The sequence below is a fragment of the Balaenoptera borealis genome (genome assembly GCF_965194805.1).
Source record: "Balaenoptera borealis genome assembly, chromosome: 19".
Taxonomy (NCBI): domain Eukaryota; kingdom Metazoa; phylum Chordata; class Mammalia; order Artiodactyla; family Balaenopteridae; genus Balaenoptera; species Balaenoptera borealis.
Genome location: NC_138878.1, coordinates 32,755,472 through 33,332,187, shown reverse-complemented (window position 1 = coordinate 33,332,187; position 576,716 = coordinate 32,755,472). Strand labels below are relative to the sequence as shown.

At 45.4% G+C, this 576,716-nt stretch overlaps 6 protein-coding genes, 5 long non-coding RNA genes and 1 pseudogene across 43 annotated transcripts in view; 8 read left to right on the top strand and 4 right to left on the bottom strand.

Annotated features, from left to right (window-relative positions):
• The window catches only part of ZNF423 (zinc finger protein 423), a 321,385-nt gene extending 273,671 nt beyond the window's left edge, over nt 1-47,714 (bottom strand). The window contains exon 1 of the mRNA XM_082366606.1: nt 46,249-47,714. Within this exon, the coding sequence (XP_082222732.1) occupies nt 46,249-46,288 (40 nt within the window). The 5' untranslated portion in view covers nt 46,289-47,714. The remainder of the gene's footprint in view (nt 1-46,248) is intronic.
• Nucleotides 47,715-150,701: 102,987 nt separating this feature from the next.
• On the bottom strand, nt 150,702-560,328 carry LOC309616285. Its single transcript, XR_014237414.1, has 2 exons — nt 549,417-560,328; nt 150,702-162,361 (listed from the first exon to the last, which is right to left on the bottom strand). It is a non-coding gene; the product is annotated as an uncharacterized lncRNA (long non-coding RNA).
• On the top strand, nt 201,810-217,098 carry CNEP1R1 (CTD nuclear envelope phosphatase 1 regulatory subunit 1). Its single transcript, XM_082366689.1, has 6 exons — nt 201,810-201,962; nt 203,060-203,131; nt 205,461-205,534; nt 208,783-208,892; nt 209,015-209,069; nt 215,729-217,098. The coding sequence occupies exons 1-6, from the start codon at nt 201,938-201,940 to the stop codon at nt 215,768-215,770; spliced, it is 378 nt and encodes a 125-aa protein (XP_082222815.1). The 5' UTR covers nt 201,810-201,937; the 3' UTR covers nt 215,771-217,098.
• Nucleotides 228,394-264,093, top strand: HEATR3 (HEAT repeat containing 3). 7 transcript variants are annotated; one of them, XM_082366660.1, is made up of 16 exons: nt 228,394-228,716; nt 228,860-229,032; nt 230,928-231,015; nt 231,662-231,714; nt 232,930-233,037; nt 235,259-235,368; nt 237,634-237,774; nt 239,290-239,567; nt 244,145-244,235; nt 244,342-244,499; nt 245,521-245,603; nt 247,026-247,162; nt 251,797-251,885; nt 256,491-256,634; nt 260,094-260,176; nt 263,322-264,093. In XM_082366660.1, the coding sequence occupies exons 1-15, from the start codon at nt 228,582-228,584 to the stop codon at nt 260,145-260,147; spliced, it is 1,842 nt and encodes a 613-aa protein (XP_082222786.1). In that variant the 5' UTR covers nt 228,394-228,581; the 3' UTR covers nt 260,148-260,176; nt 263,322-264,093. The 7 variants fall into 7 exon arrangements, with proteins under 7 accessions (XP_082222786.1, XP_082222788.1, XP_082222785.1 ...); XM_082366657.1 differs by having other exon boundaries at nt 228,395-228,716; nt 260,000-260,176; XM_082366662.1 differs by lacking the exon at nt 256,491-256,634.
• TENT4B (terminal nucleotidyltransferase 4B) lies at nt 294,706-358,170 on the top strand. 4 transcript variants are annotated; one of them, XM_082366654.1, is made up of 12 exons: nt 294,710-295,776; nt 341,676-341,799; nt 343,509-343,555; nt 344,980-345,100; nt 346,512-346,619; nt 349,239-349,367; nt 350,120-350,333; nt 351,864-351,990; nt 352,092-352,195; nt 352,432-352,478; nt 354,180-354,344; nt 355,532-358,170. In XM_082366654.1, exons 1-12 carry the CDS (start codon nt 295,151-295,153, stop codon nt 355,706-355,708), a joined length of 1,989 nt encoding a protein of 662 aa, XP_082222780.1. In that variant the 5' UTR covers nt 294,710-295,150; the 3' UTR covers nt 355,709-358,170. The 4 variants fall into 4 exon arrangements, with proteins under 4 accessions (XP_082222782.1, XP_082222781.1, XP_082222780.1 ...); XM_082366653.1 differs by having other exon boundaries at nt 294,711-295,776; nt 352,291-352,478; XM_082366656.1 differs by lacking the exon at nt 354,180-354,344 and having other exon boundaries at nt 294,706-295,776.
• On the bottom strand, nt 324,672-332,241 carry LOC309617335 (large ribosomal subunit protein eL21 pseudogene; annotated as a pseudogene). The gene has a single exon. The product of its transcript is annotated as a large ribosomal subunit protein eL21 pseudogene (transcript).
• Nucleotides 332,287-335,102, top strand: LOC309616277. Its single transcript, XR_014237407.1, has 2 exons — nt 332,287-332,681; nt 333,059-335,102. It is a non-coding gene; the product is annotated as an uncharacterized lncRNA (long non-coding RNA).
• ADCY7 (adenylate cyclase 7) lies at nt 370,654-430,042 on the top strand. Of its 6 annotated transcripts, none has more exons than XM_082366619.1 (27): nt 370,654-370,846; nt 400,909-400,949; nt 403,766-404,203; nt 405,528-405,731; nt 406,845-406,994; nt 407,953-408,102; nt 408,421-408,569; nt 409,609-409,720; nt 413,053-413,180; nt 414,581-414,739; nt 414,943-415,075; nt 418,216-418,407; nt 418,803-418,837; nt 419,359-419,442; nt 419,586-419,658; nt 420,917-421,014; nt 422,271-422,355; nt 422,751-422,876; nt 423,727-423,825; nt 424,853-425,046; nt 425,958-426,045; nt 426,429-426,584; nt 427,282-427,428; nt 428,015-428,119; nt 428,498-428,612; nt 429,222-429,346; nt 429,548-430,042. In XM_082366619.1, the coding sequence occupies exons 3-27, from the start codon at nt 404,033-404,035 to the stop codon at nt 429,692-429,694; spliced, it is 3,225 nt and encodes a 1,074-aa protein (XP_082222745.1). In that variant the 5' UTR covers nt 370,654-370,846; nt 400,909-400,949; nt 403,766-404,032; the 3' UTR covers nt 429,695-430,042. The 6 variants fall into 6 exon arrangements, with proteins under 6 accessions (XP_082222745.1, XP_082222740.1, XP_082222741.1 ...); XM_082366614.1 differs by having other exon boundaries at nt 370,656-370,846; nt 406,845-407,006; XM_082366615.1 differs by lacking the exon at nt 370,654-370,846 and adding an exon at nt 371,536-371,623 and having other exon boundaries at nt 406,845-407,006.
• Nucleotides 430,538-471,896, bottom strand: BRD7 (bromodomain containing 7). Of its 13 annotated transcripts, XM_082366645.1 has the most exons (19): nt 471,617-471,896; nt 470,961-471,169; nt 458,551-458,680; nt 458,146-458,203; nt 455,336-455,480; nt 454,619-454,705; nt 451,463-451,573; nt 446,825-447,009; nt 445,681-445,804; nt 444,946-445,021; nt 442,354-442,584; nt 441,483-441,618; nt 439,249-439,360; nt 437,243-437,299; nt 434,766-434,880; nt 434,326-434,469; nt 433,968-434,111; nt 433,592-433,656; nt 430,538-430,825 (listed from the first exon to the last, which is right to left on the bottom strand). In XM_082366645.1, the coding sequence occupies exons 1-18, from the start codon at nt 471,663-471,665 to the stop codon at nt 433,601-433,603; spliced, it is 2,169 nt and encodes a 722-aa protein (XP_082222771.1). In that variant the 5' UTR covers nt 471,666-471,896; the 3' UTR covers nt 430,538-430,825; nt 433,592-433,600. The 13 variants fall into 13 exon arrangements, with proteins under 13 accessions (XP_082222771.1, XP_082222766.1, XP_082222772.1 ...); XM_082366640.1 differs by lacking the exon at nt 430,538-430,825 and having other exon boundaries at nt 433,419-433,656; XM_082366646.1 differs by lacking the exon at nt 430,538-430,825 and having other exon boundaries at nt 433,419-433,656; nt 434,766-434,877; nt 471,617-471,895.
• Nucleotides 458,694-468,412, top strand: LOC309616286. Its single transcript, XR_014237415.1, has 2 exons — nt 458,694-460,463; nt 460,779-468,412. It is a non-coding gene; the product is annotated as an uncharacterized lncRNA (long non-coding RNA).
• Nucleotides 472,054-531,910, top strand: LOC309616272. 6 transcript variants are annotated; one of them, XR_014237395.1, is made up of 6 exons: nt 472,096-472,409; nt 495,248-495,337; nt 495,927-496,117; nt 519,501-519,618; nt 519,969-520,115; nt 531,465-531,910. It is a non-coding gene; the product is annotated as an uncharacterized lncRNA (long non-coding RNA). The 6 variants fall into 6 exon arrangements; XR_014237398.1 differs by lacking the exons at nt 519,501-519,618; nt 519,969-520,115; nt 531,465-531,910 and adding exons at nt 500,481-500,687; nt 500,872-500,886 and having other exon boundaries at nt 472,054-472,409; XR_014237393.1 differs by lacking the exons at nt 519,501-519,618; nt 519,969-520,115 and adding an exon at nt 500,481-500,687 and having other exon boundaries at nt 472,055-472,409.
• LOC309616283 lies at nt 540,640-546,832 on the top strand. Its single transcript, XR_014237412.1, has 2 exons — nt 540,640-542,843; nt 544,272-546,832. It is a non-coding gene; the product is annotated as an uncharacterized lncRNA (long non-coding RNA).
• Nucleotides 560,329-576,716: the final 16,388 nt, after the last annotated feature.

Here is a 576,716-nt window from a genome sequence, read left to right as displayed (position 1 = left end):
CCAGAAAGGGCCAGGGGGACAGCAAAGGACGCAGCAAAGGATGAAGGCAAGCGGCCTGCAGCCCCCAGGCCCCGAGGCCGGCACAGAGCCCTGGAAAAAGGCTCCTGGCTGGGTAGAGGGTATACTGAGCCCTTCCTACCCGCAACCGCATCTGTCTCATCCCACAGTCCTGAGAGGCCCAACACTTGCCAGATGTGGCCGCCCATGGGGACCGAGTTCATTTTCCTCCCGTCCTGTGATAATACTTGGCTGTGTTTATTTAACTTTCTGCTTTGGATGGAGGAGAGATGGGCCAGGAAAATCAGTTTGGCTCCCTTGGATCAAAACATAGCAGCCCACACATCATGCGAGGACACCCACACACAGAAGCTCCCCCTGCCCCACCCGAAAAAGCACATCTGGCCCACTGCTGGCAGGGGCCGGCCTGGACCCTCAGGCGGCTGCTCCGTGCAACTCAGGGTAGGCTGAACTGTTGCACACGCCCCACGTGCCCTGCCGGGGCCAGGCTCCTCGCAGTATCCCAAGCAGCTCTCTCAACCAGGCCGAGAAGCTCAGAGAGCTTTCAGGTGACACAAGGTGCAGCTCGTGGGGAGTGGAACCAAAATTCACAGCCAGGTCTCCCTGCCCCCAGACCCTGAGGAAGGTGAGAGAAGGATGGATGGCAGGAAGAAAGGAACGTCCATGAGAAAGGCTCCCGAGGCCCCAGGTCTCCATCCTGCACCTGCGCGTACAGCTGTGACTACTTCTCCTGGCTCTGCACGCGCCCTGGCTTCTGGGTGGGAAAGGGGGCCCTCTTGGTGGGTTCATACAGCCAGAGAGAACCATCCATGCTCCCTGTTCTTGTGGACTAATTTCAGTGCCTCTACCAAGGCCCATGGCCCCCGAAGCATGCTCCCAAGGCGGGCAATAAGGTCCAGGAGTCTGGAGCGGGACTGGCCACCAGGGCCTCATAGCAGGACAAACACGGGAGCTCCCCCACTGCCCGTCAGGCAGGCTCAGCCATCCAGCTGGCAGGACCCGGCCGGCCCTTCACTCGGGCCCCATCTCACATTCGCCCGCAGCCCGCAGCCCAACCCCTTCTCTTCCACTCCCGGCTCCGTCCCTCGCTGAGAGAGGCACCCACAGGTCCAAACCCTGCCCCGGTCCCACCCCCTTCCCTACCCCCTCGTTGACCCTGGGGATATACACCCTGAAGGCCCGGTCGACCCCGGGGGAAACATACACGGGAAGAGTCCCACGGATGCCCAGGGCAGCCTGGGGCCACTCGGGCAGGGGGAGTCCTGGGGACCTGCAGAGTAGTCTGGAAGCGGGGCACACCCCCTTGCTCGCGGGCTCCTCGCCCCACTATGGACGGCCACCGAGGGGCCTCTACAGCACAGAGCTCAGCCCGAGGGCCCCTGGTCCTGCCCTGCCACACCCAGCTCTCTGGTCTAGGTGCCTCGGTTTCCATTCTTATTCATGCTTCTGCAAGGAAGCTCATCGCTGTATTTGGCCTGTGAGGTCTCCCCATCGGGAAACTCCAGTAGCTGAGACCACAGGGTTGGTAATCGGGCGGACCCTGGCTCCGAGGCCTGGCTCTACCACTAACGAGCTGGGGTAGAACCCAGCAGTGGTTTACGGCTGTTCTCGGCTTTCTCACAGGTCAAATGGGGTGATACGAATATCAAGCCCTCAGAGGTACTGCAAGGCAATGACATGACACAGGAGGATGCAGAGCATGGCATCAGATGTTCAGTAAAAGCCCAATAGATGGTGCCCACCAAGGGGCAGGGGTGGTGGTGGTCTTAGCTTAAGAGACCTCTCCACAAACAAAGCCGTGGCGTTCGCATGGAGCTTTACTGCATTCGACACACCTTCACACCCTGAAGGAATCACATTTTCTTCTTGAGGGTGTTGGGTCAGGATGGGCAACCCCATGTGTCACATGTCACAGAGGAGAAAGCTGAGGCCCAGGGAGTGGAGAGCCTGTGGGTCACACGCGGCTGTCCCGCCCAGCCCGGACTCCAAGGCTGGGCTCTTTCCAGGGACCTGCCAGAGCGCCCTTGCTGTTAGCATTGCCCACTGCGTTAGTCACTGCCGATCACACACTCCGGTTTGGGGGTGTGGAGGAAAAGGCAGCGCCCCGAGAAGCTAATGCAGCCGGCACTTCCCTACTGGAATGGAGAATGGAGCAGTGGTCATTTCAACGGTCCCCCGGGCCCCTCTTCAGACCTGGAGGCCCCAGAGCACCCCCAGGACAGGGAAATCACCCTGAAGCCCAGCCCGGCCCTGCCAAAGAGATGAACGTACCCAGGCCAGATGGGCACCGAAAGACCTGAGGGCCAGGCAAAAACAGAAGCCTGCAGCCCCTCTTCCCAATATTCCAGCCCAGGGAGCTCCCCATGGGAGCCGAGGTCAAGACTCCAACTTACCTGCCCATGACGGATGCTTGAGCTCCTAACAGAAGACGGTGCCAGTTCTCCACGTGGCCCGGTACCCACCAACAGACCCCCACACCCGCCCTGCAGCCCCTCCTCATTAGGTTAAAAAGAGTTCTCTGGAAACCAGATGCTCTGGAAAGGCATCTGGGCCAGGCACAAACCCCACGATAGGCACCCCACCCCCAAACCTTCTGAGAGGCGGGCAGTGTAATTGAAAGAGCCCAGACGTGGAACCCAGCAGGCCTAGGTGTAGGTCCTGCACCTCTGACTCAGCGTACACATCTGTAAAATGGGAGAAATACCAGCCCCTACTCATCGTCAGACAGTTATAAGCACGATAAACTCAGTATAAGGCTTAAAAGCACCCAGAAGCCCACTGAAGACCCGTGATAGGTAGAGAGCAGAATATCATCAGGGCGTTCCAGGTGCCAGGCACAAGGCTAAGCACTTTGGGGGCAATCGTTTGTTTAATCCTCATAGCCCCCTTATCCTGTTTCCCATGAGAAAACCGAGGCTTAAGCATCGTAAATGACTTGCCCAAGGTCACACAGCTGCAGATTAGGAAAGCCAGCCGCCCAGCTCTGTCTCCAGAGACAGCACACCGCTGCTATTCCAATCATCGCCACTCTTGCAGTCGTGCTGTCACCTTCAGAACAACCTTCAGAGTCCTCTGTCTGCATCCAGGGCCTGCCACCAGCCGGCCCCAGTCCCTCTGCCCCTGAAGACCCTTCCCTAGCTTATGCATCCATGCTCCAGCCCATGCATCCACATGGCCTCCTGCTCCCATCACCTAAAATGCCCCCCTCCACGTTGGAGGCCCCACCTGACCTCTACTATCCAAGAGGCCTTTCCAGACCCCTGGGTAAATAGACCCCCCTCCTCCCTCCACACCTCCTCCTCTGGTCCCCCCAGTTCTCTCTCACCGCACTCAGCTGGGGTACTTGAGCTGCCCTAGGTTGTGAGCTCCTCCAAGCCAGGGCCCCATCCTGCCTCCTTCTCTGTCCTCACCCCCAGCCAGGGCCTTGCCTCGGCAGGCAATCACTACCAGCTGGTTAAAGTGAAGTCACCCCAAGCCCTTGGCTTTTTACCCTTTTTAACTCCCCAGATTGTAGGGGAAAAAAATTTAAAGACACGTGGGCGTACAAAGAAAAATAAAACTGTCCCAGGATGCTCCTCCTTGCAAATGTTGCAGGTATTCTGGGGCGGCTGGCCTTATGGAACACTTCCTATGCATTACATTTCCCTTTTTTTTTTAATAGAAGTGGAACCCCAGTTGTGTCCTCACAGCCTTCGGCTGTGCAAGGTGGCTCTGGAAAGCCAGCTGCAAGAAGTCCACGGGCCCACGGGGAGGTGGTCAAAGAGGGGCGCCAGGGTAATGGGGGGTCTCAAAACCACATCTTAGGAGGGAAAGTGAAGGAAGAGACACTGTTCAGCCCAGAGGGGCAAGCGCAGGGGGACCCCAGAGCCGTCTTCAGGCATCTGAAGCGCAGTCACAGGTAAGAGGGACAGAGCTTGCTATGTGGTCTCAAGGGGTCAAACCAGGACCAACCAGTAGAAGTCACTACAGGGAGATTTCAAGAAGGAACAGATAGGATTCTTTCAGCAGAGGCTACGAGGGAAGGTCTGCTCAGGAGGTAGTGAGGCCACTGGCATGGGAGGGGGTCAAGCAGATAGAGAGACCCCTGGGGAATTTAAGGCTCAGATAGGAGAGGAGGTTAGAGATGACCTTGACCAGCTTTTCTAGACAAGGATCTCAAATGGCCACAGGGGGACCAGAGGTGACTACTGGGGGGCGGGGGGAGAGTTGGGTTGTGAATGACCCACCTCCCAGCCAATCAAAGCTGCCACCCAGAGTATGCTCAGTGGGTCAGATCTTCTGGCTTTCCTGGGAAGGCCAGAGATCTGAATGTTTATATGAATCACTGCAATTTTCAAACAGGCCCAATAAACTTCTCACAGGCCAGAGAGCATCCTTGCACTGCATGCTGGAGACCCCTGGTCTAACAAGGAACTCACAGGGCACATGAGGCAGTTGAAAGGAAGGGGCCTGGAAGAGCAGCCGTCCCCAGAGGAACAGAATGGGTTAAGGCACGGTTTGGCTCTCTGCTCCACTCCAGGACTGCAGCTGGCCTCCTAGCTCTGTCAGCTGCCCAGCCCCCGCCCAACCTGCCTGCCTTAGCCACCCAGCCTGGAACCCCAGATCTGGGAACAGGACAGCTGCCCTGGGGCCGGCTGGCCACAGCCAGCCAGGGAGAGATTCCGTTCCCCAGGCCCCGCTGAGAACCATTTGTTCATTTGGGATGGATGCCACAGGGGCAGCGGACCTCTGTCCCCGCTCTCCTCTCCCTCTTCCCCTGCGCCTCCTAGCCTGAGAGCAGGGAGAAGACCTCCCTGTGGCACAATCATTGAAACTGTGACCAGCATGACTGTTCACTGAGCATGAACACCAAGGACTGGACCGGGTGTTTAACACACAGCGGGCTCATATAATCCTCACAGTGACCCTTCGGGGGAGTTTTTAACCATCCTCACTTCACAAGTGAGGAAACCTATGCTCAGAGAGGTCAAAACACTCATCCACGGTCACACAGCCAACAAGTGGCAGAGCTAGGATTCAAACCGGGCTTATTGGACGCTCTAAAACCCCACGCCACACCACTGGGTCAGAGGGTCCTGGCTCCCACGTATCCACGTACCCCCTCCACCTGGTGATGCTCTACAGGGTCCAAGTACCCAGTGCCTGACTGGGAGAGGACAGAGCCAGTGTACTGGTATAGACTGGGACGTACTAGGCTAAGATGTTGAGCCAATTCCCTCAGTTTCCCTGCCTGTCCTATGGGGGCTTCCAGACCAGATGACCAATGTCTCATAGGAAATGGGTGGGGGGGGGGCGGCCCGCTGGGGTTAAGGGCAGCAGCTGGAGGAGACAAGGCCCCCGGGGGTAACCTCAGGCTTGTCCCATCATCACTCCTGGAATTGAGCACCCCGGTGATTCTGATGTCTCCCCAAGTCAAGGGCCTTGGTTCCAGCACAAGACTCTTTATCCAAAGCAATAATACCTGGGAAATCTCAAGTTGGATGGGCTGGTTTAGTTTTTTCAAAAACACATTAAGGGTTTCCCTGGTGGCGCAGTGGTTGAGAATCCGCCTGCCAATGCAGGGCACACGGGTTCGAGCCCTGGTCTGGGAAGATCCCACATGCCGCGGAGCGACTAGGCCCGTGAGCCACAACTACTGAGCCTGCGCTTCTGGAGCCTGTGCTCCGCAACAAGAGAGGCCGCGAGAGTGAGAGGCCCGCGCACCGCGATGAAGAGTGGCCCCCACTTGCTGCAACTAGAGAAAGCCCTCGCACAGAAACGAAGACCCAACACAGCCATAAATAAATAAATAAATAAATAAATAAATAATTTTTAAAAAAACACATTAAAATAAATACACAGGTATTCAAACCTAAAATGTCCATGTGAGGATGCCCGTTACCCTTGGTGCCCAAGGGGGCATGGGGGCAGGGGACAGGCTCCAGGGAGCTGGCCAGGTTGCTTCTTGATCTGATGCTGGTTACACAGATATGCTCACATCATGAAACTTCAGTGAGCTGAACACTTATGACTGGTATGTGAAACTTTAACAATAAAAAGCTAACTTAAAAAGCATTGAGGAAGCACTAAATTAACTGATTTGGAATCGCATCTAACAGACTGGAAAGTGAGAAAAGTTGAGGAGCGGTATAGTGTGCTTCTATTTGCATAGAGGAGGAGAGAGAAAATACATACATTGCTCACATGTGTGCACATACATGGAACTGCTCCTGAACTAGACACAAGAACCTAGTAACATGAGTGGCCTCCAAGGAGGGGAAGTGGGTGGCTTGGGGTGTATTTAACTTTGTGCCTTGTGCATTCATTAACAATTAATTTTTTTTCATGTTTATATGTATTCTACTTAAAGTCCCCTGCCACACCACCGGGGGTACCCAGATGCACTTTGGGAAGCAATGCCGTGTCATCCCCTCTTGGTCACCTCCCCAGGTCTGGCCCTGCTAGGCTGTGGGACTTTGGGGAAACTCCTGTCCTTCTTGGCTCCTCTGTCCCTTTGTGCACTGCTACACGGGGTCTCCCCCAGGGGCCCTCCCATCCTGATGTCCTAGATGTCATGACTGGGTGAATCCGACCCCATGACCCAAAGCCAGCCTAATGGGCAACCGCCTACTCCGCCCTCAGCCCACCCTGACCCTGACCCCGGACCGCTAGACCTTCCAAGACAGCAGGACAACCTACCAGGGCCACATGAAGTCAGGCAGGGTGTGGCCCACTAGGTACCTACTGCCCCAGCCTCTAATTCAGCATGCTTCTTATGCCCTAAGCAGCCATCTCTCACCCACTTGGACCTCGATGGACTGTCAGTCAAAATGCCCTGCCTTCCCCTGGGACACAGCCAGGCTAGATGCTCAGATCTGCTCAGAGACGGATCCTTGAGCAAAACAACACTGGACATAGAGCCAGCGGAGGTTCTTTGACTGCAGGGGCAGTTCCCTGAAGAGAACAGCCATCCCATCTTGCTCTGCTGATCTCCGAGGCTCCCCTGCCTGGGTCCTGTTTCTCCTTCTGTTCATTCCCCTTATCCTCCCATTAAACTCCCTTCCGACCTGAGCTGTCCAGAGTTCATTTCTGTCATGTGCAGCCACTGAACCCTGATGCACAGGAAAGCAGCACAGTAGCTGAGATCATCGGGATGGTCCCACCAACGTCCCCCACCCAGAAACCCACCCCCAGAAAGCCCAAGCGCTCCCCAGACAGGAACCAGGGGTCCACACGCCTCCTACGCACCTAAGCAACTTGGAAAGTCCAGCGCAGACCCCACTTGGGCTTCCCCGGGAGAAGCTGAAGGAAGCAAGCAAATACCTCCGCACTCAAGGACGTCAGCAGGGTTAGCTGAAGCCCCACCACCTCCTCCTGGAAAGCCCAGAGGACGCAGGACGCAACACTACCGGCAAAAGTGTGAGGCTGTGCCCATGGTCTAGCTGAGGGCTGCCAGGGGCCGAGATCTGGGGCAGAGAGGGCCCTGGGCCATGGTCACAGCCTGACCCTCAGCAGCTGTGGGACCTCGGGCCAGCCTCGTAACCCAGCCCTTTGAAGCGCCACCTGTAACCTGGACGTGACTAATCTGCCTCCCCAGGGTGTAAACGAAGGGCCCAGCATGTCCTGAGCCCTGCTAAGTTATATTTAAATTCTGCCAACCATGGTGCAGGGTCTGGAGGGCAAACAAGGACAGAGGCATGATTCCCTCTCTCGGGTGGGCAGCCTAAGGTTCAGGCAGGAAACATGAGTGGTCCTGAGTACTACCAAAGCCTCCTTCCAAACCTCCATGTTTCTCCTAAACAACCGAATTAACTGGCTTGGCTATACAATTTGATCCAGACAGTTTTGTAAGCCGATATCATAAAAAATTAAAAAATTTTTAAATAAACACACACACACACAAAGAGCTCACAGACTGACAGGCTCAGTACCCCATTTCTCCACCCCCTTTGAACCCAGGAGCATGGGCCAAGACGGGGCTCTGACGGAGCGAGGCATAGTGTGTGATCAGGAAGCCAGGAGAAGGCCAGACTTCCCTGGGAGTGTGGATGGCCAGGGAGAGGGATGGGGCAGGAGGGGGCTGGGTCTCTTACGAAGCAGCCACAGAGCAGTGGTCTCCATTCTGCAGCTGGGCATCTCTCCTTCACAGGTACAGAACGCCCCCTCCCCAGCCAACGCAGGTAGAGCAGCGCGCTGTCAGGGCCTCAGGGTCTGGAATGAAACAAACCCAGGCCCACAGCTGGGTGACCTTTGGCAAGTTATCCAACCTCTCTTAACCTCAGTTTCCTCATCTGCAAGACGGGGGAAGAGCACCTACCTTGGTGGGAGAACAACGTTGCTTAGTAAAGGTAGCCATTATTATTTTTCTTAAATTAATTTTTATTGGAGTACAGTTGATTTACAATGTTGTGTTAGTTTCTGCTGTATGGCAAAGTGAATCAGTTATATCAATACATATACATATATCCACTTTTTTTAGATTCTTTTCCCATAGAGGTATTATTAATAAAACTATTATTAACCCTTCCCTGCCCTGACACCTCTGACCACTCCTGGAAAAAAAAAAAAAATAAGAAGCCCCTGGGCAACAACTGGACAAAGACAGATCCTGATACGGAGTCAGAACAGGAAGTACTCTGGGAGTTTCCCAACCTTTGTTAAGCAATGGAGCTCCCTGACCTTTCCACGAGAAGGCTAATGCATAACCTTAATTCATAAAAGAGGAAAGAGAACTGGGGGCCCAGCACCCCACTTCTCAGCCTCTGTCTGGCCAGTTCATCCAGGAACAGTGGGAAACCACTGATCCAGTCTAATGTCCCACTGGACAGATGGGGAAGCTAAGGCACAGAGAGATGGTGTAACTGGGGCAAAGTCACACAGCAAATAGGAAGCAGGGCTGGACCAGGAGCTGTCATTGCCACAGCTCATTTAACCCTTAGAGTGCTGGCACTGCTTGAGGCCTCCAGGGCCAAACAGGTAACAGAGAGGGATGAAGAGGGCTCATTGTGATACAACAGGGGGCAGTGGGAACTGTGGCCTTCTACAGCACACGCGACCTTGTGGAAACGCGCAGAGCCAGCCAACCCCTGCTGTGCAGAAACCAGAGCCAGTGCTGCCAGATCTTTTGATGACTTTGAAGAAATACTCTAAATCTGGATTTTTGTAAAACTTTCCTGAATTTTAAGTGTTACATTCTAATTCCAAACAAATTTTAAACCTGAGCAGCCAATAAAACAAAATATTCTGGCCCTGGATGTGGTCCTTGGATAACCAGTTTGCAACCTCCATTCCAGTATTTCAGCGTAGGTCCTGAGTATGTTTTTTGACATTGAGTCAAATGACATGAGAGGACTTCCCTGGTGGCGCAGTGGTTAAGAATCCACCTGCCAATGCAGGGGACACGGGTTCGATCCCTGGTCCGGGAAGATCCCACATGCCGCGGAGCAACTAAGCCTGTGCGCCACAGTTACTGAGACTGCGCTCTAGAGCCCGTGCACCACAACTACGGAAGCCCGCGCACCGAGAGCCCGTGCTCCAGAACAAGAGAAGCCACCGCAATAAGTCCGTGCACTGCAACGAGGAGTAGCCCCTGCTCACCACAACTAGAGAAAGCCCACGCGCAGCAATGAAGACCCAACGTAGCCAAAAAGAAAATAAATAAATAAATTTTTTAAAAAATAAAAAAATTTTTAAAAGATAGCTTATCCATGATACTGCTGGGAATTGATTTTCACATTCCTTAAAAAAAAAAAAAATGACATGAGAGGTGCTTGAAAGGTATCTTCCCCTACAAATCAATGTCATACCCAGGTGGCTAAAATTCTACCATTAGCTATTCATTCCTTTGAGTCAACAGTGCTTTCCCAGGATATTCTTTTAAAGAAGATTCCAAACAGTTCATTGTAAATGTCTTTGTCTAGAGGAGAGACCTGAGCAACATTTCAGTCCTGGAAAAACAGAAATTAGTAATAACCACAACAATAATAAAAAACAACAACAGCAATAACTAACCCAAACTGAGCAATAACTATGCTTGAGGCACTCTCCCAAGTGCTGGGGGACACAGTTGTCTGGAAAGGTTTCTGAGAGGGAAGAAAAGCACATGTGTATTTTAGATAAGAAGCTGCTAAGGTCCCCCCAAAATACCATCCCCTCGCTGAGATCAGACACTTGGTGTCTTTCCAAAAGAGAAGCATCCACCACATTTGTGATCTCGAAATAAGTCTGGCATCTTCCAGGGACAAAACTTTCAGCTGCCAAATAGCTGGGGCTCGGCTAAGGCTCCAGCCACCTGACGTTCTCTGCGGGGAGGGTGCATGGAGTCCCGGCAGTGGGGAGGGGAGGGCAGAGGGAGGCAGGGGAAAGTTTATCTCGACACTTTTCCCTAAAATGCTGATCTTAGGTCTAGACAACAGAAAAGATGCTGCTAAAATTACTACGAAGTCTTTCCCCCAAAGGCATTTGGTTACATCTGATTTTAAAACACTTGCAGAAAGTCCACTCTCTTGGCCCATCCTGGGCCTCCAGATGAGGGCTCTGGTAGGAGCCTCCAAGATTACCAACTCAATAAAGAGAGGCGGAGGCCTGGAGAGGATTTCCCAGGAGGCAGAGCAGGAACTGGAACGTGGATCCCCGACCCCGAACCAGGGTGTGGGCCCCAGAGCCACAGGGACCACCACGTGCCTTAGCCTGAATGAGAAGAGCTGGGTAGAGCCATGCTGGCAGGGAAGGGGATTCTCAGGCTGAGCTATGACCCTGGTGGTAGGAGAACTGGGGAAAGAGTAGTTCAAGAACAAGAGAAAATAAGTTTAAAAGAAGACCACCAGGGGACTTCCCTGGTGGCGCAGTGGTTGAGAATCCGCCTGCCAATGCAGGGGACAAGGGTTCAAACCCTAGTCCAGGAGGATCCCACATGCCACGGAGCAACTAAGCCCACGCACCACAACTACTGAGCCTGCGCTCTAGACCCCGAGAGCCACAACTACTGAAGCCCGCGCACCCTAGAGCCCGTGCTCCGCAACAAGAGAAGCCAAGGCAATGAGAAGCCCACGCACCGCAAAGAAGAGTAGCCTCCGCTCACTGCAACTAGAGAAAGCCCGCGAGCAGCAACAAAGAACCAACACAGCAAAAGAAAAGAAGGCCACCAGGCCATCCACTTATCCCAGTGGTTGTTATCTGCACATGAAGTTTTAACCCAACTGTCCTCTAACCCTGTTAGATAAGTACGTAGCAAAGCATGGTTATCTCCATTTTTATCAAGGTTCAGAGAGGTTAAGACACTAGTCCAGGATCACACACCCGGTAGTACCAGCTGTTCTATCTGCCAACCTCTCTAACCTCAGTTCACAAACCTCCCTTCTCTGTGCTCCAACACACTGGCCTTTCCTGAGTTCATCAAATGTGGCAAGCCCTCCTGGGGGTGATGAATTGTACACCACTATCAACATCACTAACACCCTCCCACATGCCAGGCCCACCATCTCCACCAAGTTACTCATAGTTCACTCTCAGCTCTATCATCCCTTTTCCTGGGAAGCTTTCTATTAATTTGAAGTCCAATTCCGCTACTCCTTGACATACCCTCCCCTGAGTCGCATTATAGCATCATATCCACAGCCACCTTCCCTCTACAGCAAGGTTGCATAAAAGTCACCTGGAGGCACTGTTAAAACTCAGAGTCTTGGGCTCCACTCACAGAGATTTCTGATTCAGCAGGTCTGGGGTGGGGCCTGGGAGTCTGCATTTCTAACAAGTTCCCAGGTGATGTTGCTGCTTATCCTGTGCTATCCAGTCCAGAAGCCACAAGCCTCGAGTGGCTATTTAAATTAAAATTAATTAAAATTAAATAAAATTAAAAACAGTAGTTCTTCAGTCATACTAGGCACATTTCAGGTGCGCAATAGCCACACGTGGCTCATGGCTACCATACCGGACAGCACAGACCTAGAACATTTCTTTCAAAAGTCCTGTTGCACAGTGCTGGTCTAGACACCAAAGGGCAGGTACTGTTGTTAATCATAGGCTCATCTGTGTGAGTATTTGATTACTGGTATCTCTTCCATAAGACTGCATTCCACAGAGGACAGGGCCTAATATTGGATGAAGGCGTGGATGGATGATGGATGGATGGTGAGGACTCTGGAAGGGGGCAGGGACCCGCCCCCCAGTGGCCTAACCCCACTCTGGCGGGCAGGCTACATCAGCTGATGGAACGGCGAAGCTTTACACTTCACCACCCCGACTGTCCTGCTAGAGCATACGCCCTCCACTCAATCCCATAGCCCGTGTCCCTAAATATGAGCAGCAGAGGACGGTCCCCCAGGTGCCAAATAACCATGCTTAACTGAGAGCAAAGCTGTACTGGAAAAGAAAGCCAGCTCTTAGCTGCCCTGACTATTTTGAGTTCTTCGATGCCTAGCAAACAAGCGCCAACAATCTGCCTTTAATAGCCCCAGTTCTGAGTGTCTTCAAGACATTTCTTTCCAACTAAGTAACCCAAATAAATTTAGCGACTTTTTTTATAAGGAGAAATAATTAAAGAACAGATGGTGTTGCTTACTTTGAAATTTTTGCTCTAAAATAGATTTTGTGGGCACCTTGGTTGGAGTTCAACTCCCCCCGCTTCATCCGTGTGTCAGAAAAGGAGATCAGCTCACTAATTACCTGGCTGTCTTTTCTCTACAAGATCCCAATTTAAGAATCTCGTTTCATTCTAAGAAAATTAATTCAAAATGCCAAATAATTTAAAAATGTATTAAGATTCCCCTTAGACTAGAAAGAGGAAAGGAGCTTTCATTTGTCTGCTAAAAATCACCTTGGGTAGTCGGAGTGAAGTTTAGCCCTTAAGACTTGATCCCCAGAATTGAGATTTTGGCAGAGCTATTGGTTTCATACGTCCACAAAATGTTTCATTTAAAATATATGTGCTTTTATATTGGTCTCTGACCATTTCTATGCCATGGTCTCTAACCGCTCCACGCAATTTCCCAACCCTTGGAGTCTTGTTCTCCTCGGAAGCTAGACTCTTTTATTTGCATTGGAGGTAACCTATTTCCAACATGCCAAAACCTGTTCACTTTCAAAGCCACTTTTGGAGACTTTATAGCCTGAAATGGAATAAAATTTAAATTTAATAAAATTTGAGACCCGAACCAAAAAAAAAAAAAAAAAAAATGAACTGGTTTAAAAGCCAGCTACCCAGACGTTGAGGAAAATATTCTGAGAAAGCCCCACAGGGCGGAGGGGGAGAAAACCAGACCATCGTTAGCCTGCCAAATGTCATTTGGGGCTGATTTTAGAGGAGAACCAGAGCTGGGGATGCAATGCAATTATTTAAATCCAGAAAGAAAAATGTTTGCTCCGAAATTTGGCACCAGCTGACTGCCTCTGATTCTTCTCGTTTTCAACCAAGTCCACGCACGGGTGGGGAAGTTTCCAGCCAGAAGGGCATACCGGACAAGGCTGTTACACCTGGCCTGGACGTGCAGCTTGCAAGCTGCAAGTTCCTGGCATTTTTTTATCGGATGAACTGAGTTTCGCACTAAAGCATTGTGGGGTAGCGAATCACATTTTTCTTTAACTCACAGGTTGTAACAAGAGGGGATTTTCTCCCTTCCTTTGTTTCTCTCCGTCTCTGCCTTTGTCCCTGGCTGGCAGCCCCCCTCTGCCCCTAGCCGCGCGCTCTCTCTTTCCCTCCCCCTGGCTGCCAGTGTGTGAAGCCCTCGTCTGGCTGTCACTCAGGCCCCTTTGTGGGCTCCACAGGCCTCAGGGTATTACAACCTCCCACAGCCCCAGGCCCTCCGCAGCCTCGGAGGCTGTGCTCAAAAGACACGCTGCGCTCAAAAGCCGCCGGCTGGCCAGGAGTTTGCTTTGACACCCACAGAAGGGCTCCGGAGGATGCACCAAATGCCCTCGGATGGTTTCCTCCCTACCCCGGAGATGGTTCCGTGGAGAAAACCAATCGGCACCACGTCCCTGTCCTATTAGGGGGGAGAGCTGGGAAAGAAGAGCAAGACAGAGCGCTCCAGCACTCCCTGGCTGGCGAGCTGATAAATTAATTCCAACAAGAGTGTGGCAGAAACTCTGGGGTGGGGGGCCAGCACCCGATACACAGAATCATGGGTGCATTTGGGCTGAAAGGTCACTCGTTGGTCTAGGTCATCCCTGCAGGAATTTTTGAAGACAAGTTAGTTCAGGCCAAGAGGCTGCTGCTGCCTCATCTTCTCTCCTGCTCGGCCCCCTGCTAGGTCAGAAGGGATGAGACCCACACTGTTAGTGAGCACAGCTTTTCTAGCACCTTCCATCTCCCTGCTTCCCTTGCTCCCACCCCTCAGCCCAAAGCTCTCCCCTGCTCTCCTTTCTTCTCAGCTATCCACGTCTTTCTTCTTCGTTTAGAGGGTCAGAGCCTTCCTTCTCCAGGAAGTTTGCCTGGGAGAATAACAGCAGGATTGTTTGCTGCAGGCTAGTAAGCCTGTTCCATCTCACGGCCTCCTCAAAGCAACCTTCCTAGATGAGATACTACTGCTATCCCCATTTAGCAAATGAGAAAACTGAGGCTCAGATGGGTTAAATGACTTGCCCAGCTAGACAGCTGCAGAGCCAGGATTTAACTGTTTCTCCAGAAACGTGAATGGATCCTCAATCCCTCTGGATGACCGACACTGTGGACCCTCTGCCAGCAAGGCCTTGCCCTGGGGTGTGGCCCAGAAGAGGGGATTGGCAGCACTGAGTCACCCCCACTCTCTCATCAGACCACCCTGGTGACTAATGACTCGGCAAAGCAGAGAGGCCCCCGTGGGGGACGAGGTCTGCGATCGACCTTGAACTTAAGAGGCTCCAAGCTCTGACCAGCATCACTAATGGGCCGGGAGTAACCTGAGCCAGCCCTTGGATGGAAGCTCCGGGCACCATGGCTGGCTGGCTGGCCTGCCGGCGGCTGGCAACACTACCTAGATAAGAGCCTGACTTCTCCATTTCACGGGGCCTCTGTTCAGCGCTACCTTTTCTCATACAACAAAGCAGCTCCCGTTTATCAAGCGCTGACTGAGTGCCAGCGCTCTGCTAAGCACTTTACACACATTATCTTGTTTAATCTTCACTGCTGTGCAGAAAAACTGTGTTAATGCGGCATTCTAGGCAAGGAAACTGAGGCTCAGGAAGGACAAGGGCACACGGCTAATGAGCCCAGAGCTGGTATTTGAAAAGTCCTACGTTCTTCGCCACAGTCCCGTGCTACCTTTGGAAGGAGATTATGGCTGATTTGTTATCTTCCTTTCATTTTAATATATTTTCACAGCACACTGCATCATGCCAAAAGGGAAAAAAAGTTGTAACTTGATAGGAAGAGAAGAGGGGGAGGAAAAAAAAAGGTTTGGAAGAGTGTTAATATTTTATTTGATGGGAAAACTTCACACACACATGTACAAGCACATGTGCATACATGTACCCATACAGACACACACACAGGCACAATAGCCTTAATCTGCTGTTTATTTGGGATTCCGTGATTGTCAAAAATTAAAAATTTCAAACGCTCATTTTTCTCCTCTAGGGTGTAGATCATCAGTTTCAAACTGCGCAAAAGGACCCAGACACAAATTCTTCCCTATCATGCTTCTAAGCTACCCAAGAGGCTTCTGAGCCCACAGCGAGGCACCATAGCCCTGGCCCAACATTATACAGGCTCCTTCACGTGTTTCTTCAGAGCCCTAGCATTGGTCCTGGAGGTGGAGATTAGAGCCCCCCTTTCCCAGATGAGGACCCTGAGCCTCCCAGGGGGTGAGGACCATGCCCACTCTCACTCAGCTTACAGGTGGCAGAGCCAGGTTCCCAACTCAGGTCCACCTGCCTCCAAAGCACTTCTAACCTGCTTCCAACGTCCACTCATTCCAGTCCTAAAGGAGGGCGGCTGCTGGGTGGTCCTGGGATCATCTGCAGAGATGTCCACCCAGCACTCGAGTGACGGGAGAGCATCACTGAAGTCCTCAGCCCTGGTCAGATTTCAGGGAGGCAGGAGCCCTGGGCTGGGAGACCTGGGCTCAAGGATAAACCTAGGAGGCTCACTTCCCCTCTCCGAGCCTTCCTAGTCATCAGATCTTAATTTTCCTACAGAACAGGAGCTTTTCTGGGTCTCCTACACAGAAGGAAACCTGACCCCTTGCTCTCTCTCCCTGGACCCCATCTCTCCAGCAGACACCGAGATGCCTAGAAAAGGACCACGTTCTAGGTGCCCTGTAGCAGAGGCCATGAAACTCCGCCAGGCAGGCACCCTCACCCACCAGCAGCTGCCCCCCTCCTGGATGGAAAAGAAACTCATGGGCGGGTTTTTAAGCCTCGAAATAAAGTTTAAGTATTACGTGGAAATTACTAAACAAATCAAATCACTGTTAAGTGGATGTCATGGGCTTCCTCTAGACAATACGTTTAATGAAGATTATTGTCCTCTTGGTTATAGTTTTAGATTTGCATTTTATTATCAGAGAACCACTTACGCATTACTCTAGGATTTTCATTAGGTAAATAAATTTTTATGTGGATTTCATTATATTCCCTTGGCTGAAATCCTGGTCACTTAACAGCAGGAATGCTGCTTTGACATCCTGTGTGTCAATCAGGATGTAACTGTTTCCTCTGGTTGTTGAAAGTACTTTTTAAAAAATCTGGTGTTGATGGCAAAAGGAAAAGGGACAGGGTCAGAACTCAGGGTAGAGTCTGTGTCCAAGTTCTTTCACTGAAACATACACACACAACTAAAAAGGAATTTTCTGTTTAAAGAGATATGTGTATGTGTCAAGATATATATATATATATATATATATATATATATGATATATATAAACTTCATATTAAAGTGTTTTATACATAAAATATATATATATCTCATATACAATATTTTTCTGGTGTCTTCTTCACCCTGCTTTGGCCTGTCCAACACGAACTGCTGCTATAGCACAGAGGCAAACAGGACTGAGGTGTAGACCAGTCCTGGAGAAATGAAGTTGAAAGAAACAAGCTTGGGAGAAGGCAGGAAGGAAGACAGTGGGGGTAGACATTCCTGGAACCGCAGCCATCAGCAGGAAAAAAAATCTTTTCTAAGAAGTCTAATATGAAGCAATTAAGCTAATTGGAATCTAGATTGTACCGGGTGCCTCCGGAAACTTGAGACCAGGGGAATCTCCTTGCTGGAAAAAAAAAAAAAAAAATCACACCACTATATGAATGAATGAGGGAGTGAATGAATGAAGAGGTTAAAAACTGACCTTAACATCCAGGTCTCATCCAGCCGGCCCTTGAGACATAGGGGCCTCCAGGTTTTCCTTTTCTAAGGCCCAACAGGGTTTTAGAAGAATTTGCTAATAATAAAAACTCAGCTTATTAAAAAGGGTCGCCACGTGCCAGGGACTGGGCTGAACTGATGTGCATGATGGCATCCACCTCTGGTCCATCCAGCCCAAAGGACCAAGAGAGAACCTTCCAAGATGCCTTTCCTGAAAGTACAGCAGACAGGCAAACATCTCGAAGTGGCCCAGGGAAGAACAGCAAGCAGGGGCCACACAGCAAGCCTGAGGGAGGGTGGACGAGTCAGGCTTCTTGCTATGAGGATGCCCCGAATACCTTCACGTGGGTTTTCACGAGGACGGCCTTGTGGCATCTTGAACCTTAACTCCTGCCCAGAATCGGGATTCAAATGTTGAGGTCCCATTATCAGCTCTGATTATCTGTGTGATTTGGGGAAAGCCAGTAACTTCCCTGATTCTCAGTTTCTTGTCAGTGAAAATAACGGCACCAACTTCATAGAGGTATTTTGAGATTAAAAGAAAATTGACACAGACTGAAAGAAAATATTTGCAAATCATATATCCAGGCTATATGGAGAACTCTGAAAATTCAACAACAAAAAAACAAACAGTCCAATTCAAAAATGGGTAAAGGACGTCAACAGACATTTCTTCTAAGAAGACCTACAAATGGCCAATAGGCACGTGAAAAGATGCTCAACATCACTTATCATTAGGGAAATGTAAATCAAAACTACAATGAGATACTACCTCATACAATAGGATGACCACTATCCAAAAAAAAAAAAAAACAGAAAATAACAAGTGTTGGTAAGGATGTGGAGAAATTGGAACTCTTGTGCACTGTCGGTGGGAATATGAAACGGTGCAGCCACTGTAGAAAATGGTATAGCCATTCTCAAGAAATTAAAAGTAGAATTACTATGTGATCCAGCAGTTCCACTTCTGGGTATATATTCAAAAGAATAGATAGCAGGGTCCTAAAGAGATACTCATACAGCCATGTTTATAGCAGCATTATTCACAATAGCCAAGAGATGGAAACAACCTAGCATGTATCGACAGATGAATGGATAAACAAAACATGGTACAACTATACAGTGGACTATTATTCAGCCTTTAAAAGGAAAGCAATTCTGCAATATGCTACAGCATGGATGAACCTTGAGGACATTATGCTAAAGACAAATACTGTATGGTTCCATTTTTATACGAGGTACCTAGGTCAAATCCATTGAGACAGAAAGGAAAATGGTAGTTACCAGGGGCTGGGAGGAGGAGGGAGGTGGGGGTTATTGTTTAATGGGTAGAGAGTTTCAGTTTCAAAAGATGAAAGAGTTACGGAGATGGATGGTGGTGATGGCTGCACAACAATATGAATGCACCTATTACCTTGAACCGTACACTCAAAAATGGTTAAAATAGTAAGTTTTATGTTATGTGTTTTTACCACAGTAAAAACATTGGAAAAAATAAGAGAAGTGAACAAAGACTACTTATGTCTAGTGCCACTGAATGTTGTCTACACAAAACCATCGGCCCTCGAAAGGCACCCTTTGCAACAATTTTTTCAGCTGTTGAAAACCACCTAAAACTGGGCTTCCCTGGTGGCGCAGTGGTTAAGAACCCGCTTGCCAATGCAGGGGACATGGGTTCGAGCCCTGGTCAGGGAAGATCCTACATGCCGCGGAGCAACTAATCCCGTGCGCCACTACTGAGCCTGTGCTCTAGAGCCCGTGAGCCACAACTACTGAGCCCGCGAGCCACAACTACTGAAGCCTGTGCATCTAGAGCCCGTGCTCTGCAACAAGAGAAGCCACCACAATGAGAAGCCCGCGCACCGCAACGAAGAGTAGCCCCCACTCTCTGCAACTAGAGAAAGCCCGCATGCAGCAATGAAGACCCAATGCAGCCTAAAATAAATAAATAAAATAAGTAAATTTATTAAAAAAAAAAAAAAAAAACCCACCTAAAACTACCTGCACTCCAATTTCAAGTTTTTTAAGGGCACAGCAAAACCTCCTTAATCTTCAATCCCAAAACTAGTCACCTGTGATACTCAAGCAGGGGCTTGACTGAGCATTTCTCAATGACCTTCACAAAGGCTGGGAGGAAAGAAGCTAAAGGACGTGATAAAATGAGGAGGACTGAAGTGAGGGTCTCCCAAATGAAACAGTGGCCCCCTGCAGGGGGACTTTGAGGGAATTTTATTTTCTTCTCTATATTTTTGTGTATTATTCATGCCATCTGCGATTGAGCAAGTGTTGCAAAATGCTGAAGTCTTTTCCATCCTATGAACTAAAGGAAATAGGCAAGGAAATAGGAGAGGACAAGCATCTCAGAAGCATCTTCGTGCATATAATAAAAGACATGATTACATTTCCCCACCCTCCAATCAGCTGCCTGAAGTCATCACTCACATCTCCCCATCACCTGCTCAGCCCCAGGCACACGGGCCTTCTCACCTTCCTTGGACATCAGGACACTCTACTGTGCAGGGCCTTTGCACGTGCTGTTCCTGCTGCCTGGAGAGTCATATCACCTCCTTCACGTCTTCATTCACAGTCGCCTCCTCAGGGAAGCCTTCCGTGACCCAATCTAAAACTGCACCTGCCCAGCCGGGCTCCCGGCCTCTCCCCCTTCATTGTTTCCCTGAGCCCTGATCACTAACACACCACACACTGTGCGCCCACGTACCATGTACACTGCCTCCCCGCCACCAACAAAAACTAGAGGTGGGCTGCAGGGGGGCACGGATGTCGACATTTTATTGGCTGCCGCACCCAGAGCCCTACTCCGGCACCATCAGGTGCTCAGCAATAATAGATTAGAGGAGTGAGTGAATGAATGAAGGTTGACTTTAAATTATTCTTACCTACTTATTAAAGCAGCCCCAAGACTCTCTTTTGTCCACACTTTCTTAGTAACCCTAGTACAAACTGCTGAAAGAGCTTGACTCTTCTCTGATTCAGACTTTTCACTAATTCAGAGTGGCCTCCTGCCCACAGACTTTAATAAGCGCACCACGAGATGGCCCATCTCCAGGGTCCTGACCCCACATTCCAAGTCCGGGGCATATTTCTTGAAGAGCATTTATCACTCAATCAAGCCACCCACCCTGCCAACACTGCTGAACACCACTTACAAGAGGCTCGGCCATCACTGCTTCAAATCTCACTTGTCCTCAAATATCTCCTGTTTATCTTGGGAACGGTCTACATGAATAGTCCGTTTGTTGGAAGAACATAATATTTTCCTTGGCTTTTAGGCAACAGTCTGGCAAATGAGCTTTCCCCGTGTAACTTTCTGACGGCTTTATGCGAGCAGTTAATTAGAATTATACAGACATGTTTAGATAGGTTTAAATGAAGCATAGTTCGAGTTTGTGAAAATATATATAATTACTCACACCGACACTTCCCACTGAAAAAGCAAAGGCAACATAGGCAAGATCCCTAAAAGCAACAGCAGGCACTAGGAAAGCCCCCACCAGCTTCAATGGCTCCACTTTGGGGGCCTTGGGGAGACCAAGCCCTGGCGGGGGACCTGCAGCCCCACCACCTAACACTTTCCTCATCAGGCTCAAAGTGCAGCCAATGTGTTCCCAAAAGGGTCCCTGGGGTGGGCGCCAGGACCCAGGCGAGGCTCGCATGGACACGTGTACACAAGCTGCGTCCCGCCCACGCACGGGAGCAAGGCTATGATTTGTCACACAACCAGCTATGGAGAAGAGGTCTGCAGACCCAGGGAGCTTCTTTCTCTGCCCTGCGGGAGACACCTCAGCACTGAGCAACGTCTTTGGTAGCCTGAGGACCTAAATAAGGGAGAGCTTCGAGGCGGGCTCGCCTAATCTGGTTCCGTCCATCTTCCAGCTGAATCCCCCATCCCACCTGTGCCCCGGCTCACCTCAGTGTTACCCAACCTGGCCAGGGCTTGCCCTTTTCTCTCCCCCTGCCCAGTCCCATGGTGACAGTGTGGCAGTGTCCACATCATGTGGATGTGTCCCAGAATCCACTTCATCTGACCCCTGTCAACAGTCAACCTGACTATTCGGGTCAAAGAATTCCTCAAAATTCCTCAGATTCCTTGTCTTTAAACTTCAAAGAACTACAGCCAACCTTCTTCACCTTTGTGTTGTCCAAAATAACCAGCTGGCTCCCATGCCAGCCTTAACGATTTAGCATCAGCAAAACTGATAACTGAATGGCTTTCCCAGGAAGAGGATGGGCTTGACAGCCAACCCCCATCCCCCACAAAGGGGTCGACCCCGCTGTTTCACGGGCAGAGGGAGTTCCCAGCCATGAAAAAGAAATGTTCTTGGGGCAAAGCGACTGGGCACGTGTGGGCAAGGGTCAGATCCAGACATCCAGACGTGCATCCATGCTGCCTGCTGGTTTCAGCCACTAGGCCAACCAGCCACACAGGCTGGCCCATAGCTCCATCCTCGGCCTGCCCCCCCACAGGCTCTCCACTGTGTGACCCACCTCCAGATTCAGATGTTTCCACAGAACCAGCCCTTGGAGAAGCCCTCCCTGCCAGCAATCCCGTCACTGTGAAGAGAAAAGCATCCACAGACTCATGGAGATATTTTGTCCCTCCTCTTCCTCAAAGAGCCAAGAACACAGGAAGGAATCTGGGGCCCAGGGGAGAGGGAGAGAGAAGCAGATGAGGCAGAGGAAAGAGACAAGGAATTCAGGTAGGTCCTCCATTCAGTGCATATTTACTAAATGTCTGCTCCATGCCACGCATTTGCTGAATCCCTCCTCCTCCCCTCTCATCTTTCTTGGAAAGCCTAGGGATACAGGAGTGGACAAGTCGAACCCGGTCCCTGTCCAGGTAGAGCTGAGAGTCCAGTACAGAAGGAAGACTGTAAACAAGTAAACACATAAATAAACTCCTACTGAGAATAACTAACATGACGTTAAAAAAAAATAGAGACCAATAATAGCAGTGGGCCCACTTTGGGGGAAAAGTAGGCAGGAAAGGTGACATTGAGCTGAGTCCAGAAGGATGAGAAGGAGCCAGCCAGGCAGGAAAGTGGGGAGAGTGATTCCGTCAGAGGGAAAGACGGACAAAGGAATGGTGTAGTCCTAGAAAAAGAAGCGAGGAAAGAGGGACTAGGAAGATTAGGATATGGGAGAGGGCCATAATGAGACGAGGGAGGTGTTTCAGAACCTTGTGTGGAAAGAGATACAGGCACTGGCACAGGCCTCCTAGAGCCTGCCTATCCCCAGACAGCACTAGGTATCTCCCCAGCATCCATTTCTTTCTTGCTGACCAAACTTAAAATTTGTTAATATCCCCAGAAGCCACTAAATCTAAGGAAAGCTGGGGCTCTCTAGAGCCCCAGGAATGATGCTCCATACCCTAGCCTGTGTTGGTCTAGGATGTGCAGGGGAGGCCATTCTCACCAATGAGACACAAGGGAGGGACCAGAGGGCCATTTAGGAAAGGCATCCTTCCTCTGAAGACAGACCCGTGTAAGGAAGCTTCTCTCTCCTGGTTTTGGGACACTGATGTGTGGGGATGTGATGTCTGGCACCACAGCAGCCATTTCTTCACCATGAGGAGACAAAGCTGAGGGCAAGAGCCAATGTGTTAAGTAGGACAGAGCATAAAGATGGAAGGCACCTGAGTTGCTGCTGATGGTGTTGACTGCCTCACTAAGTACTCTGAAGCCACACTCCCTCCAGACTTCTTGTCCTATGAGATATTACATCCCCTTATGCTTGTCTTGAACTTGGATTTCATGTCTTCCATCCCAACTGATAGGATCCCTTGTCAGCCAGCCAGTTCTATTAAAACTGGATGTCTGGCCTAGCTGCTTGCTCTTCCTCTTTCCAGAAGACCATTTAGGTTTTTCCGTGCCACTCCCTGCCCCAACCAGTCAGAGGTGCAATCCTCTCTCTAGGGGAAATTCACAACCTCAGGATCTTAGAGAAAAATTCTATCCAGAGCAGTGAAATGTTCAAAAAATAGATCATAAAGATCAGGGGAGGGAGAAAAGGGGAGAAGGCATTATGCTTAACGACACTGTCCAATAATAGTTAAAAAAAAAGAACCTCACCATGCCTGAGTTCGTGTTCCTGCTCTAATCAGTAGAGGTTACAGGTCACAATGAAATCTTTCCTAGGTCATTTTATCTTTGTAATACTCCTAGGAGGTAGGGACATTTTCCCTATTTTATAGTTGGAGAAACTATATATATATAGAGAGAGAGAGAGAGAGAGACAGAGACAGAGAGAGAATGGGCTCTAGTGCCAGGAGGCCTGTGTTCAAATCCTGACTCCTCCTTTCACCAGCTGTGTGACCTTGGGCCTCAGAGCCTCAGTTTCCTCATCTATAAAATGGGGATAACATAACTGCTTCTTAGAGCTGCTGTGAGGATAACATGAGACACTATATAAAGGACACCAGAGCCCTGAGTATAGTTTCCAACCAGGCTGTACATGATGAAGGCCTGGAGGCACACTGGAATTTACAGGAGCTATTTTCATAAGCAGTGCTCAAGATACCCAGGCTGGGACTTCCTTGGTGGCACAGTGGTTAAGAATCCGCCTGCCAATGCAGGGGACACAGGTTAGAGCCCTGGTCTGGGAAGTCCCACAGGCCGCAGAGCAACTAAGACTGTGCGTCACAACTACTGAGCCTGCGCTCTAGAGCCCGCAAGCTACAACTACTGCAGCCCATGCGCCTAGAGCCCGTGCTCTGCAAGAAGAGAAGCCACCGCAATGAGGAGCCCGCTCACCGCAACGAAGACCCAACGTAGCCAAACACTAATTAATTAATTAATTAAAGATTGGGGAAAAAAAAGATACCCAGGTTATGGGACAGAGCTCTGCAGAGTGAAGAAGTTGCTGGCGTTAATCAGTTTCACTCACTTTCTTTGTTACTTCTGACTTTTCCTCCTACAATGTGGAGGAGGGTCCAGAAAAGCCACCAAACATCTGAGGGCTCTGCTGCCAAGGCCAGGTCATCGGGGGGTGTGGGGCAGGCACCATTCCTTAGCTCTAAATCCAACTCCAGCCCAGATCCTTTGTCAAACTATTTGCAACTATACAGGTATTATTCTGGGCCCACCCAACACAAGTAGATTTAAAATATATTAGAATCAGATAAAAAGTCATTCGGGCCAAGCCTGCTGACCAAGCTGGGCAATGCTGCTTGAGTCTGAAAAACAGAGTGAGATCATGAAACACCTGTCTTCCGGGGGCAGTAGGCTCTAAAGGGAGCCACTGAGGAGGAGTCCGGGAATGTTCTGAGCGAAGGCAAGCTCCTAGGAATAAGGACTGTGACCTCCCAAAGTGACTCCTTTTCCAGATCTCTGCCCCTGGCCAATATGGACATCAGGAGGCCTGGAACCCAGAGCCCCTGGGGCAGAGCCAGGGGGCCCAGGGGAAGCTCCTCAAATAGGCAGAGCCTGAGCAGACATCTCCTAACAGATCAGCAGGGACCCAGAGGGCGTCCCAGTGAAACACTGAGCCTCAAGCTTGCAGGACACTGGGTAAACAGACCCACTGAAATCAGGATCCCAAGTCCCCCAGGACCGGCAGGCACATAAGTGGGCGACTTGCGCAGAGGGGCCATGATGAATATATCCCCCCTGCTGGAGCAGCCTCCGCCCCTCACCACCAGGATTGTCACCAGGCAGGACGATGGGCCTAGCAGTCCCAATTCTGCCCATTTGTTACGAGAGAGAAGCAAGAAATCTGAATGAATGCTTCTGTGAAATCTCCACATTTTTAAATGTTGGTTTATTTCTTTTAAACACAGCACAACCCAATCAAAACATATCTGTGGGCAACACTGGGCCTCGGGCCACCAGTTTGCAACCTTAATCAAAAAGGCTGAAAGAGTAACATAAAGGAGTAGATACTGGAGTCTGGAGATTTCCTTATGCTCACCTCGGCCCTCCCCGGGCCCGAGCCCCTGACCTGAATGGGGTCCACAAGCTCCACCCACCAGACAATACCCACAGCCCTGGAAACACCTTTCCACAAAGAAAATCTTCCGCACTTGGCTCTTCCTGGAGCCTGAGTTTCCTCCCCGAACTGGATGGATGGATTTCCATGTGGGAAGAAAGACCTGCGCATGCACCCAGCTCCAGACCCCAGTATTTATACAGTTTCATAAACTGCAAGCGATTATTTTGTTTCATAAGAACAATCACTATGCAAATGAAACCTCCAGCTAATACAAACAGGGCTGTTAAATTCACTTGCCAATGTTTATGAAAAGAAACTCGGTGCAGCCCTGACCAAGTTTGCTAAGAAAATCTTTAATCACAAGATACATTTAAGTGAGGAAATTAGGCAAATAAGAAAAGATGTCCTGACTTGCTCCCAGAGCCCCACCACTACCACCCACTCCCTCCTCTATTCAGCAAGACAATGAAATGAAAAGGTTTCCAGAGGACGGACAGATGTCAAGACTCAAGGAGGAAAAGACAGAGACAGAAATTAGAGAAGCACGGTTCCCAAATTCGAAGAGCACCCTCAGGGTCTGCCCCCCGTTTTTTACATTTGTTTTTGGGCAGGGCTGTGGGAAGGGAGAATGGGAGAGCGTGCAGGGGGTTCCACGGGGCTGGGCTGGTGGTCACGCGGGGCGGGCATGCGGAATTTCCCGCTGGCTCATGGCTCCTACAGTTGGCAGTACTGGAAGCCAGGACACGTCCTGTGCTCGGGAGTGATCACACGTGGGGCCAGGCCCCTGGACCACAGAACTAGGACTCAGGATGGAGTGAGTTCCCAGTTGGCGGGGCATCCTGGGGCTTTGGCTTCCTGCAGCCTGTTGCAGGGCAGGGGGACCCATGCAACACCCGAGCAGGATAGAGTGATGGGGGGACTCAGGCAGGACCCCTGGCGGAGGATCTCAAGTCCTTAGACAGCCATGCGATAGTCCAGGAAGAGTTAACAGCCCCAGTATCAGGACGGATTCTAGAATGTTAGGGCAATGAAAATTCATCTCATCAGCCTGTGTGACTTCAAGCAAGTTACTTTCCCTTTCTGTGCCACAGTTGCCTTATCTTTAAAATAGAGATTAGGAAAGCATGCCTCACGACATCATTGTGACAATACCATGAGATGATAAATATAAAATGCTTAGCTGAGTCCTTGGAACATAGTAAATGCTCAGTAAAGGTTAGCTATCTGGTCTAAATCCTTCGTCCCATAGATAAGGCCCTGAGAAGGTTGGTGGATTTCTCCAACTCACACAAATCAACAGCAGACATGGAACTTGACCCCAGCTCCAGTCTCCCCAGCAGAGATTTAGAAGAATGGGTGGAGGCTAGGGCCTGGCCCTGCCCCACGTCCCCTCAGGGAAGTGCGCTCGGCCAGGAGACAGTGGTAGGAGGGACCTCTGGAGCAGCGGCTCCCTGGGGCTGGGGGAAACCAGAGCCTGGCCCTGGCAGGGCCTCCCAGGGGCCCGGGCAGGGGCAGCTGTCCAGAACTGTCTGTCCACGGAGGGGGCAGGGAGGCTGCCACTCGGAGCACACCGTGTGCCAGTCCCTGGGGCCGGGCCGGCTCAGCCTGCTGGCTCCATCCAGAGCCCGCCCCAAGGGATGCTGGGGGAGGCATCCAGGATCAGAGCCTCCGGCTGCACACTCCCCTCCCCCAGCAACAGGGGACTAAAGTGGGTCAAGGAGGAAGGAGGGGGCCCAGGAGGACTGGGGGAGGGGCCCGAGGAACTCGGAAGGCACCCAGAGGGAGGGGACCAGGGGAGGATGCCTGCAAAAGCAAAACCATGTGTGCGGTGGGCCTTGGGGGGCCAGGGCAGAGCTGCCAAGGACCTGGGGGCTCTCAAAATCACCTCAAAGTTAACTCCAAGGGGCCTTAGCCCAGGCTCCTGCCCCCAGAGGTCTTTGCCTTTCTGCTACCCATTGGCCTCGAGGGCTCTGTTTTCCCCCAACCCCTCAGCTTCTTCCAGAGCCCCACCTCCCCACCAGCCCGCAGCCAAGGGGTCTGTGAGGCGCCCTCTCAGCCAGCTCCAACCCCCTCCCTGGCTCAGAGCAGAAGGTGGGCCCAGCTTGGCGCAGCGGTCCAGCCAGGAGGTGCAGCCTGGGGAAAAGCAATCTAGTTGACCCCATCCTGGGCCTGACCTCAGCAGGACTGTGGCGTTACCAGGTCAAGTCAGGCCCCAGTCACCAGGGAGAACAGAGTGGGCCTCACAACCTCGCAGGGGTGTCCTTGGGGAGCCCGGTGCAAAATGAAAGGGAGGGAGGCAGGAAATGCCAAACAGGGCTGGTCCCAGCTCGGAGGGGAAGCCAGGCTTCAGGCTCCTCAGAGGTAGGGGCTGGGGGAACACAGCTCGACCTTGGGAAACACGGACTCTAGTCGGCCTCCACCCCTGGCTGGCCCTGGCCCAATCATCGGCTTCTCTCCCAGCTCCTCCACCCTGCATGGCCCAAAAAAAAAAAGGAAACAACCACCCAGGCAACTCGATATGGTCCAGAAACCTCCAGGGTCCCTGGGTTCCAGGAAGCCTGCGCAGGAGGGGGTGGAGGGCAGCGAATGCAGAGGGTCGGTGCCCAGGGAGAGGGACTTCAGGAGGGAGGGGAAGAGCTGCTGCTCCTGGGCCTCTTGGCCAAGACGGCAGTCAGCTGAAAGGGCTGCCTGGAAACCCAGCCCTGGAGGGGCTCCTGCCCTGGGTTCAAACCCAAGCTTCAGGGAAAATGTTGGTGGGCAGGAAGATGCAGGCTCACAGGCCACGTCCTGGGCTTAAGGGGCAGTTTGAGTGGAAACAGAGAGAGAGGCCCAGAGGACAGGGCCCTTTAAATCTTTGAGTTCCCTCCGCAAGGCCACCCACCCCAAACCACCACATCCAAGATTCCTGGGCTGAGCCAGCTGGACTCTTGGGGCCTGGGGGTAGGGTGGGGGACAGTAGAAGGGAGGACTCCCCACCCTAAATGCATCAAGGAAGCACCTCCCACCTAGCAGAACAGAGGGGCTGGCCGGGCTGTGCAGTTCCTAAGAAACCAGGAAGCAGGTACAGCTCTGTCCGCCAGCCACCCCGAATATCCCAAGGGCCTGGCCTCATCTTCCCACCCTAGCCTATGCAAGCTGCTTCTCCCCCAGTTGAACTTGAGGAGTAGGCCCAGGCAGGCAGGAGAAGGGGAGGGGAGTGGGGGAGTGTGGACTTGGCCACCGGCTGGGTCCTCATGGGGAACGTGGTGTTACCAGCCTCAGAGTTCATCACTGTTTATGGGTCTGTCTCCCAGCCTGCCTCCTGGGGGAGGGGAGGCCGTCTGTCTACTAGGAGTACAGAAGGTGGCTCTGGGAGTGACTTGGGCAGGCACATGGTGTCAGGCAGCCTGGTTGTGACATGTGACCTTGGACCTCAGGCTGACCCTCGACGCTTCCTCACCTGCAGGATGGCAAATGTATGGTACCAGCCTCACAGGGCTGTTGAGGGGATTCATGAGAAAATATGTATAAAGCACTCAGCAAGCACCAAGCCTCAATAAATATTATCCCCTCCTGCCATCCCTGTGGCCCGGGCCAAACCTTTGTCCACAGAGCAGAGCAGACTTGGAACTCTCCTAACAAAATGACAAAATGAACAGAGAGGTCTGAGGATAGGCCAAGTCTTACCCAAAGCTCAGACCCGGAACCTACAACAAGCCTTGAGCTCCCAGGGCAAGCCTGAGCAATGGGTATTTTGAGGCAATGGAGACACGAAATTCAGAATAAAGCCCATTCTGATACCCAGTTCAGACAGAACTGTGGATACAGTAGGTGCTTGAGGGCAGCTGTCTTCTCACTGGCCTGACTGGAGGTCAGAGGGATGGGGATAGCTCAGGGATTTGGGTGCCAGTGACGGGGCATCAGGGCCTACCCTCCACCTCCAACCCTAACGGTGTGCAGAGAAAGCCCTAGGCCCTAGTGAGCCAAGGCCTGGGGGTCAGGACCCCTGTCTATGGGACATGGGGACCTTGGAAATGAGGAGCTTAACAAGCGGACACCAACTCTGCTACGTATGTGCAGTGTGAGCCAAGGCCAGGCTGTGGGCTTCTCTGGATCGCCCTTTCTCATCTGGAAAATGAGGAGGGAACCCCCCAACCTACTCCCTGGGTACTTGGAGGTGCCCGTGAGAACCTCTGGAACCACTCTCTGCGCTCAGAGGTTGTGCAAACCTCCAGGGTTTTCAAGTTTAAGGTCCAGGGGCCTGCCCCAGGACTCCCCAGAAAGGACCTGCGGGCCACCCCACCTGCACGTTAGTGTAGCAGTTCACTCTTTATTGTCAGGCTCGCTACCCTGCCCGCAACTAAACTTCAAGCTCCGTGAAGGCAGGGACGCAGCTCTTTTCATTTGTCACCGTGCACCCAGCAATGAGATCTAGCACAGAATCAGAAATATGCATCCAGGGAATGAACGAAGTCAGGAAGTATCCATTCAGTGAATGAATGAGTGAGTGAATTTTAAGTCGCAAACCCAGAATCACTAGATCTGTTTGTAAATCTTCTGTCTGTAATTTCTTGAACATATACAGGTACAAATAAACTCAGAATTGCACTCCCACGCCCATAATCCCCATACATGTGCGCCTGGGCGCCAGGCAGGGGCAAAGCGCGACTCAGGGGTCAGAGCGCCTGCGTTCAAATCCTGTCTGGCCCCAGCTGTGAGACATTGAGCAATTCGTTTTGCCACCGTGTGCCTCAGTTTCCTCCTCTGTGAAACGGGGATGATCACAGTCCTACCTCATAGGGCTGCTGTGAAGCTTAAATGTGAAGTGCTCAAAAGCAATCGAGGACATTTACTTTGTATTTGTATCCACTCAGAGATCGGCCCTACTGCGGTCAACTGCCCTCCCCCAGCCCCGCCCCAAAGCTGCGGGCTAATCAGCGCTCCAGTCGGCATGGCATCGGGCTACCCTCCCAAGGCGCACATCTGGCCAGCGGGGTCCGCAGCCCACCCACCGGCCGGCACCCGGCTGTGGGCTAGACGCAGCCGCCGCCTCCTGCCCACCCCCGGCCCCCGCCCCCCGGCTCTGGGCCGGGGACTCAGGAGTTCTGGGGGCGCCAGCTGGGCCTGGCCAGCCCCAGACTCCGAGGGGCGGGCGGCGAGGCGGCCCGCGGTGCAGAACAAGCCCCGGCCCCACCCGGGCAGCGCAAGCGAGCGCCGCAGCCCGAGCCTTCCCAGCCAGCCCCCCGCCGCGGCCGCTTTGTGCCCAAACCTGGGCCTGAGTTATTGCGCCGCAGCCATGGAGCCCTCCCGGGCGGGGGGCGGCCCGACGCGTTCCCAGGACAGCCGCCTCAAAGGGGTCCTGGGGCCGCCCCGCGGGGCGGGCAGACGAGGGCCCGGGGAGGGGCCGCGTTCCCAAGCGCCCGGCCGGCTGGCCTGGCTCGCTGGGCGGGACGGGCCCCGAGGTCCCTCCCCCATGCCCCCTCCCCATCTGTTCTCCCGCCGCTTCCCCAACCCCGGATCTCCCGGATGGCCTCGCCCTCTCCCACTGACCTTGACCTCTTCCCCCTTCCCCACCACTTCTCCGTTCCCCTTCCCTCATCTCCCGGGACCCAGATCACACCGGGCAACTCTGCAGACAAACCCCAGGAGGGTCCTTGAGGCCCCCAAATCCCACCTCCCGTCCTAGAAGTCTCTGCACTCCCCACCCCATCAGCCTCGGGTCACAGCCCTGGCTTGGAAAAGCGCTGGATTCTGGGCTGGGCCTCTGAGGGAATGGGCTGTGGGAGCCTCCTGGCCTCATTTTCCCATCTGTCAGATGGGGATGGGAATGTGGATCCGGTGCCAGGCACTGGGGACCCGGCAGTGAGCGGGACAGGCAGGGGCTCTGCCAGGTGGTGCTCGGAAGCCACCCTTGCTCAGAAAGAGCCCCATCAGACTGACTCACCACCCGGAGAAGCATCTCTCTGCGCCCTGACTGTGCTATAGAAACCACAGAGGGCTGAGCCAGTGGTGTGTACTCCCAGCTGAGAAGGCAGAGGCCCAGGGAAGGACCCCCACCTCCCACATAGCCCAGCCCCTCCAAAGCACCAACTGCAAAGGATTCCAGCCCGCAGCTCCCCTCATGACCAACCCCCCATCACCCTGGACTTAAGTGTCACATCCCAGATGGCCCGGGCTTCCCCACCACTCCCTGCCTATCCCAGGACCTGCTTTGTTTCCCAGAAATTATGTTATTGACTCATGTACTTGTAGATGGCCTCTCTCCACCACTAGAATAAACTTCTGTCTGTTCACTGTTGTGGCCTCAGCACCTCAAAGAGTGCCTGGCACATAGTAGGTGCTCAATAAACATGTGTGAGGGCTTCCCTGGTGGCGCAGTGGTTGGGAGTCCACCTGCCAATGCAGGGGACATGGGTTCAAGCCCTGGCCCAGGCAGATCCCACATGCCGCGGAGCAACTGGGCCCATGCACCACAACTACCGAAACCCGCGTGCCGTGCTCCGCAATAAGAGAAGCCACTGCAATGGGAAGCCCACGCACCGCAACGAAGACCCAACGCAGCCAAAAATAAAAATAAATAAAATAAATTTATTTTAAAAAAATTAAAAAATAAACATGTGTGAGATGAATAAATAAACATATGAATGAATGAGCAAACCAGTAATGATAGTAGACCTTCAAAGCCTAGAAACCTAAACTGTACCCAGGTCATAGGATTCCCTGACAAGTGATCAAGTAAGTTTGAAAATCAGAAACTATTAACAGGTCTGAGAGAATCCCATATTAGCATTTGAAAGACTCTGAGAAGCCCTGAAAGTTTTAAAAACTTGTAACTCTGTTTAACACAGTGGTTGCCAAATGTGTTTGGCCACAGAAAATATTTTTTATTCTTTTGGTGGAACATCAACGAAATCCTGGAATACATTTTGGGAAACAAGAATATAAACTTATTTCTCACCCTCACAGCCATGACTTTACAGATGTCAACTGACTCTTAGCACGGAGAAAGGACTTGCTTCTTTGTTTTAGCAAAGTCAAGTCTAGCATAGTGCTTGGTGTGTAGTAGGTGCTCCAAAATTATCTCAATGAATGGATATAAACTAAATTCACAAACAAAGTCTACCACCCGTGTGTATTTTCTCTACCCCCCTACTGATGGTCTGAATCATGCAAGCAATGACAAGAGCCTCTTCCCCATGGAGGCTGGCGCTCACACGTGTACATCCGTGCACATGCACACATGCATGCATACATGCGCACACGTAGACGAACTCGAGCTCATACACACATGCACAGACTCACATATGTATGCACACCGGCACACATACACACACATTCACAGCCATCTGGGGCATACGCCAGCCCACACAATCCCCTTCCCTGTGCCTGGCCAGTGCGCCCCCCTTTAGAAAGATAGCTGTCCTTGGTGAGGTGGGGAGAATGAGAGATGCAGAAACTTCATTCACAACCTGGGCCTGGGGTGGGGGGGTAGGGTGATCCCAGCAGGTGACAGATTGAAAGCTAGGTTTTTCCCAAGCATTTTCCTCTGGCACTGCATTCAAAGCACAAATGTACAGGTGAGAGAGCGAGAGAGAGAAGGGCAAAGTTAAGCTGCTCCAGAGTGTGAGCAGCCCAGCCCTCCGATTGCCGGTTCAGTTTTACAAAGCTCTTTCTCACACCTCTCCTGGGAGGGGAGCCCCCATTTCATAGAACGTGAAGCTGAGGCTCACCGGTAACATGATGAGGAAGTGGGTGGGTAAGAAGTGGGAGTCCAGGTCTGCCTGCTCAGAATCCCCCCCACACCCCCCCCCCACAGCTTGGGGGGGTCCAGGATGTTCCCAAGGCAGACCCTGGCCAGGGTCAGTGGCAGCAGCAAGATCCCCCCAACTCATCTTTGCCCTGCCCCCAGGCACAATTCTGCCACAAGGTCATCATATGACCTTGGACATCTGATTTGCCCTTCTGGGAAAGTCTGACCATTCACATGACAAGGGAGTTCAGCTAAGAATTCTCTAAGATCTGTTATTTCTTGTGGAAAAAAAAAAGTCTAAGGCCCCCACCTGAGCAGTGAGAAGTGAGTGTCAAGATGAGATGAGATGAGATACTGCCTGAAAAATGCACAGTCCAGTGCCTGCATACAGGGGGAGCTCATTAAATGTTAGCTGCTCTGGGTGTTGTGATTCTATCTTTCTGGACAGAATCAAACATTACCCAGATCAAACATTACCCCTTCTTCCAGGCCTTGCCTGATTCCCCCTATCAAGGGAACCCCTCCAACCTCTCTCAGCCTTCAACCTGCACCTCTATCTTGGGCCCTGTGGTTAGGGTTGTATGTCCTCTCCAGACTGTGGGCTTCCTGAGGGCATGGCCTCCATTTGGTTCATCTCTACATCCTCCTTGGAGCCCAGGCAAAGATACTCACCTGGGTAAGATATTCAGGATATGGATGGATGGATGGAAAGGAAAGAAAGGGAAGGGAGAAGAGGGGAGGGAGAAGAGGGGAAGGGAGAGGAGGATGGAAGAATGACGGATGGATGGATGGATAGATGATGAATGACAGATGGATGGATAGATGATGAACGGAGGACGGATGATGGATGGATGATAGATGGGTGAATGGATGGATGATGCGGATAGAAGGAAGAAGAGCATGACTAAAGGACTCGTTGAGGGAAAGTACTGCCCAAACCCCCAAGCTCCACATTCAGACTGCAGTTCAGTTCCCCTTTCTAAAGAAGAAATAAAAATGTTCTATAAAGATAAGAAAAATGGTCAACCTCACTAGCAATCAGGAAAGTACAAATTAAAACAATGAGCTGGGGCTTCCCTGGTGGCGCAGTGGTTGAGAATCTGCCTGCCAATGCAGGGGACACGGGTTCGAGCCCTGGTCTGGGAGGATCCCACATGCCGCGGAGCAACTGGGCCCGTGAGCCACAACTATTGAGCCTGCGTGTCTGGAGCCTGTGCTCTGCAACAAGAGAGGCCGCGATAGTGAGAGGCCCGCGCATCGCGATGAAGAGGGGCCCCCGGTTGCCACAACTAGAGAAAGCCCTCGCACAGAAACGAAGACCCAACACAGCCAAAAATAAATAATAAATAAATAATAATAAATAAATTTTAAAAAATAATAATAATTTTTTTAAAAAATAGCATTTCGTTAAAAAAAAAAAAACAATGAGCTATTTCTTGCCTGCCAGATTGGCAAAAAGGAAAAGGGGGGAAAGAAGGAGAAGGAGGAGGAAAAGGAGAAGAAAAGAAAAGAGGAATACATCATGTGGGCAAGGATTATGAGAAACATGCATTCACACACTATTACTGAAGGTACACCCTCTGTGCAGGGCAATTTGGAAATATCCTTCAAATTTTATGTGTCTACCCTTTGACCTAATAACTCCGCTTCTAGGAATCTAGCCTAAGAGACACAAAGATTTATAAACAAGGATGCTCCCTGCATCCTTGTGTGTAACAGTGAATAACTAAATGTCCATCAATAGAGGACTGTGTATAAATGCTGGTACACCCATGCTACAGCATTATGGTTATTGAAGTGTAGTCGTCTGTAACACTAACATGATGATGTCTCCTACACTAATGGTTCTTAACCCTGCACAGTCAAAGTACCACGGAAGCTTTAAAAAAAAAAAAACTGACCTAGGGCCCCATCCTCAAAGAGTTTGGATCATTTGGTCCATGGTGGGGCCCAGGTAATGTTATTTCTTTAAGTGCTAAGATGATACTAATGTGTAACCAAGATGGTAAACAATGTTTTGTGAAAATAGCAAATAAGAGAAAGTGTAGTCAAGCACTAGATGGTATTATCTAGGTTTAAAATTATGTATGCATAGGTGTCTATACATATGTTTTTGTGTAAATCCACCACAGAAGAGGTCTGGGAGGAAAATAACTGCGGATAACAGTGCTCGTCTCTGGGGGAGAAGGGGGAGAGATTAAATTATTTTTTAAGATGTGTAAATCGTTTTTTTTAAGATGCGGATATGGACAGCCCAAAAGGAGAACACAGATGGGTGGGGAGCAGGACAAACCTCCTGTGCCTTCACTTGTGACCCTCTCTCCTAGCCCAGAGTCCAGGCACTCCTCCAGCCCCTGGAGAGAGCATGAGCTTCTCTGTTATCTTTTTGGGCCCCTTGGGCTGTTAGAGGTAAAGGGAATGGCTATTGAGCCAGGCTCTGGAGTTGGACAAGCCCTGGGCTAATCCCAGCTCTGCACCCTCCAGCCATGTGACTTTGGGCAAGGTACTTCTGGGCCTCAGTTTGTGCATCCATGAAACTGAGGCCCAGAAGATAAGTCAGAGAGCTGTTGTGAGAACTGATGGGGGGACAGGTGGGAGGAGCTGAAGGCAGGGCCTGGCATAGGTGAGCGCTTGGTCACTAACCCTCTATATCCTCCCCGCAATCAGGGCCGGCCATGATGGTGACTCTGGATGGGCATATGTAGGACCTGGACATTCTCCGCCCACGTTGCCCCTGGATTAGAGGAGCACCAGCGGGCTTGCTCCAAGGATGCTTGGCAAAGGCCACCAGGGGCACCTCAGGCTGAACTGTCAGACACGTGAAAAGATACCGACATCACAGTCAAGCCCTTGACATGTTTTCTCTTATCCAATGTTCCCCTCAATCCTCAAAAGGGCCGTGGGAGCCAGGGAGGATCCAGCTGCCCTGCTGGCGGATCCCCCACATCTGCCACTTCCAAGTTCTTGCTCTGCGGACCCGTCACTTTAAAAAGTATCTTGAAAATATCTGACAATATCTTTCTAGTCTGTATTATTTTAAAGCCAAAGCATCTTGTGCTTTCCCATTCCTATGTTCCAGGAATTAACATCTTAAAACCATCTAAGACAGATAGCCAACCCAACCAGTTCCATCCCATTTCATAGACAGGAAAACCGAGGCCCACAGTGGGAGCTGTCCTGCCCAAGATCACAGAGCATGCTTCCTCCAAACCGCAACCCTCCCCTTCCAGAGAAATAAATCAATGTTGACTCAGACCTTCAGTGAGTAGGGTGTCTTTCTTTTTTACACTGAGTTTTATTTTATTGGCAGTTTTCCCCACCAACCATCCCATTTTTCTCCTTCCTGCTTGCTTCTCCCAACCCATCCCTCACTCCTAGTGCTATTGAAGGGCAAACCATCCCTGAAAGATGCAGAAGGTCCTGAAGGCTGCTTAATGGAGGCTGGACTGCAGAGTCCTGGCCAGCACCAACCAAGCTGGGTCAAGTATGTCCACTTTGAAGCCCCCTCGGGATTGTGGCAGGAAGGGGTGAGAGGAAGGGCCTTTAGTCAATTAAAAGTTCTGTTTTACTTAAAGTTAGTATGAAAATCTCATATTGCTTTTATCATTTGAAAACAATGTTTTACAATCCAGCACAATACGTGGCACGGTAGCTTCAATAAACTAGCTACGATCTCATAGCAGAGAGTACTACACACACCCCTGCCCCTATCTGGGCTGAGGATAAAGGGGGAGAATGGGTGCAAAGCATCACAACCCCAAGGGGCATGAGGGCTCCCAGTCCTCCAGAGAGAGCATGTCCCACCTCCTGAACAGAATAGAGACTGGGGGAGGGGAAGGGGGGCAGGAGAGACCACCAGAGAGTGACTTGGTCAGCTATGAGCCCAAGTCACCCATAAAGATGATCGGTGCTCCCTATCAATTCACCCACTCACTCACTGACTCATTCATCTAGGAATTCATCCAGTCATTAACCAATCATTTGTTCACTATTCACTCATTCACTTGTCCACCCATTCATTTATTCCCTCAACAGTTTACACACTTACTCATTCACCTACCAAATCCTTTTTAAACACAAGGACCCAGAAGCCCAAGTCAAGGTCATCTGCGAATGAGAGTGGCGTCCTGGAAGCCCACCAGGCTGACTGCATCCTATATAAAGAAACCCTCCCCCTGGGCAAGTAAAGCAAGGCCAGTTTTGCCAACTCTCAACAGGGCTGCTCTGGGGACTGGAGATTTGAGTTACTCCCCGTTGCCCCAGGAGACAGACCCAGAACCAATGCACCTAAATTACGGGAGGCAGACGGCAGCTTCACAGAAAGAAGAACACGTGAAATTCAAACTGAAAATGCACAGGTGTGCCATAGAGGTCGTGAGCTCCCTGAGACAGAAAGTGTGTGAGTCCAGGCTGGATGGAAATAAGGATGCCATAAACACACTCCAAGAAGTCTGAAGGAAGTGGCCTCCAAGGTTTCTCTTCAACATGGGATTTTCAGGATCCTGAGAAGTTCAAAGGCAAAAATAGTAGAGTCCTCCCAACATGTGTGCCAGGCCCCTAGCTGGTCCCTCTCTCCCTGAGGGGACAGGGCACATGCAGAGATGTCGCGGGCACTGAGAACACATGCTCTGCTCACGGCTCCCCAGAGAACCCAGCGCTCTCTGCAGCCTCCATCCCAGGCGACAGGAGCCTGCCCCCTCTTTCCATCCCCCTGCCCTGGGAGCCTGCTCTCCTCCCTTACCCTCTCCCTGGGGACTCTCTGGAGCTGGTGACTGTCTTTCCCCTCCCCAAGTTCAGACCTGCAGCCCCATGGGGCTAGGGACAAAGCAATATCTCAGGTTCAGGAACCAGAAATATGCTATATGTTGCTGGTGGCCATGAGGTCCTGCAGCCCCCAGGCCAAGGGGGTACACCCAGCCAGGATGTGACAGCCACTACCATCCCAGCTCCCTTATCCAGCCATGCCCTGCTCCCGAACCAAGCCCAGATGGCCATCACTCTGTCTCAGGCAGGTAAAATTCAGTGCAACAGGAGTTAGGTGGACAGTATGTTTTATTTAATTAGGATCAACAGAAGAGATAAACCTCACAGCAGGATAGGGAATGACAACGCTGCAAAAAATAATTCATGCCCAGGTAACGAAAGGGCAAATTTCAATTTCAGAAAAAAACCGGGGAAGAATAAGGTAACTGGCACCTCCAAGGAGAAGAGTATAAGCATCTGCAGCACCCAGACCTGCGGGCCAGAGGTGGTGGGCAAGCTGCGACTGGAAATCAAGGCAACAAAGTGGCCATTTCACAACAGCTGTCCCTCCCCTTCCCCATCCCAGACAAACCAGCCTGAAGTGTGCAGGGCTGGGTAAGTCAGAGGGGCTATCTGGGTCCTGGCAGGGCAACCTCACACCTGCCAGTCTCAGTCGCCAGAGGAACGGTGCCCCCAAGGAGAGAGAACAAGTGTTCTCATCCTGAGAGTGGCCACCAGATCACTCAACAGCTCCTAAGCACCCCTCCTGCCCAGCCCCCAGCCCACCAGCCCTGATGGAGCCCTAATCTGCCCTGCCCGGGCTTCGGGCACTCCAGTCTCCCCTCTCTCACCAGAGCAGGGAAAAAAGCATCACCAGCTCTCCAAGTCACTTCATCTTCGGAGCCTCTGTTTCTCATCTCTCCCTGGAAAATGCAGGCCTTGCACTGGATGGCCTCCTCCGAGGATGATGGGTTAAGACCACGCCCAACCCACCACCACCTGGGCGTTGGCTAAAAATGAAAGTCCACGGTGGTGACGGTTGCACAACTATGCGAACTTCCTCAATGCCACTGAACCGGACGCTTAAAAATGGTTAAGATGGTAAATTTTACATTATGTATACCTTACCTCAATTTTTTTAAAGGGGAAAAAAAATGAGTTCTGAACCCCTCCCCAGACCAGCTGGGTGAGTATCTCTAGCATCTGGACCCAGGAATCCGCAATTTTAACCAGCTTTACTCCAGGTGAAGGTAACGAACCCAGCGCCGAGGATCCTCTAACCTGTAGGAATCCACTCTCTTCCCAAACCAAGGTTCCCTCACCTTTTCCAGCATAAAGCCTTGAATCATCTCAATAAATATCTCTTGCACGAATGAGTATGCAAATTAACGAATTCTCCAGGTTTCATAGCCCCAGGAAATATTTTTATTTACCATGCTCTCCCTCCAAAACGAATGCTCCCGCCACCTCAGACAGCACAACTGGTACAGCCGATGCTCTCATCTCCCAACCCCGGCCTCAGGTAGCGTCAGCCCAACACCCCCATTAGCTGCGAGAGGGAAATTACTGTTAAATTAGTGAGCCCATCTACAGAGCCCCATTTTATATCCCAATTCAGAAGATGACATGAACATCTGCTTTCACTTCAAGACATTAATTTTCAATTATTGGAGAAAAACAAAATTAGTCCTGACAAATTGCTGGCGAACACGGGCTCTTGTCTGGCAGTTCATAATAACAACTTTGGGGGCCCACAATTAGTGTCCTCGGCCGGAGTTTCCTGAAGCGTCCTTGTCATCTGGAGTCAGTGGCAGCAGTCTCCTTGCCCCGAGTTCTGTCCGCTCTCAGGTGGTTGCCTCTTTGGCAGCCAGGTTCAGAGAACTAAGGAATTTCTGGTTTTCTCTTCCTGGAGAAGGCAGGGATGGAGGGGGAGGGGCGTAAATAAAAACATCCACCCTGACCATTTTCAGTTTTGGACATTTCAAGCTTGCCTCCCCTTAGGTAGCAGGATTTCACACACTTAAGACGGGAATGAAAATCACTCCTGAGTTCAAGGGCACCCAGTAAAGGTACCTTGGAGAGCCTTATAATTTCGCATTGGCCGTCTGCAGTGGGAGAAGGGTGGGTTACAAGGTCCTCTTACGAGACTCTTCTATCCCTACCATGACGTCATCCAGGATTCTAAGTCTAAAACTCACCAGGCCTGGCCTCTGAGATCAGAATACTTACAAATCTTCTGCAGCAAAGAACTATTTGCTGGGGGTACCATCAACCCAGAAACTTGGTTCAGCCCGGGGTCAGGAAAAAAAAGAAAGAAAACCTGGAATTTGCCAACCTTAAGGACCCCAAATCCAGAGCAACCCACTTGATAAGAGATTATCAACACCGTAATCTCATTTGATGGGTTTTTTATGTGTCTTGGCTGTTGTAGTCACTATATCAATAAGAAGTCACTGAAATGTGAATGAGCAGAAAAATTCAGAGATAATGATGTAGCAGTCTTTGAATCTGACTTGCCACGATTGAAACCAGAGTGTTTGCCTAGCTAACACGTTCTGACTCTTAGGGGGCAGAGGGGGTGGTCACCAGAGGGAAGCAGGTCAAAAAGAGAGAGAGAAAGAAAACAAAACAACAACAACAACAACAAAGGAAAATTATATCTTTAAGAAGAGAATGAAAAGACATTGCTAGTTCCAAAGTCAACTTGTAACTGAGCTCTGACATTGTGTAATTGACTTTGCAAGTAGAACAACAGCAATGTAACAAAGAAAATGTCAGTGTTTTCACAGCACTAATCTATAACACTGGGAGGCCCTCCCGCTGTCAGCCAGGGCTGACAATACAATAGCTTTCAAAGGGATATTACCATCATGCTTTTATTCCTGACAGCAATCAAGACAAAGAGAATCCTTTTCACAAGACATTAAAAATCAAACCTTTGTAAAAGAAGATAGGTAAAACAGCGTTCTCCTTAAAGACAGCCACACGGAGCAATCAGCTAATTGGCGCTCCTTGAAAGAGGTAAAGTATTTTTATTTACTGAGTGTACAACCCCAATCGTTGGCTGCCACCGATCCCCGGCAGGTAAGCGATGTATCAAAAGTTTCCGCCAGCATTTCCCCCGCTCCACTCCACCCTACCTCTCCCACAGTCAGAGGGAGCTGACGGCGCCGAAAACTTCAATCGGGATATAACCAATCCAGGCTTAATTAGTCCATTTTGGGTGCAAAACTACTCTGATTACCGACTAACATGCAGGAATTTGCAGAAACTGTCAAATTCACTAACCAAGGTGTATCAAGGTCTTCCCCAGCTACCCACAGTAACGGGGAGCCCACAAACAGTTTTCAAGGCATTCTGTTGTAATTACCCTGGACCCTCAGATAAGAAAGGAACCCTGATATCTATTGCAAACATTTTCGAGATGTGAAGATAATATTCTTTGCAAATACCAGTGTACCATGGACGATGTCCAGGAAAGGTAAGTCCATTTTAACCTCGGGCAAACAAAGAGTTAACTAAACCCACCCATCCACCTCCGTTAAAAAAAAAAAAAAAAAAAGATAGGGCCAAGAGAAAAGCTGGCCTTCCTCTGCTTGCTTACCATCAAGACAGTTTTAGATGCCTGCATGTCAGAAGTTAGTGACGCTTACAGAAACCTGCAGGTCCAGGAGCAGGGAGTTAAGAGGTGCTAACGTTTGCGACCTACCCTCTCTCCAAGCCACTGAAGTCACATAGCCCACCAGCTGCCAAGGGGTCCAAGATACCATGTCCCCACACCTCTTCAGGGCTTGACAGAGCTACTGTGGTCTAGGTGACCCCAGGCCTCTAGGAGGGGGAGAGAGAACTAACTCCATTTCTGGCAAGAGGTCCCTCTGGAACTCGGAGCCAAGGTGTTTTGTGACTTTTCCCTCTGGTACCTAACAGACCATCTGCCGAAAATACGCAAGTGAGTCCCGTCACTCAAAGACAGAAATGTTACTCTATACACATGTGCAGAAGAGGATGTTTTTACTTTTCAGACAGAACTGGACACCGTTGTTTATTTTTAAACAGTATCTGAAAAACAGGTGCTGTTCATTTTACTGCAAAATGGGCTGAAATTTTAAAAGAAGAGGGAACTGGCCCCAACACTGCCTTGAAAAATCCATTCTCCTACCACCACCTCCTAAACCAGCCTTGTTCCAAGAGCCAGGTGGCCCGTCTCCATCGGTGGCAGGTTTCTTTCGTTTACACATCCAAATGAACAGTTAAGAGAAATCAATGCATCTAATTGCCAGACTATTAAATCCTACATCAGGGGAAGAATTCCACAGCCACCAGCTTAAGAGTTGGCTACCGATATAGCAATTATTGCAACTTTCTATTAGACTGAACCAGACCTGCAGTTTTAGTCTCCAGCTAGGAACGCTGTATCAGATGCTGCACTCCGCTTTCCTCCTCCTCCTCCTGCTCCCCCTCCCCCCCTCCCCCTCCCCCTCCTCTGTTAACATGCTGTAGCAGGCCATAACAGTGCCAGGATGGTTCTACGCAATTACTTCATGACTGTAAAGTCACCAGCATTTTGCACCTTTCGTGCGATGCACACTCAGCACCTTTTGGTTAAACGTTTAGCAGGGTCCTCCTGTCCAAGACACATAGTTATCTTATTGCTTATTAAGTTTTTGCAAGGAAACAAGTGGAAGAATCTAAACAGTAATTACTAGACATAAAGGATGTTTTCTAGAGTGAGACAGGTCCTCCCAAAGCTGGGAGTTGGTGACTTAATTGAGGAAGGGGGGATTAAATGTTAGGATTAAATGTTAGCTGCCCCAATCCACATAGAAAGCTAAAGAACCTATAAAGGATTTGTTTTGCCCTTCCTACAAGATCATGTACATTTAGCCAAACAAATCTGGACAATTTACACCTGTATGTGGTCTCAGCTGAATCAAGAAACCTGTAACCTCAGAATGCCTCTTTTTATTACAACTCAATTATTTCCATGGAAACACGAGCAGTGGCGAACTACACTGTTTCCAAGTCCCTAGACCACCAAATTTATAAGATGGACTTTGGAGGAGCTATGGGCTGACAGGAGAGGAAGACAGAGAAGGGGAGGGGAGCACAGAAAAGTCACTGGGGGTACTTTTGGAATGTTGTGGTTGGCGGGTCCATGGACACAGCCTGAGTGCTAATTAACATTAAGAAGTGTAATTAACAGGCAGTTGCTGGATGGAGGAAATCAACAGTATTACCAATTATTCAAAAGTTTTAAGCTGAGCCTGGGAAAAAAGATGTATTAATTTTCCACATAAATGGAGAGGCTGTTTTGTGGATCTGAGGAGGCAGTGTGGGTAAAGGGAGTAGGTTAACAAACCACCTGATATCATCGGCCAAAATAACATCAGTGAGATGTGATGGGAACAACCCCGGAGAATGAGGCCGAGATTATCAAAGGGAACAAATCATCTCACAACAGCCACACCACACCACCAGGAAACAGAAAGGGAGAGGATGGTGTCGGGAGGGAGAAATCGGTCAGAAAATGTGACTTTTGTAACACTGATATTTTTTTTGGTGTGTGTGGTTCTTTTTTTTTTAAATCACAAGGCTTCTGACAACCAACGAGGCTATCCTCCCCGCTGCCCTACTGCCTAGCACCCTTCCCTATTTGTTGGGTGTCCTCCCTGGGAGCTGGGTTTTCCAGAGAAAGACAAACATCCAGAGGGGACAAGTGACCCCACTCCAGAAGGGAGGTTGTGTCTGTGAGTGGGAAGTGAGACGCCCCCACTAAGACCTGTCATGCCCTGCTTTCAAATCACACTTTCTAAGCATCCATTAGAAATTGTTACACTTCTGTCTTTCCTTCCTGCTCTGGGCTTTCACATTTGCTAGATCAATTACGAACTATACAGCCAAGCAACTTCCACAGCATATAATGTGCGGACTGGGGAAGTCCACAATGCCTCTACGTTAGCCCTGACACACAGCAGTGGAGGCAAAATAAAATAAAATAAAATTTAAAAGGTACCACTGTTCCTTAAGAAGCATCTTTAAAGGTGAAGACCTTGTCATTTTAAACACTTGGTACGGAGCTGTCCACACTCAAGCACACACTTGAGTATTGCTTGAGAAGGGGGGGAGGGGAGGCAGTTCTTGAAAAGCAATAAATCCATCACCTGCTGTAACTCTTATCTATTCAAATTATCTTCTCTCTTAATTCCTCCCCCATAAGTGGGGGCATCTCCACCCTGTTCACCCCAGTAAACTGAATAAATGGCAAAATGGTGAGAGACAAGGGCTGGAGCTGCTTTTGGAAAATGCAAAGAATCGCGAGAAGAAACAGAGGATCTCACACTCCAAGGGCCGAAAGGCGCTGTGTGGTTGATATTTACAACGCTTCTCAAAATGCCTACACTAGTCTTGTTCCCAGTTTGCTGTCTTCCCCCCATCAATTAGCTTGAATTCTCTGCTATACATGTACATATACACATTGAGAGAGAGAGAGACATTCATTAAAAATCATGTCCAAGCTCATTCCATGAAAGGTTGAAGACTGATTCTTGAGTCTTTCTCAGAGATACACAGAGTGGTTTTAGAATTAGGTTCCAGCAACTCTGAAACACCCACCCATCTGTTCCCGGCAAATTGCTCTACCTTTGCTTTCTGTGCCTCGCCTTCTAAAATAAAGAGGTATGGAGGCATGGGTTCAGGTTAGAGGTAGGTAAGCTCTGCATCTTCCTCTATGAAAAATCCGCTTCTATACGTAGATTTAACTCAAAATCAACTGCCCAAGTTAGATAAAACAGTTTTTCCAACCAGAGACTCCAATTGTACATTTTCCTCTGGGCCACCTTAAGTGGCCCTTGAAGGAGTGAGCAGTGAACCAGGGAAAGAGAAAAGAAATCAAATATTATTTCAAACCGAGAACCCTTCTATTCAGCAAAAGGACAAACATCTAGCGTTTTCCTATCCCCTTATTGAGGTCTCCATTTTGGTTTCAACCAGAACACCCTCTAGACCCTCCAGTTCTGTGGAATAGGTCAGGCTATCCAGGACCGGGATGCCTGCCAGGGTGAGGGGAACAAGACCAACTTATCTCAAGGAAAAAGAGGAAAGGGAGCAGGCGGGCTGCTGAGTTTGGACTGAGTTGGTCCGCTTCTAAGATGACAGGGAGAATCTCTGTTGAGCCGAGTGCCCGCGATCTCCTGGGGCTTTGGAAGGAAAGCAATGGCGGGTGTCTCAAGACCCTCCTTGCCAGATGCAGTCCCAGCCATTCCAGCCAGGAGCAAGGCTGGCAGGAAGGGAGCAGGGGCCCCTGCGCCTTCCCGCGCAGGCCTCCAGGAAATGAACTTTTCAGAGCAGAACTGGGCTCGGGCCAGAGGTCATCAAGGGAATTGGGAGAGGACAAGGGCCTCGGGACTTTTGGCTCCAGAGACATAGCGGCTCTCATCCTGTCCCTCCTCTGTCATCTCCCAGCGCGGGGGAGGGGGGAGGCCGGGCACCCACCCGGGGGGGACTGCAATGGGGACAAAGCAGCAGACGAGGCCAGGAGAGGGCAGCGGGTGGGGAGAGAAGGACAGGGGAGGGGCTCAGTTGCCTTCATGCGGCATCTCCCCGGGGCCTCTGCTCTCCAGGGGCCCGCTCAGGCCGCGGGCGCTCGGTAGAAATAGAATGCGAGGCAAGGACAAGAAGAGGGGGATGTGGCGCGGTGTGTCCTCACAAACGTGTGCACTCCGGGGACCCGAAACGGGAAGCCGGCCTAGGTGACGAGGGTGTGGGTGCCCGGGGTCGGGTCGCGGGAGCTCTCCGCGGAGGGGCGCGCAAGGCAGCCGCTGCGCTCCCCTGGGGACCCGCGTCCCGCCGGCGCTGCGCAGACAATGAACTCCTGACGGAGGCTCCCGGCCCGGTTGGCCTCGGTGGAGGAGGCAGGAAGTGTGGGGGCCCGTGCCGGGAGGGCGGCCTGGGCAGGGGGCGGGGAGGGGGCGCCCGGCGGCCAGGGCCGGGGCCCGAGGCGCGCGCAAGCAACGCCCGCCGCCCTCGGCGTCCCGGGGCGACAAGGCGTGGACCGAGGAAAGGCGGCAAGGCCCGGGGCCCAGCAAGAGCGGCCTCGGAGCTACCGGCCTCCTGGGCGCCCGTCCTCACCGCCTCTTCCTTCCTCCCGCCGCCCGCCCGCCGCCGCCGCCGAGATTCGCAATCCCCGCCAAGTCGGGCCCGCACCCCTTGATTGGCCACGTGGGCCCGGGGCCCGCAAAGAGGGAGCAGCGAGGGCCCCTCAGCGGCGCCCCCAGGCCAGGGTCCCCCGCGGGCGGCGGCGCCAGGCCCGGAGAGGGTCCGGGCGGGTACGGTGTCCGCGGCGTGCCCCCTCCACCTCCACTGCCTCCGCCTCCGGCTCGCGGCTTCCTCCTCCCCCTCCTCTTCCTCCTCCTCCGCCTCCGCCTCCTCCGCCTCCTCCTCCTCCTCTCCGCTCGCTCGCTTGGGTCCCAGGCCGCCCGCCCGCTCGCCGGTCCCTCCTCCCTCGCTCCCTCCCTCCTCGCTCGCTCGCTCGCGCCTCCGCCGGGCCTCGCTCGCTCACCTTTCACCGAGCGCGGCTTCGCCTGCTTCCGCCTGGACATGTCCGGGGCTCCCGGCGCTTCGTCGCCCTCCGCGGCCGGCTCCCCCCGCCGCCCCCCGCCGCTCCGGGCTACCCTTCTCCCCCTTCTCCTCCTCCTGCCTCTCGGAAACTTTTTTTTTTGCAGCCGGGTCGGCAGCTGTGGGGAGCGGATCGCAGGTCCGGGGCGGCCTCCCTTGGGGGGGCGGCCCGGGCCGGCCGAGGCCGCTCCGGGGCGGGGGGAGGCCCGGGGGGCGCGCCGGGGCCCTGCCTGTTGCAATGCGGCAGCCGGGGGCTCTCGGTCCCAGCGGCGGTCCCAGCGGCGCGGGGAGTCCGGAGGCCACTCGGCCGAGCCGAGTTATGCAAAAAAAAAAAAAAAAAAAAAAAAGCCGCCCCCCTCCTCCTCCCCACCCCCCGCCGGCCCCCGGCCCCTGCGGCCCCCTCCCTCCCTCCCTCCCCCACCCCACCGCCACCCTCACCCTCCTCCTCCTTCTCCTCCTCCGCCCCTTGCCGGATTTTTGTGCAAAGTTTGCAGGCGTCCGGCTACGCAACCCGGTGCGGAGCTCACAATGAACCCATCTGAGGAGGGGGGACGGGGCTGGAGTCGAGGGGGTCTCGGGGGGGAGGAGACCGGGAGGCGGTCGGGAGCGCGGAAGCTCAGCACCCCTCGAAAAAAAAAAAAAAGCTTTCAAATTATCCCCTGCCGCACAAAAAATAATAATAAATATTAATGGTTTTTAAATGCCCAAACGCCTGGTTTGGAAATTATGATGGATGGGGAAGGGTATCCCTCAACTCAGCCTACTTGGGGGGCTCGAAACGGCCGCGGCAGCTCGGAAGCCGCAGCTCGGGGCCCCTGGCTCACGCCCCCTTCTCTGGCTCTCGGCTCCGTCCGGTGCCGGCCCCCCGGAGGAGGAAGGGGCGCGCGGGGGCGCTCAGGCGGCGGCGGGCAGGCGCGCCCGTGCCCCGGGCATCGCTCAACCCGTGCGCCGGGCCGCCGCTGCCTGCCCTCGGGCTACGGTGCTCAGCGCACGGCGCGCAGCGGATCCCCAGGCCGGTGCCAATTCGCCGGCCCCGCTAGCTGCCTCCATGGGCCAGGGGCTCGGAGAGGGGGGAGGCGGCGGCCGCGGCGGCGGAGGAGGAGGACGAGCAGGCGGCGGCCGGGCTCCCGTCCTCCCGGGCAGCGGCGGCGGCGGCTGCGCCCCGGCTCCTCCGCGCTCCAGCCGGCGCCGGCCCGCCCGCCAGCCTCCCTTGCGCCCCTGTCTTCTTTGTGGTCGCTGGCTCTCCTCCTCCCGATCCGGCTGCTGGGGCTGCACTGCAGAGACACATAATAAAGCCAGGCTTGGCTGCAAATGTAGCCGGGTCCCAGCAGGAGGATGTGAGGAGCGGAGTCCCGGCGGGGGAGCGCTCTGATCCCGTGGGGCGCCCCGCACTGCTCCGGCTCGGATCAGACGGAGAGAGGGCCAACAGCACCGAGCGATGGACAGCGCTGGAAATACAGCTCCGGCCGCCCGCAAAACCCGGACCACGGCGGCAGGCACGGCGCGGGCGCGGGCACCGCACCCGCACGCGGGGCCCCGATTCCGGCGCTGACGGCCCCGGGGACGGGAGGAGGGAACAGACACAGGGCCCACGCGTACTGTCAAGCTCACCAAGGTACATTTGCATCACAAACTGCAAAAAGTGAGGGGATTGGGGGGAGGGGGACAAACTGCGGTGAATTGCCCGGGCACTGCCACCTCCGCAAATTATGCCCCACACATATGCATATCCCTGAACCTGGGTTTTCCCTCTCGGATTCTGCCCAGCGGTCCGTGTTTGAAGACCATTCCTGCCCCACATCCAGAAACTCTTCCACGTCTGGGCTAAATCTGTTCGCCCCCAACACCTGAATCTGTGGGGTTCCCGCGCCTGGTTGCACGCTTCTTAGCTAAGACTATAAAAGAAACACCCTAGCCCCAAAATATTGCAGTAGCACCACCTCCCCCCACGACTGACATATAAACCAGCTCCTACTTGACACAAAGTTTTGCCCCAGCCACCAGGGGGCGCCTCGGGTCCTTGCAGCGCTTGAACCAGTTGAGGCTTGGGTCTCGGAGCCGGCAGGCGAAGGGCTCAGACTTAGGAAAACTCTTCCCCAGGCGGCTCCCCTAAACAGTTCCTTTGCCTCCCCATCCCCCACCAGCTGCAGGAGGCCAGGTCCAGAGTGGGGAAAAGGACCCGACATCGCCCGCCCACCCCTCCCTTCCCTGGGCAAGTGGCGCCACCTTGGGCCGGCTAGCCCCAGAGCTGGGAGAGCGGAGCGGGTGCGCGGCGCGGCGCTGGGGGTTATCAATCTCACGGATCGATAAGTTGCCACTTGGACAGGGGAGGGCTGTGTCCCCTCGGAGACGAGTTACCCAGGGCAACCTTTCACGGAAAAACCTGCTGCCCGCCGAGAGACGCGCCGGGGCCGGCCGGGCAACGGCGCCCGCCCCAAGAAGGGCGCCTGCGCCCCGCCGTTTCCCAGCCCGCCCGCCAGCCCGGCCCGCGCCCCCCTCGGCTAGCTTCGCGGTCCCACTCGGCCCTGCTCGCCTCTCCGGGCCTCCGAGTTCCGACCCCGTGCTGGGCTGATAGCAGAGGTAGATGCCACCTCCGCCCCCGGCCGCCCCCCACCACCACCCGCCGCGGCTGGGGAGCAGGGATAGGCCTTGAGGCAGGGTCCGGGGAGAAGACCAAGCTAGCGCTCTCAAGGCCGTCTCCGAAGTAGAGTCGGGAGACCAGCGAAACGCGCCGCCGCCGAGGCATACACCCTGCCACCTGGAGACCAAGAGCGAGTATCCCTAGAGGAGCCAGGACTAGGACAGAGACTTCCTCTAACTGGGACTCAGGCCCTGAGAGCCGCCTCCTCCCCCCATTAGGGCTGCCACCCCCCGGGTCACCGCCCTCCCCAGCTCCCGCGTCCGAGAGGATCCAACGTCTCGGCCTTCCCGGAGGGAAATGGGAGCCGCCTCCCGCAGCTCAGGGATAGCCGGGGTGAGGATGAGAAGGGGTGCCAAGGACCAAAGCGAGGGCAGAGGCCGCAAGGCACCTGGGAAGGAGCCAGGAAGGAGGGGCCGAATCAGCAGCTCCCCACCCCCGCCGGCGCCTGGGATCGCGGCCCGCGGAGAGAGGCTGACAGGCGGCAGATGGCACACGCTGGGGGAGGGGGGCGATTGGCCTCGGCTCCGGGGTGCCCCCGCCGCGGGCTGCCTCTCCTAGGGGGAGGGGGCGGAGAACAGACCCCGGCTCGCCCTCCCAGGCTCTCTGGGGGGCTGGAGACTGCGGATCGGGCCCAGCCGGGAGCCGGGAGAGAAAGGGGGCGGACAAAAGGAGCACGGTGGGGAAGGGGTTGCTGGAGGATAGGAGGGGTCACCGGGCCGGAGGGCTGGTTGGAGACCCGCAGCGCTGCCCTTTCTCCACCCTTGGGAACTGCGGAAGGCCCAGAGGCCAGAGGAGGGGGTAACAGGATGGGGGGCAGGCGATAGTCTATCCACAAGGGAACTAATCCACAAGGGCTGGGGGTCCGGGAGAAGGGCACAAAGTTTTTTGGACCCCGTCCCGAGTGTCGCCGTCGTACACGTTCGCGTCCCAACGCCCCCCTTCCCCCCCACCCCCACCAAAGACCTGGCTGCCCGTCTCCCAGTTCTGTGGCAGTCAGGGTGCGGAGGGAGCTCGACCTCGTCCCTGCCTCGGCCCGGCCAGCTTTCTCAGAAGCTTGTTTCATTTTTAACTCCTTCCAGAAATATGCTGTTTTAAGGAAAATTCCAGAGCAGCAAAAATCCGGTAGCTCCTACTGAAAGGGTCTCAAGGGGCACTGGGTGAGGGCAGGGCTAGCTGCCTGCCGCGTGGGCTTTGCTTGTCACCAGCCTGGCGACCTGAGACCAGAAAAAGGACATTTTCAGGTGATGCTTTGTATCCCACCTGCCTACTTCCGGCAGGGGATCCAAGAGTCTGGGTCCCTCCCGCCATGAGAGAGTCCCCCGGTGGCCTCTTCTTCCTCATCTGCAAAGGGGACAGCTGCTCCTGCCCTACCCAGAGGAGAGGCTGGGAAAACCCTTTGTAAATTGTAGAGAGCCACCATCATAAATGCAAGAGAAATTACAAGTTAATGTTTTTGAAAGCAAATAAGACCTTGCTCACATAAATGGGCATCTTCCTTTCGAGTCACAACTTCACTGGAGAGCAGGGCACCTCTCACGTAAGGTGTTGCCTTTTCCCATCATATTCTGCTTGCTCCTAATGATGTATATCCCCAGACACACAGCAAGTGAGGTTCCTTTGAGTTTCAGAAAGAAGCAGGCGTCATCCAGAGCTGTCCGGTGCTGTAGGTGGCAGATAACAAGGTAGGACAATGAAGTAAAGTGAGATAGGGTTCCTTTTGTGACCTCTAAACTAGTATCCCCGAAAAGTCTCGAGAGTTGTTCAAGAGGTGCTTTACAGGAAGTGACCACATGACCGTCTTCTCCCCTGACACGTGCACACACACACTTACTTTAAATGACACTTGAATATATACAATTTGGAATTTGTGATCTTTGTTTACCGTTTTAATAACTTGAGAGTCACACTCTCCACTGGGGAAATTTGCATCAGCTTATAAGAAACAGTCATTTCAGGGAGGGAAGATGAACCCCCAATTTCCCCCCAGGAAATAAGTTCATTCCTTTGTTATTTGTTTATTCAACCTTCATTTATTCATTGTGTGCCTACTGTGTGCCCAAACTGAGGGGAAGACAATGAACAAGAAGGACCACAGTCCCTCCTTGCTGGGGCTTGTTCTCTGGTGGGGAGGCTGACTTTTAATAAATGGCCACATAAATAATTATTTAATTACCATTTTGAACAATCCTGAGAAGGAAAAGTATAGTGTAAATGAGGCCAAACAACAGAGGGTCACAGTGGTGGTCTGGCTGAGCGCCTGAAGGAGGAGGAAAGAATCGGGGAAGAGGACAAAGAACAGAGTTCCTGGCGAGGTGAACAGTGTGCGGAAAGGGCCTGAGGTGGAAAGGAGCTGGGTGATTCCGAGGGGAAGTTGTCACAGTTCCGAGCAAAGGGCCCAAGGAGGTCACCAGGCTTAGAAGCCAATCTGATCCATCTCCCAGTCCAGCCTCCCTCATTGCCTCACTGGAGAACCTCGAGAAGGGACTCTGTGAGTCCAATTTCTCATCTGCAAAATGGGAACGCAGAAAACATGCATCTCATGGGGTTGTCCTGAGGATTCCACGTTAGTTAAGCGCTGCCGGTCTGGCCCAGAGCAAGGCCACGAGGCCTGACAGCCATTATCAGACCTTCACTTCCTTCCTTCCTGTCTCTCCCTTTCACCACCCTTCAAGGTCAAAAGTATTTCTAGAGGGAGATGCCAATCACACAATTGCAAATCCCCTCCTTGCACTGACAAGTCCCTCCTTCCCTGGGCTGCTGCTTTCTAGAAGTTTTCTAGCAGCTTTAGGTCTATTGAGAAGGCTCTGTGTTCGAGAGGACTTGATTTTTCCTTTTGCTCTTTTGCGTTTTTGTTTTCTTGTAATGATCCATCTAGTGGTGGAATCCAGGTTTTCCTGGGCACTCCTGTCCTGGGGGTACTCAGGAAGCAATGGCTGTGCCCTGTGGTTGAACCTGTCAGGAGATAACTGGCCACCACCCACCATCCAGGTCTTCCCGCCTCCACATAGGTCTTTGCAGCATTGAGGATTCCTTTCCTATGGCTTGGTCTTGAAACTCCTGAGACTTCAGAACAGGGTAAGTCAAGATAGAAGAGGGTCCCTTTCTCTGCTCGTAGTTCTCAGCCTGGTGTTTTGGGGAGGGAAATCCCTACAGATGCTCCTGCAATTCCCCAAGGGTCCCATGACCGCAACTCAAAGAGGCCAGCGGCAGGCCCAGACATCTGCGTCCCTGGAGCTGTGGGAGTACAGTGCCAAAAACAATAAGTCGGGTGTGGGAACCTCCTTGTCTTCTCCAGTTTCTGTTCAGCTGGGAAAGCCATTTCTATTTTATCATCATTATTATAATTATTTAATTCTTCAAGCATCAGCAGTCTTTGCAGGGAACACCCACAAGGCAGCAAAGAAACCAACTTGGCAGGAGGGTCCCGGGGGACTCACACCCTCAGAAAGCTTGAAACTCCTGACCTGGCCCTGAGACCTCCACCCAGTCCACCTCCGGGTGCCCCAGGGTGCAGCACACACAGACCTGGGGTCACTCTTAAAATGCTTCTTTTACAATGTTTGAAAGAAAAAAGCAAGCCAGTGTATAATGAATGTGATAGATGCCCAGTTTTCTAAGCTTGAACTAGGAATGGTCATATCAGGCAGGGGCACATTTCGGAACTGGTCACAAGGCCTTTGGCCATCGGTAGCTCCAATGGCCACCAATGTTTTGCTAATTAGCAAACAGGATATCCAAAAAAAGTGATAGATTTAGAAATGGGCACTCACTGGTGGAATTAAAGGCATTTAAGGTACAGTTGAGCAAAATGATCTAGAGACACTCCCCACCTTGCCTGCTCAGGGAGTGTAAATCTGGTGAGGCTGGGGTAACCTGTCCCTTAGGGCAAGCCCCTTCCCACCACCACCCCCAGGCTCTGTCCCTTCAGGGTCCTGTGTCCAGCCATCAGGTATGATTTCTGACTGCATGGTGCCCAGCAGAGGACACAGAATCCTGCCTGGCAATGTGATGGGGCTTGTCCGGAGTGTATCTCTCACATGGGAAGTGGTCAGATATCCTTAAAGGACAGAATGCCGGAGCTTCGTTGACCTGACAAAACTGGTTGTAGGACCTGTTTTGTCCTTGGGGTGATCCTGCTTTCACAACTTTCAGTGTGAGGCAGAATTTGGCCAGAGACTTGCCTTCACCATCACCTGGTAGAGAGGTTAGGCGGGAATAGCAAACACTTACCCACCTCCAACCTCTTTTGTGACCACAATTATTTACCAAAAAGACCTAAGAGTGTGCAGGACCAAACTCACTAAGATAATTTTGCCCAAAAAAAAAAGTGATATTAGGTTGTTACCTGTGCACATACCCTTTCCCCTCCCATTCCCCCACCATCATGAACAGAAGCTACAAGGCCTAAGAGAAACGCCATGAAGATTTATTTCAGAAGAGCATGGCATGTGGGGTCCCTGTGCTGGCACATACAGTCGAGGACCCAACGCCCACAGGCAGGTAAGCGGGAAGTGAGGTCATCTGGGCTAAGCCTGCCCTGCTCCGCATTACATCTCTGGTGCCCTGCAGATGCTCAGAACTTAGTCAGAGCATCGGGAGAAAAACTGTCAATCTGTGCCGCATACAGAGGAGGTGCCCACTACACCTCTGTGCAATCAGCCATTTTCACATGGTTCATATGGTGGACAACAGAGGCCAACTGGTAAAAACCTTTGCCTACCCAGCTAGGTCGAAAGCTATTTCAGGGCAAAGCCCCAGGTTTTGACAAGTATCCCCTTCACGCCACAGTGCCCACTTCATGCCCAGTGAATGGTGGTGACTGGAGAAGCAAGCTGACCCAAGAAGCCAGAGACAGACTCGAGACAGACTGGGCCACCGCAGAACACAGAGGCCGGTCTCAGGGAAAAGGGCTCAGCCTCTCAAGCCAGACAGGCCTTGATTTGAATCCCAGGGCAAAGCAACCTCATTTATAAAATGAGGTGAATAATGCCAATGGCATAGGCGGTTGGGAGCCATAGGGTAATCTCGCCGTTGACTTGCCTCAGTCATGTGTGTAGGGCATGAAATGAGCAATGCTGTCACATGCCTGACACACAGCACTTGGGACACAGTAGATGCTTGATAAATGTGATGTTTTGATTGTGGTCCTTCAGTGAGTGGTATGGCTGTGACCCTGCTGAGGGGTGGGATGACAGGGAGGAGAGCCCATTGGCAAGGCCCAGCGAAGGCAAGAAAAGAGAGCTGGTCAGGCAGCTTCCCTGAGAGGGGCTCTCTTTTATCTGCCAGTTCCCTGGACTCATTACCAGGTCCTTCCATACTGTACGTGCTTAATAAACGTCAGCTATTGTTAATATTCATAGGCAAAGCACACACAACAGCCACTCAATAAGTTTAGGTTCTCTGAGTGGCCTCAGACGAACCCTCTCTCTGCCTCAGTCTCCCCATTTGTGAAATCTCTCTGGTTCTCTGACTAAATGAAGAAGCAGATCTGGGTTTACTCCCATCCTCTGGCCCCACCAGCACCAGGCCAGCCATCGAAGCCAGAGGGAGCAGAGGAAATTCAGGTGAAAGGGCACCAACGAGAGGTGGTGGGTCTTAGGCTGGGAACAGAGGGAGGCCGGGCTCAGACCCCAGCGGACCAAGCCTGGGGTAGTATTTCCCAGAGCCTGCTGCTGCCTCCTCTGAGTGCCCCTGGCCCCATCCTGGTCATGCACATTGGGACATGCCAGGGCCTGGCTTCCCAGGGGCCAGAGGGAGCTCCCGCAGGGGACTTCAAAAGCCCAAATGCCTTTCAGAAAGGAACTAAAACTTTCTGCTTAACCAAAGCCTCCACAGGAGAAGAACAGCCTAGCCCTTTTCTTTTTAAGTCTATTTTCCAGCCGGCTGGCCTGGTCATTCTCTTTTTTTCCTATTATAAACGGTCCCAGCTGCAACACACAGGGAAAAAAAACCATCTCCCAGGCCTGGACAGGGGCCGGTCGCAGCCGCAGCCGCCTGGCTGGCCTCCTGCGGCAGACAAAGGCGGCTCCAGCCTCCGGCACCCACTGGGAGAGGCCCTGGAGCCCCTGTCCAGAGCCAAGGCCACAGCAGGAGCAAGGGGAGGATTCGGGAAGTTTCTGCCAGCACTCCAAACCTTCTCCTGCCCCGGGGAGCAGAGCTGCCATCCAGCCAAGCCAAGGACTTCTGAAGAGCCTGTTTGTTAGGGCAGAAAATGAAAGATCAGACTCCCCGTTATAACGGCCACAGGATTCAGGGCTTCAGACCTGGAAGGGCCCTATGAGATGATCTAGTCCAACCACCCGGCTGGAAAGATGGGGAAAGTGATGTCTGGGGGGACTTACCCAAGGTCACATTGCCAACTAACGGCAGAGCCAACTCTTGAAGCCAAGGCTCCCAATTCCACTATTAGGTAGCAAAGAAATGTTCCGGGGGTGCAGGGGTGGGGGGGTGTCAGGAGAGGGACCTTAATATCCTGAGGTTGCCAGATGGGGTGGGGATGTCCTTTCTTTTAGTAATAAGTCAGACTGACCTGGGACAACCCAAAAACAGACAACCTGCTTTGGACTCTGCACTCCCCTGCCTCCCAGCAAGTTATTTCATTTCTCTGTGCCTCTGTTTCCTCATCTGTGAAACAATGGAGTTATGCTGGTACCTACCTTGTAGGGCTGCTGTGAGAATTAAATGAGCCAGTATGTAAAGCACTTAGGAGAGTACTCAAAAAAGTTATCTGCTTACCTGTAAATGTAAAGATTTGTTTTCTTCACCGACCCAACAAAAATGTATTTGCAACCTCTGGGGTCTACTCTGTGACAGGCTCTGGACCAGATGCTGGGGATCCAGCTGGGCAAGGCAGACAGGTCTCTGGCCTACTGGAACTTCCAGTCAAGGGGAGTTAAGAAGACTGATCATTGTGGGCTGTCTAGCCCAGTGCCTGATGCAGCACAACCCAGTTCCTCAGTTCTCCCAGTGGGCATGTAGCAGATGTCACAAACCGTTGTCTCCAGAGCAAAACTGACCAAGCAGATGAGGCCAGGAGACTGGAGAACCCAAAGGGGCTCCAAGGAGAACACCCTTGCAAAGAGGTGAGAAGCTGCCACGCAGCTTTTTGTGCCCTAATGTTGACAGCGAGTTTTAAGTATTCTAATTATGTTTTTAAGTGGGATTGGGCCCCAGGTGGATAGTTAGCGACCTCCCCAGCCTGGTGGGGCTCAGAAGAGCCCGGGCCCCCTGCTGCCTGCCTGGGGTACCACGGAGGCAGAGGTGGTACACAAGCAAGAGGGAGCCCTGGTCCCATACCCTTAGCTCATGCTCCATCCCGGGGTGGGGCCCTGGAGCCCGCAGCGCTCAGCTCCCCACCTCCTCACCACGGCCCGTGCATAACCTGCCTCCCGGGACGGGTTGGGGCGCCAACCCACCTTCAAAAATCCAACAGACCTGCAAACAAACTGTCCTCCTCCTTTGCCCTCCAAACCCCAAGGATTTCCCAGAAACTCGGCCTCACGTCGAAGGAGTGGGGCAGTGGGGGGCGCAGAACCACGCTCCCCTCGGCCTGAGGCAGGAATAAGCTCCTCCTCTTCCGCACCTTTCTCCCCAGTGCCCCATCCCCAAGGCCCAGCCCGACATCCTGCAGAGAGCTCTTCCTACAGCGCCTAAGCTCATGCCCATGGGCTGTGATTATCTCCATTTTACAAGTGAGAACAGAGGCTCCCAGAGGCTGTGTCACTCACTGGTCTAAGGTCACATGGACCTTCAGGGATGGAGCCAGGATGGAAATTAAGGTGGACGTCCCTCCAAAGCTGGAAATTTTCCCCCACCCAGTCAGTTAATTTCAGTTTCTACACCTTGCCTGAAGCATAGTGTTGATGTATTGATTTTAGATTGATGGTTTAAAAAGACATAGATAGGCAGATATAGAGATAAAGATGGTATTTGGGAACCCCAGACAATTGTATCAGGTGTCAAGTTTGTGGAGAGGGATATCCTTCCCCCAAATCTCCATCAACTCCCAAATTCTTTTGTTTTAATTTCTAATTTTTAACTAGGGAAGATTTCAAACAAGCAGAAAATAATATAGCAGATACCCATAGGCCCCAATACTTGTTAAAAATTTACCACATTTGGGGGTGGGGTGGGCTGTCTTTGATAGGGACAAGTGATGTTTTTTCAATCTTGCTCAAATGTAGCTTCAAGTCAAATGTCCTAGGTACCCTCTACCCTCTGCAACTAGACCCAAGCCCCTCCTATTTAAAAATGCTGCTACATGGTCAAGGGGGCTCCCTGGGTAACCAGCAGGGCTGGACAAGCTTCCAATATATAGGTATTTCCACTTCAGGAGCGAAGCTCCAGGGGCTTTAACTGAAATATTGTATCTTGAACACTTCAATCACCTTTTGACCCTGGGGGAAGGGCCTCGTGAACAGGCAGTGGAGGTGGCAAGGGTTGCATTTTACAGGGATGCCATCTGAAGCTCAAGGCCAAAGTTCTGCCCTCTTCTTTCCCCTCCCTGGCCCTGCCTCCCTGTTTACATGCTGCTTTCCTTGGAAGAGTGGGTGCAGAAAGGAAGGGGTGCTTTCAGAGGGAGGGGTTGCGAAGCCAAAGCTCCTGGTAAGAGGGAAGGAGCCAGCCTGTGCCCACCTCCCGGGGTGAGGGCTGCAGGGCCCTGGGTGGTCAGCTACCCTGCCCGCTCCACAGGGGCCACCGGGTGCTTGTTGGGCCCCTGCAGAGAGTGAGCAGAGACAGCCAGTAGGGCATCTGGGAGTTGAAAGGGAGGGATCTTAGGTCACCTTGGGGATGACAGGCATCGAATCAGGCAGGTTTGTATCTCCAGGCATGATGCAGGGCTCACCTGTCATGGAAGCCCGTCCACCAGGTCAGGTGGTAGACGCTGGCTCTTGTACTTAGGTGTCTTTCAACATCCAGAAACATGCACAGGAAACACACACACCTTTTGGGGACCTTCCTCATGCAAATGTATCTGTCAAGCTAATCCCAAGGTTTGGGGAAATCTAAAGCCAGAAATGCTGTGTCTCTTCTTGGGCAGGTCCTTGGCCTCACTTGGGCTTTCAGCAAAGTCACAGAATAGAAGCAGTGAGATAATAACAACAACAACAACAGCAGTATATTTGGTTTTGTTTAATGTCTGTCTTTTCCACTAGATTAGAAGCTCCGTGAGGACAGGGAACTTTTGTATCTCATTAGCTGCCTGTCCCCAATGCCTAAGGCAAGCCTAGAACAGCCTAGCCGCTAAAATAATTACTTTTTGGAAAGAATGCAATTTTACCCTCCCAGAAGTAGGGAATGGATGTGTGGGGTGGGTAGACAGTTGTTCTCACTCCCTGACCAGCTCAATTTTTAGCCAGTTTCCCAACAATGAAGGATGTCCCATCTTATCTCTCTTCTGAAGCTCTGTTCAAACCCCTGAACATCCCATCCCCCAGACAGAATTAACTGCCCAGTTTGCAGCTGGGGATAATGTTACTATTACATGATCTTTCTCTATTTTTGAAAGACTGAATAAAGAAGCACTATAATTGAAACTACAGGAATGCAGAAAGAAAATTACCCACAGACCCACCCAAGATTAAAGCAATGTTTCCCTTTGTCTGTGACATTAGCTTCTCATTGCCCATGTACAAATTTGCTCTCACAGATTTACAATAGTATCCCACATAAACATTAGGTCACATATTTTCCGTCAACATTATGCAGTGCATACCCTCCTGGTTTTGCTGTTAACCAAGTTAACTTCTCTTTCTTATCTATCTCTTTCCCAGTCCCCACTTCCAAAGATGGCTGGTGTGTAGCCTTCCAGAAGGATTCTCCATGTTCACAGGTCATATACAAGCAAAAAGTACTTAAACGGGAAGGGGCAGGGCTGGTATTAGTGTTAAAAGGTGCATCACATTATAGACATTGGACATTTGTGCACCTCTGGCTCTCCTTACTTGACCATATATCATGGAAGCACTCCAGGGCACTTAGGATAAAGCCTTTTTCATGGTCACGTAATATCATATGTGTAGACGTATCACAATTTGACCTTTCCTCTTGGAGGTAAATGTTTCCAGGTTTTTATCACTTCAAAAAACATTTCCATAAGTATCCTTGTATATTTATCCTTAGGTCCCAGGATGGAATCTCAGGAGTATGGTTGCTGGACAGAGGCTATGTTTTCTGTTTTATTTTGTTTACATTTTAATATATATTGCCAAATTTCTTTTCCCTCAAAACTGTAACAACTCGGGCTTCCCTGGTGGCGCAGTGGTTGAGAATCCGCCTGCCAACGCAGGGGACACGGGTTCAAGCCCTGGTCTGGGAAGATCCCACATGCCGCGGAGCAACTGGGCCCATGAGCCACAACTACTGAGCCTGCGTGCCTGGAGCCTGTGCTCCACAACAAGAGAGGCCACGACAGTGAGAGGCCCGTGCACCGCGAAGAAGAGTGGCCCCCGCTCCCCGCAACTAGAGAAAGCCCTCGCACAGAAACGAAGACCCAACACAGCCAAAAAAAAAAAAAAAAACTGTAACAACTCACGTTTCCACCAACTACATAGGAGCCTGCCTCCCCTCTCCAACCCCTTATCAACCAAAACAAAGTGACATCACCCATTTTTTAAAAAAATATTTATTTATTTGTTTGTTTGGCTGCGCCGGGTCCTAGTCGCTGCTTGCAGGATCTTTAGTTGCGGCATGTGGGATCTAGTTCCCTGACCAGGTATCAAATCTGAGCCCCCTCCATTGGGAGCATGGAGTCTTAGCCACTGAACCACCAGGGAAGTCCCCACCCATTTTTAATTTTGCTCATCTTATGGGCATAAAAAGGCATTTCATGTGGCTCTCATTTGCATTTTTCTAGACCAGGAGTCAAATTTCTTTTTCTAGACCAGATACAAACTTCTTTACATGTGTTTTTTGGCTTTTTCGGTTTCCTCTTCTGTGACATGTCTGGTTGTATCCTTACCCTTTTCGAGGGGCCCTGTGATCATGCACGTATCTCAGTGCATCATAATTATTTATGTTCCAGAATGCTGTGAGCTCCACCGGGGAAGGCCTGTATCTTATTCTTGGCAACATCTCCAGCACCTAGCACACAGTAGGACTTCAGAAAACACTGAGTGAAGGAAGGAGCCTCTACCAGCCCTGGGAGACTGCATTATGCAGCCCTCAGGCCCAGTCACCTGGGCAGCCTGGTGTGTCCTCCTGACAGGAGGACCTGTGCAGGTTCTCACACTGGGCTATTTGTTTATTTCTCTCAGCTCACTGTCACAGGAACTTTTCACCTGGAATTTTTTCTTTTTCCTGCTTTGGGTCTCAGTTGTGGAGCGCGGGCTTCTCTCTAGATGCAGCGTGCGGGCTCAGTTGCGGTGCGCGGTCTTAGCTGTCCCAAGGCATGTGGGATCTTAGTTCCCCGACCAGGGATCGAACTCCCTGTCCCCTGCATGGGAAGGCGGATTCTTAACCACTGGACCACCAGGGAAGTCCCTCACCTGGACTTTTGAAGAGCTTCTTGGCAAAGCCAAGTGGAATCACATCCTAAACGCTCCCAAAGAGCAGAGGGTCTTGGCTGCCTCCTTTCTCCTCCTTCCCCCAGGGGACGAAGGTCCATCCCCCCACACAACTCCTTTGCAATGGAGTGCGTGGCCTAGGAGTGTCAAGTTCTTCTCCTGCAGGAAGCCATTCTCACACTCCTGCCTGCTGTGAGTGAGTGGGTCAGAGGAGGAGGGAAGGTATGGGGACCCACCCCAGAGATGACCCCAAGTTGCCTTTCTCTGGGGGTGGGGGGCGGGGGCCTGCTCACATGGTTTGGCTGAATAAAAAGAGCCCACTTGAACCAGGTATGTGAGTGCCTTACCTCAAGTAAGGCTTACGTGGGCAGCAGGTTTTTTTCCCAGCAGCCAGTCTGATTCCTTGGTTCCCCTCTGAGAAGCAGGGTGGTGGAGGGGACAACTGCCTCTTCTGATCTCCAAAGGAACATCTGCTTAAATTACTCTGGACCCCCATGTCAAGTTTAGGAATGTTGGAGCCCCACCGCACCATTGCCTAGGGCCATACTCATTCATGTAACGTATAGGGCACCTATTATGTTCCAATCACTAGGGAAACACTAATGATCAAACAGGTAAAAATCCCTGCACCTGTGGCGCTGACATTGTCACAACTACTTAGCTACTTTGTAGTGTGAAAGCAGCCCTAGACAATATGAAAATGAATGGGCGTGGCTGTGTTCCAATAAAATTCTATTTATGGACACTGAAATTTGTATCCCATATAATTTTCAAGCATCCTGAAATATTAGTCTTCTTTTGTCCCCCCTCACCACCACCAACATTTTAAAATGTACAAACCATTCTGAACTCGAGGGAGGGCCATGTAAAAACAGGTGGTGCCATCCCCTGTTCTAGATAATAAAAACTGAAACTCACACAGCCCATATATGTGGCAGGAGTGTTCTAATGCTTATGTAAATTAACTCATTTCATCCTCATGATAACCCTGGAAGATATGTCACTGCCATTGGCTCCACTTTACAGAGAAAGAAAGAGGCACACGGAAGCGGGTAAGTTGTACAATTGCAGGGTCAGGATTTGAATCCAGAATCCAAAGTGTATGCCCTTCTACACTATTCTATACCTCCGCCTGCAAACCCCCAACAAATATACAGTTGTCTTTGTACCTACTATGCATACAAAGAAAGGTGTAGCCACTAAATGTACAATAAAGGAATTTCAAACTCCAAACTTTATGAGACAGGTGTTAGCATCCCCACTTGGAGGGGGTGTCCTTGCCTTGAGGGCCCTCACTCTGCTCCCTTTGCTATCAGCTTCTTCTCTTTGCCCACCTTCCCCTCCAAATACCCTCCAATGGCACTGCTCCTCAGCCTTCCCCACATACTGGCCACGTTTCAACTTGAATTTCACAGCCAGAGTGACGCTGGCATCATTTCCCATATACTTGAGGGGGTAAGATTCAGCGTTAAACAGCCACAGGAGAGAGACAGACTGGGGAGCTTGGGGTCCCAAGAAAGCCTTTTGGGGGGGAGGGATATGAAGGGCTGGGGGGATGGGGTGGACCTCAAAAAGAACCTTTTCCTCAATGCAAGGAAACCTCAGTCTACCTCCACTCCCAACAGAAAGAGCCTCTGCCACCAGGTCTTTAAGGAGGAGGGGGAAGCAGGTGAGTATTCCGTGACTCCCACAGCGTAGGGGAGATGCTTCTGGCATTAAACAAAGCCTTTTTATATTTAAACTACCAGCCCAGGGTCTTCAGAAAAGTTTCCCCAAGTGTCACTGAGGGTGTGTGCACAAAAAATTATACACCGGTGTATAAACACAGTGGGATGCAGAAACACGTGTGCACGTGAAAACACCCTAGCTAGGTCTAGACACGGCCACGACCGCCACGAGCCACTTGCCCCTCGGCGCCACAGCGCCCGGGCAGCACACTTCGCGGGCTTTTGCGCGCCGGGGGCAGGGCCGGCCGGGGGAGTAGGTTCCACCAGGAATTCCAGAGCCACGGGTGGTGGGAGGAGGAGGAAGCCGCCGCAGTAGGGGTTGAGGCGGGGAGGCGGGGAGGCGGGGAGAGGGGGGGCGCCCGTGAGCTGGGAGAGCAGGGCGCGGGGCTAGGGGGCCGGGGTGGGTAGAGGTCGCGGGGGAGGGGCGGGAGAGCGAGGCCCCGGCCCCCCACTGAGGGGCCGCCCAGCTGGCGGGGTGGGGGAGGGAGGACCTGGCGGCGGGAGGCCGGGGCCAGATCCCAGGGTCGAGGGGCCAGCGCAGCGGGAGGGAGGTGGGCGGGGGCGGGAGGGGGCTGAGCGGGGGGAGGGGAGAGGCCTGGGTGCGGCCTGGCCCGCGAGGGGCGGGGACGGCTGCCCAGGGTCGTTGGGAAGAGCGGCCCGGAGACCCGCCTCCAGGGCAGGCGGCTGGAGATGCGGGGAGCGAGGACCAACGGTCAGTGCGCTGGTCGGGCGCCCCCCGCCGCCGGGCCCTGGGCGGTGACTCCGCAGGCCCTTGGGTTCCTTTCTCTCTTCCTGGGGTCGGAGAAACCAACCAATCGAGAGCACGCTGGCCAGGTTCGCTGGGGCTGCGAGGCTCGTCAGCCCCGGGCCTCATTAGCCTGGAGACTTGTGTACGGTTTTTTGTTTGTTTTAATGTGAGTCTGGGAGTCTGGTCCCTTTACTTTAGGGGAGCAAAGAAGTGCGAAAGTCGAGCCCTAGTTAAAAAAGAGCTCGGAAAAGCCTGATTAGAGTTTGGTCTCGGAGAGAATCTTTGTCAACTCCTGGCACACCCTGACTATAAACGTAACCCTTCTCTCTGTTGCTTACCTATCAGTCCAGCCCCTGCCGGCATCTCCCACCCTAATCTTGGGAGTCAGATGCGCTTAGGTCCTGGGTTCCAAACAAGCTCTGTTCCTCCCAGCCTGTGTCTCTCTGAGGGAGTCATACTACCTGACCCTCAGTTCCCTCACCAGTCAAATGGGCCGATTATACTTATTCTCTAAAACTGCCTGAGGATTCCTTAGGGCAGTGCCTGCCCTCCACACACATGGAAGTTTTGATTTGAGTCGGTCCATGCCCCACCCCCAAATCCGTTTGGAGTGAATCTTTGGCATTTGCAATGAAAAGAGAGCCTTGGCCAACACATTGCTCAAGAAAGTAGGTGGGGCTTCCCTGGTGGCACAGTGGTTAAGAATCCGCCTGCCAATGCGGGGGACACGGGTTCGAGCCCTGGTCCGGGAAGATCCCACATGCAGCGGAGCAACTACGCCCGTGCATCACAACTACTGAACCTGCGCTCTAGAGCCCGCAAGCCACAACTACTGAGCCTGCGTGCCACAGCTACTGAAGCCCGCGCGCCTAGAGAAGCCACCGCAGTGAGAAGCCCGTGCACCGCTCGCGGTTGTGCAAATAGTAGCCCCCTCTCGCCACAACTAGAGAAAGCCCGCGTGCAGCAACGAAGACCCAACGCAGCCAAAAATAAATAAATAAATTTATTTTTAAAAAAAAGAAAGTAGGTAATGCCGAGCTCCGGGAACCTCTCCCCAGACTCCACAGCTGGCCAGAGGTGGAGCTGGGACCCTTGTCCCACAACCTCCAACCCTGGGCAGTTTTCCATTGTCTCAGTTTTGAAAGCAGATGGACTTGTTTTCCAAGGCCAGATTCAAGCTACTAAGTCAAAAGCAGCTACCAATTGCTTTTTCACCTTAATTCACTGCACACCATTTATGTGCCAAGACCTTTCCACAAATGAATCCTTCCTGCATTGTCCACAAGTCCCATTGGTCAGATCTGTACGAGGAGGCTCAGTGGTGATGTGATGTAACTTACCCAAGTCACCCCGCCCATCCACGGTACAGACAGGATTCAGCCCTTCACCTGGTGCCTTGTGTTCACCAGGGTGCCCCACCCGAGACCTTAAATCAGAATCTCTTGGGACTTCCCTTGTGGTCCAGTGGTTAAGACGTCGCCTTCTAACGCGGGGGATTGCGGGTTCGATCCTTGGTCAGGGAGCTAAGATCCCACATGCCTTGCGGCCAAAACAACCAAAACATAAAACAGAAGCAATATTGTAACAAATTCAATAAAGACTTTAAAAATGGTTCACATAAAAAAAAAATCTTAAAAAACAAGAAAAGAATCTCTAGAGGGAGTGGGGGCGGGGTGGGGCGGGGCGGGGCTGGGCGGGGCGGTGTGGGCCTGAGCTTTTTCCTAATCCGCAGGTGATTTTAGTGTGTAACCCATATGAGAACCACAGCACTAAATGTCAGGAAATTCTCCAGTCCAAAGCTAGCAAGCAAGGATCCCTGGCATGTTTTCTTTGGCCCTACAGCGTTTTATAAAATTTTGAATTCTTTGCTAGCAGGTAAAAATCAGGAAATTTCACACCAAAATCCAGATTTTTTTACTCCTTCAATAGTTGGAAAATCACACCACATAGATGTATTTACACAAGGTAGCCTCCTACAGTTGACTGGAGCAGAGACAGTGTGGAGCTGCTTTAGGGCTGGCACAGGCCACCAGTTCATCAGGGCCCCATCCACTCCACCACACCGGCTATGTTCCTTATCTGACTTCGCTCGTTGCACAAATGGGGAAACTGATGTCAGAGGGGCAGAGGATTGTCCAGATACCCACAGGTCAGGTTCAAGGGATGGAACTGGGACTGGGAAGAAACCAGTTCTCCCAGCTTTCAGTCCTGTGCTCATCTCTGACCCTACACAACTGTCTTGGAGTCATTTTAAGAGGAGGTCACTCTGCGTGTGGAAGACACCCCTTAACCCCTGGGAAGCAGGAGGCATGCATCTGTACATCAGCCTGGGAAGGCCCTGCTCCCAGCCAACCCCTCAGCCTCTGCTGCTGGGTGCCCATTTCGTGACCCAGAAGCTTGCAGGACTGTGTAACTCAGAGGCTCCAGCAAATGAGTCCACATCTACATAGATAATTTAAATATTCTGATAATTACAGGTGGGTACATTATGAGCTGGATCCAGCTACCTGTTGGGAGCTTTCAGGGGTCCGAGTGGAAATCCATAAGTGGAAGGTAATGTTCTGGGGTGGGAGCTGGGTCAGACCTGGAGGAAACAGAGGCCTAGGTGAAGATGGACAGTCTGATTCACGTTCTCAGCCGCTTAGAATGAGGGAGTAGGCAGAGGTCTCCTCTCCCATCCTACAAAAGGGCAAACTGAGGCTGGAACTGACTTAGAAAGCAGCAGGTGAGAGCTGGGAGACACCTTGGGACCTGAACACATTCAGGGGCGGCAGATGAGTTTCGTCTCACGCGCCGTCTGTGATTGATTGGTACTGTTCCCCGGGGCATGGGGTCTCCATGTGGGCCCATCAGGAAAGAGGGCCAAGATCTATGGGTATGTCTGCCCCTGGCTGGGTATGGGGAAAGGGTCAGGGAGATGATAGAAGTGTTTTAAGCTAACAGGATATGCCAAGACCTGCAGGGCCCGTAGAGAGTAGCATGCATAAGCTGTTGGGGACCAGATTGCACAGGCCATGGGGCCGGTTAAGAAGCTTCCGTTCATCAAACCCCTTTAAAGGATTTTAGAGGGAAATGACCAACTGAGGCCAGAGAGCTCTCTCACGCAGTCTTCCAGAAAGGCCAAGACCCGTGAAGAGGCTGTCCCAGCTCTTCAGGCCAAAGATGATGCTGCTAAGGCAAGGGCAGGGTGGGCAAGGAGACCCAGAGACGCCCCCTCACCACAGCACAGGCCAGATTAGAGATCTGTGGGTGGTCTTCTGGGAGTCATGTCTTCCATCTTTGCAGGTCAGCCTGGGAGCTGCTTAACCCTTTCTTGGTCCCCAGCTCTCTTTCAAGGAAAAATAAAGACACAGCACTCAGGATGCCCAAGGCTCAGGATGCCCAAGGCCAATGTGGGTAAGGAGGCAAGAAGCACACGAGGAACACTCTGGCCTGTTTCAGTCTGTGGTCTAGGGAACCCTGTCCCCCCCTTGCAGGCCTTAGTGGGTGGAAGGCTGGCTGTGGGCCCTCCAAGCAGGCTAGATTTGCTGAATTTTCTCATCTCTACCATAAACCACTGAACTCAGAGCAGAGGTTACAGTTAGGCCCTGCAAAAGGATGCAGGAAATGTGGTCTGGACCACCCCTTACCAGGTGAAGAGATAGATCAAGTTCACCTCTTGAGTTTCTGGACACAAGTCTCTCCAGCGAGGGCCGCAGATCCCCTGATAGGGCCCTTGAAGCCCTCCTCGTCCTGCTGGTCTCTGAGCTCGCAGGCCTGTGAGCTCAGGGAGCAGCTGGCAGAGACCCCTGGCTGGTACAGGCATTGCGGGCTGCTGGTACCGGCCAATGCCCAGGACAGCAGACCACTCAGGGTCAAGAGGCTCTGTCCCCTCCCGGGACCCCGGACACAGTCTCACCTCCTTCTGGGGGTGCCTGGTATGGGGAACCAGGGGATGGGATGTGGGGCTATAGGAAGAGCAGGGCTCTCCTCCCGGTCCTTCTGCTTCCCAGCTGCGTGTCCTTCGGCAAGTTGCTCTCCTCTCGGGTCGTTACTTCCCCTGCCCCGCCCACTGCACAGGGCCGCAGTGAGGACCAGGAGCCCAGAGACTGAGACCTTAGGCTGCGTGCAACTTGAGTCTGGTTCCCAAATATCCGCAGAGGCCTGTGTTCAGAGCTGGGATGCTCCAGCACACGAGATAAGGCCCAGCCCCAAAGACAGACTCAGTGTGGCAGGGGAGGTAGACCCCAAACAGATGGTTTTCGTAGTGTGGCAAGACTAACTTCCGGTAGTGTGGCCAACTGAGTCGCAGAGGTGGCCGTTGTGCTCTCTGGGCTGCAGGGGGTAGTAGAGTTCGCTCAGGGTCAGCTTCGTCTGAATTCGAATCTTCGCCCCACCACTTGCTAGCTGTGCAACCTTGGGCAAGTTACTTCACCTCTCAGAACCTCCATTTTCACATCTGTAAAATGAGAAGAACAACAATAGCCAACATTTTGTGAGCACCAACTATGTTCCTGGAACTGGTCTAAATCATTCCTTAAAACCACCCTTGGATGTAGGTACTATTCCAACACCAGTGGACAGACAAGGAAACGAAAGCCCAGAGAGGCAAAGCGAGTCACGTGAGGTCACACAGCTGGTAGGTGGCAGAGCCAGGCTGCTCCAACAAGGTCCCTGATCTCTACCTTCCGGGTTAGTGAGGAATAAGAGTGACGACACATGGGTCAGGCTTGGCACCGTGCCCGGCACACCGTAAGCTCACCACAGTGTGTGTTCATTGCTGTGAATGCTGTGATGGTAGGTACATTAGTTTGCTAGGGCTGCCGTAACAAAGTACCATAGACTGCATGGTTTAAACAACAGAACTTTAGTTTCTCACAGTTCCGGAGGCTAGAAATCTAAGATCAAGGTGTCGGCAGGGTTGGTTGCTTCTGAGATGTCTCCTTGGATTGTAGATGGCTGTCTTCTTCATGTATCTTCACCTCATCTTCCCTCTGCATGTGTCTGTGTCCAAATTTCCTTTTTTATTATGACATCTTTTTAACTGAATTACCTCTATAAGACCCCATCTCCAAGTACAGTCACTTTCTGAGGTCCTGGGGGTTAGGACTTCAACATATGAAATTTGAGGGGACCCAATTCAGCCCATCCCAGTAGGACATATGGTGGCCCGTCACCATGGCAGCGGCAGAGAAGGAACAGGCTGGAGGAGAGATGGTCGCTGCCCAGATGGACCCTGGCCCTGTCAGTCTGGCTGTCAGCTCCCCAGAGCCCTGGTCAGTGGTAGGAGGGCCAGGGCAGGCTTGGGCCCTGGACACAGTGTCAGGGGTTGCTCCTTGAGGATGGAGCCTACAGGGTAGGGCCCCCTCCCTCAGGCTTCACACACACAGCCCCTCACATGGAAGTTGGTGCCCCAGCACTGCGGACGGGGCAGGTCTACAGACCCTGCCCTGATGAGGGCGTCATCTCCAGGGCCAGAAAGGACATCTGGGCCCCAATTACCACCTGGGCAGCTCACCAGTCCTCCCTCCTCCTGCCCAGATGCACCACAGACCAACAACATGCTCACAGGCCAGGAAGCTTCTTCCAGCTCTCGCTCCTCCTCAGGAAGGCTTTCTTAAACTTCCTGGGGAATCATGCCTGCAATAAACAGTGACAACGAACAAAGATCCCTTAACCTCACTCCGGGATTCAGGACTTTTCAGCATTATCTGGCCTTGCACTTGGCTGGGCTAGGCCAGGCCTGGACCGTGGGCTGAGTGCAGCCCCAGGTGTCAGCCTTAATGCCTTTGGGAGGCAAATCCTGAAGCCACGACCACAGCCAGGTCTGTGTTCATTCTGGGTGAGGGGGCTTCCCACCGGCTGTCAGCTGCCCCCTCTTCTCCAAAGATGTCCCCTCCTCTCCAGCTCACTGTCACCACTCTAGTGCCGGCCACCATCTCTCTCACCTGAACAGCTAGCTCCCCTCCTAGGTGGTCTCCTACTTTGTTCCCCGCCAATCCACGAGCCACAAAACAGCCAGAGCTGCCTTCTCGTACATAAAGCTGATGATTATCAACTTAAATGCAGTTAGGAAAGTCCAGCTCGTTCCTGACCGGATGTTGACCCTGGCCTCCTTCTCCCCGCCAGGCCTTTGCCCTTGCCCTTCTCTGCCTAGAATGCTGGGCGCTAAGCATGCCCTCACTCGCTGTCAGCCCCCTCGGGCTCCCACGAGCCCCGCCTTCTCCAAGGGCTTTGAACTTCTCTGTTTTCTGAGGTCCCGCTGCATGGCCGACCCTGGGCCGGCATGCCCACCCTCCCAGCATCCTCTGCAGCTAGGGCTGGGGTCTGTGTGGCTCAGGTGGTGGAGAATGCCTGCCTCTTGCATTCACCTTAGGACTGCAAAGAACTAGGGAATAATTTGTTCTGCCCGGATATCTCTGAGCTCCAGGACCTCCCATCTCCCAGCTGCCCCTGTGACCTTGGGAATATTTCAGCCAGAGCCTGGTGGCTGAGCTCGGGGCAGGGGACAGGGGAGTGGACACTCTGCCAGGGTTCCACCTGCTCTGATAGACTCAGTCTGCCCCAGCTGCCCCTGGACACCCTACAGCCTCGCTGGCCTCAGACATACCTTCCAAATGGGCTTGGGTCAAGGTCACCTGTATCAGTTTCCTACAGTTGCTGTAACAAATCACCACAAACTTAGTGGCTTAAAACAACAAATATGTATTATCTTACAGACTTGGAGGTCAGAGTCTGAAATGGGGTAAAATCATTTGGGTGAAATCAAGGTGTTAACAGGGCTGTGCTTCTGAAAGCTCTAAGGAAGAACCTGTTTCCTTGTCTTTTACCTGCATTCCTTGGCTTGTGGCCCCTTCTTCCATCTTCAGATCCAGCAACATAACATCTTCAAATTTCTGACTACACCCACTTCTCCTGCCTCCCTCTTCCACTTTCAGGGACCCTTGTGATTGTATTGGGCCCACCCTGATAACCAAGGATAATCTCTTTATTTTAAGGTCAGCTGATAGCAATCTTAATTCCATCTGCAAACTTAATTCCCCCCTGCCATCTTATGTACCATCTTCACAGATTCCAGGTATTCGACATGAACAGTTTTTTTTTTTTTTTTTTTTTTTAGAGTTGGGGAGAGTGCATTATTCTGCCTACCACAGGGAAGGGCATCATGGCCCAATGAGAGAAAACGCAGAGGTGGCAGTTCAGCAAGCTGGCCCTGGAGGCAACCACCTGGGTTCAAGCTCACCGCTTACCAGCCAAGTGACCTTGGGCAAGTCACTTCACTTTTCTGAACCTGAGTCTCCTCATCCAAATGCGGGATGATGTGATACCTCTACACAGTGGGGTACTACTCAGCAACGAAAAGGAATGGACTATCAGTACACACAGCAAGCTGGATGAATAACAAAATTATTACGAGTGAATGAAACCAGATCAAAAAAGTACATACTGCATGATTTTGTATAACATTCCAGAAAATGCAGGGGCTTCCCTGGTGGTCCAGTAGCTAAGACTCCACGCTCCCAAAGCAGGGGGCCTGGGTCTGATCCCTGGTTAGGGAACTAGATCCCACATGCCACAACTAAGAGTTCGCATGCCAGGACTTCCCAGTGGTCCAGTGGTTAAGAATCCACCTTCCAATACAGGGGTTGCGGGTTCGATCTCTGGTTGGGGAACTAAGATCCCACATGCCTCAGGGCAACTCAGCCCGCACACTCTAGAGCCCACGCACCACAACTAGAGAGCCTGAGTGCTGCAACTACTGAGCCCACGTGCTCTGGTGCCACAGCTAGAGGGAAGCTCACGCACTGCAACGAAAGATCCCATGTGTGGCAACTAAGACCCGATGCAGCCAAATAAAAAAGAAAATAATTAATTAATTAAAAAAAAAGAAAATGCAAACTAATGTAGTGACAGAAAGCAGTTCAGTGGCTACTTGTGGACAGAAGGAACCGGGGAAGGGCAGGAGGAAGGAATTACAAGGGGGCACAAGGACACATTTGGGAGAGATGACTATGTTCCCTGTCTTGTTTGTGTTGATGTATGTGTGTGTGTCAAAATATCAAATTATATACTTTAAAAGGTATAATTTATTGTATGTCAATTATACCTCAATAAAGCTGTTAAAGTGGGAGATGATTACAGTCTCTCCCCATAGTGTACTCGGGTTGAGTAAATGAATTAATTCACGAAAAACCATAGGACAACCCCTGGCACATAGTAAGTACTCAAAAAGCCTTTGCCAGGGCTTCCTGGTGACGCAGTGATTAAGAATCAGCCTGCCAATGCAGGGGACACAGGTTCGAGCCCTGTCTGGGAAGATCCCACGTGCCACGGAGCAACTAAGCCCGTGAGCCACAACTACTGAGCCTGCATGCCACAACTACTGAAACCCGCGTGCCTAGAGCCCATGCTCTGCAACAAGAGAAGCCACCGCAATGAGAAGCCCGCGCACCACAACGAAGAGTAGCCCCCGCTCGCTGCAACTAGAGAAAGCCCACACGCAGCAACAAAGACCCAACACAGCCAAAAATAAATAAATGAAAAATAATGATATGCATACATTAAAAAAAAGCCTTAGCCAGCATCATCACTAATGTTGTTGTCATGGTTAAACAGCAGTGCTTTTCCACCCTGGCTGCCTGTTAGAATCACCTGGAAAGTATTTTTTAAAGCACCAATACCTGGGCCTCCCCTGCACAGAGTGTGATTCAGCTGACCTGGGGTGGGACCTGTGGCTGGACATTTTTAAAGCTCCCCAGGTGATTATATAAGATTTGAATAAGTCAGGATTTCTCTTCACTATACCAATATTTAACCAGTCCCACAATGTGGAAATTATGCCAATATCTTCCAGATAGTTCTGCCATGCAGGTCAACTCCTGTGGAGAAAGAGTTCTGGCCTCATTCATTCATTCATTCAGCAAATGTAACCCACTACATTGTACAGCCCTGGCCAGATGCTGGGGAGATAAATGTGGACCTAAGTTCCTGCCCTCCAGGTTGCCTGGTCTAATGATAGAGATGGATGAGAAAACAGATTCACACAGAGAGGAAAGGGCAGGGAGGAATCAGAGAAGCCTTCACAGAGAAGACGACATTTTTTTTCAGGGTCCTGAAGAATGTGCAGGAGTTTGCCAAGGGGAAAAGAAGAGCATTATGTGTGTATTGGTTATCTATTGCTGTGTAATAAATTATGCCAAAATTTAGCAGCTTAAAACAACCATTTTATTATGTTCATAGCCAGTAGGTTGGGAATTCAGATACGGCAGAGTGTCTCTGCTCCCCAGTGTCTGGGGCCTCAGCTGGAAAACTTGAGGCTGGAGCAACTCAGAGTGGGGGGTGGAAATTGTCTGAAGCCTCATTTATGCACATGTCTGGCACTGGACCAGGATGACTCAAAGACTAGGGCTGCCAGCCAGAGTGCCTGCACGTGGCCTGTCTACGCAGTTTGGGCTTCCTCACATCATGGCCACCTCAGGGTAGTCAGACTCGAAGATCAGGGCTCTAATAATGAGTATTCTTTTGGAAAAGATAGAAGCTGCACCACCTTGTATAACCCAGCCTCAGGAGTCACAAACCATCACTCCCACTTCATTCTACTGGTTGAAACAATCTTAAATCGACCCAGGTTCAAGGGGAGGAGCCATGGACCCTGGGTCTTGATGGCAAGGCATGTTTTAAAACTGCTCCGGTGGGGCTTCCCTGGTGGTGCAATCGTTAAGAATCCGCCTGCCAGTGCAGGGGACACGGGTTCGATCCATGGCCCAGGTGGATCCCACATGCCGCGGAGCAACTGAGCCCATGCGTCACAATTGCTGAGCCCCTGCGCCCAGAGCCCATGCTCTACAACAAGAGAAGCCACTGCAATGAGAAGCCCACGCACAGTAAAGAAGGGTAGCCCCCACTCGCCGCAACTAGAGAGAGCCTGCGCGCAGCAACGAAGATCCAAAGCAGCCAAAAAAAAAAAAATTAATTAATTAAAAAAAAAAAAACTGCTCCGGTGTGTTCGGGGAGTAATAATAATGACGATGATGATGGTAATACCTTATAGACATATTGAGCAGTCATGATGCTCCAAGGACCATTCCAAATTCTCTTCATGCATTAACTCAGAGTCCCCCCCCCCACCCCAAGGCATATCATTACCCATGTTTTCCAGGTGGAGAAACTTGTGCAAAGTCAGAGAGTTGACAAGTAGGAGAGCTGCGATGTGAAGGCAGGCAGACTGGCTATAGTGCTCAAGCACTAACCACTACGCACACTGCCCCCCATCAGCAGAAGCAGTGTGGCTGGACCTGTGGTGCCTGTAGGGAGAGGCTGGAGCTGAATCTGGAGAAGAGGAGGCGCCAGAGCTTGCAGGCCCTTGCCAGACACATAGAAGGGTCTGGGGTTCATCCCAAGAATAGTGGGGAACCATTGAAGGGTCTTAAGCAGGAAAATAACATGACGAGATCTATGTCACAGAATGGTCCCTCCAGAGACTGATAGAGGATGGATTGGAGGAGGTAAAGCCACAGATGGGAGATGAATCAGCAAGTTGGTACAAGGGGTCCGATGAAGGCTGTGTGGGGAGAACAGGGAATGGTTGCAAGGAGAAGTCAATAAGTGTCAGTCCTTGGGATGTTCCACAGCCATTCAATACCATGATTTTGAAGACTATGAAACAACTTGGAAAAATTCTTACAATAAGCAATTTTAAGTTTAGTTTAAAACAAAGGGAATTCAAAATCATATAAGAATATGACCTCCGATTGTTTTAAGGGTACCTGTCTACTGTGCTATTGACTCTCCATTTGCCCCCCTCTACGTACACTCTTCACCCTTCTCCTCCCTTTAAATCCTGGGTCTAACAACTACAGCCTGTGTCACCACAGCTTCCCACCCGCTGATTTCCTGTGGTTCAGTCAATGGGGGGCACCAGGGGAAATCAGAGGGTGGGAGAAGAGGAGGCCAGGGTGTTTATTTCTCTGGCTCCCTCTCTGTCTCTCTATGGTTCTGGCAGTGGCTCAGTTGAAGGCCACAGCTCCTGGCAGCCCTCCTCCCACTGCTCCGGCACTTGGTGGGTCCTGGCAACACCACTCCTTCCCCCACCTGATAATACAGCTGTACACAGAGAAAAGCCTGCATGAAAATGCCCCAAATTGTAAGATTATTTTGGTGGTAGGATTGGAGGTGTTTTCCCTTCTTTCTACTTTTCTATATTTTCTTAATTGTTTGCGGTAAACCGGCATTAACTTTTATAATTAAAAACAAAAAACAACTTGTTAACCAATGGGATTTGAGGCTAGTCAGATGTCGAAAGGACAGATGTGGCAAGAAAGTATCTGCAGTGATTTTAAAATATGTCCGTTAGCCCTTTGACATTCCTCCCTCCAAATGGTGGAGGCTAGCTCCCTCCCTTTGAGTGCAGGTTGTCCTTAGAGGCTTGCTTCCGATGAATCAAATATGGTAAAAGGGATGGTGTATGTCTAGGTCATAAAAGGCATCACAGCTGTCTCCTTGCTCTCTCTTGGAACACTGGCTCTGGAGGAATCCAGTTGTCATGTCATGCAGACACTCAAGCAGGCTTCTGGAGAGATCCACAAGTGAGGAACTGAGGCCTCCTGCCAACAGCCATGTGTGTGAGCACCTTGGAAGCAAACCCTCCAGCTCCAGTCAAACCTTCAGGTGACTGCAGTCCTGTCCAGCATCTTGATTGCAACCCCAAAATATGTGTGAGATGGTAAATGTTTATTGTGTTAATGGTGCTAAATTTTAGGGTGATCTGTTACACAGCACTAGATAACTAATACAGCATTAGGACGGTTCCCTGGATTCCAGTTTGGCTATTAGAAGAGATGAGACACAAGCTAGGGAGCTGTCACAGGGGAAGAGAGTAGTCTCCATTTGGGAGATGTTGAGCTTGGGGGTCCTGGGTGGAGGTAGCCCATGTGCACCAGGCATAAAGTTTTGGGAGGAAGATCTAGATAGAGGAGAGATCTAGAATCATCAGCAGAGGAGGAAGTGAAAGAAGAAACTTCAGGAGTGGGAAGATGACCCAAGAAGAATGTGTAGAGTGAAAATGGTAGAGAGCTAGGTTGGGGCCAAGGGGAAGACCACCATGGGAGGGGTGTCCCGAGTGGGGAGTCTGAGGAGGGGCCATCAGAGAGGTGGGAGGAGACCAGGGGAGAAAGCAGTGTTTGGAAGGCCAAGAAAGAGGGAGAGCTTTCCAAGGCCACAGGAAACCGGATGAGGACTGTGATGGAGCCCCTTGGCGTGGCTAGGTGCCCTCGGCAACCTTGCCAGGAGGGAGAGGTTTTCTGGCTTCAGTCCCGAGTCCCTCCAGCTGAGGGTTTCCACATTCCTGCAAAGGTTGGGAACAGCACAGCCCCATCCTGGCCAAGCTTGTTTGCTCAAGTCCTCCAAGCTTGAGACACCAGTCACCAAGAGCTGGTGGGAGGGGGACCCTCATGTCTGCGGCTCCAGCTCCTAGGGCTTACTCTGCTGAGCGTGGGTGGGTTTTTTTTTCGTTCCTTTTGAATACTTGGTTTCCCCCTTCTTCCTCCACTCTCCTGTCAGGAGACCAAAGTGCATACACTTGACAGAAACACACTCAAGTCTGTATTTTCAGACTGGGGAGGTTCCTCTTAAGATCCTGTGTCTTCTCAAGTAATTTCAGTGGCAGCAGCTTCAAGGCGAGGAAAAGACTCCTTAAACACCCTACACAGCGTCCATGTGGGACTCACTCCGCTTCCCCAGGTTCTCAAAGCCCAATTTAATCCAAGCTTATTAACACGTAACATTTTAATTTGCCTTTTCAATATGCTCTGCACTGTATAAGCGTAACAAATTTAATAACATCAGAAGTAAGGATTTTGTATGTTAATTACAATGTTTCCATTTCTTTGAGAAGCTCTATCCAGTTGGGGTAACCCCTGTGGAAAACAGACCTCTGGAAATCGAGGCAATTTCTGGTCCTCTCCCCAACCGACCCCCATCGCAATTGCTGTATTGAAAGCAATCAAAAAGGATAAATGGGTTTCCCAGGCATGGAAAATTAGCTGAAATCGAATGTTTTCCAGTGTCTTAGGTTGTGTTCCTCCAGACGCAGAGGCTGAGACAAGGGTTCTGGTGTAAGTTGTTTACTTGGGAGGTGGTCTCAGGAAGTACCTGTGGAAGAGGAGGTGTCGATGGGGAGGGGATAGCAACTAGCAAAGGGTGTGTTTATCAAGCCTGTTACCACTGAGGGCAACTGAGGCTCAGTCTTGCTGGAGAGCCCTGGAAGCCAGCGTGGACCATGCACCACCTCAGAATTATCCTACCCGAGGTCCGAGGGGGATGGGGCATTTATCTACCAACTCTGTCAGTCATTGGGTGAAAGCTATTCCCAGAGGCTATTACTTTTCTGGCACTTCCAGTCTGCAGTGTGGGTGGCAAAATGGGCTCAAGTGCCCAGAGGAAGCCAGCAGGCAAAGGAACGCCGGGGCTGGCAGCTGGAGGTCAGGCCGAGAACACACTGAAGGGGTAAGGGTGAGGGAACATGGGCAGGGGCAGGCGGTGATGATATAAGCAGGCTCCAGGGGCCCAGGAGGTACCCCAAGTCTCAGCACAAGTTGGTGGGAATGTGAGTTCCAGGATTGTGCGGGTTGTTGAGGGAACACAGCTCTGGCTTCTCCTGGCCCCCAGACCTATAGCAACCAGCAAACAATTTTGAGCATCTCTAAGGCACCGGGCACTGGCTAGGCCTGGAGACTCAGCAATGGATGAAGCTTGGATTTGTCCTGTAAATGCACACAGTGTTGCCCAGAGTAGCTTGTGAACCCCTGGTGGCAGGCAGCATCACTTCAGGTGGTCCCAGACACACTTTTCTTTTTTTTTTTTTTAATTTATTTATTTTATTATTTCTTTGGCTGTGTTGGGTCTTAGCTGCAGCACACAGGATCTTCGTTGCGGCATGTGGGCTCTTCGTTGCAGCACGTGGGCTTCTCTCTAGTTGTGGCATGCAGTCTCCAGAGCGTGCGGGCTCAGTAGTTGCGGCACACGGGCTTAGTTGCCCCGTGGCACGTGGGATCTCAGTTCCGCGACCAGGGATCGAACCTGCGCCCCCTGCATTGGGAGCGTGGAGTCTTAGCCACTGGACCACCAGGGAAGTCCCCACTTTTATTTTCTTATTTTGTTAGTTACAGATTTATTTCATAGGTATTCAAAGCAAAGTTTACCATCCAACTCTTGCTTTCATGGATATTATTGCTTAGGACATAGTCGAGTTTAAAAAGTAAGCCAGCCCAAATGTCCATCAACAGATAAATGGGTAAGCAAATGTCGTATATACATACAGTGGAGTAGTAGTTGGTCATAAAAAAGTTAAATTATGACACATGCTACAATATGGACGAACCCTGAAAACATACTAAGTGAAACAAGCCAGACACAGAACAAATATTATATGATGCCATTTATATGAGGTTCCTAGAATAGGGAAGTTCACAGAGACAGAAAGCAGAATAGAAGTTACCAGGGGCAGGGGGAGAGGGGCATTGGGAATTACTGCTTAATGGGTACAGAATTTCAGTTTGGGATGATGGAAACGTTCTGGAGGTGGATGGTGGTGATGTTTGCACAACTGAATGCCACTGAATTGCACACTTAAAATGGCTTCAAATAGTAAATTTTGTTACATATATTTTACCACAGTTTGTAAAAACTGAGCTGATTAAAACGTTGATTTAAATTAAAATATCATGGAAGTAATAGCACACCCTGAATCCACTGGTGACAGAGGGAGATTGAGAAACTGTCAGGTGTGTTTAGGGGAAAAGAGACAGGTTGCTGGGCCTGGAAGCAGAGCCAGGAAGTTTGCCAAGGGGAGGAAGGGAGGAAAGACATTCCAGGTGGGAGGGGTGTGGCAGGCAGTGAGAAGAACTGGGTGAGACTGAGGAGGCGAAGCTAAGCTGGCCCCCGCACCTCCTGGTCATGAGCTGTTTTAGTTTGGGTCCCGCTCCCACCCCCCCAAGGAGATTCCAAGATGAGGATTCCAGGGCAGGTAGATTATTTAGGAGGCAATGCCAAGAAGCACTTAAAGGAGTGGGGAAGTGAGGCAGGGAAGAGACAGCAGCCTCTAAAGGATGCGTTATTGTGCCGGTGACCACTGGGGGCACCTGCTGGGGCCTCTGGGAGGCAGCTGGAATGCTGGTCCTTCTACCTGAGAGTCCAGGAGGCTGGCCGCGCACTGCTGCCGGGAGTGCGACCATCGTATTCCTACCTGCTGGCCAGGCACCCTGAGGCACTCAGTAAATATCCATCAAATAAATGAATGAAACACCCACATACAAGGCATGCACTGTGTGCCCAGCACTGAAACAAGAGCTTTATGAGCATTCTCTCATTCAATCTCACAATCACCCTAGGAGACAGGGCTTCTTACTTATTTTTTTTCAACAGGATTGCTATTATTATCCCAATTTTACAGATGAAGCAACTGAGGCTTGGGCTAAGTAACTTGCTGCAGCAGACACTTGGGTATTCCACCCATATCTCGCCGTATAACTTCAGTGCCTGAAGGTTCGACTTCCAACGGCCAGCACCTCCATCTCTTTGCCTGAGGTCACCTACACTGACTCTGCCAGGCACAAGGTGGACCTGAGTGCTGCAGAGTTGGTGCCCCTAGGAGCCGCCCTCAACCAATGGTGATGAGAGTCAGTGTATAAATACCCCAGCTCCACCCCTCTCGGGCACACGCTGTCCACTGATTCCCAGGGTGCCTCAGAGGGGATGAGTGCGAGTTGCTCAAAAGCCCACTCTTTATTGGCTTCTTCCCCTTCCCTGCCTCATCTCCGCCCTCCCCTCCTGTGCTCGCTAAATAAACATTTGCACGCCAGCCCTTGCCTCTGAGTCTGCTTCTGACTGAGCAGGTCTTCAGTGTCAGATTCAAAGACAGGAGTGCCCTACTCAGCAACCACACTTCTCACCTCGATGCTGCCCTGAGTCCATTAATGCCCCTCAGGTTTCTCCAGCCAGAAGCTTGCAGGGCTGGCTGACATCTCCATCCAGCCTCGTGAATGCAGAAGCCAGAGTTTTAAGCAAACGTAAAGGGGCTCTTTGTTACTCTACCCCTATTTTCCCAGAGCCTTTGGAAAAACGAAGGCTTGGCCTATCCCTCACCTTTTCCAACCTTCTCCCTCTCCAGCTATTTCTCTGCCTCTCACCAGATCTAATCTGAGATTTCCCCTTTAGAATTCGCAACCCATAACTGAAGAGAGATGGGACCATCCTGGTCATGGTCTGGAGTCTGGGATGAGATGTTGCCCCAAGTGCATCCCTCAGTGAGGATTATTTTTTTTAATAAATTAATTTATTTATTTTATTTATTTATTTTTGGCTGCGTTGGGTCTTCGTTGCTGTGCGCGGGCTTTCTCTAGTTGCGGTGAGCGGGGGCTACTCTTCGTTGCGGTGCGTGGGCTTCTCACTGAGGTGGCTTCTCTTGTTGCGGAGCCTGGGCTCTAGGCACATGGGCTTCAGTAGTTGTGGCTCACAGGCTCTAGAGCACAGGCTCAGTAGTTGTGGTCCATGGGCTTAGTTCCTCCGCGTCATGTGGGATCTTCCCGGACCAGGGATTGAACCCATGTCCCCTGCATTGGCAGGTGGATTCTTAACCACTGAGCCACCAGGGAAGTCCCCCTCAGAGAAGATTATTACTGGTGAGAATAAAGATCGTAGCAGCAAGCTTCCATCTCACTGGGTGCTGGCCCAGCTAAGTGCCCCCTTTCCACTCTGGGGGGGCGTGGGGAGATCAGCCTATATGCTGCCTTCACTGGGCCTTGCTCCGGGGGTGGGGCCCATCGTGCACCCACTCACCAGCTGCCAGACCTTGGCCTGACCTTCTCCAGCCAGAGGTGAACTCTTGTTCCTTCTTGCTCCTCACATTCTGGAACCTTCTTTTTGGTAATTGCCTTGGCCCCTCTTCTAACCCTACAATGGCCACAAATGGTAAATTAAAATGCACGGTGAACCCCAGTTGCAAACAATTCCACAGGTGGCACTTTTGTTACCTTAAAGACTGAAGTGGAAACCCAAGCCTTGCTCCGAGCACCTAGAGAAACTCCAGGTTCCCAGGGAGTCCCCCAACGCATCCTCCACCCCAACAGGTCTCCCCCAAACCTCTTGCCCCCCAAACTGTTCTCCTTGTAGCCTCCAGAACAATGCTCTCCAAAGGCAGAGCTGATCACATCAGTCCCCCACTAAACCTTTCCAGTGGCTCCTCTGTTGCTTAGAATAAAAGTCAACTTGCACCCACAGACAGCCTGGCCCAGCATGACGGGGCCCTGCTGACCTCGGCTGGCAGCCGCCCTCTGACCCTCCGGCCACCCGCCTGCTCCTGGAACTCCTCCGCCACTTCCTGCCTTGGGGACTGTGCCCTTGCGTGGGACCCCAGTGTACCCATGCCGTTTCATATTCCCACACCTCATCACTTGCTGTCAAATCATTCTGATTCACTGTCACCCCTGCCCTTATCACTTTCGGAAGACGTTTCATTTGTCTGTTATTCACCTGCCCACACTGGCTGTTGATTTCTTGAGATCAGGGACCCTGTCCCCTTGTTCAGAACTGTACCCCTGGCTCCTGGCACCTGCCTGGCCCAGGAGGTGCTCAGTAAGCCTGTACTGAGTGAATGACCCGGTGATTGGACTCCATGTGGTGAGACCACCGAGAGGAGGTGGGAGAAGCAGAGGAAAGAGCTGCGGGCGGGGGGCGGAGGCTCCCTTCTTCCGCTTGGAAATCCAAATAACCACACGTGTGTTTAGGAGGCGCTGTAAGGTATTCCTGGAGGGTCCTTCTGCCATCTGTAGCTACTTGCATATTTCATTTTCCACCCAGGCCCCTCAGGGCCCAGGGGAGGCCCCACCCTCCAAGAGTGCGGGGAAAGCGGGGGCCTGGCAACCGGGTCCAGGAGCACCAGCTCCTCGGGGTTTTCTCCAGGCTTCTCTAGGTCCCCAGAGCCTTTGGTGGCCTCTGCTCAGCAACCTGGGCCCCGGCCTGGGAGGGAACAGGTCCCTGAGCGAAAGGACTGGAAAGAGAGGCTCCGGGGTCAGGGGCCCTCCTGGGAAAGGGCCCTGAGCGGCGTGTAACCACGCCCACGTTTGCTTGGGAGTTGCCAGGCTCCCATCACCCACAGCCCCCTCCCTGGGCCTGCACCCATGGGAGACAGAGCCCAGAGAAGCAGCAGGCCAAGTCCTCCGAGGAAGCCTCCTGCCACTGGAAAGTTGCTTGGAAAAGTTTGCCAATGCTCTCACTCTCCCCTAGGTGTGCTCTGGGCCCCCTGCTGCTCCGGGGAACACAGGGACATGGGTCCCAGGAGGCCTAATGCCTGGCTGGCCTCACTCTTTCCGAGGTGGGTTCCCAGAGCTGGGAGCTCATGGAGAGTCAGACTCTGGGCCCAAGAGACCTCAGATCTCACCGGTTCCAGGCCCTGCTTTCCAGCTTGACCACATCTAACCTGCCCAGAACAGTGTTTTATCATCTATAGTCAAGAAGTGCTTTCTTAAGTCTGACTGCTCTCTCTCCTGCTTTCATGTAAAAGCATATTCTGAGAACGCGGCATCTAAAGGAAGGATCATAAAGACCAGACATTTGAAGACCCAGCATTTGGAGGAAAGGAAGTATCAGGAGACTGGGAAGGAGCTGTCTTCTTCCTTTCTCATCTTTCTACTTGAGCAAGACTGAGCAGGAAGTGTGAGGCCCAAGAGCTTGGGCTCCGAAGTCAAATAGACATGGGTACCAGTGCCACTCTGCTCCTTGCCCTGTGACTTCCGGAAGGGGCAAGAGCTCTCTGAACCTACTGGCCCACATCTCTAACGCAGGTGGGGTCTATGTACCCACCTCACGGGTAGGATTACCGGAGACGAGGCACGACCATTGAGCCTAGCGCCGGCTGCCGTTACCACCACCGTTAGCACATCGCGCGGAGCGTGTTGGGGACAAGCCTCCCGCGGTCTCCTCCTCTGGACTTGCAGACCCTGAATGTCCATGTTCTGCCCTGTTAGATGGGAAGGTGTGGAGCCTGAGGTGAGAATGTGCATCAGCCCTCTCTCCTCCTCCCCCACGTGGCGGGTGCTTATTCATTCAACAAACACCACTGCAGGCAGCCTGTGTCCAAGATGCCAAGGCTGGGAGCCATGCCCACTGGCAAGTGGCTCACAGCCAAGGGAGCCACCAGCAAGTCACCAGGTCATCGTGTGAGTAACACTAAGAAGGGAGTACTGGTGAGGGGAGGGGGCTGCCTGCAGGAGCCTAGTGAGGTGGGGTCAGGGAGGAGGAGATGTGGAGCTGAGTCTGGGGATCAGAGAGAACCTCACTAGATCAGGGAGGAGCCCTAGGCTCCAGGACCCCAGTGGCTTCTGTCCCAAGGCCCACTTTTTTATGTCATTTATTTATTTCATTATGTACTATCTTACTTAATTTTTAAAACTGGTATGGCTTATGGTCACATGACCCCATCTTCGTTGTACAGCTCAGTGAATTTTACACACATTTACACCCATGTAACAACCTCCCAGGTGTAGACATAGGACACCTCTAGCACCCAGCAGGCCCCTCGTGCTACTCCTGGTCTGTGACTCCAGCCTAAGGTCCTGGTTCTGATTTCTGTCACCACCTGTGATGAAAGCCGCCTTCTATAACATGTATTTTGGGGTTTTTTTAAATTTTTTGTTTTCCCTTTTTTTTGGTCGCGCTGTGCGGCTTGCAGGATCTCAGTTTCCCGACCAGGGATCGAACCCTGGCCACAGGGTGAAAACACCGAACCCTAACCATTAGACCACCAAGGAACTACCTATAATATGTATTTTGTAACACCCCTTTTACTCTCCTAAAATTAAATCCACAGGTAAGCGCTAACCTAAATTAAGGTGAAAAATAAAGTGTAACATAAGCATATGTATTTATAGTAAAACAGCCAAGTACAGTGGTGCAGGATGCAAATGTTCCTGTAGGAATATCCCAGATATAAACCTTCCCAAGGGGACACTTAGGTCCTGGAGAACTACGCCCTAGATTGTCAGAGCTCCAGGGACCTGAAACACTCAACCAACTCCCCCTGGGGTCAGAAGGAACTCCAAGCAGGACATATCCAAAGTCACAGAGTTGGTTACTGGCAGAGCCAGGGCGGAACCAGGGTCTGAGGGATGGTGTCACGCAGGGTTCAACAGCATGAGCTGCAGAGTCAGACATGAGATTTCAATCCTCAGACAGTTTAGTTGTCTCCCTGATGACAGAGGAGCTTACACGGGTTAGATGAGATAATACACACAGAGTGCTCAAGATTAGCACAGATACTCACATTCGTTCATCTGACAGATATTCACTGTGTACTTACTATGTTCCAGGCACTGGGCTGGGTATGGGAGGGGACAAGGAGGGAAAATCTTCAGGAAGCTTACACTCTGGTGGAGGAGACATAATACATACACAAGAAAGCTGTGGATGGTGAAATATGATAAGCAGATATTAACATAAGAAGTAATCTAGGGTTTCATAGATGGAGGGGCTCAAGGAAGTCCTCTCTGAGGGGGAGGCACATGCGCTGAGACAGGATGGGACGTTACCAAGGGGAAAATGGGAGTAAACGGCATTCTAGGCGGAGTGGCAGCAAGTGCAAAGGCCCTGAGACAGGAACTGGCTTGAGTCCTAGGAAAGGAAAGATGGTATAGAGAGCAAGAATGTTAGGATATGAAGTTGGCCAGGAACATATCGAGTCAGATCGTGCAGGGCCTTGCAGAATTATATTCAGGTGGCAAGGGAAGCCTGTAGAAGGTTTTAACCAGAGATATAGCATAATCTGATCTACATTTTTTTTTAACATCTTTATTGGAGTATAATTGCTTTACAATGGTGTGTGTTTCTGCTTTATAACAAAGTGAATCAGCTATTGATCTACATTTTTTAATGTAAATCTTACCCGCTGCTGCTGTGTGGAGAAAAGATTGAGGGGGCAAGAGTGAAAGGAAGGAAACCAGTGAGGAGGCCACTGTGGGTGTGCAGGACAAAGGCACTGGAGGTTTGAGTCTGGGAGGTGGTGGGCGGACAGAAGTGGACTGATGGAGGCCGCACATAACTCGATCAACAGCAGGGTGATCAATATTTCCATCCAGTGCTCTTCCTGTTGTGCATTCAACAAACATTATCCTAGTGCATTTCAATACTGCCTTGCTTATTCCATGCAATCATTATTTACTCGGGACCTACTGTGTGCAAGCCTCAGCACTACACTGAGCCGAAAGGAGGTGGCAGAGGCCCCTTCCACCCAGCCTGCTAGCAGAAACCAAAGCAGCGGAGCCCCAGGTCCAGGGCGGCTATGATTCCTAGCCTCTCCTCTGCCTGCAGCTTTCTCATTTTGCGGCTGAGCTTCCGCCTCTGTTACACCATAGGGCTCCCGCAAACCACTACCACCACCTCCTCCAGAAGTCCCTCCAATCAGCAGTTCACGGTCCATCTGCCTCCAGCCCAGCAGGGATGCCACAGGACACACTGCTTCCTCCACGGCCACCAGGCCTCTATCTACCCTCTTGGCAGTGGCCTGGGAGGGGCTGCGGGCCTCCTTCCTCTTGGGCAGACCAGGGCCAACATCTTGGCCTGAGCACTTTTTTTTTTTGCTCATGCCACGCAGCATGCGGGATCTTAGTTCCCTGACCAGGGAATAAACCCGTGCCCCCTGCAGTGGAAACATGGAGTCTTGACCACTGGACCGCTGAGCACTCTTAATAAAACAAGTACAGTAGCTGTTGTGGAATTTCTGGTAGAGTAGAGCAGACTCGTCAGAGAGGCAGCAGGCACGCCCCGCCCCCGCTCCTTCCAGCTCACGGCCCCTGCATCTGTAATAATGGTAGCACCCCGTCAACTGCTGCATCTGTAATAAGAGTAGCACCCCACCGACTGCACACGCAGTCTATGCCACCCACTTAACTTTCACAGCTCTGAGACGTTGGGCCCCACTGTCTCCATTTTACAGATGGGGAAGTAAAGGCCAGGAGTCACACAATCACTTGTCAGAAGAGACCTGGGCTTACACTGCCCCCATGTGGACGTCCAGTTCTCCTCTGGCCTCAACCATCAACAGTCCCTCCCTGGGTGTTGTTCCAGACTCTGGTTCCACAAGAGGACCCTGACTCTTTGGATGCCACCTCCCTTTCCACATGCCTCCCCACCACAGTGTGCTGGACAGAACCTGTGCCAATCACTCATCCCCACACACACATCACACATCTGTGGAGCAACGCCCCTCAGTCCAGCCGCAAACGCAGCTTCACAATCCATCTAGAATTCCACCACTTACCCCGACTCTGTCCCCCCGCTCAGCTGCCATCCCCTCTCACCTGGGTTATGGCCGTGGCCTCCCAAGTGTCTCCCAGTTTCTGCCCTTGACCTGTACTGTCTAGAACAGTGCTGTCCAATAGAAATAGAATATGAGCCATGTATGGAGTTTTACCTTTTCTCGTAGCCACATTTTAAAAACTAAAAAGAAATGGATTAAATTGTAATAATAGATATTTTAAACACATATATCCAAAGTATTATCATTTCAATTTGTAATCAGTGTTTTAAAATAGTTAATGAGACAGTTTCTCTCTTTCATAGTAAGTCTTCACCGTCCGGTGTGTACGTACACATGCAGCACATCTCGAATCAGACTGGCCACGTTTTAAGCACTCGACCGCCACGTGGCCAGTGGCTTCACTGGTGGACAGCAGCTGTATTCTTAATACAGCAGTCAGGGCAGTCCTTTAAAAAGTAGGCCAGTGCGCACTGCTCCTCTGCTGGCAGGCCCACGGTAGCACCCACTTCTCAGAGTCAATTCAAAGTCCTTGGAAGGGTGAGCAGCCCTGCGCAGCGCCCCTTCCTCCACGACCTCCCCCAGGGCCCTTGCACTCACTCTTTTTCTTCTACTTGGAACACTTCCACCCAGACAGCTTCGTGGCTTGCTTCCCGGCCTCCTTCAAATCTTTGCTCACCTGCCACATTCTCAAGGAGGCCTGCCCCCACCCTCTCCTTCCTGTCTCATCTCGCATCCCAAATTAGTTTTTCTCCAAAGCACTTATTGCCTTCTAATATACTGCATGGTGTTCTTATTTATCGTGTTCATTATCTCTGTCTCCCTTGTTAAAATGTCAGCCCAAGGAAGGAAGGACTTTTTGTCTGTTTTGCTCACAGCTCTATGTGCGCAGATCTTGGCACATGGTAGGTACTCAACTAATAGTGTTTGGTTGGATGGATGGATGGACGGATACAGATCAGCTACATGCCAGGCAGCTGGAGTGGGTGGAAAGCCATTATTCGCATAGCCCTGCAACCCGGGAGAACTGGTCAGCCTCTTGCTTCCTCTTGCTGCAGCAGGCCCTCCAGCTCTGCCGGGCACAGTGGCCACCTTTCCTGGAGGACCCCAGATGCAACAAGAGGGGCCACAGGGGTGGGTTGCTGCCTGGGCCACCCTCTGGAAGTTTATTTCCTCAGGGCATTTTCTTGTGGTCTGGGAGGTTTTAAAATAGCCCGTGATTTAAAAACAGAAAATCTCCCAGTCTGCTCAATTAATGCTCACAGCTCATTGTTTGTAATTGCACATAAAATTTTATAACAGGAAATTACAAGAATCCTCTTTGAAGACTTCCCCCAAGGAACGGACTTGGGAAGAAAAATCCCATTTCTGCTTTCAAGGGATGGGTCCTATTAGCAGAGCTCTGCAACCTTCCCAAGAGATGAGCTTATGGGGACAGAGGGGTGGTGTAGAGAGAGCAGGAGCCTTGGGGCAGGATCCTGGCTCTGTGGATGAAGCAGCGGCCCGCAGGGCTAAGCACTCCCCACCGTCATCCTCAGCTCAGCCCTCTGGTGTACAAAAGAGGGTACCCATATTTTAGATCAGAAAACTGAGGCTCAGAGGGATTCTGACCTGGGCCTGCCACAGGGAGGCCGTGCAGCCTTTGCCTCCCACCCACAACAACACAACTGAAGAGGACGAAGTGTCTCCTAGTGGGCCTGCATAGAGTCACAGAGACCAACTGGCAGGAATAAAGAAAGACCACGTCCATTGGCTCCCAGACCACCCCTGCAGGACACAGCAATTAAACACTGTTTCTAAACACTGTGATCACCTTCCGAAGAGCACAGTTGCATCGTGTGTTTTTTTTGAATGTGTTAAAAGCATTAGTTTGTTCAGTGCACAACTTTTAAATACACCACAATTTTAAAAAGCCTACTTGGGCATTTTCTACTTGTTTTCATCTATCTGGAGACTCAAAAACAACAGTGCCTGCATCTCTTGAGACTCGCGGAGGATCCAGGTGCAGAGTCTGAGCCCGAGCAGACTCCTGGGTCCACAGACACTTGCTGTGGCCCAGGCCCCACTCTGAGTCTCAGTTTCCCGATCTCAGCTCTGACATGCTCAGATTCTCGCTGCTGCCATGAGGATGCTATGGGGGTGATGAAAGGGGACACCCCAGGCCTCACCTGGAGCCCACCCAGCCAATGATACCCCCTGCCCCGTGGCCTCTCCTCACAGGGTCTTACCAGTGCTGTCTGTGCACTGGTGGGCTTGTGAATCATCCTACATATGGATGCTTTGGGCCACCCTGTAACCAGCAGACATTTCCGCAGCCTCAGAACAAGCAGCCAGGCCTCACCCCCATCTGACACTGCAGCGGGCAGCTGTGCCAGCCCCCCCTCCCCTTCTGCTGTGCCTCTCTCTCAGAGAACCTCCTTCCCAGCACCCTTCCTCTCGAAAGTCTCCTCTGGGTCAGACACCTGGATACGTCACTTTTCACTCATTCTTTAAATCATTATTGAGCACCTACTAAGTGCAGACTATGAGGGTACAGCAGTGAACAGGTTAGGTCTCTGCCCTCATGGAGCTTAACTGCTAGGGGTAATATACACAAAAGCAGAATAAGCAAACAAGCTGATTCTAGAGGGACATGAGTGCTATGTAAACAGGGTCACAAGTGACCAGGGAGGCTACTTGGAGGAGGTGACTAAGAGCTGGAGAATAAGAAGGAAGGAGAACTATGAAGACCTGGGGCAGAAGCAGCAGAGCAAAGGCCCTGGGGCAGGGTCACTGAGCTTCTGGGAGGACTTACAGGGGTTTGAGCTTGTAGCTCCTGCTTTTGATGTGGTAGAGGGATAGAAAGGAGTGTGACGTGGGAAGGGGAGAGGGTGCAGATGAGGTGAGGCCTTGTACGCAGCCATTGTTTATCCAAGGTTTTAGGTTGTTTCACTACAAAACTCATCATCCGGGCAGACCAAGGAAGGGGCAATCAGAGAGGGCCAAAGGGCACTGGTGAAGTTGGGTTTTGGAGCCAGCTAGACGTGGGTTCAAATCCAGTCTCTGTCTACCAACCAGCCAAATGGCACAAGTTACCAAACTCTCTGTGCCTCAGTTTGCTCATCTGTAAAATAGGAGCAGAGCCCACATCATAGGCTCTCACTGAAAGTATGCCTCACGGGGAGGGTTGAGTGGCCTCCAGAGACTGGCTTGGGCTACTTATACTCCTTCTCCAAGTTCCCCCAGCTCTGAGTCACTGCAGTTTCAGAGCAGAGAAGCGGAATGGTAAGACAAAGGAGTTGGGACTTGAAGACAGAGGCTGCAAACTCATGGCCCTGCAGGTCTTTGCAGGGAACTGAGTGATGACGCAGCCCGCTACACCCCTTCCCACCACTGCCCTCTTTACAAAGAGGTACTCCTACCACAAAAAAAAAAAGCGTGCCCTTTCCCTCTTGAAATCTGCTCTCTGTCCTTCTAACTTTATTTCATTAGTCACAAGAAGAGATATTTCACTTTCCCACTAACTCCATTCTAAGCAAAACGACAGTGCAAACCCAATTATAAATGGCAACTAACAGTTGGCTTCCAGGCCAGAGAGGCAATAGGGAACAGTAGGGTCTGCAGCAAACTGGGGTATGCGCCTCTATCTTGAAAGGCCAGTGGCTACTTCTTGATTCCAGCCAATCAATGCCAACAAAAGCGCAAGGTGAGGTAACAAGATGGTCTGATCTTCCAATAGAAGATGTCCTGAATGCATGGGAAATCTCCCAATTTCTTAATGTTGGCAGCCAATTCAGACGTTTTACAGTTATTGCTCGGGCCAAAGAAAACACATCTGTAGGCAGGATTGGGCCAGCATGCCACCCTAAGCAAGTGGGGCAGACATACTGTTCCAGGGCATAGAAAGGTGAGTTCCCTGGGGCCTCCCGGGGAAGACTCAGGATGGAAACCAAGGGTCAAGGCAGAGAATATAGCTGGTGAGATGGGGTGCTGGGAGATGGGAACCAGCTGAGCAAAGGCCTGGTGGCCAGACCGTATCTTTTGTGGCCAGGGCTAGATAGCTGGCCATCGGTGTGGCTGGGACGGTGACTGACAGCCCAGAACTGGCTCCAAAGATAGGCCCAGGAATCCAGGATGTACTCTGCTGAGCTTTTGCCTTCCCTGGGAGGGTTCCTAAATCTTTAGGTTTTAGGAGAAACAGCCTCATAGACTTCTGCTAAATCCTTAGCCATGCCCCTCCTTCCTCCACCAGAAATTCAGGCACCCCCTTCCCTCTGGTAATCTCCATAGCTCACTCATAAATTATGAGCGCCTTCATTTGCATGTCAGAAGCTCGGCCAAGAAATTAGATAAAATTGATCCGCCACAATTTATTCTCTCTATTTTTCCAAGAAATGGCCTCCCTCCCATGTTTTATTCATGGAGACACCCAGCTCTCTCTTTTATCTCCAACCCTCAGTAACATTTTCAATTTACTCAATTTATAGCTGCAAGATGCCCTTGGGCGGGGCAGGAGGGAGGCCACCCAGAATGGGCCGCAGCACTCCAGGCGGCTCACACAGCACCCGGGTCGTCACCGCCAGGCAGGCGCTCAAGCGAGACGGAAGGTGGTTCCATCAAGATCTCAGCCCAGCCTTGGGCTCAGGAGAAAGGCTCCTGGGGGCAACCGGCAGAGACGGCTCTGAACACTAATGAGGGGCCTCTGCTCCGAGGTGAGCCGAGGGGGCCCAGGGCCGGCTGAATGGGGAGGAGCTTCCGACAGCTGCTCTTGCCTGGGAGAGGTGGGACCGCCTTTGGCCTGACACAGGGGTCGTCTGCTGGGGAGAGAGACACGCCTGTCTCTGTCAGTGCCCCCCTGCCTCCACATGCTGGAGACGTCGTCTCAAACAAAGGAGAAGTTGAAAAAGGATATTTTCACATCTTCCGTCTCTCCTTTAGAGCACAGGGTTTCTGGAAGGCATGCGGGTATGGTTTGCTTTTTCATTTCAGAGCCACTTTCCTCCCTGAGAGGCACAAGTTCTAGTGAGTTCACCTCTACCCGGGTGGTTTCTGCAGTGTCAGTTTGCTGTCCGCACAGAGACATTGGAAACCTGTCCAGCGACCCACCTGGGTCCTCCTCTCTAAGCAGAGGTTGTTAACTCAAATGCCTGCCATGGCCATGCAGATATTGTGTGTGGTGTGAGGCAACAGGGCTTGGTGGGGACTGTGGCAAACAGGAGAAGGGTTCTTTCTAGAGGGACAGCTGCTTCTCTAACCAACTGCTGCCACAACCAGCTGAAGCAGGTCTGGTGTTGCCAGAGCTTCAAATGCTTCAAGAGACTCCAAAATTCCAGACCATATGTGAATTCTCCTAAGTTTCAACAATGGCATTTTTTTTCTTTTTAAATACTCTGTTGCCAAAACAACTAATAACTATGAGAGCCATTTCAGCTGTGGTCCACCATCCACTCTAGACTGTTGGCTCCTGAGGGGTAAAGACCATGTCTTATTTATCTCTTTATGGCACAACCCAGCCCTTTGCCTGGCATACTCTATCTGCCCAATATACAATATACTCAGTCATAAAAAGAAATGAAATTGAGTTATTTGTAGTGAGGTGGATGGACCTAGAGTCTGTCACACAGAGTGAAGTAAGTCAGAAAGAGAAAAACAAATATCGTATGCTAACACATATATATGGAATCTAAAAAAAAAAAGGTTCTGATGAACACAGGGGCAGGACAGGAATAAAGACGCAGACGTAGAGAATGGACTTGAGGATATGGAGAGGGTGAAGGGTAAGCTGGGACGAAGTGAGAGAGTTGCATTGACATATATACACTACCAAATGTAAAATAGCTAGTGCGAAGCAGCTGCATAGCACAGGGAGATCAGCTCGGTGCTTTGTGACCACCTAGACGGGCGGGATAGGGAGGGTAGGAGGGAGACGCAAGAGGAAGCGGATGTGGGGATATATGTATCCGTATAGTTGATTCACTCTGTTATACAGCAGAAACTAACACAACATTATAAAGCAATTATACTCCAATAAAGATGTTAAAAAAAAAAATTAAGTGTTGACCTAAGATGTAGATTGAACTCCTTGTGGCAGAAGCTGCCCTTTACTATCTCCAACATCCACTCTTCCTTCCCTCTTTGAAGTTATCAAACCTTGATTTTTAGCTGATCATATTGTTGCCTGGCATAAAAGATGCAATTCTCAGCTTCCCTTGCAGTCAGGGACTATGTTCCAATGAGAAGTGAGTAACTGTTGAGTGGGACTTCTGGGAAGGCAGTTTAAAGGGAACTGACAAAGCTGAGAGCAGCCCTTTTTTGCTCTTCTGCATTTCTGCCTTCCTGTGATCCTGGTCATGATGGTTGGAGCTCTGGCAGCCATCTTGGGCCATGCACTGTTCTTGAGGATAGAAGCCAATGCTGAGGTTGGTGGGACACAAAAGAGAAGGAACTTGGATCAGTGATGGTGATAGAGCTGCTTACCACCCTGGGCTAGCTACATCTGGACTTGTCTTATAAGACAGAAATAAGCTTTATCTTCCTTAAGCCACTATTATTTTGAGGTTTTCTATTATATACAGCTGAACCTAATCCTAGCTTATGTACCCTCTTCCAAGGCATGATTGTTCAGTACCATGTTTACCATTCCCCATCCGGGGAAAGAAGGGGAGATTCATTAGATTTACCCTTTTCAAGTAAATCCATCGAATGGGCTGAAGCGAAGGAGACTAAGGACTGTTTGTCCGGGAACCTTCTGGGTTCTTTGTTCACAGGAGGCCCAGGGAAGCCACTGTCTTTGGTGGGAATGCTAGGGTGACCTTGACTGACTGTTGATCAGCCTGGTGTGATTTAGATATGTACCTACATGGGGGAAGGGGGATGCACCAAATGGCTCTGGATGGTCCAGATTTGATACAAATGGAAGGACAGTTGTCGAAGGAGACTGTCTTCATATGTGGTGTTCCCCCAAGGCCTAGGACAGAAGCCATTGCATGGATCCCTTTCCCCAATGGGATAATCAGTGTCCCCAGAGGAAACTGGGCCAGTTTTCCAGAGTCTGACCCTTCTCCCAGACACACTCAGGGCTGCGGGCAGTGCTTCAGAAGAACTGCCCCAGGGGCTTCCCTGGTGGCGCAGTGGTTGGGAGTCTGCCTGCCAGTGCAGGGGACACGGGTTCGAGCCCTGGTCTGGGAGGATCCCACATGCCGCGGAGCAACTAAGCCCGTGAGCCACAACTGCCGAGCCTGCGCATCTGGATCCTGTGCTCCGCAACGGGAGAGGCCCACGCACCGCGGTGAAGAGTGGCCCCCGCTCGCCGCAACTAGAGAGAGCCCTCGCACAGAAACGAAGACCCAATGCAGCCAAAAATAAATAAATAAATAAATAAATAAATAAATTTATAAAAAAAAGAAGAACTGCCCCAAGATGCAGCACAGAGCCTGTGTTTCTCTCTCCATTCCCTGCTGGGCTCTGTGCATGATAAAGCTCCCAGTGGCCTGGGACTGGAGAGCAGGAGGCTTCAATCACATGCTCTGAAATACAGCAAAGGCCCACAAAGGCATTGCGAAAGAGGCTCAGACCCAGAGTCTGAGGGTCCTGCCCAGGTCTCAGCTCCACCACTTTCTAGCTGAGTGATCTTGGGCTTGTTAGTGATTTTGGCTGCAAGTAACAGAAGACACAATCCAAAATGGCTTACATGATGAGAACTTTTTTTCCTTGAATAACCAAAAGGTAGGGCAGATCCAGGCTTGGTTATTTCAGCCACTCAACCACATCATAAAGGAGCAGATTCCTTTCATCTTTCTGCCCTGCTATCTGCAATAGATTGGAACAGTGGCCCCATTCTTTACCCCATCATCCATTCCCTCTGCCCTGTGACTTTGCAGTGCCCACACCCCCAGAGGATTCACAGGCTCTGACCCCTTTGACCCTGGGCTCAGCCATGTGGTTTTATTTTATTTTTTAAATTTATTTATTTTATTTATTTTTGGCTGCATTGGGTCTTCGTTGCTGTGCGCAGGCTTTCTCTAGTTGTGGAGAGCGGGGGCTACTCTTTGTGGCGGTGCGCGGGCTTCTCATTCTGGTGGCTTCTTTTGTCGTGGAGCACAGGCTCTAGAGCGCAGGCTCAGTAGTTGTGGCGCACGGGCTTAGTTGCTCCGTGGCATGTGGGATCCTCCCAGACCAGGGCTCGAACCCGTGTCCCCTGCATTGGCAAGCAGATTCTTAACCACTGTGCCACCAGGGAAGCCCCATGTGGTTTGTTTTGATTTATGTGATGTTAACCCAAGGATGCAGGCAGAGGCTTATAATGGGCATGCACCCGGGGCTTGTCCTTTGCACTTCTGCCGTCACCTGAGAACCTGTCAGAGGATGATGGGGCAGATCTGAGCCAGACTAGATGAGCCGACTCCAGTCAAATGAGCAATAAATGCTTCTTGCTGAATGCCTTTAAGGTTTTGAGGTTTTTTGTTGTTGTTGTTGTTATGTAGCATTGTTGTGGCCAAAGATAACTGATACACGTCTTCAGCACACTGACTCTTAGACTGACTCTCTTCATGGCTCCAATGGCTACCAGTTCTAGAAATTACATGTAGCCAACAATGACCAGATGCAGAAACGTAAAAGGGAGTATCCCTAACTTGGGTCATTTTACCAAAGTAAGGACAACCTCCCCACCAGCCCCCAGCAGACTTCTCAGCCAGCAGTGCATTTCATGCCCACACGTCCCCAGTAAGAGGAGGAGATCAATATGGTTTGGTCAGTCAAAAATCACCCCCTGGGCTGTGGAATAGCCCATTTCTCCTGGAAGGAAGAGGACAAGAAAAATGAGGGTGGGGAATTCCCTGGCAGTCCAGCAGTTAGGACTCTGCGCTTCCACTGCAGGGGGCACAGGTTTGATCTCCGGTCGGGGAACTAAGATCCTGCAAGACCAGCATGACGTGGCCAAAAAAAAAAAGAAAAGAAAAATGGGGGTGAAGAAGGGTATGGTGTGTGATGGGTGGACATGGCTGTGGGGCAGGCAACCAACCATCTCCCACACTCAGCTCCCCCATCTGTCAAGTGGAAACGATTCTTTCCACTTCCCCCAGTGAAATGAGAAAGTACAGAAAACAACATAGCAGATATTACGATTGTGTGACTGTAATACAAATAGCCTATATGTCTATCAAATATTAGTCATATCCCCTGAAAGAGGCCTCCACTGGATCCTAAGGGGGACTAGAAACCGTACTAGACTCTCTGCCCAGCTCTCCCCCAGTCCCCAGTGGTGAGGGCTCTTGTCTGGTGACCATCTGGCTGAGCTGGGGTCTGTTGCAGTTTGTTCAGCAGGACCCATGGGGTAAGGCCACACCCCCGCCAGCCAGGCCGCTCTCCTTTGACCAGACCCACCTCACTGTCAATCATCCGCAGAAGAGGCAGGGCCCAGGGAGGCACCAGGAACAGCCTGGCCTTGGCTGGTTGGGACAGGGCCACAGCTGGGGGAAGAGGGTAGTGCCTGTTCCCGAAGAGGGGGCAGTGGTGGGGGGAGCCCTTATGAACCAAGCACTCTCCTCGGCTATCTATGACATCAAGAGGTTCCAAAGGAGAGGGAATCTCAGGGCACAACAGGCTCTTTAGGGTCTAGCAGCCCTGACCCACTCTCCCTCCAGTGTGGACTCTTGGGAATCTAGAAGTTTCTTCACTCAGGGTGCTGGCAGAGAGTCCTCATAGATGTTCCTCCAGGCTAAAGGCTGGATCTCTGTAAAACTCATTTTTGTATGTGGTTCAGCTCACACCACAGACTGGTGCAAAATAAAGTTTGGGCTGTGTAAGAAGATTCGTGAATAAAGTCAGCAAAGCCAAACCCTGAAACCATTGTTACAGGTCCCGGTCTCCCCAACCCCTGGCCCCAACCTCCCCTTCACTGTGGTTTAAGTCAGGGACAAAAGCATAGACTTTTCAGGCTAAGAGGGCTGTTTTGCAGGTCCCTGACCTAACACCTGAGTCTACCTGGTGCTTTCCGCTCTCCAGGCACTTGCACTCACGGACCGACACTGTGTGCTGCGCTCAGATATCCGCGGGTGGGGACGGCCCCACAGAGCACGGAGCATCCACACAATGGATTTTTTTTTTCAGTAAGTAATAGCTGCTGTTATTATTATTATTCACAGTATAGTGTAAGGTTCCCCTTCCTCTCCTCCCAGCTCTCAAGGATTTGTCTCTGTTTCTTCGTCCTCTCCGATCCACCTTGCCCCTTCCTTTCACCCCCCAGATCACACCTTTTCCGTGCCACCCGCTAGCCCCGCCTTGGCACCTTCGAAGGGCAGGAAGCTCATGGTGTAGTTTTGTGGGGTGGTGGCCAAACGTGTTTGGGGGCACGCACCAAAAAAGGAGGAAACCACTCTCTAGGAACGGACATTGAAAAGCTCCAAGGTGTACGGCTAACAGGAAAAAAAAGCCAAGCCCAGAACAGCGCGTACGCGCATGCGTGTGCGTGCAAGGACCGCCTCTGGAAGGACACGCTCAAGCAGCTGAGCGGCTGCCTCTGGGGAGAGGAAAGGAAGAGCGGGGGTCCTAGGGCAGGAAGGAAACTTACACTGTATCTTAGAGCTTTTTGTACTGTTCGAAATTTTTTGTCGTGTGAAGTTTTTCCCTGTTTAAAACAGATTCATATTTAAAGTGTTTTAACTACCCCTCCCCCGATCTCATTTAACCCTCCCTGTGGGTAGGTGTAGTTACCCCCACTTCAAAGAAGGCTGAGTCCCAGAGAGGCAGAGGGACTGGACCATGGTCCCTGGAAGATTCCAGCCAGGCCTGGACCAGCACCAGCCTCCTCGCTGTCGATCCGGAAGGGATTCCAGAGTCAGCACGGCAGTTACCTCGAGGGTGAGACCCTCTCTGGCTGGCTTCCCCGACTGCCAGCAGCCTGGCCCGCAGGCGCCCTCCAGTCTGGGCATGCGGGGCTGTGATGCTGAGCCGGAGACACTGGAGCCCCTAGGAGGCTCCACATCAGACCTTACTGACGGGGCGCAGCGGCGAGGAGGCCTCTCAACCTCTCCACCAACCCTGTTCCCAGCGCAGCGCATTGCTTGTAAAATACGTTCTTAAAACGCCTGTCGTATTTTATCTGATGTTTAAAATTGATTTTCTATTTGGACGACACACTGTGTGAGCCGGCTGCTCGACGATGTCCTTATCAACCACAGACTCCAGCCTGACACATCACCCACGTGTGGACACTGGGAGCAGGCCCAGACGCAGGGTTCCAGGAAGCCTCCAAACCTGGTGAGAGTGTGGGGCTGGGGAGCTGCCCAGAGGGTTTTCTAAATGCTCACGGCGGCTGCTGGAACGTTGAAACATTCATGCAAGACAGGCAACGCAAAGCCCTAGAAGAAAACAAATCCGAACACATGTTGAGCAGCTGCAAGCTGGGGTTTACACTTGGTGTTGTCACTGTGTCACCTCCTTTACTTTGCGTTAACAGCCGGTGAGGTCGGGCTTTAATGTATTTCTTTTGATTACCAGAATGTGTCTCCCTGAAACGGGGACAAGTCACGTGGTGGTTGAGGGGGATAGTGGGGGGGGAGGGGCGGGACATCGTGGAGTGACAAGGGGGATAAGGGAGATGGACTCTCGTGGGAACTCACTGGTTTCTTCAACAAATATTTGGTGGGAGTCTATGATGCGTCGACACCACTCTGGGTGCTGTGGATGCAACAGAGAACAAAATGGAGAAAAAAAAAATCTGCCCTGAGGCACTGGGCACTTTAAACAAAGTGATCAAAGGAGGCTTCAGCAAGGAGGTACCATCAGATCTGAAGGACAAAGGAGCCGAACCTGGAAGGACCAGGGGTATGAAGAGTGGGGATGGGGTGACCCAAGGCAGTATTGGCCCCAAGTCACAGCAAAAATTGTTGCCATCCTGGGATTGGCTGCCCTGGGTCAGGTGCCCACCCCTGGTCCAGTCAGCAGTGTCCAGGGATCATGTGGCATCTGGGCGGAGCTGATTCATTGGGAGGGGCTGTGGGTCCACCCCCCAACCCAGCCAAGAAATAGCAACTTTATTTTACAGTTAAGAACCCTCCAAGGGCTTAAATCCCAGACTTCCCTGTCGAATATGGCCCACAGAAACATTTTGTTTGCCTTGTTAGTGTGTTGTTTTAATTGAGCCAATTCTTAAAATAGGAAATCTTCTATAACAACTCAGATTTTTAAAAATCTTCTTGAAAACGATCATCAGATCTGAAAACTCTGGCACCTCGTCCTTCTGCCAGGTACCAGTGGGCTGGAGTAACCAGCCCTTCAGGTGGGGCTCTCCCTACTCCACACAAGGGGACTCATTTATGCTGCTGCCTGGCCCCTGTGGCCATTTGATTGCAACATTGATCTAACGGTTCGTCCAGGGTCACAGAGGGGCTGGCGGGAGCCAGGCAGGGCCTCCTAAGTCCAGGGGCGCTGCCTTGCTGCTGTTGCCTGCAACTGCTCCCCATTAGCTCTGGCAGCCAGTCCAAGGGTGCCCTGCCTCTGTCCTGCCACCAAAGGACTCCCTGAGCAGACAGCAGAAGGGTGGGCTCCCAGGGGCTCTGCTCTCCCACCTCTGCTGGTGACACGTCATTCTCGCTGCCTTAGAGTTGCTCTGAGTCCTTCCCATGAGCCACTAACATTTATTTTTTCAAAAGATTTTCCTGAGCAGAAAGGATGAGAACTCCAGGGATAAGCTTGGGTTTGGGAAGCAGGGCTATGATTATTCCTCTTGGTGTCCCCCAAGTGTGAGCACTGTGTGTGGCTCAAAGGACCCATCTGAATGGTGACTGAGTGATGGACCAAATGCTGCACGCCAAGTCCCAAGGCCTCACAGAGGGACCCGGGCCTTGTCCTGAAGGGACACATTTCCCTCTGGCCAGTGGGCTTCCGGCGAGAGGCTAGAGGTGCGGGTTCAGGGGGATGGTGGGGCCGGGGCCTCTGCCTTCCCAGGCAGGTGGGCTGAGGGATGGGGTTTGAGGAGGGTGGAGTCTGAGAAGCAGAGCCTCATCGTCCAGGCAGGCTCTGGACTACTGACCATGGCTGCTCCCTGCCTGGGAATTTGCAGGCAGCCAGATCAGCTCAGTTCCTGCAGGAGGCCCTAGATCTGTGATAAATGAGGAAGGTTCATTTCCAGGGAGGGAAAGGAGCAAGTCACGGGCAGGTGGGAGGCCTCAGGCAAAGTTCAGATGCCTGTCTGCATGCCCTTGGCTTTAGAACCAAGCCCCACCTTCAGCATGTCTCTCCTTGAGGGAGCAGATGCCATGGGCTCATAGCTGCCCCCTCATTCCTTCCTGCCTGCCTTTTCTGAGCACCTACTGTGTGCTCAGCATTTGCTGAGCACCTACTGTGTGCCTGGCACTGAGCTGGGCTGCAGAGCTCAGAAGGTAGCCTGTGACCAGTAGTGACACAAACTGATGATACGATTTACGACAGCACAGAGCTGGGGGACGGGACTGACGGTCCTGGTGGTCAGGGAAGGCCTCGCGGAAGAAGACACACATTGAAGCTGACGTTTGAAGGATGGAGAGTAGTTGGCCGCACACAATAGAGGAAGGTCCAGGCAGAGGCAGAGCAAAGCACGATGGTCCAAAGGTAAGCCAAGGGTTCAAGAGACTGGCAGCGCGTGGCAGGGAAGACCGGGGAAGCAGGTGACCGTAGGCAGGAAAAGGTGGGCGGGGCTTCCCAGAGGCAGGTAAAGACCTGGACTCTGTCCTGAGGCAGCGGGGTCATGCAAAGACTTTAAGCAGGGGGATTTGGTGGGACTTGTGCTGGGAGAAGACAATTCTGCTGCAGAGGGAGGACAAGGTGGCGTCGGGACACTCGGTGCAGAAACAGGTCCAGGACTCTGACGTCTGTGCCACCGCCTGGGGCAGCATGTGCCCACACTCCCTCACAGCTCCAGCAACAAAGTGAGGCCTGTCCCAGCGGGTGACTCTGCGTGGTGAGGTTTTTCTTAATTCTGCTGTGAAAATCCATCTTCACCCCAGGAAATCAAGTGCCCTTCAAAGGCCCAAGCTGGAGTTCGCCTTAATCTGGGCAGACACAATCCCGCGGCTGCATGTCCAGCTTGTGTCACTTTAAAATTCTCTTTGCTTGAGCCATGTGAGAGCCGGGGCTGCTGGGCTCAGAGAATCCACAAAGGACCCAATCTGGGCAGGGACTGAGGTCCGGGAAGCTGGCCGCCGGGCCCAAGGAGAACCCACCACGGAAGGCCGGCCCACGAGGAAAACCTAGCACACCGCCGGCCCTCGGCATCCTGCTGACCACCAGCACGAGTGGCGGCGACCGTGGAGCAGCGGGCCGGGTGTCAGGGAGTGGGAGGGGGCACCCCCGTCGCCCAGCACTGCCCGCCTGGAGCCACGATACACAGGGCCTTTCGGAGGTCTGCCTCTGTGCCTTCCACACAGGGCAGTGTGGGGCTCTGGAGGTTTCTGAGGCCTGAAGGGTTTCCATGAGCAGCGGTCAGGCCTAGGGGTGGCTTAAACCCACCCCAAATCTCCCTCCAGCCACCCCAAGTAAACACACAATCAGGTAAAGATGGTGTGTCTGTTTTTCAGCTGCAAGACAAGCCCCCAGCCCCAAATCCCAGCCAGACTGCCACCCCCGAGCTGTGCTGGCTGTCCCTGCTCGGTGACCTGATGCCAGGTTGGGCTGGGGTGCTCGGAGCCAGACCACACCTGAAGCTTTCAGGGAGCCGGGCCCAGCCTGTGAGGCCCAGCGTGTCCCAGGGTGGCTGCCCGGCACCTCCGACCCCTCCCGCCTTCCTCCTCACAGAACCGCTGTGTCCCGGCTTCACAGGTCGCAGTCTGCCCCCTTCTGGCAGCTGGAGATTCTCAGGAAGACACCGGCTGGCAGAAACTCCGGCGCAGATGATGGGGGTGAAGGTGCCAGGCTGAACCCGCCTTGGCATGGCCTCCTGGGTGCCCCTCCCAAGCCCTGACTGAGGTGGGCCCAGCCTCCCTTCCACAACAAGGGCCTCAAATGCATGCCTTTGACCTTCCCTCCAAATGGCATTATGCAAGGGTCACACGAACAGGATGGAAAGGAGTGACATTCTCCATCTTGAAACTTGTGTCCCGTTACCAGGCCAGGCTACCTTCAGTGACCTATAAATTAAATTTGAAAAAGTAAAATGCTAATTACCCTGCCATAGTTAAATTTCACTGTTGTGTGTGCATTGGGAGCATTTGTTTGTTGTATCTTCATGTTAAGTATACAACAATGGTAGAAATTTGTTTTAATGCTTCTTCACTTTTTAACATATGGAAGGTTCAGAACTGGAAATGGCCTGGCCTTGCACACCACCCAGGACCAGATACCAACTGAGATACGAGGATGGAGGGCCTTCATCTCAGGGAGGTCTGGAGCCTGGCACAGGTTCTGAGTTGCCTCTGCATTCTCAGATACAGCAGAGCCTAAAAGCTAAGACCAAGGGCTCTGGGGTCAGCAGATCTGGGCTCTAGTGCAGCCTTCTCCACTGACCAGCTGTGAGGCACTGGGCAAGTGACTTCACCTCACTGTGCCTCCATTTCCTCATCTGTAAAATGGGGTTAATAACGCTGCCTTCCCCATCTAGTTGCAGAGCGGATTAAGTGAGATTGCACACGTATAGTATGTAGCCCAGTGAACAAGGGCCTGTTTTAGCCCCACCTGCTGGCCTCAGGAGTTGCTTTCACTGACACTCCAGGGCCCAGCTCATGATCTTCCTGCCATGGGTAGAGGCAGCTGGAGCTCAAAGAGGCCTAAGCAAATCACTGAATAACTGCAGTGCCATCATGCCTTCCTTTATTTTTGGACTCCAAGTCCAGGGCTCTTTCCTTGTCCCAAGCCTGCCCGTGTCCAGATTTCCAGGTGATTGGTCTCCTGTTGGGCTGCTTTCCTTTTTCCATTCGGTTCACTGAGCACCTGGCAAGTGGCAGGCAGGATGCCAGAGCCTGCAGGGGAGGGAGGGCCAGACTGGGCTCCAGCTCCCCCGGGACTCTCATTCTCTTGGAGGAGACAGACGGATGCCCAAGCAGCTGTATAACGGGTAGGTGCTGGTCAGTGCTACCACAGGACAGGGCTGCAGGCAGGCAACGGGGCTCAGAGGGATTTACAAGTCAGCCCCAGGTATGAGTGTTAGGGAGTTAGAAGGGAGTTCGGAGGGAGGCTTGTGTTCTAGGAAAGAGTGAAAGGCATAGTCCCAGATTCTTTCCTCAGAGTCTGGAGTCCAGAACGAGGTCTGCTGCATACAGCCCTCTGCAATGTTCTTAGAGGATGTCTGTTTAGGCTCTTTCACTTCTAAGTGACAAACACCACTCAAACTGGATTAAATATAAATGGGGATTTATTGGCTTATGTCACTGGAAATGCCAGGGCATGGCTGCTTCCAGTACAGTATGACTCAGAGCCTCAGACAACCATATCACACCCCACTTTCTCTCCCACTTCCTGTCTGTGCTCTCCTCTGTAGTGCCTTCATTGCAGGCAGGCTCCCCAGCCCCTCCCCCAGGTGCCTCCCTCCCAATCCCAGCTCCAGGATGACACCCTGAGTTTGGCAACCCCACTAGAAAGGGCATGCCTCTAGGGGTCCAAGGACGTTCTAGCAAAAGTCCTGAGGAGGACTCTCATTGGACCAGCTGGAGACCCAGGCCCATCCTTGAACCAATTACAGAGGCCAAGCCAGTGGGATTGCTGATTGGTCAAGCCAGTCACGTGACCACCTCTGCTGCCCTAGGCTTGAGAAGTCTGTTCCTTGGGCTGAGAGTTGGGAAAGGATAGCTCTTCCAAGGGATATCAAGACACTGTGAGCCAAAGATCACCCCAGGTGAAAACAACAGGTGTCTACTGCAAAAATGGATGTTTTGGATAGCCTCAGGTGTTTTGGGGGGAGGGTTTTTTGCCTGTTTTGTGTCTGGAAGCTGCTATTTTATGCCAAACAAACACAGAGAAAAGGTACTAGCACCAGTCTGCAGGCCTGTGGACTGGAGAATCCTATGGGCCCTGCCCTGGCTGCTAGGAAAAGACCCAGAGTGGAGAGGAGCTGCCACTGCTGACTCTCCAGTCCCAGAACACCAGTCCTTTGCCTCAAGAAGATCTGGGGCAGCCCTGACACCCACAGCTCCCCAGACAGCCAAGGTCTTAGCTCCCAGTACCCTACCCCTGGCAACCTGTGACCACCAAGCCCCAACATAGATACATCTTCTATTCCAAGAAGCAGTTCAAGGTGCATTGTGTTTCTAAGAAAAAGAATGACCTAAGGTGCATATTTTCTTCCAAGATATCTTAAGTATATTGAACTAGGACATGTTTCACAAATATCGTGCACTTCCATGGGGGTGATGGGTCTTTCCCTCCTCAGACCCTCCTCTCCCAACAGTATTTCTCAATAGGTAGATGAGAGCTTAGGAGCAAAGTAGGGTATAATTTTTAAAAAGTGATTGTTCTGATTGTCTATGTGGAAAACCAAAAGAATTGACAAGGAAAAAAAAAAACTCCTGGAACTAATAAGCAATTATAACAAGGTTGTAGGATATAGGGTTAATATACAAGCCAATTGCTTTCCTCTATACCAGCAATGAACAAGTGGAATTTGAAATTAAAAACACAATACCATTTACGTTAGCAACTCCCCCCAAAAGAAATACTTTGATATGAATCTAACACAATATGTATAAAATCTATAGAGGAAATCTATAAAAACTGTGATGAGAGAAATCAAAGAAGAACTAAATAAATGGGGAGACATTCTGTGTTCATAGACAGAAAGACTAAAATTGTCCAGATGTCAGTTCTTCCCAATTTGGTCTGCATATTCAATACAATCCCAATCAAATCCCAGGAAGAAATTTTGTGGATATCAACAAACTGATCCTAAAGTTTATACGAAGAGGCAAAAGACCCAGAATAGCCAACTCAGTATCAAAGGAAGAAGAATAAAATTGGAGGACGGACACTACTCAACTTGAAGATGTACTATAAAGCAATAGTAACAGTGTGGTACTTGCAAAAGAATAGACAAATAGATCAATGGAACAGAATAGAGAGCCCAGAAATGTACCCACATAAATATAGTCAACTGAGCTTTGATGAAGGAGCAATACAGTGAAGAAAAGACAGTCTTTTCAACAAATGGTTCTGGAACAACTGGATATCCACATGCAAAAAAAAAAAAAAAAAAAAAGAATTGAGATACAGATCTTTCTTAAACCCTTCACAAAGATTAACTCAAAATGAATCACAGACTTAAATGTAAAATGCAAAACTATAAAACTTCTAGAAGAAAACATAGGAGAAAATCTTGATGACCTTAGGTATGGTGATGACTTTTTAGATACAACACCAAAGGTACAATTCATGAAAGAAATAATTCATAAACTGAATTTCATTAAAATTAAAAACTTCTGCTCTGCAAAAGACAATGTCAAGAGAATGAAAAAACAAGCCACAGAGTGAGAGAAATATTTACAAAAGACACAGCTGATAAAGGACTGTTATCCAATATGTACCAAGAACTCTTAAATCTCAAAAACAAGAAAATAAACAACTCAGTTAAAAAATGGGCCAAAGACCTTAACAGACACCTCAGTAAAGAAAATATACAGGGCTTCCCTGGTGGCGCAGTGGTTGAGAATCTGCCTGCCAATGCAGGGGACACGGGTTCGAGCCCTGGTCTGGGAAGATCCCACATGCCGCGGAGCAACTGGGACCGTGAGCCACAACTACTGAGCCTGCGCATCTGGAGCCTGTGCTCTGCAACAAGAGAGGCTGCGATAGTGAGAGGCCCGCGCACCGCGATGAAGAGTGGCCCCCGCACAGAAATGAAGACCCAACACAGCCAAAAATAAATAAATAAATAAATAAAGTAGCTATAACAAAACAAAAAAACCTCATTAAAAAAAAAGAAAATATGCAAATGGGAAATAAATATATGAAAAGATGTCTATCATACTTCCTCATTTTAAACTGTGTTACAAAGCTACAGTAATCAAAACAGTATGGTACTGGCATAAAAGCAGACATATAGACCAATGGAACAGACTCAAGAGCCCCAAAATAAATCCATGCATATACTAATATTTGACAAAGGAACCAAGACTACTCAATGGAAAAAGGATAGTCTCTTCAATAAATAAGGTTGAGACTGGATAGTCACATGCAAAAGAATGAAATCAGACCCATGTATTACACCCCTTACAAAAAATTAACTCAAAATGGATTAAAGACTTGTAAGACTATGTAAGACCTAAAATCATAAAATTCCTAGAAGGAAACATAGAGAAAAAACTCCTTGACATTGGTCTTGGCAATGATTTTTTGGACACGACAGCAAAAGCAAAGACAATGAAAGCAAAAACAAACAAGTGGAACAACATCAAACTAAAAAGCTTCCGCCCAGCAAAAGAAACAATCAATGGAATGAAAAGGCAAACTATGGAATGGGCATAAATATTTGCAAATCATATCTGCAACCCCATGTTCACTGCAGCATTATTCACAATAACCAAAACATGAAAACAACCTAAGTGTCTATCAATGGATAAACGGATAAAGAAAATGTGATATAGATGAATTTTTCCACATATATCAGAATATTCCATATGCATAATGGAATATTACTCTGCCATAAAAAATGAAGGAAAAACCTGCCATTTGCAACAATATGGATGACCCTTGAGGGTATTATGCTAAGTGAAATAAGTCAGAGAAAGACAAGTACTGTATGATGTCACTTATACAGACATACTTCAGAGATATTGCACGTTTCATTCCAGACCACCACAATAAACTGAATATTACAATAACACAAGTCACAGGAATGTTTTGGTTTCCCAGTACATATAAAAATTATGTTTACACTCTACTGTAGTGTAGTAAGTGTGCAATAATAGCATGAAGTCTTAAAAAAGTACATACCTTAATTTAAAAGTACTTTATTGCTAAAAAATACTTACCATCACCTGAGCCTTCCACAAATCATAGTAGTAATATCAAAGATCACTGATCACAGATCACCATATCAAATATAATAATAATGAAAAAGTTTGAAATACTGCGAGAATTACCAATATGTGACACAGATACACTGAGTAAACGCTTTTGGAAAAATGGCACTGATTGCTTGATGCAGGGTTGCCACAGACCTTCAATTCGTAAAAAATGCAATATCTGCAAAGGGCAGTAAAGTGAAGCACAATAAAATGAGGTGTGCCTGTATGTGGAATCTAAAAAAACCAAACTTACAGAAAGAGAGAGTAGACTGGTGATTGCCAGGGCCTGGGGGTTGGGGGGAAAGGGAGAGACATTTGTCAAAGGGTACAAACTTCCAGTTATAAGATGAATAAGTTCTGGGGATCTGATGTATTGCATGGTGACTATAATTAACCATATTGTAATATATACTTGAAAGTTGCTAAGAGAGTAGATCTTAAATGTTCTCAACACACAGACACACACTCACACCAAGGTAACTATGTGAGGTGATGAATTTGTCAACTGACCTTACTGTGGTAACCATTTCACAGTATATACATATATCAAATCATCACCTTAAACGTACACAATGTTATCGGTCAATTATGTCTCAATAAAGCAGGAAAAAAATAAAAGATGCTCTACATCATATGTCATCAGGAAAATGAGAAATAAACCAATGAGGTACCACAGCACACTGGTTAGAATGGCCAAAACACTGTGGAGCAACAGGAACTCTCATTCATTGCTGGTGGGGATGCAAAATGGTACAGCCACTTTGGAAGACAGTTTGGTGTCATCTTACGAAACTAAACATACTCTTACCATACTATCCAGCAATAACGCTCCTTGGTATTTATCAAAGGAATTGAAAACTCTTCTCCACAATCTAAAACAACAACAACAAAAATGGTACTGATGAACCTAGGGGCAGGGCAGGAATAAAGACGCAGACATAGAGAATGGACTTGAGGACACGGGGTGGGAGGGGGAAGCTGGGGCGAAGTGAGAGTAGCATCGACATATATACACTACCAAATGTAAAACAGTTGGCTAGTGGGAAGCAGCAGCATAGCACAGGGAGATCAGCTTGGTGCTTTGTGATGACCTAGAGACGTGGGATAGGGAGGGTGGGAGGGAGGCTCAAGAGGGAGGGGATATGGGGATATATGTATGCATATGGCTGATTCACTTTGTTGTACAACAGAAACTAACACAGTATTGTGAAGCAATTATACTTCAATAAAGATCTATTACTAAAAAAAAAAAAAAAACACACATGGATGTTCATGGCAGTTCTATTCATATTTGCCCAAACTTGAAGCAACCAAGATGTCCTTCAGCAGGTAAATGAATAAATCACTATCCAGACAATGGAATATTATTTAGCACTAATAAGAAATGAGCTATCAAGACATGAAAAGACATGAAGGAAACTTAATGCATATTACTAGGTGAAAGAGGCCAGTCCGAAAAGGCTACATACATACTGTATGATTCCAACAATACGACATTCTAGAAAAGGCAAAACTATGGAGACAATAAAAGGATGAGGGGGTGCAGGGAGGGAGGTATGAATAGGCATAGCACAGGTGATCTTTAGGGCAGTGAAACTATCCTGGATGACACTATAATGGTGGATACATGTTGTTACACATTTGTCCAAACTCGTATAATATACAACACCAAGAGTGAACTGTAATGTAAACTCTGGACCTTGGATGATAATTGTGTCAATATAGGTTCATCACTTGTAACAAATGTACCACTCTGGTTCAGAATTTTGAGAGGGGGGAGGCTGTATTACATGGGAGCAAGTGGTATATGGGAAATGTACCTCCTACTCAATTTTGCTATGAACCTAAAACTGCCTGGAAACTTAAAGTCTATTAAACAACAACAGCAGTCATTTGTGTTACCTGTCATGGTTCTGGAGCTTGACTGGGCTCCACTAGGCAATTCTCACTCAGGGTCTCCAACACGGAGATGGGGACTGGGGCTGGAGTCACCTCCAAGGCTTCCACACTCACGTGTGACGCCTTAGGTTCGCTGGGACCTCAGCAGGGGCCGTCAGCCCACACATCTCCACGTGGCCTCTCCACGTGCCCTGGGCTTCCTTGAAGCATGGCGGCTGTGTTCTAAGGGCAAATATGCCAGACGGGGAGGGAGGAAGAAGGAGAGGAGGGGAGCTGGCGGAAGTTTCGTGACCTACCTCCAGAAGGCATGGAGGGTGTCAAGGTCATATTACGAGAGAACACATAGGATGGGAGACAGTCATGACTCTCTTTAGAAAATACAATCTGCCCCACTGACCTGCCTTCTGGTGTGGCTGAGGCCAAGGTGCCAGCTGGGACGTGGTTACGGGTTTGTTTCCCATTCTCCTCCTGGGAACTGTGCACCTCCTGTCTACCTGACGCTGGCCCAGGTGCTTCAGGCCATTAGCCCTGCTCCCCAGGAACTCCCCAAGGAGAGCAGGATGAATTCCCCTTTTCCAGATACGAAAACTAGAGCTTGCCCTGGGTCTCAGAGGTTGGGACTGTTTGCTGCAGAGGAAAGCTGGGCCCCTGAGCCCGAGGCCACGCCCTCCTCTAACTGCTGGGCCACTCTCTGCCTCGCCTGCCCACGTGACCATGGTGCCAGCCACCCACACGACCCCTTGTTCCCCTGCCACCTCCCTGGTGCTGCCTCCCCTGGCCCATGTGACCCCTTCAGCCTTCCTTGGGCTCCCCGATGTCCCCGCTCCGTCTCCATCCAGGGCCTGGTACCCTCAGGCCCTCGCTCAGAGCTGGGGAGCAGCGCCCAGGCTTATTTATGGTCCAGCACTCCCTCTCAGGTCAAGTGCGGGCCTGTGCTGTGCCTCAGCCCTCGTGCGGAGGCCCCACGGTCCCCTCGCCACAGTCAGCTGCTAGGTCCTCCCAAAAGCTCCTCCGCCCATGACAGCAGGTCGCCAGGCCCATGACACGTGGTAAACCTGCGGTAGCCATCCGCACGCGGCCACATCCTCATGCCGGACTAACTTCAGGGGACGAGGACATGCCTCGTCTCCTCCCACATCCCCTGGCACACAGGTGCACTCATCTACTGAATGAGTGGGTGAATGAATGAACAGACAAGGTCTTAAGAGTAGAGCCGATCCATCCGTCAAGGGGACTAAGAGTTACTGCCACTCCCAGCCACACCTCCCACAGGTTGCTCCCAGCTGTGCCCAAACCTGCCGGCTGCTTTCTTCAAGGCTTACAATTGCGGACTTGGTGGAGCTGCCCGCCGCCCCTCCCCGGCTTGCCAACCCCACCCGTGTCCACCCCACCCCCAGTTCTCGTCCCCACTTGGCCACAGCGCAGCCACATGCTGATCAAGTCACCTCGCAGCTAGGATTTTTAAAGTTAGTGTTTGTTCCTCAGGCATGCATAGACTGAGTACTTTAAAATATAAAAAGAAAGAAGAAAAGACGACAGAATGAAATTTATCCATATGGCTCTGAGATAATTACTATGAACGTTTCTGTATATTTTCTTTCAGCATTTTTCAAAGCATACATATTTAACACAGTTGAAACCACCCTGCATATGTACATTGTAACCTATTTTTTCAAATCATTCGAGCATAAATCCTATCATTTTCTCCATAAATTTAATTTTAACATATGTTTTAGTGGTTGTATAATATTCTATTTTTATGAATAAGCCACAATTTAAGCCATCCTTCCAGAGCTGATCATTTGTTTGCTTCTCACTTCTTCACGTGATGCTGTGAGGAGGTCATGGGCTTCAACAGTCTTTGCCCGCCCAGCATTCACCCTTCTTTTGGCAGAAGCATCCCAAGTATCCCCAGGGAGCCCCTCCTGCCTCACAGTGTGGTCCAGGCGGAGATGGCCTTATTCTCCAGCACCGGGAGAGGGCGTGTGACCAAGGTTCAACCAATCAGCTTCTTCCATCCCTCTGGCAATAGGGATGGGGTCCAGGACAGGCATGTGGCCCTCTCAGAGCCAGAGACTCAATTCTAGGACAGATGTGACCTCTTGTGAAGAGAGAGGCCTTCTGGTCCTGTCCACTGGTGTCCTGGTAGGTTAAGATGAAAGCTTGGAGCTGCCGGTATGTATCTTGCCACCAAGAGAAGAGCAAACAGCAGCACGTGATCCCTGAATCCATCTATGCCTAACGCTGGGCTCCTTGACTTTTTATGTCACGTGAGCTAATAAATTCTCATGTTTACTTCAGTCAGTTTGAGTTGGGTTTCTGACCTTAAGTCCTATTACCGATTTATCAGAGACATTTTCTTTTTTTTTTTTTTTTCAGAAACGTTTTCATCCACACTGCAAATCCTTCGTTTCCTTAAGAGATGGACCCAAAAGTGGAAATTGTGGATCAAAGCAGAATGTTTTTAAAGCTGCTAATATGTACCGATAGGAAGTCTATGACTATTGATCCTCCCTTACCAGGTAGGGAGAGATGCCACACTGTGCTCCCAGCATGCCCCCTGCGTGTTTGGAAACAACCAGGCTGAACACTGCTGCTGAAAGAGGCTTCGGCAAAAAACTCAGTGTCCAACTGCCCAGCGTGCCGGTGATGATGCAGACACGTGGGGCTGGGAGAGGAGGGACCAGGCAGCCCTGGAGGCTGCTTCCAGGTGGATGTTGAAGCAATGCCTGGATCATGAGTAGAGTAAGGGAGACCTGAAAGGCAGGCAGTGTCGGTACCAGGAAGTGACAGTCCCCAGAAGCCACTCAGCAAGTCACTCTGTGCTACAATCACAAATTGCAGCCTTCCAACATGGTTATTTCTCCTCCACTAAGCCCTCTTGCTCGAGTTTTTGGAGTGGCCCAGAATCCTTCTCTCCCTGGATTTGAGAGCCTAAGATGAATTCTCAGTGAGCAAGGACATTTATTTCTAGGGAAATTCTAGATGCAGTAGTCATTCAGCCAAATTCATCCTGAAGGAGAGGATGCCAGGAAATGTTGAAAAGTGATTCAGGATCATCAGAACTATCCACACGAGCCAGAGGAGGGCTGAGCCTGCCCGCTTCTCTGCCTATTTTGAAAAGAAAAGCCTGGGACGTGGGATGCCTGCCGCTCCCCCAGGCCCGTGGCTGGCAGCAGGGGGCTTCTTCCTGCTGTATCGCCATTCAGCAGGTGCCTGTCGGTTATGTAACTGCACTCCTCCCTCAAAGGACAGGCCACGAGCCCGGCAAAACCCCTTTGCTGGTTACTGTTTGCCCCCTGCACACACCAGCCTGCTCTGTGCCGGGGGTGAACACACTGCACCCCCCGGATTTCCAACCGCCCAGCCGTCATTCCTGGGTGGTGCGATGTGGAGCAGACACGTTGGGCCTGGGTGGAGGCCGGGGCCACTCTCGGTTCTGGCAGGGGCTGCCTCCCTCTGTCGAAGGCCACAGCTCCCAGCGACCCCGCTCCCATGGCTCCCGCTTACCCTGAGCTCCGCTAACTCTACTGCCTCTCCGGGTCCCTCCAGGTCCAGCGGCGGCAACAGCTTTGCGTTGTTCACAATCCCCAAGCACCTCACCATGCTTTGTGGGGTTCTCACATCTCTGGAATGAGTCCCTTCATTAGACTCTCTTCAGTTAAAACCCTTTGAATGTGCCGTGTGTGTCCTGACATCAAAACAGCTCAAACGGGGGCTTCCCTGGTGGCGCAGTGGTTGAGAATCTGCCTGCCAAAGCAGGGGACACGGGTTCGAGCCCTGGTCTGGGAAGATCCCACATGCCGCGGAGCATCTGGGCCCGTGAGCCACAATTACTGAGCCTGCGCATCTGGAGCCTGTGCTCTGCAACAAGAGAGGCCATGATAGCGAGAGGCCCGCGCACCGCGATGAAGAGTGGCCCCCACTCGCCGCAACTAGAGAAAGCCCTAGCACAGAAACGAAGACCCAACATAGCAATCAATCAATCAATCAATAAATAAATAAATAAATAAAAATCTTTTAAAAAAAAACAGCTCAAACGTTCCAGAGTTCTAACATGCAGAACTTGACGTCTTAGAGATGATGTAATCCTTTCTCATGGTTCAGATGGGAAAACTGAGAACCAGAGGAAAAGGGACTGTCCCACAATCACACAGGGTAGTTTACAGGCAAAGCCAAAGTGAGACATGAACCCACCCCCCAGGGTCCTCCTGTTCATGGCACCAGAGTCACACTGCGGGGTTTCCAGTTCGGTTACTTATTAGCTGTGTGATCTTGCCCAAGTGACCTAACCTCTCTGAGGTGATAACATGTACCCACGTCAGAAGGCAATTGGGATGATTAAATAAAATGATATACATGAGCACTTAATGCGGTTTATACACATGACTAGGAGCTGTCATTGTCTTAGGAGCTTGGTATTGAGGTCTGTCGGTGGCAGGGTGAGAATGACTGGCATGGGGTGCCCCTCTTGGCAATGAAACTGGCCACTTAAAAAACAAATAGGGAATTCCCTTGGGGGTCCAGTGGTTAGGATTCGGTACTTTCACTGCCAGGGCCCGGGTTCAATCCCCGGTCGAGGAACTAAGATCCAGCGAGCCTCCTGGTGAGGCCAAAACAAAAAACAAACCAAAAAACAAATAGACAAACAAAACAATGGAGACACATAAACCAGGCAGCTTGCTGCTGAGAAAGAACAGCACGGGCTCGGAGAAGGCCCTTCCTCTTCTCTTCTCTTCCTGGATCTGTCCGTGACTATGAACTCCGCGAGGTCCGGGACCACTGTCCTAGCAATACCCACGTCTCCTGGCTGAAGAGTGACTCCACGTATGCATGCTAGCTCCTCTTTCTGAAGATACAACTCGGAAATGTGTATATTTAAAAGCCTTTAAAAGTGAGCACCCCCCGCAACCCCAGCTTTAGGAATTTATTACGAGGAGATAACCAGCAAGAGCACAAGACTGGAGAAAACGCACAGGCTTATAGTGGGATACTGCACAGCCACTAAGGAGAGTGACTGGATCCATATTCATTCATGTGCAGAGTGACTTGTTAAGTGAAAAAGGAGATGATGAAGTAATAGCAAGCACTTGCTATGTGCCAGGGGCTAGTCTAAGCTCTTTACCCAGAGTGATTTATTTCATTTTTTATTACAACTTTACTTTTACTGTCCTCATTTTGTAGATGAGGAGACCGAGGCAAGGAGAGCTAAGGTCTTGGCAAGGCCACAGAACTGGTTAAGTGGTGGAACAGGACTCAGAACCCAGGCAGTGTGGCTCCAAAGTCCGTGTTCTTACCGGCTTCCCAATGCAAATGACATGATACCATCCACAGCAAAGCAGAAAGGAACTTTAAAGGACAGTCGCCCAGCTATTCACATTGATTATGGGACTGGAGATTAAGCTTTAATTTGCCACGTGAATGACACTTACTAAATCTATCTCTTCTTATTTTGGTGCTTACAAAATATACATTCTCTTTGATTGACTCAAGAATTCTATGTCTCAGAATTTATCCTCAGTAAATTATAAAAGAGATGCCAGCAAAGACGCATGAGTAAAAATGTGTATCACAAGATACTATAATAACAGAAAATTAAAGCCAAAGTAAATGTCCAGCAAGGGATTGGTTCAGTAAAATATGCTATCTACATATGGTAAAGGAATAAAGATCGACGTTGCGAGACATTTATGCTCTACTGAGGAGTGACAGAAACAGTAAGCCACATTTGTAAAGTGAAGCCATAAATGTGCACAGGGAAAGTGTGAAAGGAGACGTAAGAGGCAAAGGCGGCCGCCTCAGGGTCTGAAATCGTGCGTTTTTTATTTGTGATCTTTCTGAATCTTCCAGGTTTTCTGCCTTGAGTGTATATTACTCCTATACTAGTAAAAACCTGTTATTTTTATAAAACGGTTGTCACTCTTACCCTGCTCAGGTATCGGATCTGAGACAACAGAATCCCCGGGGGTTACAGGGCCCTTCATTGTGATTCTTAGGAGAGATGATGCAGGGTTCTACTAGCAAAAAAAACTCCCATTAAATTAATCTCTACCTAACAGTCAGCCTCTGCCAGAGGAATATGAGGAAACAGTCCAGATGCAGAGAGCAGCTAAGGTGCCTTCTTAAGGGAGTAGCCTGAAGCCCCTCCTGCGGCCACCGGCAGCACGCCAGCCAGGCGGCCCCTCTCTAGTCCGGCAGACAGTGCGGGGAGTGCAAAAGGTCAATCAAATAAGGATGCGCAATTCAAACATTTACTTTTCAAACGTCTTCAGAAAGTTTATCATACACAAACAAGCACAGGAGAGAAAAGAGGGTTCAAGTTCAAGCCAATTCATTTGCCCAGCGGCCCCAGGGAACACAAGCATCATAGAGTGAGTCGACCACAGAGGCCGAGGGGGTGGTTCCCTTTGGCGGCCAAATAGCCTGGCTGGCAGGGCAGGTTCAGAGGCTTTGGGGGGTTGGCTATGAAAAGTACTATGGAATAAGTATAACCAGAGACATCACAAGAAAAGTTACGATGCCAAGTGAGCACAAGAGTAGCCTACACTGGGGAAATAATTCAAGGAAAATTTCAATGTTTCCAGAACAGTCCATAAGCAACTCATGCAATGTACTTCAACAAATACTCCGACGATTCAGCCAAGAGAGGCAGGCATTAAGGAAAACTCCAAAAGAGTGTGCCAGCAATGCTTCTTTGGAATCCTAATTGACAGTTCTGATTTTTTTTTTTCTTTTACAAAACATTTTCCCATAAGGGAAGAAAATAACCCTCAATCTCAGTCTTGAGCAGAGAAATCAGGAAATGTTAATTGAGCATCTAGTATACACGTGACAGAATGCCAGACAATCACTCAGAGCAGCAAATCTCCTAGCTCCTTAGGACATATGATCAAGGCTATCGAGGGAAGAGAGTTCAAAGGCTCCTTGGCTTAGACAAAATCATGTGACAAGTGTCCATTAGGCACCTGTTGGGTTCCAGGCAGAAAAAGGCGGACAGCACAGTCCTGTCAGCTGGGGGCTCATAGTCTGCCAGGGAGACAGACATGTGGACCCTTGATGGCATCGATGAGATAAATGCTGTCACCGAGGGCATTCCAGGAACTACAGAAACTAGGGAGGTAATGTCACCTTGGGCAAAGTCTGAGAAAGCCTCCAAGTGGATAGGACATTGAGTTGTGTCTGAAGAGGCGAAGAGGAATTCAGTGGGTACACTGAGGACTGAGGGTGTGGGGGTCAGGGAGGAAGCTGTAGCACAGGACTCACATGGACAGAGGTTAAGACCTGCGGCTAGAGAGATGAACACGAGCCTGAGCATGGAGGTCCCTGGAAGCTGGACTTAGGAGTATAACTTTGGCCCCTGGCTCAGGGCTTCTCAAAGCTGCAAACTCACGCACGCGCGCACACACACACACACACACACACACACACACACAGAATGAGAAACACACCACATGCACAGTTAAAACCCTATCACTTTGGTTGTTCTGTCACCATAGCAAACCAAACAGAAATGCAGGCACTGGAATCACCCAACAGGATCAGTTAAAAGTAGTGATCCAGATAATCCAGTATAAGCTTACATTAAAAATGTCTTGAAGCTTATCATTAAAACTGAAACACAAGATCAAAAGATCCTTGTAGAACTCGTCACTTTGAAACAATTTTGAAGACTCCCAGGGGTCTGTGTCCCTAATTTGAAAAACACTCCTGTGGGCAATGCAAGGTTTTAAGTGTATATTTGGGGTAGGGGGAGCACAAGGGTGACTGAATTAGATTTACACCGTCTGCAGAACACTAAGTCAGGGTTATAGAAAAATGACACTGATAGGAGTCAGGAGGACTTGGAGTGAGGGCGCCAGTGAAGGGATAACTCTAGCAGTGATGCAGGCCTGCGAGGCAGTAAGGATGGGGAAGAGAGGCTGCACTTCCTGGACGTCCTCTGCGCTCAAGGCCAGGAGCTCCATGCTTTGGAGACTCTGAGGAGAGTGGGTCCCCGCCCTCCTACAACTTGGGAGTCTAGTTGGAGACCTAAGACATGCCGCTCACCAAATTAAAGATTTAATAAATCATTCCAAAAAACAACTTAAATGTCCATCAGTGAGCAAATGGATAAAGAAAATGTGGTATATACATACATATTTTTTTCCCTTAAAAAAGCAGGAAATCTTGCCATTTGCTACCACGTGCATGAACTTGCTAAGTGAAGTTAAGTCAGACACAGAAGAATATGTGCTATATGATCCCACTTATATGAGAAACCTAAAATAGTCAAACTCACAGAAGCAGAAAGTAGAATGGCAGTCACCAGGGGCTGGGGGGAGGGGGAATCGGGGAGGTGTTGGTCAAAAGGTACATCATTTCACTTGTGCAAGATGAATAATTCCTGAAGATCTACTGTACAGCATAGTGTCTGTAGTTAACACTGTATTGTATACTTAAAAATTTTTAAGAGAGTAGATCTTATGTTTAATGTTCATATCAAAAGAAAAAAAAGAGGGAAGGAGGAAACTTCTAGAGCGATGGATAAGTTCAGAGAATTGCATATGGTGATCATTTCATGGGTGTACACTTACCTTCAAACTCCTTAAGACATATACATTAAATATATACAGCTTTTTTGTAAGACAGTCATACCTCAATACACACACACACACACACACACACACACAAATAAATAAATGAATAAATAAATAAAAACAAAAAGTAAAAAGCCCATCAGAAAAAGTAGGATTCTATTAAGGGGAGAGGTAGTCCAGATGACGAACCCACTCCCCATGGGAAAGGCTTCGAGGCAAGTTAGAACTTAAGACTTGAAAGCTTGGAGAATTGAAGCAAGAGGAAAACACCATCCGTGGGATGTGGTGGAAACCAAAGGAATGAGTCCTGCTTGGCAAGGCAAGGGGCTCCCAATGGTGGGAGCAGAGGCCACAGCGAGGCTGGCACAACCCCTGCCAGCTCACAAACCCCTGCCCTGGCCTCTTCCACCACCAGGGTCCAAGAGACAATGACATTCTGGATCCTGTATAGACTTTCCAAATTTCAGTCATTCATATAAAACTGTCACCATTTTTGTCAGTTCCTTGTATTTACTATCATTTACTTCCTATTTTTCTTTAAATTGATTCACTTGTTCATTTCAAATAAACTTATTTTAAAGGGAAACTTTGCATGACCACAAATGGAGAACCAGTGTCACTCATTTTAAAAGGAAAGTAACTGGAAAACTAAAGATAGAACTCAAATTGAAGGGTCTTCTACGAAACAATAGGCCTATGCTCTTTAAAAGGAAAGGAACCCAAAGAGACATGATAACTAAATGCATTGTGTGACCCTGAACTGGATCCTAGATTGGGGAAAAGTTGCTGTAAGGATGATACTGGGCCAAAATACATATACACAGATAATAGCATTGTATCCATATTACATTTTCTGATTTTGACAATTTCACTCTGGTTAAGAGAATAAATTCCTTATTCTTAGGCGGTGAGTGCGGCAATATCTAGGTATGAAGGGCACTTACTCTCAAATGGCTAAATTTAAAAAAAAGAATTCAGACATACATAGTGTATATATTAATTATACACAGAGTGAGAGAGACAAAGTAAATGAGACAAAATGTCAATGACAGGTGAATGTGCATGAAAGTTATATGGGAATCTTATTTATTTACTTACTTACTTATTTGGCTGCGCCAGGTCTTAGTTGTAGCATGCGGGATCTTCATTGCCGCGTGTGGGATCCTTTAGTTGCAGCATGTGAACTCTTAGTTGCAGCATGCAGGATCTAGTTCCCTAACCAGGGATCGAACCCGGGCCCCCTGCTTTGGGAGCGTGGAGTCTTAGCCACTGGACCACTAGGGAAGTCCCAGGGAATTTGTTGTAATCTTATTTTTCTGTAGGTTGAAATTTTTCAAACTAGAACTATTACAGAAGACATACATCATTGTGTTTGGAACTACAACCTGGCAAGCATGGGGGAGGTGCTCAGCAAATGTTTGCTGCTGGATGAACTATTATAAATGTCCATCTACAGAGGAATGGATAAAGATGTGGTACATATATACAATGGAATATTAGCCATAAAAAAGAACGAAATAATGCCATTTGCAGCAACATGGATGACCTAGAGATTATCATACTAAGTGAAGGTAAGCCAGACAGAGAAAGACAAATTTCGTATGATATTGCTTATATGTGAAATCTTAAAAAATGGTACAAATGAACTTATCTACAAAACAGAAATAGAATTACAGATGTAGAAAACAAACTCGTGGTTACCAGGGGGTAAGTGGAGGGGGGCGCGGATAAAATGGAAGACTGGGATTGACATATACACAGTACTATATATAAAACAAATAACTAACAAGGACCTACTGTATAGCACAGGAAACTCTACTCAATACTCTGTAAGGGCCTATATGCGAAAAGAATCTAAAAAAGAGTGGATATATGTATAGGTATAATAGATTCACTTTGCTGTACACCTGAAACCAACACAACACTGTAAATCAACTATACTCCAATAAAAATTTTTAAAAGAAGAGCAAATTCTAGAAGAACATTAAAAAGAAAAAGTGTGTCCACATGCCCCCTACAAACACCAGTGGTCTACACACCGTACTGGGGAAACCACCGTGTCAAAGGAAGAGTGAGCTGAGAGGAACAATTCACAAAGATGAGCCACAGGGGAGTGTGGGAAGCATCATGCAGGGCCATCGCAGGCCAAAAGGGCGTTTCGATGCCCACACCTTCCAGCAAAGACAGAAGTGCAGCCCACAGGGACTCCTGCCCCGGGTGACTGCAGAGGGGAAAGAGCTGTAAGAAAGGAGTTGTGCAGAAGGCTTGCCATTCGCAGTGCAGCAGAGGGTGTGGAGAAGGAATGCTGCTGTTCTTTTCTTCTTACTAACACCAACATTCCAACCCAAGTCATGGCCGAAGACAGAATGATCCTAAGTGATCACAGCTCTAATGGAAAGGAACTGCGGCTCTGGGTGGGAGAAGCACGAACAAGCTTTCGCAACAAGACAAGAGGGATGCGAGCACCCAAGCAGGAGTACCTGGACGAAGCCGATGTGGGCTCCCACCTCTTCCCACCCTGAAGGAGAATCTTTGGAGAGATTCAAGCTTCTCCTGTCAATTCCTGACCTGTAATCCACGGTAACTCACTGATCTAATAATGACCACCACCATCACTGTTTGTGAGACTGACCATGATTTTATTACAGTAAGAAACAAAACTGCTAATTACAGCAGTGAGATGCCTTCCGTTACACGTGTCATGACTTCAGAGAGGCAAACGAGAAATAATACACACTTAGAAATTATAGAATACAGTCCTGAGTTAAAGTTCTTTCTCATGTTGTATCAACTCCTTCTAACCACGCGGGAATGGGGTGAGGTTAATCTGATTTGCAAGAACAGGATATTGAGTGGAGAGCTGATGCAACTTGCCCAAGGTCACTCTGGAAACATCCACGTGGTCCTGACTCCAAGGCAGGCTCATTCCACCTCTTGAGCTGCCCAGTGGACTGACGGATGGAGCCAATCTAAGGGTTTTCTAAGATAGAAGCCGGAGCTCTCCCACCGCATCAGTGAAGGGAGCAGACACGGGAGTTTGTACAGGGAGAACGGCTGCACGTTTAACGAGGCGGAAGGAAGCCAGTCGCTGCCGCACCTGTCCTCCCAGCATTCACAAAGCAGCACAGTGCCGTCTACTGGGTGCCCTGCTGTAAAACCTCCAGAGACTCAAGGACGTCACAGTTCACCTTGGTTTGTCACCAGCCCTCCCCTGGGACAGGGTTCTGAGGCCAGGAGAAGCTGTCCCTCCTCTGAATGCAGAAATCAGCACGAGGTCTGGGGCGATGAGACTCTGAGGATGGGTCTAATATGTAGTTTTTCTCAATTCGGAAAAGCAACCTCCTCCACTACCTTTGAAGGTTTCTTTCTTTCCTCTGGCTGGATCCTGAATAACAAATACTTCCCATCTAAGAGATACTTGGTTGTAAGGAAAGAGCATGACATTTTATGGTTAGAGGAGAGAAACAGAGAAGACTCTGAATAGGAGAGATCACTTCTGAAAAGTCAGTGTTTTCAAATGACATGGAAGCAACTGGCTATGAAGGTGGGAACAAGCAGAACTGCCCACTTGTCCACTGTAATTTAGGAACTGTCTCGCATAAAAAGGTAAAGATTAATTACTGCCTAACTACTACTTCTTCATATAGGAAAAAGTTATAACAATTTTGACTCACGTCCCCTGTGACAGGAGCACTCATAACCACCCACTGTGGTAGGCAGAAATCTAAGATGATCATCACCAAGATTCCTGCCCTCCAGCGCACATGCTTTTCATAAACCTCTCTCTTTGAATGTAGGTGAGACCAGTTAATATTAAAGGGATATCACTTTAAATTCATCAAAAGGGAGATTATCCTAGGTGGGTAGGCCTGACCTAATCAGGAAAGCCCTTTAAAAGATGAAGCATCAGAGTGTCTGGGCCTGGAAGGAAGTGGACAGCCATGTTGTAAAAGGAGGGGGCTGCACCTGAGGATGGCCACTAGGAACTGAGAGGGGTCTCCAGCTGACAGCTAGTGTGAAAATGGGGACCTCAGTCACAGAACCACAGGGAAATTAATTAATCAACAACCGGTGAGCTTGGAAGAGGACCCTGAGCCTCAGATGAGACCCCAGCCCCTGCCCATACACTGTTTTTCAGTCTGGTGACACTGAGGACCCAGACTCCTGCAACCACAGACACTGAGATAATAAATGTGGATTGTTTTCAGCTGCTTAGTTTGTGGCAATTTGTTACACAGAAATAGGAAACTAGTGTAATATATGCACGTAAGGATAGACCCTGAATACTCTGGACAAAGACTCCAGCCAGGTTCTTGTCTCAGCTCACACAGCAGCTCAGACAGACCTGCTTTGTACCCAAGGGTTGTGGAACAAAAATCATAGGCTAAAGTGGAAAACAAAAATATATTTAGCAGACTATAGAAAAAAGTGGTAGAAGTTTCAATCTAGGGACTTCCCTGGCGGTCCAGTGGTAAAGAATCCACCTTCCAACGCAGGGGACGTGGGTTTGATCCCTCGTCAGTGAACTAAGATCCCACATGCCGTGGGGCAACTAAGCCCGTGCACCACAACTACTGAGCCTGCGCGCCTCAACGAGAGAACCCGGGTGCTGCAAACTACAGACTCACTCGCTCTGGAACCCGCCTGCCACAACTAGAGAGAAGCCCGCGCGCCGCAACAAAGAATCCGCGTGCCGCAACTAAGACCCAGCGCAGCCAAAATAAATAAATAAATAATAAACAATAAATAAAGTGGGTTGCTCTATAATAGAAAAGCAAACCAACTTACATCAAAATAAATTCTCTTTTGCTTAAGCAGCATAAGATTAGAAATGACCTAAAATGTCCATCAATAAGATCTGATGAAATAAATTAATACACATCTATACTCCAGAATAATCTGCAATCGTTAAAAAGAGGTAGTAATATACCTGATCAATATACAATCATTTCTAAGACATAATGGAAAATATATTTAAAGAGCTAGAATAGCATTTACAGCATGTTACCACTTGTATGTAAATTTATATATACTTGCATATGGATAAAGAAACAAGAAACTGTTAAGCTAAGAAACAAGTGCAAGAACTACTTTTTACTGTTCATCTTTTCTTTTGAATTTTGTACCATGTGTATCTATCATCTATTTTTAAAAATACTTATATTTAAACAAGAGGAAATAAGCCAATATCAGAAAAAATCTGTGCTTTTAAAAAATATACAAACTATCTTCAAAACTTTAATACAAGTTACTGTTCTATCTTGTTCTACTAAATTATTTATATAACTATAAGAACATAAAAAGTCTTTCCCCTGTAGATGCTAGTGATTCATCCAACAACTCTGAGTGTCTCTAGAAAATTTATGTATATTTATGGGCAGGGGAGGGCTCCAGCGCCCTCCGGGAGTCTCTTTAAGGCAGAAGAAGGGCTCGGTGACTAATGTTCAGCCAACCACCAGCACCTGAGGCTAGACCTGCAGGAAGGATGCAAGAGCTCCACCAGGATGCGTTTCTCAACCTCCTGTCCCTCGGCAACCTGGTATGTGGCCACTGAGTAGGGCTCCCACCTCGTCTCACATCACCTGTTTGGTAGGACAGGACACTAAATGTCAACAGAACAAGCCCAAGAGCTCACTGCCAGATGTGAGACTTCACATTGTGCAGGAAAAGACACACCAGTTCATGTAACCTAAGGAGATACCTTGAGACAAAGGAAAAAAGGCTTTTTTTTTAAGTTGTGGAAAGACAAAAAACACAGACACAGGAGACAGATGTCGTGAAGACACAAGAGGGAGGACGGCCGTGTAATGACGGAGGCAGAGATGGGAGTGATGCATCTATAAGCCAAGGAACCCCAAGGATGCTGGCAAATGCCAGAAGTCAACGAAGGATTCTCCCATCCAGGTTTCAGAGGGAGCACAGTCCTGCAGCACCTTGATATCAGACCTCTGGCCTCCAGAACTGTGAGACTATTTCTTTTGTTTAAAGCCACCCAGTTTGTGGTATTTTTTTACGGCAGCCCTAGGAAACTAATACACTGACAAAAAAGTCTTTGTATGTCTTCACTAACCCATTCCCTAAATGGATAAAAAATGAAAAAAAAAAAGGTGCTCAAAATCATTAATCATCAGAGAAATGCAAACTATAACAATAATGACAAACATTTCATACCTATTAGCAAGGCTAAAATCAAAGACTGACAACATCAAAAGCAAGTGAGGGGATGGAGAAACCACAGCTCTCAGACACAACTGGTGACCATACTGAATGGTAGAGCCACTCTGGCCAATTCTTATAAATTAAACATACATCTCCTCTATGGCCCAGCAATTCCACTCCTAGGTATTTATCCAAGAGAAATGAAAATATGTCCACAAAGGACATGTACAAGAACATTCACAGCAATCATTTTTTTAAAATATAAATTTATTTATTTATTTATTTATGGCTGCATTGGGTCTTCGTTGCTGCATGCGGGCTTCCTCTAGTTGTGGCGAGCAGGGGCTACTCTTCATTGTGGTGCACAGGCTTTGCACTGCAGTGGATTCTCTTGTTGCGGAGCACAGGCTCTAGGTGCACAGACTTCAATAGTTGTGGCTCGTGGGCTCAGTAGTTGTGGCACACGGGCTTAGTTGCTCCGCGGCATGTGGGATCTTCCCGGCCCAGGGCTCGGGAAGAATCCCCCTGCCGGCGGATTCTTAACCACTGTGCCACCAGGGAAGCCCACAATCTTTTTTCTTTAATTAATTTATTTATTTATTTTGGCCACACCACGCAGCATGCGGGATCTTAGTTCCCCGACCAGGGATTGAACCCACACCCCCTGCACTGGAAGTGCAGAGTCTCAACCACTGGACCACCAGGGAAGTCCCCATAGCAATCTTACAACAGCTAAAAAGTGGAAACCCAAAAGTACCTCATCAGGAGAACAGACAGACTGTGGCATAGCCATACAATGACCTCCTGCTCAGCAACAAAAGGTAATGACCTATGGGCTCATCCAACAATGTGGGTGGGGACTTCCCTGGTGGTCCAGTGGTAAAGAATCCGCCTTCCAATGCAGGGGACGTGGGCTCCATCCCTGGTTGGGGAACTAAGATCCCACATGTCGCGGGACAACTACTGAGCCCGCGCGCCTCAACTAGAGAGCCTGCATGCTGCAAACTACAGAGCCCGCGTGCTCTGGAGCCTGTGCGCCACAACTAGAGAGAAGCCTGTGCACCACAACAAAGAGCCCACGCGCCACAACTAAGACCCAACGCAGGCAAAAATAAAAAATAAATAAATATTTTAAAATAATATAAAATAAAATACACAATAACAATCTTTAAAACAAAAAACCAATGTGGGTGAACCTCAAGAAATTTCTATTAGGCAAAAGAAGCTAGTCTCAACAAAATATATATTGCATGAGTCCATTTATATAAAGCATAAGAACAAACAAAACTAAGGTGATAGAAGTCAGAAAGGGCGGAGGGAGGGACAGGGAAGTGCCTGGAATGTTCTGAAGTGATGCAATGTCTATACCTTGTTTTGGGTGCTGGTTACATAGGTATGTACAATTTTCAAAATTCAGTAGACTGAACACTTAAGATGTTATACTCCAACTAAAAGAGGGGAGGGTCCAAAATAACAGAGTCAGGCAAGAATCATCAATGGACACTAAAATAATTAGGTAAAAGTTGTTGGGGAACAGGATATTTGCTCAGTGCCAAAGCATCATGCCTCAGGGGAAAAAACCTACCTGTTCCATGGCAGTCACCACCTTACCCAAGTGACCAACCAGACTAGCATTCCCAGCGGGATGACTCAATGTGCCTTCTGATACAATGCAATATGGAACCCCACCACCTATGAAATACCCTTGCCAAAAATGTAGGACCTGAATCTAATCAAGCCTCTAGACCGAACTTCCAGCCACAGAAAATACAAGGAATAGAAGAACAATTAAGTGACACCATGAGGAAACAATTAGACAAATCTAGAATGCAGGATAGTCTACAAGACAACTGGCTTGGACTCAAAGTCAGTATCACTAGCAGAAAAAAAAAGAGGTAAGAAGACTGCTCTAGGACTTCCCTGGTGGCGCAGTGTTTAAGAATCTGCCTGCCACTATTTACAGTAACCAGGACATGGAAGCAACCCAAGTGTGCATCAACAGATGAACGGATAAAGAAGATGTGGCACATATATACAATGGAATATTACTCAGCCATATAAAGAAGTGAAATTGAGTTATTTGTAGTGAGGTGGATGGACCTAGAATCTGTCATACAGAGTGAAGTCAGAAAGAGAAAAACAAATACCGTATGCTAACACATATGTATGGAATCTAAAAAAAAAAAAAAAAAGTTCTGAAGAACCTAGGGGCAGGACAGGAATAAAGACGCAGACGTAGAGAATGGACTTAAGGACATGGGGAGGGGTAAGGGTGAGCTGGGACGAAGTGAGAGAGTGGCACTGACATATATACACTACCAAATGTAAAATAGATGGCTAGTGGGAAGCAGCCGCATAGCACAGGGAGATCAGCTGGGTGCTTTGTGACCACCTAGAGGGGTGGGATATGGAGGGTGGGAGGGAGACACAAGAGAGAGGGGATATGGGGATATAAGTATACATATAGCTGATTCACTTTGTTATACAGCAGAAACTAACACAACAACGTAAAGCAATTATACTCCAATAAAGATGTTAAAAAAAAAAAATGAATCTGCCTGCCAATGCAGGGGACACGGGTTCAAGCCCTGGTCCAGGAAGATCCCACATGCCGTGGAGCAACTAAGCCCGTGCACCACAACTACTACAATGCGTGCCTGCATTGGCAGGCAGATTCTCCACCACTGCGCCACCAGGGAAGCCCCTCATTGGTTTTTTTTTTTTTTTTAATTAATTTATTTATTTATTTATTTTTGGCTGTGTTCGGTCTTCATTTCTGTGTGAGGGCTTTCTCCAATTGCGGCAAGCGGGGGCCACTCTTCATCGCGGTGCGCGGGCCTCTCACTGTCGCGGCCTCTCTTGTTGCGCAGTACAGGCTCCAGACGCGCAGGCTCAGTAGTTGTGGCTCACGGGCCTAGTTGCTCCGCGGCATGTGGGATCCTCCCGGACCAGGGCTCGAACCCATGTCCCCCGCTTCGGCAGGCAGACCCTCAACCACTGCGCCACCAGGGAAGCCCCCCTCATTGGTTTTTAACATACATATAATTGAACAAGTTCAAGATTCAATGTCTACAACAATGACCTTCCACAAACATCTAGTTTGGCACAAAAAGACTCCAAACATGAAAAAAGCATCGATGGGACCGTGTATGGGACAGAAGGGATGCCGTGTTTGTACCGACTGCCTGGACGTCAGTGCTGCAGGCCAGACAGGGGCCTTGGTCCTTGGAGGGGAGTGAGGCTGCTGTCTGGGTGCAGCTACCTTGTTCTCCTGGCTCACAGAAGCTTTCCTCAGTTCAGCAAAGACACGGGTTGAACTGTCTGCTTGTGCAGCACCGATGGCAAAAGAACTGCAAAGAGGAGGAATACAGCAGTGCTGATTTACGGCCCTTCCCTGGTCTGCAGAGCACCCAGCTTGGCCAGAGTCCTCTAGTCACACCCACCTTTGCAGGCTGGATCAGATTAACCAAGCTGCAGCATCAGCAGACAGCTGTGCAGTTCTTGGGAGTGTCCAAAAGATTTTCATTCACATTATCTCATTTAATCCTGGTGACAACCCTCATTTTACAAAGGAGGAATAGGGGACACCTAGCCCCACCCACCTGCACTGAGCCATAAACACTTTTCACCTGAAGATCCCTCTCTACTGGGAGACTCCAGTGCCTCCCCCCAGCCCCCAGGCACCCAAATACTTGATTTCCTCCAAGGCCAGCTCTTCCATTAGGCCTCTGGGGCTACACCTGAGACCTACGTTACCTGCAGTCACTCGATCCCCTCTGAATTTCTAAAGGCCTTACACTGTGATGAATCAGAACAGGTAAGGGATGTGAAAACGCTTTTGGCCTTTTGTCAAAGGGGGCTGTGGATGGATGAATGCGGCTGAAATCCAAGCAAAAACATACAATTTTTTGAAAGCAACCTCAGTTTGATACCGTTTATGTGCTGCTGGGATTGTGTGGTGGTGAAGAGCACGGAGTGTGGCGTCACACAGCTGGTGTGCAGTCTCGGTTCCGCCAGGTACCGTGTGACCTCGGGCAGGTTAACCACCCTCTGACCCTTGGGTGACTCATCAGCAAACAGAGATAATCACAGTACCTAGCTCGAAGGGCTGTTTGAGGACTAAATGAAATCATCTCAATGCCTGGCACATAATGAGAACTATGGTAACTATTACTGGTATACCTTGTACAGGCAAGATTATTTTCATTTTTGTTTTTTAAAAGAGTTTTCTCCAACTACTGGTGCTTGAATCTGGGCTGAGAGGGCCCTCGGAAGCCATAAAGGGCCATCTTATGGGTGAGGAAAGTTCTCCAAATTTCAAAAAAACATGGTCTGTCAGAGGAGGATCTTCAGAATTAGACAGGTTATCTGGGTTCTCACGAAGGTGGGAGTCACTGACCTATGTTTGTTCCAGGTCTTGCCACCATTATGTTAATATACATCCTTCATACCACAACCACAGCAATATCTATCTCACAGACTAAAAAGTAGAGGGCTGAAATGTTAAAATGGCATTATCATGAAAAATGTTTATTGCATGGGGAACGAAGAGAGACAAAGGCCCACTTTCCTAACAGCTGGGGCTTTAGCCCCAAATCTCTAAACGAGTGAACTAAGAGCAGTGCCTTTATCTCAGCTTAGTAAGCCTGAATGACTAGCCATGAAGTCAGCAGAACGCCTGTTTGGCCGCTTTCTAGTCCAAGCCAGAGCACAGTCTTAGCTCTTGCCACTGCCCTGGCAGGCCTGCCCTTATGCCTTGGCGAGTTTGGGGGCAGCCTGGAAGCCTCCGGCCTCATCTCCCCAAGCCATGCAGGAGGGAAGGCAACATCAAAGAAGATGAGAGCTGGCCAGGGCTGCCCTGGGAAGGGAGAGAGAGAAAAAAGCCTGTATTCCTGTGCAGGCTCTGAGCCAGGGCTGGGTATCAGTTAGTACTTTAAATATGGTGGATCAGATCTCCATCCTCCTGCCAGGCAGGGAAGGCGCTGTGCTCCTCCCTGAGCCAAAAGCAGGAACAAGGCACGTACTCCAAACGACATCAGAGACGCACGAGTGTGCAATTAAATGACATTCAACCTCATGGAAAGATCCTCCCTTTGCCAACATCTTGCAATCCTTCTGAATCATCAAGGAGAGAGTTTCTAGTATTGTTGGTGCCCCACTAACACCTCCTTGACCCTTAGTAATCCCCTTTCTTTTTCAGGGAGGGAGCAAGCCTTAAGCTTAGAAACTAAGGCAGGCAATAGGAGCAGGCAGGAACTTAGTGACACTGTTTTGTGTTCTTTTTTATTACGATTACCTCCTATTTTACAGCAATTGACACTGATATCCATTCATGGGAGAGATATAATATTTCCCTTTTAAAGTACATTTTCAGCTTTAAAAAAGGGAAGGGAGGGAGAAAAAGACTAAGAAATAATAGATTTCTACATGGTAAAAACACAACACACTTTCCTCCCTATTGCTACACCTTCCTGATACCTCCAACAGCCCAGAACTGTGCTCACCATTCCACAGTAGCCACCAGCCACATGAGACTATTATGTAATTACTATGTTACTAGAGTCATTTAAATTAATTAAAATTAAATAAAATTAAAAATTCAGTTAGTCAGCCATACTAGCCACATTTCAGGTGCCCAACAGCCACACGTGGCTGACAGCTACTGTACTGGACGACACAGCTATAGAACATTTCTCCCACCGCAGGAAGTTCTACTGGTGAGCACGGGCCTAGAATGCCACTCACTGCTCACCTGGCTGCTCACCTGGCGGTGGTGCTAAAAGGCCTGGTTTCTCCCCAAGTAATGGGCGCTTGGCAGGCTTGGGAGGGAGGCATCCCAAAGGAGCAGGCCTCTTGGAGGGGGCTGCCAGAAGTGGGGGAGGGGGAAACAGACCTTTTGGGTTGACCGATCCTGCAGAGAAAGAACCCAAAAATATCAACGGGAAGATGCCTGATGAACCGTTCCAGCTGCTTGCCCCAAAGGGACCTTTCCTAATCTTCAGAAAGGGGCTGAGCAAGGAGCTCCTGCCACGCACACCCCCAGCTTCTCAAAGCTCTACCAAGTCCTCCCTGGGCCCAGACTGCACCTCAGTGGTCGCCTAGGGGCCAGCAAACTAGAGCGTGGGGACCAAATCCAGCCTGCTGTCTGTGCCGGTGTGGCCTGCCAGTTAGAATGGTTTTTTAAAATAGTTACATTTTAAATGGTTACATTAGTATGTACATAATATCCTTAATTTTGCTTCTTAGCCCCAAAAGCCTAAAACAAAATATTTACTGTCTGGCCCTTTAAAAAGAAGCTTGCAGACCCTTGGTCTAAGTCCATGCCTTTCCCCACCTCCTGGTCCTCCACCATCACCTTCTCACAAATGGATTTTGTTCCAAACATTCTGTTGTGATACTTGGAATACATTTTCTCAAATATCCAAAGTAGGGAGGTTCCCCAACAGGTCATAAAGGCAGACCCATAACATACCTGAAGCTCTCTGTTCCTCAGAATCTAACATCCGTCGACCCAGAACATTAGTCCCCAGTGGTGAGACACGTGGTCCAGCGCCCTGTCACCTGTCTCGGTGAGAGTCGGCCGGGCACAGTCCTCACCCTGCTGAACAGGACACTTTCTCACAATTCCAAAGCAAGCACCTAGCCCTTTTTGAAGGCCTGGAAGAGTTCTGTTTTTAAACTAATGGCAAGGATGGGAAGCATTTCAGGGCAAGAAGATTTCTTCCTGAGCCCTCCTGCCTTTTATTCACTCACTTCTCACAGGAGAAGACCAGGTGATAAGAACAGGCCTGTGGGGGCTTCCCTGGTGGCGCAGTGGTTGGGAGTCTGCCTGCCAATGCAGGGGGCACGGGTTCGAGCCCTGGTCTGGGAGGATCCCACGTGCCACGGAGCAACTGGGCCCGTGAGCTACAACTGCTGAGCCTGCGCGTCTGGAGCCTGTGCTCCGCAACAGGAGAGGCCGCGATAGTGAGAGGCCCGCGCACCGCGATGAAGAGTGGCCCCCACTTGCCACAACTGGAGGAAGCCCTCGCCCAGAAGCGAAGACCCAACACAGCCAAAATAAATAAATAAATAATTAATTAAAGGTGCTAATAATTAAAAAAAAAAAAAAGACTTAAAAAAAAGAACAGGCCTGTGGCTGAGGCCCAGGGAAGCGTGGAGAGCACAGCAAAAGGAAGGGAAGGAACAAAGACATGGCAGCAAGAAAGCACAGGCTGTGATGGGAACAGAGACGATGCTAAACTGATACACTCTCACTCATCCCGAAGTCAACAGGTCACAAAGTGGGGTGGGGGGTGGCGCAGAAATGTTCGTCTCTAGGGCTGTGGAGCTTCAATACACTGACCCTGCCAATAAAAGACGTGTACACTACAGCTCGCAGAGCAAGCAGGCACATTCCCTCAATTACGATCCACCAAAAGAGTCAAGGTGGAAATATTGTGCTCCTAGGAAATATCTTTGGCTAAAATAATCCCTGTTCACAAAAGAGGCCAAACTAACATGTGATTCTCATGAACAAATGCATCTCCAGGTCTAAATTTTAGTTAAGGCCCAGGTGAAAAGCCACCTTCCCATGAAGACTTCACTGACAACTTCCTCTTTAACACGGAAGATTGAAAACATGCTCTCATCCGGTTCCTCCTCCACTGCCGCTGCCAACACACAAGGAGGACAGGAGAGGAGACAGAGGGCATGAACAGATATTTGGAAGAGGAGGAGCAGAGGGAAGGGTGACTAAGGGTGGAAGCTGCATCCTAGGTGCCTGAGCTCTTTCCCTTCAAGAGCCAGGGAAGGATCCGACACCGGGCACACCAGGAACCACGGAGGCGCTGGCCCCCGGGCTTGACTGGGAGTCTGTGCCCACCCAGCTCTTCTCCCAGAAGGAAGAGATGGCTGTCTGATGAACCCACATGAGCAGTAGGATCCAGTCTGGCCTGAAGTCAGCCAATTCAGGATTTCCAGTTATATAAGCCAATCCAGCCCCCTTGTTTTAAGGTAACTTGAGTTGGGTTCCATGTCACTGGCAATGGGAGAAGTCCACAGTAGTACCACTGCATTTTAGGCAGATGTCAGATACTATTTAGCACCAGCTACTCAGAACAGAAACCTCAGAAACACTACTGAGTTCAGAGTGCTTATTATGACAACTTTCAGGCTCTAACTGTGGCCACAAAACTTGGTTGAAGAGCTTCTCTAAACTTCTCCCTGTATTAAAACTTAAGGCAACTCTTCAAGAGAAATAGCACCCACTGAACCTCAAAGCGCCTCTTCTCACCTTCTGAAATCTTAATATTCATTAAAAATATGACAACAAACACTGCAATTGCCCTAAACTGTCCTGCTTCCTCAGGAGAACTCCCGTGGAAGCAGGAGAGCTACAGCTAACATTGTACTCCTGGTGGGAAGCACTGACCTGGCTGCAGAAGGAGACCTCCTGTCCTCTCACCTATCAAAGGGGACTTGGCAGGAACCGGGGGAGGAGGGCCTGGGAAGGATCTCTTTCTGGGGGTTGGAAGGAGTGGAGGCGGCTTGCCCATGATGGGGGTATTCCTGCCTTGAAATGAGGAATGATCGCTCCTGGCCAAAGGATTTGGCATCTCCAAACCTGGAAAAATGAAGAAAACAAATGGAAAGCAGAAGCCTGCTGCAGAGCCCAGCAAGCTGCACAAAGAACAACTCAGGCAATTCCAGGAAGACCCTCTCTTCTTCTGACTGCGAAGTTTCTATAATCAAAAAGCAGCAGGATGTTAGCTAGACTTATTGTGATGAGCACCACACAATATATACAAGTATTGAATCATTATGTTGTACACCTGAAACTAATATATGTTATGTCAATTAAATCTCAATTAAAATAAATTTTAAAATAAATAAAATAAGCACTCAGAAAAAAGAGAAAGAAACAAAGAAACAAAACTGTTATGTTTTAAGCTTATGGGTTCCCTCCCCACCCTGAGAAAATGAGTTCAATAAAAGTGTACAAAAATAAAACACATTCTGCATTTTATAAGAATAATAATTTATTTAAAGCTTTAACATGGTCCTGCGACTTCAGCTACTTTTCCCTACAAGGGACAAGTGATTATTTTCTTCTCACCTACTTAACTCAAAACAAGCAATCTGAAAAGTCACTACTTCAAAGACTTCACTTGTAGCTGGAGTGCTCTTTAAAATCAGCGAGATTAGGAACTGCTTATTCACATTCACCATACACTTCAAAGTACTCTTAAAGATGTCTCAACAAAAAACAAACTTAGAATCAGAAAAATAAACTGATAGGGAACTGGGACTATTTCCTACATGTCCATCTATATAGAGAGGTCATCCTATTTATGTATTAAAAATCTGGTTCAAGAGAAAATTTAGCTTCAGAAGAAGCACTTTTGTCTATAAAGGTTAAACATTACAACAGTGTATTCCGGGCTTCCCTGGTGGCGCAGTGGTTAAGAATCCGCCTACCAATGCAGGGGACACAGGTTCGAGCCCTGGTCCGGGAAGGTCTCACATGCCGCAGAGCAACTAAGCTCGTGCACCACAACTACTGAGCCTGCGCTCTAGAGCCCGCAAGCCACAACTACTGAAGCCCGCACGCCTAGAGCCCGTGCTCCGCAACAAGAGAAGCCACCACAATGAGAAGCCTGTGCACCGCAACAAAGAGTAGCCCCCGCTCACCGCAACTAGAGAAAGCCTGCGTGCAGCAACAAATACCCAACTCAGCCATAAATAAATAAATAATTTTTTTTCAAAAAAGAGTAAGATAAAAAACAAAAACAGTGTATTCCCATCTGGAACACATTCAAATCAGATACCTTTGTATTACACAGGTATATTCTCTCAACTGAATGAAAAACTTTTAGTTTTCTTTCATACATGGATTCGTAGAAACGGATCTTCTGGGGTTTAAAATGGGGAAGGAAAGGGGACAGTGGAAAATACCTTCCAGCTGTCCTTTCCTGGTCTTCAGGTAGTCGATGAGCAGGTTCAGCTCATTCCTGTACAAATGTCTGCCCTCATTCAACAGGAAGAGAAGATGCTGAACGCCCCAAGGGACAGAGTAGCTGGTAAGGCACTCCCTGGCCAAGAAGTCATCTACCAGATCGCCAGCCCTCAGAGAAATGCCAGTGTGTTCGTGCTGCTCCCGGTGAGCGAAAAATCTCCTGTATTCTTTAGCCACCAGCACGAGGGCATCCTCCAGAGGCATATGACGGTCTACTAGGGATGAGAAAGAGCCTGCTTTACATCAAATGGGTGCCCTGATTGCTTTTAAAACACATTTACAAAAAGACAAGAGGAAAAGCAATCAGAAAAGAACATAGTTAATCTAATGACATGTTATTTAAACTGTTTCAGCTTTCAGTACAGATGTGACTGACTACTGATTCAAGAGATTGGCACCCTCAACAGCAGGTGCCCTGTCGGATTTCAAAATCAAACATTACATTCCGTTTCAAAATTATAACATGTGACAGCTCGATGTACTGTTTCAATACAAACCCTGATTTCACAATTGGATAGCTTCGTGCTAAGCTAACGAGAGAGAGAGAGAAAGAGAAAGAGAGTGAGGGAGAAGGAGAAAGGGAGGAATAGGTGGCATGTATGTCAATGGGAATTCTTATGGATAAACACACAGCCTAAAAATAAGACAGGATGCAACTTTAACCATCGCTGGCTATTCAAAAAGCTAAAAAAAAAAAAAAGGTGAAGGTTTTCATTTGGTTCCAGCCATGAGAGTGTATGACGTGAGTGTGATTCACAGAACAAACAACCAGGACCTGAGAATGGCAGCCTTTAGATGGTAGAGTAGGGGTGAAAAATGAGTGAAGCAGGGACTGCTATGTTTCATTATGAACCTTTTAGTATTTATCTTTTACCTTTGTATATGCAGTACTTTGAGAAAAGGTGGACAGACACGCTGTGCAGGGCTTCTAGGTTCTGTCAGTGTAGCATGAGGGGTAATGCACATCCTTTACGTGGCTCCACAGTCTTTAGCTCAGGTCTATGAGATCTTAAACCGTACTGAAAGCCTTTCCAGGTCAGGTCAGGAGTGCTCTAAATATTACATAAAAAATAAATTCTATGTACATTGTAGATATGATATGTCTCTACCTCTGTGTGGTATTATCAAAATTAATTTGTAAAAGAGCTCTATTTAATTGACATAAAAGTAAGCAATTATAAAAAAATTTAAAATAAAAATAAATAAATAAATTCTAGACACCAAGAGCAGCTTTTACATAACTTCATGACTGCAGTCAATGCAAGGTATCTTCTGATCTCTCCGAGGTTTATCTACCGAGAATAAGCCTTAATAAAAGTTTAATTTTAAATGGGAGGCCCTTATGCTATCTTGCCATATATCACCTGCTTCTGAACAAATTTAGGACCCAAGGGACACCACAGAGCTACAGTGGAGATCAGGGTATTTGGCTAAATCTTAAACCATGTTTATTAAGGTTACATTTAGGAAGAAATATGAATATGTATTTGTCTTCAGGTGCTGAAGTTTCATTGTTTGACTATCTTACATACTTGTCTCAGCACAGAAGCAGCTCCACACGCTTTTGAATAACAGCTGCATGCAAGGTATGGAGAAAGCTGTTGGCCATAAAGCACTGTGAAAGAGAGCCCAGCTAATAATCTTGCTGAAATGGATGTAGCTTATAGGAGAAAACAGAGTGTTCTTTTTACTTATGATCTGAGTTCAATAATTAAATTCATGGATGAGAAATGAAACATTTACCTATTAATACTATTCTGGACATGAAAAAGAAACTATCTTCTTGAAGTAGTGCGGGTTTTAAGTATTTTAGTATTCGACAAATTATTCAACCTACTTACTTGAGAATTTTCTAAAGATCTTGCATGAACATAACAAGTAAGTAACCAGATGTGATTAGTCTTTTGTACAACCTGTTCAAGCTATACTGTTCCCCACCCCCAGCCCAGGAGATTGGGATTTGTAATTTTTGAAAACATGCATTTTCTTTTACATTTTCAGAACTTATGTATGATGTAAATATGGTTTAGTCTTTTTATTTCTTTAAAATAAATTAGACATTTTCTATGCTTAGAAAAACTGCAATTTCATACTCTTGAGTATTGAGCAAGAGACGGCCAGGTGGGTGGGGTGGCTACAAAGAGGTAAAGCAAATGGAACGGTCAGAACAAAAGCTATCCCAGCATCCCCAAGAAGATGCGGAGCAAGTGTTCTTCACTTTTGTTCTTTCAGACCCAGTATTACAGCTGGATTATAGAACATCAATCCTACATTGACCTCTCTGCAGGCTCCAGGAGCTATAAGCAGTATATAAATCCAGCTACTTACTAGCGCTCCACAAGGTCTCTGCCCAAAGGAAGGATCATCTGACTTAGCAATGAAAATCCTACACTGCTAAGGAGACTCGAGCTGGGATGGACAATCCAGGGCCAGCTTGAGAAGTATGCCTGGCTCCTGCTTACTCAGACAGAGAAAGGAAGCAGGGCGAGCCTGACACCCTGGAGAGTGCCCGGCACACAGGAGGAACTCCAGAACAGAACAGTACCAAGATGACAGGACTAGAAAACCCACACTCGTCTGGGTAAGACTCTAGGCAAGCTGCTAAGGGCCCTCCACAAGGCAGCCCCCTCCGCTCTTGAAGCAACAGCTCTGACCAGGAGGGAGAGGCTGAGGGTGGTCTAGGATGTGTGCATCTGCCGAAGACTGGGTATTTTAGGGAGGAAAAGAGAGTTCATTTTTGTGAACTCTCATGAGCCTAAGAATAGTTAAATGTTTGAGATATCCCGGAGAAGGCAAAGTTGGCAAGAAAGGTCGTGTAAGAGAATGCGGGGGATGATGAACAGGGAGCCTTATGATCACCAATTGTAGAAAAAATGATGGCGGGATCTGGTCAAAAGTTCTATCGACACATAAGAGAACTGAATTGGTTACATAATATTTTGGATGAGATATTTTTGATTCTTAAATAAGAAGCAATAAAGACAATTTAAGTTTCTATTGTCTCTAATACACCAAAGAGTACTCTGTGATAACTATTCAAGTCATTTTTTCCTAACTGGATTCAGTTTAGCTACTGACAAATGTGAACCTTCAAAGTGTACCAGCATACAAAGAAAAAAATATTACATTTCTAAAGCAGGATCTATTTTAAATGATTGTTCTATGTTGAGCTAAACTTACTTTTGATAGACTCATGAAGCATAACTACGGTGCAAGAGGAAAGTTTTACATTAGACTGTACAACAAGAATACAAAACGGGGACCCATCGTCTCTAACTTCCTGGAGTGCTTGAGGGAGGCCTGACTCAGAGGCAAGGTGAATCATTTCCACCACGAGACCATGATCCTGCAACCGATGACCTACGACTGTTGCATATTAAAATACACACACACACACGCAAGAAAAAGGTGGGTTACTTTCAATCAAACAACTGAAAAAAAAAAACTATGTCACCAAGCAGTTGTTCCACAGATACTTTGATGCACCACAAATTTAAGTAAGTGAGGGGCAAGATACTATATTTTCATTGTGCTTAGATAAGTGAGGTGGAAGATGCCATATTTTTCCAAAAATCATGCATGCTCTACAACTTGTTTTTTGTTCTCAGGCATGCTGAAAACATTCTAGGGTTTGTTATCCATCTGATGGAATCAGTTAAGAGGACTGGAGGCAACTCCAACCAAAACAAAACTCACTTTTTTGAAAACGTAATGTCCTCATATGGTTGATTATGTACATAATTTTATAAAGAAAGCAGAATATGTCAAAGCCTTGTTTTTGTGGGGCATGATGTACTGGGTAAGCACCATGAATGTGGCCAGTGTTTTTCAAAATGGAATCATTCAAGTGTTATTTGATGAAGTCATTTCAAGTTAAAGACCAAGAAAGAAAACTTAAAATTGTATCTTCAGAAAAATGAGAGAATGCTCATTTACAATTAGTTCCCGGGATAGACCAGTACTTGTTGAGGTTACTACCACTGAGACAATTCCTTGCTGAAGAGTAAATGGATGATACTGGAGTTAACCATCTCAGTCAACATCAACCACCCCAGAACTAACCTTGGATCAAAGCCCAGTCATCTCATCACCTATTTCCTTAGCCTCGGTCCTCAAGTCCTGAAGAATCCTAGACCTCTCCTTTGGGTTTATGCTTCCATTCCTGCCCAGTACTTGCTTAGAAACCTGCAACGGCCTCCTACCACATCTTTTAGCCTCGATTCTTTTCCCCACTCCAATCCATCCTACATGTCAGTCTGAGTAATCCCATGAAAAGTACTGCTTTCAAAAATGCCACAATAGGGACTTCCCTGGTGGCACAGTGGTTAAGAGTCCTCCTGCCCATGCAGGGGACACGGGTTCAATCCCTGGTCCGGGAAGATCCCACATGCTGTGGAGCAACTAAACCCGTGCACCACAACTACTGAGCCCGTACGTCACAACTACTGAAGCCCATGCGCCCTAAAGCCCATGCTCTGCAACAAGAGAAGCCACCGCGATGAGAAGCCCGCGCACTGCAACGAAGAGTAGCCCCCGCTCACCACAACTAGAGAAAGCCCGCGCGCAGCAACAAAGACCCAATGTGGCCAAAAATAATATTTTTTTAATTTTGTTTATTTTTTTATACAGCAGGTTCTTATTAGTTATCCATTTTATACATATTAGTGTATATATGTCGATCCCAATCTCCCAATTCATCACAGCACCACCACCCCACTCTGCTGCTTTGCTCCCTTGGTGTCCATACGTTTGTTCTCTACATCTGTGTCTCCATTTCTGCCCTGCAAACCGGCTCATCTGTACCATCTTTCTAGGTTTCACATATATGCATTAATATACGATATTTGTTTTTCTTTTTCTGACTTACTTCACTCTGTATGACAGTCTCTAGATTCATCCACGTGTCTACAAATGACCCAATTTCGTTCCTTTTTATGGCTGAGTAATATTCCATTGTATATATGTGCCACATCTCTTTATCCATTCATCTGTCGATGGGCATTTAGGTTGCTTCCATGAAAAAATGCCACAGTAACTGCTCAGCATCTTAAACTTCTTACCCTAGCTTCCAAAGTCCTGGCAAGACATGGCTCCAACCTACCTTGAGAGGTCTTGTAACCCACTGAGCTTCAAACATCCTGTTTCTCTTCCCAAATTTAATTTCTTGTGATCTCAGGACAATCAACTCTCCCCACACTTTTTCCAGCTGTGCCTTCCTTGCCATTCTGTTGCTAGACTCTAAGCAGTTCTCACCTCAAAGGCCCAGCTCAAATGATATTATTCCCTGAAACCTCCTTGATTCAACTCGTTGGCCCTCACAATGGTAATCTACTCTTCCTTATGTGTATACTCTGCTTAGAGTACATTCCATCTTCCACTTGTTATTTGTGCACATTTTATCTTATTAGACTGCATGTGGTCCAAACAGGGATTGTTATTTAATTATCTTTATGTTTCTCTCTGTGCCCAGCACAAAGCTTTACATGTAACAGTGCACAAAATGTATATTTTGTGAATGAAAAATTAATATGATGGAAGGAAAAATGCTTTTTTGGGCAATTTAGGAGAGTATGGATGATTTCAGAAAATAAATTCAAGAGGAAAACAAGAAAAACATGACACGATTCATATTTACAGAGTAACAGCCTATGAGTCAAAATTATCATACAAAAAGATCATCACAAAAATAATTCACATTAGGGGCTTCCCTGGTGGCACCACAACTAAGCCTGTGCGCCACAACTACTGAGCCTGCGCTCTAGAGCCCACGAGCCACAACTACTGGGCCCGTGTGCCACAACTACTGAAGCCCGCGCACCTAGAGCCCGTGCTCTGCTACAAGAGAGGCCACTGCGATGAGAAGCCCGTGCACTGCAATGAAGAGTAGCCCCCGCCCACCGCAACTAGAGAAAGCCCGCACGCAGCAATGAAGACCCAACGCAGCCAAAAATAAAATAAATAAATAAATTTTAAAAAAATAAATAAATAAGAAATTCACATTAGATGATATGATCTGAAAATTAATTGCCGTTTTGGGATACAAAGGAATGAATTAGCTGACGAATTGATCGCTCCAAGTCTTTCCGACGTTGAAGAGACCAGACAGCTGGTAGCACAGCCTAGTTCACAAGTTGCCTGGCAGATGCAGACCCCACACAGCAGAGTTTCTAAGCTGCATCCACCAGGATCCTAATCCATGGCTAAATGCCAGACCTGCGGAATGCCAGGCAGAGGAGTGACCGCCACTCCAGATGGAGCGGGGAGAAGACCAGTCTCCAGAACTCCTCCCCACCACTGAAGTCTGCACTCAATACCGGTCAGCCTGGCTCCAGAGATGAGAAGGTGGCAAGAGTGTCCGGGTCGTGTACGTCGAATGGCAGCTGGAGTCACTCACAATGCTGAAAGAAGCGCAAGATGCTACAAGACGGGTGTGATTCTTGCTACAAGTTTTGAGAACGCTAACGTGGTTGAAGATTAATGTAGTTTCCCTGGCTGGTGCGGAGTATGGTAGCAAAGTCGCCAGATGCTGAGGGAAAACAAAGCTACTAGGCATGCTGAGTCTTTACTGCCTCTGGGTTCAAAATCAGTTTGAATTACTACGTGATCAAATTAATCCAGGGCACGCCTGGGTGTCTTCCAATTATTAAAGGGAAATGCCGTAATTTCCTCATGTAAAGGGAACTGGCCTCTCCCACCCTCCCCATGCTATGACTGACCTCGTTTCTTCTAGCGCGCTGTCTCCCAAGGTCCAACCCAAATAACCCTCCAAACAAAATGGAGCTACAATTTTGCTTCACAGACTCAGAGTAAAGCTGCTATCTACAAATAAAGTAGATTTCCGTAAAGGAGATATCACAGAATAAAAATTCTGAGTCAATTTTAAATTGCATATTTTCATATAAAAAAAAGTGAGAAATCCAATGCTGCCTTAATGCTGGATTATGTTTTGTATATGCCTGGTCTCCTATTCAGGAATAATTAGTTACCATGTCTGGGTCTTCAGTATCACTAAGTACCTAGTCTGGAGTGACTATACATACCTCCAGCCAACCATTTGTCTACGTGCCAGGCTGTCTGCCAAGCACTACGAAACCCGACATAACCCAGAGACACAGTTATCACCACATAGTAAGCCCCCATTTGCCCTCAAGTGCCAGCCAATGGTGTGCAGGATCAGGGCACTACATGGGCCCAGAGTACGAGCTGGGCACTGACCAGGCTGCACCTGTGCTTGAGTGGCCCCCATGAGTTAGGCGGGCAGAGAAGAGGGGACGGCATCCCACGTTGAAGCAAGAACAGCACAAAGGCTGAGAGGAACTCAACAAGCAGTTAAGAAATGAGAGGACCCTTCTCTGAAGATCAGTGAGAGCGACTTTTTGGCACACTACACTAGATGGTCAGCACCCCAGGGAAGGGGTTTGTCTGTTACGTTCACTCAAGTATCTCCCAGAGCCTAGATCTGTGGCTGGCACAGGGAACCCAACCCTAAAAATTGCTTTGGGTTTTTTTCTGATTATAAAATTAACAGATGCTCACTGTAGAAAACTTGGGCAATACAGAAAAGGTGAATAAGACAGTCATCTTCAGAAATCTGTCCACCCACACAGGATGCCTCTACTACCAGTGTGGTAAACCCAACAGCATAAGTCTTGTAATTCCTAAAGCAGTGCTCTAGCAGAGCATTTCGAGAATTTCAACTGTCAGTGACTTATGTACATAAGGCTGAACACTTCATTATTTGCTTTTACACAACCTCACTTGACATGCTAAAAAGAAATAAATCTACCTCTGTTCTTTGTCGACAGAAACAATAATGCAATCTGAAGGCCTCTCTCGATCACGCTCTTGCTGAATCACTTGATAAAAGTGCTGGAAAAGCCCCTCTTTCCGAGCGTCCCTGACGCTGGCATCGTCTGGAAAATATTGATGAATTCATGTTTTTTGCAAGGCCAAAAGCAATGCACTGGTGAGCAAAAACTCTCCAAAAGAAAGGTTTTCAGGGTTTCTTACAAAAGTGTAAATGAAAGACAACGCCTCTACAAAAAATAGACAAGGAGAACATAAGAAGATTCTCAACAAGACTCTTACCTAACTGAGGGTACTGGCACAGTGCATGGCTATCTCCATTCCCTTTTGAATAATCAGCCACCTTCCGCCATAATTCTTCAGTGCTGTTGGAGGCGTGAAAATATAATAGTTCATGCAAACATAGTCTCCCTCTAAACGTGTCCCCAAAAGCCAAAAAATAAACACCAGATTACCAAGTGAAATATATAGGCACCTAAGTAAAGGCTGTGTCTATTTAAACATAAAATGACACGCAATAATCTGTTCTCATTTTAGAATACTATTAGTTTCTGGGATTTTTTTGCCCTTTTCCATTCATTTCCTCTCATCTGTTACAACAAAAAGTTCTAAATGGTGCCATTGATCTTTGTCAAGTAAGACTCAGATACAGACAAAGAGTGAGACTCATACTTTAAGGTGTTTATTCTAAAGGAAATGAGATCATTTTATTTGAAGCGTTCATCTTTTAAAGAAGGTGACATTATCTCTGAAGGTTTTCACTGGATATGGGTACAAAATGATTCAACAAGATCTGCTCACATTCCTCCTAAACATTCTACAGCTCCTGTGAGTAAGCTATTTTCCCTTGCTAAAGGCATGCAAAATAGTGCATGCGGCATAATCCATCAGTCGTCTAAAGTAGTCCCCTTTGCTGTGATTTAACAAGAAAGGGGGCATTCGATGCACTATGTCCCCTAAATCGGGCATTTTTACTGCAGCTCCCCAGCATCCAGACACCAGTGTTTCCTCCACAAGGAATGTCCTGCCAGGGAAAGAACGCCTGGGCAGGCAGCAATTAGCTCTTTTCTCACCAGAGGTATCGCACTGCATGGCAAAGGGGCACAGAACACCTCAGTCAAACCATGACTACTCAGCAAGCTGCCAACGAGCATCGATCCCTTTGCTCTTCCCCTGTACAATGTTCAGTCAGGTCGTGTCCACATCCAACCTCCTGACAGAGCAGAGTCGCAGCTCCAGACTTTCAGATGCAAAGCTTTTGCCTGAGTCCATGCCTCCCCAACTGCCCTGAGAATCCTGAGCTGCACAAGAATGCTTCCCTCCCCCAAGCAGGCTCTATCTTTTTTTTTTTTTTTAACATCTTTATTGGAGTACAATTGCTTTACAATGGTGTGTTAGCTTCCCCTTTACAACAAAGTGAATCAGTTATACATATACATATGTTCCCATATCTCTTCCCTCTTGCGTCTCCCTCCCTCCCACCCTCCCTAGCCCACCCATCTAGGTGGTCACAAAGCACTGAGCTGATCTCCCTGTGCTATGCGGCTGCTTCCCACTAGCTATCTATTTTACGTTTGGTAGTGTATATATGTCCATGCCACTCTCTCACTTTGTCACAGCTTACCCTTCGCCCTCCGCATATCCTCAAGTCCATTCTCTAGTAGGTCTGTACAGCAAAGGAAACCATAAACAAGACCAAAAGACAACCCTCAGAATGGGAGAAAATATTTGCAAATGAAGGATTAATCTCCAAGATTTACAAGCAGCTCATGCAGCTCAATAACAGGCTCTATTTTTGGCTGCTGTCTCTGGCCATTGACTCCACAGGCCATTCTTTTTTTTTTTTTTAAGCATTTTTTTTTTTTTTAATGATTGCTTATTTATTTATTTATTTATTTGGCTGTGTTGGGTCTTCATTGCTACACGCAGGCTTTCTCTAGTTGCGGTGAGGGGGGGGCTACTCTTCGTTGTGGCGTGCAGGCTTCTCCTTGCGGTGGCTTCTCTTTTTGCGGAGCATGGGCTCTAGGCGCGCAGGCTTCAGTAGTTGTGGTACATGGGCTCAGTAGTTGTGGCACGTGGGCTCTAGAGTGCAGGCTCAGTAGTTGTGGCTCACGGGATTAGCTGCTCCGCGGCATGTGGGATCTTCCCAGACCAGGGCTCGAACCCATCTCCCCTGCATTGGCAGGCGGATTCTTAACCACTGCGCCACCAGGGAAGTCCCTCCACAGGCCATTCTTTAGGCTGCCTGCTTTCTCCAACCTTTGCTACACTGTGCTCTTGCTTGCTTTCCCTCAAACTTCATACACTTACTTTCTCCTAATTAGGTGGCATGTAAACTCCCCACACCCCCCTAAGTAATTAGAGAGGATTGGGAGGCGCCCCAGAAGCTGGTTCAGCCAGGAAAGGCAGTGTAGTGTTGAAATTGCAACTGTCTGGGTATGAATCTCAGCTCCTTCACTTACTAACCAGGAAAGCCTGAACGAGGTATTTAACATCGTTATGCCTCAGTTTCCTCACCTATAAAATGGGGATATTAGGAGAACCTGCCCCTAAGTGTTGCTATGAGTTAATACAGGTAAATCCCATAGAATGTGCCTGATGCAGAGTAGGCCCTCAATAGATGTAAGCCCTTATTATCCACCTCTGCCTTTAGGTTTCTTTCAGGCCCAGGGCTAAGAAAATCTCTCCTTCAGAAGATCGTCTAACAGTGCAAGCGTGCTAAGTCTCCTCTTCAGGAAATACTACCTGAGAGAAGCTAACCTCCATTAATAGTCACTCCTGAATTCTACACTTCCAAGTGCTTCCGCAGTGGAGGAAAGTATTTTTCAATTTTGAATTATTAATCTAATCTGACACAAATCTCATCTGTAATGCAGGCAAGAGAGAGGCCCTGTCAAGGTTCATACATTCAAAAATCAATTCAAATATAGTTCAAGGAAACCTGCTTTTACCAAAACTACAGAGGTAGATCCAAGGCAAGAATCTTGAGCTGCCATGTTGATTTACCCATTTAGTTTCTTAGAAGAACTCCACTGCTGAATGTGGAAGACAGAGTAAACTAAATAAGATAACCTTCAAAAAAGGTTTATTTACTTTGGGATACTACACAGCAGTCAAGAACAATGAGGATGAATAATCCTCTGTGACATTCTGTTGAGTGAAAGAAGTTCCAGAACAATATACCAGTGTGAGCCATTTAAGTTACAAGCAAGGGAAAAAAAATTGGGTGAGTTCTGAAAAAGAGATTTTTTCACTTTTTAGTGTCAGACACTTTTACATCTATTTATCCATTTCTTGGGTTAAAAAAAATTTTAAGTGATTTTTCTTTATATACCGGGCTCTGGAGTATTGATCTGTTTCATAATAAAATAAATTTACATTTTTTGAGTACATACCAATGGTTAGATGGTAGCAGAGAAAAGGTGTGGAGGCGTGGAAGAAGGGAGTCTTAGAAGGGAGTCTAGGGCCTGCTACAGATAACCCACCAGGGGGGTCGCCCACGTGGAGTTGACTGACAAGCCCACAAAGAAAAGGCCTGGGGGGCTGAGTCCCTTCAGGCTGCAAGTCTGTTTTAGTTCCTAGAATCCAAATGTCTATGGAAAGGTGAAAGTTAAAGCAGAATGGCTTAATATGATCAAGTTGACCTGAGGGACTTCCCAAAAAGCAAATATTAATAACATCAATTTTAACAAACACATAAGTCTGCACAGCAAGACCATATCTAAATTATTACTAAAGCTTTTAGCAAATTGAGCCACAACAATAACATTTTACCTTAGCATGTCTTCACCCTCCTTTAAGTAGCCCTCTTGGGGAGAATAAGAAGTCAGCGGAAAAGGTTTATATGGCTTACTGCTAAAAAACCAACAAAGACAAAATTACACTTAAGAAGAAATTATTTCCCATTGCCCTCACATCGGTTTCCACAGTTCTGGTACACTCAGAGGTGATTAAGTCTTCAGTTCAACTGGGTTTTAAAAACTCGAACAATGGTTTTTTCTCAATACTTTTTTTTCAGAACCCTTACTTTATTTTGTAATACCTATTTCTATTTTTGTCTCATTTGTTTGCTCAACGGCTTTTGCAGAGTTGACAACTGAAGGCTCAGTTCTGTCCAAGGAAAGACCATTATAAACTCACAGACAGCAAGGAGCTCCAACACAATGAACCTGATTTGCCCAACTGAGCCGAACTAAACTTTAAGTATGCAATGCTGGTGGTGTTTGGCAATTATGAAAACTAATAATTAATCACTACTGTTTTTTAAAAGCTTTTCTTTACCAGATGCTCCATCAATAACACCATAAATTTTCGTGGATTATCTGCCACCTTTAATGTATCTGACACTAACTCCACAGTGGAGCTTATGAAAGAAAATTCCTAAATGATTCATGTGTATCAACTGCAAGTATTAAACATCCTTGATTAAGACTACTGGGGAATTCCCTGGCAGTCCAGTGGTTAGGACTCCACGCTTCCACTGCTGGGGCCCCGGGTTTGATCCCTGGTCGGGGAACTAAAATCCCACAAGCTGCACAGCATGGCCGAAAAAAAGACTACGGTTATATTTACATGCCAAATGCATTTTGACATACTTCCTCTTTGACACCTTCCTCCTCATTCAAAGTTGTGCGGTTAATGAATAACATAGATTTAAATCTAAGACAAAAATAAAAGGCAAAACCTAAGAAGAAAGTGCCTGCTCCCAATTGTTAGCTGGAAGAAACAAGGGACTAAACAAGATTAACTATTATAAATTTGGACTGAGAGGGTTAAACAGTTATTAGAAAGACTTCCATTTCCGAGAAGGATAAGGAGCACAGATGCTCCACTCGACCCTCTTCTCAACGATCCTAGCCAAGTTTGAAGGCCATGAGAAGGAATAAGCAGATGGTTCAATGTGAGTAAGTCAAAAGGAAGTTGCATTTGCCTTATTTGGCTTCCTAGCAACTAGACTGAATGATGCCAAGAAAGCCAGCCTGCTCTAAGGAGAAACGCTGCAGGATACTTGGAACCCAGCGGTCGGGCAGGGGAGAGGAGGCCTCCAGACACACCCACCTGGCACAATGAACCCCGTGCCTGCTGACACCCACACTTCCCACCTCACCGGGTCCTCCCATTTCCCTCGAAGTGCCCGCTCCAGCCTACCTGGCCATGCTAATGTCCAGCACCTGACTACTTGAAACTGCTTTCAGGACCACCTTTCAAACTCCAGTAACATCAGATGAGTAGTTTGGCCCAGCCATCAAAGAATAACTTCCACTTCTCCATGGGAGGGAAGGCCTCATGCACTCTTAATGCACCTCGGCCAGCTGGACAAAGGATTTTGCAGACCGAAAGGCCGGTGCTCAAACACTACAGCCAAAGCACTGAGAAAGGCAGGCACATATATCGGTGAGGATCCCAGAGGCCTGAGAAACATCCCTCCTCAAGCGTAGAAGATATACACTCAGGCAGGAACTGCCTTTGTGGGAGTACGTAAATAGGCATGTGAAGTACATCCCCATTACAATGCAAATGGCCAAAGGAAGGCTTGAACATTATTAAATGTTGCAAGGTCACCCTGAGCCCTGGCAATGCCACTCTATTTTGCCATGTTCTCTGTGGCCTCCCTCTAACTGGTGGCACCGATTAAACTTCAGTTCCTCTCCTACTCACTTCGTGAATAGCAGATTAACCACTGTCTAATAGAAAATGGAACTTATAAATGCATCCGGGAAATGCATACGGTTTCCCAGTTATTCACTGAAGATTTTTCAATGCATTATATTTAAGCCTTATAACAACCATACAAGCTGGGTAATATCAACCTCCACACACACACCTTTTTTTTCTTTTTTTTTTTTTAATTTATTTTCATTTTTGGCTTTGTTGGGTCTTCGTTTCTGTGCAAGGGCTTTCTCTAGTTGCGGTGAGTGGGGGCCACTCTTCATCACGGTGCGCAGGCCTCTCACCGTCGCGGCCTCTCTTGTTGCGGAGCACAGGCTCCAGACGCGCAGGCTCAGTAGTTGTGGCTCACGGGCCCAGTTGCTCCGCGGCATGTGGGATCCTCCCAGAACAGGGCTCGAACCCGTGTCCCCTGCATTGGCAGGCAGATTCTCAACCACTGCGCCACCAGGGAAGCCCACACACACACACCTTTTAAAAACAGATGAGGAGGGAATTCCCTGGCAGTCCAGTGGTTAGGACTCGGCGCTCTCACTGCCAGGGGCCCGGGTTCAATCCCTGGCCGGGGAACTAAGATCCTGCAAGCCACACAGGGCAGCCAAAAAAAAAAAAAAAAAAAAGTTGATGAGGAAACTGAAGCTCAGGTCATATGACTTGCCACACAGCTAAGCTGTAAAGCCCAAATCCAAATCCAGGTGTGTGTGACTCAAAAACCAGGTTCTTTTTAATATCTCACAGTCTAGAAATTCTAGGGTTAACCCAGGAAGTCTGCAAGTGAAAAAATTAGGAAAAGCAACAAAAGAAGGACAAGTAAAAGGGATAAAGATATTAAGTCATCCTATATTCTTATGGAAAGTAAATTCACATTCGCAAAAAAAATTCTCACTGAGAACATAAGGAGTATGAGGGAGGAGGGCTCCACAGTGCCAAGGGACTCCTCTCCTGGCCACGTTACAGCAGGCCAAGAGTCTTCTGCCACACATCTGGGTGGACCGCCTAAGTAAGAGCAATTCAAAATTCAAACCTCAAGAGTGATGTGGCGGAACCGGAATTCTCATATGCTGCTGGTAGGAATGTAAAATGGTACAATCATCTCAGCGAGCAATTTGGCAGTTTCTTAAAAAGTAAAACACATACCAGGCCAGTCCGTGCCTAGATTTTTACTCGATAAAAATGAAAGCACGTGTCTACGCAAAGACTTGTAGACAAATGTTCGCAGCAGCTTTATTTGTAATAGCCAAAACCTGGAAATATCCATCAAATATCCATGTGAATGAAAAAACAAATTGTAGTATATCCATACATCTTAGCCTGCTCAGGCTGCCATAACAAAATACCATCGACTGGGTGGCAAAACAACAGAAATTTATTTTATAAGAGTTCTGGAAGCTGGAAGTCTGGGATCAGGATGTCAGCATGGTTGAGTTCTGGTGAGCCTCTGTCCCTGGCTTGCAGATGGCCACCTTCTTGCTATGTCCTCACATGGCTTTCCTCGGTGCATGCACATAGAGAGAGATCTCTATCTCTTCCTCTTCTTATAAGGCCACCATCCTATTGGATTAGGACCCCACCCTTTTGACCTCATTTAATCTTAATCACCTCCTAAAAGCCCTGTCTCCAAATATAGTCACAATATGGGTTAAGGCTTCAACATATGAATTATAGGGGAACACAATTCAGGCCATAGCACCATAAAATGGAGTATTACTCAGCAATAAAGAAACAGAGTACTAACCCACCCAACATGGAAGAATCGCAAAATAATTATGCTGAATGAAACCAGAAGCTTCCCCTCCAAAAAAATATACAGTAGTCCCCTCTTATCTACAGGAGATACATTCCAAGACCCCCAGTGGATTCCTGGGACCTCAGACAGTGCCAAACTCTACATATACCACGTTTTTCCTGTACATACATATCTATGTTTAATTGATAAATTAGACACAGAGATTAACAATAATAAGATAGAAAAATTATAATACACTATAATAAAAATTATATGAATGTGGTCTCTTCCTCAAAATATCTTATTGTATTGTACTCACACTTCTTCTTGTGATGATGTGAGATGATAAAATGCCTGCGTGATGAGAGTGAGGTGAATTGTGACACAGGTCTTGTGACATAGCATTAGGCTACTTTTGACCTTCTGATGATAAGTAAAAAGGAGAATAATCTGGGCTTCCCTGGTAGTGCAGTGGTTAAGAATCCGCCTGCTAATGCAGGGGACACAGGTTCAAGCCCTGGTCAGGGAAGATCCCACATGCCACGGAGCAACTAAGCCCATGCACCACAACTACTAAGCCTGCACTCTAGAGCCCGCGAGCCACAACTACTGAAGCCTGTGTGCCACAACTATTGAAGCCCGCACACCTAGAGCCCGTGCTCTGCAACAAGAGAAGCCACCGCAATGAGAAGCCCACGCACCGCAACAAAGAGTATCCCCCGCTCTCAGCAACTAGAGAAAACCCGCGCGCAGCAGCGAAGACCCAATGCAGCCAAAAATTAAATAAATGAATAAATAAATTTATTTTTAAAAAAGGAAGATAATCTGCTTCCAGTGATCCTGGATCACCAAGACATGACATGTTGACGGTTCGGGATCCCAGGCAGGACAGAGTGGGACGGCAAGAGATTTCATCATGCTACTCAGAATGATGCACAATTTAAAACTTACGAATGGCTTATTTCTGGAATTTTCCAGAAATATTTCCATTTAATATTTTTGGACTGTGGTTGACCACGGGTAACTGAAGCTACAGAAAGCAAAAGCAAAGATAAGGGGCGACTACTGTATACTGTATGATTCCATTTACGTAATTTACATAAAATTATACATAATATATAAATTTATATAAAATCCTAGAAAATGCAAACTAATCTATAGTGATAAAAGTAATAGACCAGTTGTTGCTTGGAGAAGGGGGAATTACAAGGAGGAATGAGGAAACTTTGGAAGGTAATAGCTGTATTCGTTATCTTTATTGTAGTGCTGGTCTGACATCCGTATGTCAAAATTCAAATTATACATTTTAAATATGTGTAGTATATTATTATACAACAATATTACACATCAATAATTGTACATCAATAAAGCAGAAAAAATCCAAGCCTCTTTACTGTTTCTTTTTTTTTTCCTTCTTTAACATCAATAGGTTTCAATGTGTTTCAGGTTTTAGTGCTGGTCAGAAATCACGTAGATTCTGACGTCTTTACATGGAGAGAACCTTATGCATCTATGGAGAGAGAGTCTGTCAAAACACTTTCCTCCCAATTTCAAATTAAATGTACATGTCACTCCCAAAGCCTCCAGGAATGCTAGTACAATTATTTTTAACTTTTTACAGTTGTATCTCAATTACTCAACTTATTAGACAGCTGATCTATTAAGTTCTCAGGATAGAACCCACTGGGAATAAATTTTAAGATTAAAAAGATTTCTAAGAATCTACCTTTAGAAGTTCCATCATAATTTTAAATTTCACTGAAAAGAATTTGAATTTTAAAACTCCTCTAGAGAAATTTCAATCAGGCCTCTAGAAATAGAAAAGAGTAGTCACATGGCACTGTCAAAAGTCATAGGTTCCTTCCATGATACTCTAAAGAGCAGGGGTCAGTACACAGCTAAACACAGTGTTACCATGCAATTCAGCAGTCACACCCAACTGATTCAAAAATGTATGTCCACATAAAAACATACACAGAAATGTTTATAGCAGCTTTATTCATAATTGCCAAAAACTGGATGCAACCAAGAGGCCCTTTATATGTGAATAAACAAATCATAGTATATCCACACAAATATTAAGCAATAAAGAGAAATGAGCACACAAAAAGACTTGGATGAATCTTAAATGCATATTGCTAAGTCAAAGAAGCCAGTCTAAACAGGCTACATATTGTATGATTCTAATTATAAGACATTCTGGAACCCTCCTTTTCTTGGCGGGGATCGGGCATGTGGTCCCGGTCCGCGTAATGTACGGAGGTAGAGGGAAAGGGCTCCGGCCCCCTCGGTGTCATGTCTTCGGTACCGGCGGCTTCCAGTCCGCGGGTTCTATCCTCAAGCGCCAGGACACAGGGGAAAAAAAAAAAAGAAGAAGGAAAAAAAAAAAGACATTCTGGAAAAGGCAAAACCATAGAGTTGGGGAAAGGATCAGTGGCTGCCAGGGGTTTGACAGGAAGGAGAGGAGTTAAATAGGTGAAGCACAGAGTTTTTTTTTTCCAGGCAGTGAAATTATTCTGCATGATGCAGTAATGGTGGATACATGACACTTATGCATTTGTCAAAACCCACTGAATATAGCATAAAGAGTGAGCCTTAACATATGCAAATTTTAACAAATAATTTATGAAATCAAGAGGATCGCAGGATGGAATACAGAATGTGACAAAAAAATTACAAACTGTACTATGAATGTATGAAACAACCTCACTGAAGGGAGAGAGGGAAAAGGTACGGGCTCACCTTTGTACAACTTTGTACAAAAACGGGTGGGATAGGATTTGGCCCTAAAGCTGTAGTTTTCCAACCCCTGCTCTAAAGCCTAATGATGCCCTCAAGTGGTAGCTTTCCAAGTCTGTGAAAGGCGGGCCACGGTGATGTGGGATCCGTGCCACAGGGAAGAAGGCCAGACCCACAGCTTTGCCCGCATCCGGCCCAGCATCTGGCCCAGAGGTGATGCCAAAGTCTTGACCAGGACTTAAAAGGTTCCCGAGGCCCAGCCCCCTCCCCTACTTGCGTCCTCCACCTGTCCGACCTAATTCCCTACCTCAACCTATTGTCTCACAGGCTCCCCCCATGGCAACCAGCAGGCCTCCTAGTTGTTCTCTCCTGCAGGGCCTTGCCCCTTGCTGTTCCCTCTGTCTTGAACACACATCCCCTGGATACCCACGTGGCCGGCTCCCTAGCCTCCATCCAGGGCTCTGCCCAACTGTCACCTTCTCTGTAGGGCCCTCCCTCACCTTCCCCACCACCTGTGCTCCTTGCCCCTCTGACCTGGCTTTACTTTTCTTCACCTCACTCGTCAACAGCTGATGTCTCTCACACACACACACACATTTTAAAAATAAACTTTATTTTTTTACATAGTTTTAGATTTTCAGAAAAACTGTTAAGAGGGTACCTATATAAGATAGCTCCCATATAACCCATCGCTAGTTTCTCCTACTATTAACATCTTACACTAGCATGGCACACTTGTCACAACTAATGAGCCACTATTATTAAATAAAGCCCATACTTTATTCTGATTTCCTCAGTTTTTACCTAATGTCTTTTTTCTGTTCCAGGAGCCCATTCAGGATACCACATTTCATTTAGTCCACGTGTCTCCTTGGGCTCCTCTTAGCTGCAGCAGCTTCTCAGACTTCCCTTGCTTTTGATGACCCTGACAGTGTTGAAGAGCACTGGTCACATACTATGTATTTTTAATTATCTGTGTATTATCTAATCCCGAGTAGGCAAGTAAGCTTCTAGAAGATAGGGATTTTTGTCTCTCTGTTCACTGTTTCAACCCCAGCAACTGGAACAGTGCTTAGCCACATCATAGGTGTTCAACAAATAACTGAAGAATCAATGAATTTGCTAAAGTGAATATTTTTGCTTGACTCAATAGACCTTTAGGTTTCATAGAGCCCAGCCCTTCTCCTTTAGCACACGAAGACAATTACTGGAACTAGAACTTGAACCGTCTCAACCATCTGTGACTGCCTCATCCAGAAAACCCACATATCACCATAGGCCAGGACCCCTCACCCTCCATCACTCCAACACTTCAAGCTGCCCCACAGAGAAACTTGGGAGCTAATCATCATTCTCAGGAACCTCAACAACCTTTTCTCTGTAACAGTGTTTATTTGGTGTTTATTTGGAAATATTCACAACAATGTGAATATTTTATTGTATTTGCTCTTATTGTTTTATAAACATAAGTGAAAAAATAGAAGCAAGAAAATACCAGTGCCAGTAATAGGGAAAAGTCATCTAGCAGATGATGGACAGGAGTGAGATGTTTTAGGTCAAATCAGATATTTCTTAGGCCTTGGCTGATAACCTGAAACCAAGTGCTAGAAAACCCTATCAAAGGCTGTGTGTAAGTGGATGTGACTACCCTGCCATGTTAGATTGACAGTTCTACTTTTTACTCATTCCTGTTTAGTATCTTTTCAGGAAAAGACATTAGGGATTCCCTGATCATTATGCCTGTTTGGCAACCTTTCAAGATGTGCTTTAGGACACCTGTATGAGCTGGGAATCAAATATCATTCATCGATAAATAATTGTTGAGCACCTAAAATCTGCTAAGCATGAACTTCAAAATGTGTCCTTTCTTACTCACCCAGAGCCCAGTACACAGCATGCTCTAAATAAATATTTACAGGACATGTGAAAAGCTTTCAATTCCTCAAATAAGAAAATGTCCATCAATACTAACCCCATAGGCCTAGAGGCAACTCAATGCATTATTCTAAAATTCTAGCCATCAAAAAAGCATACAGGGACTTCCCTGGTGGTCCAGTGGTAAAGAATCCACCTTGCAATGCAGGGGACACAGGTTCGATCCCTGGTCGGGGAACTAAGATCCGTCATGCCACGGGGCAACTAAGCCCGCACAACACAACTACTGAGCTTGCTCGTCTCAACTAGCTCCCATGTGCAGCAAACTACAGAGCTCACACGCCCTGGAGCCTGCGTGCCACAACTAGAGAGAGAAAACCCAAACGCCACAATTAGAGAGAAGCCTGCACGCAACAACAAAGAGCCGCCCGCGGGCCGCAACTAAGACCCGATGCAGCCAAAAAAATTAAATAAACAAATAAATAATAAATAAATCTTAAAATAAAAAAGTGGACTCCCCTGGTAGTGCAGTGGTTAAGAATCCGCCTGCCAACGCAGGGGACACGGGTTCGAGCCCTGGTCCGGGAAGATCCCTCATGCCACAGAGAAACTAAGCCCATGAGCCACAACTATTGAAGCCCACGTACCTACAGCCCATGCTCCACAACAAGAGAAGCCACCGCAGTGAGAAGCCCATGCACGGAAACAAAGAGTAGCCTCGTTCGCCACAACTAGAGAAAGCCCGTGCACAGCAACAGAGACCCAACTCAGGGCTTCCCTGGTGGTGCAGTGGTTAAGAATCCGCCTGCCAATGCAGGGGACACAGGTTCGAGCCCTGGTACGGGAAGATCCCCCGTACAGGCCGCAGAGCAGCTAAGCCCGTGCACCACAACTACTGAGCCTGCACTCTAGAGCCCACGAGCCACAACTATTGAGCCAGCGTGCCTAGAGCCCGTGCTCCGCAACAAGAGAAGCCACCGCTCGCCACACTAGAGAAAGCCCACGCCCAGCAACGAAGACCCAACACAGCCATAAATAAATAAATAAATAAATAAATAAATAAATAAATAAATAAATAAATAAATTTATTTTTTAAAGAAGAGACCCATCTCAGCCAAAAATAAGTAAATTTATTTAAAAAAAAAAAAGCATACAACTCAGAAAAAAAATCAAATGTACAAAGCCAACCCAGAACTTGACCTCAATTACACCATATACCATATTCAAGTGGTATTCTCAATGGGAATTAATGGCTTTCCCAAAAAACTAACACAATGGTAAAAACTGCTGTAAAGAATTTTTTTTTTTAATGTTTAAGAAAAAAAAAAGAGGTGGTTTAAACCTTTATCAGAAATGAACAATATGGAAAGCACTCAATGCCATCAGAGTCCTCCTTTGTGGTAAAAAGAGCGTGACCTTAAACTTTGAGAGCTATCTACTGCACTATCCCCTGAGCTATCACACTCAAAACACAATATGACAACAGGATATGTGACCTGAGTCTTCTGTAAGAACCTTCACTTTCTCTAAGGTAAAACAATTTCCAAGTGTCACTTTAAACATTCAGTTTACTCTCTATTGTGGGTTGAATTGTGTCCTCAAAAAAGGTATGTTCATGTCCTAACCCCTGGTACCTGTGAATATGACCTTATTTGAAAATAGGGTCTTTGCAGGTGTGATTAAGTTGAGGTCATACTAGGTCAGGGTAGGTCATAATCCAATGACTAGTGTCATTGGGAGATTTGGACACAGAGGGAAATTTTCACACAGAGAGAGAATGCCATGTGACAATGGAGGCAGAGACTCGAGTGGTGCAGCTGAAAGCCAAGGAATGCCCAGAAATGCCGGGAGCCACCAGAAGCTAGAAGGTGTGGAACAGATTCTCCCTCAGAGCCTCCAGAAGGAACCAACCCTGCAACACCTTGGTTTCAGACTTCTAGCCTCCAGAACTGTCGTACTTTATTATGGCAGTCCTAGGAAACTAATATATTCAAATTCTTTCAGGGTCCTGTGGGCATCTGCAAAAAGAAACTAAGATCACATCAGAGGAAGTACTGGATCTGAGTAGTATCACATTCTTCAAATCAGTTAATATTAACAGTTGCTTGGTCATGCTTGGTTTATGGAAACTACTTTCCTGAATCAATGTAACTTGAAATGTTATATATACACATAAATATATGTGTATATATACACATCATCTACCACATTCAGATTATGCTAATGAAGAAAATCTCATTCCAAGACACAAAAGTATTTGAGGAATACACATTAGGAAATTTATCTTGATGAACAACTTCTGATTCTGTAACTTTTGATGTCCAAAGATCTCCCCAGGAAAACTCTAATCACAGTAGTTTGCAGATGGTTGGTGTTAAACACCAGGTTAGCTGAGCAGGTGCCATAAGGGGTAAAGACTTTGGTAAAGGTCTGCACAGGTCTTCATCTTTGCAATTTCAGAAGCCTAATATTTTCCCAAATCAGGCAGGTGTGATCAGGTCCAGAAAACCAGTTCACACCAACTCAACCCACAGAGGCTGATTTTTCCAAAACAAAGGACCAACCCATTAATTTTCAACCTCACTTTCAGTGACCAAACGCCCCTGTCTGCTACCCACAGCTTCCTCACTCCTGATAACAAGTAATCAAAGAACTGAGTGGAGATCAGGAGACAGTTTGGCTAACATGTAATAAATAGACGGTCCAAGCTAGAACCTGGAACATTCTCCTTCCTTGGCCAACACTACACTTGAATGGAACGGGACAATCTTTTCACATCCACTAGTCCATCTGTCCTCACCACCACCATATGGGGTAGACACTGCCACCTGTATTTTACAGGTGAGTAAACTAATGCTTAGGGAGAGAAGAGGGTGGTTCATCCATTAATTCAACAAATACTAAGATAAACAACAATGTCCTACTGTATAGCACAGGGAGGTATATTCAATATCCTGTAATAAACCATAATGGAAAAGAATATGTATATATATGTATAACCGAATCACTTTGCCGTTCACCAGAAACTAACATAACATTGTAAATCAACTTCACTTCAATTAAAAAAAAAAAAAAGACAAATACTAATGAAGCCCAAGGCAACAAGGTAAATAGTAGGCAGCACGTCCTGACCTCAGTCAAATGCTCTCTTCACTATACCCCACTGCCACTTCTGGAATGTGCCTTCCCAGCAATGTAGGAACACTTCTGTCTACGAGATCACATCTCCCTTCCTCAGAAAATGCTGTATAAATAAGAGGAAACTGCTACTCCTAGTGCTTCTATTTTTCTATATATTTCACACAAAGCCCAATATATTACTATATTACCAATAACCCAAACATATAACAAGTAATAAGATCACAGCTGACCTTACACTTTGAACAGACTTGGAAGATGCTGTACTCTCTTTGGACAATGTATCTCAACAGCAACACATTTACAAACCTTGCGTGCCATATTGTAAGTATTTTATGTTGATCTCCTTAGCTTCAACTATAGATCTCCTCAAACTCCAGCAATACAGCCTATTAGGACTCTGCTGCCCCCTTACTTTGTAGGAAAGTAAATGTCTGACTTTACCCCATCCTGCTGTTTTGTTCTATTTCTTGTATGTGGGGATCATGCTGGTCAATGCCAATATATGAAAACACTCCATTATTGGGGATTATGAATTGATATGCAGTCTATGCCACATAAAACCACAACATAGCCTACTCCCTCAGCTACTGCCTAGGTATCAGCATATGATCACAGGGAAATCTGACTAACAATATTGTCAGCAAAATGAAAAACACTGCCAAGCAACTACACAGAGATGCTGGGGCTTAATGGTCACCAATCAATCCCATACCAAGAAACAATTTATACCTTTAACCTCCCCAAGGGGTAGGAAATTAATGTATTCTTTTGAAATGACCAAAGAAAAGATATGACCAAAGGAAAGAACAAAATATCAGATATTAAAGCAAACACCCTTTAGATACACAGAAGTGTTCTCTGTCAAACCTATATTCTGAGATAATTTATAAACGTCAAGCATGTCAAACTTATAGACTTAGGGAAATTTTTACATATGTGTTTTTACTCTATCTTGTTGCAAACAATTAAGGGTTCTACCTAAGAAAGGTGATTCCCATATGGCAGCATCTCATTATCCAGTATTACTGGGGTACAATATAGTTTACACACACACATACATAGTGCCAAAGCTTTTCATTGTAAGCTTTTTCTAGTGGGCCTTTCTAAAATATACTAGACCCATCCCATCCTTCTTTAACAGCTGAAATAGTCTTTGATTATTTATCTGTCTTTTTGACTATTCAAGGTCAATTATGACCATCACTACTGTTTTATTTTCAAATGTTAGACTTATAATTTTTCTTTTTTATATCTGAAGTTAGGGCTCTTTCTTACAATTAATATGTACATTTAATGTTGTATATTTTCCTCTTAAAAGCTACTATTAAGATGAATGATTTTTCTTTTCAATTGGAACTGTATCTCAGAATAACCAAACCATTCATAAGGGGTATTATAGAAGTAGTACAGTTAATAAGTAGTGAGAGAATAGAATAATTGGTTATCAACATCTTACAACACCCAATGAATTAATGGGCCTAGACAAAGATCAATAGTTGCTAACAATATAAACAGAAAGACAACTAATTAGCTACTTCTCAACAGAAGTGAACATCACCTATGGAATTATATTGCCAAAAAAGAACCTGAATCATGTCACGTCTCTAGACCTGCATACAACACACAGGAAATACAAGAGGCAGAGAGACAGGCTAAATGACACCACAGGATACAATTGGCACAATCTAGGCTGTGGGAAACTCTAGAGGACAGAGGATCTGCTTCAACAATAACAAAATACTAAAAAAAAAAAAAAAAAAGAAAAAGAAAAAAGATGAGGGAACCTATAGATTTAAGAAGACTTAAGAAAAATCAACCACTACAGAATATTCTACCCAACAGTAGCAGAATACACATTTTTCAAGTGCACACTGAACAGTCCCAAGGACAGACAATATTAGGCCACAAAACAAGTCTTAATAAATTTAAAGACACTGAAATCATACTAAGTATATTTTCTGATAACAATGGAATAAAACTAGACATTAATAACAGAAGGAAAACTGGAAAATCCACAAATATGTGGAAACACAACCAATGGGTCAAAGAAGGAATCATAAGGAAAGGTAGAAAATATCTTGAGACAAATAAAAATGAAAATACAACATACCAAAACTTATGAGATGCAGGGCAGTGCTAAGAGAAAAATTTATAGCTGTAAATGCATTAAAAAAGATCTCAAAACAACAACCTAACTTTACAACTTAAGGAACTAGAAAAAGAAGAACAAATATCCTAAGCTAGCAGAAGGAAGGAAATAATAAAGAGTAGATAAGACATAAATAAAATAAAGACTAGAAAAGTCAATGAAACCAAGAGTTAGTTCCTCAAAAAGATCAACAAAATTGACAAACCCCTGGATTTAAAAAAAAAAAAACTAAAATCAAATATTAAAGAGGGGACATTACTACCAGTTTTACACAAATAAAAAAATTATAAAAGTACTATGAATAATTATACACCACAAACTCGTTAACCTACATGAAAGGGACTAACTTCAGGAAACGTACAACCTACCAAGACTGAATCATGAGCAAACAAAAAATCTGAATAAACCTGTAACTAGATTGAACCAGCAATTTAAAACCTACACAAAGAACAGCCCATGACCAGATGGCTTCACTGGTGAATTCCACCAAACATTTATAAAAGAATTAACACCAATCTTCTCAAACTCATTCTATGAGACCAGCATTACCCTGATACCAAAGCCAGACAAAGACACTACAAGAAAAGAAAACTATAGATCAATGTCCTTTATGAATATTGATGCAAAAATCCTCAACAAAATACAAGCAAACAGAATTCAGCAGCACATTAAAAGGATTACAAGCCATAGCCAAGTGGGACTTATTCCTTCAATGAAAGGATGGTTCAACATGTGAAAATCAATGTGATACACCACAGGAACAGAATGAAGGAAAAAAGCCACATGATCATCTCAAATGATGCAGAAAGCATTTGACAAAATTCAACACACTTTCATGATTAAAAAAACAACTCCACAAACTAGAAATAGAAGGAAACTACCTCAACAAAATAAAGGCTATAAATGAAAGTCCCACAGCTAACATCATGGTCAATGGTAAGACTGAAAACATTTCCTCTAAGATCAGGAACAAGACAAAAATGCCCAGGATACAAAATCAACTTGCAAAAAAAAGTTGCATTTCCATACACTAACAATGAACTATGTGAAAGGAAATTAAGAAAACAATCCCATTTACAGTAATGTCAAAAAGAATAAAATACTCAGGAATAAATTTAAAGAGGTAAAACACCTGTACACTGAAAACTATAAAATGTTGTTGAAAGAAATTAAAGACGATACCAATAAACGGAAAGATATCCCATGTTCATGAATTGGAAGACTTAATATTATTAAGATGTCAAAACAGTGCAAAGCAATCCGCAGATTCAATGCAATTCCTATCAAAATTTCAACGAGGTTTTTTTTTGCAGAAATTGAAAACTCCATCCCAAAATTCAGATGGAATTTCAAGGGACCCCAAATAGCCAAAGTAATCTTGAAAAAGAAGAACAAAGTTGGAGGCTTCCCACTTCTTGATTTCGAAACTTACTACAAAGCTATGGTATTCAAAACAGTGTGGTACTGGCATAAACACAGACATATAGACCAACAGAACAGAATAGAAAGCCCAGAAATATACTCTCACATATAGGGTTAAATGACTTCTGACAAAGTGTCAAGACTATTCAATGGGCAAAGAATAATCTTTTCAACAAACTGGACTGGGAAAACTGGATATCCACATGCCAAAAAAATGAAGTTGGACACTTTTATCTTATGTTATATGCAAAAATTAAGTCAAAGTGAAACAAAGATCTAAATATAAGACCTGGGACTTCCTTGGTGGTGCAGTGGTTAAGAATCCACCTGCCAGTGCAGGGGACATGGGTTCGATCACTGGTCCAGGAAGATCCCACATGCCGCAAAGCAACTAAGCCTGTGCACCACAACTACTGAGCCTGTGATCTAGAGCCTGCGAGCCACAACTACCGAAACCCATGTGCCTAGAGCCCATGCTCCACAACAAGAGAAGCCACTGCAATGAGATGCCCATGCACCGCAACAAAGAGTAGCCCCTGCTCACCGCAACTAGAGTAAGCCCACACACAGCAATGCAACTAGAGAAAGACCCAACGCAGCCAAAAATAAATAAATAAATTTATATAAATAAATAAATAAAAGACCTGATACTATTAAACTCTTAAAAGAAAACACAGGCGGAACGCTTTATAACACTGAATTTGGCAATGATTTCTTGAATATGACACCAAAAGCACAGACAACAAAAGAAAAAAAAAGATAAATTGGACTACATCAAAATTTAAAACTTTTGCACATAAAAGGAGTGAAAATGCAACCCACAAAACAAGAAAAAGTAGTGGCAAATCATATACCTGATAAGGGACTTATATGCAGAATATATTAAAAAATTCCTACAACTCAACAACAAAAAACAAACAACCTGATTCAAAAATGGGCAAAAGATTTAAATAGACACTTCTCCAACAAGATACACAAACGGCCAATAAGCACCTGAAAAGATGCTCAACATCACTAATCAGAGAAATGCAAATCAAAACCACAATAAGATATCACTTTACACCCATTAGGATGGCTACTATCAAAAAACAGAAAATAATAAGTGTTGATGGAGATGTAGAGAAGCTGGAACACTTGCGTGCTGTTGGTAGGATTATAAAATGGTGCAACAGCTATGGAAAACAGTCTGGCAGGTCCTCAAAAAATTAAAAATAGAACTACCAGATGATCCAACAATCCCACTTCTGAGTATATATCCAAAGAACTGAAATATCTCTCTAAGAGATATTTGTACACCCATTTTCACAGCCACATTATTCAAAATAGACAAGAGGTGAAAGCAATCTAAATGTCCATCAGTGGAAAAACAGATAAACAAAATGTAGTTTATACACACTGCATTTGTCAGAGTTCTCCAGAGAAAAAGAACCAACAGGCTGTGTATATAGAGATTTATTATAAGGAATTGGTGAGAAATGGGCAGAAGAACTTAATAGACATTTCTCCAAAGAAGACATACAGATGGCCAACAGGCACATAAAAGGATGCTCAACACTGCTAACTATTAGAGAAATGCAAATCAAAACTACAATGAGATACCACCTCACATGGGTCAGAATGGCCATCTTTAAAAAGTCTACAAATAACAAATGCTGGAGAGGGTGTGGAGAAAAGGGAACCCTGCTACACTGCTGGTGGGAATGTAAGTTTGGTGCAGCCACTATGGAGAACTGTATGGAGGTTCCTCAAAAAACTAAACATGGAGTTGCCATATTACCCAGCAATCCCACTCCTGGGCATACATCCAGACAAAACTATAATTCAAAAAGATACATACACCCCTATGTTCATAGCAGCACTATTCACAATAGTCAGGACATGGAAACAAACTAAATGTCCATCAACAGATGAATGGATAAAGAAGATGTGGTACATGTATACAATGGAATACTACTCAGCTATAAAAAGGAATGAAATAATGCCATTTGCAACAACATGGATGCAACTAAAGATTACCATATTAAGTGCAGTAAGTCAGAAAGAGAAAGACAAATACCATATGATGTCACTTATATGTGGAACCTAAAATATGACACAAATGAACTTATCTACGAAACAGAAACAGAGTCACAGACATAGAGAACAGACTTGCAGTTGCCAAGGCAGGGGTAGGGGAGGGATGGACTGAGAATTTGGGATTAGTAGATGCAAACTATTACATATAAAATGGATAAAAAACAAGGCCCTACTGTATAGCACAGGGAACTATATTCAATATCCTGTGATAAACCATAATGGAAAAGAATATAAAAAAGAATGTGTATATATGTATAACTAAATCACTTTGCTATACAGCAGAAATTAACACAACATTGTAAATCAACTATACTTCAATAAAAATATGTATATATTGTAAGGAATTGGTTCACGCAAGTATGGAGGCTGGCAAGTCCAAATTCTGCAGGGTGGACTGACAGGCTGGAGACCCAGGAGAGCCAGTGTTCCAGTCTGAGTTTGAGGGCAGTCTGCTGAAGAACCAGGAAGAGCCGAAGTTGCAAATGAAGTCCGTAGGCAGTCTGCTGAAGAATTCTCATTTGCAGGGTGTAGTCAATCTCTTTGTTCTATCCAGGCCTTTAACTGATTGGATGAGCCCCACCCACATTATGCAGAGCCACGTGCTTTACTCAAAGCCCACCAATTTAAATGTTAATCTTATCCAAAAACATCCCCACAGAAACACCCAGAATAATGTTTGACCAAATATCTGGGCATCCCACGGCCCAGCCAAATTGATACATAAAATTAAACATCACACACACAATGGAATACTACGCAGCCTTAAAAGGAAGGAAATCCTGTCACACACTACAGCATGGATGAACCTTCAGGACATTATGCTAAGTGAAATAAACCAGTCACAAAAGGACAAATATTGTATGAATCCACATATGTAAGGTAAATAATATAGTATAAGTACCTGACATTAAGCTTTTGATTGCAAAGAAATCCATTTCAAAAGCCATCCATCTTGAATAAACATTGCCAGGTGTATGATACAGCTACTAGCAAAACAACCAGATGAGGAACTGGGTCACCCACACCCATGAAGTTCCCCTTTCAGAAAACCCTGGGTGACCCAGATAACGGACCATCTTGAGTGACCCTGTCTCCACTCTCCTGCACCCTAATTTCCACTCTTATATTAAAATGAGCCAGGAATGAGTGACACCATGAAACCCCAGGCACCCCACACTCACACCCTAATAAAGGCAGAGCCCCAGGTGTTCTCTCTACCTTCGCCCTCGCCGTCTGGCCCCTGGACATGTTGCATACCCTCCAGGACCTGTGAGTAATAAATCTTGTTCCTCTAAGTTACCTGATGGTTTTTTGCAGAATTTCATCCTACAGACATAATAAGAAAGACAAGTGCCGGCCCAGTCACCAAAACTGGCCCCAGTGAGGGAAATGTCAGTGGGGCTTGCTAAGAGTAATAGGGCCCAGGTGAGTGCCTCAGGCATTCCTACTCAAGAACCTTAACATAAACAGGCTGGGAACACAACACTAAGGTAGTCAAATTCATAGAAACAGAAAGGAAAATGATGCTTATTGAGGGCTGGGGGGAGGGAGAAAGGGGAGTTACTGTTTAATAGGTATAGAGTTTTAGTTCTGCAAGATGAAAAAGTTCTGGAGATCTGTCTCATAACAATGCAAATATACTTAAACTACTGAACTGCACACTTAGAGACGGTTAAGATGGTAATTTTTTTTAAAAAGGACATTCTGATACTGGCTAGAGGAATGAGGAGTTATTATTTAATAGACACAGAGATTCAGTCTGGAATGATGAAGAAGCTCTAGAGATGGATGATGATGGTTGCACAACAATATGAATGTACTTAATGCCACTAAACTGTACACTTAAAATGTATACTCAAGGGCTTCCCTGGTGGCGCAGTGGTTAAGAATCTGCCTGCCAATGCAGGGGACACGGGTTCGAGCCCTGGTCTGGGAAGATCCCACATGCCGCAGAGCAACTAAGCCCGTGAGCCACAACTACTGAGCCTGCGTGTCTGGAGCCTGTGCTCCGCAACAGGAGAGGCCGCGACAGTGAGAGGCCCGCGCACCACGATGAAGAGTGGCCCCGGCTCGCCGCAACTGGAGAAAGCCCTCGCACAGAAACGAAGACCCAACACAGCCAAAAACATAAAATTAATTAATTAATTAAAATGAGCTAAAATGTTAAAAAAAAAAATGTATACTCAAAATGGTAATTTTGTGTTATATATATTTTACACAATAAGAAAAAAGAGAGATAAGAGACATCAACCAAATGTAATATGTAGGCTTTATTTAGATCTCAATTAAAATAAACTGTAAACAATTGGATAAGATAATCAAGAAAATATAAAAAGTGTCTAGATATTTGGTACTATTAAACTATTGATTTGGGGGAGTATTAGTAAACTGTGACTATCTTCCAGAAATAGATATTAAAATATATGTAGATTATGTCCTCTGAGATTTGCTTCAAAATAATTTCAAACTGTAGTGGGAAGGAGATAGATGACACAAGATTGGCCAAGAGTCGGTATTTACTAGAATAAAATGATGGGTATGAATGGGTATATATTATACTATTTCGCTACTTCAGTTTATCTTTGAAACTTTCCATAATAAAAAGTTTTTTTTTTTTAATTTATTTTATTTATTTATTTATTTTTGGCTGCGTTGGGTCTTTGTTGCTGCGCACAGGCTTTCTCTAGTTGTGGCGAGCGGGGGCTACTCTTCGTCGTGATGCGCGGGCTTCTCATTGTGGTGGCTTCTCTTGTTGCAGAGCATGGGCTCTAGGCGCACGGGCTTCAGTAGTTGCGGCATGTGGGCTCAGTAGTTGTCGCTCACGGGCTCTAGAGTGCAGGCTCAGCAGTTGTGGTGCACGGGCTTAGCTGCTCCACGGCATGTGGGATCTTCCCCAACCAGGGCTCAAACCCATGTCCCCTGCATTGGTAGGCAGATTCTTAACCACTGCGCCACCAGGGAAGCCCTAAAAAGTATTTTTTAATGAATGGTATCTTAGAATCAAAGAAAGAGAGGAATTGTGCTGGCCTATGACAGAGCAACGCTCTCAAGGACTACTGAGGCTATGAGTCCTAAATGGTCTGAAGTAGGCAGAAGAATGACCTACAAAGACATCCACATCAGAATCGCTGTATCCTGTGACTATGCTAACTTACATGGCAAAAGGGACTTTGGAGATGCGACTGAGGCTATAGACCTTGAGACGGGGGCACTGTACTGAATTATCTGGTCCAAAATCTAATCACCTGAGTCCTTAAAAGTAGAGAGCCTTTCCAGGCTTCAATCAGAGAGATGAATTGGAGGAGGAGAGATTTGAAACGTGATGTTGCTGGCTTTGAAGATGGAGGAAGGGGGTCTCAAGCCAAGGAATGGCCTCTAGAAGATGCAAATGGTCCTCAGCTGACAGCCAGAAATGGAGACCTCAGTCCTACAACTGCAAGGAACTGAGTTTTATCAACATTCTGAATGAGCAAGGAAACAAGATTCTCTCCTACAGCTTCTCCAGAAAGGAACACAGGCTGCTGACACCTTGATTTTAGCCTGGTGAGACCCATGTTGCACTTCTGACTTACAAAACTGTTCTATAATAAATGTGTGGGGTTTTTTGGGTTTTTTTTTTTGGCCGCATCACGTGGCATGCAGGATCTTAGTTCTCCGACCAGGGATCGAATCTATCCCCCTGCAGTGGAAGTGAGGAGTCTTAACTGCTGGACCGCCAGGGAAGTCCCCTAAATGTGTGTTCTTTTAAACAGCTAAATGTGTGATAATGTGATATGGAAATGGAAAACTAATTCATGGTCCAAAACAGCTATGATTTTGAATGTTTCTGTCTGCCTTTTCCATTTTTTTCTACCTTCCTTTGGTATAAGGCTAAGTCTATACAACTGCTGCTTATTTACCACTACAAATGGGCTATGAGAGGGAAAAGCAAATAAACATTCATTCATTCACTCAATACCAACTACCAGGTATCCGAGGAGTGCCTGCTCTGTAGCAGGCAGGCAGGATAGTAGGCTAGTCACTAGGGCTGTGATGGGAGCTAACCTAAGAGCCCGGTGTGCACACTCATGTCTGTAGCAGTACCCACACTGGCTTTATTTAAAGGCACCCTGACTCCAACCAACAGCAACCAGCCAAAGGGCACGCGCTGGGAGTAGCTGAGCTTAGCACAGTTTCCTAGATAACCGGTACCAGCAATTTGCTGGTGGAGGATTCTTAAAGTGGCTCCAACACCAAGAGCAGGAGTCATCTGAGCTGCATACTTAAGCAGCTCCCTGGGCCCCAGATCTTTTTTTTTAATCTATTTTATTTATTTATTTATTTATATAAATTTATTTATTTATGGTTGCATTGGGTCTTTGTTGCTGCGCATGGGCTTTCTCTAGTTGCTGAGAGTGGGGGGCTACTCTTCGTTGCGGTGCGCGGGCTTCTCATTTCGGTGGCTTCTCTTGTTGCGGAGCACGGGCTCTAGGTGTGCGGCCTTCAGTAGTTGTGGCTCGTGGGCTCTAGAGCGCAGGCTCAGTAGTTGTGGCGCACAGGCTTAGCTGTTCCGCGGCATGTGGGATCTTCCCAGACCAGGGCTCGAACCTGTGTCCCCTGCATTGACAGGTGGATTCCCAGATCTTAAAAACAGCATGAATGGGGCCTGGGAAACTTCATTTTAATAAGCTTGTCAAGTGATTCTTAGGTATCCTAAGGTAGGAGAAGCAAGGCCATAGTCGGGTAGGAGGCCCGATTCCAGTTCTTTGGGAGTAACCAGGCTCTGAGTAACGACCACAGAGCCTGTAAGTAATGTATAAAAAGAACAGTGAAGGGGGAAAAAAAAAGTGCAAAGACCTGATGGTATCTATTTGTGTTTGCAGAGGTGAAATGTATAATAAGCATTTAAGTCTGCAGACTCTCTTCCAACATGCAAAAACTGAGAGTTTACTTTGTTTACAGATTTCTTCGGCAATGTAACAAAAAGCCTAAAGAAGACATACCGAACTGTTAATACTAGCAAATGTTCAGGTGTATGGTTACAGAGGATTTGTACTTTTTGTACTATGCATTTCAGTGTTGTCTGAATATTTTAAAACAAATATTTACTACAATTTCCTGTGAGTCTATAATTATTCTGAAAGGAAAGTTTAAAAAAAAGTATTACTTGGTGGTGGGATGAATTGGGAGATTGAGATTGACATATATACACTAACATGTATAAAATAGATAACTAATAAGAAAAAAAAGTATTACTTTTGCTATCAGAAAAGATTTAAAAGGATAGAGTTTTTTTAATTATATAAACTAAAATTAAAGTGAAATCAGCAAATTCACCAAAATTAAATCTTGATATCTGCATTTATGTCCTCATCTAATTTTGCTATTTTACCCTGGGATCGTCTAAAAACCAAGACACAAATTTAAAGAATATTTCACTTTACCTTTTAGCTACTGAAAGTCTTCCATATTGTCTTCTCTGAAGTCTGACCAATGAAGACATCTTAAATCCTAGAAAAATAAATTGCATTCTTTTTTAGGATTAAGTAAGAAAATCATTTTCACAATATCAATAGCACAGTGAAACTTGTAAGTGGCAATGCTTGTTTCCATCACCCACCCTGCACCACAATACACCAATTTTCAAGCAAACACAACAATGAAGACCAGCTAATCACAGCCCACAGATACCCTCCCAACTCTATTTCTCTGCTAAAGAAAAAGTTTAAGTCAATAAAACATCTAGGGAAGACGCAGGGACACTGGCATCCCAAGGAATGGAGAAAAGGAAAGGAGGTAAGTAGGACACAGTGCAAATGTTTAATTAAACAAACAAACATGAATTTTATTTCACTGATTCCAGTTCCACTTTGGTGTCCTCTGTCTTCCTTCAGAACCACGTGCAGCTTGATAAGGAGCCATGGCAAAGCCAAACCACCACAGAACTTCACACCGCACACAACTTGCAGGGATTCAGACCTGGCTGTCCCCACTCCAAAGGCCACGTGTGAAACGACCAGGCTGCACCGGGTCACTTCTATAGGACTGCATCGTGGGATCGGGGAAGACCCGGCACAGAGCCACCACAGAGTCACCACCTGGGAGACAAAGGTTTTTAGAATACACTTCCCAGCTATGGAAAGAAGAAAAAGTAAAGCAGCATAAGGAGAACCGCCAGCCCAGGAAGAAGAGGGAAGCATTCCATGGGAAGTGATCTGCATGACGCCTGGCACAGAATAAGTGCTCGAAAAACAGCAGCCGCTTCTATTCTCGGAATGACTCAGCTGCAGACAAGGAAATCAGCCTGTCGACTCCCCAGCAGACCCCCTGTCCTTGGAAGCCTCAGCAAACCACAGCAACACATCAAGGACCTTCACCGTGTGGACACAGCCTCAGGCACTTTTGAAGCTGACACACAAATCCTGCAGCTCGAGCCAGACTCCTACACGAGGGTCGAGAAGAGACAGGCCAGCTGCTGCTGAGAGGCTGGAGCTCTGCTTCCCCATGAAAGAAGGCAGCTCCTGCAGTCTGAGCCATACTTCAAATCCACTGATCACAGCAAACACACACTGCTGGGGGCAGCAAGTGAGGGAGGTGTTCAGGTGCTGGAGGGTGAGGTCAGCTGCAGGGGCCCATCGTGTAGGTGTTGGGGAGCCAGGGATGCTTCAGGGGTCTTAGGCAGTGGAGAAACACACGTGCCTTTGCAAACACACTGAATGCGCTGCCCTTGAGGCCACCTCCTATTTTTCACCCTAATTGGCATGTTTTCCCATCTCCTCAGAAACAGCCCTGGGAGACATTACATAGCTGTAGAAGTGTGGTCTTTGGAGTGAGACAATCTGGGTTTGCGTCCTGACTCCGGCTGCCTCCTTGGGCTCACCACTTAACCCGAGGAGCCACCCACTCCCAGCGTTGAAGATTAAATGAGATAACCTTATGTGCAAACACCTTGAAAGCACAGTACCTGGTACAAGGTAATACCCATAACCGTGGCTCCTGTTATCGACTCAATTTGCAAATGAGGACACTGAGCCCCAGACAAGTTAGGTGATGGGAACTCTGACCTTACCATCAAACTGTGGGATTTTTTTTTCCTCTACCACACTATCCCCAACTGATCTGCTTCTCCAACAAACCTTAAAAATCCTCCAAGGATAAATTTTGATCTACCTGGAGGCTTGCTGACTTAACTCAAGGAGCTAACAGATCAATATTTTCAGAACACAAGTAAAGTTGGCCTTGAGACTATGTGAACTTGGGACTGGGGTTGGGCCCCTATAAATGATATAGGTAATCACTACTGAGTGATTACCACATGGTATGAACACAACAGATTAATTATGGTGACCAGGTCTCAAGCTCAGATCCTTACAGAGTCTGGGTTGTACTAGGATGACCATGCATCCCAGTTTGAGCACCAAGTCTCACATCCTGTGAACCTGCTCAGCGCTAGGCAAAGTGGGACAGCTGGTCCCTTGGCTGTAGCATAACTGAGTGAAGGAGTAAAAAGCTGTTCCATCTCTGTTTGGGTTTTCCATTTCTGAGAAGCAACCATGTACAGTGGGGTATGAGCTGGGGCTCTGAGGCCAGCCTCACTTGGTTTACATCCTAGCTCACTGCTCACCAGCTACAGGACCATGGGACAACTTACCCAACCTCTCCACACCTGTCTCTTCTCCTGTAAAAATGGAGCTAGCAGAGCCCCTGACCTATAGGGCAGAGGTCCTCAACACTACTGATATTTTGGACCCTTTCATTCTCTGCTGTAGGGGCGTCCTGTGCATTGTAGGATGTTTAGAAGCATCCTTGACCTGTACACTCTAGACACCAGGAGCACCAACCCCACCAAGTCATGGCAATCAAAAGTGTCTCCAGGCATTGCCAAATGTCTCCTGGGGGGCAAAATTGTCCCCAGTTGAGAATCACTGGTCCAGGCAGTGTTGTGAGGATAAGTGAGGTGATGCACACATCAGATTCTTTGGAGGGTCTGTTTCTATAGGAACAAACAGACTAAAGCCTCAGTGATAAAGTAGGAACGTGGCAAGCCAAGAGATGAGCAAACGGGACCTGGGACAGGCCAAAGGCTGGCAGCCAAGCGACTGCTGGGTGGGACAAACCCTGCAAGTGGAGCCCAAATGGCCAGCATCCTTCTCACATGAGCCTGGGCTTCTATTCCACCCCAGAGGCAAAAGGTTGAGGGGATTACTCCTTAGCTGCTGGCATAGGGCCATCATAGAGAACAAATCCTCTCTCACTGCACATAGTCCTTTTCTCTTGAATGTGTTCATATACTTGCGAAGTGTACCTGTTCATCAAATGTTGAGTGCTTACTGTATGTCAGGTATACAGTGGTGAAAAAACAGACAACAGTCTCTGCCCTCATGGAGCTTGAAACATATTGTGCTGGTTTGTGTGTAATGCATTTTCAACCAATAAAAATGTGTCATGATGTAAACAAAAACAAAACAAAACAAAAAAAACTTCACACCTACTAGGATGGATATAATCCAAAGGAGAAGTGTTGGTGAAGATGTGAAGAAACCAAAACCCTCATATTATGCTGGTGGGGATGTAAAATGGTACAGCCTCTTTGGAAAGCTGTTTGGCAGGTTCTTAAAAAGTTAAACATAAATTTACCATATGACCCAGCAATTCAACCCATCTACCCAAGAGAAAGGAAACATATGTCCACATAAAGACTCGTATGTGTATGTTCATATAAGAGTTATTCACAAAAGCCAAAAAATGGAAACAATTCAAATGTCCATCAACTGGTAAACGGATAAAAAGAAAAAAATGTGGTATATCCATACAATGAAATACTATTCAGCAACAAAAAGGAAGTACTGATATATGCTACAACATGAATGAACCTCAAAAACTTTATGTTAAAGTGAAGGCCAGTCACAAAAGACTACATATTATATGATGATTCCATTTATATGAAATATCCAGAAAATGTGAATTCACAGAAATGGAAACCAGATCATTGGTTGCCTGGGGTAGAATGAGGAGTGACTGAAAATGGGCGCAGGGTAATCTTTTTGGTGCCACAGAAATGTTCTAAAATTGACTGTAGTAATGGCTTATGGAGATTTACTAAAAATCATTAATTAATTAATTAATTAGTTTGTTTATTTATGGCTGCAGCGCATCTTCGTTACTGCGAGCGGGCTTTCTCTAGTTGCAGCAAGCGGGGGCTACTCTTCATTGCAGTGCACGGGCTTCTCATTGTGGTGGCTTCTCTTGTTGCGGAGCATGGGCTCTAGGGCGTGCAGGCTTCAGTGGTTGTGTGCACGGGCTTCTCACTGCGGCGGCTTCTTTTGTTGCGGAGCACGGACTCTAGGGTGAGCGGGCTCAGTAGTTGTGGCTCGCAGGCTCTAGAGCACAGGCTCAGTAGTTGTGGCACACGGGCTCAGTTGCTCCGCGGCATGTGGGATCTTCCTGGACCAGGGCTCGAACCTGTGTCCCCTGCATTGACAGGCGGATTCTTAACCACTGCACCACCAGGGAAGTCCCCAAAAAAATCATTAAATTTAAAATGAGTGAATTCTATGGTGTGTAAATTAAACCTCAATAAGCTGTATTTTAAAAATGAAATCAGACCTCTGGTTTGGAAAGTGAGGCCCAATTTGGCCAATCAGATGTTTTGCCGGACAATTTCCATAAACTACTAGGCTAAATCGGCAACTCCTGGATTTTGCTCAAAATATAGTTAAAACATGCATATAATAAACATAGTAGAGAATGGTAGTAATATCCTCTGCAACTCTTTAGAAGTATAATGAAAAATACTTGAGCTGTCAACTTAAGTGTGCAAGGGGGAAATTAGTTTTTCCTCCAAGAGCTTGGGGACAGGATCACTTGACCAGCCTGGCAAAATGACACCTCACCCTAGAAGGTAGTGGTAGCCCACCCAAAAGCAAGTGCTGGGGATTCCAGTGCATTCTCAACACTAACTGAGGGCAGCATTTGAAAGCCAACACTGAATTGCAGGTGGCCTCTTGTCTGCTCTCATTCCTCCATCACAAAAGAGTCACAGTAGGAGGCATTTACCTTGCAAAACAGTTTTGGCCTCTATTGTCCTGGGACTGGGACAAAGCTGAAATACAAAGATGACCCAAAAAAGTAAATCTCAGTTTGGGGCTTTCAAGATCCAGTTCCTTCAAGGGTAATATTGACCTTAACTGATTTTCCCCAGGCACTGAGCTCCCAAACAAGACCCAACCCTGCTATACTTGCTCAAATGCCTCTTTCAGACCGAGGGCAGAACTGTCTTGATCGCCCCTGTACCCCCAGCCTACCCAACGCTGGCTTCAGATGCCACTAAGATACCGACCTAGATGTGAGGGATACAGAGTGAACAAAGATAAGAGCTCTGTCTGCCTTCCTGGGAAAAATTCATTAACAAACGTTAAGCAGTCAAAACTAATTAATCACCGAAGGAAAATCACAGCCGTGCGGTAATGAGCAAGGAAGCGGAGGCACGAAGCTAATGCTGCAACAGGAGGATATCTCTGCTAGAAACCTTTATTCATATTAACGTCTTTAAACATCAAAAGATCCTACAAGGTAAGTTCTGTCATTATCCCATTTTAGGGATGAGAAAACGGAGGCACAGGGAAGTAAAAGAACTTAGCCAGGGTCACACAGCTCAAGTGATCCACCCACACACATATCTCTCCTGACTCCAGAAGCCTGGTGTAACCGCCAAATTTGCTGCCTCAATAAACGTGGGAGGAAGGAATTAATGGAGACAGCCACAGCAGATTAGCAAGAGTTCTCCCAAGGAGGGAAAGGCACAGCGGGCCGAGGAGAGGCTGATCCAGACAGCACCGACCTGCATCTGGTGAGGACTCGACAAGGCGGGAAGGCAAGGGGACCTGCCGGGAGGCTATAAAAGGACGCAAGAGGGGCCTTGAGCGGCTGCTGGAGATTCCCGAGTTTGCTCCGAGGCAAAGCGTCCAGCCCATCTGCCCACTTCCCAGCTGGGGAACCTGAGGCCCCCAAGGAGCGAAAAACCGAGGTCCTGAGGCGCTGGCCCGGCCTGGGCCTCCCTAAGCTCCCATCCTCAAGGTCATTGAGGGCGCGGGGGCTGGGTTGCGGTGAAGCCAGGCCAGGCACACCTGCCCTCGCTTACCTGGCCGCGGCACGCCTCCACGGCTTCCTTAGGCAGCCTCTGCGAATCTTCTCCCTCCAGCTTCTCCACTCCCACCTTGCCCCGCGCGCCAGCAATCCCGCCCCCGGCAGCCCCGCCCACCGAGCCCGCCTGGGCAGCAAAGCTGCCAACAGCGCCCCTGCCGGCGGGGAGGAGCAAGCCATGCACCGCTTTGCTCCCTATTCCTTTCCACTTCTTGTGACTTTTCCCCTTTCCTCTTCTTGTTACTTTTCCTTTCCCTTTTTTTCTTCCCTCCCTCTCTTTTGTTTCCTTGTCTTTCATTTTTTTCAATCAGACAGTTGTTCTTTCGCTCATTCTTTCACTCAACAAGTATTTGTGTGCCAGGAACTCTTCAAAACGTTGGGGATAAGGCAGAGAAGACAAAATTTATTCTAGTAGAGGAAGACAATAAACCAATGGCTTTCGAACATTTTTACCACCACCCACAGTTGCAATACATTTTACATCACTTTCCAGTAAACACAGACACATACACATGCACATATATGAAACTGAAACTCGTTTCACAAAGCAATACTTATCTTGTAGACTGTCAGCATCTCAAAAGATGACCAGGAAACCTGCTATCAAGCAAAGCTAACTTTGTTAGACTTGCTGCAGTAATGGAGAACACCACCTTGACAATCTGAGTAGGGGAAGGTGAGGAAAATAAATTTATAGGGTTGGGGTCTGGACTCAGGTGGTTCAAAGCAGGTCTTTCAAGAGAGGAGTCAATTGGGATTGGGCAACAGTCACAACATAGTATTTTAGGATTGGTGAACACAGCAAGGCAAGGGTCTTAAAGCAAGTTTCAATAAGTAAAACTGCTGTTTGATAGGCAAGCTGTTTTCCCAATGACCAATCCTGATGGAGTGTCTGATGGGAGAACCCATCCAGCAAACCATCCAGATAAATAAGCTTGGATGAAATTCCTAAAGTAATTTATTGGTTTACAGCCTTGTCTTACTGAGCACAAATTCATTTTTGCTGTATTCTACAGGTCAAAGCAATAGCAAAGAGCACCCAGACTCAAGAGAATGGGACACAGACCCACCTCCTGATATAAGGAAGGTCAAAGAATTTGTGACCATCTTAAATCCCCCATACTTGGGTTATGTGGGAAATAAGGAGTTCTTTCTTCTGAGCTCAAGAAAGAAGAGGGATTAGGCGGACTGCGTGGATTGCCTGGGCACTGGAGTTATACTTTCCTTCTGGCATGGACACCTAAATGTAACTTTCCTTGTACTATCTAGTGCCAACCTTGAGTCTCAAGGTTGAATCTAGTCTCCCTTGAGTGAGCTATTTGTAACCAGCTATTAATATTATATCCAGAAATAACCAACAAAACTCATAAACCTAGAAAAAAAGGTTAACATAAAAGCAATCCTTTCCATCTTTACATTACAGTATATGGGCAGAGAATGAAGAACAGAATGACTAGAATAAGCCAACGATGATTTAAAGAGCAAAATAAGGAAGGCAAATTGAGGTTTGGACCCAAATTTTGTGTAGAAGCTACCTTTTCTGCGTGTCACTTGATCTGATGGTCACAGAGTAGCTATGTTTCTTTCCATATTGTTTGTCTTTAGAGGAATCTGAGGCTCCTCAGATGGTTGTCTAATTGTCAAAGGGTAATGAATGGATCAACAAAATGGAGTATATACATACAGTGGAATATTATTCACTCTTAAAAAAGAAGGAAATTCTGATATATGCTACAACATGGATGAACCTTGAGTTCATTATGCTGAGTAAAATGATTCAGTCACAAAAGGACCAATACTCTATGATTCCACTTACATGAGGTACCTAGAGTGGTCAAAATCATAGAGATAGAAAGTAGAACAGGGACTTCCCTGGTGGCGCAATTGTTAAGACTCCGTGCTCCCAATTCAGGGGTCCCAGGTTCAATCCCTGCTCAGGGAACTAGATCCCACATGCATGCCACAACTAAGAGTTCGCATCCCACAACTAAGGGGCCCATGTGCTGCAACTAAGGAGCCCTCGAGCCGCAACAAAGGAGCCCATGAGCCACAACTAACGAGCCCGCCTGCTGCAACTAAAGACCCAGTGCAACCAAATAAATAAATAAATAAATACTTTTTAAAAAAAATTCTAAATTATTAAAAAAAAATGAAGAAAGTAGAATGGTGGTTGCCAGGAGCTAGAGGAATGTGGAGTTACTATTTTATGGGTACTGAGTTTCACTTTGGCAAGATGAAAAGGGTTTTGGAGATGGATGGCTGCGATGTTTGCACAACAATGAGAATATCCTTAAATGTTTCAGAATGATACACCTAAAAATGGTCAAAATAGTAAATTTTATTACAATATAAAAATCCATTTTATAAAAAACAGAAAAGGTGTCAAAGAGTCTATCCCTGATATCTTCAATGGTTTTGCCTTTTTGTTTTTAATTTTTGAATTTTATTTTATTTATTTCTTTATACAGCAGGTTCTTATTAGTCATCAATTTTATACACATCACTGTATACATGTCAATCCCAATCTAGCAATTCATCACACCCCCACCCCCACCCCCCCACTGCTTTCCCCCCTTGGTGTCCATACGTTTGTTCTCTACATCTGTGTCTCAATTTCTGCCCTGCAAACTGGTTCATCGGTACCATTTTTCTAGGTTCCACATATATGCGTTAATATATATTTGTTTTTCTCTTTCTGACTTACTTCACTCTGTATGACAGTCTCTAGATCCATCCACATCTCAGCAAATAACCCAATTTCGTTCCTTTTTATGGCTGAGTAATATTCCATTGTATATATGTACCAGCACTTCTTTATCCATTCATCTGTCGATGGGCATTTAGGTTGCTTCCATGACCTGGCTATTGTAAATAGTGCTGCAATGAACATTGTGGTGCATGTGTCTTTTTGAATTATGTTTTTCTCTGGGTATATGCCCAGTAGTGGGATTGCTGGATCATATGGTAATTTTATTTTTAGTTTTTAAAGGAACCTCCATACTGTTCTCCATAGTGGCTGTATCAATTTACATTCCCACCAACAGTGCAAGAGGGTTCCCTTTTCTCCACACCCTCTCCAGCATTTGTTGTTTGTAGATTTTCTGATGATGCCCATTCTAACTAGTGTGATGTGGTACCTCATTGTAGTTTTGATTTGCATTTCTCTAATAATTAGTGATGTTGAGCAGTTTTTCATGTGCTTCTTGGCCATCTGTATGTCTTCTTTGGAGAAATGTCTATTTAGGTCTTCTGCCCATTTTTGGATTGGGTTGTTTGTTTCTTTAATATTGAGCTGCATGAGCTGTTTATATATTTTGGAGATTAATCCTTTGTCCGTTGATTCATTTGCAAATATTTTCTCCCATTCTGAGGGTTGTCTTTTTGTCTTGTTTATGGTTTCCTTTGCTGTGCAAAAGCTTTGAAGTTTCATTAGGTCCCATTTGTTTATTTTTGTTTTTTTTTCAATACTCTAGGAGGTGGATCAAAAAAGATCTTCCTGTGGTTTATGTCAAAGAGTGTTCTTCCTATGTTTTCCTCTAAGAGTTTTATAGTGTCCAGTCTTACATTTAGGTCTCGAATCCATTTTGAGTTTATTTTTGTGTATGGTGTTAGGGAGTGTTCTAATTTGATTCTTTTACATGTAGCTGTCCAGTTTTCCCAGCACCACTTATTGAAGAGACTGTCTTTTCTCCATTGTATATCCTTGCCTCCTTTGTCATAGATTAGTTGACCATAGGTGCGTGGGTTTATCTCTGGGCTTTCTATCTTGTTCCATTGATCTATGTTTCTGTTTTTGTGCCAGTACCATATTGTCTTAATTGCTGTAGCTTTGTAGTATAGTCTGAAATCAGGGAGTCTGATTCCTCCAGCTCTGTTTTTTTCCCTCAAGAGTGCTTTGGCTATTCAGGGTTTTTTGTGTCTCCATACAAATTTTAAGATTTTTTGGTCCTAGTTCTGTAAAAAATGCCATTGGTAATTTGATAGGGATTGCATTGAATCTGTAGATTGCTTTGGGTAGTATACTCATTTTCACAATATTGATTCTTCCAATCCAAGAATGTAGTATATCTCTCCACCTGTTGGTATCATCTTTAATTTCTTTCATCAGTGTCTTATAGTTTTCTGCATACAGGTCTTTTGTCTCCCTAGGTAGGTTTATTCCTAGGTATTTTATTCTTTTTGTTGCAATGGTAAATGGGAGTGTTTCCTTAATTTTTCTTTCAGATTTTTCATCATTAGTGTATAGGAATGCAAGAGATTTCTGTGCATTAATTTTGTATCCTGCAACTTTACCAAATACATTGATTAGCTCTAGTAGTTTTCTGGTGGCATCTTTAGGATTCTCTATGTACAGTATCATGTCATCTGCAAACAGTGACAGTTTTACTTCTTCTTTTCCAATTTGTATTCCTTTTATTTCTTTTTCTTCTCTGATTGCCATGGCTAGGACTTCCAAAACTATGTTGAATAAGAGTGGTGAGAGTGGACATCCTTGTCTTGTTCCTGATCTTAGAGGAAATGCTTTCAGTTTTTCACCATTGAGAATGATGTTTGCTGTGCTTCTGTCATATATTGCCATTATTATGTTGAGGTACGTTCCCTCTATGCCCACTTTCTGGAAATTTTTATCATAAATGGGTGTTGAATTTTGTCAAAAGCTTTTCCTGCATCTCTTGAGATGATCATATGGATTTTATTCTTCAATTTGTTAATATGGTGTATCACATTGATTGATTTGCATATATTGAAGAATCCTTGCATCCCTGGGATAAATCCCACTTGATCATGGTGTATGATCCTTTTAATGTGTTGTTGGATTCTGTTTGCTAGTATTTTGTTGAGGATTTTTGCATCTATATTCATCAGTGATATTGGTGTGTAATTTTATTTTTTTGTAGTATCTTTGTCTGGTTTTGGTATCAGGGTGATGGCGGACTCATGGAATAAGTTTGGGAGTGTTCGTTCCTCCGCAATTTTTTGGAAGTGTTTGAGAAGGATGGATGTTAGCTCTTCTCTAAATGTTTGATAGAATTCGCCTGTGAAGCCATCTGGTCCTGGGCTTTTGTTTGTTGGAAGATTTTTAATCACAGTTTCCATTTCATTACTTGTGATTGGTCTGTTCATATTTTCTATTTCTTCCTCGTTCAGTCTTGGAAGGTTATACCTTTCTAAGAATTTGTCCATTTCTTCCAGGTTGTCCATTTTATTGGCATAGAGTTGCTTGTAGTAGTCTCTTAGGATGCTTTGTATTTCTGTGGTGTCTGTTGTAATTTATCCTTTTTCATTTCGAATTGTATTGATTTGAGTCCTCTCCCTCTTTTTCTTGATGAGTCTGGCTAATGGTTTATCAATTTTGTTTATCTTCTCAAAGAACCAGCTTTTAGTTTTATTGATCTTTGCTATTGTTTTCTTTGTTTCTGTTTCTTTTATTTCTGCTCTGATCTTTATGATTTCTTTCCTTCTGCTAACTTGGGGTTTTGTTTGTTCTTCTTTCTCTAGTTCCTTCAGGTGTAAGGTTAGATTGTTTATTTGAGATTTTTCTTGTTTCTTGAGGTAGGATTGTATTGCTATAAACTTCCCTCTTAGAACTGCTTTTGCTGCATCCCATAGGTTTTGGATCGTCGTGTTTTCATTGTCATTTGTCTCTAGGTATTTTTTGATTTCCTCTTTGATTTCTTCAGTGATCTCTTGGTTATTTAGTAACGTATTGTTTAACCTCCATGTGTTTGTGTTTTTTACATTTTTTTCCCTGTAATTCATTTCTAATCTCATAGTGTTGTGGTCAGAAAAGATGCTTGATATGATTTCAATTTTCTTAAATTTACTGAGGCTTGATTTGTGACCCAAGATGTGATCTATCCTGGAGAATGTTCTGTGTGCACTTGAGAAGAAAGTGTAATCTGCTGTTTTTGGATGGAATGTCCTATAAATATCAATTAAATCTCTCTGGTCTACTGTGTCATTTAAAGCTTCTGTTTCCTTATTTATTTTCATTTTGCATGATCTGTCCATTGGTGTAAGTGAGGTGCTAAAGTCCCCCACTATTATTGTGTTACTGTCAATTTCCTCTTTTATAGCTGTTAGCAGTTGCCTTATGTATTGAGGTGCTCCTATGTTGGGTGCATATATATTTATAATTGTTATATCTTCTTCTTGGATTGATCCCTTGATCATTATGTAGTGTCCTTCCTTGTCTCTTGTAACATTCTTTATTTTAAAGTCTATCTTATCTGATATGAGTACTGCTACTCTAGCTTTCTTTTGATTTCCATTTGCATGGAATATCTTTTTCCATCCCTTCACTTTCAGTCTGTATGTGTCCCTAGGTCTGAAGTGGGTCTCTTGTAGACAGCATATATATGGGTCTTGTTTTTGTATGCATTCAGCAAGCCTGTGTCTTTTGGTTGGAGCATTTAATCCATTCACGTTTAAGGTAATTATCGATATGTATGTTTCTATGACCGTTTTCTGAATTGTTTTGGGTTTGTTTTTGTAGGTCCTTTTCTTCTCTTGTGTTTCCCACTTAGAGAAGTTCCTTTAGCATTTGTTGTAGAGCTGGTTTGGTGGTGCTGAATTCTCTTAGCTTTTGCTTGTCTGTAAAGCTTTTGATTTCTCCATCGAATCTGAATGAGATCCTTGCCGGATAGAGTAATCTTGGTTGTAGGTTCTTCCCTTTCATCACTTTAAGTATATCATGCCACTCCCTTCTGGCTTGTAGAGTTTCTGCTGAGAAATCAGCTGTTAACCTTATGGGAGTTCCCTTGTATGTTATTTGTCATTTTTCCCTTGCTGCTTTCAATAAGTTTTATTTGTCTTTAATTTTTGCCAATTTGATTACTATGTGTCTCAGCGTGTTTCTCCTTGGGTTTATCCTGTATGGGACTGTCTGTGCTTCCTGGACTTGGGTGGCTATTTCCTTTCCCATGTTAGGGAAGTTTTCGACTATAATCTCTTCAAATATTTTCTCTGGTCCTTTCTCTCTCTCTTCTCCTTCTGGGACCCCTATAATGCAAATGTTGTTGCATTTAATGTTGTCGCAGAGGTCTCTTAGGCTGTCTTCATTTCTTTTCATTCTTTTTTCTTTATTCTCTTTCACAACAGTGAATTCCACCATTCTGTCTTCCAGGTCACTTATCCGTTCTTCTGCCTCAGTTATTCTGCTATTGATTCCTTCTAGTGTAGTTTTCATTTCAGTTATTGTATTGTTCACCTCTGTTTGTTTGTTCTTTAATTCTTCTAGGTCTTTGTTAAACATTTCTTGCGTCTTCTCGATCTTTGCCTCCATTCATTTTCCGAGGTCCTGGATCATCTTCACTATCATTATTCTGAATTCTTTTTCTGGAAGGTTGCCTAGCTCCACTTCATTTAGTTGTTTTTCTGGGGTTTTATCTTGTTCCTTCATCTGGTACATAGCCCTCTGCCTTTTCATCTTGTCTATCTTTCTGTGAATGTGGTTTTTGTTCCACAGGCTGCAGGACTGTAGTTCTTCTTGCTTCTGCTCAGTTTTGCCTTTCTTGCTTGTGTGTCAGGATGTGAAGCCAATCTATTTTCACAGGAAATAGTCTCCAGAACACCTTGTCAAACATCTGCAGCTTTACAAAACCCCTCTGAATCCCTATGCAATTCAGAGTCTCTTAGGTCACCCTCAGGGTCTTCCCACTATAACTTTTCTATCCAATTTTTTGCTGCCCAGCTTCTGACAAATGAATGAAGCAATTGATATACATTGTGAAGCCCTGGACTATATCTTTCTAGAACTATTCTAAATTCATCTTAAGATCTCTTTTCTTTTTACAGTTTTAACCTTTTATTCCTTCAGCACTCTGAATACAAGGGAGTCTACATGCTTTCATTGAGTGCTTTTTAATTTTAATTTTTAATTTCTGGTAAAATACCCATAACATAAAATTTACCACCTTACTCATTTTAAAGTATACAGTTTAGTGGTATTAAAAGTACATTAAAAAAATAAAAAATAAATGAAGAGAAAATAATTTAAAAATTTAAAAAACAAACAAAAAAGAGAAAAAAAGTATATTCATATTGTCATGCAACCATCACTACCATCCATCTCCATAACTTTCCACTTTCTGTCCCTATGATTTTGACACTTCTAGGTACTTCATATAAGTGGAATCATACAGTGTTTGTCCTTTTTTGACTGGCTTATTTGACTTAGCATAATGTCCTCAAGGTTCATCCATGTTGTAGCATGTGTCAGAATTTCCTTCCTTTTTTTTTTTTTTAATTTATTTACTTATTTATTTATTTTTGGCTGTGTTGGGTCTTCGTTTCTGTGCGAGGGCTTTCTCTAGTTGCAGCAAGTGGGGGCCACTCTTCATCACCGTGTGCGGGCCTCTCAGTATCGCGGCCTCTCTTGTTACGGAGCACAGGCTCCAGACGCACAGGCTCAGCAGTTGTGGCTCACGGGCCTAGTTGCTCCGCGGCATGTGGGATCTTCCCAGACCAGGACTCGAACCCGTGTCCCCTGCATTGGCAGGCAGATTCTCAACCACTGCACCACCAGGGAAGCCCCTCCTTCCTTTTTAAGGCTGAATAATATTCTGCTGTGTGTTAGCCTGAATGTTCATGTCCCTCCCAAATTCACATGTTGAAGCCCTGACCCCCATTGTGGCTGTATTTGGAGAAAGGTCCTTTAAGGAGATAATTGAGGCTAAATGAGGTCATAAGGATGGGGCCCTGTTCCTATAGGATTAGTGTCCTTATGAGAAGAGATATCAGAGAGCTCCCCACCCCACTTCTCTCTCTCTCCTACGCCCACCCACCCACTCTCCCTCTTTCCCCCAACACCACCCTGTACAAACACACACCTGTGCACACACACACAGGACCGGCCATGTGAGGACACAGTGAGAAGGCAGCTGTCTACAATCCAGGCAGAGAGCTCTCACCAGGAACTGAATCAGCTGGAGCCTTGATCAGCCCTGCAGGTCAGTGTAAGAGCAGACTAATCAGACGCATATCCGTCCTCTTTCTTTTGAACTTCCTCTTATAGACTCACAGTGAAAAAGTGATGAGAACAGATAGTAATAACACAATAACATTGTTAGCAACAAGGAAGGTTTCTGCCAAGGAGAAAAGGTTTCAAATCTGATCAGATCGTCAGAGATTCCTAAAACAGTTTCCCCATCCCTGAGACAAAGTAAGCTCAACATTTAGGAACTCAACCAGAAGAAATCAGCTCCATTATGAGACACACTGTCAAGGTTGCAATAACTCCTTAGCCGGAGGCTCCAGAGGCCTTACCTGGTTGAGAATCTAAAATTATTGGGACGGGGGTCTCAATTGGATCCTGGTAGAACGTCAGCTCCTGAGAAAACCACCAGAAAACCCACTGACCAAGCACAACTGAATGCATTAGACCTGCTGCAGAGAGGGGTGACCACAACCTTCACAGTCTTAATGGTGCCTCAGAAAGGGGAGGTCAGGAGAGGACATGTATAGGGTTTTGGGATAAGACCTCAAGTGGTTCAAGGTGAGACTTTCAACTGATTAGGACTAGACAAAATTCAGGACATTAGAATTGGTAACCACACAAGGCAAGGATTTTGTAGGAATCCATGTTAACCATTGGTAAATGAGCTGTTTGCCTGTATGAACAAATTCTCTGGGTTTGGAGGAATTTCTTAAAGCAAACAGTAAAGTCACTTATTGGTTGCCAGCCTTATCTTCCAAGACAAGATTTCCCTGGAACAAATAATTAAGCCATGTGGCCTCAGTTCTCAATCCTGATATTCAAGACTGATATGGATACAGATGATCTCCGCTCTCACCCTTATTACATGTGACAGATTCCAATATTGTCTATTCTATTTTTTGTTTGTTGTGTTTGTTTAAAAACAACAGCACAGGGGACTTCCCTGGTGGCACAGTGGATCAGACTCCACGCTCCCAATGCAAGGGGCCTGGGTTTGATCCCTGGTCAGGGAACTAGATCCCACAGGCATGCTAAAACTAAGAGTTCACATGCCACAACCAAGGAGACCACAAGCCACAACTAAGGAGCCTGCCTGCCGCAACTAAGACCCGGTGCAACCAAATAAATAAATAACTGGGTTTTTTTTAAAAAAAAAAAGAAAAGTAGCTTTAAAAAAAAAAAAACAACAGTTTTCCAGGGAGAAGTGAATTCCAAGCTGCTAAGTAGCACTTGCAAAGGCACTGAAGCAGAAAAAAAGTAGAGATTTGGAGGAACATATACTCAAAGTTATTTGCCCTTGGGCCAGGCTCAAACATGGCAACCTCACTCTCTTATACTTATGAAGAGAGTCTGCATCTCTTAATCTGTACCCTCGCAGGAGCATAATGCAACCGTATCTATCGATCAACATTTAAATGGTTCATATCCCTTGAAACAGCAATTCCATTGCTTAGAAATGTAGTTCATATAAAATTTATACATATATGCAAAGATCTATGTTCATGAATGTGATGGTTAATTTTGTATCAACTTAAAATGCCAAGATGCCCAGATATTTGGCTAAACAGTATTCTGGATTTTTCCGTTAAAAGTTTTTGGATGAGATTCATATATTTTTTAAAATTTATTTATTTTATTTATTTATTTATTTTGGCTGCATTGGGTCTTCATTGCTGCACGCAGGCTTTCTCTAGTTGCGGCGAGCAGGGGCTACTCTTCATTTCAGTGCATGGGTTTCTCATTGTGGTGGGTTCTCTTGTTGCAGAGCACGGGCTCTAAGCACGCGGGCTTCAGTAGTTGTGGTGCATGGGCTTAGTTGCTCTGTGGCATGTGGGATCTTCCCAGTCCAGGGCTTGAACCCATGTCCCCTGCATTGGCAGGCGGATTCTTAACCACTGCGCCACCAGGGAAATCTGATTTACATTTAAATGCATAGACTTTGAGTAAAACAGATTGCCCTGCATAATGTGGGTGGGCCTCATCCAATCAGCAGAAACCCTGAATAGAACAAAAGATTGACCTCCTCTGAGCAAGAGGGAATTCTACCAGCAGATGACCGTCAGACTTTAACTGCAACATTGGCCCTTCCCTGGGTTCCAGCGCGACGGCCTACACTGCAGATTTTGAAGCTGCCACAGCCTCCATAATCACATGGGCCAATTCCTTAAGATAAATCTCTCTATATATACATATCCCATTCATTCTATTTCTCTAGAAACTGGTTAACTATCTATCTGAACTGAAATGGAAAGATCTCCTTGTCACATTATTAAATGAAGAAAGCATTTCATATCTCAACTAGTAAGATATGATTCTATTCATGATTTTAAAAAAGAAAAATAAATCTATATGTATATAGATGTATTTAGTATATATACAAAAATATATAAGTAGATAGAAAAGATTACTATAGGGCCTTCCCTGGTGGTCCAGCAGTAAAGAATCCACCTTCTAATGCAGGGGACACGGGTTTGATCCCTGGTGGGGGAATTGAGATCCCACATGCCACAGGGCAACTAAGCCCACGTGCCACAACTACTGTGCTCGCATGCCTCAGTAAGAGAGCCCGCATGCAGCAAACTACAGAGCCCACGTGCCCTGGAGCCCACGTGCCACAACTAGAGAGAGAAAACCCCCACACCACAACTAGAGAGAAGACTGCCACAACTAGAGAGAAGCCTGCGTGCCACAACAAAGAGCCCGCACCACAACGAAGAGCCCACGCCACAACGAAAAGATCCCGCACACCTCAACGAAGACCCCATGTGCCACAGCTAAGACCTGACTCAACCAAAAAAAAAAAGAAAGAAAAGAAAAGATTACTATAAGATAACTTATAAGAACCTACTGTATAGCACAGGGAACTCTACTCAATACTCTGTAATGACCTATATGGGAAAAATCTAAAAAAGGAATCTAAAAAAATCTAAAAAGAAAAGACTCTAAAACAAAGTGGATATATGTATGTGTATAACTGATTCACTTTGCTGTACAGCAGAAACTAACACAACATTGTAAATCAACTATATGCCAATAAAAATTAATTAAAAAAGAAAAGGTTACTATAAAGATATTTACCAAACTAGCAATAAATAATAGTTACCAATAATGGTTACCTTTGAGATGAGGAGTGAGTTTGAAGAGGGGATGGTAAAAGGAAACTTAAACTTATATTCCTTATATTTCTGTATCATTTAAATCTTTGACCACTAGAATGCATTCTACATTACATTAATGACATAATTTTAAAAAGCTGTAACTACCAAGGTCTATTACTACTTTTTAAAAATCCAGCCCATTTTTACCCCTAATGTCCCTCATTTGGCTTTGCTTCTTCACTGTCTATGGGAGTCCCTCCCTCCCTTCCTCTCTTCTTCCCTTTCTTCCTTTAACAAACATTTACTGAGTATCTATTACATGCTAAACAATGCACCAGATGCCTTGGTGAACCAAAGAGCCAAGGTCCCTCAGGGAGGCTGCAGGCTTTTAGGGGAACCAGACATTAGACAAACACGCACAAATGAACCAAGCAACTGCCAAAGGTGTTAAAGAGTTGGAAGGGAAAATAACAGGTTGCTCTCTCTGGCTGTGAAAGGGCATAATTGGATGATTCTGAGTAGGATGTTCAAAAAGGTCTCTTTGCAATAGAGAGATTTGAGCTGAATGTTAACCAGGCAGAGGGTTGGGTGTGGGGAGGTGGAAAGCCATCCTAGCAGAGGTTAAACACTGACAGGTGACTGCAACTCCCCTAAGGTAATAAGCAAGAGGAATTGACCAGAAGCCCATGAGACTGGCCAGTTCTGGGTGAGGGTACTAGTTTTGTAAGATAAAGTTGGAGAGGCAGTCAGGGCCAGGTTGTGCATATCCAGGTAAGGAATTTGGCCTTTCTTTTAAGGGCAATTGAACGCCATTATCAAGTTATAACCAGAGAAGAGAGGAGATCTAATTTACATTTTTAAAAGCCCTTTCTTAAACCTACAGTATGGAGAAAAGACAAATCATTATTGAAGGACACTAATGAAGGTCTAAAGAAATGAAGAGCTAAGGACTTCCCTGGTGGTGCAGTGGTTAAGAATCCGCCTGCCAATGCAGGGGACACAGGTACGATCCCTGGTCCAGGAGGACCCCACATGCCGCGGAGCAACTGGTCCCATGCGCCACAACTACTGAGCTGCGCTCTGGAGCCCGAGAGCCACAACTACTGAGCCTGCGTGCCATGACTACTGAAGCCCATGCACCTAGAGCCCATGCTCTGCAACAAAGAGAAGCCACCGAATGAGAAGCCTGCGCACAGGAAAGAAGAGTAGCCCCCGCTCGCCACAACTAGAGAAAGCCTGCACGCAGCAACAAAGACCCAATGCAGCCAAAAATAAATAAATTAATTAACTAATTAATTAATTTTAAAAAAAAGAAATGAAGAGCTAACAGCAGAGAGAGCCCAGACATAAACCCACGCATGTATTAATTAATTTATGAAAAAGGAGCCAAGACTATACAATGGTGAAAGAATAGTCTCTTCGACAAATAGTGTTGGGACAACTGGTCAAATACATGAAAAAGAAAGAAACTGGGCCACTATCTTATGCCATACACAAAAATCAACTCAAAATGGATTAAAGACTTGAATGTAAGACCTGAAACCATAAAACTCCTAGAAGAAAACATAGGCAGTAAGCTCCTTTGACATCAGTTGGGCAATGATATTTTTTGGATTTGCCACCAAAATCAAAGGCAACAAAAGAAAAATAAACAAGTAGGACTATATAAAACTGAAAGGCTCCTGCACAGTAAAGGAAACCATCAACAAAATGAAAAGGCAAGCTAAGGAATGCGAGAAAATATTTGCAAATCATATCTGATAAGGGATTAATATCTAAAATATAAAAAGAACTCACACAACTCAATAACAACAACAAAAAATCTGATTAAAAAATGGGCAGAGGATCTGAATAGACATTTTTCCAAAGAAGACATACAGATGAGCAACAGGTACATGAAAAGGTGGTCAACATCACTAATCATCAGGGAAATACAAATCAAACCTCATGCCTGTTAGAAAGGCTACTATCAAAAAGACATGAGGGGGACTTCCCTGGTGGCACAGTGGTTGAGAATCCACCTGCCAATGCAGGGGACATGGGTTCGAGCCCTGGTCTGGGAAGATCCCACATGCCACAGAGCAACTAAGCCCACATGCCACAACTACTGAGCCTGTGCTCTAGAGCCCACGAGCCACAACTACTGAGCCTGAGTGCCACAACTACTGAAGCCTGCATGCCTAGAGCCTGAGCTCTGCAACAAGAGGAGCCACCACAATGAGAAGCCCGCACACTACAATGAAGAGTAGATCCCGCTCGCCACAATTAGAGAAAGACTGCGTGCAGCAACAAAGACCCAACAACAAAGACCCAATGCAGCCATAAATAAATAAATAAATTTATTTTTTTTAAAAAAAGACATGAGATAACAAGTACTGGCCAGGATGTGGAGAAAAGGGAAACCTTGTGAATTGTTGCTGGAATGTAAATTGATGCAGCCACTATGGAAAACAGTATGGAAGAGGTTCCTCAAAAAAATTAAAAATAGAACTATCTATGATCCAGCAATTCCTCCCCTGGGTGTTTATCCAAAGAAAATGAAATCACTATCTCAAAAAAGATATCTGTACCCCCATGTTCATTGCAGCATTATTTACAATAGCCAAGACATGGAAACAACCTAAATGTCCACTGATGGATGAACAGATAAAGAAAATGTGATTGATATACATATATAATGGAATATTATTCAGCCATAAAAAAAGAAGGAAATCCTGCCATTTGTGACAACATGGATGGGACTTGAGGGCGTTATGCTAAGTGAAATAAGTCTGGCACAGAAGGACAGATACTGAATGATCTTACTTACAGGTAGAATCTAAAAAAAACAAACTCATAGATGTAGAGAACAGATTGGTGGTTGCCAGAGGTAGGGGGTGGAGATGGGCAAAATGGGTGAAGGTGGTCAAAAGGTATAGACTTCCATAAGTCCTGGGAATGTAATGTACAGCATGGTGACTACAGTTAAGAATACTATATTGTTGTGAACAAAAATTGTTGCCTGCCACATCAGTAAAAAAAGGATTGCAGCCATCAAGCCATCAGCCACTGTAGCCACCCCCAACTGTGCACCCTGAGGGGACTCAGGATGGGAAAGAACAGGATATTGGCCCTAGTTAAGATGCATATCAAAGGAATGATTTCAATGAGCCCATCTTCCCAAACACAGGAAAGAGCTAAATTCATTAACTTGAGATATCTGGTTTTCTTTAATTAACAGTAAACTTTTGATGTTCCAACTACCTGGTTTTTGTTGCAAAAACTCTTATATACCCTGGAAGTCCCTCAGAGGTATCTGAGAGGCTGTTTTCTGGGCTTGAGTCCTCAGAAAGTCTGCCAAATAAAACATAATTCTCAACTTTTAGGTTGTGCATTTTTTTCAGTCAACATTGTATATTCGAAAGTTGCTAAGAGAATAAATCTTAAAAAGCTCTCATCACAAGAAAAGAATTTTTGTAACTATATGTGGTGATGGATGTTCACTAAACTTATTGTGGTAATCATTTCACAATATATACATATATCAAATTGTTATACTGTACACCTAAGACTAATACAATGTTATATGTCAATTATATCTCAATTTTTTTAAAAGGAGAGCTATATGATGCTACTGATGGGGTAGTCAATATCATAAAGATGTCAACTCTCCTCAAAATAATTTCTAATGGGAAAAGAATCTAAAAAAGAGTGGATATATGTATCACTAATTCACTTTGCTGTACACCTGAAACTAACACAACAATATAGTTGTAAATCAACTATATTGCAATAAAATTTTTTTAAAAAAGTTTCTAGAGGCAGTACAATTCCAAAGTCTCAACAGAATTTGTCATAAAACTTGTCCAGCTGAGTCTAAAGCGATATAGAAGAGCAAAGGGTGAAGAACACTCAAGACACTCCTTAATTACAACAGTGTATATTGGGCAGGAATAGACTCATTGACAAAAAGAACTGATGAGAGCACAAAAATGGACACTTAGAAAAAGTTGATATAGACAGCCTTACCCTAGCAGATCAGTGAGGAAAGAATGGGCTACTTAGTAAATGGTGCTGGGTCAGCTGGTAATCCATATGAAAAGAAAGAGAATTTGCATAAATTCCTAGTGGTTAAAGATTTACATTTTAAAAATTTTGTGTAGCAGAAAATTTTGGAGAATTTTTTTGTGACCCCAGAAGAAGTTAGAATTTTTTAAACAAGATCCAAAAAGCACTAACTACAAAGGAAATTAGTGATAACTTGGACTAAATTAAAATTAATAATTTCTGTTCATCATTTTTGCCAATAAAGGAAAAAAGTAACTACAAAGGAAGAGAGTGATAACTTTGACTAAATTAAAATTAATAATTTCTGTTCATCATTTTTGCTAATAAAGGAAAAAAGTACTTTTTTCCTAATAAAGGAAAAAGTAAATTTAGATTAATAATTTCTGTTCATCATTTTTGCTAATAAAGGAAAAAAGTAAGATATAAACTGAGAGATGATACTTACAGTAAATATTACCAATAAAAGATTAGTATCCATAACATTTAAAGAACTCTAACAAATTACTAAGAAAAAGAAAATAATCCAAGAGTAAGATGGCAAAAGACATGGAGAGGCACATTACTAAAGATGAACCATAATGAGATATCATTTTACAATCACTGGATTGGCAAAAATTAAGTCTCACACCACCAAGCAAATTTCAGTTCTAATGCTGGGCTGGTGAGGGGTCAATTATTATAGCTATTTTGGAGAGGTCAATTATTATAATTGTCAATATTATAAGGGTCAAATATTATAACTCTTTGGTTTCTCTGATAAATTTGATTATGTTCACACCAGAGGACCCAGCAATTCTACTTCTGGGTACATACCCAAACTAGACTATTGAATGTTCCACACTATGGATTGGTTGGTCATAAAGTCATTTTGTGGATCAACATCTTTCTAAAAAAATTAAATAAAGTAGCATAGAAAATGCCAAGGTGCATCACGAAAAGTCGGGATAAATAGATGTGTCTGTGTGTGTACTGGGTCACAATATAAAATACATTTCTTACAGAGAGCATTAGGGGGAAAATGTTGAAAGCCACTCCCCAGAGGAAACCCCTGTACATATTTTTCATAAAAGAAATGAGAGAAAAGAAAAAGCAACAATCCAAATGTCTATCAACGGTAAAATGCATAAACAAATAAGGGATTTTACAATGGATTACTAAGCAGTGGTGAAAATGACTAACCAATAGCTACATACCTCGACACAGATGAATCTTAGAATTAGTAATAGTGAATAAACAAACCAATTCTCAGAGGGAAATTCACAACATGACACTATTTTTGTAAAACTTACAAACGAGCAATATTGATTAATAAATTGCTTAGGAATACATACGTGGTAAACCTATAAAGGAAAGCAAGAGAATAATTTTAAAAGAACAAATTTTTTTTTTAAAAAAAGGACGAATTCTCAGTGGCATTGAGGACACTCAGGACATCAAAGGATTTGCCACTGTTCTGTTTCCTAGGCAGCCTGGTGGGCTCACAGCGTTGTTTTATGACCACACTTCATAACCTCCGCACATGGTCCTTTATAGTTTTATATATCAAATATCAAATATTTTGTCATTTTAAAAAAGGGATAGGGTCTCTTGAGTTGCAATAAGGAGAATGGCCAGGGGTGGGGGGCTTGCAGAGTAAAAGTGGGGAGGAGGAGCAGATGGGACCCATCGCAAGTGTCCAGCTGAGAAATGATGGCGTAAGTGGAGAAGGTGGATTTGAGAGGAGTTTTGGACATAGGATGGACTTGCTGGTGGGTTACACATAAGGGATGAGGAGGAAGGAAACTCGATAATGCCTGGCCAATGGAATAGAGGCCAGAAATAGACCTTCACAGACGTAGAAACATGATGTATGACAGCGCTGTCCAAGTAGATCAACAGGGAAAAGATAGGCTATTCAGTAAATGGTGTTGGTAGTCCATATGGAAATGAAGAGAAATTCACTATATCCCTGAGCAGGCTAAAGACTTCAGTGTAAAAGGCAAAACTTGAGAACATTTAGAAGAAAAAGTGGCTGGATTTAAGATATATATTGAAGAATGGAAATGGGAGGAGGGGAGAAAGGGCATGGATACCTCCTTAATTTTTACCTAAAATAACTGGATGTATAATAAAAAGATTAATAATAATAGCTAACATTTACACAGCACTTATGTACAGGGCGGGCACTTTTCTAAGCATTTTACATGGTTTATCCCGTTCAATCTTCACACCAATACTGAAAGAGAGCTTCTCTTACTGTTGCCATTTATTGGGAAGCACAGGAAGGTCAGTAACTTACCTGAGATGCAGTATTGATCAGCTGCAGAGACTGTCCGTGTAAGGGTGACAAAACTAGTGTGTCAAGCTCGCGCCCCTGAAGTACTATGTGAAGGAGGCAAAATTCTCAGAGTGTTTCCACCTCTGCGGCAGGTCTCCTGGGATTCCCAGGCCCCACCTCCACTCCCCTCCCCAGGGTGGGTGTGCATGCCAATGAGAGGTAGTGAAAAGGTGGAGTGTTATGTAAAAAAGTCCCAGAAAGCTGCAAGCTTTCCTCTCTCTGCAAGCTCCCCTCTCTCTGAGTGAATAACCACTCCTGGGATGCTGGGATTTAGCTTCATTCATTCTTTTTTTTTTTTTTTTTTGTAACTAAGAAAGTTATCAGATATGTATTACGTGACATCAGTGGTAAAATAAACATAACACAAATGTCACCCTTTTCGCCATTTTTAAGTGTACAGTTCAGTGGCATCCACGCTGTTGGCAACCATCAAGCTTCATTCATGCTTCACACACATCCTGAGCTCTTGACATGCGCCAGGCACTGTTCTAGGCACTGAAGGATGTAAAACAGATCTTCGTCTTGATGCAGCCCACATTTTATTTGGAGCGACAGACAATAAACATGGAAGAAATAAATACATATAATTGTATCGGATATTGACAGGTGCTAGGAAGAAAACAGGACAGGGCAAAAATCACAGTTGCTCTGAAACACCTGTTATGATCCAGCGGTGATTTGAGGGCTTAGCAAGGAGTATCTCATTGTCTCCTCACTCCAGTCGTTTGGGGGATAGCACTTGTCCCCATTTTATGGGGAAAAAAGTGAAACACGGAGATCTTCAAATTCCACAGTGGATAAGTAGGAAGGAATGGGGGCCAGGTGGTGATGGTAAAAGAACTGCTCCAGCTGGAGTGATCTGAGGCCTCTTTGAGGAGGGAGCATGGAGCTGAATCCTAACATACAAAAGTTCCAAGGAGAGGGAAGAGCAAGTTCAAAGGTCCTGAGACACACATGACTCTTTCAAGGAAGGGCAAGGATCCCATGGGATTGGAGCCAAGTGAGCTGAAGAGGGGAGGGAAAGTGAGAGAGTGGGGAAGGGGAGCGAGGGAGGGAGGAGAGGAGTCCTTGAGAGGCATTCTAGGAGGTAGGCAGGGTCAGAGCCTGCAGAGCCTCATATAGGGTGACCAACTGTCCTGGTTTGGCCCAGGACAAATTGGTCACCCTGCTAGGTCAGATATTATTCAGATTTTATTCCAAGTGCAAAGGAAAGCAATGAGGAGGTTTTACACAAGGGAGGGACAGGACCCCCTCTGGCTACTGTTTGTAGGAGAAAAGGAAGGGAGAGGAAGGAAGACACTTGAGAGGCTCTTACAATCTTCCATGCAAGGGTGATGGTGGCCTGGACTTGGGTGACAGCGGTGGAGGTGAGAAGTGACTAAATTTGGGATATATTTTGGAAGTAAAGTGGCAGAACTTGATGGATGGGATAAGGGGTGTGGGGAGGGGGAGAAGACTCAAGGACGACCCCCCGGGTTCTTGGCTGAGCAACCGGTGGCTGCTGGGTCATTTACTACAATGGTGAAAATGGGTAAACAGCAGGTTGAGGGGTGAGTCCATGTAAGTGCACATCATCTGAGCGGTCCCCTGCCCCCCAGATGGAGGGGGGGCTCTGGAGAACAAGGATGCCCAGTTCCCTCGCCTGGGACCTTCCTTCGTCTTTCCTTCTTCTCCTCCCCTCTCTCATGATCACTCTTAAGCCCACTTCACAAAGGAAAGGCCTACCCCTCACCACCCTGAATTACAATGGGGCCTGGTGCAGGAAAGACTGGGGTGCGGGCAGCAGGAACAATCAGGGCATCTTATTTGACATAGAACACCTTCAAAGCCTCCTTAAACCAAGGCATGTTAAATCTATGCTCTTGGCTTTCTTGTCTCGTGCAGATTTCTGTTAAGAGTGAAGCACTGTTTGGATACAAGCAATTTGGGCTCCTGTTGATTTTTCTCAGGGATTTGCATTGAAGAAGGAAGGAAAGTTTCTGACAGAAATGAAGTGTGATTTCGCTGATTGTTTTGACAACAAGGACTGATATGGCCAATTACAGTAAATGGTGAAGAGTGTCTATAAATTAAATGAGCTCAATCAGCTTCTTCCAGCTTTTGATGAAAATGTATTTAAGGTCGAAGATAAAAGCTTTTTTACTTTTCAAAAAAATATTAGCAAAGATGTGTTTAAATGACCAACATTACCATTTTCCCAATTGCTTCTTAGTGTATTGGGTTACACAAGCTGTCTCCGAGTGAAGGAGAACCAGGTAAAATTAGTTCCCATTTGATAAGTTTTGGTAAGGCCTTTTTGATGTATTTTCCAGGAACTGGGGAGGTGAGAGGATCTAAGGACCCAGTAAGAAATCCTTTTGCGAAAGAAGAAGTTTCCACAATACTAAGGAGGATCTAATCTAGTGAGAGCAAGAAAAATATTTTTTGATGATAGGTTTAAAAAATGTTTTTAAATCTTGGTAAAATATACATGAGATTATCATCCTAACCATTTGAAAGGATACAGTTCAGTGGCATTAAGTACATTCACATTGCTGTGCTTCCATCACCACCATCACCTCCAGAACTTTTCTCGTCTTGTAAAACTGAAACGCTGTGTGCATTAAACACCAACTCCTCAGCCCACTCCCCCAGCCCCTGACAAGCACTGTTCTACTTTCTGTCTCCATAATCAGGACTACTCTAGGCTCCTCACATAAGTGGAATCATACAGTATTTGTCTTTTAGCAACTGGCTTATTTCACTTAGCATAATGTCCTCAAGGTTCATCCACGTTATAGCATGTGTCAGAATTTCCTTTCTTTTTAAGGCTGAATAACATTTCAAGTTTATATAAACACCGCATTTTGCTTATCCCTCCATTCATCAGTGGAAACCTTGGTTGCGTCTACCTTTTCGCTACTGTGAACAATGCTGCTATGGACCATGGGTGTACAAATATCTCATTGAGACCCTGCTTTCAATACTTTTGGCTATCTACCCAAAAATGGATGTGCTGGATCACATGGTAGTTCTATTTTTAATTTTTTGAGGAACTGCTATACTGTTTTTCACAGCAGCTGCACCATTTTGTATTCCCACCAACAGTGCACAAGGGTTCCAGTTTCTCCACATCCTTGCCAACACATTTTTTTTTTTTAACAGTAACCATCCTAGTGGTGAGGTGTTATCACATGATTTCGGCAGATGACTCAAAAGGACTTTAAAGAACATTGATTTTACAAAATTCCTTCCATGCCTGTCTACTTCTTTATGTGAAAAAGGTTTTTCAGTGCTTAGATGTATAATAATGAAAAATAAGAATAGAATTGCTATTGGTACAGCCATTTTGGAAAACAGTATGGAGATTTAATTTAAAAAATAAAAAGTAGGGAATTCCCTGGAGGTCCAGTGGTTAGGACTTGGTGCTTTCACCGCTGTGGCCTGGGTACAATCCCTGGTGAGAGAACTAAGATCCCGCAAGCCGTGCAGCACGGCGAAAAAAAAGAAAAAAAAAAATTAAAACTAGAACTACCAAATGATCTAACAACCCCACCTTTAGGTATATATCCAAAGGAAATGAAATCAGTATATCAAAAAGCTGTCTGCACCCCTGAGTTCAGAGTTTACCGTAGCACTATTCACAATAGCCAAGATGTGGAAACAATCTACCTGAGTGTCTGTTGATGGATGAATGGATAAAGAAAATGTGAGATACACACACACTGGGATTTTTTTTTAATTAATTAATTTATTTATTTATTTATTTTTGGTCGCATTGGGTCTTCGTTGCTGCACGCAGGCTTTCTCTAGTTGTGGTGAGCAGGGGCTACTCTTCATTGCAGTGCACGGGCTTCTCATTGCGGTGGCTTCTCTTGTTAAAGAGCACAGGCTCTAGGTGAGTGGGCTTCAGTAGTTGTGGCACGCGGGCTCAGTAGTTGTGGCTCGTGGGCTTAGTTGCCCTGAGGCATGTGGGATCTTTCTGGACCAGGGCTCAAACCAGTGTCCCCTGCATTGGCAGGTGGATTCTTAACCACTGTCCCACCAGGAAAGTCCCCACACTGGAATATTATTTGGCTATAAAAAGAGGGAAATCCTGCCCTTTGTGACAACATGGATGAACCTTGAGGATATTATGCTAAGTGAAATAAGCTAGACATGGAAAGAAAAATACTGTATGATCTTATTTATATGTAGAATCTAAAAAAGTTGAACTCACAGAAGCAGAGAGTAGAATGGTGGTTGGCAGGAGCTAAGGGATGGGGCAAATGGGACAATGTTGGTGACAGGGTATAAACTTTTAGTTATAAGATGAATAAGTTCTGGGAATGTACAGCACAGTGACTGTAGCTAATAATACTATACTATACACTTGAAATTTCTAAGAGTATAGATCTTAAGTACTCCCATCACACACACACACAAATGTGTTAATTAGCTTGATTGTGGTAATCATTTCACAATGTATAGGTATATCAAATCATCACACTGTACACTTTAGATAGATACAATATTTATTTGTCAGTTATACCTCAATAAAGCTGAAGGAAAAGAATGGAATTGCAATTGGATACTGTCATTCTAGCACTAAGTAATGTTCATGACCTAATTTTTAGAAAACTCATTAAGAAATATATTTCCCATCGAATGTTGTCCTATTTGTTATTATTTATTATAATATATTTATATTGCCTTGATCAATTGTTTACAAATGATAATTTATTATGCAGCACAATCCAGAATACTTTTTTAAATAGAGCTTCTTGGACACAAGAAATTTAAATTTTAAAAAGTTTAATTTAGATACACAATTTTACTACAGAGAAGTATGATAGGATAATCAATTTAAAATTTTTTCAAGCATAAAAATAGATTATGTTAGAAAACAACTCCATGGGAAAAGGGAAAGGAAATAGTAGTCCGAAGAGGAAAGGAACAATGTAAAAAATTTTACTTTAACAAAGAGCTTATTTGTTTATTTTGTAACAGCTTTATTGAGATGCAATTCACGTATCATACAATTTACCCATTTAAAGCATACAGTTCAGTGGTTTTTAGTATATTCACAGAGTCGTACAGTCATCACCACAATCAATTTTATAACATTTTCATCACCTGAAAAAGAAACCCCCTACCCATTAGCAGACACTCCCCATTTTCCCCCAACTTCCCTCAGCTCTGAAAAACAATAATCTACTTTTCATCTCTATAGATTTGCCTAGTCTGACATTTCATATAAATGGACTCATACAATATGAGTTCTTTGTGACGGTTTCTTTCACTTAGCAAAATTTTTTCAAGGTTCATCTGTTGTACCCTTTGTCAGTACCTCATTCTTTTTAAAAAAAAAAAAATTATTTATTTATTTAGGCTGCACCAGGTCTTAGTTACGGCATGCAGGATCTTTGTTGCAGCATACAGACTCCTAGTTGCAGCATGCATGTGGGATCCAGTTCCCTGACCAGGGATCGAACCCAGGCCCCCACATTGGGAGCACCGAGTCCCACCCACTGGGCCACCAGGGAAGTCCCCCCTCATTCATTTTTATGGCTGAATAATATTCAGTTGTATGGAGATACCACATTTTGCTTATCCATTCACCATTTGATGGACATTTGTTTCCAGTTTTTTACTATTATAAATAGTGCTGTTATGAACATTCACACGCAAGTGTTTGTAGGGACATATGTTCTCATTTTTTGTAGGTAAACAGAAGTGGAATTGCTGGGCCATATGGGAATTTATGTTTAACTTTTTAAAAAAAGTCAAAATGTTTTTCAATGTGGCTATATAATTTTATATTCCCAGAAGCAACGTACAAATGTACAAATGTACAAATTTCTATATATCCTCCATAACACTTATTATCTTTTTTTTTTTTTTAATTCTAACCATCTCCATGGATGTGAAGTAGTTTTTTTTTGTTTTTTTGTTTTTTTTGTGAAGTAGTTTTTCATCATGGTTTTGATTTGCATTTCCCTGATGGATAATAATATTGAGCGTCTTTCATGCACTTGCTGGCCATTGGTATTTTCTTTTTGGAGAAATATCTATTCAAATCCTTTGTCCATTTTTTATTGTTGGGTTGTAAGAGTTTTTAATATATTCTGGATATAAGTCCCTTATCAGGTATATGATTTGCAAATATATTCTCCCATTCTATGGGTTGTCTTTCTTTTCACTTTCTCAGTGGTGTCCTTTGAAACACAAAGTTTTTAATTGTCTTTTTTTTTTTTTTTGGCCACACTACAAGGCATGTGGGATCTTAGTTCCCCAACCAGGGATCGAACCCTGGCCCCCTGCAGTGGAAGCACGGAGTTCTAACCATTGGACCACCAGGGCAGTCCCCACAAAGTTTTTAATTTTTATGAGGTCCAATTTATCCATTTCTCCTTTTGTCATTTGTGCTTTTGTTATTGTATCTAAGATGGCTTTGCCTAACTCAAGGACACAAAGATTTATTCCTAAGTTTTCTTCAAAGAGATTTATAGTTTTAGCTCTTACATGATCCGTTTGGAGTTAATTTTTGTGTATGGTAAAGAAACAGGTACAACTTCATTCTTTTGCATGTGGATGTTCAGTTGTTCCAGCATCATTTGTTAAGAAGACTATTCTTTCCCCATTGAATTGTCTTGGCACCCTTGTCAAAAATCAATTAACTATAAATGCAGGGTTTATTTCTGAATTCTCAATTCTATTCCACTGATTTATATGTCTATCACAGGCCAGTACCACTCTGTCTTTGTAGTAAGTTTTGAAATGTGAAAGTGTGAGCTCTCCAACTTTATTTCCTTTTTCAAAATTGTTTTGGCTCTTTGGGTCTCTTGCATTTCCACATGAATTTTAGGATCAACTTGTCAATTTCTGCAAAAAAGCCAGCTGGGATTATAATAGGTATTGCATTGACTCTGTAGATCATTTGGGGGAATATTGCCATCTTAACAATATTGTCTTCTAATCCATGAACGTGGGATGTTTTTCCCATTTTTTAGGTCTTCCTTAATTTCTTTCAATAATGTTTTATATTGGTAGTTTTCAGAATACAAGTTTTGCCCTTCTTTTTTAAAATGTATTCTTAATTATTTCATTTTTTTTGATGCTATATTAAGTGTAGTTACATTTATTTCATTTTTGGGTTGGTCATTACTAGTGCAGAGAAATACACTTGAAATACACTTGATTTTTGTATACTGATCTTATACCCTGCAACCTTGCTGAACCCATTTGTTTATTGGTGAATTCCAATAATACTTTATTGGTGAATTCCTTAGGATTTTCTATATATAAGATCATGTCTTCTACTTCTACTTCTTCCTTTCCAATATGGATTCCTTTGATCTCATTTTATTGCCTAATGCCTGATAGAACCTCCATTATGATGTTGGACAGAAGTGGTAAGCATGGACATCTTTGTCTACTTCTTGATCTTAGGAGGAAAACATTCACCTTTAAGTATGAAGTTATGGGTTCTGTAGATGTTCTTTACCAACAATGAGGAAGTTTCCTTTTATTCCTAGTTTGTCGTGTGTTTTTATCATGAAAGGGTGTTGGATTTTGTCAAATCCTTTTTTTGCAACTATTGAGATGATCATGTGGGGATTTCCCATACTTTAAAAATTGAGATATAATTTACATATAATAAAATTCACTTTTAAAATGTACAATTCAGTGGTTTTTAGTATACTCACAAAGTTATGCAATCATCACTATCTAATTCCAGAACATTTTCATCACTCCAAAAAGAAATATCATACTTTCCATTTTCCCTTTTCCTAAGCCCCTGGCAACCACTATCTAAGTCCTGTCTCTATGGGTGTGCATTTTGTAGCATTTATCAGTACTTCATTTTTAAAATTGTTGAATAATATTCCACTATATAGAAATATCACATTTTGCTTATCCATTCATTAGTTGATGGACATTTGGGTTGTTTCCACTCTTTGGCTATTATGAATAATGCTGCCATGCACATTCATGTACTAGGTTTTTTGTGAACATGTTTTCAATTCTCTCAGGTATATACTTAAGAGTAGAATTGCTGGTTCATATAGTAACTACGTGCTTAACTTTTTGAGGAACTGCCAAACTGTCTTCCAAAGTGGCTGCACCATTTTATTGATACATTCCTACTAACAATGTATGAATTCTCCAATTTCTCTATATCCTCATCAAATCATGTGGTTTTTGTCCTTTATTCTATTTATATGATTCATTACACTAACTCATTTTCTGATGTCAAACCAACTCTGCATTCGAAGGATAAAACACACTTCATCTTGTTGTATAATCCTTTTTATATGTTGCTGGATGTGACTTGCTAATTTTTTAAAGGATTTTTATGTCCATATTCATAAGAGATATTCATGTATTTTTAAAGGGATGATGGTGGGTGTCAAATTGCCATGGTATTTAAGTTCCATTGAATACCTTTAAAAGAGTGATATAAGAGTTTCTTTCCAAATGTCAATATATACAATACCAGAAATTACGTCTCTCACAAGGATTCAAGCCCATGATGAAAATTTCAGATGTAATTTTAAAAACATGTGAGGAGGCATATAATTTGTCAAAATTATTTTAGAAGGTATTGCCATGGAAATGGCATGAAGATCTCTGTTGTAGTCACTCCAAGGGGCCATTGGTAGGGTCTGAGGACAAAACTACTGTGATCTTTTAGTGTTTTACAAACCACTCTTTGTGGAAAGGGTGGGAACAGGAGACTAGTGAGAGACCACAGCTGTAAATCCAGGCTATATGGTGGCTTGGATCAGAGTGGTAGCTGCAGAGTAGAGCCAACAGGATTTGCTACCTGATCTGATGTACCATGTGGAGAGAGAGAGAGGGAGAGAATCAATGATAATTCCAGCTACAGGGTTTGGAGCGGATCAATTCATCTACTTATATCTATAAACTCAACTCTAAAATGGTTTTGATAACACCTTTTGGTTCATAGAGCTGCTGTGGGGTTTAAAAGAAGTCTAATGCTTCTGAACTATAAAAGATGTAGCGCCAGACCTCCAGTAAAATGTAACAAACTTTAGCTATTGTATGGATATCCCTCTTTGCAGCAGATCTTTATCTTATCACTGATGTTTTAAGAGTCTTTAGCATTTTGACTTTTGTTTTTACACTAAACTCTATCTTTACAGAGGGCAGGAGTGATTCCTAGAGAGCTTTGCATTCTCGGCTCATATCCCAGTGCCTGGAACATGTATTCCTTAAATATTTGTTGACTATCTTCTTGACAAATCTCATTGATATGATGTTTCTACGAATATATATCCTTTGGTCTCCCCATTACTTCAGGTTCCAAATTTTTTAGCCTAACTATGAGCCCCTATTTTCCTCTCCTCCTCCCTTACTGTTCCTCAAGTCCCCGTGATCCTTACATGCAGATGCCAATGACAGGATAAAAATGTGCACCCTTTCAAAGGCATGTTCAACATTTTAAAAAATAAATTTATTTATTTATTTTCGGCTGCGATGGGTCTTCGTTGCTGCGCGCGGGCTTTCTCTAGTTGCAGCAAGCAGGGGCTACTCTCCGTTGCGGTGCGCGGGCTTCTCATCGTGGTGGCTTCTCTTGTTGCGGAGCACAGGCTCTAGGTGTGCGGGTTTCAGTAGCTGTGGCATGCAGGCTCAGTAGTTGTGGCTCGCGGGCTCTAGAGTGTAGGCTCAGTAGTTGTGGCACACGGGCTTAGTTGCTCCACGGCATGTGGGACCTTCCCGGACCAGGGATCAAACCCATGTCCCCTGCATTGGCAGGAAGATTCTTATCCACTGCGCCACTTTTTTTTTTTTTTTAAGTTGCCAAAAAAAATGTATTTGATTACTTGAGTAAAATTACAGTATCTCTGTTGTTAGTAAGTATTAAATGTTACAGAAATTGGACCCCACCCCTTTCCTTTCAACCTTCCAAGAAAGTGCATGTAACAGTCCAATTTTTTTTCTTCCGTAACCTAATACAAAATAAACAAACACTATACCTGCTCTCTTGATCAAGAAGAAGCATTTGCTCTTGTAAGGAACATATGTACATTTTAATGAAAGTGATATTTCTTATTGTACATACAAGAGCATCTCGACATTTCTTTTGAGCACAGATGAAAATGAACGATGGAGAGGGAGAACCCCAGGAGGTAGTCCTTAGTCTTCCCTCTGTGGTCCCAAGCTCTTGCTAGAGACTAGCACACCCCATCAGGCAAAGTCCTGCAGAACTGTCTCCTTTGAAGGTAAGTTAGCAAAGCACCCAATTATTAACAAGGCTTTGCAATGTCCTATTTGTCAGTCTGTCTCCCTCCTCACCTGCCCAGAATCTAGCCCAGGAGGGCCTGTCCTGTGACAGATGTTCACTAGCCATTCTCTAAGCACTGCTGGGTGCCAAAGGGAACCTGATGAATCAGACTTGGAGATGGAGAAATGGAACACTGAGCAAGAAGTCAAAAGGGATAGTTTGACTTAGGGCTTAAATCCAGACTATGACAACAACTGCAAGATCTGGGCAAATGCGTTCTTACCTTTCTCATTGTAAATAAGCCCATTAATACCTACATTGGTGGCTTTCAAACTTCCAGACTTTTTTTTACTGGAACCCTCAGTTAGGTATATGCTTTACATTATGATCAAGACACAGCACACGTGGAACACACACACAAATGAAACAAAAAAATCATGAAATATTTAAATTTAACTTCTAGCAATGCTAATATTTTAAATTTTAGTTCATGTTTAAAAAAATAACAGTTATGGAGCATTGAATAGATTTCATGGCCCTCTCAGGGGTTTTGACTCACAGTTTAAAAAAAAGATTGCCTCGGAGGGCTAAATGAGATAATGTATGTAAAGGGTTTGGTCCAGAGGAAGCCTCCCTAAATGGAAACTTTGAAAAGTGCTAAGGTAAAGGCAGCTACAAAGTGAAGTAATGGGCACGGATGTGTCAATTAATTCTACTGGCAAGCAGGGAGGAGGAAAACTGAACCATGAATGAATAAAATACACAAAGTATCAACAGTGAAAAAATTCCAATGCTGCTTGGAACCTTCTTAGCACCCATATTTGCATGGCTTCTTGGGTTTCTCAACTCAGATGCCCTGCTCCATGCAGCTCTTCCCCAGCACTAGTTCCTGTTACCCCTCCTTTATTTTACTGTATCCTATTACCCTGTTACTTCCTTCACTTAACCAAGCTTATCTGAAATTACTTATTTATTTGCATGTTTATTGCCTGCTGTAACCCTTCCACTTTGAGGACAGAATCTTGTCCATCTTGCTCAACTGCATCCCTGATAAATACAGTGCCTAACATGTCACGCAATAAATAGTTCTTGAATGAATGAATGACCACAAGGAAATGAGCAAGAAAGCATTTTAATCAAGTATAAATGTAGTCAGTGCCTTACAGATTTTTTACAATTTCCAGAATACCTTGTTTGTTTGACGATTTATGGAAGTTGGGTGACATGAGAAAAAATAATCAAGGGAGAAATACGTACTTAAGGTGTTAGGTATCTAGGAAAGAGGTACTATAAAGCAAGAAATTCCATTATTTGGTTTCTAGTTGGTTCTGTACATACCTTATTTCCCTCTGAATCCTAGAGGGAGAGCTAGCTCGTTGATTACTGCATCCCTCGTTAGTGACCAGAACACTCCCCGGAAGGTAGCGGATGCACAATAAGTATTCGAGTAATGAAAGAACCAAGCAGGAAACGAGGAATATGCGAATGAACCGACTTGCGCGGACAGGCTGCAGTTCCTCCCCAGGGCAGGAGGCGGCGCCAGTGTTACGCCCACTCGGCCGCCGTCAGCTCTTGGCCCCTCTGGCTGACCGTCCAACTCCAGGTTCTGAGCCCGTGCAGGAGCTAGCCAATAGAAAACCGTCTTAGTTATGGGGTCTGGCAGAAGTGTCCAATGAACGTAGTGGGTCTAGGCAAGGGGCGGTGCTAAGAGGAGAGGCGCAAGGGAGCGGTTAGAGGTGGGAGTTGGAGCTGCGGGCCGGGAGGGGGCCGCGGAGCTGCAATGCGGACGGGGCAGCGCCGGTGAACGGAGCTGCCGCCCGACATGAACTCGCTGGAGCAGGCGGAAGGTAGGGTGGGCCGCCTGGGCCGGTTCCGGGCTTCTCCCGGAAGCTGGCGGGGCTCCGGAGGGGCCTGAATCGTGGAAACCTGGTCCGGAGAGAGGAGGCCGCGAAGGATGGACTGACGGGGCACGGAGCTGGGGGCGCGGGGGCTGGCCCAGGGACCAAGGGGCGGCTGTATCCGGCTGGTCGCTGCTTCCGGCGCGCGTGGCCTCAGCCGGCGCTTGTGGGGGGGCGTTGCGTCAGTTCCTCCATTCCCCAAGTTTAGACCAGGTAGCTTCTCGCCCGGGCTGCTTATATTTCTTATTCATTAGCAAACATTTTTATTTCGTGCCTTGTAGTATGCTAACTCACTTAATTTTTTTCTGATAACTGCACGAATTGTATCCCTGATTTCTGCCGTGGTTTCTGGTAACTGCCGGGGTAAGGGAGTGCCTCTTGGTCTCCTTTTCTAAAGTTCAAAAAATGCAACTGAAAGTGATACCCCACCTTGCTCATTCAGAGGGAGTACCTTGGACGCCCCTGTGTTGTGGAACCAGGCGTCGGCGCTCCAGAAGTGCCAGGAAGATCAACTGTAACCTCTTGGGAGGGAGGAAAGGGGAGCGTCTTTGCATATCCACCTGTTAGCCGTATCAGAAGTCCAGACTGGAAGCGTAGCCATTAATTAAATACAAGCGCTGGAAATCGGAATCGGGTAATTGCGTTCAAATTGACTTCGAAGACTTCGGTGTTAGGTAATAACGTTGTTCTGTCTAATAGGGAGTTTTTGGTTCCATCGGAATTAAAACTCGACCTGATTTTGATACTTTATTTGCAACCCCCAAATTTCTAGCTTTTGGCACCGGCTGAGGCTGCTGTTGATTTTCCACATACCATTTTATGACGCTTCTAAAAGTGAATCGGCCAGTTTCCTTATATGTGAAATTGGAATTAAAGAAACCAAATGTATTTGTCAAGTGCTTAAAGCTGTCATAGTAAAGAAGTAAACAGTGCAGTGATACATGTAAGTTGGTGTGCAAGACCTGAAGCAGAGTACCTAAAATTCATCTTAATAGATTCAAACTAGTAAGAGTAGCTAATTAGAAAATTGAAATCTTTTTACCTAGATCTCAAGGCTTTCGAGAGGAGACTTACTGAATATATTCATTGTTTGCAACCTGCCACTGGACGTTGGAGAAGTAAGTGCCTGGATGTTTTTTAAGGGAAAATAAACTTAAAATTGATACTTTTATTCCTGCTTAGCAATGATTTGCTTCTCTGTAAAACTTTTGTTTTACAAATGCTTGCAAATCTTTATTAAACCTTAAGCTTCCCTTTCATTTGGACAGTTTTACATTTATTTAACATTGTAAATAATGGCATTATAAAGAACTTTTAAGAAACTGACAACCCTGAGAGAATAGTCTATTTTGTGTGGTTGAATTTTTATTTTTACATTAAAATACATATACTTTTAAACAAATATTACAAATCTTATAACCAGCACACGTAATAAAAATTTCAGTAGTCTGTTTAGCAGTTTTACAATTTTGCCTACGAACTATTGAAATAAAGTTTGTTAAGGAAAGTGATATTCAACGAATGCTGTAAAATATGATTTGAAAGTATTGTGGTTACTGCCCCATGGGAATATATAGGAAATGCAGACAAATATACAAGTGATGACCTCAATAAGCAAACTACTTTGCTAATTTATGTTGGGACGGTCTTAATTTCTTGGCTGTTCCTTGCTGAAATTTAATTTCTGCCAAGAAGGAAGTACAGCAGCACATGTTGAGGACATACTTTATTTTGAAGTATAATTCACTTTGTGGGACCAAACTGAAGAGCCCTATTGAAGTTAAGGATCTTCTCCTATGTCGAGATTTTTTGTGTAATTTTTATTAAATCTATTTGCAAAGTTTTAGTCATATGCTACAGGAATTCTGATTGGTTAGAATTCACAAGTAATGATTTTTCTCAGGTTCTCCAGTTTACCTAGGAATTACCCCCAAAACCTTGTTTCACTGTTACTTGAGAATCTTTTAAAATGTATATGATGCTTTTCTATCTTATAAAGTGTAATGAACACACTTTTTCTCTGATTCACGGTCTAAGTGCTTACATACAAATGCTATTAGCTTGTTCAGTGAACCAAAGTATGTGTATGAGGTCCCTTCTGGTGGGTTTGATTTTGCTTTTGCTTCATTTAAAAAAAAAAAATCTGTATACTTTAGCGTGTTTCTTATTGGAAATGTAGAATTATAAGAAATTGAGTTTAATCTGTTCTGAGCTGAGAACGTAAGTTTGAAATTTTGAGTATTATTAAATACCTAAAATGAGATTGTTTTTCTATGGTTTGTCTCTTCTAAAAGTATATCACCACGAATTCTAGATAAAGTTTTACTATATTTATGTTGCACTTTGAAGCTTGATCTCTACATTTTAAAAATGTATGCATCCCAACTGAAAGGTAGTAACTGATTGGTCTCCAGAATATTAACTAGGTCTTGGTGCCCCTTTATTATTTTTTAGTAATACCATATATTCTTTTTTTTTTTTTAATAGGCTTTTTTTTTTTTTTAATTATTTTTGGCTGTGTTGGGTCTTCGTTTCTGTGCGAGGGCTTTCTCTAGTTGCAGCGAGCGGGGGCCACTCTTCATCGCGGTGTGCGGGCCTCACTATCGCGGCCTCTCTTGTTGCGGAGCACAGGCTCCAGACGCGCAGGCTCAGTAATTGTAGCTCACGGGCCTAGTTGCTCCGCGACATGTGGGATCTTCCCAGACCAGGGCTCGAACCCGTGTCCCCTGCATTGGCAGGCAGATTCTCAACCACTGCACCACCAGGGAAGCCCTACCATATATTCTTAAGTTTTACTTATGATCTATATAGAATTTCTAAAATAATTCTAGCTTAGTGGGGAGAAAGAAACTTTTTTGAACTTCTACTGTCAATAATTTCTACCCCAACCTTCCTTAAGTCCCTTAAAGAAAATCTGATACTGATTGGTGTGCTCCACACTTCCTGAGATTGACCTTTGTTTAATTCAACAACAAGCAGTTGTCTGCAAGGCAAAAGTCTTTAGTCCAAATTCTCAATGCATTCATAAAAGAGTCTTTGTTTGGTTTGTTTACATTAAAAAATGAGGTTTTTGGGGTGGTTTGAGGGGGGTTGTTTTTTGTTTTGAGTTTATTAGATCTGTAACATCAGTGTAAAGCACATTGAAAGTTACATAAGAAAATCTTACATTAAAGTTTTACCATCTTGGTTCTTACTGCTTTCAATTTCATTAATCTTCAGAAATTCTGACTAAAGTAATAAGGGGGACAGTGTCCTCCTCAGTTACTAAGGTTCACATTGTTTCAGAGAATTCCTCAAGGTCATACGTCAAGTCTCCTAAGTCCTGAGTGGAGTACATTTTCCATTTAATGAAGTGCTGCATCCTTTGGCTGTCATTTATTAAGAACTGGTGGTAGTATCATATTAATAGCTTATTTCGTTACTAATTTCGTGTTTATCTTTCATCAGTGCTTCTTATAGTGGTATCTGTCTGTACAGCTACTGGTGCCTGGAACTGGTTAATAGATCCCGAGACGCAAAAGGTAGAAGTTTTGATTTAAAATCTTTAACAGATTGAGACAGTGGATATAGCAGTGCTTTGTTCTTTGTAAAGTATTAATCAAATGCTACCTATTAGTACTAGTAGTGATATTAATCATTGTATTAAAAATACGCCTTATCTTAATTTGCTTGAGAAAAACTTTGGCTGGCTGCTGTGGGTTAAGTATCTTTGCAGAGAAAAAAGCCTGAGAAATACTGCCTCACTTATATTACTTCTCATTCATTTCTGAACTTGTGTACAGTTTTTACATATCTCATTTTTACATATTTCAGTGTAAACATTGTCTTTGTTCTGTTTTGTTCATTTAGTGTCATCAGTGCCAGCTTTTAAAAATTATAAAACAACATTTTCTTCTATGAGTTATCTTTGTTAATTCCTTTCCTCATCTCATAAAGCATTTGAGACAACCTTGCAGGAGACATTATGATAAAATAGCAAATGTAAATGTAATAAACAGTCAAGACCAGTAAAAACAGAGTATGAGGTCAAAACCAGGAAGGAAACCAGGTCACTGATATCATAGGCCCTGTGGGCCAGCAGAATTGCCAGGGTTGAGTTTTAAATTAGTCTCTAAAGTCACAGCTAGTTCCATGGTTTTCATTATCTGTGAGAACACATTTGTAAGTTCTTTAAGCTAGCAAAGCTTTTCTTTCTCAGCATTTATCTTTTTAAAAAAAAAATTCTGCCTGAAGTTTAATATAAGAAACACTGAGAGATCTCCCACTGGGCACTGTCTAAGAATATTCCTGTACCAAATGCAATAACAGATTTCATAATGTTATTTCTTGAAGCATCCTTTGCTGAAAGCTGGTAGCATGTTTCTCAAATTTCTATCTCTTTCTACCAACTTGTGCCTTAATTTCAAACTTGGGCTTTTTTATTAGAGAAGTAGTCGTCTTCAATTTTTCAGTGAAGTTTTTTTCCCCCAGTTCAGGTAATTTAGGTAGTAATGGTGTTGTAGTTTTCACAAATTTAACCCTCCTTCCCCTTGTAAACTGTAATTAGGTATACTACTTCCAGTAGCTTTATTTACAACCTTTTGGGTTATGCAAAAGAAAAACCTAATAATAAGGCTTTTGTCAGCAGTCTAAATGGCAGTTCAGACAGCCAGGGGGTTATTTACCATATAGTCTCCCTGACTGTACCCACTGAGGTGGAGATACAAAAGAATAGGAAGCAGGGGAGGTTGGTGGTGGGATTGCATGTTAATAGAGGGGTTTCTATGATGGATAGGAAACTCTCCTGTATGTTCATTTATAAAAATCTGATCTTAAGGCTGCGCTTGGTACTCATCTTTAGGGGAAGAGTGAAGGAGGCTGGCAAGAAGATTAAAAAAGGTCTATCTTGGGAAATGAATCTGACTTCTAATTGTGAAAAATATAAGCTGATTTCAGCTAGTTGAGATCTTAATAAAACACAGAATTAAATGTAATTTGAAGTAGGCCCAAAACTCTGTAGTTAATATAATTTTCTAAATTAGGTGAGAATATAACTATTAGCTTAAGGGTTGGCTCTTTATATTTCACTATTTAATAACCTCAAACCTGACAAGAGTTTTGAATAGCAATTGTCTGTAAGAGGACTTGCAAACTCAAAAGCCAGTGGCTAGCTGGAAGAACACAAGGAGAGAAGGAATATGGCAAACTGGAAAGTACACGAATGCCTGAACTAAAGGAGGAAACTGTTACCTGGATGCAGTTGATTGTTGCCATGGAGGAAGGAAGGCTGATACTGACTGGTCTAATTAAAATTGAAACTCTGTATGTGCTGATCTTGTACAGGGCACATAAAACATAGGCACATAATTCCTGTGGGAATTAAACTGTCCTCAAAGGTTTAAGAAGACATTACTCTGGAATATTAAACTTTCTTCAGGATCTCGTCCTTCTGGGAGCTTCTTCCTTCCTGATGTTTTCAACCTGTCATCTCTTCATTTGACAAATTTATTTAACCAGTACCATGCTAGGCCAGTGTTCTTCATAAGTTTAGTTCTCTGTCTTGAAACAGGTACACATATCTTATGAGAGTGGAGCGCAGGTGCCCTCAGCTTGGTTCTGTTGCTCCCATTTAGTTTCTAGTCCATTCCATTTCTTTTTCTAGACTCTAAATACTTGTCTTCTCAGTCCACATTCCGACTCCCCAGTAGTCTGGCTTCAGTGCCTACTCTTGTTCCAATCCTGGATCCTGTACCCTTGTCCCTCTACCTACTCTTAGAATTATGTATGCTTCTGTTTTCTACTGTCAACTGATTATTCTCCGATCTTAAATTAGCCCTTTGTTTCTCTTGAACTCTAGTTTTTTATGGATAGCTACTAATCATTTTCCCCTGCTGGGTTGTTCTGTGGCCATCTAAATCTAGTAGCTTCAAAACCAAACTCATGTTTTGCCTCTTTCAAAGAGAAAGGGAGATGCTGGAACTGACTCTTACAAGATATGTAGGAGCTAGCCAGGTGAAGAGGAGAAAAGGAAAATGGTAGCATAAGTGTGCAAGTGTGGCAGGAGATGATTAGACTGAGACCAGGTTATGAACGGCAGAGTTTGCTCACCTCTGCTTTTTAACAGGGAAGATAACCAGATCACGTCTGACTTGTGTTTTCATTGAGAATCAGAGGCCTCATCTTCATTCATTCAACAATATTTGTTGAGCACCTATATTTGCCAAGTGCTGTTTCAGGTGTTGGGAGAATAATGATGCCCACGACAGTGTCCCTTTTCTCGTGGAACTTGTAGTCTTCTGCTTTTTAAATTACTTCTCACTAGGAAGGGTTCAGTAAATATTTTTGGTAAGGTGTTTTTTTTATTATAGGAGTAAATTCTTAATGGTTGAAGCATTTGGAATGAATGGAGGGAATATTGCTACATTGTCTTGCTACACTGAAGATATAAAACATACATTATTTTAATTTTCATAGTATAGCAATATGGAGAACTAGGATTTTTGGAAGTGTCCAGATTCTCATACTTTATCTGTTTTGTTTTGTTTTGTTTTGTTTTGGTGGGGGGCCATGCCACGCGGCTTGCGGGATCTCAGTTCCCTGACTAGGGATTGAACCCAGGCCACAGGAGTGAGAGCCCAGAATCCTAACCACTAGGCCACCAGGGAACTTTCCAAATTCTCATATTTTAGATAATTAAATGTTATATACATTCATGCACAAGTGGGGAGGTAGGAATCAGTATTGTTCTAAGATTTTTAACATTTTTATATTTCCAACTCTTCTTTTACAGGTGTCCTTCTTCACATCATTATGGAACCATCCATTTTTCACCATTAGCTGTATCACTCTAATAGGCTTGTTCTTTGCTGGAATACACAAGAGAGTAGTTGCACCGTCAATGTATCCTTTACCATGAATTGAGTTTTATTCTCTGAACTAAATTAAACCACCTTCTCAATCTCTAGGTGTTTTTAAAAGCTTACTCTTCAAATATAAATTTTCCTTTGACCACATTTATTCAGTATAGCTGCTCGATGTCGAACTGTATTAGCAGAGTACAACATGTCTTGTGATGATGTAAGTATTTTCATTAGAAAACTGTAGACACATGTGAAAGGACTGAAGTGTTTTGGCTTAAGTAAAACAAACATTTTATTAACAATAAATTGTCTCCATGGAATTAATAGGGGGGATATTCGTTGTACAATTGATCCTAAGACACTTTTTTTTTTTACGTTGTAACATCTCTGAAGATTGACATGCATCTAATAATCAATGGTGTCTTACAATTAAATTGGTAGAGTTGAGAGTTTAATCTTTCTTAATGACATAAAGTCATGATCCATCTTCTAATTGAAGCTATCTTAGATTCAAAGAAATACAGTGGTCATTATTGGCCAAAAATGGCTCAGTGGGAGTTGGTTTTGTAAACTACTGTTAAGTATCTCACACTGTTCCATATGTAGGATTTTAAATAGAGTCATAGATTAATTGACAGACTGTGGACATATGAACGTACCGTATTTTTAAAAGTTGATCACATATCAGTATAAGAATATCTCACAATTTTGATTTATTTATAAAAGCATTTTTACCTTCAACTTAAAAAACTATTAAGTAATACCTACCCAGTATAGAAAACTAGAATAAAAAGCCAAAAAAAGTATTAGGGCAGGAAGACAACTGGATCAATGGAAGAGAATAAAGATTAAACACTTAGATTTTTTAAAAATTAGAAGATAAGGGTAGTCTTTGAAGTCAAAAGGGAAGAAATAGGCTATTTATAGTATTGAGACAGTTGGCTCTTCATTTGGAAAAAGATGAATTTAGATCTCTACCTCACATCAATTAAAAAAACTAAATTCCAGGTAAAGTCTTAGATAGATTTAAAAAGACATATACATCCCACCATAAAAGCTTTAGAAGAAAATACAGAAGAATATGTTTATAACCTTGGGATAGGAAAACATCTTCTTAAGTCACGAAACAGAAATGCCATAATGGAAGAAGTTGGATACATTTAATTGCACCAACATTTGAAGATTTTGTACAGCAGAAGACAAGAAGTTAAGCAGTAATTAGAAGAAATCATTTGTAAGGTACCTAATAGATAGAGGGTAGTATCCAGAATGTTTGAAGACCTATTAAAAATCAATAATAAAAAGACAAATAGTACATTTTTAAAATGGAAAAGGTAAGTCGTATCACAGAAATGGAAATACAAATGGCCAATAAACATGTAAAGACTGGAGAGCCTCATTTTGTAATCATTTTGTAATGCAAAGTAAAACTGAGTTCATTTGTATTACCTGTCAGATTAGTAAAGATTAAATAACTCCAGTATTGTGGTGAAATGATCCAGCCATACACTGCTTGTTGGGAATATACATTGATGCAACCATTTTGAAGGGCAATTTTCATCGTTCATATAAAATGTAATATGTGCATATCTCATGACCTAACTATTCTACTTTTCCCCAACTACCCTGGTTGGGGGGACCATCACACATGTACGCAAGGAGGCAAGTACAAGATTGTTCATTGTAATATCCTTAGCAGTAGTGAAAAAAATGGAAATAATTTTTGTTTCTCAACAGAAATTTTGTTTCTCAACAGTGGTAAAATAGGGTGTGGTAAAGCCACATCATAGGTAATCAGAAGTAAATCTATAAGTATGGACATGGAAGTATCTCGAAGACATACTGTTAGGAGCAAAAAGTAAATTATCAAACAATATGGTCAGTTTGGTACCTTTTTTTTTTTTAAGTTTTAATTATGTAAATTTCCAAACATAAAAAAACAAAGAGAAGAGCTAAATGAACTTCCTGTGTATCATCGGTCAGTGTCAACAATAAATCAACTCATGGCCATTTTTTTTTTTTTAAATCTTTATTGCAGTATAATTGCTTCACAATACTGTGTTAGTTTCTGTTACACAGCAAAGCGAATCAGCCATGTGCATATACATGGCCCCATATCCCCTCCCTCTTGGGCCTCTCTCCCCTCCTCCCTATCCCACCCCTCTGGGTCATCACAAAGCCCCGAGCTGATTCCCTGTGCTATGCTGCTGCTTCCCACCAGCCAGCTATTTTACATTCGGTCGTGTATATATGTCAACGCTACTCTCACTTCACCCCAGCTTCACTCTCCCACCCCTTGTCCTCAAGTCCATTTTCTATGTCTATCTCTTTTTTTTTTTTTAATTTACTTTTGTTTTATTTATTTTGACTGCATTGGGTTTTTGTTGCTGTGCGCGGGCTTTCTCTAGGTGCAGCGAGTGGGTGCTACTCTTCCTTGCGGTGCGTGGGCTTCTCATTGTGGTGGCTTCTCGTTGCAGAGCACAGGTCTAGGCGCGCAGGCTTCAGTAGTGGTGTATGGGCTCAGTAGTTGTGGCTCGTGGCCTCTAGAGTGCAGGCTCAGTAGTTGTGGTGCGCGGGCTTAGTTGCTCTGTGGCACGTGGGATCTTCCCAGACCAGGGCTCGAACCCGTGTCCCCTGCATTGGCAGGTGGATTCTTAACCACTGCGCCATCAGGGAAGCCCCCTATGTCTACCTCTATTCCTGCCCTGCCTTTTTTTTTTTCCTAAGTTAATTTTTTTTTTTAAATGGTGCTTTATTTTCATAAATAGAAGGTGAAGTAATTACCATTTCAAATAGTTAGATTTGAATATTTCCTGTTTTGGTGCTTTTCTCTTCCCTGAAATGCATTCAAAGCCTTGGTTTTTTTTGTTTGTTTTTTTGAATTTTTGAATTTTATTTAATTTATTTTTTTATACAGCTGGTTCTTATTAGTCATCCATTTTATACACATCAGTGTATATATGTCAGTCCCAATCTCCTGATTCATCACACCACCACCCCCACCTGCTGCTGCTTTCCCACCTTGGTGTCCATAGGTTTGTTCGCTACATCTGTGTCTCAATTTCTGCCCTGCAAACCGGTTCATCTGTACCATTTTTCTAGGTTCCACATATGTGCGTTTATTCCTGCCCTGCAACTAGGTTCATCAGTACAGTTTTTTTTTTTTTTTTTAGATTCCATATATATGCGTTACTTTATGATATTTGTTTTTCTGTTTCTGACTGACTTCACTCTGTATGACAGACTCTGGGTCCATCCATCTCACTACAAATAACTCAATTTCGTTTCTTTTTATGGCTGAGTAATATTCCATTGTATATATGCGCCACATCTTTATCCATTCATTTGTCGATGGACATTTAGGTTGCTTCCATGCCCTGGCTATTGTAAATAGTGCTGCAGTGAACATTGTGGTACATGTCTCTTTTTGAATCATGGTTTTCTCAGGGTATATGCCCAGTAGTGGGATCGCTGGGTCATATGGTAGTTCTATTTTTAGTTTTTTTTTTTTTTTTTTTCAACATCTTTATTGAAGTATAATTGCCTTACAATGGTGTGTTAGCTTCTGCTTTATAACAAAGTGAATCAGTTATACATATACAATATGTTCCCATTTCTCCTCCCTCTTGCATCTCCCTCCCTCCCACCCTCCCCATCCCACCCCTCTAGGTGGTCACAAAGCACCGAGCTGATCTCCCTGTGCTATGCGGCTGCTTCCCACTAGTTATCTGTTTTACATTTGGTAGTGTATATATGTCCATGACACTCTCTTACCCTGTCACATCTCACCCCACCCCCTCCCCATATCCTCAAGTCCATTCTCTAGTAGGTCTGTGTCTTTATTCCCGTCTTGCCACTAGGTTCTTCGTGGCCTTTTTTTTTTTTTTTTCCCTTAGATTCCATATATATGTGTTAGCATACTGTATTTGTTTTTCTCTTTCTGACTTACTTCACTCTGTATGACAGACTCTAACTCCATCCACCTCATTACAAATACCTCGATTTCATTTCTTTTTATGGCTGAGTAATATTCCATTGTATATATGTGCCACATCTTCTTTATCCATTCATCTGTCGATGGACATTTAGGTTGCTTCCATGTCCTGGCTATTGTAAATAGAGCTGCAATGAACATTTTGGTACATGACTCTTTTTGACCTATGGTTTTCTCAGGGTATATGCTCAGTATTGGGATTGCTGGGTCGTATGGTAGTTCTATTTGTAGTTTTTTAAGGAACCTCGATACTGTTTTCCATAGTGGTTGTATCAATTTACATTCCTACCAACAGTGCAGGAGGGTTCCCTTTTCACCACACCCTTTCCAGCTTTTATTGTTTCTAGATTTTTTGATAATGGCCATTCTGGATAGAATGCCCAGAGATAAACCCATGCACAGATGGGCACCTAGTTTATGACAAAGAAGGCAAGAACATACAGTGGAGAAAAGACAGCCTCTTCAATAAGTGGTGCTGGGAAAACTGGACAGCTACATGTAAAAGAATGAAATTAGAACACTCCCTAACAGCATACACAAAAATAAACTCCAAATGGATTAAGGACTTAAATGTAAGACCAGACACTATAAAACTCCTAGAGGAAAACATAGGAAAAACACTCTGACATAAACCACAGCAAGATCTTTTTTGACCCACCTCCTAGAGTAACGGAAATAAAAACAAAAATAAACAAACGGGACTTAATTAAACTTAAAAGCTTTTGCACAGCAAAGGAAACCATGAACAAGACAAAAAGACAGCCCTCAGAATGGGAGAAAATATTTGCAAATGAAACAACAGACAAAGGATTAATCTCCAAAATATACGAACAGCTCAATATCAAAAAACCAAACAATCCAGTTAAAAAATGGCAGAAGACCTAAATAGACATTTCACCAAGGAAGACACACAGATGGCCAAGAGACACATGAAAAGATGCTCAACATCACTAATTACTAGAGAAATGCAAATCAAAACTGCAATGAGGTATCACCTCATGGCCATTCTTATTTCATGTGTACCCCTGCCCACCTTCCCTGTCATCAGGTTATTTAAAAACAAATCCCAAGTGATGTATTTTACCCTCAATCAGCATGATAGAAGCACCAAATTTTTATTCATATATGTGAATGTAAATCCATAGAAAACAATCTGGAGGAATTCATGCTAAAACTGGTTTCTTCTGTAAGAGGGCTAGTATTTGAGGTGAATGGAAAGGATGACTTTAAGCTCATCTTGTTTGAACTTTTTATAATGAGATTACATTAATGTCTTATGTAATTTAAAATAGATTTAAAGCGGATTAAAACCATGATATTTTTATACAGTGGAATACTATACATTCTATATTGTAATAGCAGTATAAAAAGGTACAAGCTGCTGAAACATAGTAATGTTGATGAATTTCAGAAACACGTTGAGTGAAGTAGATGAGAAAGAACACGCTGTGTGATTCCATTTACTTAAAGATCAGAGAGAGACAGATTAATCTGTGGTAAGCAGTTATGTAGGGAGTGGGGGGTACCATTGACCTTGGAGAGGAGCATGGAGGAACTTTCTGAGTGGTGGTGATGTTCTGTAGCTTGATCTGGGTGGTGGCGACATGGGTATATACGTTTGTCAAAACTCAGAAAACTGTACACAAGATTTGAGCATTTTATTGTGCATGAATTATACCTCAGTAAAACAGTAGAAAAATTAGTACCAAAGTTCTACCAAGATATCAAGGAGTTAACCAAAAACAAAGTGGAAGTGAGAATTGAGAGGGAGCCAGAATCCTGACAACACTTGACCTGAGGATAATAAAGTGTGTTTCTGAAAGCCACCTAGAATTTTACCAACCAAAGATAATCACCATGTTTTATATTTTATTGTGTATTCTCATTTACTTTTATAAAGGAAAGATGTTATAGTCAAGTTTATAAAGAACCATTAAAAAAATTAAAAGATGTTACGAATTTTTCAAACCAGCTTCTTTGACCCAACATTAGGATTTAAGAGCCACCATATACTGAAGGTTAACTGTGTGAAAGGTCCCAGGCCTGTTTTTTTATCTGCATGATCTCAAGAGCTTCCATTTTGTTTAATTACATACTGTCCCACTTTATGGACGCATCATAATTTAATCCCCTATGTCCACACTTTGCATGTTATATATGTTGTGCATTTTTTACTAGAACTTAAGCTCTTTGAGGACAAGGAACTTTGTCTAATTCATTACTGGGTCCCTAGCATCTCACAACGTCTGGCACATTAATGGGCACTCAGTAAATACTGAATTAATAGCACCTTAGATGTACATCTTTACCCTTGCATCTAGTTTCCTTCAGATAAATTCCTAGAAGTGGAATTGTTTGGATTATATGGTATATGCTTTTTTTTTTTTTGATAAATATGACAGCCCTATAGAAGAGTTGTATCCACATACACTGAATACCAGCAGTGTATGAGTGTCTATTGCTCCAACCATTGGTTTACATTTTAACTTGAGGAAATTAAAGTTTTAATGTTAGAAAAAGGGAAAAGTTTTTGTTCAAATACATAGTTTTATTTATGTTTTATGGACTTCATTTGGTAAGGGGCATAAGTTAGTCTATATAAGTCGGGATTTTATTTTATCCACTGACTTGGTTGGCTGATATTCTGGTAGCCAGTGGGTAGGGAATTCATCAAATAAAGATTTTATGTGTGTGTTTTAAAGTACTAAAGATTTTAGAAGAAAGTTCCACACAAAGAACACTTTGAAAATATAATTATTAATTGCTTAATCTTGACTAAATATAGGGGGGTGTTCTAATGCCCTTTAAGGTCTCTAGATAAGTGGTGGTGTTCTTAATAGAACTATATATTTTTAAACTTTTTTTTTTTTTCATTTTTACAGACAGGAAAACTAATTTTGAAACCTAGGCCTCATGTTCAATGACAATCTGCACTCATTGTTATGGGACTTAAAACAACCTTTCTTCAAAAAGTGATACAGCAAAAAGCCATAAAGGATTGCTTTTACAGTTGGATATGTGAACATCATAGCAACAACTGACAAGAAATGTGCAATATTTACCCAGATTATCTTCATGATGATGACTCGCGTAATCAGTGCTTCGGTACCTTTGATTATTTGTGTTTCAGTATTAGTGTCACTTTAGTACTTCAGATGCTGCAAAGATTTTTGCAGATGAAGTATGTATGTATGTTACTAAGTTAAACTTAGAAACAGAACCTCATCCAGTTTTTATAATGTATTTTTGTAAACTACTGTAAATAGCAAATCAGTGCCAGTGTTAAAAAGGAAACGTTATGTGGACTTTGTTCTCCTGCACCAGTGTTTCAGGAACATCTGCTTGCCATCTCCACAGCTCTTTAAAACCAGCTATTACGTATAGCTGCGCCTTTCACTCTTACACTCCTCTCTTTTAATCATAATGCAGGAAAAACATCGGATTGAGCTTAGACTAAGGAAAATTCATCTCCATTATGTTGTGTAAGAAATTACAGGTGTTTTGAGAAACAGTTTTTGTTAAACTAGATAGTGAACTTCAGCCACTATTGTGATATTTTCCAGTTCATTGTTTTCATTTAATGCTAAATATACTTTATATTTTTTTAATGATTTTAAGAACACTCCAAAGGCTTCTGAATAGACAAGTTTAGTTATAAATTATGTATTGTCTGGGGAATTTGATAGTCATTGTTTTAGATAATGGGATTTTATGCTGTGGTAGACATGCTGTTACACTAGTATTGTGCAGGTGTGATTGATCAGCCACACCATCACAGGGATAACTCGGGAGCAGTGCCACAAACTAGAGTCTACAATTCTCACTGTTTAGAGAGAGTTAAGGACATACTGTGTATGCATATTAGCCATATCAACTATAACAGCCCTTAAAATTAAACTATTGGGATTGCTGTAAATATTTTAAAGAACTGGAGGTGCCTTTTATCTGTTTATTAGAAGATTTTGAAAGGTTTAAATTATTTCACGAGCAATCTTTTAAATTTCATTTAACATAAGGCTGAAAATTCAAAAACAGGACAAAAAAACTTTTTAACAAGGCTGCCGTTTGTCTTAAATGTGTTCATCTTGGCTTTCATGTGTGTAAAATTTCATTCTTTGGACTGCAGCAATAAACCCCTCTGCTCCTACGAAGTTTTAAGAGGGTATTCCATATATTCTGCATTGTTTTATTTCCTGTAAATTTTGTAGGTAAATATGTGCATAAAAATAAATACTTTATATATACTTAGTGATTGGGCTTTTTCCTTGGTTTATTTTAAGTCTGTAATTGAAAAAAATTTTAAACCTACTGTGTGTGTCAGGTACAGGCTAACATAAAATGAGTCAGATACAGGCTGAGTAAAATGAGATACTTTAACTGTGTGTCCAGTAGAGGAAATTTCAAGTAGCAATTGAAGGTACCCAGTTTATTAGGCTGTGGATATTTTAAATATTTCTTTTTTTACAAAAATATTTATTTCGCTTAGCTGGGTCTTAGTTGTGGCATGTGGGATCTTCATTGTGGCATGCGGGATCTTTTAGTTGCAGCATGTGGGATCTAGTTCCCTGACCAGGGATTGAACCTGGGCCCCCCCCTGCATTGGGAGTGCGGAGTCCCAACCGCTGGACCACCAGGGAAGTCCCCTTTTAATATTTCTTATTCATCATTGTCTGATAATATTTGGTGTTTAATTAGGAAATGCAGGTTTTCTCAAAAATTAAGCTCTACAAACCTGGATCACTAGTTTCCTCCAAGAGTACAAAGCTGAAGAGGGATTTTGTGTGTCCTAAATCCTTTTTGGAATCATCAGCTACTTTGTGTATTTAACAAAATCCTTGAATCTTTTCCCCTAGAAAAATATGTCTGTGTATGTACATATACTGTGCATGTACTTGGAGAGGTTTTCAAGGATTTCCTGATGCCAGGCTACTTGGAATCCATTGGCTCCAAGAAGGAAACTTTTGTTATAGTTCCAAAGATTTTTCATACCTTTACTTCTAACAGAACAATTCATTTTCCAAAAAAGTCTTTGCTCTGGTTGAAATGGCCCAAGGATCCTTGCCAGGTTAGCCTCTCATCACCAGCACCCTCACTCTCTCATACGTTCTTCCACACTGTTAGGAAATGACTGTTGAGTCTAGTCCTCTAACTTTACAGGTGGGGAAGACAGTCTTAGATTTTCAAAGTGACTTTACTCTACGTCCCCATGGCTTATTGAAGACAACCAACATCAAGCCTCTTGACTCCGATTGAAAGGATGTTTATGTGTGTGTGTTGAACTTAAGTCATGAGCCATTATAATGGTATGGTTAAGAATGTAGACTCTTAAGCCAAAGTGGATTCTAATCTCAGATCTACTACTTGCTAGTTTTGTAACCTTAGTCAAATTAGTAACCTTAGTTTTTTCATTTATAAAATGGGTATAATGCCAATCTCTTCAGTAGAGGAAGATAATGTATAGGATATAGGTATATCGCCAGTCATCTTATATTGAGTATTAAATTGTTAATTCATGGAGAGCACTTAAACAGTGCTTGGCTACAGAGTCAATGCTCAGTAAATCTAGTTGTTAAACCAAATATTAAAAGTAAAAAAAAGAACAAAACAAAAAACCTCATTGTTAACAACTTTACCTAATATCAACATCTCAGTTGAGATAGCCAGGAGGAAGTTGTGCTTATCTTTTGAATCAAGCAAACTCCTGAATACTGGATTAAATACAAAGAGAAAGGCTATTTGGCCTCGAATGATGTAAGAAACCAAAAATGGTTCTAGGTATTTTGTCAAGCAGCTTCACTGAAAACATTAAGGCTGTGACTGCCTGATAGTGCTGCTTTTTGAGTGGCTCTTTTCTCCTTTAGAACTGGACTCTTGATGGGCATTTTGTAGAGACTTGAGTCTCTACATCCTTCTGGCTGACAGATGCTCTGCCTTCATCAGCAACTAAAGTGGCTCTATCATTTCCTCTCCTGTTGAAACCAAAGAAACTTGAGTCTCATTCTTTTTCCAGACTAAACTTTCTATATGCTTTACATTAGGTAAGTATAATTTGTCTTTTTCTACTAAAAATAGGTGTACCTTGTCTGTATCATAGAACACAAAACATTTTTTAAATTGACATTTTTAGTGAATGTGTGCTATGCAAGTCTGATTGTGTGAGAGACAAAAAAAAGTAAAAGGATATCCATTACCTGAAAGTTTTAGGTGTGCTCTTTCATCTCCTTTGTACACTGCCCTTTAAGTGGCAAGTGCTTTGTCGGGTATTTGTGTGAGGAAGAATTTTTGCACTCTGAGAACTTGTTGTCTGGGGGGAATACAGACCAGTGATTGAGCAGTTACCACGTGGTTTAAGTGCTATGAGGTAAAAGTGTGGGATGCTATAGGAGCCCAGAGGAAGTGGGCCAGCCCAGACACAGCTTGACAGAGGTTATTTCCTTCTGATCTGAAGGGTCAGTCGTGGGGGTTAGGGGTGGGGCAGAGGCAGTTCTTGAACTTGTCTGGTGGCGAGGAGTTGGAGAGGAATTGTGGCAAGAGCTGAGGCTGGAAGTAAGTAGGCATCTGGGGTTGGGAGTCTCGTGAGGGTAGTGGCAAGCCACCGAAGTGTTTTGGTAGGGAAGTGACTTAACTGGATTTGCATTTTATGATCATGACTGCTACTGTGTGGACTGAAGGGCCATGCCCTGGAGGGCAGTTGGGAACTGCTGCTATATAGTCCAGGTGAGAGATGAGGGCTCCTGAACCAGAGAAGTAAGAGCTTTTAGTAGTCAAATGAGTGGAACTTTGTGGGAGGCCAAGAGAGGGAGCAGTTGAGCATAACGTCTACCACTTTTTCCGTCCTGGGTTACCTGTTACAGAAATAAAGTTTCGATGATCACCAATGATTGGGAACTATTTTATCTTCTTAGAGAGTCCCTATGCTCCAAAGCATATTAAAAGCTCCAGGTGGTCCTGCAGTAGAGAAACCTGTTTCCCTGACATTCTGTGAAATGCCTGTTAACGTTCACTGTGGATATTTGGATATTTGTCATGATATTTGTCTACCAAGCTTTTTTTGAATGCCCTTGCTAGGTGTGGGGAATGCCAGCTGAATGAGTCCTGTCTCTCTGAAGACAACCCAGAAAACTTCCCTCCTTTGCATTTGGGACAAGGGTGAGGCCGTAAAGATAAGTTTCTGTTGCAGAGTACTTAGTAGTGCTCAGTGGTAGTGGTACCGGTTTCCTCATCAGGCCAGTTTGATGGCATGGGTCTGGGCATTTTTTTCTAAAAGTTTAGCCTTGAACTGGTCTCTCCGGACCTCCCCAAAATCCTGTGAGGTACCCAATACCCTTTCGATAGTCTGTCTTCTGTTTAATCAGCCAAAGTCAGCGTCTCTTTCTTGCCAATAAGACCCTGACTTACAGAATATTACACGGAAGAAGTGTTCCAAAGAGCATGCTTTGAGGAGAGTTGGCCCGTCCCTGTAAGGGACTAGGGAGCTGCTTCAAAGCAAGCGTGATGTCATCTGCCAGGTAAGGGGTCTCTGGGCCATGTGTAGTGGAAGAGTCCAGCCTGGCAGATTGACTTGGGTCGTAGTCCTGGTTCCTCCATTAACCACTTAGGCAGGTGACTTATTCTTAAGGTCCCTATATTCTGAGTCCTTGTCATCCATGTATCTTTAGTACCCTAGAGCACCTGGCATTTGGAAGATGCTCAGTTACTGTGGGTTGAATGAATGAATGAACCTTAACTTTGGTATTTAAGTTTTGTACATAATTACACTAAGTCATAAGTTTTCTTACATAATGTATTTAGTTTTATGGGGAGGTTCTTAAGATAGAAGGCTAAATGCTAAGATTTATAAGGTAAATAACAGTAGGGAAACTAAAATAACTAAGTCTATTATAACTTCATTAAGTAAATCAAAAGATAAATACTATATATCCTTGCTAGAAGTTGCTTTTTTTAAAAAAATTAATTTTTGTTTTTGGCTGCTTTGGGTCTTCGCTGCTGCGTGCGGGCTTTCTCTAGTTGCTGAGAGCGGGAGCTACTCTTCGTTGCGGTGCGCGGGCTACTCATTGCGGTGGCTTCTCTTGTTGCAGAGCACGGGCTGTAGGCACACGAGCTTCAGTAGTTGCAGCACGTGGGCTCAGTAGTTGTGGCTCGAGGGCTCTAGAGTGCAGGCTCAGTAGTTGTGGCGCATGGGCTTAGTTGCTCCACGGCATGTGGGATCTTTCCCGACCAGGGCCCGAACCCGTGTCCCCTGCATTGGCAGGTGGATTCTTAACCACTGCGCCACCAGGGAAGCCTCTAAAACAATAATTTCATACCATCAAATATTCAGCTCATACTTCCCCAATCGCCTCATAAGTGTCTCTTTTAGAGTTGGTTTGTCTGAATCAAGCATCAGATAAAGTAAATTGAAATAGCAACAGTTTGGGAAAAAAAAACAAACTAGGGTCCGGGCCTGGGTTTCTGAAATTATATCTGATTACATTTGTGAACTCATGCATATATAGAATACTTTTTCAATAAATAAAGTGACTCCAGTTAAGAGCTACCACAGTAAACAACATTATCACAGTGAACGCCATTGCTCTCTCTTCATGTATTAACAACTTCAAAGGAAATGGGGAACCCAGTACTCAAGTCACAATGAAAGTCCAGTATGACTGCTGTGCGGCATCCTTAGAGAATTCCCCGTCCAGATAAGGGCAGGAGGAAAGGAAGGAGATCACAGGAAGAAACTGGAATGGATGTATTTGAACATATGTCAAATACTGTTGACAAAGATGTTAGACATTTGGAAAAAATAATGGCAGATTGATGGAAAGCCAGGATAATGAAAAAAAGGCAATTTTTAACTCCAAGAAAAATGAAGGTTGTATAAGAAAGAGACTGGCTTTAGTGGACTTCTTAGAAGTATAGCAGTGAGCAGTATTTGCATTGTCCTAGTAATTTGGATAGTGATCACTGATTTAATCAAGAATTGTGGTACAGTTTTGTTGGATGAAGGAGAAATGGGGGAGAGGGTACAGGAGAGCTAAGTCCTTACCTACCAGGGCAAGAAGGTAAATAGTATATGACACTGACAAATAAGAGAAAGTAATAGCTTATCATTTGGGAGTATGGAGATAATAATAGGAGAAATAGGTAGAAGAGTTGAGAATGTCTACTTCCTAGAATGGGCTTGGGGTTGGGAAGAAGTAAAGCAAGGGACTGCCGTTCTTCCTTTTATGATTTTTCAAATTGTGTATATATATAAATACTTCTTTTCAGTGAGGTAGCAAAATGAATATGAGTTTGCTAGCTGGAGTAGTTCATTTTATGAGTGGAGAAACAGGTATAGAGAGCTCTGCTCTTATACTTAGACATTTTCTATGTTCCTCCCTTTATCTGGTGTTACCCATTAAAACTTTGGTTTCCTCATTTTGCTAGCTCTTCAGTAAATACCAACAAATTTATTAGGAGACAGTGTATTGCATTTATTACAACTCAAGTCTGACTGTGTAGGGTCAGTCCCATATTTGTCGTTTGCAGATCACGTGCTTTTAGGCAAGTAGCTTAAATTCTCTGTGCCTCAGTTCTCTCATCTCTAACATAGGGATGTTAACGTCACATGGGCTTGTTGACGGGTTAAATAGCTTAATACGTGCAGAGCTCTTAGAGCAGTGTCTGGCACGTAGTGATGGCTCAGTAAATACTGTCAATGGGACCCTCACTCTCCAAATAAGGAATGGAACCCATTATAATTACCAATGAATATGGGGGAACTGATCAAAACAGGGATAGGTTCTAAAGGGTTTTTAAAAAATCAACTTTTGAGGTTAATTTACATAAAACAACTCTAATTATTATAAAAAACAGTTTTTAACTGTACAGTTTGATGGACTTTGATAAATGTAGCACCCCTGTAACAATCACTACAAGCAAGACACAGAACATTTCAATCACCCCAAAGGGTTCCATCCCCAACCCCTGGCTCTGGGCAACTCTTGTTCGGCTCTTTAGATTTGTGGTTTCTAGAGTTTCATATAAATGAAATCATAGTATAATCGTACAGTACTTTTTGTCTGGTTTCTTTTGCTAAACATTTTTGAGACTTTTTGTCTATGTTAATATATGTATCTGTAATTCATTCCTTTTCGTTGCTTTTTTTCGTTTCTCCGTTTACCTGTTGATGGGTATTTGGATTGTTTCCAGTTTGGGGCTGTTATTAATAGACCTGTGACTATTCATGTACAGGTCAGTGTGGATATATTCATTTTTCTTGGGAATACCTGGAGTGGGATTGCTGGATCATGGGCTGAGTGTACGTGACTTTATAAGAAACCACTAAACTGTTTTCTGAAGAGGTTGCCCCATTTTACATTCCCACCAGCAATGTTTGAAGGTTCCAGGACCTATACACCCACTAAAAAGGCTAAAATGAGAAAGACTGACAATACTGGTTTAGGTGAGGAGATAGAACTGATTCTGTTGACTTTTGGGTAAATAGGATGCTCTTAAAATGTTCTCCCATCACTCTGTTTGGATCAAAACCATTTAAGGTTTGTTGCTTTTCAAAGGTTAAGTGAGTTAGATGGGATTTAGGGCAATCTGTATTGCCCTAAATACTCACCGCAACGAAGAGTAGCCCAGGCTCGCCACAACTAGAGAAAGCCTGCGTGCAGCAACGAAGACCCAACGCAGCCAAAAAAAAATAAATTAATTAATTTACAAAAAATTATGCCAATACTACCTGCTCATTCTAGAAAACCCCCAAAATAAAATAGTTGAAAAATAAGATATTTAAATGATCTCCCTTAACTCCCCCTATAGTTAAGCACAGGTGACACTTTGGTATATATACTTTCATAGGTATTCCCTCTGTGTGTGTTTTTCCAAAAGTGGGATTATACTATATATGCTGCTTTGTAACCTGCCTTTTTACTTCATAGTACCTGGTGAACACCTTTCTTGCCTTATGAATAAACACTGTCAAAGGATGATTTTCAACAAGTTTAAATTTTCATTCATCAAATAAACCTATAGTGAGCATGTGTCAGTTCCTTAATGAAGGAACCAGGAAGATGGTGAAATTGGTATAAAGGAGGAACAGAAATTTATTCAGTGAGGAAAAATATACTTAAACAAGACTGCTAGGAAACCATAAAATTCCTAGAAAGAAGAAAAGATAGGCAGCACTCTTTCTTTTTTTTTTGGTTTTTATCTTTTATTTATTTTTAAATAGTTGCTTTACAATGTTGTGTTCATAGGCAGAACTCTTTGACATAAATTGTAGCAATATTTTTTTGGATCGGTCTCCTAAACCAAAGGAAATAAAAGCAAAAATAAACAAATGGGACCTAATTGAACCTAAAAGCTTTTGCACAGTAAACTAAACCATCGACAAAATGAAAAGACAACCCACTAATGGGAGAAAATATTTGCAAATGATATGACTGATAAGGGGTTACTATCCAAAATATATAAACAATTCAACATCAAAAAAACAAACAACCCAATTAAAAAATGAGCAGAAGAACTGAATAGACATTTTTCCAAAGAAGACATACAGATGGCCAACAGGCACCTGAAAATATGCTCAACATCATTAATCATCAGAGAAATGCAAACTAAGACCACAGTGAAATATCACCTCACACCTGTCAGAATGGGCTATCATCAAAAAGAACACAAATAACAAATGTTGGCGAGGATGTGGAGAAAAGGGAACCCTTGCACACTGTTGGTGGGAATGTAAATTGGTGCAGCCACTGTGAAAAACAGTATGGAGGTTTCTCAAAAAACTAAAAATAGAACTACCATATGACCCAGCAATTCCACTCCTGTGTGTGTATATATATAGAGAGAGAGAGAGGGAGTGCGCGCACGCAAGCATGCTAATTGAAAAAGATACACGCACCCCAATGTTCATAGCAGCATTATTTACAATTGCCAAGATATAGAAGCAACCTAAGTGTCCATCAACAGATGTATGGATAAAGAAGATGTGGTATATATATACAATGGAATACTACTCAGTTAGAAAAAAGAATGAAATTTTGCCATTTGCAACATGGATGGACTTGGAGGGTATTATGCTAAGTGAAATAAGTCAGACAGAGAAAGACAAATACTGTATGGTATCACTTATATGTGGAATCTAAAAAATAAAATAGTGAATATAACAAAGAAGAAATAGACTCACAGATACAGAGAACAAACTAGTAGTTATCAGTGGGGAGAGGGAAGCGGGGGAGGAGATTAAGAAGTACAAACTACTAGGGACTTCCCTGGTGGTCCAGCAGTTAAGACTCCTTTGCTTCCACTGCAAGGGGCATGGATTAGATCCCTGGTTGCGGAACTAAGATCCCGCAAGCCACATGCCACGCGGCGCGGCCAAAAAAAAAACACCAAACAGTACAAACTACTATGTATAAAATAAATAAGCTACAAGGATATATTATACAACACAGGGAATATATTTTATATAAATTGTAATAATTTATAACTAATGGAGTATAACCTTTAAAAATTGTGAATCACTATGTTGTACACCTGAAACTTACATAATGTACATCAACGATACCTCAATTAAAAAAAAAGATTACTAGGTTAGGTATTAAATTGGTTCATGTCCTACAAGGCAATGAAATTGTATTCTTTGAGGTTATATTTTCTACTAGACAGAAATAATTTGCATCTCAATAGGACAAAATCATTTGCAATTTATCAATCTATAAATTATATCTAACTTCATAGAGTCTAGGCCAATAAGCAAATAGTCACTCAACAAAAGTACATTTCTCTGATTCTCAACCTAGGGCAATATTGCTGCCCAGGAGACATTTGTCCTCTGAGGGGCAAAGCCATCCCCCTGTTTAGAACCCCTGGTGTAGATTTGCACTGTACAAAACGGTACAAGGAGAGCTGAGGATAGAGTATCTGCTGGGACAGAAGGACAACAGGCCAGGCCCCACTGGACAGCCATCTTTTTGGTTTACATCTCCTATCCCACAACGAGTCTGTAACACTCAGAGGAACTGGAAGTAGATCTGAGACTGTGTATCAGGAAAGTGGAAATGATTAACACCAGGGTGTACTGGGGAAGCTTGCTGAGCTCTACAGCCCCCAGGCCTGGGTAAAGGAAAGTCCGAGGGAGTTTCTGGGGTGACTGAGGAGGCTCAGGCAAGAGCTGAGGTGTTGGAAGCATGTGGCAGGGTGCTGTGGCCGCACAGGTAGGTCATGTAAAAGTCTGAGCCTGATTCTGCCTGGTTCAGTTATGCACCTACATGGGACTGTCAAAGGTTTTCAACGAATATTGATCGGAGTGTGTTCTGAGGAAGATTACCCAACAGACGTGTGAAGGGGGAGAAACAGGAGTCTGAGAGAACAGCTAGTTCCTATTTAAAACAAAATTTATCTGCAAATAATTGATTACAAACATTTTTATTGTCTCAAAAGGAAAGAGGCTTCTAAGCAATCTAATTCAAAAATTCCCTCTTGACAATGATAATTTGTAGGAAAAGGGGATGGTTGGGTGGCATTGACGTTGATCATGTCAATCATTGCTTGGCTGGATTTTTTAAAATGCCTGGTTAACTTGGATTATTAAGCTGGTTAAAGGTCATTGGGCTTCTCCTAAGACTGATGATCTTAGGTGGGTCCTGGAAGGGCTCTTAAGCTTAAATAGTTTATCATTCATTTTTAGCAGAAATGTAATTTCTCACAGGAAATAGTAATGAAATAGATCCCATAGTTCTCCCCCGACTAAGGTTTTGAACTATTTTTTCTTGCTCATCCCCACAGTGAGCAAGAATCTGTTTTGTCTCCCCCTATTCTGTCTAGATTGCATGCCCTACTCTTTCTTGATTATGTGGTCTCTATTCATTTAAGAAATGGCATGCTTATTTTGTGCCAGGTCTTGGCCAGTGTTGGGAAGACAATATGTGAAAACAGGCAGTCTTATCCTCACAAGGTTTAGTGTGCAGTTGGGCAGAGTATGGGTATAAGAATTGTGTAGAACTATACACAAATTTAAGTTATAACTGTAATTTTGAACTGTGCTTTGAAGCAAAGGAACAGGATATGTGCCATCTCAAGGGAAACCCATCTCAGACTTCAAAATCAGAGGAGGCACCTTTGAAGAAGTGACTCTTGCATTCGCAGTGAGAGGGGTGGGGTCTGGGGCTTGTCCAAAGTCCTAAGGCAGAAGAGGCCCTTTGGAGGGCGGCTTAAGGGCAGAATGCAGGAGGTGATGTGAGATGAAGCTGCAGGCCGGGATGAGACACTGCAGCCGGCTAAGATTTTGATCCCCATCCTAAGAGAAATGGAAGCCATTGAAAGGGTTCAAGCAAAGGAGTGCGTATTAGAAAGTTGGAGGGATATTCATTCTGAAAAAAATCACTCCAGCTTCTCAACGGATGATGAGGGTGGAAAAAGAGAGACCAGAAGGCCATGTGGTCAAGACAAGACAGTAGCTTGGACTAGGGAGGTTAGGAGATCAGTAGCCAGAAAAGAGAGATCTAGGAAGTAAAACCCACCAACATATATCTGGGGGCTCCAAGTTTTCCTTGTACCTAAAGTTGGTCTTTGATAGGCCTCAGCTTCTGTACAACTTCAGCTACACCTCTGTGATTATTTTCCAAAATATGCTATAGTAATTAGTCATTTCCTTTACTAGACAGTCAACTCTTTGAGGGTAGGGTTGCCATGGGATGGAACTTTTCTCCCATACATTGTTGACCTGAAAGCTATATATCTATTGGGTGCTCCATAAATACATGTAATTATAAAGACTACATAAGATTCTCCTGTACTTTTCCTTCTTTCTGAGTACTTACCACAACTGTAATTAAATAGTTACTCACATAATTATATATTTAACACATCTCTCAGTAAACTGTAAACTCCATAAGGACAAAGACAAATGACAGGGTCCATATCTGTCTTGGTTATTGTTTTATCCCAATGCCCAGCACTGTACCTGGTACTCAATAAATATTTGTGAAAGAATCCTTTTGTTATTTGTTAAATGAAAGTTTCAACCATACATTTATATAGTGCTTATTATGTGCCAGTCTCTGTTCTTAGCATATTAAACACATTAACACATTTATCCTTATAACAACTCCATTACGTATATATTATTGGTATCCCCATTTCACGATGAGGAAACTGAGGCAGGAAGGTTTAGTAACTTCTTAGGGAGTCCATCAAATAGGGACTTTGTCTATGACAGGAGCTGTGCTAGGCACAAAATAAAATCGTGGTTAATGTTTTTTGAGCACCTACTACATACATCAGGCTTGGAGTTAGGCACTTTACACAATATTTTTTTAAGCCTCACAATAACCTGACCTGGCAAGTTAGGTATCCTTAATCGCATTTGATTATTATGGAAATAAAGGTTTGGCAAGTTCAGTAACTTGATAAACGTCACTAGCTGGCGGGAGGCGGAGTCGGTTCTAACCTTCAAATCCAGCCTTCCCCTTCCTGAGAAAACCCATAAGACACGCCCCTCCGCAAGGTCTGGGCCCGCCCAACTTCCCCTCTACGCCTGCGCTCTCCCCGCGCTGGCCACCAGCCCCCCCTCCGCCGCCGACACGACACGCGCATGCGCATTGCTTCCCCATGTGGGCTCGGGCCGTCATCAGGCCCAGTTGAACAGTAGTGGGTAGACCCCTAGACTGCAAGACCTTGCTGCCAGCTGAGCAGACGCCACCGTCTTGCTGTTGCCCTCCTCTCTCGGTCTTCCCGCCAGCGCAGTTCACCATGGGCAAGAGCCGGACGAAACGCTTCAAGAGACCTCAGTTCTCCCCTACGGGCGACTGTCAGGCCGAGGCGGCGGCGGCGAACGGGACTGAGCCAGAGGAGGACGACGGGCCAGCGGCGGAGCTGCTAGAAAAAGTGAGGCGAGGGCTCGCCGGGCCGCGCGGGGAGGGGCGGGGGGAAGGCCTCGCGCGGAGCCCCCCAGCAACGCCACGCGCCCCTGCCGCCGCGCCCGCGCGCGTGCGCTCTGCTCTCTCTTTGACACTTGTTCTTTCCCGCAGCTCCAGCACCCGAGCGCCGAGGTCCGCGAGTGCGCCTGCGCGGGGCTGGCCCGGCTGGTGCAGCAGAGGCCGGCGCTGCCGGGCCTGGCTCGCCGGGACGCCGTGCGACGCCTCGGGCCGCTGTTGCTCGACCCCAGTCTGGCGGTGAGGGAGACGGCGGCTGGCGCACTGAGGTGAGCAGGGAATGGGGTCCGGGGTGGTGCCTCGGATCCGGGCCCACGGCGTCCAGCTGGCGCCTCCTGTGTGCCACGCACCGTAGCTAATCGGTTTCATCCTCAGTGCACTTGTCTGCGGCAGCTCGGGAGGGCCAGGAACTGCAGAGGCTCTCCTGTTTGCAGAGGGGGGATTTGAGCTCAGGCTTCAGACTCCGGAGGACCCCATGAGCCCCGGACTACACGCATTGCTGCTTCACCTGCAGTAGCCACCTGTCAAACGTCCTCTCGTCAAGGCCTAGCGCACGTTGTACCCTTTCCAGGGAGCCTCCATGGAGTCCTGAGGTTCAGTGAACTCTTCCAGTATATATGCCAGGTGTTCTAGGTGCGGTAGATTTTGAGCAGGCAGGACATTGAGCAAGACAGCCAAGATCCCTGCCTTCACAGAACCCGTGTTGTTGCGGAGACAGACAGGAAACCAGTAAACAGGGGAAACATAACATTAGATCGTAAGTGGTGCTATGGAGAAACCAAGAGGATGATGAGTTGGGGATGGGAAGTTACTTTAAATTGGGTGATCTTTAGATGACATTTGTGAACTCTAGCCTCCTGGCTCTGCAGGCTAGAGCCAGGCGTGGACAAACAAGGGAAAGAGCATTCCTGACAGAGGGAACAGCAACAGCAGAGGGCTTGGCATGGTTAAAGAATGGGAAGGGTATGTGGCCGAATAGAGTGGAGGGCGGGCATTGTAAGAGTTGAGGCTGGAGAGATGGATAAGGATCCAGTGGTGTAGAGCTAAAGGACCTATTCTAAGCAGGAGTGACTGGTCTAATTTACCTTTTCAAAAGGCCACTCTGGTAGCTGTGCAGAGAATGGACTGTAGGGGGGGCAAGAGTAAAGTTAATATTCGTAGTTTTCATAGCTCTGTCTTTATTCTGTTTCTTTCATTGATTTAGCAAGTATATATTGAATGCCTGCTGTGCAACAGGCAGTGGGCTAGGTCGTGGGCATGTGGCAGTGGACAAGACACATAATTTCTGTCCTTAATGGATCTTACAGTATTGAGGGAGGCAGGCATTATGCAACTAATCACACAAGTGTGTAATTCCAGCCAATGATATTTACAGAAGATGCTATGAGAAGGTATACCTAGGGGTTCAGGGAAGAAAACCCTAAGGGCGTGATGTTTGAGGTGAGATCTGGGGGATGAGTGGGGATTAACCACTTGATGGAGGAAACAGTGTGTGGAAAGCCCTACCATTCCCCCGAAGCATACACACACTGAGAGCTCCTGGAAGACGGTGAGGCGGCTTCCGGTTTCTCTTCATACCCTGAGTGCCTAGGACAGTGCTGTGCACTCCGAGGGCAAACAGTGTCTTTCCAATCAAAATTAAATTTAGTCAGGATTGCTTCAAGGGAATGTCTTTCTCAATAGCCTCAGCCTTCCTACCCTGGAAGTCTTGATTCCAAGAAAAGTTCCCTTCATATAAGATCAGGCAGACGACTTCCCTGGCGGTCCAGTGGTTAGGACTCCGTGCTCTCTCTGCGGAGGGTGTGGGTTCAATCCCTGGTCGGGGAACTAAAATCTCACAAGCCAGGCTGTGTGGCCAAAAAAAAAAAAAGATCAGGCCATGACTGATTCACATTAAATAGGAGAAGTCTTCCCTCTCCCTGTGTATCGTCTCAGTCCTGAAAACTAAGCTGTTACAAGACAGAGACATCTGTTTACTTCACGTAAAGCAAGGATTAGCATAGGTGGAGATCTGTGGATTGGCTGTGCAGCATCTTACAGGAATCATAAGCGATTTCTTCCGGGAAACCTTAAGTATGGGTAGAAATAGAAATAAACTTGAGCGCTTAATATGTTTTGTGACATGTGGTCTGAAAGTAAAACCTGTTTTAAACTTCTTGTGTAGAAATCTCAGTGCTTGTGGCGGTTTCGAAGTTTGTGATGACATGGTGACCAAGGATATCATGACTCCGCTGGTCGCACTGCTGAAAGAGGTATGCCGCTTTCCCAGGTCGCTGTTAGTATACACACTCAGACGGTTTGGGGTTTTGTTTTGCCTTTTTTTTTTTTAAATAAGTTTATTTATTTATTTTTGGCTGCGTTGGGTCTTTGTTGCTGCGCACGGGCTTTCTCTAGTTGCGGTGAGCCGGGGCTACTCTTCGTAGCAGTGCCTGGGCTTCTCATTGCTGTGGCTTCTCTTGTTGCGGACCATGGGCTCTAGGTGCGAGGGCTCAGTAGTTGTGGCTCGTGGGCTCTAGAGTGCAGGCTCAGTAGTTGTGGTGCACGGGCTTAGTTGCTCCACGGCATGTGGGATCTTCCCGGACCAGGGATCGAACCCCTGTCCCCTGCATTGGCAAGCGGATTCTTAACCACTGTGCCACCAAGGAAGTCCCTGTTTTGCCTTTTAAGTACTTTGGTGTTAGTTATTTTGTCTTCCCTCAAAACATCCTATAGGAATTGTATTTCTTTCCTGGAAACACTGATCTCATCATGGATACGAGTCTCTAGTTTGTCCCCACTACCTTTATTTATCTGCTTGTTAGAAAAGACCTTCCTAAAACTATAGACTGACTCCTTTAGACTTTAAATTTCATACGATGAAAATAATTTGTATTTATTGGTTGCTTATTTATGTGCTAGGTGCTGTCTTGTGTATTATTTCACTTAATCCTCGGAGCAGTCCTGTTTGGCAGGTATTGTTATTCCTGTTTTACATATGAGGAAGCTGAAGCACAGATATTAGGAATTTGCTGAGAAGACTAGATTATGTTCTCAGATTTAATATCATGCCACCTTTATTGCATGATGTAGTTCAGGGATTAAGGAGCTCTTCCTCCGCCCTGCCTCTGGTCCGCTATTCTGTATTGATGGGTAATTTTCACCTGAGGCCGTATAAAGAATATCCAGTTTTGATGAGAGGTGTCAGTCTTGTTCCCTTTAGAACAGTGATTCTACTAGGGATAATGTGCCCTGCAGGGGACATTTAGCAATGTCTGGAGTCATTTTTGATTGTCACGGCTTTGGAGTAGGGGTTGCTACTGGCATCTAGTGGGAGAGGCCAAGGATGCTGCTGAACATCCTACATTGCGCATGACAGCCACATGCACCACAGCAAAGAATCATCCCATCCAAATGTCAGCAGTGCTGAGATTAAGAAGCCTGCTTTAGAGGGTGCCGTGGATTGTAGGAGAGGGGCAGAACTGCAGAGTGGTTCAGAGCACCCACTTCGGAGCCAGGATGCCTGGATCTGAATCCCACTTCACTAGATACTAAGCTACACCTTCAGCAAGCTCTCTGTACCTCTGTTTCCTATTTGTAGCAGGAGATTCGGGATAAGAGTTCACCTACTTCATAGGTTTGTGGTGAGGATTAAATGACTTAACAGACATGAAGTACTTAGAATAGTGCCTTGCACATAGAAGGTACGGTATAGATGTTAGCTCTTATTATGTGTTACTTTTCTTTGCCTTATATACTATCTTTACCACGTTAGATAAAATATTTTGTATTGATTTTACATTCTCACTTAACATGTGAAATGCTTTTTATCCAGTTTGTACAGTGACTTGTGAACCTTTCTTGTCTGTATTTCTTGCCAGAAGGGTGCAGGGTTACAGGAACTGTACTGTTTATGAGAATTTGATGGGCTTGTCAACCACTATCATTTTTTTTTTAATTTTTATTGGAGTATAGTTGATTTACAATGCTGTGTTAATTTCAGGTGTACAGCAAAGTGAATCAGTTGTACATATACATATAGCCACTCTTTTTTTTTTTCTTTAGATTCTTTTCCCATATAGGCAACCACTATCATTTTTGATGTTTACTTTTTGTGATTCTTCACTGTCTTTCTGTTTAATTATTCTTTTGAACAAAGTTGCTAATCATGGTGTTTGGTTTCAGTGTAGTACTGGACTGGATTCAAATGAGATGTCTCCACAGGAAAAAAAAGACCAGAACAGAAATTCTATTGAAAACATAGCCAATGAGGCGGTAAACGTGCTGTGGAATATATGGTAAGATGCTTTCCAAACACAGCCTCCTGCTTCAGTGCTACTCAGGCTGATGCTCCCTCTGTTAAACTGCAGAGGAATCTCTCTTCTCTTTGGTAGGTGTGTAAATCTGTGATGTTAGTGCTCGGTCGGAGGTCTCATCAAGTGACCTAAGATCAACTGTCCTTCCCAAGCCGTTTTCCTCATAGCATCACTACGTCCTTTTTTGCTTTACAGCTCTTCTCTCCAGTCATTGCTGCTGACAAAAATAAGAGGAATCATGGACGTTAGTACCCACTGCACCTCCTTCCTCCCCCACTACCCGTGTACCTTAAGTAGCAGTTGTCTTAAAGCCAGCCAGCCTCCAGTGCAGTAGATGCTTTGACGTGGCATCTGGAATGAGACAGGGACCACAGACCTCAGTGGGTGCTTTACTCCTCTGCCGTGGCAGGTGCCATTTGACAGGGAAGTAGATGCCTGAGAAGAGCTGCTTTGGTCCCAGTAGGAAGAAGGCCATGCTCCATTCCATCATTGTAACAGTGGCCCGGGGCGGGGGAGGGTGGGAGTAGGGGTGGGGGTGGGTGGACTTGCTTTTAGGAATGGAGGTGGCTGGAAACACAACCTGCATTTTTTTCTACGCCATTTTATTGTCTTACATTTCTAGCCAGATTCTAGCAAGAATCTGTCATTTCCTTATTTTCAGTCAGCAGCGATGATTATTTCTGACCTAAAGCACAGGTACTTCATAGAATACAAGGTTAAGTTGGATCCTGGAAAGCTGCCTACACAGCAATCCAAACTTGCCTATGATTTCTTTCTTTTTTTTTTTTTTTTAGTTTTTATTTTTATTTTTTAATGTTTATTGGGGTATAGTTGATTTACAATGTTGTGTTAGTTTCAGGTGTACAGCAAAGTGAATCTGTTATGCATATACGTATATCCACTCTTTTTTAGATTCTTTTCCCATATAGGCTATTACAGAGTTATTGAATAGAGTTCCTTGTGCTCTACACTAGGTCCTTATTAGTTATCTATTTTATATATAGTAGTGTGTATATGTCAGTCCCAATCCTCCAATTTATCCGTCCCCCCCCATGATTTCATTTTAAACTAGTGGATGCATTCCACCAGGAAAATTGGAGAGATCAGATCTGAGGAAATGGCATTCAAGCAAGCTAGTGGGTGCTGTTTTTCAGATAACTTTAATATATAAATTGTTGAACTCAGAAATTTAAAAAAAGTTTTCTTTGAAAAGTGCCTGAAAAAGTGGTCTCCACAGTGATCTCTCTTTCCTGAGTGCCTATTATCTTAACACATTTATGCTTTATTTTCCTGACTATACCTGACTTTACTATGGGCTTCTTGAGGGGAGGTTCGTAGCAGTGTTGCAGTAACTAGATGGATGGATGGATGGATGGATAGACGGATACACAAACAGAAAATAGTTTATCTTTAGACAGCAAGATTGAATTTAATCATTTAGTCAGCTCTGTTAGCTGTTAGTCTGTCATGTGTATATATGGTATGTCTGGAGGAATATTCTTCTCTGGAACCAGGGATAAAATTATTATAATTAGCTCTGTTTACCCTGTATTTAGCATATATGTTAATTAATAACATTGATAACATTAATTCTGATTCTTTTATTAAAAAGTGTAATTTCAAAAATATTTATTATAACAATTTCTCTGTTGCAGACTGCAAATTCTGTTAAAATTATAACAGTCTAGATGGAATGAATAAAATTTTAATTTTACTTTCTTTTAAATTTGTACTTTTTGTGTGATAAGTATAGAGTCCTTTTATCCTTACTTTAATTTATCATTACTGTGATATAGTGGAAAGACAAGTAAGCTGGACCCAAAGACTCACCAGTAACAAAGTGTGTGATCTTTGGACAGATCACTTCACCTCTTGGGGTCTGAGTTTCCTTATTCGCAAAATGAGGCATTGAAGTAAATGATTTCTAAGCTCTCTTCCATCTTTAACCTCCTGTAAGGAAATTGGCATGCGGGTAAAGAGATTGGCTAAAAGATCCTACTGTGATGGAAATAAAAATACAGATAGCCAGTTGTGTTCACAGTGACTATGAATGGGCATTGGTTTCTTCATCTATAAAAATGGTGGTTGGTTGACTACAGCTCTTTGGTTCTTTTACAAAGCCTAATTATTTTTTCATGAATTTCTGTGGTTGATAATGTTAAAATGTGAATAGTAAAACTTTTTTTTCCCCCCTTCAATTTAGTGAATGCAGTAGTAGAGCAGTATCTATATTCAACAAAGAAGGGTGTTTGGAGATTGTATTAAAGTATTTAAGTAGGTTCTCCACCAATGTTGACCTGGCTATTTCAGTAGGTAAGTGAAGAAAAAGTTATGTGTGGCCTTATTCAAAATTTTTTATTCAGACATAGCATGTTTATTTCTACAGGAGTGATTTTTTTTCCTCATTGTATGTAAATGCCTAGCTGAGTTCTATTCTGAATCTTTTAAAGTCTGTGATTAATGCTCTACTTATGTAGTTTTCCTGCTCTTGACTCTGAGAGGGAGGAAAGTAATTATGTGAGCATATGTGGTTTCTAGTATACTACCATTCTTAGAAGGCTTTATTAATTCTTGAAGCTTTCATCTCCCATTTACTGAGAAACAGTAACCCACAACTACCAGGCCTTTGAGCCAAAGTTAATTGGAATGTAGACTTATTTAAATGGCTTGTACCACTGTCTCATACTTCCAGAAGAATACTTTTGATAACCTGTGCTTTTTTTGAGAGAGGAAAATAAGTGATTGGAATTTCACACAGGCCTGCTTGCCTTCCAGACAGGGAAAGCAAAGTCTGGCAGCTTCAGCTGCCTTGGCTCCCTCACCTTCTGTACATGGGGTTAGAGAACCACCGGGGGCCCTTACTCAGCAGGGGGAGGAGACAGAAACCAGAGGGTGGGCGGCTCAGCAGAACTCCGGGGGCAAGTGGAGAAATAATGGGTGAAAAGCATTTTTTTCTACCCATCATAATATAGGCATCTGGCTGTTCTTTTATTTAACCGTGTATTTCTCCTGGCAAGGACAAGTTTATTCCCCTTACTGGAGTGTATTCCCCTTACCAGTGTTTCTCTTGGCTCTAGTGGAAACAGAACAGAAAAGGAAAAAATAATAGTGGAATAAATAGCACTGGGAAAAATTTTTAAATCAGTTTCTCAAAATGGAATCTTTGGCAAAGGGGAGATTTGTGAGTAAATGAGAATTTTAAAAACAGTTGAACTAGGAAATTGGTAGGTGACTTATAGTCTCAGAGGACAGTCTTTAATTATAAAAGAATTTCAGGAAAGTTCATAGCTTTTAAAAGAGAAACTTCACTTCTGTTTTGGGGCCTTAAGTTTTGTAGATTTGGTTATTTATTTAGTTTTTTTCCTAAAGAACTCTTTTAAAGAACTTGAAAAAAATGGATCAGAATAAAGTTATTTTGCATTGTATAGCAGTGTGTTCCTTGGCATTTAGCTAGGTTCATGATTTTTTAATCAAATGTCAAATTACTTTTGAAAATCAAGCACGGCTTACATATAGTAAAGTGAAATTCTGAGATTCCATACTATGTATTAATATAGCTTTCTTTGAGCTTGTGTTGTCTTAGCAATCACATCTTATCTTGTTTTTTTGCTAAAGTGAATTTAATTAGTCTCTTAATGAAAAAAATACTACATTGGGATATATGTATATGTACATATATGCATATATATGGATTTATATATAAATGTATTTTGGAAACCAAAATAGAGCACAGCAATAGCATGTATTTTGACTACTAATTTGGATGGGAACGATCTGCTTTGGAAGTTTTAGACCTGGGAAGAAATGGATTTGTATGGTCTACAGTATCTCAAACAAAACAGATTTGGGCTTGCTTCCTCATTTGTGCTTCCTTCCTCATTTGCGCTTCAGTCAGACCTTTCATGCAATCCCAACTGTTTTTATATTTTCAGTTAATTGTTTCTAATTTACAAGTTGTAATCCATTGTCTTGTTCTAATGCCAGAGAGCAGTTAAGTGCTAAATAAATCATATGTCTATTAATATTTTACCCATCTCTTAATTTGCTCATATTTTTATATAAAATACTTTTTTCCTTAAATATGTTTCACCAGAAATAACTCGTAATTTTTAAGGTCGTGCTGAATTTCAAAGAAGCCAGAATGTTCCCAAACCTAGGGCTTGTCTTTGACAGCAGAACTACCCTGAGAGTGTTGTCAGTGCACTGGTGTTTGGTCCGCAGGCTGTTTGCTACTGGTCTGTGATGAGTACAGAAATAGGGGCTAAACCTTTATAAATGTTTATAGTAATTCCACATTGTCACGGCGGTTAAGAGGCTTTTAAATTATATTTTATAAAAGTATAGTTTTATAAAGGATTAGAAATGAAGAAAAAAGGAAAAAAGGTCTTTTATACCTCTGATAGTTTGGGAAGCCTCATTTGCATGTGCCGTGTTTGAGGGAAAGTGTGTATCTCCTACAAAAGCTACCTGTGTCCAAAGAACTTGTAAAGATGCAGATGTTTTTTGATGAGTTATTTTGGTTTAAATTATCCTAGCAGAATTCATTATTTTCTAAATATTTGATGTTTGTCTTTATAGCATATTGTTTGCAGACGGTGACCGAAGATAACCCAGAGCTACTGAAATCTTTCAGTGCCCCAGCATTGCATGTGCTGGAATCAGCAATGCTTTCTCCTGTCAGTTCCATGGAATATATTCTATTAAAGACATTGGTGGCAGGTAAAGTTTAGCCATATGTGATAGTGTGCTTTTTTAGTAACTTGTAGTAGGTAGAGATGGGGGACAAAGTTATTCCCCCATTTCACCACATCGGGGCTTTCTGTGCTTAGTCTGTTCTGAAAATTTTAATATTTTAGTGGAGACCCTTAATTCAAGCAGTTCTGCATAGTTTCAAAGCCTTCTAAGATTAAATTTGTTTTTAGTTTAATAAACTACTGTTATCTGATAAAGAAATGCTGTTGTCAGGACCCCCTCTTATTTATGAACCAGTGAGTTCAGAAGTTGACTGTAGTGCAGGCATCTAAGACATGACCATTCACTTTCCTATAAGATCTTCACCCGCAATGCATCTCCCCAGAGTTGCTAAATACAGAAAGAAGAAATAATCTGATGACATGCCAAGTAGTAGGTAACTTATTATATATTTTCCTCTTGCCCTTTGGTCTTCCAGGGGTAATTTATCTTGAGAGGTGGTTTTTTTCCCCTAAACTGATAAAATACACATAACATAAAATTTAACATCTTAACCATTTTTAAATGTACAGTTAAGCAGTGTACATTTGCATTGTTGTATAACCAATCTCCAGAACACTTTTCATCTTGCAAAACGGAAACTCTGTACACATTAAACAACTCCATTTCCCTCTCCCCTCAGCCCCCAGCAACTGCTATTTTCCTTTCTGTCTCTATGGATTTGACTACTCTAGTGCCTCAAATAGGTGGAATCATACAGTATTTTTCTTTTTGTGACTGGCTTATTTCGCTTAGTGTAATGTCCTCAGGGTTCATCCATGTTATAGCATGTGTCAGAATTTCCTTCCTTTTTAAGGCTGAATAATATTCCACTGTATGTATATATGACGTTTTGTTTATCCATTCATCTGTGGATGGACACTTGGCTTGCTTCCACCTTTTTGTTATTGAATAATGCTGCTATGAATATGGTTCTACAGATGTCTGTCTGAGTCCTTGCTTTCAATTCTTTTTGAATATATATACCCAGGAATGATTTTTATTGTAACCGGCACGTTTTTTTTTTTTTTTAATTAGTCTAACTACTTAGTGGTAGCTGTTCTAGTTTCATAAGCAAAAAACCAAGAACCTGCTCTGCGGTTGTCCGTGAGACCTTCAAATTTTAGTGCATTCCATTCCACTCTTGGAATATAAGAAGCTGCTTAGGAGAGCAGCTCAGGTTAAGATGAAAGAAAGCCAGGCAACTCAGTTTGTCGTGGTAAAAGAAACTTGATCGGTGTTCTCTTGATCTGTTGCTCTCTGGTGTATCAGAGCAAGGCATTGTGTGCCAAGAAAAGGAGACGATTGTGAAGGACTGCTGTAATAAAGGGAGCTGCCTCTGTGCAAAGCTTTTTGACATTTAATAAAAACTGAGCAAAGGCAGTGGGATCGGGATTTTTTGAAATTACACCTGAGCTTAAAGAACCACTCTCATGGAAACTGTATTTAATCAAAGATTTCACAGTCAATTTCTTTGTCCTTATGCTCATTTTTTTTCCACAGGCACAATTTGGAATCTAAAGGACATTATTCCATCTAAGAGTCAGGCAGAAATCATAAATGCCATACTAAAGATCTTATCTGAAGTTCTGGAAATGGATGCTGGTGAAACGGTTATTCAAATGAAGGAGACCGAAACTCAAAGGATAAAAACTGCTGCACAGACTGAGGATACATTACAGAATGTTAATGGTGATGATTTGATTGAGGATGATGAAATGGAAGAAATTCCTCATAGAAGGAAAGTCAGAAGGAAAACTTTCATTTCAGATTTACTTCCAGTAAGTCGGATTGATGCTTTCAGACATGGATTAATACAGCTATTATCTTTCAATAGGTATCCTAAGCTTTGTAGGAAAATGTTACAGCAAAGTTAATTATAAAGTGAATTTCAGTTAAAAAAAAAAAAGTCATGTTTTCCCATTAACTCATAACTCAGAAATCTCCCAAAGGAGAAAAAAAAATGTCCTAAGACAAAACTTTTATATAGAGAAGGTTTGAAAGATGGAGTAGACCAGTACTTTTGCAGCACTTCAGAAACATGTGGTCATCTCCCACTTCAGTTACACATTCTCTCCCAGACTGTCTTCAAACTAAAGGAATTTTTACTTTGCTTGAATTGTCCCTTGCATTCTTGTCTCTTTTATTTTAGTGTTTAGCCTTACCAAAGTAGCAAGCCAAACTTTCATTTACTCCCTACTGCCGAGCAGAGGAGGTTGGGTGATTATGAAAATTAATGATGGTTTGTAGTTTTTACAGACTGGTTTATAGTTTTTGTTTGTTTGTTTGTTGTGTTTTTTTATAAATTTATTTATTTATTTATTTATTTTTGGTTGTGTTGGGTCTTCGTTGCTGCATGCAGGCTTTCTCTAGTTGCGGCGAGCAGGGGCTACTCTTTGTTGTGGTGCGCGGGCGTCTCATTGCAGTGGCTTCTCTTGTGGAGCACAAGCTCTAGGCACGTGGGCTTCAGTAGTTGTGGCATGCGGGCTCAGTAGTTGTGGCACGTGGGCTCTAGAGCACAGGCTCAGTAGATGTGGCACACAGGCTTCATTGCTCCATGGCATGTGCGATCTTCCCGGACCAGGGCTCGAACCTGTGTCCCCTGCATTGGCAGGCGGATTCTTAACCACTGTGCCACCAGGGAAGTCCCTCATTTATAGTTTTTGATTGTGGCTTATTTGTGCTAGTGGGCGTGATGTTGGGGTGAGGAGGAGCAGTCTTGGGTGCAGGGAACATTTCAACTGAGCCAGTCAGCAGTGATGGAGCCATACTTTGGGAAAACATTTTTCCCAAGGAGGAGAGCAGGTCGTCAGGAAGACAAGGAGGACGGTGAGTTGGGCTTTATTCATCTAGGTGCACATTTTCTGTGCTTACTCTGTGTGCCAGGCCCTGTGCCAGATGCTGCTGATAGAAAGATGATTAAGGCATATTTCCTGTCTTCAGGGACCTTTTCCATCTTGAGAGGATAGACATGTAAGTATAATTTATTATAATGCCTGTGCTAAGAACAGTGATAGGGCTGTGCACAGACTTCTGAGGGAGCCGTATCTATAGAGTAAGCACACCTGACTCAGCCCTGATGGAAGCAGAAAGGAAGACGCTCTCAGAAAAGGCTTTGTGGACAGAACACCTGAGCTGTCTTAAAGGATGGTGTAAGAAACAGCATGGTGAAAGCGGGTTAGTGTTGTTTGAGGGGCCTGGAGGCAGGAAGACCAGACAGGAGGCTGCTGAAGTCATTCGGAAGAAAGACAATGAAGCCTGAACTGGAAGAACCCTAGTAATGTCCTGTCACCCTTTCTACCATCTTACGCGTGGCCCGTCCTGATTCGTGTACAATGAACTGAAACTGAGAAGTATCTTAAGTCAATGTCTTAGAGTTTTGATAGATTTATTTTTAAAGAATTCTTAGTGGGCGTAAACTCATCAGTATACCACTGTCCCACGTCCTATGAAGTCTTGCAAAGCTGAATTGGTGGTGTTTCAAAGCAGTCAAATGTAGTTAAGAACTACTTTCTCACTACAAATAACTCAATTTCGTTTCTTTTTATGGCTGATTAATATTCCATTGTATATATGTGCCACAGTCCCCATGAATAGCTGTTAGGTGCAAAGCATTGTGTTAAGTGCTGGGGTGAATATGAAATGAAAAGGCCATCCTGCCCTTGAGTTGCTTGCAAATCGTAAAGCGGCTTAAAAATCATATCACCCCCTTTTGGTGCAAGAGGCGTGTATTTGAACCCCAAATTTACTCCTTGTCTCACTTGTGCATCTGAGTCAGAGTGGGTAGAATTTAAAATCAGTAAAGCAAGATAGACAAAGGCATAGCTATGAGCCTTGTCATTCCAAAGGGTGTTTCTAGAACCCCAGCAGCATCCCCTCAGGTACCACATGGAGGTGAGTTACAGATCTGGGATCCACTTGTGGAACATCAGCTCTAACAGGTCAGGGTTTGGAGGCTCTTCTGCAGGTGTTGCATCGTGCTGACCAGGTCACTTTATCCTGCCAGATGCACATATACTATGTTTCCCCACCCCGAATTCCCATCAGAGCAGAAGTGGAAATTCCAGTTGGGCTGTCAGGGGACTCTGAAAGATCGGACATCTCTGGCTGGGAGAACAGCACTCCTGCAGGGTTTCCCCATCTCCAGCCTTGCTCTCAGGGGCCCTACAGGGAATGAGTGAGTGGGGATTGAGATCCACATCCACCAAGATGAAGTGCCACTGTTTAAAAGTATCGATATTTAACTGTTATTTAGAGATTCACTTTCCCAAGTACTACTTAGAAATAGAATTTTGGTGCTTAGAAAATGCAGTGTTTTCTCCTCACAAAAGCTTGCGTTTTAAAGCCTATCACCGAAGCTGAGTAGACTGGATGATTAACATGCTGATCACGCAGGCAGTGTTTAAGTGCCAGTAGGGTGCTAAGCATCGTGCTGCCGTGTGCCAGGAATACAGATTTACAGCCAGGCAGCTCTGGTCTTCCACGCTGCCCAGTGGCTTGTGCAGGGATCCTTTAGAATCAAAACCCTTAATTGCGTCATTTAACTTAAGAAGGTATAAGCACACATCTGTAAAGAGAGAGCCGACCCAAGTTGTGGCTGTAACATGCAGAAGTAGAACACTCCCTACCCACCTTCCACAGTTAGCAATTGTCAAATCACAGTCTGTTTTCTTTCATCTATTTCCCTACCCACTCTCCCCTCTCAACTACTGAAGATTTTGAAGCAAATCTCAGCTGTCATAACATTTCCTCTAGCTTGGTTCTTTATGTCAATTGATAACAATAAGAAGCAGGGAAATGTTCTGAGCAGGAAAGTCAGGTATAGAAGTGGAACTTAGTTTCAGAGTTCTTCTAAGCCAGATCTTCGTAGGTGTTAAGTGGATGAGAGCCCAGCAGAGGCATGTCTTATGTAGCTTTGAGTCGCCTCCAAGAAATGTTTAGTTGAATATCATACACGCACGAAGTGAGTAGGAATAAATTTTAGATACATTCTTTTATTTTTAATTAATTAATTAATTTTATTTTTGGCTGCGTCGGGTCTTAGTTGTGGCACGTGGGATCTTTCATTGCGGCGCACAGGCTCCAGAGCACGTGAGCTCTGTGGTTGTGGCCCGTGGGCTCAGTAGTTGCAGCGTGCGGGCTTAGTTGCCCCACGGCATGTGGGATCTTAGTTCCCTGACCAGGGATCGAACCCGCATCCCCTGCATTGGAAGGTGGATTCTTAACCACTGGACAACCAGGGAAGTCCCTAGATACATTCTTGCCAGCAATAAAATGAATATAAACATAGGGATTCCTAAGCTACATCTATTAATTAGCTATCTGCTTTTTTTTTTTAAGAATGTGGTTCAAAATTACAGTTAAATCGTTGCACAAGAAGTTGCTGGAGTATTAAAAATGAGTACAACATTCTGGAAAAGGAGAACAGGAATATGTCACAAGATCTATAGATGTGTTTTTAACCTTTGATCCAGTAAATCTGAGGAAATAAGATAACCAAGTAATCTGAAATATTCCATGCTAGCGGAATGCTTAATAAATTATAATACATTCATTTAATGGAATATTTTACAGCCTTTGAAAAGACAATTAGAAAACTTTTGAAACTGGGAAACATTCAGGCAACAAAATATACATTACTTTTAGCTTATGCACTGTTTTGGAGTGAAGCTGTTTCACTTTTCATAGGTGACTTGAGAATTAAGGTCATATAAATTTATACAACCCATTTTGAGAATGTTAATTGATAAGTTAGGTTCATGTTATTTATTTCCAGAAGAAAAAGTCCCCCTCTTTCTTCAGTCTTTAAGAAATGTTTTATTGCAGTCTTCAAAGAAAGCCAGAAAGCAGCAAGCCTATCTGCTCCTTAGCCAAGCTCTGTTGGTCATATAAGGGCCTGTTAGTAATTCTGGTTAATGAAGTCTTTTCCAAGAAAATGTGTAAGCGTCTAAAAGCAGGTTTGTTGTGTGTAAGTGCCTGGTGTCCAAAATGAACTCTTGTTTTAATCTTAGTATGCTGAGCTACTTCTTAACACATTAGATTAAGTTTCAGGGTGAATTTAGTTCAGAATTCCTGAATAGTTTTCTGTTCTCTCCAGCTAACTAAGCAACACTTAGAAAGTAACCGTGCAGATAGATGGAAACCCGGTGAACAGTGGCACGCTGCACAGTGCCAAGAGGAATCATAATGCCTGTTTGTCCTTCCAGCACTTTATGACTTTTCTTCTATTTACCCACCCCCACCCACGTCCTCTATTCCAAGTGCAAATATCATTTAGTAGGCTTTAACTAAGGAGAGTCACATGAAAATATTTTTCCACACATTTGAGAGTTGGTCGTTTGCTTTTTTTTTTTTAAAGCCCACCGACAAGGAGCTGAGAGAGACCATAGCGTTGCTGACAGCTCAGCAGACTGCTCTGGAAATCATTGTCAACATGTGCTGCAGTGAAGGTTTGTGACCAGTTCCCATTTAGATCTCCTCCCCTGGACTGGGAGGGCAGCTTCCATGAGGATTATCTTAAATAGTCCAGTTCTGTGTGATCTGCACTCTTCCCAGATCCCACCGACGATGAATGGGAAGAGCTTTCCAGCAGTGATGAAAGCGACGCGTTTATGGAGAATTCCCTGAGTGAATGCGGTGGGCAGCTGCTGTCTCCCCTCTGCCTCTCCCATGAGGTTCATACCGCTCTCACCAACTACCTCATCCCAAAGAAGGTAATCTGTTTTCAGTCTAGGCTCATTCTAGAGCACAGGGAAGGCTTAAGAAAGCTGTTCCGGGGCTTCCCTGGTGGCGCCGCAGTTAAGAATCCGCCTGCCAATGCAGGGGACACGGGTTCTAGCCCTGGTCCGGGAAGATCCCACATGCCGCGGAGCAGCTAAGCCCGTGCGCCGCAACTACTGAGGCTGCGCTCTAGAGCCTGCGTGCCACAACTACTGAAGCCCACGCGCCACAACTACTGAAGCCCACATGCCTAGAGCCCGTGCTCTGCAACAAGAGAAGCCACCGCAGTGAGAAGCCCGCGCACCGCAATGAAGAGTAGCCCCCGCTCGCCGCAACTAGAGAAAGCCCGCGCACAGCAACAAACACCCAATACAGGTGCTTCCCTGGTGGCGCAGTGGTTGAGAAAATGCCTGCCAATGCAGGGGACACGGGTTCGAGCCCTGGTCTGGGAAGATCCCACATGCCGCGGAGCAACTGGGCCCGTGAGCCACAATTACTGAGCCTGCGCGTCTGGATCCTGTGCTCCGCAACAAGAGAGGCCGCGATAGAGGCCCACGCACCGTGATGAAGAGTGGCCGCCACTTGCTGCAATTAGAGAAAGCCCTCGCACAGAAACGAAGACCCAACACAGCCATAAATAAATAAATAAATAATAATAAAAAAAAAAAAAGACATTTACAGTAGTACTACTTAAAAAAAAAAAAAAGACCCAATACAGCCAAAAATAATAAATAAATAACTAAATTATTTTAAAAATTTTAAAAAATTTAAAAAAAAAGAAAGCTGTTCCTTCTGTGTGCAAAAGAAGTACACTAATACTGCCAGGTGTGGGTAATTGGTAAGATCTGGGAAACAAAACAATGAACAGCACTGGAGGTGGGCTGTTGAGAATTCCTGAGTACATCTTTATCAAGCCTGACCATCTCACTTAGAAGTCACATGTTGGGATTTTATAAAGGAATCGTGTAAAAACCCTACTCTTTAACCTTTGCCTTACTTCTTTTTTAAATTTAGATTTTTGAGAAAACTGCCTTTCCAAACAGCATTGCAGTTGACGTGTGTTCTAGGAACCCCAGTTGGAAACCTTTGATTAGAAAGTAAGAACTTTTCTATTTTCAAAACCATTTGTCATTATGTTATTGTATGAAATGATGGACCATTAAATGGAAGATGCCGACCCCCCCTCAAGAGCTCTCCCGCTGTGTCCTGTGTGTGTTCCCTGGAGAAGTGTGCGCATATGAGCACTAAGACAGGAGAGTGCACATAGCAATGTGGTTCACAGTTGCCCCAACTTGGAAACAACCTCAATGTCCATCAGTGGCAGAATGGATAAATAAATGCTGACATAATCATACAGTAGAATACATACAGCTGAGCTACTTCTTAACACATTAGATTAACACATACAGCAATAAAAAATCTGAACTAGAACACTGACACTAAACTGTTTCATTTAGGGATGCATACATAGGTGGTAAACCTGTAAAGAAAAGCAAGGAAATGTCTGCTATGAAAGTCTGGAGAGTGGTGACCTTTGGGGTCAAGGAGGTGGGGCGTGATAGGGAAGGGATAGGTGGGCCGTGAGGGCGCTAGCAGAGTTTCTTTTCTTTTTTTTTATTGAAGTATAGTTGATTTACAGTGTTGTGTTAGTTTCAGGTGTACAGCAAAGTGATTCAGATATATATGTATTCTTTTTCAGATTCTTTTCCCTTATAGGTTACTACCCTATAGTTCTCTGTGCTATACAGTAGGTCCTTGTTGCTTATCTATTTTATATATAGTAGTATGTGTACGTTAATCCCAAACTCCTGATTTATCCCTCCCCCCCTTTCCCCTTTGGCAACCATTAGTTTGTTTTCTATGTCTGTGGGTCGATTTCTGTTTTGTAAATAAGTTCATTTGTATCTTTTTTTTTTTTTTTTAGTTTCCACCTATAAGCGATATCATATGATATTTGTCTTTTTCTGGCTTAGTTCACTTAGTATGATAATCTCTAGGTTCATCCATGTTACTGCAAGTGGCATTATTTCATTCTTTTTTATGTCTGAGTAATATTCCATTGTATAAATATGCCACATCTTCTTTATCCATTCATCTGTCGTTGGACGTTTAGGTTGCTTCCATGTCCTGTAAATAGTGCTAGCATTGTTTATTTCCTACCTAGATGCACAGGTGTTTGCTTTGTAAACCGTTAAACTCTGTATATTCGTTGAGCGCTTTACGTATGTCGTATTTCACAATTAAAAATAATTTTAAAGATGCTGCCATGCATAGAAATTTTTCTCAAGCAGATTCCATATGACTCATAAATGAGCTGTGCCTCAGAGGCCTTGAGTGCTCAGGCAGTTTGATCTGGTAGGATTAACAGTTCACTTTAAGAATCCTTGCTCACTGCCCTAGACCTCCTTCTGCTTACAGATGGTCCCTGTCAGAATGTGACACTTAGTTTCAAAGTCAATGCTGAATTCTGCTGGGTTACTGTGAGAGGAACAGACAGCATTCTCTCTCTTCCTTTGCAGAATGAGCACTATACAATGCAGAGCCCTCGTGTGTCTCCAGAGCCTTGTCTCCCTCCTGGATGTGGACCATCTGGGAGGACCTGCAGCCCTTCAGACACTTGCACAGCATCTGTCACAACTGCTTTTTTCTCAGCCAGGTAAATATTTAGGCCTTATTGTGAAAAACGACTGGGATGGAGCAGAATTTTGAAGGGTCAGGAACTTGGAGTTTGTAATTATACACTGTCTCTCATCCAACCTGCAGAAACCTTTCCCAGACACTAGCAGTCATATATTTATATTTGCCCGTGGTATAGAGTCAAAACAAAGTATGCAAGCAGGCCTCTGGGGTATATTTTTCTTTTTCATTAAAATTGCTTGCATCCAGTTATGTCAGTACAACTAAGGCTGCATCACAAATATCATAAATATTAGGGTTCATTAAGATATTTGGGTAATTCTCTGTTCTTTAGTTTTCTTCTTAAATATAAAACCATTTGATTTACATTTGATTGGGTGCTACAGATGTGTATGACAGAGTTCACAAGGTTTGAGAGCACATAAAGTGGAAAGCCTCCCTCCTTTTTCTCACACTACCCAGTTCCTCTCCCAGAATTGGTCACTGTGACCAGTTTCTTGTGTATTCTTCCAGAGAGAGTCTCGATACAAAAGTATGTATGTGTATTTTAAGGCAAATGATAGACTACCATACACACAATTCTATACCTTGCTTTTTTTCTAACACATATCTTTCTTCAAATACCTTTGCATGGTATAAGCTGAATCTCTAAGTTACAGGTATCTGATATGGATTAATTTCATTTGTGCGCAGAAACCTAGAGAGATACTGTACATTAGTTAGTTAGGTGTTCTTTTTTTCTTTTTTTTTTTAATTTTTACTGGAGTATAGTTGATTTACAGTGTTGTGTTAGTTTCTGCTGTACAGAAAAGTGAATCAGTTATACATATATCCACTCTTTTTTAGATTGTTTTCCCATGTAGGTCATTACAGAGTATTGAGAAGAGTTCCCTGTGCTATACAGTAGGAAAGATCACAGGAAAACCATAACAAGCTGAGCCTTAGAGAAATAATGGAAAGTCTCTGAATTGTGAGAAAGTATAATTAAACACTTAGATTTTTAATAAATTCCAATTTCCTAGCTATTGTAGACATAACCTTTTTATCAGAATGAAATTTTTGATACAGGATAATTGCTTATATTTATACTATTCTAGTATAGTCTTTACAAATATTTGGGATTTATAAAATAGTGTAACCCTATGAGCTCTACATGGATAATGTGAACTGTTATTGAAGAATTTGGTGGGGAGAATGGGGCTAAATTTCTCTTTTTTGTGTTACCATGTTTGAAAGTTAAATGTATGAGGATCGTACAGCTGTATTGTATTTAACTTGTTTTAGTTTTGATGCTGAAATACAGTTCTGAATACTTATAAAATTTGTGATACATACCTACATAGATTTGTGGCTGACATCAGAGATAAAATGAGCAAGTTTTTAGTAGAATCTGGTCCTTGTGTTCAAAACACCAACATCTTTGTCTCCTTCATTTAAAATATTGATCTTCAAAACAGAAGAAATTTTTAGCAATGTATTATTTGCAGATTGGGTCAGTTTGTCATTTGTTCCATTACATGGGTTCTAAAATCATTTAGGATTCCCTTCTACCCTAGATTTTGGGAAGCAGAAAGCTCTTTTTCATTACAGTTAGAATGGTAGTAGCACCCATTCTGGGATATGTTTTTTATTCCATACCAGAACATTGACAGTCAGTCTGCAGAATTCACCTAAATATAATTTGCTGCTTGATTACTTGTGGGTTGACTGTTTACCTACATTTAGGTGTGCTACAAATTCTTAGATACTGTACAGAGTTGTTACGGGGAAAGACATTTTGAATCACCTCTTTTGTTTAACTTCTTTTGACATTTACTTAATTTCTTTTGACAATACCATGTGTCTTGACCTTTTACTGAGAATTTCTCAGAAAGGCAGAGTTGTTTGAACTTCCTTCCGTAATTTGGATAAATGACCAGAAATGTGAATTAAATAAAATCATCCAAATTTAGGGAAAATATGAATTTCACATAATGTAAAACAGTAGTGTAGTTTAGATTAGGGTTTTGAATCTAAGGTAATTGTTATTTTCCTAAGAATAGAGGATAGAAAAAAAATTGGTTCTGAGATGTGTTCTAGTTTGTATCAAGTTAGTTCTTCATAACATGGTTTAATAGTTTTATGTGCAGCTGACAGATTTCCAGGACTACACTTACAGCTTTAATCAAATAGAAGTTACTTTTCAGAGCCAGTATGGTGACTTTTGGAAGTTTAATAGTAACAATTTTATACCAATTTTTGAGGGCCTCTTAGGTACTAGGTTTTATGAGCTAGGCATTTATTACTCCACCTGCCTGATGAGGACGCTGAGATTTAGAGGTTTAGGAACTTTTTTCAGGGGGGTTCCTTCTTTTAACAACTATTTATTTATTGACTTACTTTATGCCTTGCACTGTTCTAGGTCCAAGGTATACAGGCATAAACAAGATAGGCAAGGCCGCCATGCTCATGGAGCTTGCATTTTCATATAAATAAAGGTTTAAGGTCATTTTAGCTAGGAAGGAAAAACATAAAAGCAGAATGGTATGAGGTGTCGCACTAGTTAGTATGGAAAGGCCCCTTTGAGGAGCTAACACTTGGGCTGAGACCAAAATGAGAGGTCACATAATGTCAAAGGCTGGATTCTGTCCCTGGTCTGTCTGATCCTAAAGTATCCTAGTATCTGTTCTGTGATACTTACAGGAATTCCCTACCTCTGTGCATAACATATATCTGAAAATGAGAGAGCTGAAAGATAAAACAAGCCTTGATTCCAGTCTTTGCAGAAGCTGCCTTGCTCTCATGCAGCCCAGAAAGGGGCATCAGAATCTTTATTTGGCCAAGGACACCATAGAGGAGAAAGACAAAGTGTCTACTGCTATATAACAAATCACCCCCAAACTTGGTGGCTTAAAATAGCAGTAATCATGTGCTATTTCTCATGGTTTCTATGGGTCAGGGATTTAGAAAGAAAGGGTCCAGTAGAGATGGTTTTCTCTACCCCATGATGTCCAGGCCAGTGTTTCTCAACTGGCAGCAGTTTTTGCCCCCGAGGACTTTTGTCAGTGTCTGGAGACATTTTTTGTTGTTATCATTTGGGGGTTGCTGCTGGTATCTAGAGGGTAGAGGCCAGAGATGTTGTTAAATATCCTAGTGCACAGGGGACTCCACATGCACCACAAAGAATTATCTGGTCCAAAATGTCCATAGTGCTGAAGTTGAGAAACCCTAGCCTAGGGCCTCTGCTGGAAGACCGGGAGCCAGAACCATCTGAGGCTTATTCACTCACATGTCTGGTAGTTGGTTTGGGGCTGTCAGCCAGAACACCCACCTCTGACCTCTTCGTGTGACCTGGGCTTCCATAATATGGTGGCTGGGTTCCAAGGGCGAGAGTTGAGAGAGAGGAGAGAGCAAAGGCATGTGAGTCAGGCGGAAGTCATGCCTTTTACCACTTAGCCTGTCACTTTCACATGTTGTCCTGGTTGAAGAAGCCACAGAGCCCCACCCAGGTTCAAGGGGAGGGGAAACAGACTCCACAGTCTTTATGGGAAGTGGCAAGGTTCTGCAAGATCATGCAGAACTGGAAATACTGTTGTGGCTATTTTTTTAATTTTAAATCAATTTATTGGGTTTTTTAAAAAAAAATAAATTTATTTATTTATTTGTTTTTTTATTTTTGGCTGTGTTGGGTCTTCGCTGCTGCACGCGGGCTTTCTGTAGTTGCGGCGAGTGGGGGCTACTCTTCGTTGCGGTGCGCAGGCTTCTCATTGCAGTGGCTTCTCTTGTTGCGGAGCATGGGCTCAGGGCATGCGGGCTCAGTAGTTGTGGCTCGCAGGCTCTAGAGCGCAGGCTCAGTAGTTGTGGCGCATGAGTGTAGTTGCTCCGTGGCATGTGGGATCTTCCTGGACCAGGGCTCGAACCCGTGTCCCGTGCATTGGCAGGCGGATTCTTAACTACTGCGCCACCAAGGAAGCCCTGTTGTGGCTATTTTTGGAAAATATGACCTATCACACCACATCAGTCGCTTTCCCTTCCCACCAAAGGGGTTAGGGAGCCAGCTCACCTAGGCGGTCCTCACCCTTCTACATGGCTGTGTTAGCATAATTGTTTATTGCTGCTGTTCTGTTTATCCTTTGTGGGAGGAAGGGACAATAAGAAAAGAGTAAAAATGAGCAAGAGTGGGAAGGGGAAGTTGGGTCAGTAAAAATCAGAGGAGCCACTGAAAACCAGAGGCATAGTGGCCTGGCCCTGCACAAGCAACACTTCTTGGCTGGGCAGTGGGCTTGGGTTGGCCAGGAGGCACTCTGACTTGGGAGATGACTCTACCCTATGTCTGCCCAGCACCGTGATAGCAATCTATGAAAAGCTGATTTCAGTATACAAAGGTTAGCTCAGGCTTATCATGTGCTAAAGTGTGAGTTAAATGAAAATCCAGCATCTACAAGTCAAGGACTGTCAGGACTGTCCTGATTATTTCAGTTGTGGTCATCTTTCAAACTCAAATATACAGTTCACAGGGAGCTGTGAACTGGAAGTTTGGGCTTCAATATCAAATGTTTTTATTATTGTAGCATATATTAACATTTAACATGCTTTGTTTTGTCTCTTTTTCTATAAAATAACTCTTCTTAGAGAAAGACAAAAACAAATTTATATTTCACTTTTGTGTTTTAGATTTTGCTAAGCATGTTGACTTTTTAGAAGCCATAAGTAGTGCCTTGAGGGCCCTTTTGCAAACAGTGGCCTCCAAGAACATTCCTCAGGTAAGGTTTCAAAATTTTTATGTGAAACTAGCAAAGATTCTATATTACGGAGGCAAAATTTATTGCTTAACTATTTTTAAGTGTTTATTTCTATTGAAAGAGTAATGCATGATGCTTGTAAAGTGAAAACAAAAGTACTGAAAGTATAAAAGTAAAATATTTTCCTTCTCTCCACCACCCCCATCAAAACATACATAGTTTTTTAGTTGATATAATGTGTTTGGCATTTGTGTTGTAAGTATTTTTTCTGGAAATCATTTGTCTTTTTTTAAACATTTTATTACAGAAATTTTCAAGCATGTACTCCAGATCCTCCACAGTGATCTATCTGCACCTCTGTGATAGGTGCCTTATCACTTTCATTTTTTATTTTTCATGAAGGAAATTTTCAAACATTTCTAAAAGCAGAGATAATAGTATTGTTACCTGAAAGCATTATCACCAAGTGTCAACAAATGGCCAACATCTTGTCATTCTTGTTTCTTTCACTTTCCCTACATTTTTGTTTTAGCTTCTTGGAATAGTTAAAGCAAATCATATTATTTCACCCATGAATGTTTTATTGTGTGCTTCATTATGTGTCTGTGACAGAAAATGAACTTTTAAAAAACTTAACGGCAATACCATTATCCCAAACCCCCAAATCAACAGATGTTTTAAAATTATCATTTGATACGCAGTCTGAGTTCAGTTTTCCCTGATTGCTTTTAAAATGTCTCTCTTTTTTTTCAATTGGTTTGTTCAAATCAGCATCTAAGTAGGATCCATGTATTGTTCTTAGTTGATATTTTGGTCTCTTAAATATATATTTTAACGGGTTTAGTGAGATTTAATTCACATACCATACAGTTCACCCATTTAAAGTATACAATTCAGTAGTTTTTAGTATACTGACAGATTCTTAAATCTCTGAATTTATAACATTTCCCCTGCCTGCCCCCCTTTCCCCATACTATTTACTCATTGAAGAAGCTATCGGGCTTCCCTGGTGGCGCAGTGGTTGAGAATCCGCCTGCCAATGCAGGGGACACGGGTTCGAGCCCTGGTCCAGGAAGATCCCACATGCCGCGGAGCAACTAAGCCCGCGCACCACAACTGCTGAGCCTGCACTCTAGAGCCCGCAAGCCACAACTACTGAGCCCATGAGCCACAACTACTGAGCCCGCACGCCCAGAGCCTGTGCTCTGCAACAAGAGAAGCCACCGCAATGAGAAACCCGCGCACGGCAACGAAGAGTAGCCCCTGCTCGCCGCAACCAGAGAAAAGCCCGCGCACAGCCAAAAATAAAGACCCAATGCAGCCAAAAATAAGAAATAAATAAAGTAAATAAATTTTTAAAAAAAACAGAAAACACTGAAAACGCCATAATATTAAAAAGAAGAAGAAGAAGATGCTGTCATCTGTCCTAAAGAATTTTCCCCATTCTCAGATTTGGCTGCTTAAACAATGTTATTGTTTAACAGGTCCCTCTGTCTCCCATATTTCCTATAAATTGGGAGCTAGGTCTAGAGCCTTAATTAGATTCAGGATCTGATTTTTTAGGCAAAAATAATTCATAGTGCTGTATGTATATTCTACTTTTATATCACAAATCACATATTGTTGTAAAATAATGATGTTAAGATTAATCAATGGATTCACTTGTAGCAACCAGTGATTTTTGTTGTATAGATCCACTATTCCATTAGGGTTTGCAAAATGGAGATATCCTAATTTTGTCATTCCTTTTAAAGCATTTATTAGCTGTGATTCTTCTATAAATAAAAACTTCCTATTTCATCAATTAGTTGGTAACTTTGAAATAAATTTCATACCAAAAAAGATAGGGTATGATTCTCCCTCCCCCCACCACACCCTTTTTTCTAGAATAATGAGTTGGTGTCCTAGCAGTCTCTAAAAATGACCAGTTTTTTAAACCATCATTAAAAACTCATTATTATTTACTTTACCCTACAGAATATAGTTAATAATTTCAAAATAATGGTATTATTACTAACAATAACATTACTGAATGCAGTTTAAGATTTCTTTGTGATTCTTCATGTCCTTAGGGAAAAAAATCCCTCTAGGACTCTACAAATTACTGTGTTTTAAAGTTGCTTGAAAAGTTCTCTTTGTGGCTTGTTATGAAGTTAGCTTCAGTTGTTTCAGCTTTTTTTAAAGCATTTTTTGTTTGCTTTAATTTTTATTTCTTAATTATATAAAATATTTACACAGTTTCAGAGTTAAAACTGAAACAAGATATATTCAGAGAAAAAGATGGTATATACCTACTATGGAATAGTATTCAGCTTTAAAGAGGAATGAAATTCTGATACATGCTACTGCATGAATGAACCTTGAAGGCATTATGCTAAATGAAAGACACAAAAGGACAAGTATTGTATGAATCCTCTTATGAGGGACCTAGAGTAGTTAAATTTGTGGGACAGAAAGTAGAACAGTGGTTACCAGGGGTTGAGGTAAGGGTGGGGTGTGTGGGGAGACATTGTTTAATGGGTACAGGGTTGCAGTATGGAACGATGAAGAAGTTCTGGGGATGGATGGTGGTGATGGTTGGTTGCACAACAGTGTGAATGTACTGTACTTACTGCCACTGAACTGTACTTTTAAAAATGGTTGAAATGGTAAGCTTTATGTATATTTTATCCCCAAAAAGAATATATATATGTATATATTTAGAGAGGTCTAGCTTCTATCCCTTTGCCCCTGTTCTTTCCTTTGTGCCATTGGTAATCATCCTTTTTGATTTTTTAATTTATCATTCTGTTGTTCTTTTTTGGAAAACAAGCAAAATACGTATGTATTTGTATTTCACTCCTTTTCTTAAAAGTAGTGCTTCTGTAGTTTGCTCTTCTCCCTTATTAATCATCATAGACATGTTTCTCATTTGTTTTTTACAGCTTCATATCACTCCATTGTGTACATATTCCATATTCAACATGTCTGCATCGATGGATATTTTAGTTGTTTCCAATCTTTTGCTATTACAAATAGAACTGCAATGAATAGCCTTTTTACAGAAGTTCTGTTATGTTTTTGCCATTGTGTCTTTGGGATCGATTCCTAGAATTGGGCTTGCCGGCTCAGAGAACAGATGGATTTGTAGCTTTGCTCTAGGTATTGCTGTAGTCCCCTCCTTAGAGTCTGAGTTGTTTCGAATCTCCACCAGCAACATTTGAGAGTGCCTGTTTTGCCAGAGCCTCACCAGAAGAATATGTTGTCAAAATATTGGATTTTAAGTGGTCTGATGGGTGAGAAATTATATCTCAATTTTAATTTGCATTTCTCTTACTGTGGGGAAGTTGGACATCTTTTCATGTGTTTTAAGGGCCTTTGCATTTCTTTTTCTGTAACTTTTCCCATCTTTTGCCAGCTTTGCTATCAGGTCCGTGGTCTTTTCCCTCTTTGTATATAAGGGCAAATCCTAGGGCTTTGCCCCCAGTCTACTGAAGCAGAAACTGGGCAGGGGCCCAGAGATGTCTGTGTTTTAACAAGTTCTCTAGGTGACTGTCATGCACTCTGAAGTTTGAGAACCACGGTTCTAAACCGTCCTCACTCCTTCCTTTCTAAAATCCTCCAGTTTTGAGTACCATGTCACTAGACCACACCACCCACCTCTCTTGGTTACAGTCGCCCACCATCCCCAAGGGCGCCCCTCGTTCCTTGAAGATGCCTGCTGTTGGGCTCTGTTACTTTTCACTGGTCCCGTCATGATTCTAGGTGATTTCAGAATCCACATGGATGCTCTTCCCAGGAACCTGGCTTCGCAGTTCTTGGGCCTCCTTTCCTCTGGTGACCTGTCTTCCTTCCGTCCTTAGTCATTGCATGGCCACACCTCTAGAGTAGTGCTAACCCAGACTTGGCCCTGTTCCAGAGTTTAATGGGAAGTCTCTGGTGTTTTACTGTTAAATATAGTACATGATGTTGGCCTCTAATATATACTCTTTACATTTTTTCTCTTTGTATATTTGAGAATTTTTTTCAAGAACATAACTTCTAAAAAAAAAAAAAAAAGAACATAACTTCTGACCCTCAGTTTCTATGAAAGGGAAAGTGACATTCGCACTCTCTTGTGATACCTGTGTCCACGTATGTGTTCAAATCAGCTTAAAATGAAAATTATCACTACTTGGTGGAAGCACTATATAATTTAATGGGTTTTACAATCTTTAATAATTTACCATAACACACAAATCTCAGAGTCAGTTCTTACCTTGTATCGATTTCAGCCCATTTTTATTAAAGCTGCATGATCCTATTTACGTTTTTAAAACATTTTTTATGATCAACGTTGAAAAGAAACTAGAATCTCTTTGGTCTGTGTACCTCTGAATGAAGGTCTTCAACTGAAGGTTCTTTTACGGGCTTACAGCCGTGTGATAGAGTAAGTGGTGACAGTGACATGAGCAGGCCTCGTCCAAGTTCAGAGTCACCAACGTTATTAATGAGTGGGTAGAATATGTAATCACTTCTCCACCGGGAGTTTGTGTCACTTGTAGCATCGTGCCTCTTGTAGAAGAGACTCCTGCCAATCCCATTGCACATGCTGTTGGAGTTGGCTGCGTTTAACGTGCTAAATATTCTCTCCTTCTCTTTCAACAGTGCATGACTCCCGACCAGCTGTTGGCACTCTGCAGAGCAGGCATCCATAGTAGTAATGTTGGGGTGAGGGTAAATGTGGTTAGTATTTTAGGAATCACTGGCAGCGTCCTAGCCAAAGAAGATGGCACACTTGACACCCTTAAGGTAAAGACAATATGCCTCCAACCTAAATCATTAAATCATCAGAAATGGGAGAAGAGTGGCTATTGGTGTGGGATTTTTAAAACTTCTGTGGACTTCATGAGAAGAAATCACATCAAGAAGTTGCTTACTGGGGACTTCTCTGGCGGTCCAGTGGTTAAGACTCCAAGCTTCCAGTGCAGGGGGGATGGGTTTGCTCCCTGGTCAGGGAACTAAAATCCCGCCTACCGTGCGGCACAGCCAAAAAAATAAAACTAAAAAAAAAAAAAAATATATTGCAAGAAAAAGAAAAGTTGCTTACTAAGGTATATTATTAAAATATACCCTTTGGCTTAATCTAACTCCATGAATCAGATAGGTACTTGAAGAGTTGTCTCATTTTGCCATTTAACTTTACTCCAGAGATACTTTATCAAAAATAAATTTGCCTTCAGTGGAAGGCCAAGGTTCCAAGTTGTTAGAGATGCCTCTGCCTTTGCTGTTGCATTAAATGTGTACACGTTGTATTCTCCTACTGACGAAGGAACAGTCCAGACAGTTTCCTCAGCACACCAGGCTGTAGTGCATTCTGCACAAAGCCACCCAGTTCGTCCTAAGACCTCTCATAAATTTTAAGCAGCAACTCTGGTAGTGCCAGCACACTAGGAACTCACTCAGCTTGTTTGCTTCCAGCACTTTATCTCAACAAGTTGCTTAGGAACTGCACTGCCAGAGATACAGCCTAGTAACTAAAAGAACAGTAATAGTAAAATTATCCTTTGTTGTGCTAATCATAATTGCTGAAGTGTAGATTGCTGACAATGGATTATAAACTGATTATTATAAAGTATTTCTTAACTTGCTAAGAGCTTAACAGTGTGACTGGTATTTTTTTAGAAGCTTATTTTGAAACGGTGATACATGCACATAGCAAAACATTTAGGAAAGTAGAAAAGAATCTATAGTGCAAAGACACATCTCCACTCCTAAACACCCGGTCCCCCAGTTCCACTGTAGAGAGGCAGCCGCTGTTACCCATCTCTTCTGTGTCATTCCAGGGATTTTGATATATAGACACCGAGTGAGAGAGCATGGCTGTGTGGCTCTGTACGTGTACACATGTACTGATGAGCATGTGTAGGTATAGTCACTTCCCACCCCTTCAGACCGTAAGGTCCAAGGTCCACTTTAGGGGTACAGCGAGTTTTTCTCAGGCATAACATAAAATTTCTAAATATTTTTATTTAGTCACATTTTCAAGCATGAAGAAAAGTAGAAAGTACAGTAAATTTTTGTATAGCCATCAAGCATATTTAAGAATTACTAGTTTTCTATCATATATACTTCAAGTAGGTCCTCTGCTGAGTGTGTTAAAGTAAAGATATCCTGGTATTTTACCCCTGTGGGTTCAGTACGCATGTCTTAAAAAGAGGGGCACTCTCTTATATAACCACCATTATGCTGTACACAATTAACAGTTATTTCTTTTTTTTTTTTTTTTTAATATGAGGATATATAAGACAAACCCTCTTTTTTTTTTTTTTAAAGCACTTTTCTTTTTTATAACTACTTTATTTATTTATTTTATTTTATTTTTGGCTGTGTTGGGTCTTCGGCTCATGCGAGGGCTTTCTCTAGTTGAGGCAAGTGGGGGCCACTCTTCATCGCGGTGCGGGGACCGCTCTTCATCGCGGTGCGTGGGCCTTTCACTATCGCGGCCCCTCCCGTCGCGGGGCACAGGCTCCAGACGCGCAGGCTCAGTAGTTGTGGCTCACGGGCCCAGCCGCTCCGTGGCATGTGGGATCTTCCCAGACCAGGGCTCGAACCCGTGCCCCCCGCATTAGCAGGCAGACTCTCAACCACTGCGCCACCAGGGAAGCCCCAACAGTTATTTCTTAATATGTCTAATACCTGGTCCATATTCAGAACTTTCCAGTTGTTCCAAAAATATCTCTTTGTGGATAGTTTGTTTAAACCAGGATCTAAGGTAAAGTCTACATGTTGTGCTTGTTTTGGGGTCTTCTAAGCCTCTCTTCATCTAGAGCTGTGCGCCTTCTAGCACCACGTCCCAACACCTGTTTTTCCCTCAGCTCCTGGGTTGGTTGGCTCATAATGTTCAGCCTTCTGGATTTGTCTGATTGCTTCCTTGTGGTGTTAAGTTTGTTCCTTTATCCTCTGAATCTCCTGCAAGATGGAAGTTAGGTCTGAAAGCTGGGTTAGATTCAGATTAATCTTTTCAGTAAAACTACTTCATAGGTGATGCTGTATATTTCATGTTATATGATAAGGTATTAAATGTAAATGCTATCCTAGAGGTTATCTAGACCACTTATATTCAGATGAGAAAATTGAGGCCCAGAGTGGGTAACGGACTGTCCCAGAGTCACCCCGTTATTTATGGTAGAGCTGGAGTTTGGACTCAGCATTTCTTAAACTTATTTTATTTTATTTTATTTATTTTATTTTTGGCTGCGTTGGGTCTTAGTTGCTGTGCGCGGGCTTTTCTCTGGTTGCGGTGAGCGGGGGCTACTCTTTGTTGCAGTGCGCAGGCTTCTCATTGCGGTGGCTTCTCGTTGCGGAGCACGGGGCTCTAGGCGCGCGGGCTTCAGTAGTTGTGGCTTGTGGGCTCTAGAGCGCAGGCTCAGTAGCTCAGTAGCTGTGGCGCACGGGCTTAGTTGCTCTGCGGCATGTGGGATCTTCCCGGACCAGGGCTCGAACCCGTGTCCTCTGCATTGGCAGGCAGATTCTTAACCACTGTGCCACCAGGGAACTGTTCATTAGCTAGCTAATTGTGAAAAAAATGGGTAGATGTTAAAAATCATCACAGTGAAGCAAAATGAGATTATGTGCTCTTTATTTTTTTAATTGTCTTAGAGTGTTTTTCATGTATTTTAAAAAGCGGAGTTTTTGTTACAGATAATATTTATATGCATTTTGACACCATGGGAATAGCCTTTTTGATGGTGATAGAAGGGAAATTTTAATAACTTCCAATATCTGTCTTTCATATATAATTTATGGATCTTAATTCATTTTATTTAGGAATATAAACTCTAAGATTTTAAATTTATCTTGCTTATGTTATACTTGGTATTTTTATAAATATATGTTGCCTTTGATCTTTTTAAAATTTTAATTTTTCCCTAGCATTTATTTATTTATTTTTTGGCCACACCTCACGGCTTGTGGGATCTTAGTTCCTCAACCAGGGATCGAACCCACGCCCCCTGCAGTGGAAGTACAGAGTCTTAACCACTGGACCGCCAGGAAAGTCCCTCCCTAGCATTTTTATGTAAAATTTTATGCATGAATTGTTGTCATATTTAGAGTTAGTACTTATTTCGAAAGCTGACTTAGGATATTGGATAACTGTGTTTTGTTGTCTCCAGACCATCGGGTGCTTTCTGCTTGAGGTTGCCACCAAAGATCCCTCCCTTGTAGTAGCAGGAGAGGCTTTGGATGCCCTCTTTGATGTTTTTGCAGATGGTAAAGAAGCTGAAAGGGCCTCAGTTCAAATTAAATTGTTATCTGCTCTGAAAGAATTCCAGCCAGTCTTCAAAATGAAGGTATGTAGCATTTTATTTAGAAATGCTGAAGTCTCAGCATTCTGTGGGAGGAGGGTGTGTGTGGTTCCCTCCGTGCAATCTCAGTGATTCAGATAGCACTTCGTCCCCAGTTCTGTGTAAACGCTTGTTGGCTGAGTCAGGGCTCAGTCTCCCTTTCTGTTGAATCACTGTGACGTGAGCCAAAATGGTGTCAACACGTTCCTCTTTCTGCAGCGGTTTAGAAATGTTAACAATGCTTATGTGTAAGCACTACAGTCTGGCCTGCAAAGCACTTTCATAGACATGTTAAATTTATTTTATATCATGTAATGCATTATAGGCTGATTTCATTGTTACGAATATTTCCCTTTGGTGCTCTGAAAAAAAGGCAAACAAACTCCAAGCTGGCCTGTAATGGAGAACGTAGCTACCTTCATTTGCCCTTTTATTGGTTGATTGATTGATTGATTCATCAGAAGCATCAAAGCTAACTTTGAGTCAAAAAAATAATGTTCAAAAACTGTTTTAGTGGTTGGGGGAAGGCAACCAGAAATTTTAAAAACAGCGTTTGATCCCATGTCCACAAATTTAAGTTTATCAATTCTGCTCTTATCTAAATCTCTATTTCATTTTGAGAAATAAAAATATTTGTATTTTCTGGTTTTACATTTTAAATTAAACTTTTGCTTTTAAAGCTTTGTCAAGAGAATAGAGGCTTTAATGGAAAAGTAGCTTACTTTTGTTGCTTTCCAATATGTGTTTCTTTTCTCTAACAAGCTTCTAAGGCAGAATTCAGTTCCTGTGCCCAGAACTCTGTGATAAGTTTTTAGGTGGATGTGATTGTATGTTTAGAAATTTAAACTTTTTGAATTTTTTTTAAGGCATAAAAAATAGTTTTCTTTTGCAGAAGAAAAAAATAGCAGCACATGCCATGCACATTCTGTGTCATAGTTACATCAGTATTAGCTTAGGAACATTAATAATTGGTTTGTTTTTAACATTTTCATGTTTTGGCATCCCACATTTAAAAATGTAGTGATAGTGGCTGACACTTTTTGAGTTAAGCTTCACCAGTAGGTGACTTTAGTCTTGAGGGGGAAAAGTTGATCAGTTTACTCTTAATTATGCTTTGTTTAAGCCTGTAGTTTTGTTTGTTTGTCTGGGTTTTGTTTTGTTTTGAGATATAATTGACATATAGTGTTAGTTTTAGGTATACAACATAATGATTTGATATATGTATATATTGCAAAATGATTACCACAATAAGTTTAGTTAACACTCATCACCACACATAGTTACAAATTTTTTTTCTTGTAATGAAAACTTCTAAGACCTACTTTCTTAGTAACTTTCAGATACATAGTACAGAGTTGTTAACTGTCATCACCTTGCTATACATTACATCCCCAGGACTTATTTCTCTTATACAGTTGATCCTTGAATAACACGGGGCAGATCCACTTAAATACACAGATTTTCTTCAGTGGTAAATACTACAGTACTACATGATCCGCAGTTGGTTGAATCCGTGGCCAACAGTAAACTTATACCCAGATTTTTGACTGAGGGGTGGGGAGTTGACGCCCTAACCACTGCATTGTTCAGGGGTCAGCTGGAACTGAAGTGTGTACCTTTTGACCACCTTCACCCATTTTACCCACCCCGATCCCCACGGCCTACTGTTTATTTATTTATATATTTTAAAAATTTATTTATTTTTGGCTGTATTGGGTCTTTGTTGCTGTGCGCGGGCTTTCTCTAGTTGTGGCGAGCGGGGGCTACTCTTCGTTGCAGTGCGCAGGCTTCTCATTGTGGTGGCTTCTCTTGTTGCGGAGCACGGGCTCTAGGCGTGCGGGCTTCAGTAGTTGTGACACGCGGGCTCAGTAGTTGTGGCTCACGGGCTCTAGAGCGCAGGCTTAGTAGTTGTGGCGCACGGGCTTAGTTGCTCCGCGGCATGTGGAATCTTCCCAGAGCAGGGCTCGAATGCGTGTCCCCTGCATTGGCAGGCGGATTCTTAACCACTGCGCCACCAGGGAAGCCCGTAGTGTTTATTTTTTAAGCAATGAGAAGTTTTATTCCCACCTGTTCCCTGTCTCATGGGTAACCAAATTGAATGGTGTTTCTCTAAGCAAAGACAAATGCACCTTAGTATTTTCCCCCTTTATTATCCAAAAGATAGTATAATATATTCACATTCCTGCACTTTATGTGCTTTTACTTAACACTGTCTCCTAGAGACATTTCCATACCAGTACATGGAGGGTGTCCACATTGTTCTTAAAGATCACAGGCCCTTTAAACTTCTGAAAAAGCAGTCTGCATGGTAAGGAGAAAATATCCCCTTTCCCTGCAGCTGCAAGGAAAGCAGATGCAGTTGAGTCATCAAACTCTGTAGAAGCAAATGCTTAGAGAGCAGTGATGTAAACTGTGAACTAGGAAAGTAACCCCTAACCTCTGGAATGCCCATTGTTCTGATTGATTTTCCTACTTAATATGCATTGCAGTGATGGTGATATTTAATTGTTTTTCTTTTCTCAAAGCTATAAAGCCCTGATGAAATTTCTCTGTTAGCCAGAATGGCAGCATGTAGTTTTTTATATGAAGCTCCTTTGTGAATGAAGCCACAGTTGCATTAAAGGCTGTTTGGTATATATTTAGCACCAAATTGCATCTAAACACAATACAATGCATTTTACCAAAAAAACTTCTTTAGAGCAGCTATCCTCAAAAGTACCCTGTATCCGCAGCGCCAGCATCACCTGGTAACTTGTTACAAATGCAAATTCTCAGGCCCAGCTCCAGACCTACTGAAAATCAGAAACCGTGTGGATAGGCCCACGAGTCTGTTTTTAACAAGCCTTCCAGATGCTAAAATTTGAGAACCATGGCTCTGGATTAGAGGTGAGGTATAGTTCACATACCATACAACTCATTCTTTTAAAGTCTACAATTCAGTTGTTCTTGAAACTATCATTTAAAAGGTGCACAATCTTAATTTATGTTTATTATGGCTAACGTACTGTGTTCCATCACCTTGGAAGTGAAAATGTTTCACCAAAATCTGACTGCTGTTTGTTCTAAAAATAAATACACTGCAAATTAAATGCTTTCTTATTTAAAGGAATTAGTGATATATACCAAATCACATATGATATTTTTTTGGCAGATACGGAAAGAAGGGAGAGCTAAATACAGTCCAGATCAGCTGTGTGTTCTCGACAACGTGAAGATGAACTTGAGAAGGTTTGTCGCTTATCAAGAAACTGTTGAGAAAAGACTGACTACTTGAAAGAGACCAGTCCTCGCCTCAAAGCGTTCAAAGCTGAGGAATACTAGAGGGTTTCCTTTCAGTGTGTGTGTTCCTGAAAGTCATTTTTTAATGCGTGTACACTAATTTGAAGTTCATAAAAACTCCAGAACCTGTTAGAAACTCTTTAAAGCTCTGGGATCTGTGTGGCATTTCTGGTGCTCTCAGAAATGTTTCCAGCATGTTTTAATCACTGGAAACACGAAGAGTGGAAACACAAGGAAATCTCAGGTGCTTCTTCATGAGCAGTGAAGACACTTCCAAACAATCATGTTTTCCTTGAATTTTGCAAAAGAGGAAAATCCAAAGCATTGCTTGGATGCTCTTTTAAGCCATTATCATTTTATATTAGCTGAATCTTTAACTGAAATATGAAGACAAGCTTTATAAATTTTTTTTGGTATGAAGTATATCAATTATGCTTACCTTTTGTGAAGAGGGGAGTGAGTTGGAGTCATACACCACTATTGAGCAGACTGTACTACTAGCTAATGAGCTCATGAGGTCATCGTCGTCCTCTGTACAAAAGGATCTGATCGGATACTGCCTTGGAACATCACTCCTTATTTAATTTGATGTGGAATCAGGATTGGAAGAATATGTTTTTTAATAAATAACTTTTTAATTGAAAGCTTTGTGTCTTGGAAAATCTTTTTTAAAATATCAGATAATCCTATTACTGCGTGTTTGCTTGCTAATGGATCTTGCTTTGAATATATGTGTGCTATTAAAAACAAGACTTTATAGCAAGAATCTCCAGTATTACTATCAATGTCCTTGAAGTAGTACGGTGGCAGGTGGAGCAAAGGGAGGGAGTTTCAGTGCACATCATTGTCGGAGTGGGGCCCCTGGACCAGGTCTGTTGTCTGTCCATTTGCCTGATCAGAGGAGTTGTTGGAGATTTGAGAATTTACCCACTGTAGATCTCAGTTGACCTGTTAAAAGGCCCAATACCCAGCATAGGACTTAACTTTAGTTAACGTTCATCACCTCACATAGTTACATTTTTCTTCCTTGTGATAAGAAGCTTTTGCATCGACTCTCTCAGCAACTTTCAAATGTGCAATACGGTATTGTTAACTGTAGTCCCCGTGCTGTACATGACATGCCCAGTCACTTATAATTGGAAGTCTGTACCTTTTGACCACCTTCACCCATTTTGCTTACCCCCCACCACCCACCTCGGGCGACTAACAATCTATTCTATGAGTTCAGTTGTTTGGTTTTGGGGTGTTTTTTTAGATTCCACATATAAGTGAGATCATACAGTATTTGTTTTTCTCTGGTATATTTCACTTAGCATAATGTCCTCAAGGTCTACCCACGTTGTCACAAATGGCAGGATTTCCTTCGTATTTATAGCTGAATACTATCCCATTGTGTATATACACTACATTTTCTTTATCCATACATCCACTGATGGGCGTTTAGGTTGTTTCCATGTCTTGGCTACTGTGAATGATGCTGCAATGAACAAATGGTGCAGATATCTTTTTTTAAATAAATTTGTTTATTTATTTATTTATTTTTGGCTGCGTTGGGTCTTCGTTGATGCCTGGGGGCTTTCTCCAGTTGCGGCGAGCGGGGGCTACTCTTGGTTGCGGTGTGCAGGCTTCTCATTGTGGTGGCTTCTCTTGTTGTGGAGCACGGGCTGTAGGTGCGCGGGCTTCAGTAGTTGTGGCTCGCGGGCTCTAGAGCGCAGGCTCAGTAGTTGTGGTACAAGGGCTTAGTTGCTCCGCGGCATGTGGGATCTTCCCGGACCAGGGCTCGAACCCGTGTCCCCTGCATTGGCAGGCGGATTCTTAACCACTGCGCCACCACGGAAGTCCCGCAGATATCTTTTTGAGACAGTGATTTCATTTCCTTCAGATCTATACCCAGAGGTGGAATTGCTGTATCATATGGTGGTTCTGTTTTGAATTTTCTGAGGAATCTCCTTACTGTGTTCATAGTGGCTACACCAATTTACTTTCCCACCAATATTGCACAAGCGTTCCCTTTTCTCCACATCCTCACCAACGCATATCTCTTGTCTTTTTGAAAATAGCCATTGTAGGAGGTGTGAAGTGATAGCTCATTGTGGTTTTGAGAGACAAATTCTTCCAATGAAGAAAAGTTTTAGAGTTCTCCCTGCTTCAAATGTTTATAGCATATATTCATTTTCAAGGAGGATAAAATTTCCAATTTTGTCATCTTTCCCACACTTTCCAACCTATAAACATTATGCAAAATATCTAGCACAGGGCCTAGTACATAGTAGGCTCTCGATAAATATTTGTCGAACAAATAAATGTTAGTGATTTTCTGTCTTATTAAGCAAGCTTGTTGCAGTTGTTGAATGCAGAATCACCCTATGGAACAGTAGAACGTGAGTTATTACATTGGAAATGTGCCATCCCCCCAGTTTTTTAGGCTCTGAGGCATTAAGAGTCTGCACTGCTACCATTTAATTTTGCTACTCAGAACAACAATAAAGATAGGAAAAGATTAAATATACTCTACGGCTGTTTACCTAATAGCTCAGCAAGCATATGAATATTATTCATGGCACAGTAAAATAGAAACTAGTTTTTTATGTAGGAAAAAAAAGTCTGCTTTAAAATAGTTATTTGCAAATTATCCAGAATAGTCCATTAAGAATATATACTGTTTTAAGAGTTGAAGTATAAGCTCATGTGAGAGCCTTTGTTCTAGAAAATGTTTTTAAGTGTCCAACCAGCCATGGCATGTTTATCCAAGGAAATAAAAATCACTGCTTTACTTCTCTCTTTTTCTTTTTGCCTTTAAGATGGAAACATTTTAAAATAGAATTGATTTTGAAATATTAGTCATTTAATTACATTTCTTTATCTGTAGTTTTATCTTTTGCCTTTATCTATCTAGTCTTTCAAAGAAATACCTTTGAGTAATCAAGATAGGGAAAGTTCTTATCTCTTCAGCGGTCCTGTTCAGCCAGTTCTGTTGTAGGCTTGCTTCCTGCCTTTTTGAAATTGCATGGACCAATACTTGATTGTACAGGCAGACCTTGGAGATATTGCCGATATGGGTCCAGACAACCGCATCAAAGCAAATATTGTAATAAAGTGAGTCACCAATTTTTTGATTTCCCAGTGCATAAGTGTGCAATAGCATTATGTTTAAAAAATAATGGGAGGCTTCCTTGGTGGCGCAGTGGTTGAGAATCTGCCTGCCAATGCAGGGGACACGGGTTCGAGCCCTGGTCTGGGAAGATCCCACATGCCGCGGAGCAACTAGGCCCGTGAGCCACAACTACTGAGCCTGCGCGTCTGGAGCCTGTGCTCCGCAACAAGAGAGGCCGCGATAGTGAGAGGCCCACACACTGCGAGGAAGAGTGGCCCCCGCTTGCCGTAGCTAGAGAAAGCCCACACACAGAAACGAAGACCCAACGCAGCCAAAAATAAATAATTAATTTAAAACTTTTTAAAAAAATAAAAATAATAATGTACATACTTTTTCCTTTTTGGCTGCGTTGGGTCTTCGTTGCTGCGCGCGGGCTTTCTCTAGTTGTGGCGAGCGGGGGCTACTCTCCGTTGGGGTGCGTGGGCTTCTCACTGCAGTGGCTTCTCTTGTTGCGGAGCACAGGCTCTAGGCGCACGGGCTTCAGTAGTTGCAGCACGCGGGCTCAGTAGGTGCGGCACGCGGGCCCTAGAGCACGCGGGCTTCAGTAGTTGTGGCGCGTGGGCTCAGTAGTTGTGGCTCGTGGGCTCTAGAGCACAGGCTCAGTAGTTGTGGCGCATGGGCTTAGTTGCTCCACGGCATGTGGGATCTTCCTGGACCAGGGATTGAACCCATTTCCCCTGCATTGGCAGGCGGATTCTTAACCACTGCGCCACTACATACCTTAATTTTAAAATACTTTGTTAAAAAATGCTACCCATCATCTGAGCCTTCAGTGAGCCTGCTGGTGGAGGCTCTTGCCTGGATGTTGATGCTGCTGACTGACCCGGGTGGTGGTTGCTGAAGGCTGGGGGCGCTGTGGCAATTTTTTAAGTCACCAATGAAGCATCTCTTGACGCCTCCTTTTGCAAACAAGTTCTTTGTAGCATGCAAAACTTTTGATAGCATTTTATCCACTTCTTTCAAAATTAGAGTCAATCCTCTCAAACCCTACTGCTTCCTTATCAACTAAGTTTTTGCTCATCCATAAGAAGTAACTCCTCATCCATTAAAGTTTTATAATGAGATTGCAGCAATTCAGTCACATCTTCGGACTCCACTTCTGATTCTAGTTCTCATGCTGTTTCCACCACATCGGCACTAACTTCGTTCACTGAAATCCTGAACTCCTCAAAGTCATCCATTAGAGTTGGAGTCAACTTCTTCCAAACTCCTGTTAATATTGATATTTTTACCTCTTCCCATGAATCATGAATATTTTTAATGGCATCTAGAATGGTGAGTCCTTTCCACAAGGTTTTCAGTTTATTTTGCCCAGGTCCATCAGAGGAATTGCTGACTATGGCAGCTATAGCCTTACAAAATGTATTTCTGAAATAAGACTTGAAAGTGGAAATTACTCCTTTATCCATGGGCTGCAGAATGGATGCTGAGTTAGCAGGCATGAAAACATTAATCTCATTGTACATCTCCATCAGGGCTCTTGGGTGACCAGGTACATTGTCAATGAGCATTAATATTTTGAAAGGCATCTTTTTTTTTTCTGAGCAGTAGGTCTCAACAGTGAGTTTAAACTATTCAGTAAACCACGTTGTAAACAGATGTGCTGTCATCCAGACTTTACTGTTTCATTTATAGAGCACAGGTAGAGTATATTTAGCATAATTTTTAAGGGTCCTAGGATTTTTGGAATGGTAAAGGAGTATTGTGTTCAACTTAAAAAGTCACCAGCTGCATTAGCCCCTGACGAGAGAGTCAGCCTGTCCTTTGAAGCTTTGAAGCCAGGCATTGACATAACCTCTCTAGCTATAAGTCCTAGACGGCATCTCCTTCCAGTATAAGGCTGTTTCATCTACAATGAAAATCTGCTGTTTAGTGTAGCCACCTCATTAACTATCTTAGCTAGATCTTCTGGATAACTTGCTGCAGATTCTACATCAGCACATGCTGCTTCACCTTGCACTTTTATGTTATGGGGATGGCTTCTTTCCTTAAACCTCATGAACCAACCTATGCTACCTTCAAACTTTCTTCTGCAGCTTCTCACCTCTCTCAGCCTTCATAGAATTAAAGAGAGTCAGGGCCTTGCTCTGGATTAGGTTTGGGTTTAAGGGAATGTTGTGGGTGGTTTGATCTTCTATCCAGACCACTAAAACCATTTCAGCTAAAAGGCTGTTTCACTTTCTTATCATTCCTGTGTTCACTGGAGTAGAACTTTTAATTTCCTTCAAGCACTTTTCCTTTGCATTCACAACTTGGCTAACCGTTTGGTGCAAGAGACCGGGCTTTTGGCTGATCTAGGCTTTCACATGCCTTCCTCAGTGAGCTTAATTGTTTCTAGCTTTTGATTTAAAGTGAGAGACATGCGACTCTCCCTTTCGCTTGAACACTTACAGACCAGTTAGGCCTATTAATTGGCCTAATTTCAATATCTTTTTGTCTCAGGGAATAGGGAGGCCCAGTAGAGGGAGAGTAACGGAACAGCCCGTTGGTAGAGCAGTCAGAACACACACAAAATTTATTAAGTTCCTCATCTTATCTAGGTGCAGTTTGTGGTGCCCCAAAACAATTACAATAGTAAACATCAAAGATCTTTGATCACAGATCACTGTAACAAATATAACAATAATAAAAATTTTGAAATATTGTGAGAATTACCAAAATGTGACACAAACACAGAGCAAGCAAATTTGTAAAAAACGCCGTTATCTGTGAATTGTAAGGTATGCCTAATTTAACTGATATATAGGACATGAGCAATTTTAGCACTCTCTTCTCCATATCCAAAAACACTGTTTTCAGCAATGGTAAACTTGTATTATACTAGTTTAAAACATCCGCTTTTAGGAGCAGAACACTTCCTTCCTTTCCTTGCCATTTTATTTTTATAAAATATGGATTTATAGTATATGGTTAGTCCATATATTCTGTCCCCTTCAAAATAAAATCTGTCATCGTCTCTGTCTTGTTACTGCTTAGATTTATTTCTTTTTTAAAACTTTATTTTATTGACGTGTAGTTGATTTACAATGTTGTGTTAATTTCTGCTATACAACAAGGTAATTTGGTTATACATAGATACATTCTTTTTCATATTCTTTTCCATTAGGGTTTATCACAAGATATTGAATACAGTTCCCTGTGCTGTACAGTAGAACCTTGTTGTTTACTCATTCTATATATAATAGTTTGCGTCTGCTAATCCCAAACTCCCAGTCCTTCCCACCCCTACCACTCCTCCCCCTTGGCAACCACAAATCTGTTCTCTATGTCTGTGAGTCTGTTTCTGTTTCATAGATAACTCCATTTGTGTCATATTTTAGAATTCCACATATAAGTGATATCATATGGTATTTGTCTTTCTCTTTCTGACATACTTCACTTAGTATGATAATCTCTAGGTCCATCCATGTTGCTGCAAATGGCATTATTTCAGTCCTTTTTATGGCTGAGTAATATTCCATTGTATATATGTACCACATTTTCTTTATCCATTCATCTTTCGATGGGCACTTAGGTTGTTTCATGTCTTGGCTATTGTGCTGCTATGAACATAGGGGTGTATGTATCTTTTTGAATTATAGTTTTTGAATTCTAGTTTTGTCTGGATATTATATACCCAGGAGTGGGATTGCTGGATCATACGGCAACTCTATTTTTAGCTTTTGGAGGAACCTCCATACTGTTTTTCTATGGTGGCTGCACCAATTTACATTCCCATCAACAGTGAGAAAGGGAGAGTTCCCTTTTCTCCACCCCCTCGCCAGCATTTGTAGATTTTTAAATGATGGCCATTCTGACCGGTGTGAGGTGGTACCTCATGGTATGCTTAGATTTATTTCTAAGTATTTATTTCTATTATAAGTGGACTGTGAAACTGATAGATTGTCTGCTGCCAAAGTAATTCTTGGTCCTTTGGATGATTCTGCCCCAGGACTTGGACTGCTACGGAGCCAACACCAAGTCAAGTGTTTGTGAGATATTTGCGGCAGGAGCAAGAGGCCTGTGGTCACAATGGTATCCTCTTTTGGGCAGCAGTTTCTTACTAGGCCGTTCCTATGGCTGCACCAGGTCCCTCGTGCCCTGTGCCTGCATTTCCTGCCCATTTACAGAAACTGATTCTCCCTCCCTCTCATCAGTTTTGTGAGCTACCCTAGAACTTTATAATAAACTTTATTTTTTGATAGCCATGCTCAGTTTCTGCTGCGTGCAACCTAAAAACCCTGGTTGATAGGTATCCTTCTAGAACTTTCTGGGCACATCCATCTAGACATACACGAATATATTTTTTCTACAATAGGCACAGAATGTTCTGCAGCTTGGCTTTTTTCTTTACCAGTAATTCAGGAATGTATTGTCATGTCAGAATCGTGATTAGGTCTTAGGGTAAACCTTTCTTCTTGAACGTGAAAAATCACTTCATTTCCACTGGAGAGTCTGTTAGATCTTAGCTTGATAGGTTGGGGTGAATTTGCTTTTCTAGGCCTGTTCTTTTTTTTTTTTAATTGAAGTATAGTTGATTTACAATGTTGTGTTAATTGCTGCTGTACAGCAAAGTGATTCAGTTATACATATATATACATTCTTTTTCATATTCTTTTCCATTATGGTTTATCACAGGATACTGAATATAGTTCCCTGTGCTATACAGTAGGACCTTGTTGTTTATCCATTCAATATATAATGGTTTGCATCTCTAGGCCTGTTCTTGGGATAGCACTTTTAAACATTCTTTTGAACCTTCCAGTGGTTTGGAAAATTGAATCTCCTCATTTGTTGGACCTAATCCCAAACTTTTATTAAAAATAAACACATAGAAACTATAAGATGGGGACCAAAGATTTTTAGAAATCTAGTACGTATTTTACAGTAGTAATTCCTAACCTTTTCTGGGTCATTAATTATGCTGAGAATCTAATGAAAATCATAGACCCTTCAAATAAATGCACTGCATTAGTTATCTCCTGTGTAACAAATTACCCCAAATTTAATAGCTTAAAATAAGAAACTTTATTATCTCACAATTTCTGTGGATCAGGAATTCAGGAGCAGCTTAGCTGGGTGGTTCTGCCTCAGGGTCTCGCAAGGTTGCAGTAATGATGTTGTCCAGGGCTGCAGTCAGCTGAAGGCTTGACTGGGCTGGAGGGTTTCTTCCAAGGTGGCCCATTCATTTGGCTATTGGCAGGAAGCCTCAGTCCTCATGACTCAGCAACTGGCTTTCCCCAGAGTCAATATTCCAAGAGAGAGAGGAGAAAGCTGAGATGCCTTTTATAACCTATTTTCTTTTCTTTTCTTTTTTTTAAACATCTTTATTGGAGTATAATTGCTTTACAGTGGTGTGTTAGTTTCTGCTTTATAACCAAGTGAATCAGCTATACATATACATATATCCCCAAATCTCTTCCCTCTTGCATCTCCCTCCCTCCCACCCTCCCTATCCCACCCCTCTAGGTGGTCACAAAGCACCGAGCTGATTATAACCTATTTTCAAGAATGTGAAAAAGAATATGTATATGTATAACTGAATTGCTTTGCTGTACAGCAGAAATTAACACATTGTCAATCAACTATACTTCAGTACAATTTAAAAATTAAATAAATATAACCTATTTTCAGAAGTAACACACCATCACTCCAGCCATGTTCTATTTGTTGTAAGTGAGCCAATAAGTCCAACCCATGCTCAGGAATAGGAGAATTAAGTTCCACATCTTGAAGAAAGGAATAGCAAAGAATTGGTGGACATATTTTTAAACATACATACCTTTATTCTGCATCAGAGTTCAGATTGTTTATGGATTTTTCAGTTCACACATGGACATCGGTTGAGATTTGTGATTTTATACTGAGTTGGTTACTCTTCTAACTTTAAGTCAAAAAGTATTCTATGCACTTCTAGATGCAATTGTCTATTGAATTAATTTTTAAAAATTTTATTGAAGTATAGTTGATCTACAATGTTGTGTTCATTTCCATTGTACAGCAAAGTGATTCAGTTATACATATACACATATTCTTTTTCATATTCTTTTCCATTATGGTTTATCACAGGATATTGAATATCGTTCCCTGTGCTATACAACAGGACCTTGTTGTTTATCCATCTTATACATAATAGTTTGCATCTGCTAATCCCAAACTCCCAATCCTTCCTTCCCCCATCCCCCCTCCCCCCCACAACCATAAGTCTGTTCTCTATGTCTGTGCATCTATTTCTGTTTCATAGATAAGTTCATTTGTGTCATATTTTAGATTCTACATATAAGTGCTATCATATGGTATTTGTCTTTCTCTTTCTGACTTCACTTAGTATGATAATCTCTAGGTCCATCCATTTTGCTGCAAATAGCATTATTACATTCTTTTTTATGCTGAGTAGTATTCTGTTGTATATGTATACCACATCTTCTTTATCCATTCATCTGTCGATGGACATATAGGTTGTTTCCATGTCTTGACTGTTGTAAATAGTGCTGTTATGAACATAGGGGTGCATGCATCTTTTTGAATTATAGTTTTGTCTGGATATATGCCCAGGAGTGGGATTGCTGAATCATATGGTAACTCTATTTTTAGTTTTTTAAGGAACCTTCATACTGTTTTCTGTAGTGGCTACACCAGTTTACATTCCAACCAACAGCATAGGAGGGTTCCCTTTTCTCCACGTCCTCTCCAGCATTTGTTATTTGTAGACATTTTAAAATTTTTTATTTTATTGTATTTTTTTGGCTGTGCCTTGCGACATGTGGGATCTTAGTTCCCTGACCAGGGATCGAACCCGTGTCCCCTGCACTGGAAGGCGAATTCTTAACCACTGGACCACCAGGAAGGTGCCCCATGTAGACTTTTTAATGATGGCCATTCTGACTAGTGTGAGGTGGTACCTTATTGTGATTTGCATTTCTCTAATGATGAGCTAGATGTAATTGTCTATTAACAGATTTCTTTATTCGTTCAACATGTAGTGTTTTATTAAACAAATACTGCCCCCATTGTTATCTTTTCTCCACATTAGAGTGAGAGTAGTCTTTTTGAAACATGAAATAACTTACGTTGCTTCCTTGCTTTTTGCTCTAATACTTCAATGTTTCCCATCACCCATAAGATAAAGTTTAAAATCCTTGCCATCCCCTGCAAGTAGCATGATTACATGTCCAGGTTTGCCTGAGAGTCCAGCATAATTATTAACACCACTCTATTTGACTATCAGAAGTGCTCTGGATTAGGATTAAAGGAAACTAATGAGACAGTGTAAGATCCAGGATTGGGTCGGGGACCAGGAGAGAAGCAGCTCTAATGGACATAACTGAGACAACTGACCAAGTTGAATTCGTAATGTGGACTAGATAGTAGTATTTTATCACTGTTAAATGTCCTGATTTGTGTTTATGAAAGGGAATGTCCTCATTCTTAGGAAATACACATTGACACATTTAGGAGTAAAGGAGCAGGATGTCTCTGACTTACTCTCAAATGATTCAGAAAAAAAAATTCATCTATATATAAATGTAGAAAGAAAGAAAGCAAATGGGGCAAAATGTAAAGAACTAGGGAATTGGGTAAAGGGTACACAGGACTTCTCTGAACTATTCTTGTACTTTTCATTAAGTTTGAAATTATATCAAAATTAAAACTTAGAAAAGTAATGTTTTTAAATTAGGGGAAAAAAAGTTCTCCAGTTTAGACATTAAATTAAATGGTCATCCTAACCATAACCCCCTGCTTGACCCCTGGTTCCTCCTGCTCTGCTATCTGCCTCGCTAAGTTTCAGCCATTCTGTCCTTTATTCAGTTGTTTGAATGCACCATGCTCCTCCGTGTCACATGTGTATGCACCATCTGGCTTCTTTTCCCACTTAATTTAGTGAACTCCTATTCATCCCTCAAAACTCAGCTCAAATAGCAATTTCGCAGGGAAACTTTCTCTAATCCTCCAGACAAGGTCAGGAGTTAGTGTTCTAGCCACTCATAGCATCTTGTACTGTATACCCTTCCTTGGTAGCACTTCATTCTTCATCAGAATGTTAGCACTTGCCTGTGTGCCAAGCACGCAGCTTCTGAAGACACCAAGGTAAGGAAAATGTCTTTATAGAGCTTATGGACTCACAGGAGACAGACATAGTCAACGTAAAATTACAAACATGAAAAGTGCTACGAACAGAGAGTACAGGCTGTTATGAGGCCATAAGAGAGACTTGCTCTAGTCAGCGAGGTCAGTGGAGGCTTACCTGGATACACAGGGGCAACCTGAGAGGTAGGAGAAAAACCAGAAGAGTGCAAAGACAGGGGCACTAGGGAGTGCTTTCAGGAGGAAGGGGCCAAGATTGTGGAATGTGATTCAGGTCGAGGAAGAGGAGAGCTGAAAAACGGCCACCAGTTTAGTGACTCGGATGTCACCAGTGTCAGTAGCAAGGGCTCTTTCCATGGAGTGATCAGGTCAGACGTCAGCCTGGAGGGAGTTGGGGGAATGTGAGAGGGGAGGAAATGAAGCTGGTGCGGAGACCAGTCTTCAGAGAGGTTTGTGAAGGGAAAAAGGAGATAAGGCAGTAGCTGAAGAGAGGAGTCACATGTGTTCATTTACTATAAATGAATGAATTGGTGATGTATTGGATATGGACGATAGAGCAAAAGAAAATCCCAGGATGATCCTGGCTCCCAGCTTATGGAACTAATTGAATAGTGTTCTATTTGTCTATTTGAGATGGGAAGCAAGACCCAAGTTAGGAGGAATGTACCTGTAGTTTGAGTTGAGGAAGCATTTACCTAGGAAATTTTTTTTTTTAATTTATTTATTTTTGGCTGCGTTGGGTCTTCATTGCTGCGTGCGAGCTTTCTCTAGTTGTGGCAAGCGGGGGCTACTCTTCGTTGTGGCACATGTGCTTCTCATTGTGGTGGCTTCTCATTGCAGAGCACGGGCTCTAGGCACATGGGATTCAGTAGTTGTGGCACGAGGGCTCAGTAGTTGTGGCTCGCGGGCTCCAGAACGCAGGCTCAGTAGTTGTGGCACACAGGCTTAGTTGCTCCACGGCATGTGGGATCTTCCTGGACCAGGGCTTGAACCCGTGTCCCCTGCATTGGCAGGCGGATTCTTAACCACTGCGCCACCAGGGAAGTCCCTACCTAGGAAATCTTAATTTACCTTTTAAAGAAGTTGTTTTTTTCCTCCCCAAACCTCAAAACCTGTTTACTGCTTCTGTTGGTAACAAACATTGAGAGTTTCAAAGTCTTAGTGCACACTCTTTTCATCTTATCCTGTCTTTGAGTTAAAAGTTCACCTTAGTCTTACTGTCTAACCAAAAAAATGTTATTTCTTCATATAGTGGAAGATTCTCAAACTTTGCCTTATTAGAGAAATTTATATCTTTAATTGAAACTATTTTGGTCCCCTTATTTTAATGAACAGAATTAACTTGAGTCATTTTTTTCTAGGCAGAGTGAGAAATTACAAGCAAGTGATTTCCAGTTTTGCTTAAATATATTTTTATCCTCCCTAATCTCATATAGGAATCCTAATTATGAGAACACAGTTACCCTAAACTTTTAACATTTTCAGCAATGTATGCCTGTCCATGAAAAGAACAAATTCTTTTTGAATAAAGAAGTTATAGTCTTCAATTACTTCCATTTAGTATGAATGAAACCAGGAAAAATACTTTCCTACTCTCATTTGTAGGAACCAATTTCCTGAGTTTATTTAACATAAAGATAATTAAAGTTATTCAAGTAAAATAGGAAGAAATGAAGTTTTTTTTTTTAGACTGAATGCTATTGAATTAAAGGAATAATGGATTTGTTTTTAGGGCCATGAGATTTTAAATTACAGATAGTGGAATAGGTACAGAACATGGAGCTGAAATGATTTCACAAAGGTGTTAGAAATAGTCGCCTCCTTTTCCTTTTTTATTTCAAAGATTAGTGTACAGAGTCAGAAAAGAAGTTTAAAATCATGGCCATTTTTTTTTTTTAATTTTTGGCTGTGTTGGGTCTTCGTTGCTGCGTGTGGGCTTTCTCTAGTTGTGGTGGGCATGGGCTACTGTTCGTTGCAGTGCGCGGGCTTCTCATTGCGGTGGCTTCTTTTTGTTGCAGAGCACAGGCTCTAGAGCGCAGGCTCAGTAGTTGTGGCGCACGGGCTTAGTTGCTCCGCGACATGTGGGATTCTCCCGGACCAGGGCTCGAACCCGTGTCCCCTGCATTGGCAGGTGGATTCTTAACCACTGCACCACCAGGGAAGTCCCATGGCCATTTTTAAAACATTACACACTCAAAGGAAATAACTCTGTATCGTGCAATTATTTTCATTAAAATTTACACATGAATTTAATGTGTTTCACAATTTGATAAAAGTAAAACTGATAAGCTACCAAAAAATTTTTAAGCCATATGAAAGATAAGGAAGTTTTCACCTTTGGTCTTTCACTTTGACCTTAAAGTATAAAGTAAAATAAGTTCTGAAAAATTCAGAAGATGACATTTCCCATTGCTCTATTGAAAGAAGTTACATTTCTTTTCAATTATTTATTTATTTTAATTAAAAAAATTTTTTTATTTTTATTTTTTGGCCGTGCCGCGTGGCTTGCAGGATCTTAGTTCTCTGACCAGGGATTGAACCTGGGCCACAGCAGTGAGAGCGCCGAGCCCTAACCACTAGACCGCCAGGGAATTTCCTCAATTTTTAAAAATTATATTCAAGAGGTATTACATGTGTATGATAAGCAATTAAACGATGCCAGAAAAGTCCTTGAAAAGTTTTTCTATTTCCCAGTTCCTCTCCCCAAAAAAACATACCCCTTCCGGTTTTACATGCATCCTTCTAGAAATGCTCTTTGCATGATAAAGCTCATACATGTGTTCTGCCTCTGTTTTGTATAAAAATCTTAGTATACTCTTCATACTATTCAGTGTCTTCATGTTGTTAGTTAATACCTTCAAGATATTTCCATATCAACTTTTATAGAACTGCTCCCCCCCCTTTTTTTTAGCAGCTCCATAGTATTCCATTAAAGGGCTGGAAGCATGATTTAATTAATCTCCCCTTAGAGAAGGTGGCAGCATTGCATCCAGGTCAAGAGATTAGACTCCGAAGCCAGATAGCCTGGGTTTGAATCCCAATTCTACCACTTCCTCATTGTGTTAAGTTGGACAAATGACTTAATTTGCCTCAGTTTTCTCATCTGAAAAAGGGAATAATGACATTAGACCCTTAATAGGTTTGTTGTTGAGGGTTAAGTGAGTTAACATTTGTAAAACACAGAACAGTCCCTAACACATATTAAAAGCTATACAAATGTTTCTTACCTAGATAGATACCTAGACTGTTTCCAGTCTTTTGCTGCTACAGACGATGCTGAAGTGAATATTCTAGTACTTATGTGAATATCTATGCACAAGATCCTAGGACTTGAATTACTAAAGGAAAAGAAGTATATATATATATACACACACACTTATATGTGTATATAATGTATTATATATATTATATATAACATATATTATGATGTCCCTTCCCACACCTCTCATCTAAAATAACACACCCTTGGGAATTCCCTGGCGGTCCAGTGGTTAGGACTCAGCGCTTTCACTGCTGGGGCCCTGGTTCAATCCCTAGTTGGGGAACTAAGATCCTGCAAGCCACACAGCACAGCCAAAAAAAATAAATAAATAAAATAAAATAGGGGCTTCCCTGGTGGCGCAGTGGTTAAGAATCTGCCTGCCAATGCAGGGCACACGGGTTCGAGCCCTGGTCTGGGAAGATCCCACATGCCGCGGAGCAACTAAGCCCGTGAGGCACAACTACTGAGCCTGCGCGTCTGGAGCCTGTGCTCCGCAACAAGAGAAGCCACGACAATGAGAAGCCCGCGCACCGCGATGAAGAGTAGCCCCCGCTCGCTGCAACTAGAGAAAGCCCACGCACAGAAACGAAGACCCAACACAGCCAAAAATAAATAAATAAATAAATTTATAAAAAAATAAATAAATAAAATAGCACACCCTATGCACACTATACGCCCTTACTCTGTTGTATATTTCTTCTTTAGTACTTATCACCATTTGATATATACTTTTATTTAGAACATTATATTTTTAATTCCATAAATCGGCCCAGATTTCTTCTCTTTACATTTGGAAAGAATAGCAACCAGAAACTGGAGAAACCTCCTGTGTTCTAGGTTTTTGCATTGCTTTAAAGAGGGCTTTAGAAAGAACAGGGATCTGGAAGCCGTGTGTTACCGAGCGCTCACCTTGCCCTTTCCTGCTAGTGCTGGAAGGCGAGGAAGTCGCTGTACCTGCCTTCCTGGGGCTTGCAGCGTCCCTGCAGAGAATGAGAGGCCTGTGAATCTCTGCGTTTTGTAATGACATGCGCAGCCGAATAAATTCTGGAAGAAACAGGGGAAAAGAGGCAACTAATTTTGCTTAGAAGTTTTAGGAAGACAGATGTGTCAGATGCTATCCTACAGATCTGCCCTCATCCTTGCCCCCTTGGCGCACACCTGCCTAATTTCCTGCTGCCAGCCCCTACGTTTCCTTGTCTGAGGACTTTCTTTGGCCCCCAGGTCTTTCTTTGCCCCAGCATGACAAGGAATGGATGAAACCTCCCCCTTCCCATTCCTTCCATCAACGACTGGCAGGAGGAGGTGTAATAACTACCCAGCACACTTGTCCCCTCGATGGGGTGGCTCTGAGGTTCCTGCATGCTCCAGCAGGATTAAGTCTGAGTTACTCACACTGGTAACTAAGACTAAAACAAACCCTTCATCGCTGCCTCCCTTCCCCATCTGGCTTTCCTTCTTCCCACTGGGGTCTTCTGGGATCACCTCCCACATAAACTGTTTGCACTTGAAACCTTGGCTCAGTGCCTGCTTCTCGGAGAACCCAAAGCAACACAAGACATATTTAAGTTGTGTTTTAGGGGGAAAAACTATGTGTGTGTAAAATTCGTAAGTTCATAAATTTACATTCTGGGTGTGCAAGAGTTTTGTGCGTTAGCCACACCCATGGAGTGGTTCTAGTCAATGTGCAGCGTGATTATCTTAGATTTCCTGCCTTAGGATAGAAGATAATTCTCATTTCCATTTATCAAACTAATTTCCTTCTGCAGATATCAAAAATTGCTTACGCCAGCCCACATCTCTATTTAACAGAAATGGATTTGATGATCGATTAAATTATATTTCGATCTACTGGGGATCAGAATAATATAGCTATTTGAAAAAAATGTGTTAAAAAATACTAGTGGGAAAATATGATGGCACTCCCCATATTTGTCACGTCATTGCCAATTACATGGGAAACAATTTCAAGAGGGAAATCTTTCATCCTAAAACTCAAAATTGCTGGTGGATTCTGAGATCCAAACAACTAACTTCAAAGCTGATTTTTGAGATCTAACCTATGAGTGTGTGGATGGAAATACTTGCTGAACTACACATGAAATTGCACTTGAAAAGCCAGTTGATAAGTTCTTGTCTAACAGGAGTGAGATGAAATGAGATACTGGAAAATCAGAGCAATACACCTAGTTTGAAAAACAATGTTTTAATCCAGGAGAGATGACAGGTATAAAAAATATAAGAACTTGCTTATCTAAACTGTGCCTCATTTCTGCATCTGTGAAGGGGGATCACCTTGATGATTACTTGGATAGGTCTGGGGATTAATTTAGAAAAATTAAAATAAAATCATTATTAAAAGACATGCATTTTAAGATGTAGAACTGCGTAGACTCCTATGAAGATCTTCCTTACAGCAGTGTTTATGATAGCAAAAGATTGCAAACTACCTAATGCCCATCTGTAGAGGTGGGCTAAATTCCGTATGGAGTTAAAAAAGGAGGAAAGTAGATCTACATGTATTAACACCGAGAGGTCTCTAAGATTGCTGAGTGAAAAGAAAGTTGCATTACAAAATGCACATCTATATTTTTAAGACAAATTATATGTTTTTATAAAGATACATATGTATGTGTCTAAGAGTATGAGTGTGTGTGTATTGAATTTTAAAATTTTTTATTGTTTGTCTCCCCTACTAGACAGTACGTTCTATCAAATCAAGGGCTATGTTTTATACGTTATGTTCACTGCTATATGTACCTTCAGTGTCCTTAGCAGGAGCTCAGTAGTTATTTTTATTTATGTGTATATGTGTGTGTATGTTCCTCTTCTTTTTTTGTGGCAAAATATACATAAATGTATTTTTTAAATATACTTAAATATGACGTAAATTTACCGTTTTCACCCTTGTTAAGTGTACAGTTCAGTGGCATTAAGGACACTAACACTGTTGTGCAACCATCACCACCATCCATCTCCAGAAGTTTTTCATTTTCCTCAACCAAAACTCTGTACCATTAAACATTAACTCCCCTCACCCCACAGCCCCTGACAACCATCATTCTACTTTCTGTCTCTATGACTTTGACTACTCTAGGTACCTCCATATAAGTGGAACCATATGATATTTGTTGTTTTGTGACTGACTTATTTCACTTAACATTATGTATTGAAGGATCATCCATGTCTGAGCACGCATCACATTTTTTTAAATCCATTTATCTATTGATGGACACGGGTTGCTTCCACCTCTTGGCTATTGTGAATAATGCTACTATAAACATGACTGTATATATATCTGCTCAAGTCTCTGATTTCAATTCTTTTTTTCTTTTTTTTTAAAATATTTATTTATTTATTCAGCTGCGCCGGGTCTTAGTTGCAGCACACAGAATCTTCGTTGCTGTGTGTGGGCTCTTTTGGTTGCTACATGCAAGCTCTTTTGGGTATATACCCAGAAGTGGAATTGCTGTGTGGTGTGGTAGTTCTGTTTTTAATTTTTTGAGGAACCACCATGATGTTTTCCCCAGCAGCTGCACCATTCTACATCCCCCCCAATAGCGTGAGGTTGCAATTTATCCACATCTTTGACAACACTTTATGTTTTGATAATAGCCCTCCAAATGGGAGTGAAGTAGGCAATAGTTATTTTTTTGAATAACCAAATAAACAAAAAATATTTCTAAAATTAGAATAATGACTGTTTATTGCATGGCATCTTGTCTAAAGATATTAATATTACAAAAGAGTACTTGTATCGTTTTGAGATGCACTGTTTCAGTTCAATTCAACAGCAAGAGCATTAGACTTTCCATTTTATACAGGATATCTAATAGACCCTAAGACAAAATATAATGCTAAACCCAAATTACTGCTTTAACTACAATAAATAATACCCGTTGTCAAAGAGAGACCAGACTAAAAGATCTTTCAAGATCCTGTCATATACATTCTCATTTATGGCATGTAACTAAATATTTAAATACAATGAAAAGTAATATTCATCCTCAGAAAGTTAAAACATAGAATTACCATATGACCCAGCAATTCCACTTCCAGGTATGTACCCAAAAGTACTGAAAAGAGGTATTCAAATAAAAACATGTAAACAAATGTTCATAGCAGCACTGTTCACAATAGCTAAAAGTTGGAAACAATACAAATGCCCACTGTGAATGAACAGAAAAACTACCTGTAGGATATTCATACAATGAAATATTGTTCAGCCATAAAAAGGAATGATACATGCTACGGTATGGATGCACCTTGAAAACACTATCCTAAGTGAAAGAAGCCAGGCAGAAAGGCCACACTATTATGATTCTGTTTATAAGAAATATACAAAGAAGGTAAATCCACAGAGATGCAAAGCAGATTAGTGGTTGCTAGGGGCTGGGTGGAGAAGGGAGAGTGATTGCTCATTTGGGGTGATGAAAATGTTTGGAACCAGAGAGAAGTGATGGTTTGCATAACATTGTGAATGCACTAAGTGCCGTTGAATTGTACGCTTTTAGATGGTTAAAATGGTGAATGTTTTTCTACATGAATTTTTTACCTTAAAAAAAAAGTAACATGCCTTCACCTAGCAGTGAGGGTGGGCAAAGCACAAACAGTATGGAAGGGTATAAGGAACAAATTCTTCCTCCTCATGCGCCAAGTCCACTCTTTAGTGGTAATGACTGCCAATAGTTTCTTGTAAATCCTTCCAGAAAATATTGGTGCTTAATTTTTTTTTCTTTTTACAGAAATTGGATCATATTCTATACACTGCTCTGCACCGTGCCTTTTCCACTTAATGATATAGCTTAGTGAGTTTTCCATGTCACCGTGTTTAGTGCTGGCTCATTCATTTTAACAGTTGCATAGCAGTATTTTATTGACTGAATGTACCTTAATTCGTTTGACTAGCCCTCTCCTGATGGATGCTTAGGTTATTTACAGTTTTTGGCTACAGCAGACAGTACAGTTTTTTTGTTTTTTTTTTAAAAAATTTATTTAATTTATTTTTTTTGGCTGCATTGGGTCTTCATTGCTGTGCTTGGGCTTTCTCTACTTTCGGCGAGCGGGGGCTACTCTTCGTCGCGGTGCGTGGGCTTCTGATTGCGGTGGCTTCTCGTGTTGCAGATCACGGGCTCTAGGCGTGCAGGCTTCAGTAGTTGTGGCGCACGGGCTTAGTTGCTCCATGGCATGTGGGATCTTCCCAGACCAGGGCTCGAACCCATGTCCCCTGCAATGGCAGGCGGATTCTTAACCACTGCGCCACCAAGGAAGCCCAACAATACAGTTTTAAATATTGTTATTTAAAGATCTTTGTGCACAATGCAAACACATATGTAGGATAAATCTCCAAAACTGGATTTGCTGGGTGTTATGGACTATACTGTGCCCCTAACTCCTGCCCCCTGCCAAATTCACATCTTGAAATCCTAACCCTCAATCTGTATTTGGAGAGAGGGTCTTTAGGGAGGTAATTAAGGTTAAATGAAGTCATCAATGTGGGGCCCTGATCCAACAGAACTTGTGTTCTTTTAAGGAGAGGAAGAGAGTCCAGAGATCGCTCTCTTCCTCTGTGTGCACATTTAGACACAGGGAAAAAATGTCACCTACTAGCTAAAAAGAGAGTTCTCACCAGAATCCAACCCCATCAGCACCTTGATCTTGGACTTCCAGCCTCCAGAACTGAGAGAAAATAAATTTCTGTTGTTTCAGCCAGCCACCCAGTCTGTGATATTTTGTTATGGCAGCCCGAGTAGACTAAAACACTGGGACAAAGGACATACGCATTTTTAATTTGATAGATGGACCAAAATAATCCTCTGAAGTTTTGCTCCCCTTTACCCTTCCACACACAGTAAACAAGGCTTGTTTCTCCTGTATCCTCACCGGCACTGGGTATAATCACACTATTTAATCTTTGTCAATCGGAGAGACACAAAAAATGTATGTATGTAACTTACTGTATGCTTGAAATTGAGATTTTTTTTCCAAATGAGTGTGTGACTTTTAGAGTGAATCCTTTATCCTCCCTCTCCATCCCTGGAAGCCCATTATGTGGTATTACGTGAAAGCTCGTCCAACTCCACAGGGACGTTTCAAGTAATTTTCTTATTCACTTTCCATTTCCTCTTGCTTCTTTAATAATTCATGAGTTGAAATGGCTATAAAAGAAATAAAGGTAAGAGAACATTATTGGGAGGGTCTCTCATATTTGGTAGTAAGATATTTAATTCACTGTGATTTGGAAAAATGAGCTATAGGTCATATAATATTATAGATGAACATAAGTTTCCACTAGAGTCGGATTTTCTCAACTGCCTGATTGCCATGTGAAATGTATTTGAACAATTTTAGAACAGAAGTTGTTATTACATGTGTCCACAGACTGATAGAAGTAGGAACGAGGGAGACGTGCAATTTTTGTTCTTTGAGATATGTTGAGCTAGCTTCTTCCTGATCATTCTTCTTTCTTCTTGGGAGCACAAGGATGTGTCACCAGGACAGTCTGCTCCAGGGGCTCCCCGGTGCCCCATTTGAATTATACATCCCCTATGCCTGTCCTCCAGGTGCTTGCATTCCAGCCAAATGAAAAAGGTTGGGCTACAATGACATATATTGATTAGAAAACACACCCACACACCCATGGACCACTGGAATATGAGTGATGCCCCTGACTTATGCCTCTTTGTACCCCAGTGTTAAATGTTGGTGGAACAAGTAAATGTATGTATGTATGAATGAATGGCAAAAATACCAATTAGTTAAGTATCCAAATGTTTCTTGGGAAGGATGTTACTTTGGCCAAGAGGCTGAGCACAGCTTTTGATCTTCATAGCATTCAAAGTCATGACCTTGTAGCCACGTTGGCAAATTTCGTGGCTTGAACAGATGGAACAATCAAGCCAACCTATGAAAAACTGAAATATTTTACACATATATACCCTCACACGAAATGAATTACGATTTGAGAAGCTGGATAGCGATGATATCTTATGACTCACTGTTTTTTAGCCGTTAATTCACAGATGTTGATTAATCATTGACCACTCATGATTGTGTGTTTTCAGATTCAGTTTTAGAACTTTGAACAAGGTCAGTAACCTTGTGTTGCTGTGGTCATAGTACCTTGCTAATTACTGAGAGTGAATAATTATGTGAAATATTTTCTAGAGCACTAAGATAAATGGCTTTCAGTATATCTTAAATTTGTTATATAGGCTAGTTTCAAAACAGATCAGGGCTACAAATTTGAAACTATTCCACTGGCATGATGTCTACGGGGGGTGGGGGTGTGTGTGTGTGGTGTGTGTGTTTGTTTTTTGTTTGTTTGTTTTGGTAAGTGGTGACCTTGGCAACTTCTATTTGTGGCACAGGGTGTGTGGCCTCAGAGCTCTATGCTATACTCTCTGACTCAGTTTTCCTTGCTATGCAATGAGTCCATTTGTCCTCAGCCTGCAAATTTCAGTTGGCTTTTTTTCCCTTCTGCCAAACCAATATGGAAATTGCCCCCCCCCATTATTTTGGCCACATTTTTCAAAGATTATCAGACTAGCCCCAAACTCCAGCGTAACTCTATAACTTAAATTATTCAAAATTTTCTTGAATGAGATGCCTTTTAGACTGGATACATGATAACAATAAGGGAAAAACTTGGCACATTTTGTCTCACATTTTACTGTAGAAAAGGCCCTGGTGGCTTGGCTTACACATGTCTGGAAACAAAATTTGCCTTTCTGCTTCTTTGTAAGGCAGTCAAAGCATGATGTGCAAGTCCAAAATATATTTAGTTCTGTCTGTAGCAATTCTTTTTTAAAAATATTTATTTATTTATTTGGCTGCGACGGGTCTTAGTTGCGGCATATTGCCACGTGCGGGATCTTCATTGCAGCATGCAGGATCTTTGGTTGCGGCATGTGGGATCTTTGATTGCAGCATGCGGGATCTTTAATTGCAGCATGCGATCTCTTAGTTGTGGCATGTGGGATCTTAGTTCCCTGACAAGGGATCGAACCCTGGCCCCCTGCATTGGGAGCATGGAGTTTTAGCCACTGGACCACCAGGGAAGTCCCCGTAGCAATTCTTTTGTTGAAGATGCTTGCCACGAAACATCCTGGAGGGGGATTGGGTGGAAGAATAATAGACTAGGGTGTTGCTTGGATGGGGCAGGCAGAGCACTGCCTAAAGGAGTAAGTGCTGAAGAAGTGATTTTACTTTAGAAAACATTCAAATCTGAAGTCACGGGGGCTATTTTGCTCTGTTGTGTATGTGTTTAAGGAATACATTTATAGCATAAAACTATTTTTCAAACAGTTCAAAAGGGTATAAAATGAAATGAAAGTCTCCCTCCTTCATGGATTTCTAATACTTTTGTTTTCCTCCCCAGACTTTTGTCAGTTTCTTGTAGACCCCTCTAGAGAAATTCTACATTTATGCAAGTACACACATACACACACAAGTGGTAGCATATTATAACACTATTGTCCACTTTGTTTTCTCTGTTTTGCTTTTTCATAATAATATAGTAATTCAACAGACATTTATTGGGCACCTAATATATGCTGGATCCTGTTCTAAGTACTCAGGATAGAACAATGAAGAAAAAAAACTATGTTGGTTTTCTATTGCTGAATAACAAATTACCACAAATTTAGTAGCTAAGAACAACAGACATTTATTACCTCTCAGTTTCAGTGCGTCAGGAGTCTGGGCACTACTTAGTTTTCTGCTTCAGGCTCTGGCCAGGCTGCAATCAACATGTCTGCAGGGCTGTGTTCTCATCTGAAGGCTCAGTTGGATTCTTCATCTGCTTCCAAGCTCGCTCCAGTTGTTGGTAGAATCATTTCCTTGTGGTGCCTGGACTGAGAGCTTCAGGTTTTCAACTGGCTATTGATCAGAGGTGCTAAGTTCCCAGTTGCCACCCTCAAACAGTTCACAAATGGCAGCTTGCTTCTTCAAGGCCAGCAGGAGAGTGAGAGTGGATCCACTAGCTAGACAAAGTCTTATATTATGTAACATAATCATGGGAATGACAGCCCATCAGTTTTTCACATTCTGTTGGTTAGAAATAAGTCACATGGGACTTCCCTGGTTGTCCAGTGGGTAAGAAGCCGTGCTCCCAATGCAGGGGGCCTGGGTTCGAGCCCTGGTTGGGGAACTAGATCCCACACGCATGCTGCAACAACGAGTTCACATGCGGCAACTAACACTCCGCGTGCCGCAACTAAGAAGCCTGCATACCGCAACTAAGAGTCAGCATGCTGCAACTAAAGATCCCACATGCCTCAACTGAAAAACATGCCACAACAAAGATCCTGCATGTTGCAACTAAGACCCGGCGCAGCCTAAATAAATAAATAAATAAATAAATAAATAAATAAATAAATATACACACATATATATATAAAAGAAATAAGTCACAGGTCCCACCCGCATGGAAGAGGAAGGAATTAAACACCAGTAAGTGGGGATCGTGGGTGGGGGCATGCGTCTTAGAGTCCGTCACCTCACAAACCAAGCCCCTGCGGTCATGGAGCTTACATTATAGTGGGGGAAGACAGACAACAAAGGAATAGACAGATAAAGGTTGCAAATAAATGCTAAAGCAGAACAATAAATCTGGCTAAATGGAACAGAAGTGAAGGGTGCAGTCAGGGCAGGCCACTCAGGGGGGCAGCAACATGGGAGCAGAGACCTGAAGGAAGTGAGGAAGCTGCACAGAGAGCTAAGAGAAGTGGGCTCCAGCCTAAGACAGCAAGTGCACAGGCCCTACCTTGTGGGCTTGCTGGAGAGTTCTGTAACAGTCGGCAGACTGGTGTTGCTGCAAGCCATCGCTCAGGTGGTAGGACACAAGGTCAGAGAGGAGATGGGGTCAGATGGGATAGGACCTTGTGGGTGTAAGGATCTCTGAGCAAGATGCAGAGCTATTGGAAAATTGGGGGCAGAGGAGAAACGTTGTTTGGCTTACCTTTGCAAAAGATCACATGGTTCCTGGGGTGAGAACAGACTGAAGGGAGGCGTCGGTGGAAGCAGGGAGACCAGTTTGTAAGCTGTTTTAACCATCTCGGCAGGAAACAATGATGGTTTGGATCGAAGTGGCACTGGTGTGTTTCCTGGAAAGTAGGCGGATCTAGTCGGAGGTGGCGCCTGCAGCACTGAGGGTGGAATTGATGGGCGGTGGGAAGGAAAGAGAAAGGTTAAGGGTGATGGCAAGGATTTGGGCCTGAGCTACTTGAAGAATGGTGTCACCATTTACTGAGATGCAGAAGACAGTGGGAGGAATGGGTTTGGGCAGAAAAAATCTAGAGTTTGATTTTATTATACACTTGAAGGCGAAGGATATAGTCAACTTCATATTTTTAAAAGTTCACTCTGGTTGCTGTGACATGTTGGATTGAGAAGTTAAAGTGTGGATACTCTGAGACAACAATTGGAATGGTATTGTGGCAGCCCAGGCATGGAGTGTTGGTGGCCCGGGCTCAGCAGAATACGGTGGGAGGAGACGGAAGTGAATGGACTTTCAATGTGTCCTGGAGGTAAAATAGGGCAGGTCTGGAGGTTGTCTGAAGTTTGTAGGAGTGGTTTTGTTGCAGGGAAGACCACACTTGTCTGATGGGCATAAAGCAGAAGGTGACTATCAAAATAGAACAAGAGCAATAGTAAAACTGGATTCTCCACAGGGGCTTTGGAAACTTCTTTCATGAACAAGTGTCTTAGTCCAGGCTGCTATAACAGAATGCCACAGAAAACCACAAGGTGGCTTATAAGCAACAGAAATTTATTTCCTGCAGTTCTGGAGACTGAAAGCCTAAGGTTGGGTTCCAGCATGGTCAGATTCTGGTGAGAACCCTCTTCCAGGTTGCAGACTGCCAATTTCTCTATGTGTCTTCATATGGTGGAGAACAGAGAGAGGAAGCTAGTTCTCTCATGACTCTTTAAGGGCACCAATCCCATTCGTGAGGGTTCCACCCTCATGACCTCATCTATTCCTAATCCTATACCCAGCTCCCCCCCACCCCCCAACCCAAGACTCCTATACCATCACATCAGGGAGTAGGGTTTGGGAGAACATAAACATTCAATCCATAATATTCTGCCCCTGGATCCCCCACATTCATGTCCTTCTCACACACAAAATACATTTGCTCAAAAGTCTTAAACTCATTCCAGCATCAACTCTAAAGTCTAAAGTCCAAAGTCTCATGTAAATATTATCCAAATCAGGTATGGATGGGACTTGAGGTATGATTCATCCTGAGGCTGATTCCTTTCTAGCTGTGAACTTGTGAAACCAAACCAATTATGTGTTTCTAAAATACAATGATGGGACAAGCATAGGACAGACATTCCCATTCTAAAAGGGAGAAACAGGGAAGAAGGCAGGGGTGATGGGTTCCAAGCAAGTCCAGAACCCAGCAAGCCAAACTCCATGAGATCTTAAAGCTCCAGAATAACCCTCTTTGGTCCCATGCTCTCCCCTCCAGGCCCACTGGGGCAGAAATCCCACCTTTCTGACCCACTGGGGCAGTGGTCCCACCTCCAATGGGGTGGAGGTGCTGCCTCCAGAGCCCTACTAGGCAAGAGTCGGCCCCCAGGACTCTGCCAGGAAGCCCCATCCCCACAGCTCTGGGCAGCCCTGCCCCTCCGGCTCTGGGCAGAGGCTGTCTGGCCTGGTAGAAGCAAGGCAATGGTCTTTTCTGAAACCAAGGAGGCAGCCCTGATGATCTCTGAATCGCCTTTGGGGTCACTCTTCTCTCTTCTTGAAGAACAGCACATGATCTCACCAAATAGCTCGACGGTCTCATCCTGTAAAATCCACGAAGTTTGACAGCCTTCCTTCATTCCTTCCTATTTCCTTCTCCTTCAGTTCAAATTGGCAGTTTTCCTCCTGGGGTGTCAGCCATATCCTTACTCATTTCCTGATGCCCCAAATGGTCACTTGGCCATATCCTTAGTGTTCTCATTTTCTGCAATATGGATAGGCTGAGAATTTTCCAAATCATTAAGTTCTACTTCCTTTTTGCTTAACAGTCTGTCTTTAAGTCATTTCTCTCTTCTTGAATTTTACTATAAGCAGCCAGGAAGAGCCAAGCCACACCTTCGACACTTTTTTTTAGCAATCGCTTCAGTTAAATACCCAGTTTCATTGCTTGCAAGTTCTACCTTCCACAAAACACTGGAACACAAACACAATTCAGCCAAGTTCTTTACCACTTTATAACAAGGATCGCCTTCCCACCGGTTTCCAACAACGTGTTCCTCATTTCCATCTGAGACCTCACCAGAACGGCCTTTACCATTCATATTTCTACCAACATACTGTTCATGACTACTTAGGTATCCCCAAAGAAAACTGAGACTTTCTCTACAGGTCTCTTTTCTTTGACCTCTCATCAGAATGACCTTTAAAGGGGGAAATTCCCTGGAAGTCCAGTGGTTAGGACACTGCGCTCTCATTGCCAAGGGCCTGGGTTCAATCCCTGGTCAGGGAACTAAGATCCTGCAAGTCATGCGGCCAAAAAAAAAAAAAAAATTACCTTTAAAGGGCCGTTCATGGCAGTATAAGCTTTTCTACGATGCGCCTCCAAACTTCCCCAGTCTCTACGCATTTCCCAGATCCAAAGCTGCTTCCACATTTTTAGGTATTTGTTAGAGCAGCACCTCCACTTCCTAGCACCAATGACCTATATTAGTCAAGGTTCTCCAGGGAAACAACCGGGAGGATATATATTTTATCTATTATTTGGATTTGTTATATATGTAATATATATCCATATATAGAGATTTATATGGAGATTTATTATGAGGAATTGGCTTATGCAGTTGTGAAGGCTGAGAAGTCTCATGATCTCCTGTCTGCAAGCTGGAGACCCAGGAAAACCAGTGGTGTAATTCAGTCCAAGTCTGAATGCCTGAGAACCAGGGACGCTAATGATATAAATCCCAGTCCAGGCTGGAAAAGATGAGATGAGATGAGATGTCTCAGCTGAATCAGCAAGGCGTGAAAAACGGGGTGAATTCCTACTTCCTCTGCCTTTTGTCCTATTCAGGCCCTGAACCCATAGGACTCTAAACCTGGATTGTGGTGATGGCTGCACAACTCTGTAAATTTAGTAAAAGTTATTAAATTGTACACTTAAAATGAGTGAATTTTATGGTATAGAAATTATAGTATAAAGACTTTAAACACACACGTGTGTAGACACAGACACACATGCATACACACACAGATACTCTCATTCCAAAGATCCCAGAATGCACACAATTTGAGCAATATTTTTTCTAAAAGTTAGGAATGGGAGAAATTTTCATTGTACAGAACAAGATACAGGCTTCCACACTGCATGTTATTCTGAAGTCTCATTGAAATGTAATTCCCTACTTGGAATCCTCTTTGTACTCACAAAGGAGGAAACAAATGTGGTACAATGGTGTGTATTCTGTGTAAAAAAGGGAAAGTTGTAAATGGTACCTAAGCCCAAGATTATTAATAATACCTGGGCAAATACTTCACTTGCTAAACACAGAAGATACTAATAACTATAACTATGTGACCATTATTCATGGTTTTGTGAACTCTGGAGTGGAGTAATATAATCACACACTGTCTAAGATTTAATTATAATGACAATTATTAATAACACCATGTAGTAGTATGTATGTGCAATTCCCCTTCTGTTTTATTCAAGTTAATAAATCAACAAAATTGTACCTAAATTTGCCTGATTCTTGGGCAACTTGCTTCTCATTTATCTACTTAATTTTTACTCTGCAGAATCTTGGTGTTTCTGTAAATCTTGCAAGTTGAGACCATCAACTCAATATTTTCCCCCTTAAGAACAAGAATGCTGAGAATGAACAGGACGTTGTATTATGCAGGATAATGTCTGGTGGTTTTTTTTTTTTGTAATTAATTATTTGGTTGCACAGGGTCTTAGTTGCAGCAGGTGGGCTCCTTAGTTGTGGCTCGCCTGCTCCTTAGTTGCACACGGGCTCCTTAGTTGTGGCATGTGAACTCTTAGTTGTGGCATGCATGTGGGATCTAGTTCCCTGGCTGGGGATCAAACCCGGGGCCCCTGCATTGGGAGCGTGGAGTCCCAACCACTGCGCCACTGGGGAAGTCCCCAATGTCTGGGTTTTTGATAGCTGTGTTTTCTGGCTCATCAGTTTAATGAAGGTGGTTTTAAAGAATGTAGTGTTCTAAATAGCAAAATGAAAAGGTTGAGTAATCAAAATTTATTATTGAAATTAATGTAGTCTTTCTCTTTGGTCGCAGTAGTAGATTACTTTGAGACAAAACATTGAGATTTGTTGTGGAAAGTGAATATATTTTTGTGTATTTAAAATTCCCTATTGTTTTAGACTGTATGGTTTTTGAGGAAACTTCCAGAAGAGATACTTTATGATTCTATACACATTCAATACTCATTTACATTGCCTTATCATCCTGCACACAAAGTAAATTCCTGCCTCAGGGCCTTTGCACTTGCTAATTTGCACTTGCTATTCCCTCTGTCTGATGTGTCATTCCCTAGATGGTCATGGTCCACTCCCTCACTTAAGTCCCTGATCAAATATCACTTCCTCAGAGCAGCCTTCCCTGATTAGCCCATCTAAAAATAGCACACTGTCACTATCCTTTTAGCTTGCTTTCTTTCTCTTCACAGCGCTTAGCCACTGTCTGACCTTATATGCTTGGCAGGGACATCGTCAGTATTGTTCATTGCTATATCCCCAGACTTTGGCACATAATAATTGCTCAAGACATGTTTGTTGAATTAACTGAATGAATTTTAATTTGACTTTAAATATTTACCTTTTTTTGCCTCCCTAACCAGACAGTAAATTCATGGAAGGCAGCCAAAGGCCCTGGTTGCTTATTTATCTTCTCTAAAACAATTAGCTCAGTTCTGCAAGGATGCTAAACATTCAACCAAGATTTACTGAATGAGTGCCTTGAAACATGGACATGTGACACGGCTAACCAGTCAGCGTTACCTGCAGGTGAACAAGAACAGTAATGTCTTGCCTTACAGCCCACATTTTACGAACTACTTTTATGTATATTAACTCATATGATCATTTTGGTAATACTTTAGTAGTTCTGAAGGTTTGCCTGAAGAAACAAGCATTCAAAAATAACAAATGTTAATTTCCGGCGTGTACTATTGCTAATTCTGAATACTTTTTTTTTTTTTGGTTTAAATATCATTTAATGTGTTCTTGGACATCTGAAAAACTATTTTAAAAGACTGAATAAGATTTAAAGTAAATAAGGAAATAAGTAAAAATAAGAAAGACTGTCTTGAAACATATATGCATGGAGAGATTTTTCGAAGAGTGTTTATCAAAGTCTTCATGCTAGTTATTTCTACACGGTGGGATCTTGGTAATGTTTACTTTTTTTTGGCTTTGCATTTTTCTCACTTGAATGTTTAAAACAAATTTGAAGTCATGGAAAGAAACTTTTTTCTATACAATGCTTTATTTTTAATTTGCCAGTGTGAATAGCATAAAAATATCACTACTCATTTTCCTGGCTATGTAATTCTCAGGACATAGCAAATTTCATTCTGAGAAAACTTTTAATACTGATTTATAGTAAAGCAACAACAAACAAATAGAACGAACCAAAATTCTTTAGGGTTTTCGGTGTGTTTTCCATATTTACGCCCATGTTATTCTCTGAGCAAGAAAAAAGGTAGAGCAATGCTTCGTAATTTGTTAATTTTTCACCCTTGCCAAAAAAACCTTTCCAGGAAATTGAGCTCCCAAAATAGGCCAAAATCGGGCGTTAGGGGCTCATTCTGGACTTTGGACCAAGCTTAGAGGGCACACATGAAACGTACTAACTTATTTTCCGTTTTTCTCTTGATGATTTAAAACACTTAAAATCCCTGTCTTTTCCCCACAGGAATTGGGAAGACATGCAAATAACCACTTTGTGGAAAATCTCTGCTGATGCCAACAATATGGTCCTCAAATTAGGCTTAAAAGGTTTTGGGTTTTCTTTCATTCTGAACTAAGAAGGGTTCTTCATGGTTGCTGGTGCACTTTAGGGCAACTAAAGTTTCTTCACACGCTGAACACCTTGTGTCTGTCTCCCTGCCGGTGCGCCTGTGCGTGTTTCTGTGTGCAAGTCTGCATAAAGTCGGTTTGGGGTGTGTGACGGTGGTTTTGAGCCCATGGCTTACGCACTCTACGAAGAAGCGCGTCCAGCCCTGTAGGTGGGCACAAGTTTCTCCAGTCTGGGGGTCGTGTGGGGGGACCCTCCGCCAAGGCCTGCGGCTCCCAACCCCAGCCAGGGCGCGGCAGAGCGGGCGCAGGGAGTAGTGGGATGGCACGGCAGCCTGCGTCCAGGCAGGGTCCGGGACACACGCTCGGGTGGAGAGGGGGCGCATTTTCTCCCCTCTGGAACAGTGCTTAGAGCGGAGATCTCGGGAGGGGTCGGAGAAGCCCAGGGGGGTCCCGGCGCTGCAGACTGGGGGAGGGGACAGTGGGCGGGGCGGCACCTCCCACAATCCATTCCCTGCGGAGGGGGCGGCGACCTCCGTCCGGCCCCACCCAGCCTCAGGGACCGGGAAACTGAGACCGGAGGCGGCACGCGCGTCAGGGGCGCCTGGACGCCCAGGTACGTGCTACCCTCTACCAACCCGGCGCCGGGACGGTTGAGCCGGGCGGTTTCGGCCCCAGACGCACCTTCCCGCGGCCTCTGTGACGCACCGCGCGGCCTCTGGGGCTGGACCGGCGGCGCGGCGCGGCGCGCGCTGTGGGGGCGGGGCGGGGGCGGGGCGTGAGGGGCGGAGCCGGCAGAGGCCCCGCCCCGGGGCCGGAGGAGCAAGGACGCTACGGAGCAGGCGCGTCCCGCCGCCGCCGCCGCTGTCGCTGCCGCCGCCGACGATCGCCCTTCTCCAGAGCCGCCGCTGCAGCCGCCATTTGCACGGGGACCCCGGTGACAGGGGCTCGGCAGAGGGGCGGAGGGAGGGGGGGAGGGCCCGCGGAGCCCCCGAGGGCGGGAGCGACGCCGCCGGCGCCGGCCGGGCTCACAGCGCGACCGCGCCGCCCGCGGCGGGCCGGGAGCAGCAGCAGCAGCAGCAGCAACAGCAGCAGCAGCAGCAGCAGCAGCAACAGCAGCAGCCGCCGAGGCCGGGCGTGCGCCTGAGGCGCGGCGGCGGCGGCGGCGGCCCTGCGGGCAGCCAGGAGGGGCGGGGGCAGCGGCCGCCGCCGTTTGATGGATCCGAGGATCGCCTGGTTCCAGCCAGAGCAGCTCGGACCGTCCAACAGTCTGTGGATGCAGATCTGGGAGACGACCCAGGGACTGAGGAACCTCTACTTCAACCACCACTGTCACAGCAGCGGCGGCGCGAGCGGCGGCGGCGGCAGCAGCACGGCCACCGGCGGGAGCGGCAGCAGCACCGGCAGCCCGGGCGGCGCGGCCCCGGCCCCGGCCCCGGCCGGCATGTACCGTTCCGGGGAGCGCCTGCTGGGCGGCCACGCGCTGCCGGCAGAGCAGCGGGACTTCCTGCCCCTGGAGACGACCAACAACAACAACCACCACCACCAGCCCGCGGCCTGGGCCCGCCGGGCTGCCGCGGGCCCCTCGGCGTCCCCGGCCCCCTCGGCGTCCTCGTCCCCGCACTCCTCGGCCGCCGTCCCCGCCGCGGAACCCGCCGACCCAGCTTCGGGCAGCAGCAACAAGAGGAAGCGCGACAATAAGGCCAGCACCTACGGACTCAACTACAGCCTGCTGCAGCCCAGCGGAGGGCGGGCCGCGGGGGGCGGCCGGGCCGACGGCAGCGGGGGCTTGTACAGCGGGACCCCGTGGAAGCGGAGGAACTACAACCAGGGAGTCGTGGGGTGAGTGGTGGCCCTGCGGCCTGGCGGCCTGGCCCTTGCACACGCGCAGCCGGGCACACGCCCACAGAAGGGGGATTGGGGGGGGAGCCTGGGTGAGGCCACCCCCCTCTGCTTGCCTTCGTTACTGGTCCTCAGGGGGCTGATGGCTATCCCTCCATCCCTCCGCCATCCATACCTTCTCCCAACCTTCGTTAGCGGTCCACAGCCTTCCCCCCTCCCCCTCAGCTCCACGCCTTTTCTGGACATCCCCTCAGCCATCCACACCCTCTCCTCACCTCCCTTAGTCATCCACATCCTCCTTACCTTCCCTGGACCCCCCGTTATCCATCCACTCTTTCCTCCCATCCTCCCTAGTCAAACACACCTTCCCTCTATTCCCTCTCCAGCCCTCTGGCCCTCCCCACCTTGCTCCCCATCATCACACCCCAAAATGAAGTCGCTTACCACAGGCAAATCATTCATTCCCTGAGAACGTTCCTGTGTTAGTGCCTTTTGACGGTACAGGACTTGGAGGTGCTTTCCTTGCCAAGAATAGAAACATCCAGAAAGCTCCTCCCCCTCCCCCAATCCCAAACAGGAATCGTGTCAGCCCTGAAAGGCTTTGCCTGCTATTGACCCTTTGGCCCATCTCTTTATTTTTTATTTTTAAAACTTTCCTATATTAGCGATGCCTTGCTCTGTGGGGAGTGAGGAATGGGGTGACAGTTAAGTTTAGGCTGATGGAGATGGTGAGCTCTTCTTCTCAGTCGGATAGAACTTTCTAGGAGTTCATGGTCCTTGGCCCCAGTTTCTCCCTGTAAAGTTGTCATCCTGGCAGAGACAGCCAGTGCTTTTCATTCTAGGGGGTAACTTTATGCTAATGAATGAATGTTGCACCACTAATGATTTTCTGTTTAAAGTTCAGCTGTTACAAAATGGAATCTTACCTGACCCCTAGTGAATTATGTACATAAACAGGGACTGTTTCCAGCTAGATTTCCCTTCTGGAAGAGCCCCTGAGCTGGAATAGATTATAGAGTCTTTTTAAAAAATTTTTGTAAAATAAAGCTTTTGGGCCGTGTGTGTGTGTGTGTGTGTGTGTGTGTGTGTGTGTTTAGCTTGAGTATGGAGAATGAGCTTTAAAATTGCTTTTCATTTTTCAGATCCTATTTTACATTGTGGGCTACAGTAGGCAAATGAAATTACCATTAGTAGTCCCTTGTGAAACCTTTTCTTAGATTCATCCATTCAGATCTGCCCTGCTTTGGCAAGCAGAGAGAGTTCTGTGTACCTTTTTGAAGGTCTGGGTAAAATGAGTTGGTGGGTTCCATCTGCTTCTAGTGGGCTGGTGTCTGCTGTATGCTACTATTACAACTCCCACCTTTTATGGAAAATGCAATCAAGCATTTTAGGACTGGCATTGGGGTACATATAAGCCTGTCCTCACTTTCCAGAGGGGACCCTTTTTGGGTTTAGTCCTCTGTTGCTAAGCTTCAAGGGCGCTCTCCATGGTCATCTCGTTTTAATAAAAGGCTTATGGTTCCATCCTGTTAGCATTTCCAAGATGAAGCATAAACCTGTGGTTTAGTGACAAGCAAATTGATATTGAGGGATTCTGGTAGTTTCATTTCACAGGAATAAGCTCCAGTTAAGTAATCACTGTCAGCTAAAATCTTGAAGTTCCCTAATTTCATTTTACTGAAGCTTCTGCATATGTATGTAGCAATGATACATTATAAATCCAAAATGCTCGCTGCCTCTCTTTTTGATAGATTAGAAATTCTCCTCTCTTTTACTTGCTATTTAATGTTGAGGATACTGTAAAAGGCTCACATTTGAACTTAGGTAGAAGCAAGATGTTCTTGTTCCTGATTCAAATATTATATTGTCCTCAAAGGGATTAAGGAGAGGAATTTCCATTTCCCAGAGGGATTACTGTTTGAAAACTGATTATAAACCTGTCTTAAAACTGCTTATCACTTCATCAGACTTTCCATTCTTTTGCCTCCTTCTTTAGAGGATGTCAGCAGTTAAATTTTTAAAATTTTATTAAGCGGTTCCTAAGAGTGTTTTTGTAAAAGTGTCTGGGTGCTTAAAAATTCTTGTTGTGATTTATGGATCCCTATTTCTTGACTTTTACAAAAGTTTTGCTTTTTTTAATACAGGTATTTTAAAAAATCTGAATTCAGAGTGCACCTCAATGTTAACGCTATTCTGAGATTAAATACAGTAAAACTATTCCGAGTTCTTGGGATGACTGACATTTAGCTAACAGATTAACAAATCGTGGTGGTCCCTGGCCTCTGAACTGACATGACTGTCCAGATAGGGAGAGGAAGAAAAAGCACATGAACAGTGGTCTGGAACTGTGGGACAGCTGTATACACACTCTGTCTCACATGTTTGATCTCTCTGTGTTCTTTGTTTTGGCCAGACTGGTTGACTTTTTCCCTGAACACTCCAAGATCCAGTTCAAAATCCTGACTTTGTTGCCCAGGTTCATGATTTTTTTGGTTCTTCCTCTGAAATCTTGTAGTACTTGTTTCATGCTCTTGGTATAGCTTGCTTATGTTTAATTTTCCTTTTATGTATATGTTTTCTCTTACCCACTAGATCACTAGTTAAGATGAAATTTCTTTCTTTCTTTCTTTTTTAAATTGAGGTAAGATGGAAATTTCTTAAATGTAGAGTAAGATGTTTGGATTTCATCCTGAAGTCTCCATAGTCCTCTTTCAAAATTAAAACTCACCTGGGCTTACCATCTCAGCCTTCTCTGTGTACCCCAGATCCAGGGAGTTTGTTTGCTTTTCTTTTTTTCTTTAGAAAGTTGCTTTCACTTATTCTGTTTCTTGGAATTCATTCCCTTTCAGTGCTGGCTATGGTGCTCCTCCTGGTTGTCCATGAAAATGAGCTTTAAGCCCTTTTCTTTTCAGAGATTTAATTGTTGATCAAAATGGAGAAAGAGGAGATGCCAAAAGGTAGCAAACATGGGAAACTTTTGGAGATTCAGAGTCCTTGGTCCTGAGCCCAGGTGTCCAGAAACTTCTTGTGGAAGGTGCTTGGTGCTTGTCCAAGCTCATGAGGATAGGCTTGTGTTGACTGCACTGCCAAATCTGTAGATATTTTTTCAAGGCTTGGATGACTTGTTCAAAACAACATTTTAGAGTATGAATTTGACTGTGGGACATCAAGAAGTCCCTGGTGGGAAACTTGGGTTTAAGGAATAATTTCTTGAACTGGAATGATGGGTATGGGAATGGGAAGGAGTGAATGTGAGAGGTACCACAGGGTAAGAATGGAAAAGATTCTGACTCCCTTCATGGATTTAATAACAGCTTTGAATTTGAGTGACTAGGGTAATGTTAGTGTTATTGTTGAAAATAAGGGTTATGACTGTTGGTTTGGAGCAAAAGGTATGGTGATGTTTAGATAGAACTGTCTAAAAGGGAGATGAAATTTTGGGGCTGAGATACAGTCATCTTTACTGCAGTGGGGCAGTGTCCTTTCTTATGTGTGTTGTACACTGTATCACAGTAAGTCCGAGATGTTGACGCTATTCTTCGGCACTGGCCTTATGGCCTCTTTCTGACTGTTTCTACACAATATGATCAGTGGGATTGGTGTTAGTGCTGGGCTCCAAAGCGATCAGGCAGATTAACATGAAAGAATTTAGAGGCCTTATTCCAAGGGTTTGCTCTAAGTATAATTTCTGTGCATTTGCAAATGTAGCCCACAGTAATTCTTCAGTGAACTAGGACCTTCAGGTTATTGAATTTTACTGCATTTGGGTGCTTAAATGTGCTTTCAAGAAGACATTAGGTTTTCTGCAATGTAGATTCTACACTAACAACGTAATTCATATTTGAGAATTTCAAATCTAGTATACTGTGTTCAACTAAGCTGCTTCCATGCCACAACTCATCTTCTGTCTAAAATCTGTGACAATGAACACTGTCACACCGTCAGAAGCATTGGCATTTTAACGTGTGGAATATTCTTCGACACCCATTAAGTTTTTTTAAAAAAATTATTTATTTATTTATTTATTTATTTTTGGCTGTGTTGGGTCTTCGTTTCTGTGCGAGGGCTTTCTCTAGTTGTGGCAAGCGGGGGCCACTCTTCATCGCGGTGCACGGGCCTCTCACTGCCGCGGCCTCTCTTGTTGCGGAGCACAGGCTCCAGACGCGCAGGCTCAGTAGTTGTGGCTCACGGGCCTAGTTGCTCCGCGGCATGTGGGATCTTCCCAGACCAGGGCTCGAAGCCGTGTCCCCTGCATTGGCAGGCAGAGAATCATTGGCATTTTAGCGTGTGGAATTTTCTTCGACACCCATTAAGTTTTTAGGTGCCGAAAGGCAGAAAGAAACAATGACTAGAGCTCTTTGGAATCTACCGTGGGGTCACACAGAAGGTTTAGTTTTTTTCTGGAAAGGAACCATGGGAAAGGGATACTAGGAAAGTCTAAGGTAGGGAGGAGGAGAGAGTGTGGGGTACAGCAGTTCTGGTCCTGGTGTGGTAGATGGCCTTACATCCCAACTTCTTCCATGATACCGCTACAAGTAAATCCTAGTGTTAGGAGTCCAGAAGGGTCCATGGGAAGAAAATTTCAAGGGCTCCCTTGCTGGTATTGGACTGGTCAGACAGTTGCGATTAGGTATTCTTATACCTGAGAAAAATTTAAGCCACTTTTCTATGGAAAGTAGAAAAGCAAGTTGTTGTATGATTTTACTCAGCTGTCTTTTTGTCCTTTAGAGTAAAATTTAGTGGAGGAAACTATTTCAGGATCACACCCACTACACTGGAGACTGTATGTATTAATCATTTATACACACATAGGTATGGAGTAGTCTTGAAGGGGCTGGAGGCCAAAGAGGATGCTCATTTGCAGAATTAGGGTCCAGTTCCCAGCAGCTGGTCTGAGACTCCTATTTTGACTCTTTCCTACAGAGCTGGCTGGACAGCTCAGCCTACTTCAGGGATTCAGAGGATGGCCAGTAGAGTGTTCTTCCTAACCCTCTGAATATTTGTTAGGGACTCAGCTGCTACAGAACACCAAAAAGACTTTAAATTCATTTTTACCATTTTTAACATGACAGGAAATTATTTTTTTCTAAGAGAATATTTATCGAAGTTGAGGATGCCCTTGAACTAGGCTTTTCATTAATTTGAACCCAAACAGCAGGTATTAATTTATTTCCATCTTATAAGTTACTTGATGATAGTAGAGACTTTTTTTATACTAAGGGCTTTGGGTTATGTGGAAATTTGAGTTAAAGATTTTGGGAAAAAGCTGAATGTGGAGCTGGTTTTGTTGTGCACTGGCTCCTTAATCACTTGAACGGTTTCAGAGTATGGAAAAAAATCTTGCCGTGTGCATAGAGATTTCATGTAGTATCTGGTAACTGAACTCTGGAATTCTAGCTCAAGTCATGCTTTCTACTGAAATAGTTTGAATAGTATACAGAAACCTGTGTTTTCAACTTAGTTGCTTTATTAAAAGTGCTCTATAAAATAAAAGTGCTCATGGAGCCTTTTTACCATGTTCCATATGCTCTGTTAAACCTTCTGTATTTCTTGTATTAACCTTCTCATGCAGAGCCCCATCTGATTTTTTAAAACTTTTTATTTTGAAATATAGATTCACAGAAAGTTGCAAAAAATAGTACAGAAAGATCCCATGTTCCCTTCACCTAGTTTCGTGCCGTGGTAACATCTTACATAACTATAGTTTAATATCAAAACCAGGCAATCAACATTGTTATAATCCATAGCCTCATTCAGATTTCACCAGTCTTATGTGCACTCATTTGTGTAGTGTGTGTGTGTTTAGTTCTGTGCAATTTTACATGTGTAGGTTTGTGTAACCACCACCACCGTCTTTAAGATGCAGAACTATACCATCACCTCAAAGATCCCTCATGCCGTCCCTTTATTTTCATGCACACACCCCCTCATCTCTAACCTCGAACAACCACTGATCTGCTCTCCATGTTTATAATTTTTTCATTTCGAAAATGTTATATAAATGGAATCATATAGTACTTTACTTTGACTTTTTTCCATTTACCATAATTCCTTTGAGTTCTTTCCAAATTGTTGCATGTTTAATAGTTCCTTCCATTTTAATGCTGAGTAGTGTTCCAAAATTTGGGTGTACCACAGTTTGTTTAACAATTTACCTGGTGAAGGACATTCCGGAAGAGTTTATATGGTTTTTGGCTATTGCAAATAAGGCTGCTGTAAGCATTCATGTAGTACACATTTTTATGTGAATGTAAGTTTTCACTTTGGGGGGAATAAATGCCCAAAAATGCTGAGTCATTTGGTAAGCACATGAAACTGCTAAACTCTCTTCTAGAGTCGCTGTATCACATTACATTCCTACCAGCAACGTATGTGAGATCTGGTTTCTCTGCATCCTCGCCAGCATTTGGTATTATTACTGTTTTTTATTTTAGCTGTTCTCATATGAATAGCAATAGTTTATTATGCTTTTATCATATTAACCTTCTCATAAATAACTCCACCTAATTTTAACTTTAATTTTTATTTTAAAAACTTCTTGGCAGTATTGAGAACGTCTGCAATTAAAAATCTCTAAATAAAATTGACTTAAAAGGGCCTTACTTTTCGATTTGCTTTGATTTTATGCTTAGCAATATCACTTTAACTCCTTTATCATTGAATTACTTTACAGTGTTTCCTTTACGTGTTGCTTTTTCTTAGAAACTAGTATGAAGTAGAGCTTTATTTTCATTTTCTAAAAACATATAAAAGGATAACTGCAGAGTTGATTTCAAAATTTAGAGTCCTTCCTTTCATATGCTATGAATAAACTTTATTTTCTGTTGGCTTGGCTATATTTTGGGGAGTAAACCCTGTGGTTAGGGGTGATTTTTTTTTTTTAATTAATTTATTGTTTGGCTGTGTTGGGTCTTTGTTGCTGCACGCGGGCTTTCTCTAGCGGCGAGAGGGGCTACTCTGTTGCAGTGCGCAGTCTTCTCACTGCAGTGGCTTCTCTTTGTTGCATGACATGGGCTCTAGGCGCGAGGGCTTCAGTAGTTGTGGTGCGAGAGCTCAATAGTTGTGGCGCACGGGCTTAGCTGCTCTGTGGCATGTGGGATCTTCCTGGATCAGGGCTCGAACCCATATCCCCTGCATTGGCAGGTGGATTCTTAACTACTGCGCCACCAGGGAAGTCCCTAGTGGTGATTTTTTTTGTTGGTGGTGGTAGTAAGGTTTTTTTTTTTTTACGGTATTTTTACATCTGAACAGTGCCTTCAGACTGTGTAGAATAAATACATTATCTTCATATCTATGCTAGAATAAACCATGTTTCATTGGAACCATTTTCTGGGCTGAGAATTAGGACCTGGTCTCTTATATTTCCCTTACCAGCCCCTTGAAGTCACTGTTTTGATTTTGTCAAAATAGCATAACTTTTAGCACTGTCAAGTTTGTATTATAAATTGTAAATTTATTGTATTGTAAATTTCTGCCAAAGCAAGAGTAAGGATGCATTAGGATTGTGGTTGTGGAGTTTTAAAAGTTGTCTTCTAGTAATTTGGATTTAATAAAGTGTTAGGTCTGTGATGAGGTTTTAAATTTGATGTCTTTATTCTTTTTTTTTTTTAATAACAAGATGCTTATTTATTTATTTATTTATTTAAAATATTTATTTATTTATTTTTGGCTGTGTTGGGTCTTCGTTTCTATGCGAGGGCTTTCTCTAGTTGTGGCAAGCGGGGGCCACTCTTCATCGCAGTGTGCGGGCCTCACTATCCCGGCCTCTCTTGTTGGGGAGCACAGGCTCCAGACGCGCAGGCTCAGTAGTTGTGGCTCACGGGCCTAGTTGCTCCGCGGCATGTGGGATCCTCCCAGACCAGGGCTCAAACCCGTGTCCCCTGCATTGGCAGGCAGATTCTCCACCACTGCGCTGCCAGGGAAGCCTGATGTCTTTATTCTTAAATTTAGCTATTCACCCTTGGTTTTCTTCTTTGTTTGAGGTGTTAATACCACTGTTCCTTAGAATACTTGTTTTTTGCCCGTGTTGGGTCTTTGTTGCTGCGCGCGGGCTTTCTCTAGTTGCAGGGAGCGGTGGCTACTCTTCGTTGCGGTGCGAGGGCTTCTCATTGCGGTGGCTTCTCTTGTTGCGGAGCTTGGGCTCTAGGTGCACGGGCTTCACTAGTTGCAGCACGTGGGCTCAGTAGTTGTGGTACGTGGGCTCAGTTGCTCTGCGGCATGTGGGATCTTCCCCGACCAGGGATTGAACCCGTGTCCCCTGCATTGGCAGGAGGATTCTTAACCACTGCGCCACCAGGGAAGTCCCAGAATACTTGTTTTTAAAATCAACATATGTTTTATATACTACTAATAAGTGCTAATTGTCAAAAAATTAGAAAATACAGCTAAACCAAAGGAAGAAAAAATAGCCCCTGTAATACTACTACCAGGACATAACTATTGTTAGCATATTTGGTATAGATATTTTTATAATTTTATAATTATTAAATATATTTAATATACTTACTATATTTCCTTTTTTCTGTCTATCATTATGGACTCCACTATGGGTATACTTAAAATTTTTTTCCAATTTAAAGAAAAAATTTTTGGAATAATAGATATTTATTCTCTCACAATCTGGAGGCCAGAACTTAGAACTGGTTTTTATCTTAAGATTGTTTTCTACTTTGGGAGAAGGGTATCAGACTATTGTGGGCATACTTTTTTGACTTAAAAAAATCTATTAATATGACAAATATCTTGCATATGAAATACATTTCTACAGCATTTAAAAATACCCCATTACCTTTAGTATGACTCTGTGTACCTACTCTGTGTGGACTTGGTATTCCAGTGATTGAATGCACCTTAATTTATTTCACTAATCCCTAGTTGAACATTTAGTTTGTTTCCAATCTTTTGTTTTTTAAAAGACATGTTTTTAGCTGAGCCTGTGCCACAGTGAGGATTATTTCTTCTGTTTTTCTACTTATTTTTACTGAGATAAAATTCATATGCTATCAGATTCACCCTTTTAAAGTGTACAATTCAATGGTTTTAGAACATTACAAGATTGTGCAACCATCACAGCTATCTAATTCCAGAACGTTTTCATCACCACAGAAAGAAACCCTGTACCCATTATCACTCCACTATCCCCTTCCCCTTCAGATCCTGGAAGCCTCATACAGACTTTCTGTCTCTGTGGATTTATGATTCTGGACATTTCATAAGAATGGAATCATATAATATGTGGCCTTTTGTGTCGGGCTTCTTTCACTTAGCATGTTTTCAGAGTTCATTCGTGTTGTAGCATGTATCAGTACTTCATTCCTTTTTATGCCTAAATATTCCAGTGTATGAATATACCACATTTTGTTTATCCATTTATTAGTTGATGGACATTTGGATTGTTTCCACTTTTTGGCTATTATAAATAATGAACATTCATGTACAGATTTTTTTTGTGGACATGTGTTTTCATTTTTCTTGGGTAAATAACTTGGAGTGGAATTGCTGGGTCATATAAAGTGGCTATAATATTTTTCATTCCCACCAGCAATGTCTGAGGTTTCCAGTTTATCCATGTTCTTGTCAATACTTTTCATTATCTGTCTTTTTGATTATAGCCATCCTAGGGAGTGTGAAGTAGTATCTCATTGTGGTTTTGATTGCATTTCCCTAATGACTAAGGATGTTGAGCATCTTTTCATGTGCTTGTAGGCTGCGTGTGTATCTTCTTTGGAGAAATGTCTATTCAAGTTGCTTGCCCATTTTTTTCTAGTGGACTTTTTATTGTTTATGGTAAGAGTTCTTTATATATTCTGGATTGTAGACCCTTATCAGATAGATGATTTGCAGATATTTTCTCCCATTTTGTGGATTGTCTTTATATTATCTTGATATTGTCCTTTGAGGCACAAAGTTTTGTTTGTTTGTTCTATTTTATAAATTCCAATTTGTCTATTATTTTTTTTCTGTTTCTTGTGCTTTAGGTGTCATATCTAAGAAACCATTGCCAAGATCACAAAAATTGACCCCTATTTTGCCTTTTAAGAGTCTTACAGTTTTAGCTCTTAAATTTAGGTCTTTGACCCATTTTGAATTCACTTTTGCATATGGTGTGAGGTAGAGGTCCAAGTTCATTCTTTTGCCTGTGGATATGAGGTTGTCCCAGCACCATTTGTTAAAGACCATTCTTTCTCCATAAATTGTCTTGCCACATGGTTATTTCTTTTCTTTTTTTTTTAAAGGTTTGCTTTTTTTTTTTTTAATTTATTTATTTATGGCTGTGTTGGGTCTTCGTTTCTGTGCGAGGGCTTTCTCTAGTTGTGGCAAGAGGGGGCCACTCTTCATCGCGGTGCACGGGCCTCTCACTATCGCGGCCTCTCTTCTTGCGGAGCACAGGCTCCAGACACGCAGGCTCAGTAATTATGGCTCACGGGCCCAGTTGCTCCGCAGCATGTGGGATCTTCCCAGACTAGGGCTCGAACCCGTGTCCCCTGCATTGGCAGGCAGACTCTCAACCACTGCGCCACCAGGGAAACCCCCACATGGTTATTTCTTGAGGATAAAGTTTTAGATTGGAGAATGTTTATATCTTTTAATAAGGCTTTTGCCAAATTTTCCTGTGGAAAGATTGGATCAGTTTACCCTTATGTTAGCAGTGTGCAGGAGTCCGAATTTTCCCTAAACCATCACCAATGCTACATGTTACAAATAAAAGCAAATACCAATACAAAAGAAAACATTTTTTTGCCAATTTTATAGTTAAAAAATAGTATTTTACTGATTTCATTTGCACATGCCTTCACATTAATTGGCTATTTATTTTTCTTTTCAATTTCTTATTTCCCTTGCCTATCTTTTTTTTATTGGAGTATAATTGCTTTACAATGTTGTGTTAGTTTCTGCTGTACAATGAAGTGAATCAGCTATATGTATACCTATATCCTCTCCCTCTTGGACCTCCCTCCCACCACCACCCCCCATCCCACCCATCTAGGTTGTCACGGAGCACCGAGCTGAGCTCCCTGTGCTATACAGCAGGTTCCCACTAGCTATCTGTTTTACATGTGGTAGTGTTTTTATGTCAAACCTAATCTCCCAATTCATTCTATCCACCCCTTTTCCCCTCTGTCCACATGTCCGTTCTCTATGTCTATGTCTCTATTCCTGCCCTACAAATAGGGCGTTTGTACCATTTTTCTAGATTCCACATATATGCGTTAATATACGATATTTGTTTTTCTCTTTTGGGCTTACTTCACTCTGTATGACAGACTCTAGGTCCATCCACATCTCTACAAATGACCCAGTTTCGTTCCTTTTTCTTGGAGATGTTTGTCTTATTTATAAGAGCCCTTGTTCTGTCCTGTTACAAATACATGTAATTTTTAATTCTAATTTTATGATTTATAAATAGTTTTTATTAGGATATAATTTATATATAATAAATTCACCCATTTAAATTGTACAGATAGGTGACTTTTGGAAATATATACAGTTGTGTGACCACAACAATCAAAATGTAGGAAGAAGATATAGAGCATTTCCATCACTCAGAAAGTACCCTCATGCCCGTTACAGTCAGCTGCTTCACCCCATCGCTTCCCCTGAGCAACCACTTTTGCCTTTTCTAGGATTTTGATTAAATGGAATTATATATGCTGGGTAGTCTTTTGTGCCTTACTTCTTTCTCTTAGCATGATGTTTTGGAGATTCATCCATATTGTGTGTAATATAGTTGTTTGTTACTTTTTAATGCTGAGTAGCATTTTTATTGTATGGATCTATCACAATATGTTCATCCATTCTTTATGACATATAGATTTTGTAAACATGTCCTCTGCTTTTGGTTCTTTATTACTTGTTGATTTTGTGACTCATCTCCAAACAGGCCAGAATGATCCACACGGTTTTTTGGTTGGATAATCTACTGCTGTATGCAAGCCACTGCGCTAGGCTTTTTGTGGGAAGTAAAGACAGTAAAACATTCTCTGCCTTCTAAGAAATTATGGTCTGGTTGGATAAACTGGATAAGGTGGAGAGGTTGCTTCTGACTAGTGAGGTAAGGGCAAACTTTAAGAAGAGTAGAGATGTTTTGCTAATGTTTTGAAAGATTGGTTAGGTTGTGGAGGGTTGGAAAGGAAAAATTGGTTGTATTGGTTTCATATGATAAGCCCTAAAGGGATAGGTTGGATATACAGTGGTCCCTGGGTATCCATAGGGGATTGGTTCCAGGATGGATACCAAAACACGGGGATGCTCAAATCCCTTACATAAAATGATGTAGTGCAATGAATACAGTTGGCCCTCTGTATCTGTGGGGTTTGCATCTGCGGAATCAACCAACCTCGGATTGAGATTTTGATCTGTGGTTGGTTGATTGGATGTGAAACCCATGGATACAGAGGGCTGACTGTGTAGTATGTAGCATAATTGAGATAGATGGGGAGCAGGATCTACTATGGTGGACTATAATGGTTGACCTTTCTTAGAGGAATTTGAGATCTGAAACTACTCTACTTCATTTTTTAAAACATTTTTATTATGGAGAATCACAAACAGTATGAAAGTAGACAGAATAGATAATGAACTTCCATGTACTCATCACACAACTTCAACAGTCATCAACCCATGGCCAAACTCATTTCACTTGCATGCCAGTCCATTTCCACCCCACATTATTTTGAAGCAAATTCCAGATGTCACATCATTTTATATAAATGTTTCTGTATGCATGCGTCTCTAGATAAGGACTTAAAAAGAAACCATAATCATGATACTATTATTACACCTGAATAAATTAACAATAATTCCTTAGTTACCTCAAATACCCAATGTTTATATTTCCCCAGTTGTGCCATAATTATTTTTTTTAACAGTTTGTTCAAACCAGAATCCAAATGAGTTTCTTGCATTGCTGTTGGTTGAAATGCCTTTTTAATCTTTTAATCAACAGCTTTCTCTGCTGTCTGTTTTCCTCCCATTAATATATTTGTTGAAGAAGCTGGGTTGTTTTTCCTATAGACTTTTCTACTTTCTGAGTTTTGCTAATTGCATTCCTGTGGTGTCAATTTAATATGTTCTGTGTCCCCCCTGTATTTTCTATAAATTTGTAATTAGATCTAGAGGCTTGTTTAGATTTGTTGTTGTTGTTTTTTGCAAGAATACTTCATAGATGGTGGTGTGTACTTTTCCCAGGAGACATATAGTATCTGAATGTCTTTATTTTTGTGATATTAGTAGCCATTAATGATCATTGCCTGTAAATATTAGTTCATTATTAGAGTTGTAAACTTGGGATCTTCTTATTCTCTTGATCCTTTATCATTTATTAGTTGAAACACTCCTAAAAGGAGAAACTTTTCCTCCTCAACCATTTGGTTGTCCTGAGGGTACAGTTCTCATAGGGAAAACAGGATAAGAGTGAGAAAGGGGATGTAACTTTTAACTAGCTCTGTTAATGAGCTGTCATCCCTCAGGAAAGAGAAGCAAGGTGGGCTGCAGGAAGCTGAAGTGGGCTTTGGACCGACTAGTGCCTGGTGTGTGGAAGAGGCAGTAGTGAACTGTACGTGGCCTTTGGCCGGCGGCTGGGACTGTCAGGGGAGCCCTTGGCCCACAGGCACACCTGACCTTTGCTTTCAGCTTGTGGTAGCTGAAGAAAACCATGATGGATGTAGTGGCCTGTGAGCCTCTGCTCAGGAGACAGAATTCTCACAGCCTTAAATTGACAACCAGAGTAATACATTTATTTTTCCTTTAAATTAAACTTGGATTATGTTTCTTCATTTTGTGCTAATATTCTTTAACCTTAGGCTAAAGAATGCTGTAACCCATACAGCATTATAGGAAGGATTCCTACCAGGTGTAAATGTTTAGCACTTTACCTCCAATCAAATACTTATTTTAAAGGTTACTATTTACGTATAAAAACCATGTAGCAAGGTGTGTAAAGGAAGGGCAGTATGACCTCTGTAAAGGAAGGCTCCAAGAAGATGACCTGAATCGAGCCTCTAGATCATGGTTTGGCTTCAGCTTCCTTAGGAGTTTGTGGTCTCCCCTTCTGGGGAGTCAGTAGGCAGGGAAAACTGTGAGACCTGGGCAAAGTGGAGATATTCATGGACATTTCTGTTCTGAAGTAGCTGGTTCCTCTTTCCTTCCCCAAGAGCCGTGTGTGTGTGTGTGTGTGTGTGTGTGTGTGTGTGTTTTATGTATCTATGTGTGTGTATATGATTTTTTCTTGAGCAGTTTTACATTTACAGAAAAATTGGACAGAAAGTACAGAGTTCTCATATACTCCCTCACTTCCCCACTCCCACCCCAGTTCCTCTATAATTAATATATTGTACTTGTTGTATTTATTACAATTGATGGGCCATATATTGATACATTACGACTAATTAAAGTCCGTAGTTTACGTTAGGTTTCACTCTTTGTGTTGTACATTCTGTGGATTTGGCAAATGTATATAATGACTTGTATCCATCATTATACAGAATGATATCACACAGAATAGTTTCACTGCCCTAAAAATCCCGTGTTCTACCTGTTCATCTCTCTCTCCCCCTGAGCCCCTGGCAACCACTGATCTTTTTATTGTCTCCGTTGTTTTGTGTTTTCCAGAATGTAATGTAGTTGGAATCATACAGTATGTGACCATTTCAGATTGTCTACTTTAACTTAGCAGTATGCATTTAAGGTTCCTCTGTATCTTTTCCTGGCTTGATAGCTCATTTTTATTGCTGAATAGTACTCCGTTATATGGATGTACCACAGCTTATTTATCCAATTACCTGTTGAAGGACATCTTGGTTATTCCAAGTTTGGGCAGTTATGAATAAAGCTGTTATAAACATCTGTATGCAGGTTTTTGTGTGAACAGAAGTTTTCAGCTCCTTTGGGTTAACACCAAGGAGTGTGAGATTCCTGGATGGATGGTAAGAGTATATTTAGTTCTGTAAGAAACTACCAAACTGTCTTCCAAAGTGGCTGTACTATTTTGCATTCCTACCAGCAATGAATGAGAATTCTTGTTGCTCCACATCCTCTCCAGCATTTGGTGTTGTCAGTGTTCTGGATTTTGGCCATTCTAATAGGTGTATAGTGGTATCTCATTGTTTTAATTTGCAGTTCCCTAATGACATATGATGTCAGGTATCTTTTCTTATACTTGTCATCTGTATTTTCTTTGGTGAGGTGTCTCCTCAGATATTTTGCTTTTTTTTTTTTTTTAAATTGAAGTATAGTTGACTTACAATATTGTATTAATTTCAGGTGTACCGCATAGAATTTGATATTTTTATAGATGATACTCCATGTTTTGCTCATTTTTAAGTTGGGTTATTTTCTTATTGTTGAGTTTTAAATATTTTGGATACCAGTCCTTTATTAAATATGTATTTTTAAAATTTTATTTTTTTATTTTTTTTATTTTTGGCTGCGTCGGGTCTTAGTTGCAGCATGCGGAATCTTCATTTTTTTAAAAAAATTTATTTATTTATTTATTTATTTTTGGCCGCGTTGGGTCTTCGTTTCTGTGTGAGGGCCTTCTTTGGTTGTGGCGAGCGGGGGCCACCCTTCATCGTGGTCGCGGGCCTCTCCCTGTCACGGCCTCTTTTGTTGCGGAGCACAGGCTCCAGACGCGCAGGCTCAGTAGTTGTGGCTCACGGGCCCAGCTGCTCCGCGGCATGTGGGATCCTCCCAGACCAGGGCTCGAACCCGTGTCCCCTGCATCGGCAGGCAGACTCTCAACCACTGCGCCACCAGGGAAGCCCCGGAATCTTCATTGAAGCATACGGGATCTTTCGTTGTGGTGCGTGCGCTATTCGTTGCGGCACTCAGGCTTCTCTCTAGTTGTGGTGTATGGGTTTCCTCTTCTCTAGTTGTGGTGCGCAGGCAGGCTCCAGGACATGTGGGCTCTGTAGTTTGCAGCCCACAGGCTCTCTAGTTGAGGCACGCGAGCTCATTAATTGTGGCGCGCGGTCTTAGTTGCCCTGCAGCATGTGGGATCTTAGCTCCCCGAGCAGGGATTGAACCCGCATCCCCTGCATTGCAAGGTGGATTCTTTAACACTGGACCACCAGGGAAGTCCCTTAAATATGTGTTTTGTAAAAATTTTTTTCCCAGTCTACGGCTTGCCTTTTCCTTCTCTTGACAGTGTCTTTTGCAGAGCAGAAGTTTTTACTTTTAGTGAAGTCCAATTTAGCAATTTTCTTTTATGGATTGTGCTTTTGGTATTGTGTCTGAAAAGTCGTGGCCAAACTCAAGGTCACCTAAATTTTTTCTTAGGTTATCTTCTAGGAATTTTATAGTTTTGTGTTTTACATTTAGGTATATGATCCATGTTTTAGCTAATATTTATGAAAGATGGACGATCTGTGTCTAGATTCATTTCTTTGCATGTGAGTGTCCAGTTGTTCTAGCACTGTTTTCTAAAAAGACTGTCCTTGCTCCATTGAATTGCCTTTGTTCCTTTTTCAGAGATCAGTGGACCATATTTTGTGTAGGTATATTTCTGGGCTTTCTATTCTGTTCCATGTCTAGTCTTTCGCCAGTACCACACTGTCTTGATTACTTTAGCATCATAGTAAGTCTTGAAGTCAGGTATTGTCATTCCTCTGACTTTATTCTTCTGTATTATTTTGGCTATTCTGGATCTTTTGCCTTTCCATATAAATTTTAGAATCAGTTTGTTGATATGTACAAAATGTCTTGCTGAATTTTGATTGGGATTTCATTGAATCTGTAGATCAAGTTGCAAAGAAATGGAATAGATCTTTGATTTCTTTCACCAGAGTTTTGTAGTCTTCTTCATATAGATCTTGATCATATGTTGTTACATTTATACCTAAGTATTTCTGTTTTGGGTTTTTTAAAATGGTATTGCATTTTAAATTTCATATTTCATTTGTTTATTGCTGGTATATAAGGAAGCAATTGACTTTTTTTTAAACATCTTTATTGGAGTATAATTGCTTTACAATGGTGTGTTAGTTTCTGCTTTATAACAAAGTAAATCAGTTATATATATACATATGTTCCCATATCTCTTCCCTCTTGCATCTCTCTCCCTCCCACCCTCCCTATCCCACCCCTCTAGGTGGTCACAAAGCACAGAGCTGATCTCCCTGTGCTATGCAGTTGCTTCCCACTAGCTATCTATTTTACAATTGGCAGTGTATATATGTCCATGCCACTCTCTCACTTTGTCACAGCTTACCCTTCCCCCTCCCCATATCCTCATGTCCATTCTCTAGTAGGTCTGTGTCTTTATTCCTGTCTTACCACTAGGTTCTTCATGACCTTTTTTTTTTTCCCTAAGATTCCATATATATGTGTTAGCATACTGTATTTGTTTTTCTCTTTCTGACTTACTTCACTCTGTATGACAGACTCTAACTCCATCCACCTCACTACAAATAACTCAATTTCGTTTCTTTTTATGGCTGAGTAATAGTCCATTGTATATATGTGCCACATCTTCTTTATCCATTCATCCGATGATGGACACTTAGGTTGCTTCCATGTCCTGGCTATTGTAAATAGAGCTGCAATGAACATTTTGGTACATGACTCTTTTTGAATTATGGTTTTCTCAGGGTATATGCCCAGTAGTGGGATTGCTGGGTCATATGGTAGTTCTATTTGTAGTTTTTTAAGGAACCTCCATACTGTTCTCCATAGTGGCTGTATCAATTTACATTCCCACCAACAGTGCAAGAGTGTTCCCTTTTCTCCACACCCTCTCTAGCATTTATTGTTTCTAGATTTTTTGGTGATGGCCGTTAGGACTGGTGTGAGATGATATCTCATTGTAGTTTTGATTTGCATTTCTCTAATGATTAATGATGTTGAGCATTCTTTCATGTGTTTGTTGGCAATCTGTGTGTCTTCTTTGGAGAAATGTCTATTTAGGTCTTCTGCCCATTTTTGGATTGGATTGTTTGTTTTTTTGTTATTGAGCTGCATGAGCTGCTTGTAAATTTTGGAGATTAATCCTTTGTCAGTTGCTTCATTTGCAAATATTTTCTCCCATTCTGAGGGTTGTCTTTTGGTCTTGTTTATGGTTTCCTTTGCTGTGCAAAAGCTTTTAAGTTTCATTAGGTCCCATTTGTTTATTTTTGGTTTTATTTCCATTTCTCTAGGAGCTGGGTCAAAAAGGATCTTGCTGTGATTTATGTCATAGAGTGTTCTGCCTATGTTTTCCTCTAAGAGTTTGATAGTGTCTGACCTTACATTTAGGTCTTTAATCCATTTTGAGTTTATTTTTGTGTATGGTGTTAGGAAGTGTTCTAATTTCATACTTTTACATGTACCTGTCCAGTTTTCCCAGCACCACTTATTGAAGAGGCTGTCTTTTCTCCACTGTATATGCTTGCCTCCTTTATCAAAGATAAGGTGACCATATGTGCGTGGGTTTATCTCTGGGTGTTCTGTCCTGTTCCATTGATCTATATTTCTGTTTTTGTGCCAGTACCATACTGTCTTGATTACTGTAGCTTTGTAGTATAGTCTGAAGTCAGGGAGCCTGATTCCTCCAGCTCCATTTTTCGTTCTCAAGATTGCTTTGGCTATTCGGGGTCTTTTGTGTTTCCATACACATTGTGAAATTTTTTGTTCTAGTTCTGTGAAAAATGCCAGTGGTAGTTTGATAGGGATTGCACTGAATCTGTAGATTGCTTTGGGTAGTAGAGTCATTTTCACAGTGTTGATTCTTCCAATCCAAGAACATGGTATATCTATCCATCTGTTGGTATCATCTTTAATTTCTTTCATCAGTGTCTTATAATTTTCTGCATACAGGTCTTTTGTATCCTTAGGTAGGTTTATTCCTAGATATTTTATTCCTTTTGTTGCAATGGTAAATGGGAGTGTTTTCTTAATTTCACTTTCAGTTTTTTCATCATTAGTGTATAGGAATGCAAGAGATTTCTGTGCATTAATTTTGTATCCTGCTACTTTACCACATTCATTGATTAGCTCTAGTAGTTTTCTGGTAGCATCTTTAGAATTATCTATGTATAGTATCATGTCATCTGCAAACAGTGACAGCTTTACTTCTTCTTTTCCGGTTTGGATTCCTTTTATTTCTTTTTCTTCTCTGCTTGCTGTGGCTAAAACTTCCAAAACTATGTTGAATAATAGTGGTGAGAGTGGGCAACCTTGTTTTGTTCCTGATCTTAGTGGAAATGGTTTCAGTTTTTCACCATTGAGGACAATGTTGGCTGTGGGTTTGTCATATATGGCCTTTATTATGTTGAGGAAAGTTCCCTCTATGCCTACTTTCTGCAGGGCTTTTATCATAAATGGGTGTTGAATTTTGTCAAAAGCTTTCTCTGCATCTATTGAGATGATCATATGGTTTTTCTCCTTCAATTTGTTAATATGGTGTATCACATTGATTGATTTGCGTATATTGAAGAATCCTTGCATTCCTGGAATAAACCCCACTTGATCATGGTGTATGATCCTTTTAATGTGCTGTTGGATTCTGTTTGCTAGTATTTTGTTGAGGATTTTTGCATCTATGTTCGTCAGTGATATTGGCCTGTAGTTTTCTTTCTTTGTGACATCTTTGTCTGGTTTTGGTATCAGGGTGATGGTGACCTTGTAGAATGAGTTGGGGAGTGTTCCTCCCTCTGCTATATTTTGGAAGAGTTTGAGAAGGATAGGTGTTAGCTCTTCTCTAAATGTTTGATAGAATTCGCCTGTGAAGCCATCTGGTCCTGGGCTTTTGTTTGTTGGAAGATTTTTAATCACAGTTTCAATTTCAGTGCTTGTTATTTTGCTGTTCATATTTTCTATTTCTTCCTGGTTCAGTCTCGGCAGGTTGTGCATTTCTAAGAATTTGTCCATTTCTTCCAGGTTGTCCATTTTATTGGCATAGAGTTGCTTGTAGTAATCTCTCATGATCGTTTGTATTTCTGCAGTGTCAGTTGTTACTTTTCCTTTTTCATTTCTCATTCTATTGATTTGAGTCTTCTCCCTTTTTTTCTTTATGAGTCTGGCTAATGGTTTATCAATTTTGTTTATCTTCTCAAAGAACCAGCTTTTAGTTTTATTGATCTTTGCTATTGTTTCCTTCATTTCTTTTTCATTTATTGCTGATCTGATCTTTATGATTTCTTTCCTTCTGCTAACTTTGGGGTGTTTTTGTTCTTTTTCTAATTGCTTTAGGTGCAAGGTTAGGTTGTTTATTTGAGATGTTTCCTGTTTCTTGAGGTAGGCTTGTATTGCTATAAACTTCCCTCTTAGAACTGCTTTTGCTGCATCCCATAGGTTTTGGGTCGTCATGTCTCCATTGTCATTTGTTTCTAGGTATTTTTTGATTTCCCCTTTGATTTCTTCAGTGATCACTTCGTGTGTATTGTTTAGCCTCCATGTGTTTGTATTTTTTACAGATCTTTTCCCGTAATTGATATCTAGTCTCATAGCGTTGTGGTCAGAAAAGATACTTGATACGATTTCAATTTTCTTAAATTTACCAAGGCTTGATTTGTGACCCAAGATATGATCTATCCTGGAGAATGTTCCATGAGCACTTGAGAAAAATGTGTATTCTGTTGTTTTTGGGTGGAATGTCCTATAAATATCAATTAAGTCCATCTTGTTTAATGTATCATTTAAAGCTTGTGTTTCCTTATTTATTTTCATTTTGGATGATCTGTCCATTGGTGAAAGTGGGGTGTTAAAGTCCCCTACTATGATTGTGTTACTGTCGATTTCCCCTTTTATGGCTGTTAGTGTTTGCCTTATGCATTGAGGTGCTCCTATGTTGGGTGCATAAATATTTACAATTGTTATATCTTCTTCTTGGATCGATCACTTGATCATTATGTAGTGTCCTTCTCTGTCTCTTGTAATAGTCTTTATTTTAAAGTCTATTTTGTCTGATATGAGAATTGCTACTCCAACTTTCTTTTGATTTCCATTTGCATGGAATATATTTTTCCAACCCCTCACTTTCAGTCTGTATGTGTCCCTAGGTCTGAAGTGGGTCTCTTGTAGACAGCATATATACGGGTCTTGTTTTTGTATCCATTCAGCCAGTCTGTGTCTTTTGGTTGGAGCATTTAATCCATTTACATTTAAGGTAATTATTGATATGTATGTTCCTATTCCCATTTTCTTAAATGTTTTGGGTTTGTTATTGTAGGTGTTTTCCTTGTCTTGTGTTTCTTGCCTAGAGAAGTTCCTTTAGCATTTGTTGTAAAGCTGGTTTGGTGGTGCTGAACTCTCTCAGCTTTTGCTTGTCTGTAAAGGTTTTAATTTCTCCATCAAATCTGAATGAGATCCTTGCTGGGTAGAGTAATCTTGGTTGTAGGTTTTTCTCCTTCAGATCAGCTGTTAACCTTATGGGGATTCCCTTGTGTGTTATTTGTTGTTTTTCCCTTGCTGCTTTTAATATGTTTTCTTTATATTTAATTTTTGATAGTTTGATTAATATGTGTCTTGGCGTGTTTCTCCTTGGATTTATCCTGTATGGGACTCTCTGCGCTTCCAGGACTTGATTAACTATTTCCTTTCCCGTATTAGGGAAGTTTTCAACTATAATCTCTTCAAATATTTTCTCAGTCCCTTTCTTTTTCTCTTCTTCTTCTGGGACCCCTATAATTCGAATGTTGGTGCGTTTAATGTTGTCCCAGAGGTCTCTGAGACTGTCCTCAGTTCTTTTCATTCTTTTTTCTTTCTTCTGCTCTGCAGTAATTATTTCCACTATTTTATCTTCCAGGTCAGTTATCCGTTCTTCTGCCTCAGTTATTCTGCTATTGATCCCTTCTAGAGTATTTTTAATTTCATTTATTGTGTTCTTCGTCGTTGCTTGGTTCCTCTTTAGTTCTTCTAGGTCCTTGTTAAATGTTTCTTGCATTTTGTCTATTCTATTTCCAAGATTTTGTATCATCTTTACTATCATTACTCTGAATTCTTTTTCAGGTAGACTGCCTATTTCCTCTTCATTTGTTAGGTCTGGTGTGTTTTTACCTTGCTCCTTCATCTGCTGTATGTTTTTCTCTCTTCTCATTTTGCTTATCTTACTGTGTTTGGGGTCTCCTTTTTGCAGGCTGCATGTTCGTAGTTCCCATTGTTTTTGGTGTCTGTCCCCAGTGGCTAAGGTTGGTTCAGTGGGTTGTGTAGGCTTCCTGGTGGAGGGGACTAGTGCCTGTGTTCTGGTGGATGAGGCTGGATCTTGTCTTTCTGGTGGGCAGGTCCACGTCTGGTGGTGTGTTTTGGGGTGTCTGTGGCCTTTTTATGATTTTAGGCAGCCTCTCTGCTAATGGATGGGGCTGTGTTCCTGTCTTGCTAGTTGTTTGGCGTAGGGTGTCCAGCACTGTAGCTTGCTGGTCGTTGAGTGAAGCTGGGTCTTGGTGTTGAGATGGAGATCTCTGGGAGATTTTTGCTGTTTGGTATTTCGTGGAGCTGGGAGGTCTCTTGTGGACCAGTGTCCTGAAGTTGGCTCTCCCACCTCAGAGGCACAGCCCTGATGCCTGGCTGGAGCACCAAGAGCCTTTCATCCACACAGCTGTTCGGCAGCTCCAGACCTTTTCCTGGACTCCCTCCCGGCTAGCTGTGGTGCACTAACCCCTTCAGGCTGTGTTCACGCCGCCAACCTCAGTCCTCTCCCTTTTGGGAGGTCTGACGTCTTCTGTCAGCATTCAGTGGGTGTTCTATAGGAGCAGTTCCACGTGTAGATGTATTTCTGATGTATCTGTGGGGAGGAAGGTGATCTCTGCATCTTACTCTTCCGCCATCTTCTCCTCTCCTCAGCAACTGACTTTTGTTTATTAACTTTGTATCCTGTAACCTTGCTATAATGGCTTATTAGTTCCAGGAATTTTTTTGTTACTTCTTTGGGATTTTCTACATAGATAATCATGTCAGTAGCAAACAAAGGCAATTTTATTCTTCCTTTCCAATATGTACACTTTTTATTACCTTGTTTTGTTTTATTGCATTAGGACTTCCAATATGATGCTGATTAGGAGTGGTGAGAGTGGACATCTTGCCTTGTCCCTAATCTTAGTGGGAAAGCATCTAATTTCTCACCATTAAGTAGCTGTAAGATATTTGTAATATGTTTTTTATCAAGTTGAGTAACTTCCCCTCTATTTCCGGTTTGCTGAGTTTTTTTCTTTTTTTTTTTTGTGGGGGGAGCCGCACCGCGAGGCATGGGAGAATATTAGTTCTCCAACTAGGGATTGAACCCGTGCCCCCTGCAGTCATAACCATTGGACCACCATGGAATTCCCTTGCTGAGTGTTTTTGATTGGGTGTTAGATTTTTTCAAATGCTTTTTCTGTCTATTTGATATGATTATAGGATTTTTCTTCTTTAGCCTGTTGATGTGATGGATTACATAAGTTTATTTTTGAATGTTGACTCAGTCTTGCATACCTGGAATAAATCCCACTTGGTCATGGTGTATAATTCTTTTTGTACATTGTTGTATTTGGTTTGCTAATATTTTGTTCAAGATTTTTACATCTGTGTTCAGAGATACATCAGAGATACTGGTCTGTAGTTTTTCTTTCTTATAATGTCTTTGGTTTGGGGATTAGGGTAATCGTCTCAGAGAATGCATTAGAAACGATTTCCTCTGCTTCTATTTTCTGGAAGAGATTGTAGAAAATTAAGATAATTTCTTCCTTAGATCTTTGGTAGATTTCTGTAGTGAACCCATCTGGGGTTGTTGCTTTTTATTTTAAGAGTGTTATTAGTTATTGATTCAGTTTCTGTAATAGACATAGGCCTATTCAGATTGTTCTTTTCTTCTTGTATAAATTCTGGTAGATTGTCTCTTTCAAGGAATTGGTCTATTTTATCTAGGTTATCAATTTGTGGGTTCATAATATTCCTTTATCTTCCTGTTAATATCCATAGGATCAGTAGTGATGGCCCTTCTTTCATTTCTGATGTTAGTAATTAGTGTCTTCTCTCTTTTTTCTCAATTTGGCTAGAGGTTTATCCATTTCATTGATCTTTCCAAAGAGTCAGCTTTTGTTTCACTGATTTTTCTCTGTAGATTTCTTTTTTCACTGATTTCTGCTCAAATTTTAATTATTTTTCTTGTCCTTGCTTTGAACATAATTTGTTCATCTTTTTCTAGTTTCCTAAAGTAGAAACTTAGATAATTGATTTTTAGATCTCTCTTCTTTTCTTTCTTTTTCATAAATTTTATTTATTTATTTATTTATTTTTGGCTGCACTGGGTCTTCATTGGTGCTCGCGGGCTTTCTCTAGTTGCAGCAAGCAGGGGCTACTCTTCGTTGTGGTGCGCGGGCTTCTCATTGCGGTGGCTTCTCTTGTTGCGGAGCACAGGCTTCCGTAGCTGTGGCATGTGTGCTCAGTAGTTGTGGCTTGCAGGCTCCAGAGCACAGGCTCAGCAGCTGTGGCGCACGGGCCCAGCTGCTCCGCGGCATGTGGGATCTTTGCGGACCAGGGCTCGAACCCACATCCCCTGCATTGGCAGGGGGGCTCTCAATCACTGCGCCACCAGGCAATCCCTCTCTATTTTTTTAATATTTGCATTCAGTGATATAAATTTTACTCTATGTACTGCTTTCCCTGCATGTCACAAGTTTTGATAAGTTATATTTTCACTTTCATTTAGTTAGGACTATTTCTTGAGACAACTTCTTTGACCCAAGTTTTATTTAATTTCCCAATTATTTAGTCTCCAAGTATTGCATATTTAATCTTCAAATATTATATTTGGGATTTTCCAGCTAGTTTTAAATTACTGATTTCTAGTTTAATTCCATTGAGGTCTGAGAGTATACTTTGTATGATTTAAAATTTTTTAAGGTGTGTTTTATGGCCCAGAATGTGATCTGCTTGCAGGTCTTTTTTTATCCCCCCAAGAAATGTGCTGATGTAAAGTTCTCTCATTTTTATTGTATGTGACTTCAAAGTAACATACAGTTAAAAAAAAGAAATCAGAATGAAGCAACCCAAGTGTTCACTGATGGATGGATGGGTAAACAAAATGTTGTAATATACACACAATGCAATATCATTCAGCTTTATAAAGGAAGGAAATTGACCCATGCTACGACATGGATGAAACTTAAGGACGTGCTAAGTGAAAAAAAAGCCAGTCACAAAGGACAGAATTGAATGAGATTCTACTTCTATGAGATATCTAGGGAGTAGTTAAATTCATAGAGACAGAAAGTAGAACAGTGATTGCTAGGCGTTTGGGGGCGGGGGAGAAGAGAATGGGGAGTTAGTGTTTAATGGGTACAGAGTTTCATTTGGGGAAGATTAAAAAGTTCTGGAGCACACACTGCAACTACGGAAGCCCGTGTGCTTTAGGGCCTGCATGCTGCAACTACTGAGCCCGCGAGCCACAGCTACTGAAACCCGTGCGCCTAGAGTCTGTGCTCTGCAACAAGAGAAGCCACCGCAATGAGAAGCCTGCGCACCGTAACGAAGAGTAGCCCCAACTCCCCGCAACTAGAGAAAGCCTGCACACAGCAACGAAGACTGAACGCAGCCAAAAAAAAGAAAAAAAACAAGTTCTGGAGCAAAGTTTCAGTTATGCAGTATAAACAAGTTTTGAAGATCTATACAGCATGGTGCCTATAACTAATAGTACTGTATTGTATACTATAATATGCTAAGAGGGTATGTCTTTTGTTACGTATTCTTACCACACACATTAAAAAAGTAAATAAAGGGGGCAGGAGGAAACTTTTGGGAGGTGTTGGATATGTTTTTGGCCTTGATGGTTGGTGATAGTTTTACAAGTATGGTTACATACATTAAATATTTTATGTGTCAGTCATACTTCAGTAAAGTGGTTTAAAAAAAAAGTTCTATAGATGGATAGTAGTGATAGTTTCACAAGATGTGTATGTCTTTTTTTGTTTTTTTAGCGTCTTTATTGGAGTATAATTGCTTTACAGTGGTGTGTTAGTTTCTGCTTTATAACAAAGTGAATCAGCTATACATGTACATGTATCCCCATAACTCTTCCCTCTTGCATCTCCCTCCCTCCCACCCTCCCTATCCCACCCCTCTAGGTGGTCACAAAGCACCGAGCTGATCTCCCTGTGCTATGCCGATGCTTCCCACTAGCTATTGGTTTTACATTTGGTAGTGTATATATGTCCATGCCACTCTCTCACTTTGTCACAGCTTACCCTTCCCCCTCCCCGTGTCCTCAAATCCATCCTCTAGTAGGTCTGCGTCTTTATTCCCGTCCTGCCTCTAGGTTCTTCATGACCATTTTTTTTTTTTTTTTAGATTCCATATATATGTGTTAGCGTAACAGTATTTGTTTTTCTCTTTCTGACTTACTTCACTCTTTATAACAGTCTCTCAGTCCATCCACCTCACTACAAATAACTCAATTTCGTTTCTTTTTATGGCTGAGTAGATGTGTATGTCTTAATGCCATAGAACTGCACACTTAAAAATGGTTAAAATGGTAAATTTTATGTATATTTTACCACAGTTTTTAAAAATGGGAAAAAATTTCTTTAAATCAGAACATTGACAAAGAAAAGGTTGAATTATTTTTAAAATTTCTTTATTCCAAATGTTTGTATTTATTTTTATAGTTTTACTTATTTATTTATATCTTTTTATTATTTTTTAAAATAGATCTTTATTGGATTATAATTGCTTCACAATACTGTGTCAGTTTCTGTTGTACAACAAAATGAATCAGCCATATACATACATAAATCCCCACATCCCCTCCCTCTTGAGCCTCCTCCCCACCCTCCCTATCCCACCCCTCTAGGTTGTTGCAAAGCACCGAGCTGATCTCCCTGTGCTATGCAGCTGCTTCCCACTAGCTAACTATTTTACATTCGGTAGTGTATATATATGTCATGCTACTCTCACTTCACCCCAGCTTCCCCCCACACCCTGCCCCGTGTGCTCAAGTCCATTCTCTACGTCTGTGCCTTTATTCCTGCCCTGCCACTAGGTTCATCAGTACCATTTTTTTTCTTTAGATTCCATATATATGCATTAGCATATGGTATTTGTTTTTCTGTTTCTGACTTACTTCACTCTGTATGACAGATACTGAGCTCCATGAGCTGTTTGTATATTTTGGAGATTAATCCTTTGTCTGTTTCCTTTGCAAATATTTTCTCCCATTCTGAGGGTTGTCTTTTTGTCTTGTTTATGGTTTCCTTTGCTGTGCAAAAGCTCTTAAGTTTAATTAGGTCCCATTTGTTTTTATTTTCATTACTTTAGGAGGTGGGTCAAAAAAAATCTTGCTGTGATTTATGTCAAAGAGTGTTTTTCCTATGTTTTCCTTGAAGAGTTTTATAGTGTCTGGTCTTACATTTATGTCTTTAATCCATTTGGAGTTTATTTTTGTGTATGGTGTTAGGTAGTGTTCTAATTTCATTCTTTTACAAGTAGCGGTCCAGTTTTCCCAGCACCACATATTGAAGAGGCTGTCTTTTCTCCATTGTGTGTTCTTGCCTTCTTTGTCATAAAGTAGGTGACCATATGTGCGTGGGTTTATTTCTGGGCTTTCTATCCTATTCCATTGAGCTATATTTCTGTTTTTGTGCCAGTACCATACTGTCTTGATTACTATAGCTTTGTAGTATAGTTTGAAGTCGGGGAGCCTGATTCCTCCAGCTCTGTTTTTCTTTCTCAAGATTGCTTTGGATATTCGGGGTCTTTTGTGTTTCCATACGAATTGTAAAATTTTTTGTTCTAATTCTGTGAAGAATGTGATTGGTAGTTTGGTAGGGATTGCATTGAATCTGTAAATTTCTTTGGGTAGTATAGTCATTTTCACAATATCGATTCTTCCAATCCAAGAACATGGTATATCTCTCCATCTGTTTAGGTCATCTTTGATTTCTTTTATCAGTGTTTTAGTTTTCTGAGTACAAGTCTTTTGCCTCCTTAGATAGGTTTATTCCTAGGTATTTTATTCTTTTTGTTGCGATGGTAAGTGGGATTGTTTCCTTAATTTCACTTTCTGATTTTGTGTTGTTAGTATATAGGAATGCCAGAGATTTCTGTGCATTAATTTTGTATCCTGCAACTTTACCAAATTCACTGATTAGCTCTAGTAGTTTTCTGGTGACATCTTTAGGATTCTCTATGTATAGTATCATGTCATCTGCAAACAGTGACAGTTTTACTTCTTCTTTTCCAATTTGTATTCCTTTTATTTCTTTTTCTTCTCTGATTGCCGTGGCTAGCACTTCCAAAACTATGTTGAATAATAGTGGTGAGAGTGGACATCCTTGTCTTGTTCCTGATCTTAGAGGAAATGCTTTCAGTTTTTCACCATTGAGAATGATGTTTGCTGTGGGTTTGTTGTATACGGCCTTTATTATGTTGAGGTAGGTTCCCTCTATGCCCATTTTCTGGAGAGTTTTTAATCATAAATGGGTGTTGAATTTTGTCGAAAGCTTTTTCTGTGTCTATTGAGATGATCATATGGTTTTTATTCCTTAATTTGTTAATACGGTGTATCACATTGATTGATTTGTATATATTGAAGAATCTTTGCATCCCTGGGGTAAATCCCACTTGATCATGGTATATGATCCTTTTAATGTGCTGTTGGATTCTGTTTGCTAGTATTTTGTTGAGGATTTTTGCATCTATGTTCATCAGTGATATTGGCCTGTAGTTTTCTTTTTTTGTGATATCTTTTTCTGGTTTCGGTATCAGGGTGATGGTGTTTTCGTAGAATGAATTTGGGAGTGTTCCCCCCTCTGCAATCTTTTGGAAGAGTTTGAGAAGGAGCGGTGTTAGCTGTTCTCTAAATGTTTGATAAAATTCACCTGTGAAGCCATCTGGTCCTGGACTTTTGTTTGTTGGAAGATTTTTTTTTTTTTAACCTTTCATTCATTTATTTTAAATCCTTTGTTCATAGGAATTTAGAGACTATTTTCAAACTAGTACAAATATTTTATAAGTAATATCTAGCAGTTTATTAACCAGTGGAGTATACTGCGCAACAAACTACCTTACATCTTTCAGGAAGAAAAATCACTAAATTTGAAAAGTAAAAAGATGTCACCCACTGAATTCGGATACAATTAAAATGTGCTTTAAATATTTGGTTGGGGGAGGGGGGTCACACACTTCTACTCAATTAAGAGAAACATTTATACAGTCCAGGTCTTCTATTTTCTTTACACCCATCATGCCATGAATTCATAGGGAATGGGCTCCAACAGTTCAGGATCCTTTCCACTGGTTCTCACAATGTGTGCTTCTCTGGGTGGAGCAGGCTGGCGCTTCAGTTGAACCCAAGTACCTTTCTCTTTGTCTTTCTTCTTTTTCTGATCATTTTCCTTCAACCGTTTCAGGAAGCTGTCTCAGCTGTTAGAGTGCTTAATATGCTCGATACGCACATTAATTCTCTTGGCAAGAATCTTGCCCTTAACTTGTTTGTTTACAGTGATGCCAAGAGCATGCTGGGTAACATTGTAGACTCTCCCAGTTTTGCCATGGTAACATTTCTGGGGTATTCCTTTTTGAACAGTGTCCAGATATCTAGAGTATCACCTTTCTTGTAGATTCGCATGTATGTGGCCAAAGGAACAACTCCATGTTTTCAAAAAGGCCTAGAGAACATGTAGCGGGTGCCCCTCCTCTTTCCCTTTGTGTTGGTCATTTTGGTGAATTACTGGAAGATGGTGGTTCTGGCGGAAAAGCTGTTGGAAGATTTTTAATTACAGTTTCAATTTCATTGTTTGTGATAGGTCTGTTTATATTTTCTAATTCTTCCTGGTTCAGTCTTGGAAATTTGTACCTCTCCAAGAATTTGTCCATTTCTTCATGGTTGTCCATTTTATTGGCATATAGTTGTTTGTAGTAGTCTCTTATAATTCTTTGTAATTCTGCTCTGTCAGTTGTGATTTCTCCTTTTTCATTTCTAATTTTACTGATTTGCGTCCTCTCCCTTTTTTTCTTGATGAGTCTAAGGGTTTATCAATTTTGTTTATCTTCTCAAAGAACCAGCTTTTAGTTTTATTGATCTTTGCTATTGTTTTCTTCGTTTCTATTTCATATATTTCTGCTCTGATCTTTATGATTTCTTTCCTTCTACTGACTTTGGGGTTTTTTTGTTCTTCTTTCTCTAGTTGCTTTAGGTGTAGGATTAGATTGTTTATTTTGATAGTCTTATTTATTTATTTATTTATTTAATTTTTAAAGAAATATTTATTTGGTTGTGTTGGGTCTTAGTTGCGGCTCGCGGGCTCCTTAGTTGCAGCTCCAGGGCTCCTTAGTTGCGGCTCACGGGCTCCTTAGTTGTGGCATGCAAACTCTTAGTTGCAGCATGCATGTGGGATCTAGTTCCCCAACCAGGGATTGAACCTGGGCCCCCTGCATTGGGAGCATGGAGTCTTATCCACTGTGCCACCAGGGAAGTCCCTATATTTATTTTGAGACTTACGTGACTAGTTTAATTTTCATTTGTGATTGATCTGATAGACTCTAATTGTGTTCAGTTAGAATTTCTTATGGTGTGATGATGAATAGAATTTTTATGTAGATTAGCACAAAATTATATGTATGATGAATCTGATACTCTCAGAAGATATTCATGCATTTATTTAAGGACACTCTGCTTATGGACTTGATTGATTTGTGGCCACGTGGTAGAATCATCATGGGGTTTGAGATCAGAGGATCTTCGGAGGTCATTTATTCCAGTCCTTTAAAAAATTGATAATTTGAACCTCAGAGAGGTTAAATGACTTTACCAAGTTTCAAGTTAGTGGAGTGACTTTATCTTTAGTTGAAACCAGGGCTTCTTACTAGCCCTAGTCTATAATTGATCTTAGTTATAGAGAATCTCGTCCTGTTAGCCTAACTCTGTGATTTCAAATAAAACTGGGGGTTGTTGTTTCACTTCCTCTGCTGGCTGCCACTGTGTTTCCTATGGCCCATGCAGATAATGGTGTTCTGCTTAATGAGCTTGATAAGAGCAACGCCTAAACCAGTTACTTCAACACAGGGTTCTCAATCGGAGGAAGTTAAAAAAGAGAATTCTGATGACTGGAACCCACTCCGCAGAGATTCTGATTTAATAGGTCTGCAGTGGGTGGTGGCTCTCACGTCATATTTAAAAAATAATAATCATATGCAGCACGGATTGAGAAGTACTGCGTAAAACCCACTTTTAGAGCATGGGTTCCCAAATCCGGTTAATTATCAGAATCCCTTGGACCCCCTTGCTATAAGAGGGATTCCTTGTTGAGGTGGGAGATGAGATGCTGGAAGTCCTTCGAAGTTATGCTCAAAATGGAATAGCTTTGCCTTCCCACTAACTTTTCTGTATTGACTAAAACCAGACCAAGTGAATGAAACAACTTCAAAATAGTTATGTGGGCAACAGACATCATCTTAATGAGGTGAAGTTTGGCTAAGGCTTTGTAACACTGTCGTTTTGGGGATGAAAAGTAAAAATGCTTATTAAGGAGTTTGAGATTATGTGTAAGATTTTTTAAAAATGTGGTCTTGTACTAAAAGTGCTTTTTTCCTTTTTTTTTTGGCGAGGAGGGCGTCTGGGGTTGTTTTGAAGGAAGGAAACATGTTTACATTGTTGGAGAGGTGCAGAGGGAAGTGTGTTTTTGTATTTAAATGTGAAGACAGGGCACCTTCAATGCCCTTTATCAGTTAGACTCAAACCACCTGTGTTCATATAGATTTGAATTCCCTTAATGGAATATTAGATAAATCACATGCAATTTATGATCCAGAGATTTTTCTTAAATTATAATTATGGAAATAAGGCATGAATTTATTCTCTTTGTAAAAACTCAGAACATTACAGAAAAGTCAGGAATCTCCTTTGACCACCATTCTTATTCTAAGCCCCAGCCTCTTCTTCAGAGGTAGTGATTGTTTCCAGCGTCCTGTGGGTCCTCCCAGAACTTTTCCTACTGGGTGGACTTTATTTTGTAAATTTTGGTTTTTTCCAAATAATGTATCTTGGAAATTTTTTCGTGTTGGTTCACGTGCTGTGTAGAATTCAACTGTATAGCTGTACCATAATTTTTAAAGCCATTTTCCTACTGGTGAACACAAATGTTGTTTCCACTGTTTCCTATTCCAGTGCTGCAGTGAACATTCTTGTGGATGCCTCTGTGTGCACATGTGCTGTGATTGCTGGGGCAAAATGCTAAATTGTCCTCCAGCCAGGTCATGCTGCAGAAGTGTTGAGGAGGGGAACTCAGGAGAATTTTCTGGACTTCATTGAATTTGCAAATATTTCAGTGAAGACACAAGAGTAGCAGAGCAATTTTTTTGTTTATAATTGTCAAAAATTTGAGGAGTGTTTTGGGTTTGCTATGCAGACCCTGAATGTCTTCATGCCCAGTGCCATTGTGCTGGCTGCTGACTTGGAAATAGTTTATAAAAAAACGCTGAATTAGGTTAGTGATGTGAAGATGATTAACAGATAATGGTAGCCAGAATAATTGTGTCAAAACAGCAAGAAATATCAAGAGAATTTGATGAGTTCTGCATTTTCTTTGGTGCTTGCCTTTCATAATAGTGTTAGAAACTTTACGTTGTATATTCAATAATTTTTATTGTATATTTGATCAACTTGACTGTAAAATAACAACAAATATACCATTTCAAAGAAGCTCTTCATTAAAAATTATCGACTAATATTAGTCTCCATAAACTCTGATTTGTGTCATTGTAAAAGATCCATTTAAAAAAATACAATTTTCTTCTACTTGAAAGATCTTACTGCTTCTCCTAGTTTACATTTTGCATGGTCTTTTCCATGTATTTACATAGTCTACGATGCAGTGTTTTTTGGAGAGGGTAGAACATATTTTCCTACATGACTCTACCAGGGTTTACTAAAGCACGCCCCTGTTGTTGGACATCTAAGTTGCTTTTTATTTTCTGTGGTGAATAAAGCATGAGAAACATACTTACAAGTGTTGTTTACTTTTGAGCCAGTTTCTCCATCTGTGTTCCTCAAGGTAAAATTGCTGGTCTCATGTGTTAGAAAGACTGTGAAGGTTAACGGTGAATGAGGGAAATTGTTACCACTTTTCTGAAAGCTCCCAGGCTCCTACCCCCAAGTAGATTTGGGCTTTATCCGTTCACTTATTTTTGTCATGGAATAGTGGTTGTGAGATTTTTGCCCCATGGGTTTGTTGGTGTGTGTGTTTGTTTGTTGAGGTATGTGTAAGTGTGTTGGCTGTATTATTATTCTACTTTGAAGTTTCTAGTGTGTTAATGTTCTGATTTTTCTCACGCGTATCACTTTCTTACCTGAAAGTGAGGTAATAGTGAACTTGGCACCACTGAATTAGAACATTGGCAGTTTGTCCTTGACCAGAAGATCATATGCCCAGGAAAGAGGTAATTACATGAGGGATTCAGCAGTTCCAGAAATGGGTGGTTGTGTCTTCCAATGGAGAATGTCAAAGAGTTATTCAGATTTATATAACTTTCCATAAAATGAGACAAGACTCCCTAAGTAATGGTAAATTTAAGGACATATAATATATGCTCATTGTTAGGGAAGTTAATGGTGAAAAGAGTTTTTGTTTTTGTTTTTTTGTTTTTGACTTTCTGTGGATGCTTGAGGATTATCCTGTGAAACCAGCAGTGCCCAGGAGGGAGCTGAGGTGGGCAGGCGCAGATTCATGGACTCTCTAATGACATGTGGAGGAGCTATTGGGACTCTCGGATTAGATTGATGTTGCGTTAAAAGTTCTGAATGCCTTAGATACATGTTGACCCTGGGATCCCTAGGTCCTTTTTGGGTCTTTCAGTATTTCAAAAAGCATAACAATTTGCCTGTTACCATGGTCCATGTGCTAAGTAAAATGTCAAGTTGTTTTGTTTTGGGTTTGTGTTAAGTCATTTACTACCTGGATATACAAGTCTTCTTTCTATTGACTTATAGACTCTCCTATTCCTCTTATTTTGCTTTGTGGTAACATACAAGTTAAGGCAGAATCTTTTGGGGTCTGTAATAGCAGCTTGTCCTTTCTTTTTCTTTTTTCCCAATAATAGCCTCATTGAGATATGTACAGTTCAGATGTTTTTTAGTATATTCACAGAGTTGTGCAGCTATCATCAGAATAAGTTTTAGAATATTTTCATCACCCCCAAAACAAACCTCACATCCACTAGCAGTTACTTTCTGTCTCTACGGATTTGCTTATTTTGGACGTTTCATATAAATGGAATTATATAGTATAGGTGTCCTTTTGTGTGTGCCTTCTTTCACTTAGCATGTTTTTAAGGTTCATCCATGTTGTAGTATGTATCATTCCTTTATGTGGCTGAATAACATTTCAATGTGTCCACATTCTGTTTATCCATTCATCAATTGATGGACACTTGGATTGTTTCCACTTTTTTGCTATTGTGAATAATGCTGTTATGAACAGCTTTTGCGTGGGTATACGTTTTCATTTCCCTTGGATAGATACCTAAGAGTGTTCCCTCTTTTGGTTCTTAGTGTCATTTTGAGCCTGGTGTACTTTTACATATCCCATACTTACACGGAAATAGTGTTTTGGCTAAAAGAAAAAAAAAAGATCTAATTGTGTGTTTTGTGTGTGTGTGTGTGAGAGAGAGAGAGAGAGAGGGAGAGGGAGAGAGAAAAAGAATGACTATGAATGGCTCTAGGGTTATTTCTACTCTGATCTTATTTGTACAGTTTTGATATAACTGGCAAAGTAGCAAAGCTCCAAGTTGCAGTTGCTTCCAAGTTCTGGCTTATTTGGGAATTTTTGCCTTTTATTGACAATTTTCAGTTACCTGCAGTAAGTAATTATGAACCAATCGTAACTGTATTACTAGCCTGGTATGAATTTAATTGTATGTAGAAATGCTGCAGTTTTTACATTAATTCTAATGGGAATTAGTGTTTTTTTAACTTGCAATTTTGGAGGCAAGCAAAAATTGTAAGACCAATTATGGTCTCAGAGTGAGAGGTAGAAAAGTCTGGCTAGTGAATGCTGATTGACAACTCTGACTGCTTGTTGATGGCAGCTTAGATCTATGCGGAGAGGGGAAGATGGGAAGTAGAAGGTGCTCTTGATGGTAAATTGGGAACATGGCCTGTGTCTGGGCTGTCTGCTCATTCATTGTGTAGAATGGCTAAAGGAAGTTTTAATTCCTTATTATGTAAACTTTTGATTCTTAGTCATTTCAGATTTTTATTATTAACTATTTCAAACATGTGGAGAGGATACAGAATAACAATGAACCCCTGAGTACCCACCATCTGGATTTAACAAATTTGACTTTTTCCCTTTTTTTCCCTCCCTCCCTTCTTTTCTTCCATTTTTTTTTTCTTTTTTTCCTTTACATAAGGAATATAACTTTTCAGATACACTTGAACACTGTTTGGCATACCTCCCATTTACCTCCCTCCTTTCCCAGAGGTAACCACTCTTGCAAGGCTGATGTTTTTATGCTTCTATGTTTACATCCATAGCAATATGTACCATTGGTGTCTATATTTTTAAACATTACATAAATGGTTTAATTTTTAATTCTAACTCTGTAGCAGTGTTTCTCAAATTAAGATCTTCATAAAATATTTTTGGCAGAGATCCAGTGTTAGCTTAAGTTTTTCTTATTGTGACAAAATATACATAACATAAAATTTACCATTGTTAAGTATATAATTCAGTGGCATTAATAAGTACATTCACATCATTGTCCAACCGTCACCACTATCAGTTTCCAGAATTTTTCGTCATTCCAAGAAGAAACTATCTACCCATTAAACTGTCACTCCCCATTCCCCCCTCCCCTCCAGCCCCTGGTAACTAACCTCTGTTCTGCTTCCCCTCTGAATTTGCCTATTCTAGGTACTTCATATAAATGGAATCATGCAATATTTGTCCTTTTGTGTCTGGCTTATTGTTTCACTTAGCATAATGTTCTTAACATGCATGTTATAACGTATATCAAAATATCCTTCGTTTTTAATGCCAACTAATATTCCACATTTTGTTTATCCATTCATCTGTTGATGGACGTTTGGTTTGTTTCCACCTTTTGGCTATTGTGAATAATGCTATGAACATTGGTGTATAAGTATCTTGAGTTTCTGCTTTCAATTCTTCTGGGTTTATACCTAGGAGTGGAATTGCTGGATCATATGGTAATTCTACTTTTTAAGGAACTGCCACAGTTTTCCACCTGAGCTAATCATTTTATATTCCCACCAGCAATGCAGGAGGGTTCTGATTTTTCCACATCACACCAACACTTGTTAATTTCTGTTTATTTGCTAATAGCCATCCTAATGGGTTGAAATAATCTGATGGTACTGATTTGCATTTCTCTAATGACTATTGATGTTGAGTATCTTTTCATGTGCTTATTGGTCATCCATAGATCTTCTTTGGAGAAATGTCCATTCAAGTCCTTTGTCCATTTTTGAATTGGGATTTGATTTTGTTGTTGAATTGTAGGAGTTCTTTGTATATTTTGGATATTAATCCCTTATCAGATATATGATTTGAAAATATTTTCTCCCATTCTGTTGGTTGTCTTTTCACTCTCTTTTTTTTTTTTTTTTTTTTTCACTCTCTTAATAGTGTCCTTTGATGTACATAAGTTTTCAATTTTGATGAAGTCTGATTTATCTATTTTTTCTTTTGTTGCCTGTGCTTTTGGTTTTATAGCCAAGAAGTCATTGCCAAATTCACTGTCATGACTCTCCAGCGTTTCCTCTAAGAATTTTATAGTTTTAGCTCTGAAGTTTAGGTCTTTGATACATTCTGAGTTAATTTTTGTATATGGTGTAAGGAAAGAGTACAATTTCATTCTTTTGTGTGTGGATATCCAATTTCCCCAGCACCATTTGTTGAAAAGACTGTCCTTTCCCCATCGACTGCTCTTGGCACCCTAGCTTGAGTTATTTTTATTATAATGTAAGAATGCACACAAGGATAAATTTCTTATGCTTAAAAAAGGTTACAGGGCTTCCCTGGTGGCACAGTGGTTAAGAATCCGCCTGCCAATGCAGGAGACACAGGTTCGAGCCCTGGCCCGGGAAGATCCCACATGCCGCGGAGGAATTAAGCCCGTGTGCCACAACTACTGAGCCTGTGCTCTAGAGCCCACGAGCCACAACTACTGAGCCCGCATGCCACAACTACTGAAGCCCATGTGCCTAGAGCCCGTGCTCCGCAACAAGAGAAGCCACCGCAATGAGAAGCCCGCGCACCGCAAGGAAGAGTAGCCCCCGCTCTCCGCAACTGGAGAAAGCCCGCATGCAGCAACGAAGACCCAACACAGCCAAAAATAAATAAATAAATAAATTTATTAAAAAAAAAAAAAAAAAAAAAAGGTTACAAAAACAAAACAACCAGTTAAATACAGATAAAATGACAGAATCAATAAAATTAAAATTAATTTATGGGACAGATGATGTTTTACGCAAATCAAATTGCTACTCTCAATGTAAATATGATATTGCCTGCTGTGGTGTTGGGAATGCACTGGAAATGCCTTTAGTACCTTGCCATGTGACAGCTCGGTTCTCTCATCATTTTTCTCTATTCTGAAAACTGTAGAAATGTTCAGGGGTGCCATTTGACCTTTACTTGGCATATATGTGTGATACACGTATCAGGTCTTACCCTGTTCTTGACTGTTAGTACAGACCAATTAAAATCCTATTCTTTGGCCTTAGCTTGATGGTAAACACAACAGCACATGTGGGCTGGGGGAATCCCTGGGCGGCTCTCTGTTTCCAGAGAAGCTTCTGGATGATCCAGAACAAGCTCATGCTAATGTTATTAGAGTAATATTGAAGTGAAAACACACAATTTAAAAATTCTCATAGAGAACGTATGGACTTGGAAGAAGTATCTACAGGGCCAGTTTGAGACACATTTCTTTCTTCCTTTCTTTCTCTCTCTCTCCCTCTCTCCCTCTCTCCCTCCCTCCCTCCCTCCCTCTCTCCCTCCCTCCCTCCCTCCCTTTCTTTCCTTTCTTTCCTTTCCACGACACATGCATGGCATGTGGCATCTTAGTTCCCCGACCAGGGATCAAACCTGCGCCCCCTGCATTGGAAGCAGGGGAGTCTTAACCACTGGACCACCAGGGAAGCCCCAGGTTCAGTTATTTTTATTATAACTTAAGGGTTTTTTAAATTGCTTATCTTTAGTGCTTTTATATATTATTGTTTTTTCTCTTGATTACAACCAAAATAGAAGCTGGTATTCTTAATCTCAGATCCTGATGTATGTGTTTAAATATAATTTTACTGCCAAAAATCTGTCAAATTTGGCTTTTATTGCGTTAGTTTTGTTTTTTGTGGATAACATGACCCTCGAATACCATGTCTTCTCACTGTTAAATTCTCAACTGAGTTGTCCCTATTTGAAGTGTAAGACTGCCAATTTGATTTTAAAATATTGGAAGTGAATTATGGTGAGATAGAGCTGTGAAGAAAGAAGCTTCATGTTCCTCTGGTTATAAATGCCTTTGGCATTTGTTTCTACTTGAAGGCAACTTTTTCCTAATGCTTTTTTGAGGGAAGAACATCTCACCTCTTCAGATAGGTCTGGGGGCAAATGGCTAAGAGACATGAACCAAAGCCCTGCGCTGTCTCCTGACAGGAAATCCCTTTCACACTCTCTCTCAAGTGTTTTAGTATGTAAGTGTGTTTCCTATTTGTGTGAACTCCTATATTTAGCGCCCAAAATCAAACTCTTATCTTCTATGCCTGACATGAAGTTTTATGACATGTGGACGTGGGTGTGGGTAGATGTACATATGTCAGCTGAGGGTCCCTTCCTCGAGAAGTGCTTTTCTGTACTGTGTCCTGGGTCTGGGGACACAGAGCTGAATCGGAGAGTCGAGTCGGAGCAGGGAGGCCTGTGAGCAGGGCATTTGCTCTGAACTCGCTTGGATTGACTGCTGGGCAGGAGCACTGAGGAGGAGCTAAAGTAATACTGCGTCTGGGGACTTGACTGAGGAGGTGCTGGCTGAGCTCTCAAAGGCTGCGTAAGAAGGTGTTCCAGGCACAGGGCCTGCCTGTGCAAGGGCGGGGCTCTTGAAGAGGCCTGGCGTGTTCCAGCACAGTTCTTTGTGGCTGTACTGGGGGGAAGAGGCATCAGGAAATGACACAGATAGCTTGAGGAAGGGTGATCACGTGGAAGATGGCCCAGAGAAGGGAAAAGCTAGGGGCAGGGAGACCAGTTTGGTTTCCATTTTGGGGAAACAATAACCCAGGGAAGAAAATGCAAGCAGGAAGGCTAGGTTTTGGAAAAAGACAAGGAATTTCATTTTGAACTGAATTTGAGGTGACATCTAGGTAGAGAAGTCTAGCCGGCAGCTGGAAATATAGGACATGTGTGTGTGTGTGTGTGTGTGTGTGTGTGTGTGTGAGTGACAATTTCTTTGTAAAAATCAAATTCTAGAGCCTCCTGAAAATGTCACTCAGACTGCGCTAGGGACTGCCCCAGGGCTTGCTGTTATTCACTTCTCTTGGTGCCTACTTGCATTTGAAAAAAATCAAACCGTACAAAAGGCTATATAAATCCCTATACCTCAGACCTCAGTCCCACCCCCTCCCCCCAGAGGAAACCACTGCGAGCAGCTTTTATGTATTCTTCCAGAAATTTGTCTTGCATGTACCCACACATTTAAGTCCCTAGAAGGGGTGAGTCAGACAGCAGCAGAAACTTACTACTACACTCACTGCATCATGCATGCAGTAACTTCCCAACTGTGTCATGTGTCAGTTGCTGCGTGCCCGGGTTTGGGGTCCCTCTCTGTTCAAGTCTTCCAGCTGCCTGGTGTGTAGCCTTTTGGTCTGCAAAGCTCGATTATTAGAGTAAGTTGAATCTTTTTCCTTTAAGTGTTAATTTTCTTTAATATTTTTCCTTGTTATAAAGATCTTGTTATAAAAATATACAATGGTAATTAACATGTATGCATTTTAAATGATAGGCTATATATATCAGTGTATACTTTAAAAAAAGTGAGTCTCTTCCCACCCCCAAATTCACTCACCGGGTTTAATCACCATAAACAGTATGGTATATAGACCATGTTCTGTGGGACGAAGCTTTGGGGAAATACACACACACGTGTATTTTTCACATGGAAAAATATAAAGAAGATGACAAGTGACCTGTAATCTCTCCAAACAGATAATGATGATTCCTGTTAGAAAAGCAGACAAACAAATAAACACTAGTGGTTTAAAAAAAATTATAAGATTATACAGAGTGATATGAAATAAAAAACTAAAGTGTCCCCACCTCTCCTGCCATGCCCTGTCCCTACAGTCATCACTGTTAACTGTTCTCCTTCCAGAAAACTTGTAATACAAATAGAAACATATTGTGACTCTCTCTCTTTGTGTGGGTGTTTTTAGTTTTTTATTTTATTTTTTAAAATTTATTTAATTTATTTATTTGGTTGTGCCGGGTCTTAGCTGCGGCGCGCAGGATCTTCGTTGCGGCATGAGGGATCTCGTTCCCTGACCAGGGATCAAACCTGGGCCCCCTGCATTGGGAGCGTGGAGTCTTACCCACTGGACCACCGGGGAAGTCCCTGTGTGTGTCTTTTTAACGTACATGAAAGGGATCCTTTCTTTTAAACATAACAAATCTTAGATCTTTCTCTCTCAGCTCATATAGCTCTTCATCATTCTTTTTAATGGGTTATTGGCTATAGTTCAAGGGAAGGTCAATGAGTACTCCTATGATTACTTAATTGGATGCCATTGATGGACATTGAGGCTGTTTCTCAATTATTTAGTATCCTAAATCATGCTGTGGTGAATATCCTTGTTCCCTCATCGAAATATTTCTGAAGGGTGAAAAGAAGGGGATTTGTTTTTAAACAGCGTTACAAAAAACTGCACATATTTCATGCAGATATTCAACTTGATGAGTTTGGACATATGCATACTCCCATGAAACCATCACTACAATCAAGGTAATAGATATATCCAGCACCTGCAAAAGTTTCCTTGTGTCCCCTCCCTTGTTTTGTGGTAAGAATACAACATGAAATCTACCCTCTTAACAAATTTTTGAGTGCATAACACAGTATTGTTAACTATAGATGCTGTGTTGTACAGCATATCTATAGAACTTATTCTTCTTGTTTAACTGAAACTTTATACACATTGAACAACTCCCCACCCACACCCCCATGCCAGCCCCTGGCATCCACCCCATTCTGTTCTCTGCTTCTATGAGTTTGTTTTAAATATTGCATATAAGTGGAATCATGCAGTATGTGTCTTTCTCCGATTGGCTTATTTTTCTTAGCATAATGTCCTTCAGGTTTGTCTATGTTGCAAATGGCAAGATTTCCTTTTTTAAACCTGAATATGAATAATATGTCATTATAGGTATAGACCATGTTTTCTTTATCTGTTCATCTGTCAATGTACATTTGGGTTGTTTCCATATCTTGGCTATTGTGAATAATGCTGCAGTAAACATGGGATTGCAGATAAGACACTCTTCCAGATCCTGATTTTAATGAAATAATGGGATTTTAAAAATTATTTATATAAACATTATTTATCACTAATTAATACAACAACCTCTGGAGAGGTTGTAGTAATTTATATTTTTACACACAGCATGTGAGTGCCTTTTCCATATGTCCTTGTCAAAACTGGTTATTATTAATCTTAAAATTTGGGGGGGGGAAGTAATTGACAGTAATTGAATAGAACTTTGTCAATGCCTTCACGTAAGTCTGAAGTTATAATTAATGAGGACTTCAGTTATGGAAACTGGAAAGCTTGACCTTGATGTGGCAGTATTCTCAGGCACATTGCAAGCTGGGCGGGTGTCCCTCAGGAAGCAGGGTTACCCCTGAACAGATTTTGGCTGAACTGCAGGGGGCAGTGTTGAGCAGAGGGGCCAGCAGTGGGTGATCTGCCTGCCTTGGCCTGGAGGCATCAGGGAGACTGCCATGTTGCCTCTGGTTTTGAGGGTACAGAAGTTCCTAAGAGACTCACACCGCCACCCTGGGCAACTGGGCAGCCGAAAGGGTGTGAAGCAGTTCTTCCCTTTGATAGCCAGAGAAACTGAGCCTTTGAGGGCCATTTTGAAAGGCTAACATTTCTCCCTGGTGGAACTTTTCTCAGAGCAGAAGCAATTTTTCTTTTTCCATGTCTCTGTTTTGACCTAAATTATCTGTGGGGTTGTACTTTTTAAAATACAGAAGCTATTTTTTGTTGATATTTCTTCCTTGTCACTTTAAATTTTTGTATTATCGTTAATTTTGAGATTAACGTAAATTTTACCCCAGCAAATTAATTTTGATTCTGTTTTTTTGTGTTTTTTGGGGGGGGGGTGGTATCCTCTCCAGTTGTATAGTAGCACCTACTTTATCATATTGCTTTTATATTACGTACTTTTCCTTTAAAAACAGGGAGTGGGTGTGCTTTCTTGCTCACTTTATCTTTTAAAAAGAAAACATTGATATCCTGATAGAGGGCACTGTATTTTGATCACTCAGGAACTTTGATCACAAGAGAGTTGTATTTTATAATTTAAGATGAGAAACCGTAAGGCTGCATATGTAGCATACAGCAATATTTACTAATTAATCATATTGAGTTTTGACCCAAATGTGGGAGAAACTAAAGTTTTCTCTGAGTTGTTGATTTCAGAGGCATAAAGTTGCATTAATATGTGAAAGCAAACTTGCAAAGTTTCTCTAGTTTCCAGCCTCTATTAGGTCATCATGTCACTCAGAAGTGTGCCAGGCATGTAGTAGTTACTCCAAAAATGGGATTCAGTTCCTTCAGGATTTTTGAAGCCCCTAGATATACATGGCACCATGCCAGTAAAATTATGCAGTCCACAGGGATAGAGCCCCTCAGAATTATTTAAAAATCTTTGCTGGAAATTTATTTCCTAAATATACCAACATTTCTCACTTAGTTCTTTTGGGGTGGGTAAGGAGATGACCCTGGCAGGCTTGAGATGGGTTCCCTTGTTCTTACTGTTCCAGTACGTTTTTGTTTTAATAGCCCTCCCTTTTTCTTTTATTCCTCTTTCCCCCTTCCAATATGGCAAATGCAAATCTACAGATAAGCTGTAGAACCATATTTTCCTAAATGGGAAGATGGTTCCATGGATTTTTAAAGTTTAGGGTAGTCTTGATTTAAGGATTTGTCATGTAAAACTGTAATGCCTTGTCTCCAAATTAATGTGCTAATTAGAAACCTAAAAGCCTAGTGATAAACAGGAATTTTAGAATCTTCTCCACTTTTTACCAAGTTCAGAAATCTCTTATAAGACCTTTGTTTGCTTCATGGTCATCTAGTTTTTTTATTTATACTTGTAGTGACGGGGACCTTACTACCTTGCAAGGCAACCCCTTTCCATTTCCCGAAGCTATCATCATTGGAAGGCACTCCTGTTTATCTGCAACCTGCCTGTGGTGGAACAGTGCAGAATATATATATATTACACATCACAAAACTACTTCAAATGAGTATTTCTTTTCATCATTAGGTGGAAACTACCCAGGGCAAGGATCATGGGTGACTAGCCTTTTTCCTTGTAATGCCCTGAACATAGGCACTCGGTAGTGTTTAGAGGATGAATTCTTACTTAGTTTCGTATGACTTGAAGATTAACTGGAAGACAGGCTAAATATTTTTTGCCTGTATTTGAATTAGAAAATGTGTAAGTGGGCCTTTGTAGAATAGATAACAATCAAATTTAGGAGGTTTTTTCCATTGGTTAAAATGGAAGTATTCTACAGTGATGTGCTTTCGAACCACACATAAACTCTGATACATAGCGAATGATCCAGTTAGATAAGAAGTCCATTTATTTTGTTGTTTATTTGTGGTCCTCATCCCTGCCAAAAGTGCAGAAGAGTAAAGCAAGCTGTAAACTCTGTAATGACTAGTCATTTTAGCTGTTGTCTTTAAGAAGCCAAAGGGGATGACCTTAGAGAATATATTAAAACCTGGGAAGCTTAAAAAAAAAATCAGAAGATCCTAGGGTACCTCAAAGCATACCAAGGAAGACTTGATTCCACCTGCAGAACTCCCTGGAGTTTTAAAATCCAGTTTTTCTGTGGTATTGCACAGTGACCAGGCAGAACGCTGCTATAAATCATTCCTTCCCAAATGGCCCAGGGTTTGAAACTAAGGGGCTGAAAAGGCTCCCTGTTGCCAACCCCTTGGTTGTGCCTGAGGACACCGAGGCCAGAAAGTGCCAGTCGCTTTTCAGAAAGAACATAGCTGCCCTCAGGCAGAGCCCGAGTCTGGAACTCAGGTTTTTTTTGACTCTGTCTAAAAATAAAACATCAGAAGAGGCAGAAACTGTTGACTGCTTACTCAGCCACATTTTAAATGTTATAGCCAGTGGAGGTTGGGACTTAGACATTTTTCTTTCCTTTCTTTATAAACCATTTTGGATCTCCTGGTGTTTCTAGCTTCCCGTGACTCCTGTACCCCGCTCTGGACCTGAGTGGGCTTACCGCTGCGGGCACACCCCGCCTTCCAGATTCTGTTACTTCGAGGCTGCACTGCCTACCACTGCCCCCCAGCATGCCTCCCCTCTGGCACTTGGCACCCATTGCTATTTAACGAGTGCCCTTCTCCTGGCTTCCTGGTCCATCACAGCTGTGCTAGACTGAGACACCACGAATACAACCTCACGCCGGCTTACCTCCAGCTACCTGGAGCCGGGCCTCCCACCTTGTCTGCGTCCAACACAAGTTTAGCAGATTTCCTCCCATTTTATATTCAGTTTTCCCTCCTAAAGGTAGCTCTTCACAGTTGCACCAGCTTGTTAAGGAATGCTATTTTCGTTTTCTTCTATTCTGCAGTAGTAATTGACTACACCCAGCCCCTTAGCCCGCCTAGTTTTCCCTTTCATCTTGTTCATTGATGCCCCCAGCCCCTCAGGCCTCAGCCCTTGCAGGTGTCCTCACTCCTGTCTTTCCATTGCTGGTCGTGCCCTGTGGCCCAGCCGTTGTGTCTGTGCGTGTGGCATTCCTGGAGCCCATTTCTTTCCTTCCACCATCCTCCAGGCCTTCAGCTAGTTCTTCTACAGTTGCAGTAATTTATGAGCCATTCCTCCGCCTCCAGTCTCGTCTCTTTCCCAATCCGTTGTTTGCACCACTGCCAGCTGAATCTTCTTAAAATGCTCCATTTTTTAAGTCAGTCTTTCCCTGGTCCCTCTCAGGAACACTGAAATAGTTCCGTTACCACCGGGGAAGGTCTGAACTTCTTAGCTTTTTGTTCAAAGCCTGCTGTCATCAGGTGCTGCTCCTCCCTTTACTCCCCGCTCTGCCACAGGCTGTGCCCTTTGCTCGGGGCTCCCTGAGCGTGCCTCGTGCCTCTCGGTCTCGGGAAGTCTTCTTAGCTCCTTCGTGGAGCCTTGTCTGCCAGCCATTCTTTTCAGGTCTTTGCTGATATTCACTGGCTGACGTATTCATTTGACACGTAATTCACTAAGCAAACGTTATGGAAGACACGCTGTTTTGCTCCTGTGAGGAATGGATTACAGAGGGGTTAGAGGGTCATCCCCACTGCCAGGAAGCTTGTCTTCGTCACCTAGATTCTGTATCTTCTTGTGTTTATATCTACTGGATCAGAAGAGTAAAGGCAGAGGCCAGGCCTTACACTTGAAATTTAAGAAATTTAAAAATCACCAGCACCCAGCAAATATTCTACCCAGGCAGGTAATACGTGCTGTGAGAGCTGCTAAGTACACTTCTATTAAGGCTTCTTGGCATTTGGAATTTCTTGTTTTATTTATTTTGGCATTTTGATTAAATTTTGTACGTTCCCATTTTAGCATGAATTGTAACTTTAAAATTAAGGGGAGAAATCTATGAATGTAAAATCATCAGCTGAGTTATCTTATAGACTTAATTAGGTAAGATTATTTAAGCTAGTGATTTCTCATTAGTTTGGCCCTGCTCATATTAACTTTTCTGCTTTTTTTCTTCAGTCTGCATGAAGAAATAAGTGATTTTTATGAATACATGTCTCCAAGACCAGAGGAGGAGAAGATGCGGATGGAGGTGGTGAACAGGATCGAGAGTGTGATTAAGGAGCTCTGGCCCAGTGCTGATGTGAGTACCTGTCTGGGTAGAAGGGTGCTTAGGTGGTAATATCCCTGTGTATGTGCATGTGTAGAGTTGTGATATAATGAAATTTTAAAAGCAAAGAATTTTCTTCAGCCTTTAGAATTTTGGGCTTCCTAATTATTTGCATTGAATTGGATGACTTACTTAAAACCATTTCTTTGCAGTACTGAATAGCAGCTACTAACTGCAAACTATTTTTAGGAATCATTACTATAAAGAGAAGAAAGACAAATAAAGCCTCCTTGTAGTAGTGGGTTATTTGGATGTGCTGTATCAAAACGCTGTTACTATTTTGTTCCAGCTTGTCAGTATGAACATTACATAATTGTGTATAGCTGAATGAAGATGTCAAGTAGGAATTTCTTATGTCATTTGAAATTCGTTTTCATAGGCTAATGCAGGCGTGTGTTCTACTTTCCTGAAACTGTTGTTTTCTTCTCTTTTTCTAATCACTCCTTGTCTCCCAGTATAGCTCCCACCCAGTGAACAAAACTTTTGCCCAAGATTTCCTCTGCTTATTTGTGGTTCTTATTGTTGATGCTCACTTTTTAGGGCTCCTTTGAGGGTCTGTTGTACAATTTTGTGCATTCGAAGAAGTAACTTATTAGAATCCATTACATTGTACATCGTGTTATATAGCTTTTCTTTAGACTCCGTCATGGGCTGGTAAAGGTGAAGCCAGGGAAGTTTTTCTGGTCCAGTTGGCAAAACAAAGAAGCTTCAGATAAGATACTGTAGGTACAGGGAAGAGGGGAGGCCACTAATAATATTTTATTGAGCAGCCACTGTATGCCACGTTGTTTCTCCTATGTGATCTAGATTGGCAGCTTTCAGCTGGGGACACGTTTCTCCCCCAGGAGGCATCTGGCAATGCCAGAGACATTTTTTATTATTGTGACTGGTGAGGTGCTCCTGGCTGGCATATAATGAGTAGAGGCCAGGGAGGTTGCTAAACATCACACGATGCACAGGGCAACTCCTCAACACGAAGAATTATCTGCCCCGGATGCCAGTAGTGCTGAAGTTGGGAAACCCTGATCTAAATCAGTCCTCCTCCTTCCGAGGGGGGGGATTTTATCCACAATTTTTTTTGCAGATGAAGGAGCACGAGGCTGTGATGAGGTTCCTGGGTCCATCTCGCCTCAAAAGTTGAACTTTTTTCATTGTTCATCCTTTATTGCAATTACTTGCAGACACGTATTTGCCTGAGTCTTCCACTGTTCTCTGTGGTTTGAGATAGGATGTGTCCTGATTTTATGCCACGGCATAGTGTTATAATGACAGTGCCTGGCGTTCTCTGTGGAGATGGCCTACTGGCTGGCACTTGTCCTGGAACTGAAGTAGTCTGACCCTAATTCAGTAATCTATGAGAAGATTCCTTTTGAGAGAACAAAAGTTAAGGACTTGTGATTATATCTCTAGATTATCAGGGAACATTAGTGACCTGAACATTACTTTCGAAAGGTTTCTATTTAAGTCTACGTATTTGATATTTGAACCTAATAAGTTTAAGCTGTATTCCGAATGTCTGTCTATAAGCCACGGGATCCCGCTTCATGAAAGCATGGTGTTAGAAAAAAAATGCTCTTGTAGTACTAAAAATTACCAGTAGAGGGTGGCAAAACCCTGCATTTCTCCATAGCTTGGTGGCTTTTCATCTGATATTTTAATATAACAATTTTTTTCTATTTTAGGTCCAGATATTTGGAAGTTTTAAAACAGGCCTGTATTTACCTACGAGGTTAGTACATTTATGGCACTTTTAAGGGATTGTACATTTTTTTAGAGTGTATGCGCTTTGACTGTTGAATGTGTAAGAGTTGAAACAAAAACAGATTTATGAAACAAAAATTCACTTACCTGTATTTTATTTGAATTATCTTGAGGTAGAATATCACTGCAGAGAACTGTTCAACCCCGTAACTTAACCCACTATCACAGATGTTAATGTAATATTACGGTAAAACACCTGATTATGCTCTAGAACTTTGTATTCTCTGGAATGCCAGGTCTCTCATTTTTTATTAAGAACTCATACTATTAGCTCCTGTTCCAGTGTTCTGATTCAGAAAATCAGGGTACAAACTCTTCTCTGAGGGAAGTCTTGGTCTTTTCAGGCCTCTTGTTTGTTTCGGTCTTCTCAAATGAGGGCTGTCTTGGCCCATAGCTGGGGGTGGGGGCGTGTGTGTTGGGGGTGATTTTGGGGGTTAGTAAGACTTCCTTGAGGAGTGAGTACCTGCTCTCTAAGAATTGAAATGTGGTCTTTACGAAGCAAAAACATTTCATGATGTTTTTGTCATTATTGTGGTAAGAGCACTCAACCTGAGATTTACCCTTCTAACACATGTTCAAGTGCACTATAGGTGTCCATCGTGTTTTTCATTTGAGTTTGATTCAGTCTACTTTACCCAAACTTAAAATGTGTTAAAGTGGATGGATCCTAGCAATTTCCATTCTTCCCATTGCTGTCTTAGGCCTACAAAAGCCATAAAATATTCAACTTTGAGTCCGTTAATATTTTTCCTTATTTAGGTTCTGAGCCTCAGCAAAACCTGAGTCACTCTTTCTAATAATTTAATTAAATTTTATGAGCAGTACTACATTTACCTAGCTCAGATCTGAAAAGAGCACACACATAATTACAATGAAAAGTCTGGATCCCACCTCTCTCCCCCAGTTTCTCTCCTTGGAGGAAGTGCTATTACCAGTTCTTTGCATATCTTTCCAGAGATATTCTATGCATATAAAAGGAAATGTGTGTTTCTTCCTTTTGTACACAAATGGTAGCATACTAGATACACTGCCTGCATCTTGCTTTTTATACTTAATAATGTAAGTCACAATCAGTTAACCTCATTCACTTGGAAGGTCTTAAGTTTTTTAGTAGCAGAAGCCTTTATGAACAGGAAACGTTAACTGGTGTTTTTGAGGTGTTACTTCTTTTAAAATCACCCCGGGAAATGACCAGGAGAAGGAGAAGGTTGTTAAAATCACCAGTTTCCACTTCCTCTCTAAGAACAGTCCTCACCAACACATTTAGTCTTCACTGGGCAGGGTGAGAAATAGAGTTCCATTGTACTGACCTGCTGTTTGTAGCTTGAATGAGTTAAAGTAAGTACAGTTTCTCACTTCTTGAAACAACTCTTGTGTGTGCTCTGTGTTCAGTGACATCGATCTTGTGGTGTTTGGGAAGTGGGAGAACCTACCCCTCTGGACCCTGGAAGAAGCTCTTCGGAAGCATAAGGTTGCAGATGAGGATTCAGTGAAAGTTCTAGACAAAGCAACTGTAAGTTCTTCAGCATTTCATCTTAAACTCTCTGGTTACTTATGCATGAAACTTGTAAAATTAAGACTTAATTTTGGGGAGCACCGTCGGACTGTGAGTGAATTATTCCTTCCTTTTGTTAATGATCACGGTGCTTGTACATAAAAAGTTGTGTTTGTGAGACAAATGAATTATTCTGGTTGTACATTTCTTTAAAAAATATTATTCAATTTATCATACATAATACTGTAGAGATTTTTTAATATAAAAAACGTAAGTACAAATGTGAATAGCTGATAAAGTTTATAGTTGCATAGCTGTTGCTTTTCTATCATATTTTGTATCCTTGAAGAATTGTATTAATTGAAATTTTGTAAATCAAGTCATATTTTAACTAACGGAATGGACATTAAAGAATTTTCACAGAAGCTCATTAGAAATAAATATGTCTATTTTAGAAGCTTGGATTTTTGCATATTAGGTTTTATTAGAGCAAAACAACATGTATTGTTTTTTATTAAAAGCTGTTAATTTGGAAATCCAGTTCTGTACACAAAGTTTGCTGGCCTGAGTTTCCTAATGCGTGGTAGAAATAGAGCTTTTTTTTTTAAAGAATTCCTGATATCGCATATAAATCATCCTCTCATTTTTCATTTGAGAATAATTCTTACATTTTAAGTTCTCTTGTTAGGTTGTTTTTTGGGCTGTTTGCAAAACTGACCAAAAAGGCCAGCGACTTACTGTGTGTGACTTAAGAATCTAGCAGTTTTCGGGCTTCCCTGGTGGCGCAGTGGTTGAGAATCTGCCTGCCAATGCAGGGGACACGGGTTCGAGCCCTGGTCTGGGAAGATCCCACATGCCGCGGAGCAACTAGGCCCGTGAGCCACAATTACTGAGCCTGCGCGTCTGGAGCCTATGCTCTGCAACAAGAGAGGCCGCGATAATGAGAGGCCCGCGCACCGCGATGAAGAGTGGCCCCCACTTGCCACAACTAGAGAAAGCCCTCGCACAGAAATGAAGACCCAACACAGCCAAAAATAAATAAATAAAAATTAAAAAAAAAAAAAAAAGAATCTAGCAGTTTTCTTATTGGAAATAGTTTGGTGCTGTGGGCTGACGTTCATAATTCTTGATTTTCTTGAGTTGGAAACTGTTCTCCAAAGTATATTAATGTTGAGAAAGTTTTTGTTATCTGATTTCAAAACTCTCAGTTAGTAGAAATTACAAAATATATTGCATGAGGTTAAATGCTAAATATGTAATGTAAAATATCTAGAAGGCCAAGTCAACTATGGTACGGAGTGTTCAGAATACTCAGTGTTTTTATGTCCTCATGAGGAGGTCAAGACCTCAAGTCTGATAACCTTCCATCCCCTGATTTTGTCATTTAATTTGGTTAAAGTTTTAAATTTTACCTGTCTTCTCTTTCTAGGTACCTATTATTAAATTAACAGATTCTTTTACCGAAGTGAAAGTTGATATCAGCTTTAATGTACAGAATGGTGTGAGAGCAGCTGACCTCATCAAAGATTTTACCAAGGTCAGAGAAGTTATAGTGTTTATTCGGTGAAAATACTAGAAATGGAGTTGTGTTTTGAGATTCTGTTGTGGTGGTGTTCTGATATACTTGGCTAAACTATTTTTATATGTGTATCGCTGACAAATGCTTCTTTTCTGTGCAGTGGTTTTACTTTCCTTGAACCTGCTTGTAATAATCAGTAATTTATAATGTGACCTCAAGTAAGAATTAAGGGTTGAGGAAGCTTTTGAAGAACTTCTCTCCAAGAGTTCAGATTAAGACCCTCTCTAGGGAGCCTTTTCTAGATTTTAATTCCCAAGTCACCTGTAAGATAGGTCCTGCAGGTGTCCTTAGCTTATCTTGAAGTGGTTTAAGTCTGTTTCTGCTTATTCTGTTTTCTTCCCAGATAGGGCAGAATTTGTCTACATCATCTTCAGAACATTTCACATGCTTAAACCCATCAGCTTTTTTCTCCCAAAACTAAAAACTGTGAACTGCTTTGGCTTATGTAGAATATCATTTCTCTCCATTCACAATGTTGTTTTTTTTTTTAAATAAATGTATTTATTTTATTCATTTTTTAATTTTTGGCTGCATTGGGTCTTCGCTGCTGCACGCGGTTTTCTCTAGCTGCTGAGAGCGGGGCCTACTCTTCGTTGCAGTACGCGGGCTTCTCACTGCTGTGGCTTCTCTTGTTGCGGAGCACGGGCCCTAGAGCACGCGGGCTTCAGTAGTTGTGTTGCATGGGCTCAGTAGTTGCAGAACGTGGGCTCTAGAGCGCAGGCTCAGTAGTTGTGGCACACGGGCTTAGTTGCTGTGTGGCATGTGGGATCTTCCCGGACCAGGGCTCGAACCCATGTCCCCCGCATTGGCAGGCGGATTCTTAACCACTGCGCCACCAGGGAAGCCCCCACGATGTTTTGTTTTTTTAGCAGCTCTTCAGGTTCACCTTTTTCTTTTTATGTCAGAAAAAATTTTAACTCTCCTGTGGTAAACATTATATTCTTGTATAAATGAGCAGAGTATAGAAAAGCAGAAAAAGAAAAGAAATATTATCTGTAATCCCACTCTTTTGGAGGTATTGGGTGTGTATAAAGTTTCTTTTTACCAGAAAGAAACTTTTTAAAAAATTGAGAATAACACGTATGATAAAAAATCTTACCAGTATAAAAGGGTAGTAAAAAGTGAGTCACCCTTATACCTTATATGCTTAGATCAGCTTCATAGGATGTGCCTTCATCAGCTTTTTTTCTTTGCTTGTTTATCCTCTTCTTGAAATTTTTAACAAAAGGAATATAGCACACTATGTACAAGATGTCTAATACTTTTTTTTTAACTTAATATTTTGGTGGGTTTTTCTGTATCAGTACAGTCAGGGTTCCTTCATTCTTTTCACTGACTACATGGTTGTCCCATGTCAGGATTATTGTGCTTTGTGTAGCACTTCCCTGGTGTTGCTTCCAGTGGTTTTTTCTGTTACAAAAAGTGCTTGGTGAACATCCTTCCATGCCTACATCTTTCTTTACACTAATAAATTGTAGGAAGATTCCCAGAAGTGGAATTTCTGGGTCAGAGGATATATGCAGAAAAAATTCTGTTGGAAATTTGCCTAGTTGTTCTTTAAAGAGACTATATTTCTGAGTTCAACTGTAGTGTTTAAAAATGATTATTTCTCCATATTTTTGTTGTTTCTCATGCTTGCTTACTTTGCCATGATTTGCAAAAGTATCAACTTTTTTCTTATGGAAGCAGTTTGTTTTCATTGTAAGCGTCAAGAAAAGAGTGGAAATCACTAGTAATTCTACCACCCCTAGGTAATGGCTGTTGACTTCTTTCTCGATGTTTGTGCCTGCTTTGTTCCCCTCAGCGTCCCTAGCCTAGGGCCTGGCTTGTGGAGAGTGCTTAACGAGTGTGTGCCTGAGTGAAAGACAGACTCACACTGTCCGTATTTGCCAGCATGGATGCTCTCGCCCTTCTTTGTAAAGCACGGAAGGTGGGTCTGTGTGTTCACCTGCCCACATGGAGAGCAGCAGGCAGGATGGCTCCTGCTCCCGGGCCCTGCAGAATCATCTGAAGGATCCTGGTCTGCCTGTGGAGTGCCACCTGCAAGAAGTGATCCTTTAAAATCCCACTGACTTAGTGCTTTAAGAGATGGGAATTCCCTGGTGGTCCAGTGGTTAGGACTCTGCGCTTTCACTACATGGGGCCTGGATTCGATTCCTGGTCGGGGAACTAAGATCCTGCAAGCTGGGAGGTGTGGCCAAAAAAAAAAAAAAAAGAATTGAGACGTTGTCCTGTACTGTTTCTGTTACCTATTTACCGAATTGAATATTATTCGGTAATGGTCATAAATGAGTGTCACAAAATAGGTATTGCTAGCGTTTCTGTCCTGTAGTGAGTGCTTGGGTGCTGTCATTTACGTCTACATGTTTTAGATCTTAGATGTGAGGAGACAATCCTTAATACTTATAGCTTACTTTTTTATAGCTTGTTTTTAAAATAGAAAATTAAGTATATTACATATGTCCACCAAAGTTTGTAATGTAAGGACCAGTTTATACTTAGAGACCATATATGCTGTTAATGCTTAGAGCTATTATTGATGTAGGAATTCATTGAAAATACAATTTTCTTTTCCAGAAATATCCTGTATTACCATACTTGGTATTAGTATTGAAACAGTTCTTATTACAGAGGGACCTTAATGAAGTATTTACAGGTGGAATTGGTTCTTATAGTCTCTTTTTAATGGCAGTAAGTTTCCTTCAGGTAAGTTGTACCATACTAGTGTACACTAAACATTTTTTAAAATAAATCAGTTGGGAATCATTTTGGAAAAAATTTAAATCAGGCTCTAATTAGAGTGTTTCCCTTGATTACTTATGACTTTTCCCTTTGAACTAGGTACCTTTTTATAATTTAGCAAATAAGTACTTTAAAATCCCTAGGGAAGAATATTTTTTTTAAATTTTTAATCCCATGTGCTCTAGTATTTTTGAGACTTTTCACTGCAAATTTTAGCATGCAGAAGTATGGTGTGGTTTCCATAGGTGTAAATAGTAATACAAATGCCAAAATTAAGAATGTCTTCTAAGCAACTACTCTTGTAAGTTTAGCTGGAATTGAGATTTGCTGTCTGGTTAAGATGAGTTAGAAGTCTTAATCTCGTCAGTGAGCGTGTTTATGTGGCGCAGTGTTGCCAACTGCGTGACTCTGCTGGTGAGTCAGAATGACTTCCCTGATGTTGGGCCAAGCCCACGCTCTCAGCATCCTGGGGCAGCTGTAAAATTCAGCCTTATAAATTGTCCCCCACCAGGTCCCCCCACACCCATGGGGCTTTAATTTAGGTTGTCTATAACAGAAGTACTATTACGATTAGCCTGCTCTAACTCCATGACCTATTGGCTGCTATGCTAAACCAAAATTATAATAATACTGTTTATAGAAGTTAGGATGTCATTTATTATCCTCACCTTGAATTTAGAGAAAGTCCAATATAATTTTTTTTCTTCTCATTTTAGTTACATCCCAGGGAAGATGCTTGCATCCCCAATACAAACTATGGTGTTCTCTTAATAGAATTTTTTGAATTATATGGACGACACTTCAATTATTTAAAGACTGGCATCCGGATAAAGGATGGTGGTTCCTATGTGGCCAAAGATGAAGTACAGAAAAATATGCTAGATGGCTACAGGCCATCCATGCTTTATATTGAAGATCCTTTACAACCAGGTATTGAATTTAGGTAAATCTATGGACATGCAAAGAAAAAGGCCTTGGGAATTCCCTGGCAGTCCAGTGGTTAGGACTCCGCGCTTTCACTGCTGAGGGCCTGGGTTCAATCCCTGGTCGGGGGAACTGAGATCCCGCAAGCCTCGCGGTGCGGCCAAAAAAAGAAAAAGAAAGAAAAGGGCGTTGTCAGTCATCATATTGTACTTTAAACTCTCTTCAGATGAAAAATTAAGGATTAACTTGTAATTGTAGTCATTTTTTTTCCTCAAAATATTTTATAAGCAAACACATGAACATAAACACACACACACAGCAGAAGAACACATTGCAGACTTCCAAATGAGTTGAGTTGGGAGTAGAATCCATTCGACTCTTAAAGGCAAAGGAGAATGGGTATTAACTATTTGGGTGGGTTTGCGCATCTCCAGTTTGGTGCCATTTTTCTTCTTTTTCGAGTCCTCACTGCTCCTGATTCTAACCAGTTGTCAGCTGGCGCTTTAAGTGAGGATTTTGAGGTCCTTAGAGGGAGTGAGCACGCTCATATGTCTCAGAATTCCTGAGAAAAAGGGTACCAAGAGATAGTTTAGTTTCCCTTTGGACCCCTTCTTACCTCTTTAATTTTGCGTAGTCTCCCTGTGCTTTTTCCAGCTTTATGTTGGCTTAAAAGTGAGCAGAAAATGAATTCCTCCTGTGCTTTCATGATGCTGTGTTTGCTTGCTTGTATCCTAGTTTTTCTGGGCAATGTTTTTTCCTGATATAATTGTAAAATATTTAGAGTCCGTGTTATCGGACTTCAATGGAAATGCTTTTAGTCATTTGCTTTAATGTATTGGCCTTGAAAATGAGTAAGGAAAGAGAGTTGAGAGAGTAGTTGCCTAGGAGCCCTTTTCTGGCTTGATGAGCCATCTTATAAACATTAATAGTTCTGTGTGGTGACTTCCCTGGCGGTCCAGTGGTTAAGACTCCGCGCTTCCAATGTAGGGGGCTCAGGTTCGATCCCTGGTCGGGGAACTAGGATTCCATATGCCGCACAGTGCGGCAAAAAAAAAAAAAAAAAAAAAGTTCTGTGTTTATTCATTGAGGAAATAAATGTTCACTGGGAGCCTACCCTACATAAAGGACACAAAGGTTTTTTCAGCAAGATGGTCCTTGCTTTTTAGGAGCTTATAATTTAGTGCAGGAGATGTCTGTATACCTACCAAGCAAAAAATAAGTATTTATAATTTAGCTTGGTTTCCCTCTTAGGGAAAAACAGGCAGTTACTTCTTTTATTTGCATGACTGTGTATGGGATAGTCCTGTTGGGCCAGAAGACATTTAGGCAATTTATATGCCATAAGAACATATTTATGCGTGATGCACACGTTTATAGAGTCTGGGGAGCTGTGGGACCGACTGACAGCTCAGATTCTGAGTGCAGCTCTAGCAGGATAGTGAGTGCCCTTGCTCTCCCAGAAGAGGGCTCACAAACATTTAGTTCATATTAAGCCACGGTAGGTTTTAATATCTTATGTATATATTTCTTTTAAAGGTAATGATGTTGGAAGGAGTTCATATGGGGCCATGCAAGTGAAACAGGCCTTTGATTATGCCTACGTTGTTCTGAGTCACGCTGTATCGCCAATAGCAAAGTACTATCCCAACAACGAAACGGAGAGGTAAAAGTTTAACTAAAATCAGCCCATTGGGTCAAAATTGGTTGTGGCTTCTTATCTTCAAATTAATGTACCTCCCCTCTTTTTTTTTTAAACACTTGCAGCATATTAGGTAGAATAATTAGAGTAACAGATGAAGTTGCCACATATAGAGATTGGATATCAAAGCAGTGGGGCTTGCAGAATAGGCCTGAGCCTTCATGCAACGGTAAGAGTTTTTCATCGATTGAGTATTAGAGGCTTTTCTGTGTTGTGTGTGCTTAATGGGAAGAAACGTTTTCCAATCTTTTGCCACTCTTTCAGGAAATGGTGTTACCTTGATAGTAGATACTCAGCAGTTAGATAAATGTAATAATAATCTATCTGAAGAAAATGAAGCCCTTGGAAAATGTAGAAGTAAAACTTCGGAATCTGTTAGTAAACACTCTTCAAACTCTTCATCAGGTCCAGTGTCTTCCTCTTCTGCTACACAGTCCAGCTCTAGTGACGTCGTAAGTATGAAGACCTCGTTTTCTAAACCTAGACCCTTAGGAGTTCTGCTGGGGGTAACTCTATCTAGAGAGCCAAGGCTAGCTCATTTTCTTATTTGTCCCTGGGAAATTTTAATAACTTTATGATTGTACTTTTTCTCAACATGGTGTTCAAATTTTCAAGCATACAGCCAAAAGTGAAAGGATTTTAGTGAACATCTATATACACCACCACTAGATTCTACCATTAACATTTTACTGGCTTATCACAGAGCTGTCCCTTCATTCACCAGTTCATCTTATTCTTTGATACATTTCAAAGTATTGCAGACATTAGCACACTTCCCACCAAGTACTGTTGTGTGCTCATCATTAACCACAGTTCAGTGTTTGTCTGGTTTTTTCTTTTGATATAAAATTAACGTATAAGGAAATCTTAATTATACATTTACTAAATTTTAACAAATGCATACACATGTGTAACCCCAAATCCTAACAAGATATAGACTATTACCATCACTCCAAAGAGTTCCCTCATGATGTTTTCAAGTAAATTCCCAATCTTACCCTCAGAGGTAACCACCGTTACGATTTTCTAATACCATAGATTAGTTTTGTCTGTTTCAAAATTTTATATAAATGGGATATATACTCTCTTGTTCACCATTAAGAAATGTACAACTTCAGCGTTTTTTTTTTTAGCATATTTATAATATTGTGCAGCTATACCACTATCTAATTCCAGGACATTTCCATCACCCCAAAAACAAACCTATTAGCAGTCCCTAATTTCTTCTCTCCCCCTGTGCTCTGGAAATCCCTAATCTACTTTCTGTCTTATCCTGAGTTTACTTAAAATCAAGATCTATTAATAAAATGGGCTTTATTGGCTTCATTAAGTGTATAACATAAAATAATCTAAATATGGAAGAGGGGTAGTTTTTTGTTGTCGACGATGACCATTTATCGTAATGGAGTCATAAATACTCACATGCAGGATCTACCGGTGTGCAGTTCTGGTTCCTAGAGCAGAGCTGTGGAGGACAGAACGCTGAGCTAGATGTCACAGACACAGAGGGGCGAAAGCAGACACGGCCTCGAGAAGGGAGCCTTAGGGACTGAGAGTATGTGTCTCTGAAATGCTGGGCAGAGTGTGAGGGCGAAGGGTAGAGCTGAGGAAAGAGTAGCAGTCATGGCCCGAGCAGCCCAGAAACAGGTGGGCTCAGACCAGTGTGTCTGGGAAGTCTGATCCACTCGGTGTGTTTAGTTGGAGGGAGCACTGATCTGTCATCGCAGACTCTGAGAGACTGAGCTTTGTAAAGTGACTGTTTTGTATTTGGTTGAAGACATTGAATCAGGGACTGGGACCTAGGTCCTCACTCTTTACCGTGCTCGTTCCACTATACCATGGTTCATTTTCTGTAAATAAAAATGCAAATAAACTTGGACCTCTATGAGCTCCGTCAAGGCCGATTAACAAGGTCAGGCGTGGGCAGTGGATTTAACAATGAACAGAAACCCTCTGATAGAATAAGCCACTTTAGATGTTTGGAAGAAAACTTAAGCAGTTAATTTTATAAATTCCTCAGTGTGCTTCCTTTAACTCCCAAATATTTATTAGACTTAGTCCAGAGAGTGCTTAGCTGAAGTTGTTTTCCTTTCTTACTATTGAATGTCTAAATTATTACTGTGTCACATTATAATTCATGTGACTTGTGTTAGGATTCCGATGCGACACCGTGCAAAACCCCGAAACAGCTGCTCTGCCGCCCGTCCACTGGGAACCGGGTAGGGTCGCAGGATGTGTCCTTGGAGTCCTCTCAGGCAGGCGGGAAAATGCAGAGCACCCAGACCACTAACATATCCAACAGCACCAACAAATCCCAGGTGTGTGGAATTTGTGTTTTTGATTGTTTAGTATTCAGTATAGAATATTTAGAGTTTTGTACATGCATATACATACATACCTATGTATCCATACACATTATGCGTTTAAAGAAAGCTTCTAGGTTAAAAAACAAACATATTTTGTTCTAAGAGGTGCCAAAGCATGACAGTGCTTCTAGTAACAGGACGTCCTGAGGATCTTTGTGAGACACCATTGTAGCATAAACCTTTGTGGGAATCTAGCACCTGGTCCTTATAAGATGTCCCGGCCAACCCACCTTATTACAGATTCAGCATAAAAAAAAATTGCTTCAAGTTGTAAAAAGTTTCAGCTGTACTTGAAGTAAACTCACGTGAAGTTTTTGCATGACCTCATTGCAGTGTTGTGCACATCTGGGAATAACATATCCTTTTTTATTTTAAAATTCAATACCTAGTTGCCTGTGTTGAACTGATCAGACAGCAGTCAGCCATGGTCCGCTGATTAGCTTTAGCTTTGACTTAAAAAGGCCACAGAGACACTCTATTGTAAGTTTTTCAGTTGCCTGAAATTTTATTCATCATGAGTAATGAATCAAAATGAGGAGAAGAAGTCATTTCGTACTAGAATCTGGCCTAAGGCCATCACACCCTCTCCCAGTACATCAGGGACCCTGGGGAAGGCCCCTTGGCAGTACAGATTGACTGTTAATTGGCAGTACAGATTGACTGTTAATGTCAGTCACCTCATGTGTGACTTGACTCGCAGAATCCACTTTACCTATAGTCATGTGCACCAAACACAGACTCGTTTAGAAATGGCAGTTAAAGTGACACGTGATAGCAGGAAAGGAGTGGCCAGCTGTGGTGACCCCTGACCTGGCAACACACCTGCATGTCTGACAGCTTCTTCCAGTAATGCCATTTGTTATGTGGTGTACTGGTTGATAGGTTCCTTAAGAAAAGCCTTACATTCCATATACTCTGTTAAGAAGACAGGGCTTCTTCTTAACAGAAGAAGTGGTCTATGTTTTTTGATATTTAAAAGTTTTAGGGCCCGAGAGAGTTAACCCCTGTAGCATCGTTTTCTGCCTGCTAGATAAAGTCAGCATATTCCTAGTTATGAAAGCTCCCCGAGGCAGGTCTTAGCAAGTGCTCTGTTGAATCTGCAATACTGATGTCTTTTTGACCGCTTTCCTTCTCTGCAGCCTGGATCAACAAGGCTCTTTCGTTCTTCCAGCAAAGGCTTCCAAGGTACAACCCAAACAAGCCATGGTTCCTTGATGACAAACAAACAACATCAAGGCAAATCAAATAATCAGTATTACCATGGCAAAAAGAGGAAACACAAGAGGGACGCCCCCCTCTCAGACCTTTGTAGATAGTCGGCGTTGTACGATGGACTGTCTTCTGTGTGCAATGATCTCATGCTCAGGACAGTTGGATAGGGACTCCTGGGAGACATTCGGGAGCCTTACACTGTTCAGACGTTGATTTAGCAACTGCGTTTTTTCCCAGCTCGCCACGGAATGGATCATGAAGACTGACAACTGCAAAAACAAAAAGCAAGCAAAAAAGGGGAAAAAAAAGGCTGCTCATTTGATAAGTCATATGCTATAACAGGGTCATTTTAAGATTTAAAGCTTGAATGTAAAATAAATCTATTTCTCATTGGCTTTATGCAGAGTTATAGGGAATAGTATTCAGCGGGTAGGGTGATAGAAACAAGAAACAATTTCAGAGGATGGGGTGGGGAAGGAAAACACAGGTATCTTATAGGAAGTCCAGATTTCAAAGGGGAAAGTGATCTGTGCATGTTTTTTTTTTTTTTAATATTTTTGCATATATTTACCATTTTATTGTGTGTATATATAGATGACCATATAGGAAATTGATATTTGTAATAGTGGATTTGTTAATACTTTTTACATAACATTACTGTTTAAATTGTAAACAGATTTTTCTCAGGATTAGTTTGAAAAATAATCTGAATTGTCATCTTAACATCCATCTATAGGGAAGTGATTAGTTCTATTACTCAATTTGTTTCCTCAACATTGAAATGACTTAATAGAACCCTTGTGACCTGCTGCAAAAATTTTCCTCTCTAAAGAAAAGGTTATGGTGGCAAATGACGTTTACTTTATTTTGTAAAAAAAAAAAAAAAAAAAAAAAATGTACTATGTACTTTTGTGTAAACACTGAAAAATCTCTAGTCATCTCTAAGAATTAACTTGCGACTGTTTTCTATAGTGCTGTCGTCTTGGGCAATGGGCAATTACATGACTTTGTGTTTGTTTCCTTTGCAGTCTTTTTTTTTTTTTTTTTTTTTCTTCCTAATAGGAAAAAAAAAAAAAAGGCCACCCACGTCTGGTCCCATTCCTGTTGCAGTGAAACCTCGAGTTCCACAGACGTTGCATGCTGGCTCCTCTAACCCTGTGTGCTGCGTGTGCTTGTTTTTCTCATCTCTTATTCTTTTTTAAATTCATGCTAAACTACTGTGGGAGAGAATAACTGTAAACAGCTTTAATTAAATCATACTTATAAAAAACTATTTTCTTATACTCCACTTTATGCTTTTGGTATTGTTGATCTTTAAAAATTAAATGGTCTTTGATAATGGATCTATTTTGTATTGCCTTATTAAGACCAAATAACTTCTTGTCATCCCATTCTTTATCCTCTCCTTTCATGGAATTGTTATCTTTAATTAAAACTTTTTTAAACATTGGCTTGTTTCAATCATACTGTAAATTTTGGTTGTGGTCAGTTTTGAGTGCAAATGAGATGTATAATTCTGTTATTCATCACATGTTGAGTATGAAACTCGGTTGGGAATATTTAATAGAATGTAAGTGATGTTTCTGAAAATGCTTCCTTTCAAGGTGAACACTCATGTTTAGCATCAGTATGTCTGGCTCTGTTAATTACAGCCATTTCTGAGATGAGATTCTTTTATAAATATATACATATAAAGTACTATTGGCTTTTAGGAATTTCTTTTATATACATTTATGAAATACTGAAGACCAATCAGACCATTAATGGACACTTAGTGCAACTTTTTATAAAGAAAATAATGCTAAAATAAGACCAAAACTGATGTCATCACTGAAATTAACAGTTTTCAATAAGTTCGTATTTTAATTCACAGCAAAAAAATGTGTTCCAGAACTGGAAGTTCATAATACTTGTGTAAACCGTGGAAGATTTTAAATGTGATGTTATTTTGACAATGTTTTAAATTTTAGAGTCACATTTTATTCTGATCAGAATTTTTATCAAGATGTTGAGCTTCTGTTTTTTTGAAACTAGTTTGTCATAACATATTGTGCATAATCACAGTATTTATTTTCTAGGACTATTGTGAATGTGTAGACTTATGTTTACTGCTAAGGGAACAATTATTTATAAAATAATATTAAATCCAGTATTAGCTGCCTATTTCAGACACTTAATACTTGCAGAGATCCATGTTACATTTACCACACTGAAGTTTTTTTTTAAAGAATCACCCTCATTGTTGAAAGTAAATGTACTCTTAGGGTGCAGATATTAGTGTTTCAATAAGCATGTGATTATATTAAGGTGGTGGTAGCGGGAAGATAATCTTGATTCCATTGGGAATCTTAGGTTTTCGTAAATTTATTGGGAAAATAGTTTTTCCTGTACTGCTGACGTTTCTTTTTGGTAAACAGTATCTTTCTAAAAGAAAAGCATGAAGGAGAAATTGAGGTGTGTACATTTCCTCAAATGACCAGCATTGTATTCGTGAATACTGTGTATCTTGCAATGAACGGTGTGGAAGCTGTTCATTTTTCAACCTGAAGTAAAATACTTTCAAGAACTTTTAGTTTGCCTGCTCATTTGTTTTGTACATCTCATCTCTGTATTTGACTCCCGTCTTTTTTCTTTTCTGAGTTTAAATACTTTCTATAAAGATTTTGTGAATATGTCAGAAACATGCCATTTAAATATTATAGTCCATCCATATCCATGAGTCATAACCTTCCTTTGCTAGTACTTGTAGAATGGGGTTTTACAAATCCTGCCTCACTGTGGTGACATTTCTCTGGCAGTGGCGTGCGTGTACCTGGTTGGTGTGGAAGCTCCTTAAAAAGTCATAATAAACTTTTCAAAATACTGGTTTTTAGAGGTGCTGATGGGTCAAAGAGGTGTCAGCACAAAACCTGAGTGGTTATGCTTTGATGATAAAGGTAAATGCATTTTTTCTTCCATTTTTAAGGTGTCCGTGAAGGTGCCCAGTTTTTAGTGTCTTTGATTTGTAAGGAGATGTTGCACGTGGCTTGCAAATCGAGCTTTGATCTGTGGGATCCACTGGTTTTACGTGTGGTCGCCCTCCAGTCTTCACCAGTTGACCATATTATATTTTTGTCCTGTTTTGAGTGTTTTATCTTTCCTTGCATTTTGAGCCTCTCATTAATATTTAGGTTTAATATTTAGGTCATTTGCTTTGGCTCCAGATATTCCTGGATAAAGTCTTCACAGAGCAAAACACGTGAGGTAGGGAGAGCATTTTTAATAGCCTTTTTTCCTCTGGAGTCTTAAATCTCCTTGTGTTTTCTTTTCATTGCCTTAACCTATGGCCTAGTGTTTGGGGGTTCTGAACTGTAGGTGGGTCACAAGAGAGTATGGCTGCTCTGAGCCGCAGGACCCTATCGCTGTGACGTGTATTCATTGCGAAGACCTCCCCGATGACTAGGACGTAGTTTTTTAAGTTGCTCTGTAGAAATCCCTAGGAATCACCATGGGTATTATTGATAAGTTTTGCTGATATTTTTATTGTTCATGGCATATCTTCTCAACTTTAATATCGATCTAAAGTTAGAAACCAATCAGTTCCCTCAATTATCACACGCTGTTGATTTCTTAGTGTTTCAGTCACTAACTTGGAATGTTGATAGGAAATTGGTTGCTTCTCAATTAACTTTTCAAGCATTAAATGGTAAAGTATAAAAAATATTCCCAATTTTGCTGAGATAAATATTAAAATGTCAAAATTAATAATCAGAAGAGTTTATGCTTATCCATCAGTTCTTACTCTCATTAAAGTGTTTGAATTAGTGGAAAGCAACATTCTCGTATTTTGTGAGCAGAGTATTCAATAAATGACTCTATTAAACCTGAGTAGGAAAGTTATAGTTAATAGTTACTCTTTATCCTAATTTTCATCAGTGACATCTAGTGAAATGTGTAGAGAGAGGATGATGTAGCATTGAAGTGGGATCAAAGATACGTGTAAGTAATTCTTTGCAAGTGGTGTCTTTACCTTGTCTCAGTTTCTAAACCTCAAGACTCTTAACTGCCTGCAATTTTGTCAGAACATTTATGGGTGGGATAATGTTAAAGAACGAATTTTAATATGTTACTTGATGGTTACCATAACTAAGAAACAAGCCAGATTTTACTCCAGAGAGTATTTGCATGACTTGAAAACCCTACATCACCCAGACGCCTTTTTCTCGACCATCTTCTTGTGAGCTGTCTTGACTTTACACCTTAAGCAACACTTTTTCTTCAAAGAGAATGAACTAAATGTCTGTATACATTGAATGCTGACAAAATTATTAACCAAAGGAATTGCTTATAAAGTCTGCTGATCTGTTTTATATCCAGAGTTAAATATTTACTTAAGGACAGCTTTTAGCTCATAAACTGCTAATGTGCTAATGTTTGTTCTACTCATGTCAGGTTGGGTTTTTGTTTTTGTTTTTTTCTGAGTATTTGGCCTTTATATTTTCTGCTTGAGTATGTGCTTTATTAAGTTTAAGTTTAACCTAGTCCATAGTCTACTAGCCTGAAGGAGGTAACACTTTAGAAAGAGGCTGAACCAGAGAGATGGAGATAGTGCATCCCCTTTGATGGCTAAACCACTTGAGGTATCTCCTGGATTTACTGAGAGACATGTTAGCCATGTCAATAAGAACAGATGCTAACAGAGAAGTCAGGTGTTCTCTTATTTTGTGTATTTCAGCGAACGTGTTGATTGGTATTTGCGCATCATCTTAATTTTGCATTTTAATTTAAGTCCTTTTGGTTCCACACAGCCATGGCTTCTTTTCATTGCAGCAGCTTCTACGTGTCCTGATTACAGGGAAGGTCTCCCCTAAGGAAACAGTCTGGATGAATTTGTTAGGAGTGTTGTTTTATCTTAAAGATGCTGCGGTAACGAAAGATTATGAAGTAAAACAAGCTGGTCGTTACCCACTGGTGGGGTGGGTGGGGAGGGGAGAAGAAAGAGGCCCGGGAGAGGCATACTATAAAGCCAGTAACTTGGTGAAATTTAGTCCTTGTCTCTTATGGATTAGTCAGCCGTACTTTTTGAAGAGAATGAGATTTTTGGTTATCAGCCACTTTCTTTGAGTTTAAATTTATCTTCAGCTTTCCGCTTGGGTTCTGTGCAATTCATAGCTGTTCCCTAAATCATTTCATATTACCTTTTATATTTGGTTGCGGCTTATCACAGCATGTCTCTTTGTCCCTAAACATAATCTCTGAAATTTAAGATCCCCTCCCTCTGATTTTTACATAACTGAAACTTCCAGTCACTTTTTTTTTAAAAACTCTTTTTGAAAGTCCTGTAATCCTAAAATAATTCAAAGACTTGTTACAAGTATCAGAGTCTTCACACTGTACTCACTACTAAAAAGCACCGTCTTATCGCATGGTGTTAAAGATGAGAAGATAGGTGGCAGCCAGTGTAGCTTCTGGATATGAAATGTGAAGGACTATTGAGATAAACATTTTTTTTTTTAGTGGAATATACGTAGATACATGTATTTAGCAGTTTGATGAACCTGTGTTTGTTTTTAATAACCTTTTATTTATTTCCTTCTTTGATTAGCATTGCCTTCTGTGCTAAGAAATGCGGACTCCTGTGAGGTGCTGGAGGCTTGAATCATCTTGAAAGCTTTGCAATCTTGTCTAGTTACCACTGCAGAGGCAGTAAGGAATTTACCAGAAAAAGAGATTTGATACAAATGATTTATGAAATTTCGACATTTCCTGAGGTCATATCACTGGGCACCAGTTACCCTGAATGCTCTGAATGAGTTGCACATCTGGAAGCTTTATTTTTTTTTAAGCTAACAATGATTTCTTCAAAGATATCAATTGTTTGCCTTAAAAATTTTATAAATTGCATTTCTGCACACATCTGCCCCCAGTGCTTACCATTGGGTTTATTATTCATAATCTGCAATTCAATAAAGGCTTTGTGCTTTGATTTATCTTCATAACCTCTGGTATGAGCCTTTATGTAAGACTGGAATAGCTACTTTAAAAAGAAATTATCTTGTAATTCTAAGGACGGCCCAATTTAGACTGGTAAGAGGTTTTCGTCTATCTGTACAGATAGCATTTCTGTGGGTTTTCATTTTTTTAAATGCCAGCAGTGGAGAGGAAGATGCTTGAAGATGCTTTTTTTTTCTTCTTTTGCCCATGTCCTAGCCAAAGATAGCCTTTTGGCCTCCCCATAGCCATTGCAAGACTGTGGGGACGGACTCCCTCAAATCTGGATATTTGCAAGTACCAACCCAGTTTTACTCTTTGCTCTAATGTAAGGGGTTGTGCTTGCTGTACTAAGAAATTGAGATACCATTTGTTCAGTGGAGCAGATTACACAGACTCTTAACAATAGAGTAATGAAAATGTTAGGTTCTCCAAGGAACAGAGAGAAGCAGGGTTAATAATCAAGTGCAACTAAAGCATGTGTTCAGAATTATGCTCACCCAGGGAGAGAACTGGCAGTCCTATGGCATGGACCAGTGGTGCTTGCCTGGAACGCAACTGAGTGGTGGTGGGGAAAATCCTGAGTAGTTTGCTTCAGGATAACTACAAAGCTTGGTTCTGGGTGAAGAGTAGCTCAGCAATCTGTAGGCAACTGGCTGGTAAATCCAGACTGCCCACTCCAGTTACTGGAAATGTTCTCTTTTAAAAAGCAATAAAGTATAATCCTGTTAAATAGCATCCCAGAAATTTCTCAAAGTAAATTAGAAAATAAATTGAATATACAGGATGATTTTGTCCATACACCCAGACACAGTGAATTTACTTAATTTCTCAACAAATACGTGAATGTATGTTCCATTGTGAAGAAACGTAATTTGTAAATAGCTACATAAAAGGAGTTAGTTACCCTTCACCCTCTTAATCCCTTAATGTTAGAGCCAGCTTCTTTAATATTTTGGGATGTATACTTTAAGATTTAAAAAGAAATGCATTTTCACACATAAACATATCTGCACAAATTTAATTTCAGAGGGGTCATTTCCCCTTTTACATAAGTGGTATCATTCTATAGTATTCTGCAAATCCCCTACCATATAGAGAGATCTTTCCATGTCAGTGCACATACAGATCTACTCTGTTCCTTTTTGTATGCTGACGTTAGCTTGCAAGTAGCTTTGGTAAATTCACATGTCAGATACCCCAAGGCTCTTATAAGCTAATAAGCGCTTATGAAATGTCCAGCTTTTAAGCTCGACTTGAATAGGGGTTTTATAAAGTGTTGCTGTTTGATGGCTTTTTTCTTCTGAACTTTTACTGAGAAGAAAAAAAAAAAAGATTCCCCCAGTTTTATCTTTTAGGTGAATTTTCATGAGTTGCTTTTGGATATTTTTACTAGGATTTAAATGTTATAAATGCAACATGGTCATCTGAAACTACACCCTGCTCCTTTTTTTCTGTACTTCCACGTAAAAAATTGCCCTTGGCAAAACTGATAAAAAACATTAGTTTTATTGATCATTTTCCCCCCACCTGTCCCCTAACTTAATCTTTTAAGACTATTCAGTGACTGTAGCAGCAACAACCGCAAAATTCTCTCCAGAAATAAGTTATCTGTCTTAGAGTAGAATGAATCATACAGTGAGCCAAGAGAGGGAACTCTGGCAAGAAAAGGGATCCAGCTATTTGGGTCAAGAGTAGGCAGAAAACTGCCTTGGATTTTATTGGGAAAATCTGCTGGAAAAATTTGTTGGAGAAAGGATGAACAGTAGCTGTCGGAAATTCCAGATGGTGATCTCCCTACTCTTTAGAAGCTTTCATTTTCTAAGGAGATACTTTGCTTGAAATCACTTTCTTAGGCTGCCATTGTAGAATTTTTGCTGCAATCTGTGTTCATTAGCATTCAGTAAAGTCTGGGCTGCGATGTTCTGTATTTACCGGGTTAGCTTAGGAACGCAACAACTTTGACTTTTAAATTGGGACCATCTTTCACTTTATAGGAAAAATGCTTTATACTTCTTGCTTGTCTAAGAAAACCATTTAAAAACGCCGATGAGGCTTCCCTGGTGGCGCAGTGGTTGAGAATCCGCCTGCCAATGCAGGGGACACGGGTTCGAGCCCTGGTCTGGGAAGATCCCACATGCCGCGGAGCAACTAGGCCCGTGAGCCACAATTACTGAGCCTGCGCGTCTGGAGCCTGTGCTCCGCAACAAGAGAGGCCGCGATAGTGAGAGGCCCGCGCACCGCGATGAAGAGTGGCCCCCGCTTGCCGCAACTAGAGAAAGCCCACACACAGAAACGAAGACCCAACGCAGCCAAAAATTAATTAATTAATTAAAAAAAAAAACGCCGATGAAATAAAAATTCATATTTTATGGCAAGACAATTTAAAAATAAAAATTTTCTCTGCCTGTTTGGGCCTCCTCCCTCCCCTCTGGTGTGCATTGTGCATCTGCATTATGCATTAATGAGACCTCCCCAAGGGCAGAAATACCTGCTCAACCATAAAGATCAATTTTTCTCCTTCTGGTACCAGCCATGTAACTCCTTAGAAGATAACATTCCTTTCTCTATCCTGTAAGGGGTCATAATAACCTTGTACACGCAGACATCTTTGGTGAACTTTCTGTACAATGCCAATATATCATTTCCCTTAAAGATAGCAATTGGTGCAGAACAGACTGGTCAGATGACCTGGGGATATACTGGGCTGCACCTAATAGAAGTTCTTAAATACTTATGACCTTATTAATGTTACTAGCTATGTTACTTGTATTCTGCCTATTTTACAAGATTACTGTTTCTTGCATTGGCAATGTGTGACTAGCCTCAGATAAAATTAATGATGATTAGGCAACTTGAAACAATTGATCAAATATGTAAGATAATGATTGTAAGAGTGTAACTCTAAATGTGGGAAGAGGGAACTTTCCTGGACCATAACAGACTAGTAAGACAGGTGGTCCAGAGGCTTTTGGCTACTGTTAAGAGGGCCTAGTCCAGCAATAGCAAATTGAGTGGCCTATCAACGAAATCCTTGCCTGACCGGGGAACGAACATTCTTGGCATCATGGGACAAATTGGTGACGAAACGCCTCCCAAAACTTGGTCAAAATTAAGACCAAAAGGCAAGGGATTGTACAATGAAGAATGTTGCCCACCATCCAGTCCTTAGCCACCGCAGCTGCTGACCCCCAGTACACCCTGAAAGGAGTTCAACGTGAAGATCAGGTGAGTCACTTTGTGCTCTGAGAAGACTGAGAGACTGGCCCTCAGAGAGTTAGATATTTTCAGGAGAAAGTTTTACGAACCCAGTTTCTTGCATCTTCCCATACTTAGAAAACCATTAGCTAAGATGTTTGTTCCTTGTGGCTAGCAGCGACCGTCTACCAAGATGTGTGCTTGGTTGCACATACGCCCTTTGCCAAAATCACATCTCTACTGGACTTTGCCACTTACCTCTTCAGAACAGTTCTCAGAGCTCTCTGAGAGCCTGTCTCCTGGGTTATAATCCTGTTTGGCCCGAGTAAAATTTACCATTTCTTTCTTAGATTGACTATTAAATTTTTTCGTCAACAATCCAAATTAATATGTGAAATAATCTATTTTGGGAAATAGCATAAATTTGTGTTATACGTGTGTTTCTAAAGCGAGTAACTAACTCCAACTTGAAAACACAGGATTAAAACGTTGAAGAGAAACCCATCAGAGATAAAAATGTCAGTGTTTAATGCCAACATGAAAATGAAGGGAAAGGAGAGGGTTAAAAGTATCAAGTGGCCTAATCAAATGGTGTGTCAATCAATATTCAAAAGAGCTATTGCTCAATGTGGGTTGCAAACCACTTTTGTACTTAAATCACTCAGCAGGTATCTTTAGGAATGTGGTTTTGTGCAAGCACTCAAAATAGTTGAAAGGTGATTACATCATGCATCTTTGTTTTTTAAAATCCAATTCAGGAAAACAGTGCTTTCACGTAAGTAGGCAAGACATCTCCACAGGAAGACCCAAGTGAAGGGGAAAAGGCGACACAGAACAGCCTATGGAGATAGGGGTGCGTAAGGCACCAAGGCTGGCATGAGGGGGCCCTGCCAAGGAAGTGAAAAGCAGGTGGATAGGGACAGGTGTTATAGTTTAAAACCAATAGTTCTAAAAGTTTGTCTCCCATTCCCTCCCTCTGCTTTCTCCCTCCCCACTTTTTTGGGGGGTGGAGTGTTTACCTCCTTGTCTCTAAATAATATACCTCTAATACACTTCTTGATTTTTTGTTCTTGAAATAGTGTGTTGACTTCCCACCAACCCCAAACTTCTGTGCCCCAACCTCCCAACACAGTTATATTGAATTTTGCTTAGCAGAATATACAGTGGTTGCATTATCGTGACTGTGTAGATGCTGTTCTTATCCATTGAGCTGGATGATAATATGACTCCCTTTTCTGCACAAGTTTTTTTGTTTTTCCTGGAGTTTTTTGTTTTTAGTTTTCCACATTAATTCACCTTAAACTCTGCCAATTTTCTAAGCCTCTCTAAATGCTCAGGTGCATCAGAGGCATCTCTCCTGGAGCTTCTGGCCTGCTGTGCCTGTGCACACGTCACCCTGGTCTGTCCAACCTCCACCTGGACATTCCTATCACGTATCCTGTGTTGCAGGTCCTGCTCTCTGTATCCCCTGTTTCCCTCTTTTTGATAAACTCTCTCCTTTCCTTAGCACACATTCCAGTACCCTGGAAAAGGGTGCACAGACAGTAAACACCTGAAAATGTCTTTGTTCTTCATTTATGCTCAACTGATAGTTTGGCTGGGTATGGAATTCTAGGTTGGAAAACATATTTCCTCCAGGATTTGAAAGCATTCTTTCATCACTCCCACTGTTGTTGTGAGAAAAGCTAGTTGTAACCTTTTGTTTGTTTGTTTTCTTTTTTTTTCTCTTGAAACGTTTAAGAACTTCTCTTTGGTTCCCAGTGGTCTGAAATTTCACTACTATGGAAATTTGGTGGTTCTATTTCTGTCACTTGTACTGGGGCATTAGTTAGTACAGGCCCTTCTGATCTGACACCGCATGACCTTTAGTACTGGGAAATCTTGAATTCTTATCTTCCTTTCCTCTGTTTTCTCAGGAACTCCACAATTATTCTGATATTGTGTCTCCTGGACCGATCTCTCGTTTTCTTATCTCTTCTTCCCTATTTTCCATCTCTGACTTTTTATTCAACTTTATCTCCCAAAGCTTCTGTTGGCTTTTCATTTCTGCTATCATGTTTTCATTTGAGGATTCTTTTTTTTTTCTCAGATGTTCCTTGTCAAAAAATAGTACCCTATTCGTTTTCATGGTTACAATGTATTTTTTGAATCTCTGAAGATATTAATGATACAGTTACTGTCTGCCTGTATAGTCTCTGTGAACTTTTTTCCCCCTCTTGCTGTCTTGGACTCTGTTTTCTTGGGTTAGAGGCTTTCCTCGGATTCCTGATGTCTTCTGGTTGCCTGCACATGTGTAAGAACGGGGCATAACAAGCTCGTGGGAAGCTCTGGACTCAGTGTGGCAGCCAGCTGTGTGCTTCTCTCAGGGTGATCAGGCTTGATGGGGGTGAGGAGAGGATCTTCAGGGGTTCCCCAGAGAATCCCTCCAGCCTGGGGGTAATGGTCTGGCTGCCAACACCCTGGGACTAGCTGAGTGGAGAAGAGGGCTGGCTTGGGGCGGGGTATGTCTCAGCTTCCTGTATAAATTTGCCCTTTAAATTTCTCTTTTCCCACAGCTGGGCTTGGTGTGGTCCAATCCAGAGACTATTTTAGCTTTTCTAGAGAAAAACCCTGCAGATTTCTGCTTGCCTGGGGAGGGGTACTCAGCTGGGTGGTGGTAGTCGGGGGTGGGGGAGAGACTGGCCCTCTTAATTGCTTCTTAGGTTTTCAACCTACCTTCTTTACTTGAGCTCTACCTTGCTTCCTGAGATACCCAGCACTTCTACTTTCTGAGACTTTGGAGCTTACCCCAGTATAACTGGGATTGAGTCTTACTTCCCAACTGCCAGTGGATGATTCAGTTTCTTGTGTCTGCCAAGTCAGTACCACTGGTCCATCTGCTTTCTACCTTCCAAATTTGTGCTCTTTACTTGTCCTCTCATTCTCTTCATTTTTATGGGCCTTAAAAAAATCCTTTCATTGTTGTTTTAGTAGGTGTAAGGAGGCAGCAGGAGTAGATAGCGGGTTTAGTCCACCATCTTTTCTGACCATTGTTCCCCCCCAATTTTATTGAGATACAACTGACCTACAGCACTGTATAAGTTTAAGGTGTACAGCCTAATGATTTAATCTGGTGAGTTTTCTAACGTAAAATTGGGTTGCCAAGGAGAAGGGTGTAGAAAGAATATATCCCAAGCCTTGAGAGTCAATTCTCTCAGGGAGTGGCATGAAGGAGAGGATAGATTTCCAATCCTTCATATCTTTGGATTGTTTCATTTTTCTACTGTGACGTACATATCCCCTTTCTAATTAAAAATCGATAGCTGCATGGCCCATCCACAGGTACTCAAAGAACACCTGTCCATGACAAGTGCTACTCGGGGGAGTGAGGGGGCAAGAAGAAAGCTCCTTCTTCCTTAGCGGTAAGTGACAAGGACCATCTGGCTGGGAAGACTAACGCGGGTCCACGTGGTGATGAGTGAAGAAGTTGTACCAGGACCGCAATGACAAGCACCAACTTGGCATGCTGTCCTGCTTGGCCTGATAAAGAGAAGGGTTGAGTTTGCTGAGATAAGCAAATCATAGCTTCCATTGTAGTGATTTATTTTAGGTTTTTGAATCTTCTCCCTACCCAAGAGAATCAAGGCCCCTGAACTGTTGCCTACCACAGAAATTCATTCAGGCAACAAATGCTGATGGTTTTCTGGCGGCAGATGCTGGCCCTCCACGGGGGACTCTGTCCCTGGCGCAGTTAATGAGGGAATCTTCAGACAAACGTGCTCTGGAGGTTTTCAACACAGTGGATAATTAAAATCACAAACATACTCGATGTGGACATTTGGAGACCCCTCACCTGGAGAGAGACGTTCAGCTTTTAACTGCAGCCCTTTAGTGTGGATTTGATTTCCTATGCAGACTTGTACACTCCAAAATTACTAAAGTATCTTCTTTTATAAGGTTTGTTTTCATACACAAAGATCTGATTCTATTGGTTGACTGTTGTTGTTACTGCTGTTTTAGTATGGTGTGAGGTGCTTTCTAATAGTTTTGCCTCAGTGGTAGCCAATTCAACACTATGGATTGAAGGAGCTATTCCTTCCCTTTCTGATTTCAAGTGCCATCCTCGTCATGAACTAAACTCACTATGGGCTTTTTTTTTTTTTTAAATTATTTATTTATTTATTATTTTTGGCTGTGTTGGGTCTTCATTTCTGTGCGAGGGCTTTCTCTAATTGCGGCAAGTGGGGGCCACTCTTCATCGCGGTGCGCGGGACTCTTACTATCGCGGCCTCTCTTGTTGCGGAGCACAGGCTCCAGACGCGCAGGCTCAGTAATTGTGGCTCACGGGCCTAGTTGCTCCGCGGCATGTGGGATCTTCCCAGACCAGGGCTCGAACCCGTGTCCCCTGCATTGGCAGGCAGATTCTCAACCACTGCGCCACCAGGGAAGCCCCACTATGGGCTTTTTAATAATGCATATTCGCAGACCTACCCCAGGATCAGAATCTCTGGGAATAGGATCCAACCATATTTGGAGACCAGTGCCTTAGAGCCTTGCTACACAGGCTGGCCTGAGGACCAACAGCATTGGCGTCACCTGGGAGCTGGGTAGAAGGTAAAACTCCTGGTGGCCATGCCAGACCTGCTGCATCAGGTATTCGAAGTGGGGCCCGTCAGGGTGTGTTTTCACCAGGCCTCTGGGCGATTCTCATGCTGGCTATAGTTTGAGAATCACTGACTGAGGACTGAGTATGCAAGGAGGTGACTGCCACTGAGGTGACCACAGCACTGATGGGGTGATGGAGCTATTCTGGCAGTTCATGGCGAGTACTTTTGCAAGCATCATGTTTAACTCACTTTCTCTGGCTCTGCTTTCCTGTTCGCTGTCAAGAGAGTTGGTCACAGAGCTGCATAAAGATGACACACACAACAGGGTGGGAAATCATAGCGTTGCTCCCCGCCCCCCACACATCACGAAGGGCATAAGGCTTCTAGCGCCCCGCATGGAGAGGCCAATGGAGGGAGATAGCTGAGAGCAAGCCCCAACTGGGCCATCCCATGCCCAGGGCTCCACCTCACTCTCCAGGGCTGACCTCACGCAGCAGAACACACTGCTGCGGGGCTGAGACACTCACTGTTCTTGAGGCCTTGGGGCAAACAGGTGGGTTCCCTGACTTCCTGGGTGGTTGAGGGTGAAGGGCTGCAGGAGGTAGGCAGGCACAGCTCCCAAGTCAGCTCTGCTGAGCATTAGGTGTGCCCACCATCTTGCGCACTGCAGGGCTTCCCATTTCCTGCGGAGGGAAGTCCCAGCAGCTGGGAAGACCTTCCCCTGTGAGCCCTCGGGAAGCAGCAGTGACCGCACCAGGGCTCCAGCCTAGAGGGCCAAGGGCCACTGTCTGGACACCCAGAGGCTGTGGGAGCCCAAGGAGGTGCCTGACCAGTCTCCAGGGAACCAGGGAGGGCTTGCTGCTGAGGACAGACGTTTCAGCTGGGATCGTCCCTCCTGCCATCTGGAATGGAAATCAGATGTTCACCTTCCAGCGTCCCATCATCTGATTCCTCATAATAGTTCCAAAGTAGGTGGCCTCTGGGCTGGGTTCTAGGCCCACTGCAGGGTCAAGGCTGTGACACATCCAGGGTCTCTTCCCCCTGGAGTAAGCTCTGGTACCTGGCTCCAGGATTCCACCACAGGGTCCCAAGTAGACCAGAGTTCATCAACCTGCTTCTCATAGGATCACCTGGGGGCTCGTTAAACTGCAGATTCCCAGGAATCTTTCCTGTGGGGCTCTGGCCTCTGAGGTTGGACCGGAGAAATGGGTATAACAGATGCTCACGTGATTCCTCTCAGCAAAGTGGGAGCCTCGGGATTCCACGGTGGGCATAAGGGTGCTTTGGACAAGTGGGAAGGGAGAATCTCATGCAGGACTATGAGTTAAACGCCTCCTGGTCTTGATTACCCCTTCAGTCAGCCTCCTTTGTCCCTCCCAGTGGTGACTCAGAGGAGGGCTTTCTTGTTCTCCCAGCCTGGGTTCCTCGGAAACAGGACAAGATTTTTTTGCTGCCAGCTCTGGGGCCTCAGCCGGGTTGTAGGCAGCGGTGAGTGGGGTCACGACGAGGTTACGGCACCTACTTTCTGAGGACAACTACTTTCTGAAGCGGTCTTGGTCTTCCTGGTGCCAGAGAAGAAGGTCAATAAAGGGCTGACTCTCGCGGGTGCTGCGGCAGCTCCCGCCTCGGACCCCTAGGGAGTTTAAGGCCTGAGTGAGACAGTAGGTTTCGACTAGTTTCCCTCATCGTGGCAGGAGGGCACTAGACCACAGTCCATGGGTCCTTCTAGAAACGGCGTTACTGGTGGGGGTGGGATGGGAATCTGGGGCAGAAACAGCTGAAAGAATTTGCTAGAAAGTGTTTTCCTCTGGGGGTGGGGCCGCACCTGGCGCGTCCAAACACGTGCGTGGCTTTGAGGAAGAGAATGTGTTTTGAAAAGGTTTTGTTTCCTGCTCACGTTCCGAGGGTGCCTGGCCGCTCGCTCCCACACCCGCGTGGGAAGGCGGGCGGCGGCTGTGGGATGCTTGTGCGTTTTCAGCGTTTCTGGTGAAAACCGAGCAGGGTGGCGGCACGCGGCGCCCGAATGGGGGTCGGGGCGTCGGGGCCTCCCTCCCTCCCGGCCGCGGGGCCCGGGGCCCGGAGCTCCGGGCTGGGTCGGGCGGCCAGCGGGGGGCGCCTGCGGCCGCTCCGCCGCCCCCGCCCGCACAGCCCGATCCCGCCCGCGGCGGCGCGCCCACTCGGGCGGCGGCGGCGGCGGTGACGGCGGCGGCGACGGCCGGCGCAGGAGCGGGGCGGCGGCGGCGGCGGCGGCGGCGGCGGCGGCAGGTGAGCGCGGTCCGGACGGCCCTGGCGGGGAAAGGCGCGGCGGGCGGGCCGGGCCGAGGGGGCGCGCTCCGCGGCTCGGGGCCTGGGGACGCGCCCGCCGGCCGGGTCCTTGGACCCCCGCGTGGCAGGGCGGCGGCGTGGGGGGCGTCTGCGGCTTCCTCGTTGTTCGCCCGCCGGGCAGCACCCGGGCGGAGGGGTGGGTGTGGGCGGGGGCGGCAGCAGCCGGGCCCCTCGCTCGGCCTGCCTTCCCGGGCCTCGGGAGCCGGGGAGAGGCGCGGGGCCGGCCGTCTCCCCCCTTCCCCCGCCCCGCGGGGCCGCCCCCGCCCCGTTCCCCGGTCTTGCTCTTTCTCTGGCCCAAGCTTGGGGTGGGTCTTCTCAGATGCCCCCTCGCTCAGGCACTGCGGGGAGACGTGTCCCACATAGGACCTCAGCGCAGGAACTGGGGCCCAACCCCACTTTCCAGATGACAAGACTGAGACCTTACTGAGGGACATGGCTCTGCGTCCCCCCTGGGTCTGGCACGCTCCGACCACTCTGTTGGAACGCCCATTGGCTTATGATGGTAAAAAGAGGGGCTGGTTTTGTCAGGTTTCTCAGACTCAGGCAAGGCAGGGGCCCCAGGAGGGTCAACATGGTCTGTTTAAAGTAAAAAATAACTCAAAGGGAGAAGGCTCAGGTGAGGGCAAGACAACGGCTTGGGGTTGGAAGCAGTCCAGTCACAGCCACAGTGAGCAGGACACCTCACCAGTTAAAGGGGGCGGTGTGTGGATGGGAGAGCCGGTGAGGCATTTGCTCTGGCTTGCGTCCCCACTGGGACACTCCCGAAACCTACCCTTTTACGCAAACGGCATGGTAACCATCCCTGGTTGGGGGTGAGATGATGGAGCCTTTCTCAGTGTGGGCTGGAGTTGTTCTCTCTCCTGGTGTATATCTTGGGTCCCCTTCCTCAAAGGCAAAGAATTCATGTTCTTTCTGAGTCCCAGAGCCAGAGCTGGAAAATGAGAGTTTGGGCCCTTTCACTAGAAGTAGAGCCTTTAAGGTGAGGACCACAGGTGCCCTTGGTGGTTAGGCTGTGCCTGGAATGGCCAGATCTGGACTGGCCTTAGGTTCAGGGCCCTCATTGCTTGCTGAAGCCTTCTCAGACCTGGTCCAGGATGATGGTCAACGGAAGCATGAATGAATGAATGAACGAATGAATGACCAGCAGGACTGCAATGGTCTCAGGGCGTGAGGCTGAGGGGACTTGGCAGGCTGGGGCTTTGGGCTCAGAGATGAGGGCCTCTGGCATTCAGTCAATCACCGCTTTCACACGTGGGCAGGTGCCCTCCTAGGAGAGGTGAGTGTGTCCCGCTGTGGACCTGGAGCTATGGGGGCAGACCCCCAGTGTAGTGAGGAAGCCCCTCAGGAGTGGCCAGCTGGGTCTGGGGCGTGGAGTTGGGTCCACAGGGTGACTTGGAGCTGCCTCCCCCAGTGCTGAATGTTTGGGATCCTCAGAGGCTGGGTCTCCTTCCTCAGCCCTTGATGCCCTTGGGCTTTTTTTTTTTTTTTTTTAAATTTTATTTATTTATTTATTTATTTATTTATTTATGGCTGTGCTGGGTCCCCGCTTCTGTGTGAGGGCTTTCCCTAGTTGTGGCAAGTGGGGGCCACTCTTCATCGCGGTGCGCGGGCCCCTCACCATCACGGCCCTCTTGTTGTGGAGCACAGGCTCCAGACGCGCAGGCTCAGTAGTTGTGGCGCACGGGCCCAGCCGCTCCACAGCACGCGGGATCCTCCCAGACCAGGGCTCGAACCCGCGTCCCCCGCATCGGCAGGCAGATTCTCAACCACTGCGCCAACAGGGAAGCCCTGCCCTTGGGCTTTTGAGAGCGGTTTCTCTTGGGCCTTTTATGGAGGAAGGCAGGAAGAGGTGGGAGAGTTCCAGTTTCTGAGGCCCGATGGCTTACAAAGCCATGGCATGTCCCTTGTACCGTTTGATCCCGTGAGTTAGGGCCAGAATGATGAACACCATTTATGGGTGGGAAAGCTGAAGTCCTTGAAGGTCTTGTAGCAAGTTAGGCCTGGAGAGGGGGCTAGGGCCTGGCCTTCTGGTCTTCCCATCCTGTTCTGGCCTGGTTCTGGTGGAGTCTGACTAAGTACCCATTGGGAGCCTGATCCCACCCCAGCAGGCAGTCTTAAGTGAGCCCATTAAATCCCCCTCAAGGGTAAAACACATTGCCTGCCCACCTACCTGCCCACCTCTCTCTTCCTCCTGTTCCTACTCCTTACCAGGAGATGCTCTGGACTTTGCTGCTGACTTCACCTCTTGGATTCCCTTCCTCTGCAGCTGGGCTCAAAGGGACTGCTAATGGAGGGATAATGGCTTATGTTGCCTCCGTGGCTAACTCCAGCAAGGGAGCCTCGACTGGCCTGCCCTGGTAGGAGGCAGAAAAGCGAGTTAGGCGTGGTCCCTGCACCCTGCCAATAGGGGCGACAGAGTGGTTGCACCTTGACCCCAAACACCTCTGTAGAGAGAGGCTCACAGAGCAGGCAGGCCAGTCTGTGCACTAGAAGGATGGACGGAGGGGTCTTCATTGTGATATCTTTGGGGGAGTTTGTCGATCGGTCATTTTCTTATTTCTTCATGCTTTCTGTATTTTCAAAATTGTCTACAATGAAGAAGAAAAGCAAAACTATTCCATTTTTGTTTGTTCTGGAAAATTTTCAAGAGCTGTTCTGCTTCTGAAACTTGGAATTGGGTTTGCAGGTGAGGTCGGTAAACTTCCGAATTTAATAGGGCATCCAAAGGGAAGGTCCCAGGACTTTGAGGTATTTCAGCACAAATTAGTCTCCAGAATGGCCTGGAACTCAGGCAGAAGTTGCAAACTTCTTGTTGACAGTGTTGCCTCTCCCACTGCGAGTCTGCTGGTATTTGTGGCTCACTGCCAACTGTTGGAGAGCTATCTGATGGGGCCTAGCTGGTGGGTGGGCAAGAGCTCGAGGTGATGGAGGCAAGGTTGGTGGCAGCTTCCAGGCCCTGAGCCACACCCATCTGGGAACCAAAGAGAGTGGTTTTCTAAGCTGATGCTGCCCGGCCTAGGTTGGAATTGGGGGTAGGGACTTTGGCCAGAGAAGAGTGGACAAGTCCACATCCATGTGGGTCCTCCCTGAGGAAGCTGAGTTTGCGGGATCAGCCCACAGCCTCCTGGTCTTCTTTGCATGTAACACAGGCTGCGTGACGCCCTGGAGTCCTGAGTCCTTGCTGCGAGAGCTCCACTCCCATCTCCAGCCCTTCCTTCTTCCTATAATCCCTTCTCTCCAGTGCAACTCTGTCATGTGTCTTAGGATGTGCTCAGCCCCCTCTTGGACAACTGACCTCAGGGGTCCCCTTCAGTCTGGTTGTCTGTGGGTCAGGGACATGGTCTGAGGGCCCTTTTGACTTCAGGCTCTGTCCCTGGGGTATTTGCCTTGCTCTGATTTTGGGACATGGGCATTTGTACCTGGACTGTCACTTTGAGAGGGGGAAAAAGCAAGGTAGGAGCTGTGGTCCCCTCCAGCTCTCCACTGCCCAGCTTGTATAGAGGGAGCTAAATGGGGCCCCACAGGGTGGGGTGGTGGGCCTTGGGCCAGGGCCATTGCCAAGTGTGGGGAGCTGGCAGCAGGAGGTCCAGCCAGTGTGTGCACAGGAGGCCACCCCTTCAGTTAATGACCACCTGCTGAGTGAGGTGGCTATGAGCAGCCATCCACCTGTTTACAGAGGGAGCCGCTGTTTTCAGTTATTAACAACAAAGGCTATTATTTGCAAGCTTTTATGCCTGGAGGACAAGAACACAGGCTCTGGAGGGAAGCTCTTGAGCTTGAGTCCAAGCTCAACATTTCCTAGCTGTGTGACTTTGGGCAGGTGCTTCAACCTCTCTGAGCTTCAGTTTCTCATCTATAAAATGGAGACAGAATAAGACTACTTATCTCAAAAACCAGGAACAGTTCCAGATTAAAAGAGACCAAAGTGACGTGGCAACCAATTGGAGTATGTGAACCTGGGCTGAAAAAAATTACATAAAGGACATTATTAGGACAGCTGATGAAACTGGATATGGACTATAGATTAAAGTAGTGTATCAGTGTTAAATGACCTGATAACTATATTGGTCCTTGTTCTTAAGAAACATGGAGTGAAGTATTTAGGGGTAGAGGCTCACCGTATAAGCAAACCACTCTCAAATATTAAAGAGAAACATATGTATAGACAGATAATAAAGAAAGTGAGACAAAATGGTGCAAATAGGCAAATATGAATTAAAGTATAGGAGAGTTCTTTGTAGCTTTCATCTAACTTTTCTGAAAGTTTGAAACTGTTTCAAAATACAGTTAAAAAAAATGCCTATCTAATAGTATGAATGAAATGACATTAACTGATGTTACTTAGAACAGTGCCTCACACTCCCTGAACATTAGCTGTTATTGTTAGTGTTGCTTTTTGTTATCATTAATATGGACAAAGTATACATCTTTGTCTTTGTCTTACTTCATTGTCACAATACCCTGTGTTATTTTTCCACTTTACAGATGACAGTTGAAGCCCAAAGAGGTTAAGTGGTTTGCTCAGGGCCACACAGCAGTGAGTCCAGAGCACTGATAGGAGAACTGCTTAAAATTTATTTTGGATTAATTGCCAGCATCTGCAACCATGAGATTTTATGTAAAAAAAACCCCAGATTTCTTTTTTTTTCAGTTATATATATGTAATTATATATATATAAATTTTTAAAAAATACATATTTTTCAGATTCTTTTCATTATAGATGATTACAAAATATTGAATATAGTTCCTTGTGCTATGCAATAAATCCTTGTTGTTTATTTTATATACAGTAGTGTGTATCTGTTAATCGCATACTCCTAGTTTATCCACCCCCCCACCCTTTCCTCTTTGGGAACCATGAGTTTGTTTTCTATGTCTGTGAGTCTGTTTCTGTAAAAACCCAGATTTCTGATTTCCTTTGATAACTCAGAAGGCTTGCAACACTGACCACATTCCTTTGTGGCAGCTACTGGCTGAAGCTCGGCAGCAGCTTCTCTTTACACAGAGCTTGGGCCTCCAGTTTACCCTAGTCCCCAGCCAGCCAGCCAGCCAGCCAGCGTCACTGGTTGATGTCCCATCTGATCTCTGGGGGCTCTGAGTTTGCTGTCCTGGGAGAGTGCCATTGTACACCTGATCCCAGGGTGCCAGGCCAAGGCTTGGGTTCTTCCCTTCCCTCCTGATGCCCCGCCTTGGGTTCTCCCCTCCGCCCACCTGCTCCTCCAGCCAGAGGGTGCAGCATTGCACCTCCTTTGCTCAGCCTATACCTGAGCACCTACCAGCTGTGTGGAGAGGGGCTGGGGGGCTGCAGGGGAGGAGGAGGAGGAGGAGCCGGAAGTTTTGTGGCTCCAGCCTGGTGTGTCCTACCATGTTCCTCATCTTCCCTTGGTCCTGCCCGCAGCCCTAAGCAGTGCGCCTGGCTCTCCAGAAAGGGTACAGGGTGGTTTGCTGATAGCCCACGAGGAGGGTGTAGGAGGAACTCTCAGAAGGGCCCCCAGGCTGCAGTCTTCATCTTGGTTTGGTATGTATAGATGGGCGGTTATTTCTCTTCTCTGAGTCTCTGGTTCTTTCTCTGTAAATCGGGGCTATACCACCTTCCTGGAGGGAGGTCAGAGGACTGGAGGGGCTACCATGTCAGCCTCGAGCAGGTGGCGATCTGGGGGTGTGGTCGTGGGGATTGTTTCAGTCCACGCTTGGCCTCTGACGCCCCTGGTTCCCCACGACGCTGGGTGTAGGGTCACCAGGTGCCCAAGAGGCAGAGGAGTGAGCAAAGGCTGGAAATGAGGGCACCAGTCCACAGGGAGTGGGGGCGGGGAGGCTAGGCAGGTGTCGTGTATGTGGCCTTGTGGGTGTGCCTTATGGTACCTATCTCACAGAGGAGGGAACAGGCTCTGTGAGGAGGTGGGAAGAGCTCACTTGGTGGATTTGGTGTCAGATGGGGAAGCTGAGGCCCAGAGAGGCCGTGAGGCCTTGAGAAAGTCCCACAGCCAGGCAACTTCTGCCTCCTGGGCCAAGACTGAGCAGCATTCCTGGGGAGGAGGAGAAGGTCAGCTCATTTTTTATTTTCAAATGGCTTGAATTTTGTGTTAATTACCCAACTAATTCACACTTATTACTAAAAAATCAGAAAACCTAAGCAGTAAAGTGGGGAGAAAAACCAGAATCTGTACCCATTAATGTAACCTATTAGTGTATTGGTGTACGTCTTTCCAGAGGATTTCTTGTTTGTTTTTTTAAACATATGACAAGAAAAAAAAAATGAGCATCAGAACATTTCTTACTGTGTCTGTCCTGCTTGCCCCCAGGCTTTGGGAGTGGAGTTGCTGGAGTTCTCAGACACGTATCAGGCCCGCTCCAGCAGTTGGTGCACTAGGAGCCCTGGTTGATTTTCTCTGTCCCCTATTGCTGGACATTTAGGGTTTTTTCCAGTATTTTTGCAGTTAGCTCACTGCGCTAAGTAGCCCATAAGTAAGTCTTTGTACACACTGGGGATTATTTTCTGTAGGGTTTGTGTCACTGCAGACTGGATGCAGGTTTGCGGTTGGGCCGTGTCTGCAGGCGTGGAGGTCCTGGGCGCCCCACTCCCCCGGTAGACTGCTTTGCGGTCAGAGGATGCGACGGGGAGGGGCTCCCACCGGAGGGCTTTGCCAGGAGAGGGGTTAAGATGCCGCCGCCCAGGCTGGTAGTGGAAGCCTTTAAGCTCCTGTGCGGGAGTTGGGTGGAGGTGGAGGCGAAGGAGAAGGTGGCCGCTGCTCCAGGCTGGTACGCGACGGTGGGGCCTGCATTCTTGCAGCCTCCTGTGCTTCCGCAGAGGGGCCTGGGGGCGTCTCTGCCTGTGCTCGGGGTTCAGGCTGAGAGCGCACCCACCCCTCCCAGTCGGGAGCAGGGCTGAGGCTGATTCTGTGTTACTGGCTCTGAGACTCCCTGGGGGCAGGGTGGGGGGGCATTCCTCATCTGTAGGAAGGGACTGAACATGTCGCCTTCACTGAGTGAGACTCAAATGAGACAACAGATGCCAGAGCTCTTACAGTGACAGTGTTTCAACATTTCATTATGGAAAAATTAACCACCCACAAAGGAAGACAGAATAGCATGTCCATCCCCATATACCCATCCCCTAGATGCCACAGTTTCCAGCTCTTGGCCAACCTGGAGTCATCTCTCCTCCCACACACTTCCCTCCTTCAGACCTCATATCACTTCATTGGTAAAAATTGTAGTACAGACATACGTCGTTTTATTGTGCTTTGCAGGTATCGTGTTTTTTTTTTTTTATAAATTGGAGGCTTGTGGCCACCTTGCCTTGTCAGATGATCTTTAGCATTTTTTAGCAATAAAGTCTTTTAAAATTAAGGTATGTACATTTTTTAGACATAATGGTGTTGCACACTTAATAGACTACAGTATAGTGTAAGCATAACATTTATATGCACTAGGAAACCAAAAAAATTCGTGTGACTCACTTTATTGCAATATTTGCTTTATTGCAGTGATCTGGAACTGAACCTGCAATACCGAGGAACTATTCCTAAAGGAGAAGGAGTAAAAAAACCAGACAAAACAAAAAAACCCCAGAGTATTATTACCACACCTAAAACTTAGCAATATTCTTTAAGATCATAGCTATCCATGCAGTGTATTGTGTTCAAATTTCCAATTGTTTCATAAATGTCAAAAAAATATATATATTATTTTAGTTTTTTAAAATCAGCATCCAAATGAGGTCTATGTAATGAGATTGGTTGATATATTTCTCAAGTATTCTTTCATCTGTATGATTGATATTAATTCAGTCTCTCTCGTGCCATGTTTTTTTTTTTTTGCTTCCTATAATGCTTAATGTGTTTTTTACCCACCGAACCTCCTATATATAGATTGGTAGTTGTATCTGGAGCCTTGATCTAATTTAGTTTTGACTTTTTTTCCACACAAGAGCACATTGGAAATGGGGTTGCAAACTTCTACTGGGAGGCTCACATTATCTGGTTCAATCTCTTTTTGTGATCTTCAATGGCTTTAAGGTAGTAGTTTTTGTTTTTTTTTTTTAATTTATTTTCTTTATTTTTTTGGCTGCATCGGATCTTTAGTTGCGGCACACAGGATGTTTCCGTTGCGGCACGGGCTCTTCGTTGTGGCATGTGGGCTTCTCTGTAGTTGTGGCATGCGGGTTTTCTCTCTCTAGTTGCGGCACGCGGGCTTAGTTGCCCCCTGGCACGTGGAATCTTAGTTCCCTGACCAGGGATCGAACCTGTGTCCCCTGCACTGGAAGGCGGATTCTTTACCACTGGACCACCAGGGAAGTCCCTAAGGTAGTAATATTTTAAGTTATCATAAAAAACTTTCCATTTTCACTTGGTTACAGGTGGTGCTGAGTTTGGCATTGGGTGGAGACCTTCCAGTCTCAGGCCATTGTTTTTCCTTATTCCTGCTTTTTCTTCTTAGTAGTTGCTTTTCCCTGTTATCTTTTAATTACATGGGAGGTATATTTTCATTAGAGAAAATTGGAAAACAGGCATAAACAAGAAAATATGCAATTAAAACTGTGCTAAATTTTATCACCTAGCGATAACTCCTAAGATTTGGAGTATATTTTTCCGGATTTTCCTGTGTGTAAAAAAATATACGTACATCTGTGATATTGTTAAACGAAAGGTCTGTTTTCACCTCGTGGCACCTCCATAACCTCCTTCCCAGGATCTGTAGGGAGGGTCATGGTCTCCCTCCCTGTCCATCAGTAGTTCACACCAGACGGGGTGTGGGGAAGGACGGGCGGCCGCTGGTGTAGCCCAGCTGCCAAGTTTTTCAAAGGAAATAAGGACTTTTGGTTGGCAGGGCAGTTGCTTTCACATCTGTTCTTTTAGGATTCTCTGCAGTTACTCAACACACTGTGACCTGGGCTGCCCCTTTCCTTCTCCAAAGCCCTATCCCCGAGGCCTGGCAGAGGCTGGGGCCATGGGGGTCATGGGAGCCAGCCCCCTGCCCTCTGGCAGGCTGTACCACCAACATGATGCAGGGTTGTTCGTTTTTCCTTGTCTGGCATTCTAACTGAGACAAGCAGCAGCTATTTAGATTTCTACATAGGAGGGGCAGTGGCTAAGGGAGCTGAGTTTGGTTGCAAAGATGCTGTTTACTTATTAACACATGTGTTTTCTTGGAGTGGCCTTGTATCTCAGCCCAGGTCACCCCTTAGGACCACCACTGATTAGGAGTGAAGGCCTTTGTTCCATCCTATAACTTGTAACTGGTCGCATGACCTCAGTCGGCCCCTTCTCCTCTGGACTGAAGGAGTGAGCCAGAGCATCTCCATATGTTCCCAGCCTGGGGAAGGAAGGGATCCTAGCACATCCCTGAGCTTGCAGTCGACTGGGAAGAGATGATGGCAGAGGGGCCAGAGGTGAGTCACTGCATTGGAATGCACCCCCCCCCCCAGTGTGAAAAATCACTCTGGGAGGAGGGTGAGTGACGGGACCACAAGGCTGTGCCTGCCTCGGTGAGGCTGTCTCCTTGGGGATCTCCTGGCCCAGAGCGTGGAAGAGCTGGGGGCCTGGAGGAGTGGGGCCAGCAGACCTGACACCAGTACCGAGCCAGACTGCTCTGTCCTCCCAGGCAGGGGGAGTGCTGCTGTATGTTCTTGTTAGGAGATTCGGGGTGCAGATCAACTTGGCAGAAATGTCATGAAGGCCTCTTGAGTGCCTGGTACTGGGGGTGGGTGGGTCTGCTGGAAGAGAAGAGGTGCCCCTCTGTCACTCCTGATCAGGCAGGGATGCTACAGTGAGAGTGCATCAGTCCAGTCTTGACGGGGGCTGGAGGATCTGCTTCCGAGGTGACTCAGTCACACGGATGGCAGGTTGGTGCTGGCTGTGGGCAGGAGGCCTCAGTTCGTCACCACAGGGCTGCTTGAGTGTCTCACAACACGTTGGCTAGCTTCCCCCAGAGGGAGTAATCCAAGAGGCAGCAAGGTGGAAGCCACAGTATTTTTCATGACTTCAGAAGTCAAACATGTGATTTCTGCAGTATTTTGTTGGTCGCCCAGGTAGTGTGGGAGGACACCATACAAGGGCGTGAACACCAGGAGGCAAGGGTCATCGGAGGCTGACTACCGCTGTGGCAGAGACGAGCCCAGCAGCTTCCAGCTCATATCCTCCCAGCCTAGTGAAATGAGAGCATCTTCTTTTTCCATTTAGTTCCAACAAAAGTCCCAGAATTCAACATTTTGAGTCACATGCCCATTCCTCAATGGGCACTGATCAGGAGCCCACCCCTGAAGGGCTGGTTCTCCATAGGAATAGGGAGCTATTACTAGAAGTGGAAATGGATGCTACAGAAGGAAGGTAACAGTGTATATCCTCTCAGGAGAGGCCTGTGGCACTGTAGCCCAGAGGAGGTGACGATGGGGCATTGCTTCCTGAAAGAGGTGGCATTTGTACTTGTCTTGGCAGGATGAGTAGCATTTTGACCATTTCTGGTGGCAGAAAGGCTTGAGCCAAGGCATAGCAGGGTGAAGCAGCTGGATCATGGGGTCAAAGGAGATCAGGATGGAAAGACGAATTGGGCCAGGTGTGGAGGCTCAAGGGAGGGAGCCAGGACTTGACTCAGGAGCTACCGTGAAGCCATGGAAGTTCTTTGAACAGGACAGGCCTACAGTAGAGCCAGGATCTAGGGTTTAAAACTGAGAGAACACCCTCTGTCCAGCCTCCCTTGTCTTCAGCTATAACTGAGCACTTACTGTGTGCCTTATACACATTTCTCACTAACCCTCACAGCCTCCCAAGGAGCTGGATGATGTTGTCCTGACTTTACAGATGGGCTCCTTGAGCGGCCAAGATCATGTAACTTGGCCAAGGTCACTTGATGGGGACTCTGATTGCAGAGCTCTCAGCCTCTTCGTCCCACATTCATGGGACAAGGGACTGGGTTGGGGCTGAATCGCCAGCCCTGATGGCTCAGACCCCTCTCGGGCTGCTCTGGGGTGTGGTGACTGTAGTATCGATGGCTTCCGTGCTCACACTCCTTCTCAGAAATCTGCCTGGAGTTTGAAACACGCTGGGGTGCTGTGGGGTTTCTTCCCAAGGGGAAAGGGATTGACATCTGGGTTTGTCAAACGGGGCCAAACTATGTGCTCAGAGCTCAGTGTTGTCTCTTGGCCGACCGCCAACTGTCTGCCTTGTTTTTGCTGCAGTTTTATTCCTTCTTGCCCACTACTTCACGGCCTTGCCACTCTCTACAGCCTATTGCGCCCACGCACCAGTCAGGGATTGGCTGGGCCATCTCCTGGGCCTGGGACACCCTCTCTTGGGTCCCTTCCTTCAGGGAGGCCCTGAACCTCCCCCAGGTGGGTGAGGTCTCTCTCCCCTGAGCTCCGGACCACATATCTTGCCTTCACGGATGCTTCTCCCAGATCTTTGTGCCATGTCATTGGTGGTGGGCACGCTGTGTCCAAGTCGCGCCTGTGTCCCCAGCACCAGAGAGGAGTCCTGCCCACGGGGCGGAGGGCGGGTGCTGCTGAGTGGAACAGGAGAGGGTTGGGCTGTGCTTTGTGCCTGGCACCTTGAGCCAAGAGAAACCAGTCTTCCCTGCCTGATGCTGAGAAAGCCCGCAGTTGCCCCTCCTTTGGGGGAGTTTCGCTGGCAGGTTTGGGAGCACCGAGTGCCAGGGCTTGGAGATCTCGGGCGAGGGCACCTGCCAAGGAGGGCGTAGTGGGATTTGGATCAGCCTGTCTCCAGGGAAGCCCTTCTTTGCTCCTGGGGAGGGTCATGATGTGAGTGGTTGAGAGAGCATAGGCCATAGAGTCAGACAGACCTGAGTTTGAATCCTGGCTCTGCCTTTTTTTTTTTTAAGCTGTGTGTGCTTGGGCAAGTGAGTAGCCCGAGTCTCAGTTTTCTCTTCTATAGAATGGGCATAATAGCAGGACCTCCTCGTGAGGCTGTGCGTGGTGCCCCTCACACAGTCAGTGTTTAAATAGTGATCCTGGTTGTGTTAACCTGTGTGCACAGGTCCTGCCTGCTGGGACCTCGCAGTGGGGTGAGGTGTCCAGTGCCGGGCGGCTGGACCTCGGGGTGCAGCAGGTCAGCAGAGAAGAGTCTGCTTCCTCTGAGGAAAGAGCTGGAAGGGAGACCTGGGGAGGGCAGGACGTGTCAGCTGGGAAAATTGGGCTCCGTTCCCTACTTTGTTACTAAACAGTAGGGTTTACTGTCAGGATAAAAGGTAGAAGATGATCCCAGGTGCCCATGTCACATGCTCAGAGGGCTCCCTGAGGACCAGGAGGTGCTTTCCCCCTCTGTTTTGGGAGGTCTGTGCGCCCTGCTTCCCAGTCCCTCCTAGTCTCCTGCCTCACCACTGAGCACCCCATGATCCCAGTGGGGAAACTGAGGCTCAGGGCCTTGTGTGAGTGGCGGAGCCAGGATGCGGCTCCCTGCCAGGCCGCTCTTGCTTCTAATTGCTCATTAGGGAGGCGTTTACTCCCTGCCTCCGTAAGTTGTCGCCGGGCTTCTAATGCAGGCTTTTGGTGCTTGTTTTATTTTTTACTTTTTGAAAATGGTTCCAGCTTAAAGCTTCCAATTTCCATGAAGTCACTGGAGTCAGGAGCCTGGCCTGACAGCTTCCCCCGCTCCTGTTGAGGGCTCTCTGTGGCTGGGAGAGCCCCACTACACACCCCGAGAGGCGCTGAGCTGAGGGTTGAACGTGAGATTTTCGGCTGCTCCCACCGCCAGAGCAGGAAGCTGTGGGTCCCAGATGTGACTCACTCTCATTAGGTAGCTGGTGGAACGAGCCTTCACACGTGTGAGCCTGGATGCTGGCCTAGGAGGGGCAGGCGGCGGCCACCTCCACGCTGGCTCTGACCCTGGCCCAGCTGCCGAGGGGCCCTGGAGGAGAGCCAGGTAACGTGGGGAGGGGAGCTGGGGCACCATGTGTCCTAGTGGCCTGGGCCTGAGGGGACCGTGGGGCGGCGCCCCTCCCCACCAGGCGGGCCCAGCCTGGGAGTGGATGGACAGGGTCTGGACTGGAGGTGGGGGAGGCTTTGGAGGCTGCTGGGCAGACGGCAAGGTGGGGGGGCTTGTGGACAAGAAAGAGATGCCTTGTCACTGGCTTTTCCCGGCCTGACCAGAAGGTGCTGTTATGACTGTGGTGGTGTTTATTTGGCTTGGTCCACATAGACTGCCGTGACTGACTCTCAGGTGCCCACGTTTCTTTACAGGGTTGTAATTTTACATTTACAAGTACAGTGTACTTTTCTCAATGAAAGTAAAAGTTAACTGGGGAAGTGCAGCTGAATTTATGTTGTTAGATTAAAAAAGAATAAACAAAAACCAAACCCTGAAAGTGATGCATGCCCATGAGGCAAAGAACCAAGATACCTCAAGAAAATGGAAAAGTCTCTCTTTCCTTCCAAGTCCTCCTAGCCCAAGGTCCCAGGACCACCAGTGTGGACCATGGGGCGTGGGTCTTTCTGGATCTTTCTGCCCGCTCATCCAAACAAACGTGCACAGACACAGGGTGAAGCAGGCATCTCCTGTCCGTGTCATCACATGGGGTTCAGGACAGCTGGCCCTGGGGGCTTCCTCCCTGGCCAGCCCTGAGGGGAGGGGGGAGGGGAGGGGGGGGTGGGAAAGCAGAGGCCTGGGCTGGGCCTCTGGGAGACAGAACCCCGGTCCCCAAGGCCTGGACGGGTGGCCGGAGCCCAGGCTGGCTCTGCCTGGAATGGCTGTGTGACCGTGGGCTGTCACCGGCTCTCTCTGCCACAGACACGCAGGTGGACGATGTGAGGGGTGACCAGACCGGCATTTCTCAGGGTGGGGACCCTGCTTTAGCCTGGAGGTGGATCAACATGCTTCACGTGTAGGTACGCGTTTTAATACATTTCAGAAAAAAAATTTGGAAATAGGACATCGGATCTGTGACTTCATGCATGTATTTTTGCCTTGGACAAGGCCGAAGAAGACACAGCAATGAAACGGGCAGACTTAAGAGGAAGTGTAGTGGGATTGGCTCCACAGGAAGCGCGGGCGTCTGGCGGGGCGCGGGGTCTGGAAGGCCCGCCTGAGCGCCCTCCGTCCTGACCAGGCTGCGGGCCTCCCCGCTCCAGACGGGCCCTGGGCTCCCTGGAGTTTTCCTGTGGCTCCTGGTGTAGGGGAGGGGACGCTCAGGTTGTGCACATTCTCTGCCCTCAGTGGGGAAGTCGCCAGTGGTCACTCATCGAAAAGAAGTGACTGTTTACTGGCGGCCGTTTTCCCAGGGGTCGGGGGTGAGGGTGGTCTCACGGGGCCTCTTTGCCAGGAGTGGGTCTGGGGAGAGGCAGTCTTCCTATGGGCCCTGCGGGACTGGGGGCTGGCGCAGTGAGCCGGGGGTAGGGGGTGGGGAGTGGGGCAGGAGTGGGGCTTCCACACAAGCCAGAGGTGCTTCTCAAGAGGAGACAGAGGCCCGACTTGACATCACTTTGGGCATGTGCACCCCCCTTTACAGTTTGTAACTATTGGTCTAACCCATTCCCTGCCTCCCCGCCACCCTGTGTGGTAGTGTCGTCTGTCCCCAGTTGACGGAGGAGAAGCCCAAGGCCCAGCAGGGCACCGTCTTGTCCTGGGCCACACAGGGAGTCAGTCCCCGGGGGCGTCCACTTGCACACACCACCTCTCACGGAGAGCCGCCGCGTTCGAGGCCTGGGGTTGGGTAGGGACGCTGTGCCTTTGGGGAGGCTGGTGGGGGGCAGCACAGCTGAACAGGGGCTCTGGGTGGCTTTGGAGGGCTGGTGCGGGGGAGCCTTCCTGGCGGAGGGTCTTGCCTGCCCTCACTGCGGGGTGGCTGGGCTGAGTCAGGGGTCGCGCCCCAGCTGGGCCGTGTGTTCTTGGACCCGTGCTCGAGTCCTGCCTCAGTGGGGAGGTGGATGGCCCAGCCCTTTGCATTTTCCATGACTTGCCATCCCACCATTACCAGGGGTCATCAAGGGGTGGCCGGTGGCCTGTCCCTCACCTCTCTCCTCCTGTCCTGGGCACATTCGCACTGAGCTGAAGGCAGCTTTCCACATCCCATTGCCCAGGCCAAGGGCAGTGCTTAACTTGCCCGGGGAAGTTCCAGGGCCCCCTGAGGGAGCAGGCAGAGTGGGTCACACTGGGCACCTGAGTCCGAGTGGCCGATTCTAGCCTTTTGTGGGGTCGGGTCTTAGGGATGAGAGGGAAGTGCTCATGGTGGACCTTTGGGGCGTTTACTGTCTTTAAGAAGGCCTGTGTAGAAAGAGCTGAAAGTTAGTTTGGCTCAGTGAATGAGGCCTTGGCGTCTGAACAGTCGCCAGAGGAGCTGGGTCTTCTGGAGGTCACTGCGTCCAACCTGTCTCCAGACAGAGCTTTGTAATGGCCTGGGTTCAACCGCACTGTGCCTCCTCCCGGCAGTGTGCGAGATAAGCAAGGGCTGAGCTAGTTTCTTGCATCTATAAAATGGGCTGCTCACGCTACCCAACGTGCCAGGTAGTTGTAGGATTAAACGAAGGGATGCACGTGGTACGGCTGGCACAGAGAAGCCACTACCCAAGTGGAGGTGTTTGTCATTACTGCCCCGTCCTGCCTTGGGTGGGAGGGAAGGGAGCCTCGGAGGTGAGGATGGGCAGGGCCGGCTGAGGGGTGTCACTGAGAGGCCTCCCTGGTAGCCGGTAGCCCTTGGGGTAATCACTGTCTCTCTGTTCCTCAGTTTCCTCATCTGTAAAATGGCAGCGCCCAGGCAGGTTGCTGGGAAAGTTAAACGTGTGAAAAATGCTTCCCAGGCATCTGAGACCAGCAAGCTGAGGCCTAGAGGTCCCTGGCAGTGGCGAGCCCCCCAGCCTGTGTGTGTGGAATCCTGCCAGCCCCTCCAGGGGTCCTCCAGCTCTGCCCCCACCCTCCCGGCTGAGCCTGCTTGCGGAGTCTCCACTTGCCCACCTGTGGCTCCTCCTGCCACCAACCCCCAAGGAGGGTGGCACAGTGCCCACCTGACAGCCACTGGCATCTGGCTCAACCTGCCGCTGCCCATGCATTTCACAAGGGGCTACGTCATGGCTGGGGCATTGCCCGGTCCCGGGCGCAGACCTGCTGGGCTGAAGCGCCTCCGTTCCCTGGGCTCCCCTTTCCCCACGCCCACACCCACCCCAAGCCTTCGAAGGAGGACAAGGTGTCGGGATGGGGCGGGGCGTGAGCCCTGGGCAGAAGTGGGCTCATTCCCTCTTTGGTTACCCTTCTCCCCGTGATGCCTGGGACCGTCGTTCCTCCCTGCATCTGCGGATCTCTGATGGGTGTATTTCACAGGCGTTTTCTGGGGCACTAAGTGCTGTGCTGGGGGATAGACCTGAGCCCACCCTGTTGTGAAGATGGGCTGGGACAGCCCTGGAGAGGAGGCCCGTGGGGTTCCTGGGTTCCTCTTACACACGCGTCAATTAGTTCCTCCTGTCTGGTGTCAGACGTTTGAACCCCTTCTCCTGGCTTTTGCCCCCCTCGCCGTGTTGGCCAACCACCCCCCCGCCCCCAGTTCTGTGTCTCAGGCACTCTGGGCCCACCCCCTGGTTGGGCAGCAGGTCGGCTTGCCTCCTCTGCCCTTTGCCGTGCATCCCCTCTGCCTAGGGTGCTTCCCCACCTCGAGCCCCCTCTGGCCTCGTGTCACCCGCTCCGGGGTCCTCGGGCTCAGGAGAAGAGGGGGCGCAAGTGTGTCTGCTCTACTTGGCAGCCTCCCCCTGCCCCCTTGGCTCTGTGTTGAGACCCCCTCTTGCTGGTGCCGGTGCGGGGGGCGCCAGGAGCACCCTCCTTGTTCTCTCTTCCTCTTTGTGCCTCTGTCTGCCCCCGCCCCCCCCCGCCCCCGCCGCCTTGAGCTCTGAAAGAAGTTACCCTGCAGCTGTGCCTGAGGAAAAAGAAACAAATTGAGGCCTTTGTTGTGGGTACCCTGGTCCTCAGACGTGATCCTGGCCCCCAAGGCCCACCTTCTCTTGCTTTCTTCTGAGCTGGGCTGGAGGTGATGGGGTGGATGACCCAGGGGGGAACTCGTGCCCACTTGGGGGTGGCAGCGTGGCAGGCCTGGCTTTCGGGCATCGTGAGGCCCCCGGGGGTGACGCGGTCAGTGGCGCCACCACCCACCTTCAGGACCCGGAGTACCTGCTGGAGGCCTCTTTGTCTTCCAGGAATCCAGGCCTTCTTGCCCCTTGGAAGTGGCTTGGTTCACTACCTCAGGTGCAGCTGACTTGGGTCGACGGTTCCTGGCATCACTGGCCGGCCGAGCAGGGGGAGGCCCAGGATCCAGGGGTGCGGCCTTTCTCTGCACAGATGGGGAAACTGAGGCCCAGAGGGCTCCACAGCCTCGGGGCGAGTGTGTTTTCCTGATCAGAGCTGTTTGGAGGCACATTTCCCTGGCCTCACTCAGTGGGGGATGTGGATTTGGGGTGGTCGTCCTCTCCTCCTGGCCTCAGTCTCCTCATCTCTGCAGTAGTCAGGCTGACCCTATTCCTGCGCACCTCCCTGCTGTGCGGGCCAGGGACCTCCCGGGTCTGCCCATCCCTGCTCCCCAAGCCCTACTCCCTGGCCTCTCCTTCGGGCCCCATCCGCCTGGGGGAGGAGGTGCCCTTTGAATAAGTCGTCTGGAGGCGTTGCTTTAATGGGGTCCTGGGCTAATGGGGAAGTGTCCTCTTTTGAAATATTCAGACTCCCTGGAGCCACTGCTCAGGTCCCTTGGGGAAGGGGTGCCTTAGTGCCAGGCAAGGCCTGGGACAGGGGCTGGCACCCCGGCATCCCTTTGTCAGACCCCGCTTTCTGAGCAGGGGAGCAAGAGAAGAGAAGAGCTGCCTTTTGGGGGCTGACAGGAAGCGAGGCTGAGACCCCTGGGACTCGAAGTGTGTCCCCCAGGTCTTTGTTGTGGGTGCCCTAGTCCTCGGCCGTGTTCCTGTCCCCCAGGGCCCACCTCCTCTCTCTCTCTCTGTCTCCTGGGCCCGGCTGGAGATGATGGGGTGGGAGCGATGTCAGAGTTTCTCAGGCCCACCCCTCCTGTTTGGAGCCAGTTGGGGCGGACCCACTTAACAGCACTCCCTGTGTGCCAGCCTCTGTGTGAGGCCCTTGGGCATTCGGTACCATCACCAGTCCATTCTACAAATGAGAAAACCGAGGCCCAGAGAGGTTAATTAACGTGCCTCAGGTCACACAGCTCCTCTGATGTGGAGCGGGGATCTCGCCTGTTTGGTCTCAGAGCCTGTGCTCACAACCCCTAGGCTTTCCTGCATTCCTGACTGCGGTCTGAGGCTGGGCCCTCTCCCACCCTGGCATTTCTTTGCCTCGTGTGGCTTCTTTGGCACACGTCTCTTCCCTCCCCGCAACATGGGCTCCCAAGGGACCCTGCGTCCATCTTGTTTGCTTCAGCACTTCACCTGGTACCTGACACAGGCAGGAGCCCAGTGGGCACCTGTTGGATGGCAGTGCGGGAGCCTTAGGCTGGGGCCTCTTTTCCTGTGGTAGAAACAGCACAGCAAGGTTGGCCCCCTTCCATGTGCGAAGTTTCTGGATTTATAAGGAATTTTTATAGCCACGAGGTCATTTCACTGCCAGAACAGGCCGGGGAGTGGGGGAATGTTTTCGTCCCCATCGCTCAGGTGAGAAATCGAGGCCTGAGAGACAGGTGACCTGCCAAAGCTCAAGCAGATGGGACTAGGGACACCAGGGTTGGGGGCCAGACCCTGCAGTTCAGGGCGGGCTGTATTTGACTCAGTTCATGAATTTGGGGTTTGAGTGTCCGCTATGTGCCAGGCACTGTTGGATCCTGAAAGCAGGGCAGCGCGTGGCCAGACATCGGCCTTGGTAGAGGCATCGCGTGATCGGGCAGCGACAGGCCAGGGGCCCTGTTCTGTGGTGGGAAGTGCAGGCACTGAGTCAAGGTTGGGCAGCCCTCCTGGAGGAGGTGGCAGCTCAGCCTGGCTCTCAAGGGCCGGTAGGAGTTTGCCAGGCAGAGGGAGTTTGGGGGTGGGGAGGTAGGCAGTGCTTTTAGGCTGTCTGAGCCTGGAGACAAAAGGGTGGGGCTTGTTTGGGGAACCGAAATAAGTCAAATCACACAGCCGCGAAGAAGGTCTCAGGAAGCCCTGGAGGAGTTGGTTGGCCGGGGGTGAGCAGGACGGGGCTCGTTGTCTTTGGGGTCGCAGACAGGCGTGGGGAGCCCTGGTGGAAAACCCCAGGGGAGGCTTGGGTTTGGGGGGCATGTGGCTGCCGTGGACTGAGCCTCCATCACAGCGACTTCCTGTGCCCAGCGGAGCCTGGAAGGAAGTGGTGCCCAAGTAGGAATGGGGAGCTTGGGCTCGGGGGACAGCCGTGGGGAGGGGCTCCCGAGCCCCCTGTGTTTGTGGCTCCGGAAGCCAGGCTTTTAGGGGTGCGGGGGAGGTCGGCTGGGGCTGCTTCCCCTGCAGAAGGGCTCTTCCGGGCTCTGGGCTGGGCTTCACCAGGCAGCCCTCCCGCCCCTGCCGCCCGTGTGCCCCCTTGACCTCGCACAGTTCTCAGGAAGCCTTGGGGAAGGGGGGTCTTAGCATCTTGGATTAGGGCCGGGCACTCTTGGTGGCTGGTGTGGCGGGAGTCCGAGGGGGGACCTCTGGGGGAGGCATGGCTTTGGGAGCGAGACCAGACAGTGATGCCTCACGGGTGCTGGGGAGGCCACGGCCCCGACAGGGCCTGCTGAGCTCTGCATGGAGGTGCGTCTCCATGTGCCTTTCCCGCTGCCCTCTCTGTGGCTAGCTTCTCTGGTAGTCTCAGTGAGAAGGGACCTCGCAGACCCTGGGGGCCTTCCCTGCCCCTGGAGGAATCAGGCCCAGAGAGGGCGAGAGGCAGAGCGGGGCTGGACCTTAGGTGTCTATCCCGTGCGCTGCTTTGCTTATGGCAGGTGAGGAGACTGAGGCAGGGGGCACTTCACAGCCCTGCACGGGAGAGGCAGGAAGTATGACAGGAGGGTCTTTCCTGGTTGGTATTCAGTGCCTTTTCCCACTTTCTCTTCCCCAGGGCAGATTGCTTCCCCAGCAGAAAACTGCCCTAGGGTGGGGCCTCCTCCAGTCTTCCCCTGACGCTACCCTGGAGGCCAAGATCAGGGCTGGTCCCTGTGTGCCCACGCAGCCCAGCCCAGGGGAAGGTGGAGGTGGGGGAGTCGGGGCCCAGCTTGAGGGAGCTCCCAGGCTGTCAGAAAAGGGGCAGATAGTGGCCTCTGTGAGCCACAGTTGCCCAGGGAGTCTTCTTGGGGGAGGATCCCTGAGCCAAGTCTTGGAGATGCCAAAGTCAGCATTTCCCCAAGAGGATTCCTTAGAGATTTAATGCAAAAAGGGCCTCGTGAACCAAAAAGACTGGGAGATGCTTAGCTGTGTTCATTAATTCAGCAGCTTGCTTTCCTGCAGGACTTCTCAGAACCTTTAATTTGCTAATGTGCACAGGGTATCTTTAGAGAAGGAGGAAGAGAATGCTAAGCCCAGCACTGCGTGTGACCAGAAACTGCCGCGTGTGTGGCTCTTCACGGCCCTGCTGTTGGGCAGAGCGCCCCTCAGGAAATGCAGACACAGGGCCAGAAAGTGTCGTGTGTGTGGCTCTTCACGGCCCTGCTGTTGGGCAGAGCGCCCCTCAGGAAATGCAGACACAGGGTTAAGAAGGAGCCTGGGCCCTGGAGTGGGCAGCTCTGAGTTTGAATCCCAGCCAGGAGGCTTTGGACGAGGAGCTTAGGATCCCAGAGTTGGTTCCCCTGGCTGGAAACAGAGGGAGAGCACCCCTAACCCGCCCTGGGGGTCCGGATGCAAGGACCTTGCCTCTTCCCAGCAGGTGCTTGGAGGCTGATGGCAGGGGCGCCTCCCGTCGGGTTTACTGCCTCTGTCTCCCAGGTGGGTTCAGAGTGCGCAGAGCACGTCTGGAGGGCCGGGCATTGTGTTTCCTCTCCTCTCCTCTCCACAGCCCTAGAGGCCTTGGGGTGAGGACCCGGTGCTACCTGGAAGCTCTCTCTGGCTCAGGCCCACCTTCCCGCTTTCCTTGACCCAGTGGACAGCTGCTCACTTGAGGTCCAGCTAGGCTCTGCGTGGATGTGTGAGCCCATGCGATGATGACGCTGCCTGTACCCAGAAAGCAGTCCCGAGGTGCTGACGCTGCTGTATCCACCCCAGAGGCTAGGCCACTTCCAGAGCAGGGAGGGGGCCGGGGCGCCTTGACCTCTTTGGTGCCGAGGCCCATGACAGAGTGGGCTGAAGGGGAAGGGGCAGGTTCTGGGCCCACCCACAGCCCTTGAGGCCCTTTCTGGCAACTTGGTAGTGCTTGTCGTCTTGACCTGGCGTGTTGTGCCAGGTGCAGCCCCCTCCCCGCCCCTCGCCACCGTGCTCTGCTTGCATCACCTCCACTGAATCCCCTCAAAGCCCTGGGTGGTCTGAATGTTATTCTCCCTTTCTTTCAAATGACGAAAGTGCGGCTCAAGGAGGATAAGTAACTTTTTCAGGGTCATGCATCTTAGACGTGATGGACCTGGGGCTCGTTTTCCTTTTCTTCTTCTTTCGTTTACAGGCTTTATTTATTTTTTGTGTATTCACATACATATTTCATAAATTTTTAAAAAATATTTATTTATTTTTGGCTGCGATGGGTTTTCGTTGCTGCGCGCGGGCTTTCTCTAGTTGCGACAAGCGGGGGCTACTCTTTGTTGAGGTGCGCGGGCTTCTCATTGCAGTGGCTTCTCTTGTTGCAGAGCACGGGCTTTAGGCACGCGGGCTCAGTAGTTGTGGCTCGCGGGCTCTAGAGCACAGGCTCAGTAGTTGTGGCGCACGGGCTTAGTTGCTCCGCGGCATGTGGGATCTTCCCGGACCAGGGCTCGAACCCGTGTCCCCTGCATTGGCAGGTGGATTCTTAACCACTGTGCCACCAGGAAGTCCCCACATACATATTTATATATGTACACACACACACACACACACACACACACACACACACACACACACACACCGACAAACATGCCAGGAACACATCTTTCCATGTTAATATATTAAACTTAGAGCGTCACTTCAATGATCAGTCGCTTTATATTGCCCTTTGAGTTTTTCTGTTAGGGTCGTTATTTTTTACTTTATGTATTTATTTAAAAAACCCCTTTATTGAGGTATGAGTGACATACAAAAAGCTGTGCATTTTTATTGTATACAACTTCATAAGTGTGGAGATAAGTATACACCTGTGAAACCATCACCACAATCCATGCCATAAACCTGTCCCTCACAGCCTAAATTTTCCTCCCTCCTTTTAGTTTATCATTATTATTTTTAAGATAAGAACATGTAAAATCTACCGTCTTGAAAAAAAAAATTTTTTTAATATATTTTCATTTATTTTTGGTTGCATTGGGTTTCTGTTGTTGTGTGCGGGCTTTCTCTAGTTGCGGCGAGCGGGGGCTGCTCTTTGTTGCGGTGAGTGGGCGTCTCATTGCAGTGGCTTCTCTTGTTGCAGAACACGGGCTCTAGGCATGGGCTTCAGTAGTTGTGGCTTGCAGGCTCTAGAGCGCAGGCTCAGTAGTTGTGGCGCACGGGCCTAGTTGCTCCGCAGCATGTGGGATCTTCCTGGACCAGGGACTGAACCCGTGTCCCCTGCATTGGCAGGCAGATTCTCAACCACTGCACCACCAGGGAGGTCCCTTGAAAAAATTTTAAGTATACAATACAGTGTTGTTAACGATAGGCACTATGTATGTGGTCGATCTTGTTTTTTCTACTGACAACTTAAAAAAAATTGCATAAGCTACATTATAATAATAGAAATAGAAACTGAAAATGAGGAGAAGTAAGATTTGTTCACTCTGACAAAGCAGCAGTTTTGGTGTTTCTGTGTCCTGGTTCAATCCTAATCCATTCTAGGCATGACCTTCACCATGTGGATTTTTCACAGGATACCCTTCCACAGTATGGTTCAAGCTGCTGCATCTTTTTGGTAGCTGCATTGTATTCCACTGTAAGAATGTATTGTGATTTATCTTCCCCAGACTGATACACAAATTGTTTTCAGTCTTTTGCAATTACAAATAATGCTGCAATGAATAATTTTGTACATAAGTCAAATTTCACACATGTGAAAGTGTTTGTAGGATAAATTACTTGATGTAGGTTTGCTAGGTCAAAAGGTGTGTGTGTACATTAGTGAGTCTGTTAGATATGATGAAACTGCCTGCCCCAGAGGTTGTGCTGAATCACATGCCCGCCAGGGGTGAGCGTGAGTGTCTGTTTCCCCCCAGCCTAGCCAACACAGATTTATGAAATGCTTTGATCTTTGCCAATTGGGTAGGTAGAAATGGTTTTCCATAGTAGTTTTAATTTGCATTTCTCTTGTTATGGGTGACGTCAGCTGCTTTCCAAATATTTAAGAGATTTGTATTGTCTTTCTGTGAACTTTCTGTTCATCCTCTTTTCCCATTTTTCTACTGGGTTTTTGTTTTTTTGATTTGTAGGAACTCTTTACATATGAGGGAGATTAGCTCTTTGGGGAGATAAAAATTGCAAATGTCCCATAATCTCTCGCTCATCTTTTGATTTTGCTTTTGATAGTTTTTACTATGTAGAAAAAGAATTTTTAATTGTAATTGAATTTATCAGTCTTTTCATTATGACTTTTAGGTTTTGTGTCAGGTTAGAAAGGACTTATTCACTACAGCATTATATGAGAATTCTTTCATGGTTTCTTGCTCTTTGGAAATCATCCTGGTATAAATTATGCCTCCAGCTTTTTCTCCCTCCTCTGGGCTCTGCTGACTTTTTAAACAGGCAACTAGCAGTGCAGAAGTTAAGACTTAAACCTAAATCTTCCTTGCCCTTTCCAGGACAGTGGCTACTCTGGGTTAAATCTTCTGTCACCAGCAGACCCACTGTCTGGGTGGGCCGTGGGAAGCCCAGTGTTCTGCCATCTTGGGCAGAAGTAGCACCACATGAGGTCCCTGAAGGCCAGCTAGACTTCCCCTTTCTGTTCTTTGTTATCGAGGGGAAAGGGATCAGGAATGAAACATGGGCATGAAAGTGTTTTCATTCTAAAGGGGGAGCCTAGTGAAGATAGTGCTTAAAGGAATGAATAACTAATGGTGGAATTTCAGGCAAGAGTTGGGGGAAGATATAGCTGTTCTTTCCAATATGGGAACCTGGTTGTTTAGTTGGTCAGTTAATAAACATTGTTGCCTGAACACCTCCTGTGTGCAGAGCCCTTTGCAGACACCTGGGGGAAGGGGGCACCAAGGTCTCTGCCTTCTGAAAACTTGTGCCTGGAGCTGAGTTTCCTCTTGACACATAGAAGGTGTTAGTGCACATCTGCTGAAGGAATGAATGCATGAATCTCTGTCAAGATGAGTGAATGAATAGATGAACTCTTCCCAGGCAATCACTAACCATCATTAGAATTGGCACAGGAGATGGCAAACTGGATTTATTATCCCTGGTGGCTGGAGCCTTGGGGGGGAGGGGTGACAAGGTATTTGTGTTTTAGAGGAGAGATTGACTAGGGTAATGCCTAATCCAGACAGAAGAGTGGAAGGGAGGATTTCAGGAGCAAAGAACAATTCCCTACCCCACCCCTGGAATTAGCCCTCTGGGGCCAGATGACAACACGAAGGCTTTTCAGCTTTTCCTCAGTTCTCTTTGTTTTATGATTTAGCCTCCGCTGCTAGCCCAGCCCAGAGCTGGGCCTCAGAGGTTTCACATAATCACCTCCTTTGCAAGAGGGAAAACCGAGGCCCGGATCAGGTAAGGGTCACAGCACGCGTTAGTGGCAGAGCTGGGACTGGAACACAGGTCTCTAGACCCCGAGGCTGAGTGACAGCTTGTGGTCCCTAGAGGCTGGGATAGAGTCAGCCTGGGAGTTCTTGGGGAGCAGGGCTGTCTGGGGGCATATGCTATTGGGGGCTTCGGCTTTTGCTTCTGCCTGGTGGCTTTGCAGACTGTCACCAGGAGGTGGGGAGATAAAGTGGAGAGTCGTTAGGGGCTCTGCCCCCTGTGCACCTCTGTCTCTCCTGTTTGGACCTCATGGGCGGGCTTCCTCAGCTCTAGGAATTGAGCCTTCCTTCTGGGCGCATTTGCTATTTTGTCCTCACAAACTTGGCCTGTTGGCTGTGAGGACCTGTGCCTCGCTCTCCCCCGAACTTGGGTATCAGCACCTCAGTTTACTGATGAGAAAACTGAGGCCTGGAGTGTGAGAGACTCTGCCACTCCTATGGCCAAGGGCAGCAGAGCTGGGATTTGAACCCAGCCTCCTCCCTCCCAGGTACAGCTCATCTGCGGAAAGGTGTGATGCAGCAGGTGCTTCCTGTTCTGGGGGAGACCCTTTTGTCTGTTTTCCTCATCTTCCGCCCTGATGCCCGCCCCCCAGCCCCCTCACCAAAGCCGCCCTGCCTGCTCTCTGCCACCTTTCTGCCTGGCTCAGGATTCGAGCTGGTTGGCTCATCCATCTGTCCGTCCCACAAGCATCTGCCAGGGCCTAGCTGCAGGACACAGACTTAAATCCCACGACAATTTGGTGAGGCAGGTGCGGGGATGTTTGATAGGAGTCTCAGAAGGCCTCCCGATGGGGGCAGATGCCCAGGAGAGAATGGTGTGGGGAGGGAGGTTAGGCCCCGGCACGAGCTAAGGCTTGGGAGGCCCTTAGTCCCATGAGGTTTTCTGGGTGCCCCTAGGTGCCAGGTCGGGGCTGGGCACAGCAGCTGCTGGCTCTCCTTCACAGAGCTCTGGGTCTCCTGAGGGAGGTGGCATTAACATGAGTCCCTCAGCAAACAGAAAGTCTGCCAGTGACCCAGCCCACCAGGCACTGGGCTGGCCTAGGGGGCAAGACTGTGCTGGTGGGTTCCTGGCTGCAGCCGTACGGTCACCTGGGCGGGGCATGGGTACAGGGTCCGGCCTGAGGGGCTTGAGTGGGCCCTCTCCTCTCCTTAGGCCTGCCTGCCTGCCTGCCTGCCCCGCTTCACACGCCAAGGCCCCACTTCCCCTTTCTGGGGCCACCAGGCCCTGTACAGCTCCGGGGCCTGCCAGGGCAGGGCCAGAGGAAGCTGGGCTGGGTTCCTGCCAGTATTGCTTGGGTGAGGAAGTGGGTATCCTGTCTGTGTCTGTGAAAGCTGGGGTGGGCTAGAGCTCCCCCAGGGGTGTGGTAGGGCTGGGGGTGCTGCCACATCAGCCAGTTCCGCTGGGGAAGGACTTCCTGAGCACCCCTGAGGGCCCAGTCCTGCAGTCATAATTCGAGGTCCCAGCGCCCTATCTCCAGCAGCTCTTCTAGCTGAGGAACCTGGACCCCGCCTGTCAGTATTTGGCAAGAAGACCCCAGTCCTGTCTTGTTGTGGGGAAGGGAGAAGACGGTGTGTATGGGGCAGTTCAGAGGGCTTCCTGGAGGAAGAGGCCCTCCTGGATCTTGCTGGCTTCGAGGAGGCTCCCTGACATGGCTGCCTCATCTTGCCCCAGGAAGGCAGAGGGAGGTACCTTGATGGAGTCCACTTTGCCCCCCACCCTCTGTCTGGGGCCTCGAAGGGGGAGGGCAGAAAGGGGTTGGCATTCTGAGATGTTATGGGCTCTGGGAATGTCAGCACTGGGAGGGTGACAGACAGGACCCTGAGGGGCCTGTATTCAAATCCCAGCTCTCTTTGACTAGCTTTGTGACCTCAGGCAAGTAACTGAATCTCTCTTTGCCTCAGCTCCCACCTCCATAAAACAGACACAGCCGTCTTACCTACAGGGCAGGGGTGCAGATTTAGAGAGACTACAGTGCTGGGGACACAATAAGAGGTCAGTAGGTTTTGTGATGGTCTCTCCTGCTCAGTCGCGGGCCCTGCGGCTGCGGGGAGCTGAGTCCACCAGGATCGCTTGGGGGAAGAGCTTGATTCCGCCGGTATCAGTTTCTACCTAAGTATACCCCTCCGCTCCCTAATTCCTCCCGCAGGGGAGGAATCTCTGGAGGGTACTGGCCTCCTGCAGCCTTGGGCCCCCTGCTGCCCTGGTTAGTTTGGGACACGGTGACAGAGGTATGAGCTGGGGTGGGGATTGGGAAGGATTCCCCTCCCTGGCCGGCGCCCCTCCAGAGGAGGCCTTAGCCAGGGCTGGCTGCGTCTGCAGGGGCCCAATCTCACCTTTGAGCTAACTTCTCCCGACTTGGACTCATCAAGGGGCCACGAGGGCTTTCTGGACACAGCAAACTGGGGCAGGAGGCCCAACGTGGACCTTGGGACTCTTGGTTGCAAGTGCCAGAAGCTCACCCTGGCTTCAGCTGGGAGGGGTATTGATTATCCCTTGGGAGTAAGTATCTGGGGGTTGCTTGAGCCTCAGACAGAGCTGGATCTGGGGGCCCCAGCGGGTATGTTCAGGGCTCTGTCTCTCACCAGTTCTCTGTGTGGGCTTCCTTCTCAAGTGGGCTGTCTACTGTGGTGGCTCAGGTGGCTGCCAGCAGCTCCAGGCCGCTGGCAAAGAGAGCATCTTTTCCTCGTGGGCCAGCAAATGTCCCAAAGAGTGTTCTCACTGACATGGTTTTGGTCACATGTCCATCCTTAAACCAGTCGCTGCGGCTTGGGAGAGACGGTGCTGATGAGCCAGACCTGGGTCATGTGGCCCCTGAACCAGGGCTGAGAGGGGGAGGGGACCGTGTCCAGCAGAAGCGGGAAACACCCTCCCACCTGGACCCCTGGGGTCCCCCTCCTCCGTGAGATGGGGCTGCTCCCCTACCAGAGGTATCGTGAGGTGTGAGTGACAGTGAGGGAGCCCTGGGAGTCCAGCCTCTCCAGGTAAAAGGGCCTCGACGTCTCTGCTCTTTGCGTCTTTGGAGTTCACAAAGGACCCGTGGGGTGGGGGTGAGGGAGTGACAGGGAGGCAGGGCCTGGCTTGACCTAAGGTCGGACTTACAGCCAGAGCAGCGCCCGGCGCTGGAGAAGACTGCCCTGAGAGGGGATGAGCTCCCCATCACCGAGGCCTGCAAGTTGAGGCTGCGGCAACACTTGTTGTTGGAGACGTGGCAAAGGAGTTCATCCAGGGCCTCACAGGGGCCCTCCCAGTTATCAGCTGAGTTGGCAACTGGCAGAGGAACTGGAGATTGGACAGAGGGGCCTTGAAACCTGCCCTGACAGAGGGGGCCTCTGGGTCTCACTTTGTGGGGTGGCTCCTGGAGAGGAGCTGGCCTGTGGAGGTGCCTGTTGGTGCTGGGTTGTCTGCAGGAGGGAGAAGTGCGGCCCTTCCTCCCAGCCCTGCCTTGTACTGCCGGCGCTGGACGGGGTCCCTGGGTGCCTAGTCTCCGTGCCCAGTACTGCCCCTTGTCTTGTCTGCCTCTTCTCCCGCCTGCCGTTGCCCAGGAAGTGGCCTAATTAGATCCCCAAGAGGAGTGTTTACCAGGCCTGAGTTCCCAAGACTCTCGGAATCTTTCAACTAATCCCTCTCTCTCCATGCCTGGCTCAGCCCGGCTTTGTGTGCCTGGAAGGGCAGGTTGGCATCTGGGGGTGAAAGGCTCCATGGTGTGCGTGTGTGTGTGTGTGCGTGTACACGTATGCACACTTGTGCATGTCCTGGCCACCCACAGCTCTGCTCCGGGGGCTTTGCCTGGGGGATGGAGCAGCTGCGGGGAGTTGCCTTGGCTCCTTGGAGTTTGGGGTTTCTCGGCCTGGCAGTCCCGGTGCACTGGTGTTTGCACCAGGCCGGAGGGACAGGCAGTGTTGTGTATACTTTTGACAACTGGTTCAGTCACTGGGACCTGCTGCTTCTGGAAGGAGCTCCATGGGGAAGCCTTTCTCAATTCAGTAAGACAGTGAGGCTGGGCCGAGGAGCCTGGTTTGGAAGCTGGCAGAACCAGGTTTGAATCCCAGCCCTTCTACCAACCAGCTCCAGCTGTGTAATCTTAGGCAAGGCACTCTCCTTCTCTGGGTTCAATTTTGCATCTGTAAAATGGCTGTAACACCTTGGCCTTAGGTTATGAAGGCGAGAGTGGAGATGTATGTGCAGGCACCTGGCGTGACAGCATGACAGCTGTTTTACACATGCCCTGGAGTGGGGGCTTCTCAGGGCAGGGACCTTACCTTGTTTCGTAACCCCTTTAGCACAGGGCTGGGCATATATGGTTAGTACTCAAGAAATGCCTCTTGTGGAACAAAGACTGGTGAGTATAGCTTTAGAGGTGGCAAACTAGTGGGCTGCACTATGCAAATTTTATAAATTTGTTTTAATTGAAGTAATGTTGATTTACAGTGCTGTGCAAATCTCTGCTGTGCAGCAAAGTGACTCAGTTACATATGTATTTATGTTCTTTTCCATTAGGTTTATCCCAGGAGATTGGATATAGTTCCCTGTGCTATACGGTAGGACCTTGTGGTTTATCTCTTCTAAATGTAGTAGTTTGCATCTACCAACCCCAAACTCCCAGTCCATCCCTCTCCCTCCCCTCTCCCCCGGCAACTACAAGTCTGATCTCTATGAGTCTGTTTCTGTTTTGTAGATACGTTCATTTGTGTCATATTTTAGATTCCACATATAAGTGATATCATTTGATATTTGTCTTTCTCTTTCTGACTTACTTCACTTAGCATGATAATCTCTAGTTGCATCCATGTTGCTGCAAATGACATTATTTCATTCTTTTTTTATGGCTGAGTAGTATTCCATTGTATATAAGTACCACATCTTCTTTATCCATTCATCCGTCGATGGATATTCAGGTTTTCCCACGTTTTGGCTATTGGCACAAAACAAATTTTAAAAATTAGCTGGCAACATTTGGAAATCAGTATTTCATGTAGAAATCAGATTAGTAGCTTTTGTCCAAACACTGTGCACACTTTGGCGGTCCTGGCCCAACCCCCTCAGGGTTGCCTGGGTTAAGCAGGTAGTTGCCGAGGCTTGTAGACACGTGCCTGGGCCCAGAAGGAGCAGAGGGGCCAGGACTCCTGGAAAACAGCCCCTTCCTCCACCCACAAATATGTGGTTTTTCCATTTTGTTCCTGGGATTTGAGGAATAGGAGCTCCCAGATGGAATAGTGCCGCAGGTGACTCCTGATCCAAGGTGGCCCCAGGTTACTCAAGGCAGTTGGCACTCACTGGGGGACTTCACTCAGACTCTGGGATTCTGGGTGCCCTGCTATTTTGCCTTTGGGGGCTCTGGACCAACTTTCCTTCGCAGCTTCCACCAGTGGCCATTTGCACCCTTTGTGACTGCCCTGAGCCTTCCCATGTCTTACCACCTCCCTGCCCCCTGCCCTGTCCTGGTTCCTATCTCTGATGCAGGCCTGGAGGATGTTGGGGGCCTGGACTCCTGGTCCAGGGCTGCTCCCTTGACACAAGGTTCCTGCTGGGAATATGGCAGCCACCCCAAGCCCCAGTCGCTGCATCTAGGGATTGCACATTTTTTTGGTAACTTTCTCTCCCTGGAGACTGGGAGCCCTAGCGGGAGAGGGAGCTAGCCTGACACACAGGAGATATAATGGGCCTGGTGTGCCATAGGCATGGTTAACAAGCTGTTTGGGAATAAACGAATGGGAAAATAAATGAAAGGTGCTGGGGAAAGAGGGAGCCCCTGTGGGATAAGCATTGCAAGCCTGGGGTCCGCTCTCAACTTTGTCATAAAGGGTCCACTGTGTTCTTCTCTGAGGTTCAGTTTCCTTATCTATGAAGCGGAGCTTGCAAGGTTGTTAAATTCTTGCCAGTGGGCCCTTTCAGAAAAATTCAGTCTTATGTGGAAGCTTAACATAATATGAATGCAAGGGGTACGCTCTGAGTGAAGCTGGCGTTAGTGTCTGAGACACAAGACTCATTGAAAAGTTCCAGTAATCGAGTGAGTGAGGTCTTTGCACAAGAACCATTGGAACAGAAGAAAGCCTGCAAACAGACTTCACATGCATGGCCACCTGACTTAGGGCAAAGGTGCCTCCACTAAAACTCTTGAAGGAAGGATGGTGGCTCCACGAAAGGCTGGTAGGGAGATATCCATTCAGAAAAAAGATAGATATCCATTCAGAAAAATATCCATTTAGAAATGGCTGAAGATAGATATCCATTCAGAAAAAAGATAGATATCCATTCAGAAAAATATCCATTTAGAAATGGATATAGATATCCATTCAGAAAAAAGATAGATATCCATTCAGAAAAAAGAAGCTTGATCCCTGCCTCACACCATACACAGGAATTCCTTGAGATGTATCCGAGACCTACATGTGAAAGTAAACTATTCAAACTTCTAGAGCAGTGCTTTCCAGTAGAAGTTTCTGGATGATAGAAGGGCTCTATATTTGTGCGGCCCAATGTAATAAACAGTAGCTATGTGTGGCTGTTGAGCACTTGAAATGTGACTGGTGTGGCTGAGGGGCTGAAATTTTTTTTTAACTTTAAAAATGTTTTAAATGTAATCATCAAGCTATTATTATACTCCAAAAAATTAAGTGTAATTTATTAACTTAATCCCACCTTCAGTTCACATTTAGATTTCACCAGTCGTTTGAAAATTTTTTTTGTAGTTGCAGCTTTTTAAAATCAAAATCCAGATAAAGTCCATTATATTGCGTTGGGTTGGTAAGCCTTTTAAATTTATTTTATTCTGTAACATCCCCACTCTCTCTCATGGTACTGACTGGTTAATAATGGGTTATGTGTCCTGAAGGCCAGTAGTTTTCAAAGTGTGGACCAGCAGCTTCAGCATCTTCTGGGAACATGTGAGAAATGCACATTTCTTCTCAGGCCCCTTCCAGTCCTACTGAAACAGACGCTGGGAATGCAGCCCAGTGATCTGTGTTTTAACAAGCCCTCCGGGATCTCTCCTGGGTACCACTGTTGTTGACTAGCCCACGTCATAGATTTGGCTGGTTGCCACCTCCTGCCGCCATTTATCTTCTCCAAGTAGCCTCTATATGGGACTGAACTTTTAATTTCGTTTTTAATCAACTTAAATTAAATTTTTGATAGTCATATGTGGCTAGTGGCTACTGTATCGGACCGCGCAGTTCTCGGAAACACAGGAGACTAGCTTTATGACCTTGGGGTGGGCCAAGCTTTAAAGACCTAAAAGTTAGGTTTGGTGAAGGTTGATAAATCAGACCCGGGGCTATGAGGCCTGGCCTTGCTGTCGCCCGATGCCAGCCTTCCCAGTCCACGTCAAATCTTGGTCTGCTTTGTGTCTCTGCAGAGCTGAGGACCCTGCGTGTCTGTTCCTTCGGGCCTGGATGCCAAGGCAGATGCGGGCGGTGCAGTGAGCAAGGCCTGGCAGCTGGAGCAGTGCAGGCCCCGTGTGTCCATGGAGCTGCTGGCCGAGGGGACTTCTGCCCAGCTCCGCCTGCCAGGCTCGGAGAAACCAGAGGCCTAGGCGCACAGGGGTGGGTGTCGGCAGACAGATGCTCCCCAGGCTGCGGGGTTTCCTGCGTGGACTGCTGGGCGGCTGTGCCAAAGGTGGAGGATGCCGGCCAAGGGGCGCTACTTCCTCAACGAGGGCGAGGAGGACCCCAGCCACGACACGCTCTACGAGAAGTACCGCCTCACCAGCCAGCACGGGCCGCTGCTGCTCACGCTCCTGTTGGTGGCCATCACTGCCTGCGCCGTCCTCATCGTCATCGCCTTCAGCTACGGGGTGAGTGGGGGCTTCCCTGGGGTCCAGGTCTCAGCTCTGATGCTTTGTACTTGTGAGGCCTTGGGCAAGTCTTTATCTTCTTTAAGCCTGAGCGTCTGCATCTGTAAAGTGCTATGGAGCGTATTTAGGCTGGAGGAAGACACAGCTTTTATTTTAATTTTTAAGTCTGGGGTGGTTTTAGATGTTACATTAATTTGGCCAAATAAATTACCCTCATTTTTCTCCACAATGGACTTTGATTTTACTGAAGGCCTGTGTGTCACTGCTCCCACTTCCAGTACCGTGGCAGACATCATGCATCAATCCCAGAACTCTCTCTCACGGAGCCGGCCGGGGTGGGGGGATGTGTGTGTCTCAGAATCCTTCTTATGACAGCGGGCACCACTAATGTTATCTCTGACTTAGGCCTCGTCCTGCTATAGCCATGACCTATGCGTGGCTGTTGAGCACTTGAAATGTGGCTAGTATGACTGAGGAACTGAATTTTCAATTTTATCTTTAATTATTGGAAATTTAATTTTGAGTAGCCACATGTGGCTAGTGGTTGCTGTATGGGACAGTAAAGTTCTAGAAGAAAACATCAGACTACAGGCTGTTAACAGGGTGATACGTGTAAGGTGGCCAGCACCCAGTAGGTGCTCTGCCGGTGCTGCCTGTATCTCTGTGCATATAAACCCGAGGACCTTTGTTTTGTCATTCGGCACATAGTTACTGAGCGCCCACTGGGTGCTGGCCCCAGATTAGTCTCTGTGCTCATGGAGCTTATGGGCCTCTGGGGGAAACCAGGTGCTGTCCACCTGTGAACGTCTTGCCTGTTACCTCTTCTCCCCACACTGTCGCACTTCTGTACCTTTCCTTCAGCTCGTCCCCTGTCTGGGATGCCTTTGGTCGTATTTCCTCATAAACATCCATTCATTCTTTAAGAGTTAGGAGCAGTGGCCTCTCCCCCAGGAGGCTTTCCACAGCTTTGCTCCTGTGCTCTTGTACCTGTGCCCTGCAGGTGTGCACAGAGCTGCTGGGGACCCCGGGGGACGCCTGAGGTTGGGGGGGGGAGTGAGAACGTCACAGGACTGGGCCCCACAGGTGACTGGGGGAAGGTGGTGGTGAAGGCACCCCTAGCAGAGGCAACAGCACAAAGCCTGAGGTAAGAGAGAACTTGATGTTTAGGGGGAGGATGGACACCACCCACGTGGAGGAAGCAGCAAGTGACCTTGCTTAGGGCAGGCTGGACAGGCTAACCTGGCAGGCTTTCTGGAGGAGGTGGCACCCCGCTGGGGAAAGCTATGGCATTTCTGTGTATGTTCACCCCCCCCCCCCCCCACAGGACCCCTCCCGACACCAGGCTGTCCTGGGGACGGCGTTCTTCACGCTTGCCGTGTTTGTGGCTCTCTACGCGCTCGTGTATGTTGAGTGCCTCGTCCGCCGGTGGCTCAGGGCCTCGGCGCTGCTCGTCTGGGCCTGCCTTGTGACGCTGGGCTACGTGCTGGTGTTTGACTCATGGATGAAGGAGGCCTGTGACTGGGAGCAGGTAACAGGGGACCCTGGCGCCCCTGGGGGCTGGGTGCTGCCAGCCAGCTGTGCACTCGGTAGCTCCTGCCCTCTCTGGGCATCAGATCCCTTCTGGAGACTGGGCCCGCATTGGGTGTGCCAGCCACAGGCCCCTCCCTCTCTCCGGGCTGTGGTTCTGTGACTGAGAACGGGCCCTGGGCTGATCTTGTTCTCTCAGCTCTGTGCTGATGAGATGGGGGTGAGGTGGGAGAAGAGTGTCCACTTGAATGTCTGGCTGTGGTGTTTCTGGAAATGACACGTCTCCAACTCAAAGACGCAAAAAGGCACAAATTGGCTCACGTGCCGGGAAAGGCCCGGGGTTTGGTCTGGGGCTTCAGCAGGATGGCCAGATCCCGAGTTCTCCCGGCTCTGCTTTCCTCTGTGCTGTTTCATTCCCTGCCAGGCCACCCCCAGCTCGGGACAGAGGTGCCCGCGGCACCTCCGGGCTGCCCGTCGACCAGCCTACCCAGGCCAGCTGAAAGAGGCAGCCCTTTCTCAGCCAGCTTGAGCTGCACTGGCTGGCCTGGGGCCTGGGCCCAACCCTGGACGGGCATTGTCACCGGGGGCGGGGGGGCCCTCTGACCATTGGGGCTGGGTCCTGTGACCGGGGTGGGGTGAGGCTCAGGCAAGCCATGCGGGTGGGAAGCTCGGGGGAGGGTGCCGTTCCCAGCAGGGGCCAGCTCGGAGAGTGGGCGGGGCCGGTGGGCTGGGCTGCTGGGGGTGGCAGGTGAGGGGGCCCTGCCCGGCCTTCCAGTAGTTACCCTTCCTGCGGAGGGAGAGCTGTGGGCAGTGGACACCAGGCGAGAGCTCCCTGGGTCATGAGGGCGGCGGAGGCTCGGCCTCGGCCCCAGACGGTAAATCAGCTCGTAGGAAATGATGCTGGCCGGGCATCACTTTCTCGTTCTATCCGTCGCTGCCTCTCGCCACACAGGGTGGGAGAAGGGGCCGACCTGAGGGCCAAGGGCGCCGGCGGCGTAGCCTCAGAGTTCAGGCTTCTAGGGCCATCCCCACGGGCCGGGGCTGCGGAGTGAGCCCAGCTGAGCCCTGGGCGGGGGCGGCGTGATGGCCACGCTCATGACGCCGCTGTGCGCAGGTGCCCTTCTTCCTCTTCGTGGTCTTCGTGGTGTACACGCTGCTGCCCTTCAGCACGCGGGGTGCCGTCGTGGCCGGGGTCGTCTCCAGCACCTCCCACCTCCTGGTGCTCGGCACGCTGATGGGGGCCTTCACCACGCCCAGCGTCCGGGTAGGGCTGCAGGTGAGGGGCGTGTGGGTCTGGGCGCGGGGCCGCCTAAGGCCTTGGGTGGGGCTTTGGTTTGGGCCGAGGGAGGCCAAGGCTGGAGCAGGTGAGTTGGAGGCCTTGGAGACAGAGGTGTTTGCTGACGGGTGGCCTCGAGCGGGTGAGTTGGAGGCCTTGGAGACAGAGGTGTTTGCTGACGGGTGGCCTCGAGCGGGTGAGTTGGAGGCCTTGGAGACAGAGGTGTTTGCTGACGGGTGGCCTCGAGGCCGGGCTTCGTCCAAATCGGCAGGTGCCCTGCCCTGCAGCCTTTTCTTTGCTGGCCTGGGCTACCCCAGAGGCTCAGCCCCTCCCTCGAGCCCTGACCCTCGGGCCTCCTTCCTGGGTCCGGCGCACTGCTGCTGGGTGAGGCCCTGTTCCCGAGGTTTCGCTCGTTCAGCCCAGAGCCCCATCTGGACAGGGTTGGACGCACCGTCTGGTGTCCTTTGTGTTGAGTGACTGTGAACAGTTAGTGCTGATGCACAGATGTGTTTTCCTCCTGACTGGGCCTGCTGTCCGGTCTGGGAGGAGGGGGCCAGAGCTCTGGGCGGCCAGCCTGGCTCTGTGCCTTCCGCGGCTGTCCTTGGCGCTCCCTCTGGGCTCTGGGCTCTGTGAGGGGATGTGCTCCTGCCTCCCTGGAAGTGGCTGGCTGCTCTGGTCTCTGGGGCCTGAGCCCTTCTGCACCAGGGAATGTCTGGCGGATGCTGAGACAGGCCTGAGTCCTGGTCCTGTGGTCACAGTGACCTACTAGGAGACCAGTGAGTCTGGACCTCAGTTTCCCTGCCTGCCCACCCCAGGGAGGCTGCAGCCCGAGTGGGTTGGGAGGCCAGGGATCGGGGAGGGGGTGCCGTCACCAGCCCACCAAGGGGGCCGGTGTCCTGGGGCACGGGCCAGGCCTGATGCTGAGCCCGCCATGGCCCGCCCGCAGCTGCTGGCCAATGCTGTGGTCTTCCTGTGCGGGAACCTCACGGGCGCCTTCCACAAGCACCAGATGCAGGATGCCTCCCGAGACCTCTTCACCTACACTGTGAAGTGCATCCAGATCCGTCGTAAGCTGCGCGTCGAGAAGCGCCAGCAGGTGGGGACCCGCCTCCCCCTGGAGCCACAGCCTGACCCTGCCCGGCCCCCCGGCTGTCCCCCAGGCCCCACGCCCCGCATCCTCTCTCTGAGGATGTGCTCACTGAACAACACAGCGAGGCACCTGGGGCACCTGGCCAGACACCTGTGCTGGCGTCATCCCGGGGGCTGCTGGGGACACGGGAGGGTGTGTGCCTGCCGGGTTGGTAGCAGGGTGTAGGCCAGCAGCGATGGGGCCCGTGGTGGGCAGAGGGGCAGGAGGGCAGAGAGGATGGAGACCCGGGGCCTGACGCTGCCCTCCCTGTGCCCCACGTGCCAGGAGAACCTGCTGCTGTCCGTGCTGCCGGCCCACATCTCCATGGGCATGAAGCTGGCCATCATCGAGCGGCTCAAGGAGCGTGGGGACCGCCGCTACCTGCCTGACAACAACTTCCACAGCCTCTACGTCAAGCGGCACCAGAACGTCAGGTGGGCGGCTGGCCGGGCCCGTATGCACAGTGTCTCCCAGGGCGGCCCCAGCAGGTGGCCCGCTGCCCTCCTACCTTGAGGCCCAGGTCCCAGCCCGCACGGGGACTGGGGAGAGGTAAATCCAGGCCCCTCCCTGGGCCCCAGTCTCCCACTTGTTCCCCCAGCGGGTGGGGGCAGATTTGATTAGTATTGGGGGAGATCCACTGCCCCCTAAAATTGTCAAACTCTGTGCACGAACGTGACTGTTGGGAAGAAAGGGGTCTTTTCAGATGATTCTCAAAGGGGCACAGGCCCCCCAAAAGGAGATGAAGCCCCACCCAGGTGACTGCCAGGGGTCCCCCAGTCCCGACACCTGTCTTTGACTGATTTGAAGGGGCTGCAGAATCTTACTCAGCGGCGCTGACCTGAGTGAAGCGTAGGTGTGGGCGCTGTGAGCTCCACCCTGGTCCTCTGCCTGCAGGCTCAGCATTACCCCCGAGACTGGCCTGCTGCCTCTGGGTTGTGGATGGTCCAGAACTGTAGACTCAGGAGCGGGGAGATCTGGTGCAAAATGCAGCTCTGGCTTCCCAGCAAGTCTTAACCTCCCTGGGCCTCAGTTTGCTCGTCTGTAGAATGGGGTTCCTACAAGGGCAACGTGAGGACTAGATGTGTGAAAGCGCTGGGTGTGGAGCTCAGCTGGAGGGAGCGTGCAGTCACATCCTACCAGGGCTTTAGCTCTGAAGTCTGCGCAGAGGTGAAATCCAGGTATAGGGAAGGGGAGAAGTTCCCAGGTGCCTGAGAATCCACCTGTAAGGGCTCCATTCAGTCATCTGTGGTGAGGCTCTGAAGGGGTTGGGGGTTTCAGAGGGCCCCTGCAAACTGGGGCTTGCTACATTTTGCTTTGATGTGAAGCCTCTGGAACTTTAATTCATCCTTATGGTGGGGGGTTTCTCTCCCACCCCTGGCGGCAGAGGGCTCGCAGGGGTGATTGGGTGCGGGGCTGGCAGATGCTCAGGGGCTCTTGGCCCTGACCCTCCTGCTGGCCCCACCCCACCCCCAGCATCCTCTATGCTGACATCGTGGGCTTCACGCAGCTGGCCAGCGACTGCTCCCCAAAAGAGCTGGTGGTGGTGCTGAACGAGCTCTTCGGAAAGTTCGACCAGATTGCCAAGGTGAGCCCACTGGCCTGTGCTGCCTCCCCTCCGCTGATGGTAAAGTCAGGAGCCCTTGCCACCGCATCCATGGGGTGTCCTGTGTCCAGCACTGTGCTGAGATGGGTGTGGGGAGGCCTGGGCTGAATTTCAGCATTCAGTCAGCAAAGCTTTCAAGTGCCCCATGGTCAGAGTGGAGGTTGAGCCAGGATCCTGTCCCCCAGAGTGTGAGGCCTCTGGGGAGACTGTCAGTGCACACTGGGGAATGCACTGGGCTTCACGAGCTTAGAGGGGGACTCCAGAAGGCTGCCTGGAGGAGGAGACGGCTCCATCCTCACTACGCAAGGTCAGCAGCCTCAGCCTCAGCTCCACCTGGGAGCATGGGAGGACTGTGGAATGCCAGGCCTCACCCAGAACCTGCCTTTTGACAAGATCCCAGGGTGAATAGTCTGCACATTAAAGTTTGAGAAACCTAAAAAGAAACTGAAGAGGAAAGGGAACAGTGTTATGGGCAGAGGGAACAGCATATGCAAAAACCTAGAGAAGAAAGAAAGCTCTGTGTGCCCATGCAATGAAAGTGGCTCAGTGTGAGTGGGACAGAGTGTGTTGGTGGGGAACATGGTCACAGGGTCAGACATTCAAGGACTTGAGGGCTGAGGTGAGGAGCGGGATTTGACCTAAGGACCCTGGGGAGCATAGCAGGTGCCAAGCAGGGAGGGCATTGGGCAAGGAGAGCCTCCAGGGTTCAGCCAAGGCGGGAGGGGTCTGGAGACCAAAGAAGGCTGAGCTGAGATCTCACTGTTTTGTCTTGAGCAACACCCAGCTCCACGGGTGTGTGTAGGGGGCTGGGGAGGAGCCTCAGTTATTCATTAATTTACCACCTGGTCTGGTGACCTGCTGAGTAGCAGCCCTGGGCTGCCCTCAGGTTGCTCCTGGGCTACGTGCTATGTGGTTGGAAGGAGGGGTACAGGGGGCAGGACTGAGGGGTGCTTATTTAGCCCAGCCTCCGGTGGTCAGGAAGGCTTCCTGGAAGTGGTAGCCACTGAATAGAGACCCAAGTGTAAGATTTAGGACAGTGGCTCTCCGTCCTTGCTGCGTGTTTGAATCACATGAAAAGCTTAAGTAAAAACCCGGTACCCATGCCCGCACCCATGAGAGTTTTTCAGAGCCTCCCGGGTGACTCCATGTGCAGAGAATCGATGGTTTAGAACTTGATGGGAACAAGTTCTGGCCTCGCACTAGGAAGAGCTGCTCAATCTTGGGAGGGCCTGCCTCGCCAGGAGCAAGCTCCACCTCAGGAGATGAGCTTCCCGTCACAGGAGGTAACCAAACTACAGTTGGACACCACTGGCCAGGGGTGCTCTGGAGAACTGTCCCCCCTGGGTACTGTGGACTGAGTGACTCTGAGGGTCTGTTGAGCCGGGAGCCTTCCTTTAGGAGCTTCCTTCCTTCATGATTTCTCTGCTGGAGGTTCCCAGAGGTTGGGCCTTATGTGGGCCCAGGCTCCATCCTCACTACACAAGGCCACAGCTGGCTCTTCCCCTGCCCCAAAGCCAAGGACCTGCCCTTGCCCTTTTGGACACAGCCCGCTCTCCGTGGCAGGCCCAGGAGGCAGCCTTATTTTATAGATGAGAAGAGGGAGGCTATGGCAGGTGCCAGTCTTCAGGCCAGAGTGTCCAGTCCCTGGACAGACACAGCAGGCAGAGCTGGTCCCAGCCTTTTCTCCTGTCAGCAATCAGATTCCAGAACTGCAACCTCCTGGCGAGAGCCAGGGCCTGCTCTCAGGGGTGTCCGCATTGCGTCTGGGCTCGGGCACCTTCTGTCCCAACAGACTCACACAACTCCTCCAGTCTGTAAGTGCCAGGGGCACGGGGAGGAGCAGGCTGGGGAATGTGGCCTCCTGTAAATCCCTGACAGCGGGGCCGGATCCAGACTGTTATCCTGCGCCTGGCCCTGGAGGAGATAAGGGCAGTGGTGCCCTGAGCCTGTGCCTGGGTGTCCCAGCCCTCGCCAAGCTTCTGCTGCTTTCTAGGAAAGCGCTGTCCTCACCCACCTCCGTTGGGCCATTCAGAACTCGGCATGTGCCAGACGGAGCCCATCGGGAAGCAGCTGGCACACACTCAGATGGGTCATTGGAGGAGGGCTTAGGAAGGGGACTGCTCACAAAGGCCTGGCAGGTAGGGGACCTCGAGGGAGGGATGGTGCCTGGCCTGGTCATTGGCGCTGGCTGGTCACCCACAGGCCTGGTGGGCATGCCAGGGAGTGGGCACTGGATCTGGAGACAGAGGGTACCCTGGTTCTAGGAGCCAGCCCTCTGGGAAAAGGCAGGAGGGTGCTGGGGCAAGTCTTCACTGGAGCCCAGTAGGCAGCTTCTCCTTCCTGTTCCCTAAAACCCCACCCTCAAGGCCTTGATATGTATGGCCACCTTTGCTAAAGGCTTATGGAGGGTCAAGTAGCTGCAGCACCACCTCAGATGGAACCTCAGACATCCTACCTGGGCCTCCCCTTCCCCTCCAGGGGCATTTTTTTTACGTGACCCCACCCTCTCTCCCCACTCCCATCTTTCGTCTCTGTTCTTCCCCCACTCCCCAAACCTTGTATCCCTAGCAGCAGAGTCGTCTCTTGGGTTACCTTGACACCTGCTGACCCCGGAGCTTATGGCACCTGCTACCTCTCTGTTCTCATCCCCCCTACTCTCTCCACTCCACCCACACTGACTGCTGTGCTATGTCTCAAACACCCTTCTGGCCTCAGGGCCTTTGCACATGCTGCTTCCTTCTGCCCGGATGCTCTTCCTCCAGATCCTGGCATGGCTTGCTCCCTCAGTTCCTTTAGGACTTTGCTCGAATGTTACCTTCACTGGGAGGGCTTTTCTGGCCTCCTGGGAACTTCCTCTTCCTTCTCATTCCTCATTTTTCTCCATAGCACTTATCATGGGTGTCTACAGATTTTATTTATGTAGCTTAGTGTCCAGCTCTGCCACTGGCTGCAGGGATTGTTTTCTGTTTTGCTCACTGCTGTGTCCCAGTTCTGGGGCAGGGCACTCCGTAGATGCTCAAACATTGCATGGATGAATGAAACAAAGGTAGCGCCTCCCTAGAGGTCCTCAGGTGGCCGCCCTTGGTAACACTTGCTTTTATCCCTGACACCTGCTTGGGGTTCGTCCTGCAGACCCCCCGTGTTCCCCGTCCTTTTGCCGGGCCCAGAGGCAGCTGCTGGTGGCTGGTGCCCCAGGAGAAAGCCCCTGGCCAGAAGAGAGGCTGGCTGACTCTGGAGGGTGTGGGGAGGTGGCCAGCATGCCTGCTCCCTGGCCCCTGGGCCATCTGCTGACCAGGCCTCCCCTTGCCCTGCAGGCCAACGAATGCATGCGGATCAAGATCCTGGGCGACTGCTACTACTGCGTGTCAGGCTTGCCCGTGTCCCTGCCCAGCCACGCCCGCAACTGTGTGAAGATGGGGCTGGACATGTGTGAGGCCATTAAGTAGGTACCACGCACAAGCCTGGGGCACTGGGGCCTGTCCCCACGGTGGGCCCCTCCTGCTCCCCAAGGCGTGCTGGGGAATGCATTGTCCCCGCTTTGCATGTGAGGAAACTGAGGCTCCAGGGGCACAGGAGGCTTACCTGGACCACTCAGCGGTGTGTTTGCATCCCTCCCTCTGGGCCCGCTGGGACTGCGAGTTCCAGAGAGTGTCAGAAGCTCGGAGCTGAGGGCCATGAGGACGGGCAGCTGGGCCCCGTTCCTCCGGAGGCTGAGCCTTCGCAGCAGCAGGGGAGCTGGCAGGCGCACGCTTGGACTCCAGGCCTCCGTCTGCTTCCTGTTCGCCCCGTGAAGACCCTGGAGTTGGGGGACTAGCCCTCAGAGCTGCAGGGAGACCCCCAGCCTCCTGCGGCTCCTTGCCACCAACATCCCGGCTCCCCGCAAGGCTCTCTGGGGCCCCGAGCAGCCGTGGCGTGTGGCGGTCAAGCGGGTGGCGGAGGGCCAGGCGGGCTTGGCCAAGCGGCCCAGCGTCCGGGGCAGAGCAGGGCGCGGCTGGGCTGCCGGGCAAACCCAGCTCCAGCTTCTCCTCCTCCTGAAATCTCACCAGAAAAAAACCCGGCCAGGGAGTCGGTCCAGGTCACAGGCTGGCTCTGCGTCACCGCCTGTGTGACCTCGGGCTGGTGCCCCAGCCCTGGGGCTTACTTCCCTCCCTGGAGCATGTGGAGGTGGTGCGGGGCCCTCTGCTCCCCCGGCTTTGACCCCGGCAGGCTCGGTCCACCCCTAGCCCGTTGGCGGACACGTGGCACCGGCTGCTCCCCAGGCCCTCACGCACTTATCAAAGGGAGCCGGAGGCCTGCTCGTGTTGGGGGTGCCTTGTGCCCCAGGGAACTCTAAGTTGGGGCTCCTTGTACTACGTGGTGCTAGCAACTCCCAGTGCTCCCAGATCCCAGAGATGGGGGTGTATAAGGCCCCCCAGGGCTGGCCCCATGTTCCTTGTTTCTGCTGGGTTTGGGGCAGTGTCTGGATCCCTCTGCAGACTCCAGCTGGGGCTGCCAGACAGGGGTAACACCCAGTGATGGTATGTTAGGGCCTCCAGCGTGAGCCACAGTGACCAGTGACGGTTGGAATTCCTCCTCCTTTTAACAGCCTTTGAGCTGGGGGCGGCCACATCCATTTGCACACTCCTGGAGATGGGGGGCTCATCCCCTTTCGAGGCGGAAGCCCCCTCAGGCCGAGAACGTTCTCTCCTGTGAGCTGGGCCTACCCTGTTCCCATACGCTCCCCGCACCCTTGCTCTGCCCCCACCCCGTGCCACACCCCCTACCAGGGACCTTGAGCCTGTCCTAGGGTTCAGGGCCCCCCAGCAGCCCTGGCTGGGGTGGGCTGACGGGCCTCTGCCCCAGGCAGGTGCGGGAGGCCACAGGCGTGGACATCAGCATGCGTGTGGGCATACACTCGGGGAACGTGCTGTGCGGTGTCATCGGGCTGCGCAAGTGGCAGTATGATGTGTGGTCCCATGACGTGTCCCTGGCCAACAGGATGGAGGCAGCTGGAGTGCCTGGGTGAGGCTCAGCTGGATGGCGGTGGGGTCAGAGGTCCGGGGCTGACTCTGGGCTGCGGTGGTGGGGTGTCAGCATGGGGTCAGAGAGGGAATCAGCGACCTGAAGGTGGGGGGAGCCTGCCCGGGCTCCGGCCTGCTGTGCACCCCCGGGTGGGTGTCTGCCCTCGCTGGGCCCGGCTGCTGTCTGACGCTCGTCTCCCCCAGCCGGGTGCACATCACAGAGGCGACGCTGAACCACCTGGACAAGGCGTATGAGGTGGAGGACGGGCACGGGCAGCAGCGGGACCCCTACCTGAAGGAGATGAACATCCGCACCTACCTGGTCATCGACCCCCGGGTACGAGGCTCAGCCGCGGCAGGCTGGGGGGCGGCGCTGGGGCTGTGCTGGGGAGCAGGGTCCACACCCGGGGCACGGCCCCCGTGGAGGGAGAGGTGGGGCCTGCCCGGGGTAGGAGGCAGTGCCCCGTTACTAGGTATGTTCTAGGCCCCAAGGGACAACTTCTCTGGGCCTCAGTGTTCTATGAAACGGGGATAACAACAGCGCCTACCTCAAGAGGAGAAAAAGCTAATCGAGTGAAGCCCTCACCGTCAACTGGGTGTGTCATAAACGTTCTAGAAGTAATAGTCACTGTTAGTTTATTTTCCATGAGGTTGTCACTAATCGTCCAGATTTTCAAAAGACACGTTTTAAAAACAGGCTTTGGATGGGAGTCAGGGAAGCAAGGGATGGCCAGGGGGCCGCTAGGCGGGAGCCCCCGTGTGTCCTGGGCTCTGACCCGCCGCGTGCGCCCGCCCGGCCGGTGCCTCTAGGTCCTCGGTTGGCCCCGCTTCCTTCAGGACCCCGTGGTGGGGAAGGCTGTGAGCCTGCTTCTGGGCCGTGGGCCCCGGTCCTGCCCGCAGCCTGCCTGCGCCGACAGGGGCCTTTCGTTCCCGCCCGTGGGAGGCCAGCTCGTCTGGGCCCTCGGTGAATCATCCTTGGGGCTTGCTCAAGAATGTCGGCAGTGGCTGGCTCTTTCCAGCTCCCTCTCACTCTGGCCTTTGCCGTCCTCGGGGCTGGCCCGCCTGCCAGTCTCTGGGGCCGCCGCGGGCCAGCCTGTGAGCCTTACCCGACGCCCTCGGGCTTCATCCGGCCGACGTTCCCACTGCGCCCTAGGTGGGTCAGCCATGCTGAACAAGCATCGGGGGAACGCCGCCTGGTACCTTGGGGCTGCTCCCGGCCCGCTATCGTGGAAACCGCCCAGCCCCTCACCCTGTCCCTGCAGCTCTGGGCCCCGCCCACTCCTCTGACCCCCCCGCTTCCTTCCTCCCCAGCCCCGTGCCAGCCTCCTGTCCCTCCACTGCCAGGCTCTTTCCACTGCAGAGCCCTTGTCACTGCTGCCCACTCCGCCCAGAGCCCTCTTCCCTCTGTCCCAAATGCTCCTGTTTATCCTTTTTACTGTTTATTGTCAGTGTGAGCTCCACGTGGGCAGGCTCGGGGTGGGGGTCCCTCTTCTCCAGGCTTGAACCCCTGGTCCTAGGACAATGCCTGGTACAGAGCAGGGCCCCAGATAGCTTGTGAACGAATGAAGCAGAGCCCTTGACCCCGAGGTGGCGGCAGGCGTAGTCCGGTAGCCCACCCCGCGGGGCCGCCGGATCAGCAGGTGTGACCGCGGGCGCCCGGTCAGACTCGTGTTCCAGATGAACGAGGGAGAAGGTTTTAGTACGAGTGTCTCACGCAGGGTTTACTGGGCACCCTGTCTTTTATCTGGCAACACTACCTTCCCCCATCTTTGTTTAATTTTATTCATTCACATAGTTGAAAATTCAAACAGCGTGAAGCGTGTGCTATAGAAAGTGTTCGTGCATCCCTGTTCGCCGCCGGCACGTCCCCCGTGCCGGGGACCCGTGTGGTGAGAGGTGTCTGTGCGCGTCGAAGTAGAGGGAAAGACTCCTCTGGCCTCTTGGCTGAGCTGGCGGTAGCGCCTCCACCAGTGTGAACTTTGCTTCACCAGCGACGTAACTTGGAGACCTTCCCTTCTGTGCACAGAGACCACCCTCGTCTCTTCTCATGACTGTGCCGCACGCACCGCACGGAGGCGTGGTGGGGAGGTCCTTTCCCAGCTCTGGCTTCTGTAGGCTTACGTGTGTGTGAGGTGCCCCAAGGGATGAGTGTCCAGAGGTGGCTGGTAGGGGGCCCGTGGCCGGTGCAGGTTGCAGGTGCCCTCCCTGGGCCCTGCTTCTGAACAGATGCGTTTTTGCTCAGAACTGATGGATCTTCAGGACCCATTTAATTTTTAGGGACAGTGTCTGGCTTCCATGCCCTAAGAGAGAAGTGGCAGTGACCTTGAACTTGAAGAGCTGGCTGCCGTGTAGGCAGAGTTGCTGACGGTGGAGGGGGAGGCAGAGAAACGTGACCTCCCCAGACCCCCAGGGCAGGTCACTCACCACAGGGCACAGCTCACTCTCAGGACCCTGGGACTCTTCACAAGGGCTGAATTCCATGCCATTCCCTCTGGCCTGGCAGACAGACATGGCTCAGGGTTTAAGAATGTTTCTGTCCTAGGAGGAGGCAAGAAGTTTCCAGGAAAGTTGCTGCCTATGGCTTAACGAGTGTTTGTGGCAGTAGGTGTTGGCCCATGTGGGTGTTTGTGGGAACCACCGGAGACTGGGACTCCTGGAGGGCAGGAATGTGAGGGGATGAGGGGGACTCAACAGGCCTCGAGGTGGCCCGAGCTTGTCCCTGGTGGCCTTGGGGGTCTTTCTCTTCTCTCCCCCTTTTCCAGTCCTGTCCGGCCTCGCCAGCTGAGGATGGTCCCAGGCGGGTTGTTGTTCTTGGCGGGGGGTTGGGGGAGAAGGAGGCAGGGCTGGGCCCCTCCTTCAGGGCCTGGCTAAGCCACCATGTCCCTGGCATGGCCGTGGCAGGCTTGTGGCAGATAGTGGACCCGTGCTGTGGTTTGGGGGCTGTACAAGTGGAACTCCCTGGAATGCTGCTCCGTGGGGAGCAGCCCCGGGTTGGCCAGCACCCCCCTTCTTCCTGGCTGCTCCCACACGGAGGACATGTGCTGCCACGTGTGGGTGGGCAGGGCAGGATGCTTGTGGCTTCTTCCCTGGGTGCCATCTCCCTGGGGTGCGTCCACCGGGAGGGGCCGATGGGCTTTCAGACCCAAGGAGCTTCAGGGGCCAAGTGGGGCCTTCGGGCTTGGGGCCTGACCCCGCCTCTTGCCCTGGGGAGGCAGAGAAGGGCCTGAGGGGCTGTGCACTGTTGTGCCTGGGGCAGGGACAGGGCCCCGAGCTGGGGCCTCCCGGGAGCCCAGCCAGGGAGAGCACTGGGCTTCCGCCAGTCCCCGAGGGGCTGCAGACCCAGCAGCTGTTTTGCCATTTTCCCTTTTCGCCAGATGGGCCAGCGTTCTGGGCAGCATTGCGTTTCTGGTGGGGCGGGATGGGGGCGGGCCGTTCTCGTGCTGAGAGGGGAGGGGCCGTGTCTGTGTCTGCCTGCAGAGCCAGCAGCCGCCCCCGCCCAGCCTCCACCTCACCAAGTCCAAGGGGGACGCGACCCTGAAGATGCGGGCCTCCGTGCGCATGACCCGCTACCTCGAGTCCTGGGGGGCGGCGCGGCCCTTCGCGCACCTCAACCAACGCGAGAGCGTGAGCAGCAACGAGACCCCTGTGCCCCACGGGCGGAGGCCCAAGGTAGGACCTCTCCTCCCAGAGAGCTGGGAGCAGGGGCTGCGGGGGGGGTGGGGCAGGAGAGCACATGCTAAGGGTGTCCTTCCACTAAGGGTGTCCTTCCGTCCGAGCCTCACTTTCCGCATCTGCAGCATGGTTCCGGGCTCTGCCCTCCCTCCCTCCCTCCCTCCCTCCTGGGGCCCTTGGGGAAGTGAAGGCATTTGGAGAATGCTCCAGGGCAGCGGGGGATGTCCCTGGCCTCCTGGTTCCCCAGACCAAGTTCAGTTTCAGTTCTGGGTGCCTGCAGCTTGGCCAGTCCTTGCATCCGAGAGTGCCGGAGATGATAGACCCGGTCCAGTGAGGCGCATCAGGGCCCTGGGTCCTGGAGAATAACCGTCTCCCTCTCCCTTCCCTTCCAGGCCATTCCGCTGCGGCGCCACCGGACCCCTGACAGGTTTGTGCCCTGTCCCCTGCCTCCCTGGCCAAGTCCTGCCCCAGTCACCTCCTCCAGGCAGGCTGCCCTGACCAGCCTCTGTCCAGGAGGGCAGCTCCACAAGGCCCAGCCCTGACTATGGGTTTCGCCATGGCTTGGGTCAGAGTGTTTTTAGGAGCCAGAACTTCACAATGATCGAGTGGCTGTTGTATACCCAGCCTGTAGTGGGGTCAGTGGGGTTGGTGTGATGGAACCCTGGGGTTTAGTGGAAGAGACCTTGGACCGGGGCCTGGGGGGGTCTGCCCTTTGCTTCTTGCTGGGCTGCTGGTGGCTGGGTGATGCTGTGTGATGCTGGGCCTTCGCTTGTCCTCTCTGGGCCTCAGTGGGACCCGCCTTTCCCTCCTCCATCCTGCACGAGGCCCTGGGACCTCCTGCAGGCACCTGGGAACCCCACTTGGGTGAGTCATCTCGTCCACACCCCTGCCTCTGGGCAAGTAGATGTAGGTTCCTGGGCTGATGCCGTTGTGGGTGTCTGATTCCAGAAGTGCGTCCCCCAAGGGGCGGTCAGAGGATGACTCATACGACGATGAGATGCTGTCAGCCATCGAGGGCCTCAGCTCCACGAGGTGAGGCTCCGAGACCCGTGCTCGCCTTGTGCCTCATGCCCAGTGGCTGTGTCCGTGGTGCTGCCTCCTGAGGGTGGCCCCCCACGCCCTCCCCTCAACTCCTCCAGGCCCCACTTCTCACTGCCTGTGTCTCCACCCCACAGACCCTGCTGCTCCAAGTCTGATGACTTCTCCACCTTTGGGTCCATCTTCCTGGAGAAGGGCTTCGAGCGAGAGGTGAGGAGGACCTCTGAGCAGCCCCAGGAACAGGGGCTCCAAGGCCTGGGGTGGGGGGCGGCTGCTGGCCACAGGGCAGCCAACACCCCCAGAAGGTCTGCTCAGGGAGGGCGCTGGGGGGTCGCTCCAGCTGCCACTGGGGTGGGGACGGGGCTCAATGCGGCCTGTTTGGGTTCTCTTCTTACTGGCCTCGCCCCTGCACCTGACACCCCCGTTAGTGGTTCCCCCACTTGGGTTTGGGAGACTTTGCTCCCTTCAAATGCCAAACCTCAGCCAGTGCTGATAGGGGCCAGCACGCACCTTTGGCTCTGCACTTTTTAGAAGAAAGCCCCAAACTCAGTATCAGTTTGACGGGGCCTGACCGGTTCACCCTTCTGGCTGCTGTAACACCATGCTTGTGTCCCACTAGTGACCATTCACTTATTTATCGAGGGCCTACTGGTTCTGGCAACATCCAAGGCACGCGTGTGTCATTCTGCCCTCACCTGCTGGCCAAAGTGGGCGACGGTACCCATTTCACGGACCCCAAGGTTTGGGGCGTCTTGGCCTCAGGTGCGGCCTGAGGGAGTGGCCCAGCCCACGGCCCTCAGGTGCTGGGACCGCTCTGCCGCTTCAGCCTCCAGGACTGTGGGGGCTCCCTGAGTGTGTGGGGAGCTTGGGGTCTGGAGGCAGGTGTGGTCACCAGGAGAGCCGCCTGGCGGGCCCCCTGCTGGCTGTGAGACCTGGACAGGCTGCCGGGCTCCCTGAGCCTCGGTTTGCTCGTCTGCGGCAGGAGCCCCGTGGGCTGAGATCTTGAGATGGTGCCGGGTGTGGAGGGGCGGGCAGCACAGGCCCCCCGCCCGATGGCTTGGGGCTCAGACCTGGCCGTGCTCCTCGGTTTGGGGTGAGAACAGACCCGCCACTAGCCCCAGTCGCAGCAGCCCCAGAGCTCCCATTTGGTTCTCGCCCACGGACTTGGGCTACGGGCTTTACAGGGACCTTGGAAATGAAGTTGGAGACCTGGGCGGGGTGGGGGAGGGGAAGGTATCGCCTCTAAATATAAAAGAGAGACTGCAAAATGGAAACGGATGAAAATTGTTTGTTCATGATGATGTAACAGTCAAGGAGGGGAGGAAGTCACGGAGGGGGTGTAAGGTTTTTCTTAGAGATGATTAACTCGAGCCAGGGTGGAGCCCAGGAAGGGGTCAGAGCAAGTAGCCTGCCCTGCAGGCAGGGCCTCGGCTGCCCGGCCACCCCTCACAGTCTCTGTCGCCCCCAGTACCGCCTGGCACCCATCCCGCGGGCCCGCTACTACTTCGCTTGTGCCAGCCTTGTCTTCATCTGCATCCTGCTCGTCCATGCCCTGCTGATGCCCAGGTCAGTCGGGGGGTGGGCCGGATGGTCAGGCACACTGGGGTCGGGCTAGGAGGGGTGGTGACCTTGCAGATCCCACCAGAAAACCTGCAGGAAGGGGCTGGCTGTTACAGTTAGTACCTTTAGTCACTTTAGGCGTCAGAGCCCCAGAAACTGGACCTGGCACTGTGGCCCCCATACCTGGAGTTGCCAACGTTTATTTTTAGTTTTAGTTGAACATGCTTGCTCGCTCAAGCCGCAGACCTCCCCACTCCCAGATGCCTCTCGCCTTCAAAGTCACCTGTTTTCTGTATGGCCCTTCAGGCACTTCAGTTTTGTTTTTTTTTTTAATTAATTAATTTATTTATTTATCTATGGCTGTGTTGGGTCTTCGTTTCTGTGCGAGGGCCCTCTCTAGTTGTGGCAGGCGGGGGCCACTCTTCATTGCCGTGCGCAGGCCTCTCACCATCGCGGCCTCTCTTGTTGCGGAGCACAGGCTCCAGACACGCAGGCTCAGCAGTTGTGGCTCACGGGCCCAGCTGCTCTGCGGCATGTGGGATCTTCCCAGACCAGGGCTCGAACCCGTGTCCCCTGCATTGGCAGGCAGACTCTCAACCACTACGCCACCAGGGAAGCCCCAGGCATTTCAGTTTTTTGTGACTGTTGCCTGAGGTATTTGGAGTCCTAGAGGGGCAGACTCCTAAAACTGTAGCTGCTACCACCTCCCTCTTAGGTGTGGGAAATTGAGGCCAGGGGGCTTAATGCCTTATCCAGGGTGTGTGGCCAGTACACAGGAGCTGCTGAGATTCACGCTTCTGCGAAAGGGCTCTGTTGCTGGGGGCGGGGGCAGGGGGCTGAGGTCACAGGGAGGGAGGAAGGTCAGCCAGTTGGCGGCTTCTGGAAGGGTAGTTAGGCCAAAGGATCCACTAGGATCGTGGTTCAGGATGTGCTTAATAAAGACGAAATAGGGAACGCTTTTAGATGGTGCTTCTGTGCCGGGCAAGAGTCTGAAGGCTGTAGTATAATCAGTTATTTCTTGTAAACTTGGCCCGGAAAGCGGGGCGTGATGTTGATCTTGGTCCTCGTGTCTCGGCCAGGCCTTGTGTGTTGTTCGTGGGGCAGCTGGACCACGGTGTGCAGTGTGCCCCTTCGGCTGAGTGCAGAGTAGCCGTTTGGGACGGGGAGAAGGTGAACTGAGGCGCTGGGGGGTGGGGAGCATGCCGGTGGCTTGGCCCCGGGCAGAGGGTCCCCCAGAACTTAGGTTTTTCCTTCCTCTCCAGGATGGCGGCTCTGGGTGTGTCCTTTGGGCTGGTGGCCTGCGTGCTCGGGCTGGTACTAGGCTTGTGCTTTGCCCGTGAGCTCTTGGTGAGTGGGGAGGCCCCCGACTGGGCGGCGGGCAGGCCGGGCCCCCCGGGTGTCGGGGCTGTGGTGGTGCGAGCCCCGGCCCCGTGACCCCTGCCGCTCCGGCCTGGAGCACGGTCCGGAGGCTTCTCCCAGGCGTCTCCGTCCTAGGTGCTAGTAGTCCGCAAGCGGCTGTGGCTGTCCCCGGCCCCAAGGGTGGGGCTGTCCCTTCTGTCTGTGCACCACACGTGTCCTGAGCTCTGGGCCGGGCGGGCACAGCACCCCTGACTCCCCAGCGGAGCTCTCAGAGGCTCTCGCTCTGCTGGGCCCTTGGGCTGTGGGCCCCCGGGCCAAGCCTCCTGCGGGCTCTCCGTCCACCTCGGGTGTGGGTGCTGGGTGATGACACTGTGATTCCGCAGAGGTGCTGCCCGGCCCGGGGCGCGCTCCGAGCCATCTCTGAGAGGGTGGAGACGCAGCCCCTGCTGCGGGCGTCCCTGGCCGTCCTGACCATCGGCAGCCTGCTCACTGTCGCCGTCATCAACCTGGTGGGTTCCGCGGCGGGGACGGCAGGCCTGGCAAAGACCCCTCGGGCCGTGCACGCTTCCGGGGAGGAGGGAGCACTCTTTGACCCTGGGGACCTCCGGATTCTAGAATCCTATAATCCTGTTGCCTAAAAGCCCATCTGGTGTGACCCCTGTGGGCGGGCCCTGTGAGGTTCCCGTGGCGGCTCTGAGCTCCTCACCCTGTGTTTGTCACATGAGGACTTGGGGGCCCCCAGAGCGTTCACGTGGCCGACCCCACAGGGCCACCACGGCGTCCTTGACGTCCCAGTCTTTCTTTCCGGCCCCTGAGGAGGTCCTGTCTCAGCCTCTCTGAGACCCAGTCTCCTCACTGGGGATGAGCAGTCCTGGGCACAAGCTGGAGGGGACATCTGGGCCCTGCTTCTCGGGCTGGGCTCGTGTGCTTTGGGCTCAGACAGCACTTGTCCCACCCGGTCCTCCCCCCTCCGACATTTAGAGCCAGAGTCCCTCCCATCTCCGTGTCCCCTGCCCTCGGGACTCTGTGACCACTTCCCTCAGTGTCATCTGGGGAGAAGGGGGCTCACTGAAAACGTTGCTCCCAGCTTCTCCCCCTGCCCCGAGTCAGGCGCTGGGGTGGTGTCCCTGTGCCTTCCTTGGACTCCCTCTTCCCGCAGTGAAGCTGCCAGCTGCGGTGGGAAGTCGGGGGCACAGAGGCTTCGGCCAGGCTTAGAGCCGGGCTTGGCAGGAGGTGCCTATGGTGCTCTCGGAGGCCCCGGCCCTGCCCTCTGCCCCCTCCAGGTCCCCAGCCCCGCTCAGCCGGGGCAGACCCTGGAGTGCCTGGACCACCCCTCACGGGGACCTGTCTTTTCCGTAGCCGCTGATGCCTTTCCCGGCCCCAGGGCCGCCTGCTGGGAACGAGACGGGCCCGGGGGCCGTGAGCGGCTGGGAGAGGACCCTGTGCAAGTCCCTCCCGGTGAGTGTGTCCCTCGGGGCCCCTTGTGCCCTCACGCGGACTGTCCCTGCACGCTCAGAGCACACTGAGCACCTGAGCCCATGGGCATGGAAGAGCCGAGTCCCCCCTCTCCCAGGCGAGGCGAGAGAGCAGGGCCGGCTGGGGCTAAGGGGTCCTGGTGCTGGCGCCTGGGTCCAAGGCGAGAGGGTGGGAGCGCCCTGCGCTGGTGGTTGTCTCCTGACCACGCTTGTCATGATCTCCACTTCATGGATGGGGAAGCGGGCGCGGGGAGGCCGACAGATTTGCCTCATAGGCGGCGGAGCCAGGACTGGGCCCAGGTGGGCTGACACCAGAAGCTGTGCCTGGAGCGCCCTCCCAGACAGGATGAGGGCTGTGGGACTTCAGGGGGGTGGTGGTGAATTTGAGCTGGTCTCTAAAGGGCAGAAAGGTTATGGGACGGGGGTTGGAAGAGGGGACAGTGAAAAAAAGCCAAGGCAGGTAGTGGGCACAGTAGGTTTCAGGTGGTCGTGTCACGGGGAGGGGGTGGGGGAGGATTGGGAGATGAAGCCAGAGGCGGGTTAGATCCAGCTCCAGTGGAACACGAGTGCCAGGGTGAAGAGCTTGGTCTTTATTCTGGGGGCAGTAGGGAGCCACAGCGTGCTCTTGAGCAGGAGAGTAACATGGGCAGAGATGCACTTTGGGAGGGACCGGCTCATGGCAGAACTCAGATCACTGTCTGGACCTTGTCACAGTCTCCCCAGCGCGTGCATTTTTATTTACTGTGTTTCTTTTTCCTTTAAATGAGTTCACTTGCCATAAGTGGAAGTAAAAATATAGTGAAAACAACACAATATAGAAAGTTTTAGATTCCATTGCCTGCTCTTTGTTAAGGGAGGTCAGTGAGGCAAGAGAGTGGTGCTGAAGACACACTGGCTCTTCACGGATTCCTCTGTGGCTAAAGGTGTCCCTCCCTTGGATGACCTCTGATCCGGGAGGTGCCTCTTGGTGACGGGAGATGGTGGGGTGACTGACATCCCCGTCTCCCCAGTATTACACCTGCAGCTGCATCCTGGCCTTCATCGCCTGCTCTGTCTTCCTGCGGATGAGCCTGGAGCTGAAGGTCGTGCTGTTGACAGTGGCCTTGGTGGCCTACCTGGTGCTCTTCAACATCTCCCCGTGCTGGCAGTGGGACTGCTGTGGCCACAGCCTGGGCAACCTCACCAAGACCAATGGCACCCTCAGGTGGGGCCCAGATCCCACACTGCCGGGACCCCTGCCCACTGCCTTTCTCGACTGTGGCCCATTGTAGCACTTTTTGTTTTGTCTCAGTGTCATTTCAAACTAAGGTGCTTTTGCATTCACAGTCCCCTCTGGACTGGACACCGTGTGGGCTGGACCGGCAGGTGGCATGGTTTCCGCTTTACAGAAGGGGAAGTGATGGGCTCAGGCCCTGGGTCTGCAGCACTCAGAGCTGAGTGTGACTCATTTGCAGGGGGTGTCCCCGGTCCCAGGAGGCCACCTGGGTGATCCTGTCTCTAGGCCAGTCTGGGGTGGGGAGGCAGAGGCTTCAGCTCTAGCCCAGTCCCCTGCTTTGAGCCACGTCCTGGGTCTCCAGAGCTCTGGAGAGAGCAGTTGGCTCTGGTCTATTCCCAGACTGATGCGAGGGGCTGGCGCGTGCGTAGTTCTGGGGGCTCTGGGCCTCAAGTGGATCGAGGAGCGGGGGCCTGGCCCCCCTTGAACTAAAAGGCAGGAACCTGGGGACCCAGAACAATGTCTGCTCCTGTGGATCTGGCTTGCACCTGCACATTCCTTCTGCCGACCTGCAAGCCCTGCTCACCTCGAGGAGCTCTGGCTGCCCTTGGCTGCTCCCCTGCCTGCCTAGAGTGCTTTCGTTCAGACTTCGCCACGAATATTGAGACCCAGGTGTGAGCTCAGATGTCACCTCCCTGTCAACTGTACGTCCCTCTTTTCTTTACAACCTGAAGCGTCCTGTTCGCCAACCACAAGAACGTGAGCTCCGAGGGCAACGATCTCCCATCTTGCTTACTTTCCCGTGGGCTGGCCCTGCATCTGGGCCTCATGCCATCCCCTGAATTCAGGGGGCTTTGGGCGGAAGTGGAGATGACGCCTGCCTTTCCCCTTCATATCCGCAGCTCCCCGTCCTGTTCATGGGATCTGAAGACAATGATCAATTTCTACCTGGTCCTGTTTTACACCACCCTCATCATGCTCTCCAGACAGGTACGGCCCAGGAGGCGCCCACCGCGTCCCTAGCTCAGCGTGGCTGCTTGTACCTCTTTCTGGAGAGGCCGGGGGTGGGGCTGGGGCTGCCTCAGAATTGGAGCAGCACACAGGACTGCAGTCTTTCGGGGAGCTCTGGTCCCTGGGTTAGGGTCCTGAGTAAGTGTCCTTACCTCCCATCAGGACACGAGTGACATTTAATCCTGTGGGTCACTTGAGAATTAGGAGTCGTGGCTGACTGGGGAGTGGCTGTTGAGTTGGAGACATCTGCCAGGGGTACAGGGTGGAGCGCTGATGGGCTGGCTCTGTAGCCCCCAGGGTTACGAGTGTGCTCTGCCCTCGCTCGCTGCTGCCAGGACACCGATGTTCCCTTCTGTCCGCAGATTGACTATTACTGCCGCTTGGATTGTCTGTGGAAGAAGAAGTTCAAGAAGGAACACGAGGAGTTTGAAACCATGGAAAATGTGAACCGCCTTCTTCTAGAGAATGTCCTGCCAGCCCACGTGGCCGCCCACTTCATTGGTGACAAGTTAAATGAGGTGTGGGTGAGAAGGGGCTCAGTCACTAGGACAGGGAGACTGAAGGTACAGATGCAGTCTTGTGGAGGGATGCGCTATAGCTACAAGGTGCTTTCTGCACTTGGTTTCCATGGCTCTTGGCCTCACTGATGCGCCCAGGAGACAATGTGTGGTGTTAGCTGCAAGAACACAGGCTTTGGATCAGAGACCAGGGTTCAGGGGTGATTGTGGACAAGATATCTCACTGCCCTGGGCCTTGATTTTCACATCTATAAAATGGGGCTGATAGTACTTGGCTGGCAGGATTGTTGCAAGGATCAAATATCCAGGTATTTGCCGTCTGGACCATCTGTTGATGAAAACATGCGTTTTTACCAATTCTATGTAGCAAAGAGTTTTATATCTATGGAAACTCAGGCCCAGTGAGCATAGAACCCAGGCCTCCTGATTGTTACCTTCTGCTACCCAGGGGTTCTCAAACCCAGCTGTACAGACCCAGGGTACTTAAAGGAGCCCAAAACCAACCTACGTCTGACCCTCCCCAACAGATCGATTCGGAATCTCCTGTTTTGTAACGGCCCCCACTCGAGTCCCACGTACAGCCAGCATCTGCTCCTGGAGCGCGAGGAGTCGCCTCCCCAGTCTGCTTCCCCCCGCCCCGCGCCCCCCACGAGGTCTGGTGGCCACAGGGTCATGTTTCTTCCCACCCCCAATGCAGGACTGGTACCATCAGTCCTATGACTGCGTGTGTGTCATGTTTGCATCCGTGCCGGACTTCAAAGTATTCTACACGGAGTGCGACGTCAACAAGGAAGGGCTGGAGTGCCTGCGCCTGTTGAACGAGATCATAGCTGACTTTGACGAGGTAAGGCCTCCACACAGCCTGGAGAGGGCAGGGTGGGGCCGGGGGCACCCTGCGCCCACTGAACACGTGTGCTGCGGCGCCCCTGGGGAGAACACATGGTACACAAATTATAAAAAGTACCTATGCATTTGCTGTTTTGTTTTTTCACTATGTAACTTATCTTCTCTGTGAGGGGCAGCTTGCTTAGATTTAGGTTGTAGAATAGTTTGATTTCCTGCTAAGCCCCTGCTAGCAACCTGTTTCAAAGGAAGTCACTCAGTTTGGGCTTAACTCTTAGCTGCAAATATTCGACATTCCTGTGTAGATACTGTTGGGCGGGGTGTTTGCTCCTTAGCAGGAATGAGACCAGATGAGAATGGAAGAGACAGGGAATGTCAGGGAACAGAGATGAGAGGGAGCAGCAGGGAGAGAACCCAGAGGCTGTGTCCCCACCTGTACAGAGGTGTGAACTCGGGTGGGAAGGGCCCCGCATGAGAAATCTTTGCATTAGGAGTGGTGGTGGGAGGGAATCCTACACCCTTCTCAGAATCTGGGACAGGCCTGGGCTGCAGCTGTGTTGTATGGCCTGCTTCCTTTCGTCTTATAGCTGCTGTTAAAGCCCAAGTTCAGCGGTGTGGAGAAGATCAAGACCATCGGCAGCACGTACATGGCAGCTGCAGGGCTCAGCATCCCCTCGGGGCACGAGAACCAGGTACCCAGGCAATCGGGTGGTCTCATGTCCCAGCCCCAGACCAACACTGTACTTAGAGGGGGCACCTGTCCGTACCCCTCCTATGAGGGAAGGGCAGAGGAGCTCACGGCTCAGCCTGAGGGAGTGTTTTGGTGGAGGGGTTGGGGCAGGCGGCCCCTCACCAGGAGGGGAGCTTAGGTGGGGGAGCAGGTCCTAGACCCTCTGTGGAGGAGCCTCAGTACACCTCTGCCCATCAGCGGCCCCCCGGGGGTTTCGTGCCCAGGCTGGCACACAGCGCTCAGCAGGTCAGGGTGCTCTGGCGCGTCCGTCTGACAGCCGGCGGAGGCAGGAGGACGGGGTGCGAGTGGCCCTGGCCCCACGGCGTGCTCTGTCCTGCAGGACCTCGAGCGGCAGCACGCCCACATCGGCATCATGGTGGAGTTCAGCACCGCCCTGATGAGCAAGCTGGATGGCATCAACCGGCACTCCTTCAACTCCTTCCGCCTCCGAGTTGGTGAGGCCCTGGGAAGGCGGGCTGGGCCTGAGCTCTGGGTGGGACTGTGCAGCTCCCGCCTCCTGGCAAACCCACTCTCAGTCCGGTGTATGTTGCCATCTGCTATGAAAAGTTTTAGAAATCCCTTTCTGATCTGAAAACCCCAGTGACTGGGTAATAAGAATTCTCTGCATACTATTTATGAAGTTACCTTGGCAAGTTTTAAGTAAATAGGAATATATCACTGCGGGGAATGGAAAGCCCAAATCCCTGGCTGTAAAGAGGTGACCTTAAATACATTGAGAACAAAGCAAAATCATTAACCTAAGTAGTCACTGTTAGCTAACAGGGTCAGTGCTCAAAGCCCATTTACTGTTCAAGAGGAGATGAGTAGATACAGGAAGTGTTCACAGTGGACGCAGGTTTCACATCCAGCACAGCCTGAAAACTGCCGAGGGAGCGCTCTCCTCCCATCCCAAGTACCGCCTCCCGTCAGACTCAGGAAGCACCCTTCCAACCTTCACTTTAGTTGTTTTGTCAACGCTTTCTGTGGTTGCCGGGTGGATTCCGTGGCCTTATAAGCCTGAGGCTTTGCCTCTATGATCTGCTAACTGCAAACATGTTCTTTAGGCATAAACCATGGGCCCGTGATTGCTGGAGTGATTGGGGCACGAAAACCTCAGTACGACATCTGGGGAAACACGGTCAATGTTGCCAGTCGAATGGAGAGCACCGGAGAACTTGGGAAAATCCAGGTAAAAGCTCACCTGGGGAAACCTGTGCCCACGGGGGAGAGAACTTCCCAGAGGTGAGGGAGCCCGGGCATCAGTCAGCTGTGGGATTCTAGCCACAAAATTCGTGAGGGAAACCAGACCCTGTCGGCTGATTTCTCTTCATCCCTCCCACAGCAGATTTTCTTTCTGCTTCTGAAGACTTAGGTTTCTTTTCCTTTTCAGGTTACTGAAGAGACATGTACCATCCTCCAGGGACTAGGTTATTCTTGTGAATGCCGTGGACTGATTAACGTCAAAGGCAAAGGCGAACTGCGGACTTACTTTGTCTGTACGGATACTGCCAAGTTTCAAGGGTTGGGGCTGAACTGAGAGTTTTAGGTAGGTGCAGAACATGCTGGAAGCCGATTTCCTTCCCTGAAGCAAGCCAGGGGGAAGGCTCAGCCCCACGTCAGTCACAAAGGCAGTCCAAGGGTTTGGCCATTACCACCCCTAGCAGGTGGTTGTGCATGGCTTCCTTGAACTGGCACTAGAGGATTTCTCAGCTTGAGGCGACCACCAAGCCTTACACACAGGCAGCCAGAACCTCTGTGCTGTCGGAGTCTGCAACTCGGCCTCCGGCACAGCAGAGAACGGCTCATTTGTGAGTTTTAGACCCTCATTTCCCCAGGTGCTGTGGAGGAGACCTCAGAGCATGACCTGGAGAACCCCGCCCACCCCTACTCCCCCCTTGGCCTGTGAGCTGCACAGGCGAGACTCCTTTTTCTTTTCTTGTCCAGGATGGGTGGAGACTCCTTTCTCCCCAGCAGAACAGCTACAAGAGTCCACGTTTCTCATACAGGCATTCTGGTCAAGAGTTGAAAGGGTGTTTGTTTGTTTTAAATCTATAAATGGTTTCAAACAATAGGGAGAAAACCCCACAGTGGACACTTCTTACTTCTTGTCATCTTTGGCATGTGTCTGTTGTAAATGGATACATTGTTAATGGAGGTTATTTATTATCCTTTAAATGACTTCTGAGATGCTAGACAAATCATCTTCTCTGCAGTGTAGTCTCTGCCTTTGTGACCACTGACACATACGTGGGACCACGGTCCAGTGTGAGCATATGGGATCAGCTCAGCTGTGGATGGAGCCCAGAGCAATGTGGCTCACAGCAGGCAGGCAAGGAGTGTCACAGCCTTGGCTTTGAATCAAACAACTTTGAAGCCAGAATTTTGAGATTAGGTTTAATGAGAAAAGCCTAGAAAATAAGGTATAAGCTCTTAGCCCTTCCTTGACTCCTCACGCATTTTTGAGCACCCGCTGCAACCTCCAACTCTTAGCTTTATACTGGAAAGGAATGGAGTCCGTGTGGAGAGAAGCCTGTAGTTCTTTCCTTCAAGTCCTCATAGCTAGCTTTGCAGAGCTTCAACACTAAGAGGATCTACTCAGCATCAGCACGTGTAGAGATTCCTGTATCTGGGAAGCCAGCCCTCTCACAGGTGCTCGGATGTTCTTGTTCTGAACCGAATGAATCAAGGCAAGTGAAAAAGCCAGGTCTGTGAGGTGGTGTCTTACAGCACTTTAGCTCCAAAAGAATGGAAAGAAGTCTACCTATGTTGTTTCAAGGTGAGAAATAACCGAACTGCCCATTCCTTTTTCTGAACTGACTTCATTACCTCATAACCACAGTATCCCCGGGGTTTCTAATAAATACAGCTGAATTTCACTATATAGCAGGAATTCTTAGCCAGAAGTCATCCCTGAACTCCCCTGAAATTACACAGAAAATCTTGCATACGTGAGGCTTCAAAAGATCACACAACGTTGCAGACAGGTGACTAAGCAGCCAGGTCTGCCTGGGACGGAGGGCTGTGGGGTGAGCTGGCACCCCAGCCACGGGCAGGGAGGGACTGGAGCCGAAGCTGCTGCCTGCTGGTGCTGTGTCTTGTTGGGGGCTGGGTGGGCTCTTGGCAGAGCTGATGCTCTGCATGAAACTGGAATAGGTAGGAATAAATCACAAGAACTTGCTGGCCTAAAGGAATTTCATTGTGAAAACGCTGGTAAGGGAAATAAGCTGTACTTAAACTGCCTTTTTTACACACCAATTCTTCATCTAAGTACTATGCTGAAATCTGTACCCTTAAAATCAGGAGTGACCAGGGCTGCTCAACAGGGCTCTCCTGGGAAGTCGGGAAGGTTCTGTCACTGATATGGTGTAGACACACATCAGTGTGCTGGGCCTCTCTGAGGTGGACATACTTCTGCTCTTGCAATATGCAAATTACTTTTTTCCTCCAGCAAAGAAATCCCAGTTGGGAGTTTTAAAAAATAATTGGTTACCATTCATGTATTTTTCTTTCACTGTGCTCAGATGATAAGAATATTAAGTTTTGAGTTTCTGATGATCAGATCATAGTGTATAACTAACTGACCATAAAAATCACTTATTTTTCATAAATTTGTTTTCCAATTACCAAGTCATTTCTTCACAGGTGTCATTTTGCTTTATGACAAGTATCTTTCCTAACACTGACCTTCTCTATGGGTCAGGGACCTGCTTCAAATTTCTACTGAGGTGGCCTCACTGATGCTAGTGAAAATCACACCTGAAGTTGTCTGGTTTACTTATTAAGAAAATTTCCTGACAAGATCATTAACCACTGTATACATTGTGTATATGTACAGAAATATGCTTTGAGAAAGTACATGCAAATGACTAGGGGTTATTCTGTATACTGAATATTTATAGACCTGTAACATTTGTTTCAAAATGTTATAATTTCATTTTTATAAAGCAACGGTGTTTCTCCTTTGTTTGGCTTTTCATAGATTAAATTAGCAATTTGGAAAACCTGATGTCGTAAGGTGTTTTGAATTTAAATGTTTTCTTGGTCTTCGGGAACTTACCTTATTAGCTAAGTAGATCTAAAGTTTGAGTCGGTTACTGCCTGAATTATATTTGAGAAACAAACTCTAAAAAGACTTGATAAATACATATTTGAACTGATTCTTTAATTCTCTTGGCATATGATTTCAAGTATGTTTTTGAAAGATTAGGTCATCTTAACTCTCTTGAGAGACTGAATTTTCCTTCACCCTACTTGTTAAGTGTTAGTTTTCAAAGTCAAGAAACTAATAAAGTAGCTTCCTGCCTGGGTGTTTTACAGAAGGGCTCCATGCAGTCTGAGTAGGGTCTTAAGCTTAATTTGTTCACTGAACTAGGCTACAGTCTAGTGCCTGGTTATAGAAGAGGACCACATCATCGTCTCCTACTTAAGTAATTAGACTGCTTGGGCACTTGACCTTTGCATTTCAGGTAAAAGTAAATGAGTATTAGTTTAGGGGGCACGGCAGAGGCAGACGTGACCTGTGAGAAACAGTAAATAGAAACGTAAACTTTCCTTTAAGCTTGCTGATTTCCTTATGTATTCATGGATGATTTAGTTTGTTATCTTATTTGGCTTATCCTTTTACCGTAGTTCCAAATAACCCTCTGACAAATGGCAAAAACAAACCAAAAAGGAACACTAGACAAGTTAGTGCTGTGAAGCTCCTGATATGTTTTGTTTTGTTTTTGTGGTGGTGGGAAGCCCCTAATCCTTCTACATAAGGACATCATTCCCAACAGGTATATAGGGGACACACTAGTAAATTCTAAAGGTATTTTAAGTGTATTTGTTTTCATGGTATAACAATGGAAAATCTCACTGGATGGGGATTTTAAAGAAAAGTTTCTCAGTCATGGTGCTGCCTGTGAAACATAAGGAAGCAGCACTATCACTGCTCTGCGAGAACTCTGCCCAGGTCTACTCGCACCCACTTTCTGCTCAGTATGGCAACAGGTCAAAATCATTCATTCCTCACAAGGCCACTTTTTAAATAAATCATCAAGGTGAAATCTGGTAAGTCAGGAACCATTTGGTTATAATTTCCTTAATGAGCAGTACGGCAGATGTGGAAAACTGAGGGATTTCAGTTATTTGGGGAACTTCTTTTAATGGATGGCCATAAAAAGGCTGTTTATTTTCTGAGCTTTTCTCTATCATTTCCTCCTCAGATTTAGCCCCAGGGAAAGGTGAAGGGGTAACTTAGCTGATACGCACACTACAGCTCACAGTCCCAGGTTCAGCTTTATTACCTAACACAAGTCCAATCTCTGGAACATTAAAATTAATTGTTCCAAAGTTTAATTAAAAACACAATTTACAAATATTTAATATCTTCTGAAAAAGCATTTCCAAGTTAAGAATGAAAAAAATATATACATAATATATAATCAAATACCAGTTAGCTTCAAATCCCATCAGGTCCACACTCAGTAACATCAGTCTTTTTAGGTTCTTCAAAATCTGGAAGAAAAAAACCCCCTTCATTCAGTACTTTTTTCCTTTTAATTAAAAAAGGTATGTGAAGGTAAAAAGAGTAACTGTTGACAGCCCTTCTTTACTATGTTCAAGGTTAAAGACTAGGTGCATCACTGTGGCTTTTTTTGGCAAATGTGTGAAATCTTTATTCCTTAGACAAGATGGAAAGAAAACTAAATAGTTTATATGTTAACAGCAGAGACAAAACCTTTCAGATGTTACTTGGAGGGGGAAGACCGATGTTTACTTTTACTCACACTTAGCCCTCCACTCTACCGGAGACACAGGGCACGTACCTTCTGTTAAATCTACAAAGTTGTTTTCAACCACCGGGGAGGGGATGGAAATCCCCATTGCTTTTCGGACTCCATACATGCTTACAATATCACCTGGAGTTACTTGCTGTGCAAGTTCTTTAAGGTTATTGGTCACTTGTTCAGCTGGAAAGAAAAATCAACATAAAGACAGTTCAAGGTACTGAAATGTGGTTCCTTTAGATAACTTAAAAAAAACAAAACAAAAGCCCAATAAATATATAAGTGGAAAAAAATAAACTGTCCATGGTGTTCACTTCAGTGTTACTTTATTGTGGTATCACTACTCAGAAATTTTCCCTTTAAGCACCCTTATTCTCCTACCAGAGGTACAACATACCAAGATGCATTTCTCTGTATGAGGGACCCAAGAGACAGATCATGTTGGGAGGGGGTCTGGTGCTCAAACGCTCATTCTGGGCTTCCTGGAGCTCTCTGAGCAGTTTGGTGGTCTCATCAAGTTTCCTCTGGAACACTTCAGCTTCTGTGTGGTAAGAAAAATAACTTACTAAGGACAACATGGACATACTTGTACGTGATCTTGTGCAATAAATTGAGTACTATGCTCTGGGGTTTTGCTATTTATTGGTTAGTCTTCTCAAAGGAGTAATCCCCCTCAAATGAAATCACCACCACAGACACACTTTACTATTCCACTGAAGCATGGCCAGTCAAGATGTTCCTGTAGTGAATGGCTATGTTAATCTGTGCTACTGTGACATTAAATCTTGACTGCCTGTATCGTGAAGTATTTCCTTCAAACCCTCTGGAGACACTTACCTTCCGAGTCAAAAACTTCAACTGGAGCTCCAAAGTTTGTTACTGCTTTCAGTGCTGTAAGCCTGTCTTGATTATTGGAGTCTAAATGCCCTGTTGGTTCGATTTCTGTAATCTGCTTTAAAAAAAAAAGATTAATTGAGCTTGCTAAGCCCTGACAGTGCTAGAATGAGAAATTAAGAATATGGCTTGTGTTTATAAGCCAAGCTATTTCACCTATTTAGAGTTATAATTCTGATGCCTATAAAAACCTTTAAAATGCCATTCCCAAATCCTGGCAAAGTGTCCATAAATCACACTTCTCGGTAATGGAATGGTGTGTCTTACACAATCTGCATCAGTTGTTTCATCACCACTCTAAAGATAAAAGCCTCGTTACTGCCGACTCTGTGAAGCGCTTTTGGTGACTGTGACAAGGCCGCAGTTTGTGAGGTTCACAGGCAGTGTTTCAGTCCATACACTTGCACTTCCCTGTGGTAGATCTTGAACATAGTAAAATACTTCCTGGGGCTTCCCTGGCGGCGCAATGGTTGAGAATCTGCCTGCCAATGCAGGGCACACGGGTTCGAGCCCTGGTCTGGGAAGATCCCACATGCCGCGGAGCAACTAGGCCCGTGAGCCACAATTACTGAGCCTGCGCATCTGGAGCCTGTGCTCCACAACAAGAGAGGCCGCGATAGTGAAGAGGCCCGCGCACCGCGATGAAGAGTGGCCCCCACTTGCCACAGCTGGAGAAAGCCCTCGCACAGAAACGAAGACCCAACACAGCCATAAATAAGATAAATAATATTTTTAAAAAAAGATACTTCCTGGGTCTCCTCCAGGCCCCAAAGCCAGGCTGTAGTATTGCATGGGAGAAGCAAAATCCTAAAAAGGGTGGAGTTTTATTTTTGGAATCACAAGACTCAGAGTTTCCATAACCCCAACACTGCTTTTTAGGAACAGATCAATCCTGACAATGAGTAAACAAAAGTTAATGGTTCCTTTTATACTTTGGTATCGCACTCCGAGCTTGGACAGTCTGAACATCCTATTTCTCTACCGACATACGGGCTAAAAGTGTGTGGTGGAGAAAACCGTATCAGTACATACTGATACTTATGGTTTGCCATTTCGTGGGCCCTTACAACTCTATTCAATAAACTTCTTACCCAGCTTTCTTTCCCATTCTGAAGTTTTCTTTCATTCTTGCCGGCTCGCCAAGTACATGACCTTGCTTGGCTCCTCTTTCTTGGAAAATGACATGATTTTGTCAGTACCATCTACATTTGCATCTGTCTTTACTTGATCTCACATCTTCAAGTTTTCTTTCCCTTCAAAGAGCTTACGTCTCTCTGATCTTCAATGTCCCAGTTTTCCTCCAGTCATTTAACTCACGGTACCTTTATCTTGTCCCCACCATTTTACTGAAATTACTCTGATTAAGGTTACAAATGACACCTGCTGGTCTCCTCTTACTGGGCTTCTGTGCAGCATCTGACACTGCTGGACTCTTTCCTGCATCAGTCTTCCGTGGTTTTGCCACCTTAACTACTGGTCTCTCCAAGGTTCTGTTCTTTGGCCTTTTCCCAGCCTACGTGTCCTGCCTGGACAATCTCAGTCACCTAATACCTACAATAATTCTACCTTGACACCAGTGACTTCCAGATCCACACCTCCATTGATGTCTCAAATCACACTCACCAGCCCTGAAACCGAGTGAAATTTCTTTCCCTGCCAAAGCTGTGCTCCTTTTCCTGTATGTCCAATATGAGCTAACAATACTAATATCTACCTTGTGCAGGTCCTGTCAATTTTATTTCTACTGTATTTCTCTTTATTGTACATCTTCACTCTCTTCCACAGTATTGTTATCTAAGCAAAAAATTAACTAGCATAAGTCCTATAGCTTTTCACTGGTCCCCTCCCTCCAGCCCCTCTCTCGCCTCCACATTTGATCACAGCAGTCTAACTTCTAAAATAAAATCTCAACTTCTTAAGCACTGCATATATGACTCATCATCTGGTCCTCAATACCTTTCCTCCTCTCTCCAGGTACCCTGTGGTCACTCACTTTCTGGGTGCTCTGCACATGTGCCTTGCCTGCTCAGATCTATTCAGGTCATTACACATGAAGTTCTACCCACTTCACAAACCTGGGCCTGTGCTGGGGGAACCCTGTTCATCCTTCTAGGCCCAGTTCATCCGGAAGTCCCTCTGTGAGGATCTCCTCAGCTGTCCAAAGCAGCTGGTTTCCCCAACCTGCGTTCCCACAACATGTACATTTACTCTGTACGGTAATTGGCTTTGGCTCCCTTGTTTACGTGTGTGCTTATCTACTGCACTCGCTGCTACTACATTCCCCACAGGCAAAGAAAGTTCTTTGATCTCAGGAGACACTCAATAAATATTTTTCTTTTAAAATAAAAGCTTTATCATTTAGGCTTTTTAGCTTATTCGCCATTTAAATATTTCTTATAAAGAGTAAAAAATATAATCACCTCCATTTCTTTTGCTGTGTCAAGTGTCCTAGTTTGGCCTTCATCTTCAGGAGATGACTGTAAGGATAAAGAAAAACACTTTCTTAAAAGATATATAAAAAGGCTAATATCAAGGAAAATAGAAAAACATCAAGAGTTTCACGGCAAGATAAAAGGAATAAGAATATGGATTATCAAAATATAATTTTTTAAACCAAAAATGAATTAGATATAATTATTAGCATTTTGAGAGTATTTTGTGAGTCCAGAGTACATATTACTGGTGACTTCAAGACTGATAGTTCTATGACCAATCAAGAAGCAACACACATGTTTAAGAAGGTACTTGGTAATAGCATACAAGGACCTAAATAAATGGAGTCTTATTTTTAGCAATAGGTGGTTGAAATCTCTGACAAAGAGAAGATAGGAGTACTCCAGGGTGTATTCTGCATGAAAAGAGGCAATACTTGCAGACAGCAGAGAATGTAAAATATTCAAATGCTATAGAGAATGTGAAAACTTCCCATAATCCTAGTCTTCAGAGATACTGTGTATATAAACAATACATGTATCATGCACAAAAATCAATCATGATCTGTTATCTTTTCTTTTTGTTTTTTTTTTTTAAATTGTATCTCATTTTTTTTTTTTTTAACTTTTTGGGTTTATTTATTATTTATTTATTTATTTATTTATGGCTGTGTTGGGTCTTCGTTTCTGTGCGAGGGCTTTCTCGAGTTGCGGCAAGTGGGGGCCACTCTTCATCGTGGTGTGCGGGCCTCTCACTATCGTGGCCTCTCTTATTGCGGAGCACAGGCTCCAGACGCGCAGGCTCAGCAATTGCGGCTCACGGGCCTAGTTGCTCCGCAGCATGTGGGATCTTCCCAGACCAGGGCTCGAATCTGTGTCCCCTGCACTGGCAGGCAGACTCTCAACCACTGTGCCACCAGGGAAGCCCTGTTATCTTTTCTTGAAAGGTTATACTGTGATTTATTTAACTGATTCCCAATTTTAAAAAATTATAAACACTGTATTGCTTATATGTAACCTCTATCTTAATTTTCCAGTATAAATTCTAAGAGGAACTGCTGGATCAAAGGGCAAAGGAACTTTAAATTTGAAATATATTGCCATATCAACAAAATGAAAGATATGCAATTTTAGTTCAAGACTTTTAATTAATTCAGGTTAATTGCTGGGAAGGGTATAGTAAAAATATTTTTGAATTGATGTAAAGCTGAATGTTTTTTAGGTTATGTGAAGAAAGCAGTTTATGTGCTAAGATATAAGACTCTACAGCAATTCTCACTGAACTTCAGGCGCTGACTCAGCTTTGCTGACAGGTCACCCAAGGACCAGCAGCCACAGGTACAGCGAGGGCAGAGGACAAGGCAACTACAGTCACAGCCACCAGGAAGAGTTATGACCCCCAGGAGATACAGGGTTCCTCTAACTATGGTGACAAGGACATTCTGGAGACCAACTCTCCTCTACACTGAAGGAACACTTTCTGGTTTTAATCTTTGAGCCAAGTCTCTGAATTATCCCAGATTATGAACTATGTCCAACTGAACTGGAGCTAGTTTACAAGTGTTAATAAAATACAGCAATGAGGAAGCTTTTTACTTTTTTACTTGAGGCTCCACCACTATATTATTACTATGTAATAAGGAAAAGGACATTCCCTATCATTTTAGTCAACTTAATGTCAAACCAGTGAGCAAGACTTCCTTTTTTTGTTAGGGTACATAACACGAGCTGACTTCTGAGTTATAACCCCCATTTTGATTCCTACATTTCCAAGATGAGGAGATAATGACAATCACTGGCCCTCACAGATCCTGGTAGCCGAGTTACTCGTTTCCGTTCATTGTCCTCCACCCATGGTCTCCACCCGGGCTGGGCTGTCTTTTCAGTGCAATGGAGTTCAGCTGTCACACTGGTTAATCCCATGGTTTCATAACACTGATGACTAACACCTGAGGGCCAATGATAAATCACTGTTTCTTTAGCAGCATTCTTACCATCTCCGCCTCCTGCAGGGTTCTAGAATGTCCTCCTTTTGTTAAAACATCCAGTAAACTATCTGCCATAACATATGGATAATCTTGGCATGTGGCCAAAAACTCATGGATGCTGAAAGAGAGTGTGTTGGGAAAGTCATTTTCATACAAATCATCTCCACTGGCGTAATCTTCCTATCACAGCCAACTATTTCATTAGATGCCTTTAATTTATACCCCATGATGTGAAACTTTCCATCTAGACACAACACTGTATTTACATATTTACCAGTGATCAAGTTATCATCACAAGAGAATTAAACAATACCAAGAACACGATGAAAAGGAAATGCTCCTGGGGAAACTTCAAAGAAGAACAAGACCTCAGTGATGGAGGGGATCAGGGCTCAGTCTGTGGAATTCCTTGCCTCTTCCCTAAGGTGATCGTACTCAGCTCAGGACTCTCACAGATACTAAAAGACTCTAAAAGTCACACCTCCAGTTTGGACCACACTCTTTGGACAGCTCCATTTGGAGGTCTAATAGGCTCAAAATGTCCAAAATTGAGTTGCTGGATCTTCCTCCCGAAGTAGTCCTTCTAAAATCTTCCCCTTCTCAGTAAACAGCAATGTCATCCTTTTAGGCTTGGTCTGAAACCCTGGAGTCCTCCTTGACTTTGCTCCCTCACACCCCACTTCAGTGAGTCAAGAAATCCTACTGGCTGACTACTGATCCCCTCTCAGCACCTCAGCCACCACTCCCACGGTCCAGGTCTCACGTGGATTATGACAGCAGTTCCTCTGTTTCTTCCCTTGCTCCCCTGCAATCTGTTTTCCACAGAGCAGCCATAGTGATCCTTTTAAAATTATAAGCCAGACTTGGTCACTACTCTGCTCAAAAGCCACCAATATTTTCCCATCTCACTTAGAATAAAACGCCAAGTCCTTATAAAGATCTACTCCCACCAGTTGTTTCCCCTACTCTTCCTGGCCCTTACTGCTCTTCTTGGTCTTTAAATGTGTCAGGCAGGTTCCCACCTCAGGGCCTTCGCACAGCTATTCCACTGGCTGGAATGTTCTTTCAGATGGCAGCAACGTTTGCTTCTTTACTGCCTTCAGTTTTGCCCAATGTTCACTTAGCAAAGCCTTCCTTGACTACCCTATTTAAAACAGCACCCCTCTCCCAATCCTAGTACTCTCTATCTTCCTTTACTTCTTTACTTTTCTTCAAAACACCTGTTACCACCTGACAGGAGGGCATGGGTCTTTGTCAGCATTGTTTCCCAGGGGAATCCCCAGTATCTAGAAGACTGCCTGGAAAACAAGGCACCTGCAATGCCTGTATGTGGAATGCATGGATGAATAATCCTGAAAGAATTTATTCAAGCTGGTGAGAAGAGGTCTAAAGGATATACAAATGGCTTGCTCTTAAACCACAGTCACTGACTAAGGACCCCTGCCTTATAAAAACACTGCCACCACTACCACCATACATGTATAAAAGTGAACAATCCCCCCTTTGTCAGAACACCAGGAGACTGGTTAATCTATTGGGTTAAATTCTTACATATAACAAAAGTTAACAAAGTGCCAGTGTCAAGGAGGAATAACCCAAGCTCAGTGCCCCACCCCAAGCCAGAATCCCAGTAAATCAGGACATTTCATTATGTTGATGGGATGCAAAGTACCCAACATCCTAAATAAGAACACAAAGTTATCTTCCAACAGAAACATTTAATAAGGGATAGTTGAGTGTAACTGCAATGGTCTACTGGTAAGTGATGGGTCAAACAGGCTTGGATGTGGGTTGCCTTAGGAATCGAATCATGTCCTACCTCTTATCTTGGGGAAAATGGGTTGTGGCTTCCCAAACTGATCAAATTTGGAACAACTCACTGACACACAAAACTGTTACAGTAAAGCAGGTGGCACATCAACATTTTGAAGCAACAAGCTCCTGAATTTTAGTAAGTGGAGGTACACAGCATCTTTAAAAAGATATTTTTGTAAGAATTAAAATACTACAGATGCCAACATCAGAAAATATTACGGAGATACGTTCTTTCTTTAAAATATATAGTCTCTATTAAAGAGCGATGGTAACTAAGGGTCTATTTGATTATTGTCAGTTAAAAAAATTACTGAACACATTTTCTACCGTTTGAATAACTCTGTAAGTCTATCAATAGATCACTTATGTATATCAATATTTTAGGACAATGTAGCACTCAGAATACTGATGAACTGGTGACTCACCTGAAATCACTCGAGAGGTCAGAGTCTTCCCCATAGGTTGAATAGATTAGATCAGAATCGTCCTTGCTGATATTTGCAAATGTGGAGTCATAATGTGGTGCATAAGAACTGTAGGGTCCATAATTCAAGTATAACACTGTTGATAAAAACACACACACACAAAACCACAATACCATTCTTTAACTTGTATGTCAATCTATTTTTTTGTTTATTAAAGATTATTCCCTTCTAACTTTGCTACTTCATTGACTGGCATACAAATCTAGGGTAAACATTTTCTCCAAAACATATCTGGGAAGTCACAACTCAGGTGAATCTTTGCCCGCAAAGGGGCGAGGAAAAAAAAGAAATAACAAAGCTCATTTTGAATACTAATACTGATTTTTCAGGGGCTTCCCTGGTGGCACAGTGGTTAAGAATCCACCTGCCAATGCAGGGGACACGGGTTTGAGCCCTGGTCCAGGAAGATCTCACATGCTGTGGAGCAACTAAGCCCGTGCGCCACAACTACTGAGCCTGTGCTCTAGAGCCCGCAAGCCACAACTACTGAGCCCACATGCCACAACTACTGAAGCCCGCGTGCCTAGAGCCCGTGCTCCGCAACAAGAGAAGCCACCGCAATGAGAAGCCCGCGCACCACAACGAAGAGTAGCCCCCGCTCGCCATAACTAGAGAAAGCCCACGCACAGCAACAAAGACCCAACGCAGCCAAATATAAATAAATTTAGAAAAAAAAAATACTGATTTTTCAGTTTCTTCTTAATAAAATAGCTAATTAATGTTGCAAAAATACCATAAAGAGAGTGCTTCTTTTCCTCAGCTCCTTAAGAAAGAGAGAAGAAAAAACTTGATGACCACGTGGGAGCCTTACCTGGAGTTACCTTGTTCCTTTTATCTTCTTTGAACCCCTGCAAAGTATTCACTCCAGACTGAAGTCTTCCAGCTGTCATTCCCAGTCTCACAGGGCAGTAGCCTGGTTCTAAAACATAAGAGTGAGCACGGTGGCGGCAGCTCAGGTGGCAGTGGTCCAGATGGTGCTCTCGCTCAGCGTCTGTGCGCACACTGCTGCATGCCATCCACGTGACTCTGGGCAGCCCTTGCTCTACCCATTTTTAACATAAGAAAATCTGAGCTTAGAAAGGAAGGAATGTACGTGGGACCAAAATCTGGTCCTTTTCGTTATACTCTACTGCAGCCTGGAATTCTTTATAATTGTGTTGCACTTCACTTTAAAAAACATGTTTAAAGTTTTTTAAACATGGACTTTTTTTTTTTAATTTTTAGTTTTTCTTTTGGCCGCACCCCGCAGCATGTGGGATCTTAGTTCCCCCACCAGGGATCAAACCTGCGCCCCCTGCATTGGGAGCGTGGAGTCTTAACCACTGGACAGCCAGGGAAGTCCTGAAGGTCGGATCTTTTAACGTTAAGACGATGGAAGTAAACCAGTAGAAAAGGTCAAGTAAAAGACTAAGGGAAAATACATGATTAAAGACAAGAACTCATAATATATTCAGGATAAGTTAATCTGAATTAGTTTGAGGAAGACTTGCACTGCAGGGAAGAATAGCCTTCAACGATGTGATGTCTGTAAACCAGGAACGAACCCCTGTAATGATGCTAGAAATCTGTGATACAAGCATAAGAACTGAGAAGGATGGTATCAGGACAAAACGTGGTCTCTAACAAAATCCAACAGAAAGGACATTTTCTCTTGAAGAAGAGATGAGATGATTTTTGTAGCATGACCACCCTGGAATAGAGTCTACTGCCACATGTGATCAGTGTGATAAAATAAAAGCACTTGTGAGAAACTTCAAACACCTAAATCAGATCTTCTTTCCTTGGTAAGCAGTCTGGAATTTGGTGTCCCAATTGGTACTAGTGCCTCCAACCAGGAGGATGCAGCTGAGACAGGGGCATCTTCTACCTTAAACCAGTAAACTGGCCTCCTGGGGGAGCTGCTGTGTGTGTGAGGAGTCAAGTCAGCGTTGGCCACATCTGATAACGCCTACAGAAGCAGGAAATCCAGAAAACCAGACCAAGAGCAGAGACCAGACCCCAAGTACAAAGAAAGGGGCAGATCTTAGGGTGTGACCTAAATCAACTTAGTTGCATCACCAAATTTTCATCACGGCTATACTAGAGAGAGCAATGCTCTCAATCCTGTGGCATTTTCTTTTTATTTTTCTCCCTGTGGCATTTTCTTTGACCCAAGACCCTAAAACATTCTTATGAAAAGTTCATATAAAAGTAAAAAATGAGTTTTGTTTTGAAAACATAGCAGCAGTTCCTTTTCTTCTAAGTAAAGGAGGCTATTAATGTTCTCCTTCAGCATTTCAAGAGTGGAATGCAATGCTCAAAGAGAACATTGACAGGCTTGCATCAAATGCATCAAGCTCTTCTCTGCTTCAAGGTGTTTTTTTTACCTGTTATTCCCCAATCCCTTACTCACCATTTTGGGATCAACCTCTCTGACCCCCAGACACTAGATAGGTATATCCTGTTACTACTCTGCTGCTCTGTTCCTCTGATGTACTGATTCATGGTGGACAAGTTGCCATCTCTTTACATGATTCTTTTTGTTTGGGTCCTCCTTTCCCCACTCCACAGAACGTAAGAGGGACTTGTCTCTTCATGTTTTGCTCCCTTTTTACACCTAGCTCCATCTCAAGCTCCTAAGACAGTGTCTTGCTCATAGCAAACAATAAATAATGGAGACTATTTCCTGAAGTGCAGGAATTTTGTCATTATTCATTTTTGTATCTCCAATTAACTCTCTCCTAATGGCAGTAGGATAACAGATATTTATAAAATATTCTCATGCTTATCACATGATTTTCCCCCCTCAGATGAATGACATAAATTTCCCATTCTTACACCAACGTTTAAAATATTCCCTATACTATCTCCATTAAAATATCATTTGAGAAAATGTAAGTATGACTTGAGTTTCTAAAAGTGATTCCCAACCTTTATAAACTTTCTATCAACCACACTGAAAGATATGTCATTAACTATATATTATTCCATTCCCATTAAGGTACTACATGGCATATGTATTCATTTTATTCCCTGAAATTAAAAAGTCAAGTTAAATTTATTATGCCATAGTCTGAGGGTTTTGAGATACTTCAAGAAATAACTGAGCCTTTATACCAGAGTCTCTTAAAACCAGGGCTAGAAATGACTGCCTAATATTTTGGCTTTGCTAATGGTGGGTATGATATTCCAGGCACTTTATATTTTAAAGAAAACTTGATCTGTAGTGCTTATTTGGGATGAAATAAAGTTAGGCTAGCTGTTAGCATGAAGTACACGATGATGCCTAGCCAAGTTCTTTACGGATGATAATACAGTTAGGTTTATCAATATTCAGACTTGTTGCTTTAAAATGTTAACCCAGGTTACTGCTCTTTGCCAAATTAGCATCAAGTTCATGCACAGTCTAATTCTGTGAACTTACCTCCTACAACAGGATCCACAGGATGGAGAAGTCCCAATGTTGTTGTTCCATCTGGTTTTCTCCTTTCAAATTCACACTGCAATGACCCAAAGTATTCAAATGGCATGAACAGTTTTATATACCATATGTACATATGCTGCTCATCAGAAAACCTTACCTTAGTTTAGTCAAACTAATATTACAGGTAGCGATCATCATTATACTCAGATATCAACTTTCACACCTGTCTCCATGCACACAGGTGTTGATGGGTTAAAGAAATGAAGGTAAGAGAAATCTCAGAATTTTGAAGAGCTGTGTGGGTCCTTAAGGTCACCGAGTTCTGTTCACTCTATTAAAAAAGGATACTGAAGGCCAGGGAAGGGGAGTGACTTGCCCAAAGTCATGTATTAATTCATTTGGTTTTAGAACCAACGTGCTATACAATATGACTTGAAAAGACCAGTACATAAATGTTTTCTTTGTAAGCCTTAAGTCTGTGGTTCATTTTCCAACTTTAGAACACATTAACATCACTTAAAAAAAAAAAACAAACCCAAATCCCTCTATCCAGTGACAGAGGATAATACTATGTACTTTACAAACCAAGTATATTATTACGTTTTCTTTTTGTGAGTGTTCTCCTTCAGAGCTCTATGACAGATATGGATTAAAAGTACACAAGCAACTTAAAAACTGAAAGTTTCAGACCACCTGAATCAGTAGGTAATGAAAAGAAAGGAAAAGCTTGATCACCTGACTATTTACAAGCCGCCTGGTCAGCTTTCCTCCAGATTCCTTAACAATGCGGTCAATCTGCTCCTGCTCTCTTTCTAAATTATTGCTTTTAAATTTATCTTCAAGTACATCTTTGTCTTTCCTGAAAACACACATTAGTACTAAGTAAAAAAAAAAAGATAAGATGAAAACATTAAAATGTAATTCCAAATATGAATACAACTAAAGCGGAGAAATTTGCACTACTGACACCAATTAAAACTTTGTTCCTTAATGACCTGGTAAGGGGCCCTAATAACACACCAACAGTAAGGCAAACCAAGTAGGTTGGTTAGTTCCCTCCCTTTTTGTGTCCAGTGTTACTTGCTTTAAACTTTTTTCTTAGAAGATTCACAAAAATGAAACTCCACCTCAAATATGTTTTAAAAGGGGAGGGGCGCACAATTTGTTTTACAATTTGTTTTATTAAGTCCAATTTTTAAAATTAAAATTTAAAATAAACGTACATTTAAAATGTATAAATCTTAGAAATATAACAAAAACTTGTCACAAGTTTACTTTCTTTGCATTATGACAGCAGAAATCCCACACTGCTAAACCCTTCTCCCAGGGTTGACAGCGAGGTGCTGGGCATCAGAGTAGGCAGTGGTGTGAGCGGGATATACACGACTGCGTCTGGCCATGCCAGCTGCTGCCCGGTAGGACCAGTGGCTCATTACTGCTCCTACCAGTTGACACTGAGTGGAAAACATGCACACGTCTCAGTGACAGCCATCTGTTTAGAAGGTAGCTTTAACTGTGCTTAGGCTTAATTAAGTACGGTCTCAACTCCTTTGTGGAATGAAATAATGAATACACACTTTTTTCTTAAACAAATAGTTCTATTAAAATAAACTCACAGACAGTATGAGTCCCTAAAGGTAATTTACTGGTTTTAAAACTACTTTCATACAGAATAGACATTCAGAACTATTTTCTGAACTGTGTTTGGACAATTCCATGTAATGCTTTGTATGAGAAGAGGGGTATCAAATCATCAAAATGGACTTTCAGGACAAAACCCAACCAACCATGGACCCAAGGCAGGCCCCCCAATCAATATTTTCTCCCGATACTGGTGTGAAAAAGACAGCTTAACCTTAATATTGCAAAGATTCTTTACTTTTTATTTTCCTTATTGGGACTCTTGAAGCCTTGTGCCTCAGTGTCTCCAGAGTCTTCCCTCTCTCTTGGCCAGCAGCCGCTGTCCTCCCCACTCTGCGAGGTGTCTGTTCTATCTTTCTGCTTTCGACTTTTTTGCAAGTCTGCCATGAAGTCTATGCTCTGCTTCAGGCTCTGAATTCTCTCCTAAAAATATTCAAGGATATTCTTATTGAATGTTTGTCATTCATTTTGAAAGTAATGCATTTTTTCCCCCACAAGAGTTTGCACTTACCCTATTAACTGGGGAAGAAAAAAAATTAAATGTGATCATACCAACAGAGTAGAATATTTAGGAACCAGGACAATAAAGTCTATTCCTTCAATGCAGATAATTTCCAATGTAAGAGAATGCTTTATAACTCTGTTGCATCATCAAAAAGTTCACAGAAGAGAAAGTGTGAATAAATACTAAGTATTCTTTGCAGTACTAAATTTAAAAAGTAAAATTTAGTTTAATAGGATGTTAAAGTTTTATATTTAACAGAATGGTTTTATCTTCTGACATTTAAGAATTATCAGGTATTTAAAACCTAGAGCATGTGAACATGTAAAGATCCCTTACATTCTGGTATCCTGGGATGATCAATGATGATTCTGGCATTTTTCTCTGTGTGAAAACATGCCTCAAGGAGAATAAAAAGGCTGCTAGCATAGTTTCTTTTTCAGAGTGCATAATGTTCTAACCAAAGAAGTATTGTTTCTGTTTTGTGAAACGTGCTGAATTTTCCACTGCATTGATATGCTGTGAAATTTTCATGGTGGTTAAGGACTTGAGGTTTCTGGACAAATGTTAAAGAGGCAGATTTGTTCCCAGTGACTACTCTGCCTTTTAGTTCTGAGTGTTGTCACTGGATAAAATATGGACTGCAGTCTCCTCAGGGCTGCACAGCAACAGCAGGGTAGACTTCTGTGGAATAATAGAAACTAGAACTGGAAAGGACCGGAGGTCATTCAAATAAGAACAGTGTAGCCCAGAAATGCTAAATGACTCACCTAAAGTCACAGAACCAGTGACTAAGACCAGGCCTCTTGTCTCTCACGATGGGGACTTTCCTCATCATACTCTGCTGTATTAGCAGTACAGACTGAGAGCCTCAAGAAATGGACCCTGCTATTTTTACTGGACTATAATTTTAAAATAATCTTAAAACTATTTAAGCAATATATTTTATGGCAGACAAAGATATGGGTAGAGAAGAAAATAAATACCTTGTTAATTTATTATCCAGAGAGGAAAAGTGTTAACAGGTTTAACATTCTAGTATTTTTCTAAGCATTACACATATTAACAAATTGGAATTATAATAAACATTTTGTAACAGCAAAGTTTTTTTTCAGTTAATAAATTGCAAGTATCTCCCCTCTGTATCATTAAATATTCTTTAAAATATTCTTCACAACTGTATAGTATTTCATCCCATGTACATCTCATGGTTTAATTAACGACCCTTACTGGACATTTAGCTTATTTCCAAGTTTCTGCTATTATAAATAAAAGTCTCCAGGAATCTCTATCTCTTTAGAATAATCCTAGGAGTAAAAATACTAGGTCAAAGAGAATGAGTATTTTTAAGGTTTCTGATGTCTACTACCAAACTGCTTTCTAGAAAAACTGTAACAATTAATAGTATTTGAAAGTTTCACCAGTGTTTGAAATTTTCTCTGAATCCCTGGCAAACTGATTAGTACTATTAAAAAAAAATTACTAATTTGATTTTTAAAAACAGGTTTTAATACACACTTAAAAAATATTAGTGTGTGATTCTTTCTGTGTGCATTTACTGGCCATTTGTGTTTCCCCCTGTGCATGTCACTAAAGCCATTTCTTACTCATCTATTTCTAGCACCTGAAATGGAGGTTGGCACATATTAGGCACTCAATAAATGCTGGTTAAATGAATGGGCTTAGATCACAAAGTTCTCAGTAACCTTTTAATTTCCATTCTAGAGTTTTATAAATCAGAACCTACATTTAAGAACATTTTCAGATTTTTAGAAAAACATAATATGCATAAAATTAAAATAATTCAATTAGAGAAATTTTCTAAATTTCAACACAAGTCATGGAAAAAAATTGAGTTTAATTAATTTTAATTTGAAAGCAATGTCTTTCTTTTTTGGTAACTAAAATGTCTTCAAATCAGCATACTGTTTATTAATTCTCAATTTTACTAATGACTAAAGGGTTTGATTCTTTGCCATTGATAACAGCTAACACCTACTGAGTGCTCACTCACACAGCAGGTATAATTTTATAAGGTTAAGTACTACTGTTATGCCATTTTACATGATGGGAAAAAGGCTGAGAAAGGTTACATGGCCTACCTAAGATCATACAGAGTCTCAATAACACAGCCAGGACCTGAACCTTGATTAGTCTGATCCAAAGCCACTATGCTATGAATAGTACTGTTTATACTATAATGCAGCATTTAGTATTTATTTGGAAGATCAAAAGAATTATTCTGCATATGTCTACTTTTTATAAAAATAACACATCTACTAATAGTCACCTAATAGTCACTACTTGTGTGTAACTGAAAAAATGATGAATGACTGCTCTACAATCTTTACACTGAATTCAAAAACAGTTATCTTTGAAAAGACACCATTCACGGAAGGGTGTACTGGGCTCTCTTGGGAGATATGCTATTAAAAGAGTTAATTCAGAAGGTCTAAATTTAAACATTTAAAAATCACTACTGTAAGGGTCTCTCCCATCTAGGGTGGAGAGAACAGTCAACAGGAAGCTATAACACAGGATGCGTAGGGCTCCTCAACAGGAAGAGATCTGAAAAGAGGGAAGACAACAGAGAGAGAAAAGGGAAAGTGGAAAAGAAAGGTTTTTTTTCTGTGCTTCCAGCCATCCCATCCCCAATAAAATACAAGAGATACTGGAGTCGTTTACATGTTATATTAACTACATTATTTAAAGATGAGAAAACAGTGGTAGATCAAAGTTGAAAATTTTACTTGGATATGTTATGTTTGCGAATTAAACTTTACTCTAAAAGTTCAATGTACGTATTTTGGAGTGACAAAACGTTGCATTTGTTGGGTGCACTTTTACTTCAAATACAAAAATAGCAAGTATTTGCAGGTTTTTAAAACTGGAATATGGCTTGGTTCTGGATTCTGAGTTTTTCTGCAAAGAATGGGATAAACATTTTATATTCCCCTTTCCTCTGCATATTTTGCCAAAGATGGGTAACTAGCTTACATTACAGTTTCCCAACTCTCTAGGAAAGGGTGGGAATTGATGTTGTCTAAATATTAGGAGTGCAAGAATGATCATCAATCCAAATGTTTTTCTTTCCTCAGTTAAGTGGATACAAGAATCTTTCAGAGCCAAGCACACAGACACTAAGACATCTGCACACCAAGGCAATTCTTTAAATGTAAAACTGATACAAATGATCACCATAAAAACTGGAAAACCATGTGCATCTACACATGACTCATTTCTACTATCCTCTAACTCCCTTGAATTTGAACCCGAGCCCTTGATTCTGATTTCTTTCTCCTCATACCCACTCGTTTCTTCTTTGCAAAATCCCTCTCACATCTTGTTCTTCTTGATCTCCTCCTTACTCTAGCTCTTTCTAAAATCAGCACATTAACGCTAGCAATTATCTTTGAGATCTCAGATTAAACCTTCTTCTCTACAGATGAGAACACTGAGGCCCAGGGTGGTTAATGGGCCCAGGGTGGGCCAAGGTTCACAAGTTAGTGGAAAAGAGCTAAAACTAGAACTCAGTCTTCTGACTTCCCGCTGCGACAAGGTGCCAGGTTTGTCTCAGTTAATTTTCCGTCCTATGCAGAGTTGTAAAACCTCAAAAGACGTGATTTATCTTGTGAGCTCTCCTCTTCTCCCAGCAGATGCACATGATCACCTCAACTTGCCCTTCAAGGTCATTCATCAGCCATCGCTCCGAGATGAGACTCCCGTCACTTTCTGCCACTATCTACAGTATCTCTGTTTTGAATAAGTTATCAGTCAGTTTAAGCTCCCTCATGAAGCTTGATGATGATGATGATGTGTGTCTCTGCACACGTTTCTCCCATGTCAAATGCCTTACTATGTGCACCAGTTCTTATCCTTCAAAGGAAAGTCTGCTCCTGTGGGGAGGTGGCTTTGAGACAATTCCAATTATCGTTCATTTGTGTATTTTGTTTCTTTCTACTCGAAGGAGTTCCTGTGCTTCACCAGAACATTAGATTCCATCCCCACAAAGGGAAATAGAGAGCTTTCCTTCTAAAAGGTCTCATAATTCATGTAATCTATCCTGTCCTGGAATTCATGTTGATGTTTGTTTCACAGCCAATATAAGTCTATCTGGTGAATACCAACTCAACAGCCTCTAAGTAAATAATTACAAGTGACTGCCAATATTTATTTGTATCAATTCCAAATGAGAATCTTCCTGCTTTAATTTTCTATGTTAAAATTTTTTTTTCATTTAATATTTCCTACTTTTAATATCATCTGCCTATAAAATAAAACCAGTACTGTACTGGATCTGTATCACTATAACCAAAAAACAAAGGGATATAGATTTTTATAATAATTATTATTATGACAAAGAATTTCCTTTACCTGGCTAAGAATTTTCATCCCTGAGTGCAATAGCTTCTTTGCAGCTTTATAATAAATGGTCTCTGGTTTGTTGTAAATCATAGCATTAGTACACATTAGTTTGAAGTTATCCTGCAGAGAAAATATTAGGGAGGAAAGCATTAAAATGAAACAAAGTACCCTCCTGTCCTGGTTTGAAATCATGCAGGTCTTCAAGTAATTAAAAACAACCACCACCATCAAAAAAACCCCCAAAAAACAAAAACAAACCAACAAAACCCCCTCCCATCCTTTTACTGTTTACTAAGCAACATTAATAGCAATTTATTAAGTTTTAAAATTCACTAACAGGGCTTCCCTGGTGGTGCAGTGGTTGAGAATCCGCCTGCTAATGCAGGGGACAAGGGTTCGAGCCCTCGTCCGGGAAGATCCCACATGCCACGGAGCAAGTAAGCCCATGCGCCACAACTACTGAGCCTGCGCTCTAGAGCCTGCGAGCCACAACTACTGAAGCCCACACACCTAGAGCCCGTGCTCCTCCACAAGAGAAGCCACCACAATGAGAAGCCCGCACACGGCAACGAAGAGTAGCCCCTGCTCGCTGCTACTAGAGAAAGCCTGCGCACAACGAAGACCCAACACAGCCAAAAAAAAAAAAAATAAATAAAACTCACTAACAAAACGAATACTGCTAAATTAATTTAAATATCCTACTATATTCCTTTCCAAATTCTTAAACATTCTATAGTAACTATATAAATTTTAGATCCTGAGATAAAATTTTAAAATGGGTTTCTTCAGTACAATCTTATTGCACAAAAAAAGAATTAGAAGAAAATACTTCTATCTTATATTTAATAATTTTAACTGTGTACTTCATTTAATTAAAAAATATTCTTAGTTTTAAAACAAACATCTTAATTCTCCAGTTACGAGTTAAATATGTTACTTCAGATCTTGACTAAAAACTGGGACAATGTTAAATTATCACAGTATTTCCTACCAGATTCAAATTAACTGAGCAAAAATGGCAAAACATTTACACTAATTTTCTTTTAAGTGTTTGGATACTATTATAAGCTAAACATGATTTGCAGAATGTTGCAAAATCATGCCAACCTGAAATAAACCATACAACCTCAAAGAGTTACAACATGTAACTGCAGTAGGCAAATTATCAAAACTGTACTTTTGGTTTAAATTTCAAAGTATGCACATGTGCTGGGGAACTCAATCCCACTGCATATTTTCATGGTTAAGTAATTTTTACATTGTATAAATGTGAGAGTGATTATGCCAAGGCCTTACTAAGTTAAAATGATAAAAACCCAACAAAAAAGAATCTGAGCCCCAAAATCCTCCTCCGAATTTAAAACGAAACATTCAAGCCCCATTATTTAATAACGGGTGATGACAGCTCAGAACACTTAATGTAATGAAGATAGGTAGACTGAATATTATTTAAAAGCATATGAGAAGACTGTTCAAGGGTCACAATAAATTTGATATTAAATTTAAAGGAGATGAAACGAAGTATATGTGGATCCTCAGTTCTTGGCCAAGTCTCTAATCAGTTAGGATTTTGCTAGGTCCTGGATCCCTAAGAATCTGAGGAAAGCTATGGATCCACTCCTCAAGCACACACATGTAATACAAAGGTGAACACAAAATTTTCATGTCATTTTATAAGGTTCCTGATTCCCCTAAAGGCTCATCCATGGCTACCCAAAGGACCCCAGGTTAAAAACCCTTGTTACAGATATTCTGAAAAGCTTCCATTCCATTAAGAATTATTAAATATATATTTGGGGTTAGGAGAGGCAAATGAGGGGAGACACTAGATGACTATTACACTAAATGACCATTGGTCTATAACTGGCAAGAGAGTACTGGACTATTCTGATTACAGGTCTGGTCTGTTAAGGCAATTTGTAGATTCCATGAATCTTAACTGCCACGTGCTAGGCTTTACTGGACTTCTGTGTAATGGCACTTCATCATTCATAAAGCTGAATGACCTTTCTGCACACTTCTCATGTAATAATAAAAAAAAAACCTTGAACAGCCTAATGCGCTGGATAAGCTAATAAATACTACATCGGGCTATTGAATTTTCCTGAGAAAAAAGTGTAGTAATGTAGAAAACTCCAAAAAGTTAAAAATACTTGTTCATTTCCATTACAATAAATCTTAACCATTTGCTCAAAAACACTTAGGGGGCATACTTCTACTCCCTCATGTCATCATAACGGAAAGATCCAAGGAAAACTATTCACAAAAAGGAAAAAAAACTGTGAAAAATTTTCCATTAAGCAATATATAAGGTCCAAAATATGCTGAATAAACAGTTCTAGCCTAATTTTCACCAGATGAAAAGTTGAGAAAAGTTTCCATTTCTTTGAATACAAGAGAATACAATTCAGGTTTTTCAGAGTGAAATATTATCTATACATTCAAGTTGATAGTAAAGACAGAACTAAATGCTAGTGTTATAAATTTCAACCGATCAACGTGGATGAAAAAAAAAGAGACCAAGTAAACGTTTACTGTCTTATTTTCCTTCTGTAACTGATTAGGGTCTAGCCCTTAGGTCAGGTGAACACTACAATGTTCAACCAGAAAAAACAAAGATAGAATAGATATTATCTAAACCAGTTAAGTTCATAATGGTTTGGTACAGAGCAAATTAAAAAAGAAAACACGTTTCCTTTTCTTCAGATGATTAAAATGTAAAGTATAACTCTGAAACCAACATATATACCAAGGCTATTTAAAGATGGAAAAAACTTCAACTATAACATTAGGCATATGTATCATCTTGGTAGCTTGTAGGTTCTTGTAATTTATAAATTTCTTTCTTCTTAAAGTTGAAGAAACTATGCAAAACAAGTATAGCCGAAGTGAACTCAGGGAGCAACTGACTTTCATCAAACTAGAAAATGTAATTAAACTTCTTTTTTATTTATTTATTTATTTTTATTTTCGGCTGCGTTGGGTCTTCACTGCTGCACGCAGGCTCCCTCTAGTTGTGGTGAGCGGGGGCTACTCTTTGTTGCGGTGGCTTCTCTTGTTGCGGAGCACGGGCTCTAGGCGTGTAGGTTTCAGTAGTTGTGGCACGCGGGCTCAGTAGTCGTGGCTTGTGGGGTCTAGAGCACAGGCTCAGTAGTTGTGGCTCACGGGCTTAGTTGCTCTGCGGCACGTGGGATCTTCCCGGACCAGGGCTCGAACCCGTGTCTCCTGAACTGGCAGGCGGATTCTTAACCACTGCGCCACCAGGGAAGCCCCAAGAAAATGTAATTAAACTTCTGTTTAGTATTTCTAGACAAGCCAATTTATTCTCTATTAGGAAGATGTCTAGAAATAGAAAAAGAAACTACTCTAAATCAACTTCCATTAAAATACTGACTTTATTCAATATCTTGTTAATAACCTATAATGGAAAATAATCTGAAAAAATATGTAACTAAAGCACTTTGCCGTACACCTGAAACTAATACAATATTGTTAATCAACTATACTTCAATTAAAAAATATATCAATTTTACCTGCATTGATCTGAAATTAAAAATCAAACATCTTTTCATTTTAAAGGTTGAGAAAATATTTTATAGAACACATGAAATTCAAAATTTTACCAAAACCCAAAAAATAATAAAAGACAGCAGATGGCTTATTTTGTCTGGTTTTTTATCACCAAGCTCAAAGATGTTTTCTAAGACAAAAAAATACAGATTTTAGGTATTAAAATAAACTTGAGAAAGATTCTGAATACCAGACATGCAGATTTCTGCCAGGATTTTGTACATACAGGATCCAAAAGTCTCAATTGAATAGATGTTACTTTGTAGCATAGCTCAGTCTATTTCTCCAACAGAGGTAAGAAACTAGAGTTACCTTTAGTTCTTCTATAGACTGGTAATCATTGTTCTTGATCTTTTCTTTCATGGTACTAAAATCCATTGGGTGTTTAATGATCATGGAGTAGCCGGGAGCAATAAAATCAGTCACAGGAAATGAAAAGAAAGCACTTGGGTCTTTCCTGTGAAGATAGGAAAAAGGCAATTTTATTTCTACCACAAACAAATCTACTGGTCAAGGAGCATGAGTCAGAGGAAACCCTTCAGATGTAGAATTTGTAGTAGGCTAATATGTTTTTCACTGAAAACTGAAGTAACGATTTTAAAGACTAATAACTATTTAACAAGGTTAAGATGCTTTACATACAAATTGTACCCTTAAGACAAAGAATCTTTTATAATATGCAGCTTAATTAATTCATAGCATCTCCAACACAGGGAAAGATGAAACAAATTAAGAAATCTAGATTAACTATCCAATATCTTGTACTCTGGAAGATTAGTACTATGTATTTTTATCAATCATAGAGGAAAGAGCAGAAATAGTAACAATGAATGCACATCTGCAATCTTCCATATTGTTTTCTAATTAGGCTTGGACTCCTGGGCCACAGAGCTGTTGCTTCCTCATGAGTACAGCTGGCCCTCTGTATCCGTGGGTTTCTCAATGTGGATATGCAGGGCTGGCTGTATTCACTGGACTGCTGTCATTTTATATAAGGGACCTGAGCATCCTTGGATTCTGGTATCTACAGGGGCTCCTGGAATCAATCCCCTGTGGATACCAAGGGATGACTATATATATTTTCTTAATCAGTGGATACAACTTCTAATGTGTGTGTGTGGGGGGGGATCCTCAAAAAACTGACATTAAAAAGGTCCTCATAATACCCCCAAACTTGAGACCCAGTGCTTTCCATCATAGGTTCTTAGCTCTGGCTGCAAAGGAGAATCATTAGAGGAGCTTTAAAAAAATTCCAGTGGGGTGGGAGGCTTACCCTAGACCCACTACATGAGAATCTCTTATAGGAGGGTGGTCCAGGCAATGGTTTTCCTAGGGTTGAATTTTGATATTTCCAGGATAGACAGGGTTGAGAACCACTGCTCTATAAGATTAGTTCATTAGATTGTTATTTTCCTCTGGAAATCTGGCATATCAAAGCTTTCTTACTCCAAATAATCACAGCAATAAAAATGGTTATTATTAAATAAATATATTTATTATTATTAAAAAATAATAATAGCAATTCACAAAATGTATTTACCACATGCCAGGGCCAGTGGTAGGTAATTGAGGTATTTTATATCTAATCCTCACAAAAGCCATCAAGGAGGTGGTATCCTCGCTTAGAGATGAGAATACTGAGGCTCAGAGGTCAAATGATTTGTTCTAGGTCATAAATCTGATAAAATATAGAGATGGAAGCTGAATTAGGTGTGTGTGAATCTGCCTTTGTTCTTCCCAGGAGGACGCCTAAGCAGTGAGATTAAAAAGTACTGAGAATAAGCAAAAATGTCCAGTCTGGAACTTATACATCCAAATGCATATTGTCCATGAAAGCTACTGTGAGTAACACCATGAAGCATCTCTGGAGGGCCTCTTCAGAGCAAATTATCCACACCTCCTAAAATTAGTCATTTTAATATACAGTCCCACTTGGTTTGACCAAAAATGCTATTATTAAACTTGGTCAATTATATTCTTTACCAGCATTTGCACTGAGCCTCAAGGATGAAGAATCACTAAGGCTATTCCAAAAAAATGTGGCTCTGGGTTCTAATTCCCAAAATGTTCTAAGCAATGTGAACATCCTTAGACTAAGAGAGACCCTGATAAGTAGATTTCTTTTAAGGAGACGTCATTACCCTACATTCCGGTCTTACATTGTAAGAAACAAAATTAAAAGGTAGCCAAAATGCTTTATAGTCATACATTCTAATTGAGTTGGAATGCTTAATACTTACCTGTTCACTCCTTTGGGACAAGTAATGAATGATTTACTCAAGTGTAAAGACTTGAGATGTAAATATCTCAATTGTTCTGTAACACCAAAAAGGAAGAGAGGCCACTAATTTCTGATTTTCACTGCAAAGCTGAATAGGTGTTGAATACAGATAGCACTAGAGGCTTTACCTTAAAAAATTATTTATGATATGTTCTGGGGTTGACATATAAGGCCAACATGGTAAGAAGAAAGCTCACTGTTAGAATGCATGCCCTATACCCATGAATCCTCTTCCAATAATGTAAATGTCTTTGAGCTGAGAATTCAAATTCTGAGTAAAGAGAGGTATCAAAATAAATATTTTAATGAAGATCATGTTATTCTTTTCTAAGAACTTAACATTAGTGTTATCAAGATACTGTAATTTTTAGATCAAATTTCTGCATTTAAGAGAGGGTCACAAATCTTATTTATGGCATTTTGTCTCTTCTCTCAGATTTGGTAATTGTTGAATATTCACAGCAGTGATAAGCACTGCACAAACATACAGAAGGTATGTTTATGTATTAGCAAATGGAAATATCTATATTGTTTAATCCTGGTTTAAAGCTTTAACGTCAGAAGTTACTTTAGATTAGGAGAAATTCGCCATTAAGAGTATTAAGTAACAGTCTTCAAGCTGCCATTTAAAACAAACCAAATGAGAACATCTAAAAGTCAGCCTCTTGGAGTACTTCTATTGCCAGGCAAAATATTTATCATCCACTTTAAAATCAAGTACATTTGGATACAGGCCATATAATATGGCTTTAACAAATAATAATAATAAAAAGACGTGGTTTGGATCCTGTATTTCCCATTTCAATTTCCATGTTATAAAAATGTTGGAAAAAACATTCACCTCTGCAGTTGTCTCATCAGTTGATTCAAAGCTTCTTGAAGGGGTGTCTGTTCTACTTCTGAAGTAAAGAAGAAAGGAAAAGAGTGTTTTTAAAAGGAAGATTCTAGACAGTATTGTTTAGCTTATTTTCTTTCTATATATGACTTATCTCATACCCATCATTAAATATCTCATAGAGAAATTCCATTTATCTTTCAAATATGGTATGAGAATATCAAGTTCAAAACTGAAGCTAATTTAAAGCTCTTAAGCAGTGATATAAATAAGAAAACTTAAAAAAAATTTTAATTTAACAGGTTTAAACTTTAACTTAAAAGCTAAACACCCAGTCACTTTCCCTGGCTATCATCTTTAAAATAATTTCAGCCTCCTCATTCAGGACAGTTAATTCAGAGTTATTCCAACCTTCTTGTTTGGCTAAAGAGCTTGCAAGAGGCTTCTCAGGAGGCAAGTCTAATCCTACAGGGGCCTGACACTGGAGGTCTTTTTCTGCCTCATTGTCCACGCGGTCCCGATCTCGCTTCTTTTTATCTTCCTAAATGGAACAAAGGGAGATAATTTAGAAATACTCCAGAATCAATACCTCTAAAACAAATCATTTTAATTTCAGTGGAAAAAAAGAAGACACCACTGAAAAGATTACTAATAATGAAATCTTAATGTATTTTACTGCCATCTACTGGAAAATGAGAGAATAATATGTTCATAAAGGTGGAAAAAAAAGTGCTTCTATATGGTAGAAATAACCAATTAGAAAAATAATACTATTCACAAAAGCAAGATAATATACCTATGGGTAAATCTAATAAAAGATGACTAATACCTTTTAGGAAAAATTATGAAACATTACTGAAAGGCCACTGTGGAAGATCTGAATAAAGGAGATATACCATGTTCATGAACTGAAAGATAGTCAATTTGCTCCAAAGTAATCTATAAATAAAATGTAATGCCTATCAAAATTGTAAGACAGGATTTTTCATGAAATTTGATAAGCCAATTGTATAATCTATCTTGAAGAGTGAATCATCAAGAACAGTCAGAACAGTTTTGAAAAGGTCACAATAAAATGTCTTATCAGATATTAAATATTTGTATAAAGTGATAATTAAGACAATGTGGGTCTGACACAGGGACAAACGGACCTATAGAACGTATCATAGAGCCCAGAAACAGACCCATGCACATAGAAAAGTCTTGATATATCACAGATTGGCATTATAAATCAATGACAAAAGGGTAGTGCTGGGACAACTGGTTATCTACATTTAAAAAGAATATGAAATTAGATCTCCACCTCATACCACATGCAAAAGTAAATTTCAGATAAATTAAAGACTTAATTTTAAAACTTGAGATAAAGTAACAGAATCTTTGTGACTCAAGAGGAGGGATTTTCTTATCTATAAAGCTAAAAGACTAGCCTATTGACTGAGAAACACAAATAACTCAAAGTATTAGCAAAGATTACATAACGAGCACCTACAGATTCATGTAAAAAGGTAAATAACCCAATAGAAAATGGGTAAAGGGTATCATAACTAATTTCCAGAAAAAAAACTGGAAATGTTAAGAAACATGAAAACTAGCTTCAGGTTTCCTGGAACTCTGGGAATTATGAATTTAAAAACTGGAAGGCATTTCACATCTCTATGATTGGTAAAAATTAAAATGTCGAAAAATGTCAAGTTTTGATGAAAATGTGGAGAAATGGGGCTCTCATACCTTGCAGATGGGTGAGTAAATAGGTACAACCATTAGGAGAACAATATCTAATGAAGCTGAAGCTACCTTTACCCTACTTCTCAGCTATTCTACTCCTGGGCATATACCCTAGAGAAACTGCCTTTCACAAGTGTACATGTAGACATGTGCAAGTTTATTACAGGACTCTGTGAAAGAGTAAAAAATTAGGAACAACCTACTAAAAGGAAAATGGATTAATAAATTATGGCATATTTACACAGCAGGTAAAATTAATAGTCTAAAGTTACACTGTATCAGCATGTATTATATTCAGAAACATAATTTCTGGAGGAAAAAGTTGAGAATTATTACAAGATCAGTTATGTAAGTTTTAAAAATATATTAGTGTATTTTACACACGTATGCAGAAGGAGTAAAATTATAAAAACAAGTTTTCATGTGATGCACACCACATTCATGGTCCTCTGTAGGGAATGAGGAAGAGGAATGGATTCTGGGAGGGTACACAGAAAGCTTCATCTGTGTCTGTACTCTAATTTCTTAAAAAAACCAAATATACGAGCAAAAGGCAAAATGTTACGATTTGTTAAAGCTGAATGGTTGGTATCCAGGTGGTAGTTTTTTTTTTTTTTTTTTAATTTTTATTTATTTATTTATTTATGGCTGTGTTGGGTCTTCGTTTCTGTGGGAGGGCTTTCTCGAGTTGTGGCAAGCGGGGGCCACTCTTCATCGCGGTGCGCGCGCCTCTCATTATCGCGGCCTCTCTTGTTGCGGAGCACAGGCTCCAGACGCGCAGGCTCAGTAACTGTGGCTCATGGGCCCAGCCACTCCGCGGCATGTGGGATCTTCCCAGACCAGGGCTCGAACCCGTGTCCCCTGCATTGGCAGGCAGATTCTCAACCACTGCACCACCAGGGAAGCCCCAGGTGGTAGTTTTTGTTTTTTTAATTCTTTGTTCTCTGAATTTTAAAAATTAAATTTTATAGTAAAATTGTCCAAAAATGTCTATTTTATGCTCAAGATTTTCAATAGGATCTTAATTTTCTTGGCCCATGTCCAAATTTCTTGTTCTAGTATCTAGAACAGTGGTTCTCAAAGTGTGGTTCCCAGACCAGCAACATCTGGGAAATTGCTAGAAATGCAAACTCTGAGGTCTCATTATGGTTCTCAAGCTTCAGTGTGCATCAGAATCACCTGAAGGTCTTGTTAAAACACCAATGACTAGGCCCTGTCCCCAGAATTACCGATCCAGTAGGTTGAGTAGAGCCTGTGAATCTGCATTACTAACAAGTTTCTAGGATATGTGAGTATTGCCGGTGCAGTGATCACACTTTGAGTATCACTGATACAGAGCTTCACATTCTGTTCTCAGAGTCCAAAGCATCTAATACAGAATACATGACTGACTGAAGCTCCAGAAGACAACGTTATAAACTGTATTCATTGTGCACCTGATGTCAGTTTCCATTAAGTTGACTGCTGTCTTTTTTATGGCCTCATGACTTATTTTGGAGCAGCAATTTTTGACTCAGGAAAGTTCTGTATCTTTTCCCCAGAAAAACTAGCATGAATCTTTTGTAGGTTGGCAGGTTTAGAACAACATCTGTTCAATGGAAAAAAGACCCTCAGAGACAAGATCTCTTCCTATTAAATGTAAATTGTGGATAGAGGACAGCCTGAAAGGCAGTAAGCACTCTCCTAGGTGGAAAGAACTAAGACCATAGTACAAGAAGTCTGGAGTAGGGGTTGGCAAACTTTGTTTTTCTGGTGAACGGCCAGGTAGCATAATTTATGCTTTGTGGTCCATAATGTCTGTCACAACTACTAAACTTTGCTGGTATAGCAAGAAAGCAGCCACAGACAATATGTAAATGAATGGGTGTGGCTGTGTTCTAATAAAACTTTATTTTCAGAATCAGGTGGTGTTGGCTCTAGTTTGCTGACACATGGTCTAGAGGCTCAAGTTCTTGCTCTAGCTTCACCCTTAACACACTCTGACCTTCTTAGGCACTCATTTACTCTCACTAGCCCTCTTTATCACCTGCAAGATAGAGATTCAACTGTTGATTCTTATTTATCTTAGAGTTTATGAGATGGTGAAATGACCATGAAACAGAAAAGCTGAAAAAGTGCCAAAGGAAGGTATAATGTCTCTGAACTACCCCTATCTGGTAACTTTATCTAGTTAGACTGGTCTACAGTGACCACTTTACTATTTGGTATGGCAAGAGAATACTGCCTTCTGGGCCACAGTCCAAAAGAAAAAAAGAATATAAAAAACATATACTTGGAAACTACCCTAAAGTGAAAGGAGATATTGTAACATGTTATTGCCAGACTAGAAATCAGGAGATCTAGCTTCTAATTTCCCAGAATGTAAACCTGAACAAGTTATTCCACTGTTTTAGTCCCAGTTTCACCTGTAAAACAAGAGGCTTTGATCTCTATAGTTCTCTCTCTACCTAACATTCTGATTCCTACCTTCCAATTTTCTTTTTTTATGATTCCAAAATACCATAGAACCCTATTGTTAATGTCACTTACTGAAAGTAATAGATACATAAAACCGGAAGTTAACACAGTTCTGGTTAAGAGCAGTTTATTTTGCTAATTACATAGAGAAAACTGAACAAAAATACTAAAGCCATTTAACTTCAGGTAGCAGGGTTTATAATTTCAGTTTATAAAATGGGTTCAAATTCTGGCTTTGCCACTTATTAGCTATGAGATCATGGATCAACTACATAATTTTTGTGGGGGGGACTACTTTCCTCATCCCTAAAACAGACACAACAATACCTACCTCAGAAGAGTGTTCTGAGGATTAAATAAGATAGTGTACGTGAATGTTTAGCACAGTGCCTACCTAGCACATGGTGAATACTCATTCATTCATGCATTCAATAAGTTAAATGAGGTTCTACTGTGCGGATATGTACTGGTGGATAAACAAACACAGCCCTGCCCTTAGGAAGCCAACAGTGTAAAAAGCCACAGACATCAAACAACTTAGTAAAAAAAACCCAAACAGATTTCAAGGAGAGAATAATTGTTGGGTGAATCTAATTTAGACTGGAGAAGTATGGGAAGGCTTCTATGAAGAAGTAACATCTGAGTTGAGATCTGAAGGAGAGAAAATTTAGCCAGGCTGGGGGTGGGAACAGAATTACAGGGAGAGTAAATATCCTGTGTGTATGAAGGTCTGAGGCGGGAGAGAAAAAGTGGCTATTTCCATAACTACAAACACATTGCATTTATGTCAGACTAGATTCTAATTTATCCATGACTCAATGGCAAGTTATTTTATTAATTCATAACACCTCTGAAGTAAATCTTTGCTCATATTATTAATATTATAACACTCATTGCATGTCATAGACACATTTGCCTCTTTCTGGAGTTCCTGGTGGGCAGAGGCCCAAGTCTTATTCAGCTCTGTACCCCCAAGCTCAATAATGCCTAATACATAATATTTGTAGAATTAATTAATCACAAGAGACAGCGTGAAATAGGAACGTGAAAGCATGAGAAGTAACAGCTGAAGTTCTAGGTACTATCCTTCAGATTGGTCACTTTTGTAGGAGAGATATATATACATAGATATCTATGTCTATATTCAAATAATGCTTCCAGTGTACCAAACAATTTCAGAACTTTGTTTTAACAGCTGATTTTATAATTCAACTGAAAAAATCAGCTTTATTACTTTGAAGCTACACCTCATCTTTGGCCCTAGGTTGGGAACTGCATCTGCCACACAATTCAGCTCTTACCTCTATGATGCTTTCCCCTACTTCCCCAAGGCATAATGAGAAACACTTTCCTCTGGACTCCCAGAACACTTTATTCATACCTCTATTAGAATTTACCAGGCCATGAAGTTTATTTATCCTTTTGTGTCTGATTTCCCAGCCTAACTTTGAGTTCCTGCAGAGTAGGAACTATATTTTACTTATCATTTGAGTCTAGTGCATCATAGGTTTCTGGTAGATATTTGTTGAATAAACAAACAAATAAATAATCCTTCTATCAGAGGACCAACACTACTCTTATGCCCTTAGTCAGAGTCCTTTCTTCTCTGGGAAGATCTTCTGTGATTAAGAGGACCACCTCAGGGGGTTTCCCTGGTGGCACAGTGGTTGAGAATCCGCCTGCCAAGGCAGAGGACACGGGTTCGAGCCCTGGTCTGGGAAGATCCCACATGTCGCGGAGCAACTAAGCCCGTGCACCACAGCTACTGAGCCTGCGCTCTAGAGCCCGCAAGCCACAACTACTGAAGCCCGCAAGCCTAGAGCTGTGCCCGCAACAAGAGAACCCACCGCAATGAGAAGCCTGCACACCGCAATGAAGAGTAGCCCCCGCTCACCACAACTAGAGAAAGCGCGCGCAGCAACGAAGACCCAATGCAGCCAAAAAAATAAATAAATACATTTATTAAAAAAAAAAAAAAAAAAAAAAAAGAAACAGGACCACCTCAGGAGGGAAGAGCAGAATGGGAAAAAGTGGGGAGGATTTTCTGCCAGCCCAAGTAAGCCATAGCAGCCCTGAGACCTTGGGTGTGGCAGATTCATACGAAAGAAGTCAATGAATTGTGTTCTGAGAGAATTCCCACTTTGCTCAACGATTACAGTCATTCATTTCTCCTCTCTAGTTATAAGCTACTTTATAGTTAACTCAGCAACAAAATGAGATACTAATAGTACCTACCCCATAAAGCTATTAAGTATTAAAATAGTAAATATAAAGAAGTCAGAACAATGCTAGCATATAGTAAACACTCAAATGTTAGTTTTTATGAGTATGTATGCCCCTTAGGACCTAGTATAGTATTTAATAAAAACGGGAATTTATTGTATATGAGTAAGTTTTAAATTTTCATTAAAAGTATTACTTACATTGGGACTTCCCTGGTGTCCAGTGGTTAAGACACCACGCTTCCACTGTAGGGGATGCGGGTTTGATCACTGGTCAGGGAACTAAGATCCCACAGTCCACATGCCGCCCGGAGCGGCCGAAAAAAGTAAATAAATGAAAAATTTAAAAGTTTTACTTAATTTGAAAAGATATATGCACTTCTATGTTCAGTGCAGCATTATTTATAATAGCCAAGATATGGAAACAATCTGAGTGCCCATCAATGGACGAATGGAAAAAAAAAGATGCATATATACACACACACGTTTGTGTGTATATATACACATATATATACACGATGAAATATTACTCAGCCATAAAAAAAGACAAAATCTTGCCATTTGCAACAACATGGACGGACCTTTAGGATATTATGCTAAGTGAAACAAGTCAGACGGAGAAAGACAAATATTGTTATGATTCCACCCATATGTGGAATATACAAAACAAACAAGAAAACAAAATAAATGAACAAATCAAACAAAAAAACCCTGAACACATAGATACAAAGCAGAGTAGTGGTTACCAGAGGGGAAGGTGGGGGAGGGTGAAATGCGTAAAAGGAATCAACCGTATGGTGATGGATGGAAACTAAATTTTTGGTGGTGGGCATGCTGTACTGTATACAAAAGTAGAAATATAATGCTGTACACATGAAACTGATATAATGTTATAAACTAATGTTACAGCAATAAAAAATAAAACAAAATTTTACTTAACTCTAGCATTGTGAATAATATCCTATATATTTAATGCTCATGATTTTAAAAAAATTAAAGAAAAACACCTGTCATTTTATTCTGATAACATCCCTAGCAATGGGACTAGCCTACCTTCTTTGAGCATCTAAACCTGAAGCTGACTCGCAAAGCTGTTAAGACAGAATTCGGGTTAGGATTATGCTTTTCTGAAGAACAGGTTTGAGTTTCAATGAAAGAATTTAGACCTCTCATCTGAGCTATTTCAGTGAAAAGCCTTCTAAGTAGGTCTCCTTACACCCAGTCTCTACTCTCTTCAATATCTGCTAGATACTATTAACAGATTACCATTACTAAGGCTCAACTTTTTATCATTCTTCCACTCAGAAAGTTTTTGACTCTCTACTGCTTACATATTCAAGTTCAAACTCCCTACTCTGACATGTCAACTGCCTCTCAGATCTTACCCCATCCTCCTCTTCACGTATTCTGCGCTTCAAAAAGAGAACTACTTTATGTCCCTTGTACACACCCTCACATTTGCCCACTTTCATGCTATTGTTCTTAGTTCTCCACACGGTGTGCAAGCTTCCTTACTTCCGCAGTAATGTACCATTCTGTTCAGGGATCAGCTTCTCAAGTCAGCATATAAATGAAAAGTGGGTTGTCAGGTTACCTTTGAAAATATCTGAAGTAGCCCATAAAGTATAATACTCATGGCTTTATACCTATGATCCTTTATGTTTAATAGTATGATATAAAAGAATATTTCTACTATACTACAGTAATAGCTCAGAATATATAGTTGACCCCATGTTGACTGTAGTGTTAACATCACTGTGCTCTGATTTCTAAAGACTAGAGTTATGCCAGCAGGCAAATTCTCTGCCAACTGCTTGGCATTCAAATGCTTAAGAAAAAAAAAAGCCAACACACTTCGGTGTTGTGCAGATTATGGTCTGATTAAAACTAAAGCATGGGGACTTCCCTGGCAGTCCAGTGGTTAAGACATTACCTTCCAATGCAGGGGGTACGGGTTCGATCCCTGGTCAGGGAGCTAAGATCCCACATGCCTCGTGGCCAAAAAACCAAAACATAAAACAGAAGCAATATTGTAAAAAATTCAATAAAGATGTTAAAAAATGGTCCACATCAAAAAAATCTTAAAAAAACAAAAAACAACCCCCCCCCCCAACAAAAACTAAAGCATGGTGTGCTCTTAATGCTGTGGTTGGTATTAAATACCACTGCTCTACAGGGAGAAACAATACGGATCCTATCTGTTGGGGCATTTTAAACTAGTATAATCAGAGCCTTCCTACTCAAAAGAAGAATATTACTTAACTTTATATGACATCTTTGAAAAATTACAGGGTTTTGTGTTGTAAGCATCTGTGCTTCTCCAAAACTTTGTCTTCTCCTTATTTTCCTAAGTAAAAGATTCCTGATTTTTATTAGGATGTAATGCCCCCAACCCCTCCCCTAAACTAAAAGGCATTTCCCAGCCTCCCTAGCGGCAAGGGTGGCTCAGTGATTAAGTTTTGACTAATGAAATATACGCAGAAATTATGAATGCCTTTTAGAAAAACACTTTAAAAGGGAAAGGGCACGTTTTATCTTTTTCTTGTGCCCTTCCCCCTTCCTGCTACATGAACTGACGGAAGAGTCACCAGTCCCTCAGAACCACACATACTCTAGCCCCTTTCAGGCCCACAGGTGTCACACGGCAGACTTTCCCCAAGAAAAGACCAGAAGCAACTGCTGTTCCTAAAACTCCCTGGAGATCCAGAGTACAGCTCAAAGAAAAGTGTCCTTCTGAAGTCTCCCTAGCAAAGGAACCCCTCTTCCCCCTCCCCAGTCCAGCCTGGAAAAAAGGGATAACCCAAACAGGCTCTACAGAACCAGTGACACCCCAGGAGTATCCCACAGTCCCTAGCCCTGAGTCCTGGGGAAGTGGGACCTTGGGCAAATTCACTTCAATTCTGAGTTTCCACTTTACCTTCTGTAAAATGGAAATCATCCACCTCCCTGCCCTACTCTGCAGGGTGTTATTTCCAAATGAAACTGTGGATGCGAAAGCGTCTTAATTTGCAATGAAATAAAAATATATAGGTGGCTAATGATACTTAGAGCCACCGTCAAGAAAGGGCAGAGGGGGAGACTTCCAGGAACCTATCCTGAAGATATCCTTATAAAAGTATACAAAGCGATGTGAACAATGAGGTTCAATGCAGCATTATTTGTAACATTTAAAAGTTATATAAAATAAAATATGGCACAGCAATATAACCAAATACAATGTAGTTAATAAAAAGATGAGATAATTGATAAAACAAGAAACGAGGAGTATATCAGCTGGCATAATGGTAGTAACTGCCAGAACTAAAACCAGAAGTGGTTAAAAGGGGTTACCTCAACTTCCAGTTAAACGAGATGATGGCGGGAAAAAAGAGTACAGAAGAGACGACAGTGGGTGAAAGATGTCAACACACTTGGGAGATGAAAGGCAAGTGGAGGAGTCTGCAGATCAGAGAAAGCAAGATACCTCCTGCATGCAAGGAAGGAGACACCTCTGAGAAAAGTTCTAACCCCAGAAACCTGGAAAAGCGCAAAACTTTGGCGGCTCCCAATCAAAATGATTAGGTCTCTGTTTAGTGATGCCCACAGTGAAGTCCATCAGCTGACAAACTTTGTCTAGGCACAAAGCATACAACCAGCCTTTTTGTGCTTCACATTTAAATACAAATAGATTACAAACGCTCAACAGATAACTAAATGATGCTTTTAACACAAAAGGAAGAGACCAAATAAAATGAAGAACTTGAGGGGAAATAGAGACAGTGCAAGGAGCAAAAAAAAAACTTAAAAGAAAACTATCAAAAAAACTCATCAATTAATATTTCAGAGAAATAAAAGATCCTGCATGTAAAAACAAGAACAGGATGCTATTAAAACAAGGACAATTAGAAAACATGAAAAAGTTCTTGGAAATTCAAAATACAAGGTCTGAAATAAAATTCAAGAGCAGAGCCAGAAGACAAAGTTTAGGAACTCTCTTTGAAGGAAGAACACAAAAAACAAAGAGGAAAAAGAGGAAAAAAAAACATAAGAAAATTAGAGAATCAGTCCAGAAGTTCAACATCTAAATGGCAGGGGTTCTAGAAAGAGAGAAGAGAGAGAACAGAGGGAAGGAAACTATCACAGAAATACTTCAAGCAAACATCTCAGACCTGAAGACAAGAATATCCATTGTGCAACAGACCACTGAAGATAAAGGGGAAGATTCTAAACATTTTGAGAGAGCACATACCGGTCATGTACAAAGGACTAAGAATCAGAAGGCAACAGACTTCTCAATAGCAAATCTAGAAGCCAGAAAACAGCATGCAACGCTTTCAAAATTCTGGGAGAAAATAATTTCCAATTTGGAGTTCCATGCTGAGTCAAACCATCAATCTACATGAGGAGAGTATATGGGAGTAGAATAAAGATTTTCAAACATGTAAGAACTTACAAAAAATCTACCTCCTATGAATGCTTTCTTAGGAAGTTCGTAGAGTTAAGACTCCACCAGAACAAAGGAGTAAGTCAAGAGGAAGACATGGGATCCAGAAAGAATGCAAAGGAGGCCTAGAGAACAACTAGTCCAGATTAGAGCAGGAGGGGACAGAGGGCTGCAAGATGGATGTTTCCAAAAAAGGGGAAGTGTCTGACCATGTGAAAAACAGAAATCAGATGGGTTTTACAAATCTGTTAGAAGTTTGGGAAGAATCAGTACACGATAACCAAACAAATGAAAGCAATTAATCAACTGGTCAAGATCAGATCTGTATTTGTATATTCCATTTGTCTCCAATGAACAATAATTAGAAATAAACACTGAATATTGAGCTGTATCTACACGGGGAGAATGCAGGAAGGGAAACGGGGGGCGTGGAGCAATATAAGGATGCTAATTTAAATTCTCATCTTGAGCAACATGATGTCAGTAAAAGATGTACACATAAATCAGTAAAGAGCAATATAAACCTACATTTAGAAATGGAGATAAACATCCAAAGAAAAAAAAAGTTTGGGAAGTAAAACTCCAGGATGGAGCAGGACACCGCTTTTATGTTAAAAGCCTTGTAGTACTCTTGCCTTTTTTTTTAATATAATTTTTTTTCAATTGGAGTATAATTGCTTTACAATGTTGTGTTAGTTTCTGCTGTACAACGAAGTGACTCAGCTATATGTATACATATATCCCCTCCCTCCTGGACCTCCCTCCCCCCCTCCCCCCCATCTAGGTCATCACAGAGCACTGAGCTGAGCTCCCTGTGCTATACTGCAGGTTCCCATTAGCTATCTATTTCACACATGGTAGTGTATTTATGTCAAACCTACTCATGAATTACCTTACTCCTAATAGTAAATAATTTAAAAAAAACGAAACAAAACTGGTTACCTCTGAAGAGGAAGACTAAACGAGGTACCTGAGTGAGCAAAACTTTTTTCCCTTCCATTTTGTTTACCTCTGTATTACCTGAATTTCTTTCAAAAAAAAAAAAAAAATCATAGGCATATATGGCTTTTATAGTTTAGGGGAAAAAAAACGTTAGACAGTTCTATATATTGTCACAATCTAGACGAAGGCAACAGACATTGGGGCAGAAAGGCACATAATTAAGAAATTCCAAAAAGAGAATCTCTAAGATTTAGTGACTCACCGATGTGTTTAATCACATGGACTAGAACATTTCTGTTGTATATATAAATATAAAAAATTATAAAACTAAACCTACAGAAATCTAGCTTCAAGATCCAGTAACTGATTCAACAAGTCACTTCGTGACAGGTTACATTTGGGAAGTGCAGAAGTCTAGGACAATTCCAGGTATGTATGTGATCATCCTTGGAAGGAAAGTTAATTATTATTACTATTTTACCCAGCTTACAGATAGAGATGGCAGCTACTTTCTTTTTTACTTTCTATTAACTGCAAATGGTTATGAAAATGCTTATTTTTATCACTGGTGTCATATCCCTTAAAGGTCTCTGATCAAATTATCCCATCAATAGACTCAAACTTTGTTCTAAAATATGAAAACTGTTCATTATGTATTTGGCACTGTAGTATTTATTTCAGAACAAAATGTGAATCCTAATAACTTTTGAAATGACTATTTTCCACAAACCTCGAACACTGAGGCTTTCTTGAGCATGACTTTTACCTTTCCTAGATGGTAGGAAGCAGCTCCTGAAAATCAGGACTTAGCTGCTCACTCACCTGATGTGTGAGTACAACTAAGAGTATAATTAAAGAAAGAGTTGTTGAAGCTCACAGATGATTCATGTTTCTATTCTGCCCTGCTCCTGCTCAAGACAAGTCCGATTTTACAAGCGTTTCAGCATCTCGCTAGACACAAAGAAAATAAAGCAAGGTTGGCAGCGGGAGGCGGCAACCCTCAGAAACTGGCACCACCTGCAAAGCTGAAGCAACGCAACGACCTTTACCTTTATTCGTCTCCGTTTTCTCCCCTTTTCTTCCCCTGGAACCTGCTTCTCTCCTTTCTTTCTCTTTTTCCGCTTTCGGTCCTTGTGTTTGTCATGTTCGTTTTTGTCTTCTAAGAGGCTGGAGTCGTGCCCGGAGCTGCCCGTGGAGAGCTCGGTGACTTCGTTCCCTCCCACTTTGAGGACCAGCTTCAAGGGCTTCTCTACATACTCTTAAATGAAAGGAAAGGGCTTCAATTAAAGGAGAACCTCGCGGGGCAGTATCCACAACGAAGAGTGACCGCTGGACGGGAGAAAATGAGGCGCACAGACCGAGGCGGCCCGGGACACGCAGTGGGCGGCCCACGAAGCACCTGTTGAATGACGGGCACTCGCCGAGTGGACGCCCCGAACGTTCCCGGGCCGCCTCACACCTCTCAACAAGAGACCCGCCCGGGCCGGGGGTCCCGGGTTCGAATGCCGCCCTCGCCTGGGGTCTGCGCGGCTCACGCGGGCCGCGCCCCCTTCGCGGGTCCGGGCCTGCCCGCGGGAGGTGCGGCCCCCGGCCCGCCTCGGACACTCGAGGGTAGTCTCGAACGCACGAAAACCCCACCGAGCCGCCGCGGGCTCGCCACCCTCCACCGCGGGCTCGCCGCCCCCCACCGCGGCCCACTCCTCACCCTCGTAGAGGTGTTTGTCCGACTTGTGCTTCTTGTGCTTCTTGCCCATGTCCGACCGGGCCCCGGTGCCCGCCCCCCGCGCCAGGCCCAGGCCGTGCGGCGCCGCTTCCGGTCCGGGCCAGGCGAGCGGAGGGCGGGAGCGGGGCCCACGAGACCCCGCGCCTCGAGGCAGGGGTACGGCGTGCGCCGAACGGCGCGAGGCTTCTCACGAAGAGACCCAGCAACGCCCGAGCGCGCAAGACCCAGCCGGAGCCCGAGAGCGGCTGCGGGTCGGCGAGAGGCCGGCGGGGGCGGGAGAGAGGGCCTGCCGCGCGCGCAGAGAGCGGCCGGCTGCGCGTGGCGGCCCCTGGCGGCTGGAGGTGGCTCTGCAGCCTGCGGCCCGGAGTCCGGCCCGGGGGCGGGGCCAGGGTGGGATCCACCACTCTGAAACTCCCTTTTTTCTCCGTCACTCTCCCTTCCTTCCTCTTCATCTCTCTCTTCCTTCCCTCCCTTGATGCCTTCCCTCCCTCCCTCCTCCTTGCCCCCTCCTTCCTTTCTTCCTTTTTCTTTTCATCACCCTTCCTCCTTTCCTGACTCCTCCCTTTTATCCCACTTTCCCTAGCTTCTATCTTCCCTTTAACAGTATTTGTTGAACCCTGTACTGGATGCCAGATCCAGCAAATCCAGCACCTTGGTAACTGAAGGACTGTAACTTAAAAAACAACAACAACAAAAAACTAATGTGATGATATGTAAAGGCCTCCAAGACCTTAATTAAAACAACATCAACAAAGTACGGAGCAGAGTGTATTAGGTAAGATGCATTTATGGAAATAAGTCTTGTCATCTGGATTAAAAGGCTGTGATGGATACTCAAGAACTGTTAACAGTGGTTATCTCAGGTGAATAGGACTGGAGGTGGAGTGGATTGGTTTAGTTTTATGCTTCTCTGTATGGTTTGAAAATTTTCTCATGTGCATGTTTAATTTTTTTGAAATAAAAAGAAAGAAAATTTAGAAATTAGATTGAAAAAATGATGAAAATATATCTGGATCCACCCCAAGTGGGGGTCCAGACTAACACTATTGCTCTGTAGATGGATGTCTACTCCTCAATCCTGTTTTAAGCCCTTCTTCTCATTCACTTTTATCCTTAGATGCTGAGCCTTACTGGTGAGATGAGTTATTCACATTTTTGCTCACTGGCATTTACCTAAATAAAATGTTAAGGTGTGTTTAAGATAGCACATCCAGGGATTATGGCTGCAGGGAAACAAAATGATGTTGATATTTTTCTACATGACAACCTTGTAAGGTAGGAAGGGCAGAAATATTCTTATTCCCATTTTACAGATGAGGAAATGGATACCCAGAGAAATTAAGTAAGTTGCCAGTTAGTGGTAAAGCCAGGCTTCAAATCCAGGTTTTCTGAATCTGTATCATAATCTTGTGAACCTGATGAAGGAGGTCTTGATTGTCTCTACCTTTAGAGTTACAGTGCCCTGTTTGTTTTCAGATAAACCTATAATCACCGCTTGCTCTCAAGAAAGGAGCTGACATTAGTCATTTATACTTGAGTAAGAGTTTGGACCTCTGGATTACTTCTCCCAGGAAGATCTGTAGCTTTAACTTGAACTGCAGTGGTGAAATGGTAGACTTGTAATTCTGAGCCCTATGGTTGGATAATGACAGAAATCCAGTTTGAATTATTTCAAGTAAATAAAAAGATGTATTGGGTCACATGTCCAGGAAGGACAGGAGTAAACCTCGCCTGAAGAAAGATGGGAACCAGGGATTTCATACTGTGAGGTCTCTCTCTCTTTCTTTGTCTCATCCCTTGGGCTCCATTTTTTTGGGCTCCATTTTTTTCTCCCTACATGGCTGAAAACACAGTTACCAGCAGCTGTATCCTGACCAATTGGGAAACGGGTCTCTTTCTTCCCTATCAGCTTCACCCAGGAAAAAATTTCAGGGGAGGGCTCTGACTGGCTTGGCTTGGCTCACATGTTTTATAGGCAAGGGAATGGGAGATTGATCCAGCTTGGATACCAAGTCCACCCCTATGGCCAAGAGGAGTTAGAGTCTATGACTGGCAGTCCCCACCAGACCCCAGTGATTAGTCAGCGAAGATGAGGTTCCTTTAGAGGAGGGGAGCTGCTTTTTCACAAAGGCTAAGAGTTTGTGTCTGTTAGCTCCCTGTAACAAGCCTCTCTGGCATCTGTGAGGTGGATGTCAGAGTGGAGCAAGAGGGGTGTTGGAGAAGGGAACCTCTGTTGCTCTGAAATCAAGCCACCAAAGCCCCCTAAGTATAGAGCAAAGCTTGGTTTCAGCTTTTCAACTACTGGCTATAACTGTTTTTGCTTTAAGGAGAACTGCTTTGCCAGCTCCCCCTATGGGTCTGGCCTCCACTATGGAGTGGGTCTGGCTCACTCCAGGCTGAACCTGTGAGTTTTCCTGCCTTCTCCTCATCACCCAGTATGCTCCCCCAGGGCAGGGTTTGGTCTGGGGAGCACAGGACCTTTGGGTCCATAGCACCCAACACAGTGACCACTACTCTGCAAAGGCCCCTCAGAACTAGCTCACTGTGTGTGTGTGTGTGTGTGTGTGTGTGTGTGTGTGTGTGTGTGTGTCTTCCCTCTGAACACCCTGTGATGCAGGGAAAGGGTCCAGTTAACTCATTTACATTAGGGAGTTAGTAATTTCCCTCCTTTCCTCAACAGAGATCTTACCTAGGTCCCAAAGTATTCACAGCAGTGAAAAGTGAGTAAGAACCTGAAGCAGATAACACTTCACAGAAAAAAGTTCCTGGGAGATAGAAACCTCAACTCATCTACTTTTTTATTCCCAGCCCAAGGATAGTTCCTGGCACCTAAAAGGCACCAGAAAATTCTAGTTGAAATGAACATTTTAGAGTCAGGCAGAGTCTAAAATGACCCCTAAAGATTCCTGCCTCCTAGTAGTCACTTCTTCCAATTGACCGTGGACTGGCCTAGAGACTTACTTCTGACCACAGAATATGGCAGAAGTGATGAGATGTCACTTCTGTGATTCGGTTCCAGAAGATTGTGACTTTTGTCTTGTTAGCCAACTCTATTGCCTTCTTGGCTTGCATGCTTCGGTGAAGCAAGCTGCCATGTTGGATAGGCTCACGTGCAAGGAATGGAGGGCAGCCTCTAACCAACACCCCGCAAGAGCTGAGGCTGTCAGTCCAGCAGCCCTTGAGCCATTGGTCCTGCCAACAACCACCTGAGCTTCAAAGTGAATCCTTCCTCAGTGGAGCATTCAGATGAGACCTCAGCCCTGGCTCACACCTTGATTGCAGACTTGGAGAGACCCCAAAGCAGAAGACCCAGGGAAACTATGCTCAGACTCATGACCCACAGGAACTGTAAGATAACAAATGTATGTTTACTTAAACCACCAAGTCTTAGTATAATTTGTTATATAGTATTTGTATAAAAAATTTATACAAATAAGCTTTCTGAGCCTATTACATATGTCAATAAGAAGGAAAGAAATGACAGAAACTGAGCAATTGCCTGTGCAGGGGACTTGGCTGGAGTGTTGCCCACGCTGCCATCCCCTTTTATCCTCTTCTAGGTGGGTGAGAAGAGCACACTTATCCCTGTCCCACAGGTGAGGAAACTGAGGCCTGGAGAAGTTAGGTGGTTTATCCAAGGGCACACAGCTTGCCTGTCTGGGATCTGAATCCTTGTCTGCCTACCTCCAAACCCCACATTCTAACCATTAGGTCACACTGCTCTTCAAAAAGAGGGTCAGATAATCTCCAAAGTCCCTTCCTGCATGTTTGGAGTAGCATTAGATGAAAACAAATTCCAGAAGGGGATGCATATACTCACATAAAGGTGTAGAAATGGATGTTTGTGCCTTGAGAAGGATCAAAAGGTAAGTTGAAGAATGGAAATAGTTTTGCTGTTATGGAACAAGGGGTACTTGACCAATAGAAGATGACTGCTTGACTTGATGGACCAGCTCTCTAATGGCCAAACTTCAGGGTTTTTTTTTTTAGTATTTATTTATTTTTTTGGCTGCGTCGGGTCTTAGTTGTGGTATGTGGGCTCTTTCCTTGTGGCGCGTGGGCTTCTGTCTAGTTGTGGCAAACAGGCTCTGGAGCGTGCGGGCTTAGTTGCCCCGTGGCATGTGGGAATCTTAGTTCCCTGACCAGGGATTGAACCCGCATCCCCTGCATTGGAAGGTGGATTCTTAACCACTGGACCACCAGGGAAGTCCCCAAACTTCAGGTTTTGTGAGACCTGTGTAGGGGCCTGGTTCTGACCTGGGCTGCGAGGGGAGGCTCCTTGCCAGCAGCTGGTCACCCCTCATAAGGAGAGGGAGCTTCTCTCTCGTGCATCCTTATTGGTGGAAGAAGAGGAGCACAATGGGAGAGGACAAGGCTGGCTCTTTACCTTGCTTAGTCCCACCCAGCACCTTCCTACATCTGTGGGCCTCTGTCGCTTCCCTCGCAGACTGGTTTGCTGTACCTCCGTCGTGGAGGCCGAATGGATGCTTTCTCTTTCCAAGGTGGACTGGCCTGATGCATTTCACCAGATTCCTAGAACACAGCCCCTGATGCTTTGGGCATGAATAACTGCTGTGACGCTTGTTGAGCATCTGCTGTGCACTCACCAGCCTGGACCCTTCCTCAGTGTCCTCCCTGCAACACTCAGAGGAGGAGATAGCGTGTCCATCTTACAGAGGCAGCATCAGGACCAGACAGGAGCCACCTATGTTACACAGCTAGAGGGTGGAAGTCAGAATCAAAACACCGAGAGTGAGACCTGGTATAGAGTAAGTGCTCAGTAAATGTCAGCTGCTAGCATTAATTTTTTAAAATAAATTTATTTATTTATTTACATTTGGCTGCATTGGGTCTTCATTGCTGCTGGCGGGCTTTCTCTAGTTGCAGCTAGTGGTGGTTACTCTTTGTTGCGGTGTGCGGGCTTCTCATTGCGGTGGCTTCTCTTGTTGTGGAGCACGGGCTCTAGGCGTTCGGGCTCCAGTAGTTGTGGCCCACAGGCTCAGTAGTTGTGGCTCGCGGGCTCTAGAGCACAGGTTCAGTAGTTGTGGTGCATGGGCTTAGTTGCTCCGCAGCATGTGGGATCTTCCCAGACCAGGGCTCGAACCCGTGTCCCCTGCATTGGCAGGCGGATTCTTAACCACTGAGCCACCAGGGAAGTCCTAATTTTAAAATATTCTATGATCCTTTAAAAACGTGATTCAGATAATGTCAGTCTCCTGCTCAGAACTGTCTCGTGCCTCTCCATCTTTCTCAGAGTCAAAGCCAAACCCTTACCTTGGCTTTCAGGGCCTGATCTGGTCTCATTATCTCTCCAGCCCCACTTCTTCCCCCTGTCACCGTGGCTGGGCCACACCGGCCTCCTCACTTGTTCTGACACACCCAGGACCACAGCCTCTGCTCTTCCCTGTGCCTGGAATACTCTCCCCTCAGCTCCTGGCCTGGCTTCTGCCCTCGGGTCATCCTGGGCTCCAGGGTGACTGCCTCAGCAGCACTTCTGACTCCTCAGCCCCGTGTGGCTTTGCTTCCCTTTGTGGAGTTACGTATCAGTTACCCGTCTGTGTGCGTGTTTGTCCACTCTCCCCACTGGACTCCCAGGTCCTTGGGGACAGGGACTGGGTCTGTCTCCCTTGCACTGTGTCCTCTGCACCTAGCACAGTGCCAGGCTCAGCGCAGGCCCTCAAGAGATATTTGTTGGATGAAAGAATGAATAATTACCACTGTTTTGTGAGATGATTCCCCCACTCTGTCCTCCCCGAGGGTCTTTTAGTTGGGGACAGGAGGTAACTGGTGGCCTCTGGGAGAATCTGAGAAGGAGGAGGAGGAGAGAGGCACTGGGGAAGGCTGGCCACTGGGGGGTGTGGCATTCCCAGGAAATGGCCTCTGACCGGCTCTCTCAGGCCCAGGCCTCTCTGCAGCTGCACAGTGGGCCTGAGGCTGGGGCAGGCCAGGCCCTGAGCAGACTCATTACCTTGAGGTGTGCCAGGCTCCCACCACAGCTGGGCCTTCTTTCTGACCTTGGCGCCTCTGTGGAGAGGGCGCCCTGGGACACAGCTGACCCTGGGATAGAGTGTGGTCTCCCTTGGTTGGGGCAGTTCTGGGAGAGCTGGTGGGGACTCTTTACAGGAATCCCCTTATAGCTGTCAGACGAAAAAGGCTTACTGGGAGCCGACCCCCTGATCTAGACACACTGAAAGGCCTGAGCATCAGGGGCTCCCACGACCTTCCCCTCTGCCCTGCTGTGTTCCCCAAAGCCCCCTAATGCAGCAGTGAGGCAGGGCGAAGATCTCCCATGACCAGTTGTCCTCGGGCTACTACTTCTTCTCTTGTCTTCCTTTGTCTGAGCCTCAGTTTTCTCCTGTGAGGAATGGGCAGAACCTGCCCTGTGCAGCCTGTGTTGTTGGCATGAGGGTCAGGGTAAGTGAAAAGGCTTCTTGCACAGTGAAAGCCTTCCCAAGTAAATATAACGGCGCAGGAAACTGCCGTTCTCCTGGATACTCTGGGGGTGCCCTGAACTCTGTCCCCGGGGGAAAAGGGGGAGGTGGCATTCCCCGAGCCCAGACCCCCAGCAGCTGGAGCAGGTGCCCCAGTTTGACAGCAGGGATGGGCCTACCTGGCACCAGCCTGTTTGTGCTGCTGTGAGAGCCCCAGAGGGGGCCGAGGCTGGGTCGGTGAGCAGCTCTTTGGGGATGCAGCAGCCTGAGGTGATTCGCTGTGACAGGCTGTCGATGGTGCAGCTTCCAGGGTTGTTCATGAGGCCCCAGCTGCCTGCCTCTGAGTGAACAAAAGAGAGGTGGCAGATGGCAGCTGTCCATGTAGATATCCTGGGCTGCCTCTGCCCTTGTGGCCCCGGAGCCACTTGCTCAAGTGCAGTAAGTCCAAGCCATGGTGCCCATTGCAGACAGCTGCAAAGTCATTTGGACTCAGATTCTGCCATGATAAAGATAAACCTGGAGCCCTCGATCAAATAGGAAATATGAGTTAATTTTTGTGAAGGGTGTAAGGTTTTGTCCTGATTCATTTTTTTACATATGGATGTTCAGTTGTTCCAGGACCATTTGTTGAAAAGATTCTTTTCTCCATTATACTGCCTTTACTCCTGTCAGTAGATTATATTTATAGGCATCTATTTCTGTGTTATCAATTCTGTTCCACTGATTTATTTGTTTGTTCTTTCATCAACACCACACTGTCTTGATTACTGTGGCTTTACAGTAAGTCTTGAAGTTGAGTAGTGTGTCTTCCAACTATTTTTTAAAAAAATTTATTTATTTATTTTGGCTGTGTTGGGCTTTAGTTGCGGCACGTGGGATCCTTCGTTGCAGCGTGCGGGCTTCTCTCTAGTTGTGGCTTGCGGGTTTTCTCTCTCTAGTTGTGGCGTGCAGGCTCCAGGGCTCTGTAGTTGTGGCGTGCGGGTTCCAGAGCATGTGGGCTCTGTAGTTTGCGGCACACAGGCTCTCTAGTTGAAGCACGCGAGCTCAGTATTTGTGGCGTGCGGGCTTAGTTGGCCCACAGCATGCGGGATCTTAGTTCCCTGACCAGGGATTGAACCTGCATCCCCTGCATTGGAAGGTGGATTCTGGTCCAGTAGTAACTGGACCACCAGGGAAGTCCCTGTGTGTTTTCCAATTCTGTTCTTCTTTAGTATTGTGTTGGCTACTCTGGGTCTTTTGCCTCTTCATATAAACTTTAGAATCAGTTTGTCAATATCCACAAAATAATTTGCTACAATTTTGATTGAGATTGCATTGAATCTATACAACAAGTTGGGAACAACTGACGTCTTGATAATATTGAGTCTTCCTATCTGTGAACATGGAATATCTCTCCATTTATTTAGTTCTTTTTTGATTCCTTTCATCAGAGTTTTGTAGTTTTCCTCATATGGATCTTGTACATATTTTATTAGATTTATACCTAAGTAGTTCATTTTTTGGGGGGGGGGTGCTAGTATAAATGGTATTGTGTTTTTAATTTCAAATTCCACTTGTTCATTGATGGTATATAGGAAAAGGATTGCCTTTTGTATATTGACCTTAATTCCTGCAACCTGCTATGATCACTTATTAGTTCCAGCTTTTTAAAAAATTCTTTCAGATTTTCTACACAGATGATCATGTAATCTGTGAACAAAGACAATTTCTTCTTCCAAAACTGTATTTTCTTATCTTGTCTTGTTGCATTGGTTAGAATTTCCAGTATAATGTTGAAGAGGAGTGGTGAGAAGGGACATCCTTGCCTTGTACCTGATCTTAGAGGGAGAGCATACTGTTAGGTATGGTGTTAGCTGTAGATTTTTTTGGTAGCTGTTCTTTATCAAGATGAGGAAGCTCCCCTCTATTCCTAGTTTACTGAGAATTTTAAAATCATGAATGAGTGTTGGATTTTGTCAAATGCTTTTTTTCTATCTATTGATATCATCATGTTAATTCTTCCTTAGCCTGTTGATGTGATGGATTATGTTAAGTGATTTTTGAAGGTTGAACCAGTCTGAGTACCTGGGATAAATCCCACCTGGTTGTAGAATATAATTCTTTTATATACATTATTGGATTCTATTTGCTAATATTTTGTTGAGGATTTTTGTATCTATGTTCATGAGAGATATTGGTGCGTAGTTTTCTTATAATGTTTCTGATTGATGTTGGTATTGGGCTAATGCTGGCCTCATAGAATGAGTTAGGAAATATTCCCTCTGCTTCTATCCTCTAAAAGAGATTATAGAGAATTTGTATATTTCTTTCTTAAATTTCTGGTAGATTTCAGCAGTGAACCCATTTGGGTCCGATGCTTTCTCTTTTGGAAGGTTATTAATTATTGATTCAATTTCTTTAATAGATATGGACCAATTCAGATGGTCTATTTCTTCTTTTGTGAGTTTGGCAAATTTTGTCTTTCAAGCAATTGGTCCATTTCATCCAGGTTATCAAGTTTGTGGGCATACAGTTGTTCATTGTATTCCTTTATTATCCTTTTAATGCCTGTAGGAGCTGTAATGATATCCCCTCTTTCATTCCTTTTTTGTTTTTTTTAAATTAATTTTTATTGGAGTATAGTTGCTCTACAATGTTATGTTTCTACTGTACAGCAAAATGAATCAGCCATACATATACATATTCCCCTCTTTTTTGGATTTCCTTCCCATTTAGGTCACCACAGTACATTAAGTAGAGTTCCCTGTGCTATACAGTATGTTCTCATTAGTTGTCTATTTTATACACAGTATTAATAGTGTATATGTGTCTATCCCAATCTCCCAATTCCTCCCACCACCCCTTTCATTTCTGATATTAGTAATTTGTGTCTCTTTTTTTCTTAGCCTGGCTAGAGGCTTATTGATTTTATTTATTTTTTTTCAGAGAACTAGCTTTTGGTTTCATTGATTTTTCTCTATTGATTCCCTATTTAACCAATTTTTACACCTTGGAAACAAACACATTGAAATTTAGGTCACTGATTATTTTTTTTTAATTTCTTTATTTTTTATTTATATACTTTTGGCTGCCTTGGGTCTTCGTTGCTGCGTGCAGGTTTTCTCTAGTTGTAGCGAGCGGGGGCTACTCTTCGTTGCGGTGGCTTCTCTTATTGCGGAGCACGGGCTCTAGGTGCACAGGCTTCAGTAGTTGTGGCACTTGGGCTCAGTAGTTGTGGCTTGCGGGCTCTAGAGTGCAGGCTCGGTCGTTGTGGCGCATGGGCTTAGTTGCTCCGCGGCATGTGGGATCTTCCCGGACCAGGGCTCCAACCTGTGTCCCCTGCATTGGCAGGCGGATTCTTAACCACTGCGCCACCAGGGAAGTCCCTAGGTCATTGATTATTAAAAAAGTAAATGTTAAAACTTTTAACTTAAAAGATAAAATACATTTGCACTAAAGAGACACTGCTTTTATTTTTTACACACAAGAGCTCTGCTTAATATTTCGTTTGAAATAAGAAGTTGCTAAAAATCTTTGAAAACCACTCGATGATATGATCTCCAGGGGCCCTCCCATGGCTCTGTGATTCAGTTAGATTAAACAATGTTGTGATCAGATGTTTTTGTTTTAAAAATATTTCTCTTTTAGTAAACCGTAAAGCCATACAGATTAGTCACGTTTGGACATGTGGTTGGATAAAGTCACCTGGAACATGATGTAGGGTGAGAGCACTGGACTAGAAATCAGAATGCCTGGTCCTCATCCTTGCATTGCTTAGCCTTCATGTGAAAGTCAGAATGCTTCTGTTTGGCGGTGTCAGAAACCCACCCCTAATGAGGTTGAGCTTTAGGTATGGCTCCATTCAGAAGCTCAAATGATGTCCAAAAATTCATGCTTTCTCTATCTCTTGGCTCTGCTTCCTCTGCACTGGTCCTATTCTCAGACAGGCTCTCATGGCCTTCAGCAGCTCCAAGCTGACATCCTCATAGATCCCAATCCAGAGAAAAGAGAATGCTCCTTCCCCCAGGGGTCCAGCAAAAAGTCATGGGGTTATCTGATTGAACCGATTTCGATCATGTGTCCACTCTGAACCAATTACCATGAAGGGGCAGGGTGGGGGGAGGTGGCCCTGATCGTTGTGGATTTCAATGACAAGCCAAGTCTAGATCATAAGTCCGCCCTGGAACTTGGGTGGGAGGCCGGTGCCACCTAAACCATGTGGCCTAAGTTGAGATCCCCAAGAAAAATTAGGGTGCTGTTACCACAGGATTGGAGAATGGATGCTGGATAGGCAAAGCAATTTAGTAGAAACAAAAACAAAACAGTTTCTAAACTCAGTTTCTCTACCTGCCTTGAGGGGACCACTGTTGTGAGGGTCCAGTGAGAGGAGGAGGTAGACAACAGGGAGGACTGGTACCTGTCCTGAGATGGATGCAGCCTGGAGGCATGTTGCCGTGCAAACTTGGCTGGCAGGCGATACCTGGTTGAACAGAAGCATACGGTATTTAATGAACACAACAGGCTTCACAAAATGTGAGCTCTTGGCCCTCATGAGGCTGGTCACCAATGAAGGGCTGGCAGAACGACTCTTCCTGACTCATCACATTCTGATCGGCTTGGTTGACACTGCCCCGCTCATTCCAGAGGCAAATGTGCCCATTTGCTCAGGGAAATGCAACCAGGGAGGCTTTTTCTGCCTCTCGCTCTCCTGTGATCTTGTCTTTCAGAGGCCAGCGGGGATCAGACTTGGAATTGCTGACATTGTCAGCCCCAGGACAAAATTTGTGAGGCTCAGCCAGATCTATTTATGCCAAATTTGATAATGTCATTGGGTTATTCTCACTTGGAATTGCCGATGGTTTGTTATAATTGTTGTTTAATCCTCCGTGTAGGTGATTTGGAAGATACTGATTGATGAATGCTCATCGCTTTCTAGTTTCTGAGGCAGAAAAAGGAAAAACAAGTTTTCCCTTTATTCAGGAGGAAAAAGCTTGGAAGGGGGAATGCAGCCTTCTCCTTTTTTCCTGCCTCTTGAGATTTCACTTGGGGAAAAATCCCCTCCTCGAAGCCTTCCCATATGTCCCCATTAGGAGGGAATAGCCCCCTCATCTATGTGTCCTTGACATTGACTTAGCAAGAGCTGCCATGTTTCCCAGCTTCCACTCTGCCTCACTCTCCATCCACTCTCCCCATGACAGCCAGAGTGACCTTACAAACACAGATTAGCTTAGACCATAACCTCACCCTGTTCATAACCCTTCAGTGGCCTTTCTTCACACTCAGATAAAACCTGAGCTTTGGGGGAATTCCTGGCGGTCCAGTGGTTAGGACTCTGAGCTTCCACTGGAGCATGGGGCACGGGTTTGATTCCCCGGTTGGGGAACTAAGATCTCGCATGCCACGCAGTGCAGCCAAGAAAATAAAAAATAAAATAAAATAAAACCTGAGCTTTTTAAAAATTGAAGTCTAGTTGATTTACAATGTTGTGGCAATCTCTGCTGTGCAGCAAAGTGACTCAGTTATACACTTATAGACATTCTTTTTTTATATACTTTTCCATTATGGTTTATCACAGGATATTGGGTATAGTTCCCTGTGCTATACGGTAGGACCTTGTTGTTTATCCCTTCTAAATGTAATCGTTTGCATCTACCAACCCCAAACTCCAGTCCATTCCTCTCCCTCCCGCCCCCCTTGGCAACCACAAGTCTGTTCTCTATATCTATGAGTCTGTTTCTGTTTTGTAGATAGGTTCATTTATGCCACATTTTAGATTCCACATATAAGTGATATCATTTGGTATTTGTTTTTCTCTTTCTGACTTACTTCACTTAGCATGATAATCTCTAGTTGCATCCATGTTGCTGCAAATGACATTATTTCATTCTTTTTTTATGGCTGAGTAGTATTCCATTATATATAAATACCACATCTTCTTTATCCATTCATCCATCAATGGACATTTAGGTTGTTTCCGTGTTTTGGCTATTGTGAATAGTGCTGCTATGAACATAGGGGTGCGTGTATCTTTGAATTATAAAAACCTGAGCTTTTGTCCTGGGCCCTCCTCTCTGACCCAGTCTTGTGCCATAATCCATTTTGACTCATTATACTCCAGATATAATATCCCTAATTTTAGTCTTAAAGATGCCACATGCTTCTAAATGCATGGCCTTCATACATGCTGTCCTCTCATTCTGGAAAGCTGTTCCCACATTCTTCATACAGCAGGTTCCTTCTTATCATTCTCAGAAAGATAACCCCAAACCCTGCTGACATGAGCCTCTTTTATCAATAGTTTCTTTCCTACCACTCTGCATTTCCTGTTTCCTTTAAATACATCACATTTGCAACTGCATATTTATTTATTATCAGTCTCCCCATTAGACAGAGAGCTTCATGAGGGCAAGACCTGTTCTATTTTTCTTTTGTGTTTACTGCTATATCCCCTGCACCTGGCACTTAGCCTGTGCATAATACATTTTTGTTGCCCAGATTATTAGAGAGTTGGGGTTCTCTCTTAGTGTAGGCAGGACTTCCTTCTGTGTTCTTCCTTCTGGCTGCCGCTGATTTTTTCTTCCAAGAGGGGATTAGGGATTGTGTCACACTTACCGCTATCTCCCTCAAGCCACTTACCTGGTGTTTGGCTCACAGTGGGAGCCCAGTGGGGATTGCTGAATGAATTCACATTACCTGTGCTCTTCCCTGACCCCCTCAACTGCATAGTCAGCAACTCTTGGATGTGGCAAAGATAGCAACCTACAGGATGAAACTTCAGAGTTACCAAGCCACTGCAAAATGTAAAACTCTCTCTTCCACTGGTGAGTTGTGGATCCTGAGATTCTGGCACAACAGAGCCAGGACAAGCTCTAAGAATCATTGTCCAAGAGACAGCACACCTAGATGAGGTAGTGCTTGAATTGAGCCTAGTGATCTCCTTCAGGGGCAGGGATGAGTCGGTGGTGGGGGGGAGGGTGGGGAATGCAGCAACAGCCCTTGAGCCCCTAGGCTCTCACTTCAGCAGAATTCATTAAGCAAATAGTGATTGTGTTAGAGTCTGTGGGGCCTCAGACAAGAACAAGACACAGCCCCTGAGCTCAGGAGGCTCAGATTTTAGTAGAACAGATACATGACTTACGCCTTTCTAGCTGTATGACCATGGACCCATTACTTAACTTTTTCAAAGCCTCAGTTTCCTCATCTGTAGGACGGGGTAATAAATGAACCAACCACATTGGTGATAATTCAGTGAGTTGATGCACGGAAAGTGCTTAGGACAGGGCTGGGCTTAGTAAGGGTTGGCAGTAAGTATTATTATTTGCTATTATGAGGCAGGGATGGGAGTCACTTGCAGCCCTAGTGTTAACCTCCTGTTTACCATTGTCTCTAGGCAGAGCTGCCCTCTGGTGGTAATTGTGCAGCATGACCATCTGTCCTGGGACCTTGCCTATTCTGCCTTGCTCTTGAAGCCAGTCATGGTTCTCAGCCTGGGACCATTTAGGCATATATGTGAGGAAACTATCATATAAACCTTTACTAAGCAGTTCTAATTGAAGATATTCTCAGGAGTAAGGGTCCTGGGGCTGGACATATCTCAAGCTTGGGCAAGCGGGTGGGTGGTAGCAGAAAGAGGTGGTGCTGGTTGGGCTCCCTGTCAGTTTTGAGCAGGACAGAAGCAGAGGTGGGAGGAGTCGACATTTGGTAAAAAGAAGAACCAGGATTCAAAGAAGTTTGCCAGGCAGGGTTGATGGTATCCTCGCTCTGCAGCTACAGACCTGGGGTGGAGACTTGTTCTGACCATTTAGTAGCTTAACGACTTTGGGCAAGTCACTTGACCACTCTGAGTGCATTTTCATGGAATGGAAATAGCAGCGATATTACCCCTGATATTTGTAGAAAGCATCTAATGGGATAATGCCTGGGAAAAACCCTGTATGAACTATAAAAATATTACTGTAATCCATCAGTTCTAAGATGGGCTTTTTAAACATTCCCTATTTCTGAAATTGGAAGGAATTACAATCTGTGGTGTAACATAATTTAATTGGTGGCTTTTAGTTTTGCTTGGTGGTTCATAAAAACTGTGTGTATTGCAATCAGGGGCATCTCATGAACAGATATGATGAGATGGTAGTTGAAACAGTAGTCATTGTCTTTTCCTCCCCCACTGCTACCCTTGCCCAGGAGCTTTCAGAGAATAGAAGTGACACCTTTTTGTGTGTGCCCCCTCAGAGCCCGGCACAGTGTCTGGCACAAATCAGCACTCAATTAATGCTTTACACTCTGATAAGGGCAAGTGGCCAGCTCAAATGTTCGACCAGAAGGGCTTTTGACAAGCCAAATACAACCTTCTCACCTTCCAATTAACTTGGCGATTGAGGAGTGGACCTTTGCGTGTTTTGTTTTTCTGGCCACCTAGCATCCATCAGCCGTATTGCTGAGGGCTGCTGTGGTCCACCCTCACCCATTTAAATGAAATACAGAGGGAACGCCTCCTTACCACCTTCTCATGTCCCTGACCCCCGACCTCCCCCGTCCCCCTCCACCCCTTGCCTAATATAATTAGCATAGCACATCACTCTGGCCTCAGTGATTGGTCCAGGGATGAACATATGACCCAATCAGAACCTTTGAGATCCAATGAGACTTTTGTCGGTGTAGCTGCTGTCTGTGCCTCTACCATAGCCCCCTGGCATCTGCCATTTCCATGAACGCTGGCTGAACTTCCAACTGCCAGTCCTCGGGACTCTGCCTGAGGGCTCTCTCAGGCTGCTGGAGCCCACTGTGCTCATGCATGCAGCAGGCCCAAGTACCAGAGTCAGTTCTACCAAGGAGCTGCCAGGGCTGGGATTCGGGTGAGGAGAGTGGCATGCCTCATGTGTAACATGTAAGGAGTCCTAGGCCCAGCCCTGGAGCAGCCCTCAACCAATGGCTGATGGGAGCTGGTAGATAAATGCTGCAATTCCCTTTTGGATGCATGCTCTACCCTGTTTCTCACAGCTCCTCAGTAAGATTAGGCTCTGGACGCCTGCAGAGATAACTAGCTCAGTAACACATCCTTTATTGACTTTTTTCCTTCCCTGGCTCACTTTCTCATTCCCCTACCAGCATTTCCTGTGATCACTTCCTAATAAATGACTCGTATTCAAATCCTTGTCTCGGGGTCTGCTTCTGGGGGAACCCAAACCAAGACCCCTGTTGGCTATGGTTAAGGGATGATGCAGCTCTAGGAGATGCCGCAGCAGCTGTCTTGCCAGCCATGGGGGGCAGACCCTCCAAGAATGGAGCCGACATGGAGGTGAGCAGAACCGAGATGGCAAGTGAGGTGATTTTTTTTTTTTTTACATCTTTTCTGGAGTACAATTGCTTTACAATATTGTGTTAGTCTCTGCTGTACAACAAAGTGAATCAGCTATATGTATACATATATCCCCATCTCCCCTCCCTCTTGAGCCTCCCTCCCACCCCCCCCATCCCACCCCTCTAGGTGGTCACAAAGCACCGAGCTGATCTCTCTGTGCTATACGGCTGCTTCCCACTAGCCATCCATTTTACATTTGGTAGTGTATATATGTCAATGCTACTCAAGTGGGGTGATTTTAATGAAGTTTTGCTATTAGGATCACACACCACAGTTCAGACACTTTATGAAATTCCCCATGAGATCTCTCTGTGCGCCGGTATTTCGTCTCCTACAGCCAGCCGCCTCCTCTCTTCTCTCTCTGCCTTCTCCAAAAATTCTATTGTCCAGAAGGATTCATCTCCGTCTCTCAGCTTTTGCACCCACTCAACAAAATGAGTCCCCTTTGAGATTTACCATTCTGGAAGTTGTTCAGATGTGGGAGGGAATTGTCAAGAAAAAGTAAAAAGGAGCGCGTGAACGTTGGTAGGATGGGACATGGTGTGTGTGTGTGGTATGTGCACATGTGTGTACTCTTCTTGTGTTTGTGCACATGGGTTTGTGCTTCTTGGCAGGATTCATCTCACAGGCTCCAAAGTCAGGAGTTACGGAACAGATTTGTCTACTGGGAAATCACGTGAGAACCCCAAACCGCGGGCTCCCCCCCATCTCTTCCTGTCTCTTAGGAACCTTTTGTTTCTCTTATCTCTGCTGTTCTCAATTTTCTGTACCTCTCTCCTACTCTCTGCCTTCTTCCTCTGTTCTTCAGAGGACCATCGATCCACACGACCTAACAGACTGACCCCAGTTCAAATTCTCCACGGAGAATCTGACAGGCTCTGCTCAACTGCCAATAGATAGCTTCCCTTGGACCAGGTCCCACCTCCTGTCCAATCAGCTGTAGCCTTGGTGCTGGGGGCGAGGCCTTGGGGGGTGGGTGGCCAATGAAATATCCCCAACAGCTCCACCCCTTTTAGATGCCTGCTTCCTGAGCCTCAGGACAGTATCTGGGAGGGAGGACAATGATAATAAGAGTCAGTAGAGACTGAGTACTTCTTTAAGTCAGGCACGGGACACACATTATCTCTTTTATAATGAAATTTTATCAGAGTATAACAAGTGCACAAATATAAAGCTCAATACGTGTATTATTTCTTGCAATTCTTATAGCAACTCCATGATTACGGGTGTGATGATTATTATCTTTAATGTACATGTATGAAAACAAGCTCAGCAAAGTCCATTCACTCGCCTAGAGAGTGGATCTGGGATTTGAACCTAGGCAGTACAACTCTAAAATCGGAGTGCATGACCACTACTGTACACTGCTCATGTCACCAAGTCACCTCCGGGGATAAGCATGACCTGTGGTCCCGGGCAGTGACAGGGAGACAAACAGGTGACATTCATTTACAAAGTGTGTCAGGTGCTGGGTGGAAGAACTGCAGCCCAGCTTTCTCCTCTTGGCCATCCTTCTCCCTCTCCCCCTCGTGGCCACTTGGTACCTTCCTCTGCTTTTCCGGGCAGCACAGCCGCAGCTGGAGACAGCCTCCGGGAACCACCAAGAGGCTTTATGATGTGCAGATGGCGTTTCCGCCGACCCCTCTCTTTTCATGTCGGTGGCCTCTGGGAGCTGGGCCAGCCCAGATGTCCCTGATCTTGAGAAAGTCTCCCATGGCAAGACTGGCATAAGATGCCAGCAATGGGGGCCTCAGGCCAGCTCTGGCTGGGATCCTCTGGTGAGGGGCCTTGGCTGGATGCTTGTGAGGCAGACGATTCTGTGTCATTTGTGTCCAGCCCTGTGGATTAGGATGGTGCATCTGCAGAGCCAGGAATATCACTTCTGAGGCTACAGACAAACAGAGACACTGCACAGCTAGCTTTTCAAAGGGACTCTAGATTGATCTCTTTTTTCCATGCATGTTGTTTTATCTGACTCTCAAGCTATCTATGGGCACAGACTGCTTTTCCCATCAGAGGAGGTGCCCTCCTGTGACAGGAACAATCTCGTCCCCATCAGTGATAGACTGGGCCAAGATTAGGAGCCATGTGTCTCCTCCATCAGACTTGGAGTTCTACAGTCCAGGGATAAATATGTCTCTGTCATCGGGGAAAATGAGAGTCTGCTATCTGCTCTCAGACTACGAGTTCCCCAAGTCAGGAAAATGTGACTCTCCCATCAGATTGGGAGTTTTCAAGGTTGAGAACTATTTATTTGTCTCTTCCATTAGGCTGAAAACTCCCCAGGGATGAAGTGAGTGTCTTCCACATCGGACCAGGAGCTCCCTGAGAGTGGGGTGATGGCATCCTTCATCCCTCTCTTCCAAGAGTGTTCAGACAAGGATCTGTCGGCAAAGGATGTCTAGTGTAGGAGAAATGTCTGCGGACAATCCTAGGGAGCAGGCAGCTTTCATCCTGGACTCTGCAGGCCTGCCCTTAGCCAACCACCTGGGAAGGGTGGGACAGTGTCAGCCAAAGTGGGTGCTGGAGATACATGGAGAAGACCAACTGTGAGATTGATGGGCATCTGGCCAGTGTCTGTCTTGCAACCTGCTGGAGAACCCAGCTTTTGGCTCAGGGCTTGCTCCTTAACAGGAGCTCAGTGATGATGGCTGAATGATGAATGAATGAATGAATGAAGACCTGGTTTCTGCCCTTGAGATGCTCACCCTCTGCTAGGGAAGGAATGAAGCTGACTTTTCTTGCATACCTGTATGCATTGGACACAATTTCAGGCTCTTTAATGTATATTACCTTATTTAATCCTCAAAACCACCCTAGAGGAAAAGTTTTATTTCTCCACTTTACAGATGAAGAACTTGGGGCTCAGAGACCTGTCCAAGGTCTCACAGCTGGTAAATAAGGGAGTTGAGATTTGAACTGAGGTTCTTTGATTTCCAGACATAGGACCTCTTCGTGGAAAAATTACTGTCATTTAATTTCAGAGCTACCTAAGACAGGTGTGTATGAAGTGGCATGTGAAATGAGGGAGAGAAAGGCTTCAAAGAATGAGTGATATTGGATATGGGTTTTGAAGGATGAGTAGGAGTTCACCAGACAAAGAAGATGGGGAGGCATGATTAGAAAAGGAGAGATGTTTTGTCTACTTGGAAGACTCCCATATGGGGTTTTTGGGCAGCTGCCCCCTTCCTCATGTGCTCTTCTGTGGCCTGCCTTTCCGGGAGCTGGACTTCCTCCCTCTCTTCGAGAGGACACACAGCCTAATCTCATGCTGGCACATCACTGCCGAGATGCCAGGAAGTCTGTGCTGTGAGCCTCCACCCTGGCGCCAGGGCCAGCTGGGCTTCTAGGAAGAAGGAAGGGTGGTTGGGGGCCAGCTGTGATGAGAAATTTCCTCTTGGGCCCTCTGAAAAGGGCAGGGCAGTGGAGGAGGAGCTGGGACCCAAGTCCTGCATCTGGTCAGAGGGAAGAGGTAAAGAAAGATGGGGATGGGCGAGTTGTCCCCCAGACCTGTGACCAGTGGCCCTCTCTTTGTGGTTTAGAAAACAGAGGGCAGTTTATTGCATCCCCCTGTGAGTGTGGACATCCCTTAGATATCTTTTCTGGAGACAGGCAGGTGTTACATTCTCCTGGGTGGGAGTGCAGAGTAGGTCTTCAATAGATTCTTGGTTGTTGATCAGACTTTGCGAATTCATCATTTTGCTAAAACTGGGTAGAATGAAGTGTAGCTCTTAGCTGAGTTCATCAGGGTCCAGTTAGAATCACAGCTTCAAGGAGGTCAGAAGGAAGGAGCAGAGACCCTCTAGGTCTGCGACTTTTAAATTATATGTGTGTTTTTATCAGCAGAACCTTAAAACAAGTCTGGAGATTTTACCTGAAGCCTAATGTGTTTAACAGATAAAAGCAGAGAAGCAGGGACCCAGAGGACTGACCGCTCAGCTTTCTCTTGACCCCACCTTGGCCCCCTGAGGAATGTTCATGGAACCCAATTCTTCCCAGCACCTGAATGTCTCTGGTGAACTCCAACTCTCAGATTTTACTAGGATAACCGAGGCACTGAGAGAGGAATGATTTGTCTGAAGTTGCATCAGTAGTGGGTATGGGGGGTGATATCTCCCAAATTCCTGGACTGAAAGTCAGTGTGGTTGGGGGTGTCTATTCAGTTGTACTACTGGCTGTGGTGCCAGCTCCTCCAGGCTCCCCATCCAGGCCAGTGGAGCACCCATGACCAAGGCTTTGGTCTCTGGGCACTGCTCCCCAAAAGAATAAGAGAAACTCTGCCTATGAGAGTAGGCCCTGTCCCTTCTGCAGGAGGGCCAGCTGAGGTCCCAAGAGGGCCAGCCTCTGGATTATGTGGATGTCAGCCCGGGTGTTAATGCAGCACTGGGTCAGAGTTGCCTTTGGTTCTGTTCCTACAGACCTTCGCTTGTCCCAGGCTCAGTCGGCCAATGGAGACCCTCCCAAGGGCCCTGGCAGACAGCCATCTGCCCAGGCTTCACCCAGCCAGGAGGTGTGAGAAGCAGGTTCTGATATGGAAGCTGCCAGGGCATTACTAACGGGCTGTCGGTTGCAATTAGGGCAGTGGCCTTTCATCTCCCTGCCACTCCCCTCCTGCTCAGGACAGCCTCGCATCAGCTTCCCGTCCTGTCCTGACTCTGTCTGGCCGGTGTCAGGCGCCCCTCCTGAGGTGGGACACCAGAGGGGGGCCCGGGTGAGCAGCCCTAACTGGAAACCATTGCCAGGGCCTGGCTCTGGATCCAACTGTGGAGTCTCCCTGGGGGCGCAGGGCCCACCTCCAACGGCCTTCCATCCATCCGTCAGTCCCGCCCGGCATGGCCAGGCCCCTCTCTGAGCCTCGGCCTGGAAGGCTCCATCCACTCCAGTCAGGCCTGCCTGAGATTACCTAGGTGTTCTGGTGACTTCTGAGGGCCTCGCATGAAAGATAACGCCCAAATCAACAAATCTGCCATTGTGGCTTTGAAGAGACTGTTTCAATCACTTTATTTTGTCTTTATGTCAGGTTTGCCAGATGGCTTGGGTCTTTCTGAGGTCCTGTACCGAGGGGGCGCAGAGAGAACTGGTGCAGCTTCAAAGCTCCTTTTTAATCTTTAGCAACATCACAGCGGCTGGGAAACTGCCTCGGCTCCCTCAAGTCTCTCCCACAAAAGAGGCGCGGCCGAGGCTCTAATGAAAGCCAGATAAAGGGGTGGCTGGAATCAGAAACAGAGGGAAAAGAGCAGTCGTTCGTCTTTCTTGTAGCTGTTTCAAAAGAAATTCTAAGACAAATTATGGCTTTGGGTGTTTTTCTAAAAGGACTGAAGCAAGGAGAGGAGCTGGGGGAGGATGCTTTGACCCCCTCAGCACCCTTCCCCTTGCATAAAAGGCAGAGGAGACTGAAAAAAGGCCGAAAGACAACAATAAACTTTCCGCGTGCGCGTGGGGATGAAAGCCTGGCTGGCATAATTATGGGCGAGGGTGCGCTGAGCGGGCGGGTGCCTTTACCTTGCCTCCAGCGCTGTTAATGATGAGGCTCCCTCCTCTTTCTTCTCTGGAAGGGATGTCTTTGGTTTTTGGGAATGGGGGCGGGGAGCTGTGCCACGTGGCTGACATTTGGCACAGGCTGTGTTGTGCGACGCGTCGTTCCATCACGTAAGGGTCCGAGCGCCCTCGGTGGCTGCCAACGCCCGTCATCCGTGAGAAGAAGGCCAAGGTGCCCACGGGTCAGCCTCCCTTCCCGCTCGCCCTTCTTTAAGGCTTCAAGGTCTGTCTCTCAGGACCTGGGGAGGGGTTTTCTGACCTGCAATTCTGCCCGCACACTCTCTCTCAGCCAGGGATCAGCCCTGTTCTAGGGCAGGGGTCCCCAACCCGCGGACTGTGGACCAGTAGCGGTCCTCGGCCTGTTAGGAACCTAGGAAGTGGGCTGCACAGCAGGAGGTGAGCGGTGGCAGAGCAAGTGAAGCTTCATCTGCGCTCCCCATCGCTCTCCATCACTGGCATTGCCACCTGAACACCTGCCCCCGAACACCACGTGGAAAAATTGTCTTCCAGGAAACCCGTCCCTGGTGCCAAAAAGGTTGGGGACCGCTGTTCTAGGGGACTCAGAGGGGTGGGGGAGCCTACAGACGTCCTTCCACGGCACGTACTGTCTTAAATGCCCACCATCAGCCAAAAGGCCTGGCCTGTCCTGTGCCGCCGCCGTGTTCTCCAGCAGGGGTGGTGCACCGGACTACACTCAGCTCCTGCCTCCCCTCCCATTTCCCCAGGGGTCATCTTAGTCCCTGTGGATGGTTGGTCAGTTCCTTGGCAAGGCCTTGAGGGAATGGGACAGCTAAGATTTGATAGGTGGGGAAGGAAAGAGGCAGAAAACTGGACTGTGTAAGAGGGCTTCCAGGGGAGGGGCCGGGTGGACATTTTGGGGATGCTGCAGCGTCCTTGTGAGGGCATCACTGGCTTTGAAGGTTGGTGAAGGCCGACAGACTCACAGGCCCCCCAGAGTGCCAGGCCTAAAAGGGCCCTCACAGTACAGGTGGCAGACTGAGGTCCTGGGAGGGGAAGGGCTTAATCAAGGTCACACGGCAGGTTAGGGACAAGCAAGCCCTCAAGTCCATGTTCCACAGGAGGACTCAGATATTCTTCGAGAATGGGGGACTTGTGTGACATGGGGTCAGAAGGGAGTTCAGATCCTGATGAGAGAGTTGGACAGGGTCTGGCACATTCCCTCCACACTGTCCCTCCGCCTTCTCCCTTTGCCACTTTGCAGGGCTCAGTGGCCATGGGCTTTGGCCTCTGGAGCCTTGGCTGAGAGGTGTTCCTGGGGCTCCCTGAGCATCAGGTCCATTGCCCAGGGTGCAGTCAAGTGAGGGACATCCCCCCCGTGGGCGTGTCTTTACTCACTTCTCCTCTGGAGGCTCTTGCAGTGCATCTGAGATTTGAGGAGAATTGAAACTAAAGAAAAGTAGCCGCCCAACGTTTACCTGCTGGTGTTAAAAGGTCTTCCTTTTTCCCCATCTTGGTCTCAGCCCCAGCGAGGGGAGAGTTAGATGTGTTGACAGGTGGATGAGGGAGGGGGTAATCCCATCTCTTTCTTTTACTTTCTGCCTTTGCTCTTTCCCTGTGTGTCTCCCACTTTGTCTGTTTGTCTGTCTGCCTGTCTCTTCCCCATCCCTCTCCCATGATGTCCGTGGGGCTCTGGTTTTTGTTCTTGGCACTGGGGCCTCTGAAGCATCCTGTGTCCCCATAGCCTCCCAGTAATTCTGGTGCCTCATCTCCCTGCTGTGCCTGTTGCTGGGTGAGGAGCTCGGGGTGCTGAGAGGTGGAGAACCCCTGGATACTGAGGGGTGCAGGCTCGCTGGAAGGGGGGACGGGTGGTGCTGTGGCAAGGGCTGGGATGTCACGTCGCTCTTCCTGCCTTGGGGCAGAGCCAGGCAGAAGTGGCCTGCCAGGCCCCTGGGCTATTTTAATGAAGGAGAATTCGGGCAGATTAGAGGTTCTAACTGTGTGGGGGTGGATTTCTCCTGCTCTCCTGTGTGTATGGTGCACACCCGACACCACCAAGCTCCCCTTGTGGACAGTAATGCACATTGGGGGGGTCACAGGCTCTGGGACCACATTCCTGAAGTTTGAATCCTGGCTCCTCAACTTCTTAACTGGGGGGCCTTGGGAAAATGACTTACCCTTTTTGTGCCTCACTATTCTTATCTGTAAAATGGGACTAATAATTGTACTTAGCTCATAGAGTTGTTATGAAGAATAAATGACTTACGACATGTAAAGTGCTTAGAATAGTGCCCGCACGCTGCTACTCAACAAATCTGAACTACCGTTGTTGTTGTGCCCATCTAGATCGCTTCAGCCATCATTGTCAGCAACAACCAAGTTGACAATCCACGCTGTGAACCAGTTCTCCTGCTTGGGTGATGTTGGGGTACTGGGGTAAGTCGACTGTCTTTTTTCTCTCTCTCCTTGTCTTCTGACAACAGGCCCTCTTTCCTGGGGGCCTATTCCGTGTAGTTCTAAAGGGGGTGTGGCACCTGCTGGGCCCATGTGACACAGGCCTGACCAATCAGAGAATCTTACTTCTCAGGCCACAGTGATTGACTGGCTTAAGGGGGGTCATAGGACCCAAACCAGGTCAGAGTCCTCCCCAGAATTTTGCTGCCAGAATTGTCATGAAAGATGGTTTTCCACCTTCTGAGACCCAAGTTCTAAGGATGCTGTAAGCTGGAATCCCTAGAAACCACCTTCTCCAGCTGCATAAAGGAAGCTACAGTAGGAGGAAATGAGGCCATCAGGTCAAGGAAAGTAGAAACAACACATGAAGAGGGGGAGAGAGAATGAAACCCTGAATCCAGCTGTGTAGGTATCCCCGTTTTGCGTGTGTGTAAACAGCTGAGCCAATTGCTGTTTGTACTTAAAGCGTTTGACTTGGGTTTCTTGCAATTGAAAGAATCCTGATCAATGGCAAGGCTGGCTTGATTGCCTAGGAGGCCTGATCTCATGCTTACGATACTGTCACTCACAGGAACTCATAGCTTCCTCAACAGAGAAGCTACACCAGGAGACGAACGCTGAGGAGGACCAGATGATGAAGGGCTCGGAGTCAGAAGCAGGAGTGGCTGGGCTGGAGAATTGGAGTTGGCATGGATTCAGCAGAATATGAACCCTCCTGATGGGCTTGATTTCAGGGTCTCAGAGAAACAAAGAGGGGAACAGGTGAGCATTCCAGGGGAAGGGCAATGCATGAGCTAGAGGCTCAGAGGAGAGAAAACATAGGTTAAAAGAACAGCAGCTAGTTTGGTTTGGATGAAATGTCAGGTAAGTGGGGAAAGGAAACCTGGAGGCAATGAGGCTGAAGAGTTTTGTTGGGGTCAGAGCAGGGAAGGTCTTGAGTTTCAGGTCTAGGGCCTTGGATTTTTATGGGTTAGACAATAGAGAGCCATTGAAGTGTGTGTTTGTTTTTTTCTTTTGGAGTGAAGTGGAAAGATTCAGAGCTGTGTAGAGGACAGTTAAGATGGGGAGGAGGAAGTCAGGGAGTTGTCCAGAAGACCAGGTGAGAAATAATGGCCGTCTAGAGTTGGATGGTGGCCTAGAATGGATATGGATATCACGGGAATTTGTTGTTTTTATGTTCAGCAATCATTCTTGCTTCTTCTGGTAAGAATGTCCCCATTTTCCTTGGGGAAACCACTCCTCCTCCAGATTCAGTCTGTATAGTCTGGGTGGGACTGACCTCACACCCAGACCTAGGGCATGGATTGTGACCCTGGCCTAAGCTAACTCATATATCCATCCCGTGATCACAGGAAATGGTTCAAGTATGCCCATTGTCCCAATTTGGGGCAATGAAGGTCAGACCCACTATTTTTGTGAGTTAGGGAAAGGGAATTCTATTTTCCAGTAGACTTATGGCTGAGAGGAAGTGAGTCTGGAGCTTTGGGGGCCCCCATGAGGCAGAATGGCTCAAGTGGAAGACCTTAAGGCAAGTTCCTCTCCATGCCTCAGTTTGCTCATCTAAAAAGTGGACACAATGATGTCTATCTTGTAAGGTTGAACTTTTCTATAAGTGCATGGCACATAGTTCGTGCTCAATAAAGGCTTGCTTTGTTACTGTTATTATCTTTAAAATTATTTATTATTATTTCTCAAGGTATGGAAGCATGGAGGAGCATGAGGGGGTGTGTATTAATCAGTCTTCTTTCAGTTGCAAATACAAGAAAACCAAATCAGACTGGCTTAAAAAAGCAAAGGAAGTTGTTGGCTCACATGAGAGTAAAGTCTCAGGGCGCTAATGAATTTCAGGCATGGCTTGATCCAGAGGCTCAAATAATATCACCAGGATACTGTCTATCTCTCCATCTTTTGGCTCTGTTTTCCATGGTATAGGTTCCATTCCAGGCATGGGCTGGAGCCAACTGTAAAACATTCAGGAATTTTGGGCAGTGTTGTTAAATCATTGGTAGCATGAAATTGGCCATAGTGGGAGTATTTATATCATGGAAACTGGCAAATGCTGCAAACCAGGGCTTTCTTTCCTTCTTCTTCTTCTTTTTTCTTTGTGGGAGGAGAGCTAGTTCACAAGCACACAATGGATCCATTCTCCAGAAGTCACTTCCTTTGTAGTGGCAAGAAGTCTGCCCACAGCAACTGGTTGACATCCCAGCACCTATGCAACCCCAGTGGGAAGCAAGTACCTCTTTTCCAGGAGTCCCAGAAAATGTCCCAGGGTTGGGTCTCATTGGCCTGGCTTGGATCACATGCCCTTTTGTGAAATAGCAACTGAGGCCAGGGTGCCAGGGCACAGAGTGTACTGATTGGTACCTGTCCTTTCTGGAGCTGGGAGATGGGGTCAGCTCTCCCTCCCCCTGAACCACGTGGACTGAGAATGGGTGGGGATGGTTCCCTACCGTAACAAACAACCACAGAACCTGGTAGCCTGCAACAGGAAATGTTTATTGCTCGCATGTCTGTGGTTTGGCTGGAGGCTCTGCTTCAGGCTGGGCTTATCTGAGGCAGTTAGGTGGGATGCTTCTGTTCCCATTCTCTCTTCCTCTCCTCCTGGAACCAGCTGAGCAGCCCAGAATGTCCTCCTCGGGGTGACAGCAAAGTCACAAGATGAGAAACAGTGATGCCCTCATAAGGCCTAGGCTCGGACTGGACACACCATCAGTTCTGCCTCATTTCATTGCCCAGAGCAAGTCACAGGACTCTGCCCAGATTCCAGAGGTGGGAATATACACTTTGCTTCTTTAAGGAGATAAACTATGAAGTCCGAAGGCGAAGGGTTTTGGTGTGGAGAGGGGAGAAGAATTGGGACCATGGAAACAAATCAGCACCTTCCCTAAAGAAAAGCAGGGCACATTCAGTAGCAGAAAGAGAATGGTTACTGAGTGGGTATAAATGATAGATGTCCACTGAGGGTGCTGGGAGGGAGGGGGACGGATGTGGCTATGCTGGGTGTGTGGGTAGTGGGGAAGGAGGGCCTGCAGGAGAAGAGGCTGGAGTATAATGTAAGGAGTGGAAAAAGGCCTCCTGCCTCTGTGACACCACCGTGTGACCCAGATGACCATTCTTGGTCTCCAGACTCAGGGGAGCTGTCTTCATTTTCATTTCCCTAGGAGCAGATCCTGAGCAAGGGTTTGGGTGCAAGTTAATTTATCTGGGAGGTAATGCCAAGAAACACTGATAGGGGAGCCATGCTGTGCTAGTAAACTGGCTCCCTGAAAAAAAAAACAAAACACCCTGATTTCTAGTGTCTGCCAGTTTTCATGGTGTAAATGTTTCCACCATGGTTGATTTCAAGCTACTGGCACGATGTACCTGAATGAGGAGCTGGGAAGAGATGGGAGAAGGGGTTCTCATGGGCTGGTCTGAGCTGGCTTCAGCACACTTCTGTAAGTGAGGCAGGGAAGGAAGGTGGCCAGAAGCCAGCTTCCAAGGCGAGCCCCTAGAGCTCAGTGCCACTGGGACGGCTGGAAATGGCGTGAAGCACAGCCCTCTGTGTTACCTCATGGGGAGAGGGGCTGGGGTAACCACCCACCAACTCCCCGTCCATTGTTCATGGGGACTATTCCCTAGGGGATGGTAATTTGCTGGCACTTCTGGCCGGGGCTCTGGTTGCACAGGGGCTGGAAGTTGCCAGTTGGGCCACAGAGGATGTGGAAATGGTAAGGTCTGCTATGGGGACCACTGGAGAATCGCCAGCAAAGAATGCAGCATCCTGTTTTTCTTAAGCTACTCTTAATTTTACAATGACTAGGTGAGCTACACTTCCACGGTCATAAAATAGAGGTTTTCCTCTTTGCAAAGCTAATTGACCACTGAAGGATCTAATTTGGTCTCATTAGCCAGATAACTGCTTTGTGCCTCGGTTTCCTCATCTGTAGAATGGAAATATTAACTACATTGTAGGATTTCTACGAGGGCTAAATGAGATAATACAACCTCTTTAACATATGTACTCTTCAACATATGGTCCTTAGACAGGTGCCAGTTACTGGTGCATGGGGACATAAGTATAACATTAAGAATAAGCATTGAGAAACTTTGCTAGCAATTTGCCAGAGTAATTGTATATCTGTTTACTCTAACAGTTAAAAACCTTGAATTTTGCATTTTTATTTAAAAAAATTTCAGTTTTCTAAAAAAAAAAAAAAAAAGAATGAAGCGTCCAACATGCCAGCCTCCAGGGTCCCCTCACCAGCTTCCGGACCCCGTTCTCCCCCAGCATACTACTCCTTCGTTGAAAGAAACATTCCCTGCTTCCCTCGAGCAAGAAATGGAGTAAACATCTTTAACATATTCAATGAAACCATTTTGTTGTTCTCTGGATGTGGAGGTGTTTCTCTGGAATATTTTCAGATGTGTCCCTTCTCTGGGCTTCTGTCTGGCCCTTGATGGGGTGGAAATGGGGTCAATTATATTTATTTCTTGCTTTTTCTTATGCCCTCTTATATTTCCTTCTTGCAGTTGGGGAGTCTGGAGAAAATGCTCTCTGTAGTTTATTTTTTTAAATAGCAAAAATCCATTCATTTATTGGGCACTCACTCATTTTGGTGATTTGCTGCCTGCAGCAGACATGGTGGATGCTCTGCTACTCACAGCTCCCACTTCTGGCTTCTCACCACAGAGAACTGTGCAACTATGTGAGCTCATTCTCTGAGTGCCAGGGGGAGACTGGCCCCACATGGGACGGGCCCGAAGTGTCCCAGGAGCAGCCTTAGTGGAGGATTCAAATGGTGGATGAATCTCTCAGCTTCATTACGCCTTGGGTGGCACACCCCTCAGGCAGGTCCCAGGGGTCTGGTCGGGATGGAACCCATTTCGCCCACAGCAGTCACCTGCTCAGTAACCCATCTCGTATTGGCTGGCTTCTCCTCTTGCCTCACTTCCCCACGTCCCTACTGGGGCTTCCTGGGACCACTTCCCTGATAAGCTGTTTATAGTCGTATTCTTGTCTCAGGCTCTGCTTCGGGGGAACCCATCCTGGGACACAGTGTGTCACCCCTCTTGGCTTCTGAACGAGACTGATCTGATGGGGTGGGAGTTGTGTCTGATGGTGCTTTTTGATTCCCCCCAGGGCTTGGCACAGTATGAGGGACTCACCAGGGTTTCAACTTCAAAATCCAAATCCAAGGAGGCACCAGCTAAAGGCTGAAGGGCAGACAGGGACGATGAGGTCTACAGGTGCTGCGTCCTCTTAAATCTGCGTGCCCAGGCCCCTGTCTCCTGAGCTCCAGAACCAAGCATCCGACCAGATGCCTCCACCTGGGCGGAAGCTCGAAAGGTAATTTATCACCCCTCCCCCGCCTCCCCACCCAGCATGCCTCCTCTCAGGCAACGAAGGCAGACACTGGCGCCATCCCCTCTCGCCCTCGGTCCCACAGGGTCTTGTTTTGGTACTCTGTGCATCCTTCCCAAAGCTCTCCACTTCTCCCCACCTCCCCTGACACCTCTCTGGCCCCGGCCAGCATCACCTCTCATCTCCAGTCTTGTGACCCTGCAATCCCTCCTTCTGAAGCAAACTTGGCCACATTGCTCCCCACTGAAAGGCCTCGGCTGTGGCTCCCCATCTCCGTGAAGAGGAAACTCAAACTCGTTGCTGTGGTCTAACAAGCTCCCCCCCACCCCCGTCCCAGGAGCTGGTCCCTGTCCAACCTCCAGGCCCCAGGCTCCCCCCTCCCCTTAACACCTGGAGGCCCATGCCCACGGGGCAGAAGTGCCTTCAGTTCCTTGGACTCACTTTCTTTCACCTGCTGGCCTAACGCTTGCTTTCTCTCTGCCCCCAACACTTCCTCCCACCTCCCCTGGCCAGCCTCGATTCATCCTTGAGGTTTAGCTTAAATGCCACTTCCACGGAGCGGGTGCCTGTGGATCCCTGGTCTGGATTACAGGAGCCTGTTTTCTCAGGAACCCCTGTGGTGATGTAATCCCCTGGATTATAACCTGTTGTTTAATCACGTTGCTCTCATGCAAGGTGAACTCTCTTTGAACAGAGGCCGCATCTGATTTGTTCCTGGTCCTGTCCCTGGCCTTTGGGGATGCAGTAGTGTCTGGGGAGTGACTCAGGCAGTGGAAGGGTGACTTTTCTCCAGCATGGCCCGGAGGAGTGCATCCAGAGAGCTTGGCTTCAGGCTCTCCTGGAGGAGACAACTTTTGCTTGGCAGCCTTTGTGTTCCCCAGGACATCTTATTCAGGTCCTTAACAGGAAGACAGGGGCTCGAGCAACGGAGAGGAGGAGGGAGGGCAGGAGAAGAAAGGAGGCCCTAATCCGTGGCCCAGAAGAAATGAACATCTCCAAGTTTCCCACATCCCTCATCTAAGTAGGTCACACGGAAGAACTCAGAGTTCCTGTCAAAGTTTCAGGCAAAAACAATAACTTGGTTTTGACCTTGTTCTCTTCAAAAAGCAAGTGGCTGCTGAGCTGCAACATCAAAAAGAATAAATAATTGTTTTTCTTTTTTGTTGTTATGATATGGATCATCTGAGCGGTTAGTGGTAAGCAAGTGGCTTTGATTCGACTCTGGCTCCCCAGCGCTTCAGCCCCTCTTTATGTCAGCAGGCTCCTGTTTCCACCCCAGGACAGCAGAATCCCTTGATTAAATTCATATTTGTTTTAATCTTTCCCTGTGTCTGATCTCGAGCTCAAAGATGGTCAGGAAAAAAAGCTGGCTGCCCCGCTGCGGCCACGGGGAAGGCCCGTGTCAGGCCCCACGCTGTTTGTTCTGTCCGGAGCGATAAGGCAGCCAGCCCGCCGGGCCCTGCCGGGCCCCCTGTGCCAGCCCCAGTTCCCGCACTGCTGGTGGCTGCCGGGATGGCCCACCGAGCTGCCAGGCCGCAGGTGAGGGCGAGGAGGGTGGGGGACCAGGCAGCTGGCAGCACCGGGCACGGTCTGCGATCGGACCCTCATGCTGGACTGGGAGTGCTAGAATTCTCCTTAGACATCTTAAAGCTGAAGACAGTATGGATCTCAGGGGCGCCGAATGGAGTCTCAGTTCATAGCAGGCAACTACCATTTGTCTGTGTTTTACACCCCCTCCCCCGCACCCCATCACTTTCATCCCTCCCCCCATTCTGCCAGCATGGAGGCAGCCTTCTCAGCGTGTTGCGTAAACATCCTGAATACATAATGTTGCTTTGTATGTGGATGTGTGTTTCTTTCTTTTTTTTTTTTTTATTGTGGTTAAATACACATAAAATTTACCTTTTTGGTGTACGTAATTTTAATATAGAGAGAAGTACTGTGTTCTGTACAGTGTAGCAGTCAAGAGTACAGACTCTGGACTCAAACTGCCTGAGTTCAAAACCCCAGCTTTGTCTCTCACTAGCCGTTTGGTGGCTCAATGTCTCCATCTGTGAAATGGGATGGTATATTTGTTCCTACGTCGTAGAACTATCTGGAAGATTAAGTGAGGTAATACAAAGCACTCAGAACACTGCCTGGCATATGCTAAATGCTCAAAAAGTGTTAGTTATTTTCATTATTCTATTTCTCATTTTTTGGTTTTCTATCCCTCAGCCCAATATTGAGAACCACCCATACTGCTGTATGTATATCTGGTTCTTTGTTTTTAATTATATTCCACATTGTGTATTGTCTACATTTTACTTTTTGAGTCCCTGGAGATGGACCCCCAATTGGCAATGTAACAGTGAGCACCTCTTGCAGATCTGCAGGAGGATTTCTCCCTGCAGGAGTGGGGTCAATGCGTCCTAGGTCAGGGTTTGCAAATTTTCTTTCTTTTTTTTTAAAATTTATTTTTAAAAAATTTTATTTTATATTGGAGTATAGTTGATTAGCAATGTTGTGTTAGTTTCAAGTATACAGAAAAGTGATTCAGTTATGCATATACTTGTATCTATTGGCAAATTTTCCATAAAGAGTGAGATAGTAGGTATTTTTGACTTTGTGGTCCATATAGCTCTGTTGCAATTACCCAACTCTGCCATTGTAGCACTAAGGCAGCCATAGGTCATATGTAAGTGAATGTACATGGTTATGTCCTAATAAATATTTATTTGCAAAGACAGGGTGTGGCCAGATTTGGCCTGCAAGTTTGTAGACCCCTGAACCAGGTCATGAGTAGACCTAATGTTGCTGAGTCCCTCTGGTTGCTCTCAGATTGGCTACACAGTCTGTTCTCCAGTCAGCAATGCCCATGAGTTCCTGTTCCCCCATGTCCTCCTAACAGAATTCTCCAAGTCATTGATTCAGAGGGCAAGGAGGAAGCAAGGGGGCCCATGCCTCTGCCCTCATCCTCTGGCTAAGACTTTCTTTCACTGTGAGGTTTGGGCTGTTTACATCTGTTGTTTGAGACCTTTCCCTATGAAATTTAAATTAATGTATATCTGGGACATTTGAACCATTGTCACTACCATTTAGTGTGTGCCAGGTGCTGTGCTAAGAACTTTACATGTATTAGCCCCCTTGGTAATCCCAATGACCCTGTGAAGTAGGTAACAGTGGAATTTTCTTTACCAGATGAGGGAACAAAGGCTCAGATAGGTGGAATGACTTGCCCAAGGTCATGTGGCTAGGACAAGGTAGAACCAGCACATGAAACCACATCTGTTTAAAGCCAAGTTGAATTCCACTCTCATCCCACTCCCTGGGGGTGTGTGGGGAGGGCTGGGCCCAGCAGAGGAAGGTCCAGGAAGTTCAAATGGGGGCTCGTCCATGTAAAGTACTTAGCACAGCCCCTGGCACACAATAAATGGGAGGTAGGAGGGTGCAGAGCAGGAAGGGGAAGGAGCTGATAGGAAACTTGGAGGTGTCTCTGGCTAAGGGGCCTGCTCTGACAGTTCTGATACTCAAGCCTATGGTGGAAAACTCCTCTGTGGAATCAGCAACCTGAGACCCAGGCCTGCGATGAGGGAAGGACTTGGACCAGAAAGGGCAGAGGCTCAATCACATGTGCCATGTTGAGGAGTGAGGGCTGTGTCTGGGCCACCTTGGATCCCCTCTGTGCTTAGTGCTGTGCCTGACATTTAATGGGGAGAAGCAAATAAGTTGCTTGAGCATGAACTAATTGAAAGCAATGTTTTCCAGCCATTTTAAAAAAGTAAATCTTTATTGACGTGTAATGTACATACAGGAAAATACACAGATCATCAGAGTATGATAAATTTTCACGAAGTGAGCATACCCATTAGCACCCAGATCAAGAAATAGAACTGCACCAGCACCCCAGAAACTCCTTTCATGTCCCCTCTCAGCCAGATACCTCCCACTCTCCTGGCTTCTAATAGCATAAGTTTTGCCTGGTTGTGAACTTGAACTTTCTATAAATGGAATCATCAGTGAGCAGTCTTTGGTGCTTGCTTGGTGTCTTTTATTCAACATTATGTTTGAGATTCATCCATTTTGTTGGTTGGGCATAGTTTTAGTTTGCTTATTTTCATTACTGAAGAAGTGTATATATATGTGTGTGTGTGTGTGTGTGTATTTCCTCACTATATATGTGAGACTGTAAACAATACTATATATACTATATATACATAGTCTCACATATATAAATAAATAAATTAGTAATTTAATTTAAATAAATAAATTCAATTGTGATATCTATCTATAGATAGATAGATAGATAGAGATCACAATTAAATTTATCTGTTCCACTGTTGCTGGGAATTTAGGTTGTTTCCCTTTTTGGGGCTATTGTGCATAACGCTTTTATGAACATTCTTACATGGGTCTCTTGGTGGCCACATGCATGAATCTCTGTTGGGTGTATATGTAGGTGTATAATATTTGAGTCCTAGAGGAGCAAATGTTTAGCTCTAGTTAGATGCTGCCAAACAATTTATGTTCCCATCTCAGTGCGTGAGAGTTCCGTTTGCTCTAGACTGCATTAGGGTTGCAACCAGCTGAGTTTTCAGGTGTTCTGAATATCCTTAAGCTTCAATAGCCTGTGGGTTCAAATGAGGTCATCCTAACACATCTAGTGGGCTTTCCCTGATTGGCTAGCTCCTCCCTTCCCACCTTCCTCCACAGAACCATAGATACTAAAACAGTGCATTTATCAATCACTCCTAATGACAACATTTACTGAGTACTTGCTAGGTATGTGGTACAAGCACTGAACAAGAATTAGTTGATTTAATCCCCACAACAACCCTTTGACGCAGGTACACTTAATATTGGGTTGGCCAAAAAGATCGTTTGGGTTTTTCCGTACCATGTTATGAAAAACCCGAACGGACTTTTTGGCCAAACCAATATCATCCCATTTTACACATGAGGAGATGGAGACAGAGAGGGGAAATTACTTTTTCAAGGATACACAGCTGGGAAGTGGCCGTGCTGATATTAAACTCCGTGAAGGCTGTCTCCAGAGCCTCTCTCCTTCACCATCAACTCGCACCGCCTACTAGCTCAATCTTCTCGTGCCATAGCTTCTGGGCCACTACTTCCTCCTCTCCTGGGCCCTCTGTGAAAGCCACGCTCCCCTTGTTCTACTTAGGCAGCTGCCCTCAAGGGTATCCTATGTCTTCAGGCCACTATCTGGTGCTGGTCTGGGCCCCCCTTCCCTGGCCCCCCTTGGCTGCCACCCAGTGAACTGCTGGGCTCATGTTCCACAGGAAATGTGTAGGGAAATCGGCCCCTGGACCGAGTCAGAGGGACCCACAGCAGAGATGCTTGAGCCCCGGGTGTCTCAGCTCTTGTTGCCACGACCACTGGCTTTGAAGGAGCTTGACTAAGAGCCAGCAGGGTAAGAACCATTATTCCTCTCCCACTCTCAGGTTCAGTTGCCAAGTTTGGCTTACAACAACAGAGTTTTCTTTCCTTCAGGAGGATTTATATTTTCGGGGTCCCAGTTCAGTCTGGGTTCCGGTTTCATACAACAGAAATGGGCGATGAAAAACTTAAGCAGATGAAGAATGGAAGGGAAGAACGTTGGTTGCTCATAGAATCAATAGAAGGTTGGAGTCCTTTGACGTAAAGGGCAGAGTCCAGGAACAAGGGATGTTGTTTCAAAATAGGAAGGACATTGGATCCTGGGTAGGAAGGAGTGGGGGGAGAGAGAGAGAGAGAGAGAGAGAGAGAGAGAGAGAGACCCTTCTTGTCTCAGGATTTGGCATCTGCCACAAGCCTCTCAGCCTGTTAACAGCCTGAATATGCCCAAACCTGGATCCTGGCTCTCTCCTAGAAAGCCCTTCAGTCCCAACCCTGACCCCATGTAAATTAGCTGGCACAAATAGGAGGTCCAGGAAAGCTGCTGCAGGCCTCCCAATGCACTGCAGGGTACCGTTAGTAAGTCCCATCTTGAGTGATTTTTTTCACAATAGTGACTTTGCTGCTTGAAACAAAGAATAGCTAAATGAAGGACTCAGTGCTTTTCTGACAATGATTTGTCCAACTGAAGTCACAGCACCATCCAACAGTGAGGAACACGCACAGGGTGGGAGCTACAGGCACGCCTCTGATGAATGGAACTTGGAAATGACTTATGCAATGATTTCTCACCTCTTTATTTCACATTCCAGTCTTAGGATAACATTTGAAATATTAAGGTTGTTTTCAGGAATAGCCAATAAAAGGCTTGTCATGCCCTTGTCACTGTTGGAAGTTTTGTTTTTCTTTATGGAAACCACTTAAATACAAAGTCAATATGGAATAAAAGTGTGAGACATATTGCTGAATATATAAAGTAAGCAGTATTTGATTTAAATGCATTTTTTAAAAAAAATAAATTTATTTATTTATTTATGGCTGTGTTGGGTCTTCGTTTCCGTGTGCAGGCTTTCTCTAGCTGCAGCGAGTGGGGGCCACTCCTCATCGCGGTGCGCGGGCTTCTCATTGTCGTGGCTTCTCCTGTTGTGGAGCCCAGGCTCTACACGCGCAGGCTCAGTAGCTGTGGCTCACGGGCCTAGCTGCTCCGCGGCATGTGGGATCTTCCCAGACCAGGGCTCGAACCCGTGCCCTCTGCATTGGCAGGCAGACTCTCAACCACTGCGCCACCGGGGAAGCCCGATTTAAATGCATTTTAAAAATTTAAAGGCAAAAATAGATTGCAGATAGTAGTCCCTGAAATAAGTTTTACAAAGCTGTAAAAAAAGAAAAAAAATCACCATTGGGTGTAACCAAAGTTATTAAAGAAAATGTTCATTTTGACCTTTCATTTTGGCATTTCACTTAGCACTAGAGACAAATTTAAAAATTTATGACAACATTGTAAAGCCACTGGGGCAGCCAAGACTGCCTGAAAATGATTTTGAAATCTAAAACTTTAAAGCTGAACAAAAAGACTGACGAGTGCTTTTTAAAAATGTTGTATGAGAGTAGAATTTAAAGAAACAAAAAGCCCCCCAAATTCTGAAAACAGCTGAGTGAGCTTAAAGTGCTGTCAAACTATTCAATAGTGAAAAAACAAAACCAATCCATGAGATATTAAACAAAAGAGAAAGAAAGGAAAATCAGTGGCTACTTCTGACAATTTGTTGCCTTGACCGTTGTTCCATCTGCCAATTCACCTGGAGCTGTAGACGTCTATCAAACAAATGAAGGATGCTGGTGGGTCTTGGGTGCACCCACCTCCCACATACTCCCCTCCCCTCAACGGTGCCAGGTCTGGCTCTGCCCACTGAGCCACTGCTGGTGTCCCGTCTCTGCCTCTGAATTTTCTGTCAAGATTATTTACTATGTTTGAACATTTATCCTGCTTCTTCTTTAGGAACTGTGTTTCATTGTGGCCAAATAGACCCAGCTGAGGAGGGAAATCTCTTTATGGAACAATTCTAGCTAATAAATGGAGGAATGAGACAATTAGAAAGTGGTTGTTTCGCAACTATCAATGAAATAATTGGTTTAGGCAAGCATCATCAACGGATGTTGGAAGCATTAGGTAAAAAGTTGACTGAGAACTAGAGTTTTGCACAATGTCAGGGTACTGACCCTCAAGTCCACTTGCAAAGGGAAATATGTAATTGTATAATGGCAAGATCCGTCTGTTGCTACCTTACCCAGGAATCAAACTGAGCGTTACTAATGTGGGAACTCTGTTGTTTCTCCTGATGGGATGCCGTGATGAAGTATAAGCTTCACCTTTGAGGTGTTCTTGTCAATGATGTTGGACACGCCTCTATCAACTCTTTAGTCCTAACTCTGACTTATAGACAATATAGAGAACAGAGGGACAAATTAAATGATACCACAAGGAAACAATCAGATTGACGAATACAGAATGTGCCACATTCCTTAAGATAAAAGGTTTAGTATCTTTAACAAAGTCAATGTCATAGGTTAAAAAAAAAAAGACAAAATTAAAGGGATTGTTCTAGACTTAAAAAGACCTAAGAGACATAACAACCAAATTCAAGTATGACCTTTGATTGGGTCCTAGTTTAAACAACCATAAAAGACATTTTCGGAACAAATGAGGATTTGGATATGGACTGGTTATTAGATGCTATTACGGAATTATTGTTGGTTTTGTTAGACTAGGTAATGGTATTATGGGAAAATATCCTTATTTTTTGACAATGCAAGCTGAAGTATTACTGTCATGATGTCTGCAATCTACTTTCAAATGGTTCAGCAAAAATACAAAATTTGGTTGAAGCAAATATATTAAATCCAGAGGGATTTTTATGGATGTTCATTTTGCTGTTCTATTTTTCAATATTTCAAACATGTCTTCATAAAACTTAAAAATAAAAATATGCTAGTGCATATGAAAACCTTTAAATCTCTTAATAGTCTGGTCACAAATAACAAAAATATAGAGCAGTGACTGATGTAGGAAAAAAAAGTGGGCTAATGCTATAAAATGCTGACTTTATGGTCCCCACAGCAACAATAAACTGAGTGAGATGTGGGTGGTGAGGCCTGGGAGTGGCGGGGTGACTTTGCCACAGTGCGTGAGATCCCCCATGCTGGTGGCCCGCCAGCTCCTATGGGAGCCATTGCTGGGGTTATGCCTATGTTTACAAAATTCATTCAGTACTTTGGCTCCTGCACAAGAAATACACATGTGCCCTTGGAAAGGTAAGTGTGCCCTTGGAAAATCTTTAAAAAAACCTCAGAACCAACAACCCACCAGGCTGGTAAAATCTAGATGGAGTCTACAAATCGTGTCTCACTCTCCCCCATCCTCCTGATTTTACTGTCACCTCTCCTGAGGTTGGGGCAGCCATGGCTTGCCCTTAGATTCAGAAACTGATTCTTGACCTTGGCTGCTAAGAAAGGCCTGTGTGACCTTGAACAAGTTATTTGCCTCCTGGGGGATTAGATTTCTCACCAATAAATAAAGAACAACAAAGTTTGTCTCCCAGGTTTTTTTTTTTTAAGTGAAATTTACACAACATAAATTAACCATTTTAAAGTGAACAACTCAGTTGCCTTTAGTACATTCACAATGTTGTACAGCCATCATCACCATCCATCTGCAAAACTTTTTCATCTTCCCAAATGGAAACTCTGTATCCCTTAAACACCAGCTTCCTATTCTTTCTTTCCCACTGTTCCTAGAAATGACCAATCAGCTTTCTGTCTCTATGGATTTACCTATTCTGGATATTTCATATAAATGGAATCATACAATATGTGCCCTTTTGTGTCTGGTTCTGTCACTTCACATGATATTTTCAAGGTTCATCCATGTTGTAGCATGTGTCAGTGCTTCATTCCTTTTTATAGCTGAATAATATTGTTTGTATATACCATAATTTGCTTATCCATTTGCTTGTCCATTTGCTTGTCAGTGGACATTTGGGTTGTTTATACCCTTTGGCTATTGTGAGTAATGCTTCTATGGACATGAATGTACACGTATTTGAGTTTCTGTTTTCAATTCCTTTGGGTTTATACCCAGGAGTGAAACTGGTCAGTCATATGGTGATTCTATATTTAATTTTTGAAGAGCTGCCAAATTGTTCTCCACAGTGGCTGAACCATTTTACACTCCCACCAGCAAAGTTTGAGTGTTCTGATTTCCCCAAATCCTCACCAACACTTGTTATTTTCTGTTTTTTTGTTTTGTTTTGTCTGTTTGTTTTTTTAACATAGCTCTCTAGTGAGCATAAAGTACTGTCTCAGTGTGGTTTTGATTTGCATTTCCCTAATGACTAGTGATGTTGAAACCTTTTTATGTGCTTATTGGCCATTTGTATGTCTTCTTTGGGAAAATGTCTGTTCAAGCCCTTTGTCCATTTTTTAAAAAAATTAATTAATTAATTAATATTTATTTTTGGCTGTGTTGGGTCTTCGTTTCTGTGTGAGGGCTTTCTCTAGTTGAGGCGAGCGGGGGCCACTCTTCGTCGCGGTGTGCGGGCCTCTCACTATCATGGCCTCTCTTGTTGCGGAGCACAGGCTCCAGACGCGCAGGCTCAGTAGTTGTGGCTCACGGGCCCAGTTGCTCCGCAGCATGTGAGATCTTCCCAGACCAGGGCTCGAACCTGTGTCCCCTGCATTGGCAGGCAGACTCTCAACCACTGCACCAGGGAAGCCCCCTTTGTCCATTTTTGAGTTGGGTTGCTTTCTTTTCTGTTGTTGAGTTGTAGGATTTCCTTGAATATTCTTGATATTAATCTCTTCTCAGATATACAATTTGCAAATAATTTCTCCCCATTTTGTGCTGTCTTTTCACTCTCCTGATAGTGTCCTTTGATGCACAAAAGTTTTTAAATTTGATGAAATTCAGTTTATCTATTGTATTCTTTTGTTGCCTGTGCTTTTGGTGTCATATCTCAGACTCCACTGCCAAATACAAGGTCATAAATATTACCCCTGTGTTTACCATGAGGATTACGCTTAATAAATATCCTAACTTTATAACAATTTAGTTTGAGCTGATTTCAAATTAACTTTAATAGCATACACAATCTCTGTTCCTATATGTCTCTGTCCCCTCCCTTTTTTGTTATTATTGTCAAATTTGCATCTTTATACATGTATGCCTATTAACATAGATTTTTAGTTATTGTTTTATGCATTTATATTTTAAATCAGATAGGAAACAAAAAGAGGAGTTAGAAACAAAAAATATAATAACACTAGCTTTTATATTTACTTATGTAGTTATATTTACTGAGATTCCTTATTTCTTAATGTGGATTTGAGTTACTGACTAGTGTCCTTTCATTTCAGCCTAAAGGACTACCTTTAGCATTTCTTGTAGGTCTGGTCTCCTAGTGACAAACTCCCTCAGCATTTGCTTATCTGGGAATCTCTTAATTTCTCCTTTTTTTTGGATTGACTTTTTATTTATTTATTTTTATTGTGATAAAATATATATAACATAAATTTACCATTATAACCTTTTTAAAGTGTACAGTCCAGAGGGCATTAACTATATTCACAGTGCTGTATAACCATCATCAGTATCTATTGATATTTTCAGAACTTTTTCATCATTTCAAACAGAAACTTTGTACCCATTAAGCAATAACTCTCCATTCCTCCTCCAACCCCTGCTCCAGCCCCTGGTAACCTCTGTTCTTTCTGGCTCTATGAATTTGCCTATTCTAGATTTAAGTGGAATCATGCAATATTTGTCCTTTTTTGCCTGGCTTATTTCACTTAGCATAAGGTTTTCAAGGTTCATTCATTTTGTAGCATGTATCAGAATTTCATTCCCTTTTGGCTGAATAATATTTCATTGTATGTATAGATCTCATTTTGTTCATTCATTCATCAGTTGATGGATAATTGAATTAGTTCCACCTTTGGGCTATTGAGAATATTGCCACTACGAATATATTTTTTTGAATTTTATTTTATTTTTTATACAGCAGGTTCTTACTAGTTATCTATTTTATACATATGCCACTATGAATATTGATGTACCAAGTATCTGTTTGAGTCCCTGCTTTCAGTTATTTTGTGTTATCTATCTAGAAGTGGAATTGCTGGATTATATAGTAATTCTATGTATAACTTTTTGAGGAGCCACTAAACTGTTTTCCTCAGTTGCTGCACCATTTTACATGTCCACCAGCAACGTTTGAGAATTTTCTCTACATCCTCACCAATACTTGTTGTTTCCTCTGTTTTAAATTTAAAAAAAAAAAAAAGCCATCTTGGTGGGTGTAAAATGGTATTTGGTTTTGATTTGCATTTCCCTAATGACTAGTGTTGTTGAGCATCTTTTTATGTTCTATCGGTCATTTGTATATCTTTTTTGGAGAAATGTCAAGTCCTTTTCCTATTTTTGAATTTGGTTATTGTCTTCTTGTTGAGTTTTGGGTTGGTTTTTTTTTTCACTCTCTTGATAGTACTTTCGTTGCACACAAGTTTTACTTTTGGTGAGGTCCATTTTATCTATTTTTTTTCTTTTGTGGCCTGTGCTTTTAGTGTTGTGCTTAAGAAACCATTGCCAAATTCAAGGCCGTAAAGATTTTCTCCTATGCTTCCTTCTACTAGTTTGATAATTTTAGCCCTTAAATTCAGGTCTTTGATCCATTTTGAGTTAATTTTTGTATATGGTATAAGGTAAGGGTCCAACGTCATTCTTTTGCATGGTGGACATACAGTTTTCCCAGCACAATTTATTCAAAAGCTGGTCCTTTTCCCATGAATGGTGTTAACACCATTGTCATAACTCAATTGGCTATATATGTGAGGGTTTATTTATGGTCTCCCTATTCTATTCCGTTGATTTATATGTCGATCCTATGTCAGTACGACAGTGTTTTGGTTATTGTAGCTATAGTATGTTTTGAAATTGGGAAGGGCAAATTCTCTAACTTAGTTCTTTCTCAAGATTGTTTTGAAAATTTAGGGTCCCTTGAAATACCATATGAATTTTAGGGTGGATTTTTCTATTTCTGCAAAAAACACTGTTGGGAATTTGGTAGGGATTGCACTGAATCTGTAAACTGATTTGGGTAGTATTGCCATCTTAACAATATTAAGTCTTCTAATCCATGAACACAGGTGTCTTTCCATTTATTAGGACATCTCTATTCTTTCAGCAATGTTTTGTAGCTTTCAGTGTACAAATCTCTCACTTTGTTGGTTAAATTTATTCCAAAGTATTTTTTATTTGCTATTGTAAATGGAATTATTTTATTAATATTTTGATTGTTCATTGCTAGTGTATAGAAATATTGTTTGTGTGTTGATTTTATATCCTGCAACTTTGCTGAATTTGTTTATTAGCTCTAACTTTTTTCCCCCCTGTATAGATTCTTTAGGGTTTCCTATATATAAGATCATGTCATCTGTGAAATAGAGATAATTTTATTTCTTCCTTTCCAACTTGGATGCCCTATAATTCTTTTTCCGGCCTAATTGATCTGGCTAGAACTTCCAATACTGTGTTGCACAGAACGATAAAAGCAGGTCTCTTGTCTTACTCCTGATCTTAGGGGAAATTCTTTCAGTCTTTCACCATTCAATAAGATGTTAGCTGTGGGCTTTTCATACATAGTTTTTATCATGTTGAGGCAGTTCTATTTTATTTGAAGGATGTTGGTTTTTGCAAATGCTTTTTCTGCATCAATTGAGATGATATGTTTTTTCTCCTCATTCTATTAATGTGGTATATTACATTAATGGATTTTCTTGTGTTGAGCCATCTGTGCATTCCAGAGATAAATCCCACTTTTTTATGGTGTATGGTTCTTTTAATATGCTGCTGAATTTAGTTTCTTAGTGTTTTGTTTAGGATTTTGCATCTATATACATAAGAGATATTGACCTGCAGTTTTCTTATACTGTCTTTGTCTGGTATCAGAGTAGTTCTGATCTCATAGAATGAGCAGGAATTATTCCTTCCTCTTCAATTTTTTGGGAAGACTTTGAGAAGAATTGGTGTTAATTCTTCTTTAAATGTTTGGTAGAATTCACTAGTGAAACTGTTTGGTCCTGGGCTTTTCTTTGTTGAGATGTTTTGATAACTAATTCAATCTCCTTACTTGTTATAGATCTGTTCAAATTTTATATTTCTTTTTGAGTCAGTTTTGGTAGTTTGTGTGTTTCTAGGGATTGTCTATTTCATCTAGAGTATTCAATTTGCTGGCATATAATTGTTCATAGTATTCTCTTATAATCTGTTTTCTTTCTGTAGAATAGGTAGTAATGCCCCCACTTTCATTTCTGACTTAGTTGAGTTTTCTTTCTTTTTTAGTCATGTAGGTTAAAGTTCATCAGTTTTGTTGATCTTTCCAAAGAACCAACTTTTTGTTTAGTTGATTTTCTCTATTGTTTTTCTATTCTCTCTTTAATATATATTTACAGATATATAGATTCTATATATCTCTAATCTAATCTTTATTATTTCCTTCCTTCTGCTAGCTTGAGTTGAATTCATTCTTCTTATTCTAGTCCCATATAGTGTAAAATTGGGTTATTGATTTGAGATCTTTCTTCTTTTTTAATGTATATGTTTACAGCTATAAATTTCCCTCTTAGTACTGCTTTCACTGCATCCCATAAGTTTGGTATTTTGTGTTTTCATTTTCATTTGTCTTAAGGTACATTCTAATTTCCCTGATGATTTCTTCTTCCACCCATTGGCTGTCTAAGAGTTTGTTGTTTAATTTCCACATATTTGTGAATTTTCTGTTATTGATTTCTAGCTTCATTCCATTGTGATTAGAAAAGATACTTTGTGTGATTTAAATCTTTAAAAATTTTTGTTAATTCTTGCTTTGTGGACTAACATTTAGCCTACCCTGGAAAATGTTCCCTGTGCACTTGAAAAGAATGTTTATTCTGTTGTTGTTGGGTGTGGTGTTCTATATATGTCTAATAGGTCTAATTGGTTTATAGTGTTGTTCAAGTCCTTTGTTTCCTTACTGATTTTCTGTCTGGGTGTTCCATCCTTTATTTATTTATTTTTAATATTTATTTATTTGGCTGCATCGGATCTTAGTTGTGGGTCTTAGTTGTGGCATGTGGGATCTTTGTTGTGGCATGTGGGATCTTTCATTGTGGTGTGCGGGCTTCTCTCTAGTTGTGGCATGTGGGCTCAGTAGTTGCAGTGTGTGGGCTCTAGAGTGTGCAGGCTTAGTTGCCCTGTGGCATGTGGGCTCTTAGTTCCCTGACCAGGGATCGAACCCGCATCTCCACATTGGAAGATGGATTCTTAACTACTGGAACACCAGGGAAGTCCCTCTATCCTTTATTAAAATTGGGGTACTGAAGTTACCAATTGGGGTATTGTAGAACTGTATACTTCTCTCTTCAATTCTGTCAATTTTTGCTTTATCTTTTTGGGTCTTTTTTGTTAGGCTCATGTAGGTTTATAATTGTTCTATTTTCTTGCTGAATTAAAACTTTTATCAGTATATACTGTCCTTATGTCTCTTGTAACTTTTTTGACTTAGAGTCCATTTTGTCTGACAATAACATAGCCACCTCAGCTCTCTTTTGGTTACTATTTGCATGGAATATCTTTTTCCATTCTTTTACTTTCAATCTCTTTGTGTTGTTATATCTAAAATGAGTCTCTTGTAAACAAGATATAGATGGATCCAATCTATATCCAGAGATTAAGATCCAGATTTAAATCCAATCTGCCAAGCTCTGCCTTTTAATAGAAGAGTTTAAACCATTTACATTTAATGCAATTACTGATAAAGAAGCATTTACATCTACCATTTAGCTATTTTTCAATGTGTTTTATGTTGTTTTGTTCTTCATTCCTCCATTATTGCTTTTTCTTGGGTATTTAGTTTATTTTTTGGTAGTAAACCATTTTGATTCCCTTCTTTCCTTTTCTCTACACATTTTATTTATTTTATTAGCTACTACTTTTGGGATTACAATTAGCATCTTTTAAGCTTATTAACAAGCTGGTTTGAACAGTGCTAACTTTTAGTCTCAAAAGTATACACACTCTGCTTCTGTATATACCTGTTCCTCATTTTAAATTTTGTTATTGTCACAGAATACATCTTTATATATGTTTTTCCACTGACATAGGTTTATAATTGTTGTTTTGTGTGTTTTCCTTTTATATCACATGAGAAAAAAAGTTACAAACCAAAAGTACAATAACATTTGACTTTTATATTTACATACATAGTTACCTATACCAGTGTTATTTATTTTTTCTTATGGCTTTAATTATGGTCTCATGTCCTTTCATTTTAGACTGAAGGACTTCCTGTAGCATTTCTCATATGGCAAATCTATTGATAACTCCCTCGGATTTTATTTCTATGGAGATGTCTTGATTTTTTCCTTCATTCTTGAGGGATAGTTTTGCTGGATATAAAAATCTTGGTTGACACTTTTTTTTCCTTCCAGCACTTTACATATGTCATTCCACTGTCCTCTGGCCTCCATGGTTTCAGATCAGAAATCAAGTGTTAACCTTATTGAGGATCCCTTGTGCTTGTCACAAGTTGCTTCTTCCTTGCTGCTTTCAAATTTTCTCTTTGCTTTGGGTTTCAACAGTTTGATTATAATATGTCTTGTGGATCTCTTTTGACTGTATCTTACTTGGAGTTTATTGAGCTTCTTGGTGGTATATATGCATGTCTTTCATCAGATTTGGGAAGTTTCTGGCCATTATTTCTTCAAATACTTTTTATGTGCCTTTCTTTTTTTCTTCTCTATCTGAGACTCCTGTAATGTGCATGTTGGTATGCTTGATGATATATCACAGCTCCCTCAGGTTCTTTTCATTTTTCTCTTTCTTTCTTTTTTTCCTTTGTACTCAGATTGGATAATTTCAATTGTCTTATCTTTGAGTTTGCTGATTCTTCCATATGCCTGCTCAAATCTGCTGTTGAATTCCTCTTGTACTTTTCATTTCAGCTCTTTTTACTTTTCAGGTCCAGAATTTCTATTTAGTTCCTTTTTGTAGTTTATCTTTTTACTGATATTCTCATTTTGATCATACATTGTTTTCCTGATTTTCTTTAGTTTTTTTGTCCATGATATCCTTTTACTCATAGTTGATTTAATATTATTGACTAGTAATTACAATGTCTGGGCTTCCTCAAGGTTGGTTTCTATCAAATTCTTTTTTCCTGCCAACGGGCCATACTTTACTCTTTCTTTGTATGTTTTGTAAATTTTTGTTGGAACTGGACATTCTGAATATTATACTGTGGTACACCTGGAAATCTAATTTTCCCACTCCTCAGGGATTGCTGATTTTTACTAGTTTACTGGAGCCATCACTTTTGTTTTATTTGTGATATTTCCAAACTAGTTTGGCAAAATGTGTTCCTTGTTGTGCATGGTCACAGAAGTTTCTGTTCCATTATCTATGTCACCCAATGAGCTGACAAAGATTTCCTTAACAACATCTGACTGCAAAAATGGAAAAAAGAAAGATTATATCTCTAAACCTACAATAGGTCTTCCCCATAGGCACTGAAACTAAGAGGGCCAAAGCAAAAGCAAATATCTGTGCTGGTCCCTCAGGAATCTACCAGACTGACCAAAATGCCCTACCCCCAACTTCTGGAGAATAAGGACCACACTGCTCATCCTGGCACCAGTCAGATGCTCCAGGAATGTGAGCCAGTATCCCCACAGTATGGCAGGGCTTTGTGATGGAGGATGGTAGGTATTTTATACATGCTGGCCTCTTACCAAAGAGCAATAGCCTCTCCCTTCATCAAGCAAGCCCTGGCTTTTATAAGTGTCCCTTCAGGACTCCGAGGTCTGAGGTAGTTAACTTTGACAGTTTTTTCCCTCAGTTTACTGGTTGTTTGGCTTAAGGACTGAGCCCTAGTGCTTCCTCCTCTGCCACTTTGCATGGTATCACTGTGGTTTCTCCATTTTTGAAGGAAAATTTTGCTGGATATAAAATTCTTGGTTGACAATTTTCTTCCAACACTTTAAATGTATCATTTCACTGTCTCCTGGCCTCCATAGTTTCTGATGAGAAATCAAGTGTTCATCTTGTTGAAGTTCACTTGTGCTTGTCACAAGTTGCTTCTCCCTTGCTGCTTTCAAAATTCTTTGTCTTTGGGTTTCAACAGTTTGATTATAATATGTCTTGTTGTGGATCTTTTTGACTGTTCATTGGAATTCACTGAGCTTCTTGGATGTGTATATTCGTGTCTTTCATCAGATTTGAGAAATTTTTGGCCATTATTTTTTCAAATAGTTTTTCAAATATTCTTTCCATCCTCTTTCTTCATCTGAGACTTTTATGATGTGCATTTTGGTATGCTTGATTGTATACCTTCAGGTTCTGTTAATTCTTCTTTCTATTTCTCAAACTGTGTATTAATCTGTTCACTGCCATAACAGAATACCATACAGTAGGTGGCTTAAACAACAAACATTTCTTTCTCACAGTTCTGGAGGCTGAGAAGTCCAAGATCAAGGTACCAGCAAGGAATATTTCATTCTGAGGCCTCTTCTTTGGCTTGTAGGTGGCCACATTTTCACTGTGTGCTCACATAATCTCTTCTTTGTGTGCATGTGGAGAGAAAGATCTCCCTCTCCTTATAAGGACACAAATTCTATCAGATTAGAGTTCCACCCTTATGACCACATTTAATCTCAATTACCTCCTAAGGCCCTATCTCCAAATACAGTGTCATTAAGGGTTAGGGTTTCAACATAAGAAATTTGGGGGGGACACAATTTATTCCATAGTAGCCTGGATAATCTTGATTGTCTTATCTTCAAGTTTGCTGATTCCTTCATCTGTCTGATCCAATCTGCTGTTGAATCTCTCTAGTGAAGTTTTCACTTCAGCTATTGTACTTTTCAGCTCCAGAATTTCTATTTGGTTTCTTTTTAATATTTTCTATCTCTTTATCGATATTCTCTATTTGTTCATATATCGTTCTTCTGGTTTTCTTTAGTTCTTGGTCTATGGTTTCCTTTAGCTCATTGAGCATATTTAAAATAGTTGACTTAAAGTCTTTATCTAGTAAGTCTAATATCTGGGCTTCCTCAGGGACAGTTTCTGGCAATATCTTTTCTTTTCCCCTGTGCATGGGCCATACTTTCCTGTCTCTTTGTATGACTTGTATTTTGTTGTTGTTGTTGTTGTTAAAAGTGGACATTTTGAATATTATAATATGGTAACTCTTGAAATCGTATTCTCCCCAGGGATTGCTATTGTTGACTTTTGTGGGCTGCAGCCATAGTTCGTTTAATGACTTTTCCAAACTACTTTTGCAAATACTGTATTCTTTGTTATGTGTGGTCACTGAAGTCTCTGTTCCTTTATCTCAGAGGTTAACCAGTGACCTGGAAGATTTCCATAAATGCCTGGAGCAAAAAAGAAGAAATATACTCTTCTGGTGTTTGCAGATTGGCTCTAAGCTGGGTTACTCCTTCAATGCTATGCCAGGTATACACAGTTCTGCCTTAGCTTTCACGTCCTGTTTGTGCAGATCCCAAAGATCAGCCAATGGTGGAAGCCTAGAATCCTATCAGATCTTTTCTGAGTATCCAGCCATGGGCATGCACGTTGCACTCCAGATTCCCTGGTATATGTGATAGTCCTTTGAAATCCATATTGCCCCAAGAATGTTTCTCCTTAGCCTCTTCCTTCCCAGACTTATGCATCTGTCTACTGCTTGCTTGTCTGTCCCACCCAGGTGGCTATAGGTAGTGTAATGCCTTCTACAGATGCCACATAGAAAGCCACTCCAGTCTGAGGGAGACAAACAAAGGTCAGCTTCTGTTCTAATCCCTCAGGGAACTTCCAGACAAGTCAAAACACACCATTACAACTTTTTGAGAGCAAGTTCTGTATTGCCCTCCAGCTCCAGCAAGCCACACCAGGAATGCAGACTGCCATCCCCATGGCTGCCACTGAGCTAGAGAATGGGAGATGATAGGCAGGTAAGCAAAATGCTATACATTTTCTTATTAAAATTTAGCAGACTGTTTATTAAGCACTCCCCTAGTTGCCATAATTTTTTTTTTTTTTTTTTTTGCCAGTTTAATGATTGCTTCTTTAGAGTTCCTTACTCCTCCATTTCTGTAACATTACTCAACCTTCCCCGGGTTTTTTAAAAAAAATTTATTATTGAAAAACTTAAGTATACACAAAAGTGGGGAGGGTATTTTAATGGATTCCTATGAATTTATCAACTAGTATCAAAAATTATCAACTCATGGCCAACTTCGTTTCATCTATACCACCAGCCATTGATTGAGAACTTACTAAGTGCTGTGCTCAGAGCACTTCATGCATTATCTTATTTCATTTTCATAATACTCTGTGAGGTAGGGATTAATATCCCCATTTCACAGATGAAGAACTGGAAACTGAGGGGTTTAGTAATTTTATCAAGATCATATGCAGCTTCCTGGAACCAGGACTTGAACTTGTATCTATCTGGGATCAGAATCATGGCTTTAGCTGGTTCCCCAATCACCTTTCCTGGGAAGCTCATTTGATGCTGAGAGCAACCTGAGAGGCAGGTGTGGTGGACATGGCTAATGTTCATTCAAATCCACTTCTTATCTGCTTCTTGGTAGACAGGATTATGATTCCAAAACTTTGTGAAATTAGGCAGGATCCTGTGGCAAGTTCTGCCCAATGAAATGTAGGCAGAAGTGACATGTGTCATTACCAAGCTGAAACATTTAACTGCTGGTGCTTTACTCTCCAGCCTTCTCTACACCTCCTGCAGAGAACTCTGAAGACTTGTCTTGAGATGCTGGTTGCAGGTTGTAGATTAGGGAATCTTTGTTGCCCTGGGTCCCTGAGGGATAAGTACTGCAGTAGAGCACAGTTCTTTGCTGACAACACACATATAATGTGTACAAGAAATAAACCTTGGTTGTGGCAAACCACTGAAATTTTGGGCTTGTTCATCAGTGCAGCACCACCTAGCCTATCCTGACTAGTAAAACAGGCAGTGCTATAATTCCTTTATACAGAAGGAAACTGAGACACAGGAGGTTGCCCATCTTAGATTCTTTCCTACTGTCTTCTGACAGCATGATAGCTTTCTGAAAGGGGCTGACTTGACATGGGGGGATCCTCATGTGATGTCAGAAGGATCCTTTTTTACAGAATAACTCTTTCTTATCCCATAGTTCCTACTATTAGGCCACATTTTCATAGCATCATTTCCTGTAATAATGCAGATCTGCTCACTGTGGAGATGGATAACTGGTGGTGTGTGGGTGCAGCCTATCAGAGATTTCTCTGATTTTCACCATGATTTTAGAAGATGGGGCTTTTCTGGCAATGTTTTTTATGAGAAGAGGGAGCATGAGTATGGCCTGATGGTACTGTGCATGGTTTCAGGTCTGGGAGACCCAAGTTTGAGTCCCACTTACTAGCTCTATGACCTCAGGTAAACCAGTTAATCTTTAAGCCTCAATTTTCTCAGCTCTAAAATGAGGCCAGTAAGAAAAAGGTTGTATTTAATTAGTTAAACCATGCAAAACACCTGACATGTAACTGAAATATAGCAAGCCACAATAGTCACTATTATTAGGGGAAGACTGTGGAAGTTTGATTGCCAGGATTTTGGTCTAGTAGGTGAGTTAAGAGCAGGAGAATGTTTTAGGAAGATCCAGCTAGTGGTCTTGCACAGGGTGAAGGAGGGCAGAGGACGGGGATCAGTTGCAAAGCAGTTGCAGTAATGCAAGAGGTTGTCAATGTAGATTCAGGGCAGTGGAGGGACAGTGGGTGTGAAAGGGAAGGACAGTCATGAGAGCCTGGGGAAGGAAGAGCGGGCAGTGGTGACAGTTGCATGCTGCCTCTCAGCATGCCTCAAGTCACCTGTGTTGACTGATCCAATATCTTTGTTCTGATCAGCCGGCCCAAGTTCGGCATGACTATTGTGGCCTCCAGACCAGCTGGTGGGCTGGGACAGTGGGGCAGCCTATTGGCAGTCAGCTGAATGCTGATGTCCACAGCTTACCAGTTGTTATTTTGCACATCCACCCTGCCTGCAGCCATCTCCTCTCCCTGAGAGCGTAGAAAGGCAAGCTCTCGGGGACCATCCCAGAGGGCAAGGGCAGGTGCTGGCAGCTGCGGCCATGCTGGGAGCTGACTCTTCCCTTTAAAGTGAAGCCACCGGCTTCAGGCTTACTGACCCTAGGCGCCACTGGGACCCCCTCCTGCTTCCACTGGAATCAAACCTTCCTGGTCCCTTTTTCCAAGTCAGCTGAAAAGTTTCTAATCTCTTTGCAAAGTGTCAAGTATCTTCCAGTGCCTTGAAAGGTGATTTTCTAAAAGCAGATCAAACACTTTTGACATTTGCTGCCAAGCCATTTAAAGTCATACTACAGGCTTGCCTCTGGCCTTGGCGGCTCGACTGGCTGCAGATAAAGGTTGAAGCGGCATCTCTCGTCACAGACACGAAGAGCCTGCTTGTGGGAGCTGCATCCTGGAGAGAAAAATATTCTGTAAAAGTTAATCTGCTGCTTTGTCTTGGCCAACAATTTATTCTTTCATGAAAGCCAGGCCCTGGCCCCCAGTTGAATTCTGCACACACATTTTTTTAATTTGCTGGAATTTGCAAAAACACATCAGTGGCCCTGCTGCCTTTGGCTTTTTATGTTCAGCAGAATAATCCCACGGCATTGCCTTCAAAGGGCTCTCAGCATCACACTCTCCCCAGTTCTCTTCCAGCTTTCCAAAGAGGGAGCCGAACTGTGCTTATGGGCCCGTGGAGAGCGCGGGGCCAGGGGTCACTCGTCCACTGTGCTGTGAGGCGCTGCCAGCCAGGCCTATTCAGAATGGGCTTGCCGACTCGGATGCCTGCAAGGGTCAGGCAAATCAAGGAAATGGGCCAAGTGAACTGGGGGCAGACACTGAGGAGTGGTGAGGACTGAGGCGAACCGGAGACGACAGGTCCTACCTCAATGGGGCAGCTGGCCTTAGCGTAGAACAATTGTTGCCTTGTGGGAATATGGGCTTAGTGCCCTCAGAGCTTCCCGTTTCCCCAAAGAAGCATTGGCATTTAAAAAATGTGAAATCTGTCCATTTTTAAATGTTGGCCCCAGTTCTCTACAAACACTCTGCAGGCCAAACCAAACAGGTCTGCTGGCTGAATCTGGCTCGCAGGGCTGCCCGTTTGCAATCTTTGATGGAGGAGGCAGAGATAAGGAGTGGGAAGGGCAAGCTCACCTTTTCTCTTTACTCTGAGAGGTCGTCTGGTTCCAAGGTCTCAGATGGGGAAACTGAGGCCCATCTCTGAGCGATTGCACTGATGCTTCTCCTCCGCCTACTGCCTTTCTCCTCCAAGACTTAAGAATGTCACTCCCCAAGATATGAGACTAAAGGAGCGACATGTCCCCAGGACTTGCATTTTAATAAGGAGGACCCGAAAGTTTCTGTAACTCAAAGAAATGCCTCCCTTCGATGGTGGGACTTCAGACAAAGTGACAGGGCAGTAGGATGAGGGCTTTTCAAAAGTCCCTCAAATGTTAGATGATTGTCCATTCTGCCCAGTCCCAGGGGGTCCCTGGGGTAGGTCTCCCCCAGGCAGTATTTGGGACAGGTTCTTCTCCCACAGACCTACTGGGGGCACAGCATGGTTTCCTTGGGAAACAGGACCACTGGAACTCTGGGGCGTACGTTTGGCGTCTCCACACCTGCAGTCTGGCGTGAACTTTGCAACGTGGCTCTGGCTCTGGCCGCTGGCTGGCATGCAAGGTGGTGCCTCCCTCCCTGGGTGCTCAGTAAAACAAATCGAAGCTGGAAATATTCGCCCAAGACCTGCTCCAGGCTTGGCCAGAGCAGAAGCAGTTTGCCATGGGGAGAGGATGGTGTTTTCACCTTCTCTGCCCCGCTGGCCTGCTCGGTGAGGCTTCTCTCCTGCCCCACGCTCCCAGCCAAGTCCTTGTCCTGCCCCTACACCTCCTCATGTGCAGCCTGTCAGAGCCCTGACCACCAAATTAGCCCTTCGTGATTTTATGTGGCTTTTATTGGCTCAAGCTGGATGTTGGAGATGGAGCCAGATGTGAGGCCGCGGGACCACTTGAAAGGCCAGGTAATTAGCAGCATCTGCCTTTGCCTTCTTATCTTGACAGGCGGACACACAGAGCAGTGACCTGGGAGCTGGGAGGCAGCTGCCTTCTCCACATTAAACGAGGCAAAGGCCAAAGGGGAACCTTACTTGGCCTGGAATGCCGCCATCTGTGTGTGTGTGTGCAAACATGTGAGAGTGAGCGTAATGAAGAATTATCCCCTCCACCCGCTGCTTTCTTGCCCCCAGATTCAGGAAGAACCATCTGCCAAGCTCTAAACACCTAAGATAGAATTATTATTTTGAAGTTGAGGAATAATTTACATACAGTAAAATATATGATCTGAAGTATACAGTTTGATGAGTTTTCACAAATGCGTAACATTCATTAGGATATAAAACCTGTATCCTAATGAAGATATAAAACATTTTCATCACCCCGGAAAGTTCATTATGTTCCTCTTCAGTGAATCTTCTCCCTCCCACACATGCGCAACCATAGTTCTGATTTCTATTGCCGTAGATTAATTTTCTGCCTGCTCTTAAACATCATGTAAATGAAATCATGGAATATAAACATAGACTCACAATCTTTTTGTGTCTTGCTACTTTTGCTCCACATAATGTTTTTGAGATTCATCCAAATTGTTACCTGTATCAGTAGTTCATTTCTTTTTATTGCTGAGATTATTTCATTGTGTGAATGTATCACAGTTTGTTTATCTAGTCTCTGGTTGATGGATATTTCTGGCTTTTGGCGATTATGAATAAAGAAGTATATTAGTTTTCAATAGCTCTATCACAAATTGCCATAAACTTAATGGCTTAAAACAGCACAGATGTATTATCTCACAGTTTCTATGTCCTCTGCTCAGGGTCTCACCTGGCTAGAATTAAGGTGTCTGCCAGGGCTGGGGTCTCATCCTGACCCCGGGATCCTCTACTAAGTTTATAGAATTGTTGGTGGAATTCAGTTCCTTTGTGGTTGTTGGACTGAAGTTCTCAGCTCTCAGAGGTCACCTTCTGTTCCCTGCTACCTGACTCTCTCCACAACATGGCAGTGTGCTTCTTCGAGGCCAACAGGGGTACATCTGCTGCTGCTTCAAATCTCTCTGACTTCTTCCATCTCTGACCTCTAGACCCTCTTTTAAAGAGCTCACCTGATTAGGTCAGGCCCATCCAGGATAACCTCTACTTTGATTAAAGTCAGCTGCTTAGGGTCAGCTGAAAAATCTCTTCACCTTTGTCACATAACATAACCTAATCACAGGAGTAATATCCCATCATATTCACACTCAGGGCATGTATTCCAGGAGATGGGAATCTTGGGGGCCATCTTGGAATTCTGTCTACCACAAGCAACTATGAACATTCTGGAGTTATTTTGTTATTCAAGTGTGCATCTTTAAAAAATCAGAGCATTTCCTTTTGAGCTAAAATAACACAATCCCACTTAACAAAATAAATAATTATTTCTAAATATCATCTTATACCCGACCCATATTTAGTGATTGGAGCGGTTGTCTTAGCAATGTCTTTTAGCTGGTTTGTCCAAAGCAGAATCTTGTCTAGGACTTTTCAGTGCCTCTGGGCACATGTCCTTTCCATTGCTTTCCATCTAGCTCAGTGCCCTTTATTGTGGCTGGTTGAAGACTGTGGCTCTATCATCTGGCAGAAGAGTCTGTTGTCTGGATTAGTGTGGTGGCTTCCTTTTGTCACCATTTAGCTTGTTCCTTTATCCCCTTTACATCCTGTGAATTGGAAGTCAAATCTAAGTTTGATGGACCCAGGTAAACATCTTTTGGCTGGAACATATCATGGGAGATGCTGAGAGCTTCCACCTGTATCACTTGATACATGATTTCTGATGGTCCCACTGTTGGTGCAAGACTAACTCTTGGATCAGGGCAGGCACAGCTTAACCCTTCTAGATCTGTTTCTTCCTCCTGAGCCAGAAAGAAATCTGTGGGGTCTTTCTTTGCATAATTCGGATGTTCATTTATGCATCCACTGTTCACCTAATGGTTTTAACACATCAGTTGATAATCCTTGCCTGAATCAGTGATTTCATTAGGGACCAAGGGGGGACTTGGGGCCCAGCATTTCCACTCTGCGAGGTGAGGATTTGGTCTGAAATCTGCCTGACTTTGGCCCCTGGAGGCCTGTCCTCCCACTAGCTGAGACCATCTGGCGTAGACCCTCACCAGGCCCAGGGGCGGAGGTGGCCTGAGATGGGAAGGGGTGGGGAGACACAGTCCTACCACAGCTTGCAAGCAAGTCAGGCATTATGCATTATTTCACTGAGACCTCCAGGAGGCCAGCCCATTTCACTGTTGAGTCTCCGGGCCCTGGGGCATGTCATATGCCTCCCAAATGCTTCTTGACAAGTGAATGCCTGAATGCACGGTAAGTGAATGATTGAATGCTTATCTAGCCCTAACGCTGGGCTCCTGATCGTCCTGAAATCTACACCTGTCTTTGGGTCCCCCAGTCCTTTCTTAGGCTAGAGGCAATTTAAGAGGCCCAGACATGCATCAGGAGACCTCTCAGTGGGTCTACGACTGGTACTTGCTCCCAGGGGAGCCCACTTTGATGTGCCAAGACCCCTCCTCCACCCAGCGCCTTAGTAGGCCTGGCTGGGGTTATAGCTTCCGGAGGCAGAGCTCTGCCCACCTACTGGATTGGACTCTCTGAGACACTGTCTTGTTCCCTGGGGCCCCATCCCAATGAACCAGCCAGGCCAAGCTGCAGCTGGAGGTACGGCCATGCTACACTGGCAGCGCCACCCATCCAATATGGTGCCCATCAGATAACAAACACGGGGATCCTTAGACGAGTTTGGGTGGGGTGCATATGCTCCCCAGACAGCACTCTCTCCACCCTGGCCTCCCTCCTGGAAAATGGCTCAGCAGCTGGGCTCCGACTCCAGGCCAGCTGCCCCTCCTGCCGAGAAATCTGCCTTTAATTTAGAAGTTCTATTTCTTTCTCCATGGAAAAGTCTTTGTGGTACCAATTAAGGAACTCTTTTATCCCCTCCTGTTTGAGGAGTGAGGAATTTGGGGACTGTCTAGAAAGGGCTCCTTTCCTCACTAATTCCCAAGGCAGAGTGACTTTTCTTTGGGATGGGCATCTGGCAGGGGGCTCTGGGAGGTCCTTCCTGGTGATGTGGAAGTTGACATCCCTGGAGGGCTTGCTCTGTGCCAGGCACTGTCCCGAGCACGCTGCATGGGCCACCTCACTGCGTCTTCCCAGCCACCCCACAGGAAGGCCTATCGTCATCCATAGTTTACAGATGAGGAAACAGAGGCTCAGAGAGGTCACTGTCTTGTTCAAGGCCAGTTGGGTGGTTGATGGAGGGGCCCGGCTGTGAACCCAGCTTGGCCTGACTACAGGGTCATGGCCCAAAGTGGTTCATTATGTTGATAGAGTGTGTTATTTTGTGTCTTTATTATAGGACCTCAGATCCAGGAAAATGCACAACCTGGGCCAGATGTGGTCACAGTTTATACATTTTAGTGCTTATTCTTCTCCATGGAGTCTCCAGTGTGTCTGTGTGAGGTCCCCGGATAAGGGCAGAAGCTCCTGGAAGAACCAAGGTTGACTTGGATCTAGAGCTCCTATGTGTGTGTTTAAGGTTCTGCCCAATCTGCTCCTTTCTGGCTGCCCAGCCTCATTTGCCACTGTTTCCCTCATGCCTTCTCTTCTGGGCACACCAAATGGCCCTGCTGTTTTGGTCTTGGAGCATTTTGCTTGGCTTCAATGCTCCCTGGTGCTGGAACGCTGTTCCTAGGTTTCTACCTGATGGATTCCTTCTCTCTTGATGCCCCAGAGACAAGGATCACTAGTTCTATTATGAGAACACTGCACACCTTCACGCATCTTTCAGAAGGTTGATTGTACTATACTGCAATTTTTTTAAGCTCAGAAAAACTTAATACAGAACGTTATAGTGAATATATATAACAATTATCGATATGCCCACAACCCAGAATTAACATATGATGAAATTTTGTCATCTCTGCTTCAAATTGTTTTTAAAAAATAAAAGGTACAATATATCACTTAAAACATGAAAGTCCTGGACTTCCCTGGTGGCGCAGTGGTTAAGAATCTGCCTGCCAATGCAGGGGACACAGGTTCGAGCCCTGGTCCAGGAAGATCCCACATACTGTGGAGCAACTAAGCCCGTGCACCACAACTACTGAGACTGCACTCTTGATCCCGCGAGCCACGACTACTGAGCCCATGTACTGCAACTACTGAAGCCTGCATGCTCTAGGGCCCGAGTGCCACAACTGCTGAGCCCATGTGCTGCAGCTACTGAAGCCTGCGCACCTAGAGCCCGTGCTCCGCAACAAGAGAAGCCACCTCAATGAGAAGCCTGCGCATGGTAAAGAAGAGTAGCCCTTGCTCACTGCAACTAGAGAAAGCCCGCACGCAGCAATGAAGACCCAATGCAGCCAAAAAAACCCCACAGAAAACCAAAACAAATAAACACACAAACAAAAAAAACCATGAAAGTCCTTTCAGAAACCCTTTTGTATTCATTCTCTTCCTCCCTTCCCCAGAAACTGCCACTCTGATGAATTTCGTGAGCCAACCCATGTTTTTATATCTTTATTACAGTTTTGTCCAGCAATAAATAGTATATAATGTTGTCCCTTGTGTCTAAAATTTTTTACATGTTCATATCTTTTAGTATCTTGCTTTTTCACATAAGTTTATACTTTTGAAAAGTTTTAAGATTTTTGTTGATCTATCTAGTTCTGGTTCATTCCTTTTAGGATCTGTATGAAATTCCATTTATGAATAAATCACAGAGTGATTTATATATTATATATTATATATATTTATATAATATATATATGAGTGATATATATATCACTCTATATAATATATAGAGTGATATATATATTATATATTATATATATTTATATATTATAGATACTATACCAGCAATTTAGAATATTTCCTGAGTTACCTCTCAACTATGGGAAATAGTTGGAGCACTGTTTCAAAAAACTTGTCTCCAATAACATATGAGCAGTTGAGGCTGGGAGGCAGTATTCTCTTCCCCCTTCCCGAGGCTTTTCAATATAATTATGCTGATTTTTGCCTTTGCCTCCTGACTCAACTGCAGTCTTTGAGTTCACCACTCAAAAAACTCTCCTTAACCAGTCACCTGATGAGGTGAGTCAGAAGTCTGCAGAATCATCATTTCCAATAACCAAACCCTGGCTGTTTCCCAGCCTCAAAAGGACACAGCCTAGCAGCAGTGTGCTCTGTGACATTTTTCCCATTTAATCCACTTGGTTTGCTTTCCCAGGAAGCAGACTTGGAGACAGATTTCTGAGCAGCGGGTTTATTGAGAAGTGTTCCCTGGAGAACCACCTGTGAAGGAGGGAGGGCATCAGAGTTGACCAGAGAGAGGCTAAACTGTGATGTACTTGGGCAGATACCTCAAATGATCTCTACTGGGAGTGCTGGAGATGGGGCGACCTATCAAAACAAGGTTCCAGGCCTTTGTACTGCTCATTACCCAGGCACTGGATGAAGGCTGCTTTCAGGAAAGGGTGAGGCAGCTCCATTTGCCAAAAGTCAAACCCAGGAGAGGACTCATCTGCGGACCATCTGCAGCCAACGCTCATGGCAGCCAAGGGAGTGAATGTCTCTGTCCTTAGAGGGAGCTGGGCAGCTGACAACAGCATCCACTACAGTCCACCCGTCGTGCTGCTTGGATCCATCTGTTTCATATTCACCACATCTGGGGGCAGTTCCTCCAGGATTCTGGTTGGTCTCTTTTTCCAGGGAAAACTACAAAAAAAAGTTAGTTGGGCAAACTGTAGCCCCTGTCACCACAGCTGGTCTTGAGGCCAAATCAGGATCTCCTCATCTCCCATTTCTACTATCCATTCATGTTCATTTTATATCCATTCTATGTTCATTTCATCCTCTGTTAGCACCAGTGCTGGTCTAGGTAGCTTTCCTGCTGGAGTGACCCTGATTCTCATCCCTGAGGGGCCGAACCCTTGGTCATCATTTCTTCTCAGGCCATAGTTACTGTATTTGCCCATTAGCTGTCAGCATTGGGCAGGGAATTACTAAGACACACTCAGGAGATTACCTGGGTTCTCTGCTCTCATTATGTAATGGCAGCCCTACAGCCTTCTGCTATCAGTGAAATTCCCTTGCCAGTGTAGTAACACATCTTCTTATCTGTTGGCCTCCTGGCATGAGGAAACTGAAGGAACCATGTGACAGCCATAACTTTAAGTTTAATGGGATTCTCACTGTGTCCCCTGGTGGGAGCATACCCTCGCTGGGAATCAGAACTTCCAGATCCACAAAATCTAAAGTTGAGGAAATGGGAATGTCAAATTCCCCAGTGGGGTTATGGGAAATGATGGTAATGAGGCCATTCCTACCTTCATCTGTGGTTCCTGGACTCATCAACTTAATCTATTGGGAATTCCATGCATAGTGATCATTGCTTTAGAGTTTATACTCATCCTGAAGGATGGTACGCCATCCTTCCAGGATGTCATCTCCAAGCTGACAACTCAGCTACACGTCTCAGGCCAGCAGCTTCTGAGTAGTGCAGAATGTGACAGGGATCCTGTGGTCATTTTCCCATTGCTGCAAAGTGGGTTTTTTGATCTGAGGCAATGTTATATAAGATCCCATGTTGGTAGATCAAACCAATCCACAAATTCTGGACTAGTGTTGCTGACTGCCACCCGGCAGGCAGGAAAGGCAAATCCATATTCAGAATGTGTATTGATTTCAGCCAAGAAGATTTGCTGACTCTTTCAGGGTAGAGAGGTCCAGTGAAGGCAACTCGTCACCAAATGACTGGTTCATCTTTTCAAGCAATAGTGTCATATTGAGGTCCCAACATTGGTCTCTGTTGCTGGCAGACTAGACATTCTGCAGTGACAGTAGCTAGATCCACATCGGAGAGTGGAAGCTCATGTTTTTTGGCCCCCAAATAGCCTCCATCCCTGCCACTACGGCTACTCCATTTATGACCCCGTTTTACCAGCATTGGGTGACCGAAAACAGTGACTGGCTGACCTTGACTGATCAAGTTGTTCTGTCTCCTTGGTTGTTTAGTCCTCTTCTATGGTAGATGTTCTCTAATGGAGTTAACATGAGCTACAAACAGTTTTACACTTCATACTCACTCTCATACATCTATCACATCCCTCTTCCGTAGACCTCCTTGACATTGATCTTCTGTTCTTTCTCCTTCCAGGCCTCTGACCAAATAGCCAAGCCACTCACGACTGCCCATGCATCCATATAAAGGCTAACCTCAGGCTACTTCTCTTCCTGCACCAATGGAATGACCAGGCACACCACCCAAAGCTCTGCCATTGGGAAGATTTTCCCTCATCTCTGTCTTTCAAGGCTGTAGAGGATCAACAGTCCATTTTTTGGCTTATAGCACATCCTGAAATGACCCATCTGTGAACAAGCTTGGGCTTTTCCCTCTTCCATCATCTGGTCAAGAGTCTTCTCCAACCATGAAGGCGTTGGTGGCAGCTGAAGGAGAAGAACCAGTGCAACAGTGGTGGATCACATGAAAGCGTGGCCTACCCAGTCACGCAGCTTCCTGTGCTTTCAGGCCTTGCTTGTTCCTGATCCTAGATGTTCCACTTCTATCATATAATAAATTGCTCTCGGGCCTGGCCAACTTTTTGACTTAGTGGGTCTGATGGAACTCAGCTCATGATGGGGCTGCGTGGTCACTTGATGTCCCAAGGTCAGATGGTCCATCTCTAACCAGGGCTTGGTAGCACTCCAGGAGCTGTTTTATAAACAACTTTCTGTTGTAAATTGTACATTCTTGCTCTTCTAAGAGGCTTGCCATGAACTCCACATGGTATCTTTTCCCAAATATGCCTCTAATACCATAAATACCTCTAATACCATCATGTCTACTGGATCATATGACCCAAGTAGCAGGCCTGTTTACACTAAAGCCTGGACCTGCTGCAAAGCATTTTCCTTCTGTGGGTCCAACTCAAAGCTAGCAGCCTTACATATCATGTGGCATATGGATTGGAGCTGCCTCCAATAGGTATGGAACATGCTGCCTCCAGAACCTGAAGCAGCCTGCCAGACATTATCCTTTGTGGTGGGAGGTACAAGTTGCAATCATTTACTTTTTTGACTTTGGAGAAAATGTCCCAGATCACTGGATTCTTAAAAACTTCGCTAATGTGGTAACACCCTGAATTTACATAGGGTTGTATCTCTTTCTCTGAAATATGTTTATCTTATGAAGTCCTCCAAAATACCCACTACTGCTTGCTCATCCCATTAGCATGATGTCGCTGGTTTGGTAGACCACTGTGATGTTCTGTCTGATGTCCAGCCAGTCTGGATCTCTTTGGACTATATTATGACAGAGAGCAGGAGAATTCACTTAGCCCTGGGAAGATGGTCAATGTATACTGTTGCTCTTCTTCCATGAATGGGAAACATTTCTGATCCTTTTCCTGAAAGGAAGGGAAAATAATGCATTTGCCAGATCTGTGGCTGTATACCATGTACAGTCCTGCGGGCTGTGTTTAACAAGGATTGCACACCAGTCGGCAGCTGCAATTGAGGCTAGTACTTGCTTGAGTTTACAATTGTTCACTATCATCTTCCAGGATCCATCTGTTATTTAGGAGCCAGACTAGTGAATTAAATGGGAATAGGCTAGAGACCACACCTCCATATCCTTTAGGTTTTAAGGGTGGCGCTGACCTCTGCTGTTCTCCCTGTGCTGCGATATGTTTTTGATTTACTATCCTTGGCTAGAATGGGAAGGTGGTGTCAGAGGCTTCTCACTTGGCCTTCACCACTGTGATAGCTCTTATCCCATAGGCCAATGTGGGGGGTTGTAACAACCACCATGAATGTCTATTTCCATTCCACATTTGGGGCTGGGGAAATGACCATTGGATGGGTCTAGGGATTCGGTGAACCCACTGTGAATCAAATATGGGCCAGGATGTCATTTATTCCTAGCCCCTATATGTCCTTCTCTAACGGTGGGGGCATGGTACCACTTCAGTTTCTTGAGCATCAGTGTTAATTCAGAGCCTGTATCTGGAAGTTGCTGAAATGTAAGAGTATTCCTCTTTCTCTAGTGTACGGTTATCCACGTAAATGACTGTAGATACTTTTGGAGAAAAACTGGGGGAATTATTTCCATATACACTTGCCATGGCATTGAGGGCTCTTCCTCACGGCAACCTGGCTTCTCCTTTAGTCAGTGGTTTCTGGGTCTGAGAACTGGCTCAGGTCCAGAAATTGGCCAAGGAATTATGACTTTTATTAGTATTGCTACCCTTGGCCTTCTGATAATCCATCCTCGATTTCTTTTGGTTGTATAGGTTGAGCATTACCCTGTTAATTGCTGTCTATCTTGCCTCTGGGGATGTCTTATTCCATTAATGATTTCCATAATCTTTCTTTGGATCATGCCCTGGGATTGCCACTTCAGTTTTGCTTTTCATTAACAATAATTGCACTCATTCTGTTTTTGATGGTTAATTCAGGATCTTATCATCCCCATTGTTACGAGGGAGTCAGTTCTATAACAACTTTCTATTTAGCTTCTATATAGGTCTGCCTAGAGAGTAAGCTTCTTAGTGACGCTGGTGCCACCTCACCACGTCACCCCTTATCGCATTGATAAATGGAGTGTCCTCTAGGCGTCCCATGGAACATAGCCACTGGTAGGTATTTCAGCCTTACTTAGCATATCCACTCTAGGATGCCAAAGTCTGTGAGCATTCTGATTCCTTCCTTTACCATCTGCCATGACTGCTCTGGAATTTTTTCTTCACTTTGTGTGGTCTATCACTTTCTCCAAGTTTACAAGATCGACTCTAGGAACATGTGAATACCATCTCCCAAGGTCCTTGCTGGGGTGTTAAGTCTGATCATGGGAGAGGGCTCCCAAATCAATACACTCTCCTTTATCCAACTTTATAGTCTGTCCCTCTTAGTTCAGAACCCTCAGGGTCTAATTCCATTACATTCTCCTGAATCCTGCCAGAACTGGCCGGAGGTTGAGATCCCACAGCTCCTTCGGGGTGTAGTCCTTTCCCTTCCTTAGCAGGCCCAGAACCATGACCAGGTTGTGACTTGATCCTAGTTATTGGTGGTGGCCAGGAGGAGAGGTAAGAATAAGTCCTGTCTTACAAGGTAGAAGCCTCTGCACTATCTTTAAGCAAAGGGAAGCAGTGGCTTTTTAAAAATTTTTATTTATTTAATTTACTTTTGGCTGTGTTGGGTCTTTGCTGCTGCACGCGGGCTTTCCCTAGCTGCGGCGAGCGGGGGCTACTCATTGCGGTGGCTTCTCTTGTTGCGGAGCACGGGCTCCAGGCGGGCGGTCTTCAGTAGTTGCAACACGCGGGCTCAGTCGTTGTGGCTCGTGGGCTTCAGTAGTTGTGGCACAGAGGCTCTAGAGCGCAGGCTCAGTAGTTGTGACGCACGGGCCCAGTTGCTCCGCGGCATGTAGAATCTTTCCGGACCAGGGCTTGAACCCACGTCCCCTGCATTAGCAGGAGGATTCTTAACCACTGCGCCACCAGGGGAAGCCCCCGAAGCAGTGGCTTTTAAGAAAGGAGAGGCCACTTTTGTAGGGCTAGAGGGTTCAGGAGGATCTAAGATTTCAAGATTCTTGAGCACATTGACTCCATCCCAAATGCCAAGGTCCTGCTCTTTCCCAACCAGGGTGCTAGTTTTGGCATAAGTAGATTTGTTGGGGTTGAGAATTTCACTTTCTGTGGAGTGCTGCTATTTTTTTTGTTTTTTTTTTAAATCGAAGGCTAGTTGATTTACAATGTTGTGTTAGTTTCTGGTGTAAAGCAAAGTGGAGCGCTGCTATTTTTATAGGCAAGTCCTCGGCTTTATCCTGAACTTTTTATGCCCTCTTGCTGCGGGAGATGAGAGTCTTATATTCCACCTTAAGAAGGTAATTAATTTCCCTCAGCCTTTCATTATCTTGCTCCAGTGCATTTATAGCACTCAACAGTAGCCATCCACAGTCTCTCTCAAACGCCTGAGATGTTATATCAACCAGCACATTCTCTTCTACCTTAATCCCATCCCAATTCACTCCCCATGAAAATTTAACAACTGGACTACTTGCACTTGCCGGGTGCTGTCTGTGTTCCACCTGTCCTGAGCGATGGGGTCTTCACTGCTAGATGGACAGTAGGGTGATCCAGCTCTAAAATCTCAATTTACGGTGTTTGTCCATCCTTGGACCACCTCTCTTACAGGTGGGTTTCCAGGGAAACAGATGTGAGACAGAGATTTGTACACAGGTGGTTTATTAGGGTGTGCTCTCAAGACCAATATCTGTGAGGGGCTGCGGGAAGCAGGCTTGGGTGTAGGAGAACTTGGGCTGCAATACAGTTGCAACAGAAGCCTCAATCGATACTATAGTGAGTGCTGGAGCTGGGACAGCCCTTCTCAAATGTGCTGAAATGAGGCAAAGGAGCTGGGCCTCTATACTCTGGGCTGACCTGTCCTTGGAAGAGGGCTTCCCTGGGGAGGGTGTGTAACCTTGGGCGAAGCAGCTCCCTTCTATTAAAGGCCATTCTTAGAGGAGAACTCAGTCATGAGCCATTAGCAGCCAACACTCCCAGGAGATGGGGGCGTGAGTGCTTCAGTACTGAAGGGGTATCTGGGCAGCTCACAACAGAATCCACTACAGAGAGGTAAACTTTTTCTATCCCCCCTCTCCCCCCACTGTTATGACAATGTTGTCATGACCACCTTTGCGCATCTCTTTCCTTGTGCACATGTATAAGCAATAATTCCCCAGCTTTTTCACCTCTTGCAGCATAACTGGAATATGATAGTATGTATACATCACACTTGAGTAAACAGGACAGAGTTTTGAGCCTGGAGTGGGCTGGTTGTGTTGCAGCTCGCAGGGGGCTCAAGTGGGTCCTCTCCCTGCCATTGCTGCCCCCAGGCCTGAGAGGATCAGTATCTCCAATAGCACACAAGGGTTGGAACTCTCTACTCAGGATATGGATATACCTAGATGAGGGGTTGCGGGGTGTAGGGTATGTACATTGTCAGCTTTCCTACATATTGGCATTTGTTTTACAAAACCCTAAGGGGATGCCAATTCACGTTTTCAGACTTCAACATTGTTGTTAATCTGATGGGAAGTAACATCTCATTGCTTTAATTTCCTTATTGCGTATCTTCACACAAATTTATTGGCCTTTTGCTTCCCTCTTCTGTGACTGTCCATTCATTTCCATTGCCCTTTTTCCTGGTGGGCTGTTTGTCTTTTCCTTGATTTGTGGAACTCATCGTTTCACTCCCTGGCTGCCTCTGCAAATTCAATGCCCCTCCTGCTGATGCTGTTACCTCCCCACCCAATAGGGACTCTGATTCTTTGCATCTTTATGTCTGGAGAGGTACGCTGTTAGGTTGCCTGAGAGAGAGTTCAAGTCCCATACTTGCACCTTTGCTGCAAGGGAGACTCTGAAAGCAAGCACCTGAACGTTCAGCTTCTGTAGTTGGAGGTGGGCTCAGTTTCTCACCATGTCTTGTAAGGCGATGGGTTACTCAGAGGGGCGTCAGATTGGGGAATCCCTCCTTCAAGAACAATAAACATCTACCCCAGTGTTAAGGTTTAAAGGACATGGAACGTGTAAAAGTGCCCAGCAGGTGCTCGGAAGATATTAGTCACTTCCTCCTCCTTCCTGGCTTGATGGAGACAAATGTCCCCACTGCAGGGATGGCAAATTAAGTGGATTTGCATCATATAAGCATTTAACTAATGCAAATTCCCCCACTCTCTCCCAATTCTGTGTTTGCAGGTTGTAGCAGAGAAAACTGACAGCTCCTCTGGGACAGGAGGTTTTTCCTGATCAGTGGGTACACATTTATGTGGGAGAGAACAGGAGGAAGCGGGGCTCTGTTTTTGCCATCCCCTCCCTTGAGCTCAGTCCCGGGTGCCTCTCCCACTGCCCTGAGTGAGTCTGGCTTTTAAAGACAGGTATTTTCACACATCCCGGCCTCTCGACGACATTCAAGCCCCTCATTTGGTATTCAGCCATCGACGCAGTGACCTGTGGCCAGGATGGAGGAAAAGCTTCCTGGGTTGGATTCATTAAGAGCCTGAGAGCGCCTATACTTTGTTTGAGATTTAGGAGATTTTCAAGGATGATCTTTGACGCTATGCAGTTTACCTTTTCTGGGAGGACTTCAGAATCTACCTCCTGTTGAAGAGACAGCCTCCCCACCCCCAAAGCCGGTAGAGGTCTCATCTCAAGAGTTGCATGTGATCAATTGATTATGAAGGTCTGGAAGATTCCAGAAGAGGGGTGATGGTGATGGTTGACTAGCAACGTCTGCTAGGAGGACGGGAGCGGGAGAGGTTGGCATTGGGGGCAGGTATTTTGGGGTCTCTGGTTCTCATTGCCTCCCACTGTGAGCAGGCTGAGGGTCTTCTTCTCCATCTCCTCTTCCTCTTATAGAATCTGTTCCCTTTCCCTTCAGTAGCATTCCTCTCTGCCCTTCGGGGTAGCAACATCAGAGGAGCCCTCCGTTAGTCCAAGGTTAATGTCGGTGGGTATTCCTGGACATCAATGTGTCCTGTCTTCTGTGAGTCTGAGCCACGTGGAAGTTCCCAGAGGCTGGAGTCTCAGGGGTAACTGATAAAATTGGGGCCGGGTCCTGCTAAGCTGAGAGGTGAACCACCAGCCTGGAGAGCTCACTGAAGCTGGCCTACGCTGACTTCCCTGAGGCTGGCCACTGCCAGGACCTCCCTGTTGATCCCACTTGGAATCCTAGAGCATCTTCACTCTAAAGGCAACAGAGAGCCTCAAACTCTGTCATTGTTCAGGTGGGAGAGGGGGTCGGGAGGCAAGCTGGAGACTTGAACCCGGGTCTCCTGACCCCACACACTGTCTCAGGAGTGTGTGACACTCTTGGGTGCCTCTTCAGCAGGGCCAGCATCCAGAGACCTTGGACTGGGGTGGGGCCCCAGCATCCAGCGGGGCACTTCAGAGGTCTCAGGGTGGGGTGTGTCCCAAGGGCTGGACCCTCTTCATTGGAGCCCTTCCTGGCTCCCTGGACGCTGCCCTGACCTTGTTGGCTGGGCACTCCAGAACCACAGGAAGAGAGGACGTGGGACTTGCGCTGGGCTGGTGGTCCCTGCGTCCGTGGTGGGAAAAGACAGAAGGTGCCTCCCAGGCCATCCAGTTGCCCCTCAGTGGCTGCTGCTGTCCCTGGAGCCAATGGACCAGATCTTAACTCATGAAGTAGGTGGGGGAAGAGGGGGAAACCCAGGCTGTATCTGGGGCAAGTAGTCTCTACCGAGGGCTCTGGCTGCACATTTCCCTCTGCAGAGACTCTCCCACCTCAGCGGCACCCCTTCCCCAAGGCCGGCACAATCATCCGGGATTCACTTCTTGGGGTCATCTCTACTGCCAGTCAGGCAAGCAGTGGGACAAGCACTGCTCCTGCCTGACAGGTGGAGGCACAGACCCTGGATTAGGAGTTGGATTCCTGAATTCTAGCCCCACCTCCCAGTTTGTTCATCTGTAAGATGAATGGGGAGAGAACAGGGCTTCTGCCACGCTTCACCCGTCCATTCATCAGTTCGTGGACATTTGCATCATTTCCACTTTTTGTCATTTCTGAAGAATGCTGCCATAATATTTGTGCACAGGTTTTCGTTAGGACATAAATTTTTACTTATCTTGCATATATACGTTGACTCTTGAACAACACCAGTTTGAACTGTGTGGTCCACTTCTACGTGGATTTTTTTCAATAAATATATACTGCAGTACTACACGATTCGAGGTTGGTTGAGTTCATGGATGCGGAACCGTGGATACGGAGGGCCAACTGTAAAGTTATAAAGCAGATGTTTCGATGGTGTAGAGGGTTCACTTTGTTCAAGGGTCAGCTGTACATAGGAGTAGAATTACTGGTTTTTATGGTTATTCTATGCTTAATCTTTTGAGGAACCTCCAGACTGTTTTCCACAGGGGCTGGACCATTTCACGTGCTCACCAGTGGTGCACAAGGGCTCCCATTTCCCCACACCTTTGTCAGCACTTGTTATCGTTTGTCTTTTTAACTGTGGCCACTTTAGTGGGTGAAGGGGTATTTCATTGTGGTTTTGATTTGCATTTCCCTGAAGGCTAATGTTATTGAGCATCTTTTCGTGGGCTTATCGGCCCTAATAAAGCTTTTGTTTCTAACTTCATCTCAGCTTTGCTTCCCAAAGAACCCCATTTGCACTGGGTGTTGATGGGAAGCCGATGTCTTTGTCTTTTAGTCTCTGTGTCTCTCTTTTTCTCTTTCTCTCTGTTTCTTTCTTTGTCACCCATCCACCCTAACACACACACACACACTTCTTTTTGCCCACAGTTGCTGGGAACACGCTGGTTAGGCCCATAGTGTTTGCAATTCTTTCTTTTCAATAAAAGCATAAAAATGTCAGCTTGACACCACACCATGGCAACTGCCCCATAACAAGATACATCTTTCCATGGGTCTCCTGGAGACTGCCCAGCACTGTTGGGCCTGCAGCCCATCCCAAGAGCCATATTTATCTTCTGATTCGGAGAGATTCTGTACTGACACCATCCATGATCTGCCTTCTTCTGTTTTCTGCTCCCCTCTCCTAACGATTCCCCTTGTGTCAGTCTTTTCTCTCCAGCCAAGTAGCGCGAGCTCATGAAAGGCAGGGACCAGGCCTCTTTCTCTTGCCCCTCCCTCAGTGCCAGCGCTGGGCTGGGCCTTGGCAAAGACTTGCCATTGACGTGAAGCTTACGGTGAGGTGGGAGTTGGGGGTAAAATCTGAAGGCCTGTGAGCTGTGGGAAGCCAGGGCCCTGTCTGGCTAATTCACCCAGTGCCCAAGATGGTGACATGTGTGTAGCAGGCTGTGGTTTAAGGAATATATTCGGTCTTTTTCTCTGGTTCCTGGCATGGAGCTCTTAAAAAAACCCTTGTTTTTTCCTGAGTGATAGGAGTGTCTTTTCTTATTCCTAATGAGCCCTTTGTGACCACACCGAAGTTTATGCTAATGAGGTGACTCATAGTGGGCCCCTAAAAAGCTTCAGGATGGGGGCTGGTCACCAGAAAGACCAAATAGTGATTAGATGTGGGAACTTTCAGCCCTACTCCTGACCTCTGGGGAAGGGCTGGAGATTGGGTTATAAACACTCTTTAATTTATTTTTGGCTGCGTTGGGTCTTCATTGCTGTGCACGGGCTTTCTCTAGTTGCGGCAAGCGGGAGCTACTCTTCGTTGCAGTGCACGGGCTTCTCATTGCGGTGGCTTCTCTTGTTGCGGAGCACGGGCTGTAGGTGCGCGGCTTCAGTAGTTGTGGTTCTAGAGCGCAGGCTCAGTAATTGTGGCTCACGGGCTTAGTTGCTCTGCGGCGTGTGGGATCTTCCCGGACCAGGGCTCGAACCTGTGTCCCCTGCATTGGCAGGCGGATTCTTAACCACTGCGCCACCAGGAAGCCCTATAAACACTCTTGGTTGGTGAAAACATTGAGGTGCTGGGAGGGTGGCGTACCTCTCCCATCCCCATACTTCACCCTATTCATGTCTTCTATTTGGCTGTTCCTGAGTTGTATCCTTTCTAATAAACCAGTAATCCTAAGTAAAGCCCTGTCCTGAGTCCTGAGTCATTCTACTGAATGATAGAACCTGAGGAGGGAGTTGTGAGAATCCCTGAATTTGCAGTTGCCTGGGCAGAAGTGGGTCACCTGGGGACCCCATCTGTGGCTGACATCTGAAGGGAGAGAAGTCTCGTGGGACTGATCCCTAAACTGGTGGATCTTGACGCTGGCTCGGGTAGTTAGTATCAGAATTAAATTGAATTGTTGGACACTTAGTTGGTGTGGGAGAATCAGAGAAGTGGTGTCAGAAAAAAACACGTACAAGCCCCTGACGAATATGTGTTGAGTGAACAAAAATTTGTTGAATGAACAGAGAGAGTTACCATAAATTAAGCACTATATCCTATGCCAAATGCTTTATGTTCATTCATTCAAAAAAACACTTTTTGAGTAAGTACTACATGCCACGTGCTGGGCTTGGTATTTGGGTACAGCTATGAACAATTAAGCCAATTCAACAAACAATTTTAGCACCTACTACATGCCACACATTGTTCTAGGTACTGGGGATACAGCTGTGAGCCATTCAAGTCTACACAAGAAATATCTATTGAGTTCCTACTACGTGTCGGGCATTGCTCCAGGTCTGGAGAATACAGCAGTGACCAAACAGAATTGATACCGTGTGTGCATTTTGCAGGACCCCCTAGGAGGTAAATCCTTCAATTTTGTTCATTTTACATTTGAGGAAAATGAGGCTCAGAGAGGTTAATTGGCTTTTACAAGGTCACACAGCCAGGGCAGTAAGGCTAGACCTAACCACTGGCCCATCTGACATCAAGCTTGTGTTCTCACCCTCTGGCCCAGGCTGAGTAATGTTGGGTTGAGTCCTGGGGTCCTCTTTACTGAGCACTTTAGGGATCCTGCATCCCTCACACAAGCCTCCCTCTTCTGGGGCTCCCTCCCTGCACCTTCCTGTCTGATACACAAAATTCCGATCATGGCTGGCAGTGTTCCTGAGTGACACCCCTGAGTGCCGTAATGTGTTTTCTTGCACAAAACCCCGTGTTCAGCAAATCGCTGTGACCAAGACCCTATCCAGTTACCTGCCGCATCAGAGGTATGTTCTGAGGCACTGCCAAGCAAAGCAGAGCATAATACTTCTAAGAATTTTAACCATTAGATAAAAAAAGCACAGCCCTGGCAGCTCCTGGCAGGCGCTGCCGAGCAGGAACCAGATACAAAGCAAACAAGAAGGGCTCGTCCTATGTGTGGGCTGATGTCTTTCCTGGTGGGTCGGCCACCCTGGGCCCATAGTCGCGTTGTCAAAGCCATTGGTCCCTTGGCTCCAGTGGCTGGCTGGCTGAAGGTGGGTGGCGCTGGGTTTCCACGCGCTGCCAAGCCCTGAGCTGTCTGCCTCCCGGGGGCGGGCTCAGTGGAGATGAGCTCTGAGTCCAGAGGCCCCACGCGTGGCTCTAAAGCCATATCTTGCCAGTTCCGCTGCTGTCCCTAGCCTCGGCAACTTGCGAACTTTGGGCAAGTGACAACTTTGCTGTGCCCTGCTGGGGATGGGAATAATACTATCTGCTTCATGTGTGAGGATTAAATGGATTAATATAAGCCAAGAGAACTGAGTGCGGCCCACCCTTGGGGCTCCGTAGCTATTAGCTGTTTCTGAAAGTCCGACATGGATGTCACACATCTCTGGGAGCACCTACGAGGCCCTGCAGGTGTACACGGAGGAGTAGAGCAGTTGTGGTCCCTGCCCTTGTGGAGCTTACGGTGTAGAGGGGTGATGGGAGACGAAGCAAACGTGACCTCAGAACTGGGCCTATGATTGGAGGTCTCCACCGGATGGGAAGACAGGGCAAGTCACTCTGGAGGACTGAAGTTCCTGAAGGACTGAACCCTGAAGTTCCGAGGGTACAGGAGGGAGGGACAAGCTTCCTCGGTAGAGGGAAGAGCACGTGCAAAGGCCTTGTGACGGGAGGAAGCCTAATGACCCAGGACCTGAGGTAAGGCCAGTGAGGCTGGAGGCAGAGTGACATGTGGGAGGTGGTACTGGAGAGGTGGGGAGGGGCCAGGTCTTGGGGTGCCCTGAAGGCCAAGTTGAGGAATTTTGCATTTCACCTAAGATCAACAGGAAGCATTAAAATGTTTTAGCCAGGTGGTGGCTTGATCAGATCAGTACTTTAATAAAGATCACCGGGCCGCTCTGTGGAACCTGGGGCACAGGGGGCCAGGAGGGAAGCCGGAAGGCCAGCTGGGAGGCCTTTCCAGTGGTCCAGGTGAGAGAAGACAGTGACTTGGACCAGGACGGTGGCAATGGGGGTGCAAAGGACTGGGCGATTCGAAAGGCCTTGCTGCTACAGTGGATACAGGGTGGGCTGTTGGAAGGGTCTTGGGAGTGAACGTCACAGCCCCAAGTTCCCGGGGAGTGGAGAGAACCGGCTGGGCCCATCCAAGTCACACTCAGTTCCTGGCAGGTGGTCCTGCGCTTGGCTCTTGACCCTTAAAGCCACCAAAGGCGCGAAAACGCTGAGCTGGACACGGCCCTCCACACGCTTACACTTCCCAGCCTCTTTCCAGATGCCCACGAAGGGTCAAGTCTCTGTCCCCTCCCCACACACTGGGGTAGCCGGGGCTCCAACCCTCTCTCCTCCTGGCTCAGGGCGAGGGCGAGGGCGAGGGTGGGCCCCTCCCAGGCGGAAGCCCCTCCCAGGCGGAAGCCAGTCCTGACGTCTTCAGTGGTTCAGTGCAGCACTTTCAGATCTGGTTCGGGTCGAGGTTCTGCCAGTTACTACAAGTTGTGGCATCGTGGAGCAAGTTACTAACCTTTCTGTACTTCAGTTTTCTCGTCTGTGGTGTGAAGGCGGGGCACCTAACTCGTAAGCTGTAGTGAGGATTTCAAGTGAGTCATCCACATAAAGCGCTCAGAAAAATGCTGGGCCCATAGCAGGTGCTCAGTAAATATTAGGTCTTATTGTTCCTAATAGCTGTAAAATGGGGATAATGATCCCGGGGCAGTTGAGAAGACTATATTTGTAATGTACCCATCACAGTGAGTGCCTGCTTAGTGCTCAAAACGTCAGTGTTGATCTTTACAGTAGTGCAAAATTGGGAACAGCCTCTGATCCAGTGGGAATCTTTTAAGTCAATTCTAGATTACAGTGGAATGAGAAGGAGCCATTAAAATGATGCTGCAGAAGAAAGATGTGGGAACTTGATTATTCTACAATGTTAAGTGGTAAAAAACCAGGATTAAAACTCCCTATGGTCTGAATGTATCCCTTCAAAATTCGTATATTGAAATCCTAACCCCCAAAAGTTGATGGTAGAAGGAAGTAGGCTTTTGGGAGATGCTTAAGACATGAGAATGGAGGCCTCATGAATGGGATTGGTGCCTTATAAAAGGGACACTAGAGAGATCCCTTGCTCCTTAGATCAGGTGAGGACCCAGTGAGAAGATGCGGACTATGAAGAAGGAAGCAGGACTTCACCAGAGGGTGACTGCTGGTTCCTTGATCTTGGACTTCCCAGCCTACAGAACTGTGCGCAATAAAATTCTGTTGTTTATAAGCTCTCTATTCAGTGGTATTTTGTTATAGCAGCCTGAACAGACCATGATAACACTGTACATGTAGTAGGTGAGACAGTAGTGATTTTTAGGTTTTTTTTTTTTTTAGACTTTTCACAATTAAAAAAATTTCAACCATGAAGATGCATTTGTTTAAGAGCCTGAAACATTAAAATGTTTATAAAGAGTTTCTAATGACAAGGGAACATGCTCATAATCCAACGTTAAGTTGAAAAAAGAAATTAGGTTACAAAATTGTCCAGTGTTAATTCACCTACACACAACAAAGTACCCAGAAGGAAATAAATACACTGTGACATCAGTGTCTGGTATCTCAGTGAGGGTGATTTTAAAACATGACCTCAAATTCTTTGACCTCTTCCCTCTGAGAAGAGGAACCTGAGACTTCTCCCCAATGAACCTGGGTGGACTTGTGACTGCTTTCGCCAATTAGAAAATGGCAGAAGTGACACTGTGTAACTTCCAAGACTAGGTCTCAAAAGGCCATACAGTTTCCCTTCACTTGCTAGAACCTTCTCTCTTGGAGCCCTGAGCATCTAGGTAAGAAGTACAACAACCCTGAGGCTTCCATATTGTGAGGAAGCCTGAGCCACGTGGAGAGGCCATGACTAGGCACTCGATTCATCCCAGTTCAGGAGCCTGACATGAGAATGAAGAAGCTTCTAGATGATTCTAGTCCCCAGCTGTTTGGGTCTTCCTAGCTGAGGCTTCAGACATCATGGAGAAGAGACAAGTCATCCCCCCTGTACCCTGTCCAAATTCCTGACTCACGGAATCTGTGATCATAATTAAATGGTTGTTCTCCGCCAGTAATTTGGGGTGGTTTGTTATATAGTGATTAGATAACTGGAACAGAGGGATTATGGGACATTTTTATTCTTTTAACTCTACTTTTTTAGAAACTTCAAGCTTTTTTATTATGAGCGTATGTTTTTTATTGTTAAGAAAAGATTTATAGGAAATGTTTGTTGAGTGAATAAAGAGAGGAAATAAAGAAAGGAAAAAATAAATTAAAGAAAAGGAGAGAGAGAGGGAGGGAGAAAGGAGCCAGTGAACCCTTTTTATGAGAAAGCCCTAACTCCATCTCTTTCAGGAATTACAGAGCTCAGACAAACTTCCCCTGGACGTTTCTTTCCCCCATGACCCATTCCGTTGAACCACTCTGCCCTTGGACCATGACTGAAGGACACAGCAGTAAATGACTCTGAGTCAAACAGCTGGCTGTGTGTCTTTGTGCAACTCACTCAACCTCTCTGAGCACATTTCCTTACCTGCCAGGTGAGGCACATGCAAATACTTGACATGGCTGGAATGTGGAAGAAACAGGATTCAAATGCAGGGCAGTTCTTCTTTCTCCATTAACGGGGTCTAGAAAAAGGCCTTGGGGGATATTAGGAGAAGGGAGCTGCTTCCGGCCAGGCCCCACCTGGTAGCCCTCTGTGCCGGCTGCCACTGGGGGCCAAGGTGCCGGGCACAGAGCAGGGAGGCTGGGGGCCCAGGCAGAGGTTGGGGCGCTCTGTCCCTCCAGGAAGCCAAGTGATCCCTCCCATAAGCCTTTCACCCCTGCATTCTCTGAATGAAGCCATTCAGAGGAGGAAACCCAACCGGCCAATGTTTTATGCATGGTCCAGCCATGCCAGCAACAGCAGGTCACCTGGGGAGGTATTATTTTTAGCCAGAGCATGTGAGTGAGCTGGGAGCTTGAAAGAAGCAGGCTAGTCACCCACCTGTCCGCCCCAGGACCCTCTCCTTTGCCTGGTGGTCCTAGGCAATGTTAACCCAAACCGTGCCCAGCACAGGGCACTGGCCTAAGCCAGGCCTCCACTGGGGGCGGGGTTGGGGTCTAGTCGCTCCAGGCTATCTGTTGTGTGGCAACTAAAGCAGCCAGCCATCTCGACACCTGCATGGCCACCTCCCACGGGGACCTCATGCCCTCCCTTTCCAGGTGTTGGCTCTGGGTAAGGCTAAACCCGGGGGAGAGGGGCAAGCATGTTTCTGAGACTCTGTGTGAGAGGACGTAACCTTTGTCAGCCTTCTGAAATTCCTCTGCTGCTGAAAAACATAATCTGGCTACTGGGGATGCCCAGCTTTCATCACTCCCAGTTTCCTCCTGGGCAATGTCCCCAGCAGGTAGAGTGTCCATTTCAGGGTAGATTGTCGGTGAATCCTAGGTGATTAACATCTTTTCCTGTCAAGTTTCCACGTCCCCCACCCCGCCTTGCTTTCAACTAACTTTCAGCTGCAGCGGGGCTGGCATTTATTGAGCGCCTACTCTGTGCTGAGTGCTTTTGTGCACATCATTTTTTAAATCCACACAGCCCTTGGGGTAGGTACTGCTATGGGCTTCATGTTTGTAATGGGGAAATTGAGGCTCAGAGAGGAGACTGACTTGCTCTAGGCCACCTAGTGAGTTACAGCAGAGCTGGACTCAGACCCAGGACTGCCGGACCCAAAGCAGTGCTCTCTGTACATTTTGAGTCCTGAACTGGTAGCTTCTTTAGGTTAAGAGTCAAACCCCACAGCTCAGAGGTGTTTTTCCTATGTTCTTTCCTGTTGATGAATAATCAGAAGCTACTAAATGTGGAAATGGAAGGAACAGTGGAGATCACCCCTTTTATGCTGTTCATTTCTCAGATGGAGAAACAGAAGCCCAGGGAGAGCAGGGCATTACTCAAGGCCACTTGGTGCCCCAGGAGCAGTCCCCAGTGTGCTGACCCTATTCCAGGGCTCCTTCTGTTCCAGCTCACGATATTCCACCACTTTATCTCCCCACACCTCCATCTGCCTATCTGTCAACAGGAACAGTCATTCAAGCTCCACTCACAAGCCCTCATGGATGTGAAGGTGCTTAGTGACCAGATGGGCTCACTGCTGGTCTGGTGAGTCCTCTGCCCCATTTGGCAGATTGATTACAGGCTGAGTGGGAGGCAGGGCTTTGGTTTGAAATGTCTCATGTTTAGGGCCTGACCAAGAGCGGTTGCTGAATTAACCCTGCATGGATGACCAAGGTCCATACAGGTCAAAAGTCTCTCAAGGTCTTTCACGAGACAGAATTCAATAGAGGGAATTGATTACACAAGAGATGTAAGAGCTGAGAAGCCAAGCAGGGAAAAATAAGAAAGCCAGGAGCCTAGCAGCAGTAGGAAGCTGCTGCTACCCCAGGGATGGGGGCAGAGAGAGGAGGGATGGGGGCAGAGCCTGGGAGCTGGGGTGGGAACTAGAATCTGGGCGGGGACTGTCTGATGGGGGTGGGACCAGAGGCCCAGCACAGTCTCTGTTGGAGAAACCACAGGAAACACAGAGGTGGGGGAGGAGGGGAGAAATAACTTGGCTTTTCCCTCCTCTCACTCTCTGCGATGCCTCCCATGAGCCAGACCAACACAGAAGCCAGATGGCCGAGGAGTCTGGGAAATGTAGTTCCTGTGATATGGAGCAAGGCTAGGATCTGGGATCAACAGGTACAAGGTCATCAATATCGCTGAGCAGACAGCATTGAGACTGTATCAGCAACCATTGGTTGAGTGTTCAGGCGCTTACATGCAGTAACTCCTCTTTACCCCACGACAACCCTTTTACAGAAAAGGAAACAGAGGCACTGAGTAATGAAGTGTCTCAGCCAGGCAGTGGGGGAACCGGCTTTAGCCCTGGGCCTCGTGCTCCGACTCCACACCCCCCTCCTTGCTGCATATACCCTCCAGGGCTGGTCCCCAGCCGTGCTTCGGGGCTTGGGCTCTGGGTTGAGTGCCGCCTACCTCAACACAGGTTGGTTGTTAAATGGGTCATTTCCCCATCTTACAGCTGAGGAAATGGAGGTGCAGACAGGTCACGGGACCCTCCCCTCCCCCACGCCCCCAGGTCACCTAGCTTGCTGGTGGCAGTGCTGGGAATTTGAACCCATCTCTTCTGGCTTCAGAATGCATGCCCTTTACTCTCGGGCTTCTTGAGGAGGGCGGTCCTGGGACCCCTGCCCGTGACTTGGGTGCTCCCTGGAACCCCTTCTCGTGGCCACCGTCTGGCTCCTCCCACAGCCCTCTCTAGCTCATTAACTCTGCCCGGATGGCCGGGCTGGTGTGGCTCAGGCATGACCCGCACGCCCAATTAGAGGAATTCAAAACGCCGTTTATTTATCAATGACTTAAGCTCATTTGATCATGAAGGATGTGGCCCAAACTATTCTCTGAAGCCACTGCTGTCCCTCAGCTGTGCCAAATCCGCCTTTGATCTGCTAATCCTGAGTTTATAAGGTTAGGAGATAAGCGGGCGGAACGAAATTCTTTTCTCTTTTGGTCCACCTAAGCAGTCATGAAACCCCCAGACATCATAGACCTCCTGGGCTCCTGCGGCCTCCTTGCCTGGATAACTCAGACGGTGTGAGAGCGGGGCCCCCGCATAGGGGTCCACACAGGCCATCTGGGGGTGGGGGGCTGTGGCGCTCCTCACCAGATCTGCCTGTTTCTCCCGGCTCCTCTTCCTTTCCCTTCTCCCTCACGCACCAGCCTCTTCACGCTGACGTCAGCCTTGGGAAACCAGGAAGCCAATCCAGCCAGTGACCTGGCCGAATCGCTGGGACCTACTCCTTTCATCCCATCTGTCCTTCCATCTGGAGCTCTGATGCATTCACCTTGGGGAGGCGACAGAGACCCTGTCCCTAGTAGAGGGACAAGACTTCAGGACAAGTGAACCCAACCCATGTTCATTTTGTTCTTTCAGGTGAAGGACCCCAGGGAGTGTTTATAATTCAATGTGTTGAAGAGCGTGAGAGATCTGTAGTCAGACAGCTGGGGTGTAAATCCCAGCTCTGGCCGGTTATGGGACCTTGGACAACTGGTTAACCTCTCTGAGCCTCCATTTCTTTATTCATAAAATGGGGATAGGGCTTCCCTGGTGGCGCAGTGGTTGAGAATCTGCCTCCTAATGCAGGGGGATGCGGGTTCAAGCCCTGGTATGGGAAGATCCCACATGCCGCGGAGCAACTAAGCCCGTGAGCCACAACTACTGAGCCTGCGCGTCTGGAGCCTGTGCTCTGCAACAAGAGAGGCCGCGATAGTGAGAGGCCCGCGCACCGCGATGAAGAGTGGCCCCCGCTTGCCGCAACTAGAGAAAGCCCTCACACAGGAACGAAGACCCAGCACAGCCAAAAATAAATAAATTAATTAATTAAATTAAAATGGGGATAATGATGGTACCTACCATCATTAATTTAATTCTCACCGTGAGGGTCAAATGAGGGCACCTACAGCCTGGTGCAGAATAGATGCTTAACAAAGGGCACCTGTTGTGATGATTTTTGTGATCTTCCATAATAATGAGGACAATTCGCATCTGCTCAGCGTTTCCCACATGTCCGTTTGGAGCTGGGTCCGTGGCTGCTGTCTGCCCCTCCAGACCCCAGAGACAAACTGGGAGGACGCTGCCATGTGGCTTAGGCCAGTGCTGGGAAGGTGAACCCGGGAGGAGGGATTGTGATCCACGGGGTCGAAGCTCTGGGACACTGGCCAGGGGCTCTTGCAAGAGCTGTGACTGTCACTGAAGACACAGACTCACAAGGGCCACAGAAGAGAGGGCAGCAGGTCAGACCACTTTGACCAGGACCACTTTGAGGTGGATGGGGGCAGGCAGACATCTCATTGTTCACCGCGAGGCCAACTGACTGGAGAGCTGGGCCTGGAAAACAGGTGTCCTGACCTATTTCATGTGGAATTCATTGACAATAAAATAAATGTTAAGATCATAATAATTCATAAAAGCCTTTAGATACAAAAGGCTTTTAAGGGCCAAGACTGGACCTAGGCCTCCTTCACTGGGGAGAGAGAGACGGGTGAGGGCAGGGGTACTGCTTCGGGAGTCTGGGGGCAGTTTCTCCCTCACTCTGCTTCCTACCAGCGTGGAGTCCTTGGCCAAGTCCCTTCACGTGCATGGATGATATCTCTTGGCCTTGCACCTGCCTCTGTTTTTAAACTGTAAACTGTAAGCTCCTTTGAGCTGAGACTCTGCTTTATTCACCTCTGTGAAACCCACACGTCAGCAGAGGGCACCCCATTTACAAGAGGGATATAACTGACTCCAATCCTGCAATCACATTCTGGAGTCGGGGTGGGTGGGCAAACACGCCCTCCTGAGATTCCTGCAAATTCCTAGGTGTCCGTGCTTTTACTTCTGGTCCTGACTCCTTGCTCCCCAACCTCTGCTCTCACTCGCCTCTCTCCCCCGGGACTGTTTCTTTTCTTGGTCCTGTACTAGCTCTGAAGTGGACCCTAACTCTTTCCCCACATCCCCCCAAATGCCACTCACACAAGTCATTCCTTTGCACGGCCGACTTTGCTGGCTGGCATTTTCAGGAGGAGGAAGGGTACATTACAGAAACTGACAAGTTAAAATCAATATTAGTCATCCTTATCTGGAAAAGCCCCTTAGCCATGGCCCCTGTAGAAGTTTTTCACTCTATCTGGGCTTCTGCCACATCAGCCCCACTTTTTCTCCAGCTCACCCTTAATCCCTTCTAAATCCTTATGCAGAGTGATTGAATTTATCACCATCTTCCGTGCATGTGTGCCAAGGTCCCACCTTTGCACACAAACTACCCCAGCAAGATATTTTTCTAAACAAAACTTTCTCTTTAAAATGGCCTTGGGACAAACTGTTAAATAACCTTTTTTTTCTTAACTCTTTTACTTGTATGCCAGCGTGTTCCCCTTTCTAAGTCTGTCTGCCCTCATTTGTAAATGGGGGTCACCGTCTCTACCTTTCCATCTCACAAACCATTTTTTTAAAAATCAAAACAGAATAATAAACAAAGAAACAGAAGGGCCACACGAATGTTCAAATCCTCCTTGCAATAAATATTCCAGGCTGATAAAAATGGCGCTGTCGCTGTAAAACTTTGCAAGACCTTCAGTCTCTTCAGTTCGGTTCTCCAAGTAGGAAGTTTTTGACCTTGCTGACAAAATAACTCTTTGCTCTCCCACTGCTGCGATTCGCCAGATGCAGGAAGGATGGCACGGAAACTCTGAGGTTCCCTGTTAGAGAAGAGATGCCTGCCTCCTTTTCATTTGGTCCCTCTGCGGGGTGGAGTCTGATTTATTCCTTTTTTTTTTTTTTTTGGTACCATATGCAAATCTTTCTCTCGGCTTCCTTCACAGCTTGATAACTGATTGGTTCTCACTTTCATCATCAAGAGCAAGGCATATATATGTATTTTTTTCACTTATGCACGATTCTGTGTCTAAGTTCTTGGGCACTGAGAGAAAACAATATAGTTCTCCTGCAGGAGGTAGACTGTAAAATATATTAGTTTGGGGAGAAGGAATGAGAAATGATAAAATATTCAGAAAGCGGTCTGTTCTTGAGGGATGTTATTCCACACAGCCAGGGAGCAGATTAATGACATCGTTTGCAAGGAAGGGAGAACAGCCCCATAAAATATGTATTAGCGGGGTTGGTGGTACGATGGGCGGAAATGCTCAGTGTTGGCCGTGAGGGCCTCAGCCTCAGAATCTGGTACCCACTTTTGATCTCTTTCACCAGAGCTCCCAACAGCTGGCTCTGGGGCCCTGGAGGTAGAAAGCGCCGATGAGGGGTGTGCTGGCCATATGCAGCCGGGTGTAGGGCATTGAATGGGTTCTTTGGTAGGAGTACTGAGTGGAGAGTTGGGAGACCTGGCCTGCCTCTAACCTGCTGTGTGGCCTTAGACAAATTCCTTAACCTCTCTAGGTCTTTGTTTCCTCTATTATAAAATGAAGACAAGATGATTCCTAACAGGGCTTGGGTAAGTGGCAGGGGGTGGGGAGGGGAGTCACTGGAAGTGAAGCAAGCTGGGAAAAGTTGTATTTGGGAGGCCGCATCATCTGGGAGTGTCCTGAATACAGATGGAAGAAATTCTCTGTTAAGCCAGTTGGGGGTCTCAGTAGGTCCTAAGGAGCACGCTTGAGTAACAAGTGATGGTCCCCAAATTGCTTTCTAAGGTGGACAGTTCTGTTAACTTTAGGGTTTTTTTGGCTGAACAAAGGTGCAAGTTTGGGGCCAGAGCTGAATTGCTTGAAGGAATGGCCGAGGAGAGAGAGGCTGAGGTTGGCTGACACAGAGTGCAGCTTCTCTGCTAAGCAAGAGCGGATAGATGTTCACATTCTCTTGGCCTGCCTGAGGGGCCCACATGTCTTGGTCTGATCCTCGTCCCTTAGGTTACTTCTACCTTACGCAGTGCAGGATTCTTTGTCCCATCCCTACCCACCCCTAATCCAAGCCCATCCCCAAGCCCAACTCTGCAGAATTTAGCTTTTATTCCAGAGGGCGGCCTCAGATTTCACGTGTTAATAGTAAAAAGTTTGTACACACGTCCCATGTACTGGGGATGCTGGCAGTAGTTACAGAGCTGGATGAGCCTGTAGGGAGAACAAAAGCCTGTCCTTATCCCCACAGGTGTGACAGATATGGCTGGTGCTCAGCTCCGAATCCCCCCACGCTGCACATGTTCAGGATGACCCTGTGGCATCACCTGTGGCTCTTTCCAGATGCTTCCTCTGGCTGCTGGGATTTACCTCACGAAAACGTGGGGGAGGGACTTCCCTGGTGGCACAGTGGTTAAGACTCCAAGCTCCCAATGCAGCGGACCTGGCTTCAATCCCTGGTCAGGGAACCAGATCCCACATGCATGCCACAACTAAGAGTTCACATGCCACAACTAAGGAGCCCACGAGCCGTAACTAAGGAGCCTGCCTGCCGCAACTAAGACCTGGAGCAACCAAATAAATAAATAATAAGTAAATAAATAAATAAAAAAAGAAAAAACAAAAGTGGGGTGGAATCAACATCCTTGGGATCAGATTTCATCCAATGACTGACAGTTTCTTGCCCCTCTGGTGGGACGCCTGGGGTGATCTTTCTGCAGTCCCCAGTGGGGAGTGAGCCCCGGCAGGCACAGGGGTGATCATTATGCCCCCGATTGGCTTCCTCCCCCTCTCTGCCTCCCATCCCCCGACCCTCATTGGTGCTTCCTGGGATCACCTCCCAGATGAACTCCATGTTTCAAATCCTGGTCTCAGGGTCTGCTTCTGGGAAGCCCTGACGAAGACAATAGATGTAACAGAATGAAAAAAAAAAAAAATCACAGGATGAGGGATTTAATCCACATGAGCCATTCACTCATGGTCCCAAGGCAAGCGAGCTCTGTCGTATTGCTTAATCCTGGGACACTGGGGAATCCAGCCAACCACTCCTGGGCATATAGTTTTTTTTTTTTTTCTTTTAATAAAAAATGTGATTTCCTCTCTTGATAAACCACTTGCAATTTTTCCACTGTAAAACAAAATGGTGGCTTGGGTTTCACAGTTTACTAGCTGATTCCATGCGCCTTTGACAGTTTTTGATCTGTTTCTGACTTCACAGTACCTATATCAGGAAGGGGAAGCATTCCCCTGAAGCTTTACTTGCTCATGGTCCCCCTGCCCCAGCTCATATCAAGCTTTCCAAAGAGGGAACCCCTGAGCAGCTCCTATGTTGCCACCCACCCCAAGCCCAGAGGACGGCTGATCCCATCCAGGGACAGTGACCGTCTCAGGCTGGGCCAGTTCAACGTGACTGAGAGTCAGGGGTGATGAAAGCTCCAGAGACACCTTGCAGGGTTGCCCTGAGAAGTCTTTCCCAGGTGAGACTCTTGGCAGATCTAAGACTTTGCATGTAAAGTGTGTGCTGGCTCACACTTGAGTGTTCGGAGAATCTTGTGGGAGAGAGGTGGGATGAGAGTCAAGATGCTCCAGGGGTCCAGAGTGGGAGGAGAGGAGAAGGCTATGGACATGGTTGACCCCCTGGGCCTCTAGAAGCTATCTATCCAGATGACAGGTTCCAGGTTGGAGAGACCAGGAGGGTGTCCTCCAGAGGTACTAAGTCATGGTGACTTTTTCTGGGAGAGTTGGAAATGGGTCGCTCTGAGCAGATGGGCAGGCAGGGGGCTGGGAAGGTTCCAGGGTCCCCTCTGACATTGTGACTGTCTACCGGAGTGCCTGGCCAGTGCTGGTCAGGTGTACCTGGGTGCACTGCCTATTTAAAAAGGGGCAGGGATGATGTGGGCAGGTGCCAATCCAAGAGCTGTGGTAAAAGGGAGAGCTTGTTCTTTTTCGAAGTGGAACCCCCCTGAGAGTTTGTACAGACATCCCGTCATCCCAGAGAAGGCGGGCTCTCTTGGGTTCATTGTAAAGTGTCTGCTGCGTCAATAAAGCTCTTGGCTTATTAGTATTAAAAAAAAGTCTCAGGATCCCCTCCTCAGATCATACATCTGCGGCCACATTGGGCTCCTGTGATGAGGGATGAGGTTGGTAGGTTGTCACCTGCTGGATACGTGCCAGCAATTTCTACTGTAGTTATGACAGAATCACATGATACCTGTGTCAGCTTGGTTGCCAAAAGTTCATCTGGAAGGTGATCCCAGGAAACATCAGCAAAGGGGCAGGATAGTGAGATGAGAAAGGGAAGGCAGCCACAGAGGGCACGTTCTCGAGCTTGTTACCATTGAGGACAACTGGGGCATACCCTGCCAGGGAGCCCTGGGAACCAGTGTAGAACATGCACCTATGAGTTACCCCACCTCCCTGCGCATGAGGGAGCTGGGGTATTGATACACCAACTCCCTTCTGACAGAGCTCAAGAGCTTGTTCCTGGGTGGTGGTAATTTTCCAGCACTGCTGTCCTGTGGGTGGAGTGGACGTGTGGGACTCTGTCCATCAGAGAAAGAGATGTGGGTGCTGGCAGTTGGAAAGACCCAGAGTGATGGGCTGGGTGGCAACAACATCTTCTACACTCCTGCCCCAAACCTCTCCACTGTTCCGCGCAACTTAGCCCTGAACTTCGAGGCCCTGGCCACCTGGTATCTCCCACTTTGCCAGCCTAACTCTCACTCCGCAAACCCTCCTCAGAGGGGGTCCCTGGGATTGGTGCCCTCACATATCACTTTCCCTCTCTGGAATGCCCAGCCTTATTCTCTCCATCCTCCTGAGTCCCCTTCCTGCACGGATCAGCTCCTCATCCTTCAGTGAACACCCCTGTCTCTAGCATCCCAAAGGCTTCTGGGAGCTCGGCCATCTGTAGTGCTCACTTTGTCCTAACCAGAGTTGGGTCTCATTGGTGTTTTCTTTCCCAGCAAAGTATAGCTTGTTTCCCCCAAGTGACAGTGTGCTTGAGTCTTACACAGCCCTGAGTCTCAGTGCCCAAACAGCATCCAACACCTAGTACGTGCTCAGTAAAAGCCTGTTGTTATTGCTGAGGATCTGAGGGTGGTGGTGGTGAAAGTGATGAGGTCTCTCATGAGCAGGTCCTGGGGCTCGCTCTGTAGCCAACTTGCTCTGTTTCTTCTGACAGGTCACTTAATCTCTCAATCTGTTTTCCTTGAAACAGAGACTTGCTAGTTGTTCTAAATGGTTCCTTTTTATCTCCTGGGAACTCAGCTCGCCCATACTTCCCCTGCCTCCTGGGTGGTTAGGGCCACCCGTGGGACTGAGTTCCAGCAAGGGCCTGTGGGCAGAGGCGATGGCCCCACTGCAAGCTTCTCCCTAAGCCTTCCCAGGCATGATCCTTCCTCGTCTTTCTCCATCTGCCACTAAAGACGGGAGGAACCTGGCTGGCCCCCATCACCACGGAAGGAGAGCTGCACAGGGGGACCCCACCCACAGACGGCCCCATGGGCTACCCTGTGAGTAGGAAATACACTTTTTCTGTGGTAAGCCACTGACATTTTAGGATGGTTAGAGCAGTTTGTCCACCTGGAATAATGTAGAAGTATTTAAAATGAGAGTAAATATCAATATCAATGGGCTGTTGCCTACATTAACGATACAACCTGTTTCGAAGATGCTATACAAGTCTACTAGGGCTGCCATAACAAAGGACCACAGACTGGGTGCTTAAACAACAGAACTTTATTCTCTCACAGTTCTGGAGGCTGGAAGTCTGAGATCAGCAGGGTTGGTTTCTTCTGAGGCCTCTCTCCTTGGCTTACAGACGGCTGCTTTCTCCCTGCGTCTTCACATGGCTTCCCTCTGCGTATGTTTGTGTCCAAATATCCCTCTCTTATACGAACACCGTCATATGGATTAGGGCCCACCCTAATGACCTCATTTTTACTTAACCACCTCTTTGAAGGCCCTGTCTCCAAATACAGTCACATTCTGAGGTCCTGGGGGTTAAGGCTTCAGCATATGAATTTGGGGGACACTATTCAGCCTAAAGCAGATGCTCAGTGAAAACTCCTTCCCTTCCACTCCAGGAAACTCTAAGATACCCCAGTAATTAAGAATGATGTTCGCAGCACATCCAACTTGCTCTGAAATGTGGTGTCCAGGATTGTCACATAGGCCCTTAATTCAAAGTCTAATCCTCAGTGGAACTGCTTAGAAGACGCTGTGACTCTAGGAGATGAAATTCAGCAAGTGTGAGGGCTGTGCCGGAAGGATGGGCCCAAGCTGGGCTTGGGGGAGGGGCAGCAAGACGGACCACATGGCAGACTTGGCTGTGACTCCATCGCTCTGGGGGACCCTGGAACAGTCACGGAGCCTCTCTGGGTCTTGGTGACTTTGTCGGTGACACTCCTACTTCTCCTTCCCTGCTCTTTCTCTTTCTTCTGCCTCCAACGTGTCCTTCAGCGGGGCTTTACGAGAGCAAGTCAGTGTGATGACATCAACCACAAACAATTCCTTGAGCTCTCACTAAGTGTCAGACACTCCACAGAGCACTCTTGGTGAGTTATGCCACTGCCTCCTCTCTAAGTGGGCTCTCTTTTTATCTCCATTTAAGAGCAGCCCGGATTGGTTACAGAAGTCACTCAAGAAACACAAGGGAGAGGCAAGGCTGGTGGGTTGGATCGTTTGTTTGATAAAAGATGCAGATGTTGCTTCCTCAACAAGGCAGTCAGGAACTGGCCATACCAACCGTGCTGGGCCCTGACATTTTTTATCCACGGCTTGGGCTAGAACCTGCCTTCCTTCTGCCTTCAGGACAAGAAAGCCCCCTCCAGCCCCCTTCAGGGCTCATCATGAAGTCTGGCCACCCTCCCTGTCGCTGTGCCGGCGGCGGGGAGCTTTCATTCAAGTGGAATTTAGCCGAGGACTTTTGTAGCACTTCATTTACATGTATGCCAACAAGCTGAAATGTGCAGCAACCTTGGAACACTTTCAAAGGCAGGAATAATTCCTCTGAAATAGGTCTTCCGAAAGCTTTATCTTGTCCTTTCTTTTTTTTGTTAATCTTGGAGCCCCTTAGCATGTCAAAGCAATTTTTCTAATGTCACATCTCCTAGACATTAGCATGAAAGGGCTTTAAGAGATGATTTGAGAAAGAATAAATGTTGAATGAGCATTTATTATAGAGTCGTTTATGCTACATTTGCATTTTGACTTTATTTCTGCCATGGGGGCTGGAGAAGCAAGCTGATTTGAAAGTCAATGGCGTCTAAACAGAAGACACTGCAACTCTATTTACGCTCAGCTGTTTCCTCGACATGTTAATTTATAGAAAGAGAAGATTTCATTAGGCTGATGTGTCTTGGGGAATGAGATTAAGCAGAGTTGTGTGTCTTAACACTGAGATGGAGTTCCCATCAAGAACTGACCCCATAGTCAGGAGGCCATGGAGCAAAAGTAAGGGAAGCTCATTCTAAGTTTCAGTTTCTTTCTGTGCACCTATTAAATTAATTAGCTGTGTCCTGTCTCCTTCAGGAAGCTGGCCTGGCCCAAATGGCATAATGTGCAGTGGTTAGAGCTCAGCCAGTGAGCAAGGCTGCCTGGGTGACACCCGACCCAGGCGGAGTCGTTTTAATGTCCGTTTTCTCATTTGGGATGTGGCCACAATACCTGTCCACATCTCCTAGGGTTGATAGGAGGGTGAAATGGTAAATAGATGGTGTCTAGTACAGTGCCAGGCACACCGGAAGTGCTCAATAAACATTAGCTGGTTTTGATATTTTTACTGATTATTTTTGGCCTGCAGAACTCGGTAAGAGTGCCAGAGAAATAACCCTGGTTGGTGCCAAGTACGGACTTTCTCATCTCTGCGTCTATGGGTTCCAACCACAGGCAAGTGGATGTGAGTGGGTTCTGGGGCTGATGGGCATCTTAGGGATTGCTTCAGGCCGTGTGTGTGTGTGTGTGTGTGTGTGTGTGTGTGTGTGTGCGCGCGCACGTGTGTGCAGAGGGAAAGAGGGAGAGAGGTATCAGCTCAATACACCTAAAGCTCCCGAAGCTTGGGTTTGTAGCCCCGGATCTTTCCAGCTCCGGAGAAACCTCTGTCACTCCAGTTCCCTGCAAGTTCTTTTCTGTGTTTGTCGCCACACCAGACTGTAAGCTCCTTGAGGGCAGGGACTGATTCTTATTCACCTTCACTATAATCTGGCCCTCAGTTGGTGCTCAGTACCTTCATGTTCAATCAAGTCTGTGGCAGTTTTTTGAGCTTGGTTTTTAAAAGCCACCTCACCTGTGTTCCAAGGCAGCCTTAAGTGGGGACCCAATCTGTGCCGGCTCAGAGGGGCTGCGCTGGGTGCAGCCGGGGCTGGGGGCCTGGAGCCCTGTCCCCTGGGCAGGCCCTCTACTGCCCTTGCCCCACCTTTTTGGAGCACGGGAGCAAGTCTCCCACCAAAACTAGATCATCCCCCTCATTTCACAGGTTGGGGGAGCTGAGCATCGGAGGGGTCTTCCCTTGCCCCTTGGTCATGCAGCACGTCAGTGGGCTGAGCTAGGCCTAGTGTCCAGGCCGAGTGAGGCCATCCCAGCCCCCTTGGCAGCCTGCAGGCCTCCTCTCATCCCTGCCCCATCTCTCCTGTAGGGCTGAGTTCTTTCTGGAATAGTGCCTAAAGGCAACCCCAAGGCCAGGTGTGCTTAGCCCCCCATCGCCCCCTCCCTGCCTCCTTTTACCCCCGATCCTGTGTCCCAGTCTCTGGGTCCTGCCCTCCATCCAGCAGCCCCTCTAACTGCTCCCCTTGCTCCGCAGAGCTTATACTCAGGCCTCAAATAGATCTCACACTCCCTTGTCCAGTTTTCTTGATTTTTACAAGACAATGACAACTACAGCCCTCTTCGAGCACCTACTGTGTGCTGGGTGCTGCCCGAGACCCTTTCCCTGCAAGGTGGACAGCACTGCCCCCATCTTGCAGGTAAAAGCTCAAGGTCACACAGCTCAGCAACAGAGCCGGGATTTGAACCCAGGTTCTGGCTGACTCTAGGGACCCCATCGTTGTCATGTGGCCAGGCTCCCTCCACACAAGCATCTCTTACCTTTCCTGTGGGCCCTGGAAACTTCTGAGGCTGGAGTCTGCCCTGCTTGCTCCCCTCCCCTCGGCCTCCCCAGCTCAGGGCTGAGGACATCAGTAAGTCCCTGAATCCAGACTCACTGTGATTATTTCACCCTCCCCCTCACCTCCCCAAGGACCTGATCCCAGCCACCGCCCCAAGACACTGCACACAGTGTGCCTACGAAGAGAACCACAGGACCACAGGACAAATGTTCAATGCCCCACTGAGTCTGGCAGAGCTGGGTTCAAACCCCAACTCTGCCACGAACCAGCTGTGTGACTCTGGGCAAGTTGCTTAACCTCTCTGAGCCTCTGTTTCCTTCTCCCTCAAATGAGGATAGTAATAGACAAGTTGCTTCCCATCTCAGGGCCTCAGTTTCTTTCCTCTTCTATAATATTGAGGTTGGATAATCTATTTCTAAACTCCCATTCAGCTCAGCAAGCCTCAGACCCCCTGGTGCCGGGAGTGGCATTTGTCCCTCTCCCTCCCTTGCAGAGGGGAAAACAGTCCCACCCAGGTTCCCACCCTACAAGAAAGCCCCAGCAGTCCTAAGGCAGATCTGCAGCATGGGGTGAATCGCCCCTGTTCTGTAGAAAAAGTAAGAGGGAAAGGTTGCCAATCAGGGGCTACCTCAAAATATAATCATAAGTTTTGGCTCAGGAGGAGAGAGAGGAAGAGAGAGAGAGACAGACAGAGAGACAGAGCGGGGGGCGGGGAGGGAGCCTTCTTCAAGGCCAGTTCCCCTCCCGAGCTGGAAACCTGTGTGTGTGAGGATGAAGGGAACAGAGCAGAGGCAAAGGCTGGCCTTCTGATGGAGCATGTGGTGCCCACTTTGAACGGTGGCCTTTGTGCCTGCCTATTCAGGGCGGCCTCAGGACAATGGGGGGCAGACACGCAGGGGAAGACAATGACAGGGACATCGCTGCCGCTTTGCATTCCCTTTGAAGTGGCTCTGCCCTGGCCCCCCGCCGGCTCCAAAAAGAATGCTTTTGTTGCCGGCTCCAAAGATGCTGTAAGATGCTGTGGAAAAAGTAACCGGAGGGGATCTGCTCGATTAAAAAAAAATTAAAGATAAGAAACAAATCAAGCCGGCCACGTGGGGGCTGGCGGTAGCTTTGAACCCTGAGAAGAGAAGGGACATCTCGGTCCAACCTTTTATCTCCCTAGGGGAAGTGACTGGCTTCTGGGGGGCCCTCTCAATGGGAGCCAGAGACTTGGTGGGTGGGAGCCGGGGGCCAGGGTAGGAGTTCCTAGCCTGCTGGGATCTCCTAGAAGGATCTCCAAAGCCGGAGCTGGGACTCTGAAAGCCAAAGTTCACTCTAGTGCTGGTGCTTGGGCAGAAAAATGCTGGAGGCAGAACCAAAATAATAATACGGTTTACTGAGTTAGAGTGTGCCAGGCATGGGGTAAGTGCTTGCTTTACTGCCTGTGTGATTACCTTAAAAATGCTTCGCTATTAATCACGTGGTGAATGTGCACACAAACTGACTCTACATCGGAGAGGTGGAGGTTAACACCAGAACTACCTAAATCAGGAATCCACACTGTTGGGTTCAAGGCTGCAGGGAGCAGGTTGAGCAGGTCTAGCGCTCAGAAAGTTCCAGGGGGTGCCGTTCATACTGTGGTTTTGTCATGTTACTTCCTGGAGTTGTGCAGTGTACAACCTGTGCATTTGCACATGGTACCCCTGCCAGGGATGGTTAAGTGATATATGAAGGGTCCTCATCAGGAATCCACACCTTCAAATACCGTTATCAAAATCAACATCAAGAATGTGTTAATTAGCCTGAGGATTGTTGGGAGTAGTTTTCTTTTTAAATACTGGTGACATAAATGGACTTCAAGATAGGGGGCTGCTTGGTAAGGTTGTACAGGCCTCACTGCCTGTGAAAAATGAGATGTAAGGACCTGGGAAGCCCAGCAGTCTAATACCAGCTTGGCACTGTGTCTGGCTCATTGTAAGTGCCCTACATTTGGTATAATTATCCCCATTCTATTGCTGAGGAAGCTGAGGCTCAGAGAGGTAAAACAACTTGCCCAAGCACACACTGCTGGTAAATGGGGTGCCAGATTTTGTGACACTCTCGGGCTCTCGAACCCTGGCCTACCCTGACTTTGAGAGGGAGCCTTTTTCAATTGGGCAGTAGCTTGGTCAAATCGTGACTTTATGTGGCCTTCAGGCCACATGTGCCAAGGCCCCCAGCTCAACAGCACTAGGTACCCGGACCATGAGCCACAGGTCCTTCAGAACTTTTGGATCTTCCCTGAGCATCTGGGGAACTCTTCATGCCTGCCATGCCCTGAGGTTGCCCCCAGAGGCTTTTTCGCAGGAAGTATTCAAAGTGGCAGGGCCAAAGAAGGTCTTGGATTGGTGGACACCCCCCGGGTCCCTTTTTGTCATTTCTGAGCACCTCACCCCACTTATGTGTGCCGTCAAGGGCCAGCACCTGGGGCTCTTCTTTGGAGGACTCCTAGGGGCTTGCAGCTCATTTTGTCCGCGCCGTGGAGAGTCTCAAGAGACTGGGAATTAACACGCCTCACCAGTACCGGTGTATGAAAGCTCCCTTGCCCCGGCTGGGGCAATTCCAAGGTGGAATTCACCCTCCAGAGCCCCCTGCGAGATCAGGTTGAAGCTGCCTTCTGCGGGGCTTTGACTGAGATCACAACATGCTTAGTCCCGCTCTTCCCCACCCTGCTCTCTGCCACCCCCTCGCCAGTCCCCCTGGGAGCACTTCCTGAACACATCACGTGTGCCTGAGTCCTTACCTCGGGGTCTGCGGACCTAAGACGGCTGCACCCACAGAAGGCCCACGCGGCAGGAGAAGGCCCGCATGAAGCTCTGCTCCATCTTGCATGGGCACCGACTCACCCTGGGGAGTGAGAATGCAGCGTGCATTTGGAGAAAGTGGTGGGAAGCCGTGCGCTCTGCTTCAGGGGCCCACCAGGTGGGCTAGCTCCCTCGACTGCCTTCCCCGATGCCCTCGCTGATGTTCTCAGGGGGGCCCCTCCATCTCCCCCAGTGAGTGAGTGGCCGAGTCAGGACTTAAACCCAGGTCTTTTGTCACAAGTCTATGGCTTAAAAACAAACATCACTCCCCTTCCCCCCAAACAGCCACACACATTTATTGTCTGCAGGCCCTGTGCTTGGGACTTTTCCAAGTACTTCACCTTCCAAGTTCCTTCTCAAGGCCCCACAGGTGATCAGTGGACGGAGAGAGACACAGAGGCCACATCAGGTACAGAGACTGTGAGCTCTGCAGGAAGCAGAGGATACAGAGGAAGGGAGAGGGGACCCGAGAGCCTGGGAAGGCCATGACCCAGGGGTCTAGTGCTTTTCCTGTCTGTCTGTCTGGCAGCCAGTGTCTCTGGGTAACCAGCCCCTTTCACCAGGCAACCCTGGTGGCTCTGGCCTGCTGGCCTCCTGGACAGGCATCTCAGCCTCTATCCCAGGGGCTGTCTCTTTATGACTCTCCTGGGTTCCAAGGAGTCCTCAGTGGTTCTCAAAGCCAAAGACCTGTTTATCCTCAGCTCCTGGGCTCCCAGCAGCCCACAAGTTGGGATGGGAAGGCAGCCTGTGTCTCCCCACCCCTCCTGTGGGGTGAAGCTCCTGCTTGCACCCCTGGGGACTATAGCCCAGTACTCGAGTGGCCTACTCAGCCCAAGCTCCCCACCAGCCTGAGCAAGAGCCTGAGAGGGACCCTAGTCTGCCTGATCCAGGGTGTGCTAAGTAATGTGCCAGGCACTGCAGGGGGGAGGAAAGAGGGACACAGGGCTAGCTCCCTGCACTCTGGAGCACGGGGCCCAGGAGACAGGCCTGGCAGGCCCCAGTGGTCAGTAGGCTGAGTTAGACTGGCAGGGACTCAACACAGGGAGAGGAAGCCTGTTCTCAGGAGGTCAGGAGGGCTTCCTGGAGGAGGTGTGTGAACCGAGCTTTGATTCCTAGAGCTAGAGGGCTGTAGAGAGGACCAGGAAACCATTGCTGCCTTTTACCAGGCTCTTGCCCCACCCAGCCTGGCCTTGTGTTTGACCCACCTATTTCCCACATCCCTGCAAGGGGGAATCCTGTCCTTTCTTGATTCTAAATGAGAAAACTGAGGCACAGAGAGGTTATAGAGCCACACAGCCTGGTCGGGCCCAGGTGGGAGCTGTCAGTCCGTGGGGGGCACACAGACCCTGCAAAGGAATAAATCACTGTCATTCAAGGCCAAATGTTCTCTAGCAGGAGGGGGGCACTGTGCAGACTTAGGATGGGGACTACCAGAGGGGAGAAGGCTTCACAAAGGAGGAAACTTTATTTATTTATGGCTGTGTTGAGTCTTCGTTGCTGCGCGCAGGCTTTCTCTAGTTGTGGTGAGCAGGGGCTACTCTTTGTTGCGGTGCGTGGGCTTCTCATTGCGGTGGCTTCTCTTGTTGCGGAGCACGGGCTCTAGGATGCATGGGCTTCAGTAGTTGTGGCTCCCGGGCTCTAGAGCACAGGCTCAGTAGTTGTGGCGCACGGGCTTGGTTGCTCTGTGGCATGTGGGATCTTCCCAGACCAGGGTTCGAACCTGTGTCCCCTGCACTGGCAGGTGGATTCTTAACCACTGTGCCACCAGGTAAGTCCAGGAGGAAACTTTTAAACTGGGCTCTTGCAGGATGAGTAGGAGTTTGTTTAGGGCAGAGGAGGGCATTCTAGGCAGAGAGAACAAGTGCTGAAGCATGGAGGTGGGAGAGACAGCAAGGAGGAGCTTTCGAGTAGTTTGAAGGTGGCTGGGCGGAGATGAAGTTGGGGACAGCATGTAGCACATAATAGACACTCAAAAATGTATTGGATGAATGAAAGGATTGTATCCCCAAGGTCTGTTAGTATATGGGAGTTCAACAAATATTTGTGAAATGAATGAAGGAAACAACTGTATTTCCCTCATCCAGCACGGTCAGTGCCTGGCACCTACCTGGCACTCAGTACATATTTGCTGAGTTAACGAATGAATGAATGAAGTGGTGATGTAATGGAATTAGCCGGGGGAGATGACTGCCGTGGCCTCCCAATTCGGACAGCCAGTGACTGTGCCATTCAATCCCCGCCGCCCCTGCCCCCATCGGTGCGCGCTCTAACGCGGAGCAGATGGCGGGGGCGGCGCGGGCCGGCGGGGCAGGGCTCTGCGCCCAGGCGGCGGCAGCCGGGCCTGATTAGGGCCCCCTCCCGCTGGCGGCCGCTGGCGCTTTGAAGTGAGCCGCGGACGGGCCGCTCCGGCCGCCTGGCCGTCCCTGCCGCCAGGCCGTCGGTCCGGGGCTGGCGGCGGGGCTGGCGGCGCGTGTTTATCCAGGTGCGGGCTGGGGGCTGGGCGCGGGGATCCTCTTTCCTCCAGGCCCATCTGGGACTTCAAAGCGCAGCGCAGGGCTCAAAGGCGGCCTCCGGGTGGGGGTGGGGCGGGTGGGGGTGGGGTGGGGGGGGGGCCAGAGCGGGCCGCGGGCTTCCTGCGCTCAGCCGGGCTCCAGGCCAGCTGGGGTCCCGGCACCGCTGTCCCCCACCACCACCCCTGGAGAGCGCTTTATCGAGCGCCTACTGTGTGCCAGGCGCTGTGCTCCCCGGCTGTGCGTGTAGGATATCCTGACCGTTCACTACATCTGCAGAGACAGGCCGTGCTATGATCTCCATTTTACAGGTGAGAAAACTGATGCTCAGGAAGGTCAAGGACTTGCCCGGCACCTCTACGGCCACCTGACATCCACCAGGGCCTCTCTGCATCCCTGCCTTTAGGAGCAGCCCCCTTCCAGTCCTGTCTTGAGGCTTGGCCCTCCCGGGTGTGGGCACAATGGTTAGTTTATTATAAAAGCAGTGGCTGGAATGTCTTGAGCCCCTGCCATGTGCCAGGTGTGTGCCAGGCCTGGGCTACTGCTCCATCGGCTCACACCACCCTGTGAGGCGGGCATGGCCACTGTTGTCCTAATTTCAGAGAAGTCAAGAAACTTGCCCAAAGCCACACAGCTAATAAATGCCGGAGCCCAGATTTGGACTTAGGGCCAGTTCTCCAGAGTTCTCCCTCTGCCCATCAGGTTCTACCGTACTTCCTACAAGGAGCCCTCCCAGGTAGACCCAGCTCAGGGCTGTTTCAGTCAGCAGAACAGCCAATAGAATTTAGTTATCTACACCCACCATACAGCTCATCTTGCTTCTCAGGCACCAGCAGCACTGGCATCACCGGGGGTCTTGTTAGAAATGCAGAATCTCAGGCCCGCCCCAGAATATACAGAATGAAATTTATATTTTAAAAGATTCCCAGTGGGGACTTCCCTGTCGCCACAGTGGTCAAGAATCCGCCTGCCGATGCAGGGGACAGGGGTTCGAGCCCTGGTTCGGAAGATCCCACATGCTGCGGAGCAACTAAGCCCGTGCGCCACAACTACTGAGCCTGCGCTCTAGAGCCCGCGAGCCACAACTACTGAGCCTGTGTGCCACAACTACTGAAGCCTGCACACCCTAGAGCCGGTGCTCCGCAACAAGAGAAGCCACCGCAATGAGAAGCCCGCACACTGCAACGAAGAAGCCCCCGCTCGCCACAACTAGAGAAAGCCCGCCTGCAGCAATGAAAACACAACGCAGCCAAAAATAAATGAAATTACAAAAAAAAAAAAAAAAAAAGCTTCCCAGTGAATTGGACATGCATTAAAGTTTGAGGGGCACTGGACTAAAGGGTGTTTTGGCTAGAAGTCTGTTATTGTCACTGTGTGGGAACCTGTCTTTGGGAAGTTGTTCCTCCCTCATCACACTGGGAGTTCCTCAAGGCAAGAGCTGAGCCTTCTCCATTAGACCAGAAGTGATTCCGGGGCAGTGGCCGTGCTTCCCTCAACAGACTGGGGTCTCTCCAAGCACAGGTGTAGGGCCTCCCCCACCAAACTGGGAACTTAGCAGAAGCCGGACCAGGAGCTTGCCTGAAGCTTGTGGTGCCTCCCCCATGTGACTGGGAGTCTCTGGATCCCTTGTGAAACTTGGCTCTTTGCTGGTTTGGGAGCCACCTGCAAGGAGAGGTGTCTGATGTTCATGCCTTTCCAGAGGATGGAGAAGCCCGGGGTGGAAGTATGCCCTGGCCCCAGGATCCTCATGACCCCCTTCCTGGCCCAGGGTGTGCCTGTCTGAGGGTCCTGGAGGGGTGCGGTAGGGGAGAGGACAGATTCCAGCCACAAAGGGACCATGTGTGTTCCTGACACCAGGCCTCTCTGGGCAAACATTTGTCCTTTTGTGTCACCAAGGGACCATTCAGGCAGCAGGAAGCCCAGGCAGGCGCAGGAGTGAGCCTGCTGGCAGCAGGAGGGTATTTTTAGAGCTTTGACTGACAGCCCTTTATTAAGCTGTTGCTGCCTCTGTCCTGGCCCCCAGCCCCTTCTGGCCTGGGCAGAAAAGAAAGCGCATTATCATTTTGTTAAGAAGAGGGTCCTGGCAGCCCTTCCTTGGTCTCTTGCCCACTGGACAGGTTATTTCTCGCTGTGTCTGGGGTCCAGGCACCCCCGCTGGCACTTCCAGCGTGCCCTGCAGCCTGACCCTTCACACATCTGGCAGTGATAAATGGCTTCAGCGTCGCTGCCATCACCTTGCACCCTCTGATCCCGCTCACTTTGTTCTCTCTTTAAAGCCAGTGGGCGGGTGGTGGGGCTCTCTCTCTTCTTCCCCTTCTCCATCAGCCGTCTCCTGGATACTTGCAGGCCTGTGCTCTGATACCACTTGAAAGGGACCGCGACACTCAGTTATCTGGTCTGGGAAGTCCGGCCATGAGCTGTCTGTGCTGACTGGTGGAGTACGCGGGGCGGGAGAGTACGCCTGTGTGTGGATGTATATGTGTGCATGAGTTCCATGTGCGTGCCTGTGTTTGCTCGTGTGTGTGTGTAGATCTGGGGATGTGTTAACATGTGTGCCTTTTAATTATTATAGCTTTATCATTCATTTTGATTTCCAGTAGGGCAAGACTGCCTCGTTCCCACTGCACCCACAAACATCCTCTGTTCTTTTAAAACTTTCTTGATGACCCAGTAGTTCCACTCTTAGGAATATGCTCAACAAGTTTATGCATAAATGTGGATCAAAAGACAAGTAGCAGAATGCTATTTGCAGTATCTCCAAGCTGGAAACTACCCAAATGTTTGTGAACAGTAGAATAGCTAAATAGATGGTGAGTTAGTTGTACATTGGGATATTACACAGAAATGAGAATAAGTGATTGACAACTCAGGCAACAACATGGATGAATTGCATAATCATGATGTTGAGTGAAAGAGGCCAGATATAAAAGAGTACATAAGGTATGATCCCAGGTGAAGGGAGTTCAAAACCAGACAAAGCTAGTTGATTAAGATAAAGCCCTTAAAGGTGGTAGTGACTGCAGCAGGGTACAAGGAGGTCTTCTGGGGCAATATTCTGTTTCTTGATCTAAGTGAAATGGTGTGTTTCACTTTGTAAAACTTCACTGAGCTGTACACTTCTAATTTGTGCACTTTTCTGAGTGTATGCTATTCTTGTATGATAGTCCTTCCTCCATAGGATTTTTAGAATCAGCTTATCGAGTTCCATGAAAAATGCTGTTGGGGTCTTGTTTGGAACTGCATTATGTTATAGATTAATTTGGGAAGATTTGACCTCTTTACAACATTGGTTCTTTTCCTCCATGAACATGGTATATCTCCACTTAAGATCAACATTTACGGGGGGCATGGTGGTGTGATGAATTGGGAGATTGGGATTGACATATATATGCTAATATGTATAAAATAGATAACTAATGAGAACCTGCTGTATAGCACAGTGAACTCTACTTAGTGCTCTGTGGTGACCTAAATGTAAGGAAATCCAAAAAAGAGGGGACATATGTATACATATGGCTGATTCACTTCACTGTACAGTAGAAACTAACACAATATTGTAGAACAACTATACCCCAATAAAAATTTTAAAAAAATCTCTTATTCTAAAAAAAAAAAATCAACATTTACACGTCCTCAGTAGTAAAGTTTTATGGTTTTCTCCAGAGTCCTATGAAGTTCTGATTGGGTTTGTTCCGAGGTGCCTTGTGTGTTGTTGTTATTGTGAAGGGGATTTTTTAATTTTATGTTTTCAAATCTTTTTAAAAAAAATTGTGCTAAAATATACATAACATAAAATTTACCATCTTAACCTTTTTAAAGTATATAGTTCAGTATTAAGTACACTCACATTGCCGTGCAACAATCGCCATCATCCATCTCCAGAACATTTTCATCTTCCCAAACGGAAACTCCATACTCACTAAACACTATCCCCTTTCCCCTCCCTCCCAGCCCCTGGAAACCACCATTCTATTTACTGTCTCTATGAATGTAACTATTATGTGTACCTCACATAAGTGGAATCAGACAATATTCATCCTGAAATTGACTGGCTTATTTCACTTAGTATAAAGGCTTCAAGGTTCATCCATGTTATAGGGTGTGTCAAAATCTCCTTCCTTTCTAAGGCTAATTCTACTGGAGGTACATACCATGTTTTGTTTATCCATTCATTCATCTATGGACATTTGGGTTGTTTCTACCTTTTAGCTATTCTGAATTATGCTGCTACAAACATTGGTGTACAAATATGTTTGAATCCCTGCTTTCAATTCTTTTGGGTATATGTCCAGAGGTGGAATTGCTGGATCATATGGTAATTCTGTGTTTAATTTTTTGAGAAACTGCCCTACTGTCTTCCACAGTGGCTGCACCATTTTCCTTCAAATTAATTTTGAAGCTGTTGGGTTTTTGAAAATTGATCTTGCAGTTGTGTGCACATTCCTGAGTATATACATACATAGGGTGTGTGTGTGTGTGTGTATGTGTGTGTACTGGTCACACTAACAAGAGCATGGCCTTTAGATAACTTAGAATGCTTCTGAATGCACGGCACAGAAACCCCACATCCAAGTGGCTTAAGGAGCCAAGAGCTTTATTATTTCACCCCCCCGCCGGGGGTCTAGAGGGAAGGTGGGCTTTGGGCATGATAATCAGCAGCTCGATGATATCATTCTGTCTTTCTACCATTGCCACTCACAAAGCCAGATGATTGTAAAGTGACTGCTTGTGACAAGAGCAGCTGCAGGCTTCTTTGGCCATGTCCAGAAGGCTCCTCCCTAATCACGGACTATGGCTTTCTTCCTCTGCAAGCAAATGACTCCAGTAGTCCAAAGTCAGGCCTCTGAAGGATTGTGGGTACGGGCCATCAAAAGCAAAGCACGCAGAAGCCAGAAGTTGGGAACCGCTGCACAGAAAGGTGGAAGGCCCCCGAGGGGGTCTGGCAGAGACCAGTGCTGTCCATTACAAGAGCATCGATTAACTCAGAGCCTACCCTGTCTGCAAGCTCAGGCTGGCTGCTCTCACAGGCACGAGGAGCAGCCCCAGTTCCTGGGTCCCTTCCAAATGTGACAATATGTGGTCCATAAAGGAGACTCTCTTCCTGTACATATTTCATCAGTGAGGAAACTTTTCATAAAAGCCCCAGCCCATCTTCCCTCAGGCCTCATTGGCCAGAATTGCATCCCATGTGGATCCTGAGAAGGATGGGGGATGGGCTCACCATGGCTGGTTAGACTGATCTAACCCATGTGGGGAGAACACCATTCCTGGGCTTGTGGCGACCTGGAGGAGGGTGGACACCTGTTGAGATGGAGGTGGGAAGGAAGGAGCTGCGACTCTGAGCCTTTCCTTCCAATCGCTCTGTCCTGACCTCCGAGGCCCACAATTGCTCTTTGGGGGAGAGAGTGTGCGGGGGTGTGCACGTGTGCGGGTGGGGTCATGGAGTCAGGGAAGACTTCCTGCAGGAAGTGGAACTCAGCCGTGTGGGAGGGAGAGAAGGAGCATGTTCCTGGACTTGGGGGAAACGTGGGCAGAAGGGTGCAATCAGAATGAGCAGAGGCATTCCCACTTCCAGCAGAGAAAATGCTGGTTGAACCAGTTTTGTCTTTCATCTGTACACTTCTTGAATAGAGGAGCAGGCCTTTAAAAGCAGCTCAAGTCTGAATCCAGTGATTCTTTCATTCATTCAACAGTGACATTTTGAGCACCTACTCAAGCACAGGGGATATAGCAGCAAATTAAGCAAAGCCAGTGCCCTCATGGCCCTCCACTCAAGAGGAAAGGGTCACCCGCTCACCCTTCTGCCCTGGCATGTGTTGCCGTCTGCCCAGTTTAGACGGTCAGGCGGTGTCTGTGTCCCACACTGTTTGCGGTCCTCAAGGGCGGGACCTCATCTGGGCGATTCCGGACCCCAGCAGTCAATGCCAAATTCACAATGTTTCACAGTGGACCTGCCTCTCTGAGGTTCCCTCCACAGCCCAGAACCTCCCATTCAGGACATTGAGTTTTCAAGGTGTCTCTTTGACAGGCAGTAGGAGACAGAGTAAACAAGATAGACATGTTATATTGAGTGAATCTGACGACATAAACAGCTAGCCCTTAATCTTGCTCGATCGTAAACAGATTAAAAAAACTTCGGGTGGCGTAGTGGTTACTGTGGTATGCAACCCAGGCTGCCCCCATAGGACGCTGGCTCGTTCCCTCAGCTGTGGAAGGCTGGTGGCTGGTGGCTCAGGTGAGCCCTTCCCCTTGGCGGGAGGAGCACCCTTGCTATGCTTATGCCACCTCTCTAGGTGAATGTGGTACACATTTGATGAGTGGCCTGGGTGCAGGACAAAGGCTAGACCCTGCCTTAGTTTGGGGCAACTCTGAAGGGCCCTGAGGATTCCAAAGCCTTCTGTGGGGTTGCCAGAGGCGTCTGTGTTAGCTGGCTTGCAGCCCACGTCTCCCTCTGCCCAACCCAGATTCCCTCACCCTTGGGGTAGGGACCGCAGGAGGACTCCTGGTGATCCCCCACGCATAAACCTTCATTTCTTCTCCTGATTCCTGGGATGCAGTCTAAGAGAGCTTGTCTGTAGTAAACTTAAATGAAAGAACTATTTTAGAATTTTCAAATTTCCCATTCTACATGCACATACACTCATGCACACACGCACACATACATTTGTGGAGAGTTTAAAATATTGCAGAGTGAGGAAGAAGTATTGTTAATTTAGATGACAAAGGATCAAACTAGGTGTCTTCATTAGTTTATTTCTTTCCTGATGTTGTATAGATAAATGCACAGCTCCCACTTAAAAACACTGCAGTTTTATAATACATGGCACTTATGGAGCATTTGCTAAGCACTTTACATACATTTCCCATCTTGTCCTTCACCATAATCATATGAGATTATAGTGTTATCATGGGCGTTCATCATACTGTTATCATTAGCATTTTAAGATGAGGGACGTGAGGCTCAGAGAGGTTAAGTAACTTGTCTAAGATCACACAGATGTGTCAGGGTTTGATCAGGGAAACAGAACCTCTGTAAGTAATACAGAAAATGGATTTATTACGGGCGTTATACTTTATGTGATTGTTCAGGCTGTTACCTCTGTGTCTGGAGTTGAGCCTAAAGTCAGTCTGACTGATGCCTGGGAAGGAAAGGTGGATGTGGATGAGAGCAAGGGCAAATTAGAAGTAGCATCTGTCTCTCACCTTTTCCAACCTGGGTGCTGAGGGTGACGTGTAGGAGAAGCTGGTGTGCTTCACCATGGAGCTATACACTCATCTGGCCCAGGACTGGAAGATACCGAGGGAGATCTGGAAGGAGCTGGAGAAGCCAGGGGCTGCCCCTGCCAGTGAGGATGGCCAGCAGATTGCTGGCAGCATGGGCAAGCCACCGCAGGGCCTGGGACCCTGCATGACCTTCGGAGCATAAAAACTATGGTTGCTGCTTCATTTCCACCTTCCAGATCTCACACATAAGGTCTGTTTTGGCCAACACTACCTCAGAACCACAAGGAAGTTCTGGGACAACGTGGTTCCAGCTTAGCTGAGTTGATGCAGTGTGAAGGGATTGCAGATACTAAGGGGTAAAACCAGAATCCAGGTGTGTCTGTCTTCTACCAAAACCCACAGGGTACAATTTTCACTGTGTCAGAGTGTGTGGGAAAGGGGCCGATGGAGAGGTGAGGTCACACCCACAAATGTGACTTTGGGGCTTGTCAGTGGGTGGAGTGTCCTGGTGCAACAGTAGGGAGCGGTGGAGACTGTAGCAAACTGAAGAACGCATGCCCTGTCTAAAGGGGGTGGCCGTTCTCCAGCTTCACCCAGTTGTAGCCATTCAGAAATGTGGGCACGGTATGGCCAGATAACCTGATTTTTTTTTAGCTGTAAGCTGGAGATAATAAATCTGAAGTGTGTGTGTGTGTGTGTGTGTGTGTGTGTGTGTATGAAATCTGCCAATTTGAGTATGTTGGCAACCAGTTTTAGACATCACTGTGTAAGCCAAAGAAACTCTGATTAGGATTGGATTTGAACTCTGGGCACACAGTGTGACCTTTGTCCCTGGTGACTTCTAAGGCTCTTTCCTGTTCAGCAGATTCTCCCTAACACGCTGGCTTAGCTGTTGAGCTGCGGACTGAAAGCGCCCCCATTTTCTCATAAGACTGGGAGGCAGCCCCAACCCTCTGGCTGCAGCTCCCACACCAGGATGGTTACCTTCCTTCCTCCTTGTTTTTAGCCACATCTCAGTGGGGGATACGTCCTGAACAGACTCAGCCAGACAGAAAGGTTTAATCAGATTTGAGGCAAGGACCAAATTTTCTGCATCCACTCCTGGTGCTTCAGTCCCTTCTCCCCTGCATCCTCCAGCTACGTGATTGCTTTTTTTCTCTTGCACTAAAGACAATAGGTTTTATTCTCTAATATGAAAACATTTTTCTGTTTACTTCTGCACATTCATAAATGCAAAAATATACTTGTGGAAACTATGTTTGTTGATGCATTTTTCTACTTTATTGCTTGGCCTTCCTCACTTTCTTTTCTCCCTCTCCCTCCCAATTCATGCCTGCAAGCTAGAAGTATCCCTCCAGGTCTCTGTCCATTCTCATATAGCCACATATGCACGTATCACACACACACATAGACACGTACACATGCACCATTAGAGGGTCTTCTCCATCATTGTTTACATGACCAAAGCAAGATATTACGTGTGCCTCTCTGCATTTCGCTTTTCTCCTTCAGTGGTGTGGAAATCCCTTGGTCTAGCTCTAATTCATTCCTTGCAGGCTGAGGAGTAGTCTAGGCTATGCTGTGCCATCATTCAGTCAGTCGTTTTCCACTGATGGACACTCAGGCTGCGTATTCATTAAAGTGCCTGTGCTGTGGCCACGAGGAAGCCGTGAAATCACAGCGCCTGAACACAGCAAGAGTTTATTTCTTGTTCCTGTCCCAGTGCAGTGTGGTTGGGCACCTTTGGGATGGTGGTCTCCAAACAGGGACTCAGGAATTGGGCGGTCACTGCAGAGGGGAAGAGAGAGGGGAGATCGTGCAGTGGGCTTTATGGCCACACATCACTTCTTCCTCCGATCTACTAGCTAGAACCCAGTCACATGGACCCAACCGAGGTGCGAGGGAGTCTGGGAAACCAGATCTTCCCTGTGTATCAGTCTGCCACGCTTTCTTTTGAGTTTTTTTTTTGTCATTATGAGTAATAATTCAATAAACATCTTTTTTCATTTTTCCTTAGGATATGGTACTTTAATTTCTATTAGATAGATTTCCAGGGTGAGGATTGGGCCAAAGGAAATCAAGATATATATACATACATATATATATATATATGTATATATATAATTAATTAATTAATTAATTTATTTATTTATTTTTGGCCGCGTTGGGTCTTCACTGCTGTGTGCAGGCTTTCTCTAGTTGTGGCCAGCAGGGGCTACTCTTCGTTGCGGTGCGCGGGCTTTTCATTGCAGTGGCTTCTCTTGTTGCAGAGCACGGGCTCTAGGCTCACAGGCTTCAGTAGTTGTGGCTTGCGGGCTCTAGAGCGCAGGCTCAGTAGTTGTGGCACACAGCCTTAGTTGCTCCGTGACATGTGGAATCTTCCCGGACCTCGAACCTGTGTCCCCTGCATTGGCAGGCGATTCTTAACCACTATGCCACCAGGGAAATCCCTTGATATATATATGTGTATATATATATATATATATATATATATATATATATATATATATATATATAAATTTTATAGCTACTTTATTTATTTATTTATTTATTTTTGGCTGTGTTGGGTCTTCGTTTCTGTGCGAGGGCTTTCTCTAGTTGCGGCAAGTGGGGGCCACTCTTCATCGCGGTGCACGGGCCTCTCACTATCGCAGCCTCTCGTTGAGGAGCACAGGCGCCAGACGCGCAGGCTCAGTAGTTGTGGCTCATGGGCCTAGTTGCTCCGCGACATGTGGGATCTTCCCAGACCAGGGCTCGAACCCGTGTCCCCTGCAATGTCAGGCAGATTCTCAACCACTGCACCACCAGGGAAGCCCTCGATATATATTTTTAAATGCAAAATATTCATGTAACTCCTGAAGTTTTAATTGGTGTTGCCAGGTTTCTTCTAAAAAGGACAGTAATAATTTACATCTTCGGCAACAACATATGAACTTAGCTTTTCCCTAAATCCCTGCCAGCAATTGCATTCTTGTTCTTTTAAATTTTCCTCTGTGATATCTCATTGTCAGTTTAATTTGCATGTCCCTGACCACTAATGAGTGTAAGCATCTTTTCATTTGTTTGTGGCCATTTGGCTTCATTCTTTTGTGAATTGCCTATTCATGTCCTTTGCCATAATTTCTTTTGGGTTGTTTGCCCTTTTCTCTTCACTTTGTAAGAGCCCTTTGTATATTATAGATGGTAACCCCTTGTCCTCTGCATCACAAATATTTTTTTCGAATTTATTGTTTGTCTGTTAACTTTGCTTATGTCATCTTTTGCCTTACAAAAGATGAACATTGTTATATAGTCAAATGCGTCTGTCATTTTAATTTCTATATTCTAGATTTGCATTCTTGGAAGGTCTCTCCTTACTCAGGTCCTTTAAGAAGCTGCTTTCCCTTCATGGGCTGTGAACTGGAAGAGGCGTCCCTCCTCCCCTCTCCTGGGTATTTGCAGCCGCCCTTGCTACTCCTGGCCATGTGAGGACCAAAGGCCCAGACTTGATTCCTATAGCTCTTTCCAGCTTTTTGGTAGCTGAGCAGTCTGGGTCACGCAGATGGAGGTCAGGGAGGCAGTGTGAACCTGGAGGGGCCCTGGGCTTGGAATCTGAGAGCCTGGATAACAGAACTGGTTTTGAATTGCCTCCGTGACCTTGGCCGGATCACTTGGCCTGATTGGCCCTCAGTTGTCTCACCTGTAACATGGGGCATAACACTTTCCCTGCTGTGACTCTCAGATGATAAAATGAAGTTCAGGCACTCTGTAGGCTTTGAAACGCTGTTCAGCGGTTGAGGTGCAACAATAATGTGACACCTGACAATTTCTGAGTCTTGACAAGGAGTGACTTTACATGCATCATCTCATTTAATCCTCAGCAATTCCAGGTCATAAGGTACTGTTACCCTCTTCTTAGAAGTAAAGAAACATAGGCCCAGAGTGGGTAAGTTACAAGCCCAAGGTTGCACGGCAGATAAGTTGCAAAACAAAGATTCCAGAATTTGAGTTATTCCTAACCCGTGTGTGTGTGTGTGTGTGTGCGTGTGTGTGTGTGTGTGTGTGTGTGTGAGAGAGAGAGAGAGAGAGAGAGAGAGAGAGAAACAGGCTGCTAAGGAGAACTTTGCAGTATTTTAGAGAGATTATATAGAGCTTGAACGTTAACGTGAAAAGCATGGGAAATGCTGTAAAACACTCTGAGTGTTTCCTGGGAGGACCATCTTCCTGACCTTCGAAGTTATTAAAACCTGCCAAAGTGGAAAAGGGTGACGTCCAAGCAAGACTGGGACCAGGAGGGGTGCACGAGGCCTCTGACCTACAAGGGGCTGACCGTCGTGCCGTGGGAGTGGGGCATTGCTGTGGGAGGCACCGAGTTTCCACAGGTCTGGGGCTCATGGGGCTGAGGTGGCTCTGAGGGGTCGGAGTGGGGGCCGGGGCTCAGCTGGGCTTACACGGGCTGTGCCCTAAATACCTGAGCAGTGGAG

Excerpts from the sequence above, each read along its gene's own strand:
- CNEP1R1 (XM_082366689.1), top strand. The coding sequence starts at position 201,938 with ATGAACTCGCTGGAGCAGGCGGAAG. Across the intron at positions 208,893-209,014 it reads AGAGTAGTTGCACCGTCAAT|TATAGCTGCTCGATGTCGAA; the intron begins GTATCCTTTACC and ends ACATTTATTCAG. Across the intron at positions 209,070-215,728 it reads ACAACATGTCTTGTGATGAT|ACAGGAAAACTAATTTTGAA; the intron begins GTAAGTATTTTC and ends TCATTTTTACAG.
- HEATR3 (XM_082366657.1), top strand. The coding sequence starts at position 228,582 with ATGGGCAAGAGCCGGACGAAACGCTTCAAGAGACCTCAGTTCTCCCCT. Across the intron at positions 228,717-228,859 it reads CGGCGGAGCTGCTAGAAAAA|CTCCAGCACCCGAGCGCCGA; the intron begins GTGAGGCGAGGG and ends TCTTTCCCGCAG. Across the intron at positions 229,033-230,927 it reads ACGGCGGCTGGCGCACTGAG|AAATCTCAGTGCTTGTGGCG; the intron begins GTGAGCAGGGAA and ends CTTCTTGTGTAG.
- TENT4B (XM_082366653.1), top strand. The coding sequence starts at position 295,151 with ATGGATCCGAGGATCGCCTGGTTCCAGCCAGAGCAGCTCGGACCGTCC. Across the intron at positions 343,556-344,979 it reads GGCCTGTATTTACCTACGAG|TGACATCGATCTTGTGGTGT; the intron begins GTTAGTACATTT and ends CTCTGTGTTCAG. Across the intron at positions 346,620-349,238 it reads TCATCAAAGATTTTACCAAG|AAATATCCTGTATTACCATA; the intron begins GTCAGAGAAGTT and ends TTTCTTTTCCAG.
- ADCY7 (XM_082366614.1), top strand. The coding sequence starts at position 404,033 with ATGCCGGCCAAGGGGCGCTACTTCCTCAACGAGGGCGAGGAGGACCCC. Across the intron at positions 408,570-409,608 it reads AAGCGGCACCAGAACGTCAG|CATCCTCTATGCTGACATCG; the intron begins GTGGGCGGCTGG and ends CCCCACCCCCAG. Across the intron at positions 423,826-424,852 it reads CCCTGTGCAAGTCCCTCCCG|TATTACACCTGCAGCTGCAT; the intron begins GTGAGTGTGTCC and ends CCGTCTCCCCAG.
- BRD7 (XM_082366645.1), bottom strand. The coding sequence starts at position 471,665 with ATGGGCAAGAAGCACAAGAAGCACAAGTCGGACAAACACCTCTACGAG. Across the intron at positions 445,022-445,680 it reads GGCGGCTTGTAAATAGTCAG|TGTGAATTTGAAAGGAGAAA; the intron begins GTGATCAAGCTT and ends GGGTCATTGCAG. Across the intron at positions 434,112-434,325 it reads ATACAGAGAAATGCATCTTG|CTGAACAAGTGACCAATAAC; the intron begins GTATGTTGTACC and ends TTTTCTTTCCAG.